The sequence below is a fragment of the Mugil cephalus genome, chromosome 18, assembly GCF_022458985.1.
Source record: "Mugil cephalus isolate CIBA_MC_2020 chromosome 18, CIBA_Mcephalus_1.1, whole genome shotgun sequence".
NCBI lineage: Eukaryota > Metazoa > Chordata > Actinopteri > Mugiliformes > Mugilidae > Mugil > Mugil cephalus.
The window spans coordinates 3,593,631-4,121,097 of NC_061787.1; the positions used below are offsets into that span (position 1 = coordinate 3,593,631).

The 527,467-nt window shown below is 41.5% G+C and overlaps 16 protein-coding genes, 4 long non-coding RNA genes and 1 other non-coding gene across 28 annotated transcripts in view; 7 read left to right on the forward strand and 14 right to left on the reverse strand.

Moving 5' to 3' along the window:
* Positions 1–93,310, reverse strand: part of LOC124995449 — a 756,577-nt gene extending 663,267 nt beyond the window's left edge. The window contains exons 1-17 of the mRNA XM_047567814.1: positions 92,750–93,310; positions 85,905–86,027; positions 83,847–83,966; positions 81,791–81,910; positions 79,734–79,853; positions 78,046–78,239; positions 75,751–77,548; positions 75,442–75,615; positions 73,222–73,395; positions 71,209–71,382; positions 69,827–69,949; positions 68,148–68,267; positions 66,470–66,589; positions 64,792–64,911; positions 63,113–63,232; positions 60,722–60,841; positions 59,166–59,224 (exon numbers count right to left, since the gene is read on the reverse strand). Coding sequence (XP_047423770.1) covers positions 59,166–59,224; positions 60,722–60,841; positions 63,113–63,232; positions 64,792–64,911; positions 66,470–66,589; positions 68,148–68,267; positions 69,827–69,949; positions 71,209–71,382; positions 73,222–73,395; positions 75,442–75,615; positions 75,751–77,548; positions 78,046–78,239; positions 79,734–79,853; positions 81,791–81,910; positions 83,847–83,966; positions 85,905–86,027; positions 92,750–92,778 — 3,808 coding nt within the window. The 5' untranslated portion in view covers positions 92,779–93,310. The remainder of the gene's footprint in view (positions 1–59,165; positions 59,225–60,721; positions 60,842–63,112; positions 63,233–64,791; positions 64,912–66,469; positions 66,590–68,147; positions 68,268–69,826; positions 69,950–71,208; positions 71,383–73,221; positions 73,396–75,441; positions 75,616–75,750; positions 77,549–78,045; positions 78,240–79,733; positions 79,854–81,790; positions 81,911–83,846; positions 83,967–85,904; positions 86,028–92,749) is intronic.
* Positions 8,320–9,988, reverse strand: LOC124995504. The gene is made up of 2 exons (XR_007110722.1): positions 9,920–9,988; positions 8,320–9,699 (listed from the first exon to the last, which is right to left on the reverse strand). It is a non-coding gene; the product is annotated as an uncharacterized LOC124995504 (long non-coding RNA).
* LOC124995472 (CD276 antigen-like) lies at positions 16,739–22,518 on the reverse strand. The gene is made up of 7 exons (XM_047567871.1): positions 22,189–22,518; positions 21,310–21,618; positions 20,940–21,218; positions 20,522–20,818; positions 20,319–20,414; positions 20,168–20,210; positions 16,739–19,901 (listed from the first exon to the last, which is right to left on the reverse strand). The coding sequence occupies exons 1-7, from the start codon at positions 22,253–22,255 to the stop codon at positions 19,763–19,765; spliced, it is 1,230 nt and encodes a 409-aa protein (XP_047423827.1). The 5' UTR covers positions 22,256–22,518; the 3' UTR covers positions 16,739–19,762.
* LOC124995491 lies at positions 31,102–32,709 on the reverse strand. Its single transcript, XR_007110709.1, has 2 exons — positions 32,645–32,709; positions 31,102–31,903 (listed from the first exon to the last, which is right to left on the reverse strand). It is a non-coding gene; the product is annotated as an uncharacterized LOC124995491 (long non-coding RNA).
* Positions 36,376–37,126, reverse strand: LOC124995509. The gene is made up of 2 exons (XR_007110727.1): positions 37,092–37,126; positions 36,376–36,982 (listed from the first exon to the last, which is right to left on the reverse strand). It is a non-coding gene; the product is annotated as an uncharacterized LOC124995509 (long non-coding RNA).
* A 31,045-nt stretch (positions 93,311–124,355) lies between the features above and the next one.
* On the reverse strand, positions 124,356–129,425 carry LOC124995479 (V-set domain-containing T-cell activation inhibitor 1-like). The gene is made up of 6 exons (XM_047567879.1): positions 129,006–129,425; positions 128,059–128,382; positions 125,507–125,791; positions 125,332–125,417; positions 125,147–125,241; positions 124,356–125,054 (listed from the first exon to the last, which is right to left on the reverse strand). The coding sequence occupies exons 1-6, from the start codon at positions 129,070–129,072 to the stop codon at positions 124,976–124,978; spliced, it is 936 nt and encodes a 311-aa protein (XP_047423835.1). The 5' UTR covers positions 129,073–129,425; the 3' UTR covers positions 124,356–124,975.
* Positions 129,426–134,661: 5,236 nt separating this feature from the next.
* Positions 134,662–137,591, reverse strand: LOC124995493. The gene is made up of 5 exons (XR_007110711.1): positions 137,375–137,591; positions 136,959–137,255; positions 136,659–136,777; positions 135,984–136,181; positions 134,662–135,298 (listed from the first exon to the last, which is right to left on the reverse strand). It is a non-coding gene; the product is annotated as an uncharacterized LOC124995493 (long non-coding RNA).
* Positions 137,592–164,745: 27,154 nt separating this feature from the next.
* Positions 164,746–192,075, forward strand: LOC124995400 (gamma-aminobutyric acid receptor subunit rho-3-like). The gene is made up of 10 exons (XM_047567703.1): positions 164,746–164,922; positions 173,736–173,848; positions 184,271–184,338; positions 185,428–185,651; positions 186,555–186,637; positions 187,808–187,945; positions 188,077–188,229; positions 189,353–189,414; positions 189,581–189,712; positions 190,745–192,075. Exons 1-10 carry the CDS (start codon positions 164,786–164,788, stop codon positions 191,045–191,047), a joined length of 1,413 nt encoding a protein of 470 aa, XP_047423659.1. The 5' UTR covers positions 164,746–164,785; the 3' UTR covers positions 191,048–192,075.
* Positions 192,076–194,538: 2,463 nt separating this feature from the next.
* LOC124995399 lies at positions 194,539–205,420 on the forward strand. 2 transcript variants are annotated; one of them, XM_047567701.1, is made up of 16 exons: positions 194,539–194,675; positions 195,567–198,753; positions 198,925–199,066; positions 199,153–199,281; positions 199,368–199,416; positions 199,624–199,760; positions 199,856–199,959; positions 200,789–200,899; positions 201,027–201,287; positions 201,711–201,790; positions 201,884–202,072; positions 202,836–202,905; positions 202,978–203,097; positions 203,234–203,313; positions 203,502–203,559; positions 204,236–205,420. In XM_047567701.1, the coding sequence occupies exons 2-16, from the start codon at positions 195,577–195,579 to the stop codon at positions 204,368–204,370; spliced, it is 4,842 nt and encodes a 1,613-aa protein (XP_047423657.1). In that variant the 5' UTR covers positions 194,539–194,675; positions 195,567–195,576; the 3' UTR covers positions 204,371–205,420. The 2 variants fall into 2 exon arrangements, with proteins under 2 accessions (XP_047423657.1, XP_047423656.1); XM_047567700.1 differs by lacking the exon at positions 194,539–194,675 and having other exon boundaries at positions 195,465–198,753.
* A 1,158-nt stretch (positions 205,421–206,578) lies between these two features.
* Positions 206,579–266,691, forward strand: LOC124995398 (disco-interacting protein 2 homolog C-like). Of its 3 annotated transcripts, XM_047567697.1 has the most exons (38): positions 206,580–207,125; positions 223,371–223,442; positions 224,136–224,240; positions 225,690–225,815; positions 228,575–228,865; positions 229,001–229,123; positions 230,230–230,376; positions 230,787–230,906; positions 232,553–232,750; positions 233,797–233,888; positions 235,281–235,391; positions 236,243–236,366; positions 237,022–237,131; positions 239,174–239,276; positions 239,369–239,433; positions 240,452–240,545; positions 240,658–240,777; positions 241,135–241,249; positions 241,481–241,620; positions 244,736–244,872; positions 245,952–246,160; positions 246,704–246,818; positions 246,964–247,165; positions 248,522–248,622; positions 250,153–250,233; positions 250,331–250,454; positions 251,624–251,745; positions 252,487–252,598; positions 253,402–253,511; positions 254,693–254,823; positions 256,223–256,391; positions 257,823–257,993; positions 258,952–259,013; positions 259,104–259,161; positions 262,489–262,563; positions 263,137–263,311; positions 263,412–263,535; positions 263,645–266,691. In XM_047567697.1, the coding sequence occupies exons 1-38, from the start codon at positions 207,047–207,049 to the stop codon at positions 263,895–263,897; spliced, it is 4,866 nt and encodes a 1,621-aa protein (XP_047423653.1). In that variant the 5' UTR covers positions 206,580–207,046; the 3' UTR covers positions 263,898–266,691. The 3 variants fall into 3 exon arrangements, with proteins under 3 accessions (XP_047423655.1, XP_047423653.1, XP_047423654.1); XM_047567699.1 differs by lacking the exon at positions 230,787–230,906 and having other exon boundaries at positions 206,579–207,125; XM_047567698.1 differs by lacking the exon at positions 223,371–223,442.
* A 1,976-nt stretch (positions 266,692–268,667) lies between these two features.
* Positions 268,668–286,128, reverse strand: ppp1r16a (protein phosphatase 1, regulatory subunit 16A). 2 transcript variants are annotated; one of them, XM_047568897.1, is made up of 11 exons: positions 285,988–286,128; positions 275,031–275,875; positions 273,715–273,785; positions 272,913–273,058; positions 272,691–272,794; positions 272,452–272,576; positions 271,363–271,488; positions 271,027–271,102; positions 270,829–270,958; positions 270,583–270,742; positions 268,668–269,483 (listed from the first exon to the last, which is right to left on the reverse strand). In XM_047568897.1, exons 2-11 carry the CDS (start codon positions 275,275–275,277, stop codon positions 268,995–268,997), a joined length of 1,674 nt encoding a protein of 557 aa, XP_047424853.1. In that variant the 5' UTR covers positions 275,278–275,875; positions 285,988–286,128; the 3' UTR covers positions 268,668–268,994. The 2 variants fall into 2 exon arrangements, with proteins under 2 accessions (XP_047424853.1, XP_047424854.1); XM_047568898.1 differs by lacking the exon at positions 285,988–286,128 and adding an exon at positions 281,797–281,920.
* A 4,004-nt stretch (positions 286,129–290,132) lies between these two features.
* Positions 290,133–295,016, forward strand: foxh1 (forkhead box H1). 2 transcript variants are annotated; one of them, XM_047568390.1, is made up of 4 exons: positions 290,133–290,266; positions 291,802–292,411; positions 292,992–293,096; positions 293,261–295,016. In XM_047568390.1, exons 2-4 carry the CDS (start codon positions 291,920–291,922, stop codon positions 294,248–294,250), a joined length of 1,587 nt encoding a protein of 528 aa, XP_047424346.1. In that variant the 5' UTR covers positions 290,133–290,266; positions 291,802–291,919; the 3' UTR covers positions 294,251–295,016. The 2 variants fall into 2 exon arrangements, with proteins under 2 accessions (XP_047424346.1, XP_047424347.1); XM_047568391.1 differs by lacking the exon at positions 290,133–290,266 and adding an exon at positions 290,360–290,663.
* A 3,010-nt stretch (positions 295,017–298,026) lies between these two features.
* oplah (5-oxoprolinase, ATP-hydrolysing) lies at positions 298,027–317,481 on the reverse strand. Of its 2 annotated transcripts, none has more exons than XM_047568700.1 (28): positions 317,274–317,481; positions 316,388–316,577; positions 315,221–315,412; positions 314,582–314,696; positions 313,434–313,557; positions 313,044–313,239; positions 311,756–311,921; positions 311,497–311,635; positions 311,082–311,149; positions 309,362–309,537; positions 309,145–309,270; positions 308,917–309,029; positions 307,907–308,077; positions 306,456–306,593; positions 306,072–306,210; positions 305,123–305,235; positions 304,861–305,012; positions 304,619–304,779; positions 304,421–304,522; positions 303,112–303,286; positions 302,638–302,822; positions 302,409–302,555; positions 302,194–302,328; positions 301,010–301,159; positions 300,763–300,920; positions 300,520–300,680; positions 299,524–299,621; positions 298,027–298,548 (listed from the first exon to the last, which is right to left on the reverse strand). In XM_047568700.1, the coding sequence occupies exons 2-28, from the start codon at positions 316,556–316,558 to the stop codon at positions 298,396–298,398; spliced, it is 3,924 nt and encodes a 1,307-aa protein (XP_047424656.1). In that variant the 5' UTR covers positions 316,559–316,577; positions 317,274–317,481; the 3' UTR covers positions 298,027–298,395. The 2 variants fall into 2 exon arrangements, with proteins under 2 accessions (XP_047424656.1, XP_047424655.1); XM_047568699.1 differs by having other exon boundaries at positions 316,388–316,583; positions 317,274–317,480.
* A 1,644-nt stretch (positions 317,482–319,125) lies between these two features.
* shrprbck1r (sharpin and rbck1 related) lies at positions 319,126–330,626 on the reverse strand. 2 transcript variants are annotated; one of them, XM_047568492.1, is made up of 15 exons: positions 329,940–330,626; positions 329,658–329,687; positions 328,478–328,652; positions 326,224–326,298; positions 325,949–326,090; positions 325,155–325,245; positions 324,744–325,065; positions 323,780–323,880; positions 323,521–323,691; positions 322,301–322,461; positions 322,095–322,206; positions 321,816–321,995; positions 321,150–321,248; positions 320,897–321,040; positions 319,126–320,083 (listed from the first exon to the last, which is right to left on the reverse strand). In XM_047568492.1, the coding sequence occupies exons 1-15, from the start codon at positions 330,246–330,248 to the stop codon at positions 320,003–320,005; spliced, it is 2,193 nt and encodes a 730-aa protein (XP_047424448.1). In that variant the 5' UTR covers positions 330,249–330,626; the 3' UTR covers positions 319,126–320,002. The 2 variants fall into 2 exon arrangements, with proteins under 2 accessions (XP_047424448.1, XP_047424449.1); XM_047568493.1 differs by lacking the exon at positions 329,658–329,687.
* Positions 330,627–333,982: 3,356 nt separating this feature from the next.
* On the reverse strand, positions 333,983–334,055 carry trnar-ccg. Its single transcript has one exon. It is a non-coding gene; the product is annotated as a tRNA-Arg (tRNA).
* A 3,509-nt stretch (positions 334,056–337,564) lies between these two features.
* On the forward strand, positions 337,565–339,979 carry prlh2 (prolactin releasing hormone 2). Its single transcript, XM_047568457.1, has 3 exons — positions 337,565–337,685; positions 338,199–338,447; positions 339,578–339,979. The coding sequence occupies exons 2-3, from the start codon at positions 338,285–338,287 to the stop codon at positions 339,784–339,786; spliced, it is 372 nt and encodes a 123-aa protein (XP_047424413.1). The 5' UTR covers positions 337,565–337,685; positions 338,199–338,284; the 3' UTR covers positions 339,787–339,979.
* A 520-nt stretch (positions 339,980–340,499) lies between these two features.
* Positions 340,500–464,209, reverse strand: myripb (myosin VIIA and Rab interacting protein b). Its single transcript, XM_047568455.1, has 17 exons — positions 464,050–464,209; positions 410,341–410,562; positions 380,773–380,909; positions 366,465–366,545; positions 363,753–363,850; positions 363,548–363,628; positions 362,857–363,018; positions 359,318–359,522; positions 355,229–355,767; positions 354,452–354,598; positions 353,020–353,793; positions 352,758–352,820; positions 348,465–348,653; positions 348,228–348,389; positions 348,049–348,144; positions 347,411–347,471; positions 340,500–344,044 (listed from the first exon to the last, which is right to left on the reverse strand). The coding sequence occupies exons 1-17, from the start codon at positions 464,157–464,159 to the stop codon at positions 344,001–344,003; spliced, it is 3,171 nt and encodes a 1,056-aa protein (XP_047424411.1). The 5' UTR covers positions 464,160–464,209; the 3' UTR covers positions 340,500–344,000.
* A 23,719-nt stretch (positions 464,210–487,928) lies between these two features.
* On the forward strand, positions 487,929–491,789 carry si:dkey-12l12.1. Its single transcript, XM_047568456.1, has 6 exons — positions 487,929–488,112; positions 489,401–489,448; positions 490,358–490,468; positions 490,778–490,894; positions 491,164–491,244; positions 491,336–491,789. The coding sequence occupies exons 1-6, from the start codon at positions 487,990–487,992 to the stop codon at positions 491,384–491,386; spliced, it is 531 nt and encodes a 176-aa protein (XP_047424412.1). The 5' UTR covers positions 487,929–487,989; the 3' UTR covers positions 491,387–491,789.
* Positions 491,790–502,434: 10,645 nt separating this feature from the next.
* On the reverse strand, positions 502,435–503,657 carry LOC125024382 (sperm-associated antigen 16 protein). The gene has a single exon (XM_047612107.1). The coding sequence runs from the start codon at positions 503,567–503,569 to the stop codon at positions 502,760–502,762; it is 810 nt and encodes a 269-aa protein (XP_047468063.1). The 5' UTR covers positions 503,570–503,657; the 3' UTR covers positions 502,435–502,759.
* Positions 503,658–503,677: 20 nt separating this feature from the next.
* Positions 503,678–505,987, forward strand: ndufb4 (NADH:ubiquinone oxidoreductase subunit B4). The gene is made up of 3 exons (XM_047612108.1): positions 503,678–503,897; positions 504,866–505,009; positions 505,828–505,987. The coding sequence occupies exons 1-3, from the start codon at positions 503,721–503,723 to the stop codon at positions 505,888–505,890; spliced, it is 384 nt and encodes a 127-aa protein (XP_047468064.1). The 5' UTR covers positions 503,678–503,720; the 3' UTR covers positions 505,891–505,987.
* A 654-nt stretch (positions 505,988–506,641) lies between these two features.
* hgd (homogentisate 1,2-dioxygenase) lies at positions 506,642–516,687 on the reverse strand. Its single transcript, XM_047612084.1, has 14 exons — positions 516,519–516,687; positions 515,220–515,291; positions 514,955–515,043; positions 514,749–514,854; positions 512,599–512,658; positions 512,425–512,516; positions 512,285–512,319; positions 512,083–512,162; positions 511,716–511,815; positions 509,815–509,939; positions 507,889–507,993; positions 507,663–507,789; positions 507,070–507,251; positions 506,642–506,980 (listed from the first exon to the last, which is right to left on the reverse strand). Exons 1-14 carry the CDS (start codon positions 516,531–516,533, stop codon positions 506,837–506,839), a joined length of 1,332 nt encoding a protein of 443 aa, XP_047468040.1. The 5' UTR covers positions 516,534–516,687; the 3' UTR covers positions 506,642–506,836.
* Between the last annotated feature and the right edge of the window lie 10,780 nt (positions 516,688–527,467).

Genomic DNA, 527,467 nt, shown 5'->3' on the forward strand with positions numbered 1-527,467 from the left:
ACTACATTACCTCAAATGACTGAAGCTTTTAGAGCATATAGACCTGCTATGGGAGGTATCGATATTTGCTGACATGAGAGAACGTGACTGAAAACGTGTCAGTACTAATGCAACGTAATAATAGAATAAGATTAAACTCTGCTTCGCAAAAGTTATAAACTGCCTTCGCAACCGATTAAGGTAAATATATATATATATTACAAAAATAGTGATGTAGTTCTGTAGTTCTGTAGTTGTCCTGTTTTGTCCCAACAGATTTGAACAGTGTCAGTCAGACTTTCTATTTCACTTGAACCCACGAATGCCACTCATGCTTACGAGGAGACACACAAACATTCACCACGGTCACATGAGGAAAGGCAACATTTTCATATGATGCTTTTTTTTTTTTTTGCTTGTTTGTTTTCGAATACAAATCATTTTAAAAGTGAATACGGGTTCGGCTACACCCCATACGTGATACATCACATGTTTTCTTGTAAAGACATTTCCTGTCTTCGTAAAGACACTCACCTCCTCTTACAAGAATCATCATCCACAGGAAAGTCACCAGAGACACGGAGCAGTTGATCCTGATCATCCTCATGTTATATTTAATAAAAGTACGATGAAGAAGCAGTGGACTGAAACATAGAGAAGAAGCTTAGTTTCCTCAAGGCTGGTGTTTATCTCTGCAGCATCAGAGTAGAACTGAGTGAAAAACAGGAAGTAACTTCTTAGATTGTGAAATGAAAGTAAGTCAACACCAATAAACACACTGGAAGAAGTCAGATTAGTTAGAAACATTTATTTGGCGGCAGTGGAACAAACTAACAAAATACATTTACTCAAGTACTATACTGAAGTATATTTTACAGTACGACTCCTTCAGTACTGCTTCATCAATCACATTTTATTCTACTTTATTCTTTTTTCCTTGAAACCAGGCAGCTTCAGTTACTTTTCAGATTCTTAAATATTATTGATAATGTTGACGAGTAAAAGCTCCACAACTTTATTTTGACACTGATTCTTTGTGCTGCTGATCTGGAACAAAAGTTTGACATTTAACCATCAGAGCTGTTATTTAAAGACATGGAGGAAGAGCAGTTTGCTGTTATATTACACTTCTCCTCTGAAACACTGAAAAGGCCGGATATGCTGCCTCTGTTGCTGATGAAATATTTTAACTGCTGTGAATGACACTTTTCTAAATACTGAAAAAATGGCCACACAGAACAATGTAATTTAATGTACAATAAAATGTGTAATATTCACTTTAGGTTTAGTGTCTATTTACAGAATTATTTATTATTTATGTCCTGCTCTATGAACTAAACCTAGATATATATATTTTTTTAATCCAGTGACGAAACTGAAAGTGGCCTCTTCACAGTCACATGAACACATTCACACACAAACATTCACACAACAGCACCAACTCGAAAAGTTTTTGTGTGTCTGTATATGGAGTGAAACTTTGGTTAAAACATCCACAGATGTAAACTTTTCTATAAACATGTGGTCTGGTCACAGTATAAAGAGAGTGTGTCTTAATACTTGTGTTACATCGATATTCTGTCCATCTGTGCTTGTTGTTCCTGTGTATCTTTCTGTTATTGTTGTTTCTTACCATTGTTGATATGTAATTACTATTATAATTTAAGTTAACGGTTACCTCCTAGTCAGTGTCACATGGTTCTATTCTTCACACATATTTTGGTTATATAATGTAAATACTGTGGAATGAGGTCATTATAATCTGGTATAGGCCTGTTTGTTAAATGTTTGTTGTGTTTAATTATGATGAGAAATGGGGGTGAAATAAGTTTCCTTCCACCCACTCCTGTTGGAGCCTACATGAACAGATTTTAATATTTAACCTGAATGTCTTCTGCTGAAAATAGTTGTTGATTATTAGATCCTTGTATATGGTGATCATTTTGTTGTAAAATGTTTTACTCACTCACTCGAAATGAATAAATAAATAAAAGATATTGAAGTATATTATGCAGTAAGACCCTCATTTGTTGTCAGCTCAAGAGAAATTTGTTTGTTGTTGTTGTTGTTTTTGGTTTGATTGTTTATTTGTTTCTCACCTCAAAGTCAAAGTAAACATAAAACAGGGGCTTCGGTGTTTTGCTCGTGGACACTTCAGCATGTGGCTTTGTTACATGCCAAGAGTGGAAGTTTGTGTGTGTGTGTGTGTGTGTGTCTCTCCCTCTTTTCCTGCAGGTGAGTGTTAGAAGATTGGCTGCCACCTGTGAGCTCCAGCACGGGACCCTATTGGCTCGCTCCTCTCACCAGCTGGCCAATCGGAGACAGAGGAAATGACTTGGGACCCTTCTCTTGCTCTGATGCTTGTTGGACTTTGCTGTTGTTTGATAAAGGTTTGTGGTGGGAAGGTAGAGTCTAGATAGGGCTGGGGTACCCTATACACTCTGCACTCACCTGGTTGACACTGTTATTGCACTAGTTAATGGGTTGAAGCCTCCAATGTAAGTTTTGTTTCAGCACCGGTTAAAGAGAAGATAGGCAGGCACTCTCCCCTCTCTCCAGAGATCTACACAGGAACTATCTGGACCCCCTCAATCCTGAGTAATCCTGTAGTTCATACCTGTGTGTGAGTTCAGTTCACTCCAATGCACAGGAACTGCAGCAGAGGGATGTGAACTTTATAAATCTCCTTTCCACCCTTGCAGCAGGTGTTGGTATCCTTCCTCCTTTGTCATCTTTTGTATAGTTTGGAGGTCTCTGGGTCCCACTGATACAGGCTCTGTCTACCCTTGCTCTCATGCTTCTTCCACCCTGGCCTGGTGTGCAGGGGAACCTCTGTGGTCACGTTTACAGACCGATCCATCCACATCCATTTGTTGAAAAAATGTTCAACCCCTTCTTCAGGGTCGTGTTTCTTTTCAAGGAAAGTTTCCAAAACATATTCTGTGACATACGACTGGAATGTTAGTCCTGTTCTTTTTCATACACAGATTTAATCACGTAAATGTGATTTAAATTTAAGAAAAATCAAACACACAGACCTGCAGTCAGTTTTATTTAAAAACACAGAAGAAACAACAGGTTTCAAAGGATGAAAAACTATAGTTTGATTAAAGGTTTCATACAAAACGGAAGAAGAAATTCAATTATTAATTTGATGAAACTCTGTTAAAATCACCTGGTGGGTTTAAAACATTTGTATAACTGTCAACTACTCAGTGAAATGATCAGGATGGACGAACCTTTAAAGAATCACTCAGGACATTTCCTTTATTTTCTCACACTCAACAATTTAAACTGAAACAGACATTTAGCTTTTTGATCCACTGTCGTCTAAAAATGTTTAAATTAAAGATTCTTCATTAATCCACAGTGTTGCTCTGTGTCTTCATAACTAAAACATGAGCTCTGTCGTTTATTTAGAAGCAGCTGAACAGACGAGGAACTGAGATCAATGTCTCACTTCAACCAGATGTGTAAATGAATGAAAGACGGTGTTTTCAGCGCCCCCTGCTGGAAAGAAACTTGAACCTGGATAATTTCTTAAACAATAAAAATACAATGAAACTGTATAAACACAATATTCTTATAGGATTGATACTACATTTTTATATTTGTTTTGACCTAAATAAGATCTTAAACTCTGTGGACGTTTCCCAACAACATTAACTTTCAGATAAACTATAAACCACTCAAACCAACTGTAACAGACCTTGTTAAAAGAGACAAGAAATAAACTTCTCATGTTAAAAACATCTAAGATAAAGATGGACTATTGCAGCAAAACAGTTTTAATAATAAAAAGCACACAGACATTAAAGCTCAGTCCATCCAGATCCTCTGCTCAACATCTGTAGCTGCAGCAGCTGTTACCAGGTGAGCTCACTGACTAGTCGCTTTAGATCTGATGAAGTAGCCTCAGTCATTACAGGGAGCAAACCTGGAAGCAGCAGAAATTAGTGAGTTCTCTGAGCTGCCTGGAGTGAGGTCTGAGATTCCCGCTGAACTTCAGAAGCAGTGCTTTGGATACCAGGTGCTGGAGTTGGAGGTGGAGGAGCAGAGAAGGAGGTTCGGGTCGGCGGTGCCGTCTGTACGACCACAGTACGTCTGAGACCAGATTCAGACTCTACGGGCGAACACACCCTGTTGGCGTTTACATCCCTCCCTCAGCAACAAGGAAACACCATGCGATGACACGATCCATGTCGCTGTTGCTATGCAACTGGCCAAACAACCACATCATCCTGGACACTGTTTTGCCCACTACTTTTGTATATTTGTTTCCAAGACTAATTCTGTAAATTATTTTATTTTATTTTGCTAGATAATTCTTATTTTTATTTTATTTAATTTTATCTAGTTTTATTTTATCTTTTTGTGTTTTTTATGAGTATTTACTTTATGTGCAAAGAAGCTCTGGTGACAAAGTATTTTCCCTCATGGATCATTAAAGTCTAAGTCTGATGAGTTCAGGATCCAGTTTCTTAAGTATCATTTAATCCTGTAGTCCAGAGTTCAGAGTCCTTGTTTTTCCAGTTTGTCCATTTGTGATGAATTTCTCCAGGTCATTTAATACAAACACAGGACTGATCAGATCAATGGAGTCTTCAGAGAAAATATTCACGATAAATCTGGTCAGTTTGATTAGAGTCAGGATGAAGCAGAGAGGAGTTATTGACTTCTTAGTTGGTTGTTCATTTCAAGCCACTGTTTCAACTCTCGTTCTGCTCAATGACAAAAGGATAAAATCAGCATCAAACACAAATATTAATGATAAAGACCAACGTCTACAGATGAAATGAAACCATCTCATCAATCATGATTCCTTCATGTGATTTTATGTTTTCTCCTCATTTCAGTGAGTTGAGTGTTTTCATATCATGGATGTAGTTGAACTCTGCTTCCAGTCAGTCTGACTCTCACACTGTGACTCAAATCATCTTTGTAGCTGAGACAGTGGTTCATTGAAAGCTGGAGTTAAACTGATTCATTCATTCACTAAATAAACTACAGCAGATAATTAGATAAAATCACTGGAGGAAACACATGTTAGAACATTAGTTCTAACTTCATGGCAACAATATTCTCCTTTAACATGGTAACTTATGCAGTGTGGTTCATTCAGAGCAGCAGAGAATTTTATACATTTACTTACATATTGGACTGTCGTGGGTTTGTCGACCTTGTCGCTTCGAACAGGAATCTTTAGAAAAGAAATCATAAATATCAACAAAATGTAACAAAAAAATACAAATACTTCAAAAACTGAAGCAGAATGTTGCTTTACCTTTTATCTTTTTACGGTATCTGTAGACGACTATTAATGCTATAACTGCTGCTACTGCGATGGTGACTCCAACTATGAGTGGAATATCTGAAAAAGAAAAACATTCTCTGGATGATTCAAGATAGATTCAATAATTAGACAGTCTTAGTTCATGACGTCCTAACTTTGCTACTTTAACTTTTAGGTCTCAGTAATTATTTTAACACAGCACATGCATTACATGTTTTTAGATCTAACTTTTGTTATTTGCTTCTAGGTTCTGTATTTTCTATGTATCTTTGTCTCTCATACTGTTCATATTCAGGTTGACGATTGACTTGTTGATTCCACTGGTTGTCCTTGTGTAACACTGATATTGTCCCTTGTCCTCAGACTTGACTCCTGTCAGCAGCAGTGAGGCGTTTCCTTTGGAGATCTGATCCTTGAACAGTGACGTCCTGCCTCTGAAGTTCTGGTCCTGGTCTTCAAACTGGTCTTGATTCTTGGAAAATGAGTGAACACGAGGGAGTCCTTCTGTCAGCTTAGTCCACTTGATGACTACTTCAGGGTCTTCCTGGAAACTACACGGTAAGATGCAGCTCTTCTCGATATCACAGGACACGTCAGTATCTGAAACATCAAGAAAAATGAATTGATCTGGTTTTAGAAAACAGCTGCAGAGGAAGTCATGAGTCATGGGAACCTGCTCTAAAAGACAACAGTCACCAACATAGAGCAACAAATATCTGAAGAACCATTCAGTGAAACAAGTTCTGATTTGCTGTGGTGGTTACCACTGATGACTCTCTGGGTTCTCCTTTCCTTTTTGGGGCCAGTTACAGAAAATGAATGAATGAAATTCTAATTTGATTATGTGAACCAAGTATCGATTAAATGAGCTGCTGTTACTGTGTAAACCTGGATTTGTGCATAAGGACCCTGTGTTTTAAAAAGGTTATTAAGTCTGGTCCATCTACACATTCCTGTATTTCCACATTCTGCTGTTGATCAAATGGTCCTGATGTGTAACAGGGCTCTGGGACCTGGATATTCAGGCTGTTTGATCTCTACAGAGTCTGTGTTTTCTCATTTTAACTTCTATTCAAGCATCCAGTATTTGTATTAGAATTAAATTAAAAATAGTGTAAAAATCCAGTGTTTTTATGTGTTACTCTTCTAATTTAGAATATGTTAGTGTAAAAATATTCTTTAATTAGCCATTATAATTCATTCATGAATGAATTATATAATAGCTATAATAATTAACTATTATAATAATCATATATGTACAGTATATACAATACTCCTTGATGGTTTCCATTAAATGCTGCTAATATAGGTGATTTATAGTGACTTGAAGGGGCAGAACCTGACTGTGGTGATGATTTGGTTCTGTGTGTATATCAGTCTGGTTTTATCTGCATGTTGCCACACACAACTTGTAAAGTTTTTGGCTGGGGGGAACTAAGAGATGACTCAGCAGCCACACCCTTTTTATTTTGTTGCCCAAATCTATGAGGGGAACTAACAAGGAAGCTAACGTATGACGCATGTTAATTCTGACTCGTCTTCCTCCTGTGTTGTGGTTTAACCTGAGGTGTTTGTTGTTATGACTCAGTAGTTCAGTTTCCACTGTGTTACTACATTACCTCGAATGACCGAAGCTTTTAGAGCATAAAGACCTGCTATGGGAGGTATCGATATTTGCTGCCATGAGAGAACGTGACTGAAGACGTCTCAATACTAATGAAACATAAAGGAATAATCTTCCGATCAAACTCTGCTTCGCAAAAGTTATAAACTGCCTCTGCAACATATATATTACAACAATAATGATGCAGTTAAGTCCTGTTTAATCCAGACAGCTTCTCTTCTGTTGTTGCGTTGATCAGTGTCAGACTTTCTGTTTCACATCTTTCGGGGCTGACGCACAAATATTCACCACGGTCACAGGAGGAGAGGCAGCTTTATGATACTTTTTTTTTGTTTGTTCTCGAATAAAAATAATTTCAAAACTGAATACCAGCTACACCCCGTCGTGATAAATCAAATGTTTTGTTTTAAAGAGATTTCCCGTCTTTATAAAGACACTCACCTGCTCTGACAAGAGTCATCATACACAGGAAAGTCACCAGAGACACGGAGCAGTTGATCCTGATCATCCTCATGTTATATTTAATAAAAGTACGACGATGAAGCAGTGGACTGAAACATAGAGCGGGAGCTGAGTGTTTATCTGTGCAGCGTCGATGCACGACTGAGCGAAAACCAGAAAAGCAGGAAGTAGATTCTTATTACATGTGAAAATGAAAGTAAGTCAACACCAATACACACACTGGACGAAGGCAAATTAGAAACATTTACTTGGTTGCAGTGGAACAAACTAACCAAATATATTAACGCAAGAACTATGTGTGTGTCTATATAGTAAAAAGTTCCACAAGCTTTTCAATTACGATGTGAAACTATGATGAAATATGAAATATATTTGATGAAAAGTCACTTCGTACTTTATACTGCTCCTCTGTACTTCCATACTTCACACATTTCAAGTGTGGGGAAACGGTTACTAATACACAATTAATGTTATAAACACATGGTCTGGTCACAACATAAAGAGAGTGTGTTTTATTATAGTTTTTATTATCATTGTTGATTTATTATTTAAGTTAACGGTTAACTCTTAGTCAGTGTACATGGTTCTATTCCTCACACATATTTTGGTTATATAACGTAAATACTGTGGAATGAGTTCATTATAATCTGGTATAGGCCCGTTTGTTCTGTTGTGTTTAGTTATGATGAGAAATGGTGGATGGGATTAACTACCTTTTCTTCTACCCACTCCTTTCCGAGTGAAAATCAATGAACTTGAATACTGAACCTGCAGGTCTTCTGCTGAAAGTAATAATCCATTATTAGATTCTACTATGTACTGATTATTTGTGTTGTGTATATTTTGCAGTACGACTCCTTTATTCTTCTTATTTGAAACCAGGCAGATTCAATTACTTTTCAGATTATTTATCATAAATTAATATCATCAACAAATTAGGGAAAATAATCTTCTTATAATCTTGATGAGTAAAAACTCCACAACTTTATTTTGACATTCGTTCTTTGTGCTGCTGATCTGGAACAAAAGTTTGACATTTAATCATCAGAGCTGTTATTTAAAGACATGGAGGAAGAGCAGTGAGCAGATTTCTAAAGGTAAAAACACTTCAAAGGTTCCTGAGACTAAAAATGTTTTTATAAAAAAATATATCTACACAGAAAACTGTGTTGAAAGGTGAAAGGATTAATAATGAGTTGTACTAAAACTGTAGTGTCCTATGTGAACACTGAAATGTTTAACAGACTGAATGAATGAGGAGGAAACAGCGCCCCCTGCTGGACACAAACTGGAAACACAGATCATTTGTTGTCAGAGCTCAAGAGAAAAAAAAATACTTATTTTACAGATAAAGTAAAAGTAAAACCACACAGTAAACTGAGTAAACTGGGGTTTAAACAGAACAAAAGTAAAACACCAAAGATCCTGAATAAAAACATAAAAAATAAATCTCTTAGTGTCTTTACTGTGGTGGAAATTGTCTAAAAGGTCGCACTCTGGACGCATAAATACTCACACAAAACTTCACTTCCACATTACAAGAATCCACAGATTAAGGAAACATCTCAGCTGAGTTTCAGAAATGATGTTTCCAGACTTTAAACACAGATGACACATGGACCATCAGCTGGTCACTGAACTCATTTAGTGTCAGGTTGTCATGGTTCTGTGTTTTATTTTGTGATCATGGTTTTGAGTTCCCTGTTTTATTTTGTTTAGTGTCGTAACTTCCTGTCTGTCGTGACTCTTGTTTCTGTCTTGATGTCTGTCTGTGTCTTGTCGTGTGTTTCCTGTTTTATTTTGTCAATACCCTTTGTTTGAACTTCTGTCCTCATCATTTGTCATCAAATCTCCAAAAGTCTTGCAATTACAAATAAAGTGAAACAATACACTTTATACTGCTCCTCAGTACTAACATACTTCACCTATTGTGTTGACGTGTGGGGGAACAGTTACTAATGCACAATTAATCCATTAGTCACATCACAGAAACGAGCAGTGCAGATTATTCACCAGGCTGGATTTCTAGAACACACTCACAACCTGTTTATTGATCAAAACTATTAAAAATCCACCATCTTATACATGATATTATACATCAATTATACATTATACATTTTTTATCAGACGCTCCAGATGTGCTTCTGTTCCAGTGCATCTGTCTCTCAGAGTTACTTCCAGGTTCCTTTTAGTTTCCTGAAGAAATACGTTGTAGAGTTGACGCAGTCACAAAGCAGCTTTTTACCTTCTCTCTTTTTACACTACAGTACCAGGCGGACTGTTGCTATGACTACAGCCAAGGTGACTCCAACCCTTCCACCTATGATGACTCCAGCATTGTCTGAAAACATGAAAAGAAAAAAGCAGTTAATTGAACTGTCCTTGAACAAATCTCCAGATGAGACTGAAGTTTGAGTGTTTGAGTCAGAGCAGGAGATTGTTGATTCAGCTTTGGACACAATTATAGAAGCTGAAATAATAGAACACAAGTTGAAAAAAACATTCTTAAAATACTTGACTTAGTAATTTAATTGTCAGATTAGATGTAGAGTGTTACTCACAATGTTGTATAAAAGTACCTCTCCCCCCTCCCCCATTGGTTCCCCCATTGGTTGTCCCCTTGGTTGTCCCATTGGTTCCCCCATTGGTTGTCCCCTTGGTTGTCCCCTTGGTTGTCCCCTTGGTTGTCCCCTTGGTTCTCCCCTTGCTTCTCCCCTTGGTTCTCCCCTTGCTTCTCCCCTTGGTTCCCCTCTTGTTTCTCCTCTTGTTTGTTCCAGTGCTGATGGTGCAGATGTAGACCAGATCACTGTCACTGTCTGAAAGTATCAGAGAACTGCTGATGTTGTAAAGCTGCTGTTCAGTCTGCTGGACTGTGGTTGTGTTCTTGAAGGTCTCTTTGGATGGAGGTGTGGTGGACCAGGTGAGTTCAGGTTCAGGGTAGATCCAGTTAGAGCTGCAGGTGATCCTGTTTCCTTCCTGGACTATGTTGACTTCACGGACTGGAGCTGGAACCAGGAAAAAGGAAAACAGGGTTTCCATTGCTTGCAATGTTATTGTTAAGGAAGTCCTCTTTCTTCCAACAGCTCTTTAAGTTGTCCTTGTTATTCCAAATCTTAATCACCATAGACTGTAACTCTGTTACTTTAATTGTTCTTAATATTTTTTTATTGCCTCATGTAATAATTGTTATTATTGCCATGCTAATGTTGATGTTTTATCCATTTAAAAATATAAAAAATATGTATCAGAAACTTAAACATAACATGATGTGTCTGTCATACCTTTCACTTTCAGGTTGATGATTGACTCCTTGTCTCCAGTGGTGGTGCTGGTGTAACACTTGTATCTTCCTTCATCCTGAACCTTGACTCCTGTCAGCAGCAGTGAGGCGTTTCCTCTGGAGATCTGATCCTTGAACAGTGATGTCCTGCCTCTGAAGTTCTGGTCCTGGAATCCCAACTGGTCTTCATTGTAGAATAAATGGACACAAGGGAGTCCAGATTTCATCAGAATCCAGTGGATGAATGTTTCAGAGCCCAACTGGAAACTACACGGTAAGATGCATCTTTCCATGAAAACACAGGACACCTCAGTCTCTGAAACATCAGCTGTAAAGAGATCAGTGAGTTTCTGTTTAGTTCAGTTTATGTCTCTGACCCTTTATCTTCCATTGTTTCAGTTCTTCTAGACTTTCCTACTGGAAGTATATAAGTCTCTGTAGCATCTTCCTTGTGCCAACAAATTAACCTTTTATCAGACGTCAGGAATCAAAAACTGTTAAGCTCTGGACACAGGACAACATGTCCTCCCTCCAGACCATAGTGTACTGACTGGCAGTGTTATATAGACAGTTGTGGGGACAATATTGATGAACTTTTGGACACTGTCTCTTATCCCATCTAAAACTGTCGCTATTTTTAAGCCACAGGTAACAAAAGATCTGAAGTTATTAACAATAAGAAGAAGGTTCTCAGGAGATAAAGTCAGTATCCAGAGATGTTGGGGCTGAAATAGTCAAAGCCAAAAGTAAATATCAGGAAAAAAGAAAAAAGAAGAGAAGAGAAAAAGAAAAAGAAAAAAAAAATAATAATAATAATAATGATAATAATAATGCGTTGGTTTTATATAGCGCTTTAACGTGGCTGCCAGTCCACGCCTACGGTCTCTCCGACCACCACCAACATCGCTCATTCCCAATCATAGAGCAGTTCAGTTCAAGGTGGGTTAAGTGTTTTGCCCAAGAACACAACAACAGACTAGGAATAGGGCAGAATTGAACCACCAACATTGCGGTTATTGTGCTGTTCACAGTTTGTACGTTTTTTTTTTTTTTTTTTGCGTGAGTTTGTACACATTTTTATACATGAATTGTCAATTAGATCTGGCCCTAAATGTGTCTTCATTCATTTTCTTCCTGGTTCGTTAGTTTTCTGTTCAAACCAACTCTGATAACACAATTAAATTACACATCAAACAAAAAGATGATATGGCTCACTCACCTCCTACTGAAGGAGTCCAAAGAAAAGAAACGACCACCAAAACCACGATGAACTTGATCCTGGTCATTTTTTAGTTTGGTTTTGTTCAAGGGCTCACACTGTAGTGGAAAGAGAAACTATCAGCTGAGCTGAGTGCATGACAAATCAGAGCAAGACATTAGTAAATGTTTTACACACCTGGGTGTGACATTCCTGTAACTAATGATGCTTCCCGCATTAATCATTTAAACGTTGGCTTTCAAGATCATCACAGAGACATAAACCAGACAAGGAGCAGATAATGTGTTACTCTAGTACACCTGGCTCAAGGACCGGACCAAAAAAAAAAACATGTAGCACAAGATAAGAAAGAGTAACAATGAATTATTAATTTAATATTGAAGTGGATACAATAGAAGTGAAGTAAATCAGGGGACAAGTTATTCCGTCTATCTGCTGCCTTATAAGATTATAAAAATACAATTTAAACTCATAATAAAGTTTGGGCCATATTATTGCTCAAATTCAACTTACAAGACTCAGATATGTTTATTTGTTGGGAGTGTTGGCAACGGGGCGGCACAGTGGCTCGCTGGTTAGCGCTGATGCCTTCCACCGAGAACGTCCGGCTTCCTCCCACCTCCAAAGACATGCTCGTTAGGCTAAACGGTCACTCTAAATTGTCACCAGGTGTGTGTGTGTGAGTGTATGTCTGTATGTCTCAGTGTTAGCCCTGGCGACTCGTCCAGGGTGGGTTCTCTCGCCCGATGCCAGCTGGGATAGGCTCCAGCAACCCCCGCAACCCTAGTGCAGATGAGATGTTATCAGCAGATTGGAGGTGCTATGACCCTGCAACATACAGTCACAAGAGACAGAGACACAATGACACGAACGTCATAAATTTTATGGGGGTTCAATAAAGACTCTTAGAAAGACCTGAAAGCTGGCTAGCTTAGCTTAGCTTAGCTAGCTAAGTCCAGGCTGCTTTAGTTTCATCTGAGCACAGTTTTTTGACTTTTCTTCTGTCTTAAACATCTTCTCTCCTTGAGATAATTGGGTCTTAGATGTTGGATGAAACTTAACTGACTCAGTCCTGTAAGAAATGGCAGTCTGTGTTCTGTGAAGTTTGTTTCAGTCTCACAAAGAAGCTGAAATTCAAAAGATCGAAAGAAAAGTGAGGGATTCATTAATGCATCAATAATTTTAATATAGTAACACACTTCATCTGTAACTGTACATTCATATACTTAAGAGACTGCAGAGGTTTCACATCAGATTTCAGAGAGAAGGAAGAGAAAAGTGACGACAAGACTCATTAATCCACAGTGTTGCTCTGTGTCTTCATGACTAAAACAAAAAGTCTGTAGTTTACTTTTTTAGAAGCAGCTACACAGACTAAGAACTCACATCATTGTCTCCAATTTATTTATATTTCACATTTAAAACAACACAATTGAGACCAAAGTACTGTACTTAAAGTACAAAACAGATAACAATTCACTATCACAATAAATAAAAACAGAGTGGAGGCTTGTTCAAAGCTTTGGGATTTAAACTGATGAACTGTGGCAACTCAACATCTGCTCAACATCTGCAGCTGGTACCAGGTGAGTTCACTTCAGTCAAAGTAACAGCAGCACCTGAATCAGCTGGTATCTGAACTCAAGTGACTTTGTTTTCCCTTATTTTTCATTCTAGTCTGAGTGGAGGGAACTTCACGACGCAGAGTCTGTTTTAACATATTTAGTAGTGTAGCAGTGTAGTGCTGAGACTCACTGTGCAAAACGTCTGAACAAATGTGTCTGTCAAAAAGCTTTAAAACTAAATTAATTATAGCTAATGTTTTAGATCTGTATTTTAAACCGTTTCATTTTTATACAAAGAAGCAAAGAAGAAAATAAAATGAAAAAGCGCTTTCCTGTCCTACTCCACAGCTCCCTGTTAATGTTAATACCTCAGAGTATCATTTAATCCTTCAGGTCATTTGTCCTCTTTTTGTTTTCATTTGTCCAGTAGAGATGATTCTTTATATTTATAATCATTTAATCATTCAAGAACTGGTCAGTTTGATCAAAGCCTCCACCAGGAGGAAGCAGAGAGGAGGTGTTGACTTGTTGGTTAAATCCAGATGTGACCTGTTGATCATTTAAAGGCACTTTTTCACCTCCACCCTCTATAGATCTGTTAAATGACAAGAGGAAACATATGAAATGAAACCATCTCATCAATCATGATTCATTCATGTGATTTTCTGTTTTCTCCTCATTTCAGTGAGTTGAGTGTTTTCATATCATGGATGTAGTTGAACTCTGCTTCCAGTCAGTCTGACTCTCACACTGTGACTCAAATCATCTTTGTAGCTGAGACAGTGGTTCATTGAAAGCTGGAGTTAAACTGATTCATTCATTCACTAAATAAACTACGGCAGATAATAAGAGCATGAGTGGAGTGAAGACGGATTAGAGAATTGTAGAAAATTTAACTTTGTGACAACAACCAACTTATGTAGATTGTTCAGACCACACCAAGATGCATCTTTCCATGAAAACACAGGACACCTCAGTCTCTGAAACATCAGGTAAAATCTGTTATAAAGAGATCAGCGTGTTTCTGTTTAGTTCAGTTTATATTTTCTTTTTCTCAGTCTAATCAACAACTCAGCAGCTCCCAGTTCTGCATATTATAGATGCTGTACTTTTACTTTTCTTACTTTTTCTTTCATTTTCTTTCATTTTTTCACTTCCAAAGCATTTGTTTTATCTGAGGAAAGAAGCTTGTTCCTGTCTTCAGTTGCTCCTGGGTGTGAGGCTGTGTTGTGTAATCAGATGCTTTCTTTCATGCTGTGTGCTGTCTGGAATTTGCTCCAGCCCTTCACTGTCCTGACAGTCCTATCAGTGACAGTGTGTGGAAATACTTCACGGATGACGCTATATTTAACCCCATAAATCTTTGTAATCACATATTAATCAGTAGCTGCTGTGGTTGTAAATCTTTCTATCAAGCCAGAGACGTCATTAATAGTGTCCGACTCACAGTGTTTATGGTGTCGATGTGGTTAATGAGTGACAGTAGACTGTGTTCAAGCTACAATTAACTTACAGAAGAGATTTTATTGTTGCAATTTCTTTCTACTGTGCCTTTATGTGTGAATAGTCTACCTTTCACCACGTATTTGTCACACCGTGGTGAGGGTGTCTTGTCTTGGGTTTGTTTTGTCCTGTCATTTCCTGTTTTATTTTGAAAAGTAATTCTCCTCTCGTTTCAGGTCACTTGCCCTTCCTCATGTGTCTCAGTCTGATTGCCCTAAGTGTTTCCACCTGTCCCCTATTTCCCTCCATGTGTTTAAGTAGTCTGTGTTCCCCTTGTCTTGTGCCAGAGTGTTATCGTCCTCAACCTGCACCCGTGCCTTGTTTCATGTCTTCAACCATAGAAGTTTTCAAGTAAGCCTGTTATTCCTCTCGAAGAGAGAGTTTTTGTTTGTTAATTCTTTCCTTAGTTTAGATCTTTAGTCCTGAGGTTTTCCTCCATTCGGAGTGTTTTGTGTTTTTTCGATTTGTTTCTTTGATTTGAGTTTTCCTCCTTCTGGAGAGTTTTTCGTTCTCAGTAGTCAGATTAGCGTCTAGGATTTTTTTGTTGCCATTTGTTTGTCCCTCTGTGAGGGATCTCTGGAGAATCCAATAAAAGCCTTTTGTCATTTCTTATCTCTGCCTTCTGAGTCCTGCTTCGAGTCTCGGCCTGACAGTATTAGTCGACTTCAAAAAAAAACTCCAAAGTCATTCAATCATTAATATCCATCATAATGTTTTGGATATATTGTATAGACTACCAATAAAAAGTCTGGACACATATTATAAATAAATTACACTGCTCCTCTGAAACAACCCCAAAACATTGAAAAAGACCAACATTGATGGTATCTTTTTGATGGTTATCTTAATGTTTTGTTTTGTTTTATTGTTATGTCCTGTAACATTATAGTGATTTAGATCAAATATTAGAGCAAAACTCTTCTACTCTGAGGAGGTGAAGAAAAGCAGAGAACATTACTTTCCTAGAAGTTAAACTACTGCTGTATCATAGATGTTGCAGGTTGGAGACGTACAGTTCAATAAAGACTCTTAGAAAGAGCTGAAAGCAACAGTTGATGTTTGTCTCACTAAAGAGTGACAGTTGAATATCCTGAGATAAGTTGAAGACAAAGTTCAAACTGAACCAGATCTTTTGTTGTCATGGTGACAGCAGCAGCTGAAGTTAACGTCTCTAGTCATTTTTCATGTCAATGTTCATGGCTAAATATTCCACATTAAGACACTGAGTTTTTAGATCTGATTTCAGAGGGAACGAAGAGAAAAGCACAAGTTCCAACATGTCCATGCTCCACCTACGACTATATTCAACTCCAGATCAGTTTCCTACTACATCACAGTGAAGAGGAAGAAACTGTGAGCGTCACGCTGCCTTCAGGCTCCAACCTTTTTACGTGAATATTTTCAAGAAACGTTCTGTGTCATGAGGCTGGAATCACAACATAGAGTCATGTCAGTTATTCAGAACCATCATGAAAGAATGTGATCTCCAAAATTCATTGAGCAGCAGGACAGGATGAGTCCAAACATGCAGACAGAGTAAAAGAACTGTTCTCTACAGAGATGAGAACAACAAGGAGTCTGTTCACTTTATGTTGTCGAAGGAGGATCTTTTCCTCTCCTTTAGCCCAGGATCTTTATACCGTTTGGAAAGGGTAGTTCACCTACGCACAAATCACGCGACAATTTCTCACCTTTCGGATATTTATTTGGTACACAGAGAATAGGTATTGATTTCAGCGCTGAGGCTTCGGTCAGTTCACCTTAGGGGTAAAAAGAACCAAAAGCCCAACTTCAGGGACGCACAGTGATCTTATTCTACCTAGACCCCGCCCGTAAGACATTGGGGAGGAGTGCTGGTTCTCATGTGTCAGTGAGTTTCTATGTGTAGCCAATTGGCTTCATCTGGTTTCCAGCAAGTGAGATATCAGGGTCCTAATCTGTAAGCAAGCTGTAGCAAAGCGAAAGACAACTCCTTATATGGTGAGATAGCGTAAGTAACATTCTTCTTGATTCTTCCCAAGGTTATACACAGGCTGAAGGCCTTATTAACCCCCTTAAAACCCAACAAATCCTCCTGTTGACGTGCCCCAAGGGAATGCCACCCCTAAAATAATGTGTAATGTAAAAACCCTGTCTAAAATGGGTGTATGGGTGCAACCTAAACTATATTTGTAACCTGGGTCTCCTTCCAGCGATCACGTGAACGTGCTCCCACAAACACGTTGCCATCTCTCCGGTAGGCTCAGGTTGTGTGTGCAACATCTTTGGAAAATTAACTAACATTCACTATATGTGTATAAAATGCATATATACGTATATATCAAAAGCCAAAGCCTAGAAGTATGCCACAAAGCAAAATGCTATTCTGACATCGTAAGATCAGTTATTGTAGACCCCGAGCTCACACTACATCATCCAGGTCAGGCTCATTGTCAGAGTCCCCATCTGAATATTGGAATGGCCTCTCCTGTATCTCGGCACTTGGATCGAGCAGAGTCAAGCCCTCTTCAGGTTCATCTGGTACGCTGGTGGCGCTCCCTTGGACTCCACATTCCTCAGCGCCTTGTTGATACACCACACGATGAGAGCCCTAATACATGGGATGCAACAACAACCACACAGAGTAAACACCACAAATGCAATAGCCAGTGAGGTAGCTAAGCTAGCTACCAACTTTCCCCATTTTACAGAATAATTTGTCAAACAGGCCAGATAAGGGGTCTGTGACCCCAGAATGTTCTTTTAATTCATTCGAGACGGCTCTAAGGCCTCTCAATGTTTAGTGTCTATTTACAAAATTATTTATCGTTTATGTCCTACTCTATAAACTGAAAGTGGCCTCTTCACAGTCACATGGACACATTCACTCACACACATTCACACAACAGCATCAACCTCTGGGAACAACTGGAGCTTTGGTGTCTTGCTCAAGGACACGTCAGCATGAGGCATGTCCCAGGGATTGAACCATTAACCCTCATGTTCATGGGCAACCTGCTCTACCTACTGAGTAACAGCAGCTTTCGTTCAGATTTCTCCACCCATGTGTGTTTTATTGTCCTTATTGAATTCATGATTTAAACTCTGAACCTTGTAAAAATAAATTGAATTAATTGTCTCTTGCATTCTGAAAAATACCCCATGACAATAGTAAATGCATCAACTGAACCTCCTAATTAACAGTGAGTATGAATGAAACAATCAAACCAATAATGAAGTGTATTGTGTGTGTGTTCAAAATATCATTCACCTTTTTGTTCCACTATCGTCTATTTGATCCAATTAAAGAATTAAACCACGGTGTTGCTCTGATTTTCCTGTGTCTTCATGACTAAAACATGAGCTTTGTAGTTTATTTAGAAGCAGCTGAGGTCAATATCTCACTTTAATCAGATCTGGAAATTAATGAAAGATGGTGTCACGGCGCCCTCTGCTGGACAAACGTGAAAACAACATTCATTAATTTCTGTATAATTTCTTGAACAATAAAATTGGATTTTTTTATTTATTGTGACCTAAATGTTTCCCAACAATGTTAAGAACAAACAAACTAAACAAACTATAACCCACTCAAACCAACTACAACAAATTCCTGTTAAACAAGAGAACAATAATTGAACTTACTTGTTAAAAACTTCTAAAATAAAGATGGACTGTGGCAGCTAAACAGCTGAAATGACAAAAATCACATAGACATTAAAGCTCAGTCCATCCAGCTCCTCTGCTCAACATCTGTAGCTGCAGCAGCTGTTACCAGGTGAGCTCACTGACTAGTCGCCTTAGATCTGATGAAGTAGCCTCAGTCGTTACAGGGAGCAAACCTGGAAGCAGCAGAAATGTTAACGGACGTGTGACATTCATCATCAGACATGGACCTTCACCAGAGCTGAGTTAACGGGAGGTTTGAAAGAAGCAGCACCTGAATCAACTGGTATCTGAACTCAAGTCACTTTTTAAAGACACTAAAGTGTCTCTTGAATACTACAGAGATCAGTTGTGTAAAACATCGGAATTGATGTGTCTTTCCAATTAACTGACCATCAAAATTATTATAGCTACCAGTTAAATTCTGCTGTTTTGGATTTGCATTAAACCATTTCATTTTTCAACAAAGAAGAAAATACAAAGAAAAAGCCCTTTCTTTTCCAAAGATAATAGAAGACAAAACATTTGTGATACACATCAACTAATATAACTTATTCTGTATTAATCCCTTATGACACTGGTAAGTAACGGCATCTTATGTAACAGTGGAGAAATGTATTCTCATATATAGCAATTTGACATCCAGTATCAGATCCAAACTAAATCCAAATATTAAAAGAAGACCATTAAATCAACATGAAGATAATGTAAATTCTGCTGGGGTCTAACCAGATGAAACTTCAGTTTAAGTAAATACAGTAACATCAAATAAACTAAATAAACATTGCACTCTTACTTATGGCTTTTCCTTTAAAATAAAAACTGTGCTGGATCATATTAAGATGTCATGGTGTTGGTGTTTGTCATTCAATGTCACAAAGCACAACCAGAACCCAGATACCAAATTAAATGATTTGACGGCCCACTTGCAATACCTTAGCGGCCCACCAGGTGGCCACATCCCACAGGCTCGGAATCACTGCCTTTTGGTGAAATTATTTTCCTGCATCCATTCATTTGTTCTCACAGTAGTGTGTGGACTCGGAGCAGTGAGCTGCAGTAGAGGTAGTGGGACCACTCCACAGTTAATGTTAATGCTTCAGAGTATCATTTAACCCCCAGGACATGGCTTCATTCCTCTTTTTGTTTCCATTTGAGATGAATTTCTAAAGCTCGCAGTCATTTAAGAAAGTCACTCTGACTTGGACTGGTGAGTTTGATCAGAGTCTCCACCAGGAGGAAGCAGAGCGGAGTTGTTCGCTGGTTGGTTGGATCCAGATGTGACCTCGAGATCATTTAAAGCCACAGTTTCACCTCCATCTTCTCTGGATCTGTTAAATGACAAAAGGATCAAATCAGCATCAAACACACATCCTGATGATAAAGACCAACGTCTACGGATCAAATTAAACTATCAATCATGATTATTTGTGATGATTTTTAGGGTATGATTATGTTTCTTAATAATTCCATACCTACAGTTATTTATACTGACAGTATATCTGTATCGTAATTTTTCAATCAGTGCCTCAACAATCTCTAAAACCTAAATAGTTTAAAGTAAAAAAGTGATTTTAATACAGGAGGGTTTACTTACATTTGGTTTCCATTTCTGTTTGACTCTTGGTTTTCAGGTTGTCCTGTGAAAAGGACACATCATCAGTACCACAATGTACAAGAAAGGAATTCAAATATTTAGGTTATACTTAATATTTTTTTTTATTTATGTATTTATTTATTAATTTTACCTTTTTTCTTTTTACAGTACAGTCCCATGACAACTCCTGCTACTACTACAGCTGAAATGGCTCCAACCACTCCACCTATGATGCCTCCAACCTCGACTGAAATAGAAAAGCAGTTAATTGAACTGTCCCTGAATGCATCATGATACAATATATAACAGAGAGTGAAACAAATAGTCCAGGAGGTCCTAACTTTGCTTCCTCACCTTGATCTTTATTTATCCTCAGAAAGATGTTGGTAAAGTTTGTCTCCTCCTCATCCCTGAGTTCACACGTGTATATTCCCTCCTGGTTTGAAGACAGGTCCTGTAGTGTGAGGCTGCCTGACTCTGATACATCCTTCACCTGCTGCCTCCACTCCTCTGACACTGTGTAGGAGACATCAGTCCTGGTCCAGGTCACCACGATCTGACTGTGGTTGAATCTCCAGATGAGAGTTGTTAGAGGAGTGTTTGAGTCAGAGCAAGAGATTGTTGTTTCAGATGTTGATCCGTTGATAGAAACTGAAATAACAGAACACAGAAATTAAAAAGTAAATATTTTTTCTCCCCCTGCCTTTGACTTAACACGCCTCCACCTTATTTACTGGTGCATCTGTCAGATCAGATGTAGAGTATTACTCACGTAGTCGTCTAAAAGTAGCTCTCCTCTGGTTTCTCCTCTTGTTTGTTCCAGTGCTGATGGTGCAGCTGTAGACCAGATCACTGTCACTGTCTGAAAGTATCAGAGAACTGCTGATGTTGTAAAGCTGCTGTTCAGTCTGCTGGACTGTGGTTGTGTCCTTGAAGGTCTCTTTGGATGGAGGTGTGGTGGACCAGGTGAGTTCAGGTTCAGGGTAGTTCAAGTTAGAGCTGCAGGTGATCCTGTTTCCTTCCTGGACTATGTTGACTTCATGGACTGGAGCTGGAGAGGTGAGGGGTTTAACTAATTTTTACTTTGAAGACATGAACATTGATTTCATTCATGAATACAGTATACTGTGAGTTTCTCTTACCGTCCACTTTCAGGTTGATATATGACTCCTTGTTTCCAGTGTAGCATCTGTATCTTCCTTCATCCTGAACCTTGACTCCTGTCAGCTGCAGTGAGGCGTTTCCTCTGGAGATCTGATCCTTGAACAGTGACGTCCTGCCTCTGAAGTTCTGGTCCTGGTCTCCAAGCTGGTCTTGGTTGTCATTGAACGAGTGGACAGGAAGTCCTTCAGCTTTCAACTGATGCCAGTGGATGACGACATTAGAGCCCAGTGTGAAACTACACGGTAAGATGCAACTTTCCATGAAAACACAGGACACCTCAGTGTTTCCTAAACGTTCAGAGACAAGCAAAGAGGAAGGCGTTCGTATGGTTTCATTCAACACAAAAGCTGAAATAACAAAAACACTGTGCAGTTTGAAACACATAGTTATGTGTGTGGGTGTGGAATGTTTTCTGACAGGTTTCAAAGTTCAACCTCAGGTTGTTCTTCAGAACAAAGCTATTATTGTCGACTGTTTATCATCATTTATTGCTTATGTTTGATTCTCGTTACTTTTTTACTCATTTGCAAATATTTGATATAAAACTAATAATAACAAGAAAGACTCACTTAAAAAAATAAAAATAAATAAATAAAGCAATTTCATATAGTTTGTATGTACAAATTGTTAGTGAGGAATTCAGACTAAACTCTACTTGTCCATGGATTTAATTTGATTTCATTTTCAGTCTGACAACTGAAAATGAAATGTGTCTTCATTCATTTTATTCCTGGTTCGTTAGTTTTCTCCATTCAAACCAACTATGATAACACAGTCTGCAGACATTACACAGACCTGTGACTTACAGTATATTTACATTTGAAGAAGACGATATGTGCTGTGAATGGTTCACTCACCTCCTACTGAAGTAATCCACAGAAAAGAAATGACCCCCAAAACCACGATGAACTGGATCCTGGTCATTGCTGAGTCCGGTTTTATTCGAAGGCTGCGACAGGAGTGGGAAAGAGAAGTGATCAGTTGAGCCGAGTGTCGTGCAACAAATCAGTTACTTAAGAGTCAGTTACTGGGAAATGTTTTGTGTGCCTGGGTGTGACAGGCATTCTTGTAAATCCGCCTCATGCATTATGCATTTAAATGCGAACAGTGATCTTCAGGATCACCACAGAGACCAGACAAGAAAAAGAGGAGGATAAGTTATTCTGTCTCCATGTGCTGTCTAATTATCTCCAGTAAATACAGTCCTTGTCACCATCATTTCCATTGATTTCCATATGTAGATATTGTACAGGTTATGCAAAAAATGAAAAGGTGCCAATAGTGGTGACCAGGACTGTAGGAGCTTGCAGGTGTTATGACTGGCTATACATATATATATATATATATATCACCTTTAGGTGAAGAGAAGGAAAACTAATGCTGAATTATTGATTTTATACTGAAATAGATACAATAGACGTGAAGTAAAGAGGGAGATAAGTTATTCTGTCTCTGCTGAGAGACTCTCACTAAAGAGTGAGAGTTGAATATCCTGAGATAAGTTGAAGAGAAAGTTCAAACGGAACCAGTTCTTTCGTCATCATGGTCTGAAGACGCCTGAAAAATATGTGAGCATCCCGCTGCCTCAGGCTCATCCCGCTCTACAAGAAAGACATTCAAGACATGTCGTGACGTGAGGCTGGAGTTACAGTGAAGAGTCGCCTGAGTTATTCGGAATCATCATGAAAGACTGTGATCTCCAAAATTCAATGTGCAGCAGGACAGGATGAGTCCAAACAGGCTCAATAAACAGAATCAGTTTCTCAGTGTTTTCATTAAATATCATCCTGTTCTAATTCATTCACAGATTCACAGGTTAAACCACACAAATGTTCAATGTAAAAAAATCTCATAATCACAGACCTGCAGTGATTTAAAACTACAAAACACAAGAAGAAGAAACACCAGGTTTCAAAGGATGAAACAATTTGCACAATCTGTGTTAAAATCATCTGGTGGGTTTCATCTTCTCCCATCACTTCTCCTCACTGAGGTGGTGGGGGTTTATAGAGCCGGGCGATCCATCGGGCAAGAGAACAAACGCAGACACAGGAAGAGAACATGCAAACTGGATCATTTCTTAATAAAACTGTATGAATACAGTATCCTTATAGGTTTTACAGCTACATGTAATGAGCAACCCCAACTTTCTTAAGAAGTGCAAGTGTAATTTCTAGTTTTATCAAAATTTCTTTGCAAATTCATCCCACGGGCCAGACTGGACCCTCCCAGTTTCATGGTAGTGGGTAGGCCGAGTCAACTCAGCATCAAGTCGTGTTTATTGATTGATTTACATTTATATTGTCCTATTTATTTTTCCCTACAACCCAACAACTTAGACTTAGACAGACGTAAATGATCCATGAGGCAAATTACTTTGTCACCGTAACTTTGTTGCTCATAAGAGTAAACACTCATAAAAAACACAAGATAGATAAAATAAATGAGATTGAATTAAAGAAAAATAAAAAATTGTGTCGAATCCACTTAACTGCAATCAGAATAATCTTTGCTGCGAGTTATTTTTGTACATATGAGGACTGTGTAAATGTATACTCATATGCAAATATACGGAAGATATATGTAAACAGTGCATGTACAACATTGGAACATTTAGAGTGGGTTGGTGCGTTCATAGGGGGCCGTGGCATTGTTCTTGTTCAACATTTGGCCTTTGAGAGGTTCAGCCACCTGCTTGAGAGGAGTCTGTTAAAAGGTCTGTGTCCAGGGTGAGAGGGATCAGACACAATCTTCAAGGGACTTCAGAATGCAGCCGATCATCTTCTCTGCAGAGTGTATGACACACGACAGTCTGTTCTTGTCCTTAGCAGAGGCAGAGAAATGTTTAGAAGACAAACCAGTAATATAAACAACAAAGCTGAGGTCATTTTACCATTTCTTTTACTTTTTTACAGCACATGCAGAGTAATGCCCCTGATGTCTCTGGGTGCCTTCTTATACTTATTGAAGGTCAAACACATAATATATGAGGTTACAGCTTTACTATTTTACCTTTTATCCTCAGAAAGGTGTTGGTTACATACGTCACCTCCTCATCCCTGAGTTCACACGTGTATATTCCCTCCTGGTTTGAAGACAGGTCCTGTAGTGTGAGGCTGCCTGACTCTGATACATCCTTCACCTGCTGCCTCCACTCCTCTGACACTGTGTAAGAGACATCAGTCCTGGTCCAGTTCACCATGATCTGACTGTGGTTGAATCTCTAGATAAGACTGAAGTTTGTTAGAGGAGTGTTTGAGTCAGAGCAGGAGATGACAGAAGCTGAAATTAACGAACCAAGAAACGACAGCACAGACGAAAATAAAAGTTGCTGACACATGCTTTAACCAGTGCAAAACACTACATTGATCAAGTTTCATGCCTGTCTCAAAACACTTACTTGGTTTAAATAGAGTAGCTCTCCTTTTGTTTCTCCTCTGGTTTGTTCCAGTGCTGATGGTGCAGCTGTAGACCAGATCACTGTCACTGTCTGAAAGTATCAGAGAACTGCTGATGTTGTAAAGCTGCTGTTCAGTCTGCTGGACTGTGGTTGTGTCCTTGAAGGTCTCTTTGGATGGAGGTGTGGTGGACCAGGTGAGTTCAGGTTCAGGGTAGATCCAGTTAGAGCTGCAAGTGATCCTGTTTCCTTCCTGGACTATGTTGACTTCATGGACTGGAGCTGGAAAAGTGAGGGGAGAAAATAGGGTTTGCATTATATTTAGGGGGCCGGGTGTTATAGACTAGATATAGTCGGCTTCAGCTTGACTGGAACCCAAGTCCTTGAAAGGGTCGGACCCTTTTGCTGGAGTTGCTCCAGGTGAGAGGGGGAGGGCTGGGGTGGACAGAGTCAAGGATCATTAAACAGTTTCTCAGTGTTTTCATTAAATGTCAAACTATGAATCCTGTTCTGTTTCACAGATTCAGAGGTTAAACCACATAAATGATGATCATAAAAGATTCTCATGATCAAACACACAGATCTGAAGTTAGTTTGATGTAAAGCCATTAAACAAAGAGAAGAAACAACAGGTTTCAAAGAAAACTGAAACATATTTAGAGTTAGAAACAAAACAAATCGAACAAACTGTGTTAAAATCCGCTGGTGGGTTAAGCACAGTGTGTATCAATGAAATCAACATTGAGGATCTGAAGGATGATGTTACAGCGCCCCCTGCTGCACAGAACCTTGAAAATAACAGCTGTTTATTTCTGGATCATTTCTTAAATACGGTAATAAAACTGAATAAATATGATATTCTTATAGGACAGGATTTCCATTTTTATTTTTTATATTTATTTTTGTTTAAATAACAGGTTCAGGGTAGATCCTGTTAGAGCTGCAGGTGATCCTGTTTCCTTCCTCAACTATATCGACTTCATGGACTGGAGCTGCAATAGTGAAGGGTTTAATTATTTTTTTATTACTTGTACAAACATATGTACCACTTTGAAGACATGAACCTTCATTCATGAATATGCTGTGTGTCTGTCTTACCGTCCACTTTCAGGATGATGAATGACTCCTTGTTTCCAGTCAAGGTGGTGGTGTAACACTGGTATCTTCCTTCTCTCCAAAATAAAATCTACAGAATCAGTATATCAACAATGTACAAGAAACAGAGATGGAAGAATATACAGTATATACACAGAAATAATAGTCAGGTGTAATAGTGTCCATTAACATGGAGTTTACTATAAGGGAAAGGTGAGCTATTGTAAAGCTGGACAGAGTATAGTATGAAAGAAGCATAAATGCATAAATGAATCTTTCAAATGAATTTAAATGATGAGTCTAATAGAAATAACACATGTGCTGAAGTCAAATATTAAAAAGTTGCCAAAATCAAAGAAGTTTATTTTTCCATTAATTTAATCTAACCTCTGTTGGCTGGAGGTTGCAGTATAAGCTCCACCCCCTCCATGTTAGTGGGTGAGACATGAGCCACGTCAAATATTTTTAAGTACAATTTCTGTTTAAATGTCTTTTTTTTTCTTTTCTTTTCTTTTTTCTTTCCTTTTTTTTTTAAGTAAAAGTAATTATGACAGTAATTAAACAAAAACGCGGGTGGGAGGAAGCGTGGGCGGGGCTTTAATATCGTGGCTCCGCCCTTGGACAGTGCTTATTAGTCTCTGGGTCCAAAGTCACACAATATGGCGCCGCCTGTGTCTCCGCCGGGAAAATACCATCAGTTTGGACCAATGAGAGGAAGTGGAGACGTGTTTAGTCCATGTTTATATATGGTCTACGGTTTAACCCAGACATGGAGGAGGCGGGGCTTATGACCTCCAAGGGGAGGGGCCTCCACAGTCTTTGGCTTTAGAGGAGCTGTGATGGCGTCTTTACCCTGAGACAGATGCAGTTGTTACTGTGGAGCTGTCCAGTGCTGAAGTGACCTCTTCTTGTGTTAGCCTGGCATTAGAGAGGGTTCACAGGAGCTGTCCAGTGCTGAAGTGACCTCTTCTTGTGTTAGCCTGGCATTAGAGAGGGTTCACAGGAGCTGTCCGGTGCTGGAGTGACCACTCCTTGTGTTAGCCTGGCATTAGGGAGGGTTCACAGGAGCTGTCCGGTGCTGAAGTGACCTCTCCTTGTGTTAGCCTGGCATTAGAGAGGGTTCACAGGAGCTGTCCGGTGCTGAAGCGAGTGTCTGTGGTTTGTCAGAGGTCATGTCTGAAGGGAAGTCGACCGATCACTCAGGTTTCTTGGGTCATCGCTCCTTTCCAGACTCATCTGTTAATGCACGATATCGATGTGGGTGATTCACGGCAAAGAAAACAGCTTCCACATCAAGTTAACCCTGACAAACGTTGTCGTCTTAAGAAGCGGGCTGGTGTATCCGACCTTTATCACAGTAGAATAGAGGTGGTATAGAGGTATTGAACTGCAACAAAAGTAACTGAATTGCAACAAAAAGCATTGGATGACAAACAGATAGTGATTGTTATATATTGCACAGGGTTTTACACAGTACAATGTGGTGATAATGAAAAAAAATCCATTCTCTGAATGGACTAAAATAGATTATTTTGATGAGTTGCGGTTCCTCTAGAGGCCACCAGACGGCGCTGTCTCCTCATCCACTCTGGAAATCCCTTCATATCTTCCTTCCACAAATAAAGTCAGTTCAGTTTGAACAAGATGATCAGTTGGACTCGTCCAGTTATGATTTAATAAATCATTCTTAATGGTAGATATAAATTCCTCAGATGTTGCTCTCCTGTATTTAACCTCATTACACTTCCAGTTCCTCTTATAAATACATCAGATATATTCATTGTCTAAGATTCCACTAACACTCATCACTCTCTATGTTGTTTTTATTATCAATCAGAGTAGCACAATTGTTGAGAAAGTATTTATACTATACATGGCTTCCACAAATTCATCTGTCATTTTATGCCTTGCTGTGATTCAACAAGTCTATGTTAAAATCCCCACAGACATAGCTGACCTTTTGTTTCTCTTTAGTAAATACCCTTTCCATAGTTTCTATAAAGATTTCAATTTTGGACCCAGGTTTCCTCTATTTCCTGGAAGCTTCCCACTCATTCTCTGAATGGACTCCGATAGAGGTTGAGAGCTGCAATTCCTCTAGAGGCCACCAGATGGCGCCGTCTCCTCATCCACTGGAAATCTCTTCATCTCCTCTTTCCATAAATAAAGTCAGTTCAGTTTGAACAAGATGATCAGTTCCACTCTCCTAACATCAGCCTATCTGAGCCTGCTAAATGTAAGGTTTTAAGGTGGTATTAATATATTAAGGTGGTATTATAGTTAGGATGTTAACATGAGAAGCTGCCGACTGAACACTGGAAAGAAAACGTTCATATGAAGAGTTTCTAACTCAGTTTTCTACAAGAATATTTTCTTGGAAGACTCTGAAGTCATTGAAACACCATCTACAGTACGTGCTCTGAAAGTCTGATGTGTGTTAACAGTGTGGACAAAATATTAGGAACATTTTCTGTCTGATCCACTGCAGCACAGCGCCACCAGCAGGCTGCAGTTCATCACTTTCCCTTTGACCTGAATAACTCCGACAGTGCGTTCATCTCTGTTTCTTCTGTTTGACTGTTAATATCTTGGAGACACTTTCAGCCTGAAATCATCTTCACTGATCAGAGCTTCACAAAATAACACACAACATAAAGAAGATTGAAGAGAAACTAGATTTTTGAATCATTTCACATTTGTAGATCTTTATATATGAAACATTTCAGATCATGTCCTTGTAGAAAATCCCCACCTCCTTCCACCTCAATGGAGGGCGGAGCCCTGGAGTCTATTTGGGCAGCGAGCTCACCTGTGTGAGGCCTTTTCTCCCTGTCTGAGAACAAAGGAGCTGGCTGGCCTCAACCTCACTCATCCCCGATTGTTTTGTGTATTTGATGTGAGTTTTCCATTTTTCTGATCCACACACTCTTAGTATATTTAATAGTTAAATCAATAATATAGATGCTAATTTCTACCCTCAAGTTTGAGCTGGATTTGCTTAAATTGAGTATCGTTGCGTCCTCGTAGTGAGAATATTTCTGCTGCTTTCCCAGTTTTCTGAGTGTAACCTCAGAGTTGATGTGTTTTGAAGTGTTGAAGGACTTAGGCTTCAAAAACAAGACAAACAGGAAGTGATGAGAGTAAACAACACGACAAAGTTGAAAGGTCACAGTAAAGTCTGTTCTTGTTTTTCATCTTCAAATATCTCTACAACATGAGGATCAACAGATCAGCTGATTGAGGAGAGACCAGCTCTGTCCCAGCTTTGGACTTGTCTCTAGCTTCATAGCCTCCCTGCTAATAGTAGCTCTGATTGGGCTTTAGTTCACCAGTGGTATTAGTTGTGTTTGGATGTTTAAATGTGTCTGTATCAACCCCAAGGGGTTTCTCACAGTAAAGTGTTTTGAGACTGAGTCCTTCTTGTCCATCTCCAGGTCAATAAGTGGATCTGTGGAGGAACCATCCTTCCTTTTCTCTAGATGCTGTTAGAGCGGCCATTAACACAACACCACAAAGGATCTAGTTGGTGTACTCCCCACTACATCCCATAATAACCATACTATCACAATACATTCTGAGAAACTCTGTTCATTGCAAGATAATCTGATCTATAATTTATCATGATTTCATTGTAACAGAGAAGAAAAATTATTCCTGGAAATAAGAAAAGTGTTGGGTCACAGTATTTGTTTTTATTCAATTAAGTTCAGTGAAATAAGGCAGAACAGTTAAATGTGCAAATTATTATATAATAAAAGTAAATAAAAAAAATTAATGAATGCAAAAAGAAATTATTCAAGTTTGTAACAAGCATAAAGAACTTGTTTTATATAAACAACAAAAGAAGTAGAAATGTTGAGTGAAGAGGTCTCTGCAGCTCCACTGTTGCTTTCATGCTTCTCTGTTCCAGCCTATCAATGGCCCCTTTCCCTTGTGAACTGATGTCCACATCACACCGACACAACGTGCAAAATCCATGCAGATTCCACCACTTTTAGTTGGTCAATATGCTGCGTAACGTTCACGTGTAACTCCAAAAAGGAGGATAAATAAACTGGACAGGACATTTAAATTCTGGACTCTCTGGTCTAAATCCAGACGTACGACCTGTTCAAGTTGTTTTGGTCACAGAGCTCCCAGATGTTTAGAAGCAGTTCACCTGACACAGGTTTAACCTGTGGACAGTAGAGTGGGTGATGGGTTAGCATTTAGCATTTAGCTACAACTGTTCCTGGAATGAATCCTTCCTCTTTTCTCTGTAACGTCTGATCCAACCTAATAAATGATCAAGGACAGCACAGCAGCTGATACCAACTCTGGAAAGAGATCTGTAGAAGTGAACGAACAGATGAAGCTACTTTTATTTCTACACAGGGGTAATGGGGGAAAACAGCTGTTCACGTGGACTCCCAGGTCACAGTGGGATTCTTCAGCATTCAGATGGAGAAAGCAGCACAGGAACAGAACCAGAACAGAAGCAGACTCAGTCCAAAGAGACTGGTTAGCATCCAGCTGAGCAGCCTAGCGCTGCCTCCCTGCACAGCTGACAACAGGTCGACGTCACGTTGGTAGTAAAGTGGCATCAGGTGCGTTTGTGTCAGAGCTGTTTACCAGATACGAGCACAGTGTGGGACCCATGTCTGTGTTATCAGCTCATCAGTCATTTCATGGAGCTAAACCTCCCTGTCTTCATGTCACATTTAACGTCAGTCTTATTGTTCAGGAGGAAGCTCCTCTAACAGATCCTGTTCCTTTCACTCATGTTAAAGCTTTGACTGTTGATTCTAATTGATTTCTACAACATGTTCTTCATTCAAGTCTTCCTCCCTTAGAATCAGATCACTCTGAAGCATGTGTTGTTTCTCCTCTGCTTTAGTTTGGGATACTCTTCATGTTTGATGCTGACCACATTGGTCTGGTTCCTCTCAGGGCCAGAGTGAAACACTGTTCTCTGATGATGTCCTGAATTTACCTGCACAGTCTGATCCAGCCCAGGAAAATATCAACACTAAAGGTAACACATGTAGGACTGGAATAAGAAATCAGTGATGAAGTGATGAAATGTGATGAAATGTTCACTGTAGAGACTGGAAGTCCTGTTAGAGTCTAGTTCATCTCCTCATGTTGAACATCCCTGCAGCCTGTCTGGATCAACTGGAGACAAACTACACACACCAACAGGTTTGTTGAGTAATGTATATGTTTAGTTCATGAGGGTAATACTTACTGCAGGTTGTTGAACTGCACTAGTTGTATCTGATAATCAGAGGACACAGTGTAGTCTGTACGAATAAACGTTTTATTAGTTTATGCAATTTCTTCTAATACAAGAATATATCGATGATCAGAATCTGTTTCTGAGTGAACTACTTGTAAAATATTAGTTTTAAGCAGAATATTAATACAAATGTTTACATTTTGCTTCATTAATAGTAACAGTGGCTAGTAGCTAGTGACCTGATAAAAAGATAAATGAATGACTGATAAAACAGTGACAAACTGACTCTAGTACATGTTACATAATGACGCGACTCCAGTTGATATATAATGTGATTAGATACATATTTAAAACACATGAATCTTTGTGCCTCAGTACGGAAACAACAGAACACGTCCAACATGAGTCTGTAAAGATGAAGTTCTCCTTTCAGAAGAGTCATCACATGATTGGAGGCTGATTCCATCCGACATGTTACTATTTTATTTCTACGGCTACAGCAGGAATACACCAATCATAGCACATACACATCTATCAGCTGATTGTGTTCAAGCATCCAGCACATACACACCTCCACTGAAACCCAACAGAAAAGTCCAAATGGTTTTAGATGTTGACTCAGTGGAGTCCATAGAGCAGAAGAGACAGAAGCACATGTATCTGCTGAGTGAGAGAAACTGAACACTGGCTGCATCACTGGGAGAAGAATGTTTGTGACTGAGCTGCTCACTTCTTCATCAACATCAGCATTTATCTGCAGTCAGAGTCTCTGTCCACACAAGCTGCTGCTGCTTCAACCTCTGGATCATCAGGACACAGCTCATCCTCTCACACCACACACCCTCCTGGTTAATACTTCCACCTGTAGAGAGGAGGAGAAAGAAGAGAGGAGGTGAAGGAGTGTTTCCCTTCATCATCACATCCAGTAGAAAGAGCAGCAGGGACTTGAGTCCTGTTCAGAGCAGCAGTGGAGCAGCTGTGGAGCTCAGCCAGCTTCCTTTCAGCTTCATGTTAACGTGTTGGAGTGAACACACACAGACGTGCAGAGACTTTTAGCATCAAGTCTGTTTCCTCTGCAGATTTCACTAAGAAACTGCTGAGAGTCCTGAACACTTCATTACTGAACCAATACTTTAGTGATGGATTTACTGCTGCTCCATGGAAACAAAGATCAGCTGACTAAGAAACTCATGGTTACTAAATGTAATGCTGCTTCTGTGATGTGCAGGCTTCAGTCAGACTGATCTCAGAACTGTGATCAGTTGTTGATCAGATGTGATGAATGACCACCACTGTCTCTATACATCTTGGAAGGCTGTCAGCTGGAATCCAGCTTTATTTCCTGGACACATCAACACAACAACAACAGTCGTCTTCACATCAACTCAAACACATGATCACAACAAGCTTCTGGCTCATCTGATTGGCTGACTGTTGTCTCTCTCTCTGTCTTTCTGTCCAATCCTGAAGCCTGTCTCCATTCTCCTCTCACAGCTTCACTGAGAAGCTGCAGGTTTACAGGAAACACTGGATCTTTGATACTAACTGTGTTTAGGACGATACTGATGAAAGCAGCATGGACTGACTGGAACCCTCTACTCACCCCAGATCCTCCAGTTTATAGTCTGGACTCTCCACAAGATCATGAAGCTGCTTCATATCTGAATCCTTCAGGTTGTTGTTATTCAGGTCCAGACGTTTCAGATGGGAGGGGTTGGACTTCAGAGCTGAGAGCAGATAATCACAGCTGATCTCTGACAAACTGCAGCCCCACAATCTGAATGAAGAATAAAAGATGTTGATTAAAGCCTGAATAATTCAATCAGATGTGTTCAGGTTTTAAATGTTCAGCTCAACATTACTGTGTCCTAACAGCCTTTAAGCTTCATTGTCTTTAATATTCTCTACAGTTTCTGCTACAAACACTGGTCTTGAACTAAAGGACATTTACAGATTTATGGAGGAAAGTTGTGGTTGAACATTAATTAGATTCAGTTGGTGATTAAACATATCAAATCTACAACAGTAACAGACAGTGAACTGACCCCAGTTTCTCCAGTCTACAGTCTGGACTCTCCAGAAAACCACACAGCTGCTTCACTCCTGAATCCTTCAGGTCTTTGTTGTCACTCAGGTCCAGATGTTTCAGATGAGAGGGGTTGGACTTCAGAGCTGGTCCCAGAGAATCACAGCTGATCTCTGACAAACTGCAGCTCTTCAATCTGAATGAAGAATGGAAGATGTAGATTAAATCTCCTCTCCATGTCTGGGTGACTTTGTCCTTGTGTTATTGTGGATCTCCATCATGTCTTCTACAGACAGTAATATGTGACAGTGTGAGGTGTGTGAGCTCCTTCCAGCAGCTGTGGTTCAGAGAGAATGGACTGATACATGGATCACAGCAGGTTTGACTCCAAATGAAATGTGGGGTGAATGATGATGAAACAGCAGGAAGCTCAGACACTAAACACACCTCAAACACCTGCATCTGACACATGATCTCATCTGTGTGTGTTGAGCAGGAATGAAGCATCAACATTATACATTATACAAAAGTATTAGGTCAGCTTTTAGTCAATCTCAATCTGCTTTTATTGCAGCTGAATCTATGTTTTTATGTGAGGAAACACTGGATAGTTTTGTCCTGGTTGATTCTAAGGTGCTGAAGAAAGCTATCTCTCAGTTAAAAGCAGCAACCTGCCTTTTAGATACTATTCCTGCACCATTTTTAAATCCGTTTTAGCTGAGGATGTTTTGAATATTTGAACTTCTTCTCTTCAGACAGGAGATTTCCCAAGTGCTTTTAAGACAGCCTTGGTCAGGCCTCTTCTGAAGAGGAATCATTTAGACACTGTGATGCTCAATAATTACAGGCCAGTGTCTAATCTGACATTTTTAAGTCACATTTTACAGAAAGTGGTTTTTAACCAGTTGAATGATTTTATGAAAACTCACAGTTTGTATGAAACTTTTCACTTTGGGTTTTTGGACAAATCACAGAAGTGAGACTTTCCTGATGAAGGTTTTAAATGAACATGGACAAGGAGAAACTCTCTGTCCTGGTTCTATTGGATTTGAGTGAAGCATTTGACACAGTAGATGACAATATTCTTTTAAGCAGACTGGACAATATGATGAGTCTCTCATGTAACTGGTTTAAATCCTTCCTCACTGGCAGACAATGTTATGAGTCTATAGATGAACACTCCTCTTGTGAGAAATCCAAACTGGATGGTGGTGTCCCCCAAGGCTCAATCTGAGGTCCAACTCTTTTTAGTTTGTACATGCTGCTACTTGGTGGAGTCATCAGGAGATGATACACAGCTGTATATGTCCTGTCTCCTGATGACCCAGGACTGATTGATGTCCTTTTAAATGTATTTTAGATATTAAGACGTGGGTGGCAGAGAAGTTCCTACAGCTCAACCAGGACAGAAGTGAGGTTTTAGTTATCGGTCCTGAGGCTCAGAGAGACAAAGTTTTACTTAAATTACAGACAATGTCTATGTTTCCCTGAGAAGAGGTAAAAACCTGGGTGTTATTATTGACTCTGAGCTTGGTTTTATCCCTCACATTAAAAACATAGTAAAAAGTGGATTTTAGCAGCTCAAGAACACAGCCAGAGTCCACCCGTTTCTCTCTGGATCAAACACAGAGACGCTGATGCTTTTATCTCCAGTTGTATTAACTATTGTAATGCTCTCCTTCTGGTCTCCCCAAAAAACCATAAATCCTTTACAACTACTTGAAAACTCAGCAGCACGTGTGCTGACGAAGACCAGAAAGAGGGAGAGCATATTACACCAGTTTTAAGATGCTGCATTGGCTCCTGGTGTGTTTCAGGATCCATTTTAAGGTTCTTTTATTGGTTTCTAAATGTCTTCATGGTCTTGGTCCCTCATATTTATCAGCCTTGCAGCCCTGAGCTCCTCTGGTAGCGGCCTTTTAGTGCTTCCTAGAGTTGAGACAAAGAAGTATGGAGAGGCATCTTTTCAGATTCATGGCCCACGTCTATGGACCAGCCTGCTGGAGGACCTCAGGGCTGCAGAGGGTTGAACGTTGTGTTGAACGGTCCTCTGTGATGGTGTTTCCTCACTGGTCCATCTGTGCTCAGCCATGTTACTCATTTTATCTGTGCTCTTTCTATCCCTGACCTCCTTTGTGTGTGTGTGTGGGTGAAGGAGGAGGGATCTTCAGACTTGTTTTATATTTGTTTGTTCTACGTGTGAAGAACCTTGAGTTGTAATTCATTTGTATGAAAGGTGCTATATAAATAAAGTTGGTTTGATTTGATTTATACAGTTATTGAAATGAGTTTGTCTTCAGTTTGAGGAACAATAAAGTTGTGGATGAAGATGATTTAGATTCAGTTGGTGATTAAACATATCAGATCTACAACAGTAACAGACAGTGAACTGACCTCAGAGTCTCCAGTCTACAGTCTGGACTCTCCAGAAAACCACACAGCTGCTTCACTGCTGAATCATTCAGGTCTCTGTTGTCACTCAGGTCCAGATGTTTCAAATGGGAGGGGTTGGACTTCAGAGCTGGTCCCAGAGAATCACAGCTGATCTCTGACAAACTGCAGTCCCTCAACCTGAATAAAGAATAAAAGATGTAGATTAAATCCTGAATAATTCCATCAGATGTGTTCAGGTTTTAAATGTGTAGCTCAACATTACTGTGTCCTAACAGCCTTTAAGCTTCTGTCAGAATCTGTTTCATTTGTATTCATTTCCTGTTTTACTTTGTAGTGTGTATTGCTGTTAGTGTTGCTTCCTGTTGTTTCCTCCTCTGTGATTCATGTCTCCACTCTAATGTGTTTCCCCTGTGTCTTGTTACCCAGTGTATTTAAACCCTGCCTCATCCCCCTTGTCCTTGTAACTTTGTGTTTAAACCCTCTTGTGTTTTCTTTTGTTGTTTGCTACTTGTGTATTGTGCAGTGATGGAAAAACTGAAGCTTTGTGAAACACTGAATCAATCTGAAGCAATTGTGTTGAAGTGGTTCAGTGTTGTGAAGCGATTTATACGATTAAATGTGGCGACATCTGCTGGATAAAAGTAGACATAGCATTCACAGGAAACGAGGCAAAGGGTGGTGAAACGGTGAGGCACTGTTTAACAATGAAGGATCTATAGTATGTGCATTTTGAAATGCTTGATTTATATTCTTTCAATAAAATAATGATGTGCTTGTGTGGTTGTGCCTTCATATAATACTGTATGTTTTAGATATATGCTTTTGGGTGATTGGTAGAAATACAAATTACAAAATAAGAAAAGTGAAACGTTTTTCCAACTAGGGACTGTGGTGACAATGGTTGTGTAAAATGCTTGTTTCTCTGTATGTGTGCTTAGTATGTATGTATGTAAGTCAATATATGTATAATGTGTGAATCCCTATGTGCCAATGTAAGTACACAAGCTAATCTATTGTTGTACTACTCCCACCTGAAACCTCACTCTGCTTGGTTGTAAATCGATGACGTATGCAAAACTCTCCTCTCAAAACCTTGTGACATTTTGATGAATTGTGGCTATTTATATGCATTGAGATAGAAAACCCAGCCCTGAATTCCAAACTGTAGTGACACATGGCCGATACGCGTGTGACCTAGTGAAGCTTCATTTGAGGAGTCACGTGATTTTTCACTGTATGAAGTGAAGCATCAAAGCCTCTTGTGGCGATACTTCTGCTTTGAAAGCTCGACACTGTGTTGAGTGTCTGCTTGGAGTGTAACATCTCTACTATTGTATATGAGCTCTTCTGCTATTTTCCTCCTTTTGGATTTTGACCTTGGTCTACTTTTGGATTAAAGTTCTTGTTTTGTGGACGATTCTTCTGCCTGGTTTTTCCAGTTGCACTTGGGTCCCAGCCCCCAGCCCCTTCACAGCTTCACTGACTTTTTCTACAATTTCTGCTACAAACACTGGTCTTGAACTAAAGGACATTCACAGATTTATGGAGGAAAGTTGTGGATGAAGATCAATTAGATTCAGTTGGTGATTAAACATATCAGATCTACAACAGTAACAGACAGTGAACTGACCCCAGAAACTCCAGTCTACAGTCTGGACTCTCCAGAAAACCACACAGCTGCTTCACTCCTGAATCCTTCAGGTTTCTGTTGAGACTCAGCTCCAGATGTTTCAGATGGGAGGGGTTGGACTTCAGAGCTGAGACCAGAGAATCACAGCTGATCTCTGACAAACTGCAGAGCCACAATCTGAACAAAGAATAAAAGATTTAGATTAAATCTCCTCTCCATGTCTGAGTGACTTTGTCCTTGTGTTATTGTGGATCTCCATCATGTCTTCTACAGACAGTAATATGTGACAGTGTGAGGTGTGTGAGCTCCTTCCAGCAGCTGTGGTTCAGAGAGAATGGACTGATACATGGATCACAGCAGGTTTGACTCCAAATGAAATGTGAGTGAATGATGATGAAACAGCAGGAAGCTCAGACACTAAACACACCTCAAACACCTGCATCTGAACACATGATCTCATCTGTGTGTGTTGAGCAGGAATGAAGCATCAACATTATACATTATACAAAAGTATTAGGTCAGCTTTTAGTCAATCTCAATCTGCTTTTATTGCAGCTGAATCTATGTTTTTATGTGAGGAAACACTGGATAGTTTTGTCCTGGTTGATGCTAAGGTGCTGGAGAAAGTTATCTCTCAGTTAAAAGCAGCAACCTGCCTTTTAGATACTATTCCTGCAGCATTTTTAAATCTGTTTTAGCTGAGGATGTTTTGAATATTTGAACTTCTTCTCTTCAGACAGGAGTTTTCCCAAGTGCTTTTAAGACAGCCTTGGTCAGGCCTCTTCTGAAGAGGAATCATTTAGACACTGTGATGCTCAATAATTACAGACCAGTGTCTAATCTGACATTTTTAAGTCACATTTTACACAAAGTGGTTTTTAAGCAGTTGAATAATTTTATGAAAACTCACAGTTTGTATGAAACTTTTCACTTTGGGTTTTTGGACAAATCACAGAAGTGAGACTTTCCTGATGAAGGTTTTAAATGAACATGGACAAGGAGAAACACACACACACACACACACACACACACACACACACACACACACACACACACACACACACACACACACACACACACACACACACACACACTCTCTCTGCTCACCAAAGGACTTATTGAGCTGTTTTGCTCATGATTATTTCTGCTTGAGAATTAACTTTTATGTTCATGATGATCTTAATGTGGTTGAACTTGAGTTGAATTGCTTATTGATATATATTTAATTTGAATATCTGAGGATTGAAGCTGTAATCAGCCCTTGTTATACTTAAAAGAAACGTTAATCCCTGAACTGAATGTTTTTGTTTTCCTTGTGGTGCCAGTTTTGTAGGGAGGCAATAGCTGGGTCTTTTCTTGCCTCTCCAATTATCTTCATGAACATGAAACTAGAAATAATTTTTCTGACAGTGTGAATCCTGTCAGGCGCCCATCGTTCATATTTTGTGTGTTTGGAGAGGCATCTTTTCAGTTTCATGGCCCACGTCTATGGACCAGCCTGCTGGAGGACCTCAGGGCTGCAGAGGGTTGATATTTTTAAAAAGAGACTCAAGACGAACCTTTTAATCTTAGCATTTAGTCTTAAATGTCTATTTTAGCTTGATTTACATATGCTGCACTAACACTCTACTTATTTATTTATGGATCTATCCAGCGAATATTTATTTAAATTTGTATTTACTTATTTAATTGTATATATTTAGTTTTTATATATTATTTTTGTTGTTATTGATCTTTAATTCCAGCTCTAGTGTTTCTCCTCTTTAGGAGCTGATGACACGGTGTGTGTGTGTGTGTGTGTGTGTGTGTGTGTGTGTGTGTGTGTGTGTGTATGTGTAAATGAAGTTGGTTTGATTTGATTTATACAGTTATTGAAATGAGTTTGTCTTCAGTTTGAGGAACAATAAAGTTGTGGATAAAGATGAATTAGATTCAGTTGGTGATTAAACATATCAGATCTACAACAGTAACAGACAGTGAACTGACCTCAGAGTCTCCAGTCTACAGTCTGGACTCTCCAGAAAACCACACAGCTGCTTCACTGCTGAATCTTTCAGGCTGTTGTTGTTACTCAGGTCCAGATGTTTCAGATGGGAGAGGTTGGACTTCAGAGCTGAGACCAGAGAATCACAGCTGATCTCTGACAAACTGCAGCTGTTCAATCTGAATAAAGAATAGAAGATGTAGATTAAATCTCCTCTCGATGTCTGAGTGACTTTGTCCTTGTGTTATTGTGGATCTCCATCATGTCTTCTACAGACAGTAATATGTGACAGTGTGAGGTGTGTGAGCTCCTTCCAGCAGCTGTGGTTCAGAGAGAATGGACTGATACATGGATCACAGCAGGTTTGACTCCAAATGAAATGTGAGTGAATGATGATGAAACAGCAGGAAGCTCAGACACTAAACACACCTCAAACACCTGCATCTGAACACATGATCTCATCTGTGTGTGTTGAGCAGGAATGAAGCATCAACATTATACATTATACAAAAGTATTAGGTCAGCTTTTAGTCAATCTCAATCTGCTTTTATTGCAGCTGAATCTACGTTTTTATCTGAGGAAACACTGGATAGTTTTGTCCTGGTTGATGCTAAGGGGCTGGAGAAAGTTATCTCTCAGTTAAAAGCAGCAACCTGCCTTTTAGATACTATTCCTGCACCATTTTTAAATCCGTTTTAGCTGAGGATGTTTTGAATATCTGAACTTCTTCTCTTCAGACAGGAGATTTCCCAAGTGCTTTTAAGACAGCCTTGGTCAGGCCTCTTCTGAAGAGGAATCATTTAGACACTGTGATGCTCAATAATTACAGGCCAGTGTCTAATCTGACATTTTTAAGTCACATTTTACAGAAAGTGGTTTTTAACCAGTTGAATGATTTTATGAAAAGTCATAGTTTGTATGAAACTTTTCACTTTGGGTTTTTGGACAAATCACAGAAGTGAGACTTTCCTGATGAAGGTTTTAAATGAACATGGACAAGGAGAAACTCTCTGTCCTGGTTCTATTGGATTTGAGTGCAGCATTTGACACAGTAGATGACAATATTCTTTTAAGCAGACTGCACAACATGATAAGTCTCTCATGTAACTGGTTTAAATCCTTCCTCACTGGCAGACAATGTTATGAGTCTATAGATGAACACTCCTCTTGTGAGAAATCCAAACTGGATGGTGGTGTCCCCCAAGGCTCAATCTGAGGTCCAACTCTTTTTAGTTTGTACATGCTGCTACTTGGTGGAGTCATCAGGAGATGATACACAGCTGTATATGTCCGTGTCTCCTGATGACCCAGGACTGATTGATGTCCTTTTAAATGTATTTTAGATATTAAGACGTGGGTGGCAGAGAAGTGCCTACAGCTCAACCAGGACACAAGTGAGGTTTTAGTTATCGGTCCTGAGGCTCAGAGAGACAAAGTTTTACCTAAATTACAGACAATGTCTATGTTTCCCTGAGAAGAGGTAAAAACCTGGGTGTTATTATTGACTCTGAGCTTGGTTTTATCCCTCACATTAAAAACATAGTAAAAAGTGGATTTTAGCAGCTCAAGAACACAGCCAGAGTCCACCCGTTTCTCTCTGGATCAAACACAGAGACACTGATGCTTTTATCTCCAGTCCTATTGACTATTGTAATGCTCTCCTTTCTGGTCTCCCCAAAAAACCATAAATCCTTTACAACTACTTGAAAACTCAGCAGCACGTGTGCTGACGAAGACCAGAAAGAGAGAGAGCATATTACACCAGTTTTAAGATGCTGCATTGGCTCCTGGTGTGTTTCAGGATCCATTTTAAGGTTCTTTTATTGGTTTCTAAACGTCTGAATGGTCTTGGTCCCTCATATTTATCAGCCTTGCAGCCCTGAGCTCCTCTGGTAGCGGCCTTTTAGTGCTTCCTAGAGTCAAGACAAAGAAGTATGGAGAGGCATCTTTTCAGTTTCATGGCCCACGTCTATGGACCAGCCTGCTGGAGGACCTCAGGGCTGCAGAGGGTTGAACGTTGTGTTGAACGGTCCTCTGTGATGGTGTTTCCTCACTGGTCCATCTGTGCTCAGCCATGTTACTCATTTTATCTGTGCTCTTTCTATCCCTGACCTCCTTTGTGTGTGTGTGTGTGTGTGTGTGTGTGTGTGTGTGTGTGTGTGTGTGTGTGTGTGTGTGTGTGTGTGTGTGTGTGTGTGGGAAGGGGGAGGGTTCTTCAGGCTTGTTTATATTTGTTAGTTCTACGTGTGAAGAACCTTGGGTTGTAATTCATTTGTATGAAAGGTGCTATATAAATAAAGTTGGTTTGATTTGATTTATACAGTTATTGAAATGAGTTTGTCTTCAGTTTGAGGAACAATAAAGTTGTGGATGAAGATGAATAAGATTCAGTTGGTGATTAAACATATCAGATCTACAACAGTAACAGACAGTGAACTTACTCCAGAGTCTCCAGTCTACAGTCTGGACTCTCCAGAAAACCACACAGCTGCTTCACTCCTGAATCCTTCAGGTTGTTGTTTTCACTCAGGTCCAGATGTTTCAGATGGGAGGGGTTGGACTTCAGAGCTGAGACCAAATAATAACAGCTGATCTCTGACAAACTGCAGCTCTTCAATCTGAATAAAGAATAAAAGATGTGAGTTCAGAAAGTTCCTCCTTTAAATCGTGTTCAGAGCTGAAGAAGGTTCAGAATGAACAAGTTTAAAGTTCACATGTTAAAGATGTTTTGTTCTTTCAATGTGAACTATTTAAATTGTGGTTCAGATGAATAAAGACATTTGGCAAAACTGATTTGGATATAATATAAAACAATCGTTTGTTGTTGGTCTCCTCTTAATTTGAAAAAACTCTAAGGTGGAAATGAAGAGTGTCAGAGTTTCAGAGTCAATCATGCAGTGGAGGATTTTTCTTCTTCTATGAAGCTTTGAAATGTGGAGCTCAACATGGCTCTGCCACAGTCAACGGACTAAACCACAGAAGAAGAAACCAGACTTTACCATGAAGATCCTCAGTGTGGATCAGTAGAATATCAGCCTGATGTCACCACAACTTTACCATCATATTCATCTCAGCACACAAAAAAAACATGGAGTCTGACCTCAGAGTCTCCAGTTTATAGTCTGGACTCTTCACAAGATCAAGAAGATGCTTCACATCTGAATACTTCAGGTTGTTGTTTCTCAGGTCCAGATGTTTCAGATCGGAGGGGTTGGACTTCAGAGCTGAGACCAGAGGATCACAGCTGATCTCTGAAACATCCAGTCTGAATCAAGAATAAAATATGTGAGTTAAAACAGTTCCTGCTTAGAATCATTGAGTCCCATCATGTGTTCAGAGCTTGTGACTCATAAGGCAGTGAAATGAAAGATATGGTAAAACAGCAGGTTCTCTTAACATATGAGGATGACATTTTCCCTGTATATGGAGGGGTATGGTATGGGTGGTCTTTGTATTTGTGGAGAAGCGGGAGACCAGGATAAGAACCATAGATGAAGTGTGGACCTGTAACAGAGGACCTGAAAGAAGCAGCTTACCGAGTTAGCCGGGAAAAGTAAATACAGACAGCCTTCAAGAAAGACACTGGTGAGCGGACTACTGGGATAATACTGTGGATGGTTCCGGTGGGTCTCTACCCCCCAACCCGACCGACGCTTGGCGTGCAGAGAGAGGAGCAGACGGGAGAGCCTTTCCCTGAGGGGTTTATCGCTCCGTCTAGATCCGGGTGAAATCTAAGCCTTTTGTAACTTTTTTTGTGCTGGTTTATCAGTTAGCGATCAATCGCACATTTTTCTTTACCAACATTCTTTTTATTGTTTTCCACAATACAACAAAGAAAAACAATACATTACAATACAACTACATGTCTCGAACAAACATGCCTAACCACCCCCCCACCCTATCAGCTTACTCCAAAACTAGGTTGGGAATCAGGTCTATGAGTTAGACCATTCTAGTTGATTGTATAGGAAAAAGAAGAACATAAAACAAACACTTCTGCAATCTTAGGTACTGCAAAGTGTCTTACATGTCCCCAGGCTCTTCCATCATATGTGACAGATCTGCTCTGGATACGTAGCCGATGAAGGGGTCCCAGATCTGGTGGAAATGATGTAGCTGATGTTTTATGGTAAATATAATTTTCTCTAAGGGGAGAGTTGTAGATAGCTCAGATAACCACCTGCTTACACTTGGACTTCTGATGTTTTTCCATGAGAGGGCGATTACTCTCTTCTCCATTAACACACTTACTGTAGGTCTACAAACATTCCTTGATGTTTTTTAATCTTCAAATTATTTGGATACAGACATAATATGAACAGCTGTGGGACTAAGGGTATTTGAATCTGTAAAATGTTTTCAATACATTCTTTTATTTCTTGCCAGAAGTTTTGTATTTCTGTACATTGCCAAAAACAGTGGAAAAATGGACCCTTTTCCTTCTCACATTTAATATAAATATCAGGTACGGCGCCGTTAAATCTGTTAAGGTTTTCTGGAGTGATATACGTTCACATCAACCAGTTGTATTGTAGTAATTTCAGGCGAGTGTTAGTGGTTCTCCATTGTGCTTTAGAGCATGCCTCCTCCCACTTTTCTATTGGGATTACCTCCTGTAGATCCTCTCTCCACGCCCCCAGCCGTCCTGCACAAGTTCCTGTACTTCCGTCTACTAGGCATTTGTAAATTTTGGATATTAAACCCGTCCCTAAAAGATTCACGTTCATTAATGTTTCTATAGCAGACATTTCAGGGATGTTTAATGTTTGATTTTGCTGTGTTCTCATGAAGTTTCTTCACTGTAGGTATTTAAAAAAAAAAAAAAAAAAATGGTTGTGGGGTATATTAAATTTATCAACCATTTCTGCAAATGTCATCATCACCTTCTGAGAGTTGTAAAGGTCTCCTATTTTTACAGCCCCTTCGTAGCCCAAGATTTGAATCCCCATCTGATTTACCTGGAGGGAGGGAGTTATTTCCCCACATTGGGCTGAAGACAGACAGAGGGTGTTTATTTCAAATATTTCCTAATTTGATGGCAAACTTATCATCTCATCATATTTTTCACAATTGGGGTTTTGTATCCTTTTTAAGGGTTTTTGTGTTTGCTGAGTACAGGTATATTGGGAGGGGCAGACTTAGCTGGCGTTTTTAAATCTATATTTATTAGACTAATCGGCCTAAAGTTCTCACATTTGTTATTCGGTTTGCCCGGTTTTAGCAACAAAGTAACTAGTGCTCCCCTTGAAGATGTTGGATAGATTCCATCATGGAAAGATTCCTTAAATATTTCTAATAATGCTGGCATCAGTCTATGTTTGAAGATTTTATAAACTTCAATGGGTATCCCATCTGGCCCAGGGGTTTTTCCTCCTTTGATTCTGTCAGTAGCCACAGATAGTTCCACTAAGGTTATATCTTTCTCTAGTTCTCCCTTAATTACCTCTGATATCTTGGGGATGTGGATGGTGTCCAGGAAATGATTCATTTCAGATGCATTGAGACCTATTTCTGAGCTATAAAGCTTTTCATAAAATTTTTATTTGAAGTTTTCATTTATTTCAAGTGGCTCAACAATATTTTCATTATTATGGTTTTGTAGTGAGGTAATAAGTCTTTCATTCTGGAGTTGTTTGATGCACCATGCCAGCACTCTGCCAGGCTTTTCTCCTTGATCGTAGAATGTCTGTTTAAGTGGTAGTAAGCTTGATAAAGCTCTTGTTGTAGATATTTCATTATATTGCGTTCTTAACAGAAGTAATGTTTGGTGAACATCTTGAGAACCAGACTGGTAGTATTCGTCTTCAAATTTCTTCATATCTGTGTCTAATGATTTTGTATTTTGTAGGTTTCCTTGGCTTTAAAACTAGTAATGTTAATTATTTGTCCCATAATAAAGGCCTTAAACGCTTCCACCTGATGCTTCCTGATTTTTCTATTGCGTTTGTTTCAAAATAGTATTTAATCTGTTCATCTAAGAAAGTGACAAAGCCAGTATCTGCCAACCATTTTGTTTTAAATCTCCATTTGGGAATATCACTACTCAATTTGGGATCATAATAAACTAGAGTTTGAAGCATGATCTGACAGGAGTATGGCGCCATAGGAAACCTCCTTTATTTTACATTTTAGTATTGTTGAAACTAAGAAGAAATCTATGAGAGTGTGACTGGTGTGTACCGGAGTAGCATGAATATTTTTTCCCATTGGGATTATCTTCCCTCTAAACATCAATTAGACTGATTTCTTTCATGAAGTGATGAATTACACCCCTGCTTCTCAGATGAGACTGGTCCACTCCTATACTTTTGTCTTTCCGTGGATCTAAGGTGCAATTAAAATCACCTGCCATAATACAAGCACCAGATAAAGAGGCAATAGTAAGAAATAAGTTGTGGAAAATTTGGGTTGGTCTGTGTTTGGAGCGTAGATATTTATTAGAATGAATTGTTCCCTAAGAATTCTCCCCTGAATAATCAAGTATCACCCTGCCTTATCTTTGATAACGTTATGAATCTGTAGTGGAACAGAGTCATGGATCAGTCATGACACCACTTGCCTGAGAGGTAAAGGGAGCTGACAGAATTTTACCCTTCCACCTCCTCCTCACTTTGAGTTCATCTCCATGTGTTGGGTGAGTTTCTTGAAGGAATATATTAGACTGTAATGTTTAAATCCTGTTCATAACTTTTTTGTTTTTTGTAACCCTCTGCAGTTCCAGGATGTAATTCTTACCTTAAGATCAACAGACATATGGATAAATTGTTTTGAATTTTCCCAACACTTTCAGTAATTTCAGACCAAACAAAGAACTAAATTATTTCCCTCAACCATTATTAATCCACCTGAATGTTTCCCGTCAGGTGCCCTTCCCCCTTCCTATGTGGGACCTCCAGAAAGCAAAGAGCTGGTCCGCACACTACGTCAGGATCAGTATAGCTATGCTGACGTAAAAAAACAAACCTACAACAAACAGAATAAACGGAGCTGCTCCGCTACTGTGTCACAGAGATTCCTGTTAAATCAACCCAGCAAACAGAAAAACCCATCCACATGTGCTTAATTAAACAGCGCATATTAAATCTGAGGATTGTTCTTTATCAATAGACCGGGAGGGAGAGCGATCAGAACTTAGTGTAACAACGTAACTAACTTTCACTCTACCCTCCACTCCTGTGATATCAGAATAATGTTCCAGCAACAGTTTTAGAGAACATTTCTTACGGTGTCGTCTGATCATCGATATCTCAGTCTGGATTATTATCCGACTGGATCTTCTTCATGAAGCGTTCAGCTTCGTCTGCACTGTAGAAGATGTGTGAGCGCTCCTTGTAGGTAACGATCAGCCGGGCAGGAGGGATCATGCCGCACCGGAGCCCCAGTGAACGGAGTTGTCGCTTTGACCCTCAAACTCTTTTAGCTTCTTGTGCAAATCTGCTGCCATGTCTTGGTAGAATCTCACCGGCTGATTTTTGTAGAGGACTTAGTTTTTAGCCTGAGCCGCTCTCATCACCGCTTCCTTGTCTTTGTAGTTAGAAACTTCATTATGAGGGTCCTCGGTGTGGAGTCAGTTTTATGTTGTCTTCTTGGTCCAGGTCTATGTGCCCTTTCCAACGTAATTTTTCCCGGAGCGGCGCGAGCTCCAGTGCCTCCGGTATCTAGTCTTCCAGGAATCCAGAGGTGTCTTCACCTTCCGTACCCTCAGGTAGATTGACAAGCCGTAGATTGGAGCGACGTGAACCAGCTTCCAGGTCTAGTACTTCCTCCTCTAGCTCTTTATTTTTGTCCTCTAGATGTCTCACCTACTTTTGGAGCGCAGTTGTATCGTCTTGTGTTTTTGAGATTCTCGTCTGCCTGTGTAATTCTTTCCCAACAGTCTGTAATGTCTCTCCTTACATTTTCTAACACAGACATGATGCCATCAAATTTGGATGAGATTTCAGTCTTCATAGTGTTAATAGCTGCCAGTATGGTTGTCAAAGAGGCACCGGACTCTTCCCTGACAGTAGTAATGTCTCCCTCCGGTCGTTTCTCGGGGCTGATGCTAGCAGCGGGGTTCATGCAGGCGCCAGCTTCCATGGCCACGTTGTTAGCGGTGAGCTTGGCTTTGGCAGTCGGAGTTGCAAAGTTACTGAAGCTGATCTGTTGTGTCCGGCCGCGGTTTGTCTTCTTTTGTCTCATTGATATTTTCTTAAACTCCGGTGTTGTCGTTGGGTTGACTAACGCATAAAATTGAACCTTTAGAAAGGATTTGAAGGGTTCAGTAGCAGAGCAGTCTTACACGCGTCCACTCAGCAAGCCGCCATAACCGGAAGTCTCTATCGCACATTTTTGTTTTTTCCTCTATTTTTTTTGGAACGAACCTGTCGCTTATTGTTACTCGGGACACCTGCGGTGATTGGATCAAACGACATCAGCAGCCGCGGAGTTAAACGAACTTGATATAATTTAAAAGACATTTAGAAGTGCGTGTAATGGATCAAATTTAAGTTCTTTCGTTAAATGATGAATTATTCTGAATTTACGTGATATAAAATGAGACATTATCAACATTATTATCGTCCTGGAAAGGTGAATTGTTACAAGCTGAAAGTTCAGAATGAACAAGTTCATAAAATAGAAACTCCAAACAACTGAAACCAACAGGAAGCAGCTTCAAACAGTCAAATAGAAGAAGTGAAGGAGAGTTTTCATTAATATTAATAACAACGTAAAGATGTAGTGACTTCAGCCCTGAGCTCTGACAGCTCCACCAGAGGCTCCATCTCTATAAACTCATGTTGTGCAGATAAATTTATTTCTGATTCCACTGAAGATTCTCAAGTTTCAAAGAAAACAAACACGTCAGGATGAATACAAACAAAGTCTAATTTTCTGGAGCATTGATGCTGTTTACTTTGAATTTGTCACTATAATCATCACTAGACTCCACAGGTAAATACCGAACATTTATTAGTTCCGGTCAGATGTGGTGGAAATGATTTTAGTTCTGTCCTAAATGTCTGACAGAATTTAAGGTGGAAATGAAGAGTATCAGAGTTTCAGAGTCAATCATCCAGTGGAGGATTTTTCTTCTTATATGAAGCTTTGAAATGTGGAGCTCAACATGGCTCTGCCACGGTCAACGGACTAAACCACAGAAGAAGAAACCAGACTTTACCATGAAGATCCTCAGTGTGGATCAGTAGAATATCAGCCTGATGTCACCACAACTTTACCATCATATTCATCTCAGCACACAAAGAAAACATGGAGACTCACCTCAGAGTCTCCAGTTTATAGTCTGGACTCTCCACAAGATGAAGAAGATGCTTCACATCTGAATCCTTCAAGAAGTTTTCTCTCAGCTCCAGATGTTTCAGATGGGAGGGGTTGGACTTCAGAGCTGAGACCAGAGGATCACAGCTGATCTCTGTCAACCAGCAGTTCTTCAATCTGAATAAAGAATAAAAGATATAGATTAAATCATGAATAATTCAATCAGATGTGTTCAAGTTTTAAATGTTCAGCTCAACATTACTGTGTCCTAACAGCCTTTAAGCTTCATTGACTTTAACATTTTCTATAGGTTCTGCTACAAACACTGGTCTTGAACTAAAGGACATTTACAGATTTATGGAGGAAAGTTGTGGTTGAACATTAATTAGATTCAGTTGGTGATTAAACATATCAGATCTGCAACAGTAACAGACAGTGAACTTACTCCAGAGTCTCCAGTCTACAGTCTGGACTCTCCAGAAAACCACACAGCTGCTTCACTCCTGAATCCTTCAGGTTGTTGTCACTCAGGTCCAGATGTTTCAGATGGGAGGGGTTGGACTTCAGAGCTGAGACCAGATAATAACAGCTGATCTCTGACAACCTGCAGCTCATCAATCTGAATAAAGAATAAAAGATGTAGATAAAATCTCCTCTCGATGTCTGAGTGACTTTGTCTTTGTGTTATTGTGGATCTCCATCATGTCTTCTACACACAGTAATATGTGACAGTGTGAGGTGTGTGAGCTCCTTCCAGCAGCTGTGGTTCAGAGAGAATGGACTGATACATGGATCACAGCAGGTTTGACTCCAAATGAAATGTGAGTGAATGATGATGAAACAGCAGGAAGCTCAGACACTAAACACACTTCAAACACCTGCATCTGAACACATGATCTCATCTGTGTGTGTTGAGCAGGAATGAAGCATCAACATTATACATTATACAAAAGTATTAGGTCAGCTTTTAGTCAATCTCAATCTGCTTTTATTGCAGCTGAATCTATGTTTTTATGTGAGGAAACACTGGATAGTTTTGTCCTGGTTGATGCTAAGGGGCTGGAGAAAGTTATCTCTCAGTTAAAAACAGCAACCTGCCTTTTAGATACTATTCCTGCACCATTTTTAAATCCGTTTTAGCTGAGGATGTTTTGAATATCTGAACTTCTTCTCTTCAGACAGGAGATTTCCCAAGTGCTTTTAAGACAGCCTTGGTCAGGCCTCTTCTGAAGAGGAATCATTTAGACACTGTGATGCTCAATAATTACAGGCCAGTGTCTAATCTGACATTTTTAAGTCACATTTTACAGAAAGTGGTTTTTAAGCAGTTGAATGATTTTATGAAAACTCACAGTTTGTATGAAACTTTTCACTTTGGGTTTTTGGACAAATCACAGAAGTGAGACTTTCCTGATGAAGGTTTTAAATGAACATGGACAAGGAGAAACTCTCTGTCCTGGTTCTATTGGATTTGAATGCAGCATTTGACACAGTAGATGACAATATTCTTTTAAGCAGACTGCACAACATGATGAGTCTCTCATGTAACTGGTTTAAATCCTTCCTCACTGGCAGACAATGTTATGAGTCTATAGATGAACACTCCTCTTGTGAGAAATCCAAAGTGGATGGTGGTGTCCCCCAAGGCTCAATCTGAGGTCCAACTCTTTTTAATTTGTACATGCTGCTACTTGGTGGAGTCATCAGGAGATGATACACAGCTGTATATGTCCGTGTCTCCTGATGACCCAGGACTGATTGATGTCCTTTTAAATGTAGTTTAGATATTAAGACGTGGATGGCAGAGAAGTTCCTACAGCTCAACCAGGACACAAGTGAGGTTTTAGTTATCGGTCCTGAGGCTCAGAGAGACAAAGTTTTACCTAAATTACAGACAATGTCTATGTTTCCCTGAGAAGAGGTAAAAACCTGGGTGTTATTATTGACTCTGAGCTTGGTTTTATCCCTCACATTAATAACATAGTAAAAAGTGGAGTTTAGCAGCTCAAGAACACAGCCAGAGTCCACCCGTTTCTCTCTGGATCAAACACAGAGACGCTGATGCTTTTATCTCCAGTTGTATTGACTATTGTAATGCTCTCCTTTCTGGTCTCCCCAAAAAACCATAAATCCTTTACAACTACTTGAAAACTCAGCAGCACGTGTGCTGACGAAGACCAGAAAGAGAGAGAGCATATTACACCAGTTTTAAGATGCTGCATTGGCTCCTGGTGTGTTTCAGGATCCATTTTAAGCTTCTTTTATTGGTTTCTAAATGTCTTCATGGTCTTGGTCCCTCATATTTATCAGCCTTGCAGCCCTGAGCTCCTCTGGTAGCGGCCTTTTAGTGCTTCCTAGAGTCAAGACAAAGAAGTATGGAGAGGCATCTTTTCAGTTTCATGGCCCACGTCTATGGACCAGCCTGCTGGAGGACCTCAGGGCTGCAGAGGGTTGAACGTTGTGTTGAACGGTCCTCTGTGATGGTGTTTCCTCACTGGTCCATCTGTGCTCAGCCATGTTACTCATTTTATCTGTGCTCTTTCTATCCCTGACCTCCTTTGTGTGTGTGTGTGTGTGTGTGTGTGTGTGTGTGTGTGTGTGTGTGTGTGTGTGTGTGTGTGTGGGAAGGGGGAGGGTTCTTCAGGCTTGTTTTATATTTGTTTGTTCTACGTGTGAAGAACCTTGGGTTGTAATTCATTTGTATGAAAGGTGCTATATAAATAAAGTTGGTTTGATTTGATTTATACAGTTATTGAAATGAGTTTGTCTTCAGTTTGAGGAACAATAAAGTTGTGGATGAAGATGAATTAGATTCAGTTGGTGATTAAACATATCAGATCTACAACAGTAACAGACAGTGAACTGACCTCAGAGTCTCCAGTCTACAGTCTGGACTCTCCAGAAAACCACACAGCTGCTTCACTCCTGAATCCTTCAGGTTATTGTCACTCAGGTCCAGATGTTTCAGATGGGAGGGGTTGGAATTCAGAGCTGAGACCAGAGAATCACAGCTGATCTCTGACAAACTGCAGCTGTTCATTCTGAATAAAGAATAAAAGATTTAGATATTTTGTCCAGTTTCTGCTACAAACACTCATCTTGAACTAAATGTCATTCACACATTTACAGACACAGGACAAACTTCTCTCATCATGGAAATATCTCATCCACTCCAGCAGACTATAGAGGGACAGAGAAAGTCATTCTCCAACAGACTGATTCAGCTCCACTCCCACAGTGAACGCTCCAGGACGTCATTCATACCAAACTCTATCCAGCTGGACAACAACCCACCTTTCTGCATCAAATAACTCCATGTTATTAATGTTAATGCACCTTATTATTCCTTCCTATGTTTATAACACAGATTAACCTCTGTCTCTGTTTTTTATATATTTATTCATGTGCTAATTTTGTATTTTTTGTTGGGAACATTATGGAGGTTTACATGTCCCTCATGAGGCCTGAGCCAGAGTTGAGTGACACCATGACCTCCATGATTCACACCTCTGGGTTTGAATGAAAACTCAAAAACACATTGACCAAAGTCAGGCACATTCAGCAGGGGGGGTCCCTGGTGACATCACTCAGGTAATAAAATGTTGCCTTTTTTCCAGGTGAACCAGCTACATAAAGATATTCTAAGCTTTCTCTATATCTCAAACATGTGATTTTACCAGTTCTAAGTCTAGGCCACAGTCTGCAGACACTAGTAGCAGATCTCTTTCCCCCTTTTTGAGACAATAGTATAGTGTAACCAGCACAAGGTTACTAGGGTGCGATCCCCTATTCTGCCAGAGGGGGGCGTATACGCCCCGGGGGATTGTCAAAAAGACGCTTGATTTTCCTTTCTTCCGGTCAAGACGTTGCCCAACGCATGAAGGACTGGTATGAAAATATCACCAGAATAACAGAAATTCATAAAGTTTCACATCAACATACTGAAATATTGTGTCCGTTAGGTCGAACGCTGTGAGGAAAAGAGTTGAGCCGCATTCCGTGAAAGCTCCTCAAGATACCTCCTCCGGTGAGGATGATAATGCTAACACGAGTGTTATGCTAAATGTGCCAGCTCATTGTAATGTGAAATGCCGCCGTACAAAACTAATCGGAGATATGACTTTTCTTCTTACTGTTGACTGTTGATGTCTTATAAACACGGTTTCAAGTAGTTTTATATTGTCAAAAATGCTTATAAAAGATCGCTAATCGCGCTAGCCCTGTGCTAATCGCTAGCATTTGAATGTGGATTTGGTTGTTTTAGTTCTGCTGCTAGCACGGTTAAGCTAGTTACCATTGTAGCACATCTTTTTCACCGGTAAATGTGCCTTTAGACTCTGTTTGTAACGTAGAAATCACTTGATTTAGGGAATATTTATCCTCTTGTCTATATGCAAAGTATGGGTGATTTAATGCATTTAATTACCAACATGTTATATATGTATGTTATATGGATATGAGAGGTAACAAAAGTTATCTAACTGCTAAAATGATAAATATATTAAAATGTTTAAAAGGTGATGGTTAAAATGTTAAAATGCATAAATAGATTTAAAAGGTTAAAAAACATAAATATATGGTTTCATAAATTTCATGATTTTATTTCTTTGCTGTGAGGTGGAAATACATGATTGATTGATTGTTCATTAGAGGAGACCAGTCCATGGTGTGATGTGTACATATTCATTTACATACTGATTAGAGTATTCATATCCTTAACTATTGGGTATATTTGATTTGATATTTGAATGGAGATGACTTGATCAGATTTAAACAGAAATGAAATAATAGTAACTAATGCATTCTGTACTGTATGTATAGATTGGTTTTAGAGAGAGAGACAGAGATCATCTGAATCTGACTCTAGCAGTCAGTGGCGAGCCAACTGCAGAATCGACGAAAGGACCAAGAGCCTGGTGTTCAGTCAATTTTAGTCAATCTCAATCTGCTTTTATTGCAGCTGAATCTATGTTTTTGTGTGAGGAAACACTGGATAGTTTTGTCCTGGTTGATGCTAAGGTGCTGGAGAAAGTTATCTCTCAGTTAAAAGCAGCAACCTGCCTTTTAGATACTATTCCTGCACCATTTTTAATCCGTTTTAGCTGAGGATGTTTTGAATATTTGAACTTGTTCTCTTCAGACAGGAGTTCTCCCAAGTGCTTTTAAGACAGCCTTGGTCAGGCCTCTTCTGAAGAGGAATCATTTAGACACTGTGATGCACTGTTTCTCTCTGGATCAAACACAGAGACGCTGATGCATTTATCTCCAGTCGTATTGACTATTGTAATGCTCTCCTTTCTGGTCTCCCCAAAAAAACATAAATCCTTTACAACTACTTGAAAACTCAGCAGCACGTGTGCTGACGAAGACCAGAAAGAGAGAGAGCATATTACACCACATATCACACGTCTATGGACCAGCCTGCTGGAGGACCTCAGGGCTGCAGAGGGTTGAACGTTGTGTTGGACGGTCCTCTGTGATGGTGTTTCCTCACTGGTCCATCTGTGCTCAGCCATGTTACTCATTTTATCTGTGCTCCTTCTATCCCTGAGCTCCTTTGTGTGTGTGTGTGTGTGTGTGTGTGTGTGTGTGTGTGTGTGTGTGTGTGTGTGTGTGTGTGTGTGTGTGTGGGAAGGGGGAGGGATCTTCAGACTTGTTTTATATTTGTTTGTTCTACGTGTGAAGAACCTTGGGTTGTAAGTCATTTGTATGAAAGGTGCTATATAAATAAAGTTGGTTTGATTTGATTTATACAGTTATTGAAATGAGTTTGTCTTCAGTTTGAGGAACAATAAAGTTGTGGATGAAGATGAATTAGATTCAGTTGGTGATTAAACATATCAGATCTACAACAGTGACAGACAGTGAACTGACCTCAGAGTCTCCAGTCTACAGTCTGGACTCTCCAGAAAACCACACAGCTGCTTCACTCCTGAATCCTTCAGGTCTTTGTTGTCACTCAGGTCCAGATGTTTCAGATGGGAGGGGTTGGACTTCAGAGCTGAGACCAGAGAATCACAGCTGATCTCTGACAAACCGCAGCTTTTCAATCTGAATAAAGAATAAAAGATTTAGATATTTTGTCCAGTTTCTGCAACAAACGCTCGTCTTGAACTAAACTTCATTCACACATTTACAGACACAGGACAAACTTCTCTCATCATGGAAATATCTCATCCACTCCAGCAGACTATAGAGGGACAGAGAAAGTCATTCTCCAACAGACTGATTCAGCTCCACTCCCACAGTGAACGCTCCAGGACGTCATTCATACCAAACTCTATCCAGCTGGACAACAACCCACCTTTCTGTATCAAATAACTCCATGTTATTAATGTTAATGCACCTTATTATTCCTTCCTATGTTTATAACACAGATTTACCTCTGTCTCTGTTTCTTATATATTTATTCATGGGCTAATTTTGTATTTTTTGTTGGGATCTCTACTCATGTGCTCTGAAAAGAACATTATGGAGGTTTACATGTCCCTCATGAGGCCTGAGCCAGAGTTGAGTGACACCATGACCTCCATGATTCACACCTCTGAGTTTGAATGAAAACTCAAAAACACATTTACCAAAGTCAGGCACATTCAGCAGGGGTCCCTGGTGACGTTATTCAGGTAATAAAATGTTGCCTTTTTTCCAGGTGAACCAGCTACATAAAGATATTCTAAGCTTTCTCTATATCTCAAACATTTGATTTTACCTGTTCAAAGTCTAGGCCACAGTCTGCAGACACTAGTAGCAGATCTCTTTCCCCCTTTTTGACACAGTAGTATAGTGTAGTTTATTTTACATTGAAACTTATAAGTGCTGAACATTTTGTTGTTGGTCGTTCCCTGTGATCAGCTGATTAATCAATATCACTGGTTCAAGGACCAACACCTGACCAGGTAACTCTGCTTCACTGGATCCACAATTGTTTGGCGATATTGAAAGTGGAGCCTACGTCACTTGGCTGCCATTTTGGAACGCAACATTCCAACATGCAGCTCTTGAATCTGAATTAAGAATAAAAGTGAGCTCCAATTAAATGTGTGATGTGTTTCATCCTGACTCAGAGCAGCAGCCTTCTATCAGTCTGACTCAACAACATCAGTAACAATCTGTGACTGTGTATTTAGTTTATCATCAGTGGAGAAGTGAATGGACTGTTGCACCAAAGCAGCATATTTACCAGGACTTGTTGTTTAAGACTGGAGGCCAGTGATAGTTTGGGGAGTTTCAGTGATGTGTGAAATGTAATAGTTGCTGAGTTTCAAGATTTTGAATGGCAAGGCTCCCCCACCACTCTGTACATTCATACAAGAGAAAACATCTAATAAAAGAACCACAAGTTCAGCTTTAAGAGGTGACTGTGTAGTCCCTCACAGGTCGACTACTTTTGGTCAATTATGTTTCTCTGTTTTAAATTTAGCCACGACTGAACACTTTTAAATCGTTTTATGCTAACTTGTTGTTGTTGTTTGATATCTGTTGTTTTTATATTTATTTTATGCATCCTTTTAATATGTGTAATGTAGATGAAAATTAGCCTGTTGGCTAACACTGGCACATTCACAGAAATGTTAATTAATGTGCACTGTATTTTCCGAATAAATAATTAAATAAATGAAATTAAGTGATGTATGATTGTAATAAATAAGAAAACTCGTCCTGGCTCTGTTAGTTTATAACAATAAACTCTTTGGAGTCAACATTGTTGTGTGTCGCTGAGAGAAGATTCTCCAGCACAAGACGTCATGACTGACTGATTAAACCCAGTCACATGTGACACCAGTTGTAACATCCCTTCACTGCTTCTCTGTGTGTTTTAGAAGATGTTAAAGTTTCAATGATGACTTTCAGTCTGGTCTGATGTTGGTCCCTGATTGTATCTCTGACATGTTAACTCCTCCAGTAGAGCTCTGTTACTAATTCCTGGGTTAAAAACCAGAGGAGACTGAGTCTTTGTAGTCAGAGACTCTCGACTGAACATTTATCAACTAAACAACATTTGACACATCAGTCAGTGATTTAAAGTGAATAAATACAGAAAACCTCCAACAGCTCCAGTCAGTGAACTGACCTCAGAGTCTCCAGTCTACAGTTTGGACTCTCCAGTCCAGCAGACAGATGCTTCACTCCTGAATTCTTCAGGTTATTGTTACTCATATCCAGCTCTGTCAGATAGGAAGGGTTGGACTTCAGAGCTGAGGACACAACTTCACAGTGAGTCTCTGAGAGTCCACATCCAGTAAATCTGTGATTAGAAAAGATATAAATCTGTTTTAAAATCAGGTAATTTCCATCTAGATCCTGACTGAATGAGTATGAAACAGAGTGAGGTGATCATCTGATGAACATCTGATTGATTCTGTTAATGATCAGGACTCACTGAGCCTTTCTGCAGTTCCTCACAGCTGGGATCAGTCTCTGTCGTCCCTCATCTGATGTGTTGTACTTCTTCAGGTCCAACTCATCCAGAACCTCCTCTGACATCTGCAGCATGTAGGCCAGAGCTGAGCAGTGGATCACAGAGAGTTTCTTCTCTGATCTGTTCTCTGACTTCAGGAACTCTTGGATCTCCTGATGAACTGAGAGGTCGTTCATCTCCATCAGACAGTGGAAGATGTTGATGCTTCTGTCAGGAGACATTTGATCAGTGTCCATCTCCTTCAGCTTGTTGATGACTCTCTGGATGATTTCTGGACTGTCCTCTATCTGACCCAGCAGACCTCCTAAGAGTCTGTGGTTGGACTCCAGAGAGAGGCCATGAAGGAAGCGAACAAACAGGTCCAGGTGACCATTTTTACTGAGCAGGGATTTCTTCATGGCTCCATACAGGAAGTTATTCAGAGGACTATAGGCGTCGTTCACATTATGCACAAGACCATGATCATGATTATAATCATCATCACCATCATCCTCATCATCAGAACCACCATCATAATCATCATCAGAACCACCATCATAATCATCATCATCCCAGCTTTTCCACAGGAAGTCATCCAGAGACTTAGTGGAGACCTGGTAGTCTCTCCCCAGGAAGTCCTCCAGTACCTCTGTCTTCTTGTTGGTGTAACAGTGGAACATGTAGACTGCAGCCAGAAACTCCTGAACGCTCAGATGAACAAAGCAGTAGACTGATTTCTGGAAGATCACACTCTCTCTTTTAAAGATCTCTGTACAAACTCCTGAGTACACTGAGGCCTCATTCACATCTAGACCACAGCGCTCCAGGTCTTCTTGGTAGAACATGATGTTTCCTTCCTCCAGATGTTCAAACGCCAGCCTCCCCAGCTTCAGAAGAACTTCCCTGTCAGCCTCCATCAGCTCCTGTGGACTCGTCTCATGTCCCTCATGGTACTTGTTCTTCTTCCTCTTTGTCTGAACCATCACAAAGTGTGAGTACATGTCAGTCAGGGTCTTGGGCAGCTCTCCTCTCTGCTCTGTAGTCAACATGTGCTCCAGAACTGTAGCAGTAATCCAGCAGAAGACTGGGACTGCACACAGGATGTGGAGGCTCCTGGAGGTCTTGATGTGGGAGATGATTCTGCTGGACAGCTCTTCATCACTGAACCTCCTCCTGAAATACTCCTCCTTCTGGGCGTCAGTGAAGCCTCGTACTTCTGTTACCCTGTCAACACATGTCGGAGGGATCTGATTGGCTGCTGCAGGTCTGGAAGTGATCCAGACCAGAGCCGAGGGAAGCAGGTTCCCCTTGATGAGGTTTGTCAGCAGCACGTTGACTGATGCCTTCTGTGTGACATCAGACACAACCTCACTGTTGTTGAAGTCCAGTGAAAGTCTGCTTTCATCCAGGCCGTCAAAGATGAACAAAAGTTTACAGACAGCCAGCTGCTCTGCTGTGACCTTCTGTAATGTTGGATGGAAAACATGGAGCAGCCTGAGAAGACTGTACTGCTCATCTTTGATCAAGTTCAGCTCCCTGAACGAAAGCACAATCACCACACTGACATCTTGGTTTTCCAAACCCTCTGCCCAGTCCAGAGTGAACTTCTGCACTGAGAAGGTTTTTCCAACACCAGCGACGCCGTTGGTCAGAACCAGTCTGATGTGTTTCTGTTGGTCAGGTAAGGCTTTAAAGATGTCGTGGCACCTGATTGGAGTGTCATGGAGGGCCTTCATCTTGGAAGCTGTCTCAAGCTGCTTCACCTCATGTTGGGTATTAACCTCTTCACTCTGTCCCTCTGTGATGTAGAGCTCAGTGTAGATCCTGTTGAGGAGGGTTCCTGTTCCTCTTACATCAATTCCTTCAGTCACACGTTCACATCTCCTCCTCAGACTGATCTTATGTTCATCTAAAACCTTCTGCAGACCAACATCAGCTGGAAAGAAGAAGAAACCAGAGACAGAAAGAAAACAGTCATCCCTGTTTAAAGCCACAAACAACAGAAATTTTACTTTAAATGTAAACAGTTTTTTCTTCTCACAATATCTAAATTTTAGAGGAAACATTAGAAATGCTCTTTGTTCTATCAGCTTCTGAGGGGGCGTGTCACTGTTTGATTGACAGCAGCTCATTTGCAGCTCTTCATCCAACAGATCCTCTGGTTTCTCTCTGTAATATTTAAGACTGATCCACTAATAAATGACGAACACTATGTTTATCTCTTATTTTTAATTGCACTGCCAACATTTCCTTTAGCTGTTTCACAATAAAAGAGGTTAATCACAAAAGGTATAGATTCATTTATATCAGCAGAAATGAACAGAAATCAGTTATGAGTAAAATAAGGCTGGTATGTGAAGTGCAGAGAAACAAAAAAGAGAATAAATAAAACTATAGGAAGAGTGATGTAGATGTAGAGATGTAGAGTCTTACTTGTTCTGGGTCTGTTTCCACACTGCTCCTCCACAGAAACATGACTCCTCTTCCTCTCTCTGTCAACACATTTCCTCATTATTAAAATAATTTTCTGATTGTCAACATTTGACATCACTGTCCAGATGCTCAGACGCTCACAGAGAACAGGAAAGGTTTGAAATGACTTCTTTTAAATTTCAACTCTTCTGCTTTCATCGACACCAAAGAACAGTTTTTCATATCTGTCTGTCGTATTAAACACTGAGTGATAGACCTGCTGTTTGTTGTTAATACAAACTCAACACTTCCTGCAGAGACTTCACAGTAAAAGCCTTTCATCAAAGAGAGATGATTCTGTCCTTCACTGTTTCAGCTTGAGTTAGTTCAGTCTGAACTGAGCTTAGAAGAATCTAAGAAGTGTTACTGACAATGAACTGGACTGAAAGGGAGGACTGATCAGATAAAGATCACATTCTAACTATACTGGCTGGTTGCTACACACTGACTATGGGAGGATAAGAAAACTGCAGTTCAATCCATCCACTAGTACCCAGCTGGAAATCTGTATGCACTTCAACATTAGGACAAATATATCTGACTATTGATGCTCCAGCAGCACTTTATAGGTCTGCAGTGTGGGATCACTTTACATTTAGAGTGACCTACGATGACGGTGGTAAGAAAGTTGTTGACAAAAGTGCGACAGTGTGCAAGCATTGTACAACACGTGTTGTTTATGCTAACGGCAACACAACCAACATGTCAGTTTACCTGCGTAGATCTGTAGTTTATGCTACATTTTATATTGATGACTTGATAATCTGGATTATTTCTTTTGTTATTTTAGATAAAACGATGACACTTTAAGTTTGATCAGAAATCCAGCCTTATTTCTTTGATTGTATTTCAAACACTGCACTTTAAGTTGAAGTGGAAAAAAAGAGTTTTCCATTAAGAACTGATTATCAGGGAACTGAAAGATATCAACATTGTTTTTGAGTTCATTTCAGATAAAGGGACCTAATGTCTAGTGCTGATGGAGCCTATGCTTCTTTGTTAAAGATAACTTTGTTTGCCAAATAAACCAAACACATGTTGGAACGAGCAATGTCTCCTGTCTTGCAGTGACAGAATTTCACCTACATTTAACCTCAGACTGTAACAATGATGTATCAGATGTCAGACTGCCTCATTCTTTCAGTTTTAACCTGAATATACAAGACATGATTGAATTTCCCAACAATCAACGTATACCGAACCAAACCGAAAACCTATGACCACAAAACCGTGAACCAAACCGAACCCTGGATTTTGTGAACCGTCCCACCCTTAGTATATACATTATATTGATATCTGTAAACATACAATACAATACTCTCAAAATAAAGCTGAGAGTCTTCAGTCTTTGAGACCACCTTCATTTTATAACTGTAACGTGAATAAACTTTAGTGAACAACTGGAATAACAAATATATTTCACTTAAACTCAATCAACCACTGGGGACAGAAAATAAACTGGAACTGACAAAAGTGATTAAAATGAGTCATGAACAAGTTAGTAGTAGTTCTCTTACTTTGTGTCTGAAGGTCCAGGTTCTCCACTGAATTGTGGAGGATCAATTCTGGACCTGTCACTCTTCATGGACAGACAGCTGGATACTGTAGACTCTGCTCTCTGTGTGTGGTACCGACCTCTGCAGAAACAAATGTTTTATTCTCATCAATCACTGATAAAGGTTTAAGTAGCTCTACTGCTCCATATACCGTATTTTCCGCACTATAAGGCGCACCTTCAATGAATGGCCTATTTTAAAACTTTGTTCATATATAAGGCGCACCGTAATATAAGGCGCACTGTCAGATTTTGAGAAAATTGGAGGTTTTTAGGTGCGCCTTATAGTGCGGAAAATACGGTAGTTTATCGGTTACGAGAGGAAGGGCAGCGGAGCGGTGTTATTTATGGCAGGAGAAAAAGCTCTTTGGCATCATCGCGGTGAAGAGATGAATGACTGTGGCCATCTCGCTTTGTTCCCTCGGAGACTCTGTTTAGTCTTCTTTACTTGGCGCAGGTCATCTTGTTGCTTCCTCCACTTCCGCACCATTGATTCGTTAATGTTAAATTCTCTCGCTGCTGCTCTATTCCCGTGTTCTACTGCGTGACTGATCGCCTTGAGTTTAAACTCTGCGTCGTAAGCATGTCTCTTAATAGTCGCCATTTTGGGGTCTTTACATAAACACACAAATGGAAATGAAACGGCACGCCTCGCGCAGTCATATATCCCAGCATGCACCGCGCGCTTCTTCTTCTACGGGGGAAAATGAAGTCGGCGGCTGCTTACCGTAGTTGCGAGACCTGTTGTGGCTCAGTATTGGTCCATATATAAGGCGCACCGGATTATAAGGCGCACTGTCAGCTTTTGAGAAAATTGGAGGTTTTTAGGTGCGCCTTATAGTGCGGAAAATACGGTACATATAAAATAAGATAAGATAAATATCGTCAGATCAACCTGAACCAGAACAACAGGAAGATAAAAGTATAAAGAAGACTTGGAACGACTCCTGATCTGAAGAATACAACATCATCTGAAGAACACAGTGAGATCATGAGCAGGAATGAGTTCCAGTGGCTCAGAGTCACTTGTGTTTATTGATGATGTGACAGTTGCACTGGATGAAGTTTGAAGTGTAGAGATATTCAGACAAATGAAGAAAGATGATTGGATGGTGCTTCACAGTCCAGACGGACAATGAGACACAAGACACAGTGTGAAAGAAACCCAGGAGTTTGTGGACACAAGATTGTGTATTAAAATAACTCCAACAAATTTACACATTTACTCCAGTTTGAATACAATTTCAAGCTGCAATAAAAAAAATATGTAACTATTTGTACATATGCCACTCCTGTCAGCTAAGAACAGGAAACTGAGACTACAGTCTCACATGTCAACATGGACCAAAATCTCTGAGGAATGTTTCCAACACCTTGTTGAAAGTATGACACCAAGAATTAAGGCAGTTTTGAAGGCAAAAGGGGGTCCAACCTTTCACTAGCAAGGTGTACCTAATAAAGTGGTCGATGAGTGTATATACCAGGGATGGAACAGTTCACGAAAACCATCGGAACCGTTTGGTTCGACTGTCTTGGTTCGGTTCGCGTGTGTTGCATCCGGTTCATAAGCACGAGCTGCTCTTTTTTTTATCATGCTTTTTCTCATAGGTGAAGCGTGTACGCTCCAGAGCAGCAGGTGGCGGTACTGCGCCTTTAAGCCAACTGCCCCGTAGTAAACAAGAAGAAGGAGGGAAGCAGCAGATTGTAGATAGACAGATACCAGTCACCATGAAGTACTGATTATCAGGGAACTGAAACACATCAACATTGGTTTTTGAGTTCATTTCAGACAAAGGGACCTAATGTCTAGTGCTGATGGAGCCTATGCTTCTTTGTTAAAGATAACTTTGTTTGCCAAATAAACCAAACACATGTTGGAACTAGCAATGTCTCCTGTTTTGCAGTGCCAGAATCTCACCTACATTTAAACTTAGACTGTAACAATGATGTATCAGATGTCAGACTGCCTCATTCTTTCAGTTTTAACCTGAATATACAAGACATGATTGAATTTCCCAACAATCAACGTATACCGAACCAAACCGAAAACCTATGACCACAAAACCGTGAACCGAACCGAACCATGGATTTTGTGAACCGTCCCACCCCTAGTATATACATTATATTAATATCTGTAAACATACAATACAATACTCTCAAAATAAAGCTGAGAGTCTTCAGTCTTTGAGACCACCTTCATTTTATAACTGTAACATGAATAAACTTTGGTGAACAGCTGGAATAACAAATATATTTCACTTAAACTCAATCAACCACTGGGGATAGAAAATGAACTGGAACTGACAGAAGTGATTAAAATGAGTCATGAACAAGTTAGTAGTAGTTCTCTTACTTTGTGTCTGAAAGTCCAGGTTCTTTACTGAAGTATGGAGGATCAATTATGGACTTGTCACTCTTCAGAGACACACAGCTGGATACTGTAGACTCTGCTCTCTGTCTGTGGTACCGACCTCTGCAGAAACAAATGTTTTATTCTCATCAATCACTGATAAAGGTTTAAGTTGCTCTACTGCTCCATATACATATAAAATAATATAAATATCTTCAGATCAACCTGAACCAGAACAACAGGAAGATAAAAGTCTGGAGAAGACTTGGAACGACTCCTGATCTGAAGAATACAACATCATCTGAAGAACACAGTGAGATCATGAGCAGTAATGAGTTCCAGTGGCTCAGAGTCACTTGTGTTTATTGATGATGTGACAGTTGCACTGGATGAAGTTTGAAGTGTAGAGATATTCAGACAAATGAAGAAAGATGATTGGATGGTGCTTCACAGTCCAGACGGACAATGACACAAAAGACATAGTGTGAAAGAAACCCAGGAGTTTGTGGATACAAGATTGTGTATTAAAATAACTCCAACAAATTTACACATTTACTCCAGTTTGAATACAATTTCAAGCTGCTATAAAAAATATGTAACTATTTGTACATATGCCACTCCTGTCAGCTAAGAACAGGAAACTGAGACTACAGTCTCACATGTCAACATGGACCAAAATCTCTGAGGAACATTTCCAACACCTTGTTGAAAGTATGACACCAAGAATTAAGGAAGTTTCGAAGACAAAAGGGGGTCCAACTTTTTACTAGCAAGGTGTACCTAATAAAGTGGTCGATGAGTGTATGTACCAGGGATGGAACGGTTTATAAAAAAACGTCGGAACCGTTCGGTTCGACTGTCTTGGTTCGGTTCACGTGTGTTGCATCCGATTCATGAGCACGAGCTTCTCCTTTTTTGAACATAATGCTTTTTCTCATAGGCGAAGCATGTACGCGCCAGAGCAGCAGGTGGCGGTACTGCGCCTTTAGTAGTAAACCCCGTAGTAAACAAGAAGAAGGAGGGAAGCAGCAGATAGTAGATAGACAGATACCAGTCACCATGAAGTACTGATTATCAGGGAACTGAAACATATCAACATTGTTTTTGAGTTCATTTCAGACAAAGGGACCTAATGTCTAGTGCTGATGGAGCCTATGCTTCTTTGTTAAAGATAACTTTGTTTGCCAAATAAACCAAACACATGTTGGAACTAGCAATGTGTCCTGTCTTGCAGTGCCAGAATCTCACCTACATTTAACCTCAGAGTGTAACAATGATGTATCAGATGTCAGACTGCCTCATCCTTTTAGTTTTAACCTGAATATACAAGACATGATTGAATTTCCCAACAATCAACGTATACCGAACCAAACCGAAAACCGTGACCACAAAACCGTGAACCGAACCGAACCGTGGATTTTGTGAACCGTCCCACCCCTAGTATATACATTATATTAATATCTGTAAACATACAATACAATACTCTCAAAATAAAGCTGAGAGTCTTCAGTCTTTGAGACCACCTTCATTTTATAACTGTAACGTGAATAAACTTTGGTGAACAGCTGGAATAACAAATATATCTCACTTAAACTCAATCAACCACTGGGGACAGAAAATGAACTGGAACTGACAAAAGTGATTGAAATGAGTCATGAACAAGTTAGTAGTAGTTCTCTTACTTTGTGTCTGAAAGTCCAGGTTCTTTACTGAAGTATGGAGGATCAATTATGGACTTGTCACTCTGCAGAGACACACAGCTGGATACTGTAGACTCTGCTCTCTGTCTGTGGTACCGACCTCTGCAGAAACAAATGTTTTATTCTCATCAATCACTGATAAAGGTTTAAGTTGCTCTACTGCTCCATATACATATAAAATAATATAAATATCGTCAGATCAACCTGAACCAGAACAACAGGAAGATAAAAGTCTGGAGAAGACTTGGAACGACTCCTGATCTGAAGAATACAACATCATCTGAAGAACACAGTGAGATCATGAGCAGCAATGAGTTCCAGTGGCTCAGAGTCACTTGTGTTTTTGATGATGTGACAGTTGCACTGGATGAAGTTTGAAGTGTAGAGATATTCAGACAAATGAAGAAAGATGATTGGATGGTGCTTCACAGTCCAGACGGACAATGACACAAAAGACATAGTGTGAAAGAAACCCAGGAGTTTGTGGATACAAGATTGTGTATTAAAATAACTCCAACAAATTTACACATTTACTCCAGTTTGAATACAATTTCAAGCTGCTATAAAAAATATGTAACTATTTGTACATATGCCACTCCTGTCAGCTAAGAACAGGAAACTGAGACTACAGTCTCACACGTCAACATGGACCAAAATCTCTGAGGAACATTTCCAACACCTTGTTGAAAGTATGACACCAAGAATTAAGGAAGTTTCGAAGACAAAAGGGGGTCCAACTTTTTACTAGCAAGGTGTACCTAATAAAGTGGTCGATGAGTGTATGTACCAGGGATGGAACGGTTTATAAAAAAACGTCGGAACCGTTCGGTTCGACTGTCTTGGTTCGGTTCACGTGTGTTGCATCCGATTCATGAGCACGAGCTTCTCCTTTTTTGAACATAATGCTTTTTCTCATAGGCGAAGCATGTACGCGCCAGAGCAGCAGGTGGCGGTACTGCGCCTTTAGTAGTAAACCCCGTAGTAAACAAGAAGAAGGAGGGAAGCAGCAGATAGTAGATAGACAGATACCAGTCACCATGAAGTACTGATTATCAGGGAACTGAAACATATCAACATTGTTTTTGAGTTCATTTCAGACAAAGGGACCTAATGTCTAGTGCTGATGGAGCCTATGCTTCTTTGTTAAAGATAACTTTGTTTGCCAAATAAACCAAACACATGTTGGAACTAGCAATGTGTCCTGTCTTGCAGTGCCAGAATCTCACCTACATTTAACCTCAGAGTGTAACAATGATGTATCAGATGTCAGACTGCCTCATCCTTTTAGTTTTAACCTGAATATACAAGACATGATTGAATTTCCCAACAATCAACGTATACCGAACCAAACCGAAAACCGTGACCACAAAACCGTGAACCGAACCGAACCGTGGATTTTGTGAACCGTCCCACCCCTAGTATATACATTATATTAATATCTGTAAACATACAATACAATACTCTCAAAATAAAGCTGAGAGTCTTCAGTCTTTGAGACCACCTTCATTTTATAACTGTAACGTGAATAAACTTTGGTGAACAGCTGGAATAACAAATATATCTCACTTAAACTCAATCAACCACTGGGGACAGAAAATGAACTGGAACTGACAAAAGTGATTGAAATGAGTCATGAACAAGTTAGTAGTAGTTCTCTTACTTTGTGTCTGAAAGTCCAGGTTCTTTACTGAAGTATGGAGGATCAATTATGGACTTGTCACTCTGCAGAGACACACAGCTGGATACTGTAGACTCTGCTCTCTGTCTGTGGTACCGACCTCTGCAGAAACAAATGTTTTATTCTCATCAATCACTGATAAAGGTTTAAGTTGCTCTACTGCTCCATATACATATAAAATAATATAAATATCTTCAGATCAACCTGAACCAGAACAACAGGAAGATAAAAGTCTGGAGAAGACTTGGAACGACTCCTGATCTGAAGAATACAACATCATCTGAAGAACACAGTGAGATCATGAGCAGCAATGAGTTCCAGTGGCTCAGAGTCACTTGTGTTTATTGATGATGTGACAGTTGCACTGGATGAAGTTTGAAGTGTAGAGATATTCAGACAAATGAAGAAAGATGATTGGATGGTGCTTCACAGTCCAGACGGACAATGACACAAAAGACATAGTGTGAAAGAAACCCAGGAGTTTGTGGATACAAGATTGTGTATTAAAATAACTCCAACAAATTTACACATTTACTCCAGTTTGAATACAATTTCAAGCTGCTATAAAAAATATGTAACTATTTGTACATATGCCACTCCTGTCAGCTAAGAACAGGAAACTGAGACTACAGTCTCACACGTCAACATGGACCAAAATCTCTGAGGAACATTTCCAACACCTTGTTGAAAGTATGACACCAAGAATTAAGGAAGTTTCGAAGACAAAAGGGGGTCCAACTTTTTACTAGCAAGGTGTACCTAATAAAGTGGTCGATGAGTGTATGTACCAGGGATGGAACGGTTTATAAAAAAACGTCGGAACCGTTCGGTTCGACTGTCTTGGTTCGGTTCACGTGTGTTGCATCCGATTCATGAGCACGAGCTTCTCCTTTTTTGAACATAATGCTTTTTCTCATAGGCGAAGCATGTACGCGCCGAGCAGCAGGTGGCGGTACTGCGCCTTTAGTAGTAAACCCCGTAGTAAACAAGAAGAAGGAGGGAAGCAGCAGATAGTAGATAGACAGATACCAGTCACCATGAAGTACTGATTATCAGGGAACTGAAACATATCAACATTGTTTTTGAGTTCATTTCAGACAAAGGGACCTAATGTCTAGTGCTGATGGAGCCTATGCTTCTTTGTTAAAGATAACTTTGTTTGCCAAATAAACCAAACACATGTTGGAACTAGCAATGTGTCCTGTCTTGCAGTGCCAGAATCTCACCTACATTTAACCTCAGAGTGTAACAATGATGTATCAGATGTCAGACTGCCTCATCCTTTTAGTTTTAACCTGAATATACAAGACATGATTGAATTTCCCAACAATCAACGTATACCGAACCAAACCGAAAACCGTGACCACAAAACCGTGAACCGAACCGAACCGTGGATTTTGTGAACCGTCCCACCCCTAGTATATACATTATATTAATATCTGTAAACATACAATACAATACTCTCAAAATAAAGCTGAGAGTCTTCAGTCTTTGAGACCACCTTCATTTTATAACTGTAACGTGAATAAACTTTGGTGAACAGCTGGAATAACAAATATATCTCACTTAAACTCAATCAACCACTGGGGACAGAAAATGAACTGGAACTGACAAAAGTGATTGAAATGAGTCATGAACAAGTTAGTAGTAGTTCTCTTACTTTGTGTCTGAAAGTCCAGGTTCTTTACTGAAGTATGGAGGATCAATTATGGACTTGTCACTCTTCAGAGACACACAGCTGGATACTGTAGACTCTGCTCTCTGTCTGTGGTACCGACCTCTGCAGAAACAAATGTTTTATTCTCATCAATCACTGATAAAGGTTTAAGTTGCTCTACTGCTCCATATACATATAAAATAATATAAATATCTTCAGATCAACCTGAACCAGAACAACAGGAAGATAAAAGTCTGGAGAAGACTTGGAACGACTCCTGATCTGAAGAATACAACATCATCTGAAGAACACAGTGAGATCATGAGCAGCAATGAGTTCCAGTGGCTCAGAGTCACTTGTGTTTATTGATGATGTGACAGTTGCACTGGATGAAGTTTGAAGTGTAGAGATATTCAGACAAATGAAGAAAGATGATTGGATGGTGCTTCACAGTCCAGACGGACAATGACACAAAAGACATAGTGTGAAAGAAACCCAGGAGTTTGTGGATACAAGATTGTGTATTAAAATAACTCCAACAAATTTACACATTTACTCCAGTTTGAATACAATTTCAAGCTGCTATAAAAAATATGTAACTATTTGTACATATGCCACTCCTGTCAGCTAAGAACAGGAAACTGAGACTACAGTCTCACACGTCAACATGGACCAAAATCTCTGAGGAACATTTCCAACACCTTGTTGAAAGTATGACACCAAGAATTAAGGAAGTTTCGAAGACAAAAGGGGGTCCAACTTTTTACTAGCAAGGTGTACCTAATAAAGTGGTCGATGAGTGTATGTACCAGGGATGGAACGGTTTATAAAAAAACGTCGGAACCGTTCGGTTCGACTGTCTTGGTTCGGTTCACGTGTGTTGCATCCGATTCATGAGCACGAGCTTCTCCTTTTTTGAACATAATGCTTTTTCTCATAGGCGAAGCGTGTACGCTCCAGAGCAGCAGGTGGCGGTACTGCGCCTTTAGTAGTAAACCCCGTAGTAAACAAGAAGAAGGAGGGAAGCAGCAGATAGTAGATAGACAGATACCAGTCACAATGAAGTACTGATTATCAGGGGACTGAAACATATCAACATTGTTTTTGAGTTCATTTCAGACAAAGGGACCTAATGTCTAGTGCTGATGGAGCCTATGCTTCTTTGTTAAAGATAACTTTGTTTGCCAAATAAATCAAACACATGTTGGAACTAGCAATGTCTCCTGTCTTGCAGTGCCAGAATCTCACCTACATTTAACCTCCGAGTGTAACAATGATGTATCAGATGTCAGACTGCCTCATCCTTTTAGTTTTAACCTGAATATACAAGACATGATTGAATTTCCCAACAATCAACGTATACCGAACCAAACCGAAAACCGTGACCACAAAACCGTGAACCGAACCGAACCGTGGATTTTGTGAACCGTCCCACCCCTAGTATATACATTATATTGATATCTGTAAACATACAATACAATACTCTCAAAATAAAGCTGAGAGTCTTCAGTCTTTGAGACCACCTTCATTTTATAACTGTAACTTGAATGAACTTTAGTGAACAGCTGGAATAACAAATATATTTCACTTAAACCCAATCAACCACTGGGGATAGAAAATGAACTGGAACTGACAGAAGTGATTAAAATGAGTCATGAACAAGTTAGTAGTAGTTCTCTTACTTTGTGTCTGAAAGTCCAGGTTCTTTACTGAAGTATGGAGGATCAATTATGGACTTGTCACTCTTCAGAGACACACAGCTGACTCTGTCCTCCTCTTCCTCCATCTTCTGGTCTTCTTTCAGTCTGAGAGACAAACAGTGAGTTTACAACAACTTCAGTTCCAGTACTTCATGTTGATTGGAGACACATTTGACTTGTTTAATTGAAAAAAAAAACAAACAACAAACAAAATTGTCTGATCTACTTCAGAGATCGATCTTTATGGGAGTAGACCAAAACTTTGCTCGGTTTATGAGCTGGAGCTTCTACAATGATACAGTCTGAAAGGCCGTCGTGTAACAAAAAATACTGAAGTGTGAGGATTTTATGGCAGTTTCTTTATGTGTGTACATTTTTGGGACGAAGGTGTCCAGAGGGGTCAAAATTAGAGGAGGGCATAAGGGTTAATTTCATTTAAACAACTTTAAATCATTTACAACAACAACAACAACCACATGAATAGTAGTTCAGCTTTTTTTAATCTCGTATGTAATGTGCGCGCTACTTCTGGTGCAGATAAGATGGCGCTATCCCTCAGGTGGTTCTTCTACCGGCTCTGTTTACCTTCTTCTTCTTCTGTGACTGACTTTCTTGGATGTTTTTGTTTGTGGTCAAACGCCTGCGCAGCGGTTGTGGACACATGTGCACACGCGTTATTCTGTTGTAGTCTGATTAAGCGTATACATGGCAGAGAAAAACTAATCCAATCTCATTATCTGGGTGTCTTAATCTGATAAGGAGATCTCTGATTTAAGTCGGAGTAACATGTTCACATGCACTTAAATTATCCAGTTGAAGTCAGATTAAGGTAATAATTCACTTTTTTTTGGCATTTTATTTTTATTGATTTTGTATAAACAAACCTTTGTGTTTTTAAAGTAAAAGTAGTTCTTTCCATCACAAAGATGCTATGCACAATGTCAGTCCATTCCTCTACATTAGGTGTCTCCTTCTTCAGCCATTTCTTGGTTATTCTCAGCAAATATTCATCTTTGCTCCTCCACTCCAGTTTCTCTATGTCAGTTGAACTCAACGCTGTGTTCATTGGTGCGAGTATCAAATAACTCCATGTTATTAATGTAAATGCACCTTATTATTCCTGTCCTGTTTAATTCAATCAATCAAGAGTGTCAGAGTTTCAGAGTAAATCATCCAGTGGAGGATTTTTCTTCTTCTATGAAGCTCAGCATGACTCTGCCACAGTCAATGGACTAAACCACAGAAGAAGAAACCAGACTTTACCATGAAGATCCTCAGTGTGGATCAGTAGAATATCAGCCTGATGTCACCACAACTTTACCATCATATTCATCTGAGTACACAAAGAAAACATGGAGACTGACCTCAGAGTCTCCAGTTTATAGTCTGGACTCTTCACAAGATGAAGAAGATGCTTCACATCTGAATCCTTCAGGTTGTTGTTACTCAGATCCAGATGTTTCAGATGGGAGGGGTTGGACTTCAGAGCTGAGACCAGATAATAACAGCTGATCTCTGACAAACTGCAGCTCTTCAAACTGAAAAAGAGTAAAAGTTGTAGATTCAATCATGAATAATTCAATCAGATTGTCAAGTGAGTTGAGATCTCAGCCGACCAACAGCTTAAGAGCACGGTACTACGTGTATGATCGGAACTTGAATTAATAGAATATGAAGAGATACTACTATGATTTAAGAATGATTCTGATTAAACATGTTGATTTTCAGTAAAGTGATTAATATACACAGAATGTAAGATGAATAATAGTTGAAGCAATGTAACTAAATGATTGCGAAATCAGGAGCAGAATAAAAAAAACAGGATACAGATGGCCAGCAGTGGGGGTAAAAAAGGGGAACTGAAACCTTATGGCCTAAGAGCAAGTCAAGACATGTCCAAACACATAGTTAGTGGAAAAGTACAGAAAGTGAACTAATGTCTAAGTATTAATTAATAAGTCATGAATGTAACACTCTTATTGGATGAAAGTAGTGGGGGGATGGTTAGTCATGATGATGTGTGGAAAATAGGATGGGTCTCGATTTAAAGAGTATAAAAGATGTAATGCAAAAGTATATTACGGGAACTTCACCATGGACGCAGACTGTGCTGCATGCGGACTGAGCCAACTCCCTCACAGTGCTATTTTGGCTTTTAGAGTTTGGTCTGGATTCCCCCTGCCTAGCAGACGAAGTTGGATTATCTTTCACACTTGCGATTTCTACTTCTTGGACTTTGTACGGAGTCGAGGAGACCTAATCGGAATAGATTTGTGAAGGATTTAAGAGATTTATCAAAGGACAGAATCATCTCCATCGGGACCTCCCTATTTTACCAACCCACTCCGCGGCAGTAAGAGGAACTAGGTTTGGGTGGGGTCGCATCGGCCGTGCGGCTCACTCTACGCCTGTTCTAATTTAAAAAGGATTTTTGGACAGTTTTGGACATTTTTACATTACCCCTACTTCACCTGCTTGGTTCAGAAGTAATTCTTTTTGATGAAGTGATTTTTGGAGCAGAATCTAAGAGAGATATTTCTGATTAGGTATTACATGATTGAGAGTACAATTGATTTTTAAATATTCATATCTTATGTTACCCAATGTCTGATTTTTGATTGATTAATTGAGCTGTTGCAAACCGCTTATGCTGAACCTGCAAATAAAATTTGGCTCTAAAGGTCAGAAGTCTTTGCTGACGATTATTTCTCCCTTTTTGCTGGTACTCAAGACAGTAAAACTAAAGGCAAACTTAATGGTAGCTCCGACACCTAGATCTTACTGGTCACACTAGTCGATTCCACTTAAAACTATTTTTATGTCCCTAGGGCTTCCAGCCTAGCCTTTAAATTATAACCTGGCACGTACCAAGTGCACAGATCCATTAGGGGTAAGCCACCACAACTGACGGGACTCAACTTCGGACCCAGCTGCGGGAAGCCTCCCTGACTGGCGGATTCCGGGGGACGTGAGTAAGCGGGGCAAACGTCAGGACTAAGGGTGGTTAGAGGCCAGGCGAGTTACCCCGCCTACAGCTTGAGTAGTGCTATCACTGAGTTCGGTTGGAGTAATACTCCGCAGACGTGAAGCCATAACCCTACAGGAAACGGAGAAGCCGTCATACCTGTTCCGGGATCTAACAAGATGTGTTCAGGGTTTAAATGTGCAACTCAACATCACTGTGTCCTAACAGCCTTTAAGCTTCATTGACTTTAACAACTAACAGTGGACATTTTCTCCAGTTTCTGCTACAAGCACTGGTCTTGAACTAAAGGACATTCACAGATTTATGGAGGAAAGCTGTGGATGAAGATGAATTAGATTCAGTTGGTGATTAAACATATCAGATCTACAACAATAACAGACAGTGAACTGACCTCAGAGTCTCCAGTCTACAGTCTGGACTGTCCAGAAAACCACACAGCTGCTTCACTCCTGAATCCTTCAGGTTGTTGTTAGTCAGGTGCAGATGTTTCAGATGGGAGGGGTTGGACTTCAGGGCTGAGACCAGAGAATCACAGCTGATCTCTGACAAACTGCAGCTCATCAATCTAAATAAAGAATAAAAGATTTAGATATATTGTCCAGTTTCTGCTACAAACGCTCGTCTTGAACTAAACTTCATTCACACATTTACAGACACAGGACAAACTTCTCTCATCATGGAAATATCTCATCCACTCCAGCAAACTATAGAGGGACAGAGAAAGTCATTCTCCAACAGACTGATTCAGCTCCACTCCCACAGTGAACGCTCCAGGACGTCATTCATACCAAACTCTATCCAGCTGGACAACAACCCACCTTTCTGCATCAAATAACTCCATGTTATTAATGTTAATGCACCTTATTATTCCTTCCTATGTTTATAACACAGATTTATCTCTGTCTCTGTCCCTTATATATTTGTTAATGTGCTAATCTTGTATTTTTTGTTGGGATCTCTACTCATGTGCTCTGAAAAGAACAGTATGGAGGTTTACATGTCCCTCATGAAGCCTGAGCCAGAGTTGAGTGACACCATGACCTCCATGATTCACACCTCTGAGTTTGAATGAAAACTCAAAAACACATTGACCAAAGTCAGGCACATTCAGCAGGGGTCCCTGGTGACATCACTCAGGTAATAAAATGCTGCCTTTTTTTCCAGGTGAACCAGCTACATAAAGATATTCTAAGCTTTCTCTATATCTCAAACATTTGATTTTACCAGTTCAAAGTCTAGGCCACAGTCTGCAGACACTAGTAGCAGATTTCTTTCCCCCTTTTTGAGACAATAGTATAGTGTAGTTTATTTTACATTGAAACTTATAAGTGCTGAACATTTTGTTGTTGGTCGTTCCCTGTGATCAGCTGATTAATCAATATCACTGGTTCAAGGACCAACACCTGACCAGGTAACTCTGCTTCACTGGATCCACAATTGTGTGGTGATATTGAAAGTGGAGCCTACGTCACTTGGCTGCCATTTTGGAACGCAACATTCCAACATGCAGCTCTTGAATCTGAATTAAGAATAAAAGTGAGCTCCAATTAAATGTGTGATGTGTTTCATCCTGACTTAGAGCAGCAGCCTTCTATCAGTCTAACTCAACAACATCACTAACAATCTGTGACTGTGTATTTAGTTTTATCATCAGTGGAGAAGGGAATGGACTGTTGCACCAAAGCAGCATATTTACCAGGACTTGTTGTTTAAGACTGGAGGCCAGTGATAGTTTGGGGAGTTTCAGTGATGTGTGAAATGTAATAGTTGCTGAGTTTCAAGATTTTGAATGGCAAGGCTCCCCCACCACTCTGAACATTCATACAAAAGAAAACATCTAATAAAAGAACCACAAGTTCAGCTTTAAGAGGTGACTGTGTAGTCCCTCATAGGTCGACTACTTTTGGTCAATTATGTTTCTCTGTTTTAAATTTAGCCACGACTGAACACTTTTAAATTGTTTTATGCTAACTTGTTGTTGTTGTTGTTCGATATCTGTTGTTTTTATATTTATTTTATGTATCCTTTTAATATGTGTAATTTATTAATCTGACTGTTTTTTAGACATCCTGCCAGAGGACTGTAGCTGAAAACACTGGCACATTTACAGAAATGTTAATTAATGTGCACTGTTCTTTTCGAATAAATGAATAAATTAAATTAAATGATGTATGATTGTAATAAATAAGAAAACTCGTCCTGGCTCTGTTAGTTTATAGCAATAAACTCTTTGGAGTCAACATCGTTGTGTGTCGCTGAGAGAAGATTCTCCAGCACAAGACGTCATGACTGACTGATTAAACCCAGTAACATGTGACACCAGTTGTAACATCCCTTCACTGCTTCTCTGTGTGTTTTAGAAGATGTTAAAGTTTCAGTGATGACTTTCAGTCTGGTCTGATGTTGGTCCCTGATTGTATCTCTGACATGTTAACTCCTCCAGTAGAGCTCTGTTACTAATTCCTGGGTTAAAAACCAGAGGAGACTGAGTCTTTGTAGTCAGAGACCCTCGACTGAACATTTATCAACTAAACAACATTTGACACATCAGTCAGTGATTTAAAGTGAATAAATAAAGAAAACCTCCAACAGCTCCAGTCAGTGAACTGACCTCAGAGTCTCCAGTCTACAGTTTGGACTCTCCAGTCCAGCAGACAGATGCTCCACTCCTGAATCCTCCAGGTCATTATCACTCATGTCCAGCTCTGTCAGATAGGAAGGGTTGGACTTCAGAGCTGAGGACACAACTTCACAGTGAGTCTCTGAGAGTCCACATCCAGTAAATCTGTGATTAGAAAACACATAAATCTGTTATAAAATCGGATCATTTCCATCTAGATCCAGACTGAATGAGTATGAAACAGAGTGAGGTGATCATCTGATGAACATCTGATTGATTCAGTTAATGATCAGGACTCACTGAGCCTTTCTGCAGTTCCTCACAGCTGGGATCAGTCTCAGTCGTCCCTCCTCTGATGTGTTGAACTTGTTCAGGTCCAATTCATCCAGAACCGCCTCTGACATCTGCAGCATGTAGGCCAGAGCTGAGCAGTGGATCGAAGAGAGTTTCTTCTTCGATCTGTTCTCTGACTTCAGGAACTCTTGGATCTTCTGATTAACTGAGAGGTCTTTTATCTCCATCAGACAGTGGAAGATGTTGATGCTTCTGTCAAGAGACATTTTACTACTCCTCATCTTTTTTAGCTTGTTGATGGTTCTCTGGATGATTTCTGGACTGTTCTCTGTCTGACCCAGCAGACCTCCTAAGAGTCTGTGGTTGGACTCCAGAGAGAGGCCATGAAGGAAGCGAACAAACAGGTCCAGGTGACCATTTTTACTGAGCAGGGATTTCTTCATGGTTCCATAGAGGAAGTCTTCCAGAGACTTAGTTGAGTCCTGGTGGTCTCTCCCCAGGAAGTTCTTCAGAACCTCTGTCTTCTTGTTGGTGTAACAGTGGAACATGTAGACTGCAGCCAGAAACTCCTGAATGCTCAGATGAACAAAGCAGTAGACTGATTTCTGGAAGATCACACTCTCTCTTTTGAAGATCTCTGTACAAACTCCTGAGTACACTGAGGCCTCTGTCACATCCAGACCACAGCGCTCCAGGTCTTCTTGGTAGAACATGATGTTTCCTTTCTCCAGATGTTCAAACGCCAGCCTCCCCAGCTTCAGAAGAACTTCCCTGTCAGCCTCCATCAGCTCCTGTGGACTCATCTCATGTCCCGCATGGTACTTGTTCTTCTTCCTCTTTGTCTGAACCATCACAAAGTGTGAGTACATGTCAGTCAGGGTCTTGGGCAGCTCTCCTCTCTGCTCTGTAGTCAACATGTGCTCCAGAACTGTAGCAGTGATCCAGCAGAAGACTGGGACTGCACACAGGATGTGGAGGCTCCTGGAGGTCTTGATGTGGGAGATGATTCTGCTGGACAGCTCTTCATCACTGAACCTCTTCCTGAAGTACTCCTCCTTCTGGGCGTCAGTGAAGCCTCGTAGTTCTGTTACCCTGTCAACACATGTAGGAGGGATCTGATTGGCTGCTGCAGGTCTGGAAGTGATCCAGACCAGAGCCGAGGGAAACAGGTTCCCCTTGATGAGGTTTGTCAGCAGCACGTTGACTGATGCCTTCTGTGTGACATCGGACACAACCTCACTGTTGTTGAAGTCCAGTGAAAGTCTGCTTTCATCCAGGCCGTCAAAGATGAACAAAAGTTTACAGACAGCCAGCTCCTCTGCTGTGACCTCCTGTAATGTTGGATGGAAAACATGGAGCAGCCTGAGAAGACTGTACTGCTCATCTTTGATCAAGTTCAGCTCCCTGAACGAAAGCACAATCACCACACTGACATCTATGTTTTCAAAACCCTCTGCCCAGTCCAGAGTGAACTTCTGCACTGAGAAGGTTTTTCCAACGCCAGCGACGCCGTTGGTCAGAACCAGTCTGATGTGTCTCTGTTGGTCAGGTAAGGCTTTAAAGATGTCGTGGCACCTGATTGGAGTGTCATGGAGGGCCTTCATCTTGGAAGCTGTCTCAAGCTGCTTCACCTCATGTTGGGTATTAACCTCTTCACTCTGTCCCTCTGTGATGTAGAGCTCAGTGTAGATCCTGTTGAGGAGGGTTCCTGTTCCTCTTACATCAGTTCCTTCAGTCACACGTTCACATCTCCTCCTCAGACTGATCTTATGTTCATCTAAAACCTCCTGCAGACCAACATCAGCTGGAAAGAAGAAGAAACCAGAGACAGAAAGAAAACAGTCATCCCTGATTAAAGCCACAAACAACAGAAATTTTACTTTAAATGTAAACAGTTTTTTCTTCTCACAATATCTAAATTTTAGAGGAAACATTAGAAATGCTCTTTGTTCTATCAGCTTCTGAGGGGGCGTGTCAGTGTTTGATTGACAGCAGCTCATCTGCAGCTCTTCATCTAACAGATCCTCTGGTTCCTCTCTGTAATATTTAAGACTGATCCACTCATAAATGATGAACAATATGTTTAGCATGTATTTCTAAAAGCACTGCCAACATTTTCTTTAGCTGTTTTACAATACAACAGATTAATCACAACAGGTATAGATTAATTTATATCAGCAGAAATGAACAGAGCTCAGTTATGAGTAATATAAAGCTGGTATGTGAAGTGCAGGGAAACAAAAAAGAGAATAAATACAACTATAGGAAGAGTGATGTAGATGTAGAGATGTAGAGTCTTACTTGTTCTGGATCTTTTTCCACACTGGGGACAGGAGGAGTGTCCTGATGAAGCAGACTGGTCCCAGTGTGAGGTGATGCACTGTCTGCAGAACCAGTGTCCACAGCTGGTAGAGACTGGATCCTTCAGGACGTCCTGACACAAAGCACAGCAGGACAGCTGCTCCTCCACAGAAAAATGACTCCTCTTCCTCTCTCTGTCAACACATTTCTTTATCATTAAAATCATTTACAGATATTCAACATTTGACATCACTGTCAGAAGCTCAGACGCTCACAGAGAACAGGAAAAGTTTGAATTGACTTCCTTTGATTTAAACTCTCCTGCTTTCATCAACACCAATGAACTGTTTTTCCTATCTGTCTGTCATATTAAACACAGAGTGATCTACCTGCTGTTTGTTGTTAATACAAACTCAACACTTCCTGCAGAGACTTCACAGTAAAAGCCTTCCATCAAAGAGAGATGATTCTGTCCTTCACTGTTGTAGCTTGAGTTAGTGAAGTCTGAACTGAGTTTAGAAGAATCTAAGAAGTGTTACTGATAGTGAACTGGACTGATAGGGAGGATTAATCAGATAAAGATCACATTCTAACTATACTAGCTTGTTGTTACACACTGACTATGGGAGGATAAGAAAACTGCAGTTCAATCCATCCACTAGTACCTAGCTGGAAATCTGTACACACACCAACATTAGGACAAATATATCTGACTATTGATGCTCCAGCAGCACTTTATAGGTCTGCAGTGTGGGATCACTTTACATTTAGAGTGACCTACGATGACGGTGGTAAGAAAGTTGTTGACAAAAGTGCGACAGTGTCCAAGCATTGTACAACACGTGTTGTTTATACTAACGGCAACACCACCAACATGTCAGCTTATCTGCGGAGATCTGTGGTTTATGCTACATTTTATATTGATGACTTGATAATCTGGATTATTTCTTTTGTTATTTTAAATAACACAATGACACTTTAAGTTTGATCAGAAATCCAGCCTTATTTCTTTGATTGTATTTCAAACACTGCACTTTAAGTTCAAGTGGAAAAAACAGTTGTCCATTAAGAACTGATTATCAGGGAACTGAAACATATCAACACTGTTTTTGAGTTCATTTCAGACAAAGGGACCTAATGTCTAGTGCTGATGGAGCCTATGCTTATTTGTTAAAGATAACTTTGTTTGCCAAATAAATGAAACACATGTCAGAACTAGCAATGTCTCCTGTCTTGAAGTGCCAGAATCTCAGCTACATTTAACCTCAGACTGTAACAATGATGTATCAGATGTCAGACTGCCTCATCCTTTTAGTTTTAACCTGAATATACAAGACATGATTGAATTTCCCAACAATCAACGTATACCGAACCAAACCGAAAACCTATGACCACAAAACCGTGAACCGAACCGAACCGTGGATTTTGTGAACCGTCCCACCCCTAGTATATACATTATATTAATATCTGTAAACATACAATACAATACTCTCAAAATAAAGCTGAGAGTCTTCAGTCTTTGAGACCACCTTCATTTTATAACTGTAACTTGAATAAACTTTGGTGAACAGCTGGAATAACAAATATATTTCGCTTAAACTCAATCAACCACTGGGGACAGAAAATGAACTGGAACCGACAGAAGTGATTCAAATGAGTCATAAACAAGTTAGTAGTAGTTCTCTTACTTTGTGTCTGAAGGTCCAGGTTCTCCACTGAACTGTGGAGGTTGAATTATGGACCTGTCACTCTTCATAAACACACAGCTGGATACTGTAGACTCTGCTCTCTGTCTGTGGTACCGACCTCTGCAGAAACAAATGTTTTATTCTCATCAATTACTGATAAAGATTTAAGTAGCTCTACTGATCCATATACATATAAAATAAGATAAATATCGTCAGATCAACCTGAACAAGAACAACAGGAAGATAAAAGTCCGGAGAAGACTTGGAACGACTCCTGATCTGAAGAATACAACATCATCTGAAGAACACAGTGAGATCATGAGCAGGAATGAGTTCCAGTGGCTCAGAATCACTTGTGTTTATTGATGATGTGACAGTTGCACTGGATGAAGTTTGAAGTGTAGAGATATTCAGACAAAAGAAGAAAGATGATTGGATGATGCTTCACAGTCCAGACGGACAATGACACAAAAGACATAGTGTGAAAGAAACCCAGGAGTTTGTGGATACAAGATTGTGTATTAAAATAACTCCAACAAATTACACATTTACTCCAGTTTGAATACAATTTCAAGCTGCTATAAAAACATATGTAACTATTTGTACATATGCCACTCCTGTCAGCTAAGAACAGGAAACTGAGACTACAGTCTCACATGTTAACATGAACCATAATCTCTGAGGAACGTTTCCAACACCTTGTTGAAAGTATGACACCAAGAATTAAGGCAGTTTTGAAGGTAAAAGGGGGTCCAACCTTTTACTAGCAAGGTGTACCTAATAAAGTGGTCGATGAGTGTATATACCAGGGATGGAACGGTTTATGAAAACCGTCGGAACTGTTCGGTTCGACTGTCTTGGTTCGGTTCGGTTCATGAGCACGAGCTGCTCCTTTTTTGAATATAATGCTTTATCTCATAGGCGAAGCGTGTACGCTCCAGACCAGCAGGTGGCGGTACTGCGCCTTTAAGCCAACTGCCTGCAGTAAACAAGAAGAAGGGAAGCAGCAGATAGTAGATAGACAGATACCAGCCAGTTGTTGTGGACACTTGTGTGGGTGTGGTGAGTAGTAAAGCAGCAGAGTTAGAAGATGCTCCAGCAGCACTTTATAGGTCTGCAGTGTGGGATCACTTTGCATTTAGAGTGACCTACGATGACGGTGGTAAGAAAGTTGTTGACAAAAGTGCGACAGTGTCCAAGCATTGTACAACACGTGTTGTTTATGCCAACGGCAACGCCACCAACATGTCAGCTTATCTGCAGAGATCTGTGGTTTATGCTACATTTTATATTGATGACTTGATAATCTGAATTATTTCTTTTGTTATTTTAGATAAAACAATGACACTTAATGTTTGATACGAAATCCAGCCTTATTTCTTTGATTGTATTTCAAACACTGCACTTTAAGTTCAAGTGGAAAAAACAGTTGTCCATTAAGAACTGATTATCAGGGAACTGAAACATATCAACATTGTTTTTGAGTTCATTTCAGACAAAGGGACCTAATGTCTAGTGCTGATGGAGCCTATGCTTCTTTGTTAAAGATAACTTTGTTTGCCAAATAAACCAAACACATGTTGGAACTAGCAATGTCTCCTGTCTTGCAGTGACAGAATCTCAGCTACATTTAACCTCAGACTGTAACAATGATGTATCAAATGTCAGACTGCCTCATTCTTTCAGTTTTAACCTGAATATACAAGACATGATTGAATTTCCCAACAATCAACATATACCGAACCAAACCGAAAACCGTGACCACAAAACCGTGAATCAAACCGAACCGTGGATTTTGTGAACCGTCCCACCCCTAGTATATACATTATATTAATATCTGTAAACATACAATACAATACTCTCAAAATAAAGCTGAGAGTCTTCAGTCTTTGAGACCACCTTCATTTTATAACTGTAACTTGAATAAACTTTGGTGAACAGCTGGAATAACAAATATATTTCACTTAAACTCAATCAACCCTGGGGACAGAAAATGAACTGGAACCGACAGAAGTGATTCAAATGAGTCATAAACAAGTTAGTAGTAGTTCTCTTACTTTGTGTCTGAAGGTCCAGGTTCTCCACTGAACTGTGGAGGTTGAATTATGGACCTGTCACTCTTCATAAACACACAGCTGGATACTGTAGACTCTGCTCTCTGTCTGTGGTACCAACCTCTGCAGAAACAAATGTTTTATTCTCATCAATCACTGATAAAGGTTTAAGTAGCTCTACCACTCCATATACATATAAAATAAGATAAATATCGTCAGATCAACCTGAACAAGAACAACAGGAAGATAAAAGTCTGGAGAAGACTTGGAACGACTCCTGATCTGAAGAATACAACATCATCTGAAGAACACAGTGAGATCATGAGCAGGAATGAGTTCCAGTGGCTCAGAGTCACTTGTGTTTATTGATGATGTGACAGTTGCACTGGATGAAGTTTGAAGTGTAGAGATATTCAGACAAAAGAAGAAGATGATTGGATGATGCTTCACAGTCCAGACGGACAATGACACAAAAGACATAGTGTGAAAGAAACCCAGGAGTTTGTGGATACAAGATTGTGTATTAAATAACTCCAACAAATTACACATTTACTCCAGTTTGAATACAATTTCAAGCTGCTATAAAAACATATGTAACTATTTGTACATATGCCACTCCTGTCAGCTAAGAACAGGAAACTGAGACTACAGTCTCACATGTTAACATGAACCAAAATCTCTGAGGAACGTTTCCAACACCTTGTTGAAAGTATGACACCAAGAATTAAGGCAGTTTTGAAGGTAAAAGGGGGTCCAACCTTTTACTAGCAAGGTGTACCTAATAAAGTGGTCGATGAGTGTATATACCAGGGATGGAACGGTTTATGAAAACCGCCGGAACTGTTCGGTTCGACTGTCTTGGTTCGGTTCGGTTCATGAGCACGAGCTGCTCCTTTTTTGAATATAATGCTTTATCTCATAGGCGAAGCGTGTACACTCCAGAGCAGCAGGTGGCGGTACTGCGCCCTTAAGCCAACTGCCTGCAGTAAACAAGAAGAAGGGAAGCAGCAGATAGTAGATAGATAGATACCAGCCAGTTGTTGTGGACACTTGTGTGGGTGTGGTGAGTGGGAAAGCGGCAGAGTTAGAAGATGCTCCAGCAGCACTTTATAGGTCTGTAGTGTGGGATCACTTTACATTTAGAGCGACCTACGATGATGGTGGTAAGAAAGTTGTTGACAAAAGTGCGACAGTGTCCAAGCATTGTACAACACGTGTTGTTTATGCCAACGGCAACACCACCAACATGTCAGCTTATCTGCAGGGATTTGTCGTTTATGCTACATTTTATATTGATGACTTGATAATCTGAATTATTTCTTTTGTTATTTTAGATAAAACAATGACACTTAATGTTTGATACGAAATCCAGCCTTATTTCTTTGATTGTATTTCAAACACTGCACTTTAAGTTCAAGTGGAAAAAACAGTTGTCCATTAAGAACTGATTATCAGGGAACTGAAACATATCAACATTGTTTTTGAGTTCATTTCAGACAAATGGACCTAATGTCTAGTGCTGATGGAGCCTATGCTTCTTTGTTAAAGATAACTTTGTTTGCCAAATAAATGAAACACATGTTGGAACTAGCAATGTCTCCTGTCTTGCAGTGACAGAATCTCAGCTACATTTAACCTCAGAGTGTAACAATGATGTATCAGATGTCAGACTGCCTCATTCTTTCAGTTTTAACCTGAATATACAAGACATGATTGAATTTCCCAACAATCAACGTATACCGAACCAAACCGAAAACCGTGACCACAAAACCGTGAACCGAACCGAACCGTGGATTTTGTGAACCGTCCCACCCCTAGTATATACATTATATTAATATCTGTAAACATACAATACAATACTCTCAAAATAAAGCTGAGAGTCTTCAGTCTCTGAGACCACCTTCATTTTATAACTGTAACTTGAATAAACTTTGGTGAACAGCTGGAATAACAAATATATTTCACTTAAACTCAATCAACCACTGGGGACAGAAAATGAACTGGAACCGACAGAAGTGATTCAAATGAGTCATGAACAAGTTAGTAGTAGTTCTCTTACTTTGTGTCTGAAGGTCCAGGTTCTCCACTGAAGTCTGGAGGTTGAATTATGGACCTGTCACTCTTCATAAACACACAGCTGGATACTGTAGACTCTGCTCTCTGTCTGTGGAACTGACCTCTGCAGAAACAAATGTTTTATTCTCATCAATCACTGATAAAGGTTTAAGTAGCTCTACTGATCCATATATATATAAAATAAGATAAATATCGTCAGATCAACCTGAACAAGAACAACAGGAAGATAAAAGTCTGGAGGAGACTTGGAACGACTCCTGATCTGAAGAATACAACATCATCTGAAGAACATAGTGAGATCATGAGCAGGAATGAGTTCCAGTGGCTCAGAGTCACTTGTGTTTATTGATGATGTGACAGTTGCACTGGATGAAGTTTGAAGTGTAGAGATATTCAGACAAATGAAGAAAGATGATTGGATGATGCTTCACAGTCCAGACGGACAATGACACAAAAGACATAGTGTGAAAGAAACCCAGGAGTTTGTTGATACAAGATTGTGTATTAAAATAACTCCAACAAATTACACATTTACTCCAGTTTGAATACAATTTCAAGCTGCTATAAAAACATATGTAACTATTTGTACATATGCCACTCCTGTCAGCTAAGAACAGGAAACTGAGACTACAGTCTCACATGTTAACATGAACCAAAATCTCTGAGGAACATTCCCAACACCTTGTTGAAAGTATGACACCAAGAATTAAGGCAGTTTTGAAGGTAAAAGGGGGTCCAACCTTTTACTAGCAAGGTGTACCTAATAAAGTGGTCGATGAGTGTATATACCAGGGATGGAACGGTTTATGAAAACCGCCGGAACTGTTCGGTTCGACTGTCTTGGTTCGGTTCGGTTCATGAGCACGAGCTGCTCCTTTTTTGAATATAATGCTTTATCTCATAGGCGAAGCGTGTACGCTCCAGACCAGCAGGTGGCGGTACTGCGCCCTTAAGCCAACTGCCTGCAGTAAACAAGAAGAAGGGAAGCAGCAGATAGTAGATAGATAGATACCAGCCAGTTGTTGTGGACACTTGTGTGGGTGTGGTGAGTGGGAAAGCGGCAGAGTTAGAAGATGCTCCAGCAGCACTTTATAGGTCTGCAGTGTGGGATCACTTTACATTTAGAGCGACCTACGATGATGGTGGTAAGAAAGTTGTTGACAAAAGTGCGACAGTGTCCAAGCATTGTACAACACGTGTTGTTTATGCTAACGGCAACACCACCAACATGTCAGCTTATCTGCAGAGATCTGTGGTTTATGCTACATTTTATATTGATGACTTGATAATCTGAATTATTTCTTTTGTTATTTTAGATAAAACAATGACACTTAATGTTTGATACGAAATCCAGCCTTATTTCTTTGATTGTATTTCAAACACTGCACTTTAAGTTCAAGTGGAAAAAACAGTTGTCCATTAAGAACTGATTATCAGGGAACTGAAACATATCAACATTGTTTTTGAGTTCATTTCAGACAAAGGGACCTAATGTCTAGTGCTGATGGAGCCTATGCTTCTTTGTTAAAGATAACTTTGTTTGCCAAATAAATGAAACACATGTTGGAACTAGCAATGTCTCCTGTCTTGCAGTGACAGAATCTCAGCTACATTTAACCTCAGAGTGTAACAATGATGTATCAGATGTCAGACTGCCTCATTCTTTCAGTTTTAACCTGAATATACAAGACATGATTGAATTTCCCAACAATCAACGTATACCGAACCAAACCGAAAACCGTGACCACAAAACCGTGAACCGAACCGAACCGTGGATTTTGTGAACCGTCCCACCCCTAGTATATACATTATATTAATATCTGTAAACATACAATACAATACTCTCAAAATAAAGCTGAGAGTCTTCAGTCTTTGACACCACCTTCATTTTATAACTGTAACGTGAATAAACTTTGGTGAACAGCTGGAATAACAAATATATTTCACTTAAACTCAATCAACCACTGGGGACAGAAAATAAACTGGAACTGACAAAAGTGATTAAAATGAGTCATAAAAAAGTTAGTAGTAGTTCTCTTACTTTGTGTCTGAAGGTCCAGGTTCTCCACTGAACTGTGGAGGTTGAATTATGGACCTGTCACTCTTCAGAGACAGATATCTGACTCTGTCCTCCTCCTCCTCCATCTTCTGGTCTTCAGTCAGTCTGAGAGACAAACAGTGAGTTTACAACAACTTCAGTTCCAGTACTTCATGTTGATTGGAGACAAATTTGACTTGTTTATTTGAAGAAAAAAAAACTTCTTCTACAACCGACTTTCTTGGATGTTTTTGTTCAAACGCCTGCACAGCGCTTGTGGAGCATGTGCACACATGTTATTCTGTTGTAGTCTGATTAAGCGTATACATGGCAGAGAAAAACTAATCCAATCTCATTATCTAGGTGTCTTAATCTGATAAGGAGATCTCTGATTTTAGTGGGAGTAACATGTTCACATGCACTTAAATTATCCAGTTGAAGTCAGATTAAGGTAATAATTTTCTTTTTTTTGTCATTTACTTTTCATTGATTTTGTATCAACAAACCTTTTGTGTTTTTAAAGTAAAAGTAGTTCTTTCCATCACAAAGATGCTATGCACAATGTCAATCCATTCGTCTACATTAGGTGTCTCCTTCTTCAGCCATTTCTTGGTTATGTTTTTTTTTACACGCCATCAGTAATATTCTCAGCAAATATTCATCTTTGTTCCTCCACTCCAGTTTCTCTATGTCAACCAGATAAAACAAGTTGAAACATAAAGTTATTTTTGATGAAAACACAGTTTCTAGGATTTGATGTATTCGTAACTAAAATGAGGTCAGAGCAGGACAACTCCAGAATATATGACAATGATTCACCTCTTTGCTTCTGCAGCATCTCCAACATTCTGTCTGATTGGAGTATGATTTCTCTTTATATGGAGTGCAGAAGTAGCAGGTGACGTTTTTCCATGAAAATCTCTGAAGTTTTCCGAGTTTGTTTTTTCCATTGTTGTTTAAACATTTTGCTCCAGTTCTCCTGTGGGATTATGGTGTTGTCCTCAGTTTCCCATCTAGATTTTACATTAGTTGTGTTTTCTTTATTAAGAGATTGAAGGTTTGTGTATAATTTTGAAAATATCTTTTTATAAGGTTCAGCTTGGTAAGCTTTTACAAACACCTGTAGAATTTCATTTTCAGGTTCCAAATTTTTTAATTTTATTTGATTTTTTTTTTCTAATATAATCTCTTATTTGTAGATATCTGAAGTGGTCCTGGTTCTGTAAACCTAATTTATTCCTTGAGATCTTGGAAACTCCTGACCGTACCTTTGCTGATTAGTGAAAAAGTGTGTTGTAAGCCCCGAGGAGGTCCATTCGTGAATCTGTGGTCATGTTGATTTGGTGTAAATCGCATGCAAACCAATTCAAGATTTCAAATACACGAATACATATACCTGCTCGGGGAGCATTGATGAACATTATATATACACCTATGAAAGGTAATGCTGTGAGATCTGGTTCGTACTGTAAATGGTTGGCACATGAAAGAGGCATTTTCTCCAATCACTCCAGTTTGCCACATCCAAAATGGCGGCGACGTCGATTCATGTAGGATTCAGGGCTCAATGCGGCGTCTACGTATATATATCTATGTAGAGTAGTGGAGGTTTCCACTAGTTTCTAATATCCTGTTTGAGTGTAGTTAACTCTTCTCTTACGTCTTTTCTGAGGTCCCCTTGAAAATCTTTAAAGGTCTTTTGCACCTCACGTTTGAATTCTCTCAGGTCCTTGGTAACAGGTGTTAATTCCTTAAGTCAGAGGTGTCAAACTCAAATTCAAAGCAGGACAATATTTAATAAAGGCATTTGTTTATACAAAGAGTATAGCCACATAAAGCACTTTTTGCTTATGTCTGCATGCAATGCATTTGATAATAATAGAAAAAAAGGAAAGATTTGAAAAAAAAAAGAAAAGAAAAAAGTATTATTGCTTTGCGTCATGATGAGGCGGGTGTTATTTATTTATATATTTCTGTCTCAGACCCTAAGTATTTGGGTCCTTGTTTTATATCCCCCCTCTACATACTCAGCAAGGGACTTAAACAAAGTTATCATATTTCATTGCGTTTTTCAATATAATGCTTTTCATTTACTTATCAACTGTATTTTGTCTCAACCCCTTATATTATATATAACAGATATTCTGTCCTGAAAGCTCCTGTTTTCTGCCTTTCTGTTCTTTCTTTTTTTGGGAGGTGTAGCGCTGTGCCAGTAGTAGCATGTGGACGCTGTGACTACTGTCAACAGAGGGGAGGGTGTTAACGGGTCCTGACGCAACACCAGCAGAGCATTCTGGGATTTGTAGTATCAGCGATAATCTATCTGCGTAGTATACCACCGGCGGACCAGCTCTAGTAGTCATTTGGTATTTGGTCTCGCGGGCCTCATATAATTATACTAATAATACTAATAATTATACACGGGCCCGAGTTTGACGCCTATGCCTTAAGTAGACTATGTGATGTCACTTGCTTTTTCTCCGCTAGCATTAGCCTGGTTACTTCCGTTAGCATCATCATGTCTCCATTTTCCTCGACTCGGAGCCGTCTGAGTCGGGTTGTTTCTCTGGTTGTGTTGTTTCCCCCTTTCTGTACGCCTTTTTGTTTTCTGTTTGTCTGTTCTCTACTGTTAAATTCCACTGCACCGTCTCAACAGGAAGTTTTAATAATTCGTTTTTTTTTTTCCACATACATGTAAACGTACTGAGTGTGAACGCGGTAGAGACAGTTTCTTCCTCAGAGCTGTGAAACCAACCACCCTCCATATCCCCGACACACACAGCCCCATAATAATAATAAAAAAAAACACCCTTCCTGTTCTCACATAATATCGATCAAGGATTCTTGATTCTTGAACCAAACTCTTAAAGAAGAAGAAGTAGAATATTAACACTCACCTCGCTTCAATCTACAGTTTCCTTCCTCTACTCTGAATCAAAATGGAGTCTAAACGCTTTGACTGTAACTTCCTGCTCTATGTTGTCAAATGAGTTCCTCTATACATGTTCTGGAAATCACGTGAGGTGTGTGTGTGTGTGTGTGTGTGCTCTTATGCATACAACAAACTTCACGTCTTTTTGAGACGCGTTAACTATAGACGCAGTTTCTATGAGCAACATTGATATTTTGCATCTTTGAAAGACTCTTAGTGCAAACTTTTAGTAGATCTGGCCCTAAATGTGTCTTCATTCACTTTGTTCCTAGTTCGTTAGTTTTCTCTGTTCAGACCAACATAATCAAGTATGAAGCTAACCCAGTAGCACTGAGTTGGGCAGGCGGGTTTCAACGTTCAGGCTGCTTTAGCTCTGTCCCAACACGACCCCTATATCCATATTCCCCATATATTTTCCAAGTGGCGTAGTAAAGCTAATCCAACATGGTGACCACAGGCTCCGCTAAGGCTGGGCGATATATCAGATATAAGCGATGTATCTCGGCTAGTCCCCTGTGCGATATTGAAAATGACTATCGTGAATATTCAAGTATACTGTACTCAATCGTCACGCAGTTGCTTTTAATTGCGGACGAGTCTTTATCACTCTTTCTCGTCTCTCTGCACAGAGAGATAAAACAAACACAACTAGTTACGTACATCACATTCTGTCTTGCGTGGAACGTGGATACAGGATCCATCAGTGGTTTGGGTACCGGAGAGAGGATGTTGACCAAACAATTATGCAAAGTATGCTGCAAAAGCGTCGCCACAAAAGGTGGTAGTACGGTACTACCACCTTTTGTGGCAACGCGTTTTTTTGGAAATGAGTGCAATTTTTTGGTGTTATTAGGTACATCATATATAAAAAAGCAGAGTGGTGGGCCGCCATTCTTGCTCAGTATCTACTCTTTGGGGTTCTTAATCTGACGGTTACCGTCACTTTGCAAACTTCCTCAAGTGTCTCGATCCACTGGACGACGCTCGGTTTATCAATAAAGAACGAGGTTATTATGGCCGAGAAGTTTAACACCACTTGTCCGTCTCTGTCTCTCATTATCTCCTCTTTTGAGCACAACGTTTCATCAAGTTGCTTTCTGTTTGCTCAGGTGTGGGGTTAGGGTTAGGGTTAGGCGAGGAGACGTGAAGCGTCACTTCTCAGAAAAATCCTGGAGGAAACACTGGATATTATGCACCAAATGTGGACTTGAGTTTATATTATTCTGATAAGTTATATTAGTTACATCATGCAATGGCACATTATTTGTTTTGAAAGTACAGGATGTTTGTGCCACTGCCTAATAACTGTTCAATAAATACAGTTTTGATAAATTTGTTTAGTTATGATTTCACCCTTTTGGCATGAATGTTTAAAATCACCATATATTAATGCATTATGAACAGTAATGTTTAAATGTAGAAACATAGAATCATCTTACTGACATGATTATATGCATCAAAGCATTAATTCAAGGCTACGGTAAAATATAGAGTTATACATCGTGTATTCGTGACATGCCCTTAAAATATCGGGATGTTAGTAAAAGGCCTAGGCTCCGCCCCTTTCTGGCTTCATTTTCGATATTTAGAATCCAACGGGTGACGCCACAATAGGTTTGTCCACAATATAATGGTTGGTCCATTGCTGTGATACATCAGCGCGTCCGCCATATTGGATGTGGCAGATCTGCACCGTAAATAAAAGGAAAAGGACTGAACTTCATAAAGCGAACTTCGTAGAGGACTAACGTTTGCATTTAACTGATTTTGATTAATCATTTTTATATTCACATTAATGAACATACTGTATGTACATAAATATATATGTGTGTGTATATATATATAGATGCATGTATATATGGGGGGGCATTGATGAACATTATATTCACACCTATGAAAGGTAATGCTGTGAGATCTGGTTCGTACTGTAAATGGTTGGCACATGAAAGAGGCATCTTCTCCGATCGCTCCACTTTGCCACATCCAAAATGGCGGTGACGTCAACGTAGGGTCCAGGGCTCAATGCGGCGTCTACGTATATATATCTATGTAGAGTAGTGGAGGTTTCCACTAGCTTCTAATATCCTGATTGAGTGTAGTTAACTCTTCTCTTACGTCTTTTCTGAGGTCACCTTGAAAATCATAATAGGTCTTTTGCACCTCGTGTTTGAATTCTCTCAGGTCCTTGGTAACAGGTGCTAATTCCTTAAGTCTGGGGGCCAATATTTAATAAAGATGGGCCAGAATATTTTTTTGTGCATTTGTTTATACAAAGAGTATAGCCACATAAAGCACTTTTTGCTTATGTCTGCATAACAGGTATTCTGTCCTAAAAGCTCCTGTTTTCTGCCTTTCTTTTCTTTTTTTTTTCTTTTCAACAGAGGAGAGGGTGTTAACGGGTCCTGACGCAACACCAGCAGAGCATTCTGGGATTTGTAGTATCAGCGATAATCTATCTGCGTAGTATACCACCGGCGGACCAGCTCTAGTAGTCATTTGGTATTTGGTCTCGCGGGCCACATATAATTATACTAATAATACTAACAATTATACATGGGCCCGAGTTTGACGCCTATGCCTTAAGTAGACTATGTGATGTCACTTGCTTTTTCTCCGCTAGCATTAGCCTGGTTATTTCCGGTAGCATCATCATGTCTCCATTTTCCTCGAGTCGGAGCCGTCTGAGTCGGGTTTTTTCTCTGGTTACATTGTTTCCTCCTTTCTGTACGCCTTTTTGTTTTCTGTTTGTCTGTTCTCTACTGTTAAATGCCACTACACCGTCTCGACTAGAAGTTTCAATAATTTGTTATTGTTTTTTTTCAACATACATGTAAACGAGTGTGAACGCGGTAGAGACAGTTTCTTCCTCAGAGCTGTGAAACCAACCACCCTCCATATCCCCGACACACACAGCCCCATAATAATAATAAAAAAAAACACCCTTCCTGTTCTCACCTAATATCAATCAAGGATTCTTGATTCTTGAACCAAACTCTTAAAGAAGAAGAAGTAGAACATTAACACTCACCTCGCTTCAATCTTCAGTTTCCTTCCTCTACTCGGAATCAAAATGGAGTCTAAACGCTTTGACTTTCACTTCCTCCTCTATGTGGTCAGATGAGTTCCTCTATACATGTTCTGGAAATCACGTGGTGTGTGTTTGTGTTTGTGTGTGTGTGTGTGTGTGTGTGTGTGTGTGTGTGTGTGTGTGTGCTCTTATGCATACGACAAACTTTTTGAGACGCGTTAACTATAGACGCAGTTTCTATGAGCAACATTGATATTTTGCATCTTTGAAAGACTCTTAGTGCAAACCTTTAGTAGATCTGGCCCTAAATGTGTCTTCATTCACTTTGTTCCTAGTTCGTTAGTTTTCTCTGTTCAGACCAACTATGATAACACAATCTACAGACATTAAACAGACCTGTGACTTATATTTACATTTGAAAAATTTTAATTATTTGATGTGAGTGTTGGCCACTAGTTTTAACAGATTGGAGGTGTTATGACACAACTGAAGGGCTACAACATAAAGTGGAGACACATTGACAGAGTAATCAAGTATGAAGCTAACCCAGTAGCACTGAGTTGGGCAGGTGGGTTTCAACGTTCAGGCTGCTTTAGCTCTGCCCCAACACGACCCCTATATCCATATTCCCCATATATTTTCCAAGTGGGCAGAGTAAAGCTAATCCAACATGGTGACCACAGGCTCCGCTAAGGCTGGGCGATATATCAGATATACGCGATGTATCTCGGCTAGTCCCCTGTGCGATATTGAAAATGACTAAATCATGAATATTTGAGTATACTGTACTCAGTCGTCATGCCGTTGCTTTTAATTGTGGACAGGGCTTAATCACTCTTTCTCATCTCTCTGCACAGAGAGATAAAACAAGCACAACTAGTTACGTACATCACATTCTGTCTTGCGTGGAACGTCATACGCCCGGCAGCATGTAGCAAGCAGCTTCTCTAGCAGAGATCTCAGGTAGCGGAAGCAGCAGGTGTTGTGAAAAATAGAGGAGGAAGGAGAAGAAAAATAATACAGGATCCATCAGTGGTTTGGGTACCGGAGAGAGGATGTTGACCAAACAACTATGCAAAGTATGCTCCAAAAGCGTCGCCACAAAAGGTGGTAGTATGGTACTACCACCTTTTGTGGCAATGCGTTTTTTTGGAAATGAGTGCAATTTTTTGGTGTTATTAGGTACATCATACACAAAAAAGCAGAGTGGTGGGCTGCCATTCTTGCTCAGTATCTACTCTTTGGGGTTCTTAATCTGACGGTTACCGTCACTTTGCAAACTTCCTCAAGTGTCTCGATCCACTGGACGACGCTCGGTTTATCAATAAAGAACGAGGTTATTATGGCCGAGAAGTTTAACACCACTTGTCCGTCTCTGTCTCTCATTATCTCCTCTTTTGAGCACAACGTTTCATCAAGTTGCTTTCTGTTTGCTCAGGTGTGGGGCGGAGGCGAGGAGACGTGAAGCGTCACTTCTCAGAAAAATCCTAGAGGAAACACTGGATATTATGCACCAAATGTGGACTTGAATTTATATTATTTTGATAAGTTATATTAGTTACATCATGCAATGGCACATTATTTGTTTTGAAAGTACATGATGTTTGTGCCACTGCCTAATAACTGTTCAATAAATACAGTTTTGATAAATTTGTTTAGTTATGATTTCACCCTTTTGGCATGAATGTTTAAAATCACCATATATTAATGCAGTATGAACAGTAATGTTTAAATGTAGAAACATAGAATCATCTTACTGACATGATTATATGCATCAAAGCATTAATTCAAGGCTACGGTAAAATATAGAGTTATACATCGTGTATTCGTGACATGCCCTTAAAATATCGGGATGTTAGTAAAAGGCCATATCACCCAGCCCTAGGCTCCGCCCCTTTCTGGCTTAATTTTCGATATTTAGAATCCAACGGGTGACGCCACAATAGGTTTGTCCACAATATATACAGTCAATGGTTGGTACGTTGCTGTGATACGTCAGCGCGTCTGCCATATTGGATGTGGCAGATCTGCACCGTAAATAAAAGGAAAAGGACTGAACTTCATAAAGTGCCTTTCTACAAAGTGCTTTAAGTTAATGCCTCTTATTCATCCATTCACAAACACACACACTAATATATTTGGGTAACAAATAGGCACCAAAAACAACATATGTAACTTTTAAAGTGATGATTATAAATGTTTACTCCTTATGTTTAGGATATAGGTAAGCACCAAACCAACGTATGTATTTCACTGATGTTTTTATGAGTGTTTGCACCTGCTACTAATGTGTGTAACACTGTTACTGTAATATTTATTTTTAACATTTAATCTGTGTCTATAATAACAAGGTCCTCAAATGTAGATGTAACATGAGAGTTTTCTAAGTAAAGAGCACTAACGTTTACATTTAACTGATTTTGATTAATCGTTTTTATATTCACATTGATGAACGTACTGTATGTACATAAATATATATGTGTGTGTATATATATATATAGATGCATGTATATATGGGGGGGCATTGATGAACATTATATTCACACCTATGAAAGGTAATGCTGTGAGATGTGGGTCGTACTGTAAATGGTTGGCACATGAATGAGGCATCTTCTCCGATCGCTCCACTTTGCCACATCCAAAATGGCGGTGACGTCGACGTAGGATTCAGGGCTCAATGCGGCGTCTACGTATATATATCTATGTAGAGTAGTGGAGGTTTCCACTAGCTTCTTATATCCTGATTGAGTGTAGTTAACTCTTCTCTTACGTCTTTTCTGAGGTCACCTTGAAAATCTTTAAAGGTCTTTTGCACCTCGCGTTTGAATTCTCTCAGGTCCTTGGTAACAGGTGTTAATTCCTTAAGAATATTTTTTTGTGCATTTGTTTATACAAAGAGTATAGCCACTTAAAGCACGTTTTGCTTATGTCTGCATGCAATGCATTTGATAATTATAGAAAAAACGGAAAGATTTGAAAAAAAAAACAGAGAGAAAAGAAAAATTATTAATGCTTTGGGTCATGTTGAGGCGGTTCTTTTTGTCTCAGACCCTAAGTATTTGGGTCCTTGTTTTATATCCCCCCTCTACATACTCATCCAGGGACTTAAACAAGTTATCATATTTCATTGAGGTTTTCAATACAATTCTTTTTGTTGTTAATGTACTTTGTCTCAACCCCTTATATTATATATAACAGGTATTCTGACACAGAGGAGAGGGCGTTAACGGGTCCTGACGCAACACCAGCAGAGCATTCTGGGATTTGTAGTATCAGCGATAATCTATCTGCGTAGTATACCACCGGCGGACCAGCTCTAGTAGTCATTTGGTGTTTGGTCTCGCGGGCCACATATAATTATACTAATAAGTTTGACGCCTATGCCTTAAGTAGACTATGTGATGTCACTTGCTTTTTCTCCGCTAGCATTAGCCTGGTTATTTCCGTTAGCATCATCATGTCTCCATTTTCCTCGACTCGGAGCCGTCTGAGTCGGGTTGTTTCTCTGGTTGCGTTGTTTCCTCCTTTCTGTACGTCTCGTTGTTTTCTGTTTGTCTGTTCTTTACTGTTAAATCCCACTACAACGTCTCAACAGGAAGTTTTAATAATTCGTTTTTTTTTTCCACATACATGTAAACGTACTGAGTGTGAACGCGGTAGAGACAGTTTCTTCCTCAGAGCTGTGAAACCAACCACCCTCCATATCCCCGACACACACAGCCCCATAATAATAATAAAAAAAAACACCCCTCCTGCTCTCACATAATATCAATCAAGGATTCTTGATTCTTGAACCAAACTCTTAAAGAAGAAGAAGTAGAATATTAACAATCACCTCACTTCAATCTTCAGTTTCCTCCGTCTACTCTGAATCAAAATGGAGTCTAAAAACTTTTTACTTTCACTTTCACTGACACCACCCTGCATTTACTGGAAATCACATGGTGTGTGTGTGTGTGTGTGTGTGTGTGTGTGTGTGTGTGTGTGCTCCGACTCTTACGTATACGACAAACTGCGCGTCCTTTTGAGACGCGTTAAATATCGACGCATGTTCTAAGAGCTGCATCGCTTTTAGGTTTGGTAAATCGAAAAACGCCAAATTTGCTTCTTCTTCTGCTGCTGCTGAAATATTTGGTGACGAAAAGCAGAGAACATTACTTTCCACTAGACCCGAGAAGTTAAACTACTGCTGTGCTACGTTTGTCGTACATCTTTTGTTGTCATGGTGACAGCAGCATCACCTCCTCTGGAAGAAGTCACAATCCACAGAAACATGATCACAGTGAAGTTGACTCTGATCATGTTCCTGTTATGTTCCATGTGCTGCTCTGAACAGTAAAGAAGAAACAGTTAATAGTTTACATATTTGTTTCTTAGTCCAGGCTCTAGTTTCATATTAACGTTAGAATGAGCTGAAGGATCTTTGTTGGTGTTGAAGAAAGTAATGAACCGTAACAAGGGAGGTGCTAAGTCCAGGTGAGTCTGGTGATGTGCGTCTCCCGGGAAATGAAATCTAATTTCCAGACTTAACTTACTCAGAAATGAAAATGTGAGCTGTTTAAATCGATTTCATTCTTTTCTGCAGTGTATGAACAAGCTGAAACTCAAAAGACATTAAAGTGATGGATTCATTGATTAATGCATCAGTAATTTTAATATAGTAACACACTTCATCTGTAACTGTACATTCATATACTTGAGAGACTGCAGAGATTTTATATGTGGTTCTACAACTTCCAACCTGTGTTGTTGATACAGCTCAACTGAATGTGTTCAAAGTTTGATTGAACCTGAAGATTCTTCATTAATCCACAGTGTTGCTCTGTGTCTTCATGACTAAAACATGAGCTCTGTAGTTTATTTAGAAGCAGCTGCACAGACAAAGAACTGAGGTCATTGTCTCATTTTAACCAGATGTTTGAATGGATGAAAGATGGTGTTACAGCGCCCCCTGCTGGACAAAAACTTTAAGGTTCCTATTCTCTTATTGTTGACTTGAATGATTCTCCTGTTCTACTCCATCACATTTCAGAGGAACATTTCACTTTTTCTATATATACATACAGCTTTATCTCTGTTTCTGCCAACGGTGTAAAGAATGGATGAAATGTGACCCAACTAAACCAACTACAACAACAAACTAAAGCTGTTGACATGTTGCTGTACTATCGTAGCCTCAGTCACAGTAACAGCACCTGAATCAGCTGGTTTCTGAACTCAAGTGACTCAGTCTGTCCCTGACAGTTTCTCAAGTATCATTTAATCCTTCAGTCCATAGTTCAGAGTCTGAGTCTTTTTGTTTCAGTTTGTCCATATGACATGAATTTCTCCAGGTCATTTAATACTAACTCAGGACTGTTCAGACTGATTAGAGTCATTTAATTCTTCATTCAGCTGAAGCAGAGGACTGTTGTTGTCTTCTTGTTGACTGTCACCATTTGAAGGAGAAGATGTTTGATTTAGAGATGTCATGGCTCTGGTAAATGAAAGTGGAAAAATATCAGCATGAAAAACAAATATTGACGATAAAGAACAACTTCTACAGATTCAAATAAACCATCACATCAATCCTACAGTGTCTTTATCTTTAAATGTTTTCTTCAGCTCCTGTTTAGACCAGTGCTTCTCAGCTGACTGTGGGAGTTTCTGCTTCAACCATTCAGATTTTGTCACAATCAGCCAATCGTGTGTTTACTACAAATCTTAAATGTTCCTGCTCGTGTCAGAGATGTTCTGTCCTCCGTCCCCGTTTCCCTCCAGTCTTCACATCCAGGGTCCAGCTCCAGCTCATCAGAGTAAGACCAGCATTGTCCTCCTCTCATCTCCCCCACCAGTGTCTAGACCCAAGGTTTCCTTTAATAACCAAAGTCTTTACATTCTCCTCCTCTAAGACGTCTCATTTATCAATTCTATTGTTGACGAGGTCGAGATGAGGAGTCAAGGTATGATTGTTATATTATAAATATAAATAGTTCCGTTACTCCAGGTATTTATACAGATAGTATCACTTTGTAGAAGATCCCTCAACAATCTCTAGATCTTTCTGACTTTCGATCAGATCTTAAGTGAAAGAGAAACCACTGGATTGTCTATGGATTCAGGAGAAACTACCAACAATATTCTCAACATTTTCTGTTAGTGGCTCAATAATGAAGAACATAGTGGTTTTAATACAGGAGGGTTTACTTACATTAGGTTTCCATCTCTGTTTGACTCTTCTTGGTTTTCTGTGAAAAGAACAAATCATCAATACCACAACATACAAGAAAGGAATTCAAATATTTAGGCTACACTTATTATGCATTTATGAGTTAACCTATTTTACCTGTCTGTTTTTAAAGTACAGTCCCAGGCCAACTGCTACTACTATTACAACCAAAATGGCTCCAACCACGACACCTATGATGCCTTCAACACCGACTGGGCTCTCTGAAATAAAAAAAAAGTTAATTGTCCCTGAATGCGTCATGATATTTTTTACAGGTCATACAAACAGTTCATTAGGTCCTAACTTTGCTTCCTCACCTTTTTGTTTCTTCATCCTCAGAAAGGCACACAGTCTGTAGTGGCCAGTGTGCACCTTGTCCGTGATGAAGTCGAAGATGTTTGAGAAAGGTCTCCTGATTGGAGCTTGCGAATTTGCTAAATTTACACTGCATGAAATCCCCCCCTGAAACACAAAATCAGTATACCAACAGTCTCTGTAATTTATAAAACAACTAGAGATGTCAAACTTGAATCCTTTTAGGGATTCGAATCTTTCTGAGTCACTAAACAGATCCGAAGCTTACGAGTCATTTGTCCATAAGCATATAAATTCTACCAGTGAAACACTATCTTGCGCCTGTCTTACACTACAAATAGGCTAAATTCATTCAAATTATTCAAGGAGGGCAGTCTACTGTATGTGCATTTTAAATTTTGATGCAGAAAAATAAAACATTTTCATCTTATTAAAAATTCTGAAACATTAATTATAAGGCTGTAAGCGTAGTCAGAATTTTGAGCATAGCTCGATTAAGCTCTCCATGTTAACGCACTGAGTGTTTTTATTTAGCCGGCATTATATTCAACTGACACAAATACCGTATTATATTTTCATAACTCACAGTCAGCATCACTCATTCAACTTTAAATTCAGTAAATGACATCATAGAAATGTGGAAATATAGCTCTATAATTATTGACAACAGATTATGCTAACACATAATGCTGCAAATAATGCTCCTCTTACAGTGTTTAGGCTTGATTAGCCTCTAACTTATTAACACTTAATTGTATTAAATCAAGTGTGGTGAATAAGAACATTACTAATAAATTACATATAATGCTGCAGTTAAAATTACGTTAATTAACGTTACGTTTCGCCCCTCTTACGTTGTTTTTAGCCCAGCTAAAAAAAAAAAACGAGTGTTTGTGTTTTAAATAAAGTTTCTATCATCTTGTTTATTGCTGTTTTTTGTTTTGTATTTGACTGGAGTTAGTCTTTTTGACGACACAACTCCGTGAAGTCCATCCCAGTCTGAATCTTTCTTGTCTGCTGGAGCGATCTGCGGGTCTCCCGAGTCTCAGGTGTTTCCGGCTCTGTACGGATTTACTCGTGTGATCCTTATATATGATCCTCCGAGCTCTGCTTCATTTGTCTGCCTCATGACAGCGTCTGCATGACGACCCGCGTTTGCATGGCGGATTACAAAACGAGTTCTGTTAATAAATTTAACCGAAGCAAAAATGCTATAAACATGCCAGTCTGAGCCAACGGAATTTAACATAAAAGTAAAAACACACTTACCTTACATCTGCTTGAGCAAAATGGTTGTCGACACCACGTCGTTGTGTATCAGGAAAATGTCAATGTGCGCTCAGGTTCAGTAGAGAGGCGTTAAAACCGGTTCAAACTCGTATCTACGGAGTTGGCCCAACGTAACTCAAAAATCTGGTCAAAGATTTACAAATCCTTGTTGAGCTGATTTAAAATAGCTGTTACGACAACAATGAGAGACATTTGCTGGACAGACAAGATTTTATAGATTGCACATTGCAAAGCCTTATTTCTGAGTCAGTTTAATTTGAAAACTCTAATGAGATCAACAATAACTAGTTACCTTTTTTACAAAGTACAACTAGAAAAAAAACGGAGAAAGTTATGGGAGCAGAAGATTGAAAGGGAGAACTGGATGTCAACTGATTTCTCCCTATGATGTGATGAGGTAAATGTCAATGTCTCTCTTTGACGTTTGTTAAGATTTTCTCATCTCATCTTTTACCGCTTGATCCTCACTAGGGTCGCGGGGGTTGCTGAAGCCTTTTCCAGCTGGCATCGGGTGAGAGGCAGGAGTACAGGGTGCCAGTCTACCGCATGGCTAACACAGTCAATTTAGAGCCACCAATCAGCCTAACGAGCGTGTCTTTGGAGGTGGGAAGAAACCAGAGTACCTGCAGAAAACCCACACAGATAAAGGGAGAACATGCAAACTCCACCCAGAAAGACCCGAGCTGGACTCGAACCCCGGCCTTCTCACATTCTCGCATTTAATTTACACTGTATTAATCTCTCATGGTGAAATTGAAATTGTTTTCCTGCATCCATTCATTTGTCCACACAGTAGTGTGTAGACATGGAGCAGTGAGCTGCCGTCTCTTTTGTGCAACACTCAGCAATGGACATGGAGAGAAGTGAACCTGTGACCTGTTGGTCCTAAGGTAGTGGGACTAGTCCACAGCTCCCCTGTTAAATTTAATACTTCAGAGTAACATTGAATCCTCAAGCCCATAGCTTCATTCCTCTTTTTGTTTCCATTTGTCCATTAGTGATGAATTTCTAAAGCTCATAGTCTTTTAAGAAAGTCACTCTGACTTGGACTGGTCAGTTTGATCAGAGTCTCCATCAGGAGGAAGCAGAGCGGAGTTGTTGACTTGTTGGTTGGATCCAGATGTGACCTATTGATTATTTAAAGGCACTTTTTCAACTCCATCTTCTGTAGATCTGTAAAATGACAAAAGGATGAATTCAGCATCAAACACACATCCTGATGATAAAGACCAACGTCTACAGATGAAATGAAACCATCTCATCAATCATGATTCCTTCATGTGATTTTCTGTTTTCTCCTCATTTCAGTGAGTTGAGTGTTTTCATATCATGGATGTAGTTGAACTCTGCTTCCAGTCAGTCTGACTCTCACACTGTGACTCAGATCATCTTTGTAGGTGAGACAGTGGTTCATTGAAAGAAGGAAAGTTTTATAGATTTACTTACGTAGTGGACTGTTCTGTGTTTTATCTTTGTTGATCTAAAGAGAAATGACAAGTAGAAATTAATTAAAACCACAAATGAGAAATTACACCAAAGTTGAGGCAGAATGTCATTTTACCTTTTTTCTTTTTACAACATACACAGCCTACAACTACTAGTACTACTACTAGTACTGCTGCTGCAACCACTAGTGCTATGTGTCCAGCATTAACTGCATTATCTGAAAAAGAAAAACAGTTAATTGAACTGTCTCTGGATGTCACAATATAGTTATTGAATGTCATATATGTACAGACAGTCTAACTTTACCTTGACTTATAAAAGCGTTTGTTACATATGTCCCCTCCTTATTCCTGAGTTCACACGTGTATATTCCCTCCTGGTTTGAAGACAGGTCCTGTAGTGTGAGGCTGCCTGACTTTGATACATCCTTCACCTGCTGCCTCCACTCCTCTGACACTGTGTAGGAGACATCAGTCCTGGTCCTGGTCACGATGATCTGATCATGGTTGAATCTCCAGATAAGACTTGTTAGAGGAGTGTTTGAGTCAGAGCAGGAGATTGTTGATCCAGCTTTGGACACAATGATAGAAGCTGAAATAATAGAACACAAGTTGGAAAAAACATTCTTAAAAAACTTGACTCAGTAATGTATCTGTCAGATCAGATGTAGAGTGTTACTCACGTAGTCGTCTAAAAGTAGTTCTCCTCTGGTTTCTCCTCTGGTTTGTTCCAGTGCTGATGGTGCAGCTGTAGACCAGATCACTGTCACTGTCTGAAAGTATCAGAGAACTGCTGATGTTGTAAAGCTGCTGTTCAGTCTGCTGGACTGTGGTTGTGTCCTTGAAGGTCTCTTTGGATGGAGGTGTGGTGGACCAGGTGAGTTCAGGTTCAGGGTAGATCCAGTTAGAGCTGCAGGTGATCCTGTTTCCTTCCTGGACTATGTTGACTTCATGGACTGGAGCTGGAAGAGTCGGGGGAAAGTAAAATAGGACTTGCATTAGTTTTAGGGACCACTCTAAACTGGCCATGCCTCTGAAATGATTTCTGAAAATTTATTGTTTGTTTCATTGCTTAATTCTGCAACTTCCACTTGATTTCATTTTTTATGTTGGATGTTTGAGTTATTATTATATATTATTATTGTGATATTTTATGAGTTAACTAATGCATTTAGTTTTTTATTTAAACGAATAGAACAATGTACATTCATTGTTCTATTAATCCATCTTCAATTGGTTTAACTCATTTCACAAATATGTACCTGAAGACATGAACATTAATTTCATGAATGAATACATCATGTTTCTCTCATACCGTCCACTTTCAGGTTGATGAATGAGTCCTTGTTTCCAGACAAGGTGCTGGTGTAACACTGGTATCTTCCTTCATCCTGAAACTTGACTCCTGTCAGCAGCAGTGAGGCGTTTCCTCTGGAGATCTGATCCTTGAACAGTGATGTCCTGCCTCTGAAGTTCTGGTCCTGGTATTCCAACTGGTCTTGGTTGTTGTAGAACGAGTGGACACGAGGGTTTCCAGCTGTTTGTTGAATCCAGTGGATGACGACTTCAGCGCCTGACTGGAAACTACACGGTAAGATGCAACTTTCCATGAAAACACAGGACACCTCAGTGTTTCCTACACATTAAGATATAAAGAACATGGTTCAGTTCAGTAGATTAAATAACAGTTTTCAGAACTTTTTAAAGACAAGACAAGAAAATAAATGCATCTGATGATGAACTTTTTCACTGAAACATAAAGGTATGTTGTTCTGTAGGAGGAGCAGTGTTTCTAGTGTGTGTGATGTGTGTGGAATGCGTCCTGACAAGTTTCAAATCTCAGTCAGTTTCTTCTTTAGAGTGAAACTATTATTGTCGACTCTTTACCGTCATTTATTGCTTTTGTTTGATTCTCAAATGCTTTATTTTTTACAAATATTTGAAATCAATCGAATATTGTATTTTCTTTTAAAAGAAACAGACATTTCCGTACACATTTTATGTGTAACTTGCTTATCAGGAGCTAAACTAAACTCTGCTCGTCTCTGGATTTCATTTGTTTTAATTTTCAGTTGTCATTCATTTTAACTCTAAATGTGTCTTCATTCATTTTGTTCCTGGTTCGTTAGTTTTCTCTGTTCAAACCAACTATGATAACACAACCTACAGACATTACACAGACCTGTGACTTATATTTACATTTGAAGAAGATGATATGTGATGTGAATGGTTCACTCACCTTCTATCGAAGGAATCCACAGAAAAGAAACGACCACCAAAACCACGATGGACTGGATCCTGGTCATTGTTTAGTCCGGTTTATCCGAAGGCTGTGACAGAAGTGCCAAAGAGAAACGATCAGTGTGATGTGTTGTGCAACAAATCAAGAGTCAGAAATGTTTTACATATTTGTGACAGACAAACCTGTAAATCGACATGCGTCATGCATCATGCATTTTAATGAAGTTCAACACCACCACGGACACATAAACCAGACAAGAAATAGAAGAGGATACGTTACTGTCTAATTAAACTCCAATAAATATGTGTTTGAGTTGTTCCAGAAACATTGTCTGAGACGAGAGATGTTGGAGAGAAGAAGAAAAACTAATAGTGAAATATTCATTTAATGTTGAAACTGATACAATAGAAGTTAAATAAAGCAAGTTATAAGTCATCTCCTGTCTTATAAGATAAAATACAATCAACTTAACTTGAGACTCAGATATGTTTATTTGATATGAGTGTTGGCAATTGATGTTGTGATCCAGCTCAAAAGCTGCAAAAAGTTATTTCTCTAACTATGTGTTGAATTTCTGCAGCTGAGTGAAACCTGAAAAAGGCCAAATTTGTCTTGCTCTGCTGCTGCTGGAATATTTTAACTACTAATTATGATTTTCTGAACACTGAAAAGAAGTCAATGAAGAACAATGTAATTTAACAATACAATAAAATGTCTTTACATTATTTCCTGTAACATTATAGTGGTTTAGATGAAATATTAGAGCAGAACTCTTCTACTCTGAGGAGGTGAAGAAAAGCAGAGAACATTACCTTCCACTAGACCCCAGAAGTTAAACTACTGCTGTGCTACGTTTGTCGTAGATGTTGCAGGTTGGAGACGTACAGTTCAATAAAGACTCTTAGAAAGAGCTGAAAGCAACAGTTGATGTGTGTCCCAGTAAAAAAGGGTTAACGTCTCACTCACCTCCTGTGGAATAAGTCACAATCCACAGAAACAACACAATCACAGTAAAGTTGGCTCTGATCATGTTCCTGTTACCGTCCATGTGAAAAATCAGTTAATAGTTTATATATTTGTTTCTTAGTCCAGGCTGATCTACTTTCATATGAACGTTAGAATGTCCACAGTTTTTTTTGTTTTTCCAGAATCCTCTCTAGGAGCTGGACTTTATTGAGGCTGCAGAAATGAACTGAATGTATAATGAGGTAGTACAGGTGAGTCTGGTGAGGATGCACGTCGTGGGAAAACACAATGTCATTTCCAGACTTAACTCACTCAGTATTATCTTCAGTTGTTTAGTTAAAGTAGTTAACAAAGTTTTAGAAAATCAGCAAAGGTTAATGTGAGCTGTTTAATCCTAGGACGAGAGAGAAGAAGACAGTCCAGTGCTGAGCAAAGACACAATGGTTGTTCCACATTCTGTAACACTGAGAATCACTTCTCTTCTCTCTTAAACATCTTCTCTCCTTGAGATACTTGGATCTTTCTGGATGTTGGATGAAACTAAACTGACTCTGAGGTGAAGATCAGTCTGTGTGAAGTTTGTTTCAGTCAGAAAAGATTCAATTCAACATTAAAGTGATGGACTCATTCATGCATACTTCTTCTGTAACTGTAAATTCATACATTAAACCCTCCTATTCTGACCCGAGTCAGTGTTCATCGTTCAAAATAACAGCTGACATTGGTAGTCCATACAAACATATGAGACACATACGATCTGGATAATTTGGGATGTCCTCTCCGAATTAGAAAAGATTTGGATGAAAGATTTTCAAGATACACCAAGTCTAAAGTTGAAATTCTGCCCTGATGGTGGCGCTAGAGGAAAGGTCAACTCACTGGTAGGTTTCATTATGTATTATTATTCATGTATTCATCAAATAAACAAGGTGCCTGACACAGAAACTTGGTCAACAGTTTCATGTAAGTCATTTTCTGGAGACAAATATCCACATTTTATGACATTCAATAAATATTTGAGGATAATAGGAGGAGGGTTAAGAGACTGCAGAGATTTCAGATCAGATTTCACAGAGAAGGAAGAGAAAAGTGGTTCCACAACTTCCAACATGTGTTGTTGATTAAGCTCCACCTACGACTGGATCCAGGTTCAGATCAGTGGCACAGAAACAGGTGAAGGAAACGTGAGCATGAGGCTGGAATCACTACACAGAGTCATTTACGTGGAGTCTGATTCATTCACCATCTTTATTCTTTCCACAGTCAACAAATCCAACCAACAGTGAACTGACTCCACTATCAAGTATTATGTGTGTGTTCAAAGTTCAAAGATGGTGTTACAGCGCCCCCTGCTGGACAGAAACCTGAAACTTTAAGGTTCCTATTCTCTTATGGTTGTTTGATTCTCCTGGTCTACTCCTCCACATTTCAGAGGAGAACATTTCACTTTTTCTACGTATAAATACAGCTTTGTCTCTGTTTCTGCCAACAATGTAAAGAATGGATGAGATGTGACCCAACTAAACCAACTACAACAAACTCCTGTTAAACAACAGGACTAGAACTAAACCTGGTGGGAATATATGAAGAACACACTTCTAAAATAAAGACACCATAATGCCAATTTATTTACATAGCACATTTACACATTTACAATGTACAATGTGAAACAATATGTCATACACATTAACAGACAGATAACTGAAAATAACAATAAATAAAAACATGTCACATGAAGAACACCAGTTGCTCAGGTTGTGCCTGAAAAAGCCAAAGAATGAAAATGTGTCTTGAGGTGTGATTTAAACACCTGCAGAGTGGAGGCTTGTTCAAAGCTTTGGGGTTTAAACTGATGAACTGTGGCAGCTCAACATCAGCTCAACATCTGCAGCTGGTGCCAGGTGAGTTCACTTCAGTCAAAGTAACAGCAGCACCTGAATCAGCTGGTATCTGAACTCAAGTGACTTTGTTTTTCCTTATTTTTCATTCTAGTCTGAGTGGAGGGAACTTCACGACGCAGAGTCTGTTTTAACATATTTAGTAGTGTAGCAGTGTAGTGCTGAGACTCGCTGTGTAAAACGTCTGAATAAATGTGTCTGTCAAATGGCTTTAAAACTAAATTACAGGTAATGTTTTGGATTTGTACTTTAAACCGTTTCATTTTTAGACAGAAGAAAGAAAATAGAAAGAAAAAGCTTCGTCCTGTTCTGAGATAGTGGCAGACAAAACTTTTGTGTTCCTCTTTAAGGCATTCCTTGTTTTCACAGCACCGTCTCCATTCCACAAAGAGCAGCTCCCTGTTAATGTTAATACTTCAGAGTATCATTTAATCCTTCACATCATAACTTCATTTGTCCGCTTTTTTCTTTCCATTTGAGATGAATTTCTAAAGCTCAGTCTTTTAATAAAGTCTCTCCTCTGTCTCCATCAGGAGGAAACAGAGAGGAGTTGTTGTCTTCTTAGTTGGATCCAGATGTGACCTCTGGATCATATGAAGCCGCTGTTCCCCCTTCACCTTCTCTACAGCTGTTAAATGACAAAGGGATAAAATCAGCATCAAACACACATCCTGATGATGAAGACCAACGTCTACAGGTCAAATGAAACCATCAGTGTTTTCATATCATATCATGTCATATCATATCATAGTTGAACTCTGCTTCTCACACTGTGACTCAAATCATCTTTGTAGCTGAGACAGTGGTTCATTGAAAGAAGGAAAATTTTATAGATTTACTTACGTAGTGGACTGTTCTGTGTTTTCTCTTTGTTGATCTAAAGAGAAATGACAAGTAGAAATTAATTCAAACCACAAATGAGAAATTACACCAAAGTTGAGGCAGAATGTCATTTTACCTTTTTTCTTTTTACAACATACACAGCTGACAACTACTAGTACTACTACTAGTACTGCTGCTGCAACCACTCCACCCATGATTCCAGGATGGACTGCATTACCTGAAAAAGAAAAACAGTTAATTGAACTGTGTCTGGATGTCACAATAGAGTTATTGAATGTCACACACACACAGACAGTTTAACTTTACCTTGACTTATAAAAGTGTTTGTTACATATGTCCCCTCCTTATTCCTGAGTTCACACGTGTATATTCCCTCCTGGTTTGAAGACAGGTCCTGTAGTGTGAGGCTGCCTGACTCTGATACATCCTTCACCTGCTGCCTCCACTCCTCTGACACTGTGTAAGAGACATCAGTCCTGGTCCAGTTCACCATGATCTGACTGTGGTTGAATCTCCAGATGAGACTTGTTAGAGGAGTGTTTGAGTCAGAGCAGGAGATTGTTGATTCAGTGTTGGACACAATGATAGAAGCTATAATAATAGAACACAGGATAGAAAAAAACATCCTTAAAAAACTTGACTCAGTAATTTATCTGTCGGATTAGATGTAGAGTGTTACTCACGTAGTCGTCTAAAAGTAGCTCTCCTCTGGTTTCTCCTCTGGTTTGTTCCAGTGCTGATGGTGCAGCTGTAGACCAGATCACTGTCACTGTCTGGAAGTATCAGAGAACTGCTGATGTTGTAAAGCTGCTGTTCAGGATGCTGGACTGTGGTTGTGTTCTTGAAGGTCTCTTTGGATGGAGGTGTGGTGGACCAGGTGAGTTCAGGTTCAGGGTAGATCCAGTTAGAGCTGCAAGTGATCCTGTTTCCTTCCTGGACTATGTTGACTTCATGGACTGGAGCTGAAATGTGAGGGGTTAAACTAATTTTTACAACTTGTACAAACATATGTACCACATTAAAGACATGAACATTCATTTTGTGAATGAAAGTACTGTGTTTCTCTCATACCGTTCACTTTCAGGTTGATGTATGACTCCTTGTTTCCAGTCAAGGTGCTGGTGTAACACTGGTATCTTCCTTCATCCTGAACCTTGACTCCTGTCAGCAGCAGTGAGGCGTTTCCTCTGGAGATCTGACCCTTGAACAGTGACGTCCTGCCTCTGAAGTTCTGGTCCTGGTGGCCCAGCTGGTCTTGGTTGGTGTAGAACGAGTGGACACGAATGTTTGTTGCTTTCAGTTGATGCCAGTGGATGACGACGTCAGAGCCCAACTGGAAGCTACACGGTAAGATGCAACTTTCCATGAAAACACAGGACACCTCAGTGTCTCCTACATATTAAGAGACAAATGACAGAGCAAAGTTCAGTTAAAATGAAATAACAGTTTTCTGAAATTTTTAAAGATACCTACAAGAAAATTAATGCATCTGATGATGAACTTTTTCACTGAAACATAAAGGTATGTCGTTCTGTAGGAGGAGCAGTGTTTCTAGTGTGTGTGATGTGTGTGGAATGCATCCTGACAAGTTTCAAATCTCAGTCAGTTTCTTCTTTAGAGTGAAACTATTATTGTCAACTCTTTACCGTCATTTATTGCTTTTGTTTGATTCTCAAATGCTTTATTTTTTACAAATATTTGAAATCAATCGAGTATTGTATTTTCTTTGTAAAGAAACAGACATTTCCGTTCACATTTTATGTGTAACTTGTTTGTCAGAAGCTAAACTAAACTGTGCTCGTCTCTGGATTTCATTTGTTTTAATTTTCAGTTGTCATTCATTTTAACTCTAAATGTGTCTTCATTCATTTTGTTCCTGGTTCGTTAGTTTTCTCTGTTCAAACCAACTATGATAACACAATCTACAGACATTACACAGACCTGTGACTTATATTTACATTTGAAGAAGATGATATGTGATGTGAATGGTTCACTCACCTCCTATTGAAGGAATCCACAGAAAAGAAACGACCACCAAAACCACAATGGACTGGATCCTGGTCATTGTTTAGTCCGGTTTATCTGAAGGCTGCGACAGAAGTGCCAAAGAGAAACGATCAGTGTGATGTGTTGTGCAACAAATCAAGAGTCAGAAATGTTTTACATATTTGTTACAGACAAACCTGTAAATCGACATGCTTTATGCATCATGCATTTTAATGAAGTTCAACACCACCACGGACACATAAACCAGACAAGAAATAGAAGAGGATACGTTACTGTCTAATTAAACTCCAATAAATATGTGTTTGAGTTGTTCCAGAAACATTGTCTGAGACGAGAGATGTTGGAGAGAAGAAGAAAAACTAATGGTGAAATATTCATTTAATATTGAAACTGATACAATAGAAGTCGAATAAAGCAGAACACAAGTTATAAGTCATCTCCTGTCTTATAAGATAAAATACAATCAACTTAACTTGAGACTCAGATATGTTTATTTGATATGAGTGTTGGCAATTGATGTTATGATCCAGCTCAAAGGCTGCAAAAAGTGGAGACAGTGGAGAGTTATAGAAATATATTTATTTCTTTAACCATGTGTTGAGCTTCTGCAGCTGAAGAGTGAAACCTGAAAAAGGCCAAATTTGTCTTGCGCTGCTGCTGCTGGAATATTTTAACTACTAATTATGATTTTCTGAACACTGAAAAGAAGTCAATGAAGAACAATGTAATTTAACATTACAATAAAAATTCTTTACATTATTTCCTGTAACATTATAGTGATTTAGATGAAATATTAGAGCAGAACTCTTCTACTCTGAGGAGGTGAAGAAAAGCAGAGAACATTACCTTCCACTAGACCCCAGAAGTTAAACTACTGCTGTGCTACGTTTGTCGTAGATGTTGCAGGTTGGAGACGTACAGTTCAATAAAGACTCTTAGAAAGAGCTGAAAGCAACAGTTGATGTGTGTCCCAGTAAAAAAGGGTTAACGTCTCACTCACCTCCTCTGGAAGAAGTCACAATCCACAGAAACATGATCACAGTAAAGTTGTCTCTGATCATGTTCCTTTTACCGTCCATGTGAAAAATCAGTTAATAGTTTATATATTTGTTTCTTAGTCCAGGCTGATCTACTTTCATATGAACGTTAGAATGTCCACAGTTTTTATTTTCCAGAATCCTTTCTGGGAGCTGGACTTTATTGAGGCTGCAGAAATGAACTGAATGTATAACGAGGTAGTACAGGTGAGTCTGGTGATGATGCACGTCCTGGGAAAACACAATGTCATTTCCAGACTTAACTCACTCAGTATTATCTTCAGTTGTTTAGTTAAAGTAGTTAACAACGTTTTAGAAAGTCAGCAAAGGCAAATGTGAGCTGTTTAATCTGAGGACGAGAGAGAAAAAGACAGTCCAGTGCTGAGAATCACTTCTTTTCTCTCTTAAACATCTTCTCTCCTTGAGATACTTGGATCTTTCTGGATGTTGGATGAAACTAAACTGACTCTGAGGTGAAAATCAGTCTGTGTGAAGTTTGTTTCAGTCAGAAAAGATTCAATTCAACATTAAAGTGATGGACTCATTCATGCATACTTCATCTGTAACTGTACATTCATACATTAAACCCTCCTATTCTGACCCGAGTCAGTGTTCATCGTTCAAAATAACAGCTGACATTGGTAGTCCATGGAAACATATGAGACACATACGATCTGGATAATTTGGGATGTCCTCTCCAAATTAGAAAAGATTTGGATGAAAGATTTTCAAGATACACCAAGTCTAAAGTTGAAAGTCTGCCCTGATGGTGGCGCTAGAGTAAAGGTCAACTCACTGGTAGGTTTCATTGTGTATTATTATTCATGTATTCATCAAATAAACAAAGTGCCTGACACAGAAACTTGGTCAACAATTTCATGTAAGTCATTTTCTGGAGACGAATATCCACATTTTATGACATTCAATAAATATTTGAGGATAATAGGAGGAGGGTTAAGAGACTGCAGAGAATTCAGATCAGATTTCACAGAGAAGGAAGAGAAAAGTGGTTCCACAACTTCCAACATGTGTTGTTGATAAAGCTCCACCTACGACTGGATCCAGATTCAGATTAGTGGCACAGAAACAGGTGAAGGAAACGTGAGCATGAGGCTGGAATCACTACACAGAGTCATTTACGTGGAAGCTGCCTTTAAAGAAAACCCCGTTTGTTGAGGCTACAGTCGGCCCTGGTTAGCAATCCCTTTCCTGCATGTCATCCGCCTCCTCTCTGCCTCCCTGTTTCCTGTCCATCTCCACTACACTTTCAAATGAAAGCTAAAATGCCCAGAATATATACTTTAAAAATAAAAAGTAAAAATATTTCTCAGTGCAGCGCAGGATCAGGAAAACTCGAACCCCGGCCTTCTCACATTCTCTCATTTAATTTACACTGTATTAATCTCTCATGGTGAAATTGAAACTGTTTTCCTGCATCCATTCATTTGTCCACACAGTAGCGTGTAGACATGGAGCAGTGAGCTGCCGTCTCTTTTGTGCAACACTCAGCAATGGACATGGAGAGAAGTGAACCTGTGACCTGTTGGTCCTAAGGTAGTGGGACTAGTCCACAGCTCCCCTGTGAATGTTAACACTTCAGAGTATCATTGAATCCTCAAGCCCATGGCTTCATTTGTCCTCTTTTTGTTTCCATTTGTCCATTAGTGATGAATTTCTAAAGCTCATAGTCTTTTAAGAAAGTCACTCTGACTTGGAGTGGTCAGTTTGATCAGAGTCTCCATCAGGACGAAGCAGAGAGGAGTTGTTGACTTGTTGGTTGGATCCAGATGTGACCTATTGATCATTTAAAGCCACTGTTTCACCTCCATCTTCTGTAGATCTGTTAAATGACAAGAGGAAACACACATCTTGATGATAAAGACCAACGTCTACAGATGAAATGAAACCATCTCATCAATCATGATTCCTTCATGTGATTTTCTGTTTTCTCCTCATTTCAGTGAGTTGAGTGTTTTCATATCATGGATGTAGTTGAACTCTGCTTCCAGTCAGTCTGACTCTCACACTGTGACTCAAATCATCTTTGTAGCTGAGACAGTGGTTCATTGAAAGAAGGAAAGTTTTAAAGATTTACTTACGTATTGGACTGTTCTGCATTTCCTCTTTGTTGATCTAAAGAGAAATGACAAGTAAAAATCATCAATACAAACCACAAATGAGAAATTACATCAAAGTTGAGGCAGAATGTCATTTTACCTTTTTTCTTTTTACAACATACACAGCCTACAACTACTAGTACTACTACTACTAGTACTGCTGCTGCAACCACTCCACCTATGATTCCAGCATTAACTGCATTATCTGAAAAAGAAAAACAGTTAATTGAACTGTCTCTGGATGTCACAATATAGTTATTGATATCATACACATACAGACAGCCTTAACTTTACCTTGACTCATAAAAGCGTTTGTTACGTATGTTCCCTCCTCATCCCTGAGTTCACACGTGTATATTCCCTCCTGGTTTGAAGACAGGTCCTGTAGTGTGAGGCTGCCTGACTCTGATACATCCTTCACCTGCTGCCTCCACTCCTCTGACACTGTGTAGTTCACATCAGTCCCGGTCCTGGTCACGATGATCTGATCATGGTTGAATCTCCAGATGAGACTGAAGTTTGTTAGAGGAGTGTTTGAGTCAGAGCAGAAGATTGTTGTTTCAGCTTTGGACACAACGATAGAAGCTGAAATGATGGAAGACAGGTTGGAAAAATACATTCTTAAAGAACTTGACTTAGTAATTTATCTGTCAGATTAGATGTAGAGTGTTACTCACGTAGTCGTCTAAAAGTAGCTCTCCTCTGGTTTCTCCTCTTGTTTGTTCCAGTGCTGATGGTGCAGCTGTAGACCAGATCACTGTCACTGTCTGAAAGTATCAGAGAACTGCTGATGTTGTAAAGCTGCTGTTCATTCTGCTGGACTGTGGTTGTGTTCTTGAGGGTCTCATTGGATGGAGGTGTGGTGGACCAGGTGAGTTCAGGTTTAGGGTAGATCCAGTTAGAGCTGCAGGTGATGCTGTTTCCTTCCTGGACTATGTTGACTTCATGGACTGGAGCTGAAAAGTGAGGGGGAGAAAGAAAAAAACATTATTTTAACTTTCAAGGTGCCTTTGAGGTGATTCCTCAAGTTTTTATTATGAATGTTATTTAATGTAGGATACCATAAGATGATCCTTCAAGTTATTCCACAGTGGGGAAATTTGCGGTGATGCATCGGCAGAGAATTTAAGTACAGTGCACACGAGAGATGTAAAAGTAAAAAATTGATAAATACGAAAAATGGTAAATTAAATGAACAAAAAACAAAAACTGGAACCATCAAGTAAAAGTGGGAAATCACATCACAGGCTGATCCAACTTCAGTCGAAATTCCTCAAGACAAGTAAAAATGAGGCTGGTGTAGAAGTGAGGCTTCCACATGCTCCCTACAGCGCCTGGGCACGCTCCTTATAAGGCGGCGGAGGTTCTCCTGAGGGAGATCCTAAGGATCTCCTCCCAGACCTGGATTAAAGCATCAGTCAACTCCAGGACAGTCTGTGGTCCAACGTAGCGTTGGTGGATGGAACGAGACATGATGTCCCAGATGTGCCTGATTGGATTCAGGTGTGAGGAACGGGCAGGCCAGTCCATAGCATCAATACTTTCATCATGCAGGAACAGCTGACACAGTCCAGCTACATGAGGCCTAGTGTTGTCATGCATCTGAAGGAACCCAGGCCTCACTGCATCAACATATGGTCTCAAAATGGGTCTGAGGATCTCATCCTGGTACCTAATGGCAGTCAGGGTACCTCTGAGTAGCACATGGAGGGCTGTACGGCCCTCCAAAGAAATGCCACTGCTAAACCGGTCATGCTGGAGGATGTTGCAGGCAGCAGAACGTTCTCCACGCCGTCTCCAGACTCACATGTCATATGTGCTCAGTGTGAGCACACTGGCAAATGCCAGTCGCCCTGCATGTTGTTGAGCTGTAAGCACAAGCCCCACTTGTGGACGTCGGGCCCTCATACCACCCTCATGGAGTCTGTTTCTGACAGTTAGACATGCACACCAGTGGCCTGCTGGAAGTCATTTTGCGCTGAGAAAACGCAAAAGTGACGAAAACATCAGCCAGAAAAGATGAGAACAGAGAACGGTCTGTGGTCACCATCTGCAGAACCACAGCAGGTGAAAGTGATTCCCAATCAGCATTGCTTCCTGATTGGACAGGTTGATTTCACAGAAGCGTGATTGACTTGGAGTTACATTGTGTTGTCTAGGTGTTCACTTTATTTTTTTGAGCAGTGTACAACTTTAATTCTCTATATATGTTGTACTGGGAGAGTTGGGAAAACCACATTCATTCTTTTGGTTTTACTAATTTTGGGACCTTTGGAGACATTACATACAACATTAATTGATTTATGAATGAACTGTGTTTCTCTCATACCGTCCACTTTCAGGTTGATGAATGACTCCTTGTTTCCAGACAAGGTGCTGGTGTAACACTGGTATCTTCCTTCATCCTGAACCTTCACTCCTGTCAGCAGCAGTGAGGCGTTTCCTCTGGAGATCTGATCCTCGAACAGTGACGTCCTGTTTCTGAAGTTCTGGTCCTGGTGTTCAAACTGGTCTTGGTTGTTGTAGAACGAGTGGACACGAATGTTTGCTGCTTTCAGTTGAATCCAGTGGATGACGACTTCAGAGCCTGACTGGAAGCTACACGGTAAGATGCATCTTTCCATGAAAACACAGGACACCTCAGTGTTTCCTACATATTAAGAGACAAACAAGGTTCAGTTCAGTGAAAATTCATTTCTAGGTTTTCAGAGCGTTTTAAGGAAACCCACTGGTTATATGGAGGAACTAAAGTGTTCCTAGTTTAGTGTGTGTGTGTGTGTGTGTGTGTGTGTGTGTGTGTGTGTGTGTGTGTGTGTGTGTGTGTGTGTGTGTGTGTGGAATGTATCCTGACAGGTTTCAAAGTTCAACTTAAATCTCAAAGCTCAATCTAAGTTTCTTCTTTAAAGTGATACTGTTACTGTCGACTATTTCCAATCATTTACTGCTTGTGTTACATTATTTTTTACTCTCTTTTTTTTACATTCTTTTATTTGAAATTTATACTATTTTTTCTTTTTGGAGAAACAGACATTTCTGTTCACATTTTATGTGTAACTTGTTTATCAGGAGCTAAACTAAACTCTGCTCGTGTCTGGATTTCATTTGTTTTAATTTTCAGTTGTCATTCATTTTAACTCTAAATGTGTCTTCATTCATTTTGTTCCTGGTTCGTTAGTTTTCTCTGTTCAAACCAACTATGATAACACAACCTACAGACATTACATAGACCTGTGACTTATATTCACATTTGAAGAAGATGATATGTGATGTGAATGGCTCACTCACCTCCTATTGAAGGAATCCACAGAAAAGAAATGACCACCAAAACCACGATGTACTTGAACCTGGACATAGTTTAGTCCAGTTTATTCGTAGGCTGCCACAGAGAAACTGTGTCGAAGAGAAACTGAGTGTTGTGCAACACATAGGTTATCGCAGTCAGTCACTAGTAAATGTTTCACGTAGCTGGGTGTGATAAACCTGTTATTCAACCTCCTTCATTCCTTTGTGCATTTTAAATAAATCAGAGAGACAAAGAGGCAAGAAATAGAGGAGGACAAGTCATACTGTTGCTATCTGCTGGCCAACGAGAGTTGAAAGAACACAATTTAAATCCTACATTTTATTTTAAAAAGAAGACTAAAGGGTAACAGGTGACATGTGGTGAGCTTATACCAAAGAGTTATGTGATGTGCTCTTCTTAGGGTTTTCTAGGGTTTGATGAAGGTCACAAGCTAAAATGTGGAAGTTCAATTAGGTTGTTCCATTTACTAGAAATGCTTCTGGAGGCTTGGCTTTCAACAAGCTTCTTCACACTTTCCAGCCATGTCTTTTTAGCCACACCTGGGGCAGATTAGGACAATGACATTTATGAACCACCCAAAGACACTTGAACTACCAGTTGGGGTGCAGAGAGACGTAACACAAGCTAATATTATATAATCATCAACCATAATCAAAAGCAGTGCTGTGCATATTTTCGTGAACTGTGATCTGAACGCATTATTTTTCCAATGTGAGTTTCGTACAGTCTGGAGGGAAATAACGACGTTATGTTCATCCCATTCAGGAAAGTCGATGTCCAGATTTTTTTTTGCACATCTCCTGCAGCTCACACTGCAGGAGAATGATCCACACAAACATTTGAAGGAGTTATGTGAAAAGAGTACAGATCCTGGAAATAAAACGTCTTTCTGTAAAAAGTGCCCGCCGGTTCTGAAAAAAAAAAAACAAGTCCGGACGTATTTCTTTTTTTTTCTTTTTCTTTTTTTTGCAATTGACAAATATTTAAATATGTTCACTTCAAGTGATGCTAAACCCAAACAAGCTAAACTGAGAAAATATGACAAGTTTGGATTTATCGAGAACAGCAGGGGAAGATCAAACTGTGTTGTGGGCCTTCAGGTGCTAGCAAATAAAGATTTTCATCCCTCACAAAAGGGTGAGGAATGTTGTAGATTGTTTTTCTGCCAATAACTTGTATAAGAGGCAAAAAATTATGTTAAAGCTGAGACACTTAAGAAAGCTTTAAAATAGTTTTGAAATGAACTGATTCATTTTGACTGTGCCAGTTTTGATACTGTTTTGAAATTTGTGTAAAACGTACGGATATTGCTAACAGATGAGCAATGAGCTGTGTTCTTCTTAGGGTTTTCTAGGGTTTGATGAAGGTCACAAGCTGTGTGTCAGTTCAATGAGGTTGTTCCATTTACTAGAAATGCTTCTGGAGGCTTGGCTTTCAACAAGCTTCTTCACACTTTCCAGCCATTCCTTTTTAGCCACACCTGGGGCAGATTAGGACAATGACGTTCATGAACCACCTGAAGACACTTGAACTACCAGTTGGGGTGCAGAGAGACGTAACACACGCTAATATTATATAATCATCAACCATAATCAGAAGCAGTGCTGTGCAAGAACGTGTTAAACTGAACGAGTTCATATTTTTGTGAATTGTGAACTGAAGGCATCAGGTTTTCAACTGTGAGCATAGATGTGAGTTTTGCTAAATCTGGAAAGAAATAATGGCAGTCACACGAACACACACACACACACACATACACACTTGAAGGAGTTATTTGGAAAGAGTGGCACAGATCCTGGAAATATAACGTCTTTCTGTAAAAAGTGCCCGTCGGGTCTGAAAAAACAAGTCCGGACGTTCACGACGTCATTCTCCAATTTTAAGTGACAACAGTTGGAAAAAAAATGAAAAAATAAAAGCAAACCAATCATTTTGGCGTCTACGGACGTCGTACAAAATTAAAAAATGTGAACTATGAACTTAAACTAGTTCACTTTAGTCTGTGCGAACTAAACTTTGATCCAGTTCTTGTTTAGTGTGAACAGAAGGGATTAGCACTAGCGGTTAGCTTAAATAATGAGCTGGCTAGTGAACGTCCCAATTTAGCTAATTGTTTTTTCTGTCCTGAATATATTTTGAGCTACTTCTCATTTTAGAGGTATAAACACGTTATGTTACTGCATATCTATTCATTAGTACGCATGGGTTGACACATGGTGTAATTTTTCATCCTTGTTATTGTGACTTATACTGTAAGTTGAATTTGGGGTTTTAAACCAAAAGGTAAAATCTACGGATGCTATTAAGCTAGCAGAAGGTTACACAAGTAGCTAGAATGTTTTAGTTAAACATTTAATGGAGTTAAATAGAGTTTTCAACCTCTTAAATACATGATAGTTATTTTACTTCATGTTTTGCTCATAACTGTGTATTTAATCATACTATATGTTTAAGGTATTTTTTATACTTTCAGTAAACCTCATTTCCTGCTCCAGATTAGCTACATATCATTTACAGTGAAGTCAACACAGACATTGATTTTTATTATTGTTATTTCAGCAGATTTAAAATCCTTTATTTACAACAGAAACATTTTATATTTTATAAATAAAATGAATCAAGATGATTTACATTGCATAGAGACGTATGGTTCAATAGAAATACTTAAATAATTTAAATAAAAATCTATATACAGTACGGACAAGACATGCACTTAGATTAAATGCAATACAATACATTCATCATAAAGTATGTTCCTTAATTATTTATTCTCCAAAAGCAATAAAGCTGCCTGGAGGTTCATCTAATACTAGATAGATAGGTAGTAGCTTGTAAACAAATATGCACAGACATCAAAACAGCAAAGTCAACATCAGTGTAAATGGAAAACTGGTAATAATATGTATCGATATAAAACTGTATTAAACATGTATGTCTGTGCAAAAAGAGTGACAACAGTGCATAAAAGAGTGTTTCAGTAGTGGGGGTTCTATATTATGTACAGGTAACAAGGTGACAAGCAGCAGCATTACATCCAAACAGATATGAAAGATATTTATTTAAGACTTTCTCTGTCTGACTATGGTGCCACTGATGTTACATAGTCCTCCTTCTGGACCAGTTTGTCCTCCATAGTGCTGCAGACCTAGACCCAGGTACTTAAAGGTCTGAACCACCTCTACACGCTCCCTGTTGATGGTTACAATCTGCATGTGGGACCTGGACCTCTGGTACTCCACTGTTATCTCCTTGGTTTTAGCTTAAACAAACTGAATGGATGCAGCACGTGTAAAACATCTTGACACTTCAGATCACATAAAAGTCCATGAAAAGATGTAATAGTTTAAAAAAGAACAAAATATGTTCACGTTAAAGTTAATGAGTGAGATCTTACGTCCTCCTCAATTATTACAGTGAACAAACCCAGTATGATGCAAACTGACTTCTACCAAAGAATCTGAAAAAAAAAAAAATATATATATTAAAATAGTGCAGCAGCAGGTGTAGTGTAAAGTGTCAATGTGCAAAATCCCAAATGGCTTCAGAATTAAAAGTTTCTGCTCAGTTCAGCTGCCGATCAAAACAATTTCAGTGGAAATGAAGCTAATGATTTGGCTTCATATCTCCAAAGAAAATGTAAAGAGATACTGTAAGACGAAGCGTTGTGTTACTCATTGACTATTTTTTTATAGCTTTAGAGTATCATTTAGCCCTGTAGGTCATAGCTCAGATGTTTGTCCTTTTTTGTCTCGTGTCCATATGAGATCAGTTTCTCCAAACTAACAATCATTTACTACGGTGACTCAGTTTCTGTTTGACTGCAACAGAAAGGCGTTGGTATCAGACGTGTTCTTGTGAACATTTTCCATATTAACTGGTTCCACCTCCACCTTCTCTAAGTCTGTAAAATAACAAAAGGATAAAATCAGCACCAAACATACATCCTGATGATAAAGACCAACGTCTACAGATGAAATGAAACCATCTCATCAATCATGATTCCTTCATGTGATTTTCTGTTTTCTCCTCATTTCAGTGAGTTGAGTGTTTTCATATCATGGATGTAGTTGAACTCTGCTTCCAGTTAGTCTGACTCTCACACTGTGACTCAAATCATCTTTGTAGCTGAGACAGTGGTTCATTGAAAGCTGGAGTTAAACTGATTCATTCATTCACTAAAAAAACTGCAATTGTAGAAACGTTGCTGTAAATTCACGACAACAATATTCTCCTTAAACATGTTAAGATGTTTACTGTTGTTCACTGGAGATTCATTATGTGGAGATTTTACTTACGTTTTGTTTCTTGGTGACATGAAGAGAAATATTCTGAGGACAGAAGATAAATTATCAATACAAACAACATAAAATAAATTGCTTCAGTAGTTGAAGCAGAATGTTTTTTTTACCTTTTATCTTCTCATGAGGCAGTAATTTTACTATTACTACTACTACTGCTATGATGTAAAAGAATCCGACCACTCCACCGATAATGGGTTTAATCATTCTTGGATGCTCTGAAAAAGAAAAGCAGCTAATTGACCTGTCTGCAGAACATTGGTTAGGTCATAAATATGTTGTAGATAACAGCTCATGAGGTCCTAACTTTACCTTTTAACCTCACAAAGGTGTCAAATATCAGCGTCTCCTCCTCATCCCTGAGTTCACACGTGTATATTCCCTCCTGGTTTGAAGACAGGTCCTGTAGTGTGAGGCTGCCTGACTCTGATACATCCTTCACCTGCTGCCTCCACTCCTCTGACACTGTGTAGGAGACATCAGTCCTGGTCCAGTTCACCATGATCTGACTGTGGTTGAATCTCCAGATGAGATTGAAGTTTGTTAGAGGAGTGTTTGAGTCAGAGCAGGAGATTGTTGATCCAGTGTTGGACACAGTGATAGAAGCTGGAATAATGGAAGACAGGTTGGAAAAAAACATTCTTAAAGAACTTGACTTAGTAATTTATCTGTCAGATTAGATGTAGAGTGTTACTCACGTAGTCGTCTAAAAGTAGCTCTCCCTTTGTTTGTTCCAGTGCTGATGGTGCAGCTGTAGACCAGATCACTGTCACTGTCTGAAAGTATCAGAGAACTGCTGATGTTGTAAAGCTGCTGTTCAGTCTGCTGGACTGTGGTTGTGTTCTTGAAGGTCTCTTTGGATGGAGGTGTGGTGGACCAGGTGAGCTCAGGTTCAGGGTAGATCCAGTTAGAGCTGCAAGTGATGCTGTTTCCTTCCTGGACTATGTTGACTTCATGGACTGGAGCTGGAATCAGGAAAAAAAAAATTGTTGATATATCAGTTTTAGTTAAAATATTTCCACAGCTTGGAGGTGAAATGTAAAAATATGTACACCAATGTTGAACAATAATTTCATGAATAAATACATCATGTGTCTCTCATACCGTCCACTTTCAGGTTGATGAATGACTCCTTGTTCCCAGTCAACGTGCTGGTGTAACACTGGTATCTTCCTTCATCCTGAACCTTGACTCCTGTCAGCAGCAGTGAGGCGTTTCCTCTGGAGATCTGATCCTTGAACAGTGATGTCCTGCCTCTGAAGTTCTGGTCCTGGTGTCCAAACTGGTCTTGGTCGGTGTAGAACGAGTGGACACGAAGTTCTTCAGCTGTTTGTTGAATCCAGTGGATGACGACGTCAGAGCCCAACTGGAAGCTACACGGTAAGATGCAACTTTCCATGAAAACACAGGACACCTCAGTGTCTCCTACACGATAAGATACAAACAAGAAGTTTCATTTCAGGGAAAATAAAACAAGTGACATCAACTGTTCTTTTAAATTAATACATCTAGAGATGGATTTTTATTATTATTATTATTATTATTATTACTGATCATAGTCATGTTGTTTTGTTGAACTGGCTGATTGTGTGGTATGAGGAAGATGTGGGCAGGGATTCATTTAACACAAGGAAAACACATTTAGTTTTTATAGTAACAGCAAAACCCCCTGATGATTCAGAGGAATGTGTCGTAACTACACCTCTCTTTAGAACAGATCTATTATTGCCTTTCCATTAATAACAATACACAATGTATTAGTTGTACCCATTTGTGAAAATCACATTTTTTCATTACTTTTCAAAATGCTGAGTGGTTTTTACGTGTAAACAGAACAAGTTTAAATGTGTCTCTGCTCTGGTTCGTTTGATTAAACCGACCAAATTCAGACGATCTACCAACGTTAAACACTCGTGATTAATGTGATTTCAAATGAAAAGGTTTTTAAACCAATCGTCCTGTAAATGTCTCACTCACCTCCTCTTGAAGGAGTCCACATCAAAGAAAGGACCAACACAACGCACATGATTCCAGTCGTCTTTAGGTCCGTTTTCATAACGCTGCTTCATCAGTAACTGAGTGAAGTGATCATATGTCTGAACCAGTATATTCTGATAGAACCAGTTCATCCACATAACTGTATTCCTTTCATGCTGATCATGGCTGTGTGAAACTCTAATCAAAGAGGCTATTGAACGAGAGAACCACAACCCACGTGTTGTCATCACAGTTAAAATAACAACTCACAGAAGAAGAATCTATTAATAATAACACACATGGACAAACCCCAAGGCCTCTTTATAAATACATACGGACAATTGATTGTGCTACACAAGTTCACCTTTTCACACCTTAAAAAACCTGAAGAGAAACACCTGTTTCAATTCAAAGTTTTAACTTGATGCTGAGTTAATACAACTTATTGTGTTAAATTATCCTGAATGAAGAAAACTTGTCGAACGAACTCTTCAAATGACTTGAATTAAAGTCACATCAGCTGCCGTTTTAAGTCGAGAATGTTTTTTAGATTTCTCATCTTGACGGCGAATGAAAAGTTTAAACTTCATACAGATTCAACTCACATCTTGTTTATTTAGACCTAGTTTAGAGAAGAGGAAGTTTAAATTTGATAAACCAAAACCAGACACAGCCAGATTCATTCCTGGTTGAGAAATGTCCTCTAGATATATCCACCAAACCCATGATGGAAAAATGTTTGCTGATGTTGTGATACTGTGGTTTAATCCTCCTATTTGGTGGAATCTTGTTTCTAGTAATACTAGTTCTATCTAATGGAAAGATGAGATAATGGAGGCAGCCTCTGCATTTCCCTGAGTCATATTAATCCCCCTCCATCAGTTTTATCAACTCAAAACTTAAAGAGTTAAATGAACACTGACCACACAGACAAGTCAAATAAATTACTGTTGTGGAAAACTTATTAAACTAAGTTCAGTGTCAAGAACTTGTCCCAATAATTGGAGTTAAAGAGAATAAACGTGTTAAAGACGTAACTTAATGGGGCTGTGATGGTTTACAGTGGACAGTCACAGGTAAAGAAGGTTTATGGTCAAATATAAGTGTAAGAGAGGGCTTATCATTCTTTCAGATGTATTCAGGTCATTACTGTCGTATCTAGAGGCTTTACAACCGTATTAACAATCCTGCTTCCAGTCACTGTGCTGTTCCTGGTAGTTCTTATAAGTAGAGTCGTCTTGAGATCGCTTGCGTGCCAGGAATTCTCTTTCGCTTTCTATTCCCCTTGAGCTGCTTCCGTCCGCATTTTGAATAGTTGTGAATAGAACAAATCATTTCAACTCATGTTAGTATGCAACGAGTCTACGTTATTAATGCTTGTGGCCTGTAACAACTCCAAAACGATGCAATGAATTACACTGAACACACTCTGCTTCTCTCTTGTGCAAAATTCATTCTGCAAATGTGACATCGTTTAGATTTTTAGTCTGAGTCATTTTCATTTTTGTCATGAGTAAAATATTTCAGTCTGAAAGGTGCCCCCTGTAGAATCTCGACACTCTCCCGCGTAATTCTTCTCTTTAGCAGTAAACATATTGTCACCATAAGCGTAATGGACGGGTGGATTTTAGCAGCTGTTTCTCTACCAGGAAATAAATCTCAAAGTGTCTGTTTTTGTTGGACCAAAATTTGAATTTCCTGCTTTATAAACGGCCCAAAAATAAAATAAATGTTAAATCTCTGAGCCAACAAGATGTGAGTTGAATGTGTCTGAAACTTGGATAAAGAAATCTAAGTAGAAACTAAAATGTTAGAGCTTAACTGTGAGTTCATTTGATGAGATCAAAGCCTAATAAGTTGCATTAACTCAAAGCGTTCAGTTAGAATGACTGTGATTTAGCTTTTTGAGTTAAGTTTGAGAGAGGTTCTTCACTTCAGGTTGACTTTACTCACATTTTTCCAGGCGGCAGGTGAACTTTCTACGTTTTACTGACTTGAAATGTTTCACAGAGTGCAAGTTTGTTCGCTTTCTTTTTCTCTGCGGATCGTTCTGCTGGGGCTGGGCTGCCATCTCACCTGCTCCTCATCACTCAGTGATGCTGAACTCTACTTAACCCGCCAGCTCTTCCCTTCGCCTTCGTGGTGCAGCCCACATCTTAGCCCGGTTTGTCAGCCAGCTCCTCCTGAATCTTCGTGTTTTGTTGTTAAAACTTTGCTCGTTCATTAAATTTCTGTTTGGAGCCAGAACATCTGAGTCCTGCGCTTTTTTTTCCTTTTGTTTGTCGTCACAAAAATCAGTAAAGCTCCAAGAATAAGAACATTAAGCAGCAGTTAAATACAGTTCTTAACCTCTACTGTCATAATCACTAGTATACTACATGTTTTATGTATTTACTGTGTATCTTTAATGAATATATAAATCACTCTAATCTGTTTTAAGCAAACACAGACCCCATCTCTCTTTACTTCAGCTCACTGATAGCATGGTTTTGTAGTTAATGAATGCAATTAACCTTAGAATATTTACAGATACATCAAAGGACAAAGTTTCAGCAAGTATATTTTTAATTAAAAAAAATAAAACTCTTCAGAAAGTCTAAGCACACCACAAATTAAAAACCTCTGTTCACGTCTCAATATGAATAGAATCATCATAACACTGTACGTTGCTTTCAGAAACATAAGCAAGTTAGGATATAACTTTAAATTGCACGTGCACACCTGCCACTTCATTAGGGACGTTCGTGAATGTATTCTTACATAGAAGCCCTGCACTGAATCCTCCTTCATGATGTTGAGCTGATGTTGAAACAGCATCAGAAAAGCAGGTTTTAAACTGGAGGATGTAGTCAGTGCAGGACCGTTGTATTAGAACATTAACTTTCACTAGGGGGGTGTTGAAGGGGTTGTGTTTCAGTTCATCTTGATTAGTTAAATTATCATACGTTTCATTATTTAACGCTTTAATACTTGAGCACAGTAACAGTCTTATTTACGTAGTGGCTCTGAATGCATGAAGCACAAGTAATAACAAAGCCACTCCAAGGAGACCTGGGCCCTCAAAGGCCTAACAAAAACATCTGCATTTTAAACATAGTCCTGGAATAAAGTGCACTGAACAGTCATGTCGATCTAATTCTCCAGTTGTGGGTTAATTCATTCATCTGTCAGACTTCATCGATTTCTCCAGAGCTGTTGGTTGTTACGCTGTCTATCAGTAACCAGTGATTCGCTTCGTGACTGTCCCTGCAAAATGAAATTGGACAAAACTAAGTCCTGAAACACACCAAGATTCTCCAGACTCAAATCAAATGGAAAAGAAATTCAGTTATATTTACGTTTCGGTGTCGAACACTATCCTGTCCTCCGAGTTTCTTCTTCTCATCCACGTGACATCAGGCTGATATGAATCTTGTCGGAGGACAGATGTGTGCTGGTGGGAATAAATTAGTCATTTAAACATTTGCAATTTAAAACAATTCGTCCTCAAAATATTAAAGCAAATGACTTTTTTTTTTCTTACCTTTTTACATTTAAGGCAGATGCATGGTACCAGGCCTGTTAGTATTGTAATCAAAATGACACCAAACACCATTGCTATAGCGGTGCCTGCGCACACAAAAAAACACAATCAAAGATACAAATCTGATATTTCAATAACAACATGACACGAGCAAATGTCAAACGTAAACACGCACTTTCTTCTAACTGCTTTGAGAAGTGCAGAAATGAGGCTGTCTCCCTGCTTCTTCGAGTGCTGACGGTGCAGTTGATGACCAGATCACCGTTGCTGCTGGGGAGTATCAGAGAACTGCTGATGTTGTAAAGCTGCTCCTTCGCCCTCTGGACAATGGTTGAACTCTTAAAGGTCCTGTTGGATGGAGGTGTGGTGGACCAGGTGAGCTCAGGTTCAGGGTAGATCCCGTTAGAGCTGCAGGTGATCCTCTTTCCTGCATGAACTATGTTGACTTCTTGGACTGGAGCTGGAAAAGTGAAGAGATTTCTCCGATTTATTAAAATTACATAAGGAAAAATAATTGCACAAGTATTCACCCACTTCAAATCACAATTTGCCGTATTTTCCGGACTGTAAGCCGCTACTTTTTTCCCACGCTTTCAACCATGCAAATCTTATGCAAAGATGCGGCTTTTCTGTGGATTTTTATTTATTTATTTATTTATTTATTGCGATAAATCCTTCACAAAAACTGGCCGCATGCTTTACCCCGGGATGACAGCGACACGGAGAGCAACACTGACATAGACACAGAAAAGGTGTGTGACGAACTCCGACACTGAAGAAGATGACTTCAGCGGTTTCAGTGCGCAGGAGGAGGATGAATAAACCAATCAATAACTTTTCTGTTTCGTTTGATCAGCACTTTTACTTTTATGTTACAGGCACCGTTCGGACACTGATCAGTTCAGTTATGTTCGGTTAAACTAATCAGTTCAGTAGATATCAGCGGATTATAGCCCGGCGCGGCTTATATATGTACGTTTTTGTTTTTTTTATATATGTACTTTGTGGGTGCGGCTAGTCCGGAAAACACGGTAATAGACGCACTCATGAACAGAATAACTGCGCTGACTCAGACTGTGTCACACCTGTATTGACTCCATTTTTCTTTGGTCAAACGCTCCCGCTCTGTCTGGTTTCTCAGGAATCAGGCTTGAACAGCTCAAATTACTTCTTAACTTTGACTTTGGCCGCTCCAGATCATTCACCTGCTTAAACCATGTCTTCAACAAGGGATCCGCGACCCCTAGGGGGTCCAAGGAGGTACTACAGGGGGGGTCACAAAATCTTTTGTTGATAAGACATTTTACTTTATTTTTTTTTTTTTAAAACTTTCCTCCACAAATTTAAATTTCTTGAAATACACATTAACATGAATCCAACATATTGGCAATTAATAATTGCTTACGTTGGTTACTGTTTATTAATAAATTACAGTTCAAGGCCGTAACACTGGACCGCAAGGTCACTGTAGCTCTGGTTCCTCTTATGAGCAAGGAAAAGGCATCTTTTTGTGTTTCTTCCTGCATAGGCAGCAACTCAGTTTGTGTAAGTTACACATGAGAAATGTTCCTTCATTTCTTCTTTGTTAATGACGTGGACATATTTTTGTTTTCACCCCCTAACATTTACTTTCCAAAAGTCTTCTGCCGCTGTTGCTTTTGTTCTTCATGGTGAGACTGTAGCCGTGAATACTGATGGACAAAGGTCGGGCTTTCCAGACACATGTTTAATGTTACCAGACCACTGCTGAATAGATGTCAGCAAAAGAAAAGAAGGAGGGCTTAGTTTTAGGGTCGAGTCTTCTGATAAGTTTCTCATCTCATCTCATCTTCTATACCGCTTAATTCTCACTAGGGTCACGGGGGGTTGCTGGAGTCTATCCCAGATCGCCAGCCTATCGCAGGTCTAACACAGAGACACACAACCATTCACACTCACACCTAGGGTCAACTTAGAGTCACCAATTAGTCTAACGAGCACGTCTTTGGAGGTGGGAGGAAAACGGAGTACCTGGAGAAAACCCACGCGGACACAGGGAGCTGATACGTTTCTCCTTATATAATAATCATGTTTATTTTGATGTAAACTATACCAATGAAACTTTTATGTACAAATTTGATCTTGCTTTCAGACTTTTGGCCTGTAGCATATGCAGCTAGTTATTTTAGGTGTGAGAGGACTACTGGTGAGGGAGAAATCAAAAATCCAACGGCAAAGAAAAGATTTCTGCACTTGAATTGCGTCTGTGAAGGTTCTCAGTCATCCAGGTCGTAGTAATCCAAAAGGCAACTAGTAGAATTTCTTGAAGACATTTCGCCACTCATCCGAGTAGCTTCTTTCATAGAGTTTTCCCATTTGAACCTCAACTTCCCACCACTCTGAGAACTGAAGAAGCTACACGGATGAATGCAATAAAGAGGAGGAGGAGGCGGAGGAGGCTGACAGAAAGCTCAAAACACTGAAGTGGAACCATTGCACAAATTCAAGTGTATGGAGATGTTTTCTTTGCCTTTTTAAAATGATTAATTTTACTTTGTAGAAATCTGTTTTCACTTTCTTAGTAAAGAAGTAAAGATTTTGGACATGTGGTGTGAAATATGCCCAAAAAATCAATCCTGTATGCATAATAAATTCTACATGTTTGGAAGAAGAGTTAGTCCTGTGCTGATGAATGTGTGCATCTGTTTGCTCATATTAATGGTAGTATTTTCAGTGAGTTTCTCCTACCGTCCATTTTCAGGTCGATAAATGAAGTCTCGTTTCCAGTGGTGGAGCTGGTGTAACACTGGTATCTTCCTTCATCCTGAACCTTGACTCCTGTCAGCAGCAGTGAGGCGTTTCCTCTGGAGATCTGATCCTCGAACAGTGCCGTCCTGCCTCTGAAGTTCTGGTCCTGGTCCTGGTGTGTGAGCTGGTCTTGGCCGGAGACGTAGGAGTGGACAGACTTGGGTTCTGTTCCTGCACGGGTCCAGTGGATGACCGCTCCGCTATCGAACTGGAAGCTGCACGGTAAGACGCAGCTTTCCGCGAAGACGCAAAACACCTCGGAGTCTGCAACACACAAAGAGGCTTTTTGATTGTGTGTAAGAGTGTGTATCCAGACCAGCTGAGCAGAATTAGTTCGGTTCAGATTAACTGGTATCCTGGAGGAAATTAACTTTGCAGCTGGCATCAGAGACACAGTGGACAAGGACAACATCAGATGACATCCACAGAACACAACAACCAGAATTATAGTAACATGAAAACAGTGCATAAAGTGCATTATACTAAGAAATGAGAAGGGAAAACTATGCATAAATAAGTACGAATAAGTGCAGAGCATGAAAGAGTCGGCATGAAGTCATGCAGTGGCTTTGTTTTTGGCATCCTGAGGAGATAAAGTGGATGGTTAGGACTTTCTATAATGAGTTTTGATGACTGTTTTACTGGACTGGTCTCAGCTGCCATTTCAGAACATCCATTAGTACCCACACGGTCGTTTTTTTGTGCGTGACACTCAAAAAACAACCATGCAAACAGAATTAAGACACCATCATTTTTTTTTTTTTTTTTTTTACAATATACTCCGTCTTATTTTTCCTCATTATCTCTGATCAAACTAACCATGATAACACAATCTACCAACTCTTCTCTGTGTTTAGACTTGATAAAGGTCACACATACTCACTCACCTCCTCGTGAAAGAGTCCACTGAAAGGAAAGAACCACCAACACCGCGACGCACTTTATCTGTGTCATTGTTAAGTTCAGACCCGTCTTCTCTCTGCTTCACTAGTCATCGCATTAAAGTCAGCAGAAGCGTGAGAGCCGACCTCATCGAGAAGCTCGTCCGACCGGTCTGTTCATTGCATCATCGAGCTCGATCAAAACAAGGAATCAGGAAAATGTTTGAAATACTTGGGTGTGACGGACCGAGGCACCAGTAATCATTTTTTGTTTTTGTCTGTAGCTTCATCTTCACTGACAGATTCTACTGAACCTGCGGTGGAAACCTTCAAAAGAGGCGTTCCCAGTTAATACTGACTGTATTTAAAGCTCGACAAACCCTCTGTGACAGGTTCTCACGTGTAGTGGCCACGCCCCTAATGATTAATTACTTTAAGACTTGACAGAATTGAATCAGAAGGAGTCTATAAAAACATTCTCCGTGTACACTTGTCACAAATGGATGAATAAGCTATTTAGAGATCGAAACGGTGTCTGTAAATGTTTTTATTTCTACCGTAAAGTTGGAGGTCTGTGGAGATTGTTGGACTGGAGCCTCTAGTGGATATTTCAGGAAGTGGCTTTTATTTTTGTGGGCTGCTTGATGAAAACGTGCTCTTACTGTAAATGCAGAGGTTTATGTGAAATCAAATAATCAGCTTCTGAAATAAAGTAGATGTGATAATAAAAAATAATGAGGAAAGCTTTTCAGTTGCACTCAGAGAAACATTTTCTTCATCTGACTGTTTGCAGAACTTAAGAGCATATTATAGGTTTTTCATACTTTTATGGATAAAATCTGATGCACTTTTTCTGCAGTGGACTGCTATTTAAAAGATGAAACTACAAACTTCTAGAGTGTTCGAGCTAATGATTCATAGTTAAATACAATTAAACACCAGAGTTCTATAAATATTTTTAATATATTTTGCAAATAGGTTCAAACTGGTACTGTTTAAAACATTGAAAAGTGTATGTACAGAATAAACACACATGAAATGCAGACATTCATACATCATCGAACAGAAATTAATCTTTTGTTTCATTATTAAATCAGCAGTGGTTTTATCCGTGTGACAGATTTTCACTTGGTGAAGTGTGGTTCTACGAGCGTGACTCAAGTAGGTCTATATCATCCAGTACGACATGATTTAAAAATACAAAACTCATGATATGATTTACACATATCAAATAAATTACATTCATGGGTTTTACAAATGGCACAGCAACTTTGTGGGGTCAGCAACTGAATATTTGTCTCCTACATTTTCCAAATATCTGAGTTAAAAAAAAAAAAAAGCTAAATTAAAATAAAACGTGATCAACGTGATGCAGGAAATCATGTGGATTAAAGAGCAAAGCTTTGCAGGACTGGGTGTAGTACAGATTCTGTCCAGATGGGGTCACTGTTGTTCTCCTTAGTTTTTAACAGTTCCACTTGAACCAAGCTTTAAATGTGGTTTCCCATATTTCCAGTCTATCTAACAAAAAGCACCTCTACATTAATACTAACAAATTATCTTTTCCATTCCAGTAGTGATGAAATCTCCTTTCAAAGAAATTTTCTTATCTATTTAAGCCTCAGAGAGGATCATTTGTCTCCCCCTTCTTTTTTGTGCTTGGATGCTTGGATGCTTGGATGCGCCCTTTGAGGATTTTTTGAAAAAGAGGCAGTCAGTCAATCATCTTCTCTGAGTGGAGCACTAAAACAAACAAAAATACTCATGCGGTACATTATTCATTCTACATTATCGCCTTCCAACTAAAGTGTCCTTCAGTCGTCTCGGGTGGATCAGGACGTACTTGGTGAGGAGAAGGTCTTCAGTCTTATCACAAGTGGAACTTCAGCTGAGTTACCAGGAGACAGATGTGATGTGTGATGTGTGAACTGATGTGAAGTCGTGTGTGTGTGTGTTCTCATGCCAAAGGAGTCATTTTCTCCCCATCAGAACAGAACACAACTGTAAAAAAAAAAAAAAAAAAACAACAAAAACAATCAAATTTAGTTTTTGCACCAAACTCTTAAACCATCAAAACAAACAATAAAAGTTCTGATATGGCTAGGTTAAAGATTATATGCTTCCTTAATGAGTATAGCATAGCATAGCATAGCATTCCTGTTGACAGGACAGATGTTTCGAGTCCAAAAGAAACAATCATCAATACAAAATCTGCATAGAGAGATAGATTAGTAGATAAAAGAAGAATAAGAGTTTACATTTCTATTTGTTTTTCTTTTAGTTTTTCTTCTTCTCCTGTCCACCAGGCAGACCACCAGCACACCTATCAGAGCCATCACTCCTACAGCCACCACCCATATTTGCGCTATAGGAGGAGGATCTGAAAGAGAAACAAATTCATTTGGAAAAAAATATATATATAAAAAAATCTTGCTACAACTCATATATATTTGGCATTTTTGCTTAATAAACAACTAATTTTATCAATAATTGCAGCTCTTCTATTTGCACATTTTCACTACAGCAGCAGTTTTTTGAACACGTACCTCGTTTTATCCTCAGAAAGGTGTTTGTTACGTACGTCTCCTCCTCCTCCCTGACTTCACACGTGTATGTTCCCTCTTGGTTTGAAGACAGGTCCTGTAGTGTGAGGCTGCCTGACTCTGATACATCCTTCACCTGCTGCCTCCACTCCTCTGACACTGTGTAGGAGACATCAGTCCTGGTCCAGTTCACCATGATCTGACTGTGGTTGAATCTCCAGATGAGACTGAAGTTTGTTAGAGGAGTGTTTGAGTCAGAGCAGGAGATTGATGATCCAGTGTTGGACACAACGATAGAAGCTGGAATTACAGAAGACCAACAGCGCAGATGAACAAGAAAGCTGCTGCCAACTACTGACTTTAAAGAGAAAAAAGAAATATTGCACTGCCTCAGCCAGTTTTATGTCTTAAAATACTTACTTGGTTTTAATCGAGTCGCTCTCCTCTTGTTTGTTCCAGTGCTGATGGTGCAGCTGTAGACCAGATCACTGTCACTGTCTGAAAGTATCAGAGAACTGCTGATGTTGTAAAGCTGCTGTTCAGGATGCTGGACTGTGGTTGTGTTCTTGAAGGTCTCTTTGGATGGAGGTGTGGTGGACCAGGTGAGTTCAGGTTCAGGGTAGATCCAGTTAGAGCTGCAGGTGATCCTGTTTCCTTCCTGGACTATGTTGACTTCATGGACTGGAGCTGGAAGAGTCAGAGGGAAAAAGAAATTCGGGTTTGCATTAGTTTTAGGGAGCACTGTGAGATGATGAAGTTTTTATTAGAAATGTTTTGAACCCTTCACTTATCATGCTAAGTGGTAATATATTGGTTTTAATTCTTTTATTTTGATTGCTCTTATTGTGATAATTTCATTGTTTGGTTGATTTATTGTCAACTTTTGGTTTTAACTATTATAACATTGAAAACATGAACCATAATTTCATGAATAAATACATCATGTGTCTCTCATACCGTCCACTTTCAGGATGATGAATGACTCCTTGTTTCCAGTCAAGGTGCTGGTGTAACACTGGTATCTTCCTTCATCCTGAACCTTGACTCCTGTCAGCAGCAGTGAGGCGTTTCCTCTGGAGATCTGATCCTTGAACAGTGACGTCCTGCCTCTGAAGTTCTGGTCCTGGTGTCCAAACTGGTCTTCGTTGTTGTAGAACGAGTGGACACGAATGTCTCCAGCTCTCAGTTGAGTCCAGTGGACGACGACATCAGAGCCTGACTGGAAACTACACGGTAAGATGCAACTTTCCATGAAAACACAGGACACCTCAGTGTCTCCTACATAATAAGAGAAAAGTTTCAGTTCAGTGAAAATAAAACGTGACCTCAACCAATTTTTAAATTAATTCATTAGGTGAATTTTTTTTTATTATTGATCACAGTCATGTTATTTTGTTGAACTGGCTGATTGTGTGGTAGAGGTAAGACATGGGCAGGGTTTTAAACAATGCAATGGTTTAAAGAAAAGACATTTGGTTGTTATAGATTAATTAAAAACTCCTGATGATTCATTGTTGCTCTGCCATTAATAACAATACATGATGTATTAGTTGTACCCATGTGCGAAAATCATATTTTCACTGAAGTTTGATACTTAGAAACAAGTTACTTTTCAAAATGCTGAAGCATCGTCTTAAGGCTTTTATGCATAAACAGAACTCATTCAATCTCTGCTCATTTCCTCCACTGGTTCCTTTGATCAAACAACAGTGATTAATGTGATTTCAAATGAAAAGGTTTTTTAAACCAATCGTCCTGTAAATGTCTCACTCACCTCCTCTTGAAGGAGTCCACATCAAAGAAAGGACCAACACAACGCACATGATTCCAGTCGTCTTTAGGTCCGTTTTCATCTCGGTGTGTTGTAACGCTGCTTCTCCAGTGACTGAGTGAAGTGATCGTATTCTGCTGAACCAGTATATTGTGTGGTGTGGATGAACTGGTTCTACAGTTGTGTGATCATGCTGATCATGGCTGTGAAACTCTAATGAAAGAGGCTTTTGAACGAGAGAACCACAACCCACGTGTTGTCATCACAATTAAAATAACAACTCACAGAAGAAGAATCTATTAATAATAACACACATGGACAAACCCAAGGTGTCTCTGTAAATAAAGACAATTGATTGGGCAACAATAACACTTACAAACCTTAAAAATGTGAGTAAACTCAACAAGTTTTAACTAATGACCATTTAATACATCTTATTTTGTTAAATTATCCTGAATCATGAAGAAAATCTTGTCAAACTAACTCATGTTTCCAAGTTAAGGTCAGTTTAATTAAAGTCACATCAGCTGCCATTTTAAATCAAATTTTTTTTTTTAGATTTCTCATCTTGACGACTAATGAAAAGTTCTACAATTCACGTGAACTTTAGACGGATTCAACTCACGTCTTGTTTATTTAGACCGAAGACGAAATTAAAATTAAACAATAGGAATGTAGTAGTATTAACTAGAAGTATTAACTCATAGTTAAATGATTCATTCACTTTTTGAGTTAAACCAGAGGTTATTTTCTTCAGTTTGACTTCACTCACATTTTTAAGGACGCAGGTGGAGGGTAACACTTTCACTGATGTGAAATCTTTTACAGTGGACCTTTGTGATTTTTCCTTATGTTTGTCATCAGATTATAAATATCAGGAAAGTTCCAGTTCTTAATCTCTACAGCCAATACATCAGACTCAGTGGCTCCATCTGCAATTAATTAATTAAAACCCCACGGACGGAAACGCAGAGATCAAACTAAATGAAAGGTTGTTGCAGGGGTGCAGAGAGGAAATGGAGGAAAACTAAACTGACAGTCCATCATAAAAATACTACGGGAAAAACTCTAAACCCACAGTAACGCCATCAAACTCATTTCACGCAGACAGAATGAAAATAAATTCCTCTTCTCTACGATTAATCTATTAACTAATCCTGATTTTAAAAAGTCCTCCAACAAATGCTCCATGTGAGGACTTGGAGGTGTGTGGAGCCTCTAATGGACATTGGAGGAAGTGGCTTTTCCTTCTCTGCTGCCTCATTTCAATAAGTGGTCATGCTTCCAAATCTTCCTAATTCTTCCATAATGCTCATAATTCATACTTAAATATAATTAAACACCACGGTTCTATAGATATTTTTTAATATATTTTGCAAATAGGTCTAAAATACTGAAATGTTTACAGTATAAACACATGTGAAATGCAGATATTCAAAAATATACAAACACAAATTAATAATTTCATTATGAACATTCATTATAAATCAGTAGTGTTTTTACCTGCGTACAGATTCAGTGTCCAGTGTCATCCAGTAGTCCATTACATGATTTAAAAAAGGAACAAAACAACAACAACAACAACACAAAACTCCTTCATTCACATGATTTACACACATCAAATAAATTACATTCACACGTTTTAAAAACACACAGCAACGTTAGTGTGGCTAGTGACTGAATATTTCTCTCCCAGATATTTCACAATAAAAGTGTGTGTGTGAAAAAAAAAAAGTAAAATAAAATAAAATGAAACTTGATCAACGTGATGCAGGAAATCGTGTGGATTAAAAAGCAGTTTTTAAAAGTACTTTGTAGGACCGGGTGTAGTACTAATACCTCTGTCCAGATGCTGTTGTTACAATTAGCAGAAAACAAAGTCACCATTTCATTCTCCTGCAACTCAGAGTGGCCTCTGCATTCATCTCAACGTCAGTTCCACTTGAACCAAGCTTTAAAAGTGTTTTCCCATCTTTCCAGTCCATCTATAACAGAAAGCACGTCTACGTTAATGCTAAGAAATCCTCTTCCTCATTCTAGTAATGATGAAATCTCCTTTTAAAGTAATTTTCTTCGTAAAATTCTTTCAAGCTTCGCGTCATAGAGGCTGTACTTCATCACAGCGGATGTGGATCGCAGGCCGTGTGGCTGGAATCAATCAGCATAAGTGGGTATAAATAGAGCATGCATCATAATCTCCATGTCCACCATGAGGACACAGTTTCTTATCCAAACTATCTCCTGTTCAAAGACGATGCTTAGTTCGTGGAGTTCTTAGGTCCCACTAATCTCAAATAAAGACAAATGGAGAAATAAACTCTGGTGGAGCTCGATTGCACCAATTTGTATTCTTACCTATTCTGTTTGTTTAAATCTATTCTCAGCGTCTCTATATTATAGTTACTATGGAAAATAATCTGGGACTTCTGTATTAGCATGCAAAGGCCATCAGCTGTTAATAAAACATGTGCAGCTAGAAACCACACCACGTTTTCCACTTGAGATCTGCTTGGAGACAACAGTAAAAATAAACAAGAATATATATAGATGCATCACATTGGATAGGATGAGCTGTTATTTCCCTACCAGGGTATTTTGAGGAAGAAACAGTCAGTAAACCAGCTTGTCTGAGGTACATTATACATTAGTAACGAGTTGATAAGGACGTACTTGGTGAGTAGAAGGTCTTCAGCCAAAACATTGTTATTACAAGAGATACTTCAGCTCAGTTACTGAAAGACAGAAGATACTATTCATCTGCAGTTCTCTGTTTAAATTCTTCTCCCGATGTTTATTTGATGCAGTCACGGTTTATGTTAAGCCGTGTGTGTGTTCTTGCGCCAAAGCAATCTGTTCATGAGCCAGCGCCTGTAAAAGAAAAATAATCTGATTTAGTTTTTGCACCAAACTCTTAAAGCATCACAACAAACAATAAAAATTCAAATATGGCTTCATTTGTGTATGCCTCCTTATTGAGTATAGCATAGTATAGTATAGTATAGTATAGTATAGTATAGTATAGTATAGTATAGTATAGTATAGTATAGTATAAGGCAGGGCCGTACCAGCTACCGTAATAACTGTAGTCTGCGCGCAACATTTTTTTCTCATTCATAAAAAGCTAAAGTTGATGATTTTTTGGGGGGGACAGCTTTAACTGGGGGACAGGTCAATTCAAAACGGGGACTGTCCCCAGACATCGGGGACGTCTGGTCGCCCTAAAATAACCCAAACAAATGAAATGTTGACAGGACAGATGTTACAAAAAGTCCAAAAGAAACAATCATCAATGCAAAATCCACATAGGTGGATAGATTAGAAGAAGAAGGAAAGGTGAGAGTTTACTTTTGCTTTTCCTTTCGTTTTTCTTCTTTTTCTGACCACCAGAGAGGTCACCACCACAGCTATCAGAGGTATCACTCCTCCAACCACCACCACACATATGAGCACTATAGGACAAGCATCTGAAAGAAAAGAAAAAAACGACAAATTTAAAAAAAAAAAAAAATTGAGTGTACGGTAATGGCATTTCTGCATTTGGAATAAAAAAAAATCTTGTTACAACTCATGTATATTTGGCATTTTTCCTTAATGAATTTAATCAATACACATTTTCACTACAGCAGCAGTTTTTTGAACACGTACCTCGTTTTATCCTCAGAAAGATGTTTGTTACGTACGTCTCCTCCTCATCCCTAAGTTCACACGTGTATATTCCCTCCTGGTTTGAAGACAGGTCCTGTAGTGTGAGGCTGCCTGACTCTGATACATCCTTCACCTGCTGCCTCCACTCCTCTGACACTGTGTAGGAGACGTCAGTCCTGGTCCAGTTCACCATGATCTGACTGTGGTTGAATCTCCAGGTGAGACTGAAGTTTGTTAGAGGAGTGTTTGAGTCACAGCAGGAGATTGTTGATTCAGCTTTGGACACAATGATAGAAGCTGGAATTACAGAAGACAACAGCGCAGATGAACAAGAAAGCTGCTGCCAACTACTGACTTTAAAAAGAAAAAAGAAAAATTGCACTGCCTCAGCCAGTTTTATGTCTTAAAATACTTACTTGGTTTAAATCGAGTCGCCTCTTGTTTGTTCCAGTGCTGATGGTGCAGCTGTAGACCAGATCACTGTCACTGTCTGAAAGTATCAGAGAACTGCTGATGTTGTAAAGCTGCTGTTCAGTCTGCTGGACTGTGGTTGTGTTCTTGAAGGTCTCTTTGGATGGAGGTGTGGTGGACCAGGTGAGTTCAGGTTCAGGGTAGATCCAGTTAGAGCTGCAGGTGATGGACTCATTCATGCATACTTCATCTGTAACTGTACATTCATACATTAAACCCTCCTATTCTGACCCCATTCAGTGTTCATCGTTCAAAATAACAGCTGACATTGGTAGTCCATGCAAACATATGAGACACATACGATCTGGATAATTTGGGATGTCAACTCCAATTTAGAAAAGATTTGGATGAAAGATTTTCAAGATACACCAAGTCTAAAGTTGAAAGTCTGCCCTGATGGTGGCGCTAGAGGAAAGGTCAACTCACTGGTAGGTTTCATTATGTATTATTATTCATGTATTCATCAAATAAACAGAAACTTCAACAATTTCATGTAAATCATTTTCTGGAGATGAATAACCCTGGTGTCAAATTGACCCCAAAGGTCAAAAGTGTATATATGTTAAAGACATTTTATGACATTCAATAAATATTTGAGGATAATAGGAGGAGGGTTAAGAGACTGAAGAGATTTCAGATCAGATTTCACAGAGAAGGAAGAGAAAAGTGGTTCCACAACTTCCAACGTGTGTTGTTGATAAAGCTCCACCTACGACTGGATCCAGATTCAGATCAGTGGCACAGAAACAGGTGAAGGAAACGTGAGCATGAGGCTGGAATCACTACATGGAGTCATTTACGTGGAAGCTGCCTTTAAAGAAAGCCCCGTTTGTTGAGTAACAGAGTAACATTGAATCATCAAGCCCATAGCTTCATTTGTCCTCTTTTTGTTTCCATTTGTCCATTAGTGATAAATTTCTAAAGCTCATAGTCTTTTAAGAAAGTCACTCTGACTTGGACTGGTCAGTTTGATCAGAGTCTCCATCAGGTGGAAGCAGAGAGGAGTTGTTGACTTGTTGGTTGGATCCAGATGTGACCTGTTGATCATTTAAAGGCACTTTTTCAACTCCATCTTCTGTGGATCTGATAAATGACAAGAGAAAACACGATGTGTGTGATGAAGACCAACGTCTACAGATTAACTGAAACCATCTCATCAATCATGATTCCTTCATGTGAGTTTCTGTTTTCTCCTCATTTCAGTGAGTTGAGTGTTTTCATATCATGGATGTAGTTGAACTCTGCTTCCAGTCAGTCTGACTCTCACACTGTGACTCAAATCATCTTTGTAGCTGAGACAGTGGTTCATTGAAAGAAGGAAAGTTTTATAGATTTACTTACGTATTGGACTGTTCTGCATTTCCGTTTTTTTGATCTAAAGAGAAATGATAAATGACAAATCATCAATACAAACCACAAATGAAAAATAACATCAAAGTTGAGACAGGATGTAATTTTACCTTTTTTCTTTTTCACTTACAGTTTACAACTATAATACTACTGCTACTGCTGCTGCAACCCCTCCACATATGAGACCAACAGTGACTGAATGATCTGAAAAAGAAAAACAGTTAATTGAACTGTGTCTGGGTATTAAGTATTGAATTCATACACGTACAGACAGTCTACTTTAATGAGGTTATAACTTTACTACTTCACCTTTTATCTTACCTGAGTTCAAAATCGTTGTACTCCTCCTCATCCCGAGTTCACACGTGTATATTCCCTCCTGGTTTGAAGACAGGTCCTGTAGTGTGAGGCTGCCTGACTCTGATACATCCTTCACCTGCTGCCTCCACCCCTCTGACACTGTGTAGTTCACATCAGTCCTGGTCCAGGTCACGATGATCTGACTGTGGTTGAATCTCCAGATGAGACTGAAGTTTGTTAGAGGAGTGTTTGAGTCAGAGCAGGAGATTGTTGTTTCAGCTTTGGACACAATGATAGAAGCTGAAATAATAGAACACAGGTTGGAAAAAAAAATTCTTAAAGACTTAATAATTTATCTGTCAGATGAGATGTACAGTGTTACTCACGTAGTCGTCTAAAAGTAGCTCTCCTCTGGTTTCTCCTCTGGTTTGTTCCAGTGCTGATGGTGCAGCTGTAGACCAGATCACTGTCACTGTCTGAAAGTATCAGAGAACTGCTGATGTTGTAAAGCTGCTGTTCAGTCTGCTGGACTGTGGTTGTGTTCTTGAAGGTCTCTTTGGATGGAGGTGTGGTGGACCAGGTGAGTTCAGGTTCAGGGTAGATCCAGTTAGAGCTGCAGGTGGTCCTGTTTCCTTCCTCATAAATATTTATTTTTTGCACTGGAGCTGCAAAAATAAATAAATAAATAATGCTCAGTACTTGTGGCTGTGCAGGATATAACAGGATATAACCTGTAGTTAGTGTTCAGTGTGTGATGTCTGGGTCGATGATGTGGTTTTTTTTAAATGCCACCTGAAGCTGTGGAATTTTCCAGAGCCTTAAGGCATGAATTAACCTGACTAGAATACAGATTATGTGTAACCCGGAGACTCTAGTGTGGTGATATAATACATTAAACTATAGCTTTTGGTACGGTGGCTGGTAATAGCAAAACACTTTTACAATCTCTGAAACAAATTTATGTACAAATTCATTTACATGCAACTTTATTAATTATTGTCAAATACAAGGAAATCGTTTCTCTGCCTCGCAGTCATTAAAGAAAAGACACTAGTTTTCCTCACGGCTAAAACCATTTGTTTTGATTTATTTCCCCTTAAGATCTTCTCATTTAAAATGGCTATTGTGGTGGACAAATAAACAAATAAACCTTTCTGGGAGCATTGCTGTTTCTATCGCCGTATTTTTAAAGTTATTCATCATTTATTCTGAATGCGTGTCTGTGCCCATGTGTCTGTTGCCTTTTTAACCTCGCAACACATAGATGTAGCAATGCACATTACATTGCATATCTCTTTTTTTTTGCAGCTTATAACTTTTAAAAGTCCACTTTGCTCATATCAGGCTTCTGTAAATGGAGGCTCAACCTTGCAGATTGGAAGTGGATCTACTCTGAATGCATAAACCTGAACACTTTACTCTTTAACGGGTCTTTCTTCAGACCTTACACAGGATTCCCACGGAGCTCAAATAGTTTGCAGGCATTGTTATCCACTCTTCTGTGGTTCAAACGACCTTGCATGAATTGTGTATCAGTCTTTCCTGGGAGTGAAACGCTATCAGCCAAATGCCGCTGTGCAACAACTGAGAGAGCTTCACAATTACCTTTACATTCCCTGCTTAGTTTATTAAGTCAGTAAAGTGTCAGGTTAGAAGATTTGAGTCAAATCTACCTCCTAAATAACTGAAATTATTAAATCCCAGGACCACCACTTGGTTCGATGACCAGAGTTATAGATATAAACAAAACATGTATGAAACAGTTTGTGTATTTGTTTTTTTATACCGTCCACTTTCAGGATGATGTATGACTCCTTGTTTCCAGACAAGGTGCTGGTGTAACACTGGTATCTCCCCTCATCCTGAACCTTGACTCCTGTCAGCAGCAGTGAGGCGTTTCCTCTGGAGATCTGATCCTTGAACAGTGACGTCCTGTTTCTGAAACGCTGGTCCTGGTGTCCAAAATGGTCTTGGTTGTGGTAGAACGCGTGGACACGAGGGTTTCCTGCTATTTGTTGAATCCAGTGGATGACGACTTCGTCGCCGACGTTGAAAGTGCACGGTATGATGCAGTTTGTCATGAAACTGCACGACACCTCAGCATCTGTTCAGGTAACAAAGTGGTGATGAGGTATTTACACATGCAGTGTCATTATTTACTTTCAGCTCTGTTTTAGCACCTTCTTTGGTCTCCACCAATATATAATCTATGACCAAAACTGAATGTTATAAGAGACTGAAACATGCAAATATATTAACATTACTTAAAGTTAATGAACTATAATAAAAAAATAATAATAATACGTGTAATTTCAGCAGATTGCTGCCTGAATGTAACCTGAAATGAGCTGTGACTGGTGCCCTTGGTAGCAGTGTGTTTCCTCTTTAGTATTTCCAGCTGATTCTCCATCTCTGATATTTTCAGTTTGGAAGTGGAAACAAGACTTAACCGAACTGATAAAAAAGACACCGCCCTGACTAGTGTTTTGGTGGAGTTGTTAACAGAGACAGACAGATGATGGCTACATGTGGGCATTTAGTCCCACAGAGGCATAAACTCCACTTTCCACAGCCCATGGTCCATTACCACCCTGTGTCGGTCCGGTTTCTGGCCCATGGGCCGTATGTTTTAGAATCTGTCCCACCGGAGAGCAGAGCCAGCCCTGTTAGCGTGCCAGAGTATCAGTCACCTGTTTTAGGAGGCTGCATTCCTTCACTAATTTACCGTAATTTGCCTCCCTCTCACAGCCCAGAAATCAATTCTCCATGTAGCGCAGCTTATATTAAGAATATTATTTTTTGCACAAGACTGTAGTTAAAGTTTATCTGTATAACAAACCTTGACCCGTGACACAGAAACTGAACGTCCTTGTATCGAGTGACAAAATAGGATTTAGTTTGAGCACAACACACAACGCAAGTTCAAACTCATTAGTTTTACTGACATAAGCAGAGAAGGACCGTATGAGATTCACTCACCTCCTCTGGTACAAGTCCATAAAAGGTTCAAGACGACCAAGAATCCAGTCAGCTTAACCGCAGACATGGTCTTATGAAATCATTTCAAGGAGAGTGGGGAGGGGCAACCAACTGGGTTGAAGTCTATTGAAACATGAGCTATTTATTTATAGGCACAGGGCGTCAAAGTGACATGGTGTTGGCAAATATATTTAGGAGGGGTCTCCTAATGTGTGCCTATAAAAGCAAAAAGTGCATCTAACTTGAAAATTTCAACCGATTTTCTAGCAAAAAAACAAACAAACAAACAAAAACAGCGCAATGTACCGCCTGCCCCCCAGGATTAGTTTTTTTTTTTTTTTTTTTTTTTTTTACACCCACTGTATGCACACTATATTCTATTAAGGAAAAGCCATTATTACCTATAAGGAATGGTCTTTTTTTTTCAATATAATAAAAAAAAATCTTATAAAATAGAGTGTGCATACAATTGATGTTAAAAAAAAAAAGGAGAACTATTCTGCATTGGTTTGGAGTCACTAGACATGACTTAGATTGGGGAAAAAAAGTCTCAAAGTCTTAAAGTGTCTACATAAAAAGGAACTGGCACTTTTTAAAATAGACCTAACAACTTCAACTACTCCAGACGAGGACCAGTAGAAAATCCGTCCAGCTGGAAAGATTATTATTATTATTATTATTATTAGGTGGCTTGGGGAGTGTGCATGTGTTGTCATGGTTCTGTGTCTTTGCCTTTTATACGTGATCATGTTTTGAGTCACCAAGCTCTGCATTGGCCTGATGAGGAGCCATTCATTTGAATTAAGGTGTGTGGGAGGAGGGAACCATCGAAAACATGCAGGACAGTGGGAAGTGAGAAACACTGCACTAAGTCAGTAATTAGCCTAACGAGCACGTCTCTTGAGAAAAGGGACACGGACACAGGTCAGAACATGCCACCCAGAAAAGCACAACCTGGACTCGAACCCGGACCCTCTCGCTTGTAGGCATCAATACTGTGCTTTATTGTGCTTCATACAATTTGCTTTAGTTTCGCTTTAGCTGTTTACTGTGTTAGATGCTGCTATTTCCCCCTCGTTGAGCCAATTACATTCATTTCTGTGCTGCTCTGCGCTTTTATCGAATTCTATTTTGTTGTGTGTAGTTGCTTTAGTTTTAGACAATGACTATAAAAACCAGGGCTGGACGTATCAAACTAAATGTCCATGGTATCAATACCAAGCCTAGTATCGGCCAAATGTAAATCACTCATCACAGAGTTCACGCAGCTTCTTCTCTGGTAACTTCATGACTTCATATTCCATTGTAACTGTGTTGCTACCTTTGTAATATTTATATTTTTGTTGCATTGTTCTTTTTTCTTATTTGGCACTAATGATTATTTTTCTAAAACTGCCCGTCGTTCATTTATTCTAATGGTCTGGCAATGTGACAAAAGGCCAGGTCACAAGACTCAAAGGTGTGTCGGGAGGTCAGGAGAGAGAGGAATGTCTGTGGTTCACAGAAACCTAATACCTTGGATGTGTGGCAATAGAGTAACAGATTTATTTTAACAATCGTCTTTATCTCAAGTGTAGGTTCACTCCCAGACTCGGCTCACAGTTTGCACAGTGGATGTCAAACATTAAAATGAAGTAATGGTAAGAAACCCCTCAACAGGCAGACCGTCAGAGTAAATACAATAACACACCTACACTCTTAACAAGTCAGCGATTAGTCTTTTTAATAAATCAGTGACATAAATATATGACACACTATGTGTAAGACTCATGAAAGGGGTTGACGAGAAACCGAAATTGATTCTGGTTCTAGATAAGTTATCAACTGTTGACATGAGGTTAAAATTTAACTTTTACACAAAAGTGGGTGCAGTGATTTACTGCTGCAGTCTTTATTAAGTTCAGGTATAAATTCATCATAAATAACAATCACAAAGAGGTTTGCTCTGCATATTCTCACATTCTGATGCAGCTTTGACTAAAACCTTCTTCTCCTTCTGCTAGTGTGTTTAACACAGCGGCTGAAACAGTAACACCAGCATTTAATCAGATTTGATCATGAGGCCGAAGTAAATCCGTCCAACTATTTCATGCTACACCCAAATTATTACCTGTATTAGCTCTCGTCTCTAGGCCCGTCCATAGATAAGAGGATTTAATTGTGATTAACAGCAGGATTTCCAAAGTTTACACTTCATTAATGCAAATAACTCACTTTTTTAAAACTGTTTTAAGTTTTTTAAACTCTTACATGGGAGAGAAATAATACATTACAGGCCATAAGTTTGGAAGCAACTTCAAGTTTCTGTTCACATGACCTTCTTACAAATCAGCATCTGCATGGTCAGACTTTGCTTTTATTATTTTATTGAACCACTTTGCTCAATTTACCTTTAGGTGTATATTGATTAAAATGTCAGCGAAAGAAAAGAAGTAGGGCTTAGTTTTAGGGTGGAGAAGATTTGCAGGAGTCACAACTTCAGTGCAAAAGTAAAAAACAAATCACAGTTTGCATCATTCACTTTAACTCTTTGGCTCTTGAGAGTCTGCGTACAAATATCACTTGTGTATCCCATGCTATTAAAGCCTGAGGAGAAAAACTCAAATACCTGATAATTATAGGTTATTAGTCTTTATATAAAAATTTATTTTGATGCAAACTGTACTGTTCCAAACATTTGGCCTGTAGTGTATATGAAAGGCTTTATGTAAATACATGTTATTATAGTTGCATGAAATGAAAACACACTAAATGACCAGAATATTGTAACTGTGTTCACACTGACAGAAAATGTGAATAACTTTGTTCTTGTCAAGAAACAAGAAATACATCAGGTGGAGGGATTTCAGGTGAACTTCCTGCTTGGTTTATCTTCTTCTTTTCGATTTGTTTGGGCAGTTTTGATGCTACAGTGCGTTTTACTGCCCCCTGCAGGTATAAAATTATTTAAAATTTCTTCTCACAGTGTTGCTGCTGCTTTGGATCTCTTCCTGATTTCCCAGTCGTAGGAATATGGAGTAAAAACCAAGCTGCAGTACGATATGATACGGAGCTGATTCATTAGATTCCTTCTCTAATAATTGAACAAAACGTGAAAGGAAACTGTGCAATGCAGAGACAATCGTGGAGCTGCAGTGTCGACAGACTAGTGTTATAATGTGCGGGTAAAGGGCTAGCGCTTAGCTCACTGGCCAATGTTTCTACTTCCTCGTAGCATCTGGAATCAAATACAAACGTGAGTGATTTATCATTACCGCTGTCGGGTGTGACCGGGCCTTATGCTGCATTCACACCAGTGGCAATAGTGCAACAAGCATCAATTCATATTTAAATAGCAGCTGGTGATCTGAAGAGTCAAACTGGTGCTACACATTAGTGTGAAATGCTACATGTCAAAGTTGAACCGGGTTCAACTTTTGATGATCCAGTGACGCATGTTTGTTTCACCAGTGTGAACGACAAAACGGCAAAACCTTCGGCATTGATGTGCTGCCACCGGACTGTGACGTTTGCCTTGTCTCAAACTCTGCCCACTAGTTCCTCAACACAGGCTTTTTGGGGTCAAGAGCTTCGGTGATAATTCAGACGCTGGTTCAGGTCTTCCAGACGAAGTCACTGCTGGGGATTTCCACAAGTTCAAGGAATGGCTGCAAACTTATAGCTGCGCTGTCTGAGTCCTCCAACTCTTCATGTTTTTTTTTAGTTTTGTTCCTTTTTTTTATATATATATATATCTATATATAAACATAAAAATATCTTAAAGACTCTTTCTGCTTCTGAGAGACTCTTAGTTCTTCTTCAGTAGCTGTGTGTGTGTGTGTGGCATTTGTTAGTGTTTTGTTAGTTTTTGTGCTTTCCAGGCTTCTTCCTGACTCTTTTCAGGTTAAGTGGGCACCAGACTGGAGGTGGGACTGTCCGTTGGTGCCTCCTACGGTCAGAGGGCTGCTCTCATTCGTGCTTCGGTCTGAAGCTGCTGCTGCATCTGAAACACCAGAGGTTTGATTACAAGTCAACAAACTGAATTTATGACCAAACAAACGTTACTTCAGCGAAGTTATCGACAAGCAGTGGGACGGGGACGCGCATGACTTAGTAGATTAACGCCCTATACAGGGACACTCTGTGAAATGACCTGTGATTGGTGGAGAAATGCCATCATGAGGTGATTTATCAGGGGGAAGCACAGTGTCAAGTGCTCTCTCATAACACTTAAAATTGGATGAAATTATTGCCAATTAATAGGGATGCGTGTATCAATCCAGAAATATCGATACTTCCGATCTAGATGTTGTTGTTTTTTTTGGAATCACAATATCAATATGAAGTCTGCTTTTACAAGAAATATTAATACTTTTATGACACCCAGTCTGTAAAAAAAAAACAACCTTAAATTCAGTGAAAATATTTCACAGGCCTGTAGACGTAGATCAAAGGTATAAATGGGAAATGACAGCGAACGTAGAATAAGACCTGTGTTGTCAAAGTTGTCCAGTTTTAACCTTAAGACCCTAAAAAAAAGTTATATCAAAGTTAGAGCCACTAATTTATCTGATTAAAGAGAAGTCTGATATTTTGCAGCTTGTTTAATCCTTATAGGTATAAAATACAAAAGTAGAAGTATTGATGCCTGTATCGGGCCTTAGACTTGGTATTACCTGGATCAAAAGGAAATAGAGTGGTATCCTACGTCCCTATGGATTAATACAACCAACATAAGCGTATTTACCTTCTGATAAAGTTTTAAACATATGAAAGCATTGACACCACTCCTCTCTCTAGTATTAAAACAAAACTACATCCAGCTGAGCTTATTATAAACATTAAAAACTGGGCTGTAGTAAGTTTTGCCCTGTGCAAACTGTCCTAAACCTCAATCCCGAGTTTGGGAACCATAATTATCATTATTATTATTATTATTATTATTATTATTATTATTATTATTATTATTATTACTTTGCCCGTGGCTATGCACAGCCTCAAAAACAAAACAGGTGAAAAGCACTGCTCTTGGTGCACCACTATGATTCAAAAGGAACAGGAAGAAGAAAATCACCATAACCACTCTCTTCATACAGGTTGTTTTTGTCCTTGTGCGTTCAGGCTGATCAACACGAGTTTAGATATTTTCTTCATCAGTGAGAGTTATTCACTGGCTCCATCTCGTGTCCGGTTTCGGTTGTGCATGCATGTGTTTTATTTCTTTCTTTATTTATTTTATTTTTTTCGACTGACCTTTGACTAAATGCAGCTCTCTGACCTCTTCAGGGTCGTTTCGGGACTTTGGATTTTTTCCTGCAGACATAGGAGTGAGACGTGTGACTGAGAAAATCAGGAATAATTATTCTTCTAATTATTCATTGTTGTTCATTCATTGTTGTTGTTGTATTTGTAATTCATGTGAATGTTAATATTTCACGTGTTGATTATTTCTCTTTAATTATGTCAGACAGTGTAGAATTATTCTACTAGAATAAATAAATATATATGTAAATTAAAATTACATTTATATTTACTGTATACAGAGCTTCCCACCACCACAGTTTATAAGACATTTTGTTTAACTTAATGAAATAATTGTGATTATTAAATTATTATTGTAACATTGTTGTGTTTTTATGATAATTACTATGATTTATTATTGTATTTAGTCTCATAATGTGACCTTGTTGCCAAATAAGAGCAGAATTTACCAAATCAAGCTCATGAACTGTAAATTAAATAGCATCTAAACTAATCTCACCCAATGGTACGGTAATGCTGATATTAGATGAATTATTATTGTTGTTTGTTTTATTTTATTTTAATACCTACCTCTACACTTCAGGTACACCAACATTCCTCCCAGAGCCAGAAGCAGACCTGCAATCACCAGACCGATGACCCACCAATGAGTCGGCTTGTCTGATGTCTTTTGCTGGACTGCATAAAGGAAGTAAGAAAAAAAATAAAAATAAAAATGATGTACAAATTTAGCACAAGAAATGACAAATAACACCATATGTGCTCGTGATTATGTGATAAGCCTCCTCATTTTAGGATCAAGTTACTATAATAAAAAGAAATAGAGACCCGGATCTTTTTTGGAAACAAGCGCCCTCTTGTGGTCACACGAGTGAAGACTTGAGCAAAATGAAAGTAGAGATGGAGGAGGTCAGGTGGATGGCAGCTTTAAAATGAAACTTATCCAAATATTTAAATACTGAAAGAGGTTTTCAGTGCTCTAAGGATGTAGGGATTATTTTAACGGGCAGTCCTTCTCGGTAGGGAATAAAGGGAATAAACAAAAGCATAGTGCACTTGAGGACATGTTTTAAACCTGCGTGTGTTTACGTTTGACTGTGCCAAATGAGCTTTTAGCAGATTGTGTTTGCTTTGTGTGCACTAATGCACAAATAAGCAACAAATAAACTAAAGAAAACCTAAACCTATGTGTTGACTGTCAGGCAAGTTCCGGTGCAGCAGGGGCGCTGACTCTGCAGAGATGCCTCAACGCCCGGACAGGCACGAGGGACATTTTATTCAGACAGACCATCTCCAAATAAGCACTGAGGTAGCACGGCACTATTTCTGCAAGTGGTGAGCTAATCTGGGTATTATCCAGCCTCAAGCAGTTGACTCCTTCAGTGTGAGCTGAGTTCTGCTGAAGGCTTTCAGATTCTGAAACTTCCATTTGCTGTTCTTCCGAAAGCTGATCAAACTAAACATTTAAAGAAACATCGTTGCTTTTAATTCCCACAGACCTCCGACTGGCTTTAATCCACTAATCCTCCACAAATTCACTCTTCCCTTTTGTTTGTTTGCTGAAAGTCCAAATATTTGCAACCTGTTTATGAAAGTCAAACTGAAATCTACCAAGCCGGGATGACATTTGATTGACGATAAAACCCAGATGCTGAGAGCATCGTCGCTTGTGATCTCACCTGAGGAACCGCTAATGAGGACATCGGTGCGTTCGGTGTACGTGTTGTGCGGCACGGAGAACATGCAGGTGAAGGTGCCCGTGTGCTCCGAGCTCTTGGGGTCCATCAGGCGCAGAGAGCCGTCTCCAAACTGCACCTTATATATGTCCATCTCCACGTGTTTGTTCCAGGGCGCCGGGGGGTCGGTCCTCCCCGAACGGCTGTCGTAGGTGAGGATGCTCAGGGGCTCCTTGCCGTCGGAGAAGGTCCAGTTGAGGGCGGGGTCATTCAGGTAAGTAGGGGCTTTGCAGGGGATGGTCACGTCTTTGCCTTGAGTTCCTCTTATTTCTACCAGAGAGAAAAAGTAGAAACAAAGGTTTGGTTTCAGACTTTATTGCCAGTATGAGAACATTTTGCAGAGACTCCCGTGTATAACATTTATGAATAATAAAACATATAAAACGCAGAATATGTGCACAGAAAATGCAAATAAAGTGCAGCTGAGTGCAAGTCCCAAATATCATTTACACCTAATGACTTAAGCAACATACATTAATGCAATACTGAACAAAGATCAAATGATACAGCCCCAAAATTTACAGGAAGTGTGCATAGTATTCAGTCATGCACATTTAACTTGTTTTCAGCACTAGGCACCGATTTAATTGATCAACTTTGTTACTGATTTTATCACCACAACTCTTCTCTTGGCCTAAATTTCAGCAACTGGAGAACAATAAGTTACATTTCTTTGTGTGTACGTGTCAGTTTTTAAGCAAATGAATGCATGTTCCTATGTGCTGTCATTATTCAGTTGTTAGGATTTGACTGGCTCATTGTTTACACCGATGAGCCATAACATTATGACCATGCAGGAAGCTGGGCAAGTTGACGGATTTGAGCGGCTGTGACGACTGTCAGATTGGAACGGCTCCCAATTCAACTGAGTCTCTGTGCGATGTGTTGGACAAACGTGTGAACCTTGGAGGCCCCACATCTCAAACTTGCCGGACTTGAAGGATCTGCTGCTAACGTCTTGGTGCCAGATATCAGAGGGAGTCAAGGACGTTTTGGAAACAAGGTTGATCTACACAATATTAGTCGGAGGGTCATAATCTAATGGCAGACTTATCAGTATTTGCACTTGGATGTTTTTTTCCTTTATGGATATGCATTTAAATGTTTGTTGAGTGATTCAGGCCATTTGGAAACAACCCTCAGATCAATCGGAGGAGTCAAAGTAGTGGACTATTTTCTCACCTCTCTCCCTGAGTGAAGCGGTCCAGGCCGGACCGCCGTACGGAGTCACGACTTTGCAAATGTAGATGAGGTCGGGCTGACCGTTCAGCAGCCTGAGGCGGCTGTCTACCGTGTACAGGCCGTTCTTGTTGGCCAGCTTGCGTGTGACCGGCCTCAGGTCCTCGAAAGTGGCGGGCTCGGTTACCCAGGCCACGCGGGGAGCCGGGTACACGTTCTGCACCGTGCACTTCATCTCCTCGTAGCCGCTTAGCCTGGACAGCACCAGAGACAGGCCTCGGATCGGGGCTGCGCACACACAGAGAGACACCAGCGGCATGCTAAATGTTTTCCTTCGTGGCAGCCTCCAAATGCCAGAGCTGAATATAGCCCGGCATTAGCTCACATCATTCCTATGCAGATAACATTGGAGCTGTGTTGGACACAAAGTGAATTCTGTCAAGACATAAACCTTATAGCTCATAGTTTGCAGAGCATCTTCAACTGTCTTTTAAATTACACTACCATAACACACCTGTCTCTTAACCAGGGGCGCACACTCACAACAAAAAAAACAGGCAACTTTTAGCATATTATGCAACTTTAAATCTACAAAAGCCATGTAGTGTTACTCCACACCCACTCTAGGATCCTCCTTTTTTTCATTGTCTTTTTTGTAGGTCTTTAGCATCTTTCATCACACCTGCGCCAAACGTCTAACTCCAGACGTGACAGCCCCCAAACCTCCACTTAACTCACCTTCCACCTTCAGTATGACCTTGGCACTGTGCTTGCCCTCCTCGGTTTGCACTTGACACCTGTACGTGCCTCGGTCCTTGAGGTCAGTCTTCTTGAGGACCAGCGTGGCGTTGCCGTTGGATATCAGGCGAGGGACGACGGAGACACGTCCGGAAAACTGCTCGTGCTGCTCCCCGCTGTCGCTGTCGTCGTCGTCGTCATCATCGCCGTCTTTTCGCTCGTACTTGTACACCAGCGTGTCCTGTCTGAACCACTGGACGGTCTCCTTGCTGCTGGGCTGGAAGCTGCAGGGGAGGATGCAGTCATCCGAAACGAAGCACGTCACGGTGACGTCTGGAACGTGACATGAAGAGTTAGGGTCAGGGTTGGGGTTAGGGTTGGGGTTAGGGTTAGGGTTAGGGTTAGGGTTAGGGTTGGGGTTAGGTCAGATCCTACAGATATTCTCTCGAGAAGTTTGATGACGGCCTAATATACCGCAGGAATGATCTGGAGTTATTGTTCGAGGGAAGTTTCAGCGTCACAGCGTGAATTTTGTTTCACACTTCTCATTGTGTTTACAACTGTAAAGAGGTCTCCTATTGTTTACTCCACACCAGTGGTGATTTTAGGCAAGGTCATAAGGTAGCATGTCAAATTTAAACTTCAACAACTATATTTGAGATATATATTAATAATCCCAATGGCCTCATCCCCTAATTCAGTGGTTTCAAACCCTTTTCTAACAGAGGCCCCACTTTTAAGTCTTTAACGTTTTCGCAGCCCACGTCCTTTCACCTCTCCTCTACTTTTTAAAATCAAAGAAACAAACATCGTACTCTTACTTATGGTTCTGTCCCTTTAAAATAAAAAATAAAAGCAGTGGATCATATTAAGACGTCATGGCAGAACACAACCAAAACCAAAACCTCAAATGGAAATGATTTGGCGGCCCACTTGCGATACCCTGGCCGTCCACTAGGGGGCCGCAGCCCACAGGTTGGGAATCACTGTTGCTTAGCAGCACGACTTGATGCTGATGTTGGCACCTGAACGCTGAGAATTTCGTCCACATGACTTCCCAAGTAAACATAACCGGACAAGTTGCAGCATGAGATTGTTAGAGCCATAGCATGGAGGAAAATGTTGTGAAAGTTTAAATGCAATGACATGATGACCCTCTGGTGCTCCGTCTAGTGGGATCCTCCGTTAACATACATCATCGTAGCCTGGCAGAGTCAAAGCCAGTTGTTGTCAGCATTTTGTAACACTCCAATGGGATTTCATGCCCGGCATGTTCCTCTAACCAACCAGAGACATTTTATTCTAAACAAATCCAACTCCACGGCTCCCAGACGATGTGTTTGACTGTATTTCTGTTACGCTTTTGCCCAGTGATTTTGTCTGACCAGTGATTTGAATGGTCCTGGTTTCCATAATCCGAGAGACTCCAGAACAATTTTCCAGCCGTAATTGTACCGGTTAAATATAATAAACAGTTCACTTTAGTCACTGAAACACTTGCAGGGAGTTCTTTCCCAGACATAACATTATGACCACCTTCCTCATATTGTGTGTGTTTCCCTTGTGCCTCAAAAATAACTGTGACTCACGAGAGAATGGACATGGACATGGACCTTCTGAGGGTGTCCTGTGGTGTCCTTAGTGGGGGTCTTTAGGTTGAGGGGAGGGTCCTCTGTGGATCATCCCACAGATACTTCATCAGTTTGGGATCTAGTGAATTTGGAGGCCAGGTCAACACCTTGTGCACCTTTTTGTTGTTGTTGTTGTTCTTGTTCCTAACCTTTTTTTGTGTGTCTGTCTGTGTCAGAGCATTCAGAGCAGATCTGGGCGTCAGTGACGACGAAATGACACAGATTTGACCTGAACCAGCACAAAGGGAGAGGCTGAGGGCGTTTGCAGAGCATTTTGTAGAGGAAACGACAAAGGTAGAATGAGATTTTTCATCGGATGCCTCAGCTAAAACGTTCGGCTAATGTGGGCTGATTTACACGGTAGATTAACTATCAGCTGATCCAGCAGGGACTATGTGCAAATATTACCAAAAAAGGACGTATGCCGATGCTGAAAAACTAGTTCATGTATTTGTGTCTTCTAGGTTGATTACTGTCATTCATTACTGTCTGGCTGCTCAAAGTCAAATAAAAACTGCTGCAGCGAGAGCACTGACAGGAATTATTACTCCAGTTTTAACTTCTCTTCATTGGCTCCCTTTAAAATCTAGACTTTAAAATCCTCCTCCTTACATACAAGGCCCTTAAAGGCCTAGCCTCCATCATATCGTAAAGAGCTCATAGTGCCACATCCCGGCAGATCACTACGATCTCAACGCGCCTTAAGCTCAGGCTTAAGACTTTACTTTCTGACGAAGCTTATACTTAGAGCTGGACCTCTCCATCCTTTAGTTATGCTGCTACAGGCCTGGGATGAGTCAGAATCCCCCGAGGGGAAATTAGGAGGGCGAAGAGCGGCGCACATAATTAAAGAGCAAGAGAAGAAATACGCAAAAAGTGGATGGGCAAAAGCAGCATATTGTGTGCAACGGCAGACCTGCTGCCAGTAACAGAAAGAGTCCAGATGATTCAGTGCAGCAGTAAATAATGTGAAGCGTGGATTAAATTAAGAGTGACATATTGCACACAAGAGTGTTGCACAAGGTGTAAATCTTAAGTTGTTGTAACAGCCTCAGAGTTCAGGAGGACTGAGCACATTCTCTCCTGCACCAAGTTCCTAACTTTCTCTTCTCTGGCACCACCAAGCCCCTGTCCTCTAATCTCTTATCGTTTCTTCTATAAATTGAGCTCAAGGTTCTGCTCAAGGTTTCTTCCTGCCGGATGCTTGAGGCAATTTGTATTGTTATTGACACTATATAAATAAAATTGAATGTGTCATACGTGTTTACCGCAGAAGCCAAAACAAAGCGACGTCGCCTGGAGCCGTAAACACAGCTGCAGCCTTCCGCAAAAGAGGATTTCACATTTCAGAGAAGCTCGCCGGTTGTCACAACCAGCTTCCGGTAACGTCGCGTTGTCCAAGTCAAACAGCTGAGAAATCAGAATGCAAACAAGCTCGGTGGATCAGCATCCGGAGATCCGTTCAGAGCGCTCACTGCGGGAGCTGTGGTTGGGAGGGGTGCTTCTGAGGTTAAGGGTTATTTTGAGTCAGGTTGGCAAAGATGTTTTCGTTTTTTTTTTCATGCTGACTGATGAATGCATGATGACGCTGGAAACTTTGAGGTCTCTGGTACAGTTGGCATGGGAAGGTGCTGCCGATAAGATATCAGGATCATTCCACTGATAACTCTTCTGTTACTGGGTCATTTCCTTTAGTTGGCTCAGATTACTCACTTAAGAAAAAACAATGTTCTCCCTGTGAGACAAGCCGAACAAGAGTGGACACACACACACACAAATGCTGATTGTCATTCATAAAGAGAGAGTGGATTCACTTATCTGTGCACAGGCCCAAAGCAAAAATACCATTCATTCGAACCTGTTAACAGCAAGAACAGATGCATTTGCAATGTGTCACCAGGAAGTTGTGCACGCGCTCAGTGCACCGATGATGAACGCGTGTTGCGTTACACCCCGGGGATGGCAATCATTGCTTAAGACGTGAACAAGTCACTGCGAAATTAAACATCTGTGCTTTCAGAATAAAAAGCATCGTGTTCTGTTGAATCAACCGCTAACACGGCCAGTAAATATTTGAGCAGGAGACCGTTCACAAGTGAAACATTTTCCTGCACAAATCCGCCCACGTCCATGTGTCACTCCGCAAGTCCAAGTGTCCGACTGTCCAAGGGGAGCGGCGTGGAAGACTTCTGTAAATCTCTGAGTATTTTCCACCTGGCGCGGTGAACGCGTCAGAGGAGGAAAAGGAATTTCTTCTCCTGCGCCACGTAGTCTCAAACGGGCCACAAAACAGGAAATGAAACCGTGATCCCGGGAAATACACGTGAGAAAAAACCAAAAACAAACAAGCTTTGTAGGTCTTCCACGCCTCCGCGTGACACACCTCTCTGACCTGGATGGAGCAACATTCAAAACACCTGGCCAACTTTTGTCGCTCAGCAGCGTAGCAGCAGTGTTATCACCGGCATTGGTGACGTGCCTGAGCTTGTGCGCAGCGTAATGAATCATTTATGACTGATGTGTGACTCTGGTGCGTGGAAGTGTTTTAGTCAGACTCACAACCTCAGAAAAACGTGTTTATAACTCACTCATAGTTCATTCTGGAAGACGTCTGAGCCAAAAGTGGCACTGGTTCTGTACTAAATGTTCTTCTTTTCCTGCTTGTTGTATATATATATGTGCATGTCTGCATGTATCTGTGTGTTTGCATAAGTGGATGACAGCTACAGGCGTTGGCATTGGATGAATGTGTGGAGGGATTTCTGGTGACTTTATCACCTGAGGGGTCCTTTCAGCGCTCTCCACAGTCCTCCGCGGTTCACGTCGGACCGCAGACACATGCTCACAGCTGTTCGATCTCGCTCTCTGCTCTTCCTTGTAAATCACGGCTCTGGCAGCGGCCGCCGCAAACCGACTCGGAGCTCCAGAGAAGCCGCCGTCATTTCGTGCTCGCTCGCAGAAAGTTTCTGCAGTGACGCCGGGGGGAGAACACCAGCTCCTCAGAGCAGCGGAGTGGTCGGCCTCGCACGTGCAGATAATGGATAAAACAAACCATCATTCCGGTCCGGCTAAGTGCTTTAACTGATAGGGGGAGTGGAGGAATTATGTTAAATGGGATTACCAAGAGTAACCGTGCAGCTTTCCGCCGTCTCTATCTTGAACTTTCATTCGTTCTCGAGCCAAAGAAAGTGAAAGTCAGCAGTATTTCTGTTTCTACAGTATTTATTCCTCGAGTTTCCACATTAACCTCCTGAAAACTGACTTTTTTTGTTTGATGTACATTTTCAGTTTCTCGTTTTTGGAAAAAATTATGTCAAATCATATGTGGACATGGGGATTATTTCACTCAATGTCATAACAGATGGTATGCACTGCTTTTATGTCCCTGAGTGGCAAAAACATGGTGAAAAGTATCAGTACATACAGGTAGACCAGGAAAATGTGGATTATCAGGTCAAATTAAGGACAAATGGACTCAACAATGATCCATATGAACTAGAATGGATATAGAAAATGGATTAGCCTCAGTTTCAGTTAGTTTTAGATCATTTCAGTTATGATAAATGCAGTTAAGTAAAAGATGCTAACGCTAAGAGCTTTACTGAGAAGTGACGTTAGCCATACAATACTGTAGCTTTAAGGGGATGACGAGGAGTGATCACAAATATTCCTTTTTTAACTTTTATTGTTATTTATTGTTGGAACTGAAATAGTTACTGTCGGCCGAAATAAACAACAACTACAAAACAACAACATCCACAAACTTATCAGACCTCCAGAACGTAACTTAAGAAGTAACTTAAGGTCTGACTTCACCAAACAATTACAGCATAAATTAATATCACCTGACCCTAAATATGAACCACAACACCAGGTTTCTGTGTCTGGATTCCAGTTGTTTCTTTTAATACGGCAAAACATGTACTTCTCTTTTCTTTGGGAGATGTAAAAATATATCTCTGACTAATTTTCAAATCTGTTCGTTCAGTCAATCTCACAACAGCTCTTCACCCTTTTTTTTACATAAATGTTTCCATTTAGATGCTATTAAAGCCAATGATTCGATCTGATGCGGCTAATCTCCATGTTCAGCTGTCACTCAGTGGCCGTAACCATGGAGACTTCGCTAGCTGTGATGTCACCTCCATTCCCTCTGTTTATTACCATGTCCATATATACTGTTTATTTTCCTGTCTGAACGTTGCAAAAGCAGACCCAACGTCCTCAGTGGAGTGGTCCACATGCTAATTAGCGAAGTCATGGCTTCTTACTGTTGATAGAAACTGTGTCATATTAAACTGGAAACGTTTCAACTGTAAAATCTGACGAGGAACTGAACCTCGTCCACTTTTGCTGCAGAATGAAGCGGCTGTCATGGTTTTACACCAACCAGAAGCTGCTACAAACCTAAAACTTAACGTCCCCATATGAGGACGCAGGGTCTCAGGAGGTTATACAGCTATTCTAGAGCTTACTCAATTCACGGGGTCAGTTTTTAAGGCTACAACTTTTACCCTTTTAACCTGCTTCTCCTGTCTACATTTAATTTCTGCACGTACAGATGTCGGCGGTAAAGGGTTTTCTCAGCAGTCAGGAATGATGGCGAGAGTCATTAAAATGAACCTTTAAGTTCAGCTGCTCTTTCACTCGCTGTGGTCGGAGAATTTTTCCGCCCTGAGTTCACATCCGTCATCCGAGTTTAATACTGGACGGGGGGGGGGAGAAAAACGTGTGCCATCTGACTAATGTGGATCTCTTTCGTAAGAAGACGCATTTCGCAAATTGCAGCTTTAAGATTTTTTTTTTTTTTTTTGTATCAGGTTCTGTAAAGAAGAAGAAACCCTTTTGCGGCATTTGATCCATGTGAGCATTTCCCTGCTGACGGATCAGTTGAGCCTGCGGGACAAAGAGGCGTTTGTGTCTTACCTGGGGTTTTGTCCTGCGCGGTGAAGCCGATCCAGAGGAGAAAGCAGGCCCAGGTGTGTATCGCTGACATGATTTCCTGATTTCCAGCCACACCGGTTAAAGACGTTGGCAGACGCACGTACGCTCTGATGACACAGAGAAACACACACACAGTCAGGCCTGGGTTCCTACACTGCTTCCACTGTGGTGATTTCAGCCGCCTGTTTCCACTCTTCTTTTTTTTTCCTCCCTCTTTCCAGCAGGTTTTCCCTTGGATCTCTTTGGGTGGGTTGCCATCACACACACACACACATGCACACACACACACAAACACACACACACAAGGACGAGAGAAAGCATAATTAAAGACACATTCCAGATGATGTGGACAGGAGAAGACGTACAGTATGAAACATGACAGAACATGTGCAGTTTTCTAAGCGGAGTGCAGGTTTGAGCCTTTGATTATCGGGGAGGATTCAGCTGCTCCGACTCCGGAGCCTCCACCGCAGCAACAAACTGAAAGTGAGATTTGCAGCTGGAGGCTCCGCTCTCTTTCATCCACCGCGAAACCTGGAAGCCCCTCTCCTCTTCCCCAGCCGTCATTCTTCCCCTTATCCTACATATCAAAAATCTCTCCCTGGAGGAGGAAGCCCCTGTTGTTCACACACAATAAAGCCCTCTCACGCTATCTCGACACGATCTGAACTCTTCAAAAACAAACACGGACCGACTGCTCGCATCAAAGAGGCCGCGGAAGCCGTCAGTCAGGCTTGAAAAGGCCGAGGAAGTTTAGCAGGAGCACGTTTCATTCAGGACGTTTTAAAAGTCTCTGCTCGAGTCATTGTTCCCGCATCCCGCACCCCTTGAAGCGTCAAACGCTACACACGGAGAACATCATCTCAAATTTACTGCCGTTGGCCGGAGAAGAAGGGCATCGCTTGGCTTTAGGCCAGTAATTCCTCGACGAGGAGTGGAGGAAGCGTGCCGCGAATGACTGATGTCGTTTGCTTGTCACCTGCAAATAAGTACGTCGTCCATCTTGCTGCGGCCCCAGTGAGGACCTTCGCTTCTTGTTAATAAGTTATTTTTGCAAAAAGAAAAATTTTTTAAAAATCTCTGAACGCATTAATGAATCAAGTGTCAGTGTGCACCGTTCTGCTGGACGTCTATAATAACGCAAATAACGGGACAATTTGGGAAATCAAACTTACAGAGAGAAGAAAATAACCGAAGTAACCAGGAAAAAATGCAAATAAATATGTCTGGATTTCTGAATTTAACGTTCCCACGTCCATGCGGTTACTATGAAGAATAATGACAAGTTTATTTCCAATATAAGGAAAATAAACGTTCACAGAGAAATGAAGAAAGGCTTATATGAGCATGTAGTAAATTAGGAAAATGCAATATATATATATAACAATTTATAATTTAATTAACATACTTGAAAGCAGGAGTGGGTGGAAGTAAAGAAAACTTATTAAATTAACGATAGTTATAATTTGCCTCCTGTCTTCTGTGTGTAAATATATACATGCACATGTTAACACATAACTACACACGCATACATCAACACATATTCAGTGCAAACACATATGAATAATACATAAATAAGTCCTGGCCGTTGTGGAAATGAATGAGAACCCTAACATTCTTCCTCCCTGCTCTATTAGAATAACTAAATACACACAACATAATAACTCCACATTCAAACTGCTCCACAATCTTACACCACAGTTGTAAATGCTAAATCTTTTTTTTCTCCCTGTGTGTAGGAGCACTGTGAAGTTTGACGTTTCACCCCTGAGTTTATAACCCCGCGCTTGTTCACGACACTGCTTTACAACACTTAACAATGTTCCCTTTCCACAGTGACGCCACCTTTTTAAGACACGAGAGCACGCCGTGCTTTAAACTGAACATCCACACAGTGAAATGTACGCGCCTGTCAACCCTCTCAGCTGCTTCTAAAAACACAAACATAGTTGTGATACAAGTTGTAATTGCCTGGAATGGACCTTTCCCCACGAGGGATTACGAGACATTGAGCAAAATGATTAATGATTTCTAACGCACAAAGCGAGACACAATGACAGGATTTAGTTTCAGCCTTTTTTTTTTTTTACATGAAGTGTATTTGTTTTATTAAGTAGTAGTAGTAGTAGTCGTACAGATTTTGTGGAGTCACAGAGAACTGAGCACAGACTCTCAGGTGACCTCAGATGCTCTCACAGCTTATCTCAGAAACAGCAGCCACCTTCAACACTGGCACAGATTTAAGTTTCCATCTAACCAGCTGATAAGATTTTATGGATTGAGCGAACATCTTTCGATTTGGCCCCCCTCTTTCACTGCCGACACACTTCACTTTAAAAAGGCGCCGGTATAAACAATAAGTCACAGATTAAAATCTATTTAAAAGCTGTTACTTACAGGAGTTGACAGGCACCGGCAGGAAACAGCAAAAAAAAAACTAAAAACCTGCCTTGGTGGCTACACTTGAGTGGACTTTTTAAAGACTGACATCATCACACGGAGCTGAAATAAGTGCCATGTGTCTGTCGGCGGGGCGCGGGGAGGTCGGTGTGAAAGCTGGGAAAAAAAGCTAAAAGACTTACTGTGACTCAGCTGCACTTCAGATGAAATCCAAGAGAAAGAGGAAGGAGTGTAATGCGGAGAAAGAGCCAAGTCTGCTGCCTCCTCCAGAGACTGTGTGTGTGTTAGCTTGACTGGATCAACTGGTTATTTAGAGAATAGGCTGCACACACACACACACACACACACATTTCACCACACACTAGGTACTGTAAGACACACACCCTCTGAATGGGTGGAGTTTGGTTGTGATTGGCAAAGTCAGAAAACAAACTCTGGAGACCCTCTCTGTGAAGTGCCGGTGTTTCTGTGCCGTGCCGCGGGATGAAATGTCACAGGGGTTTGTTTTCAAAGTGCAGGGCTGTTTTAGAGCGTGCTCCGCGCGCTATGTGTTGTTAAAGAGCCAGCAGTGAAGCGCTATGACACCTGCTGAGCCATAGCAGCCCGCGTCTTCCTCCAGTCATGTTTTATTTCTTTCATTTGTTCATTTGTTCCTCATTTCCTTAAGGTAAAGCCAAGAAGTCAATCAATCACAGATACACATGAGGAATGGAGCCTGGCAGCCGTGCAGCGGCCCCCAGGGCAGCTGACAGGTTACTACTACGCTTTAAGGCGGGTAAGTGGTGGTAATGGCACCACATGCTTCTACTTTAACCCTTCGCCGCTTACTGTGTAACTATGACCGATCTGATAAGATTAAAGCAGCAAATTACCCGACATGATGTCTCCTAATGACCTGAAATTCCACACGCGTCTCAAGGCCTCAGACATTAGTGTGCGAAATGCTTCTGAGGAAACTGCAGGAGCCCTTTTTTGGTTAACATTTGCAGAGAAGTTGATTAATGTGTTTTGCAGAGTATAAAAAAGTAGCATAAAAAGTAAGTAGGAAGTAACAAAAAGTTAAAAAAATAAATAAAAAGGCCCCAAGGACAAGGTGAACAAAAAGGGTTTTATTTGTAAGGAAAAGAAATACATAAAATATACGCAAATCACAATTCAACTTCAGAGTGAACTCAGCCCAAACTAACAAACAAAATGATCTTAACTGGAAAAACAACCAAAGAAGAAATAAAAGACAAACTCTTACCTGCCTCAACATGAAAAAAACAGGAGAAAAAATGAGGTTCAGTTCATTCCTTCCGCTCCTAAAACATAAATCAAATCCAACAGAAACCATTAAGCAGCGCGTTGGGAGGTGAGGAGGATGAAGAGCTCGCCGACTGCTGTCATCTTGGAGATTTAAATGGGTTCCTCTTGGATGATTATCAGGAAATCAGGTAACACCAGCCAATCCCCCGTCAGCTACAGCATAAAATTTGCATACACAGAAAGGTAAAAACAAACAGGGCAAACACTCCTGCCAGAAAAATATTAATAAGACATCAGTGTAACACTTGCGAGGGTCCAAATCTAGTTGCACCTTTTATTTTTGTGCATTTGAGCCTCAGTGACGTTCTTCAGATTTGGTGCAGGCTGGTCAGACCGTACATTAACGCATCTTTTTCAGAATGAATGAGGCTACTAACTCTACTGATAGAGTTAAGATACTGATCTTAGGTTATTCCAATCACTCTCCACATCTTTACCATTTTTAGTTTTTAAGGTGGAGTTATATTAGACTTCTGCGTAGCTGTGGTTTGTCTTTCTAGTTGCATGTTTCTTCTTTAGTATTTCTAGCTGCGTCTCCATCTGCATCAATAAAGATGGGACATATATAAGAAAGGTTAGACTAGATTTTAATAATCCGTAAGGGAAATTACTTAGTTGTACAAAAAAAAACCACAAGTAAAAGTAAAATAAAACAAGATTAAAACAAACAGTAAAAATAGTACAAGCAAAGCAATATTAGCATGTAGCGCTTTTCCATTAGATGCTCAAAGCGCTTAAAAATTAAATGCATTATTCATTTGCTCACACAGTCACCCCCTGGTATATAATGTGTATATATATATGTATATATATATATGAATGATATCGAGTTCATTAACATGGAGGTATTCATGTTATGAAAGGTCACAGAAAGGTTTCTTGTACATATTTTATCATTATCTGTCTTTTTATTTGTTTTTTAATGTACAACTAGACGAGCAACCAGCAACTTAAGATGATGAATAGATAGAATCTGGCTGAGGTCTATGTCACATTTGACCATATTCGTTTAACTGTCCTGGATCACGTTAAAGACTTTTTACCCAACGGAGGTGATCTCACATTAGAAGAACTCATCCATTCAAAAATAGTTCATTTAAGTTCTGAACCGTTTGCAATGAAGCATAAAAATAAAAGGTGCAACTAGATTTGGACCCTGAGGAGAATGTCATGAAGCAGAACCTAATAGAAGCATCCTGCCGCTTCTTCTTAAACTTACTTCTAGAGGAATGATAGTGAGGTGTGATAGTGTCCATTAACACAGAAGTATTCGTGTTAGGAAAGGTTACAGAGAGGTTTCTTTCTTGTTCAGGGCGTCAGCAGCTCAGGAGGAAGAGCGGTCGCCCAACAACCGAGAGCTTGGCTTCAGTTCCTCCCTGGTCTGTCCTGGTAGGTTTTGTCCATCTTCACTTCCAGTCGACGATCACAGGACAAAATGAAAATGAAATGAAAAGAAAGAGCTTACAGATGCACGTGTGCCGTGTGAGAGCCGTAGTCAAAGCATGGGAGCCAGACCAACTTCCTCCCCCCACAAATGTTGTGGCTGAAAGTCGGTCTCGTTGGGAACTGATTATGCTGAAGCGAAGGTCTACCTTCCCAATCAAATCATTCTTGCGGCGTTTATGTGGTGATGGATAGAAGATTAACAGCCGCGCAGTCACACACATCATATGAGCGCTGTGGAGTTAGACTGGTTTTAGTTTGGATGGGGGCTTCCTCTCTGGCCACTAGGCCGCAGTTAGTTGCTAATGAAAAGTCACCATTTCTGATAAATACTATTGTTAATAAGCAGCTCTTGACAAAGGATGAGGATAGCTGCTTGTAATCATGTTTGCACTTGAGTCACTTCCTGACTTCCTGGATGTTTCACACAGGAATGACTCAATAGAGACTGAATCATTAGTAACTCCCAGAATGAAGCAAGGATTCCCCACAAGGTCCTTCCTCCTTCCCATTTAACAGGATAGTTCACGCTTTCATCACTTCTCACTGATGGAAATGAACTTTTTGCTAAATCTTGCACATGGTTCCTGAAAGAAATAAACTAAATAAAGACATTTAGACTGGTACAGGCATCCTTACAATGGCTTCCAGTCTATTTTAGGATTCACTTTAAAATTATAAAACTGGTTTTTAAGAGTTTTAAAAGGCAAACACCATCATACCTGTCAGAACTATTGTTTCTGTTTGTGTTCCAGGCTCAGGTACTGCTCCGATGGAGCCTTTTCGGTGGTGGCCCCCAAACTCTGGAACCTTTTATATCAAAGCTGTCCAGAGTTTGATTTGATTTTAAAATCCCACTTCTTCTTGCAGACCTTTACTTTTGCCTTATTTGATCTTTAATCGCCTATTTTATCTCATATTTATTTGCTTTATATTAACGGGAATTGTTCATTTATTTATATTTGTTCTCCTTGTGCAACACTTTGGTTCAAGTGAATTTAAATGTGCTTTAGAAATAAACTTTGACTCGAGTGTCAAAAAGAGAAGCTAAAGGCCAGTAAATTAAACACTTGGGTGTGTTGGTACATTCCCATGTCACCGATTTGTGCAATGACAAAGTGCAACACACCCCCAAATGCTTATTTAGGGAACATTGTGAAACCGGCCTCAGTCTGGTGTCAATGCACTTCTTTAAAAACATATTCTTAGCAAATGTAGTCACAACACCTAAAAACACATTGGTTGTTGCGTGCTTGTGTCGCTGGGAGACTCGTAAGCGTGCGGGATTATATCTTCCGGAGGTGAAAGCTGAGGAAGGCGCGAGGTGAGCCCGGATTAGACGCATGTCGTTTCACTCCAGCTCAGATTAAACGACGGCCCGATCTTGGCGACGCTTTGTTGTTCGAGCTGCGGCCAAAACCCGTTTTGTCGGTCAAAAAAAAACTCCATCTACACAAAAACGCACACACGGTGGAGGTGTGCTGCACTCATATAATCACACCAGGTGCCTGTTCTTTCATTGTCCCACTGAGAAAATCCTGATTACTGATGGATGTGTGTGTGTGTGTGTGTGTGTGTGACTGTTTGTAGGTTAGTGAAAGATTGCTGTGGCTGTAGATAAGAGGATTAGGGTGGAATTAGTGTCATTCCTCTATATCGCCGCGAGGAATAGATTCATATCGATTTTAATCAGAGATGGAGAGTTTCACAAAACCGCAGATGAGGCAGACAGATTGAGAGACTGAGCGGTGAATGGACGGTGCAAGGTTGGTTCTGGACGCCGCTGGGATGCTCTGCCGGAGGCTGAGCCGCACAAAGAGATACATGCAACTGAGAGAAAACTTCCGGAGCTCCCTCATGCATTCGTCTACCTCGGAGGTCTTGCCGTGTGGCTGTGGAAACGTCCAGCTGCTGTGGGATGATGTCTGACCGAAACCACCGCGTTTAGTCGGCAGGGACGTGGAGGTGGAGCAGGGTTGAGACGGAGGAGGAGGAGGAGGGGGGGGGCACGGGGGGCTGGGGGGTGGTGGTGGTGGTGGTGGTGGTGGTGGTGGAGGTGGAGGAGATGCCAGAGCTGAGTCAGTTTTGGCAGGGAGACCTGTGAAGAATGAAGGTGGACGTGCTGACTTTCTTGGCTCTGGCTGCAGCCAGCTCCGTCGTCATGGTGACCGGCGGTCGCAGCTCAGGCCGCAGGAAACACAAGGAGATCTTCATCGGAGAGAACAGCAAGTTCAAGTTTGGAGGGTGAGATGCACGGGCAGACACTGCCGCAGGCTTTGCGTTGATACTGATTTGTGCAGACGCCTCGAGCATATTCATGTTTGATTCCATTTTTCATGTCTCATCAGTCTATAATTTTACCATTTGTTTTTTTACGTGCATGTTCAGGTTGGACGTTTAAGTGTGAAAATGGGAAACTTTTTCCACTTGACTTTCTGCATGAGTGAAAAGCTGCAATAGAAAAAGAAACACAATAGTGGCAGAAGGAACAAATGTCTTTGCCAAGAACTTACTATATACTTACTATATACTTCCACCATGGTTTTACAGCAACTCTTTTTAATTACATCTTCTACATGCTCTGTCTAGATAATTAGCTCCACTCCTCCAGCTGTTTATTTAAACGAATGACTCCCGATACTTCCCGATACAGTGACAACGTTGAAATAAGCTGTTACAAGTGTTCGTAAAGTCTGATTTATGTTTTACGCTTTTATTCTTTACGCTTATTTAAGTTTGGTGTTTTCTGTACAACAGGAGTCAAATTTCACATGAAGCTGGTTCTGATTCTGATATTTTGACAAATACTATAAATTTTCATCCATTAAGATGGAAACAAGCTGTCAATTAATCACGTGGATGCAGCTTAACGTGTGAGCAAATGTTTTTACTTCTAGCAAACACCATTAGCATGCATCTGAGCTGTTTGCTAATAAGCACTAAATTAGCTCATGTTTTGACGAGCTAGGTAAAAAGTTAAATGTTTCAGACAGGTTTCGACCAGGCGGGAACCTCCAGGTCTGAGCGATGAAGCCCATGTGGAAGTGCAAAAAGCTGCAGTTCATCCTGTGGCCACTTGAGGCTCCAAAAGGGAGCAAATGCCCATAGACCTCCATGTTAAAAAGCCCAACTTTACAGAATTATTAAACATGTTTACAGCCTGGTACAAAGAACAATTTTGGTCTCAATAGTTTATTTCACTATTCATGACAACTGTGATTAATTTTCTAGCTCATTCATTTATTTTTTGTTAGGTTTAGAATTCTTCATAATTAAGGGTCGTTCCCGCCTTGTGTGACAGGAAGTAGCCAGAGCTAACACGTAGCAGAGAGTTGGGTGGGCGGGTCTCAACGTCCAGGTTACGACCCCCATGTCCATATTTGGAGTATCTGAGAGTGGGCGGAGTAAAGCTCATCCAACATGGCGACCGTGGGTCCCGCCCACTTCAGGCTTCGTTTTCGAGATTCAGAATCTAATGGGTGACGTCACGATGGGTTTGACCATACAGTCAGTGGATCCTGACCATAGATTGTAAACAAATAGCTAAAGCAAGAAGAGCGCCCCCTGGTGACTGGCTGCACGTCCTCCATGTTAGTGGGCGGGACTTGGGCAGAAATAAAACACTAGAATATACGTAAAATAATATTTTTCCAAGGATGGTTTCTGCATTTTCGAGTGTCAATTTTCCTGCTAAGTTTTGTTTAAGTTAGTTATTAGATGCTATAGAAACAGGATGTGACCTCATGATGACCACCAGTTGCCACGCTATCCCTCAGGACTGTGTGAGTTGTTAAAAATAAATAAGTACTGCATGTAATCCGACATTTCTCTGTGACTTGTGGAGGCAGAACAGAGTGCAGTACCAATGCAAGCGAGTGCAAACATGTTATCCACATTTATATACAGTCAATGATCCTGACTTTTCTCTGCTGCCACCTGGACGTCAATGTTGGCATGTTGGCAAAAGTTTGTACAGACATGCCTCTTCTACCATTCCTGTGGTTCTACCAGTGGGTCACATGTTTAATTTTTTACAATAAACTATTGTGGAACCCAGACCAAAGTTCCGGCTTAAAGTTGATCTGGTGTCTCTGATTGCTCTTGATTGGCAGTGAAATCATTTAGATGGGCCCTTTGAGCCTTTTTGAGAAGATGTACTGAAGGTTCTCCATAAAGTACCATCTAGGTACATCAAATGTAAAAGCACTCAGTTAAGTGCAAGCAACTTAACACACATATAAATCCCATTTAGTTTGGAAGGCATGAAGTCATTTATTTAGTCTGCACCAGTTCTTTATATACAATGTTTTAACCAGTTTTAATCATTGATACATAAAATTCTTATATCCACTTCAATCCTCGGGTAAATTTAATGAGCTACTTTCCATCACTCGTGTTTCCTGAGGATCTAACCTTGTTGAATTAACCAGTTATTTGCGTATTTAAGTTTATTTAGTTTTTATTTTATTAGTTTACACATAAACCAATCAGTCAGATAAGTGTGTTGGGGAAGTGGAAAAATTACATTATTTAAGTAGAAATGGTGAGTTCACTGAGGTTCTCTCTTTTATTCAGATTAAAAAGTCCCTGGGGTCATTAACAGGTCATCGATTACAGTACACTTTGCCAGGGAGGTGTAATTCATCGGAAATGAAGAGGTTCCTATGGTTTGACCAATTTCACTTCCCTGTTTCATATAAAAAAAAAACCCACAACCTTTAAAGACAATTTCAGTTCTGTTCATTTTTAGTTCTCAATAATTACACGAGGATGTGTTTAAAGTGACGATGATTCTCCTAAGGCCTCACATCCTGAATTACCTGAAGCGCGTTAACCAGAAGTGGATGAACTGTAAACATTTTATTGACTTCATTGCTGTTTTTATTGCTCCCAGATTCCTCGAACATGATTTGCTAACTTGATAAAGAATCACAACCACAGATCTGGCAAGTTGCCAGACGAGCTGTGTTAGAAAGAAGATGGCAGTTAGATGAGATTTCCATGAAAATATTCACCACAACATGACAATAAATTTACATTGTTATATCTCTGGGTCGCAATGAAATGCTGATATAGAGACAATGATTAAATATCAACCAAACTGAAACTCTTGCAAAGCATCATAAGCCATTATAGACCATAAACTGCTCTATTATTGTTCATGGAATATTATATTATTTCCCTGCTATAAACGCCTGGTTTTACTTCCTGGTATCGACACCGATAACTGACCTCTGCTTTCATTCTGGAACTCTTGTCATGTTTGCTCTTTGTTAGTCACACATGCTGCTGACATTTGACGTGTGTGTTGCAATGGTCAGATAACAATATAACCTTGTTCCGCATGTCAAATGTCGCGGCCCCGCCCCGATTGTTTGAGTGACAGGTGATCCCCGGGAAGTGGAGTGCAGAAACAATGAGGAGATTAGAGCAGTTCAGCAGCAAACATTTGTGGCTGTTAAAGGTTTGAAGGAACGTGTTTTAGTTATGTCTTACCTGCACTTCAGTAGATTAATAATAGAATGCATAACACCAAGATCCTGAAACTACTCTCTAATAGTTTAGACTTGACCTTAATGCCGTAGCCCGACGTGCACGTCCCCAGGAACGTACTTACTCGTATTAAATTAATCAAACTTTATTTATAGAGCACTTTTCATACAAAAAAGATGCAACACAAAGAGCTTTACGTTGAAAACAAACAGCCCTAATCCCCCATACATCATACACTCATTCATGCACACACAGACACACCCACGCGCACAACACACAGCACAACATACTGCACGCATGCATGCTTTTGTATTTCCAGCTGCTTCCCCATCTTTGCATTTTTTGAACTGATTGTTTTGACTCAATCACAATGGAACGTGTTGAGTAAAAGTTACCTGAGTACGAGTAGAAATGTCTCACACATGCGTCGGTGTTTAAATGAGCCTTTAGTCACCCAGACGCACTTATGTTGTTTTCCAGAGAAGGCTTTTTGTTTCTTTAAAGGACAAAATGACTTCACACCCTTATGGCTGCCATGTCCGAAGTAGATCAAATGAATGGTTGTATCGTTTGGGAGGAGTTTTTACAGAGCAACCCAGACTGATGAATAATTACACCATCTATGTCCCACAGTACCCTAAGTCAGTGGTTCCTTCTCTGGGGAAGCTAATTCATTTGAAGAATTATTCAATCAGCAATTTAACCATTTAATTCAATTAATACAAAAATAACTTATATTCTAACTCTAAATTGTGAAATTAAATCCTGACATTTAATATTAGTTATTATTCATTTAGTAACTTTAAGTCCTTTGTTTATAATTAGGACACATTCTCCAAGCTTCATAAATTTACTCTCCATCTTTCTGACAACAGCGACTTTGAAGAAAAAATGCGTCATAGCGTTCATGTTACAGGTTAAACTCAGAGGAGGAAAAATAAGTTTGGTATATTGTCACCGTTTGTTGAACATTAAAATATGTGCAGCAGCTATTGTTGTTTGACAACTCAGAGCTAATTATTTTCCCCAAGTTGCCTTGACCCCAGGTTGGGAACCACTGCCCTAAATGAGCCTTTAGGGCTGAGACACGGTCTGACGTTTGTCTGGCCAACAATGAGCATCTGAGGCCCCGTCACCTACTGGTTGAACCACTGACTGTGACTTTTCTGTGGAAACGAAATCACTCTGATTATCTGATCAGTTTAGCAAACAAGGCCACGAGAAATCAACAGAAATCTAAATTGATACAGTAAAGAGCGAAACCAAGAGGTTCTTCTTGTTTTTATCTTCATCTCATATCAGCATTCACATCCACAAACACTACGACATCAACACAATCATCTAGAATTATTCAGGAGAGATAAGCTCTGTGCAACGTTAATAGCTCTCCCTAGCTTCTTAGCCTCCGCGCTAGCAGCTAACACCTCTTCCTGTTTCCCTTACGATCTTGAATGATGATTACCGACTACTGCCACATGTTGGTATGAAGAGATATTTCCCCTTCTTCCTTAAAAATCACATGAATAAACTATTTAAGCTGAGAATGCAATTTTACTTGTACTTAACCTCACAAACACTAGGAAATGCCATCACATGCCATAATTTTATTCAGTCAACAGTTCAATCCATAGACTGTATATAAATATGAACACAGTGTCCCCACTTCCTCACATTGGCCAAACTGCCTCCTCCTGTTACAAGGAAATGCTGGATTGTACTTATATATGACGTGTATTTTAGTGTTTTGTTTACATGGAGGAGGTGGAGCTTATATAAACTATAGACGACTGTGGCCTCCAGCCACCAGGGGGAGCTCTGCTTACTTTGGCTTCACTTTAGAGGAGCAGTTCCATCTTTATTTAGGGTCTATTGTTCAAACCCTAAATTATTAAGCTAAAGTAAAGATTGAGCAGCCAATCACAGCCTCGCGTAGACAGTCTCAATTCTTAGATAATTATCTGTAACATTATTTGGATTTCATTTGGATTTCTATTTTGTTGTAAACTAATTCAACTTCATGGTGCTCAGGTGACGTACGTGACCACATAAAAACCCGCCGCAAAGTGTTTGATTAGCCAACCAGGTCTTTGTTGGAGCATAAACGTTTCTTTCCCTCAAAATTACATTCGTCTCGTCCACAAAATCTTACGCAATACAGCTCCTCCTCCCCCTCTTAACTCACTCATAACCCAATGAAATAGCAAAAGGCGAACCACAAGAGGGACTAGACGTGGCGACGTGTTAGCCTTGTGTGGTGTGATGTACAGCATGTGATTGTGGTTCTGATGCTCTTGGGGATGCATGCTTTCTGTGCTGTGGTGTGTTTTAAATGAGCACTACTGCGTCTCTTCTGTTCTTGCTTGACCTGCATTGTATTTGTAAATTGCTGCTGCCTTTTAAAAATAATTTTCTTTGCATATTTAAGCTACGTCGATAATATCTTGTATTGCATTTCATTTTTAGGAAGCCCTTTATCACCTGGCCGGGGACTATAGCCGTAAATTAGCTTAATTAGCTAAATCTGCCCACGTTACAGTAAAGTAAAATAATAACTGCCCGTCATGCTGAAGGAAATCCAACAAAAAATCTGAAACAAAGGCACCTGGAATTGTTGTGTTTGGTCAAGAAATGATCAAAAGACCTGGACTGACTAGAAGAGTTTCACATCCTGTGTTGACTTTAGTTAATTAAATTAGCCTTGGGTTTGAGATTAGTACTAAACGTGGTCTGTTTTGGGGCAATGTCGTGTGTGATTCGAAGGTTAATTTAAGGGATTATGGATAATGGGATTTGGCCCAAATTATTTTGTGATCTCACACAGATAGAGGGACAAGTGTGTCCGCTCCATGTTCGCCATTTATTTATTTATTTAATTTATTTATTTATTTCAGATCAAGAGATTTAGACCAGCATCAGTTTCCTCTGGCATAGTTGGTCAGAGCTTCATCCTACGTCAAGATAATGACCCAAAACTTTAGTCCAAGCTCTACCAGAACTACCTCAGGATAAAAACAAGATGGAAAGCTTGAAAATATAGAGTGAACCATGGCCCAGTCTCTAGACTTTAACCCCACGGAGCTGGTTTGTGATTAACTGGACGCTAGAGTGAAAGTAAAGCTCCCTACAAGTGACACACATTTCTGGGAAGAACTCTGTGAAAAATATTTGATTTCCATTTTTAAAAGAAAGAATGTGACAAGTGTGTCCACATGTTAAATCAGACAAAAGTGGTTCCTGGGATGAGTTGGAAAGTTTAATTTTAATTTCAGTTCTTTATCTGGTCTATGCTTTTATTTCATAATAAAATGAGACATTAAACATTTCAATAAAAAAAGAAAGACATAAAGAATAAGAATTTGACTGTGTACATTGACCTAAAAGTTTATTGTGCCTACACTTCTCACAATAACACTTTTGTCAACTTCCTGCCTTCATAAGAAATGAAAACATAACCAGAAACACATGCTCACAATATTTTCCAAAGGTTCCAGTTCATGAATACCCATTTGCTCATAATGTTGTTTAATACTGACTAATAATATTATTTTTAAATATACATTTTATCTAAGTTAATTTCTGTTTCTAAGTTGTTCCATGAATTTACACCTTTTAAGCTGATACTGACTCTAAACTAAAACATACTATTCTTTAGTTTGTACGTAATCGTTGCAGTTTTAAAGTCAGATCAATAAATTTATTTATTTATTCAATTCTTATTCTTGTGCACCTGTGCGCCACAAGTGTGTAACTACGTCTTCACACACACACACATACAGTGCAGCATGTGTCACGTAGCCCGTGCTCAGGCTGTAATTACATCTCGCTCGTGCTCCGGCTAAATGTCAGTCACATACGGTGGCTCGTAGTTTGTGTAACTGCAGCATACGTTTATTTATGTTTTCTGAGGACAGCTCCGACCAGAAACGCTCCATCATTCCCGACAAACTGCTGCGTACTTCACATACTTTGGCTCCTCGTGCCGCTGCAGGCATGCGTCATGTGACCAGAGGGCGGAGCCTCATTCTTTGTTTTTTGGGGGGGACGCGTCAGTCATTTGGTTTGATTTTCATCACAGTTTAGAGGAGGTTTTATGACAAGTGAAGTATGCCTCTACACAACTGGAGATACAAACTGAGGTCACGTGATCACAACGGGCCGTAGAAAGACTGTACAAAAAAAAAACTAAGAGTAGTAGTAGTATTTTATATGAGTGATAATACTGTATAAAAATAATAGTAATAATATATAATACATCTGTATGATAAAATAATGTAACTAGAAACAACTTCTTAAACCTGAAATTCAACGTTTGCTTCTGTTCCTCTGGAAATTTAGTCTTTGTAATTAGTTTTTGTTTCTTTGTAGTCAGTTTGTATCTCTTTGTAGTTAGTTTGTGTCTCTTTGTAGTTAGTTTGTGTCTCTTTGTATTCAGTTTGTATCTCTTTGTAGTTAGTTTGTGTCTCTTTGTAGTTAGTTTGTGTCTCTTTGTATTCAGTTTGTGTCTCTTTGTAGTCAGTTGTAATCAGTTTGTATCTCTTTGTAGTTAGTTTGTTTCTCTTTGTAGTCAAATTGCGTCTTCAGATTGTGTCTTTTTACTCAATTTGCGTCTCTTTGTAGTCAAATTGTGTCTCTTTGTAGTCAAATTGTGTCGTTTTGTGGTCATCTTGTGTATCTTTGTAGCTAGTTGTAGTCATTTTGTGTCTCTTTGTAGTGAGTTGTGTGTCTTTTTAGTCAGTTTGTGTGTCTTTGTAACACGCCTGTTGCTTTGTAGTTCATTTGTGCCTTTTTGAAGTCAGTTTGTGTCTCTTTGATGTAATTTAGTCTCTGTAATTGTTGTGTGTCTCTTTATATTGCAGTAAGTGTTGTCGTCTCTGTAGTTTTTTCCTGAGTCCCTTTATTGGTATTTTGTGTGTCTTTGTAGTCATCTTGTGCTTCATTAAAGTCAGTTTGTGTTTTTTTAGTAGTCGGTTTAGGTTTCTTTGTGCTTATTTTGTCTCTCGTTGTTGTCATTTCATTTCTTTGCATTAAGTTTGTGCCCCTTTTCAGCCAGTTTGTGCCTTGTCGTGGTCAGTTTGTCTGTTTTGTCTCTTTTGTAGTAAAGTGCTTCTTTCTAGTGTGTTTTGATGGAAGTTTAAAAAAATCACACATATTTGCATAAAATGTGTGCACCACTGTCTCTCATGTTTATTAAAATGTGAAGGTTTAATTCTGCTTTTATTGTGAAGAATTAGGAAGAAATTACGGAAATTAAATGCGGTGCTAATGACACACTCCCTGCAGATGCCTTTATCAGACCTGCAGTAGCACAGAGGATTGTTATAATAAAACACAATAATAAAAAAGCTCAGTGTGTGACGGAACGTGAACAATTGTGTGTGTGTGTGCTGCTTATGCATGGAGCGGTGCCACGTCTTTGATCAAGGTTGTGGTTTTTGCAGGTGGAAAGCGAGTTGCAACAAGCGGGGGAGGGAGAAAACCACAAATTGTACTTTCACTAATCAAAACCTGCAATTACAGCCTAATGACTAATCACTCAGCTGTGTGTGTGTGTTTTGTTTCTGCAGACGTATCGACTACAAACTGAAGAAGCAGGACAGCACCAAAACGTTGTTAATAAAAAGTGAACAACTGCTGAGAATCGAGGAGCACGACTTCGCCATGAGACCCGGCTTCGGAGGTCAGACGCACAAACTTTTGTGTTTGTGTCTTTCAAACGCCTTTTCATTGACATAATTTATTCCCTAACCCTCACTGTCATCACAGCTAAGTGGCTAACCCATAGACTGTAAATAAATATGAACAGTGGAGCGGCTCCTTTAAAGAGAAACCAAAGGAAGAATAGCTCCCTCTGGTGTCAGGAGGCTGCAGAACAGGTCATAAGCTCCACCCCCTCCATTTTAGTGGATGGGAATTGGGCCGAACTAAAAACACTAAGATACACGTCACATGTATTTTCAAGGATGATTGCAGTCATTTTAGGTAGTTAATATAATGTTGTTGAATGCTCAAGTGTCAAGTTTAGTTCATTATTTGATGCAGTCATTAAATTTAATGAGGTCAGATTCAACTTGTGCTGTTGTTGGTTGCCACAACAATTCAAAGAAACTGAAATGTTTATTGGAAACTGTTTGTTTTTAGCACCAACGACTACATCAAAATGAGGAACGAAAGCTAGCATGACTTGTGGGTTTAAAGCTAAAATATCCTCTGAAGAGAGTGCATGTTTACTCCTACTACTTCATCTATAAAGATCCAACAGAGCTGAACATTGATCCGGAGATTCACCTTAAAGTTATTCACTGTATTGGCGTTACCGGTCTTAATCTCAAATAAGTAAGTGTAAAATTCCTTATCCCCTGGAAAATAGCTTCAGTTTAGTCAATGTAAGGAAGTGGAGACACGTAGTCCATATTTATATACAGTCTATGCCTGAACCCTGATCCTAACCATAACCTCATCATAACCTTTACCCTAAAACCCTAAAAAGTCTTAACAGATGTTAACCCTCAAAGGGCCCTGGAAGGATGGGTATTCCATGTAAAAATAAATAAATAAAACCGTGCACACACACAGGTAGTCAAACAGTCACAGTGAAACAAAGGCACTCCTCATTTCATCTCTGATCCCTGATGAGTTAATCCTCTCACTCACATACCATCTAAAAATCAGCCCCCGTCCCACGCTGATGATGCGTACGCCTTGGTTTGATGATGTGATGATGGACACTGGGTCACTCAGACAACGGATGTGTCAATCCAAAATCGCCAACACTGACCCAGATAACGCCATTGTGGGGCAGCACAAGTGTGTGTGTGCGAGCATTAATGCATTTGAAATACAGCGTGCTCGCTCAGATGTGATTGAGTGCGTTTGTGGAATATAATGAGTGTGTATGTGTGTGTGTGTGTGTGTGTGTGTGTGTGTGTCGTGTGAGTCGGGGGGATTCGTGTGCATTAATCTGGATTATATTCCAGGTCTGGAGCAGATGGACGGGTGGGAAACGAGTTGACGTCTGCGATAAAGATCATGTGTGTTGGTTACCAGATACAAAACAGTACATTCAGGGAAATTACACACAAAAATAACACAAAATTAACTCAACACTCTTAAAGTGATGCATTGATGTTAAGAAACGTTTAAATTCTGAGCACGTTTAGTCATCACTTGAGATTCTGTGACGTTTACAGATTCAGACTTTATATTTAATATGACGTAAATGCACTTAATCTTGGTGAAACTTGTTTAAATTATACTTTTTATTTTACTATATATTTTACTTTTAAATTGATTAACCAAGTATGTTTTTGAGGATTCATAATGGCTTGTTGAAGTGAACGACCCTCTGGCTGGAATTTTACGTCTCCCTCTCCACATTTAAAGCACAAATACATCCTCATGTCAGTGGTGGCTTTTCCAACGTCTTTAGCCAAAACTGAGGATATTGTCATTTTATTGTTTTGTTTTATGCTGTCATGTTCATTTTGAGTATCTGGGGGCAGCGTTTATTGAGGGTCAGGTACTGGTGTGGTCAGTCAAAGTCAAATTAAAGGAACATTTGTGGTCACAGTGATGGCAGTTAAAGGTTTATAAATATAACCAAGAATGTGTGTGTGTAATGGAATATCTGAGCTATGATTTGGTCGTCCTCTCATCTCATTTTGTTTATGTGCATTGTTGTGTTTGGCCTTGCGTCTCTACAATAACACTAAAGACTTATATAAATGGCAAATTTACAAGAATTTCATGCATCGACCTACAATTGGAAAATGGATGAATGTGGTCAAATACAGTAAAAATGTCATATATCACTAGTTTTCTTTTAAATTAAATGCTAATATCACAGAATGCATCGTTTTATGCTGTAATAACAGTCAGATTAAAATTGTAGTTATAATGGAAGTCAATGGGACATTTTTGGCCACGAGGGTGTCGAGTGACACTACATAAAAAATACTAATGCAGTCAAATCAATTATGTTACTAATCTTTGACATACACAAGCCTCTAATCACCACCAAAGTCCCATCCACCTACTATTTATTTTATGGAAAATAATTCAGCTTTTGTGATTTAAATAAAAAAAAAATGTAATACTTCGTACTTTCAGACTGGAATTTAAAGGGTTAAAATCCTAAAAACTATTGAAGTGTTGGTAGTTTTGAGCAGGTCTGAAGTTGTTTAAGTGATTTATGCAAAAATAAAAAAATAAATAAATATTGATGTATGAGGAATTTATAGCTTTTTTTTTGCCATTAAGTGTTCAGAGGGTGCAAAATGTTTAATCTGGCACTGCAGTATGCCATAGAAACTGTTTTCCTTTTCTAAAATATGATGGAGAAGGGGTGGAATATTCAGATGCAAATATATTGCATGTTTCTTTCTTCCATTTATTATCCTTTTCTTTTGATTATACGTTTTAGAAGTTTGGGTAAATGGGGCGGCTGCGCCGTCTGAATGAGTCCTTAGGTTAAAGGAAGACTGTGTCTGTGGTCTCCATCTGCTCCTTGAAGTTTTTATCGTCACTATTTGCACAATCACAAGAGGCTGCATACCACGACAACGTAAACACGCCTCTCCTGGACAATGCTGTCATTTTTCCTGGGGCTGACAGTCTCTTCCTTTCATTCTTCCAGTCATCTGTTCTGAACTGTCCTCCTCTCCTTCACTTTGAAATACTTGATGTAGTAGTTTCGGCTCCCTCGAGTTTGGATCCTACACACCCTCGGCCTATCCGTTGTCATCCTACTCCCCTCGACCTCCTCAGTCTATATGGCTGGTTGGCGTCTCTGTGGTCCTGCTGGTCTTTCAGGGTGGGGACAACAAAAGAACCACTGTCTGCCCCACTGCCCTGCGGCATTTCCACAGACTATAATTTTACATGGAAAGAAATCTCAGCACGTTGCTCCCCCAGATAAGCCTGAAGCTGTTTAGTGTTTATGCATGTCTGAGACCCACGAAGCCGAAGACTCCAAACCTTCCCCCTCCTCAGATGCCTCCGAAGGCAGTCCAGAAATACTCCACGTGGCATTTCTGGTTATTTCACACACGTGCTGAGGACTAGTAATGTTTCTATATTGAGGTCAACCTTCGAAGGAGCTCTGTAAACTTAAATAAACCCTCCAAACTTTGCTGTCGACGTCACTTCAGTCCACCTCAGTCTTTCCGCGTGGGCATCACGCATCTCGATTCCAAACACCCGTAACTGATTTACTACCGAGGTCGTCCCGTCATATACTGGTACAGTTTCTCAGCAGAGTGACCTCGCTTTGGTTTCAGGTGACAAACATTCTCACAGGTCGGCAGTAATTGCTGTCATAAATAGTATCAAAGGTAATGAAAGGCTGATGATATATTAGGGTTTCAGAATCAGTTAACCCATAAAACTGCTTATACACTCACTTGCCACTTTATTAGGTACACCTGTTCACCTGCTTGTTAACACAAATAGTTAATCAGCCAATCACATGGCTGCAATTCAATGCATTTATTCATGTAGAGGTGATCAAGACAACTTGCTGAAGTTCAAACTGAGCATCAGAATGAGAAAGGAAATGAGATTTAAGTGACTTTAAACGTGGTGTGGTTGTTGGTCTGAGTGTTTCAGAAACTGCTGATCTACTGGGATTTTCACACACAACCATCTCTAGGGTTTAACGGAGAATGGTCTGAAAAAAAGAAAATATCCAGTGAGCAGCAGTTGTTGATGTGAGAGGTCAGAGGAGAATGGGCAGACTGGTTGGAGATGATAGAAAGGCAACAGTAACTCAAATAACCACTGGTTACAACCAAGGAATGCAGAATACCATCTCTGAACGCACAACACGTCCAACCTTGAAGAAGATGGACTACAGCAGCAGAAGACCACACCGGGGGCCACTGCTGTCAGCTAAGAACAGGAAACTGAGACTACAGTTCACACAGGCTCAGCAACACTGGACAATAGAAGATTGGAAAAACGTTGTCTGGTCTGATGAGTCTCGATTTCAGCTGCAACATTCAGATGTCAGGGTCAGAATCTGGAGTAAACAACATGAAAGCATGAATCCATCCTGCCTTGTATCAACGGTTCAGGCTGGTGGTGGTGGTGTAATGGTGTGGGGGATATTTTCTTGGCTCACTTTGGGCCCCTTAGTACAAACTGAGCATGGTTTTAAATGCCACAGCCTACCTGAGTATTATTGCTGACCGTGTCCATCCCTTTATGTCCATAGTGGACCATCTTCTGACGGCTACTTCCAGCAGGATAATGCACCATGTCACAAAGCTCATATCATCTCAAACTGGTTTCTGGAACATGACAATGAGTTCACTGTACTCCAACGGCCTCCACAGTCACCAGATCTCACTCCAGTAGAGGAACCTTTAGGATGTGGTGGAACGGGAGATTCTCATCATAGAGGTGTGATGCCATTATGTCAATATGGACCAAAATCTATGAGGAATGTTTCCAACACCTTGTTGAAAGTATGACACCAAGAATTAAGGCAGGCACAACGACTTCCAGCCTCTCACCACCAACCAGAAGAAACTTGCTGTAAAAAGTTCACAGGTTAAGAAGCCAAAGGATCTTCTCCATTGAGATGTTCATGTATCATAGTTGTGCTGCAGTAGTAGGTCTTAGCTCAATTCTTATGAGTCTGTATGAGTCTGGCAAGATGCAGTTTGAATTGAATATATACAGTATATACATCGATCAGGCGTAACATTATGACCAGTGACAGGAGACGTAAATAATATTTAAACCGCCTTGTGACAACTCAGCATTCTGCTTTTGGACCTGGCATTCATTTATGTGGATTTTGCTTAGAAATGAAGCACCCATCTAGACCATACGAGACCAGACACCCCACCCCATAGCAATGACACTCCTTGATGGCGGCAGCCACAACCCGACAGGATGCTTTAGGAACAACTCAAAAAAACATGAAGAACAGCACAAGGCCTTCAAATTCACTAGATCCCAAAATTACTGTGCTGTCAGAAACCACAGGACACTCTCAGAAGTCACAGCTGTCAAAAGAGACCTACATAAAGTTAGGAACATATATATATATGCATGATACCACTATAGTTTATTCTGTCTCTCCTGCAGGAAGTGGATAATCATTCTTAATCCTCTATACAGCTGACAGTGTTTGAGTCACGGAACAAACAATGAGATGTGTGGGCAGTGATTCGGGGGAAAAACACATCCTAACTGCACGCTGAGGTTTTCTGAAAGGTTAGCTGTGATGTAAAGCACATAAGACCTGCTGTGTGTGTGCGCCTAAAACCTTTTTCCAAATAGGTATTTCATAGGTTATGTAAATAATCTGCAGTCCGCTGTGAGCTGAGCTTTCATTACATTAGCGTCACACATGACTGCACCGGGAGTCCATATAGATTCTGCAGCGTGATGTTTGTGGAGAATGGAGCCGCCCACAGAATCACCCTTTAATCTCCCTCCACCTCTCACCTTGTCTTCCTGTGATTGGTGGCGACGTGCGGCTCCACGGAAACGTTCCCGCAGCCTTAAAGCTGCATTATTCTGCTTATGACTGCGTGAATTGATCCATCTGCAGCGTTGTGTTTCGGGGATTAACACGATTTATTCTAAAACGCAGAGCGCACAGACATTTTGGGGCAAAGAAGCGTGACCTTAAAGCGGCCCTGGGACAAGATTGCACGTGTCATTAATGTAAATCTACACAAGTCCACTGACTCAGATGCTGCAGATTTACCCAAATAAAAGCTGGATTTAGAGACCAGTGGGACAATCTGTCAACACAAGGAGCAATTCAGCGACTTTTAGCTGCATATCCTCGAAAATATTCTACTTTTTAAGTGCATATCTTTGTCTTGCTACAGGCACAAAATCCAAGATGTCAATCACAATAGCATCACTTAACATTACTGGAGAAAGTGGCTACCTGAGAACAGGCTGAGCAGGAACATTCACAAACTGTTTTTCCTCCTGTTTCCTGGTTTGAAGCCCAAAAGTTTATAAATCCAGAAAGTGCAGAGCTCATTCTTAGTGTTATTCTATTTTTACGATTATTTTATTTTGACTCTTATTCTTATGTCTATGTCTGGTTCATATATGTTTTTGTTATCTTGGGACGCTTGGACAAAACAATTCTCCTGTGGGGATCAATAAAGTGATCTTGAATCTTGAATTGAACCTTGACTCATGTTCGCTGCAGCCGTTGGTGGTTCCTCATAGCACCCTGGCTACTGCTGGGGGTGTTTACTGTTTATGTTGGGAAAATGTGTAAGTAGCAGGAAGAAGGAAGTTGTGATAGATTTGATAGCCATTTATCACAGATCAGATCAGGTTGATATGAGGAGTCACACAGAAAATCTCTACAAAGGGCCGCACTCTTGTTTGAGAAATATAAAGGCCACCAAAGCATAAAGGGGTCAGACCAATTCATACAACTGTGTGGCCATCGTGGAAGATGTGGCTGTAGCTCATGATGACATACTTGATAAACAAGGGGACACGATTGGGATCTTATTTCATGTTCATGTTCATGGCCATGGCACGCTAAGGTCAGTGACTGGCTGATCAGTTCAGTGAACCAGAGGACAAGAAGTGATGAAAGTAAAGGCACCTAAGTCCATGAAGGGACACAGAGGCTAGATACTATATGTACGACGGATAGACGGCCGAACAGCTCCTTAAAAATGAAGCTAAGGCAAGTAGAGCTCCCCCTGGTGACTGGCTGCAGTATAGAGCATAAGCTCCACCCCTTCCATGTTAGTGGATGGGACTTGGGACAAATTAAAACACTAAAATACATGTCAAATCATTTTTTTTTTCTTCTGGTTTATGGTTTCTGTCATTTTAGGTAGTTAATATAGGGTTTGGCCAATGCAAGTAAGTGGAAACACATTGTCCATATTTATATAAGACTGGTGGAGTTGTGTGACCTGCACAAACTTGCACAAATTCATGCTTCTGTGTCACTTACTTTTATTCTTTATGTATACCGTTTTTATTTAGTATCTACGGAAGAGTATTAAGGCCACCCATGAGGGAAAAAAATCATCAATCAATCAACATGTTCTTTGACAAAAAAGTCAAAATTTCAAGAAAAAGTTAAAATTTTGAGAAAAAAGTTAAAATTTCGAGAATAAAATCGAAATTTTAAGAAAAAAAAAACAACCACCACAGCTACTTACATCTGGATGCTACAGGCGCGTCATAGTCCACTGATATGGAGCGCTACTGCTTTTGTTTCAAGTCTGCATCAAAAAGAAATTTGGAAAACCCGCAGAAATTTTCTAAACCCAGGCCTGCCCAGCTCCACATTTACACAATACAACACAGACTACAGCCCCCTGCTGGTATAAAGAGGTATTTCCTCTCATGTGCAGAACACATGTACCAGCTGCTCATTGGTCTTGTGGAAATATAACAGTCGGCCTTCCTATCAGCCTCTCTACCTTCATTTAATTTAGTAACTAAAACAGTGGAAGTTATGAGATAATGCAATTCTCAAATCATCAAAAAAACAAAACAAAGAGTGTTAAATCATCCAGACCTCGTGTGCTGGTCGTGTATAAACACAGACACACTCCCTGGTTTGTGACCTCCGTCTGGACGTGGTCTACCAGGTCACATTCCTGTTCTCGCCATCAAGGACAGCGTGGATTTTTTTTGTGTGTGTGCGCGCCTGCATGCAAAGAGTGTTCATTTTCCTCGAATGTTAGCGGGCCGGCAGCTCGATAAACACTTTATTTAATGAAGTGCGTCTGACAGCCAGGAGCATAAAGCTTCTGCCACAGCCTGGCTTTGTCCTTGAGTGACTCGTTAAAAGCACCAACAGTGCAGACTCAACATTCGGCGTAGCCCTGACAACCGCTGCTGTCGGTGGGAAAAGCCTGAGACAGAAGGTCACTCTGTCTCTCTTCTCTTTACTGCTACACTTCAGAGTTGTTGAAGTGGATGTTTGATAAAGAGACACGTGCTGAAGGAGTTTTAGCTGGATACTCTTGGACATTTTGAAGCTCTGAGACTCTGCTCCTTGCTGGTTCATCACTTCCACATATTTCAGTGTGTAGTTTTGAGCCGCTTTGCCCTGAAATCCCTGTGTCCAGCTCCCTGGGTGAAGGTAGAAGCTCAGACTGCGCAGACCTGACTCGTTTCTTCTCATACACCCCCTTCCACTCACTGCTAAACTTTATCTTTTCCAGTTTGTGGCGGTTGTAAAAGCACTATCTATGCTTGTGGTTGAGGCAGGAATGAACTAATTTGCGTTGCTCAGGATGCAGCCGTGGATAAATCCTAAAATTAGCCCGTGCAGATTTACAGAGAAGGACAGGACCACGGAGCTATAGTTGGTTATGGGAAAGACCAAGCGTCTGTCTCGAACCCCGTCTGGTCATGATTGCTGTTCGGAAGCAGAGCAGCAAACCGTGGCAGCGATTGGGCGGGGATTTGCCGCCGTTTAGCTATTTCTGCTCTGTTTGTGTGCACAAATCAGGTTGTTCGGGTTTAGTGGTTAAACAAGCGTAATCTGCTAATGAGGCGGATGGAGGAGGGGGGAGTGCTGAAGACAGATGTTGATGGCTGCGGTGAAGCTGACGGCGACAAGACAAATGGACAGGCGATGGGATTAAGAAAAGAGACTTAACTCTGACCCTGATTTACAGTTTAATTTTTTGTAGCAACATTCTTGCAAAATAATTTACGTTTTTCACAAAGGTTTACTCATATTAATGTGTTAAACGCCTCTGAAACATAATGTATGTCATTTTAGGCAAAAAAAACAAAAAAAACAAACAAACAAAAAAAAAAACACTGGGTTGCTGGTCCCATCCTGGCTCTAGTTTTTTCCAGTGTGTTCAGCAGCGTTGCCACAAGTTGGGCCCGATCGACCCGACGCCTGTTGATGACGTCACCTGTATGTTCGGCTCGGGCTGCGAGATCGGCTCGTGTTTTTTTTTTTAAACTTTATTAACATATACAAACAAACATGTCATCGGCTAGTGGTTTAATTTATTTTTCCACAATATAAATAAATATAAATTTGGAAGAGATAGCGCGATTAACTTTTTTATGTATAATTTTTAGATTTCCAGAAAAGACAAAAAATATAATGAAAACTCGTTATTCATAAAAAAGAAAGTAATAAAATGACCAAAAAAATCGAATTCAATCCATTCAACTCAGAATAAAAAAAAAGTTTTATCCTTAAAAAGACTCAATAATAAACAGCTTTTATCAATTTTTCCAGAGAATAAAATGACAAAACAAAACAGCTAACCGCTAAACTGCTAACCTCGAGCAGATCTGGTACCTAGACCGTGTCTGCGGTCTTTCAGCAGATTCAAGAGTCGGACACAAGAAGTAAAACAGAAGTAACAAAAGTGCTTATCTTTATTCTTCATTTTCATCTCATCTCAGCTTTCAAATCCACAAAAGTGTTCATAACAACAAATACTGTTTCAGTTTGGCCCATGTCCCATCCAATAACGTTAAGGGTATTAAGGGTAGTTTAAGCTGCAGCCTCCAGCCACCAGGGGGAGCTCTACATGTTTTGGCTTCATGTCAGAGGAGCAGTTCCATCGTCCATCTTTATTTACAGTCTATGCTCTGAACTAAAATGAGTTTTCAGCACATTGCCGGCATCTTCTGCATCTATTTAGTTCTGGGTGTTAAGGTTAGGGTTAGTTCTGTCCTCTACTTGCTAACACTACACATACTTTGCAAATTCACACAGATTGGACCCTCTGGTGGGTAGTTTTGACCTGTGAGTCGAATGTGAGCAAATCATTGGCTTCAGACTTTTTGATCTAGACACAATTAACCTGAAGAATGACCGGTATTTCTTTGCTTTCTTTGATGTTGGTTCATGTGTCTGTTTGTCAATACCAAAGTTAAGTCCTCGCTGACTGTGGCCTTCTTCCCTTTTCTTTCCTTTTCTCTTGCGCTCACGTATTATTTGTGAAGGAGACTGTGTTGTGTGTTTTAGGTTTTGCAGGTGTTTAGTTTCATGAGCTAAAAGTTGCCCCCCCTTCCCCCCCAGCTCTGGTATGTTCAACTTTAAGCTGTTCCTGTCGCCTCTGATTTATGGGTCCGGTGACTAATGACGCTCCATCGTTCATCATTTCAGGTGCAGCCATCCCCGTAGGCATCGACGTGCAGGTGGAGAGCATCGATAGCATCTCGGAGGTCAACATGGTGAGAAAGCTCTGACTCCGGGTCAGACTCGGTCAGCTCAGACAACTGCAGCACGAGGAAATCATGTCATTTTAGGAAAAGTTTAAAACAAGTTTCTCATTAAAGTCTTGAAAACGCATGTCACTTAAAACTTGCATTTATGTAAAGTTAGAAGTTTAGACTTTTAAATTGATCAATGAGGCCTTAAACAGTTTAGTAACTCTTCAACCACGAATTACATATAAAAAGAAGATAAAGGGTTTATGTGCACATTCGATTTCAATTTTGTGTGAAAGAAAGTTGTGATGCTTTACTTTTTTTGTCAGTGTTCACCGATCAGCCATAACATTACGATAGCCGTCAGCCGAAATGAATGTTACCAGCTACATAAGCACTAATACAGACCACGGAGGAGCGACAGTCGTAGGCCAGAGGCGTTGACTTGACCTCAGATCTGACCCATGGATCCCGCATCGCTCAACCTGCAGGACTTGAAGGATCTGCTGGACACCTTCAGGGGTCTAGAGGAGTCCTTTCCTCGAGGTGTCAGGGCGGTTTTTGTTGGTAAAAGGAGGGACCGGCTGAAGTGTTCGAGTAGGTTAACTTCAAACAAAAGTGAGAATAAACAGGACTTCAGAGATTGTAGTGACACAGCTTCAAGGCAGCAGTGACGTCACCTCCTGTCGCTTCCCTTTGTCTGGCGCGTGACCCCTCGAGTGGTCCGCTTTGAACTCAGCTCCCCTCTCGCTAACAGTTCCTACCATCTGCATGGATTAATGGTGGAGGGGGGGGGTGTTGTCATGGCGCCCTGAAGTGGAACGGTGGACATCCGCATGTGGTCTGTTCCTGGACCCACTTCAGTCTGACACTAGATTACTGAACAGGACTCCACGCTGGGACAGATATTTTATAAAACAATCTTTGCAAACTCCAAAAACTTCAACGTAAGAAAAATGTGTTTATGTAATTTAATTTTCGTGTAGATCTTGGAAAGCAGAACACACACTTTCGAAACACAAGGAAATGCAGTTTTAGAGGATATGTGATAAGAGTTTGATAACTGTGGCAAACGTGACAAACATCTCCACTTGGTTTTGTTGCATCCCACAGGACTTCACCATGACCCTGTACCTGCGTCACTACTGGAAGGACGAGCGGCTGTCGTTCCCGTCCAAAAACAACCTGAGCAGGACGTTCGACTCCCGACTGGTGAAGAAGATCTGGGTCCCCGACGTCTTCTTTGTGCACTCCAAGCGCTCCTTCATCCACGACACCACCATGGAGAACATCATGCTGCGGGTTTACCCCGACGGAAACATCCTCTACAGCGTCAGGTACAGGACAGGTGTGGCCGGAGACGCCCGAGGGTCGACTGCCTTCGACCAGATAGTCAGGAATGAATTCAAGAAGTCAAGAAAAGATGGTCCAAAACCAAAAACGTTTTTGCAAAATTCAAATATTCAAAGGGAAAAGCATCATTTTGTCTCATTGTTATTGCCCATAGACTGTATATAAATATGGACAACGCATCCCCACGTCTTCTCTAACTGGTGCTATTTTCCCAGGGATGCGAGCGGCGCCATCTTGTGTGCTGTGATATCAATGACCCGGCCACACTTCCTCCAGACTCACTCGTGTTTTTATTTAATTAATACCAAGCTCTGCTCTACCTCCACCATTTACAAGAAAATCTACTTATATTTAAATACTGTTTTTATAACTCTCATGGCCTCACGGGACTGCTTTATGGAGGGGTTGGCATGGAAACTGGTTGTCACCATTATGTGACATCCTGTTTCTATGGCATCAAATAACAAACTAAAATTAAACTTATCCAGTAAACATTGAACATTTATCAACTACCTAAAATGTCAGAAACCATCTTTGAATTTTTTTTTATTTGACGTGTACTTTAGTGTTTTAGTCCCATTCACTAACATGGAGGAGGTGGAGCTTATACTGCAGCCTCCAGCCACCAGGGGGAGCTCTACTTACTTTGGCTTCTCTTCAGAGGAGCTGTACCCTCATCCATTTTCATTTCCTTTTATTGGAATAATTAAGAATCTAAGCATCTTAAACTCTTGCTCTGTGCTTTAAAGCTGCAGCTTTATCGACTGTTTGAGTGAAAGAGGCCGAAATAACGAAGTGTTATCCTCAGGTTTCCATGGTAACTGCAGCAGAGGTACAGGACACGACTAAACACTGTGTGTGTGTGTCTTTGTCTGTGTGTGTTTAAGGGTCACGGTGACGGCTCTGTGCTCCATGGACTTCAGTAGTTTCCCTCTGGACACACAGAACTGTTCACTGGAGCTGGAGAGCTGTGAGACAACACACGATACGACACAATACGACACAATACGACACAATATAACACAATACGACACAATATGACACAATATGACACAATATAACACAATACGACACAATATGACACAATATAACACAATACGACACAATACGACACAATATGACACAATATAACACAATACGACACAATACGACACAATATGACACAATACAACACAATACAACACAATACGACACAATACGACACAATGTAACACAATACGACACAATACGACACAATGTAACACAATACGACACAATACCACACATAATGACACAATACAACACAATACGACACAATATGACACAATACAACACAAAACCATACAATACGACACAATACAACACAATATGACACAATGCAACACAATACGACACAATACGACACAATACCACACATAATGACACAATACAACACAATACGACACAATACGACACAATATGACACAATACAACACAATACGACACAATACGACACAATACGACACAATGTAACACAATACGACACAATACGACACAATGTAACACAATACGACACAATACGACACAATACGACACAATGTAACACAATACGACACAATACGACACAATATGATACAATGCAACACAATACGACACAATACGACAAATACGACACAATATGACACAATACAACACAATACGACACAATATGACACAATGTAACACAATACGACACAATATGATACAATGCAACACAATACGACACAATATGATACAATGCAACACAATATAACACAATACGACACAATGTAACACAATACGACACAATACCACACATAATGACACAATACAACACAATACGACACAATACGACACAATACGACACAATGCGACACAATACGACACAATAAACACAATACGACACAATATGAACAATGAACACAAACGACACATGAACACATACGACACAATACAACAAATGACAATGAGGATGACTACGATCACACACATCATCGCTCTCCCTCCTACCATTCCTCACTTATCTTTACTCCTGTCTCTCTTTGTCTTTGTCTCCCCCTCTTCTCCCTCTTTCCGTCTCCCCCTCCTCTCTGTCTCCCCCTCTTCTCCCTCTTTCCGTCTCCCCCTCCCCACCGTCTCCCCCTCCTCCCCCCTCCCCCCGTAGATGCCTATAATGAGAACGACCTGATGCTCTACTGGAAGAACGGGAACGACTCTCTGAGGACGGATGAGATCGTCCTGTCTCAGTTCTTCATTGAACATTTCCACGCCTCCAGTGGTCTGGCGTTCTACAGCAGCACCGGTGAGTGTGTCACTCACACACACAGACACATAGAAACTCACACACAAAGACTCGTATCCAGAGGAGGAGACGTGTCCATCACCATTCTGTCTGTCTGTGTGTGTGTCTGTCTGTGTGTGTGTCTTTGTCAGGTTGGTACAATCGTCTCTTCATAAACTTCATCCTGCGTCGCCACATCTTCTTCTTCATGCTGCAGACGTACTTTCCCACCATGCTGATGGTCGTCCTGTCCTGGGTCTCCTTCTGGATCGACAGGAGGGCCGTCCCTGCTCGAGTGTCTCTGGGTACACACACACACACACACGCACACACACACACGCACACACACACACGCGTCATTAGAGGCGATTAGAACGCACTAGAAGCATGAATGAATAATATTAAATAAATATCTTTGGAACCATTTCGTGGATTGTGATGAGTCGGGTGGATCCCAGTCATTTCGGGATTCTCAAGCTTTTCCGTCTATTGCCCTAATTCCATTTTATCCAGTTTTATGACCCAAATATCTGCAACACTAATGACGTTTCAGCCCATCTCACATGTACTTTGCTAATTAGAAAATGTGTCGTCGTTACAAAACGTCACTCTAATCCCCTCCTGTGATAGATAGATAGATAGATAGATAGATAGATAGATAGATAGATAGATAGATAGATAGATAGATAGATAGATAGATAGATAGATAGATAGATAGAAATTTAATGTTCAGTTTAAAAAAGTAGTGCAGTAACAGTGGATCATTAACGGAGACTAAATATTTTATCGTATTTCCCAGGGACGGGTTGAAATGAATCTAAAGACCCAGACAGAACCGAGCCTAGAAGGTGTCCATCGTTACAAAGCTTATTTATTTTATTCAATATCTGCTAAGCTGAGGAGTCTGGTGGAAAAACATGAATAATTATGCCATGAAACCTGGAGAGGACGTCTCAAGTTACACTGATTTATCTTATGAAACATTGCGCACAACACAGGGTAGTTCTTTAAATTTAAATGTATTTAAATTTAAATGAATTATATGAGAAAATGTGATTTTTATAAAGAAAAAGAAGTTAAAGGAGATGAAACTTTACCATATTTACCAGGGACGACCTGAAATTGATGTAAAAACCTCAGACTATCTTTGTTGTACACAGACAGGTTTGTTTTCCACATTTAAATGTTCACATGTATTATATTTACCATTTAGATGATAGTCTTTTATGAGTTTCACACTGATCACCCCAAAAAAAGGTTCTCATTCATCCAGGTCACTTTATAAATAAATAAATATATAAAACATAAACAACTATTGCTGAGTTTCTCGAACGACGTTTAACTGGGGAAGCTTCCTCTGTCCTGAAAGACGTGGAATTCCATTAATGAGTGAAACTTTTTTATTTATTTCTGTATTTTCTGCTGCAGGTATAACCACGGTCCTCACCATGTCCACCATCATCACAGGAGTGTCGTCCTCTATGCCTCAGGTAACTAACGGAGACAGAGTCTAAATGTAAATGAGCCCAAACGTCTTCATTCATCTGAGAGAACTCCTCCCTTTACTTTATGATGTCATGATGTTTATGAGACAGAAAAGGGGTGAGATGGGATGAGGAGGAGACGTGTAAAGTCTCTGTGATGTGTCTCGTCCAGGTGTCCTATGTGAAGGCCGTGGACATCTACCTGTGGACCAGCTTCCTGTTTGTCTTCCTGTCTGTGATCGAGTACGCGGCCGTGAACTACTGCACCACTCTGGAGGAGATGAGGAAGATGAAGAGGGGGAAGGTGAGACACCCCCAACAACTCCCCCAACAACTCCCAGAGAAGAAGAGAGTCACGACATGTTCATATTTTACTCAACGTCTACCTCTAGTGGACAAACACAGGCATTACACCAGGAGCCCCCTCCGGCCTGCAGCGTGTGTGTGTGTGTGTGGGGAGATATTTATACAACCTTTGGTATTTTGTGACAAAGATTTGGAGTATTTTTAGAAAGCAGTCAGCCAGTCAGCAGCTCATTGGTGTGCATCAAACTGAGGTATAACATGACACATATTTGACATTAGAAAAATCCCACAGGACACCACAACAGCATAATGTAATCTACTCACAATTTACTCACAATTTACTGACCCGGTGTGAAATCTGGGCCTGTTTAGTTGAACACACAGCTGATATACTTGGAGGAATTCACGAAAGACACACACGAAGATCCTCCCCGGCAGCTCCAGTCTCTCTATTTTAGTTGCTTGAAAAAGCTCAGCTCGCATAGACAGTTTGTGTTCTCCTAGAATCTAGATGAGTTGACTCAAAAATAAATAAATAAATAAATGAAATACAATAAAATTAAAATAAATATAGAAATACAGAAATTCATCATCGCTAAATATATAACTACTGATTGATAGTCTACATTTCAAACATGTTAGTAATGAAAACAAAATTAAAAAATAGATAAAAAAAGAATAAAAAACATAATAGTGTATATAATAATGAAAACTGTAAAAATATATAAATAAATATGAATAATAATGATGTTACATAAAAAGATAAATAATTATATTGATATTTGATATGTAAATATCATAAATACAGATATCATGTATATTACAAAACTATATGAAATTTCTTTACAGTGTTTTATATAAATAGATACAAATCTATGACTTAAAGAACCTTTATTACTTTAAAGAACCATATAAAGAATGCAGAGAACATTTCCCCAAACAAAGAGGTTCTCCAGCTGGTGCTAAACCATATAAGAACCGTTATTGGATCTTTAACAACGCGTTTTTGTTTCTTTTCTCTCCTCTTAAGATCCCGTCCACCTTCAACGCCAGCCAGGCGATGGCCTTCGACGGCTGTTTCCATGACAACGACATCGAGCTGACTCCATTCCCCCGGCTGGCGCCCACGCTGACCTCTGACCCCCTCACCACGCCGACCCAGAGCCCAGAAGTGCGCCCCGCGGAGGGGACCCGCCTCCGCCGGCAGCGCTCAGTGCGGGAGAACGTGGACCTGCTGGTCAGCAACAGCTACATGATCGACTCGTACTCCCGTCTGGCCTTCCCTCTGTCCTATCTGCTCTTCAACACCATCTACTGGAGCCTGTACTCCTGATCCTGCTGCTCCAAACTCTGCATCCACAGACTCAATCACCTCAACGAACTGACTCTTGACTGGAGACGGGAGCTCACGTACTCAGCTCCAGCAGCTTCGCCAAAAGTCTTTGCAGAAGAGATTGAAATAAAAACACTCAAGTCCCTTCGACTGGACGGGAACTGTAGTCGACGTGGCTTAAATCCTGTGTGATCTTTATATGTGTCTTTTCTTGTTGTGCTTCCTAAAGCTTTTATTTCTTAGAAAATTAGAGCGAAGGTCATGTCAAAATGTGTCACAAATGTGTTACTTTTTTTTTAAATAAAGCATCTTGTTTTTGATGAATGATGTGATTGGAGCAAACCAACTACTGTCCGTGTTTAAATATTTTTAATTGTAATGTAAACTGACTCTATGTGTTCTAGGTTAATGACTCTTAACGATGAAACTGAAATCATAGTTTTTGTACTGTTAAAATGTTTTACTTTGGAAAACGTTTACCAGCTAGTCCAAAATAGCCATATCAAGGAGTTTGAATTGTGCCACGTCATCAGTTTTATCTATTTATTTATTAATTTATTTGTTCTTCCCTCTGCCACTGATGTCAGGGACATGGATGAGTCTGATTAAATACAGTAAAAATGTAAATATTTACTGCTTTTCCTTAAAATGAATTGCTAACATTGCAGAATGCAATCAGATCAATTTTATTGCTTATCTTTGGCATATTCAAGCCTCTAATTACCACTAAAGCCGCATCAACCTACTGTTTATTTTCATGGAAAAAGATTTTTTTTTTGTCTGTTTGTTTTTTGTACAAGAAAAAAAAAAGAAAAAACATTTAATACTTCATATTTTCAGACTGGCATTTCAAATCGTGAAAACCATTGAATTTTTTAGAGCAGGTCTGAAGTTGTTAGAAGAAATATTGATGTATTAGGATTATATGTTTTTTTGCACATGTACATTTTTTGCTATCACGGTGTCTGTGTCCAGAGTAAAAGACGCTGGACTTCAAAAATGTAAATAAAAATAAAATTATCACCAAATGAAAAAAAATAAAAAAAAAAACTTGGAAAAAATGTACATAAATGCCCGAGTGGTGCCGTATCCATGGCAACTGCTGAATTTCTGTACGGCTGGCTAAGTAACGTAAACGGGCGTTACTGGACGCAAACGTGGAAGACGCCGCAAAGACGAAAGACTGAGCCTGACGCCTGTTCAGGTGAAAGAAACAGGTGACAGGTGAGATTATCCGTTTTTGTCAATAAAAAAAAAAGCAAAAGGCATGACGCGCTTCTTTTGCTTCAAAAGATTAATAAATAAGTGGGTGGAAAAAACTAACTTTAGCATTTACCGTTAACCAGCGGCCACCGTTAGCATCGTTATAACGTGTTTGTTTTGGTTCGATTTATGGACGTTAACCGGGTTAGCTAACGGCAAGAAGGCGGACGGTTAGTTAGAGGTTCATTTTTTAGAAGAATATGAGATGTTTTCAGCTCAGTTAACCCAATTTAAACTTTCGTCGGGATGTTTTTTATTTTTTAACTTTTATAAACGTTTTTCATTTTGTTTTTTGTACCCCGCTATTATAGGGGTCATCATCTAAGAGTTTGAAAGTTGTATTACTCCGGAAACCTGAAGGGCAAAGGTGAGGTTGAAAGTAGCTTAATATGATATATTTGTTGCTACAAAATATATTTAGTATTTTGAACTACAAAACGAGAGTTAGAATTGGGGAAACGTCTCCGTCATTTAATGTTACCGTAATGCTGCGTTTAGCTTGCAACGTCTGCTACGCAGAATCTCGGGGGGAAATGAGCCGTTAAAATCAGTTTGTGACACGAAATTAATTAGAATAAACATTAATTATTTTCATCGGCTTTCATTTAGCTAGCTAGCATGAAATCTGTGGGATCGTGTTTGTGTGAAGTAATGTGGCTGAGTGGCTGAGTTTAGACTTGTTAGCCACATGCTAAGTCAACACAACGTATTGTAATTGTCCGATAGCAGTTATTGTCAGTTTAAATGGGTTTTAACCAAAAAAGATCAATAACAGCTTTGGCATTGTCCTTATTCTCGTTATTATATGGGGGAAAAACAACGAAATTCTTAATTGTTTAATCAAAAAGAAGAATTTACAGTGTTTTGAACCTGTATAGCTACCTAATCAAAGTTAATATCATTCACACACAAGCAGGTTATTCATGCGTTCTCTGTTTATGTTTATTTAATGACATCTCTTATTAGTTAGCTTTATAGTACTGCTTGCTAGATGGTTGTTTTATTTATACAGACCACATCCTCTCAAAGCCATCTTCATCATCGCTGGGGCTGCAGTTAAGAAGTGATTTTAATGATTCATTAGCCCAGTGAATACATACATATATATTTATATCCAGTGAATAAAATATCAGAAGGAACGAAGAAACGTCTGTCGCAGAGATCTAAACACTGGCAACGCGAAGATCAAACAGGAAGTTATTAGTGTTTGTTGGTTTTTGTTTTGTTTTGTTTTTCTGAGAAGGAATTTGTGAGTTAATCTATAATTAATTCTATAGATAGATAGATACTTTATGTATCCCAAGGAAATTCAGTGGTCAAAAGTCACAGTTTGATCAGTGTTGCTTGCTTTGAGTTCAGACTTTTTATTTTTTTTTGTATTTTGCTTAATTCACTCATTCATTCACCTGTTTTGAGCCATAGTTTTTTCCCATTCTAAATTGTGAATGTCATCTGTGTATTAACATTAAAAAGTTGACATCAGACGTCCTATTCACACAGGATTAGTTTTACCTGAAGAAATTTCACCTCTACATCTGTGTTTCATGTGACACATTCACACGGGATAAACATAGTCTGTGTTTTACCCTAAGTTATGTCTCTGCTCCTTTTCGCCTGACACTACATGTCAGAGGACAATTTACACTTTGAAGACAGTTTTAGTTACTTTGCAAATTCAAATGGATAATAAAAATATTATTTTTGATAGTCTCTATCGCAGGGAAAAAATTAACAATGACCTGTCAGCGTTCAAATCAGCTCCACCTTTACAGATGAACACATTAATGCTTGATTTAATGATTTCATCCTTTTAATGGGTGAATGGGTCGGAGACATTTCAACTTTGTCTCCTAATATCTGATATTTCCAGCATATCCTTCATAATTCTTAAGAGACAAGTCTTGGATTCTTGAAACAGTAAAAACTCACCCCAAATCACAGAGATGCTAATTCACAGTGCATTAGTTTTATCAGAGGACCTCTGTAATTTTTACTTTTACAAATTACGGACATGGACAATCTGCATGGGATTAAGATTTCAAGCGACCTCCAACATTATTACAGACTAGAAGATGTCCCAGATAAAACTAGTCCTGTGTGAATAGGGCTTAAGTTACAGATGTAGGAGGAACTTCTAGATGAGCCTAGATGAGTGCTGTAGTTCTTGCAGCGCCTCTGTCCTGACTCATCTCCTCATCCTTTCAGTCTCTCGGGGTGACCATCAACAGCAGCAGCACTTGTCCCGTTCGCTCACCCAGCGACCCCGAGTCACATGACGTCACACCAGAATCCACTGTATCCAGCTGATCTAGAGGTGCAGTTAACGCTCGGAGAGCTGGTCCCTGGATACTACTACTTCTACCAGGTACTGTAACATCAAGCCCCGGTGCACTCACACCCGAACGCCTGTTGAATACTGACTGAAAGTAACATCACTTCTCAGCACAGTCACCAGACACATTGACTTATGTGGAGTGAGTTGTATCTTAAAACTTCTACTTTTCTTCACGACCCATACATCACAGGACAATGTCTGTCTTAACACCTTTGATTCGGATTAGGAAAAAAATGGAAATGGAAACCTCAGAGCAACTGTTGGATCATCTTTTCAGGATACGCACGTTAAATGTACAATTGAGCAGACACAATATTTGAAAGACGGTGATGATTAGTGTTAGATCAGAGTAATGTGACTGATCAGTGGGGCCCAGACGGTCACTGATGTGTGTCTGGGGCCTGCTGGCAGGGGGTGGAGTCCACTGGCCTTGTAAGGAGAATCAGGGAGGATGTTAGGAGGAAGAAACCAAAGCAGCGAGGCCAACACTGATGTAAGTGAAAGGGAAAGGTATCAGTGGGCTGGAAAGAGAAGTGAATGGAGGGGAGTTAGCGTGAGGGAGGAGGAGGAGTGGGCTCTGTTGCAACACTGGTCTGTGATTGGTGGCCGCTGAGCTGCGTGCTGACCCCTCTCAAAGTGTAGCCTAACTAGGGCTCCAACACACATACACATGCACGAAGTGGTGTGCAGCCCTCTGTTGAGTGGCAGGGCCATGTGAGCTCCTTCACTTTTGCTATTCTGGGCAGGGGAGGGGAAAAGGGGGAGGGAAGGGGACAGGGCGAAGCGAGGGGGAGTAGAGGGCCGTTTCTCTTTCTGCATGTGGCCGAGCCGTCGTGAGGAGCCGCTCATGATTTTGTCTCATGTTTTATAGGCGCTTGGTGTGTGTGGCCATAGCAGTCTTTTGTTTTATTCCCACTCTAGGCCGGAGAAGATGGGGTGTTGCTTTAGTAAGGAGCTCAACCCCGGCCAGCAGAATGAGAGGAGCAGTCTGTTACAGTCCCCGCTCCACGATGGACTGAATGAGGCGACAGAGCAGGTCAGGCAACACGCTGCTGCTGTAGCTCAACATGTGAGCCTAGAGGAAGAAGAAAAATGTCCGTCGGACGGATCGGCCCAGAGGGAGCCTCTGGAAGATGAGGACCCCCCTCCAGAAGTGGACAGAGCGGCTGTGGTCAGCAGGGACATCTCCACGCAGATTGAGAAGGATCTTAAACCAGCGAGTACTCGCGAAGGGAACGAGGCTATTATTATCACAACCAGCACAAACATGCATACAAACACGGACACAGCGGCAGATGGGACATGCACGGCTGGTCCCAGCAATGGACCGGTTCCCTATATGGAGGTGCTAACACAGAGTCCAGTCAAACAGAGGATTTTGGACAATGCCACCATCAGGGCATTATGGTTCAACCAGCTCACAGATGAGCAGAAGCACCAGAAATTAACCTGTTGGTCATCTCCTGCCGTGTTACCCTCAGCTCCCTGCCTGGACGCCGTCACAGTGAGCGGGGCGTCACACGACCAGCCCCCACTGGTCAGTGGGACACGGCAGGATTCCCCCAAAGCAGAGCACAAGGCGGAGGATGGAGAAGAAGCGTGTGCCGTCGCGACAACGCTGTGTCAAGTTCTGGAGACGAGGACCCGGAGCTTCTACAGCATATGTTCCATTGACGTGGACGACCTTGAACATGACCAAACAGCTGGAGGAACACTGCACACAGCTGAGGTAGAAACAGCTGCTCCTCTCTGCTTAGTGGAGCCTCCCTCCAGCCAATCACACACACAGGCATCCACGGCTTGCGACCGCACAAATGTCACAAAATCTATATTGACCAGCCAGTCACGTGACGAGGAGGAAGCTTCTACGCAGTCACGTGCTGCTCAACAGTCCTCGGTCCTTTTGTCACAGACACATTCTGATTCTTCAGCAGAGCATACCACCTCACAGAAACCCGCCACGCCTCCTCAGCTGGCGGACTCTCCGTCTGACATGCGGCCCCTCAGAGATCACACAAGCAGGGATGAACCTCAGGCTTCTCCACCAGACTTCCCTCACCTCAAAGTGTTGAACTGCCAAACAGCCGCAAAGGACACAGAGGAATTCGCAGATAACGTGGCAGTTGAAATTGAAAGTATCAAAGAGAAGAGAGTGTGTTCGGCGGATGAGACAGTGAAGGAGTCACAGGAGGTAATAGTTAGAGAGGTAACTGTAAATAAGGAGACTGAGTGTTCAGAGGAGGAGATTGTGTACATGGAGGACCAAGGGGAGAAATTCTTTAATTCCACCAAAGGGGAGGTCAGCGTCCTGGAGAGAGATCAGAGTGTGCCTTCTGGTTTTTGTCCTCTAGACCGTCCTCTTCAGTCTGAACTGAAATCAGAGCAGAACATCCAGAGTTTACAGTCAGCTGCTCAACTTCCTCAACTTAATACTTCCTGTCACAGCCCCAGATCTTTAAATCCTGCCGACAAACTGGTTCATAAAGAAGAGGACGCTGACCCTCGGCCCAGAATACAGGTTGCGATGGATGAGTCCTCTCTGAAGAGCAGCCCCCTCCCAGTGAGTATCCAGAAATGCCAGAGGTCAGAGGGAGATGTTGATCACAACGGTACAACAGATCCATCTTTGACTGATGCGTCGCCAGTTTCCACCATTTCTGCTGACCTGAGCGCGCTCGTGTGCCACACAGATCTGACCCCTCTTCCTGATTTAACTAAAACCATGTTTCAGTATGGACCCATCGAATTAGATGTTAATTCAAATGATCCAAAATTTGAACTCGACAACAATAAGTTCCCTCCTCAAGATCTTGAACCTTCATTCACTGACTCTCAGGACTGTGAACTGACTGATTCTCAGATAAACAACACCGGGTTTGATTTCTGTGACAAAGCTCCCGATGGTTCTGATGTGAAAACTGGATGTGGTCTGCTGTCTGGCTCCCACGAGCCCTTTAATAATGTCCCCGCTGGTGGAGATGATGAACAGACAGTCACAAAAGCAAAAGCAGACATTTATCGACATGTCGAGAGAGGCGACGTTCCACTTTGTTTACCTGAGATCACTGTGAGCATGAGTCGCTGTGGCCCTGATGCATCTGAGGATTCAAGTCACCTTCCTCCTTCACATACTCCTGCTACTGTACGTGAGCTTTCTGTATCGGCATCCTCCACTCCAACTCCCTCTTCCCCACATCATACTGGAGCTGATGCTACTGAGAGTCAATGCAGCAAAATCCAAGTGAAGATAAACCCAACACAGTATGAAGAAGCAGAGGAGACAACAGTCCCACAACCGTCTCTCATTGATCAGCCCGTCTTTCACTGTCTACCATCAGCCTCTCAGCCCCCACACATGTTCACCTCTAGTGTTTCCTTTGACTCTGTAAAGCCTCAGATGGACCCTGAGCTGCAGCATGAAACTGCTGAGGGTTTACCTCAAACCAAAGACGAATCTATCAAGAATTACTTGGAAGAAATCAATGCGATGAAGATGCACACATCACCAGTGGAGCTCCCTCCACTAGACAATGATCTTCCTTCAGAAACAGCCAATATTTTAGTTGGTGAAACACCATCCCAAGGAGTTGAAGTCCAGGCTTCCTTCACAACAGGGGAGTTGTACAAGATCCCAACTACTTTCAACTTTCAGGATGACAGTGCCCCAGTGTTAGCCTGCCAAGACGGTCACACCACGATCACCGTGGACCCAAATCAGATCGACCTCTATGCCTCAACCCCATCTTATGAGATTCACTTCCTCAGTCATGAACTGCCGGCTGCCTCTGACGAGGGAGTGAAGGAGGGAGGGATGAGGGAGATGGTTTCTGAGCTGCTGGGGGAGGATGCAGACTCATCCATCTGCCATCTCTACCCCAACCCCTGGATCAAGCTGGGTCTGGTAGAGAGCTGTGAGGAGTGGGCTCAGGGGGCCCCCGAGGCTGAGCCCATCCGGGGTGAGAGGGAGCAGGGAGGCAGCACGGAGCGAATCCCAGCCTCGGTCTCAGAGCTCCAGCCCTCCATGGCTCTGTTGGGAGCGTACCCCTACAGCACAGTGATGCCTCAGGGATCCTGTGTGTGGGACTGGCACACAGATTGCACACAGTCTGTAAGTGTTCACGCAGCATGGGGGGCGACTGAGCTCAGGGAAAGCATCCAGTATAGTTATATTATTCCCATTTTATCCGTAATTAACTCACGTTTTTAATAATTATCAACATATCTGACTTTGCTTTTACTATGAAATAATATTGTGCTCATCTTTGTCTTTTGACCTAAGGAACCTGTTGCTGCTCCTTGCCTTAACCCTGAAGCTGAGGTATGGACCAACCACAACTTTGACCTGAGCGTCCCTGACCCTGCATACGCGCAGCTTCAGCAGCAATGGCTACAGGTCCCCAATGATCTGACCAGCCAGGAAGGTAGGCCGGACATGCATTTGCCTCGATACCTCTTTGCATGGTTATTGTACAGTATTAATAGTTTCTAATGTGGGATGGGTTTTTAGGATGTGTGCCAGAGTTTCAGCTGGAGAATATGGGCCTTACTGAGGCTGATCCCAGCACATCAGAGTACCAGACACTGACTGCTGAAGCTCCTGCACTTAATGGGGAATCTAGTGAGGCGCCTGTTGCAAGTATGAATTTGAGTTAAGGTTTTATCATTTGTTTCTGTTTCATCAATGATAACTTATTGTAAGAAAGCTCAAATGTGTGATTTCAGGTGAGATCACGGAGGAGCTGAGATCAGTTTTGGAGTCCTACCTGACCAGGTACCAGCTGTGCACACACCATTACTCTTACAGAGGTCATGTTATCAAATATGATCATATCTGTGGTTAGGAGGGATCCAACTCCACCATGTTTAATATTATTTAAGCCTCAATTATTCACACAAAAAAACATGTAAAAACAGATTTTAATTACTTTTGATATTCTTTTGATAACCTCTTTTAATTTTCTCTTCTGTCTCTCCTTAGAGAGCACCTCTGCAGTGACCTGTACCTCCAGTCTCAAATGGACAGCGACCAGTACGTTTCCATAGCGACTCTGGCCTGCCTCGACAAGATCAAGAATCTCACCACAGACCTGGACCTCATTGCTGATATTCTCAAAAGTCAGTGTTAGCTGTGTTTTTTTTTTGTTCACAGTGGAATAAAGCTGGTGTTAATGGCTGTCCTGAAACTTTTCTCTTCTCTCACTGGTTGGCAGCCATGCCTCTGGTGGAGGTGGCCACGTGTGGGCAGAAAGTGCGGCCCAGGCAGAGTCGGTGTGTTGTAATCCTGCGTGAGATTCCTGACACCACCCCTCGAGAGGCAAGAATCCACCAGCTACACCAACACCACTCAACAGCTGTAGGCCTGTTCATACATTGCATTAAGACCCAATCTGGGCAACCCAATCACTTAAAAGACAGGTGTGAACACCACCAGGTCTGATCTCTGACCACACTGGGAGGTGATGTGGGTCGCATGTGTCCACATTCCTTTGGTACTCAATGGGGGTGGTCCTGCGTCCGTGGAGTTTTGCCTCATTTATTCTGGAAAAAGACTATGGCAACTTTTATAAATGATGAAAAGGAAAAGGCACCGTAGGTGATTTTTGTTTCTATTCTGCCCCTGTAGAATTTATAAATGAAAGTATTTACATGCAGAGCACAAAACTGTGACGCATGTTAAGTCCAGGTCTGAACACACAAAGCTAACACTGGTCTCTTGTGGTTTGGTAGCTCATATCAGTTCTTATACAAGGTCTGAACATGAATTCATCTACATTTAATACAAGTCTGCACAAATTCAGATTCTTTACATCAAGCTAGAGATGTCCAGTTTGAATTTTTTAATCTTGTATTTTCCAAGATGTGTGCACCGTGCCACTGTCTTCAGTCCAATACACAGGGCTGTCACTGTTAATGTGGTGTTGAGGGGGTAGGTACATGGATGGGGGTTGGGTTTATAGCAAACCTAGAATCACCTACTACAAAAGATCCTGATCTGATTGGGAGATCCGTGCATCAAACTGTGGTTTTAGGTTTGATGACTACAAAACCTGTTCCTGACACTAGGGATCACCGACTGGTCAGACAAAATAGTGGAATCTGGAAGTGAATTCTGTTATAATGTGAGTGTGGCTGTTGTTGAACAGGAGGTGGAAGCTCTGTTTGAAGGAGAAAACCTGCCCAAGTTCCTGAGCTGTGAGTTTGTGAGCAACGATAACTGGTTCATCACCTTCCAATCTGAAGCCGACGCACAGCAGGTAGAATAAAACTGAAACAGAGTCATGATGTTAAGTAATAAAGAAGTAGAAGATGTTTCTCCTCCTGTGCAGTAAAATGTTGGATGATTTCAGATCAGAACGGTTTAAACCATCACATGTCCCACAGGCCTACAGGTACCTCAGAGAGGAGGTCCGGGTGTTCAAGGAGAAGCCGATCATGGTGAGGATAAAGGCCAAGACGATGGCAGCCGCGACCTACGCTCCAAAAAACGGCTACAGGTCTTCCCAGGTGGACCAGTGCACCAATCATTACGGCCCCTATTTCCCCACCGCCTACCAGCAGTCCTGTCCTGCCCACATGACGACTCAGCAGTTGTACAATTTCACTGGTGATGCGTGGTCTGCAGCAGGATACCAGAGCGCTGAGGTGAGTCATTTTTAATTCCTGAAATGGGGCGTCAGTTATGACAGGAGCGAGCTTTGCTTGGTAAGAGTGATTCCCTTCTCTTCTTGCTGAGTAGATGCTCATGGGAGCAGCAGCTCTGTGCTCCCTTCGTCCAGTTTTGGCTCTTATTGAGGCTTCTGCACTAAAGTGTTGCAGACCACAACAGCTGTGATTGGTCTGCTCAGTAGTCACGTCTATACAGACATTTGTATAACTCGTGTTTGGCAAAATTTCAGTGAAAGTTTCAGCTGCCGTTATTGAAGGTGAAGCAGGAAGTAGAAACAAAAATGAACTGTCAAAAAAGACACAAAAAAGAGACGTCAAGCGTTTGGGTGGTGTTGTTACAGAGCGAACCAGACTGATGAGTATAAATGTCACCGTGATTAACCTGTCGTTGTCCTGCAGACCCCACTACTGATGAATGACTTCCTGAATGGATTTGGCACAGCCTCCAACTTCAAACCAAACAACTCAAATAGAGCGAGGTAACTTCATGTCACCTTGTCATATGTCAGTCTGTGGTTTATATCGGATCAAATATTCAATGACTGGTGTAATACTCCATCGTTGTCTTCAAGGAGAGGCTCCAAGTGGTCTGGAGACCGTCGACAGAATAGCTCCTCGCAGGCATCAGAGCAGCCGGCGATGGATCGTCCCTCTTCTCTGACGAGGACGGGTCGAGGGAGGGCCAACCCACGGCGTCAAAGCCGAGGCGGAAGGACAGAGTCCAACAAGCCACCAGCATCATCCACGAGTGAACATGGAAGGTAGCTAACATGGCCCCGGCTAAAGTCTGGAATTTATTTAGTGCTTTTCTACCTGTTGGTACTTTACAGTCACAGTGACACAGAAGAGCTGAGCATTGGGAGCAACTCGAGTTAAATTCGTATGAGTTAATATGAGTTTGGTAAAATTGGGATTTGATTATGGGATGAGTTTCAACCGATGCACAGAACAAACGGCTCAGATGACGTGTAGGACTGTGTCACTATTACTCTTCTGTCCATTGTTTTTTATTGACCTGGCAGATCTTTGCCTGAGCATAATCAGTTCCCAACTGAGAGACTTCACACCACAGAAGTGGGGTTAGAGTTCACGTTCACATCGTCAAAACAACGGCTTTAAATGTAAAGTCGCCTGGACAGGAAATTCATTCATCCTGCTTCCTCAGAACTTCAACATAGGCTCCAGAGTCATGCAGCATTTTAATTATTTATTCACTTGACCTGAAGTTTTTATTTGTAGCTTTGACATCAGCTTGAACAAATCAAACCAAGTGGGAAAATGCGCCAGAGTTGGATTGTACTGAGCCAACCAGGTTAAGTGTGCACCCACAAATTAAAAAGTCTTCAAGCGTTTTCTAGCTGCAGTCTCGGCTCTGTTGATTTCATAGTTTCAAGGTTTGTTCACTTATTGTTCTCTGTCCCTGCACATTTGAAATACTTGTAGATTTGTTTTCCTTAAAGCGGAGACATAAATCAGATTTTATTTGAGCTGCAGCAGCTCACTGCTCCCGTCTCCGCTCTGCAGGGGTGGAAACATCAACCCGAGGAGGAGAGACAACCCAAGGTCCTGGGAGCGATCAGCTCCGAACAGTCACGTACGTATCCACTGAGCGTCCTGTTGAGTTCACTTTGTTGAGACTGTGTGTTGACTATGTGTGTTTACACAGAATCAGTCACCTCCTCGTCAGCCGTCTCCTCCTCTGGAGCTCAGCATCACCAGCTTCCCTCCTCTTTCTGTGGTGAAACCTGCCATAGCAACGGCACCTGCTGCTAACGGCAACAGCAAGGTAACGGACCTCTCTGTCTGACACACACGTGTGAACACATTCATTTTTACCAAGGTAACGAGTCTCTTTTCATTTCTACGGCCCAGACCGTGACTGTACTGTATAAGCATGAACTGATGACTTTAAATCACCACAGGTTCCAGTGAAAAGCAGCAGCTCCTCCTCCTCATCACTGCCAGCTTCATCCTCACAGGAGCCTCAGCCAGACTCTCAGGAGTAAGTATCTCTGAGGCAGCAGCTGGAGCAGCCGAAGCCCACAGCTCCTTTAATGGTCACTCACACTGATCCTCTTCGCTTCTATTTCCTCTTTCTTATCTGTCTCTTAAAATAATCCATACCTGGAGGCGTAGCCTTTTTTTCCAGATGTGTGCATGAAGATTGTTTCTTTCTGTTTGCGCCTGTAGGAATGTTAAGGAGAGTAGCGAGTCCAAACCAGCTGAGCTCACTCAGGAAGCAGCCACAGTAAGACTTTTACTTTCCTATTTTTATTTAACTACTTAGCTACATTACTCTTACCCCAACACACTGGCTGTGCTTAAAATCCCCTGAAATCAATATGAAATTGAATTGATTGGGAGGAATGTGTTAGATTAGATTTATAAATTCAGTGTTAAATATGAGTTTAGAGTTTCCCACTTAATGTCAGTATTACAGCGGCCAGTGTCTTATTTACTCCTCCATGGTCTCATAACGAATGGAAATATGTTTGCACATCTCAAACAACGTTGTGCTTGCGTTATGTTTTCTCTGTTGCTCCCAAAAGCGTCTCTCCCTTCCTCCTCAAACCTGCCTCCAAACCGCCCATTTGTGTTGATCACAAATAAAATTATTTTAAAAGCGTTAAAAAGACGTCCGACGTAACACGAACTGGCTTCACTTTATAAGAATTAGCCAGTACCATCACTAATACTTTATTTAACCTCACATACACATTTGTCCGTAGAAAGTCACATCTCACGCATCACGGTTAAAAACATGCTCTTATTCTATGTGCAGACATTTCATTAACTTTATTAATTGCTTTTAATTGGTGGGACATCACCGTAATGAGAGTGTTTGTATGAAGACCGTGGTTTACTCTATTAATAAGTTCTGTACCTGAAAGAAAAGGTGTGAGTGTTGGTCTGTGATTGGTCAGGAGTCGAAGAAGCCGAGCTACGCTGAGATCTGTCAGCGAGCATCCACCAGCGAGTCGGTGCCACACGACGACCACACGGGCTCAGAGGAGCAGCAGAGTCTGACCTACCCCGGCCAGACCTTTGAACCCCAGTGATCAGATAAGATGCAGAACGACACTCGAGAACTTCTTTCCTTTTCTTTTTTTGTCACACGGGCGTCTAATAAGCTGGAGATGGATCGGTGTGTTGTCCTGATTCTGTGAAGAATAAGTGGCGTGTGACTCTGTTTCACAGCTGAAGAAGCTTGTTAGGATGTGTCTGTATTAAGAACCAAACATCCTTTAAAACGGCTGCATGTTAGAACAGAACAGCTGACACGGACACCACGGACCGGTTTCAGCTTTAAGCAGGAAGCCGGAAAGAATCTGTACTTCTGCTTCACTCGTGTTTTATTTCTTGGTTTGCTGTTTAGGTCGGTTTATTGGGAGCCCGTTTTCATTTTGATTCGTCTTGTTTTGCTGATGGCTCTGGAACTTCTCTTCTGTGTGTGTTGGATTTCACTGTACAGGATGTTCTGCCATTATTTTGAACTGGTTTTGGTTTTGCTTTACTTTTCCCCCGTACATCTGTGTTGTACTTTTATTTTCTACAAATATAAATGCTTGTCAATGCCCCGGATTTCCTTTTCCATTTTCAGATGCTGTTGAGATGTAATGAACCGAGGTTCAGTGTGTTTTAGTGAGTACTGGGAGGATCAGTGTTTTGATTTGATCTCACTCCTCCAGGGATCAAATTAAACTCAAAAAGCACTGTTTATCTTTATGTCTGCATGATTTTTTTTTTTTAATTTCATTTTAGATTTTCGTTTAAGTCTGACTTTTATTTATGTTCACATGAGTGCATTTTGTGTTGAAGTCTCATGTTTTGAGAAGAAGAAAAGTCTAGTTGATGTACCTCAGGCTCCCTACAGGTCTCTGTGGTGAAGTGTAGCTACTGAGCGTCCATTAACAAACACGTCACCAAGCACCAAGACTCTGAACTGTACTGTAGTAGTGAGGCCAGTGTTCTTTTGTTTAAAATATAACGTTTTAAATGTGAAGCGGTTATAACTGAGAAAGAACAGCCATGGTTGTGGCACGTGTTACTTTGTACAAATGTACATAATGTTGAACAAATATTAAAAGATGCATTTGAGGTTAAACCTATCAGTTCTGTTTGAGGCTAGTCTTTTCCATTCAGTGTTCTTTTTTTTTTTTTTTGTCATGTAAAAACCTGTTGATGAAATTCCCTGCATTGCAGTTCTGTCTTCTAACCAGTAGATGGCAGCTGAGTCACATTAAAACACTCTTTACTCCACCACTTGTTTACAACGATGATGATTAGATTGTCTAGGGCTATAGGCCTAATGAATGGGATGAAGAATACTAATGACATGCAGAGTGTTAAATGGACAAATTGATGCTCAGTTATGAGGTACAGTCACATTAAGGCTCATTCACTTATACTGCACTTAATTAGACTGATTGACCTTTAATATTAATCACATTATTCTGTTGAGCTCTAATTTCTACGTATAAAGAATGACCTTATTAAATAGCTATGGCTCACAGTCAGGGAAGACAATTGCCAGAGTGAAAGAAATGCTTTTAATTAGTGCAACTGTGTTTCACTTCAAAAACTACAATTAAAAACACATCAAAAAAAAAGTTCTAGTTAAATTTTCCCAGCTGAACAAATGAGTTTTGTGTTATAAAAATTAGACATAAATTTAAGTTTGCTGCTATGAAGAACGTTTCTGGTTTTACACTTAATTCAGAAACAAATGTGGACTAACATAAATATATATATAAACCTGTACAAATGTGATAAATATGATAAATATACCCAATTACTCAGTCAGTCATCGGCCTCTGTAAATGTAAAAAAAGAGAAAAAATATTTAAAGTCATTTTTATAGCACACACACAAACATACACAAACATACACACATATATTTTTATTACATTGTTTGTATTTGTTTCTCTTTATTAGTCTGTAGAAAAATGCTACAAATTTAATTTCCATTCATTGAGTTCGTACAAAATTGTTAGGGTTAACACTTTTGTATAGATTTAATGAATGGAAAATTAAAAAATCCAGAATGAATGTTTGATGTCATTTTTATAGCATTTTTTGTACAAACTAAGTGATAAAATGCTAAAAAAAAAAAATATTTGTTCAAGAATTCTACTGAGAAATACATTTAAAAGTTTATTTTTTATTTTTGAGTCACTCCTGGGCCTCCATACCTGTAGTTACTTCGGGCTGGAGGTGCGGGTGCTCGCTGCGCCCCCTGCAGGTGATGACCGGAATCTCTCCCCCCCGCCCCCCGCCCCCCTCCCTCTTTCCTCCAGAGTCACGTGACACCAGCGGCAGGCGCTGCAAACGGCTCCTCATCATCATCATCACCACCATCATCTTCATCACTTACCGCCGCCACCACCGCCACCGCCGCAGCGGCAGCGTAGAGCCACGACCGAGCCACCGGACCGGACCGGACCGGACCGGGGGGGGGTCTTCACAGATTCGAGGAGCCGGACGCCATGGCGGGCCCCCGTTAGGATCGGACCCAGATTTATCCTCTTTGTTCTTCTCCCTCGACGCCGCGTCGTCTTTCCGCTTCTCCACCGAGGAGGGGCCGAGGAGAAGCGCTCCGTGCCGGACCGGAGGAGGAGGAGGAGGAGGAGAAGGAGGTTAGGAGGAGTCGCTACGGTTTAACCGGAGGAGGAGGAGGAGGAGGAGGAGGCGGCGGCGGCGGCGGAGGAGGAGGTGATTTCTACCGTACTAGCGGAATGGCGGACCGTGAGGCGTCGCCGATCCCGTTGGAGATCCGAGCCCGGCTTGCGGAGCTGGAGCTGGAGCTGTCAGAGGGTAAGAAATTCATTTAAAACAAAAAAAAAAAAAAAAAAAAAAGGAAGGGGGGAGAAAAAAGAAAAAAGCCTCCCCCCTTCCTCCTCCTCCTCTTCTTCCTTCTCTTCTTCTTCCTCGTTATCACGTTATCTCATCACCATCCACCTCCACTAACGGAATCTAACGGCTCGGTCCTGCGGCCCCCCCCCCCCTCACCCCCCCTTTACCTCCCCCCACCCCATCTCCCGCTCCTCCCATCCAGATGTTTGTCAGACAGAGAACCGGCCTGGAAGCTCCGAGTAGCCGGGAGAGGGTGAGGGTAGAGCCGGTGAGAGGAGGAGGAGGAGGAGGAGGAGGAGGTGGAGGGTAGAGCCGGGAGAAGATGAAGGGGGTAGCCGGGGAAGGGTGAGGGCAAAGCGGGGAGAGGGAGGAGGGTAGCGCCGGGGGAGATGATGGAGGTAGAGCCGGGAAGGGACGAGGGTAAAGCGGGGAAGGGGAGGAGGATGGAGCCGGGAGAAGGTTGAAGGGAATAGCCAGGGGATGGATGGATGGATGGATGGAGGTAGAACCGGGGGATGATAAAAAAAAAACAAAAACGGATGGAGGTGGAACCGGGGAGGAGATGAAGGTAGAGCCGGGGAGAGGATGGCGGGGAGAGCCGGGGAGGAGATGAGGGATTCGGTCGCTGCTCTTTTTTCCCCGTCCCGGTCCCTTCCCTCCGGTTTGGGTCCGAAAACGGAACCGTAGTTTGACCTTGAGATGTTGACAGCCGAGCCTACCTGTGTGTGTGTGTGTGTCTGTGTGTGTGTGTGTCTGTGTGTGTGTGTGTACTTGTGTTTAATAATAGCATTGCGACAGAGGAGGCAGTTTGGCTTTTGATGCCCCCTCTCTCTCCTGATCTCAGTGGGGTTTTTTTTTTTTTTGGGCCTGAGGATGAGGAGGATGCTGGGGGATACTCTCTCCTCTCTCCCCCCTTCTCCCCCCCCCTCTCTCTCCCCCCCCCCCTCTCTCCCCTCCTCTTTCCATGCACAACAAACACTCCCTCTTCCGTGTGGGCTGCTGAATATCTCAATCACATGCAAACCCACCCAGTTCTTATTTGGATGCAGATCATCTCAGACAGGAACGGGCCATCTCTGCCTTATATAATGGAGTGTGTGTGCATATTTTATTCATCCCGGCTCGGGGAAGGCCTACATTGTGAGGGGAGGCATGCTGGATGATGTCCATGTACTGTGGGGGGAATATATACTCGTGTGTGTGTGTGAGAGAGACATTCAGATTTGTCAGGGTTAATCGCGGCGCTTTGCTTCGCTTTGCTTTGCAGTAGAAATCAGATCTCGTGCTGCGGCTGGAGATGCGGATCCACCTGCAGCGAGTGATGTCAGTAATTCTGATTTATTTAAGTTTGAGACCTCGCAGCTTTGCAAAAAAACGTGACATCAGACCCACGATCGGCCTCGTCACTCCTTAAAAGCTTCCTTCCTTCCCACTCCTTTCCGTATTCCTTATTTTTTAGTGCATGTTTGTCACACTCAGATCATAAAAAAATGATGCAAAAGACTCGTTGCAAGTTATTGCTTGATTGCAGCAGTTGCTGCTGAGGCCCAACCTGTTATTATCAGTCACTTTTTCCACACAGGGTTCATGCACATTTGGATTTTATTCCCCCTTTATGATACTGACCTTCATTCACACACTGCATTTAAACCTAAATCAAACATTTATGTGTGACAAACATGCAAAAAACCACGGCACACGTCGAGGTGAAGCTGTGGCGGCGCCTCCTAATCCAGCCAAGAGCTTTTATCAGAGCAGAACCCGCTGCTGGCAGATGTTATTAGCGACGGGGAACGGTGGGAGGTAGCTGGACGTCAGCCGGCGTGACTCCTCCACCAAAACATTCAGGTGTGATGGACGTCATCCGGACGCAGGAGGAGGCCTCCCAGCGTTCGTGTGTGGGGTTTGGAAAATAAGAGCAGCAGTTTTTAAATGAATTCACCGTCACGAGGCTTAAAACACGAAAAGCCGTTTTCACTAGTTTCATATAGGTTTAGATCATTATTATTATTATTTTTATAACCTTTATTTAACCAGGTTTGAGATCAACGACTGAATTTACAGAATCGGTTAAAGATAAAACATTTGCACTCATGAAGTCTGGATATAATGAGCCTTAAATACATTCAGCGATACTGGATTTTGGACTTTGAGCTCTGACTAGAACCTGAAAGCTTTCTGACCTTAGGGAAAGTAAAATGTTCCTAAGGTGTTTGTGATCCAGCTTGTTTTTTTTTCTGATAAAATGTGGTAAAACGAGGGCGAATCCAGTTCCTGGGCATCGTTTTAGTTCCTCCAGTTTGCTGCATCACCTTTTTTTTTTTTTTTTTTAAAGCATAAACGCACCAAATGTTGTGCATGTTTTCAGTTTTAACAAATAAATAAGTAAATACGCTCACTTTGCAGTTGATTACATGCGCTCATGAGTAGTCGAATATAATAATCCTGCAAAAAAACAAAAAAAACTGCTCTAATGTTCAGTTTTTGGTGCTAATTCACCTGAATGATCATTTTGGGTGGATTTACTTTGTGGTTCTGTTAATTGAACTAAACCCAAACAAGGTGTTTCATCAATTAATCGAGTAAATACAAATATTTTTTTTATATATATATTTTCTTGATAAATTTGGCTTATAAATGATCTGTGAATAGTTCTGAAATACTTGCAGCTTCGCAAACGGGAACATAACAAATCTGTGTTTGTCTTAGGGATATTTGCGAAAGATTTCTCTGTATTTTCTGATGTTTTAGACAAACGCATCAGAAAAGACTCACGTCGTTTGTCTGTCTGTGATCAGTTTTATCCTGCGGTTATTCATTTATTTGTGTCTTTTAAATAGCCAAATATAGTTTTTAAGATGGTTTCAAAGACATGTGAATTAATGAATGAATGTTTTTTGAAACATTTCGAACATAAAACAATTTGAACATACAAAAGAAAGAAACTATGATTTGAAACCAACAGAACCAGCTCATCTGTAACTTTTTTAAATTGCTTTAAACCCTTTTTAACTGTTCCTCAGTTTGTATCATCATTTATTCTATATAAACATCCATATAAATATATAACATATATGCACAACATAAACATAGAATTTAAATGTACTATTTTCTTGATCTTAAAGTATTTTATATGAAGCAAAGAGAAGATGTTTTAAGCATTTACGCTGAGAGATTCTTATGTTTCTGATAAACTAAAGTAAACTCAGCTTGAGAAGCTTAAACGTCTGCACACGAGGAAACCTTTTCCTTCAAACGCAGACGTCTGGCTGAGAAGTCAAACCTCGGCTTCAGCTTCCTGTCGGATCCGTGGGATGAAACGTCACCTCTCTGTGTCTTTGAGGAGACGATTCGTCGTTCCACCTGTTTATTGGATAAACTCGGGCAGATAAGCGCCCCCCCCCTCCTCCTCCTCCTCCCTCCTTCTCTTCTCGCTTACTGTCGCCTAAATCACATCATCTCTGCTGCACGACCTGAGGCGCTCGCTCTCCTGCGCTTCGGAGCATTTAACGGGCGCTGCGATGCGGACCGACTCGCAGATGGGACGAGCTGCCGGTGCTGGATGTTAGCTTTCAGTCTCAGAGACGCGGTCCAGCGCTAAGACGTCCTGCAGACCCAGAGCAACCACCCGAGTCCTTCTGTCCGAGGTTCAGGTGTGTTTAAGGGCCCCTGTGTGTGGGGACGGTCCAGGGTTTCTGTCATATTTAACTCACAGAGTCCTGCTCGGGTGTGAAACTGAAGTGTTTCTCTTCATATCTGAGTTTTAATCCTGCGTCTGTGGCTGCGCTCGTGGTGTTTCACCTCTGAACTCCTGCTTCCATTCCCCCTAGAAATGCGCAAAACCTTAATATCGCAATAAAAGACTGGTCATATATAACAAGGTAAAACATTTCTACGCTCTCATGAGGAGGTTTTTCAGACGTATCGATAAAAAAAATCCAGTGGAAACACTTTTTATTTTTGCGTTTCCCCGTCACTGGAGATGATGCATGGGTTCATTCATTCATTCATTCATTCATTCACTCATTCATTCGAAGTCCATCGTCCTCCAAGTGAAGTCGTGTGACGAGAATTTAAGAGTCTTATTGGATATCGTGACTTTACGAGAGTTACAGCTCATTCGCAAAACACCTTTCACTGGAAACACGTACAAAGAGCTTTTGTACTCATTAAAATTTCAGAAATATTGCTTTTATTTTGAAAAAAACTATAGTGGAAACGCAGCTGATATCGGATGTTCCAGGTGTGTTTAAGGACCTCAGTGTGGATTATTTTAAAGAATAAGGTGGTGATCATTTAAAGTGATTTAAAACGAGGGAGTTTCCTCCGCAGACGTTCACGTTTAACCAGCAGAGCCGCTCGGGCGTGAAAGCGACTGAACATTTTCTCCTTTCGCTAAATATTTCACTTCACGTCTGAGTGTTTGTCCTGAGTCAGTGTTTCACCTCTGCACTCCTGCAGATTTTGAGTCTGGGCTTCTATATTTTCCTCATTGAGCCCTAGATTTGGAGTGTGTGTACGTGCAACAACAACAACAACAACAACAACAACAACAACATGCATCTGTTGCCTGAAGCCGTACATTTCAGGCCAGTGTGGCCTCGTTATTTTTTTTTTTGAGTCTGCGATGCCTCACGTGGAATTAAAACCCTCTTTACTGGAGACGTTCATGAGTAACCGGTAATTATTCAAACTGCGTGTTGTGTTTAACGTGATGACGCCTAATGAATGAAATGAAATTAATTTCCTCTGAGGTTTTTCCCTTCAGTCTGGAGTCATTGTGCAGATGTTTTGAATTCAGGACCTGGAGATTATGAAGCTTCTGTGTCTAAAAAAAAAAAAAATAAAGCTCAGGCAGACGGTCAGTTTCCCCTAAAAAAATAACCACACATTTAAATTATTAGTGAAATCCAGAAACCTCTGCGTCTCAGTTCGTTCCTTTTGCTGCTTTTCTCCGATTTATAGCAAATGTTGTGGTTGTAGAATAAAAGGAGACATCTGAAGGTGAAGCAGATCGATAATCAGGCTGATCGGAGCTCGTTCATTAGCTGCTACGCCGCTAAGAATTGCATCACAGATTTTTACAGCGTAAAATGCCTTGATTGAGAGCAGGAGATCTGTATTGGAGCCGTTCTGGGCATTTTTTTTTTTTAAATCGGCGTCAGGCTCCAGCCGAGCACGATCTTCTGCAGTAATTTGTTTTAGGACTCCCATTATTAAAAACCACAGCCCCGTCGCGTTAGAACATTTTCCTCTGCTGTTTTAACTGTGGCTGGTTAGTGTCAAAGCTGCCAAAAAAAAAAAAGAAGAAGAAGAAAGAGAGGAACCAAAAATCATGTGGAAGTACTTGAATCTTTACTCGCCACCAGAAAAAAACGCAGCGTCCACTCCAACAACCAACAAACGCTGAACGCTGCTTTTAAAAGAAGAGAAAAGTTTCCTGGAGACAAATGTTCCAGAGAGGGTGAGGGAGTTTACGGCAGCGCTGGGGGACCAGAACATTTCTGGAGTAGAGAACACAAGGTACGAGCTCCCCTCTCTCCACACTACATTAACCGAGACAGGAAGATTTACTGGACTGAATCCAGTCGATTCCAGGAGAAGACAAGGAATTTATTAAAGATTGGACTGGGACTCGGTTTGGCCGATACTCAACACTGAAAGGCAAATAAACACGCGCAGGACGTCGCTGGTAAAAAATAAGAAAATATCTTTATCCTACCTATTAGAAAAGAAATGATCCGTGTAAAGATTATTCCTCACATCAGTGTCAACCCATCTTTGTATTTTGGGTTGTGTTGTCGGCAAATCCACTGTGTGTGAAGTCACTGGTGCCACAGACTCTAATTGGACTTAAGAGAAAACATCCAGGCTTTTTATGATCCCAGATCATCAGTTTCACCTGAAGATCTCATGACTGAAAAGTTCGTAATGGTGCGACGCAGTCGTTGAAAACTACAGCAGGCGTCTGAAAGAACAATCTAAAACACTCCTACACACATCACGTCACCATTTATGAGGTTTCCGTCCTGGAAGATGAACCCACAGTGGGAGACCTGAGACTAGTCGGACTTGTAGAGTCGGATGTACGAGAAGAGAAACACTGAGTCGACTACTGCCCCCTAGGGGTGAGCGATATAACGACAATCTGACGATATCATCTAAAATTCGAGTTCTTTACGAAAAAATGCCAATGAGGACTGTCATACACCTCTCCTTTACTGTTTTATATATACTCCATAATTTAAAAACAGCCTTTACGATGATATTTTAGACGATCTTTATCGCGCCCCTCTGCTGCCCCCTGCTGCATAGTTGTGCGTTTTTTTCGGCACAGGTACAGGAGAGGAGACGCCTCTGTTGCCTGCAGATCTTTGATGTCGGTTTGGTAAATCCAGGCTCGTAATAGACCGGAAGAACAGAACAGGAGCAACTTTGAAGAGAAAGCTGCAGCTGTGAGGATGAAAGAATTCCTCAAAAATCGATTCTAGACTCATATTTATAGAGTTTTTCCACAGCCTCATTAGATCTCCACGCGTTAAGTTTCAAACATGTTGTTGCAGTTTTGAACTGATCATTATATCTTCATATTAAACCCGTAAAAGCAAAAACCAGCCAGCTGTGAAATCAGGAATCTGCTGCTGTCTCTGCACCGACGTCAGGACCGTCCTCTGCTACTGCAAATGTTCTCACACAGAAACTCATTCCTCTCTTACATCTTAAAGAAATAAACAAAACTTCATCATCAAATACGCAAAACGTCTCCGCAGCATCAGGTGAGAAGGTCCTGCCGGTCTATAATTTGATTGGGTCTGACAGAACCAAAGCCAGCAAGGTTTGCTCGGGAACTGGGAGTGAAGGGGCGACAGCTCGGTGAGTTGTGCGTCGTCGTGTTATCGGGCTGAAGCGGTTGTCAGTCATTTGTCGTGCGGCCTGTTTGAAATGACGTCCGTCTCCATCAGAGCCTCGAGCGTAGGCCGCTTTCTGGGGGTGTGTTGTGTAATTCGGATCAGAAGCGTTCAGGCTGAGTGAAGATCAACGTCATCAGGCCTCAGGAACTGAGACGTTTAACCCCAGAACACGACTGTTAGCGCGTGAGTTTCGGTTCAGGGTGTTTAACTGACGTCATTGCAGGTAGCGTTGCCTCACTCCAATTTTTTAGCAGAAACATGTTTGTTAGAAAATTGTAAAAAGTTGCAGAACACCGTGAACATCTCTCATCCTGTCTCAGGTTTGGTTAATCTGGTATAACAACAAATAAATAAAACATAATTAAAGCTAGTTTTACTTTAGCAAAGACGTCCTGGACTCTGCATGTAATGGGTTTATTTAACCTAATGCTTATGAATAAATATCATTTAGTGGTAATTTCCGATGGAATTCATTTAGTCAAAACCATTTTTATAGTCAGTTTGTCATGTTGCAAAACGTTGTCCTCACTGGACAAGTGTCACATGTCCCAGGAATGGGCTGAATTTAAGGAACTATTTGTTTTTTTGCTAATTTTATAAACTTTTTTGACGTTTTACAGTCAAACATTTAACATAACTACTTCATTTTACCATGTATTGTTGTACATCCATCAATATATTTTTGGCGAGAAGTATTTTTTATCGGGTTAAATGTACCTGACGTCAGTGATGGTGTTACTATTTGTGACGTTATTGTCCTAGGGTTAAGCACGGAGGTGTAGAGGTATAAACTGAACATATGCGATATAGACAGAACAAGAAACTTCAAAATGAGTTTTTCTTGGTGCTTTTACTTACACTAGGCGGTTCTCGGGTTCTCCCCCACTGATCCAATCCCCTGTAATTGACACAAACAGTGAAGTCAGACGTCTCAGGGCAGACGGGTTCAGACACACAATCACTGACTTTCTAGCAGCATCGCAACAGAAAAAAATTAAAAACTAATGATATCTGGAAGTTGTGCAACTTTCTCCTCAAAGTCCAAATTCAGTGCAGTATAAACTGAGCAAATGGAACAAGAGCTTCATCTGTTTCAGCTCCAAAGTTCTGATATATTGGAGTTAATTGTAAGTGAATGATCAAAACAATAACTATCATGGGGATTTCTTCAAATGTAGTATTTTAAAGGCACCAAACCGACATCAAAGAAATACCGACAATGAGGGCTGTAGAGTCTGGACCAAAAAGTTGCACTTGAACTCACCACAAACACAACAGCCAACACCCAGCTGGTGAAAGGAAATTTCTCTTCATACCAGCAGGTGGCAGTAGTCTGTATCAGTCACATAGACCGTATATAAAGATGGACAACGTCTCGGCACTTCCTTGCATCGATATCGATTACCCGCACACTTTATCATTTAATCAATACTACGCTCTGCTCTACTTCCACCATTTACAATTAAATGTATGCTTTACGGAAGTGGTTGGCGTGGCAACCGGTGGTCGCCATTATGTCACATCCTGTTTCTGTTCATCATTCAAAAGGGAACGTTTTAGATGATCATGTCGTTGGGAAAATATCTGTGGATTTGAATGATAAGAAGAAACTTCCTCCTTTGGACTTTAGGACAATGTGAACGTCACTCGTCTGATGTTTGTGCCCAGAAAGGAAACAATCAAAAGGACGACGATGACGTTAACACACTCTTTCACAGAGTTTTCTGTGTTTGTGTTTCTGTCTGGATTTGTCAGTTTAACCTTTTAATTAGTTCGTAGCGAGGAGTGGGTGAGACTGAGAGAGAGAGTGCCGAAACACTGAATAGATTAAACCTTCAGCCGAAACTAGAGTGTGACTGTCGATAGCGAACGTTTAGTGTCGTTTACACCAAACAATCGTTCACGAAACAGCAGTGGCAGGCGTCTATTTTCCACCGAGGCCTTCAACGACCTCCAACCTCATTCAAATCACCTCTTAATGCGATCGTCATGACGCCACTGCTGTAGAAAATCAATTCAACTACAGCTTTATTTATAAAGCCCCTTTAAGACGACAGCGGTCGATCAAGGAGCTGTGCAGGAGAAGGCACAGGATGTATACACAGAGAAGTAAAAAGACAATTCAATTACAATAGAAGCAATAAATAAAAGCAGTTGCTCTGCGAAACCATCAACTTTACTGAAGCAAGAAACTCACTTAGAACAATTTAAAAAGTCTCCTCTCGTTGAGCCACCAGCGCCACATACGTCAAATCTACCAGAAGAATCAATGTCGACCCAAGAAAAAGGCAAAAATATCCATGAAACATATAAATATAATTCACTTTATTCACAAGAACTTAAGAAACTATGTAGAGTTTTGGGTGGGTCAATCCTGATTGGCCATCGGGAATACCAGGAGTTTTCCCGGTGAGTCGACGGCCCAGACTTTTTGTGAAGTACCAGGCAAATTTCTTTGAGTCCGGCAACACATGATGGCTGAAAGACGATTGGATAAAAGCTCTAATGCAAAGTTACACTACCAGCTAAGGAAACAGACAAGCCAAGAAATGAAAAGAATTGTCTAATCGGAACAATTCGATAAGATTCATACGAAAATATTAGTGACTTTGATACGGTTTATTCCAGCAGAGAAGACCTTTTAATGGAAGTGATTCTATTAGAAGTTGCTCTGCTAGGTATTCAAAGCTCTTTCTGTCTGCAGTTGTCAATTATAAAGAGATTTTTTGGGAAGCTTTGAGGAGGCATCATTTCAGGCTGTAGCTGCAGAGAAACGTTCGTCAATATTTCTTTGCTAATTAGAGGTTTTTATCAATAGAAGAGCTGCAACAGTTTGACAAAAAGTAGAACCTGCGACAAGTCTGATGATTGATTCATTCATAAAAATGTCAAACACTTGCCTCTTTTCTTAGTCCAGTGTTTTGCTGTATCTCCACTGCTGGCATCTTAACCCACTGCTCCGACATGACCTGGAAAACCCTGACAGCCCCGGATTTCTGTTTTTCCGCCAGTGTGGACGTGACACTTGGCTGCTACTGCAACTGTGTGCATGTTTTCTGTGTTTTTGTGTAGAGTCCATGTGGCCCTAACTCTGCTGTGGACATGAGTGTCTGAGCCGGAGGACGCTCTGCTGTCCACTCGAGTTCCTACATGTGAGTCTGACAGCCAGAGGTCCCTAAAGCGTGACGCAGGCTTTAGTCGCTCAGTGTGTGTTTGTGTGCTGGAGGTAGATTTGGTTACCATGGCAGCTTCGTGGGTGGACCAGCTGTTTCTGATGAAGTGATAAGACCACGGACTGTAAAAATATGGAAGACAGGAAAAACTCCTCTAAAGTGAAGCTAAAGATAGTGGAGCTCCCCCTGGTGACTGGCTGTAGTATAGGCCATAAGCTTCACACCCTCCGTGTTAGTAGATGGGTCATGGGCCAAACTAAAACACTTAAATCAGTGTCAAATAATTAGTTTTTCAAGGGTGGCTTCTGTCATTTTACGTAGTTAATACACTGCCAGTCGCCACCTGGATTTGAGCAAACTGGTATGAGCCTCCTATTGGATAATTGACCTTTTGCAAAAGCCCTGTCCCCCTTAGTTACTGTTGCTAGTCTGTCAAGCTTCAACAACACAGTGGGTAGAAGTATAACGGTGCGCGTCACTGATTCTTTTTGGAACAATTCCTGCATGATATCCTCTAGATCGAGGCAAAAGCGGATGCAGTATGCAATGGAGGGATATATCCGAAATATTAGAATATGCGATGAAATTATCAAGATTATCAAGGCGAAAGCATATCGTCAGTGGCAAAATCTGTCGATTCACAAAATGCTACATAAAAGATGAAAACAAAATAAGATTAAATGGCCTATTGGGATGCTAAGTTTAACTTTGATGTAAAGTGACATTAGAGAACGCTCCCAGTGTTGAGACCCACTGCAACAGCTAAAGTTAGCTAGCTAACATGAACTTGCTATCAGGCTAGCTAACATTACGTTAACTAAGTTAGTTAGGTGCTAACACTACTAATATCCGCCAACAGTAACCATAACTTTGCTACAGTTTTGTGTACATGAGCGTCTTGCTAGCTTGACATTGACAAGCTAGCTATCGCTATGGCTTTAGCCCATTTTAGCCTTAGTGGGGCCTTCCACAGCCAAACTCTACTTGTTTACATAGTAACAGTTGCTAGGATGTATGATTGGACAATGACCGTTTGGGGGTGGGGTTGATTACTGCACGGTTGATCATCTTTCAGATGGCTATAAGTTATTTAACCCCATCTGATGCAATGAGTAGCTTCTCATTACTTAAACAACTGTGTGGAAAGACACATCCTGCAGGTCGTGGAAAAGACATTAGTCTGTTTGAGAAGGGTCCAATCATTGGCTGCATGTAGTAGAGAAAATAGTCCCTAGGTGGTGCTGTCAATATCCCGGGAAAATAGCGCCAGTTTGGCCAATGCAAGGAAGTGGAGACGTTTTGTCCATATTTATATACAGTCTATGGATAAGATGGAGAGTAAGAGGTCAAAAAGCAGCTTGACGTTGGAGGAAACATGGCTATAGACACCTTTTGATTCACCATGCACCACCATCCACCACACAGCCGGCCAGTCGCTGCCTGGTGTTTCAGTGGTGTAACGACAGCACATAACAACACACCAACAACACACCAGCGCACAGATATAAACGCATTCAACGGTGTCATGGCCCAGCAGATTAAAGTACACAACGATGAGTGGGTTAGGTGCAGTAAGCTATTTTAAAACAGATGCGTTTTGAGTTTGGATTTGAAATATGTCAAAGAGACTACGTCCCTGATTAGCGGTGGAGCTGCCAAAACGAGTTTTCAGTGAGATTATATTATATATATATATATATATATATATATATATATATTTTTTATTATTTGTTGTGGTGCTGAAAGCTCAGACCTGATGGGTTCGTAATCTCAGCGGGAGGAAAAACCCCAATCTGCAGTCTGCCTCTATCGATCGTTTCTCGGATCAGCTGTGTGGTATTAAAACAACCAAGCGTCACGGAGCGTGGAGGGCGAGGAACGTAATTAGGCTGCCACATACGCACTCACCCCGTCTTTTTTTAAACAGCTTTATTTAAGTAGTTTTCGGTTAAAGAGACAAAAGTTTACATACATTAACATAATCCCGCACTAAAACCCTCCCATGTACCTTAGGACCGAGGAGATGAGATGAAATGCTTTGATGACATAATTAGTTATTGATTTAACTTCTTTACATACTCTTTCTTGAACCATTGCTCAGTAGTATAAGTAGCTAAATAATGATCATCTACTCATCATCTATGGGGATTTTGTTTGGAGATGGTGTTGATGGTGTTTAAGTTTTCTTAAGCTTTCTCACATTCAGTATTTATCTCATACAAGTATTTATCCATCACTGTCGCCGCTGTCTCACTCCAAGCATCATGACTTATTCTGTGGTTTGAATGGTAACAGGTAGATAGACCGGTTAATTATCTACCTTCTGCCATCTAGTGGAAGAATGTGTCATTTTTCTGCTCGTCACTATGCGTCACTGGCTTAGATGAGCCAAGACCCCCCCCACACAGAAATGTCTGCACTCACCCTGGCAGGTATCTGTAGCCCACCGCTCACATCTGACGCTGCTCCAAATCCAAGATGGCCGTTCTCAGGCCGTCACCGGGGGAACCGTTGCTCGGCAACACCCTCCCTGCTCTGCTGCACTGCGAGAGGAAGATGGCGTCTCCCCGCGGAGCGAGTGTGTGTGAAAGAGAGAGAGAGAGAGGGAGAGGGAGAAGAAGGAATGTTGTTATGCTGCGGTTGATCTGAGAGAAGGCCTCATTCAGATCAAACACACCCAACACACACACACAATGCACACACAATGCACACACACACACACACACACAGATGAGCAGATTGGACCCAGATGTTCTGGCCTTTCTCCACAGCGAGACTGTGAAATGCAGTCTTTTTTTTTTCAGGCTCTATCTATCTATCTATCTATCTATCTATCTATCTATCTATCTATCTATCTATCTATCTATCTGTCTATCTATCTATCTATCTGTCTGTCTGTCTGTCTGTCTGTCTGTCTGTCTGTTTTACTTCATGTTTCGTACCTTTATTTTGAGCGGATAAACTACCAGTGGGCATTGGGCCGTCATCGAGAGCGTTCTCGAACAGATTAGCGTTCCAGAGATTTCTCCAGGAATAACAGAATATATACGGGACCTGACCCATTTCGAAAATGTGTCCTCAGCTACAGTTTGTTCCTACGCAGACGAGCACATCTGCATCTGCGGCCCTCGAGTCTAAAAACACAATCTGTGTGCAAACAGCTGAGTTCATCTTTTGACAAACAGAGCAGCAGGTGTGAGGATTTTCGTTTCTTTCAGAGGAAGCGGGCGGCTTGAAACGAGGGAAAATAAAGAACAGTAGCGACAGCGGCAGATCACACTTGTGTGGAGACTCTCTGGGAGCAGGCGGCTCATCTGAAATCCATCTGGAACCTGATGGATCTCATCTACATCAGGGGGGACGGACTCATTTTGGTGCAGGGGCGACAGTTTGATCTGAAGCCGACCAGCGACAATAACGCTTGTTTTAGTGCAAAGAAGAATGATTAATGAAGAATGTTCACATTTTATAAACTATCCTTCGAAAAAAATTAAATTTCTTGAGAAAAATAGCCCACTGTTTAGTCCTGGGTCTCATTTGCTGCCTTTCCATTCCCCCTAGAAATGTGCAAAACTCAAATATCATAAAAAACTGGTAATGGCAACACCTGGAGTTGAGACAGCGGCTCATGTGACCAGTTTATTTGAAGTCTCGAGAATTTAAGAGAATTATGGAATATTATGGGAGACTTTACGAGGGTAACAGCTCATTCGCAATGGAAGCACTTTATAGAAATTTCAGAAATATCGTTTTTATTTTGCGAAAAACTGTAATGGAAACGCAACTACTGTTGTCTTCTGTCCATAAATGGATAAATTTGCAATAGAAGTTGTTTTTTATTGAAAAACTGCAGTCTTCAATGTAATTTTCACTCTTTCACACAAATTCATGCCGAGGGCCAGATTAGACCCTCGTGCGTCCAACGTTTGTCCCGCGGGCTGCAGGTTTGAAACCCGTGATCAACACAAACACCCTCCAGTTTATTTTGACTCAGATAAACCATCGAGCTGCAGGAGCTGAGGATTAACCCGCATACTGAAAATAGTCCCCTCGCATATGTTTGACCTTTGAACCTTTCTAAAAGGCTGTGAACGTGCTAACGTCTCCTTTCATCGGTGGATCTGAGCTGATTCCGTGTCTCTCTCCACGAATCGTACGAGAACAAATAATCGTCAGGCTGGTGTCAGTTTAACGGCGTTTAATTGCGACAAACGAGGAAGTATCAGCGCACATTAGGCCCGCTGTGAGGACAGTGGAGGGCTGTGATTGATGGGTGGATGCCTCGGTAGCGGAGACCCCCCTCAGGGACTGTAATGAGCTTCTCCATAAGTGCCCCCCCCCCCAACACTGACCTCTGTCCGTCCATCCACTAGTCTCCACGGCTGCTACTGAGCTGAGCTCCATGTAAAAGTCCTCATATATCAACGTAAGCTGAGACTGTGGCCTTGGTCAGAACCTGCATTAACATCCAACTTGAGCAACACTGATGTCTGACGGTCAGTTTTAAGTAGTTCACACCTGGTTTTAAAGTGTGTCTCTGTGTGGAAATAACATCATTTGGGTTTCAGTTGAATATTTTACCAGTGAATATTGATGTGTAAATGATCCAGTTTCACTTGTGTGTTTTACATCTGCCTGTTTTCTCCATTCTACTGTTTTTTGGGTTTTTACTGAAGTTCATCGACATAAATCGAGTTAAAGATGCGTTTCCTGGATTTTGCCGTTATTATTTACATTTTTGTCACTGCCTCTCGGGGCCACGCCCCTCTGAGTGGCTAAAACTCTGATATTTTAATAGCCCTTATGGTTGTCATTGTGGGATCTACTTCAATGAAAACATAGAAAAACAAAAGTACAAAGAAACCGCACACAATTGCATAGTTCTCCAACCAATCAGAGCCAATTTAGTTGTAAACAAATTCAGGTCCACAATGTTGAGATGACGCCGCTGTTTCTCTTCGGTGATAATTAGACTAAAAGCTTTAAAGTCCGCGTTGAACTTGACATAGCGGCAGCTGGAACCGGCTCACGTTGAAGTCGGAGCTGAGGCTCAGATGACGTTGCTGGAAACATCGGAGACTTTGTTGCTTTCATCCCACACGATGGGACTCGTCAAAGGGCTTTTCAGCGTCGCGGCGTCTGATCTGAAGAACTCTGTCAGTGTGTCTTTATAGTCCCAACGCCATGAATCATGCAAATGCAACACTCCTCCACGAGAAGGCTAGGGCGTCATTCACGGTTGTTCAAAAGGAAAAGATTTGAAACCCTGCATAGTTTAACACGTCTGCACACCTGGATGGAGGCCGATGCGGCGCTTCCTGCTTGAGTTGTTAACGGGCTGTAAGTTTCCATCGGGCGTATTTTTGGACAGAAGGTTGTTTGTTGGGACTTTTTTTTGTGGCTGAAACATCCTTTCGGTCATTCAGGTTTTTAACTGACCAAATATGGGAGAAAAATTGCAAAGCGTAAGTGTTGAAATCAGTATAAGTAATAGCAGCAGTGAGAGCGAATGGAAGACTAGTGATATATATATAGACTGTAACATGCGTGTCTGTGCAGAAAGAGCGACGTCAAAAGAAATGAAAGAAATTAAATATGGCTGTGCAAAGCCAGAGCGGGAAATAAAAGAGCGGGAAATAAAAGAGCGGGAAACATGAAACCAAAACTATGTGGTTCCATGACTGTGAACAGGTAACAGGGCTTTATTTAAACAATGGTGGTGTTGTACGGTTCCATAACCTTATATTCATGAACAAACGCATTATCGAGCGTCCTCGAAAGACACTTTGAAAATCTGTGCAAAGCTCTACATCGTCCTTGTTTTCTCCATTTCCACCATCATTCATGGCCTTATTTATTTATTTATTTTTATTATCATTATTTTCATGTTTATTTATGTTTCTTCTCTTCAATTAACAGTCCAGGCGCAGACATTAAAAGACTGGGAGAGACAGATGAGGTCGGGTGACATGAGACCAGATTCAAATTTTTCCAAAAATCATACAAGAAACAAAACAAAAAACCAAATAAAGTAACTTTTATAAATTCGTTGATTAGTCAAAAGCCGCCCCCTCAGCCAACACTGGCTCTCTCACTCTGTATGTATCTCTATCTGTTCACAGGGGACATCACTCAGAAGGGTTATGAGAAGAAGAGGTCCAAGCTGATCAGGGCATATGTTCCACATGCTGGAGGTAATTTAGCAACCTCTGACCCCCCCCTCCTCGCCCTGCTCGCCCCCCTCGCCCCCCCACACACCCCCACTCGGTTAAAATACTCCCATACGACTAGTAGAGCATCGACCGGGCATCATGACAAATACGGCCGTGATGATACTGTACTCGGATATCGATTCAGTCTTCAGCCGCCGCCATTAGTGGATGTAGGTTAGGACTCCCTAGAGCTCAGCTTGGGCCTGCTCCTCTGGATCTGAACACGCCTCCGCACGCACACACACACACACACACACACACACACACACACACACACATACACCTAAACCAAAACACACATCCATCACACACTCCTTTTTATCATTTATCACAGCCTGTAGGACTAATGGTGACACCGAGGGATGTCCCGCCAGACAGCACGCACGCAACTCTTCTATTTTCATTTAATTATTTATTTATTTTCGATTATTTTTATTTTATGAAGTCAGAAAAATTGAATTTTTCTGCAGTGTCAAATCATCTCCATGATTGTTTTTTTTTTTTTGTTTTTGTTTTTTTGTTTTCTGGGACTCTATCTACTGCTTTTGTCAAACGTGTATGTGCATATATGTGTGTGTTTGTGTGTGTATTTATATATATATATATATATGTGTGTGTGTGTGTGTGTGTCTCTGTGTGCGTCCGTCCGCCTGCTTGTCTGCTTGTCCTCTGTAGGTATGGAGGGACCCATGTCTCACCGGGCCCCGCTCGGGCCTCCCGCTGCTGCTCGATTCCACCGGCGGAGGACGTCCGGCACACGAGATGAGCGCTACCGCTCAGGTACCAACACACAGGGACACACTCATCACTGAGACACTGAGACACAATTATAGATGCAACTCCACCTCTTTCTTCTTATTTATTTGCGCTGGAAGAAATAAGAAGTTGTTGACTTGGCCTCCTGATTCCACAGATCTCAGTCCACTCGAGGATCTGCAGGACGTCTTAATGTCTTGTTCTAATGAAGTCCATTCCTCAAATAGAATTACGTTACGAATTATGTTAATACAGATCATTTGCATACAGTAAACGGTACAGCTACTACTATAAAATGATCTTTTAATAAATGCATTCCAGGGATTTATGACGGAAACATTGAACAAATGTCAGCGGAGAGAAATAAGACTGCAGACTCAGATCAAAATGAGTCGATAACTTCTTTTTTTCAAACACTGCAGCAGAATTTCTGTATGTTTGGTGCCATTAAAAATGTTCTGGTGGACTAAATGTTCTCTCCACAGGCTGCACAACAATCTAATACTGATAAATGACACATGCAAATCTGGACTTTGTTACTGAGACTGCTGCAGACTGGAACATTTCAGTCCTGGTTGACTTGGCAACACCTGCAGTTTCTACTGGTTACAGCGAATTCAGTTTAACGCTACAGCCACTGAATACCGAGGGCTGCAAATCAAACTGTTTTAATACAGGTGAATGACAATAATTGGCATTTTTTTGTGAACAGCAGAGTGTGGTGAAAGGCTACTTCTCTCGCCTGTGGCCTGAAGCCCTTATTTTCTAACAGCTCAATGTGACTACACCTTCTTTTTCCATCACTCCCTGCAACAAAATCTCTAAAAGGACCTCTGTGTTTTAATATGAAGTTGCACTAACAATAACAGAGAGCCTTCAACCCAGGGGATATGTGGTATTCACGTCTGGATATCTGTTTCCAGATAACACATTTAAACTAAGGGCTGTCAAAATTAACGCAGATTAATCCTTCATCACCATTAATCTGATTAACAATGTTAACGCAATTAACACATCTGCAGCAGAATGAGTCTGAGCGTCTCTGGCAACAGGTTTCCAGCAGTTTGTCCAAGTAGAGATAAAATATGGAGCTGCACCGACAAAGATCGATGACGCTGAACAGCACGTTGGTCGTCTCCATGAGACATTTGAGGACAAAAAAACAAAAAGACAGAACATTGGGCCCACAAAAAGCCAAAACAAACAAGACAAAGACAACTATCTGTCCTGTTAAGTGCAGATATATTCCCTTCTTCCTTGAGTCTGTTTGCTCATGCAAAATTAAATTAACACGAATGATATTTAATCACGATTAATCGCGATTAATCCGCAGCAACCGCATGATTAATCTGATTAGACAGCACTAAGTTAAACATGTTTACCTCTTAACTTTGGGCTTTGACGTGAACAGGGAAGCTTCTCTCTCCGTCCTCTCGGCTGTGAATGAAACTCGTCTCTGTCCCTCTGTCCCAGACGTCCACACTGAGGCGGTTCAGGCCGTGTTGGCGCGACACGTGGAGAGGAAGGTGGCCGTGCCCATGCCCTCCAAGAGACGGTCCCTGGTGGTCCAGACCTCCATGGACGCATACACACCTCCAGGTGACGACACACTTACAGTAACGCACACCTCCCAAAGATTGTGATCTTAAAGGGGAAATGAAACACACACGTGTTGGTCATTGCACTGTGAAGTATATCCGAACTAACACCTTTGCTAAAGTCAAATAGAAAATCAAAGCCTGTGAAATTAATTATTACATCACTATCTGTGTTCACAATCTTTAGATTTCGCTGTATGATGTTTTTTCACTAAATATATCTTCCGCTATCTGACTAAAACCATCTATCTTCTGCTATCTTTCTCTTACCACCTGTGTTTCTCAAGCTCTTTAATTGATTGAGTGCTTCATTTCCCCTTTAAGAGTCAATACCAGCTTCATTGATTTATTCAAGAATGTATTTAATGCTCATCTTCTAACAACTTCTAATAACTGCGATGAGAAAAAAGATATTGGTTTAAAAAGGCACCAACGTTGCACACGTTGTCACACTCAGTCTAAAATGTGATAATGTAAATGTTCTAGACAGGATTATGTTGTTGTTCTGTTAAATTTTCTGCAAATATGAACATTTCACACAAAGAGTACAAAAAAACAAACCACATCCAGCTGTAATGTTGCAAATAGAAAGATTATTAGCCATTATTACAGTATTTCTGTTCACTCTTTAACCATTTGCTGGAATACGATGCTGGAGTTGACCTTTACCTCCAGTATGAATGCGTTAGATTGAACCTAATCGGGGTTGATGGCTTCATTTTGGCGTCGATTGAATCTTAATGAAGGAAATGTAATAACTTTGTGCGCCGGTAATTTGCTTTTTAACCTTTGAGGAAATTTCTTAAGTGAACCTGACATCTCATGCAGCTCTTGTGTCTGAATGCCGGTTAGAGGATGTGTTTATAACAGTCTCACAACATTGTTACGTTATTTAAACGCATTAGTCCTGTTTGTATTGGTGTCACTGGGCCTCCTTATGCCTCATCCTCGTCCTTCACATGATTAACTCTTGTCTACACAAGTGCTGCCTCGAGCCAGATTTAGCTAAATTGCTTGTTGGCTGTTTTACTTGCTGACTAATCTGTGATATTAGAGCTCAAAAGCTGTTAAAAGGTCATAAAGTGGTGAAAACTATGAGTCACCGTCTTAAAGCTTCCTTTGATCCGCTGTGTTTCTGAATATAGATGATTAAATCAAATATTTAACTTCTCAGATGTGTTTGTTGGAACCTGTAAATGGGGAGTTTTCCTTATATATCGAGCTCTGACTGACACTCACATAACCAAAAGTATGCGGACTCTCGAATGTACCCGATGGTCTGGCTCACAGTCGGGGCTCCGCTTCATCACAAAGGTGTTGATGAAACTGGGAAATTTTTTTAGGACGTGCAAGTTTCTATTTTTAAAATACTTTTTCGACGGTTTCAGGGCAGAACTGTACAGTTACCTCTGCAGAAAAACATACAAACGAAAGTCCTGAGAGAAGAATATTTCGGTATAACGTCCACATGGATTTTTAGTATCATCCACCTACTTCTTCTTCTTCTTTTACTTCTGTATCTGCTTAGCTGAGCATGGAAACAAGGAGACACCTAGTTATGATTTAATGATCACTACATTTTTAGTGTAACTTTTAGAGTTGGCTTTTTTTTCTGATTTAAATTGACTTTTATTTGAAAGATCATATATCAATTTAAGAGTTTGATGTCAAGTAATTTTTGACGAACTGCTACAATGTCAATAAAAAATACCAATGTGCTGCTAAAAATAGTGTTTTTTCCGAAAACGTTCAAATATGACTTCATTAGGCTAATGATACAAGATGTGAAAATAGAGGTAGAATATTGTGAAATTACCAAAAATCTCTGAAACCAGAAGCCAGACTTAAATATTTCTAAATTAGAGTGACCAGACGTCCCTAATTTCTGGGGACAGTCCCAGATCTTAGCGTTTTATGAATGAGAAAAAAAAATGTTGCCTGCAGACTACAGTTATTACGGTAGCCAGTTGCACTTCTATTGACATTACAGACATAGTAGTTTAAAATATGAATAAATATGTCTATGAAAGAAACTGTAATTGTTCCTGTTCCTTCATTTCATCTTGATAACATTTCATTATTTTAAGCTGTAAATGCTCCCGTATTTCATTTCAGAAATCATTTTACTCATTTTACTCTAAATGAATCTAACTTGAATCATTTCGTTAGCATAAGTAGCATAACAGTCTAAGTCATTTTTTGACTAACTGTTCCAATATCAATAAAATACCAGTGTGTAGCTACAAGTTGCGCTTTTTCTTGTTTTAACAAAAATGTTCAAATACGACATAGGCAATTAAGCTATTAGGCTAACGATATGCAAGATGTGAAACTGGAGGTAAAATATTGTAGAACCTCCACAAAACCAAAATTGAAATATCTCTAAGTTAGGGTGACCAAATGTCCCCAATTTTTGTGGGCAGTCAGATTTTAGCGTTTTATGAATGAGGAAAAAAAATGTTGCGCGCAGACTACAATCATTACGGTAGCTGGCCGCGCTGCTGTTGACATTAAAGACATAGAAGTTTAAATACGTTATGATATGCACCCATCTAATGGATCTAATGTCCCACCATGCAATCTCATTTTACAATGTGTATAATGACAAATAAAGCACTTTACCTTCACCTCGTTCAAGAACGCTAATAAGCGCTGAAGTGTTGAGTTGTTCCTGCTGCATGAAGCTTTTAAATTTGTGTTTCTGTAATGTTGTGCATATCTTTGCATTGACGAATAATGCCGGCTACTGACCCTCACTAGGCCTGTCCCCACTGTGCTCAGACTCGTCGTCGGGCTCGGAGGAGGAGGCGGGGCCGGGCGACGACATGTCCGCGATGGACCACTGGATGAGTCGCCCCGCCCAGTTAGGCCCCGCCCACCTGGGCTCCACCTCCTCCTCCTCCTCGTCCACGCAGAGCGGAGGCAGCGGGAACGCGGGGCGCCTGGCCGACTCGCTGGCGCACTCGCACATCTCGCACCTGGCACACCTGGCGCACACTCACCTGGGCCAGTCGCACCACCAGCAGAGCCACCTGTCACAGCCTCACCACGGTAAGACTCACACAACACAAATATCACAACGCTAACTCAACGCATCGTACTCGGACATCCAAATGAAACCCTGATTCTTCCTCGGTAACTTTGCGAGTCTGTTGTGTAAAAGACGTCTGTGCGTTGTGCCTCCAGGTATCGGCCACCTGTCTCTGAAGAGGAAGGGAGCTCTGAGCGTGGCGGAGAACGGAGGATCTCTACGGAGATCCTGTGAGTTTGGATCGGACATGCTGTGGCCGCCGCCTCTGGAGTCTGATGGTGGGTGTGCAGCCAGGGAAAGAAAAAAAAAAAAAAAGAAAGAAATAAGCTGAGCCAGAGCTGAAGAAGTGTCCTCATTTTAGGCTTCGGTTTCTGCTGAATGCAGCTTTCTTCTCACCGCACACAGTTTGAGTTCTGCTCACGGCAGCTTATATTAATAACAATGATAATGATAATAAGATGTTGAATGACTGAAACAAAGATTGAGTGCAGGACTGTTATATGTGACACTCCATTTATTACCACTACTGCTTTACCTAATGAGGAAATTAGTCCTTTCAGATTCAGACAACTTTATTAATCCCACCAGGGGCAATTGGTTTGGACACTTTGGATTATTATACACAAGTACATACAATAAGAACAGATAGAAGTAGAATAAAATAAGTGGAATCATGGTCAACAACTAGAATAAATGGATAAATGTTAGGGCTAACCTTAACCCTAGGGCTAACCCTAACCCTAGGGCTAACCTTAACTCTAGGGCTAACCTTAACCCTAGGGCTAACCTAGCTTACCTACCCTAGGGCTACAGGGCTACCTACCCTAGGGCTAACCTTAACCCTAGGGCTTACCCTAACCCTAGGGCTAACCCTAACCCTAGGGCTAACCCTAGGGCTAACCTTAACCCTAGGGCTTACCCTAACCCTAGGGCTTACCCTAACCCTAGGGCTAACCTTAACCCTAGGGCTAACCCTAACCCTAGGGCTAACCCTAGGGCTAACCTTAACCCTAGGGCTAACCCTAACCCTAGGGCTAACCCTAACTTCTCATTTGACCCAAAAGATTTTAAAAGGTTCGCCGTACCGACGACCAGTAATGGTTGAACGATATTAAACCCGGTGTCCTTTTCTATCAGTATGGACAGGAAGTGTTATTTTGACTGGATGTCCAGCTGGACCTCGCTGCTTGTTCCAGGGATGTGACCCAAATTAATAATGAAACAGAAAGACCATCGGAACGTGTTTAATTGACCGTAGAGACTGTCAGCATGGCACTAGACAAACAGCTCAGTGGTAAATGTGAAGAATGACTCAACGCTGCTCTCCGTCTGCCCGTCCGTCCGTCCGTCCGTCCGTCCTCCTGTCTCCCTCCCTCCTCTGCAGAGAACCACTCGGCCCCCCCGGATGTGACGGGATACTCGTCGGACTCGTCCCACTCCCACACCGAGCGCCACCACATGGCCAACATGGGAACGATCGCCAGGAACACGCAGAAGTACGGCAACGCGGAGCGGATGGAGACCGGTGATGGTAAGAGCCACGGGCCTGGAACACCTTTAAGCCGCCCCTCCGGTAAAAAATAGCAACTCTTTAATCAGGGAAGTGAGCTCAAACTGGACCACGGCCGTAGAGAAAATGGCCAATTATCCCGTTTCTGTAGATGTGACGGTAGTTCAGGGGTTGTTTTTTTTTTTTTTTTTGTTTTTTTCACCCCGCAACTACTTCGCAATCACAGATTCACAAGACGATTGTAGGAAACAGTCTGTGATCTTAGCAGAGAGTTTCGTATTCAGTGATTTTCTGCTCAGACTTCAGAGTTGTAGTCTTAGCGAAGGGCCTGATAACAGAGCTTTGTGTGGATTGTTCTTGATAAGACCGTCAGGACTGTGTTGCATGCAGCTCAGGCCACCACTCTCCTTTCTCACTGGGGTCTTTTGAAGGTGTCCCAGTCAGCAGTCGTGTGTCGGCGAAGATCCAGCAGCTCGTCAACACGCTGAAGCAGCCTCGCAGGCCTCCTCTACGCGAGTTCTTTGTCGACGACTTTGATGAGCTTCTCGAGGGTTCGAAAACTCTTTCTGTCTGATTAGTTGTTATCTCATCGATGTGATTGATTCATATAGGAAATGGCCTCCAATGTGGTTAATTCAACTTCACAGCAGCAGCAGCAGCAGCAGCAGCACAAGGAGAGCTGAGCAAATCTGACGGCTGGAGTCTGAACTCGCGCTTTGATTTGTTTTCATTAACGGCGACACGTTTAAAAGTTTTTTGAATTACCGTAACTCACCAACAAAATTCAAAGCGTGGCTGAAGACTGGGCAGTTTCTTTTCTCTGGGCCAATTAAGAGCAAGCTCTCTTTTCCAATGACGCCCTGATTACAAACAATCCATCAGTACAATATACAATACAATATAAACATAAACATAAAGCAAAGGCAAAGCAAAGATTGGAAGGCTTTTAAAAGTACATGTACACTCAGAGTGCATGGAAACCATGATAATATGTTTGAACTGATTAAAAGCTGGAGGTCTGACAAAAGATTTTTCCATTTGATTGGTGCAAAATACTCAAAGGCAACTTTTCGTACCTCAGTCCTAACATTTGAGATATTAAGAACCAATGGATTGTGACCACGAGTGGAGTAACTGAAAAGCTTAAAAATAAGCAAGCTTGTTAGATAAACAGGTAGTTTGTGAAGAAAGGCCTTAGAAATAAACACGCATGATAAACTGTGTCCAGTGGTTTTAGTGTAATGCTAATAAAGGCTTCAGATACTTACAGAAAACCATTTCCAAAGGTGTCCCATCAAAAGTAGCTATGACCCTCTTGGTCCAAATCAACGGAAAATCGTACATTTTGATTTAACGCCAATTTAAGTCTAACAAGAGTCGTGCTTTTGTCTGGAAGACCTTCGTGAAATCTCAAAGGTAGAACTAATTCTGTTTTAACCAACAACTCTCTCTTCTTGGGTCTCCCCGGTGCGTCATCATTACCGTAATGGCAGCTGGGCAGTTCCCAGTCCCATTGGTGAGTTACGGTAATTTTTTATCCGCGGGTGGATGTTTAGGTCTTAAAGGGTTCAGGAAGGTGTGACTGGGCACCCGAAAGGCCTCTCAAAGGTTTCGCGATAGACAGAGCTCTCACTTTGCTCTGAAAAAACCTGGAAATGTCTGCAAATGTAGTTATGACTTATCCAGGGATCCACGTGGAGTAAATGCCTTGTGCACAAATGTCTTTTCTTTTCCAAGTTAAAAAAAAATAAATTAAAAAAATGAAGCCCAGAGATATTTGCATATCATTGCGTGTAACTGTTGTTTGCTCAGCTCTCACCATCTGGATGTGGCATCTATCTTTGTCTTTTCATTTCTGGCGGTCAGTATTCTCCCTTCACAAGTAACATCTGTGGTGTGAGCTTAGGACTGACCTCCAGTCCAGCCTGGATCCAGCTCAAAGTAAAACCTTTACTTACTCATTGCTGCTTAAACTAAATATTAAACGGACTCAGCTGTCCAGTTTCAGATTTTGCACCTTCCCCTCGCGCAGTTCATCTGCGTCGATAGCAGGTACACCTAATTAATTAGAGCATTTACGTGTGATTACAGTTTGGCCACAGCAGTTTTTTTTTTTCTCTTTGGCCAAATGTTTCCATGTGGCGTGTTCACGTCCGCACCGCAGAGGTTCACACGATTTTGTGTCTTCTTCCCGCAGTCCAACAGCCAGACCCCAATCAGCCACGGCCAGAGGGAGCCGAGATGATGCCGGTGAGGGGAGAGGCGCTGGGGGTGGTCACCAACTGGCCCCCGTCCCTGGAGGCCGCACTGCAACGCTGGGGAACCATCTCCCCCAAAGCCCCCTGCCTCACCAGCCTGGACACGGCGGGGAAACCCCTCTATGTGCTCACATACGGTAACCAGGCGCCGGACCTCATTCTTTTATTCCATGTCTGCATATAGTAAAACACACGAGGGCATTTTTAATAAAAAAGGAATCCACTGATGGAACACAGATGCACAGGAAAATAACATCACGCCAAAGAAAATGCTTGGTTTCCATCAGGAAGCCTGAATTTGAATCTTCATGCCTGGACGTTATGTTTTCAATAAAGCTAACAGTGCGCAGGAACGTAGCCTCCCCTTCTCTTCACATCAGTGTTTCCTTCTTCCTGTGCACCTGTACACCAACGTTTCTTTTTCACATTCCTCAGCTCTCCTGGAGAATATCCTCTTAATTAAAAGTGTCCATGGTAAAGCTCTGGAGCTGGTCTCTGGTTCAGCTACTTTTATTCTCATTCTTGATTGTACCGATGTTGTGCATATGTGTGTGTCAACCAGCTGTCTTCAGCCTTTGACTGTAAGATGATTTACACACTGGGTGACTCTGATCTATAAGACTCTTCTTGGGTTGGCTCTTGGGTATTTATGCTCTTTTCTTCAGGGAATTAAAAACCATTAGGCCTTAAGATGTAATGGCATTTTGCACCTAACTTCTCAACGTGTTTTGCTATATTCTAAAAGGCCGACAACAGCAGCGCCTGTGTTTTTAAATTGTTACTGGAGTCATCACTCCTGCATTGTATCTGCTGAGCAGTTTGCATTTCTGTTTCAATGTTTATTTCGTGATCATTGTTATTTGTGTGTTATCTGTTGCCTTTCTTGGTCAGGTCTCCCTTGTGAAAAAGGTCTTAATCTCATATCTGGTTAAATAAAGGTGAAATAAAAATAAAATTAGACACAACTGTCTTTTAAGCTTAATCCAGACATGAACGACGACTTCTCCCGATGGCTGAAATCTCTTAAACGCCGTCCCCTTCACCTCCTTTCAGCTTTTTTCCTTTTTTTTTTCCTCGACTTTTGGTCCCTAAAATAGAAATCCACGCTCACATCCTGCGTATGCTCTTTATCTCTCGCTCTCTCTCAGTAACGCCATCGTTTTCTGTGTCCTGCTCCCTGCAGGGAAGCTGTGGTCTCGCAGCATCAAGCTCGCCTACAACATCCTCCACAAACTGGGCAGCAAGCAGGAGCCCATGGTGCGACCAGGCGATCGAGTGAGTCACTCTTCTTTATCATCTCCCGTTCTTTGTTTTCCTCTTTGTTTCGTGCGCTGCAGCAGTTTTGTTGGTTCTGCGCGGTCCAGCTGTCTGCAATGAATCAGCTCATTATTAACTTTTAATGTTCGGGAACCAACTTCTACTTTCTTGTCCAAATTTTTCTTGTTCGGCTTGTTAGCTTAGCTTAGCACAGAGAGTTTAAGGACGTGAAAACAGAGCCTTCGAGGTTTATTAGTCCACCCCTTTATAATCTGTCCAGAAACCAAAGTGCTTCCCCCTTTATCTCAGCCTTTACGCTGAGATAAACTAATCTTCTAATCTTCTGGATTTATATTGGATGAAATGGGGGTATTTCCCCAAACACAGCTAACAAAAACCTAGTTAAACCCATTGGTAGATCTTGTAAATGTTCTCTTATATCTTGCATATGAAGTTATCTGCGTCATTGGTTGATCTGTCAAACGATGCAAAAAAACAAAACAAAAAAAAAACCACCTATTTAGGACACAAAGTACATTGAATGCTGTTCATGAACATTTTGGAGCTCTTGCATGATCTTGGTCTCTTTTTAAAGCCAAGACTCTGAAGTTTCTATCACAAAAGTCAGAATCACTCTAAGTGGTTTTGTTTTTGAGTAATCAAAGTTGCCACACAGTTAAAAAATAAGATTTTGGGTTCGTCTGAATTTCTTTTAATGAAATCAGAAGAAAATGATATATTTCATGCACCATTGGTTCAAAAAGCTACTGCTGCTCCCATCTACCACCCAGCAGAGTGTTAGAGGGATCTTTTATCTGTGTTAAATTTACCTCTAAGATACCATCCAGAATATTCTCCAAATGACACAATTCAGTTCAATTCAGTTTTATTTATATAGCACCAACAATAACAATACACATTGTCTCAAGACGCTTCACAAAAACCGGCCTGCAACCTCCAGAGCAGCCTGAGGGCGACAGTGCAAAGAAAAACTCTTTTAACAGGAAGAAACCTTGAGCAGAACCAGTTCATATGGAGGAACCCATCTGTCGAAGGGTAGAAGCAGATCAGCAGGCGTAAAGTTCAGTATATGCTGATCTGCTTCTGTCAGCTGTCCATAGCGATGTCTGGATTAGCTTCATGCTCAAACAACAGGCTGGACGCATTTCAGAATAAAACTAAATGTAGATGAACCTAAAGTTGACTTAAAACGACCATTTTCTTTATCCACCTCTGCTGTTTCTGAATTCCACCTGCGACGTTGCTGCTCCCATACTTTCCCAGCGCTGCAGGTTGAGCCGAGGGTGAAAGAGGCGTTCGTCTTAACTCGCTCTGATCGCTTTAGAAACTGAATGATTCGGGGTTTCAGTCATCTCTGAACGTGTCTCCCGTCTCCTTTCCTTCGTCCAGGTGGCATTGGTGTTTCCAAACAACGACCCAGTGGCCTTCATGGTGGCCTTCTACGGCTGCCTGCTGGCTGAGGTGGTTCCTGTTCCCATAGAGGTGCCGCTAAGTCGCAAGGTACGTCGTGAAACAGGTTTTTCACTTAAAAAAAAAGAAAATGGCCCTTTGCTTTAACTTTAAATTAAAACTGTTCCACAGGGTTTGTTTCTCTATGGGAAGGCAGGTGATTTATTATTATTTTTTCCTACAGTACGGCTGGTTTGGTTTAGCATATCTGGGGCCACAGTCTCCAGCTGTGATTCATTTCAGCCCTGACTGAAAAGAAATGTTCAGGATCTTCATTTTCGAGACGTATTTTCAAGAGAAGGAAACAGAAAAGATGTGACGTGAATGAAGCAAGATGTCCGACTGTCATCACTTAGGATGCAACTGTTGATCCTTGTTGCCTCCAGGGACCTACAATTTCTAAATGATGTACTCAGGAAAGGCTTCTGGATCCTTTTTTTATTTCAGTTGTGTTTTAGTACAATGCCTTTTGTCTCATTGTGGACCCTCTGGGAGTCGTAGCTGCTCGTCTTTGCAGCATATCGGCCGGTGAAGAGTTGGCATGGTTACACGGTGATTACTCGCTGCAGCAGAAAATGCCTTTTTGCAGCGTGTTGGTAGCCTCCCTTGAACCCCCTTCCCCCATCCTACATCTGTGCTGCAGGATTTTCCATAAAATTTTAGTTTCGGTCGGAGGAACGGTGCAGCAGCAGTGCAGCGAGCTTCACTTCTGTCTCACAGCGAAGCCTGCAAGTGCTGCATTACTACGTGTGTGTTTGCATAACGTTTCTGCAGGTTTTTCCATGAACGAAACAGTATTTAGTGAGCCATGTCAAATCATTTCGATTTAAGTTCATTGATTCAAAGCTTTATTTATTTATTTATTTATTTTACACATTATTATTTTTGATATTTTCCAATAGGATGCAGGCAGCCAGCAGATTGGGTTCCTGTTGGGCAGCTGTGGCGTTACCGTGGCGCTGACCAGCGACGCCTGCCACAAGGGTCTCCCCAAGAGCGCAACAGGAGAGATCCCACAGTTCAAAGGTGACGCTGAAAATCATCAATCACAGCTGGATTGTAAAGGATCCCAATGTGGGGGGAGGACAGCGCTTCCTGGGAACTAAAAACTAGAGCAGTAGTGGCAGAAGGGAGGGGGTTTTCTTTCAGTATGTTCCACCAAATGCTGCAGCTATTTATTTTATTTTATCTAGATCTTTCTAGAAAAGTGGGACGATTCATCAGCAAATCCTCAAAACATTTCATAACAGGGAGTCTTAAAAAGTGTGATAATCCCAATTTAAGACCTTAAAAAGTCTTAAATATGAGCGTATTTTGCATTGTAGGTCTTAAATTACACACCCCATGTTAAAAACGCCCCATTTAAAAACGGGAAAAAATAACCCACAGAGGTCTTAAAAAGTCACTTGTAAAACTTTTACTTGTTCAAACCTGCAGAAACTGTATAAGTATCAGTGTCAGACTAGACATCTACTTGGTACTAAACTATTTATTTTGTCTTTTATTGAAATCATCAGAGAAGGCCTAAATGAACGTGCTAAGTTGTTATGTCGTTAATGAAAAGAAATCACAGAGAATCATAATTATTCCCTGTTGCAGCTCCTTCTGTTTTCTCATATTAGTTGTGTGAAATGTTTTTTAAAAGGAATTAGTTAACTTCTCTCTGTCACTGTCCCTGCAGGTTGGCCCAAGCTGCTGTGGTTCGTAACGGAGTCGAAGCACCTTTCCAAACCTCCCAGAGACTGGTTCCCTCACATCAAGGATGCAAACAACGACACTGCTTACATAGAGGTAACGCACAGACTCACACAGGGACGGTGTGTCTTTGTTGTGGACTTCAGCTTGAACTCATAGGTGGTATTAAACACGGAAAGTGCCATGTGTTCAACAATCTCCGGGCAACAAGTCTCAGGATCCAGTGAAGTAGGAAGTAGAAACAACCCGACTGACAAAAAAAGACACAGCACCGACTAGTTGTTGTTACAGAACGAGGCAGACTGACTGGATCCATACGATATACGATGTGATGAGATACGATACGATGAGATACGATACGATACGATACGATGAGATACGTTACGATCTGATGTGATGAGATACGATACGAAGCGATGCGATGAGATACGATACGATACAATGCGATGAGATGAGATACGATACGATGCGATGAGATGAGATACGATACGATACAATGCGATGGGATGAGATACGATGAGATACGTTACGATACGATGAGATACAATACGATATGATCTGATGTGATGACATACGATACGATACGATGAGATACGTTACGATACGATATGATACGATGAGATATGATCCGATACGATATGATGAGATACGATATGATGAGATACGATACAATATGATGTGATGAGATACGATACGATGAGATACGATACGATACGATACGATGAGATACGATTCAATACGATGCGATATGATGAGATACGATACGATACGATACGATACGATACGATACGATGCGATGAGATACGATACAATACGATGCAATGAGATACGTTACGATACGATCCGATACGATATGATGAGATACGATACGATACAATGCGATGGGATGAGATACGATGAGATACGTTACGATACGATGAGATACGATCCGATACGATATGATGAGATACAATATGATGAGATACGATACAATATGATGTGATGAGATACGATACGATGAGATACGATACGATATGATGAGATACGATACAATACGATGCGATATGATGAGATACGATACGATGCGATGAGATACGATACAATACGATGCGATATGATGAGATACGATACGATACGATACGATGCGATGAGATACGATACAATACGATGCGATGAGATACGTTACGATACGATGAGATACGATCCGATACGATATGATGAGATACGATACGATGAGATACGATACGATACGATGCGATATGATGAGATACGATACGATACAATACGATGCGATATGATGAGATACAATGCGATGCGATGGGATGTGATACGATACGACACGACACGACACGATGGCATGAGATAAGATGCGATAATACTTTATTGATCTTTATTAGCAAAGGCTACAGCAGCACAAGCCAAGAAAACTAGTGACCAAATAAACAAAATAACCATTATACAAGAACAAAGTGACAAAAGTTACAGATAAAATGACGATAAAAAATAAACTACATATTGGCTCTGTGAGATCAGAGCTTTCCGATCTGATGGCAGAGGGCTCAAAGGAGCATCTGAAGTGTTGGAATGATCCTCCATCCACAGACTTACACCTGGTTGTTTCTCTCTTACATCCGTCTCATGTTCAGGCTCAGTGCTTCCTAAAACCCTCGCTGTCATTTTGAGTAACATCCCGCGTTGTGCTACTATTCTCAGTCCTGTAGCGTGGTCGCGTTTCAGATTAGACAGAAAAATATCTGTGAAGTTTCTCGTCCAGCGTGTGATTCAGCCCGATTATGGATTCAGTGAGGATTTTCAAACTATTAACACAATTCAACGTGTTAATGAATTCGCTTTGAAGGTGGATTTATTTTACATTTCGATGTTTAGAATTATTTAATTGTTATTTTCCCCAGAGTCTCTAGGCTACTACTGGCTATGACTTTATATCTATCATTCAGAAAGCAATGACCACGCTCTTATCTTAAAGTTAAAATACTCAAATTCACCATTTAGTTTAATCTGCAAATATACAGGAAGATATCAAACTTATGGTCAGAATGGGATTTATTTCTATTTCCATATCTGAATCACCAATAGCCTGCAAATGAATCCCGCTGAAATCTTCCCTGTCGCTCCCTGTCTGTTGTTTTTGCTCTCAGTATAAAACCTGTAAGGACGGCAGCGTGCTGGGAGTCACGGTGACGAGGATCGCTCTGCTCACACACTGCCAGGCTCTCACCCAGTCCTGCAGCTACACCGAGGGTAGGCAAACACACACAAACCCAGAGCTCCCAGAAACGTCTCCGGGCTGCAGCTGCCTCGCTTGAACCCTCCTTCTCTTTGTCCACTCACAGCGGAGACCATAGTGAACGTGCTGGACTTCAAGAAGGACGTGGGACTGTGGCACGGCATCCTGACGGTGAGAGGTCAGAGGGCGGAGGTCAAAGGTCTCGGCCCTGGTTTCCTTTTGTTTTCACCCTCTCAGCGAAAGCAAAATCAAAACCGATAAAGTTCCAGATCAATTCTTTCAACGTACACGAAATACAATGAGGGATGAAGCTAATCGAAACAGGCTGAAGCTCATGCTTATTATTCCTACATTTGTTACAAACAAAAACAAAACATCCATAGCAAGGCAGCTCTTAGAGTACACAATATACATCTGCTTTAAATCTTAGGCCTTTAAAAACAGAAAACATTCAGCTTTCATCTTCCAAAATCCAAACTTATTTTTACTTATTTAAACTTTTTACTTTCTTTTGTTTATTATTATTTATTTATCTATTTCTTTTTAGTATTATGTATTTTTTTATAATTCATGTATCTATTTATCTGTTTCCTTTTATTATTTTTCCTCTATAATTTATCTATGTATTTATCTTTTTATTTTATTATTATTTTTTATAATTTATTTATTTATCTATCTATTTCTTTTTATTATTATGTATTTTTTTATAATTCTTCTATCTATTTATCTGTTTCCTTTTATTTATTTATATTCCTTTTATTCCTTGTTATCTATGTATTTATCTTTTTCTTTTTATTATTATTTTTTATAATTTATTTATTTATCTAGTTATGTATCTGTTTATTTTTATTCTTTTTTATATAATTTATGTATTTATTTATTTATCTATGTTTATTTGTTATTATATTTATAGTTTTTTATATATTTTTTTGTAACTTATCACTATATTTTTGTCATAATTTGGTTTTAAACATGTTTTTGAATGAGGAAATTTAATTACACATTGTCATTTCATTTCAACTATTCCACAGGTTGACACCTCGAAACAGAAACACACTGTTGTTTAACACTGGTTCTTGTTTCGGGTCTTAAATTAAATGTAGCGTCTGGTAGGCGATCGCTTTCATTGACATGCGAGAATTGTAACGGACGTGCGGTCGCTTAACGAGTTGTGCATCTGTGTGTGCAGAGCGTGATGAACATGATGCACGTGATCAGCGTGCCGTACTCGCTGATGAAGGTCAACCCTCTGTCGTGGATCCAGAAGGTCTGCCAGTACAAAGGTCAGACGCACTCTCCCTCTGCCACTCAGCCCAGTCAATACGCTCCATTCACCTGTCCGTCAAACGCACTCGATGCTAATTCTCTTTGTCTCCGTTCCTTTCGGATCTGCAGCCAAGGTGGCGTGCGTCAAGTCCAGAGACATGCACTGGGCTCTGGTGGCCCACAAAGACCAGAAGGACATAAACCTGAGCTCGCTGAGGATGCTGCTGGTGGCCGACGGCTCAAACCCCTGTAAGGTCCCTTCACTGACGGTGGGCTGGGGAGGGAGGGGGGGTGGGGTTTGTGAGGTGTATTTTGAAACAGAAAATGGATAAAGTCTCCTGGGACGTCGGGAAAGTAGGTCACTTTACAGGAATAGAGCAGGAGGCGTCCCGACTACGCATATTTGGCGCGATAAATGGTTTTCAGCTTAACTGGAGTGGAAACGAGACTGAGACGCGGCAGAGAGAAACAAAGAGGTGACAGAATGGTCTCGTCCAGACTGGCGCTTTCTGGTTTTTAACTCATTAGCCTAAACTAAAACCTGATTCCTGTGCACGCGTTTGTGTGAACGCGGCGCCTGATGTTACGTTTTTTTTTGTCCGTCAGGGTCCATTTCCTCCTGCGACGCCTTCCTCAACGTCTTTCAGACCAAAGGACTGAGAGCCGACGTCATCTGCCCCTGCGCCAGCTCCCCTGAAGCCCTGACTGTGGCCATCAGGAGGTACGAACAGATTCACGCACACTTTAACCTGCTGAGCGAGTTTACCTGGACACGCAATACAAACTGTGCAGGTAAAATCCAAGACACAAGCTAAAACCAAAGGCACACATGCAGGTAACTAACTGCACACGGGATAAATTACAAGAAGGTGAGAGCGATGATAGGACGGGAACAGGACAACGCTCTAATGCTACGTTCAGGAGCCCTGGTTGAGTGTTTTTCTGTGCTCAGGCCGGTGGAGGACAGCAGCCAGCCGCCGGGTCGAGGCGTCCTGTCCATGCAGGGTCTGAGCTACGGAGTCGTCCGGGTGGACACGGAGGAACGTCTGTCGGTTCTCACCGTCCAGGACGTGGGCACAGTCACACCAGGAGGTACGGTTTGAGTGTGTTTTGTGTGGTTTATTTAAGCTAGCTTTCAACTTAAGTTTAAAAGTTAAATGAACCTGAGATTTATCACAGTGTAATTTGTAATGATCTTAATCCTGTGATTTGTAAAGTAAAAATTACACTGCAAATTACCTGAACTATAATTCTCGTAACACAGAGGTTCTCTGATAAAACTAATCCAGTGTGAATCGACATCGTCATTAAAAGTGTTTATATTAACGCTGTCGCCTTAAAGGTTTAATATAAAAATGCACCAATATTTTGGTTTGAGCTCATCACACATGAGACTGTGATATAAAACTATTTATGAGAGGACACTTTGTCAACAAGAAGTTTTTTTTCAGGAACTGAACCACGTTTTTTGACATTTATTCAACATCAGCTATAATATATATATACATATATATTTTTTTTTAAGGAGTGACTACATCAGGTGACGCTACTCTTGTCGTTTTGACAGAGATTTATAGTGAATTGCTCCTTTTTTTTTTTGCCGTCCTGTCTCTGCTCTCACAGACGTCACTTGTTTCGCTGCAGGAAAATGTGTCTGGGGATAAAGTCTCTAATGGATCCCTATTAGTCCTCACCATGGTGAAGACTGTTCTTCCTGGAGCCCAAACACTCACACGTGACAGTGAAATCTAAACATAATACTGTTAAATTAAAATACTAAACAATATTACAAAATAAACTCCATTCCTTCATCATCATTTCATTAGGATTAGACCGAGCGCTCCGTTCATCCACCTCCGTTTATTTTCAGTCTCAGCTACATGTGTTGGTCGGTAATTCCAGTTTGTCACTGCTCTGCGTCACAGTTCTCTTAAGAGCCTCGGTTCTTGGTGGAGTGAAGTGAACATTAAAGGCAAAAGAGGAGCATTATAGAGCGTTTAGGAGCTGAAGAGCAAAAATATATTCCTGAGGAGATGGTGGAAACCAGAAAAGGACCTTAAAGATGTGCCAAGATCCCAGGAAACTGAAATGTGACCAGCAGGCTAGCAGTTAGCTACCAGCTAGCACCCAACAAGAAGACACCAGCTAACTAGCCTAGCTAACGGCGATAGGCAGTCTGCCACATATCATTAGAGGTTTATACTACCTCAAAAGCCTTGACTGTGAGGTACTGATGCAGGTCTAGAAATACAACATGAATTTGGTGCTAAATCCTGCTGGTGAGGTCTAAACGTCCAGAAAAGCCGGATATTTCAATCAATCAGTCCATTTTTCTCCACGTAGCTGAACAACCTCTGAGCCACCACAGTGGAGAAAACCTTCCCCTCAACATTAAACAGACTGATCGGTCTGAACCGATTCATCTCTGAAGAATCCCTCTCTTTGGGAGTTAAAAATCCTCGGGAATAACCTGTTTCTTCCATCCTACGTTCACCAGCTTCCAGAGAAACCTGGGTACATCTGCTGCTCTCTCATCCAGCCGGTAAGCGGCTCCATCAGGCCCCAGGGCTGAAGAGGACGAGCCCCCGAAGAGAATAAACTTCACACAGAAACACGTTAACTCAGACGTTGTGTTTCCTCCATGTTGAGTTATCGTTGTGACATAAGTGATGTTCAAAGGTGGAGGCGGATTCAGGAGTTATTTACGTGGTGCTGTGTAATTATACCCGTTCTCTCTCTGAGAAGTTAAACTATCAGGGCTTCGGTTGCGTCATGCACCGAATGGCAAAACCTCCATTAAGTCCATTAAATCGTAAAATTAGTTTTAAGGGCGTGTGAATGAGCCGCCTCTGGTTTTCATTACTGTCTCGTTTTAGTAGCTCCCTCCCTCCTTTCCTCCCTCCTCCCTCCTCCGTCTCTATTCATGACTGAACAGGCCGAGTGTTTCCTTCTTTATGTTTTCTAAAAGCTTTGAGGGAGAAACACAAAGAAGACGGGAGAGTTTTCAGCACAGTGTGATTTGTCCTAATCTTTGAACAGAGTGATACGCAACATAAAAAGCTTTCAGGACATTATACGTCGTTTGTTCTGCTTGTTTGAATGTTTCTAATATTAAAAATCTATATATCTGACACCAAACAGGCACTTTTTATTTTAAGTTATTAACGAAAAACGATTTCTTTCCTCCCATTTGGATGTGGATGCAGATAAATGAAAGCCGTTAAATAATGGATGTGAGTTTGGGACTAGTGGTTAGAGAACGTGTTAAAAACTGTAAAAAATGTTTGGATCTCTGTGCGCGAGTTCTGTTGATTCTGATTCTGATTTCACTGATATAAGTCGTTATAGGATTCAACCAACACATTTTGTTCAAAAAAAATAAAAAATGAGCATGTTTACTTCACTAACTAACTAAAATACAACTTCCCTGAGTGTCACCTTTCACTGGAGCCAAAATTATGACTGAACGTTGAAGCAAATGTTCTGGCCTTTTTATTCACAATGTGTCCAAATGGCACAGTTGGGAAACGCCTGGTTATACACTTAGAAAAAAAGGGTAAAATAAACTCAGTTTTGGTCATTTTTATATGCAATTTGAACTGGAAGTAGGTAAGAGTTTAGTCTCTGATAGTCTTGTGTTTTCCAGATGAGATCTGTCCTCAGTTTTCTCTTAAGGCTTCAGAGAACAAACAAAAAAAAAATCAGACAAACCCAACAACTTCTTAGTTTTAACTGTGTGAGAACTTTGATTCCTCAACAACAAAACCAATTAGAGTGATTCTGACTTTTGTGTAGAAACTTCAGAGTCTTTCAAAAGAGACCAAGACCATGAATGAGCTCCAAACTGTCCATTAACAGCATCTAAATTTACTTTGCTGAGAACAGATTCCTTGTTGTGTGTTACATATGAACCTGGTGAATAAAGCTGATTCAATTAATTATTTATGCCCTGAAGCCTCTTTAAACATATTCGGTTTATTATCATAAAACGATAAGAAAATATTCAGAAGCAGCTGATTTTGACGACGCTTTATTTCGATATCATGTTTAAAATATGTTCATTTTTACCATTTTAGCGTCGGTTCTGGTTGTTCCGTGTTCTCTTAAAGCTCTGATGTGGTTTTATTTTGTTAAACAGGTGCTGATATAAAACAAACTGTGTGTGTGTGTGTGTGTGTGTGTTGTTGTTTGCCCGTCGCCCACTCAGGCCTGGTGTGCGTGGTGAAGCCGGACGGCGTCCCTCAGCTCTGTCAGACGGATGAGATCGGTGAACTCTGCGTCTGCTCCATCGCCACCGGCATGTCGTACTACGGCCTGACGGGCATGACCAAGAACACGTTCGAGGTGAGAGCCGTGTCCGTACAATCATCTGTCTCAAACCCCGACTCTTTATATATATATATATATAGTTTTACAGTAATTGCCAGTTAATGCCACGGCCGCTGCATGTCGGCGCACACACACACTGTAGCCTCCCTGTCAAGTATCCGACATAACGAATGTCAGCGAACGCTCGCTAGAACAGTCCTCTACCTCTGGGGATGTCAGCGCCGCTTCATATTTGTTTGTAACCTCGTCCGTGTCAGACAGAAAGAGAAGTCGGACGTAATGATCTCTCACAGATGCGTTCTGACAAGGTTTCCAGCCGACTCTTGTTTTCAGAGTCTCTTCATCTGCTGGTTATTTGTAAGTTATATACGTCTTGATTCGTCTGAATAACAGACCAAGACGAAAAGATTCAAAGAACTCAGCAAGAGTTACGCTTCAGAAGCTAAAACGGAGAAATAATTGATTTATTTCTTCTTCTTTCTTCTGATCTGGTCATTTTGTTTGTCAAATTTTCTGAATCACTGCTGCATGTTGTTTGTTTGTCTTTCAGCAAATTCACAAAGAGCTTCCTGGTAAATTTAATGTCTTTACAATGTTTTCAGAGAATATTCTGGTAGCGACCTTTACACCTACACATTTATCACTTTATTTTAAGGTACAGTTGCACATAATTCCTGCTTAAGATGGGAAATAATTGAGTAGATGCAATAATTGAACATAATAAAGAGTAAAAAAATAGAAAGAAAAAAACAAAATGAAGTAAAAATATAGAATAAAATATAGAAACAGTCAAAGAGAATAAATAAAATAGAATATAAAACTGTACAATAGAATAAAATAACTATTAGACTATGACATAAAAGCCACATTGAAGAGATTATTTTATTTTATTTATTATAAATAAATAAATGAGATGATGAGCGGAGGCCTCCGTGTAGCCGACTACACCATCAGATCCAGCAGCGTGACATTATCGACACAAAAGTCCAAAGTTAAAAATACCCCGATGTCTGACTCCAGCTCTAGTCCCGGCTTGTTGCCACGGCGACGTCTGATCCGTCCCTCAGTGTTTTTCTTTTTTTTTTTTGCTGCAGGTCTACCCGGTGAGCGCCAGCGGGGGGCTGATCAGCGAGTACGCCTTCGTGCGGACCGGCCTGCTGGGCTTCGTCGGGCCCGGGGGCCTCGTCTTCATCACGGGGAAGATGGACGGCCTCATCATGGTGAGCGGGCGGAGGCACAACGCCGACGACATCGTGGCCACGGCGCTGGCGGTGGAGCCGATGAAGTTCGTCTACAGGGGCAGGTGAGTGTTTTTTTTTTTTTAAAGTCACACTCGGAACTGAAACTACGGCCGCTGCAGCTGAGACGCTGCCAGATCTCCTGAAGCTGTCGCGCTGATAAATGGGCAATATCCTGGTACATAATAAATCTAATAAAGTAGAGCAATAGTGGATGAATCCAGAAACTGTAATAGAGTGAAGTTTAATTGTGTCCGTGGCCACCGAGGAGGACGTTCATCTTTCATCTGACAGGCTGTGATGACGTTTTCTGGAGCTATTTAAAGAGACTCTGAACTCACAGAATCCTTTTTTTTTTTTTTTTATTGTTCCTGACTGTTTCTCTAGGTTTATTAGTTCCTTCGCTGAGGCGCCATCTGCTTGATCACTCAGTACTTTCATCATTTTTTTATTTAATTTACTTATTTGTGAAATCTTCTTATTTGTGCTCTCATTCAGCACGTTTACATGCACGTGAAAAAGACGAATTATTGGACTTAATTCAGCTTCAGCGGCTTTTAGAAGGTGGACTCTGACTCGTGTCTCCGTCCGTCCGTCTGTCTCTGCAGGATAGCGGTTTTCTCCGTGACTGTGCTGAGGGACGAGAGGATCGTGGTGGTGGCGGAGCAGAGACCAGACTCCACGGAGGAGGACAGCTTCCAGTGGATGAGCCGCGTCCTGCAGGTTCTCACATATTCTCACATTAACCGAGACAGTGACAGGTTTAACACGCAAACACTAATAAACACGTCCCTGTAGAAAAAGTACAGCAGCATGAATAACATGAAACATCATCTGACGGCGTCTCTGTCCTCTCTCTGTCTCTCAGGCCATAGACAGCATCCACGGGGTGGGTGTCTTCTGTCTGGCTCTGGTCCCGGCCAACACGCTCCCCAAGACTCCTCTGGGGGGCATCCACCTGTCGGAGATCAAGCAGCTGTACCTGGAGGGGGGGCTGCACCCCTGCAACGTCCTCATGTGCCCCCACACCTGCGTCACCAACCTGCCCAAACCACGGCAGAAACAGCCAGGTAGGAGACGGTCAAAGCTCAGGATTATGAGCTGAACATCTAAACCTGCTGCAACAAATATAATTATATTATTATTATTATTATTATTACTATTGTTGTTATTTTTATTATTGTTATATAATTATTATTCTCCTCTCACGTCGAGCAGTGGGTTTAAAAGTAATATAATTTAATACATATGTCAAATAATAAGTCGATGAATCCAGAAAAATGCTCTGTAATGAAAATAATTTATTAATTTTAATTTATTTATTTGCTGCTGTTTCCTTGTTGGAATAAATTTGAGCTCCACTTCTTTATTTTATTTTAATTATCAGAGGTTTCAGTGACTTTTATGTTTTGCATCATTTTATTATTAAAATAATTTAAATAATTATAATGAGGTTTAGAAACCGTTCACCTTTTGTTTCTTTAATCAGTTTTTTTTTTTAATAATTGTTTTTTAATTATTCTCAGGTCGAGCAGCATCGACCCTTAATTTACAAAATTATATTATTTTTAATAAATTAATTGATTTAATTCAATTATATCATTATTATTATGTTATTGTTATTGTTATTGTTATTATTATTATTATTATTATTGTTGTTATCTTACCTCATTCATAACATAAAAGTTGCACCTAAAAAAAATGAATAATTAAAATAAAATAAAAATAGAGCACACAATTTATTTCTATATCAACAAGTAAGCAAAAGCAGATCCTGATCCTGATCCTGATCCTGTTCCTGATTCTTATTCTGATTCTGATCCTGATCCTGATCCTGATTCTGATCCTGTTTCTGATCCTGATCCTGATTCTGATCCTGATCCTGATCCTGGTTCTGATCCTGATCCTGATCCTGATTCTGATTCTGATCCTGATCCTGATCCTGATCCTGATTCTGATCCTGATCCTGTTTCTGATCCTGATTCTGATCCTGATTCCGATTCCGATCCTGATTCCGATTCCGATCCTGATCCTGATCCTGATCCTGATTCTGATCCTGATCCTGTTCCTGTTCCTGATCCTGTTCCTGTTCCTGATCCTGATCCTGATCCTGTTTCCGATCCTGATTCTGATTCTGATCCTGATCCTGATCCTGATTCTTGATCGTCCTGATCTGATCCTGTTCGATCCGATTACCTGATTCGATCTGATCCTGATCCTGATTCTGATTCTGATCCTGTTTCTGATCCTGATTCTGATCCTGATTCCGATTCCGATCCTGATTCCGATTCCGATTCTGATTCTGATCCTGATTCTGATCCTGATCCTGATCCTGATTCTGATTCTGATTCTGATTTTGATTCTGATTCTGATCCTGATCCTGATCCTGTTTCTGATCCTGATTCTGATCCTGATCCTGGTTGCAGAGATCGGTCCTGCCTCTGTGATGGTGGGGAATCTGGTGTCAGGGAAGAGGATCGCTCAGGCCAGCGGCAGAGACCTGGGACAGACCGACGACAACGATCAGGTGAGACGCACAGAAACACTTTAAGTAACTTCATGTTCACCGGTCAAGCCCGGAAGAAATCAGGGCAACAACAGGACTCAAAGCTCGGCGCCGTGTTGAAATACGAAAAGTTTAAAATCCCTCCTTGAACTGGCAAAAAGATTTAAGCAGAAAAATAACAATTTGTTTCATTTTACAAGCAAATTCCAATTCCAGCTGTTGGAATACGACTTTGGCTTTGTCTTAAATTCAGTTTGCTTTACTGGTTTACTTCAGGGTCAAACAATGACACCAACAAAGAAAATATTATGAGCACAGGCCTTAAACTGTATCAGGATTCATTTAAAAATCTGTTGATCAGGCAACTTAAGTAATGTAAAAAAACAACATACATTGTGGTGAAATAACAGATAGAATAATGTAAATAAAAATACAAAATGCAATGTATATATATATGAAACAGGCAAATGTGGATATAAAGACGTGAAGCCAAAGCAAGTAGAGCTCCCCCTGGTGGCTGCAGGCTTCAGTATAGGTCATAAACTCCACCTTTTCCATGTTAGCGGAGGGGACTCGGGCCAAACTAAAACAAGGATGTTTTCAGTCATTTAATGTAGTTAATATAATGTTGATGCATAAACAGGTATCAGCTTTTTGAATAAGTTTTGTTTTAGTTTGTTATTTGTTGCTATAGAACGAGGATGTGACATAGAGTAGTGTCAATCAAACAAAATGAGAGGGAGTGTGGGCGGGGCATCGATATCGTGGCTCCGCCCTCAAAACAAACTGATCAGACTCTGGCTCCAAAGTTGCAAGATGGTGTCGCCCTTTTCCCCCGGGAAAACAGCATCAATTTGACAAGTGAGAGGAAGCGGAGACGCGTAGTCCATATTTATATACAGTCTATGGAATAAGAGCGAAGAGCTCCAACTGATTTACAATCACAAACTGGCAATAAACTTTCTGAACGCAAAGGTTTGAGCGGCTACAGAGTGAGTTTGAAGTCCTGACAGGTTTCATCTTCCCTGCGTTTAATCCCTCACAGCCTGTCACATCGATTCAGGAGGCAGAGCTCAGCAGTGAAAACAGATCCTCACAGCAGCTTCTGCCGAGTCAGCAAATACAATGAAAACACGCTCGTCCATTCTCCGCTTCCTTGACGCGTTATTGCTTTAGTTTTGAATCCCGTGTCTCTAATCTGCGATGCTGTTTGATATTAAAGGCGGTGAATGAAATTCTGTGTGAAAAGCCTGTTGGATGACAATATTCTTCTTCTTCTGGATCATTTTGTTCGCGTCCGTTCCCCCTGTGAGAGCATCGGATCAAGCCCAGCGATTTAAATAATACCTCTTATCAAGTCTGACTTTAGTGAGAACGACATCTGGGAAGTTACTCCTTTATAGCGTGTGATGCAGCCTGATTTTGAAAAGTGGGTCAGGGGCTCCTTCGGTCTGAGTCCAGCTTCATTGTTTGCGTCTGTGATAAAGACGTCACTGTGCGCTGATGAAATCCGAAGGCAACCGGTGTTTCCGAATGTGCTTCGTGTTGCAGTTCCTGTTCCTGTCTGAGGTTTTGCAGTGGAGAGCGCAGACCACACCTGACCACGTCCTCTACACACTGCTCAGCTCCCGGGTAAGAAATAACAACAACACACACACACACACACACTCTTATAATCTTGAAAACGTATTCCGTTTAATTGAGTGGCGCTGTCCCTCGCCTCCTCCAGGGGGCGGTGTCCAGCTCTCTCACCTGTCTGCAGCTGCATAAGAGGGCCGAGCGAGTGGCGGCTCTTCTGATGGAGCGAGGAGGTCTGCAGGAGGGGGACCACGTGGCTCTGGTTTACCCCCCAGGTCAGAGATGAAGCGCATGTTAATTTAAGACCTTAAGGCACTACAGGTGAATAGGGTAAAAAATATTAACTAGTAGATATCACCGTGAAACTTGTACAGCTGGTTACTTACATAAACACAATATTATTTTGTATTACAAGTTTTCTGAAATATGCAAATGAGGAGTTATCTACTTAACTGTCCGCTAATTTGCAGTATTTACAGAACAGAAATACGAATAATTAATAAAGTGAGGTTCAAAATTCTTGTTACATTTTATTAGATTTCCAGGTATTTACAGGAATTTTTTCTTTTTATCGCTCCATAAATCACAAAACACTGTCAGCAGTCCCAAAAAACAATTTTTAGGAGTAAAATGTTCTATAAATCAGGCTCTGAATGATATTTTTTAAAAAAAACTCTGTAAATACCTGCAGAATGAATTTATTAATAAATGTGTACAGTTTGGTTTGTGTAAGTGATACTGATGTGGAGATTTCTCTCTGAGTATGAAGAAAAACTCATTATAAAGTTTTACATTGTAAAATCATGGATGTTGTTATTGGAAACATTATGAACCAAAACCAAATCTACTCAAATCCTTCAAAACACATCATATAATTATATCAACATATATAATATCAAAATACCAGATTAAATTCCCAGTAAGTTTAATCAAGTGTGAAACATGAATGATGATCCTTTGCTGATCGTCTCCACCTTCGTCTCCTTTGACCAAAGACGAGACGTCCTCTCTCCTCTTTCTTTGACTTTTCTTTCTGATTCGAGCTGTAATTTTCTTCTTAGAGAAGCATTTTTAAATGTCCCTCTCAGATAAACACAGACTAGAAGAAGAATATCTGGTCACGTTTGAACCAATCACATTGTCATAAATCAACACCAACCAATGAGAGTTTAGCTTCAGATTTTCTGCTTTCACGATTGGTTGCTCATAGACAGGATGTGACCATATTTGGACCTGACCTCTCGCAGTAGAACGACGACTTTTCGAGAATTCAGGACTAAATTAGAGGCTAAACACAGACAAAGTGTAGTGAAATGAACACCTGAATGTGCAGCTTTTACTAGTTCGATTGAAGACATGCTAATTGATCAGTGTGTGGCCTTAAGTTTTTTTTTTAACAGAGCTGAACCGATCACCCACACTTGGCTCTCACTTTGTCCTGCAGGTATAGACCTGATCGCTGCCTTCTACGGCAGCCTGTACGCCGGCTGCGTTCCCATCACGGTGCGGCCGCCTCACCCCCAGAACATCTCCACCACCCTGCCCACCGTCAAGATGATTGTCGAGGTCAGACTCTCATTCTGCACCAGTTCTGTCAAAGTCCGAGTCGGTTTTATTGAAAATTTGCATGTGTATGTGCATCACATGCACAGGACGGAAAAGGGCTACGACGGGGCAACTTAAAGAGAGAAAGAAAGAAAGAAAGAAAGAAAGAAAGAAAGATAGATAGATAGATAGATAGATAGATAGATAGATAGATAGATAGATAGATAGATAGATAGATAGATAGATAGATAATATAATAATATAATATATTAATATAATAATTATATGTAATGTCCAGGGAGCAGTCCGTGGGCTGGGACCAGTGATGTGTGGATCGATACTGAAATATCGATACCTCCGATATCAGATCTTTATGCTCTGAAATCGATTCTCGAATCTTAATATCGATACTTGAGTCGTCGGAGCAAATAATAAACAGGAACACGGTGGAAAGTAACTGAACTATTGAGACTCTACCAAACACATTAGTAGGTTTTTGTGTGTAAAGCACTTTGTGTTGCATGTCCATGCATGAAAGGTGCTCTATAAATAAAGTTTGATTTGATTTGATTTAAAGTGTATCTGCACAAACTATCAGTATCGTATCAGCATTGAATTTTACTCAGTATCAGATCACTAGCTGGGGCAGGGAGGGTGTCAGAGTCCAACCATGATGGTTACAGGTTCTCATGATGCTTCCTAATGACCCCGGGTCACGCGGAGCTGGTTTCCATCACTCGGTCTCTCTCTCCGTCCCTGCAGGTCAGCCACTCGGCCTGCGTCATGACCACGGCTGTCATCTGTAAGCTGCTGCGCTCCAAGGAGGCCACGGCCACCGTGGACATCAGGAACTGGCCTCCGGTCCTGGACACGGGTACTGTGCATTTAAATGGAAGCTACCGTTATGTGAGGAGTCATTTATTGTCATTATGTGAGGACATAATGACGAGCTTCTGGGCGGCAGCTCAGAGTTACAAAAATAAATGAAAGTGGGAAGGGAGGCTGTGTCAGTCTGCTGGAAATGAATTCCTGTTCTACAGGTGGAGTCGACGTTCACTATAATAGAAATGTAGCCTCGCTTCACTTACTTCTATTTCAAATCTTTTGTTTTTACAGAAAAGCCTGTGTTTACTATTAGATTCATTACATTCTCGAGTTGAAATGGTGACAACCGTTCTCTCTTTTGCAAAGTTTTTACATTTTCTGTTGCACAAGTCACAAAATCTAATCCAGCAGCGTGTTAAGTTCTGTGTAAAGCATTAACAGTGTCTAGTTTTAGTTTTTTGTAGCGTTGTTATAAACACACATGCGGTGTGTAGTTAGTGAGGATAAACTTCAGTGTTTGTGAATCATTGATGTGTTTTTAATAGACAACAAAAGGCTCAGAGGGATAAGATATATATCGGTTTATGACTCACACAGCACTTAGTTATCCATATTAATTATTAGTTTCCTGTGGGATTTGTTTACTTAAGGAAACGTGTCACCACACGAGTGAGTTTTAATACACAATGTAAAGATGTGTGTTTTAGTGAATATTCTAGTGCTGCTTCACGCTGCTCAAGTATCTGTGTGGGTTCAACCGGGGGTCGGTTTCTAAAATAAATAGAGGCCAGCAGACTGCCCTCTAGTGTGTAATAAAACAAATAAATGTGTGTGTGTGTGTGCGCGCTGCAGATGACCTGCCAAAGAAGAAGCCTCCAGCTCTGTATAAGCCCACCAACCCTGACGGCCTGGCCTATCTGGACTTCAGCGTGTCCACGACCGGCATGTTGGCCGGAGTTCAGGTCAGCTCAGTGTTAATCCTCCGGAAACTGTCTCCGGGGTCGACCCCTCCCCTCCCTCCCTTCCTCCTCCTCCTCCTCCTCCTCCTCCTCCTCCTTCTTTACTCGTGGCTTTTCAGTCCAGGAGGAAACTGAAGAAGAGAAGGAGGGGATGCTGGCGATATTTTCTATTCCGATATCAACCGATACCGATGTGTGCAGGCGTTTTCCTGCTGTGGAATTAGCACAATATGTCTCATTTTATTGACTGATTAATTGATTTTATTTGACAAATTTAAGAAAATGCGATACACAACGTGCATGCACATTAAATAAAATCCATCAGGATGAAGCAGTGAAGTCACATGACTTATTTCCACTGCGGCCCGTGAAGTTTGAAGCTTGTAGACAGGCAGGAAAAACATCAAAAGAATTCATAAAACACAGAATTCGCTGAGGCTCAGACAAGAGACACATTCTGGCCTAAAAGATTTTCAGGTTTGTTTTAAAACTGAGGAGAGAAACAGCTGATTTAATTTCTTTTGAGGGTTTCGTTCCACCTTTTTCTCCCCCCAGTGCAGAGGAATGTACTCGTTCCTGCTTCACTTTTAATATTAAGTTGTTTCAAGGTGAATAAAACTGGATCTTGTGTTGAAGCCACGAGTGTCACGAACAAACTGAAAATACCTTATGAAATAAGAATGAAATAAGAAACCATAACCGTGAGTTATAGAAAGCTGCCATTGTATTTATTCGTTTATTTTTGAAAGTGATTTATTTCACTGACTCAGAAACTGAATGGGTGTAACTGGCCTTAACCTGGCAAACGATAAGTAGCATAACCAACGTTTTGCAGTCACTGGATATTTGGAAATTATTCCAAACCATAGACAAGCTTGTTAGCCACGGCCAGCGATCCACTTGTTCTTCTTGAGGTTGTTGTAATCATCAAGCATGCGACGTTAACCGGCGCATGCTTGATGATTACAACAACCTCAAGAAGAACAAGTGGATGCGTTCAAGGAGGCTCGGAAATACTGAATCCTGCATCGGCTGAACATCGGTTACAAAACCCGATTCAATTTTTATGCTAATATGTGAAGCGTGAATCTAAACAGTAACTCTCAGTCTTTCTATCCTTCTATCCTTGTGCGTCTCTTTGTGTGTCGTTGTGTCTCTCTCCCCTCACCCCTTCCTCCCTGCAGATGTCCCATAATGCAGTGGGGGCCTTCTGTCGGTCGGTGAAGCTGCAGTGTGAGCTGTACCCGTCCAGGGAAGTGGCCATCTGTCTGGATCCGTACTGCGGCCTCGGCTTCGTCCTCTGGTGTCTCTGCAGGTGGGTGCAACTCTGCAACGTCCAAACAACTCAATATGTGTTCACCGCCCTCAAAGGGGAACTCGGTGTGACACAGAATACTACAAATCAAATCAAAATGAGAAAGTTTTACCAGTTTTAAAGAGAGTTTTAAACTTTTACCTTAAAGTTATGCTTTATTAGCAAATTATAACGGTTTGGAATAAATAAAGTACAAACCACAGACAACTGAAAGGAAATATCTCTTCATACCAGCAGATGGCAGTAGTGTGTATTCATTACATAGACTGTATATAAATATGGACAACGTGTCCCCACTGCTTTACACTGGTCAAACTGATGCTATTTTCCCGGGATACAAGTGGCGCCATCTTCTTACCTTTTGACTTGAGCTGGAGTCTGATCAGTTCTGTCCGAGGGTGGAGCCACGATATCGATGCCCCGCCCACACTTCCTCCAGACTCACTCTCGTTTTCCCGTTTAACGTCCTCAAATGACAGAAGTCTTTAGTCTTTAGTGTTTTAGTTTGTCCCATCCACTAACATGGAGGGGGTGGAGCTTATGACATACACTGCAGCCTCCAGCCACCAGGGGGAGCTCTACTCGCTTTGGCTTCACTTCAGAGGAGCTTCGTCCATCTTTATTTACAGTCTATGGTGCAGAACAACTGATCAGCTCTGTACGACAGATTTAGCTCTTCCATAGCCTCTCCCTTTTTTAACTACTGCCACCTGCTGGTGTGGAGAACTGATGTGTGTTATATTATTCTAATAATAATATTAATATGATATTATATTATTATTATTATTATTATTATTATTATTCATGCATCATTACAGATTCTGAACATTCACTGGCAACAAATTCTAGTAAAGGTTAAAAATAATAATAACAATTAGTGAATCAGTAGTTAATCGTAGAAGGTTGAATGCCAGTAAATTTTGTTATTTTAAAAGTAATTCTGGGTCTCGGGTTTTCCCTTTGTGTAGCAGGTGTTAAATTTAACCCATAATGGTCTTTTAAAAGTCTTAAAATCCACTCGTTTAAACCTGCAGAAACCCTGAATCAAGTTGTCTGGGCTCTTTTGTTAAGAAGATTTGTATTTAACATAATATATGATAAAATTCAGCGAAGCTCTTCATCTTTGCTCCAGATCGTAGACCTGCTTATTTTCAGAATCACAGCTCATAAACCTCCTCGTCCTCAGTGACTTCACTGCAACAGTAACTCACATTTATATCTGACTTTTCAGAGATTGAACTTTTTACCTTTGCGTTTTCCCAACTTTAACAAACCTCACTACTATAAAATGATTAATGCGAGTTGTATTTACCGTAGTCTTTAAATGGGACCTTGGTAAACTGGTGTTAGAGTTGAGTATCAGACTCATGATGATTGTGTGTTTGTGTTGTGTCTGCAGTGTGTACTCGGGCCACCAGTCCATCCTGATCCCCCCGGTGGAGCTGGAGTCCAACCCGGCTCTGTGGCTGCTGGCCGTGAGCCAGCTGAGGGTGCGAGACACCTTCTGCTCCTACAGCGTCATGGAGCTCTGCACCAAAGGCCTCGGCCTCCAGACCGAGGCGCTCAAGGTCAGCACCGCGCCGAATAACGACCGTTATCTGCTGCAGCCGTCGCTCTCTTCAGACAGTCAAAAAAAAAAAAAGGTTTTCCAGAGGGACGCAGCAAACTGAGCTCCTGATCCAGGTCATGGCTCCGGGTTCACTCCAGGTTTCTGTAGGAACATCTGCAGGTGGTTCCCACATTAACCTTTTATGGAGCAAAGAACCACATGTGGTTACTTCATCCCATTGGTCGTCTCAGGCATGTGGTTTTCATTCAGCCAATCAGAGAAGATCGAGGAAATCTTTGGTTGATTAGACATTTTTTGTTTCTTTTTTTTTTTAATTATTTTCCCCCATAAATAAGTTTTTTTTTTTATATACACATTAACAAGAACCCAACATATTTTACTTTCCATTTCACACAGAGCGCCACACTGTACACCACACGGTAGGCCCCGCCCCTATCGCTGCTGAGCCAATCACGAGGCTGCATTTTGCAGAAGTTCCTCGCAATCGGCCGAGAGTCTATTTAGTCCTCAGGTGAAATCCAGTAGCAGGCTGCTTTATTATAAATGATAATATTTAAACCTTTGCATTATGTGAACAGCTTAATATTGAATGCAGAATGATGATAATGATGTATATTTATAAATATCACTAGGCCCGAGTTTAATATAGAACATATAGAGTGAGTAGGGGTCTCTACTTAATCTCTCCATCAGTTTGAAGACCTCTGAGTCTATTTATTTTATTTATTTCAGTGAGTGGATATAAAGGGTTAATCTGAACGGTTACTCATTAGTTCTTCTTTTCATGATTAGTGTTTCTAAAGTGACCCATTAATGGCAACAACCTCCAGACTGAAGGGTGAAGCCTTTGTGCACAGATGTTAAGACTGCGTCGTAACCAGCCGGTGACTTTCCTGATGTTTCAGTAGTTCCTTAATCCGTATCTAATTTAATCAGGATTAAAGATCATAAAAGTGATCCAACCTCCAGAAAACAAAAATACGAGGTGAGTCTCTGCCGCGATAAACGCTCTATCGGGATCCTCTAAGTTTCACCTTTATCCAAACTCCAGATTAACCCACAGCCTCTAACTGACTCCAGCCGTCCTCTGCAGGAGACGTCCGTCCTCGTCGGTAATGAACTCCGTCTCCGTCTGCTCAGCCTGAGGCCGAGTCTGAGCGCTGCAGCCGCAGACGCCAGCGCCTCTGATTGGTCGAGCACGGAGTTAATTTTAGTGATTATCTGTCTTTAAGTTTCCATGGAGACTGAGGGCTTCACAGCCGACAGAGGAATCAAACGTTTCACAGGAGCAGCGTCTTAACTCCCTTAAAAGCTTTTATTTACAGGCGGTGTCAGAGGTGGTGTTTACGCTCCGCTGATGGAGGAAGAGGCAGGAACGTTGAACCTTTTGGTTTGTTATCGATCGTCCCTCCTCGTGTCTCTGTTCCAGGCTCGAGGTCTGGATCTGTCCCGGGTCCGGGCCTGCGTGGTGGTGGCGGAGGAGAGGCCCCGGATGTCGCTCACGCACTCCTTCTCCAAGCTCTTCAAAGACCTCGGCCTCCACCCGCGCTCCGTCAGCACGGCCTTCGGCTGCAGGGTCAACCTGGCTATTTGCCTGCAGGTGAGAACCGTGGACCGGGGGGGAGCAGCTCCTCTGATGTGAAGCCAAAGCGAGTAGAGCTCCCCCTGGTGGCTGGAGGCTGCAGTGTAGGTCATAAGCTCCGCCTCCTCCATGTTAGTGGGCGGGACAAACTAAAACAGTCAAATACACTCTCAGCAGATTTTAAATGGAACAATACTGGTTGAATATTGCACATATTGATTTTTATTACTTATTATATATAAAGTAAATCTTATAAATATATCTAGAGCTGTAACTTATTTACCTCCACAACTATTATCTGTTAATAATGACGGTTATATTTACTATATCGTATATTAAATCCACTGAATATTAATATATGTATGTGTATATATGTAACGACTGTTGTAATATAAATTTCTATAACTATTATTTATTAGTAATTGACATTATATTTATAATAATGAAGCTGACTGATTGATTATATATCAACACATTCTGCATATTTAATCCATTCATTATAAATGGGGACATGCAATATTGCAATATAAGGTGATATAAGGGGACAGGAGTTAATTTATTGAGTTTAAACTACTTCCTGCTCCTTTTTGAACTGATCTTTGAATATTCTTTATTTTTTTACTTTTTATTTTTGTTGGAAACAAATAAACATTCATTAATTCATTCTTTCATTTTGTTCTAATTGTGAACTTGTCTTGAATCTTTGACTTTTATAGTCATAAAGATAAAATTAGATGCTTTTATTTATTTTACTATGGGGAAATTCACGTTGTTAGCAGCAGCGCTACAAAAACATTCAACACTCACATAAACAGTGCACGTATAGACAAACTATGTATGGGGGAAAAAATATGATATATTATAAATAAGGTCGAATACAAATAAGATACAAAAAATAAGCGTAAAAATTGAGCTTACAGACTCGATGTAGCTCCACCTCTAATCCTCCGTCTCTCCCATGTGTGATTGTCTGCAGGGAACCTCTGGACCAGACCCCACCACCGTGTACGTGGACATGCGAGCGCTGCGTCACGACAGGTATTAACACTCAGCCACTCAGAGCCGCCTCCTTTCACCTCCCTTCACTGTGTAAACGCTCTGACACGTGTGTGTGTGTGTGTGTTGCAGGGTTCGGTTGGTGGAGAGAGGTTCTCCTCACAGTCTGCCCTTAATGGAGTCCGGGAAGGTGAGTGTCCATTCACATTCACGTTCACATTCACCTCCTAACGTCTCCACCTCCACCTGATTCAAGGCTTCCTGTGCAAAACGAAGGGCAAATAAAAAAAACAATTACACAAGACTCTTACACAAGAGCTGTCAGAATACGACACAGAGTGAACGACAGCATGAAGCCGCGGCTATTTTCCGCCTTCCACCGCGTGTCCTCCCACATCCAGTGAGTCAAAGCAGACAGCAGGTTTGCCTTCAATCGCTCGCCCTCGCGTTCTGTCTGTTTACGTGTGGGTGAGTGTTTCCATGTTCTTCCCGCGTCTTTTTAAGATTATTAGACAACGTTTGCACCATCTTTCAGATTCACTCCGAAACTAAACCGATTAACTTCTCTCTCGTAGCCTTGAATCCAGATCAACTTCCCTCAAAGCAAAGTTCATCTGGTCGCTGAAGTTAGTTAGTTCACGACTAAACTCCTCTGATTGGCTGGTGTTTTATATTCTGTATATTCTATATATTCTATATATGGTTCCTGCTGCTCCTCCGTTTCACTTTAAATCCACTGAGGTCAGCGCAGACAGAAAACCGAGCACATCTTGATCTGGAAATAGTCGGGCCGGTAAAAGAAAAGGCTGCAGGAGAATAAGGTGACACATTCAGTGCGTTTATTTTTGGAGCTAATTTAAAAAAAAAAAAAACAAGCAGCGGGGAGTCCTGGTGCTTTTAAAGGACCCACAGCTGTGGGACTGGAAACTGGTGGTTTAACTTATGCAGAGGGAGAAACTGAACTGGATTTAACTTTAATAAACATGTAGAGGACAAATTGTGTCGCTTGTACTAAAGTAGCTGGAAAAGTCTTGTGTCATGTATTCAATACGAGCTACGATGAAATAACTGAAGCTGCTGTGGTGACGTCACATTAATGTGGATTAAAAATGGGATGTGACTTATGTCCATACGTAGTGTGTATCAGTTGTGTGTCTTTTCTCCTCTAAAAGTGTTGAACTGATATAAAAACTCAGCTCCGTGTTCAGTTTTTTTTTTTTTTCCTCAGTAAAACCTGAGACACAAATTACCCGTCAGTCACGTCTCAGATTTGACAAATGGTCCTCGGCTAAAAAACAACCAGCTCCTCCTGCCGCTTTAAATCCAGCAGCAGATTATATTGTTCTCTCTGGAAGCACTTACTTCAGTTTCATTACAGATGTGTCAGCGAGGTCAGCGGGACGACCACGTCTCTGCTCCGGTTCATTTATTCCACTCGCTGACGTGAAACACAGTCGCACACACGTGGGTTTCTGTGCTTAAATCAAGTGTTTGAAGACGTTTAAAGAGACGAAAAAAGGACTTAAATCTGTCATGTAGCCGCACTAGCAGCACAGCGTTAGCATCAGTCGCCTCCTCAGGGATCTGGGTCTAAATGACTTTGAGGATCCACTGATGGTTCCTGGTCTTGCTTTTCTAATCAACCCAACAACTTCCACATGTCTTTCAAGTCAGAATTTTAATCACCAGCGTCGGTGAAGTCGGATCTCCATCTGTAAAAGTCAGATTCATCGGCCCCGTGTTAGCGCTGACTGCTAATGTTGGAATCTGGGGACATTTTAAAATATTATCAAGATGAAATGAAGGAACAAGGACAATTATTATTATTATAGGACAATTTATTTTTAAATATTTATTCATATTTAAACATATTTATGTCTAAAATGTCAACAGCAGCACGACCGGTTACCGTAATACAGGCATGTCAAACATACGGCCCGCGGGCCGGACCCGGCCCGTTGTTTCATTTAATCCGGCCCGGCATAAATTTCTGAGTATGTCAAAAAAAGAAGCGAGTCTCTAGCTAATTTCTATTAAAAGTTGTTATTTTTTAAAATAAATACAAACCAAATGCTCCCTCCGGCCGCTAGAGGGCAGTAAATGTGTAAAAGCGCTCACGTCAAGCATGCGGCACTGACACGAGTTAGTCACAGGAAATAAACATTCGCAACGTGATGTGTCCAAGTAAAAATAAACCGGCAATCTTGCTTCACCATTCACCACTACTAAACAAGTTATCGGTCAACACACCCTTCCCAAAATGGCACTGTCAAAAAAAAGAAGAGTGGACACGGAGTGCAGAGTTTTCCAGGAGAAATGGACCGAGAAGTATTTATTCACAGAAGTGAATGCAAAACCAGTGTGCCTGGTATGTAATCAGCAAGTTGCAGTGTTCAAAGAGTTTAATATTCGGCGCCACTCATCATAAAGACAAGTATGTCATATTAAAGACAATTAATATTGTGCAGTATATTCTCAGCCTCAGTAGGCCCAGCCTAGTAGTTTGATCTGATGTAGTCTAATCCTATTGCCCATGCACTGCTATAACTTTTTTATTTATTTATTAATTTTATTTTATTTTGTATTTCTTTTTTCATTTATTTCAAAGCAGTATGACAATTAAGGCGAAAATATATTTTTTATAGCTCCCACTTGAGTTTTGTTTAGTGTGGTGAGTTGGTTCAGGTGTAAAACTGCATTCACTCAACTGTTAAAATAAACCAGTTGTTAACACATTCACGGCCAAACATGAAAAATCATTTTTTCCCATTGGTTTTGAATAAATGTGTTGTGCTTAGAAAAGATCCCTTGTCATCCGTGATTATAATATGTAGGGTAGGCTACAAATGTAGGCTGAATGATAAAGCATAGTACTGAAAAACAAAGCTAAATATTGGGAGTTGACATTCTTTTGCTGATCCGGCCCACCTGAGAACAGAAAGTCTGGATCCGGCCCCAGAGCCAAACTGAGTTTGACATGCCTGCCGTAATAACTGTAGTGTGCGCGCAACATTTTTTTTTTTTTTTTTTCATTCATAAAAAGCTAAAACTGGGGACATTTTCGGGGACGGCTTTAAACGGGGGGACAGGTCATCCAAAACGGGGACTGTCCCCAGAAATCGTGGATGTCTGGTCACCCTAAAAAAAACCCCAAACAACTGACACAAGTTTCACGGCGTAAAACAAAGCGTAGAAACAGCTGTATTCAGTATGAACTGGTACATCACTCAGCTCCACATAGAATTCATGCTGTGGATCAGATCCCGTCCACAGATGAAGAGGACGACTTGGAAGCCGTAAAACTAACAGATCTTTTCTCGGAGCGCGATGACTTGTCCTCTTCCCCCACGCTGACACACAAAGACACGAAGGACGTCACGTTTCAGCTCCGTCCGCTCTGACTCAGCGTATGTGGGAGGAGGACGGAGGAAACAGTCGTCTCACGCTTCTCCTTCACATTAAACGCGTTCTAACCCTGGTTAATTGTTCATTCATTCATTCTTTCTTTCTTTTCCAGATCTTGCCTGGAGTTCGTATCATCATCGCCAACCCAGAAACCAAGGGGCCGCTGGGAGACTCGCATCTCGGAGAGGTTCTTTGATTTAAAACGTTTTCACTAAAGATAAATTCATTGATAAACGATTTTCTATTCATTAATTAAATAATAAACAGAACTTCTTCTGTTAAACTTTATATTATATATTTTAACACGTCTAATGATATGTATGAATCTTATTTAGTGTCTGTTTAAACCACAGGTGTCAAACATAAGGCCCGTGGGCCTAAAGCGTCCCACTGGAGGGTCCAATCTGGTCCACAGTGTGAATTTACAGAGTGGAAATTACATGACTTCTGTCTGTAATTTATTCACTGTTTAGTCAGAGAAGTGGAGAGAAGACAAAACTAAGACCCAGAACTAAACAGGAGACATCAATGAGCCCGAATGACACTTATTTTTCTTAAGAAATTAAAATGGGACCTAATTTAATTGTCCTTCTTTGCACTAAAACAAACAGAGCTGTAGTTACTTATAGCTTTAGATCAGACTGGTCTGCGTGTAGAGCTAAAATGATTTAAACCTGGTTTAAACCAACAATTTAATGACATCACTCACTTTAAACGTGATGAGCCTCAGGTTTAACAGTCTCGCTTCTGTCTCCTGCAGATCTGGGTCCACAGCGCTCACAACGGCAGCGGCTACTACAGCGGTTACGGCGAGGAGGTCCTGCAGTCGGACCACTTCAACTCCAGGCTCAGCTTCGGAGACACCCAGACGGTCTGGGCCCGGACCGGCTACCTGGGCTTCCTCCGCCGCACCGAGCTCACCGACGCCAACGGAGGTTCCCGTCCTCTCCCTCTCCGTCCCTCTCTGTCCCTCTCTGTCTCTTCATGTTTGATAATGTGGCTTTGGGACTGAACCAGCTTCTGTATGTGTTGCAGAGAGACACGACGCCCTGTTCGTGGTGGGGGCTCTGGAGGAGGCCATGGAGCTGCGGGGGATGAGGTACCACCCCATCGACATCGAGACGTCCGTCATCCGCGCACACAAGAGCATCATGGAGTGGTGGGTGACTTTTTTTGTAATATACAGAGAAATAGTCCCCGTGTCCACACACGAGGACATTCTTAAGATCCTCCTAATCCCAAATACCTTGATGTGATCAACTCTGCAGCGCGGTCTTCCCCTGGACCAACCTGCTGGTGGTGGTGGTGGAGCTGGAGGGCTCCGAGCAGGAGGCCCTGGACCTGGTTCCCATGGTGACCAAGGCGGTGCTGGAGGAGCACTACCTGATCGTGGGCGTCGTCGTGGTGACGGACATCGGCGTCATCCCCATCAACTCGCGCGGCGAGAAACAGCGCATGCACCTCCGCGACGGCTTCCTGCAAGACCAGCTGGACCCCATCTACGTGGCCTACAACATGTAGCCTGAGTGAGTGTGTGTGCGTGCGTGCGTGTGTGTGTGTGTGTGTGTGTGTGTGTGTGTAGGAGGGGGGAGGAGAGAGAGCGAGCATGGACGCCGTGCATATCGCCGTTGTTGTTCCTTCATTTCCCCCCAAAAATCAAGATGTACTGTATTTTTGAACCTGCATATGGTGAAGTCTTAAGTCGTCCGTTTTCTTTAAAGTCGTGTTGTGCCGGTTGGTTGGTTGATTGATTGATTGACTGATTGATTGATTGATTGCTCAGTGGTGTTGCGACCATTTTTACACCCCCCACTTAAATCTCATGACGCTGCCGGGGGCTCGTCCCTGCAGAAAGACTTTTGGGAACACTGTGCCGGCTCCATCCAGTCGGAGGCTTCAGGAGGTCAGAGGAGAAACTAGAGGCCGCGCGTCTGTCGTCACGTTGTCGTTTCTGGTCGATTCAAAAAAAAAAAAAACCCCCGTGAAAGACGTGTGGTGTTATTTGGACTAGAGGAGGAGGGGGAAGGGGGGGAGGGGGGGGCGCCAGGTTACTGTAAAAATATAAATACTGTACATAGACATAATAATCTATATGGAGAGGTACCTAAAACACGATGAGGTGTAGTAGCCCCCTATATGCAGCTCTCTCCACCCGCACCCTGTGTGTGTGTGTGTGTGTGTGTGTGTGTGTGTGTGTGTGTGTGTGTGTGTGTGTGTTTGTGTCTCCGTCTGCTCATCCGTCTGTGTTCAAGTGCAACGGGGACGACGTTCGGTGCGGTTTTAACCTGTGAATCAATCAAAGACGAGACATTTTAAACTGCACGGAAGAAAATAAAAAAAAGTGTCTGAACTCCCACTGGGAACAAAGCGGACGGGTCTCCTGGAGGAGGGAGGGTGGACGGGGTGGGGACGGGGGGCAGCTTTCTTTTTCCATCGTAGCTTCAAAAAAAACAAAACAAACAAAACAAAAAAAAGAAAACACCCAAAGCCTCTCATCAAGTGCACTGTGTGAATATAACAGAGATGTATTATTTAAAGGGACGCACCAGAGGGAACGACTGGAAACTGTTTTTAACATCGGACCAGAGTCTGAGACAAAAAAGACGCAACTGCAGCAACATGTGGAGACGAAGGGACGTCTTTAGAAAAGCTCCCACTGCAGCAATAATCCCTGAAGGATGTTCTTTACCGCACAGATTCACCTTCGGCTCCTCACACATCTTTTTAAACTCTTTTTTTTTGGTATTTCTTTAACCCTTTAACATTCCTCTGGGTCTTATAAGGGGCAGTAGTAGCTTTCTGAACCAATCAGCTCTGTACACGAGTTGTGTTCATTTTCTTCTGATTTCATTCAGGTGAACCCAACGACTTCTTATTTTATAAATGTGTTACTTTGATTCCTCAAAAACAAAACCACTTAGACAGATTCTGACTTTTTTGTTAGAAACTTCAGAGCCTTGTTTTTCAAAAGAGACCAAGACCACGAACGAGCTTCAAAATGTTCATGAGCAGCATTTAATTTACTTTGGCTGTGTCCTAAAATAGGTGGAGTCTGGCGCCATCTAGTGGACTGGAAACACACACACATTTCCTCCTTAGGTAAATGTTCAGTTTGATGTTGAAAGGTGGTTTTATTTAACCTGTTATTTAACCTGGACCACTGACTGCATTGCCAAAATATTAGGAACATGTGTGAGTCTTCGTCCAAGCCACAGCTTAATACCAGGACCTTCACAAAAACATCACGATGTGAAAAAGTCTCCTGACAAAAACTACACCGGCCTAAAACACGTCATCTTCTTACTTCAAATTCAATTAAAATAAATTCCCAGGTTTATGTGTCAGGTGCTTTATGTTTGTTTGAAGTAGCTCTTTAGATAAATGTACCAAATAAAGAATTTAAAAAAGAGAGAGACTTTAAACTGAGTTTTACTAACCTTCAACTTTAGCTGCTTTGCAGTAAAACGCGTCCGACTGAGTCACTTTGATTAAATAAAAATGAGAATTATCTCCAACCACTGTTTGTTTCTGCTGTGACTCCGGTAAAAATCGTCCTCTGGTGCGAACCGAGAGTAAATAAGACTTTAAATAGATAAAGAATAGAGACGTTTATTAAAAGGTTGAACAGATGTTTGGGAGCTGGAGAAAAAAAAAAAAAAAAAAAAGCTTTTTATCCAGAGTTGATGTTATTTAACCGAGAGGTTCATGAGGCTTCCTGGAGTCCCGGGCGTCACGTCACCTCGTCTTCTTCTTCTTCTTCATCCTCATCTTCGTCTGCTGCTTCTTCATCTTCTTCTTCTTCTTCTTCTTCTTCGTTCTCTCATTGTGTTTGTTCAGAGGAGAAAAACAACCTTTATGCATATCAGACGTTGCTTAGCGCTTGTTTGGCTCATTTAGCAGTTTGGGTTTGTTGGTAGCAGCGTAGCGGTCATGTTGCAGTCCCTGACACAGAGTGTGTGTCTGTGTGTGTGTGTGTCTGTGCGTGTGTGTGTGTGTGTGTGTTTGGAGGATGCTGATCAAGAAGGAAATCCCATCAGGAACTCGGAAGGACTCGTCTGTGGGTGGGGGCTGGATGGGGGAGGGAGGGGGGGAAGGGGGGAGGGAGAGAGACTGCATGGAGTGTGTGTGTCTGAGTGTGTGTATATTGTATGTAAATAGTGTTGATTTTGTACGGTTACAAGTGTGTGTGAATTGTTTTGTACACATGATGATGATGATAAAAAAAAAAAGATTAAATGACACTTTTATAAGAGCCTGCTCCTGGCTCACGTCACACTATACAGTGCAATAAAGTGCTTTGATTGGCTAAAACTCAGACTGCTCCTTTTGCTCTTTGTGTGGCTGCTTCTTATAACACGTTTAATGTTGTATCCCGGTTTATTATGAAGAAAATGGTTTAAATAAGTGAATCTCGTTTGCTGCCAGATATTTAAGGCTCGTCTGTAGCTGGGAAAAGTCCCAGAGCATCTTTAAAGGGACAAAAATGTCTACTTAAACCTGAAAAGATACTTGAAAGAAACTGTTTTGGAGGCACAAGAGGAGACCTACACCATATTAGAAAGGTGGTCATAATGTTGTGGCGGACTGGTGTGTGATCCGTCCAAACGTGTTGTTTTTTGTAAGGAAAACTACTTAAATACATGAACACACCTGGTGATGATGATAATGATGATGATTCAGATCACAGCGCCTAGCAAATAGAGCTCCCCCTGGTGGCTGGAGGCCGCAGTACAGGCCATAAGCTCCACCTCCTCCATGTTAGTGGGCGGGACAAACTAAAACATTAAAATACACGTCAAAGAGTGTTGCAGTCATTTAAGGTAGTTAATATAATGCTGATGTACGTTCAATTGCCTTTTTTTGACAAGTTCTAGTTCGTTATGTGACATAATAACGGCGACCACTAGTTGCCATGCCAACCGCTCCGTAAAGCGATCCGGTGTGGCCATGAGAGTCGTAAAAACAATTCGTAAATAAATAAGTTCGGTGTTTAACACAAGAATTCCTTGTAACTGGCGGAGGTAGGTCAGAGCGCGGTATTAAACCAATAAAAATGTGAGTGAATCTAGAAGAAGTGTGGCTCCAGTCTCGGACGGTGCTGATCAGACTCTGGCTCCAAACTCATAAAATGGCGCCGCCCGTATTCCCACGGAAATAGCGTCTGTTTTAGCGGCCAATGAGAGAAAGTGGAGACACGTCGTCAATATTTATCCAGTTACAGAGAAATGTTGGATTAAACACTGAACTTATTATTATTATTTTTTATATAGTTTAAACAACTCTAACGGTCCCCAAGACCGTTGGAGCGGACAACGGAGCAGTTGTCATGGCAACTGGCAGTCGCTATTGTCACGTCACATCCTGTTTCTATGGCGTGAATAACGAACTAAAAGTGAAACTTATACAGACAAAAAGTCACTTCAACATTCATTAACATTATATTAACTACCTTAAACGACAGAACAAATCCTTACATGAAAAAAAAAATATTTCAAGTGTATTTTAGTGTTTTAGTTCGGCCCAAGTCCCGCCCACTAACACGGAGGAGGTGGAGCCTCCAAGGGGAGCACTACTAGCTTTGGCTTCACAAATCATATTCCCATAACCATAACACCCAGAAATACTCAATTAGAGAATTAAAAAAAATACAAACATCCTTTTTGAAAACATTTTTTTTTATGTTTTGTTTTTCTAAACAGAGATCAGTAAAAATCACTAACAAATCTGAAATGCGATGCAGCGACGACACGTCAGGTCCATGTCGGATTCATTTAATCCCACCGCTAGGCAAATGAAAACGTGGGGCTTTGTGCAAGCGTCGCCAAACCTAATAGTAGCAGTGAAGGCACCAACCTCTGATAAAACAATCATATGTCAAGTTCAGTCGGGTTTTTAAACGATAAAACTCTTCTCTTTATAATTCACAAAAAAATATTTCACCCTCACGCGCTTCCTTCACATAATTAAGTTCATCCTTCAACATGTGACAGAATAAATAAGGTGATTTCGTTCCGAGGGTAGAAAAATAGAAATACTGACAGAAAAATCACGAATCCGATCGTATCGTTATGATGATGGGCTCTGAAATCTACAGACAAAGGTTTCATTTACAGATTGCACCGTTACAAATATTGAAATGTTTTTTTTTTCTTTTTTTTCGTGCGCTGAAAAGGAACAAAATGAATGAAATATACTCTCAGTCTAATGTTGGTGTACATTCACAAGAGCCTTTGTATAAGCTGAAACAACCAGTCCTAACTACAACCGAACGGAAACGCATGTTAATGTAGATCAGGTACCTCTCAGAGCACTCGTTTATTAAAGAAAATAGAACCACATTCTTAATTTAAACCAAACCTGCTGCGATTTAAAGTCTCGTTTGAGTAGTTGAGACAGAAGACTGAATGTCCCTGACGTCCAACAGCAGCCTCTAAGTGCAGAGAAGAGAGTTTATTAAAGGAAGCGATGGAGTAAAGGGAAGATTTATCTCACGTTATCTGTTGTGCAGATCAGACCCTGATTGGCATGTGGCCTTCAGTTACACTCTTCACTTAAAGCGTCCGTTTCCAAAGGTTTTTTGCCACGTTGTGGAGTGCAAACGTACTCGTCTTCTGGAGGCTACATGAGTCCACAGCACGGCTCCTTATTGCTGGACTGTTCCTCCTCGGGGGCTCGAAGCTTCAGCAGGGGAGGGTCTCCGCTGGCCGGGGTGAAGTAGACCTCCGTGGGGGTTATCGTGAGCTCCGGCTGAGCCTCGGCCTCCGTCGTGACCTCGGCCGCCGCGGCGGGAGGCTCCTCCTCCAGGGCAGGAGGCCGCGGCGGCTGAGGCGCCGGGTATTTGTTGAGCTTCGCCGCCGCCCGCTGCCGTTTCAGGTCGGCCAGCGTGTGGTGCGACTTCTCCCGGGACATCCCGTCCGCCCCCTCGTCCTCGGCGCCGCCCAGCTGGTAGGAGGCGCTGCGCTCCATGAGGCCCCCGCCGCTCCACACCTCCCCAGGGACGGAGGAGGACAGGGACACCGACGTCTCCCCGTTCCCCAGGCTGGACATGATCTTCCTGTCCGCTGCCTCCAGCTCCTCCAAACGGGACGTCGCCGTGCCGCTGGCCATCTGAAACCACAACGTCACAGCTTAGAAAACGAGACGTACAAAAACTTAGAGAAGACTTCTACAGAAATCTACAGTCTGAGAAACATAATAAAACTACTGTTAAGTTTTTTGTTGTTGTTGTTATTACAGCCAAACAAAAAAAAATCCAGAATCTATTCATCACTGCAGGAATAAGGAAGTTTCTCTACAATGTAGATGTTAAAACCAGACAGGAGAAAGATGCAAATGTAAAGTTAACTGAAGAGGAAATGTTAAATACATGTAAAACTCAGTTCACTACGTCTGGTTCACATCTACTACTACTGTTCTTTATTACCACCACATTTAATCAGGACAAAGATCAACTTTACTTTCACTTCAATCAAGAGGAAAGATATTTAGTAAAAAAAGATAGAACTACAAAAATGACTGAATAAACAACAATCATCAAATGATAAAAAAAAAACAACGATGTAATATTAAAACCTAGAATAATGTTTTAGCTTTGGCTTTGGATTTTATTCATTTATTTTTCTAGAGTTAATTGACTTTTAAGGATGTGAAAAAACAACAACAAAAAAAAAATAATAGGAAATAATTACTCAAAAATAAAGATATTACTGAGAAAAACAGAAATAATTAGCACGAAAAAAAAAACAAAGAAAAAAATACTTAGAAAAATTCAACGTTTTTTTCTAAGTGAATAATAAATAATTATTATATTTTTTTTTTAAAAATTAACACTTGAGCTGAAGAAAACTTTTGATCCTCACACCATCCTCATCTGTGTTAAAATCTGATCCATAACTGAACTTAAATATCATTTTTTAAGTTTACATTTCAAGTTTACAATTTATATTTTATTTTTTCAGTGATACATATATTCTTTACCTTTTATATTGTGTAATTATTACTGTTTTTACTGTAGTTCTTATCTTATCTTATCCCACTAGTTTTTTTATTTTTTATTTTGTGTTATTTATGTTCATTGTGTCCATTCGTGTTTGATTATTTTGTTTGCTTTTTACATATTTGTAACAAAATGATCTCCTCTCACTCCTTTCCGTGTATGTCTAACATGTAACATTCAGTTTTATTGCGTGTCCTTTGCGTTCGTCACCATGGCTTGCTGTTGCAGCTCGTTGTCCGTCTGTCTGTCCTCGTCCTCGTCCTGAGGCTCGGGTTGTCTTCCCCGCTCCTGCCACACCATGGCCTCTTTGTGATGCTCCCGCCGGTACAGACTGGAGCGCTCGTTCACGCTGACGCGACGCACAACCTTCCTGCGCGGGCAAATCACAAAGGCAGAGAGTTAAGTCGCTCCAACGTCTGCGTCGCCCACCTCCGCCTCCGTGAGCTGCCCTCTCACCCTCTGCTCCCGGTGCTGGACGCCCGTCTCTGCAGGGTCCCCTTCTGCCTGTCCTGGCTCTTCATGATGGCGTCGTGTTTGTGCTTCAGGTCCATCAGTTTGGCTCTGACCTCCTCGTCCATGCAAACATCTGGAGAAGCGTGAAAGGAAATGTCAGACCGGTGCACGACGGACGACCAAAATAACTGCTGCACTCACCCAGAGGGGTCTCCTCCAGACTGGACTTTGAGTCCAGACTGGCTCCGTGGGCCACCAGCAGTTCCACCATTTGAAGCTAAAGGACAAAGACTGAGTCAGCTGAGAAAAAATGGGGTTTTCATGTCATGTTCTACTACCACTTATCCTCACTAGGGTCACACTCACATTCACATCATCAATCAGCCTAACGAGCATGTTTAACGAAGTGGGAGGAAATGCTGTGTCCACGCAGACACACTCGAACCTGGACCTTCTCACTGGGAGTGATCAACGCTAACCACAGAGCCGGTGTGTATTTGTTTTTTTTGTTTTTTTTGGGTGGTGTGCAGTACTCACCTGTCCCCAGCAGGAGGCAGCATGTAGCGGCGTCCAGCCGTCAGAGTCCTTCACCTCCACCTGAGCCTTGTTCTCGAGCAGCAGCTCAGCCACCGACATGTAGCCGTTAGCAGACGCGATGTGGAGCTGAGAGTAACCGAACACACAACAAACACTTATGGCAGACAAGTCTTTATGATTATGTTAGAGACATTTTTTTGTTTTGGTTTCATGTGACACCCCGTGGGCCACGCTGGGTGGAGATCTGTACTCTGGGACAAATAGGAGAGATGCTAATTACTCCAGCAGGTTTGGTGTTTGCAGTATTTTAGCCTTTGTTTTAGAGCCGGGCGGTGTGATTAAAAATGTATATCATGGTATTATTTATTATTTCAGGTGTTCACAACATTTTCTACTGGCTGAGAGAGGAATTATGCAGTATATTGTCTAAGGATGAACTATTTTACTGTGATGATGAGTAAATGTTGTAGAATAATCCCACACTAGTAGTTAAACAGGTTTGCATGAACCCCTGGTAGCACTGACTACTGATGTGGAAATCTGAGAACATTTACAGCTCAGAGATAATAAATAAATAAATGATTTACAAAAACAGAAAAAAATGACCCATAAAAATAAACAAATAAATAAATAAAAATTACTCTGAAAAACAAATAAATAAAATAAATCTATGAGACAGAAATAACTAGCACGAAAAACAAAACAAAAAAATAAATTACTTAGAAAAATCTGATTTTTATTACTTTTTAAAGTGAATGTGACACTCTTCTGTAAAATAAATTTATTTTTAATTTAAAAAAGAAACACTTGATAATAAATATCATCAAGATGAATATTTTTACACATTTATTCATATTTAAACTGCTATGTCTGGGATGTCTGCAGCAGCGCGACTGGCTTTTTTTTTTCTCATTCATAAAAATCTAATTGGGGACATTTCCGGGGACAGCTTTGGCCGTGGGACAGGTCATTCACCCTCTCGTACCTCGGCTAAGGTCGCAGAGCCTTTGGGTTATTTAATTTGAAGATTGGGAATAAATGTTTGGTGCAATGAGTCTGTGAAGTTGTGTGTCCATCGCTCCTTCTCACCAGAGTTCCTCCGTTATTGTCCTGCGCGTTCACTTCTGCTCCGCTCTGAATCAGAGCCCTGGTGTCCGCCAACATGGCCGCCTCCTTAGCCCCTCTGCACTCATCTATACGGTCCTGAGTGATCCCTGCAGGAGCCACGGACCCGGGTTAGCGCACAGACGATAACATCAAACCAAAACACAGACACATCTGCAGGAATCTGAAATCAAATCAACGACTATTTATGAATCACGTCTGACCCTGTTCGGCCATGACCGTCTCCAGCAGCTCGAGGGTGGCCTCGTCCTCACAGAGGTCGTAGGGCATGTTTCCATCGGCGTTGACGGCTAGTAGGTTAGCCCCGCTGAAAGCATGCAGCCACACACACGTGCATTATTCATCTGTGCATCCATATGTAAAGCGAACTGGGCTAGAGACACACACCGTATTTGCACTGCTTTTGCAAACTGTGAAAATCTTACGCCTGAATCAGGAGCTGCACCAGCCCCGTGTGTCCACAGGTGGCGGCAGCGTGCAGCGGCGTCCACAGCTCGCTGTCGCAGGCGTTGACGCACGCGCCGGCGTCCACCAGGCACTGCACCACCTCCACGAAATCATCAATGCAGCACTGAGAAAAGAAAAGGGGCGGGCGTGGATGTGCACGCAAACGCAAAACCCGATACGGCAACTGAACCGGTGAGAAATGGATAAACTGCGACGCTGCCTCGTGGAGGAAACTTTGCATACACGGTTCAACCCTCTGCTGTGTAAACACTAAGGTTTCCAAGGTGGAAGAGCAGAGTCAAAGGCCTTAATAAAGAGGCCTCTGTGCTAAGAAACACGTCCCTGGTCGAGGCTGTAAAAATGCGCCTGTAAGGAGAAATCACACAAATAACGAGGGAGGAAAATTTAAATTCTACAGACTAAATAACTCGAGTGTCTCGACGTCTCGCCCTTCCCTCTAAATCTGGATGTAAATGTCCAGGAAGCCAATCTAAACCAAACACATTTAACAACCTCTGGGAAAGTGTGTCTTTGTGTAAACTAACGGAGGATAAGAAAAGGTTGAGACACAATAAATGCAAACACGCACTTAAACACACACAGAAGGTGACCCAGCAACCTTGGAGGACGGCGCCGCTGTAGCCGGCTGTGGATACGGCCGTGGTAGAAATGTGGAATGTGTCTGAGGGTAACACATCTTAATGGACTGCTAGTTTTTTTTGTTTTTTATATTTCTGGGATTGAGGGGCGTTGTCCTTGTTTTGGGGGGAGCGTCTGTACCTGGTGCAGAGCCGTCAGTCCGTCCTCGTTCACCAGATCGGGGCTGACGCCGCCGTTCAGCAGCTCCCTCACTGTTTAAATCACACACACACACACACACACACGCCACACAACGAATGAGCACCTGGGCAGAGTCCTCTCCATAAAAAAATAAAAAACACATCTGCCCTAAATAGAGATAACAACTGACACCGATGTGGGTTGTGTGACGCAACAATGGACACGAAGAATGAAAAGCTTTGCCTCTATAATTAGCTTTGACCCCACAGAGAATTACAATTAATCTGTGACGTATCCACAATGAATTATGCACGGTTCACTTCCTTTGAATTGTTAGTGTCTCTGCTGCCTATGGCAAAAAAAACAAAAAAAAACACAACAGAGAGATTCTGATGGTCTGGTGTTTTGTTTGTGTGTGTGTGTTTGTGTTGTGGGGATTTTAATTGCTCTATTACAGGTTTGAAGGAGCCGGATTAGCATATGTTTATATGTTTGCACTTTAACACTCTTCAGCCTCTTATCATTGATGAACATGTTGGAGCTCATGTATGTTGGTCTCTTTTAAAAGCCGACACTTTTAATCTTATTTGCTGCTGCATCTAACACACAAACCAGGTATAATGTTATGTTTTTATTGTTTTAAGTAGACAACCAACATCAGAGCAGAGCTGTAGTCTGGCTGAGATGATCCAGGTAGCACATTGCTACATTATGTATATTATTGCATAGTTTTTTGAGCAATACTCTTATTTCACTATATTTATATTTTGTTATGTTTTCACTGGGTTCTGTTATATTCTATTTTGTGCAAGAAGTTTGATTCATTTTGTGTAAATGTCGCATGCATTTTAATTGTGTTGCATTTTATACTATTTATTGTTATTGCTGTTTGTATTGTTTGTAATCTAAGCGTAAATAAAGTGAAGTTGGACTGAAATTGAATTTGTTTTTAACCTTTTATCATTCCAGTGGTTTTGCAAAAAATCTATGTAGGACATAACCAAAGTAAACTGAACGCTGCTCATGAACATTTTGGAGCTCATTCATGGTCTTGGTCTCTTTTCAAAGCCAAGACTCTGACGTTTCTATCACAAGAGTCAGACTCACTCTACGTGGTTTTGTTCTGGAGGAATCAAAGTTGGCACACAGTTAAAAAATAAGAAGAAGTTGATTTTTATATTGTTCTGAAAAATTGCATCATGCAGCATTTACTCAACTCGTGTCCAGAGCTCTGATTGGTTCAAGAAGTTCATCTTTGTTTATTATTATTATTGTCAAAGCTTTTCATTCATATGAACGTGTACGTTTGTACCTACCCTCCACAACGTCGTTACGTGCGGTTGCATCGAGCAGAGTGACGGCGCTGGGGAACGTCACCTTGGTCGTTCGTGGCTTCTTCTTATCCGCTTTGGCTCTCGAGCCTCTGGCCGCATCCTTCTCCATCTGCGCCCAGGTCTTGAGCTGCTGAGCGCGGCGCTTCTGGGCGTGCTTCAGGCGCTCGGTGGCGCTCAGGCGCCCGATCGTGGCCATCTCGGCCAGCAGCTCGCTGTGATCTGCAGCCATGGAGCTAAGCAGCTGTGTATTCCAGAAAGTCTTGGAGGATGTTAAATCCTTTTGAAAGAGGCAGGTTTCCCTCACAGACACCTACATCGGGGCCTGGAGGAAGACTCCGAAAAGACGTGAAGTAAAAAAAAGCAAAAACGTCCAAGGTACGATGAGACAAAACAACTCAAGCTGTACAATCAGGTGCCGGATATCTCCATGACTTCAAAAATAAGACTCGTCCCATCCTTCAAGTAAAAACTCTTATGGTGCCGAAGTGAAACGGCAGCAGACAAGTGTCCAAAACAAACCGGCCGTCAGTCCTCCCGTCCATTTCAACCGCAGCCTGGCCAGAGGTCCACAGAGAAGAGTCAGACTCTCATCCTCAGATGTTGCGGTCGATTGTGTCCACGACTTACATCCAACAGGGGGGTGAAAGTTTGAGAATCCATAAGTGGCCGCGAACGATAAATCCTCAAGGTAGAAGAACGTCCTACGAGAACCGAGGGCCGGACGCCTCCTGCAGAAGGTGCTCAAACATCTCCGGACGGTAATGGACGCATTCCACGACTTGTTCGTGCACTTTATGGAAGCAGGTTTGGGTGACACCGTCTTCACTCTGTGGGCAGGGAGGGAAAAGTGCTGTGTTACAGTATAACGTACGCGTGTGCTCTCCTAATCCTGTTATCTTTAACCCCTGAGCTGCTCCACTCCCTCCTCTCCCACTCCTCTCCCAGAGGAAACATGAGACGGTGGGACGCTCTCTGCATTAATGATTGACACACCCTGGAGACCAATACGCAGTTTGGAGACACCGCGGGCGCCGACGGCGACGACCGATGCCGCGGGAAAAGAGATTAAATAGCTTCGTATGCGACGACGTCCTGCGGTGCAAGTTCTAACCCTGGCAGCCCCGGTCGGCCAGATCGCTCTCGTTACCTTTCATTAACTTCCACGCCGGGTAACACTGCTCACACGCGCTCTTTCCAGGCTGCTCATATATTATTTAGGCCGAGGCCTGCGAGCGCTGAGAGGAAGGTCAACTAGAGGCACTCGGCGAGATGCGGAGAGAGCGGCTGAGAAGACGGCAGCTCCAGGCCACAGCAGCAGCGAGGAGACGGTCCCTGAAGGACCGGCTACTCCATTAATCAGCCCGTTACATGTCAAACGGCTGAACAGAAGATCATTAAGAGCAGCGCTAACAGAGTCCGTGGGTCAGCTGCAGCTATTTAAGCCAACTCTGAACATTTAATTAAATGTAGAAGTTTTACCAACAGGTCCAGCTTCACCACAACGTAAAAAACGAGTAGAAGAAGAGAACTTTTGTGCAGAACATTTCATACACGGTGGGAAAATGGGAAAATAAAGCTGCAGGATTAATGTGCGACACATTCAATGACACAACCTAGAGATGGGTGATATGTAAATGTAAAAATATGTATCCAGATAAAGTTTGTTCTTCTGGCGATAACGATAAAAAATCATGATAAAAAATACTGTAATTCCATGTTTTCGACTCAATCTGTCGCTACTTTCTGTCTTCAGAGCTCTAAGAAGATACTGACCAGTTACAGACAAATAAGCTGCTTAACTACTGTTTTTTTTTATTATTATTTATTTACTGGAGGATGTAGCTGCTTTCTCCTCTCATCGTGCTCCGGCTTGTGGTTGTACATCAGTAAACTTTCTATCTTTAGCCATTACCCTTTTTTTGCACGTCCACCTTATGATATTGGAACCAGCTTCATATTATTGATGAGAAGCCTCGTTTATAGCTGCTTGTTATTCTGCTCTGCACATCAGCCACAGGTGAACTATGGCACCTGCCTACGTCACCAACTTGCATTTATTGCAAGAAGACGAATTCTGATCGTGGATATAGTTTAAGGTGGTAAATCGGTGTAAAAAAATAAAAAATCTATCGTATTTCAAACCACAGCTTCAAAAAGATACAAAACATCAGAGTCATTTATTGATTGATTTTAAACTCACGTATATTGAGGTAGTGGCCTCGTTTACTACATAGCTTATATTAAAAAGTTTGTTGTGTTACCACAACACAGTAGTTTAGTTACTTTCCACTGTTTTTCTACATAACCTCCAATGAGAGTATCGATATTTCAGTATCGATCACTAGTTAGCGCACATTGCTAACGCTAACATGTCTAGAAACATGGCTGTGTGGCAAACTGAAGACTTGTCAGTTAATGTGTTGTGTGCTGTGCATGTAAACAAACACACTGAGTGAAGAAAGAGAAGCAGGAAGTAGAAACAAAAATCAACCCGACTGGCAAAAAAAAAAAAAAAGACACAGCGCCAACTAGTGTTTAGGTGGTGTTGTTACAGGGCGAGACAAGTATAAATGTCCCGGGCAGGACTATAAAAGAGCCTTTAGCCCTGAGATAGTCTGCCAACCTGTCCAGGGTGTAACCCGCCCCATGTACTCATTCTGCCTTTAATGAGCTGCCAACTCTGTAACACAACAAATGAAAACACTGCTTTGCAGCATGTACATAGAAAAGTAAATGTAGACTGAAGATCTATGTGTAAAAGCCTTAATGCATGAAGCATGAAGCATGAACCATAACATTTTTCTTTTCAGTTCTTGTCTGGCCAACGGGGAGAGGTAATAGGTCTAATCTCGCGGATAGACAGACTTTAGTCATTTGTTCCTGCTGTGCACACGTACTATTTTTAGGATGCCTACTTCTCACTCTTTGTAACAGGCCACAATGTAAGGATTTCCTTATATTCACGGGATCCCAGAAATCTCTGTGTCACTGCACATTTAAACAACACAGAAATAGACATGGAGACATATAACAGGACTGACACAATAATCACGAGGCTTTATGGCCCGAAACATGTAAGAACATATGAGCACATGTTTGTGGCATTTTAAGGGGCTTTAAAGGGGAAAGAACTGGAGAAATGGTTAAAATCCCTGCAGGAACTTAAGTCCTGTATGACTCGGATAATTCCACAGGGGATCTGAGAGGTCGGTGGAATAATCAGAGATCGCAACCTTAAACGTTTTGTGTGGATAAGAAATTAAAAACACAGAATTCATTTGCAGCTATAGATTTTGAATCAGTTATATTTAGTCATACGACGCCATCGTAGTAAATCACGTTTTATTTACTCAAGGCTCAGACCACCGAACCACGTCTGGCCTCGGCATTTACTTGTGTTGATTTTGTGTCAATATCACAAGCTCCAATAAAACTCCTTAAACAGTTTGATTGTGGGCCATTAACATTTGAACAGTCATAAACAAGCAGCCAGGATTAATCTCAGGACGGCAGCGTCGCTTGAAGGTTTGGATTTGTAATATTACCTGGTGATGTTGTGAGAGTGAAGCGGTTTCTGAAGGTAACTGGAAATATATGACACGTCTCTAAGTCTAAATATCCTCACACCAAAGTCACAACAATGCTGAAAGCCGCTCACACGCTAAATTGTGGCCGATATGCTGAGCAGACAATGAATCTCTGCCTCTTTTGTCTTTGTCCATTTTCTTTTTTTCTCCAATCACTGGTCAGGTGATGGCGACAATAAAACCGGTTCGCTGTGTTTAAGCCCTCGCACAGACAATGCAGCCCAGTCACAGGATCTGTGCAGGCATAATAACATCACAGGCTGGTTTTTACATGGTGTGCTTTGACGTTACTGCAGCATCACACTGTGCTGCACGGACACACAACCTATTTAATCTGAGACTCGTTATTACCTCAAAAAAATGAAAGACTCTCTGGGTCCATGTGTCCTTCACTTGTCTCTAAAACCATTCATTTCACCGCTACGTGTTTAGAAATTATATTAAATCAAAGAATATTACTGGTCTGAACAAAGAAAAGTATGTGTTGGATAATAATGTATTCTGACATATTTAATAATCAGGCAACGTTAGAGACATTTCTGTCCATTTGGGCAAAAATTTCCTCTTCATGTTATGACACATACGCCTCATAAAAAAATGTCGCTATAATGGAAGTCAATGGGATATTTTATGCAAATGGGCTGATTTTAGTGTTCAACACACAAAATGACAAATCAGACCATTTTCTGATAAATTAAACCCTATTAATGCAGAATGAATGATTTTACTGTGCCATGGCTGAGAGATTTAAAAATGCAGTTATAATGGATGTAAATGGGACATTTTTGTCCAATAAATTTTAAATCTGATGCCAAACAAAAACTAATGATGCAATCAAGTCAATATTTTAGATAATCTTGGTCACACCCAGTATTTTAATACTGATCTGAAAAAAAAAAAATAATAATAATAAATAAATAAAAAGTCATGAGTTACACACATTATTAGGTTGTTAGTTTGTAGTTCAGAAGATCAGGACAATTGATTTCAAACATCAATTTGCAAAGGTTACTTTGCAAGTTATTTCACTTTATGCAGGACCTTTGTTGTCATTGGGCATTCACACATTCACAAAACATTTTAATTCCCATGTCATAGTTTCTTAAAGATGCAGCAGGGTGCAGCTCACTGACGTTTGAGAAAATTGCAGGCTGCAGTCAGATTGTTCAGAATGTGCACGTTTCATCCGAGCAGGTCCTTCGTACCGGGACAAAAACAACGTCAAGCTTCAGTTAGTGAGAGGTAATGTCATTTAAATGTAAACAAATTGGGAGGCTGCATTTAAAGCAACTTGGATGAAGGGACAATATCAACAAAAAGCTTTCTCTGGAAATATAAGGTCATAAACACCAAAGCTAACGTCGGCACTGTGTCTTTTTTTGCCAGTTGAATTCATTTTTGTTTATACTTTCTGCTTCATTTTCACCATCAACTTAACAAATTAGTCTAAACCGCCTATAAGTCTTGGTGCAACCTTTGCTCTGAGAGAAAAACCTCATGTACAACTTTAAGTGTTTCCTAAAGGTACAGTTAAAATATAAAATACCTGCTGTGTCATCATTTGACGGGTCGTTAGACAGGTGGAAATAGTAATTAGGCGTATATATAACATGAGATGTGGAAGTAAATAAAGCCGCACTAACACCTTCAGGCCAAAGTACCACGCTGATAATCTCATCTCCCATAATGCATTTATAGGCACAAACACACACTGAAGGCACAGGTCAGTGTTTCCTGATTAGCCGCCAGACAACTCAGATCTCAACCCAAGCCAATCTACAGGAGGTATTAGGGAAATGGAGCCGAGGCAGAATCTCAGACACTGTGATGTTCACAGCTAATCCATGTACAGAAACATCACCTCCTGCTAAACGTCCAGCTACAGAATCAAACTAATGCACAACAGCTGCATTTCAATTTTTATTTGCAAAATAAAAGCGATATTTCTGAAATTCTCGATAAAGTACAGTTGTTCTTTGTACGTGTTTCAAGTCTCATCTCGCGACATCCTGCAACTCTCTTAAATTCTCGAGACGACACTTTGAGGAAGAAGTGGTCACATGACCCGCTGCATCATCTCCAGTGTTTCCATTGCACTTTTGTGATAAACTTTTATATCAATACGTCTGGAAAAAACACCTCATGAGAGCGTAAAAATGTTTTAATTTCAGATATTTGAGAGGTTTTTCCAAATGTAGGTGTTTCCATTGCCAGTTTTTTGTTGAAATATTTAGGTTTTGTGCGTTTTTAGGGGAAATGGAAATGCAGCAAATTGATACTTAATTGTACAAATGTGAAGAAAAAAAGAAACATGAAAGCAGCGACAAACATATTCAAAAGGCTTGAAGTCACAACATCTTAAAGTGTGTAACAAAGCGTAATTAAGTAATTTTATGAAGGAAATGATGCCTAATCTACTGTTTATAGAGGGTGAGCATCGACGTCGCTGTCACTGCTTTTCAAATATGTCGGTTCAGTCAATCACACAACAGCTCTTCACCATTTTTTAAATTAATTTTACAATTTAGATGCTGTTAAAGCCTGTGATTCAAGCTAATGCTGCTAATCTCCATGATCAACTGTCACTTTTTACCACTCGGTGGTCGTAACCATGGAGACCTCGCTAGCTGTGACGTCATGTTCATGTCCCCTATTCAAAGCAACTTAAACAAATACATTAAAATAAACAGCAACATGTGCAGAACCTGTTGGTGAAATATGCTCAAAGTCACCTCAGGTGCATCTTCTTCCTTTCTGGATCCCGACTCCGACTCTAAACCCTTAACTACAGTCTTTCTGTTCATTGAACGCCTCAGAGACTAGAGAGCTGCTGTATAGTTATAGGGCCACCGTTTCTGACATATCCAAACAAACAAACAGGCGAAATAAACACTCAGAGTCCTCGCGCCGTGGGATTCCTGTCCTACTCTGACAGACTGGAGCAGATAAACAGCCTCTCTTTGTATATTTACAGCCATTCAGGATGATTAAAGTGTATTTTTAACATCACACTTTGATTATAGCTGCTCAGAGTTGAAGGATTTTTTTTCCTCCAACTCACAAGAAATAGGAAGAGTTATTACAAAGAAACCACTAACTGACCTAATGCATTTATTCATTAACCCCTCCTGTAGGTAAAAGTGATTTTAGATGAATCCTACCTCAGTGATGCACGCGACCGCAGGCCGTTGAAGAGCTTATAAAGAATACGGTGACACGCGCGAGCATTTCCTTCCTGTGTTAGTTTTTCCTCTAATAAATAAAGCTCGGGCTCGGATGGAGGATGGGGAATTTGTTGGTGGCGAGACCGTGTAAGAGCCATGTGATTCTCTGAGTCAGGTTACGACCAGACAGACGGGGAAAAAAAAAAAGGCTGCTAATATCTTCATGTACCCGTATGTCGGTTTGTAGGGTTTTTTTTTTTAACTTAATGACCTAACAGGAAGGGCTGTCCACAACTGGTGAGGAACATAAAGTTTCATTCAACTGCTTGTATGAATAGAGTACTATGAACACACACACACACACACACACACATTCATCAGGCGGGTGGTACCTAAGCACAGCAGCTCGTGACTGAACTTACAAGAGTAAACGCAGCTCAGCCTTAAATCTGGACACACGACCCAGTTTATAGTCAAACACAAACAATGCGCTACTCGATGTGACGTGCGGGACGTTCCCGACCACCTCGCTGAAACAAGCAACGCTGAGTAAGTGTTGGTTGGATGACTCGGAAATGAATCTGCCAGGAGACCAAAACTGTCTGAAAAACACGATTCCTGCACAATTTAAAATAGAAGAAGAAATAGAAGAAGTAAAGATGGAAGAAAACTGAATATTCTCAAGTGGGGGGGTGTAGCTTGGAGGCATTTGATGCCTTAGTGTCAACCATTACCTCTAGATATGTGCAAAACCTAAATATCCCAACAGACGAGAGCAGTAAATTAGGCCACTCATCTCTGAGTAATGTAGAGCATGAAGTTTAGCCAGCGTTAAACCTTTTGTTAAAGAAAGAAAAAAGCATTGACATTCACTACTTTGACTTTTTAACATGAATAACGACTGTGACGACTGACATCAGCTAACGTTAGCATCGTAATTTAGCACCATAACCCTGATATCTACTATCAGGGTCCCGCCGATTTCCATCTTTCATCCACCCGTTTTACGGCCTGAAGCCATAAATTTCTTAGACTGTTCGAAGGACGATAAACAACAACGCGGCAACTTCTCCTTTGGTTTCACTTGTGAGGGGGCGCGGCCTCAGATGAACATGGAGATTAGCAGCATTAGGTTGAATCATAGGTCAGTGTAATAGTAACAGTGTCAGATAATATTAATTTATGCAGTATTTTTTTTGATGAAGTCACATCTTCAGTTACGTTCATACAAAATACGTTTTGAAAAACCTCTCAAATATCTAAAGCTAAAACACTTTAACGCTCTCGTGCGGTGGTTTTTCAGACATGTCGATGTAAAAGTTTATCAACGGAAACACTTTTTTCACCTTCCTCAAAGTGAAGTCTTGCGAGAGTTGTGGGACATCGTGAGATGAGACTTAACAACACGTACAAATCATCGAAATGTCATAAATATCGCTTTTATTTTGCAACAACACTGCTACAAGTGAAGCTGCAGCAGAGAGAAAGGGAGGAGGGACTGAAATAATAAGCCCCGTCATGTGTAAAGGTTTGAGCTGCTCCATGTAATCACCCGGAAATCTGAGTAATTCTGCCAAGTAGCCAAGAGTCGGGAGGGACCTTAAAGAAAAGAAAAGAAAAGCGTGGGTTCGGATATTCGGCCAGAAACGCAGAGGATATGGAGTGAGGGGGCAAAAGGATGTGGAGGAAAGAATGTGAAGGAGATAGAGGAGAATATGAGGAGGAGGAAGGATGGGGAGGAGTCAGACGCACTAGTCCACTTTAACTCCTCCGACTGCCCTTAAGCAGGAAGTAAGATCACGCAGGGTCAGAGTTGGGGTGGAGGGTTAGAACGAGGATAAACAACACAGCGGGACGAGACGTACGTAGATGACGTCTTCCTGCAGAATGTCTCACGTTTGAACGCGCGGACGTGACGCTAAAGAAAAGACTCGGTGGGAAAACATGGAGGGAGGCTCATGCACAAGAGGAAGAATGTGACAAAAGAGCCAAATCTGCATGAGTCATCTGATTCATTGGAGTTATCTCAACACCAAGACAAAATATATCAGCGTTACAAAGAAAGCGCTTCATAATAATTGTTTCAAGTAGACGAGGTTCAAACAAAGTGCAGCGAGGAAAGCAACCACTGCTGCACACACTGGTGATTACAAACCAGCTAAATGTAATCAGATCATTTTATTATTTTCCTCCTTGATCTTGTGTTGCACGCAAAGCTACGAGTGTGTGTGTGTGTGTGTGTGTGCGCCCCGTGACATTGTGTGTCTAGCTAATCCTGCGCTATATATGTTGTGAAACCTGCAAATATTTGACCATACATACCAGAGGTTAGGGAAGTACTTTGACCACACACGGAAACATGTGAGAGCAAGACACGCTTTGTATATTTAGGTTAATAAGTCAGAGAGGAAGAGTTCAAGTCAAGTAGTTAGCGTAGCACCGTATAATTACATATTAATTATTTCCTACTTTGGATGCAACTAGTGCCAACACAGAGTTTGGGGCCTTTTTAGATTGATGAATCAATTATCTTTGCAATTGGCTGACGCATTGTGTATAACATTACAGAAACACAGAGTCTTATTAAAATAAATTGATAAATTAAAAATAGTCCAAACAAAGGCATCCAATTTAGTGTAATAGACGATGAAGAAAATCTTTTTCTTGTTTGTTTGACAAGTGAAAATATTATTCAATGGTTGATTATTTGATTATATTATTTGATTAATCAAGTAATCACTGTTTCATTATATACAGACAGTGTTGGAAATTCTACCCGGCCACATTTGTGATGTATTTTTTTTACCTTCTCCAACCAATTTGTAGCATGAATCATCCAAGTATTATTGTAGTAATGAACACTGAACTGGACTATGAGCTGCAGCCTGTAACATACGCTCAGGTTCAAAATGAATGCATTATCCATTGTTATGGTATTTAGCATTAGACTCCTATGGAAACACAGTGGGATTCTGGAGGAGCTAAATAACAGCAACACTTTTACAGCTGAAATTAATCCAGGTTATGCACCATAAACTAAAACGATCACACAGTCCCTGACATCGAGGGACCTTGAACAGTGTCCATCACCCTCTACACGACACCATGTCTCTGTCCTGGACACGCTGAGGAGGACGCTTGTCCGTCAGAGACACAAGACTCTCCAATGCAATACAACCAGGGTTACAATACTGTAACCCTGGTTTCTAGCAGGGGTCTTATCCAGACTCTCTGGCTCCATTGGGAGTAATGCCGGTTCATATCTTCAAGGAGGGAGGGGGGGGTGGAGTGTCACCCTGTTTATCATCCCACCATAAAACAAATAAAAGGTAGGAACCAAAATTACCATATAAGGACGGGCTCAGATAACAACATAAATCGTAAACATGAAATAAAGCGCAGGAGCAGATAAAGAAATAATTGTGAAAGTCCTAAATCATCAATATTCATGTTAATATTAACTAATGTTCCATATTTATTTATAATAATTATACCGTATTATAATATTCTATGCGACGAAGCTACAAGACAATGAATTTAAATGAAGTATCGATCCTGTTACACTAGAAAGCGTTGATTTTCACTAACGTTAGTGTACCTAATGTTTTGGCACGTTTCCATCGCGACGACGTAACGTCAACGTTTTTTCAACGTATCCGAGTAATTTAAAAGTCCGGACATAAATATTAACTCGAACACTTTGGTAAAAGTGTTGAAGCTGGTTGATAATAAACAACTAAATATAAATTATTATAGTAATAAAATAAAATAATAATAATAATATTAATAATAATAAAGGTGGATGTGTTTATATACATAGAAGCCGGTCGCTAGTAAAGAGCCGTTAGCCGTTAGCTCGGCTCCGCGCACAGGTGTCTCCACACAGGTAAACTCCACCGGCTCGTGCAGGTAAACCGGAACAGCTCGTTTCACCAAACATCGCTTCAACCGTCGCACACGGCTTCAAACAAAAAAAAAGCCCCGTAGAGTTCACCTGACTCCCGCACGAACTGCCTTTAATTCTTTAAGCGACTTTTAATTGGCAGAGAAGCGTCACCTTAGCCTACAGGTTAGCCTTAGGCTACACGACGAGCATAATTATCTAAATGTCGCCTCACACTTAACTCTCTCGGGTTAAAAATAACCCGAGTCTAAACTAGTTTTGACGCGGTAAACACGACGTGTTACCTGGAGGAGAAGTGGAGGAGGAGGTGGTGGTGGTGGACGTCCTCCTGGCAGGTCTGGCTCTGAAACTGAAGCAGCTCCAGACCCGGGTCCAGAGAGTCCTCCGAGGAAATGCTTCACCATAACAACCGGACCTGATCCCTCTCCTCCCTCCGCGCGCACGCAGCGTCCACCAGAGGGCGACAGAGCGCATCACACAGGGATTATATACAGAGGGATTATCTATAAAAAATCTATAATAAAGACATTTTAGTGCAAAGAATATAGTATATACAGTGAATATATAATTTTTTTGTATATTTCAGTGTGTATATGTTATTTTATCTTATTTTATATTTCTTATACAACAAACAACAAGGCAAATTAACTTGGCAATAAAGTCTCTTCTGATTTCTGATACACAATATTTCCTTATTTCTTATTATTTTAGACTATAAAACAAATGAATACAAAAAAAAATCCTATAGCATTTTTTTGAGACTACAGTTACTTTTGTGAATTTGTTCATAATTTATTTATTAGCACATAAGTAAAAGGAATACTGAACAGATTGATATCATAACAAAGGATACAGGACGTTAAATTACAGTACATTAAAATGTTTGAGATATCAAATATCAAAGTACAGCTAGTAAAGAAAAAGAATGCATAGCTTCAAAAGATGAATGAAGGTATTTAGAGGAGAAGGGGGATAAAATAAAATATTACGAAAGTGGATTGGATTATGAATTTGCAATGCACACACAATTCTTTGTTCATTAATGCTAATTACGTACATTTGATTTACTATTTAATAGTTATTTTTAGTTTATTTTAATCTAATCTTATTTTATCTTTCTTTTTTAAGAATGTTTCTTTTATGTGCAACTGTGACCACATTATTTCCCTCATGGATCATTAAAGTCTACCTAAGTCTAAATGACTTTAAATCATATAAACTATACTCTATACAGACCAGAACACTTTAGCTTTGATTACAGCACCATTCACTGTTTTATTGTTTCGATAAGAAGCTTCTGCAATGTCACAAGATTTAATTCCATCCAGTGTTTTGTTCATTTTTTAATTTTTCACCAAGATCTCGTGTGAAAATGATCTGGTCTCGTGTTCCCTGAACCACTCTCTCACTATCGGATCCCATGAATCCTGGCGTTGTCATCTTGGAATATACCTGAGCCATCAGGGAAATATTTGTTTAAGAAATGAGAAGCTGCTCATTGCGTCAGTTGAGGATAAGTGGTTTGTTGCAATCTGAAAGATAATCAACCATAGAGTAATTATCCAATTTTTGGAAAGTATTTTAATAAAAATAAAAGCAATGTGGGCTCCTTGCTGTCTGCTGAAGAAGAAGTTGGAAGTTATTATTTTCATTGAAGAATTGCAGTCTTCTACGTAAGTTTGTCATTTTGCAAATTCATGACACCTGTGACTTAGACGCTGATCATGCGTGAGGGAAACTGCTTGGTCACAGTAGCTTAGTTGCGTAAAGAAACACAGATAAGAACCACAATTAAACAGAAAGTATATAAATAAAAATCTAGCACAACACATAGTTTTCATGCAATACCTGGTGCATGTTTTTTTTTTACTTTTTTTTTGTCTTATCTTATTATTTTATCTCTTCTTTATTTATTCTGAGGGAACTTTGGTGTCCAGTAGTTGGACCTGCAGAAATCCACCATCTCCTTGGTTTTAGCTGCACTGATCAGACGGTGGTTCTCTCTGCACCATGAGATTCTTGTACTGCACTGCACCTAATAGACCCCATGACTGCAGTGTCATCTGAGGACTTCTGCATATGACATGACTCTGTGTTATATATATATAAAGAAATACGAGAAGCAGAGACAGATATATATATTTATATATATATATATATATATATATATATATATATATATATATATATATATATATATATATATATAATAAAGTATGTGAAGGTTCTCAGTCATCCAGATCACAGTAATCCAAAAGGAGAATTCAAAGGAGACAGAGTTGAGGTTTAAATAGGAAACTGTGAGTAAAACCCATCAGAAACTTGCTTGACTTGTTTCTGTAAAAACCATAAACTGGTGCCACTACTTCCCATTAACATGTGGAATGATAATAAGCTGCTTTTATTTTATTATGTGTGATAACTTTTTTTACTGCTGTGTTCTAAGAAAATATTTGTATGTTGCAGATAACTGTTTTGCATCTTAGTTTAAAGCTGTGATCGATAAAAGCTTATTTTCTGGAGCTCAAGAGTTTTTGTTATTATCATTTCAACCAAATACGGCAGGTGGAGGAGGCGGAGCTTATATGACCTATACCGCAGCCAGACACCAGGGGGAGCTCTACTCTGGCTTCACCTTAGTGGAGCTGTACCACGTCCATCCATCTTTACAAACTAAATGTACATTCTATTTAAACAAAAGAGCAGTGGCCAACCCTCTGTACACATTTTTACGGGTAAGTGTAAAAGCAGCCCGGCCTTGTTCACTGAGTCAAATATAAAGGGTGCGTTTATGTGCACAGGCGTGTGTTTGTGCTGTGTGAGCATTTATGATTCTCTCAGAGTTTAGCTGTTACATTAAGTTTTACAAAATGTAACTGCACTCTTTTCACTGTCAAACTGTCAAACAGTGTGTGTCTTAATGATTCTCTCTGCGCTGCACAAACATGACACGACACCGTCCTGTAATTAAATAGAGATTTAACAAACGGTCACACTGTTGTTGGTGATTGCGAGCTGACTGACCACAAGATGCTTCCAGGAGCATCGGAACTGGTTCCCCAGACCAGATAGATATGCCGACCCCTGCTGTGACCCAGACATCCAGAGACACTCTGCAGAGACACTACAATGAGAAGGCTTCAGAGAATGAGCCGTTGTGTTGACGTCCCAGGACTAAGATGCAATGCAATGTGTTCACACTAATATTGAAATGCGGGATAAACGTGATCCAGACCACATCTGGACGTGGTCAGAGATTAGATCTCTCAAATGCATCCTGGTTGTGTTCACATCTGATCATTAATTCAAGGAATGGTTTGCATTTTTTTCTTCTTATGTGTTTTTTTCAACTACAAAGATAATGTTTCTGTTCAGGTTATTATTATAAACTCCTTCTGATGAGTTACTGGACACGAGTGTCTTACATGGACACGTTCTCACATGATAATCTCTGTCTTTGTGAACATTATAATGTTTTTCTGTTGTACCTTTGAGATCCAGGTGTTGGTAGTGGTCTACTACTGTAATTACAACACACTCAAATACTTTAAAGCTGTGATTATTTAAGTGTCCAGTGCTTTATCTTGCAGAGACAGTTTCCAGGATGCTCCTCTGTGTAACACTGCATAAAGTCGGCCGACATTCCTCATGATAGAGATCAGATTCGATCATCTACGAAGATTATCCAACCTTCGGGGTGAGTTTATAACATGAAGAAATGACGCTGGCCGCCTCAGTCATAAAAACATCTGCAGTGCATATATTTGTACTCGTGTAACGTCGCCAGTATTTCTTGCAGATTATTCAAAATTTCATTAAAAGTAACTACTACATACGAGATGATAACACCTTTACCATTTATTTTCCTACTGGCCTTAAGTGGCGTCCTGCTCAGTTTTACAAATGTCAAAACCCTCAGATCTGAGCGTTTAATGTCTGGGACAAGTAAACGTCGCAGTGCATAGAATCTTTTAACAACTTTCTTCCACTTTCGCCCTAATTCCCTCTCCGTCTCAGTATCAGGATGCTTCACAGAGCAGCTTAGCGAGGATTTGTCCAGACACAATCAGCCCGTGTGAGCAGCCTCGTCCCAGATGCAGCCCCATTCAAGGAGTCCCCCCCATTCTTTTCATGCACATCCCGCTAATCCCCAGCAAAACCTATTAACTGGCCCCTCCGGCAGACAGGAAGAGACGGGTGGACAGTTTGTATTCAAATCAGCTTATTTGGCGGCGGCCACTTCACGATGAGAGCGAGTGTAAACATGGGCCTAAACGTTGTGCGCGGCCTGTACACGTTTAAAGGTCAGGCTCACAAAGAGGGAAGAGGAAATAATTGTTAAAATACAATTAAATGTGATTTGGGGCCAAGCTTGTAGTTTTGAGTGAAACCGCTAGAGGGAGACAAAGATTCTGTGCAACAGGGAGAAACCAGAGACCAGAGAAGAAAACTTCTGGTGCAAATTGCAGCAGGTGGGAGGGAGGTTATCGGGACCATGTGATCTGGAAAACAAGCTCCTGCAAAAGCTTCCTGCAAAAAGTGTAAAAGTTGCAAATTCGCATGGTAAGTTTAGTTAATGGACGTTAAGGGAGACACCTAAAGAGTCCTCTTTCTTTTTTTTTTGCAGTTGTTTAATTGTCAAAATCTGTCATTTTCCACATTAACCTGAAAGCAAAGCGATTTGGTGTCGATACCCAGCATGGATGTTGTAGGCTGCATTTCAGTTGCCTCTTAATTGTCGGTCAATTGTGTGACACTGTCACTGATCCTGCATTAATGCAATTAAAAAACAAACAAACAAACAAACAAAAAAACAGAAATTAACTGCCGTGTCAACCTTTGCGCAACCCTTGAGTTATGTTGATTCCTGCATTGGTCGTTTTTAGTTCAGAGGATATCTTTCTTGGAGCAGTTTCCAGCAACAGGAGGAGAAATAGGAGGGGAACGGCTCATGTTTAAGGTGTGAATTCTCACCCCAACTACAACACTTAGCAGCTTGTAAGCGCCACAAAACCCACAAATGGTGTTGAATGGCCCCGGGATTTCCTCACATGCTAAGCAGCTTCTCGGGGGAAGGAGCGGTCTCCAGCTCGCCGACGGGGTTCCTTCTAATCCAACTTGTTTTCACGGTCTTGCTGGGAAGCGAGGGATTGCACATTAGCACTACGTTAACTCGAACAAAAGATGCGCATTCCCGAAACTTAAGTCTTTCGCCGGTGAATGACGTCCTGCGTGGCCACGGGGAGACCCTGGCTGTGCCGAACACCCCTCCCCGCCTGTTTGTTGCGCGCTCTCAGGGTCGCGATGACCAGCCCAGATGATACATTCTGCACCCACCGATCAATTACACTTTATATTTACAATATCGTTCTCAAATTTGCGTAGCTATTTGTGTAGCTTTCCGAGCGGGTTACATGAGCATGTCTAAGTATCTTTCCTCATGAGCTGGTTCAGTTTGATTTTTTTTTTTTTAAAAAAACTTTAAAAAAAATGTCAGTCTCAACTATAATTTAGAGTTTAAATATTTTAATGCGATCCATTAAACAAACTCACTTCTAAAGTATTGAAACCGGCACCTTCGGCGTTTTGTATATTAGCCAAACCTTTTGTATATTGCTGCTCAAAGATTGTTGATTGCATGCGAGCTTCAATCGAAATTGCTGCTCTTTCTTGTGCCCACCTCCCCATCCACAACATTCAGTTTAACTTCTTTCCCACTCTCGTAAAAAGGCTTAAGTATTTTAAAACACAAATAAATGATGTTTTAGGGTTTGGTTGTTTTGGAGATCATCGTGTGCAGCTGGAACTGCGTAAAACTAAACGTGTCTACTCCAGAGACGCTTAAATCCTCTGTGCGTAAACCTTCTAAACAAAGTTTCCAATGCATTTCGAGTCTCCGCGTTGTGTGTGTCGTGTTGATATTATCACAAGGCTGGTTTACAGGTTTTCTGCCTTTCTCTGTTTCTCCTCTGTCCGTACACAAACCCACCCCAGCCCCCAGGGTGATCAGTCATTCTGCTTTGAGATAACGCGTCATTCTCTCCTCGATTACGCAGCGGGATTTACATGAAACTGTTAATTGTTTGCTCTTCAAATAGAGTCAGCCTGGAGCCAGCAGTCTGCCAGAAGTTAAGGACCAGCTCTTTGACCTCCCTCCCCCTCTCTGTGCGCTCTTGTCCGAACGTGCGGGCCGATCTTCCCCCTGGGCCGATCAGCATGACAAAGCACTGGCCGGAGCAGCGCCTCTTGGCACCACCCGCTCTGCAACACCATGGAGAACATCTCGACCATCAACTTGACTTCCACAGAAATGTGCGGAGGAGTTTTCCTCTCGGCTGCGTAGCGCGGAGTACTTCGTTCGCCCAACACTGGCCTCACCCCCCGGTTCAGATGCCTCCCCAGCAGCAGCCGTCGTCGTCGCCGCGCACGGAGAAACCCGGCGCAGCGCGCTCCGGACACATCAGCAGTGCCACGGGATCCATGGATAAAGCCCTGTCACCTGGCTCCACACACACGGACGCTCGAGATGACCACTCAAACCAGGAAACTATTACAGGAGACACATGGAGCAGTGGACGGGAGAAAAGTAACGCCGGAGCTGGGAAGAAAAAGAACTATCAGCGGTATCCAAAACCACCCTACTCGTATCTTGCAATGATTGCAATGGTCATCCAAAGGTCCCCAGAGAAGAAACTGACGTTATCAGAGGTAAAAATTGAATTACACCGTCTGTGTGTTTGTGTGCACACCACTAGGCTTGGGTTATTTTGTCTGTACCTGGTGAATATTGTCTTTTACGCACGGTGCTGCTGCGTATGGTTTTCACTCATTGACGATGTTCTCGGTGCCTTGTTGAGGAAAGTTGTGCATTTGGGAGAATGCATTGTACTGTATTCTGAATGTTCTTTTAATTGAACCAGCCAGCAGATCTTTTACAGTTCACACAGTGACACTAAACAGGCAGCTCATCGTGACACTCGAGTGACCACTACTCCAGCCATTCCTGCTTTGCTTTGATAAGGCAGTGAAACCAGACACTGACCTGCATCAGGAACAGTGATAAGATATACAGTACAGCCTCAAATCACATTCATCTGGAATAGCTGGGATTTTCTCTGCCTATCAAATGATTCATTTTGATTTCTGTTAAATTTAAAGGTACCCATCGTCATAACGTTTTAGTCTAAAGTTGCTGCTGTGTTGTTTTGTATTTTGCATATGAGGGAAAGCGTTTCTTCTTTGCCTGTATGTTTCAGAGCCAAGCTGATGGTTTTAATTTTATTTCTAGATACTCCAGGAGATCAGTGCCCTCTTCCCGTTTTTTAAAGGAAACTACAAAGGTTGGCGGGATTCTGTGCGGCACAACCTCTCCTCCTATGACTGCTTTGTGAAGGTTTGTACCCAGGAAACCTCCTACTCTTGTGTCACAACAGTGGCCTTTAATGAAACACTGCTGAGGATCTTTGGACTGAAGCCTGAAACCTGTTTGTGATTGAGTCATTGTGAGATTAGGTGAGTCCTGCCTGACATCTCTGTCCATCCTCCTCTGACTTGTAGGTGTTGAAGGACCCCAGCAAACCTCAGGGTAAAGGCAACTTCTGGACGGTGGAGTTGAGCCGCGTTCCCCTGGAGCTCCTCAAGAGGCAGAACACGCCCGTGTCACGCCAGGACGAGACGGTCTTCGCCCAGGATCTCGCCCCCTACATCCTGCAGGGATACAAGCCCGAGTCTGAGGCGCCTCCCGACCCCGTCACCGTCACCACGCTCCCCCTCGGCCGCTCCGGGAATCCACCCCCGCCGCAGGAGGACTTGTTCAGGCCCAAGCTGGACTCGTCCTTCGCCATCGACTCTCTGCTGCACAGCCTGAGGCCGACCAGCGCCTCAGGGGAGGCGGACGCGTCCGGCAGGGACTGCTGGGGCGAGGCGGAGCGGCCCCAGCCCTCGGCGACTCACCGGCCCCGTTACGCCTCCTCCGCCCGCAGCGCCTCCGCCAGCTCCGTGAGCCCGGCCTCCACCTCCTCCTCCTCTTCCTCCTCCTCCTCTTCCTCCGACGAGGAGTGGAAAGGAATGTCTCTCTCCGGGAAGCGGGTTCCTCCGGACGGAGAAGCGGGCTCAGACGGCTACGAGGACTACAGGCCGCCGCTGCACAAGTCAGCAAGACGGGAGGCGGTCGCGCCCCCGTGGGAGCTGCCGACCTCCTACGCCAAATACGCGCCCCCGAACGCGGTCGCCCCGCCCAGCATGAGGTTCAGCGGCGGCCCCCTGATGTCGCTGCACGGCGGACTGCCCTTCTACGGATACGGCGGCTCTCACGTGGCGCCCGGCCACTTCCTGGGCCACGCCTACTGGCCCATTCTCCCCAACGGACGGGTCTCGGTTCAAGCCCCTCCTCTCATCATGGACCTGGACAACATGCTACAGTCGGTGCCTCCAAATAAGAGCGTGTTCGACGTGTTGGTACCAGCCAATCAGAACTCACATCACCAAGCACCCAGTCAGTACACGCTGCAGCACGGGGCTCCTCTGGACCGGTACCATCAGTACTGACTGAGCAAACCGCTACCACACAGGGCGGGAGGGTAAACCAGGATCCTGTAGGAGTCTGAATCCGGACCCATCAGGTGGATTCATTTGTGTTACACAGATTTACTGAAGCAAAACTACCTCCACGAAAAACGAAACTATACAACAAAACACGTATCTACCTCAGGCTTTCAGTGGAATCGAGTGTGTAATTACTTCAAGCCCTTTGCACTGCCAATCTTGTTTGCACTCTTTTTTGTTATCGCCAACTTGTGAATGTTTTCTACCCACGACGACCGCTGAATGTATTGTTTATAGTAAATTTCAATTATTCGTATAGTTTTTCCTTCCATTCGAGGACAATTAGGTATAAAAAAAAAAGAAAAAGTAAATGATATCAGAGAGTGTGAGTGTGTGTGTGCAGACGTCTTAAAGGCCATTTGTTCCCGTCCCGGTGACAGATTCCTCTTCAACCAGAGGGAAAACCAAATAATCCCATCACGCGAACTCACTTCTAAACCATCCGTGCACAGCCTGGCAACTAGGATTTATTTTTATTGTATTTTTTTTTAAATATGAGCCAATACTTCACACCTACCTCAGACCAGGACGTGTCTCCCGTAGACTTTGCACTGCTGGTTCTTTGCACTATTTTTAGCGTCACGATTCATACGTTGGCAGGTGAATGTCTCGTCAGATTTCTTGTCATTTTTCCTGTGGTCTTGTTTAAAGTTTTGTACAGAAAGGTCTCAGCTGAACAGGGTACGAAATAAAACGCTGTTTATTTTAACGGTGTCGTGTGTGTGTGTTACGTTTACATGCACACGTTGCATTTGATTGGTTCTTATCATTTTTATCTCATTGGTCATTTTAGAATTTAATTCCTTCCTCAGCTCTGGTTGTTATCTTTCCTTTTAGTAAATACAGAACTCACAAAAGAGCTGGAGCAGCAGCGTTAGGTCCGCGTTATTTCAGACCTTTAAGTATAATAGTATTTATGAATCAAATGCAAAGGAATATAATATAAAATATAAAAAAATATGTCCTCAAAAGTGCTATTTGGTCTAAAAACTGAGCTAAAATGGTAATACAACAATAAATAATAAAACTACTACACTACTAGTAAAAATAAAATGCACCATCGTCATGTATCTAAATTAGTAAATGGAATAAGTTCTATTTTTTTCGTAATACGTATTTAGTTTAGTTTTCTGTATTACAGGCATATGCATTGGAATAAACAGAAAAACATAAATAAAAATTAAGAAAATTACAAACTTGCTTACAAGCATGTGCAACACACTCAAGTAAATATAAATACACATGGGCCTGTTCTATCATCTATAATCTAAACAATGAAGTGTACAAAATGGAAGTTAAAATGTTAAAGTTAAAATAATTTCTATTTTTTTTAGCTTTAGTTTATAACAGTTTGATTTTATTACAGAATCGCTACAATTTTTACAAATTTTTTTAGTAATTTGTAAAATAACCGACAACTAGAGCAAGTTAAATATGACTTGTAGAGTATAAAGACATGAAAATTCAATGATTCAAGTGTCTCAGTTGAACATTTATTTAGGTACATTTATTTAGTTACTTTTAAGTGAGAGAATCTAGTTTAATTAATCCTTTTAACAAATTTCCTGAAATGTAACTGTTTTGAATCTCCTACTAAATCTATTTGGTGTTTAAGGACATGAAGATAAACTGCAGGAGTGTGGGTTTCTTTTCAGAACTGAACTTCTTTCTCCTGTACGTACAACCTCGTCTATATTAACATAACTAATAAAACAGAAGAACTAGTGGAGGAGTTAGAGGGATGGACGGGTCAGTGAGTCTGGGATCCTCTCAGAGTGACGGTATCTTTATTGCAGGATTCCTGATCCATAAACTATCCTTGATCCACAGCTCATATCCTTCCGTGGGGTGGAGGTCTCCACCCAACCTATACCCACACAGAGCAGCTGATTTACATCCACAGTCCAGCGGCCGTCAGCCTCCCGCTGCTCCCCCCTCTGCTCCCCCCGCCGCTCCCCCCACTGTGGCCGCTATCTCTTTATCTGCTGCCTACGCATGCCTGCACTCCTTCACCGTCAGTCCTCCTCTGCTCTGAAATCATTCCTGAGCCAGGGGTGGGGGTGGGGGTGGGAGGAGGGGGGAGACAGTGCTTTGAAAAGGGACATGTCCCCCACCGTCCCCTCCCCTCCCCTCCCCTCCCCCAGGCAACTCAACGATCCAGTATGGGACGACCTGCTATACATGAGCGTGGTGGTTCATTTAGGACCAATAACGAATGAGACCTGGTTTGGTTCTTTTTGCTTCTATAAGAAGCACAAACTACTTTATAAATCTCAACAATTATTAGGGGCGGGACAAAATGTCGATATGGCAATATATCACGATACTTCCGATACAATATCGATGTCTTAATATCGATTGTTGTTTTGGGCCAATCATGAACAACACCAACACTTTTTCTGTTTAAGTGCAATAACTGGAATGGATTAATTGGATTAATGTATTTTCACTCAATATGTCCAGTGAATTATCATTGTCATCTTTGGTTGATTAGACATTTTTTTATATATATTTATTTTTAATTTCCCCCCACAAATTTAAATTTCTTTAAATACACATAAACATGAATCCAACATATTTTAGTGAAGGGATGAGGGACAGATTAATTATAAATAGCTGCTAAAGTTTCTTTTATCTCTTTCTTGCAAATGTTTCTTGTCTGATGGCGTCTGCTCCGTATTATGTGAATTTTGCTCAGTAAATTTCGAAGACAGCGATTTCACCGTGGAGACATTTCCTCCAAAACATTAAGTAGCTATAACCTGTCAGCGTTTCCTCGTCTTCTCCTTGAGTCAAGTCTACATGTCACAGATTCGTGTTTGGGTCGTCTCATAAAGAAGAGCAACTAATGAGATCATTTCTGATACGTAACTGTAATGTGATTACTGACGTTATCAACAGTAATGTGTTATATTACTGTGTTAAAGAGGAATATAATCTGACCCACAACCATTTCTAATATGGCACCGAGACAGAGATGTACCAACAAAATGAAAAAACTATTGGAATTTGAATTTTATCTGATTAATCTTTGCACCTATTCACCTATTTAATTATAATTTAACTTAAATATCTGTTTGTATGTGATGAAGCTACTGGACACTGAATAAATAAAGCATCTATCTATCTGTACCTACTGATCAATTACACTTTATATTCACAATATCGTTCTCAAATCTTTCAGTTTCAACAGTAATTTAGAGTCTAAATATTTAAATATGAACCAAATCTAAAGTATTGAAACTGGCACCTTCAGCGTTTTGTATATCAGCCAAACTGTTTGTGTAATGCTGCTTAAAGATTAGCTTAAGTATTTTATTACAAACCTTTGAGTACAATTGTATTTATGCACCAAATGCAAAGGAGTATAAAATAAAATACAAAACAAAGTGCTCTTTGGTCTAAATTAGTACCATTTGCGCTAAAATGGCAATATAACGATAAATAATAAAACTACCACACTACTAGTAGAAATAATCTATCTTCTTCGGCTTTTATCCTTTTATTTTTATTCTTCAATGTTTGTATTTTTGTTTTTAAAGTTGTGTTCATTTTTATTCCATTACTGTTTAATGAATTAAGTGTATGTATCATCAGTTTGTAAAGTTGTTTTTAAAAGTGCTTTAGAAATAAACTTTGACCCGTCTTCCTGCTACATCTACATCTATAATGTGAAGCTTTCATTAAAAGATCACAAAAAGTGGACGACGTCGACCTCATCAGTAGAAATGGAATTTATTTGTCAGTCTTGTTAAAATAACAGAACTTAAGCTACATGGAGAAGTGGTTGGCAGAGTGGAGTTAGTACCGGAACAGAAACTATTCCAGTTAACAAGAGGAATGTTAAACTGAGCCACACGTGATCTTTCTGATGCCGTATTTGGTCTGAATTGGAGCCGATCACCTTCCCTGCTAACGTGAACGTAAGTCTGTTAACGTCATATGTGACACGTGACATCTACACACACATAAAGCACAACGGTGTTACTGAGAACCATCTTTTAGTTTTAGTGTTTAGCTGATCTTACCACCTAAAAGTCTCTGACCATTTCTTTGACCCTCTTCTCTCAACTCTCCCTCGTTTCCTCTCACACTCCCTCTTGTGCCATCCGGTACTCAAAGACGCTGCCCCGCTCGGCGAACGTCTCGTTCAGGCGCCTCCTCTTGGTCTGACGGCCGCTGTTTACTTCCTCCTCCTTTCCGTATCCGCCTCCTCCTGGGGTGTAGAGGCAGAACATGTCCTGCAGGGGGAGACACAGGAGGAGCTGATTAAAACCGTCACAAATGAATTATAGGCATTTTAAACTGTCTGTGTTAAGTTAAGTCTAGTGCACGGCAACACAGGCTGCAAGAGCTGTGATTGGTCCACTTGCTAGTAGCATGTTTGTGCTTTAGTATTTCCCGCTGCTTTTCCATCTCCGCAATTTTTGCATTGATTGTTTTGGATCAATACAGATGGGACACTTCGAGGAAAGAGATAAAAACATTTATACGACTTGTGTTTGTTGAAGTTTGGGTGAAATTTATCCAAAAGTGAAGCAGGAAGTATAAATAAAAATTAACCCAACTAGCAAAAAAAGACGCAGTGCTGACTGGTGTTTGTAATGTGTGTCCTCATACGTGGACACTGGGATTATTTCATGGAATATTATGATAAAGTTACCAGTATGTAACAAAAAATGTTGATTTTCATGTCTGAACGTTGCTGTGCAAAAGCAGAATTGCAAATAATGAATTCCCAATGTCCTCAAACGGAGTACTTGCTAATTAGGGAAGTTATAGCTCGTTAGACGAGAAGTTAATCAGCATAAATAAACAAGTTTAAACTGTAAAATTTTATGAGGTTTTGCAAATTTTTGCACTTTTCTTACGTGATCTGCTGCAGAATCATCATATTTTTACACCAACTAGTATCTAGTTATGAGGGAAAAAGTTTAAATTAAAGCAGAAATTCACGTTAATGTCCCCATACGAGGACGCAGGGTCTCCGGAGGTTCATTTTGAATTTTGAATGTCAATCAATGGTTTTGATTGATGCACCAACGAACTAGCAAAGCATTCTGGGATTTGCAGTATATACACTTGCAGGCCAGCTCTAACAGACATTTGAAATGACCCCGCGTGCCAAATATAATCACAACATGTGCCTGAGTTTGACATATATAGATTAGAGGGTATGTGGTCCTGCCAGGTCTCCTACAGTGTGAGAGTCTTACCCCCGGCTGCAGGCTGACGCTGGTCTTGGCTCCCAGGTTGAGGACTCGGCCGTCGGCTCTGTGAAGGAGGTTCAGTCCTGCTTCACCATTCTCACCTCCTGAACCATCAGAGACACAGAAACCATAAAATCATGAACACTATAAAGAAACGGTGCGTTCCATTTACCTCGGAGGTTGTGAGTTTGGAGCTGGGAATGACGTCACACCCGAGTTATCGGCGTTCCAGTTACAGAAGATGGAAAACTAGATGGTTGCGTCCATGAAAGCTCTTGTCTTGTCCCAATATAACTTGGTGTGTTCAATATTTACATTTTTTTTTAAAATTTACATCTTCAATTATTAAAAAAAATCTCAATATTAACTAATATTATTGCTATAGTGTTAAAATTTAGGCTATTTAAGTGACACAAATTGTAACTGGAACGTACCCTGAAACCAACTCATGAGTTTTTTACTAAAATTATTTACAGTGATGAAATCTACAAGACGACACGAGGCAGAAATTTATAAAAAATACTCAAAAGTTTTAATTTAATTTAATTTAATTTAAATGTAGAAAAATTACCCTATTAATCACAGTTTGCCACGATGATGTTTTTCTCTGTTTTGGTTTTTCCTGACTATTGTTTTTAGCCTTGTTAGCATGACATGGGCTTGTAGTTCCCATATAACACTTAAAAACTTAAATTACACTGTAACAGCATTTCAACAAATGTGTGTGTTTAAATATTGTCTGTACGACTGATTTAGTGAAACTAACCACAAGTGCTAATAAATGCAATATTACAGGAGCTTCTAATTACTGTTTACACACGGGGCGGCCATCTTGGAAACTCAACTCGGAGGCAGTGAGGATCCTACGACTTTCTCAGTAGGAAACTCTGACTTCTGGGTACAAATGGAACGCACCATATGCAAAATGTTCTCATGGCAACAGCATGGGCTCGTTTTAAGAGGAAATAAAGGATAAAGACATCATATTAAATTACAGGTTACCCTGGAGGCCGTAGGGGCGCGTGGCTCTCCTCTCCGTCAGCACAGACAGAACCACGTTGTCCCTGAACAGAAGTTTACGGATGACACCGTCCCCTCCGCAGTATTTGCCCACACCTCCTGATTCAGGCCTCAGAGAGAACTGCTCTAAAATCACTGGATATCTGGAAGAACAATGTACAAGAGCAACGTACAGATGAATAACCTGAAAAAAACTAGACTTCCTCAGCTGAAATGTGGACTCACCTCTTCTCCAGAATCTCTGGGTCTGTGATGCGGGTGTTGGTCATGTGACTGTGGACTCCACTCCGCCCGTTCCAGCCCGGTCCCGCCCCGGCCCCCCCGGCCACGGTCTCATAGTAACCAACCCTCTCGCTCCCAAAGGAAATGTTGTTCATGCACCCCTGAAGGAAACAGGATAATAAATATAGAAAGAAATCCAGGAGACGTGACGGATGTAGCGTCTCTCTCTGTCTCTCTCTCTGTCACGTACCTGTGAGGCGGCGCAAACCTCAAACGCTTTGAAAATGACGTCGACCACCCTCTGGGACGTGAGCACATTTCCTCCAACCACAGCTGCATTCTGGGAAGGCTGGAGGATGGAGCCAGGGGGGATGATAACTTTGATTGGTGCCAGACAACCCTGCATTGAGAAAAACAAAATATAATATATATATATTTATATAAAAGCAGTGGTCATTAGGGATGGGTGTCGGATGTTTTATTCAATACTGGAGCTTTTGAAACGGCATTTTGTGACGTTCAAGTTGGACAGAATATTAATTTAAATAATATAAATACAACTGAGAAATAAATTAACCAATATAAAATACAAATCACAACAAACTGTCATAATTCTCCTAATGAAACCAGTGGCGCTACCAGATACTACATTTAAAGGCTTTTAAAAAAATGCTGTGTCATCAGATGTTTAATCAAACTCCAGGTGTTACCTGCCCTGCACGATATCTCCTCAGAGCACTTGTTGCCGGTTGCAGAGACTGAAACTTTTGAGGTGAAGTACAGCCAGACTTTTGACCATTTTACCTTAACCCAGTGCTTTCTTCAGTGGAGTCCATGCAGGTGAAAAACCAACGTGACATAACGTGCAGAAATAGAGCTAAGGGGTAAGCTAAGCTAACTAAAAAGTCACTGGCACTGTAATGAAGCACCCAATTCTGTTTCTTTTCAGTCTAGTTACTACCGTAAGACTCAGCACTGATGTCAGCATCTCTAGTGGCCATAGATTATTCTGTGCAAGGAATGAAGAATATGTTTCTGATTGGACTGATTCTTTTGGCACGACTTAGAGCAAACACAACTAAACCTTAATAGTTTTTGTAAAGGCGCTTTTTTGGGGCACTGAAGGAGTTCGACGCCTAAATTTATGCATGTAGCCAACAACAGTGTGAGTGTAACAACTTCACCCAAACACTAGTCGGCGCTGTGGCTCATTTTTGCTTGTCCTGCTTCACTTTCAACAATAACGACGAGTCATACAAATGTTTGTTTGTTCTCCAAACCTCCTCAGTTAACCTCTCTGATTCCTTGTAAATCCAAAATCAATTTGAAAACTACAGAGATGGAGAAGCAACGAGAAATACTAAAGAGGAAACATGAAATCGAAACTCCCTGTAAGTCGCCAAAGGGCTCCTGTAAAATAAACCCTGACGTTACCTGGTTGAGGGGAATGTCCTGTCCCACCATGCACCGCAGGCAATAGATGAGAGCAGAGAGGGTGATGGCTCGTGGAGCGTTGCAGTTCCCCCACACCTCTGTTCCCGTCCCGGTGAAGTCAAACACCGCACTGCCCTGTAAACGACGGAGCTTTAAACATTTAACTGCACCCACACTGTGCACGTTGTCCTGTTAATTCAAATCTCCCCACTCACCTCTTCTTCATTAATCTGGACCCGGAGTCTGATCGGCGTCCCGTCATCCATGAAATCCTCCGACTCCACCTCCAAGGAGCCGGTCTGTTGCCGTCGACGACGCGCGAAGTCTTTCAGCATGTCCCTCACAGCCAGCTCTGCATTACTCTGGAGCAGAAGAGCCGTTAAAGTTTAACCGCCGCCGCCTCCTTTCAGAAACACAACCGTTAACAGTTAACACCACAGTTACCTGGATGTAGCCCATGTACGCCTGAACCACGGCCAGCCCGTAGCTGTCAATCAACTCCCCCACCAGCTGGCTGCCTCTCTGATTGGCCGCCACCTGAGCCCGGAGGTCTGACAGGTTGTCATGGAGATTACGAGTCCCAGAGCAGTCTGGGTACTGGGCTGGAGCCATCAGGGCCTCGGTCACAGCTGATATGGGGAGAAAATGGTATGTGAGGAGGAGGAGTCCAGAGACAAAAAGAGAGACAAAGAGAAACATCTCAATACTGTGAATGTTACATCATTTCAAATGTCTATGATACACTGCAAATCCCAGAATGCTTTGCTAGCTTGTTGGTGCGTCAATCAAGAACATCGGTTGACATTCATGACTGTGTGAACTGTGTAAAACTGAGGAAAAGCAGTTACTTTTATTGGAATATTTGCAGTTAATGTTTTCAATGTAATTTTTGTTATGTTTAGACTTTCTAAACCTCACCTTCCTCCTGGAAGACGCCACCAGTGACCAGTTTAAAGGAGGTGAAGACAGCGCCCTCCTGCTGCAGGGTGGTGGAGTGTGGGGGCATGGAGCCCGGGGTGATGCCTCCGATGTCAGCATGGTGCCCCCTGCTGGCTACGAAGAACACGGGGCCGCTCACCCCTTTTCTGAACACCTGGGGTGAGAAGAGGCCGAGAGAAGGAAGTTAGTACGTTTAAAACAGATTATTGCCTTAATCCGACTTTAACTGGACAATGTAAGCGCATGTAAACACGTTACTCTGAATTAAGACACTCAGATAATGTGATTGGAAATCGATTTTCTCTGGCATGTGCAGAGGGGATGCATTGACATCACTGCCCCGAGTGGCAAACACATGGTAAAGTGTATCAGTAAATACAGTGAGACCAGGAAAATGTGGATTATCAGGTCAAATTAAGGACAAATGGACTCGACAGTGATCCATGCAAACTAGTATGGACTTGGAAAAGTGGATTAGCCTCAGTTTCAGTTAGTTTAAGTTAAGTTTTAGGTCATTTCAATTATGATAAATGTAGCTAAATAAAAGATGCTGATGCTAAGAGTTTTACTGAGAATTAACGTTAGCCATATAATACTGTAGCGTTAAAAGGACGATGAGGAGTGATCACAAATATTACGTTTATTGTTTTATTGTTGGTTCAATCAATCGCACAACAGCTCTTCACCATTTTTTTTTAATTAATTTAGACACTATTAAAGCCAATGATTGAAGCTAAAAATCGCTACTAATCTCCATGCTCATTCGTCACTTTTTGCCACTCATTGGCCGTAACATGGAGACCTCCACCAACTGTGACATCACGTACATACCCTCTATACATCTTAATTGGAATTTAACTAGAAAACGCGTGTGTGCATGCTCCACAACCGCTGCGCTGACGTATGACCTCAGAACAAAAACATCCAAGATAGCCGGTCGCCTGAAGAAGAAGAAGGTAAACAGAGCCAGTAGAAGAACAACCTGAGGGATAGCGCCATCTTATCTGCACCAGAAGTAGCGCAAACATTATGTACGAGATTAAAAAAGCTGAACTACTACTACTACTTGTTGTGTTGAAATGCCGGCCTGCCTCATGAACAACTCTAGTTATTTATTATATAATAGGTCAACTGGAAAGGAGCCGTATTAACCCACTGAGAAGAAGCATATACACATTCAGAAAGTCTAATTTTGAGCCTAGCTCCATTAAGCTGTGCATGTAAACGTACTAAGTGAAGACAGAGGAAAGGAAGCAGGAATATGTGCGTAGAGGAAAGGTTGACTGACTGGCGTGATGACTGTGAGGTCTGGGAGATGGCTGCCTCCGGCACACGGGTGGTTACTTAGAATCACGTCCCCTTCTTTCAGCTTGTTCCCCACAGATCTGATCTGCACAGAGGAAAAGAAAGAAACAGAACATCCCTCTCTCCATCACACCGTGAACGCTTCGGCAAACGGACCCGCACTCAGAAACAAACCCCTCACCTGGTACTGGACAGTCTCCTGCATGGCCCCCAGGTGGACGGGGATGTGGGGCGCGTTGGACACTAGACCTCCATCTGGTCCGAACACGGCGCAGGAGAAGTCGAGGCGCTCCTTGATGTTCGTGGAGATGGAGGTTCTTTGGAGAACTCTGCCCATCTGCTCTGTAGGCGGAGAAAAAAACGGAGCAAAACTTAAACTTAAGCTTCTGTTCTTCCTTTCATCCCCCTCCTGTCGCTTCCTACCCGCTATGCTCATGAAGCGGTGGGAAAAGATCGAGAGCTGGACGGTGTTGAGCTCGGTGCCGAGAGCGCAGTGAGGGTCGGAGCCCACGGTCACGCAAACGTCGCCCCCTTCTGTCAGATGGGCTTCACAGCAGGGCTCCACGAGGATGGTGCTGATGGAAGAGAAGAAAAAGATTTATACAGATACGGAAATACAAACACTACGACACAGACAGACATTCATTTTGCATTTGAAAACTAGTCTCCAGTGGTGAATGCCTGCCTGTTTTTGTCGATGATGATTGCTGGTCCTTGGATGTCGTGACCACATGCCAGCTCCTCCCATAGATACACACTGGTGTCGAGGTAGCCGCCCTCAAAGTAACACTTGGTCATCTACACAGAGGGGACACAAACCTGTTATCTGGGGTCTTACACATTTGAAATTTTAAAATCCCTAAATACTTTTTCCAGACTGTAATTTTTTGCCTCTACTCAGGTATTACCCAGAACACCTTCTTCTGTCTCCAACTAGTCCTAAACGCTGCCGCCAGGTTATAAACAAGGTCAAAGAAGCGAGACCACATCATTCCCCTTCTCACATCATTACACTGGCTCCCTGTTCACTTTAGGATACACTTAAAACTTCAGATTATTTATAAATACCTCCATGGTGTTCGTATGTCTCTGGGCTTCTCACCCCTTTTCTTTTTTCCTTGGCTTTTAGTGGCATTTGATCTGTTTTTATTTATTCATTCATTTATTTATTTTCATCTGGTCGCCCTGGGTGTTAATAGCTTTTCATTTGTTGATACATACACGTTGATCTGTATCTCACATGTTTTATATGACACGTTGAATGTGAAGCACTTTGGTGAAAATGCTCTTTCCATCAGTAAATAGTTGTGTGTCATGTAAATAAATTATGGAATTAATCGTTTGTTTTCATTAATCTGAATATATATGTTGTTATGTCACCAAGTCATTTCCAGAAGATTAAAGCTAATGTAGCTCACACAAATCTAACCCAGATAAATTCAGTCCATTTATTAATTTATTTTTACATACGTTTACGTTTTAGAAACAGTCTTGGAAACGTGAATATTTTTCCATACACTACTTTTTATTTTTCCATCTATTTCCATCCTGGTTTAAGTCCTGTGCACGTGTTTGTATGTGTGCGATACAAAGAGCTGTGTGTGCGTCCATTCACACGAAGTGAGTCCTCTCACCGTGACGGGTTTGGCCTGCCTGTGTCCCGCCTTTGTCTTGTGCACTGACTTGATGCCGGATTTCCCACAACCCCTCACTCTGATGTCATCCACCATGACGGGTCTGTCTGGGATGGTAAATCCAAACTCCTTCAGATAACTGAAAGACGAAACGGTCAGAGAAGAACACGTGAAGCCCGGTAGGTCACAGGGAGCATGGGAAACCATACGTACTGCAAACAGCTGCAAGGTCAATAGTATACAAAGCTTATCTACGATGGAAAAATCATACATCGGCTTGATAGCGTGTTCCTTTACAGTGTAAACAGGAAGCAGGAAAAGTGTGATCAGCAGTGATTTACGAGTCAACGCCGGTGCAGAGAAATGAGAGAGAAAGGACCAAACCGTTGGGTGAAGGCGCCGCGGAAGTCGCCGGCTTGACAGGACTGGGCGTTGCTAGGGTAACCGGCAGCAGTAACCATGAGAGCGCAGTCGGTGCCCTCGTAGCGCAGGTGGAGGAAGACCTCAGTGGTTATCTGACCGCTGACGAGGACGAGAAACACAACGCTGCTTCAGTCCGGAGGAATGTTCAGAGAATAACTAGTGGTGCGTTTCATTTACCTCAGGATGATGTCACGCCTGAGTTACTGGCATTCCAGTTACAGAAGTCGGGAAAAGTCCAAATATAACTTGATGTGTTCAATATTTACATTTAGTAAATACGTTTTTTAAAATTTTTTGATATTAACTAATATTACTGCTTTATAATATTAAGGTCCAAAAATCGTAAATGGAACAGATAACTTGAACCAACTCATGTGTTTTTTGCTTAAATTATTCACAGTGATGAAATTTACAAGATCACACCAGGCAGAAATGTATAAAAAAATATTCAAAAGTTTTAATTGTTTGCCACAATTTGCCACGATGGTGTTTGGCTCTGTTTTGGTTTTACCAGGCTATTTTTTTTAGCCGCTGTTAGTGGCGACGTGGACTTGTAGTTCCCATATAACACATGAAAAGCGTAAGTTACACTGTAACAGCATTTCAACATATGTGTGTGTTAAAATACTGTCTGTACGACTGATTTAATGCAATGAAAACTAATCAGAAGTTATAAAAAAAAGGAATATTACAGGCCATCTTGGTAACTTAACTCAGGGGTAGAGAGGATTCCATGACTTTTCTGACTATAACGCCCCAGAAGAAAATTCCAGCTCAGGAATTCTAACGTCCGGGTACAAATGGAACGATCCAATAATTATTTGTTAAAAAGTGCATTTTTCAAACCAGAGTAAAAGATCATCAACACCTCGGCCCTGGTAGAGACAATGTGGTTCCCTAAATGTAGACCATACACACACTTTTTGGAGTTGCTTGGATAATATGAGATCCCAATGACATGTGTTATGTTGTACTTGGTGCAGGTGGAGGTTTGCTACTTGGCTAAGATACTTCATACAGTGTCTCGAAAAGCCATCACAAGACACTGGTACAAACTTCAATCTCCTAATTGGAACCAGTGGTTGGAAATAATAAAGGAAATATGGACAGTGGAAAAAATGACTCGTGTGCTGCGTCTGAGGGAAGGTTTGTTGGAGAAAAGATGGAGATTTTATCAAGAAATTTCTTCCTGTATTAATGTAGCTATGTTCCTTATGCATATTTTCTTTCCTTCTACTCTTAAACTTTGTTCTTTACTATGTTCAATTATTATTATTTACTCACGTGTTTCATATTTTGAGCAGAAACTATGTGTAATTGTATTACCTTAAAAACTCAATAAACCCTGAGAGATGTAACCAGATGTGCAGCAGCATGAGCCCGGTGCGTGCAGTGTTTTCGCTGGTTCTGACCTGGTGAAGCCGCGTGAGTGAAGCGCATCGTGGCAGCGCTTGGAGAGATGCTCCACCCTCCGGTCGAGCTCGCCGAAAGAGTTCTGCTCGTACTGCAGCGAGCACGGCTCCTGAACCTCCTCCACAACATCAGCTAGAGCCAGGCCATAGGCTGACAACACACCACTGTACCTGCAAAACACACACACACACACACATGTTAGGACTGGGCGGTACGGCTGCTGATCCAGACTGCCACACCTCTTCCATTCACATGTTAGGAATCTCTTACATATACAGTTTATGTATTTATAACCATCCATGAACCATTATAACCAACCATGAACTAATGACTGAAGTATAATAAACTTCTCATTCATTCATATGTAACTAATGGGCGGCGACTTTTATATCGAGAGCGTGAGAAATGTGGTGTGAACTTATTGAAATGCATCCCTGCATAAAAAGTGGTGCAACTTGCAACCTTAGCCCGACAACACCTTCATAAAATGTTTGTTTGGTTGATGTCAGATTTTTTTTGAAACCAGAAAACCTCCAAACAACAGTTACGGCTCCTTTTAATGGACGACTTCACCTTCACCTTCACCTCACAGTGAAGCAGCAACATTAAAAAGGGGCTGAAACATTGTTCTGAAAGCTCTATAATCAAATACAACTGTATGGCGGAATATTAATAATTCATTACCATAACGAAAATATATACTGGTATCCGGTATGAACCGGTTTACTGCCAAGCCCTAACACACTCTGTGCGCTCGTGGTCTCTCTGTACACTACTTCTTTTTCAACCCTCTCTTAAAAGACATTTTTTCTCTTTGCATTTTAACTCAGTTTGAGGTGTTGGCTCTTATTGTTTTAATTCTTTGATTGTTTTACGATTTTAATTTTGTTTATAATTCAATTCTTCGACATGTTTGGCCAGCTGTGTTGCTTTTAAAGTGCTTTATAAATTATTATATTCTTATTATTATAGACAGATTTCATCTATAGCCTCTCGCAGCCTTTCTTACTTGTGTATAAAAACGGTCTTCATCCCGAGGGCTCGTGCTATAGCGCAGGCGTGTTGGCCGCCTGCGCCCCCGAAACAAGCCAACACGTGTTGAGATGTGTCGTGACCTTTGGCCTGTGACGGCGTAGGAGGTCGGGGAAGAGGTGTAGAGAAAGAAAGAAAAAAAAATAGTTTTAATTACTGCAAATTCTAGAAGGCTAAAGGTGACTGAAGCCAAAAAACTAAATACCTGTGTCAGAGCCCTGATTGGTCGGCACATGGCCTCGTTTGCAACGCGAATGAATCCCATGGCGACCTCCTCCATGCTCATTTCTGACGTGCTGTTGTGCGAGCCGTTGGCTCCGTTTGTGCCAGCCTTGAAATGCAAGCATTAAAAAAAAATTTTTATTAATTTTTCATGATCACGATGATGTGAAGCGTGAAATGTGAGCTGTAAATATCAGTGCCTGCGACTGGCTAGAAGACAGGAAGAGGTTGATCTCTTCAGTGAGTTGGCGGAAGTGCTTCGTGGTCTCCTCCAAGGACAACGGCTCGTTCTCCCCGGGCCCGAAGATTTTAGGGAAGAAGGAAGGAAGGAGACGCCCCAGAGCTAAGTTAGCGTCAGTCACAGTCAGAGGGCCGCCTTGAAAAAAAGGAAAAAATACATAAAAAAAATCACACACATTAAGTCTTTCTTTTTTTAAAAGCTGATTCTGCTTCATTTAGACCTGTTGTCCTCATAAGTGGACGCTTTAGTCTGCCATCTAGAGGTAGGAAAGGGTCAACACTCTAGTCAGGGTAAGAACTGATTCATTCTGCAGCCGAACACGGGACAAAAGCAGAAAAAACCTCATCAAATTCTACGGTTAAAACTTGATAATTTATAATTTATTAACTTTTCTAGTTTGACTTGCAAATTTATCAAATTCTATCAATAGTAACGAGCTACAACATCACTAATAGCATTTAAGGACACTGGGATTTCATTGTTTGTAATTCTGTCTTTGCATAAGGTAATGAAATATATAGTTTTATATTCACACACGGTGACTAAACAGCAAAATAATCCCTGTGTCCACATATGAGGACATTCTTTTCAAAAAACTACTTCCTGTTCAAAGATTAGTTGTTGTACTTCTTAAGTCCTACTAATCCTAGATACCCTAGAGAAATTAAAAATGCAAACAAAAGCTTGATGAATCCAGAGCGTATGCAGACCCCAAGTGTAAATGGTTCTCACTTGCACATGCTACGAACATACGTTACAGCTTCCATGTCTAGCATCACCCTCAAACAGTCAGACTGTGTGAAAGGTGAGAGCCGCTGGAAACCATGTTACATGAGATGAATATCAACAGCACCAAGAATGCTGTTTTTATTTTGCTAAGCACACACTGCAGCTCCGACTGAGAACTGTGAGGCAATGTCCAGTTATATAATCAGCTGGACACTCGAACGTGTGTCAGTTTACGTAAATCAGATTATCAACCTAGAGTGAAGCAAAGGAACACACACAAAAAAATACATGTCTGTGGATTTATTTATATATAGGGAAACACTGCTGGACACAATTTAGTCACTTAAAGAGTCGACAAAACCACTACTGGTGGTGAAAGTGAGATGGAAATTTCTAGCTTATTACTTATAGTAATGATAAACCCTATTCGTATGGAGACCTCTGGTAATTTCTAATAATCACATAGGTCGTCTGTGATCCTAATCCCGTGCGAATCGTCCATGTGTGTTTTTTTTCTGCCCGTGGTCACTTAAGAATTATGAAGTATGGGTTCTAACTCAAAGTTTTGACAAAGTCAAGATGTCGCTGAACTATTCGCCCATTTAGCCGGATAAAATCCTTGAATCAACCCATAACGTGTCCGTCGGCAAAGGTGGAGCTTTTTTAAATACTGACAGGTCATTGGGAATCTCTTCCCTGGAATAAATAGCATCAAAAATAAATTTTTATCATCTATTATATTGCAAAGTAATTAAAATTGTCTCTTACACGCAGTGAAGTGAGATGGAAAGTAGCAGAGCCACAACAATGGAACGTAAATTTGAGCAAAACACTGAGTTTGTTTATCTCGTGTGAATACGCCACATGAAACACAGACGTAGGGGGTAATATCTGAATCACAGGATGTCCTCGGGTTAAAAATAATCCAGTGCGAACAGGGCTATAGTCACCTTTTCTGTAACAGGCCGGTCCTGGATGTGCACCTGCAGACTCTGGTCCAACCACAAACATCCCTGATCTGGTGGGGAAAGAAAGTAAAGAAATAGAGAGGAACGAGAAATGGTTTCAAACAAATTTAGTTTAAATAGTGATAATGGAGTAGTAGTGAAGAGAAAGAACACAATGCATGACATTGCATGAGTATCTGACACAGAAACGCGGCAAAATTACAGTTATCGCAAGATTTGAACGAGCTTTCACTGGGTTAATGTCCCACTAGGAACACACTGTACGTAAAAATTATACTGTATAATTTCTAAGAACAGACGGTGACTCCTGTTAATATTTAGTCCGAGGTCACCCGTAAGACAGCGGGTTCATAGGCGATAAACAATCCACAGTGAAATGCACAATGTGCGAACTAACCTGAAAAAGAGTCGAGATCCTCCACCTGCAGCCACGGTGTTGATATCCAGCTGAGGGGCCTGCAGGGTGACTCCGGCGGTGGTGGCTTCAAACACGTGTTCATACTGGCCTGCATATCGACTCACATCAGTGGAGGTTCCTGTAGGGAAATTAAAAAAAACAAACATGAGGACGACAACCAGCAAGAAGCTTTTTACAATTATAGCACAAATGTGTCTGTGTGGGAAATTAAAAGAAACTTGACACGACACGCACTCACCGCCCATGTCGAAGCCAATCACGGGTTTTTTCTCCATCTGGCTGTAAGAGGTGATCGCGTACCCCACCACACCCCCCGCCGGGCCGGACAGAACGGCCCGAGAACCGCAGAACTGATCCATGGGGGTCAGACCTCCATCTGACTGCATGAACAACACGTCCACGTCCTGAGGACAGAGGGAAGTGACAGGTTAAGCTGTTGGTGTCACTTCTGATGTCATTTCTGTTATAAATTATCATTACTTCCAGTTCTGCAAGAAAAGGGACGGTTTCAGTTTTATAGCAGTTTCTGCATGCTCCTCGGGTTAATCCTAAGTATTTATGTAACAGGCGATTTATAAACGCCTATAACTAGCACATGCTAATGTCAGCAACACACAGTAGTCATCGTACGGCCTGTTTGTGCAATAGCACTTTAAAAAATAACTAGAGTTAGCTTAAGTTGTGGTTTAAAACTGTAACTGCATGTTAGCTAAGATATAAACGACCATTAAAGTTCTACCACTTCTTAGCATATTGTAGCCTTCTACCACTTTGTTTTGTTTGTTTTTTGTTTGTTTTTTTAAATTAGGTTTAAGGAGAATATACACATACATTAAACATGTGCGTGGCTGTAAAATCTTGGTCTTGTTTGTGCACTAGTACTTTTTCAAGAGGCTAAAGTGAGCTGAAATACTGGTTAGAAAAAATGTAACTAAACCTACAGAGATATAACCATATATCAATATATAATACATACAACAGCATTAAGCTAAATGTGGGGCTTCAGGGCTAACTATGACATGCTAACATGACTAAAACGAGAATACACTAGCTTTTGAATGTTCAAGAAGTATATCAGTTACAATCTTAGCTTAGCATGCTAGCAGCTGCTAATTATCGCTTATATCTTTTTAGCGTATTGGAGTATTTAGAACTTTACCAAAAGTAAGTGAAAACTTCAATAACAACGCTGATTCTTTTATCAAGACAAAAAGGAATATGTGACATTTTTTAAATACCTGACATGTGTTTGTCTTGATAAAAGAATCAGCGCTATTATTCAAGTTAAAGAAGACCAAATGAACGTTTTTTTTCTTAGCTACACCGCAAGCATGTAGCTTAAATGTGAGTCCAGGTATTATTTTAGAGTTTGGGTAGTTTTTCACTCTGCAATGAAAAGATAAATAGCTACTGGAACATCTGGAAACATCCTGCCTTTGATCTCCGGGGTTGAAGGCATTGAAATGTGTACCTGTATGGCAGCTTACTATATACACAAAACACACCTATGGACACACACAACACACCTCCAGACCACCTCTGAAGCCAGAGGTGAAGCCTTTCAAATACTGACGAATTTTTGGCGTGAGGTAGGCGTCGGCGCAGACCGTGTAACCGCGAGGGACCGCCCTCACCATCGGCATGACCTCGCTGGAAAGAGAAACCTGGGTGAAGCCCAGACGGCGAGCCAGAGCTCCCACCGCTTTCTCGTGATCAGACCATCTGCAAAGCAGAGAACGTTATGTAAGTCTACCACTCCTTGTCTATGTGCTTTAAAGTCTGCAACACACCTTCTTTTTAACGAGGAGTAAACTTTGTCTGGGTCTTTTTTAAATAAAGATACAGCGAGAAAGACAGGATAAGAGATCAGATAAAGATCTCCTCTGGGTAAATGTGAAACGAGTTTTACTACTGACGTGTACGAGTGCAGCAGAAGGACAGCCAGGCTGGTGATACCACGGGACAACACTCCTCTCAGATCTTTCTCCACTTGCTCCAAATCCAGCTCCCTCAACACCTCCAGAGTATCCCCCGTACTGCCTGAGAAAGGATTATTCAAATTATGTTATATACTCTAAAATACTCTATTACTGAGGCAACAGGCAGGCAGATGTGACCAACAGCTGCATACAGTTGCTACAACATTAAAACTTTGTGCACTTGTACTTTTTCAAGCAACTGAAATATTCAAGTTTATTTTACTTTTGGTAAAATTCTACATACTTGCTAAAATGATACAAGCGATAATTAGCAGTTGCTAGCATGCTAAGCTAAGATTATAAACGTTATACTTCTTGAGCATTCGAAAGTTAGTATATTGTCATTTTAGACATGTTAGCATGTCATAGTTAGCCCACTTTTAGCTTAATGCTATTGTATCTATTACTGATATAAGGTTATATCTATATAAGTTTAATTACACAATTTTTTTAACCAGCATTTCGGCTCACTTTAGCCTCTTGAAAACTCTTGATAACTAGCACCTGCTAACATGTGCTAGCCATCGTGCGGCTGTGAAATCTTTGTCTTGTTTGTGCAATAGCACTTTGACAAGTAGCTAAAGTTTGTTTAAGATGTGGTTTAAAACTCTAACTGTATGTTAGTTAAGATATAAAGTTAGCACATTATAGCCTCTAGCTCTTTTTAGCTAAGTGCTACCAGTTTAGCTGTAAGATCTTGTTCTTGTTTGTGCACTAGTATTTTTTTCAAGAAGCTAGAATGAGCTTAAATACTAGTTAAAAATGATGTAATTAAACTTATATGGATACTGTATATTAATGTAGAATACATATAATAGCATTTTGCCAAAAGTGGAGCTTCTGGGCTCTAATATCGTATGCTAACATGCTTAAAATGAGAATATCCTAACTTTCTAAAGCATTTTACTAAAAGTCAAGATAAACTTGACTGATATAGCCTTTAGCTACACCACTAGCACGGCTTAAAAGAGTAGCAGCACAAAGAAACTGACAGTGAAAAGGTTTGTGACGCATTATAAGTTCGGACCACAACTGATACATCATCACACCCTACAAAAAGTAACGTGCAGTTGTGTGTGCTATACCCGTGACGGTGCGTTTGGGATCTTTCCTGGGTAGCTGGCAGCCATCTTGCCTGAGGACGACGCGCTCATCCACCTCTATCACCTCCTCATACAACACCTCAGGCATCGCAACCTCCTACACACATATATACATGTGTCATATACCCAAACACAGTTCAAAACAGTGAGTTCAAAGTAAGTGTGCTAACAAAAGAGACATCTGATCAAAAGCGGTCAGCGGTGATCAACAGGTGAGAATGAACCTATCAAGTTAAGGATTCAAGGTTTATTCATTGAATTCAATTAAAAGTTATGCATGAAACGCTCTCTAAGGAGTGACTGTGTGAATGAGTCTCAAGGAATAGACGGATGATGCTGCTTCACAAGGTGAATGCTGAAATCTGCACATTCTACTAAATTCCACTATCTCTGTTCTGTGACACGGCTTCACAGATAAGTGACCACTTAAACCATGAATGGTACATCTGGTGTCGGGTCAAACTCCAGGACCTGCCCCCAGTCTCAGTGACACAACATTATAAGTAAACCTCGTGTTTGCAGCAACACAACCCCTGCGCCCAGACTACTTATGACCACAGCCTGCAGTAAATACTTAAAGAGGTTGTATAGGCCCAAAGAAAACTAACGGGTGATACAGACCAAGTCAAACAGCTTCGGTCTGGCCTGTGTGCCGATGTGGAGAAGGTCCTTGAAGCCTTTTGTGACCAGGAGCGCCGTTCTTTCTCCTTCTCTCTCCAGCAGCGCGTTGGTTGCCACCGTAGTACCCATTCGGATCCAGCCAATCAGGGACGTGTCCACGGGCTGGTCACGAGGAAACGCCTTGCCCGTTTCCTGTCAATAAATGCATGCAAAATTTAAAATACATACTTCTTCGTTTTATGTTTTGCTGTCCGATCTAGTTTTTATTTGCCTTGCGTTCATAATAATCTTGCATTTCCACTCTGGATATGACCTGAAACACCTTTTTAAGCTCAATCAGCACACTTCTTTCCTGAGCAATCAGTGGCTTTACATGCACATCTTAATCGAGCTATGCTCAAAATTCAAGTTTCTGAATGAGGTCCTTGTTCCAGTTCACATGCAACCGAGAAACATGACGGGAATATGTCCTCCTCCTCCACATATGTGGCGATATGTGTCTTTTCAGAAGGTTAATACAGCCTCATATAATATACAACTGGAATCGTTCATGTGGCAAACTGGCATTTAAACAATAACCAGATGGATAATAATTCAGCTTTTCAATCTCATACGTAATGTGCGCGCTACTTCTGGTGCAGATAAAATGGTGCTCTCCCTCAGGTGATTCTTCTACCGACTCTGTTTACCTCCTTCTTCTTCTTCTGTGACCGGCTATCTTGGATGTTTTTGTTTCTGGGTCATACGCCAGCGCAGCAGTGGTGGAGCATGCACACACGGATTATCCAGTTAAAGTCTGATTAAGGCGTATACATGCCAGAGAAAATCGAATATTATCTGTGTGTCCTCATCTGATAAGGAAAATTCAGATTTTAGTCGTAGTAATGTGTTTACATGCACTTTAGTTGCAGTAAATTCCAGTTAAAGTCGGATTAAGGCAATAATTAGTTTTTTCACGTGCATGTAAACATACTGAGAGATTTATTAAGTGAGTTTTATGAGCTACTTGCCAATTATAAATACAAGATTTTTAGTAAAATGTCCTGAAAACCACAAGCGCAACAAAGCTTTGTAACCGCTGAGACAGCTACAGTTTCTTGCCTAACCTTTCCAACTTGACAGAGTTCTTGCCAGTATTTGAGAAACGGGACACGGCCTTCACCTCACCTCCTCCAGGACCCTGCGGATCCCCTCAGTGGGAGCGTCTTTGTAGTTCTGGGGGTCCCTGGAGAGAAGCTTCAGGACCCTCTCCCGGCCGTCGGGCAGCCGGGCAAACACATCCGTGAAGGTGCCACCGCGGTCGATGGCGAAGTCAAATTTTCCCGTAGTCTCGGCCATGGCGACGAGAGAGAGAAGTCTGAAACTTAAGTGGAGTGAGAGTGAGATTATATAGATTGTCGAGTCTTTACGGTGCTGATAAGGGAAATGCTTGAAGTAGCTGCAGAAAGGGAGGGAGGGGGGTTTCACAAAGAAAGTCACAACAAAGGACTTGTTATTGCTTCCTCTTGCAGACCCTCAAAGACTTTGACACATGACACACATGACTGAACAGACAAACACACACTTCTAAAGTATGCATACAAGTAAGTAAACACAGCTGATGCATCCAAGCTGCAGGAAAGAATCTCACATTTGCCAATTTGCAAACTATCTATCCAGGTTTCTGCACTTTCAAAAATGCCAGTTTTGCGAATTTAAACCAGAATATAGCTTGCAAATGAAAAAAATGTAAACTATATTCTGCAAAAGAAGAAAAAAAACACATGCAAGGAGAGTTGTAGGTTTAAAGGACTATTGCGTCATGTACAAAAACATGCATATTTCTGCAGGTGAACCCTGCAAAAAGATCTGTGGGGGAAAAAAACATTAACTCGCTTCGGGTTCTGCAGAAGACAGTGTAGAAACCACATAAACCAGCATTTACTGACATCGAAATGAGCTTTTCTTGACTCGGCTGTTTACTCGCAACGCCGTGGCTGCAGCCGGCTGAGTCCGAAAAGCGTGCTCGATTTGAGGCGACGAAAGCACCGACATCACCGGCCTCTTGACTCACCTGCCTGCCCGAGCGTCTGCTGCTGCACCGGCGAACTGTTAATCTCCGATAATCCGACGACAGGCGGAACCTCCTCCCCTCACCTCAACGCGCAGCCCTCGTTACAAACCGCACAGGAACAACCCGGCGCGTCGAAGAGAACTGGAGGAGTTTCTCGTCCAGATGGTTGCTGCTTTGACTCCGCCCTCCCCCTGTAAGGGAGCCGAGGGTCTGAAATGTGAGCTACTGGGTTAATGTGGTCCTGAGAGGCCGCTGTGCTGTGCTGTGCTGTGCTGTGCCAAGCGCGCACACAGGTGAAACCAAAGAACTACAACAGGGGAATACACGTGTCCTGAACTATACACTAGCAGGGGCGATTCTAGGGGCAGAGCTACAGGGGTGCCTTCAACCCCTGAGACCAGACCATTTGTTTGAAATGCATTGTAATTTCTTTATTTCACTGCATATTATAATTTAAAGCCATATTCGCACAAGTCATTTCTAATAATCACAGAGGTCTATGAAAAAATTACACCACATATTACCTGCCATAATTCTCATAACGCAGAGGTCCTCTGATAAAACTAATTCGGTGTGAATCGATATATCTGTGAATTTTTTACTTTTTGGTGACTTTTGTTTGATTTGCAGCTTTTTTTTCTACCTCTTGTCTCTTAAGAATTATAAAGGATGTGCTGTAATTCAAAGTTCGGACAGATATTAGGGTGCGAAGTCGAGGTGTCCCTGAAGTATTCACCCGTTTACACGAATGAAATCATTAAATTAATCATTAATGCGTTCATATCTTATTGTGGGACTGATTTAGATAACACCAGGTTGTTGGTTATTTCTTCCCTGGGATAAAGAGTATCAAAAATATATTTTTATTGTCCAAGGTAATTAAAACCGTCTCCGACATGCAGTGGAGTGAGATGGAAAGTAGCAGAGCCACAACAACGGAATCTAAATTTGACAAAAACACAGTTTGTTTATCCCGCGTGAACGCGCTACATGAAACACAGATGTAGGGGGCTAATATTTGAATCACGGGATGTCCTCAGGTGAAACTAATCCCGTGCGGAATAGGGTTTAAGTCACCAATGTGCACCAAACTATGAAGCTCTTTATTTTAATGCAAAGGCAGAATTGGAAATCCCAACGTCCTCAAACGAGTACCTGTGAATTGTTTTTTAAATTTTCATGTCATATCAAACTAAAAAAGTTAATAAGCATAAATAAACAAGTCTACTGACCCTCCAATACCAAAGACAAAGACAAAGTGTCTACTTAAGAGGACAACAGGTCTAAATGAAGCAGAGTACGCTTACCGTCCTCATACGTGCTCTTACTTTGAAAACAGCAACTTCCGGTTGAAAATATGAAAAAACAAACATTTTTTTAGAAACATTAAATGAAAATAGACCGTTTTTTTAAATTTTGTTTATCCATTCACAACCCCAACAAAAAAAAATGCCTTGAATTTTAATTTTTTAAATTTAAAAATAACTGTTTTTTAATATATCGTTTTCTGAACAGAAGACATTAGAACGTCACTTTAACCATCAGTAGCCACAGACCTAAATAACTTGATCCCTTTATTATTCCCACCTTTCTCCAGGTTATCCACTATGGGATACATCAAAGGGCTATATTAACTTATCTTATTTTGATAACAGAGAGGTCAACAGGAATTATACGGCAATGACGATTATACGTGTGCTCCAAGGTCCACCTATCAAACGTGGTTATTCCAGGGACAAAAGGAGAAAAAAAAAAAAAAAAGAGATTAGGTCCCTGCATGTAACTCATACAAAGTAAACACACACAGAGCAGGGTGCTGCTCTTGGCAGTGACCCGGGCAGAAATACGAGGCTTGTGTCTGTGCTCAAGGGCATTTATTTATAATTAAGGCACATAACAGTACATCAGCAGCACAGTGCTGATACACAAACACAAGTAACAGTGAGGACGTATTCATGGCTTGTCAGTTCTGGGCAGTAGTGTAGTCGAGCTGGTTGAGATGTTCAAATTATTTCCACAGATACAAAGCTTTCGAGAACTGTTTTTTCATAAAAGCTGTTAGTATACTGTATAGTATCACCACTGTTTGTTTCATCTTTGGTACACACCCAGACACACAAATATATACTACTCTCTTCCTCTCTCTATATATATATCTCTCCATAGGCTTGTTTGGTTGCATATTGAGAACAAAACAAGAACTTTATCACATTATTGAGAAAACACCCTGCTAACCACTGTTGTGCACATCAATAAGGCCACTTCGGTTTAATTTAATGCTTCACGGTGTGTAACGAACTGTCCGAACAGAAAATAACCCAAGTGTATTGCTACATCTGCAGTGCAAACATTTTTCAAAAGGCACCAAACGCATCCTAAGTTAAAACTCTTTTCACGCAAACTCCTAAACCACTTTTCACTGACGGCTTCATTGAGACCGAATGATGAAAAATCACGCGAGCCACATTGTGAGACGCAGAAATAAATCTCAAAATGTTATTTCCACCGTGACTCCAGTGAAACGCCGAGGGGGGACGTCACGTGACGGTTAGAGATTTGCTGAGAATGACTCCAGTTATAAGACCAGGTGTGTGTTTAATGTATGAATCTCTCAGCTTTTTCCTAAATACGCCTCAATATTTAGTCATTCCAGAGCCCCGATCCTTCTTTCACTGCTTTTAAGAGATTAGTTTATTTCAAGCTCTGTCCCTTATTCACTCTGAACACGCTCAGTGGCAGTTCTGGCATTTAGGATGACACTTCTGCTTGTTGACGTTGCAGCGACATCCCCCGCTGGTGTCTCCAGGACCCTGCAGGAGGAACAGAATCAGAGAAGATGATATGAAAAAACATCTATGTCATATATGTCAATATGTGGTTATGGAGAAAGGCACTGGGAACAGAAACTTGAAGTTGCTTCCAAAATTTACTACTCCTGTAGTGTACAACTCACTGGGCCTCCAGTTATCTGTAAGAGGAAGCTGACACAGCTGGCTTGTTATGTATTGTGGCTTTTGCGAATATAACCCATCATAAGCTGTTGGTCGACCTATTTAGACAGAGGTTTACTTTCTTTTCTTTCTGTTTAGATTTTTTCTCTAAAGCCTTTAACAGGGAGACTCCTCTTGTCCCTTTAACTGTGTTATTTAGGGTTGTTGAACCTGGAAGACTGAAAGATACTTATGACATTGTCAACAATGTCTATTTTGGAAATCTGAGAAACCTCCAATGTTAAAATTACGGCTGAGGGAACTGGGAAATGTGTCACCTTTAGAAAAGACTAGATTCATTATGGCAAATCGAGAGCAATCATTTTACAAAATCTGGCAACCAGTAGTAAATTTATTAAAAGGCTGAAATGATTAAGGTTAATGTTTGTCCATGTTTAATGTACTGTCATTCAGTGTCATCTTGTGAATGAACTGTAAAGGATTTATAGTTATTTAGTGATATCACCAAAGTTTTAGTTTTTCTGTGTTGTTGTTTTTTTTGTTTTTTAATATTTGTTTGCATATTTGTTATTTGCGTTTACTTTTCACTAATAAAGGACGAAATAAAAAAGAAACTGAAGCAGTGTCCAGTTCTATTCTTGCATGACAGGGTTTATATGGCAGGTTTCTTACCTTCGGCCCCCAGCGGGGCCCCCTGGTTACCCAACAGATTTCAGTGTGACAGACAGTGCAGCGCAGCCAATCACAACCATCCCTCTTCTGCACAATGATGCCACACTGTGGACAGTGCATGGCCTCCCCTGACTGCACAAGGGTCTGAGACAGAAAACCAGTGCAAAGGGAAGAATAAAGGGATAAAGTGAGAGGAGACCACGCAGCAGGTGAGAGCTTTTATTTCAACGTGCTGTAGCTTTTAACAGCTCACCTTTAGTAGATGCGTCGTCCTCCAGGCTGCAGAATCATTTATAGCTCGAGCTGCCAGATCGTCCTGGTATTGCTTACAGTTCATCCCCTCGTGTATAGCCTGAGGAGCACGAGAAAACATCTTTAAGTGCTCGTAATATCGGGTCTAATGCTTTAAAAGCTGCCTGAGGGGAACAAACCAATTAGAAACTTGTGATTGTTTTCAACTGTGTTGTTTCACTCGCTTCTTATTACGCATCCGACTGATCATTCATTCATTCATTCATTCATTCATTCATTCATTCGCTGTAGCCAGCCTATCCCAGGTGAGAGTCCTCTATCACAGGACTCTGACTGTTAAATACAAGCGTTATAAAAATATTTATCCAAGTACTCATTTATGCATGAATCCATCCTTTTTTTAAGTTTCCCCCACAAATTTAAATTTCTTTAAATGCACATTAACACAAATCCAACATATTTTAATAATAAAGGGATTAATGTTTAGAAGATGTGTGAAATAATAAAAAAAATGAATATTTGAATAAGTTAATATTAAAGGGAAAAGGATAATAAGTATAAAGATAAAATGTTGCAGAGCACACACAAGCTAATGCATCACTTTAAAACTCTTTGAGTAAATGATTAAACACTGTATTGTGGGACACATATGTTGTACGTTTCCTACTTTGCAAATGAGACAGTTGTGTTTCCTGCAGACGGGGCAGTGGAAGACGTTGACGGTGTCCTCGTACACACACCAGCCCAGACAGTCGGGGGTGGCGCAGTGATAGCTGCCCTCACACCGAGACTCCGCCACCGAGAGGCCTCTCTGCAGCCAGCGCTCGTACTCGTCCGTGGACACCAGCTGCACGGGGGAAGAAGAAGAAGAAGAAGAAGAAGAAAGCCGGGTTTAGAAGTGAACTGGGTTTTGCTCGTGATTCCTGCGTCGGCCGGCGTCGCTCACCGCTTTGATCTCCCTCTCCTGCAGGGAGCGGGCGCAGGAGTAGGTGTCGTCTCTGTAGGGACACGGCACCTCGGGCTCCTCGCTCAGCATGATGACCGAGCGCAGGCACTCTCTGGACGCCCGCACACAAAACACACAAGCGTCACAAAAAACACAAATCCAGCGACGCAGGCGGTCTCCCACAAACCCCCCCCCCCGATTCTTACTTGCAGAAACAGTGGAGACACTCCCTGAGTAGGACGCCCTCTCCTGGCTGCAGATCCATGTAGCAGATCCTACAGTCCACAGGCTCGGGATTAGGCACCAGGTCCTGACCGTCCATCATCACCAGCCGGGCGAAGTTCTCCATCCGCTCCTCTTCCTTCGCCTGGGAAAAGGAGCGGTGTTGTTTGGGAACGTTTCACGGACTTTTCTGTCCCTCCGGGTTTAGGTTAAGCTCACGCACAAATTCTCACATACAGGCACATGTACAATGTGTAAAAAGATTTTATTTTTTGTCCATTTCACAGAGTACATACAGTTGCAGTGCAAAATTAAGAACTAATACATTCAGTTCAGTGTCGACTTCTCATTAAAAAGCCACTTGATGCTGAAAGGCTGCAGAGATCGTGATCGTAAACCTAACACCTGAACAATACACTGTGTATGTTCATGCATTGTTCAAATAATTGGAAGCTTTCTGACGAGGAAAGATTTATGTAAAGATTTTTGGTACAAAATTTGTTCCTGGCGTCAAATAGAAAGGAGAACAGCAGAGATCCTAACTTAGACCTGTTACAGTGCTGCCACTCGCAGGCAGCGTGTCTATCATTCATAAGCACCTATGAACAAAAAGATTTAAACGTGACATCAGCTGTTCTCATACAGCTAGCGTTATGTAGTATCTCATAAACTTGGAAAACAGCGGCGCTTGGGCTGCACCTATACCACCACCCGGATGGAGATATCAGGATTAAATAAGGCTTAAATAGACTTCGGTGCAACCTCATAAAAGACTAAAACTACATTCATCTTCAGAAATGGATTCTTTCATTTGATCTAACGTTGATTGTCAGTTTATCTGCGAGGAAAATCCTGCTACGTGATAAAAGTGTCTGAGGACGGGACGTGAAAGGAGGCAGTGTGTGCGCGTATGCCTGTGTCTGTGTGTGTTTTCAGTAGTCCTGGTCCAGGTTAAACAGGATTGAGTTGTTTTGAAGCCCAGCACTCCTCAGCACCTCTCTTCTCCCTTTCTCCTTCAAAAAAACAGAGACAGAAGAGAAGAGAGTCAAACTGAGAGAGCCGGAAAGTTTGAAGTCAAAAGGAATCAATTTCAGACGTCCCTCTCCGTCTCGTTTATTTGGATTTTTTTAATTTGGAGCCCGTGAGTGCATGGGCATGGTCAGCGGTTCAGGTCTGAGTGCATTTTTCTTTGTCTTTTTAATACCTGCTGGTACTGCCTGATGGCCTCCTTCTCCTGCTGGATTCGTCTGAGCTCCAGTGGATCAGGTCTGTACCCCCCCGGGATCACGTAGCTCTCAGGGCGGTTCGTGCTGCAGATCTCGCAGCCCGGCCTCGTGGGTTTGTTGATGTAGGTGCAGGAAGGACAAGACCAACCCTGAGGCAGAGGCTGGCGTTAGTTATTCAGTGTGTTCAATGGGTTTCATTAAACACATGTGAAAGAACAATCCGCTCTGGTACGTTACCTGTGCAGAGGCTGCGTTGGGGCTCAATGCTTCGTTGAGTTGCGGCATCTCTAGGTTAGTGAGATCTCTGATCTGACTAATGTTTTGTCTCTCCGACCCACCTGAAGGAGAAAAAATGTGTGCGTTAAAACATGCATGTAGGTGCAAACTCTCTTTTCCATTGTAAATGTCAATCAACCCTTGCGTACCGTTCAAAAATACTTCCTTTTGTATCGTTCATGGCTGAAAACTGCCTAAATTTGCTGTAAAAATATATCAGTAAATATTTGTTCAATTGTTTTTGCTTAAATCTGTTAATCAAATTTTTAAATAAGTCACAGATATGAGTAAAAACACATACAAAATGACCTATTTTCAATATGAAAATGATCAGAAACAACAGATTTTTTTATCACTGTCTTGGACATGTCAAAGATCAGTAGCATAATTGACTTTTGTGCATATTTAGTTTTGCATATTATATATTGGAGTGAGATGGAAAGTAGCAGAGCCATAACTATAGAACGTGAATTTGAGTGAAACACAGAGTTTGTTCATCCCTTGTGAATGCGCCACATGAAACTCAGACGTAGGGGGGTAATATAATATAATATAATATATGAATCAAAGGACGTCCTCAGGTAAAACTAATCCATACAAAAGGGGCTAAATATTGTCACAAAGGTGCAAATCAAAACAAGGGACTGTGTCTAGCAGGGCAATCGCTTTGTATCAGCTCTTTGCAACCAGATACAGGTGTGTGGTGTTATAACATGTGGGTTGTAACGCGACTGTATTGTTCTTTCCAGTTCAGTGCAAAGATAAAATCTTCTGGCATTGACCTTTCTCGTCCCATAGCGTCTCTTAAACGTTATACAGCTGCAGAAACATTCACTTATTCATTCATAAAACATGTTTACATTCGAGTGGTGTTATAGTCCAAACTGTAAAATGTACAGATATGACTTGTTGACGTCCCTCTCACCAATGTTGCTGCTGGTGTGGAGTCTAGCAGGAAGGGTGGCGTAATGCCTCCACTCCTGAGATGAGGGACCGTTTGCAGAGGTAGAAGGAAGCGAAGGGTTTTGAGGAGACAGCGACGTGGGACTGAGGAGCAGGGCACTCTCCTGGTCCTGCTGGAGAACTTGGCGGGTCAAGCGAGCGTGACGGGCTGACAGGAGGTACAGGAAGGCGGTGTCACCGTCCTGACGGACGCCGTACGAGGCGAGGGACCGCTGGTCGGCGCATAAGCACCGGCCGATGACCCAGCGCTGCACCCGTGGGTGAAAGCCATACTCAAGAAACATCTGAAAAGGAAGTCAAGTGACGGAGAGGGATTTCAACAAGGAGCCGGAGTAATAGTGACAGAAAAATTAGCATTAGAGTGTTTCTTAACCTGCTGCTTCAACGATGCGGTCGTCATGTGTGGGAAGACTTTCACAGTGACACAGCAGGACGAGGAAGAGTCCTCCACTACCACAGTCAAACTGGTGAATAAAATGAAACCACATTAAATCACAAAATTATATCTTATAACGGTTTTTTTAATTTTAACCTCCTGAGACTCCTGAGCTTTTATTTGGTTTTAATTTCTCCATGGTATTTGGGATTAATAGTATAAAAAGTATAAAAAACTAAGCATCATCTTCAAAAAGAAATGTCCTCATATGTGGACAAAGGGCTTATTTCACTATATAAAACAATAAGGCCACCAGCAAAAACAGGATTAGAAACTTGTACTTGCAAATTAGTGACATTTTAGCTCTTTACTATTGACATAATTTGTTAAATTTACGAGTCATATCAAAGTAGAAAAGTTAACAAGCTTAAATGAACAAGTTTCAATCATAAAATTCGATGAAGTTTTGGTCCTTGTCCACTTTTGTCCCGTGATCAGCTGCAGAATGAATTAGCCAATTCCCTCAACAAATTTAAATTTCTTTAATTACACCTTAACATGAGTCCAACATATTTTGGTAAAGTGATAATATTTGTAAAGCTTAATATTGAATGTGTTATTATGTTCTTACCCCGACTAGTGCATTGACCTTTTGCTACCACTAGGCGGCAGATTAAAGAGTCCACTTTTAAATAAAAACAGAATAAGCTGCCACACACCTAAAACTTGATGTCCCCATATGAGGACGCAGGGTCTCAGGAGGTAAAATATTACTAATCATGTCTCTGTACCTGATTTCGGTGTCCTCACTGTCTCTGGTCGAGGGCTGGATCTTCAGGGCCGCGTGTTGACGAGCGAGCGTAGCAGCAAAGACAGAAGCCGACTGCATGTCGCCCGCCTCTATGGCTTTGGTCAACTCGATGCACGTCTCCTCTACACATGAACCAGGACATAAACCATTACGCACAAGGACGCTAAAAACAATTAAATGAATGATTGCATGACTGCAGCAGAGCATTTAAAATGTAGATGTCTGTGTAATGGAACCAGGACGACTAGCACACACCTGTTCGTTGTAAAGACAAAGTGTTGTGAGAGTGGAGACCATCGAGGGCTGGCTGTGGGACGTCTGGAGGAGCAACTGGCAACACGCAAAGAAAAAAGGATTTAAATAACAAATTTTCCCTTCTTGAGTAAGTCAGGAGTACAGAGGAAACAGGCCAGAGTACAGGGAGTTAACCCTAGAGAGTCAGGTGATTTTCATCCGAGCGATTTTTGTTTTGATGCTGTTGTCTGATGTCATTGAAGGTTTTTCTACAGTTTGGTTAATTTGGCATGAGAACAGGTGAATAAAATATAACTAAAGGTAGTTTTACCTTCACAATCACTAGCTATGTTTATTTATTCGATGATACTAGACTTAGCTAAGAGGTCCTGGAATTTAAATTTAATTCTTATTAAGAGTAATGCTCATGAATAAATATTTACAATGGAATTAATTTGGTCAAAAACACTTTTATAGTCAGCACATCATTTTTACCGACTTAAAAAATTACATTTTGGACATTTAGTCGGCCCATTGTCAGTTGCTGCGTTTCCATTCCCCCTAGAAGTGCACAAAATATTATATTATATTATATTTTCACTCTACCTTTTCTTTTCTGCACTATTCAACTCAGGGTTGCATCAGCCACTTTACATATATTGCAAATTTTTATACGCAATGTCGTGTTTCTCTTTTTAGTCTACTTTATAAGTACATATATTTGCATATTCGATATAATCTCAACGTTTACACATTTTGGTTACACTTTTTTATTTAGTTGCTGCACCGTAGGACTTTGAAGAAGGTAATTTCAATCCTGCATTGTGTTGCACTTCATTGTCAGAACTGACAATGAAGTTGACTTGACTTGAAAACCTAAATATTGCAATAAAAAAAACAGTAAGGGAAATTTCTACAGTTTCAAAAACCTCTCAAATATCTAAAGCTAAAACATCTCTACGCTCTCGTGAGGTGGTTTCCATATAAAAGTTTAGCGCAAAGGTGCAATGGATACACTTTTTTTTGTATCTCCCCATCATCGGAGATGACAACACAGGGTCATGTGACCAGTTCATTTGAATCCATCTTTCGCAAAGTGAATTCTTGAGAAGAGAATTGTGGGACTTTATGAGAATTACAGCTCATTTGCAAAACACCCTTTTTTTTGTCAAGCAAAAGAAGCTTAACCCACAGGCAGATTCTTTTCTTCTTAAAACAAGATGATTTGATTGAATGTAAGAATATTTTGCTTCTTTCTAGTGATGCTGTTTTTGCAGGGTAGCTCCATTGTAGGTAGTTTATAAGGAACTATACATTAAAAATTCAGTATATTTTAGAGCCGTTTTATATGGGGACCCCCTGTGATAACTTTTTTGTTTTATGACACATTTTATAATTTAAAAGAAAAGAAAAGTACTTTAATTTATTTAATGAGAGGTATTTTTTATCGGGTGAAATATAGTGATGGTTTTTCGTTAGTTTTGCAGGGTCCTACTTCCACGCAACAACCTTTGTTCATTTATACATGAGACCATCACGTCCACAATTGTTTTATTTGTTTTTACACCACAAAAATGACTGAAATTCTTAGAAACCAGGCTTCCTGTGATCTGGTATGACTGTGTTGAGCAGCTGGGTAGCCGAGCCAGCGACTGCATTTCCCTTCTCTGAAACATGCAGCAGGAGCAAATCTTCAACCGCAAAAACAACACGTTTAAAAACCTTTGCACAACGGACGAACCAAATCCAGGATGAACCTACAGCAGACTGTTACAGGGCTGAAATGTCTGCCTCATTCATGAAAATATGTTCTTGTCTTTTCTGTTCGTTGCCGCAGCTTAACCACATTAACAGCAGAGGAAACTGTAAACCATATCTGCTGCTGATAAAGTACTGTTTGTGCCTAGGAAATGATAAAAAGGTCAAGAGGAGGGGAAACATAATATCAGCCCAAAAGAGCGATAGAGTAACTTTTTTTTTCTTCTTTTTTTGCCATTGTGAAAGAGTAAACATTAGTGTGTTACATAAGTAAATACAGACTAGCTTATTGTTATTTCCTCTGGAGCCCAAATAACAAGTTTTGTTACAGTGGTCCAGGAAGATGGTAGTCATGTTTAAAACCGGTGATCGGGCTCGTGAAAAGCTCTTTTGTTCGAATGAATGAATAAATAAATAAATAAATATGCTCAAACGACTTTGCTGCTGATACAGACACGAAACGTATCTTTGCTGTGTTTGTTGTACAGGGATCACAGGGAGCATTTGTCTGACCGACCTCTGTGCGCTTCTCTCAGAGAGGACATCAGCACGGTCGCCCACTCCTGAGCCTCCTGCTCACAGCGGAAGTTGAAGCTGATGCGGTCGCGCGGCGGCGCCACCAAGCTGAGCTCGTGGCACTTTGGCGACTTCACCTCGTAGTTCACGGCCCGCAAGTCAAACTCAGCGATGGTCTGGGGAAGGAGAAAGAGTCAGAGAGGTCTTGTATTTACATAGCGTCCCTCAAAGTGCTGATAAAATGTCAAAATCAAATGTATTCTATTCCAAATACTTGTCAGGGAACTTCAGAGCTGCTACCCAAGAGGGTTCAGGCGCCATAAATCCCTAAGTCGCCATGTTGGAGGCAGTCGGCATGGAAAACAAAGACTGGAAGTAGATCATGGAAAATGGTGAATTATTGTTGTTTTTGGCTGAACCAACAGGGCAGACCATCCAAAAACATTTGGAATTTCACAGACTGCCAAAAGTTATTACAAATCAGAGAGAAATCAGACTAAAAGAGTCTGGAAAACATGCGAATTTCTGACCATTTCTTGTCAGGTAATTGAAATGTTGATAGCAGCGAATCTTAACTAATTTTCTTATCTAATAATAATAATATAATTCATATCAAGCTACCTCGTGTGGCATTACTGACTTAAATCTAATCCTAACCATCCTTAAGCCATAATATACAGTAACAACACAGTTCTTAACTTCTTAACTTCCAGGTAAAAAGTCTGACCTTTATGAAAAGGACGACACAGATTGGGTTCCATCTGTTCAGCAAACATCACCTGAGCTTGATCTGAATTACATTATTATCATTACACTAGAAAATTAGTTGAGAGTCGCTGCAATAAACATTTCAATTACCGGACAAGAAATGGGCCAAACAAATTCAGGTGTTGAACAGACTTTTGCCTCATAGATCCTGGTTTAACTTTGCTAACCACACTTTTGGCATTATTTGTAATAACCTTTGACAGTCCAATACAATTCTAAATGTTTTCCACGGTCTATGTGATTGTTACAGCCGAAAACACAGCAAATAATTCCCCATTTCCCAGTTTGTTGCGCTTTGTTTACCTCACCCAGCGCCTCCAATATGGCGGCTTCCAGATTTCTGACACGCTGATGCCGCGACATGAAAACCCTCAATGTGTTTGTTACTGTTTTGTGTTGTAATTAACACTAACCTTGTGTAGGTCTGTCAGCTCTATACCTTCCTTCACCCACAACACACACACACACACACACACACACACACACAAAAGACAAACCAGTTTAGTTTTTTTTTTAAATTTCTTAAGACAAATAAGTGCATTTTGGACATGTTGTTGTCTGCTGGGTCTCAGTGTTGTGTTCTGTCCACTTTCCCTTTCCAATTAAAAATTAAAGATAGCTGCTTTTGTCAGCTCTTAGAGCAACAGTGCAAACTTTTGTGTTGTTGTTGTCGTCGCTGCAGTGAACCCACTCACCACACTCGGGCATGCGCCGCCGCCGCCTCCGCCGCCGCTGCTCTGGAGACACAGCCGGAATTCCCCGGACTTCCCCGGGTCCATGCTGAGCTGCAGGCGGAGTGACTCATCGCCTGCTCCGGGAAGACACAGAGGCCGAATGCCGGAGTGGCACACGGACACCCGAACCGACATGAGCACGGTCTGACAGCCAGCTTGACCCAGCGAGGCCCCATGGTGGCCGGGGACGGGGACGGGGACGGAGGCGGGGGGCTGGTCCGGAGGCGTGTGGCCGGGGCTCTGAGTCCAAGCCCCGGAGCTCAGCGACATCCTGCCGGGCGACTCATGTAGAAAACAAACGCGCGGGGGTCCAGTGTTGTTGTTTTGTTTTAACTTCTGCCCCGACTCGCTATGGCTCCCGAAAAATGTCCGTACACATTTGCGTATCTTGCCTCCCGAGTACTGAACAGCTTCCGAACTGACAGCAGGAAGCAAGTGCGTTAAAGTCCGAAGTGGAGGTTTCACTTCTCTCTTCCTCGTTTTTTTTTTTTTTTTTTACAAAAGTTTCGCTTCAGGCGCTTGTTTTTAGTCCGCGTAGAGAAACCCGACACCTTCCCCTGGTCTCATACTGTCCCGAACCCAAGGTTAATGTAGTAGTCTGATATGGTCACGACGACAGTGTTTGTTTGCTTTCACTTCCTGATGCGCATGCGTTAACTGTGATATTTGTGATTGATGGGCGCTTTTGTGAGAGTCGACTCTTTTGCCACGGCTCTCAAGAATCGGCTCTCGAACGGCTCTTTAGTTATTATCGTTTACAGCATAATGTTACAGCCTTACACAACAAATACAAACTACAGACTGTTTGTTAATTATGCCTGTAAATGACCACAGATTTCCTATTAAATATTTCAAAATTTGTATGTGTTTAATATAAAATGAATATATATAATTCTGCACTGTTTGATGTTTATTTAAAATTTGTGGAATCACATGTGTATAATTTTTATGTATAACTTTTTTGTATAAGGGACTGCTTCAACGCCTAAGTCCAATAATATTCTCATTTTGTGCAGTTATTCTGTTACAAAAGCATTACTTATACTTTTGTTTAATGTTTCAATAAAACTTTAATTGTGCAGAACCAAACTCAGTAAACAAACGTTATAAATATCCTTGTTCAAGTTTGTGGTGGAACCTGGTCTTAACATTATTTTTCACTGTGGAATCACATGTGTGTAATATGAAGATGCTTTACTCTGCCATCCCCAACGTCTTTGAATTTCCACCAGATTGCAGATGTAAGATTCAAACATTTTATTGACATGTGTACAGTGTAGAGACATGTTTCCCTGTACAGTGAAATTCTTCTATTTGCCATCCACCCAACTGCAAACAATGAAGCATCCACAGTGTCTGTCCCCCTCTCTGATTTCACATAATGGTATGTTCCTACGTCCTCACATGTGACTGACCACGTGGTGTGGCCTTCTATATCTATAATATATATATAATATATAGCTGAGGCGACTCTCACTCGTTGGGAATCGACTCTTCTGATTCACTACCAAGCACTGGCTCTTAAAGACGGCTCTTCTGTGCATGACACATCAGAAAACAGAAAAAAACTTCAGGCGTCATGATGAGAATGTGTGTACGCACGTATTTAACCACAAAGCGGCAGCAAAGCATCTCATTTACAAAACATGTGAACATGTGCCTGTTGTTACGTCTGTGCTTCATAAAAAAAAAAAAAAAAGAAAAAAATCAGCAGTAACTTGATTTTGACACATTGCTGTATTTTCTTGTAGTTTCTAGTAGTAAAATACAATTCAACACTTTTTATCCTTTATCGATCAGTCAATCAATACCTTCATTTGTCCCCATGGGACAATTGCTGTGCAACAACAGTGGGAGCAACACATCAATCAATCAATCAATCAATCAATCAATCAATCAATCAATCAATCAATCAATCAATCAATCAATTAATCAATCAATCAATCAATCAATCAATCAATCAATCAATCAAGTAAAATAAATACGTAGTAGATTTATAAATATACACAATCAATAAAGGTCAATTTGAAACCTCCAGAAAAATGTAATTAAAATTGTTACCCAAGATTATGTGTCACATACTTTGTTTGTTTTTTGACTTAACTCTTAAATCGCTCTCTGAATAAAACACCCCTATGTTTGATTGGCTCTATGTCATTTTTAAATGAATTCTTGTTCTCTATAACATCTGGTATGAAAAAGAATTTATGTTATGAAATGTTATATCCAGAGCCTGTGTCTGTTTCGGTGTCAGCAACTATAGCCTCACCTTTGGACTTATACACAACTGCCAAACATTTATTTATTTATTCCACAATTTTACTGGTTTAGAACCAATTTGCAGCATAGGTCTCTGTTTTGCATAAAACAACTAGCATACTGGTGCCCTTTATTCATTTTACTTACTTAACATTTACTTTACTTTACATTTATTTAATATACAGCATATTTTTTGTTTACAGTTCATTTTTTCTTACGTAATATAGTTTTTATCTGCACCATTGTACAGGAAATGTCTCATTTTGTGTTGTTTTAGTGATGATCTCACTGACATATGACGTGCTATTTAAAGTCAATAAGAGAAGATGTGGTAATTTACAGTGCAGGACTTCTTCTGTACAACTTTCCTTTTCTTTTTTTTTGGAGATACTCCGGCCTTTGAATCTCTTTCTGGATTGATCCAAAAGAAACAGCTGAAAAGCACAACACAGAGGACAGACATAAAGTACAGTCTGTTAGTCTGTGATGTGGTCGTTGATGACAACAACTCAACACATACCTTTGAATACGCTTTAAATATTTATCTGAATGAGTTTTTAATCATGCAGTTAACAGTGCACAAAGGGAAGGAGAAGGAGAAGACAAACCCTCAGGTCAGTTCAGTAAAGCATCCAGCAGCAAATTAGCTAAACAAGCAAACGATGAAAGCAGTCGATGTGAAATAATTGTAGCTGGTTTCAGAAAATGACAAATGTCTGAAAACACTGTAATCTAGCTAGATAGTTACCACTGAACAGACGCAGTAATAAGGAACAGATGTCACCAAAGATACATGTGTCAAAACTTACTGTCTAATTCTCTCATAAACTGTCAGGTTGTGGGGAACTTTACTCCAGGGTACCTCAGCCCTTGCGCATGCTTTTTTGTTTTTTGTTTTTTTGTAAGTGTCTCTGAAAGTCGTCTGTGTAGTGGCCTTTCAAGAATAACAAACAATAATAATGATAATTTAGGAGTTATTATGGTAATTAAATAGAGCTCGATGATGAGAACGGATGGTGCCGGCTGTACAGTGTAATCCTTGTGAAAGGTATGAAATGTCAAATGTGTCTGTGTGTGTGTTTTATGTGCATTGGATTGTAGCTTAGAGATGCAAATAACAAGGAGCTGCATGAGGCTGCAAAGGGCAAAGACTGCTCTCTAACAAACATATGGGGCATGGACAGGGATGTGGTCTGCTGCGATTCCACCGTACATTCTTTATGAATACAGGTTGATACAATTCAACCAGTTGCATTGTAAGGCACGTTCCTGTATGGTGTTTCAAATGCGTTCTCCATGTGCCGACGCTTAACTTTAAGCTCCTGCCTCTTGAAAAGCCTCTGCACGGCCCTGGTTCAGATCTGTGCAGGAAGGGATGTGAGGCGGTGACCTCCACGGCCCCACGTCCACGTCTCTAACCGCTGCTCCCTCCGAATGAAGCTCCATCTCATCATTTCGCAAGAGCGCGCAATTCGAGCCGTGGGCTGAGGTTGTAACGGAGTCACGTGTGGTTCAAACCGGTGGAATATTAGAATCATTTATCATTTAAGTGACGCTTTTACAGTCTACACTTTCACCTGCAGCGCTTCATTTGGAAAAGCACACGTGTTACGAAGGACTGAGTCACACCTGCACACAAAATAAAGTTCTGGCAACATCATTTACGCACATAAATGAGGGTTTTTACGATGGCTTATTATGTCAGTGCAATAAATGACAAGATAATGTGTCACTTATAACAAACACGACCCAGGTGGGACTTGAACCCACAATCCCCAGCTCCGGAGGCTGATGCCTTATCCATTAGGCCACCGGGCCACAAAACACTGCATCATCAGCTCTGTGAATCTGCCTTTTATCTGTTTATTTCTATTTTATTTTATTGCGCTACATCAGTCAACAGAAAACACGTATCAGTCAACACATCTAATTTTAAAATCTATGCATATGCCCCCATTAAAACTCCTAAAGCAACATAAAAAACGCTTTGTTCTGAATGAAAGCTCAACCGGAAACATCTCATTGAAATTTCCCTGCTTCTCGCCACCCAGTTTAAGAAAGAGGGGACACGGAACGTGGTCAATGAATGTCCCGGCCCACGCACTCTGCTGGTCACGAATTGCGAGGCAGTTAACAAAATATACTGTAGCACTAAAAGGGGAATGATTTAGACGGCGAAGCTCCGCTTGGCTCCAGATGTTAATCATTCTGGGGTTTTCAATCAATAACACATTCCTCGGGGCCTTCGGGTCCCAGAGTCACAAGAAAAGATTTTAACTATAAAGGCAAAAAAAAAAAAAAAACACATTATTATTATTATATTATTCTCCTGCATAAAAGGATTTTGCTCAATTATTCTTTATAGATAGATGCACAAACCGACATGAATCAAACTCAAGATGTGTCACAGAGCTGGAAGGGATGTGACTTCACAGCCCCTCAAGTGACACAGGTGAAATGAAGCCATTCATTTTCATGACTTTTAGATAAACACAAAGTGCCGTGTTTTAGATATCTGATGAGTTCAAGGCCTATAATCAGAGCATATGTGGGTCAAAATACAGGGTGAACGTATCGGCTGCATAGATCCAAACCGTACACACTTATCTTTGACTGAGCACCTAGAACAAACCAATCACATATATTCGGTTTTCAATAAAAGCTGCCTGCCATAAATCGTATTAACTTTATTATTTATGGTTATTTCGTCCGTGCCGTGTGATGACACCGCCTCAGGTAGTTATCTAGTCATTACTGCAGCTGCACTCTGAATCATGCAACCTGATCTCAGTCCAAATTGTGGCTGCCTACGATCTGAGACCGGGTTGGAGCAGAAGTGCAGCCCTCAGGTAGAGACGTGTACGTAAACCTGCAAACACATCCGTGCACGTCACATGACGGTGATGTCTGCAGCAGAGTGGAGCAAACTTCCACCTCAGCTCTCATCACTGGTAAACCAGAGTAGTAGTTTAAAAAAAAAAAAATAAACTAAAGAATTTTTGTTTGTTTGTTTGTAAAGATATGTGTTTTATGTGTTACCATTTTAATACTTAGTTTGGTCTATGCTGTGGTAAATTGTTTGATTTTTACCTAATTACAATAAGTTCTGTGTTGGACCTGAGGAATTACAGCCATTGATCCCATGATGAAGTGATGACTAATGGGGATCCTATTAAATAAACAAATATCCATAACTTTATATTATTTTAGTTTGGTTTGTGAAATTCACAAATATGGACAATGTGTGTTGAACATGGACGTGTACACAGGGCTGCTTCTGTTCGCTTTGATTATTAATTTGCAACTAATTCCTTGCTTCACAAAGTGTGGTTGGAAGTTCAAATGGTTTCGTTTGACCAAGATGCAGATATAAGTTTTCACATTTGAGAACTCGGGAGCAGTGAATGTTGGGAATTTGTGCGTAGAGAAAGCTTTAAACAACCCTAACAGTTAACAAAATGGCCTCAAATTAAGTTTCCTCTGACATATTTAGTGATTCTCAGCTTACAGATAAAATAGTTGGGGCTACAGATGAACACTTTTATTAAAGGTGGCTGATCAAACGGATCCACACCCAAAACTTCCAGCTGCATGTCTGTTATTTGACCTTTACTGACACTGACCGAAGCCTCAAGGCGACTTTACACCTGAATACATTTGACAGGGTGGATTTCTCTTCAGCTCGGGATTCTTCTCGCTTGTGATTCATCGCTGACCCTTTCTCAGAACAAATACATTTTAAAAAAACATATTCATGCTCAACGGTTTACGTGTGAGGTGGTTTATTCTGAGCTGATGTTTACATGAACCTCTGCTTTTAATCGGAACAGACGTTTTACAGACGTGTGACGGATCAATGAAAACATCATGTGACTGATCAAAGATGGAGGACTCTGGTCTTATCAGCAGTAGTTGTGATTGTTTTTACACATTTATTATTAAAGCAACGACTTGATTCAGAAAGTTTGTGGGGTCATATTCACTTTAGCTGCTGCGCTGGCCTTATAGTAGCCGGTCGTCAAGGTTTTCCATGCTTCAGTCTATCCCAGCTTCAAAGAATATTTGATTGACCTTTTCAAACAGTTCAATATATATATATATATATTTTTTTCTGTCATCTAAGCATGCGATAACGTCTAGATTTTCCAGAGTTGTTATTAAAAACAAGCTCAAACATCACTGCGTATTTACGTCCGGACAGAGCATCCTCAGACAGAACGGAGCTTCACTTCATTACGATTCACCGTTCACATGCTTTAGATCGGTTTGGAGGAAAGGAATAATCTACCCCCGTGACATTGAATGAAACTGGGCCTGTTTATTCTGATTGATGTGTTTATATGGAGCATTTTCATTCGGTTTGGGCTTCTATACTGACTGTAATCAGCACATTTGACTCCATGTAAACCCAGATAAAGATAAACACCTGCTCTCCAGATGCAACTTTACAGAGACCTGAGCTTTAGTTTGCTATGAATTTTTAATTTCCTAAAGGTATTTGGGATTAGTAGGACCTAAGAGGTATAAAAACTAAGCATCGTCTTTGGACGGGAAGTAGTTTTTGAAAAACAAAATGTTCTTCCCAACACGCTCAATTCATTGATGTTGTGAGTCATATCCAACTACAAAACTGATAAACATAAATCATCAAGTTCCAGCTGTAGAATTTAACGAGGTTTTGAGCCAGTGATGAATCCACACGTTTTTACACCGACTACAAAATGAAGCAGCTGCCAGAATAAACTTTACATCCTCATATGAGGACGCAGGGTCTCAGGAGGTTAAAGATCCAATCTAGATTATCATTATTATTATTTTCTTCATAGATGTGTTATATGAGCTTTGGATAGAGTCATTTGCTTATCGAGTGCAGCCAAGAGAGAGATATTCATTTAAAAAAAAAATAAAAGTTTCAAAAACTTCCAGCTTCTGGTGACGAGACATCTTGTCCAAGAATTGTCTGGTTCTTGCGGTGTCTGATTGTGTCCCGCCTTGTCCCCCCGTAATCAAACTGATTGATGAAAGGCTCATCAAAATACGCCCACCACAGCCTCGGGTCTGAGTCTGACAGACCTCCTCCGGCTGCCGGGTCTCCCCATGTCCACTAATTTAAAGTTGTCCGCATGTCATTGTCCTCCTGATGGACTGCTCTTCTGCGTGACGGACATCAGGAAATCTCCAAAACCAGACCCCCACCCCCACCCTCACCACCACCACCTCCATTCACAAAGGGAATGAGGGGGGGTTTGAAGAGGAGGGGAGGAGGAGTGGAGGAGGTTGTGATGCATCCTCTAGTCTGGGAATCACTGTGTGTGACTGACGTTCTGGATTCATCATCCAGCTGCCTCCCGGATCAGCCGCCTGGATATATAAGCTGGAGCACACCTGATCCACGGGAACGACTTCAGACCTCCACCAACTGACCTCAGCCTGCCACCAAAGTTCAGGGTAAGAATTTCACTTTGGTTTTACATCATATATATATATATTTAACTTATCTTCAGCCCAACTAATTCAGAACATTTTATAGTTTGAATACTTTATATGTTTCCTATTTTAACAATGTGAGGGATGACAGATCATAATAAGATTTTTTTTTAAAAAACTCTGTAACAGTCACTTTTTATTTATTTATATTAATGTTTTATGGTAGATTTTTAAATTTTAATAGTTATTTGAGCTTTGCTGCTCAGTTCTGAGTAAAAAAAAATTCTTAATTTGCATTGAACTGCACTTTATTTACATTTTCTCTGTACATATTTTGTGTTTTATTCAAATGTTTGTCTTATTTATGTGTGTGCCTCTGCAAAATGTCGTTATGTTGTAATAATGGCAATAAAGACTCTTCATTCATAGTAATTTAGATTTTTTTGTTTAGTTTTTTTGCGCATCTTAAGTGCTGTAAATATACTTTTGCTTTTCCTGTCAGAACTAGCGTCTGTTTTCATTGCCCTCTCACAGTGGTGAGTTACTCACCAGCGTGGTCTCCGTCCGTTCCGTCTAGCGCCCCCCTCCCTACCTACCCACCCCCCGAGAGACCGCACAGCATGCTGCCCGGGAGAGCGGCTCAGGTCCGGCGGTGCGTCCTGACGAGCCGCTGGCTGCCCGCGACCCTGGCGCTGCTCCTCCTCCTCTCCTCCAGCTTCAGCCGCGCTCACAGCACCACGATGGAGCACGACTTCCACATCGTCCACAATGTCGACAACAGAAGTAAGAACACTTTTTAACCTCAGTTATTTATTTATTGGAGTAGACTAAACCTGGACACAGACGCCAAAGGAAACATATTTCTGTTCACACAAAGTGACGCGACTTTATCTTCAAAATTTCATACTTTTTCCAGACCCTAATTTCCAGACTTCTCGGTAAAAAATAAAAATAAATAAATAAATAAGATTTATGGTATTTGAATAAATAGTTGTGTATAATGTAAATAAATAAATGATGGAATTAATGCTATTTTCCATGAAGCTGAATATTTACGCTGTTATGTCACCAAATAAAGATTAAAGCGAGATAATGTAGCTCAAATAAACGAGTTAAGATCAAACCCAGATACATTCTGTGCACTTTTTTCTTTTTCTCCATCCATCTATGATCATCTCCGTAGTCTCCTATGTGCTTCCACACAAACATGTTTTGGAAAATTGAACAGTCTTGGAAACATGAATGTTTTTCCACACACTTTTCCAGACCTGGAAATTAATAAAATCAAATTCCATACTTTCCACACGTGTGTAGGAACCCTGCTTCAATCACAGGAGGACGTAATAATATTGGATGATGGAGAAACGCCTCGTTTAATGTGCAATTTGCAAATGTGATTTTATTTCAGGCCAAATAGACAAGTGACAACTCAAGACAAATAGCTTGTAATCTGTTGTCAAGTGTAATAATCCAGTGCAGGATTCTTATTATTATGCTCTTTACTGATTACTGTTTGTTTATCTATCTATGGAGGAAGGGATGGTGTATCTCATGGTTTTATTGAAGAAAAAACAGCTTAGAAACTAATTTATATGACAAAACTGAAAGTTAGAGGCTTTGCTTGATATTATACTGACATTTAAATGATCTAAAGGCTTCAGACGTAAACACCGGAGACATCTCATCATTATATCAAAGACATGCATCTTAAATTTTGTTCAGAGACAAGAACTTTGTGCTTATTTTAAGATTTTTTGTGAAGCAGAACAACTTTAACCCATTGGCAGATACAAGATTTAATATGATATAAGAATATTTTGCTTCTGTCTAGTAAAGCTGTTTTTGCAGTGAGTTGTTAAATGTGAATTCCTGTTTTCAAACTGCCTCACGTCGCCCGTCGTTGTGGCGTCCAGGTCCAGAGATAGACCCGTTCTGGTACGTGGGGCGCGGGGTGCGACCCATCGGGCGCTTCGGGAAGCGACACAGCGGCGTGGAGGCTCTGGGCGGCGGCGGGGGGCTGCAGCCCGTCGTCAGGACTCTGGAGCTCCTGCTCAGCGGCCTCAGGAACAAGGAGGACCTCGGGAAGGAGCTGGACGGGGAGGACGGCGGCTGGTTACCATGACGACGCGTCCTCCTCCATACCCCTCCACAAACTCCTCTCAATTTTTTTTTTTTTAGTTACGCATTTGTTTTTTTTTAAATCTTGATGTTTTGCCTTCAGCTGTACTTCTCTCTGGCGCCCGCTCAGAGGTTCGTCCGATCCTTTGCTGAAAAAGAACCTGTTAATAAAAATGCATTCTATATTGATTAATACATCTGGATCGTGTGATTATGTCTGTGCGTGACCTTGATTAGAACCCAGCAGCAAACAGAGAACAGTTTATCTTAGGTTTGCAAATTTTATTTCTTTCATAGTACATATTTTTTATTATTATTATTTTCTCAGAGCACTGTGGCACATAGAGAATCTGCATTTTTATTTATTTCTGTTTTTGCTTGTTAATATTTTTCCCGAAAACATGTCGTATGGATTGCGACGAACGATTGCACAGAAAAGTGAGTGGCCCGCCTGTGGTGCTGCACACGGTGCACCTCTTATTTTAAACGGGAACAGATCTTACATTTGCCTTCAGCTCGTCTTTATCTGGGTTACAACACGAGACGAGTCCTGTCTGGATCCGGCCTCACAAGTCAGTGACAATTATACACAGTCTCTTGCACACAACACTGAAAGATTTGTCAACTATGATTGGGCAATAAACACATTGTTCTATATCATATCCATCTTTTCACACATATACATATATTAACAAATTCTGAGATGAGATATTGTTATTATTATTATTATTATTAGATATTATTTTTGTTTTTTTTTACATTAGAAAAATACAGGACACTGATGATTGGACCCTTGTAGCTGTGCTTCTCATGGAAAATATTACATCAACTTCGTAAAACCAGAAACATGCTTTTATACATCAACACCTCCGGAGAACAAGATCGACAAAAGTACAGGATCGATGTGCGAAACCCAAAAGATGTGAAAGGCCTGGACTGAAAAGGTCACTAATAGAAGGAGCGGAGCATTCACACAGAAGATCATCACACCTTTTCCAGCATCGGGAAATCCGAAAACCCTGCTCTCACGCGGAGCCCGAAGCGAAACCGTAGAGATTCTGACTCGTGTAAATGCTCAGAGAAAAGAAACAGCACACGAGAAATGAAAGGCAGTAATTCTCAGATGTAGTGTTTGAGTAAAACAAGTTTAAATCGCCTCTCGTCACCTGGCAGCATTTACCATCGTCATTACCGGCAGAATATCAAATGGTAAATGCAGGTTTACACTGAAAGCACTTTGAGTCGTCACACATGAGCGGGTCTGGTAGGACTGACTGAGGAGGGGTTTTCGCGCGGGGGAGAGAATAAAGCCTTTAAGTTGCAATAGTACGTGTTTCAGTGGTATTGCATAAAAACGTTCAGTTAAGTACAAAAATAAATTGCTTGTAACAAAATCATGGTTTCATGGCATTTGTTATTATATAGCCCATCAGACTTGGTTATGTAGAAATCTTTACAAGATTCGCTGAATGCAAGAACATGAAAATACAACCCTCCGTTCAAATAAAAGGCCACGAAGTTTTAAAGCAAACACGGAGAATGACGGGGAGGAGGAGGAGGAGGAAGAAGAAGAAGAAGAAGAAGAAGAAGAAGAAGAAGAAGAAGAAGAAGAATAGCCGCGTCGGGGGGGAACAGGCCGAGTGCACGAAACGAGGCTTTTCAATTTGGAGCCATTTAAAGGCAGCAGCTCACAGCTTCCACACTAAGGCCGCGGTGTAGGCGTGCGTCTCTGCTAATTACTTCTCATCAGCGTTTGCTTTTCTAAATAAACGGGACGGCACTTCTCCGCTGAAGGAGCTTTCACGCGGGTGGAGATGAGAAAAATTGATCCCTACGCGCTGAACATGAAGTATTAACCAGCAGACAAATGCTAGAAGGACTGAGGACAGGCAGACACGGCAAGCTTGGCAAAAATATAAAGCTTAAAAAGTTTAAAGCTGCTCCAACGGGTAATTTTAGAATAAAAATACTTCTTAGTATATTTCAGGTCATAGTTTAGCGTTTCAGGCAAGAGAGAGGTGAGATGTGGGAGCATTTAAAACAATAGAAGATCTGTGTAATGACAGTAAAGTAGGATTTAGTTTGGTGTCTGGTTGGAGATTTTTTACAAAAACTTTGTAAATGAAGCTGGATCCTGTTATAATTTCTGTCTCAGAAACTGTGCAGCACTAGAACGGAGGAAGAACTCCCATCATTTAACCACTTGATAACGATACTAACAGATACCCGCCATCTACAGAAAATAAAATAAGTCTTAAGCCACAAACTGGAGGACTATAAGAGGATCTGGGGACCAATGATCACGTGTACGTGTCACTCATACAGCCTGAACATGTATTTCTACTGGGCAGAATAGCACAGGGCCGGGTGCTTGTTGTATTATTATCATGATAACTTTGTATTTTTAAGTTCAGTCTCTTTTCTCACACTTTGTTTGAACTAAAGGAAGCCTTACTTTCATATCTATATATCTGTTATATCTGCTTCCCAATAAAAACATTTGAAACTAAAGTGCATCATCTCTCATCTGCCACCCACATTACTAAACTCTACTACCCTTCATGAAAAAATAGAGTATTAAAGGATATCGTAGACTGTATGTAAGTACACACAGACAACGCGTCTCTACTCTCTTGCATTGGCTGAACTGACGCCACTTTCCCGGGGGTAACGGGCGGCGTCGTCTTGCAATTTCGGAGCTAGGGTCCGATCTGCACAGCCATGATACTGACGAATCGCCGCCCACACTTCCTCCAGACTATCGCGTGTTTTCATTTAATTAAAACTAAATCAGAAAAAATTAACTCTTGAACATGCATCAGCATGATATAATCTGTGTAAAATGACAGAAACCATCCTAGAAAATAATGTATTTTAGTGTTTTAGTTCGACATAAGCCCCGCCCACTAATATGGAGCCTCCAGCCACCAGGGGGAGCTCTACTTGCTCTGGCTTCACTTCTTCCCAGTCTATGGCATAATATTTTATCGATATCTCACAGTTTGGCAGCTCTGGTTCACACAGCTTCTCAGTGCACAGCTTTCTGGCGCATGTGGACATTATGGCACAATTCAACTGGCATCAAATATTTATTCGTCACTTGATCGCTGCAGATATTTTGTTGGAATAAGTTCTCAAGGCTCTAATAGTTTTCAAAAACCCATCCAAGGCTGGTGGAGACCAAAACAGAGCAAAAAGAGAAGTGACTATTTGACCTAGTTTAGACTTGTTAAGCTTCATGAATGTGCTGAAGTTCGCCGTGTCTTCCGTTACCAGTCTTTATGCCACGCTAAGCTAACTGGCTGCTGTATCGTAGCTTCATATTTAGCGTGCAGACATGAGAGTGGCGTGGATTTTCTTCTTGAAAGCAAATTATTACATTTGCAAAAATGTTTAATAGTTAATTAGTTTCCAGCTGTGCCCCTAGGATGGTGCATATCTCAAATGTGCTTTATTCCTTCGTTACCATCTTGCACATTAAAGAGGCAAAAACCATTTTGGACCTGACGCTTGGAGCATCTGAACGCTATTTTCCGGTAAGTGCATCCATTGTTTTTTTAAAACTGTTAGAATATCAAAAGTGTTACAATCGCCCTCCCCTGAAATGAGGAGTACCATCTGATAGCTGTTAACGTATGTAAAAACTGACAATCATCGGAAAGGAAAAGAAAGCTCCGAAGGGGGAAAAACATCAAACTCCTCGTATTTGGTGAGAAAGACTAACGCGGTATAAAACATGGCTCAGCCTCTTTTTGGGGACACTGAATCACAGAAGGTTTCACATGATTTTTCCACAGCTTCATTGTACATTAAATCACAACACCCTTGCAAACAAGATAAAAAAAGAAAAAAAAGAAAATGAGTTATCTTGGTCTGTACAGATATTCTTTTTGAGTCGGACTGTGAGGATTGTTTGCAGATTTTAAGGCAGAGACACTGAGCGTTGAGTCACCCTCGCATGGCGTACAGTATCATGGATGGTATGTGGTGAGGAGGATTTACCGGGAACTGGGAACCAGGAACCAGACTGGGCGGACGTGGTACCGTGCTTTGCTGAGTGGATGAGTGCTGGGTGGGTTCACACAGGGCAGGTGTTGGCTCCTGCTTAGCCTGGAGCTAGAGGCGGACGCTGGGTCAAGGCACTGGATGTGAAGGGCCCCCCGTCCCTGGTGGGGCTCTGAACTGGCCCTGAGGGACTCCTTGTGCTGTTGACCGTCACTACGGTCGAAACACTTTCACCTGCTGCTCTGGCTCCGACTTTTCTGAAATGAAAAAGAAAAAAAAAAAGAAAATATAAATTCAGATAATGGACACGGGTTTTCTGCGGACGTCCTGTGGTGTCTGGTAACTAGATGTCCTTAGTGAGGGCTACCCAGCCATCATGGAAACCAGGCTCTGATCAAGCACATATTTAAACCTCAACTTCCCACTAGTGTCTCAGAACTGAAGAAGCTACTCAGATTCAGGTGAAACGTCTTCAGTCTACGAGTCAAGTTGAATTCATTCATCGCCTTTTCAATTTGGGATCCGGTGAAATATGTCTGTGAAGGTTCTCAGTCATCCCGGTCATGGTAATCCAAAAGGAGGCCCGGTGGACACCTTGTCGCTGTTCTTCATGTTTTGAGTTGTTTCTAAAGTGTTTTTGTGTCTGTGTCAGTCTGCATCCTGCTGCCATCAATGAGCGTCACTACTATGCAACTGGCCAAACAACCACATCTCCCTGGACACTGTTTAGTCAACTACTTTTATTCATAATGACAATTCTGTAAGTTTGTTGATTAGTCTTTTATTTTATTTTACTAGACCACACTTTTTTTTCTCCTGGTTTTTAAGAGTGTTTACTTTTATGTGCAACAAAGCTACTGCGACAAAGTCATTTCCCTTGTGGATGAAGTCTAAAGAGAGAAATCATAGAATATTAATTTAAATAATATAAATACAACTATACAATAAATAAATTAAACAATATAAAATGAAATTCACAACAAACTGTCATAAATATCATAATAAAAACAGTGGCAGACACATCTTTAAATACAGATCAGTATCATTATTGTTACCAATTAACACACACATTCACCCAATAATGTATTTCTACTTTATTGTTCTTGTTAGCCACCATTCGTTTTTTGTGTCGTCATATTTTCTGGTGTTTTGGGTTTTATAACAACATAACACGTAATATTAATAGATTATAATAATATTATAAGGTGGAGGGGGTTTTTTTTGCCTCTCCCTGCACTGTTTCATTATTATGTATTTTTAAAATGTCCAAAATAAATAAAACTAAAAAAAAAAAAAAGACATTACATTTCTAAGATTTTAGACAAATGCGTCGTCATATGTTTAATCAAATTCCGGGTGAACAGGTGTTACCTCCCCTGCACAATATCTCCTTCGAACACTTGTTGCAGGTTGCCAAGTCTGCAACTTCTGAGGTGAAGTCCAGCCAAACTTTTGACTGTTTTACCCGGATTTACACCGGACGCGTCTACAGTGGTTACTTCAGTGGTTACTTCAGTGGAGTCCATGCAGGTGAAAATCTGATGTCACGTGTAGCATCGGCTCAGCTATAGAGCTAAAGGGGCCAGTATCAGTACCCATCCCTGGTCTGGTCTGGTCTGGTCTGGTCTAGGTGGTGGTTCATGTCTAAGTAACACACAAATGTGTTCCAAAAATGTCCTTACTTCATGTCCTCTTAATGTTGACCAGTGCACATCTCAGTGTCCTGGACAGTCTTCCGGGGCTATGGATTTAGAAGACACTGTACGATGCCCTGGTAGAAAGATCCCTGGATGTACAATCAATGACATGATTACACGTCTTGATCACTGATTTGGCCTCATTGTCCTTCCTGCCGTCCGTCTTTGGAGTCACACTGAATCAGGGCTATTGTGCGGACGCGGCTGAAGGAAAAAAAGGGAAAGAGACGAAAATAAAGGAAGGGCCGACAGAAAGGGGCCTTTCACCGACATGAAAAGGGGCCGACTTCTTGTTGGTTGATAAAACAGCCTCACCCTCCTGCTCCGGTGTGTGTGTCTGTGTGTGTCCATTTGGCTGCTGTACATCTAATGGGGCCTTTCAGTTACTTAGACCCTTTTTAGCAAATGTATTCCCTTTTGCATCCATTCAGCGTCTCCCCTCTTAGGACAAAGCGTGAAATGCGTGACGTTAACTAAAGGCGAATAAAAGTGTCCCGCCGTCTTTGTCTCAGCCGCTGTTTCGAGCTCTCTCGGTTTCACACAGAGACGACCGGTGCATTGCATGCACAAGGCTCTATGACATAAGTTAACGGACTCCCTTTAATGAGCTTCTCAGATTCTTGCAGTAAATAATAACGTACAGCAAAGGAAAAAAGTTTTCGGACACCCCATGCATTTGTGAAATGTTGCATTAAGAGTCACTCTTAGGTCTTCAAGTGCAATTTCTACATAAGAAATGGGCCATTTTGGTGTCAGTGATCCACTAATGAAGGCCGTGCTTTTTACTGAAAGACGTGATTTTCAGTTGCCGTGCTTCGTGTCTATATAAAGCTGGTACATTTGAAAGGTCTTCAGAGAGAAAAATGGCTAAAACGAGGACGCCTGAAGACACCGATTCTCAGCTGGGAAGGGTACAGCTGCCGCCAGATCACCAGGAAGTGCAGATGCAGTCGCTGCAGCAGTTGGATCCACTCAGAAATACAGACGAACCAACAGCTTGGAAGACAAACCAACATCTGGTCGTCCAAGAGTTTCTTCAGCAAGAGATGACCTCGTCCTGATCCGCAAAACCACAGAACAGCATCACAGGAGCTTTAAAAGCAGTGGTTAAACTAAACCACCCACCCTCACTGTCCGTGGTCGACTTTTAGGTCACGGCTTAAGGTCCTACAAGGCTGTCAAGAAGCCCCTGATCAATGAGAGACTGACGTTAGCCAGGAACTGGAAGAAGATTCTGTGGTCAGATGAATCCAGTTTCCAGCTTCATCTTCCTCCTGTTAATGTGAGGCTACGCAGAATGCCAAGCGAAGCATGTACAGTACGTACTGTCAGGCATGGGGGAGGCAGTATCATGATTCGGGTATCCATGAGAGCTGCTGGTGTTGGTCATCTCACTGTCTGTGATTGAACTCTGACAACTACTGAGCCATTATCCACATGCTCCCTTTCTGCACATGCTCTGTTCCATCTAGGTTGAAACTGGATGTTTAAACCACATAATGCTCCTTGGAGCACAGTATCCAGGTCTTAGAGTGTGACCAGATCAATCCTTTACATGAGCCTCATTGAAAATCTGTGGTGGATCATCAAAAGATCTGTTTCAAAGCACAAACCAAAGAATTTAGCCCTGAACAGTGTGAAAATCTCTCCACTAGAGCTCTACTTTGAACTAATGGCACGAGGACGAAATATTTATTTGATGATGTGATGATTATTTGTTGACTTTGGTGGCGACACGGTTGAGAACTGACATAATGAAACTGTCAAGAATTTAGTTTTGTCAGTTTTTCTTGTTTCTTAATAGACAAAATAAATATAATTTGTATTTGTTTGCATCTCTCTAATGCAGCCACAAAAAAGATTTTCCACAAATATTCCATGATAATATTTAGAAAAAAAAAATTTTAAGTGTACCTTGGCTCGTACCTTTCAGTGGAGGCGCTGGAAGTTTCCTCCTCTGATGGCGTGACGAGTCCAGGGTTTGAGGCTGAAATCAGAAACCTCATGTAAATTAATAAACCACAAAGATTTAGCTGCTATATGTTTTTCTTTTTAATTTTAACCTACTGAGCCCAGAGTTTTTGCTTGGTGTGCATTTTTAATTTCTCCAAGGTGGAAAACTAAGCATCGTCTTTGGACAGGACGTAGTTTTTGGGAAAGAAAAATGTCCTCATGTGTGGACACAGGGATTATTTCACTATATATTACAATAAAGTCACCAAATTATAAAACCGTCTACTTTAATGCCTGTGCATGGCTGTGCAAGGATAGCAAGTTGTGATAGAATTTGTTAAATTTGTGCATCATATCAAACTAGAAAAGTTTCAACTGAAGAATTTAATCAGATTTTGTACATTTGCTTCTTTTGTCTAGTGATCCGCTGCAGGATGAATCCACTAAAACACCAACTATCATGTTTTTACACTAACTAGTAAATGAAGCAGGATAATCTGCCACAAACCTATAACTTTACATCCACATATGAGGACGCAGGGTCTCGGGAGGTTAAATACAAAAACCTGTCACTTTTCACTAGTATGTCAAGGAGAAGGGGAGTGAGGTACCTTAGACTTTGGCTTGAACTTAGAGAAGCGATTGCACACAGCCACGTTTAACCCAGCTGTCTTCAGAGCTGATATCCTGGCTTCAATATTTGATATCTTCAAGCAGAGAGAAGGGATATTTCACACAACACTAGAAAAAACAACAGCACAACAAACCAAGACTCCAGCTAGAGCTGTACCTGTAGCTCAGACTGCTGGACCTGAGCGGCTGCTGTAGCCACTTGATCTTCCAAGAAGGCCAGCTCTGTGTCTGTGGTCCCACTGCTAATGCTGCGAGCACACTGCTCCAGGTCGCCCAGCGCCCCCTCCAGGCCGTACACGGCACCGGCAGCCAGGTACACCTGAAGAGAAGGAGAAAACGAGGTTCCCGTGAGCGCTGAACCTCCAGGAGGTGAGACTAATTGTGTTCCGCTTACGTTCTCCTCCATCTTGGTGAGCCTCTGGTCCAGCCTGCGGGTGTCGGAGCTGCTGGACATGGGAGAAGCACACATGGACTCAGAAGGGGTGTAGCTCTCTCCGGCCGCCTCGCCGATCAGCTCCTCTGTGGCGTTCAGAACCTTCAGCACCTCCGTGGTGATGCTGCAGAGCGAGGCCGCCGAGTACTTCTGCATCAGGTAAAGAACACACACAAACACAGTCAATCATCAGAGTTAAGAGGAAACATGTGAAATAGATTTACAACAGAAAATTAGGGTTAGCGATGAACGGGAAAACTGTATTAAATAAGGAATACAGAAAAATTAGGAAGCATGTATTTAAAATCTGTATTTGTCATAGTAAAGACAATTATGTAACATATACCACTCGCAGCTGCCAGTCACAGAGGAAATGCAACAAAGTGATAAATGCAGACAAATAAGGCGGAAGAAAAAATAAATAATAATTTTAAAAAAAAGGATGAAACCAGAGGAGTAGACTTTTAATCGAAATATGCCGGAGTGGACTGACAAACTTGTATTAAACAAATGCAGGACAGCATTTATCAAAGCAAGTAGAGCTCCCCCTGGTGGCTGGAGGCTGCAGCATAGCTCATAAGCTCCACCCCCTCCATGTTAGTGGATGGGACTTGAGCGAAGCTAAAACACTACAGTACTCATCAAATAATGTTTTTCAAACATAGTTTGATGGTTTCTGTCGTTTTAGGTAGTTAATATACTGTAATGTGGATGTAAGCTCAAGTGTCCCACTTGAATTTAAACTTTAAACATGACTGTTTTCGCACATTTTGTGGAATACACTGGGTGAGGAAGAGGAACAAAGAGATGATTTTCACAAGGTATAGGAATGAAGAAGAGGTACTTTAAATATTATAATATTTTTGCTATTATTGTTGTTGTTACTGTTATTATTATTATTATTTAGCAGATGAGGAACAAAACATTGAATAATGTATATTAATATTAATACTAATGCTATATTTAAAGGGGGTGGGGCCAGATAAGCATGTTGATTTTATTTTTCTGTCTTTTGTTTCTTTTTCAGTTGTATATGAACATGATGCATCTCTTTTCTTTTGAATGAAAAGTGTAATTTTTTTTCACTTTAGTTGGTTATTTGATGCCATAGAACAGGATGTGACATAATGGCGACCAGTTGCCATGGCAACCACTCCGTGAAGTGGTCCCGTGGACCATCAGAGTTGTAAAAACGATTTTTGATAACAAGTACAGTGTATAATCCAACATTTCTTTGTGACTGGTGGAGGTAGAGCAGAGCGTGGTGTCATGGCTCTACTCTCTGACCATACTGATCAGACTCTGGCTCCAAAGTCGTAAGATGGCACTGCCTGTATCCCCGGGAAAATAGCATCAGTTTGGGCAATGAGAGGAAGTGGAGACACGTAGTCCATATTTATATACAGTCTATGCCCCCAGTCCCTTAATCACGTTAGTGACTATAGTCAATATATTGGTTCCTAAACTCAGGTCGTCTGTGATAACTGATAATAACGCTGAAGATGCCTTGATGTTGTTTTAGTTTCCTGATGGACAAATGAAAACACAGAGCAAGAAAAGGATGTTGTAGCACAGAGAGACGTTCTGTAATGAATGATTCGCCGGCCGAAGCTTTGATCAGCGGGATCGGAGCCACATCGATCCGTCTCTCTGTGACAGGAAAAAAAAAGATGATGCCACATTTGAAGTGTACAACTTAAAACCTCACGATTCTGCCATCTTTCATGAACGGAGACGCGCAGACGGATGTTCTGACATATTGATTTGGGCTGATCAATGGAAGAGTGAGGACTTGCCAAAGAAGCAGGGATCAAACAGCCTGACACAGACAAGCTGCCAAAAGATCAAAAGATATACTCGTCCTACGTCCATATGGAGAAATATAACGAAAGAGTACAAACCACGGCGAAACATATGTTAAAAAATAAATCCTGAATAACGAACGGGCTGCTTCTCCATCTCCAGCTCCATCTTCGCAATTTTCAAATTGCTTGTTTTGGATCAATAAAGATGGAACACATTGAGTAAACTGAGGAGGTTCGGAGATACAAACATTTCAGAGTTTCAGTCGTCATTGTCGAAAGTGAAGCAGGAAGTAGAAGCAAAAATTAACCCAACTGGCAAAAAAAGACACAGCGCCGACTAGTGTTTGGGTGGAGTTATTACAGAGTTAACCAGACTGACGAGCGCACGATAAATATAAATGGCTATAACCTGCAGTAACCTAGAAGAGACACTTCACACATTAACATTTTGCACTTTAAGTGAACTCACAAGCGTATTTCAAGACAAAAGCTCCAAACTATTTCCGTCTTTTAGGGTGATTTGATGTAAATAAATGCAGCCTAGATGGAAAACAAGCTAGTCAGGGACAAAGTAATATTTAAAATTTTACATTCAAGTATTTTAAAATTTTACACATCAGTAGACCTAGATTATTATTAACTACTAGACGACTGCCACCTACACATGTTAAGACCTTTTAGAAAATCACATTTTCTAGCACGTTTCTAATGTGTTTTTTCTTGTACCTTCTAAAGGTCACGCATGTTTATTAATTCAATAACGGCAACATTTTAGACGTTCCTTCGAAACGGTGTAAAAATACAAGATAAGGACTTGAATATCACGGCCATTGTCCCGTGTCCTGCCTGAGTCACACCAAACTGAGCCGCCCTGACAAATTTGTAAAGGGAGCTGTGAAAAACAAACTGAAATAGATAACACCAGCACATGTGTCATACAGAGACAAGCATTGCTCATACAGTAAGGAGCACTCATAATGAGACTGGCTAATGGCCAACGCCGACCCCCGCACCTCAGATGTAATACAGTGTGTGTGTGTGTCTATACGCCTGGCTTTGAGTGGGTTTGACTTTCTTTTTGAGTGGGTCTATTTGTTCATAAACACAGTGGGTTCACACTGTGTACTGGGACACTGTTTTTAATCTAATGGGCTGCAGTCTTACACCTAGTTTACAGACGATGATCATCCCAGTTCTGTCAGACATAGTCACTGTGCAAGTCTTAAATCCATTTTCATTCAGGAAATAATTCATCAGTCAAACTAAATTAACACAGACGATCAGCTACAACATTATGACCACTGACAGGAGAAGTGACTAACATTTAAACCGTCTTTTGATAATTCAATGTTAGAGAGAGTCTGTCCAACAAGGTAAAGGAGCGTCTGAGCTATCCCTCTATGCTGATTGGTTCTGAGCTGGTCACGTGTTTCATGGGCGCCACGTTAGATACATCTAACCAATATTCACCCATAGAGAGGTGGCAATAACAGTTGGATTAAAAGTTAAAACACACCACAGTGCAACACAGGATCAGGAAAACACGGAGGAAACTCCACCGTGAACAGAAACAGGCAGAAGAACTGGATGTCAACTGATTTCTAACTATTACGTGAGGTAAATGTCAATGTCTCTCTTTGACGTTTGTTAAGATTTTATATAGAAAAATTAAAGTCGTACCATCATTAATGTGAACCTTAATCTTAAAAACACCACTTTACAAATGAATGAAGTTTGAAGCTAACCTAGCCTTATGCTAATCTTATGCTAGCTAGTTATCTAGACTAAAGGCTTAGAAAAATAGCAGCTAGCGTCATATAAACAGTGAAACTCCATGTGTTCATGTAATTTATGTCCATGTAGATAGACAAATTTAACTGACACGTAACTTTGGCTACATAACTTCATGGCTAGCATGCTAATGCTATAATGATAATAGTAAATAACAGTGAGACTAGTTTAATTTCAACCTTTTAATGGTGATGTATGAACACGGAGACTGAGGAGAAGGTAAACATAGCTTCATGACTGATGAGGTGATTGGGCTACAAAGCATTTTACAGGCTCATTTAAGATATTTAAAGTAAGTAGACGCTGGGATATTTAAGTGAGGACCTTTACATGTTGACAGACGTTAGATATAACATTTATAGGCTCGTTAATGGTGAAAATAAGACATTTATTTCAAAGTAGCACATCCTCCTCATAGGGTTACACTGTAGAATCTAACATGGCAAACATGGCGCCCATGATTTGAGTTGGACAGACTCTCTCTAATATACAGCTCTGGAACAGACACTCCTTGATGTCATTAATGCACAAAAGAAGAGAGGTAAATGCTCTAAGTGGGAATGGATGTTGTTGTTAATGTGTGCGTGGCCTAAATTAAGCCAGCGTGTCATCAAACGTCACATCAGGATGTCTTTGGGTTCTGGCTGATGCCTCTCACCTGATGTAAGACAGAGGAGAGCAACTGAAGCCTCAGCTGTTGCTCCGAGTCATTTTGTCCCACCTGACTCACAACCACAGACACACACATTCATGGAGAAACATGGGACGAGATGGACACAGATGGACAGCAGTCATTGTCACATAAATGCATGGATAACAGAGGAGGCTGAGAAAAAGAAATGCACATTTATTAAAAGACAAACAGACGGACTCTGATGCCAGAGGCTGAAAAAACAAAAAAAAAACAAACTTGGTCTCACCTGGTTGTTTGACAGCACCCCCTCCTGGGCAGAAGGAGTAACAGCAGGTGAACTGGCACTGGATCCGCTCCTCTTCGCTCCACTTTTCTGTCCTGCTTCTTTGTCCCCGTCTCTTTTGTGCTGTCTCTTACTTTGTCTGCTGGACTCTCTTTTGTCCCCTCGCTTGTGGCCCTGCTCATCGACCTTCTCTTCCAAACTCTCGCCCCCTTTCTCCAACCTTCTCTCCCTAACTCTCCCTTCTTCTCTCGTGGACGGACTCTTTATTAGTCTTTTCATCTCTTGCCCATTCACCTGCTCCACTGCTTGACTTGCCTTCGCCTTTAATTTGTCACTCGCCCGCTGCCTTTCTCTTTCAGTGTCACTCGGCCTCGGCTTCTCCCTCTGTCTGACGCTTTCTTTATCCTTCTGCTTGTCCACGGGCCACTTTGTGACGACGCGCTCCTCTTCAGACGAGCTGCTGTCTCTGCTGTTGGCGCGAATGACCAGCTGACTGAGTCGGGAGCGCAGCTCGTCTTCCAGAGGTTCTCCAGAGCCGGATCCAGGTCTCGAGACGCCGGAAGCGATCCGGGGTCCCGGGGCCAGAACGAGGGGCTGGGGGGGGCTGGGGATCGGGGAATTGGGCGCCACCGTGTCCAGGTCCTCCGGATCAGGTGTCATGGCGTCTAATTTGAAGGCGCCTGGTGCAGCGGTGGCCGCCGGCACAGGGTCGGGGAGGAGCTGGTCCTCACTCAAACCCCTCTTCAGCAGAGCGTTGAGTAGAAAACCACTGTTCTCCTTGAATGTGGAGACAGACGGATAGAATTGTAAAATTTAGACTGAGACTGTAACACATATGCCACGTTCAAAACTAATCTAAAGAAGTAATAAATAAATAAATACATACAATGTATTGTTTTTTTTTTGGTTTTATTTTTTCCCATATATATATATATATATATATATATATGTATATGTATATTTCTTTCATATTTTTCGATATTTATTTATTTTATTTTTATTTATATTTTTATTGATTTATTTACATTTATTTATTTAATTTTATTAGAATTATTTTATTATTAATTATATATATAATATATTCTTTTTCTTTCATATATTTATTTATCTATTATTACTTATATTTTTGTGTCTTTGACCCCCCCCCCACTGCCCTTAAAGCTACTATTAGTAACAACTACATCTGATCAATAATAACAACAACTTTGTCCTGGACTTTGCATTGCTGCACATCTCATACAGCCTCTGTCCTCCGCCCCATTCACTTGTTACTGTTATATGTATATAAGATGATGTCTTATGTATTTTATATATTGTAACTCTAAATTTCCTCTCTTGTTTCTTATAAAGTAAAGAACATTAATCCGCTGCCTCCTAAAGGTGAAAGTGTTTTCCAGCTGCTCTCCACAGAGTGTGAATCAGTCTGGAGTTGTACCTGTGCTAAGGGGTAGATGGACTGCGCGTGGCTCTGCACCACAGGTCTCTGCTCCGACGATGACTCTCTTTTGCTTCTTCTGCGTCGCCGTGATCTCTTGACGGGGTCGTTCTGCCTCTCCTCAGCCTCGCTGCTGTCTCCCATCACCTGGAAGCAAGTCAACGAAGCATTGAAGCACACGCGCACATAAATGTGTTTCCATTTAAGGCAACTTCACACTTCTTAGCTAATCCACAACGTTTCACGAGGAAACGCACTTTTACTGAAGTACCTGGAAGCATCAATTAACAGTTCAACTATTTACATGTTCACAAGAAAATGTTTATTCACGAGATTTCTGTCTCGTGTGACTTGTTAAAAGTTCACAAACGGATCGTCTTTGAGTAGTTAGCGCCAACTACATTCATAATAATAATCTACACAATATATATATAGATGTGTGTTTTCTTAATTTTCTCCCACAAATTTCAATTTCTTTAAATACACATAAAAAATTTGCACATACAAAAATAATTTTTTAACCTGTGTATTATTTAAATCTCTCCATCAGTTCATCTACACTCATATAGCAAATTAAACTATTTTTTCCTAACTTTTACACACTAATCTTACCTGCAGCTTGAATTTCTCATCATGTTAATATTTTTATTGCTACAATATATCCTCAGTGTGACACATTGAGCTTAAATCCTGTAAGAAACACGCGCATTATTCCCAAGTACGACCACATTCAGTCCCATTTACATGTAACAGACAAATCATTTCTATACGTGTCACCTTGGGGTTGAAGTTCACGTCCAGCGCCTCTGAGTGGACCGGGTAGGGGGAGAAGTTCTGGTGCAGGTGCTGCTGGTAGAGCGGCTGGTGGTGAGGGTGTGGGTGAGGGTGCAGGTGCGTATCCGTCGGGCCTTTCTTCCTCAACAGGTTGTGAGGTGGTTTGCGAGGACACGCGGACAACACGGACGAGGCCTCGGAGTCTGAGTTGAGCGTCTCCGTGTTGGTGTACTGGCCGGAGGACGGGGAGGTGACGGGGAGGTGCTGGGTGTACGTCCACTCCGGGTCGTGCTGCGAGTCCGTGTAGTAGGTCTCGTCCGACAGTTTGCGCCTGAACTGCCGCAGCGCTGCGCCCCAGCCGCCTTCGTCGATCTCCTCGGAGTCGGACCCCATCTCGTCGTAGGCGGAGACGACGCCGGACTCCTTCTCCAGGACGCTGAACACCAGGCTCTTCCTCTTGGTGAGCAGGCTGGGCCGGGACAGCTGAGAGCTGTGCAGCGCGATCCAGTTACCGTCCGGGCTCTGGAGCACCGAGGACGCACCTGGATGAACATCAGCAGCAGAGGCACCGCTTAGAAAGAGTCCTGTTCACTTCATTTCTACCTGTACTCGTGGGAAATCTATGTAGATATGCAGGCATGAGAACGGGATAAAAAAAAAAAGTTGACATAATTATTCAACAATACATTCAGTGCTGCTTAAGAGTTTTTGGCCTTTCTGAATTCTCTACATTTCTACATACTGAAAGGAGACAAAGAGAAGCCAATCAAACAAATTAAATTAAAGTTATTATACTTGTGGTGCTCCTCCATACTTTATGTTGTACACATATATATATGATGGATTTGTGTTGATGTTTTTGGGTGAAAATTCCAGAAAAAAAAAAATATGAAAAATGTCTAATCAACCAAAGATTTCGCGAGCCCCCCTACAGTACCCCTGTGGAACCCCTAGGGGTCGCAGATCCCCCTGTTGTAGACCTTTGCACTGGAGGCGGTTCTACTGATTTTATTCCAACCAGGTTCGAGTAACATGGAGAAGGAAAGTTTTATGTACGTGGTAATAACTTTATGGAAGGAAATCTTAAAACCCTCCACAGGTTGACAGGTTTCAAGTTGGTACTTAAGATGTTTTACAGCAGGATATTAAGTCTGATAATGTTTTTTTTATTTTATTTTTATTAATTTCTTGATTGATAGAACCATGATGTAAATAAGCCTCCGGGTTTTATTGTGCTATCCTGACTTTTTTTTTCTTTTTTTGCACTTTTTTTTGCAAATCAAATCAAATGTGTATTTGTTCATTCAGGAAAATGAGCCAATATTACATGTGTCAGGTGATGTAAGAGACCAGTTTAGAGTCCATCTTTTCAAAAGTGTTTCCAATCAATGTGATGAGGCTCAGGTGCTGGTAAGTGTCCCGCTTGTTCAATAAATAAATACATAAATCAGGGATTTGTCTCAGTCTGATCTTCACAACACACGTTTGTGTTGAAGTGTGTGATGGCAACAGACAAATGAGCTCAGAAAAAGACTCTTTGTTGCTCATCAGGCTGGAAAAAGTTAGAAAACCATCTGTAAAAAGTTTGGAAGCCACAAATAATCCACAGACAGACTGAGAACAAATAAACACGGAGATTGAAGACGACTGTTCCCCTCCACAGGAGTGGTCCACCAACAAACATCACTCCATCATTGTGGGAGAGGAACCAGAGGAACCAGAGGAACCCAGAGGAACTTCTAAGCAGCTAAAGGCCTCTCTCACATCGGCTGAAAATAACATTTCTACCCGTCTGCAGTTCGTTAAACATCGTGTGGAAAATGAAAATCCACTGATGTTTGGAGTCAATGAGCAAAGGAGGAAATTCTGAAGGTTGCAAAAAAAAAAAAACTTTAAGCGGCACTATACACCGATCAGCCACAACATTAAAACCACTGACGGGATCAGTAAATAACATTTAAACCATCTTGTGACGTTTCAGTGTTCCTCTGGGAAACTAGTGGACCTGGTATTCATTGGTGTGGATGTTATTTAGACATGTAGCACCCACCCAGACCAGAAAGGCCCCCACACTCACACCACAGGACACCCTCAGAAGGACCATGTCCACTCTCTGATGAGCCACCAGTGTGTAAGGACGACCTCCACATTATTAGGAAGGTGGTCATAATGTTATGCCTGATCATTGCAGTAGTTTATTCTTCATATATAACAGTTGAAAAGATGAGTAGACTTTAAAATGAAGAAGGTGAATGAAAGTGAATGAAAGTGGCTTAATAATAATCAGTAAATTCATGTTGAAAAACTGAAACTTTTCTTTGCATCACTCAAAAGTTTATTAGACAATTACAAAATAAAATAATTCAGAGGCAAATTTCCTTAAAGGAGCCGTCGTTAAGTACATTCCCATCTTCTACACACTGTAAAGACAGAATAAAAAAGAGAGAGGTCACTGAACACGTCTCCAGGGACATCAAAATAAGTCAAGTCAAAACCCTTCATCGATTCTGTTTCTGCCCCTAAATCAGTTTTCAGGCTCAGGATGAAGGAAACACTGGACTGTTAAGGTGTGAAGGGGAGTTTGGGTCATTTTGGAAAAGGGTTCATGAAGTTATCACATCGGTCACAAGACTGGATTTTGAGTTCTGCCCCAGTCTTTACGTATTAGGAAACCTTAAACCCATATTGGAAAAGCCTTCACCTGTTCACCAGGATAATGAGAAGGTGGAAAGAGACCGGCTCACAGAGCTTTTGAAGGAATATCTTCTAATAAAACGAGAAAAGGAATGTTTTTAAGATTCTATTCTTTACACTGTAGCTAAAATACATTGTGGTTTGTTTTTGGGGGCTGGTATGAAAATGAAGATGGAGTTGGAACTGGTGTAATACAGGAACAATATGTGATAATACAGTGAATAGTGGACAATGAATGGATGCGTATGTGTTGTGGTGATCACCTGGAAAGACAGTTTAACATATCGAGCATGGACTTGTTTTACTTGTCATGAACTTTTTATTTATCTATCCAGGTATCTGTCCAGATCACATGACCAATTTAAGACGACGCAGCGTCACAGATTCTCCGTTTCAACTTTTGCAGAAAGTTCGATCTTCAACCTATAGAGCAGTTTTTAAATTGTGTTGATGGACCAAGTAAAAGCCATTATCCACATATATTTGCTCCTCTACTTATCGTTGTCAATACTTTTCTTACTATTATAATTTTCCTTTTACGAATTTTGTTCTGTTTTCATATTTTCTCTTTATGCCTTAATTTAGATGTATGTGGGTATGTGGGATGTAATTTGTATGTGGGTATATACATATAGGAAGGTATGTGTTTACATGCGTGTATGTTAATGTATGGACACGTCTTGGTTTTATTACCCGTTTTAATGTATTTACTCATTTCATTTATTTATTTATTTGTTTGTTTTGGTAAATGATATTGTTATTTATTCATTCTATTTGTGAGCATAGTGGAGGAAAGTTCTGTAAAGTGTCTTTTTTTTAAAAAGTTCAAAAAACAAACTATTATAAATAATTCACGCCACACTTTTTCCTGAATGTTGCCGTCACGTTAGTGTCCGTCTGGTGCATCACTTACTGTAACACCTGATAGTTCTGTACAAAAATGCATTTCCTGCATTTTAATGAAAATAGTTCTAAATAGTTTTGTGTTTTGCTAAATTTGTACATAAGCTTTCGAAATGTACATTTCTTTTTCATTCTACGTTATAAAAGTTGTTCGTTTTCCTGTTCAGGTTTTATGGTTTTAGTCTGGTTTTAGGTCCAATGTGTTAATACAGTTTGTGGAAATGTAAAATGACACAGGTGAGGTTGAGCTGAAAAGAATGAAACCAAACAAGGCAACAATGGAAACTGTTTTTAAGATGAAATAAAAACCAAGTATCTAAAACATCCAGTTATACTCTGGACTCCAGACGGTTAAAGCATGTTTTCTGTTGGATGCTGTTAAAAAAATTTAAATTTGATAAAGTTTAAGTCATAAAAAAAAAAAAAAAAAAAAAAACACCTGACACTGATGTCGTCAAACCTGCTCCGCTCAGAGTCAGCGAGTGTGATATTTACTTGAGTTGTCCAGACGATCCATGCTCTTCCAGCTGGGTAAAGACGTGGCCTTGGCCTCCCTCTTCAGTGAAGTGTACTCCTGTAATCCACCTCCACCTCCACCTCCTCCTCCACCTCCACCGCCACCACCGGCCCCGGCTCCTTCCTCCTCTGGACCCTTCTCCGGAGAGTCGTCACTAGTGAGGGAGAACGCTGACCGTGAACGCTGCAACAACACAACAACACGGATCCGAACTCAGCTCACATTAACTCCACAGCAGAGGTCAGAGTTCAAAGAGTTTCAACAACTTTATAATAAAGATATTCAATGTAAAACATGTTATATAGAATACCGTTGGTCCATATGGCCAACTTCTTCTTTTTTTTAATTTTTATATTGATTTTCTACATTATTATTATATTTATTACCTGCTACATCTGCAGTAACATGTAAATATATAATCTGTGTAATTCCTGTTCACTCTTACAGTCACGTTTCCATCCTGAATAGACAATTTTGGACAGTTGATACATTTATGGCTTAGTTTCTTTTTTTGTATATATACTTTGTGTTGTTTTTGTTTTTTGTTCCTTTAAAGTGTACTTACACATCATGCTCCTCACTTGTGCCTTATATTCACCCCCTAATAAACTTTGCTGAATCTGAATTTAAATCTTCCTCTAAATCAGCCGACTGTGATTTAACATCACCACCAGCAGGTGGCGCTAGAACACAACAGAGGAAATGGCTACACAAGGAAACAAAGCAATAAACAAACTACAGATCATGTGTTTCATCGTAACAAAACACCATGTTTTTTTTTTTTTTGTTAAGTCTTTACATGTCATCAATGCAGCTATGACTCTTTTATGATTAGAATAAATTCCTTTTAAACATCCATGTTCAAGTCACAGCAGCGTCAGGCAGATTGTTATGAAGATGTAATAAGTTTCTTTCTTTTGTAAATCTAGTTTTCAAACTTTTTTTTTTACTTCAAATTTACAGTTTTGAGCAACTAATAGTTTTTTTTTTCCTAAATGAACAAGAGCAAAATAGACAATAAAATATCCAATTATAAATATTATACTAAGACAATAAGTCTGTCTCACATGCTCTTCATTTAAAAAGGAAACCTCTCGCTTAAAACTAACCAAAAGTAACTGGACTTTGATTTACTTGAATGACTATTTATCTATTGAATCGTTTCTATATTGACTGTGTAGTCATGGCAGGTCCTGTCAGTTTAGGACAATGTGGAATAAACTAAATTTATAATAAATTAAGATTATTTTGAAATGCATTTCTCACTTTTGCTGTGTCTCCATTCATGTAACAACCCCTGATAGTATCATCGTAGTATTCTTCTAAAAACTGAACTGAATTAGGCTCCTGACCTCAGAGCTGTGACATTAAAAACGGGCGCAGTGCGAGATGAAAAGGTAACAGCGTTGTTGTACAGATGTGGTTGTTGAACGCGTTGTTCGTCTCAGTCGCCGTGTTTGCAGAGAGCTGATAAACAGGGCTAATTCCACGGCGAGCTGAGCGTTTGAGGAGGAAGAGGCTCCCCGCGTGTTTCACGCCACTTTGATCTTCACTGAGCGAAACAGCAGGAAACTGAACGGAGACGAGCAGCTTTGATGCTCCGCGCGCACAAGGACGGAGACAAATCTGCACGAGTCCCTGTTGACTAGTAGCACGAACCATCGCCAGATATGTGTGTGTGTGTGTGTGTACTATCTCAATAACTGCTGTGTTGTCGCAGTATTGTGTGTTCTTTTGACAAACCTACAACCTTTAGTTCAGAGCCATATATTAGAGAGAGTCTGTCCAACCAGGGAATGGACCATCTGATCTGTCCCTCTATGCTGATTGGTTCTGAGCTGGTCACGTGTTTCATGGGCGCCATGTTGGATGCATCTAACCAATATTCACCCATAGAGAAGTGGCAATAACAGAGAATAAAGTTGGATTAAAAGAGGAAACTCCACCATGAACAGAAACAGGCAAAGTTATGGAGCAGAAGATTAGAACGAAGAACTGGATGTCAACTGATTTCTAACTATTATGTGAAGTAAATGTCAATGTCTCTCTTTGACGTTTGTTAAGATTTTATATAGAAAGATAAAGTCGTACCATCATTAATGTGAACCTTGATCTCAAAAACACCACTTTACAAGTGAATGAAGTTTGAAGTTAACCAAGCCTCATGTTAGCCAAATGCTAGCCTTATGCTAGCTAGTTATCTAGACTAAAGGCTTAGAAAAAATAGCAGCTAGCATCATATATACTGTGAAACCCATGTGTTCATGTGATTTATGTCCATAGATAGACACATTTAACTGACACGTAACTTTGTCTCTGTCACTATGAAGTTATTATGGCTAGCGTGCTAATGTTATAATGATAATACTAAATAACAGTAAGACTAGTTGAATTTTCACTAGCTCTGAGTATTTATAATTTTTCTGAGTAATTCCAACCTTTTAATGGATGAACACGGAGACTGAGGAGAAGGTAAACACAGCTCCATGACTGATGAGGTGATTGGGCTACAAAGCATTTTACAGCTTATTTAAGATATTTAAAGTAAGTAGACGCTGGGATATTTAAGTGAGGACCTTTACATGTTGACAGATGATGGCAATAACATTTATAGGCCCGTTAATGGTGAAAATAAGACATAGCATAGGGTTACACTGTAGAATCTTCCCTCTGATGTAGCAAACATGGCGCCCACGATTTGAGTTGGACAAACTCTCTAATATTTCGGTGGACTCAAACTCAGAACCTTCTGGCTGTGAGGCTTCAGGCCAACTACACCACTAAGATATTAATAATTTATTTAAATTACTTTTTTTTTTTTTAAATCTACTTTAGGCAGATTCTGGGAAAGTATTTTAAGACTATGAATAGATAAGTAACACATGTGGGTTTGTTTTGTTCCTTGCTGGTGTGTTTTATCCCTTTTCCAAGAGGGCATACTGTATCTCTGTAGTCTTTGGATTAGCAGGATTAGTTTTTAAGTCTTTAATCTGGACCCCAAATACCGTCACTATACACACACCATACTGACTGGTGAACAGAGGATTCCTAAATCTTACGTGCTTTGAGCAAGGATTAATTTAAAGCGAGTCTCTCTGATGACCACGAACAGCTACAATAATCACAAATGACAAAGAACGTAATAAAATCACATCCTCGTTCTCCTGATTTTTGCCCTGCATTAGCAGCAGCATGGCCCCCGTTCAAGGCTAGAATATGTGATGCAATGGGATGCACTTACTTCTTCACATGGATGTATGAGGAGTTACATAAAGTTTGAACACAACGTGCCTGTAGGTCAATCGACCAGCGCAGCGTCAGGAGAAAATTACTGTGCACGTGCTGTTAAATGGAGCGAGAAACAGCTTGTACAACGGAAAAAAAATCACCCATCTTTAAACACAAAGTGGACAGCAAAGAAGCAAATCCTCCTGACCCAGCCTCAGCGGTTCACACCCACTAACAGGCCAATTTGTTTTGATGTCGGCCGTGTGCAAATCGCTTAACAGAAACTCACCCAGAGCGAGTAGGAGGACTTGAGGGGGTCTTGTGGATCTTGCGAGGAAGCGTGAGGCTGAGAGGGAGAGGGCAGTTCGCTGGGCTGGATCAGAGACTGAGGCTGAGGCCAGACAAAGTCGTACTCTGTCTGCATCTCTGATCGCTTCCTCCTCTGAATGATCTGAGGGGAAGGAGAGGAAAAATGGGAGCGCCTAAAAACTACATGGCATAAAACAAGCTTTACTTAAATAATTAATTGCTGCAATGAATGCAAATTGGCAAAGGAAAATACAATCCCGCGACAGCATTTTTTAGTTCTTTTTTTTTTTTTTTTTTCCTACTTAGCCATGAATAATTTGCTATAATGAAAATGCAAAACCCATTATTGAAGCTTTCATTTTGAATTTTCCCGGCACTCAAAGTCTCCAAATACATTTAGTTTACTTCCAAGGCCAGGAGAAAAGTTAAAAACTGAAAAGCAATCAAACAGAGCTCGCAGTGTGCATGCCAATGAGGAGATTCAAATGAAAGAAGGTGTAATATGAATTTTAATGTAACGCAACACAGACAAAATAAATTATCATGTTGAAAGACTATCTGCCCTGTTCTCACATCCGTCAAGGTGAGGATGGAGGTGGACGTCTTAATATCCACACATATGTTCCTTGACGAAGGCCGAGAACAAACAAAAATAAAGTTTCTCAACCTACTTTTTGGACAATGGTCGTGGCAAGTTCCTCTATGAGCTCCTCTTTGTGGTCCCGCAGATACCGAGCCTCATTCTGCTTCTCCTAGACACACACACACACACACAGATGTTTTGTTCAATAAATATAAGTACAAAAAGGGAAAGGGAAGAATGAGGGGAAGAATGAGAGGAACAGGAGGAACAGGAGGAACAGAGGTCGGTCGTACCAAGCTGTCACCGTACTCCTCTGCCTTAGCGATGGCCTCCTCTATAGCCTCCTCAGCGACACGCAGGGCGACTGTGAGCGTCTCTGCCATACTGTGTCCTGTCATCACACACAAACACAACGCATGTGAACATGTGTACGTACGGCCAGGAATTAATTCTGATAATGGTGGTCATGAATGTGACATTTGCAGTGGAGTGAATGGAAGCAAACGGACTGGTAGTCATACACGTGTATAAATATGGACGACGTGTCATTGGCCAAACTCCAACCTCCACCTCCACCAGTTATAAGGAAATGTTGGATTATACACTGAACCTATTTATTTATTTCCAACTTCCACAGTTCACGGAGGGGTTGGCATGGCAACTTGTAGTTATCACGACGTCACATCCTGTTTCTGTAGCATCAAATAAGTAAAATTAAACTTATCCAAAAAACAAGTGACACTTGAATATGCACAAGTATTATTTTAACTACCTAAAATTAATAAAAAATCATCCTTGAAAAGTGGAGTTGGAGTTGATGGCCTATACTGCAGCCTCCAGCCACCAGGGGGAGCTCTACTAGCTTTAGCTTCACTTTAAAGGAGCTAAAGTGTTAAGTTCCACCATCGATATTTATTTACAGTTTACAGATTTTTTAAAGCTAAAGTTTAAAGCTCAACTCCCCACCAGTCCTTTGAACCTGAAGAAGCGAATCATGTCTTCAAGAAACTCTACAAGTCCGGTTGTGTTTCTTTAATGTTTTTGGATAAACCGTAACCTGGATGACTTCGCAGACATAGTTGAGTAAAGAGCTTCAAAAACTACCTGCCATGCTAATAAGATATTAATGATTCCCTTTAATGATTCCTTAAAACTAAACATGTTGTGTCATCATCAGGTCAAAGTTTTTATCTGGACATTCTCCTCCAAAAAATAATCAAATTTATTGTTTATTTGGGTGCGACTGTCTCATCTTAATGAAATCTCAGAGCTCCGGTATGAGGAAGATTTTAGCGTGTGGCAAAAAATAAAAAATACTGCCTGCATGAAAAAGGGATGGGTTCATGGAGAATTAGCTGTTGTGTTTTAGCCCGCTAACCAATTCAATTAGAGATTGTTGCAGCAGTGACGGAGGATAAAAATGTAAAAAAAGAAGCTAATTTAGACAATTCATTACGAAGCAAAGCAGCAAAATAATAAGTAACAGGGATGTCCAAAATATAATGAACAGTCCCTGGAGCTGGCTCCGAATGTGATGTGTCAGCTAATGACAGCATGTCTCTGTAAGAAAAAAAAAATAGAGAAGGGAAAGAGAAGGAGGGAACATAAAGGCACCAGAGGCTCTGTAATATCACGCTAATAAAGCAACACACTTCTGATCCTCTTCTCGACAATGGTTCATGCAGCTTATTTCACACGAGGATGAAACGATGACCCACCCACACTTCCTCCTGACTACCTCCGCCAGCTACAAAGAATTGGATTATACACTGAACTTATTTTTAAAAACCACTTTACTGAGCCGCTGACATGGCAACTGGTGGTCGCCATCATGTCACATCCTGTTTCGATTGGAAACTTATCCAAGAAGTTGACACTTGAATGTGCATGTAATATTGAAAATGACGGAAACCATCTTTGAGTGTATTTTAGTCCCGCCCACTAACACGGAGGAGGTGGAGCTTATGACCTACACTGCAGCCTCCAGCCACCAAGGGGGAGCTGGACTTGCTTTCTCTTCACTTTAGAGGAGCTGTTCCACTTCAATCCATCTTTATTTACAATCTATGTCACACACACACACACACACACACACACACACACACACACACACACACACACACACACACACACACACACACACAGCACGTTTGTTTGTGGGTCTCTCTAGAGCTGCTATTATCTAAATGGCGGATCTGGATCATTGCACAAACAGCTCATTATTACCGGTAAACAAATGAAATCTGCTTTATTGGGAAACTGGGGCTGTTTACTTGCATATTTAGTTTTCGTGTTTAATTGTACATTCAGGTGTGTGTGTGTTGGTCTGTTGTGAGTGGATTTTACATGTATCCAGTGGATTTATGTTTAAGGATTAAAAGAAGACCATTCAGTATTTAACTGTCTGTATGAGTGTGTGTGTGTAAATAGTTACACAATGGACCTCATTTAAAACTCAGAGGCATCATAGAATTATAGACAACAATGATCACATTCAAAATCATTCACTGTGAGTGAAATAATGCACAGGTTCAAATATAATATATGTGCAAAGTGACTGTGCAACTGCCGTAAACATTAACATACATATAAACATACATACGATTTCACCTGGGAACTGAATAGGCTCTCTTTAAATTTGATGGGGGAAATTTAAAAAAATAAAAAATATGTAAAAAGAAATGTCTAATCAACCAAAGATTTATCAACACCCCCTGCAGTACCTCAGCAGACCCCTAGGGATCACCCCCTGTTGAAGCTATGATCTATGGAGAAGGGGCGGGAGTAAATAAATTTATTGCTTAATTTTATTTTATTTTACTTATTTATTTTTAAGATTGTATCAACTTGTACTATAATTTCTGTTTATCTGCTCATACACACATATGATTTGCATGTTGTACTTAATCAAAAAAAATCAACCATTAACTCAGGATGAACGGAAAAGCTCAACCTTTCAGGAGAAAGTGGTGACAGAACCAGAGAAAAAGCCGCTTGTCGCTCACCTTCACTCTGCTTGTAAAAGACGGAGTCGCTGCCACAGACGCTGCCATCGTTGTCGTTGCTTCCCTCGTGAACGCTGCTTTCTGAAAAGGAGCGACACAAAGCCTTCAGATAACAGCTTTCAAACTGTCAGCGCCATGCAAATATTCTGCACATATCATAACATATAATAATGCTCCTGCGTAATCTTTCTCATAAAAGCAGGTTACGCTCCGCACAATGCCACTAAATCTCTTTTTGTGGCCTTGTCAACTGTGCTCCCTCTTTCGTTTTGTCATGTTGTCAGCCGCATTGTTTTGTTTCTTCTGTGTTTCTATTGTGAACGTAAAAACAACGTTGAAAGAACGAGACAATTCATCCGATAATTAACTTTCGGGAAGATCACACACTGGTACTTTCTCACAGCTTGCAAGAGTGTCTTGTTTTTTTTGTTTTTTTCTTTCAGTTTTCAGGCCAAGCCTCATGTGAGTCGGTGCTATATTTTATTCAAATAAAATCTGCAGTTACAGAAAAGGGACGCCCAAAATGGAAATTCTGCGGTCTACTGTTTAGACAAGTTTGTTCAAGGAGCCGTGAAAGCCCAGAGAAAGTGTAGTAGTTACAGGATCCCCGCCTTCAAAACCACATATTCCCTTAGTGGCCCATTAACTCCTGTTAGATATCTCTCCTGTGGTTTCCATTTACTGCGGCCTTCTCATCGGTCCAGCCGTAAAAAAAATGAAAAGAGCCGATACTTGGATATGCAGCTTATTAAAAAAGCAAACTGTCAGATGGAGCAGGAAACACAAAAGCAAAGGGAAGTGACCTTTCTGTTTGCTTCAGGTACATTTCCATCTCATCCCCGGCCAACAGGCCGGCTCAAACATAGATCCAGACATCACACAAACTTGTTCCAGTTCCGCTTCTGGTCCTCACTGCAGCTGTTTTCCATTTTAGTGTCCAGAGCCAAAACAAAACCAAACTTGAACCCGAAAACCATAGGCCTCGATCCAGGACTCCAGCCCCCGGTGCTCGGAAAACAGAAGCGCAACCAAACTCCATGACTCCCGTTGCTCGGCCCAGGTCCAAGCCTCGAGCGTTGGTCCAGTCCCGTCGCTGCTCCTGCTGGACGGGTCTGCAGTCGCTGGCTGGATGCGCAGACAGTCGAAAGCACCCTGTGGTTTCGGTGGAAGCCTCGCTTCAAGCAGCCGGAGCCACCCGCTGATCTCTGCCATGGCCGGCGGAAACGCTGCCAAGGAAGGAGCCCCGCCGTAACAAAGCCATCACTCTTCTATGCTTTTACAGTGTTTCCTTCTTTGGACGAAAACGCCGGCATCTCGCACGAATGTAGATATGGATGGTGTCCAAAAACGGAAATGCATCAAAATCAAAGACATTTTCTCCTTTTTTTTTCTTTTTGTCCAGCATTTACACTGTGAGCTGTCAGATATGTCACACCACTGCAGCTTTTCTGCGAGATGAAACGCTGTTTGTCAAATCTTTGCAACATTTCAGTGCGGAGCAATCACAAACTTTACCATTACTTGAATCTGACATGTAGTGCTCTGCTCTACACTGTCTCTCTACACACAACGACATCCAGAAGCTGCTCAAGAAGCCAGATTTATAACTTTGTGTCAGATCTACAACTTGTAGTACTCTACTATCAGTCTTCAACATATTTCAGGCCAAGGACCCCAAACTGATGGAGAGATTAATATATGTGTCTATATTAAACTCAAATATTAGTTTGGATAAATGGACGGTGATGGGAGTGAGCTGCACTGTTAGCTTCTATTTGGCTAATATCGCAAATATATACAAAAAATGTCCAATCAACCAATGATTTAGTGACCCCCCCCCGCAGTACCACTGCTGTGTGGTGTGTTTAGACATTCATTTAAACTGTGTTAGTGTCAGGGAAGGTTGGCATATAACAGAGACCGTTTAGCTCAGTGATTAGCTCGTTGCATCATGTTGCCAAAAAAAGCTGCCAACAAAAAAGTCACCTGACGCCCGGAGCTCTATGTCTCTCAGTGGTTGGACAAGGACAGAAAAGTCACCCTCTAAACACCGTGTACTTCCCGTAAAAGTAAATTTTGTTCTATATTTATTAGCTCACCACCACACATGTAGAGGTGCTTACTACATAGGCCTTTTGGACGTATAAACCAAGCTTTACTCAACTTCCGTCATTGGTTTTCATGCCGTCCTGTGTGTCTCCATCTACGAGCCCAGTCCTCCCAGTCCCATGGTGTAACGCGTCCCCCGGACCATTACACTCCCCACCTGCTCTTCCCTCCCAGAGCCGGCTCACCTTGACTGAAGCAGCGTTCAACAGAGCTGTACTGTTCTCGCTTGGTTAGAGCTGAATTATAGTTTCTGGCGGTGTGGAAAGGGACAATGGCGGGTGGGAAATTACCTGCGGCAGCTCAGGACAATGTCGACACAAAGGGACCGCTGTCAGAGGGAGCGAGACGCCTCGCAAGGATCACACACCGACACACACACACACACACACAGAATAAACCTCTCCGTCAGTCACATGGATGCAGCCGCCTGGCAGCGTGTTACCTGGTATGTACGGTCTTCTTCATGTATGTTAGGGCATAATAATCATTTTCATCACCAATTCTCATCAGATTGCAGTGGTCAGAGGCTTTTTATTTTTTTGTTATGAGTCGGAGGTGTCCTACTGTCTTAATACAAGCTCTTAATTAAAAAAACAATATGAAAAGTATTTACACAAAATTCTCGAGGTCCTTGGTATTTCTGGCTCTCTGTCGGCCATCTTGATTTTAAGTAAAAAAAAAACCGCCACCTGGCCAACTGGTGGCAGTGTATGGAGTGATGCACAAGCATCCACTGTGTTGGTTATATATACACAACGCCAAAACGCACACATGTACAAAGAAACAGCTTTTGAATAGCCGTCCATTGTAGCGGCCGCTATGCATGAAAGGGCTAATCACATACTTTCACATAAAAAAAAAAAATCTGAACTTGTGCAACCCCTAGTTAAAGTGTGCTGCAGTAGTTGGGATGTCAATACCTGCAGGTTTCACATTACAAACCTCATTCACTGGCTTAATAATTAACCCTTCAGTCGTCTCAGACACATATACTTCTGTGCTTTCTCTCAATCGTTTCACAATTTGTTTTATTTTGTTATTTTTTTCTGTTTTATTAATTCCATTCTCAGAACCAGCTGCTGAAATTCAAAGCACTTTTAACTCCTCAGTCATTTCTAATACAATGAACGCTACAGTGAAGCGAAACTGAATTTGCTAATTAATTACTTTTAATTTGCATTGGCCCTCTTGGGCGTTGGGTATTTACAAAGTGTTCATTCACACATCAGCAACCTTTTGTCTTTTTTTTATATTAAATGCAACGCACTGCTTGTCTAAAGCGCTATTTTAAACTCAGCTATGCGCCATTAACACTACCACAGTCAAATAAAAAGAATAATAGAAGAGTAAATATGAACACAGCTATGGATTTAAGTATCACATAAAAGCTGTGCTAGCTGCAGCAGCTCCAGTTTCAAACCCTCTATACACCAAACTCTTTCCTCTCCAACATCCCTGCTGTCAATGAACACTGATCCCCGAGCTTTGTGCGTTACACCGCTACCGCAAACTACCGCTACCCGAGCCAGAACTTGTGTTTTGAAATGTTTTTATTGACTTTTTTTTAAGCCGATTGATTGGGTTGAGTGGAGTGCGGGCGGAAACCGAAGCAGTTGAAGGAAACCCACGCTGACATGAAGAGGAACGAGGAGACGCCACACGAAAAGAAGACCGCCGCCCGGCTGAGGTCCGTCTGTGAGAGTGCAGACAGACCACACAAAACACAACTACTGCAGCTCCTGGATTACGTTCAGCAGCACAGGATACTGGTGGGGTTTTTTTGTTTGTTTGTTTGTTTTGTGTGTGTGTGTGTGTGTGGCAGCGCGACAAAGCCTGAGAACAAGTGTCTTAGTGGCTTTGATACCAGACACTGCTGTTAGCAAGTGTTCACACACTAAGATGCTGCTGATTGATTGATGGCTGAGGCAAACACACTTCCCAACAGCCTCAGTTAAGAGTGTGTTCAAATGTTAGCATGCTAACACGCTGAAATAAGACACTGAACGTACTGTATGTCCTCATCAACGCAGCACCTTTGCCTCAGTAAATGTTGATGAGCTTTGGGTGATTTTCACATTAAATTAAGACAATTGCAATAACTTGCAACTGTGTTTTTATGGCAACATGCCGTGCACAGCTATCATCCTGTAACAGGCTTGGTTAATGTGGTAGGCCAAAAAGTGAATAAACCACAACTAAAGGTAGTTTTACTTTTACAGTCTTTAGCTACTCATATTTATTCTTTGATACCGCAACTGGCCAAGAGGTCCTGTAATTTGCATTTAATTCTTATTTAGTGTAATGCTTATGAATAAGTATCGTTTAGTGGTAATTTCCAATGGAATTAACTTGGTCAAAACCATTTTTTATAGTCAGTGCCATATTTTCACTCTCTCTCCAACAGTGATGCAGGAAGACTGTGTCTTTACTTCACTATATCCAGCTCCATTATTATTATTATTTTTAAGGAGCTATTTGCTAACTTTTTGCAAATTTTGGAGCAGGGTGCCCAAATTCTGCATCTCTACTAGACTTTGGACCTATATCTTTAAATACAAAGACATTTAGTGCATAAACAAAGTACAATTGGACAAAACATGGCCCCATTAATCCTACAAACTTCAGTCATACAACATTAACTTTGGTGGAGTCGACCTTGGTAAAAAAAGATAATATTTTTTTTATTTTATATATTTATTTATATTATGTTTATTCATTTTATTTTATGAATTTCCGTTTGTCTGTGCGACACTGACTAACACGCTCCACTTGCATCCTCTCGCTCGCTGCTCGTCTTCTTCACCTCACAAGATTCGAGCTGCCACGAACTCAACAGCGCCCCCCTACCATCAATGTATCACAACGGTCTCATCTGGTGATTAGTGGAACTGCACTAATAAATAGCCCTGTGATATCTTTGAGATGTTTTATAGTTGAGAATAAAAGAAAACGACTTTAATTCACCATGTATTGTTGTACTTGAATATATTTTGACGAGAAGTATTTTTAATCGCGTGAAATATACCCAATCTAGGGTTAACTTGTCAAGTTTATACACTTTTACTTACCTTTAGAAAAAAAAAATATTAATTATGGATGAAAAACTAAATGGAGTCAACATACTGCTTTTGCAACACCACACATCAGTGTCCTCTCAGAGTTTTTCAGTCTCTCACTTCCTAATAGCTGGTGGTATTTGAATGATATGCTTTTTTTTATGCAGAAGAAACCAACCACCCGATCAATTTTGCCCAAATGTCAAGCTCCAGTCAGCAATTCGTTTGACATTCCTTGAAATAAATGGATTTTCATGATGGGAGAGAAGGGGAGCAAAGGACTGGTAGTGTATAAATAAATGAACCAGTAAAGCTCCACTTAGAGCTAACATTCCTGAAGTGCCAGCAACAGAAGGAGGAGGAGGAGGAGGAACGAGAGTCCAGACGGTTTCTGTTCAATTACAACGCAGCATCTGGCAGCACACACATCCTCACAAGCAAATTCCTCCGAACAATGTATAACCAGCTGGTTGGTAGGGGCAAGCAAACAAACCCTGCATTAGGTTTAGTCTCCCCTTCAATTAGGGAGATAGTTGGGAGTTAGACTCAGCTTTCATCCAGATGAGGTGAGTTAAATCTGTCAGGATAATAAACAACGAGACAAATGATCCAGAGTCTCCTATAAAATACTTACCGACCACTCCAGACGTCTGCAGTGTTTGATCCTAAGGCAAACTTGGCCTTTTGAGGCTTAAATGATGGAGGTGAAATACAAAATGAAGGAGCAAAATGTCAGCAATAATTAGCTGCAGCTCCCAGTCTTTCATTTGTATTCTTTCAGAAAGCAGCCAATGTCACCTGCAGGCCCCGGCGCTCGCTTAAAAGGACTGACGTGACGAGCTAAAAAGCCTTTGATTGGGCTAATCTCGCGACTGCACGAACAAGGGCAAGAACAATGCTGTGGAAAATGAGCCAGAACTCAGCGGGGAGTGCCAGAAAATGTTTAACAGGCAGCAGATGAAAATGCTAGTACCACACAAGCCTGCATCAAATGAAGACATAACAAAAAAAATAATGATTTTGTAAAAGAGAATCTAAATTAAAATCTAAAATGTCCTTAAGATCAGACTGGGTGTCCAGACAAAGTCAGACTCAAGCGCTTTCAGTCCTTCACTCTGCATAAGAAACTATGAATCTAAATGTGCCGACATATGAGAGAAAGGTGATTCATTTGCTTTCTTTGGCTTTTTCCCCCCCAGCAGCAACTCCTTCTGGGCTCCTGTTTAACATTCTGCCCTCCAACCCTTACAGAAAGAGCACTGCGCTCTGAGTCACCAAACAACACTGACAACGGTGACAACATTCCCATGGGTGTCTGAAATACTTGCAGTCGGTTTATCTTGCAAGGTGCCCAAAATGACTGCAAATCTCTCGCAAGGCCGAGTGAATCAGACCAAGCGCTGCCACATCTGCTGCACTATTCTGGATCAGAGGCGGATCCAAGGTTGCCGGTTACATTTTTCATTGGCGGTGACTCACTACGTGAACAGAAATGGATCAGAGGAGCACGGTGCACAGCGTTCACTCTGCTTGAGTGCAATTCTCTCCTCTTCTTCTAACAATACTGGTCCTTGGTCATTAATCAGCCTTGGTTTCAATATGTGTAAGTGAATGGAAATTTTAGTGCCAGGGACGTTACATTTTTTAAGGGTTTCTTTAGATCAGAGCTTGTCTGCATTAGCTTATAAGCCTTAGCATGATTAGTATGGATGCAGAGGACAATAAAAGAACGATCCTGCCAGGTAAAGCCACTCACTGCTGTTACTGTGTAACTGTTCATCGTGATTTGCTGCTTTGCAGGTGGGTTATTGAGTCAGTGCATGGAAAAAGATGCCTACTAGCAAACCGCTGAATAAAGAATCTGAATTCATGACCTACTGCACGAATTTCCTCGAATCTAAAATAAAATAATAATACCCCACCAATCCAGCCCCAAAGGTCCCAGTTCTCTTGAAAAAAACTAAAACCTGAATCTTTTAGGGTAAAAATATTTTGCCTGATTCCTTGGCTTCTGCACTGGAAGTGTACGGAGCAGTTTCAATGATTCCTGCTACTGATGGAAGGTAAAATATCACGTTAATGTGCATTTAAATAAATCGGAATTTGTAAGGGGGGGCAGATTGTGGGGAAAAATTAAAAGAAAAATAAATAAAAATGTGCAATGAACCTGTTATAAATTCCCTTTGTGAGTAATTAAACATGCAATAGTAATATGTTAATTTGTTGAATCTAAGTTTGATTTAAATAGGTGAATAATTTTAGTCAGCACCTTTTGGTTGAGTCTGTTTTGAGTCAGGCAGTTTACAGGGCAGCTATGTGTTTACGTTTCTAGGGTCCTTATAGAGTCAGGAAGTGAAAGAAAACCCAATGTGTGTTGGAAAAGTTGGAAACGTAAAAACGGTGTCCTTATTCCCTGACCGGAGTACGATCACGGGTGAAGTGTTCCCAGCACAACAGTTTTTTTTTTTTGCGACCACCCTTCAGACTCCTGCACTAAACGATAATCCCACTTGTAACTTAGCAACGTCTGCAGACAGTTTGCTTAATACGTCTGTTTGGGGTTTGTTTTTATCAGAGTAACAACCAGACAACAACTGAACAATGAGCCAGAGAGAAAAATAACCACCTGTCCATCATCAGACACGCTGACCTGGCGCAGACACACACAAACACGAACACACAACAAACTCTTCTTCTGCTGCCGCACTGAAAAGATGGGTGCAGTGACAGAAAGCTTTAAAACACTCCACTCTCTTTTCTCTCTCTGCTGAAGGTGATAATATGTTCGAGCTTGTCTCGAGTCACCGTCGTCTTACTGGCTCGGCCTCCGACAGACGTTCAGAGGGAGATGACAGCAAACACTAAACGCAGGAGAAAACTGTGACATTCGTAATTCCCCATTCGAAATGAATTAGTGTCAAAAATAAATAAATAAATAAAATAAAATCCATCACTGCTGTACCTGATGTTGCGTTTCATACTGAATTTCATGATTGGTGAATGCATTTCACAATTTCAAGCTCACATGCGAGTGGATTATAAAAATTATTAATAGAAGTATTGGCTAATATGCATTTTATCCCAGTGGAAGCAAAAATAATATCCCCCGGGTACATTTTAGAGAGAGATGCACAAACACAGCATTCAAACAAGAGGCCTCAAAAAGCACAGGTGCATAAGCTTCAGCTCACAAAGTGTCTGGATTTAAACATTAAAACCCATTAGAAGACGTTTTTTAGGACGTGCATGTTTTAGAGAATATCAGACACCAGATGTCTGTATAGTAAATGAAGCAACCAAGAGATGAAGTTAGATTAGTATAACAACTGGAAGCGTGGGGGGGGAACAGCTTGCCTCAATCTCTCCAAAGATCTGATCTAAATCTGTTTTCTAGAACCTCTGTAGAGAGGACGTCCTGTTGGGCTTTACTGTGGACAAGACCCCGGTGGGTTGAAAAACCCTTAGAGGAGCCCAGTATGGTAAAAGTAGCGCATTGCCTAGCGCCTATGTGGGTTTTCTGTGGGTATTGGCAACCCCACATAAGGGGCTCAAAAGTGAGTAGGGCTGGGCAGTATGACCAATAATGTATAATAATGTATCACGGTATTTTTTCAAACTTCTGACAGTATCACTGTATTTTTTTTAGTTTTTTTCATGCATAATCACATGTTCGCAATATTTTCTACTGGTTGAGAGAGGAATTAGTGCAGTAGATGGACTAAGGATGGACTATTTTACTGTGATGATGAGTAAATATTGTAGAATAATCCCACACTAATAGTAAAACAGGTTATCATGGCCCCGTGTTAGCACTGACTGCTAATGTGGAAATCCAGAGATAATAAATAAATGAATAAATGTTATCAAGATTAAATGTAGAAACAGGGACAATTACAGTTTAATTTATTTTGACATATTTAAACATATTTAAACTGCTATGTCTGTACTGTCAACAGCAGCGCGACAGGCTACCGTAATGATTATAGTATGCGTGCAACCTTTTTTTTCTCATTCATTAAAAGCTAAAATTGCGGACGCTTTTGAAGACAGCTTTAGCTGCATCATTTTAACGACGTTTCCATCTCCACACCTCAAAGTGACACAGTCGAACCATAAGTGTTTAGAAGCGATAAATTGGAAATGGTCCAGTCTGAAACGGCGTCTCGCAGCGCAGCGTTACAATATGCCGGTATATTAAAAATTCATATCATAACAAAGAAACAATACCAGTGTTTGGAATGAACCAGTATATGTCTGTTTTTTCCCAAATTGGACCCACAAGCACCCATGCTGGACCCACTCATGTAATACTTTGTGGTGGTAAATTATGCCGAGGTAGGACCCAAACGCACGACAATGAGGCAGGATGTAATAAAAACATTCACTTTGATTTTAACTGAGAAATGTGCTGCAGACATGGCAGGTAATCCCAACACAGTTCAATAAGAGGTAATCCAAAACAAAGCAGTTTAACAAAAGTAATCCAGAAATACACAAATATGTCAAAACACGAGGAAGAAACTAGAAACTGAACAGGGACAAATACAACATATAAGCCCAGATGGGATGATGAGACAAAGAGCACACAAGGAGGAAAACACTAAAGCAGGACGAGAAACACCAAGGAAGAAGGTAGAAACAAGAAACAGAAGATTGTGACAGCACCCAGGCCTCGTTTTTTACATTCTACATCGGAATGAAATCAATCTTAATGTCATCTCACTCTCGGCAGGAGTAAGAGTAAGACGAAGCATATTTGCCAAAATGTCAAACTACCCTTTAAATGTCATGTATTTTGATTTACAGTCTATTTACTACACCCACCCACACCCTCATGTTGCTGTGTAGACACTTACAGACTATTCTATCTATTCACTTCCACATTTACAGTCGACGAATGAACAGATTTGATATAAACTATTCTGTAAATTCACCTCTAACATTTTGCCACAATACTACACAAACTCCTCCCCTACACAGACATTGATGCCCTAACCTAAATCGACCACATGACTGCGTTCCTCCAATCAGACGTAGCCACGGACCACGTCACATGACCAACACAAACTGTGGCGGCATAGCAGCCAAAAGTGACATCTGGAATTAATTCGTAATTTTTTAATGATATATATATTTTTAATTTTATTATTTGGAAATATCAGTATTTTCACATTATTATATATTTTTATCTGTCTGATTACATAATTTCTAATTTTTTTTTAACTCTACTTCTTTTTACTTCTACTCGAGTAATATTAATGTGATGTAACGCTACTATAGACCCCTTCATGGCGTTAGCTGGTGACAAACACTGTCACTGTCAACTGGCAAAAATGTTGTCTGGCTCTATTTTTGGTGCTAAGAAGTTTTACCGCATACCAGTCAGTCGTAGAAAATATTGGAGTGAGACAATTATCAACAACTCTCTATTTGCAGCGCACAATTGGCATCAGATAAGATTAATGTGTAATGCATCATCAGCCTGGATAACGTTATGGTTTAGACTAAATTTTGACTGAAATAACGTGAAATAAATGTCATTATTTGGAGGATTCTCGATACTTGCTAATGCTAACGGCGAGCTAACATAACATTAGTTGTATGTTTCAGTGTTCAAGCAGAAGTTGCACTTGCTACGTTAAGAAATAAGTGGGTTCCACTTACTTCTTGTTATATCTTTGTTGGAGAGGCTTCACTTGATAAAGACAGACCATAAAATATGCATTTTCCTCGTCCATTCTTCCCACAACAGTCCGTTGAAATATGCTAACCGGCGTTTACAGGCTATAGTGTATAGTGTAGAGATGTTTTGCCTCCAGCTAAGCCCCACCCTCAAAAAACATCACACTGTTTACAAACTGTGAAGGGGTCTATTACTTGAGTACAATTTTAGCCTACCTACCTGTACATTGACAATAAAGATATCTATCCATCTATCCATCTATCCATCTATCCATCTATCCATCTATCTATCTATCTATCTATCTATCTATCTGAGTAAACCCAACATATATAGGACGTATAGGTGCATGATTCCCTTTGAGTGTTCTTTCTTTCGTTTGCCTGCCTTAGTGCACGTGGTCACGAACACTTCATCCATGTTTAATGTGAAAACTCCCCAGGGCCTGACATCTATCAAGCAGAGCAACACTCTGCCTCTCGCTGACTGAGAGACACGCCCAGGAAGGCACTCGTTGCAGGTCACACCGGAGCTTCACTCGCCTCCAGACGTGAAAGTACAAATCACTCGCTGCCTGGTCTCCTCCTGTTGGTTTTGAAGGTCACGCTTTCTTTCTCTTTGGGGACACGACGGATGTAAAACAGTCGCATTGCTCCCGCCGACTGTCACGTCAGCTGACATTTCGCACTCGCGTGGAATTGATTCCACCACAGTGGCCCCTCGATGATAATATAAAAAATGGAACCCCCCTTTACGAGTGCACGAGTAAAAGCGGCCTATATTTCGCATATGTTTGGGAAAACGGCTCACGGGAATGTTTTACGTTCCTCTCTTTATACGCGCATAAAGAAACCATTATAAAGATCCTGGAGTCCTTGGGCTAAATAGTAAAAGTTATTCTTCTTGGAAGCAAAGTAGATCAGATGGGATGGTGTAAGACCTGTTTGTAAATCAGTAACATCTTCATCTAATTGAATTTCCAATCTATGGCTTATTTTTATTCTTGTTGAACTGAAATCCAATTATACTCTGCTGAACTGAAAGCACACATGATAATCTGGTACATACTTGTCTAGACTCTTGACGTGCGCGGTTATTTATTGCAAAAGAGGACTTCATTAGTTCGAAAATGTAGCACATTTTTATTCCACAGCTGTAGCTTTTTGCATCTTCTTGACATTTATGAAATCTCCTTCGACTCACGCGGACGTGAAACACGAAGGAGGTCAAGGTTTGAACGAACGGCCGTTGCATTAATCTCTCCCATACAAGTCGCTTTAATAACCAGATGCCCACGAGCGGCGTCTAATGGCGGCATATATCCGTATCATATAGCCAGACCGCTAGCCAACAAGTTAGTGGGAGCAGTAATGTGACTATGTGGGAATTGGAAGCAGTGTAATCTGTCGGGCTCATGCAAGATGAGAAACCATTGGCCGAGACACATAATCCTTCCTCCTCCCCCGAGGACGGAGGCGAGGGGAGGGGAGGGGGTGGGAGGAGAGGAGACGCCCGGTTCAAGTGGAATGTGGAGGAAGATGGATGATTGAGCAAGAGGTAGTTTGATGTATGGTAAAAGCACACAGCCACGAGAGACACCGGGATTTCATGGTGACAGTGATTACTACAGAGGGACGCGCAACTGTGAATATGAAGGAAATGAGCTTTAAAATGGCAACAAATGTCTGAAAATGTGTGAAACATGGCCACTAATCTGCATTTTTGTGTGTTTACTTTTGGCGTCTTCCGCTGCAGACTGATGATCAGCATATGCATAAGCATCGGGATGAAAACAAATAAAGCATTAAAGACACTTTACAGTTATTTTTGTGCCTTTCTTGATCACTTTAAATATCAAAGTGCTGCCGAGCTGAAATCAGTCGAACTGTGATTGCATGTTATATAATAGTATATAGAAAGTATTCAGTTCTGATCCACATTTATTTTGCTGTGAAAAATCCAGCCAACTAATATAGCACAAATACATTTGTTAGAAGTGTGGAGGTGGAAAGGATGTTGTAATTCTGCACTGCAGGCTGACCTTCCTGTGTACATAGTGTCTATTAACTTCTTTTTCTATAAAAAAAGAAGCATATTTGTACTCTGGCAACTCATGTACTTTATTTTTTCTACCTTACTCCTGCATTGCTTTTTACTTGTCAGGGTGGTGGGTTTTAAGGGAGGAGACATGTGCAGGACAAAAAGGGTGACGAGGACGGGGTTCAGACAAAAGGTATTTAATGAAGAATGGGATTTAACAAAAGGCGTTGCAGGCGGTAAGGGGATCCAAACAGCCCTACTGCCCCTCAGGGATACACGAAGTTTTTTCTGATTCTGATTATGATTCTGAAACAGGAAAAGAAAAAAAAATCACAAGGAAACATGAAACGTGGCGGAAGTCAAAAACATGAGGACTTAAGCATGGGCAGAAAATCAAGGGGACAAAAAACGACACGACAAGGAAGAAAGGGAATTAAAGGCAGTGGGATGAGGAGACACAGGTGAAACCGATCAGGGTGGAGAACACAAGGAGAAACCAATGAGCAATCAGAGGAAAACTGTTCCTCTGTTTTTCTAAAGTCTTTTTATGTGCAACTGAGCTACTTTAACCAAGCAATTTCTCTTTATGGATCAATAAAGTCTGTCTAAGTCAAAGTAGTTAAAGTGCATCTGAATCCCTCTACAATGTGGGTAGTAGCATAATAGCAGAGTGTTTTCTGTTTTAATTTGGCTACAACCCTAACGCTAACCCTAACTCTAACCCTAACGCTAACGCTAACCCTGACGCTAACCCTGACCCTGTCAAATTACAGACAAAACTAACATCATTTGTTGTGCGTTTCTAAATATCCCTGCATATCATCTCAACCCCATCCAGTTGTGCCTGAAGTCTGACCTGATTTGCCTCTCTCTGCGCCCTCTCAGTCCATCTAATCCCAGAGTATGAAATAATGTAGCGCAGATCATGACGCAGCCGGGTCAAAATGATGCTGAGGGATGAAGCTCGCGAAAAAGCTGCTTCGCTGCTGCAGGACGCAAAGTGGCCTTAGCTTGAGATTTCTCTGACACGCGTGTGCAGCAACGCTTCCCCGTCCACATGCGATAAATGAACTTTCACATCAACAGGTGAAGGAGGATAAACGCCGGCGTCGTCCACATGAATCAACACCAAACTTAAACCTGGAGACGCAGCAGTGAGAAAATGTTCCACAAGCCAAAGAGAAAAGCAATTAAGCAAATCATTCAGCGAGAGAGCAAAGTGAGTAATCGTTTAACAAAGAGGACTAATGAGCAATCAAGAGAGCTTGTCCTTGTTAATTTCTCTGTCTGACCAAAACCTCACATCTCTGTCCTTTTTTTTTTTCAAGTCTCCTGCCAAACCAGTGAATCTGCTTTAATCGCATACGGGACACAAACGTCGCCAGAGAAGGTCGGCTCCGATCGGGGAGGGGGATAAAGTTACCTGGGAGATCAGAGAACGCTCCTCTCTCGATGATGTGCTTTCTGTACAGAGTCTTCAGAACCTTGGCGCTGCCGAACCTCTTGAAGCGACTCTTCACATTGTTATAATACCATTCGAGCGACTGCGTCCTCAGAATCCTGCAGACGGAAGAAAAGAAGTCGGGAGGGGAAGAAGGAAAGAAAATGTGGCATTAAGTCAAAGTGAACAGATGGCAGTGAAACTGGCAGGAATGTGATTTTTTATTGTAATTACAACAGGATTATAACTTTGAGCATGAGCCAAAGACATTGAATCAGACCGAGTTGGGCATCTCTTGATTATTATAGAGTAAATAACAAGACTTTATTGAAGTTTTGTATCATTTAAGGCCGGGGTCTTCAACCAATGACCCCAAACTACCTACTACATGTGTTCTACATTAAACTTCTTGTGCTATTTATAAGCGTACATTATTATTATTATTATCACGTTGCATTCAATATTAAGCTATTCAGGTTCAAATATTCATTTTTTATTTCAAACATGTGCAACAGTCGGGAGGCAGACAAAGAAAATTATTCAAGTTATAACTTTAAACATAGGTAAATGTAGTAGGGACAGTGAAGTGTAATATGCGGCCTCGTGATTGGCTCAGCTCAGCAATAGGGGCGGGGCCTACTGTGGCCCCGCCCCTATTGCTGAGCCCCTATTGCTCTCGGCTAGTGTGGCGCTGTAGAGCAAACTCCCGTATCTTTGATAGACAACATCTTCTGCCTCCATTTTTGTAACTGTGTATTTAAAAAAATTAAATTTGCAGGTGAAAATTTAAAAAAATAATATATATATACAAAAAAATAAAAAAATGGATGAAGACCTATGATTTAAGGAATGAATGAAGCCTTTGTAAGGATATTATGCAACAAAATTGAGGCCTCAAAAGTCTGTGGGTATAGGTTTGTGTTCGCTGTCAGACTGTCATGTTCAAAGCCTTTTGATTTCATAAAAGTGTATTTTAAAAGTGATTCAGTGGAGCCTCTCTTTCTTTGTCTTCGTGCAGGCTGTATTAAATGTACGAAAAAACAATACGCATCCGAGCCGAGCGTTTGCGGCGAACACTCGGGTTTTCAGATGTGACGTCTCATCATTCCTACCAGGCCTTTTTTCTCGTTCTGCCAACTCGAACGCCAACCACTCAGACCTCGGCTCACAGCAGACGGTTACATAAGCAGTAATTCATAACGGGCGGCCATATTATGAAAAGCCCCCGGAAAAGCGCTCCCTCCACGCCAGCGTTGCATTTGGATCGTGAGAAAGTCTGCCAGCTTTGAGTGTAATCTGCCAGTCCCTCCTGTTCCCCTTTTGCTATTTCGTGCCGCTGTCGCACACAACCATGAGTCCGCAAGAAGACGCAAAGAAATGTTTACCACCGAAGGACACAAAGCATTCACGTTACACAGAAATAGTAGTCGTAGCGTATGACAGCGAGACTGCATGTCGATGCTTCCACTCGACGGGTAGACAGGCTGTGGAGGGATGGGGTGAAAATAGCCATGCTAATAAAGGGATCCTGAGTGCCCCCCAGGCTGCACAGACTGCCACATTCATTCCCCGCCATCCCTCCTTCTTAACCTCCCTCCGCTCTTGGATTTATTATCCTCTGCCTCTATCAGCTGGGATGCTCAATGGGCCTCAGCTCCTTAATTTCACGCCACGGGTCAACCTAGCCACTTTAATAGCGGTGGCGGAGCTCCAGTAAGGAGGCCCGGCTTCTTCTTCTTTTTTTTTTATCTCCATCTGAGCCCGAGGAAGAAGGCACAGGAATTAATCTGGAAGAGCAATGCAGAGTCGAGGTGGCAGCACAACGAGGCCGAAATACAAATAAGGTCCAGCTGCACTCTGGAATAAGCATCACGGGGTAACCTTTGAAATAAAAGATATACTGGAAGAATGGAAAGGTCAGCAAGGGTATGCTGGAGATATTGCTATCGGAATGGAATCTTAATTCATTTATAAATTACGCTGACATCCATTGCACATTAAAAGTAAAGACAAAACATAACTAAAAGTTTGCTAAAACCCATCCATTTGTAATTCAGTAGCTTCTGTGCAATGATGATGTCAGATTTACCCCTGGAATTGTTTCCTTTTTCACTTTTAAAATGATTGTGTGACCAGCTGAAGTGACGTTAGCTCCAAGTTCTAAATTAAAAACACTGCAAGTAGGGACCCTCTACCCACTATGTGTGTTCTATATTAAACTCAGCCAAGTGCTATTTATAAATATACATTATTATTATCATCATTTTGCATTCAATATGAAGCTTTTCAAATAATACACAGGTTTTCTGTGCCAGAAATTTTTGAAAATGAAAAAAATAGTATTAAAAAATGTCCTATCAACCAAATATTTTGCGACCCATCCCCCCTGCAGTACCTCTGTGGATCCACTAGGGGTCGCGGATGATTCTCGTTAAAACAAATATCTCTTTCGTCCGTTCATTTTCTGTACCAGTTTGTCCTCTGGACATCGTTCTATTGCTGAGGGAGTTAAAACGAAGCTTTATCTGAGCCTCGATGAAAGTATTCATTCAATTTTCTGTCTGTGCTGACATTCACAGAAAAATACTGCATTAAGTTAATGTAATCCCTATAAGCGGATATGAATATTGTACGGCTATGAATGCAGAATGCAAAGTCATCATGAAGCTGTGGTTGATGGGTTCAGACGTTTCTGCCTTTAATGCAAATGAAAATGTCTTACTGCAGCTCGAAAGTAAAAGAGTTATAAAAATTGACTTGCGTTATTGGGCGAAAATTCAATGTGTGCGTCAATGTGTTCTAGCTTCTTTCACTGTGGCCCTACTTTTTTTTTTGTGTGGTAGTGGTTAGCACTGATGCCTCTGTGTGGGTTCTCCCCAGGTACTCCGGCTTCCACCCTCGACGTTTTGACAAACCCAAAGCTTGACAGTCCTGCCAAGCCAGCTTAAAGTTGCTAAGCTGCATTTGAGAGGTACTGTAAGTTGCAACTCCTACTCACAGCGTCTAGAGTGTACACACCATATGGCTGCTTTTTATGCATCTTTTAATTAGAATGCTTATTTGTTCCGTCTCCTAATGAACCGTCGCTTCACGGCGGTGCGGCACATTCATTCCTCTGCTTGTCAATCACGTCGGTACAGAAACAGACGGCAAGTCGACACAAACTTCATCTCATGGATCTGCTTCCTTCCCTGGCAGCAACACAACTTTTTTTGGCCCCCTTTCAGAGAAAATATAAAAAAAAAAAAAAAAAATACAGAAACGAAAGAGGGATTTAGGACAGTGGGAGAGGCGTCTCGATGAATGAAGCATGACATTGCTTCCCTAGAGTGATCTGATCTAAAAAAGAGATGAAGAGGGGAGCAGAGAGGAGTGGATAAGCAGAGGCTTTCAAGCAAGAGCTCCACTATTGTGTGAGCTTCTGCAAATACTCATTTCATAATGAGGCTGGGAGATTCCCTGATGCTGCTGCATGAATAAGTAAAAGGGATTCCTGTGCATGGTCTCCTGACACTAGGCTTACCCTTCCTCTATGCTCACTCTTCTCTGCGTGAAAGCTTGAGAACCAGCTCTTCCTTTCCTCTGCAAACCAGAACTCTTGCCCTCTTCACTTCACAAGACCAATTTGCACATCTAAATGAGGCCTAAATAAAATATATAGCGGAATATGCAGAAGACGGGTAATAAAAAAAAGCAGCTGGCTGCGCCGAGTTTCCACCTCCACTAGCAAAGGGAACTATTACCATAATTGACTTTCTGAGCCTTCTAATGAATTGGTTCAGCTTTTTCCGAAGCTGCTGTAGAGACAGCGAAGAGAAGAAGGACGGGTGAAGAGGGGGGTCGACTGTAACAGAATATCAAATGAATTCTCTTCTGGAGACATGGACTGAGTCTTCTTGTTAATAGAAGAAAATAAGATGAAAAGTTTGGTTGTAAAGTCCTTGAGTGGTGAGCGAAAACATGAACAAATTATCCACATCAACTATCAATGTGCACAAAAGGAGTAAAAATAGATTTTCCACAAAATTCGCCTTTGCAAACCCTTTGAGCAACAATAAATATGTCATACTGTACCATTATACATCATAGCAAAAATAAATAAAAATAAATCTGAATTCCACCATCTCAACCAAGGGACTGGGTTCATTTATTTCACTTTATACAGAGGGACAAGGCAAATATGCCCTCATTTTTATTTGCAGCATTCTGGGGTGTAATAACGACCACTAGAAATAAATCAATTCGTCTTTATGCAGACGATGCGCTACTGTTCTTTCAGAAACCTAAATCATCCCAGAGGTGTGGTGGTTCTGGGTCTCTTTCTATGAGTTTTGCATGGTCTCCCTGTGCCTGTAGGTTTGCACCAGGTGCTCTGAAGGCATGCTTTGGTTACCTGGTGACTCTAAATTGGTATAAAGATTTTAGGTGTGCATGGTTGTGCAAATGTTTGGTCAACGCTGCAACTTTAATCAAGTAATTATTCAGCATTTGGCTAGTTATCGTGGTGAGGACACCACATTTTTAGAAAGAAATACTCCATTCTTATTACTTTGCCCAGTCTCTCTGATCTGCTACACAAATATGTAAACAGCAACCCAAATATTCTGAAGGCAGCCCATTGAGAAACAAATGCAGCGCACGACAGGGATGGGACATTAATATTGATTTGTTTCTGCTTTGAGCGCAGGCAGAATTTCTGACTCCAAACATGAATTAATGGTCTTTTATCCACATTTCTTTCCGTGCCTACAGTGGCGGCTTTGACGAGATCAGATTCTCTCAAGAGGGAGAAGAGGACAACTTGTTTCATACGAGCGTTAAAATTAAAATGAAGACACAGACCGAGAACATTTGTTCTTTTAAAAGAGGAACATATATGTGAATTTATGTAAGTAATAATAAACTGATTTTTACAGATTAGTTTGAAATATAGACTTATTAATATTTATGTTAAACACTAAACAGAAATATCCAACCCAATCAACATCTGGTACCAGTCCCTTCCCTGTAAAAGAGCACCAGTCCTCAGTTACTTGCACATTATGTATAACGCTTCATAGCACTTGGCGGGTAGGTTGCTCAAGCATCACAGAGAACTTGTCACAGCTCTTCTGTGGATTCATTCTGCCTCAAGTGCTGCTGTGTCTTTTGTGAATACTCAGACTAACTCAAACATGTTGAGAAGAGGGCTCTGTGGTGGGTGGGTACCATCTGCTGCAAGACTCCGTGTCCTTCTTGTGGCTGTAGATGGTTCATTAAACCCCTGGCTATACGTCTAGGGTTGTTGTCATGCTGCAGAATTTATTCGGGGAAAGATTCTCCCAGATGCGAACATTAGTGTTTAAGGTTGTCATGTACTATAAACCACAGTGCAATACACAAATGCGCACGGAGACAGTCTCTCCACCACAGCACTAAAGACACTGTTATAAAACTGTAATTGTTGGCAGAGCAGGCCCAGGGACGTTGGACAAGGCCACGGGGGGTCAACAGCTACGGCAATGAGATTTTCTGCGAATCCGACCCGTCGCTATGATTTAAAACGCACGTGACCTGCAGGAGGGCAGGAAAACAACGCTCACACAGCAGCAGTCCTGCACATAACCTTTCCAGGAAGCATCGTAAATATTGACCTGCCCGTGGATCTGTGATTGACATTCAGATAGACAGGAGGGGCTCGTATTTAAATGAGGTGGTTAGAGATTTGTATTTGTGTTCATGCACTGAGTCTGTTTTTATCCCTGCGTCTTCATCCTGCTGGATGCGATGATATTACACTGACCATTGCAACCTCAGTTGGACATGCATATTAAGGTGAGACACGGCAGGCACCCACTGATGTATTTTGAGATTTTTTGCTGTTTTGCATCATTAATGATATGTTTTGAAGGATTTGAGTCGATCGGGTTTTGATTCATAGTAGTTTGCAATAAAAATACACATGATTTTACAATGTAAATCTTTAAAGGGTGAGTTTTTCTTCATACTCTGAGCCAGAAACCTCCACTACAGTAGCACTTACACACACCAAACTTTCCAGATTTATTCCTAACTACATTGTGCTTGTATTTACAGAGGGGACTTTTCATATATCATTCAGAGCATGATTTATAGAACAATTTACTCCTAAAAACATGGCAAAAATTGTTTTTGTTTGGACTGTTGATAGTATTTTGTGATTTATGGAGTAATAAAAAGAGATATCCAAAATACCTTCTAGAAATTCCAGGAAATCTAATAAAATGAAACAAGAATTTTGAACCTCACTTCAGATTTCTGTTCTGGAAATGTATGCAAATTAGCCCATAGTTAAGTAGGTAACTCCTCATTTGCATATTTAAATATCAATTCCCAGAAAACTTGTAATACAAAAAAATATTGTATTTATGTAAGTAATCAACTGTAGGAGTTTCATGGTGATATCTGTGAGTTAAATCGTTTCCCCATTCACCTGCAGTGTGTCGCCTTAAAGAAACATGATGTGTTCAAGACTGTTTGGAGAACACATAAAGAATACCTAGCCTCTATTTCTATTTTATATTTCATCGTCAGGCTCTCCCATGTGTCTGCCACAGTGACCGCCGGTTGACTGCTGCACCCTATTTTGCTGCATTCAGTTTCACCTTTGTCTTCAAAAAGTCTAAACTTAGGAGCACAGCACGGCTCCAGGCAGCGGCCACGCAATTTATCCTCCCATCTCTTCCTCCTACTAGCTCTTTCTTTCAAGCCCCAAAGCTGTCAGTTTTTTTTTTTCCAGCTCCCGCTCTCTCCACCGAACTCTTTTTCACCCGGCTCTCATCAGACCTTCACCTTCCAGTCTGCTGCAGATGAATGTGTCGCACACTGTGGAAGACTGGAAACGAGTCACAAAAATGAGACAAAGAGCTCTCGGGCAGAACACGGATAGAGGGGCTAAAGCGAATCACAAAGCACTCGCATGCTGCCTGCTTTCTTAAAGTAGTAGTAACTAGGAGCTGTTAATCAATTAAAATAGGATTAAATCATGAACTTTTTTCCCCCTAAATAATCAAGATATTCCCATTAAAGACATTTAATCCTCTGTGTGGATGATGCAGCAGGTTTAGTGCACCGGGTTGATTCTCTCAAATGTTACGTAAGCTTCTCACAGTGGCAGCTTTTTAGACAGACCTCCACACCGTATCCTATTTTATGTTTTGACTTTAATATCTGCCACCTGATATACTGCTATCAGTGTATTCTCACACAGCTCACAGGCAAGATCACACTGTCTCATTACATTTGCTCTGGAACAAAGTCGTCTCCTATCATTTCTTATCTATTCATATTTATTATTCAGACTTATTTCGGTGGAGCTTTATGGACGGTTAGTGAAACACGTTGACATGTATTAATATATATTTGTAGGAAAATAGCAAGAAACTTCAATGATCTTTTCTGGAAACTTAATTTAATTTCTGGCTGGCTGATATAAAATGCATGAAAAGAAGCACGATTAGATGAATCCGCTCACTGCTGATTGTAAACTGTTCTGTGACAGCATCAGAAACTTGAAGCAGACTTTTGAAATGTTGAAGGACACTGAAATGAGGCACATTCTCTTTGTGTCATCAGAAGGATGCTGCAGCGGTCTTTAGAACATTATACAAAGCTGTAATAAACAGAGTAGAAAATGGAAAAAGAAAACCTTGACTATTTACGACAAAAAAACAAGAAAAAAAACAAGGCATTGTTCACCCAAATACCCAGATGCATCAAACAACATGTCTTCATACTCTTCTCCTACAAGACCAGTCAAAAAAGTGAAGCCAAAAGTAGTAGAGCGCCCCCTGGTGACAGGCTGCAGTATAGGTCATAAGCTCCACCCCCTTCATGTTAGTGGGCGGGGCTTGGACCAAACTAAAGCAATAAAATACAAATGTGGTCAAGTAATTCATTTTCCAGCATAGTTTCAGTCATTTGCGGTAGTTAATATAATATGATGTTGCATAAATTTGTTTTAGTTCGTTATTTGACGCTACAGAAACAGGATGTGACATAATGGCGACCACCAGTTGCCATGCCAACCGCTCCGTGAGTAAAAAAGAAAAGAAAAGAAAAAAAAAGAGTACAGTGTATAATCCATCATTTCTTTGTCACTGGTGGAGGAGCAGAGCGTGGCATTAATTAAATGAAAATACAAGTGACTCTCGGACCGTAATGATCACACTCGCATCGCCCCAGGAAAATAGCATCAGTTTGGCAAATGCACGGAAGTGGAGACATATTGTCCATCTTTATATACGGCCTATGGTACAGCAGAACACTTTTATAAAGAGCTGTGTGTTAGATCGTTCCAAATTTTATTGTATTCATTAACCTTTCCTAATGCTATATTCAAAATAACTAGCTACGGTCCATGCCAACAACAAGCTAGACAATGGAAATTAGCAGAGGGTCTGCGGGGCTACTGCAAGGGAGGTCTTTTCATACATTTTCATATATTATTTTTGTATATTTTTCCCCAAACACTTAAACTTGTTTAAATGCATATTAACATGAACGCAACATATTTTAGTGAAGGGATAAATCAAGGTCATTAGTTAGCACCAGAGCGCCACACTAGCCCTGTCAATCTAAGCCTCCTGTACACAGCAGGCCCCGCCCCCATCACTGCTGAGCCAATCACGAGGCCACATATTACCCACAAGGCCACATATTACCCAATAGCCTTATGTCAGGCTATTGGCTGAGAGTCTGTTCAGTCCCCAGGTGAAATCCAGAGGCATGTTGTAGAAGAGAAGCTAACAGCGTAGCTCGCTCTCATCAGTCAACTACTGAGGCCAAAATGTTTTGGTGATTCATGTTTAAAGGTAAAGGTGTGTATGTTTATGGCAGTTGCACGGCCACTCTACTGTTGCACATGTTATCAAAATAACTTAATATTGAATGCAAAATGATAATAATAATGTATATTTTTAAACAGCACTGGTTTAATATAGAACGTATATAGTAGGTGGGGGTTCCTACTTAATCTCTCCATCAGTTTTGGGTCCTTGGCCTGAAAAACCCTGAAGACCCCTGGAAATAATTAGACTATGGCAAAGATGACAGTGTGTCTCCTACACATCTGGCCTGATGTTCCATCATTTGTGGTTTATATCAGGCTGGAGTTCAGTCAGATGTACAGTAGGAGCATTTAAATCAAACCTTAAACGACCACCCAATGCAATGACAAACCTACACAGGCAGGTTTCTGCAGGCTGCAGCGCATTTACATATATATTTAAGTGTGAACGTACAGAGCGTATGGGGAGGTGAGATGATCCGCTCTCAGCCTCCTCTTTCTGCACAGCCGGAAACACCCCATGGGATTTTAAGGGGGAGCATGCGGAGAAGGCAGAGCTCTGCAGCAGTCCAACAAAGTGGGAAATTCGACGGCAGAACAGACTGCGGTTATGCTTTCCACCATTCAGGTCTTTCTCCATCTGGGTATTCTGCGCAGACAATGAAAACCCCCGGCTCCCTGCAGCCTTCATCCGAGCTCTTAATGTCGAGCCAAAACCACGAGCAGCCAACGTGATTGGAGGCAAAGAGTCTGTAAACAAAGTGAATTTGCTAAATGTTTTGTGTGAGAACCACACGGCTCGTGGTGGTAATTAATTCTCAGGCAGGCCACTGTTGGAGCAGGAACCCTGGCTTTATCCTCTTAATGCCATCAGACACCTCAGGTAGGAAATGAAAACTCACCGAGATAAAAGGATTTCAGAGATTACGCAATGAGTGAATTATTTTTTTTTCCTATTACACACAATCGAAGCAAACTTCTTCTAGAGATTATCCTGTAATCAGAGGATCAGCTCTGTTAATTGCTGATGTATCCATCCACAAATATTTCTCTTGCAAACTGCTGATCTCCGATACGGTCAGTAATTACGTCAAAGGAAACTGTAAGAAGCCGTCAGTGTCTCAAAGAAGAAGGAGGAGGAGGAGGAGGAGGAGGATGTGGAGGAGGCACTGGAGAAAAGTCATTAGTCTGGATAAGTCACCTTGGAAAAACGTGAAAAGAGGGAATAGCTGCCAGAACCCAATGTACTGAAGTGTCATTCTTAACAGGCTGTTAGAGAGCAAGGGGAACCAGCCTGACAACACCAGACGTCTACCAGAACACACTGTCACCGGTTAGAGGCTGAAGAGAGAAGCAACGGAGGGGAAAGAGAGGACAGGGGAGGAAGGGAGGAAAATAAAGCAGAAAAACACAATGCATGCTAAGGAAAAAAGGTCACCGCGCTGATTGTGGCCGTGGACGGCAGGTAGACGCGGTATTTGCTCTCTTCTATATAATCCACGTGAATCTATCTTCAATAGAGACGGTGGCGGGAGCGAGGAGGAGGAGGAGGAGGAGGAGGAGGAGGAGGAGGAGGACGTCTCCGGCTGCTCTTTTGAGGTGTTTGTGCGCCAGATAAGCTGGAAAGATGCGACTGTGCGGGGAGACGGAAGGTCACCGAAGATCCAGACATCAAGGTTTGACATTTGAGGCAGCCCGTCTAAAAGCTGAAACGGCCTCGGAAAAGTTCGTCTCACTTCCTGTTCGCGCGATAAAACGCTCTCCAGATGAAAAAGGTCTTGCAGGTAAATGTCCTTGACTTGAAAGACACCTCCCATTAATGCACTAGTGGCATTTATGCCAGAGGCAGAGGTTTACTGTTTTATGCAGCTGCAGAGGGGCCACACGGAGTCAAACGGGAACCAGATTACCGGAGTATTTTTAATGTTTTAAGTGCGGATTGTTGCCGGTAAAATGCTAAAGCACGTCAGCGCTTTGTGTCGGAAATCCAAACACAGATGTCAGCTGAAGACTAAAGATGCGGTTGCACATGGCTTTAAAATCCATAACCACAGATATAATCACTAACACCAGCATGTCTGCCTACATTATACAACGGCATTTACGAATATTATGAATGGGGCTGCCTGGAGACCACTGAGAGCTTTTAACAGCCCCCAACCAACCGGTTCCTGTGCCTCGTCTCTGCCTCTGTGTGTCTAAATTTACCGGCGTTTTCCTGCCCAAATTATTCCTGTGCAGCCCCGACCTTAGGGCCACATTCTTCACTCTCTCGAGCGCATTTGATTGGAAGAAAGGCCGCCAAAAAAACAGGCCAATAAAGCGAGCCATTTTCACTGCACTCCCACCAATTAGGAAACCAACGAATGGCCTGCTTCCCAAACAAGCCTCTGGCTGCCCTCAAATTGGGAGCAGTTCCCATTAAGTTAGTCACACAACACCAAGCAAGGAACAAAAATCTGCCCTGGAACAGATGATCCTTCACTGCATTTGTCTGTGTTGTTCTCTGCCTCCCTGCATGCCTGACTAGCCCCTCCTAATACCCACCCTTTAAATCAGGGTTTAACGGCAAATATGTGACATTTGCACATGGTTCTGCTGCAAAAATCTGCATGTACTGTATACGTCTAATCTAAGTACGTAAAGCACGGGGTGGTGCGACTAAAACAGATGTCAAACCAGCAGAAACAATAGAAAGAGCCTCCGGGAGCAGCATTTCATTATGCGGTGCAGCAGAGTGTCGGTTTTAAGTTATGTCTGAATTAGAGATGGGACGTCGGCGGACGAATCGAAACTATTGACTGGATCTAACCAACGATGGGAACCAAGTCGCGAGACGTTCTTTTACTCAATTTTTTCTGCTGTGTTGCAGGGGAGGAGCACTAGACTTAGACAGACTTTAATGATCCACGAGGGAAATTACTTTGTCACCGTAGCCTCGTTTCACATAAAAGTTAACAAAACGAGCCAAACAAACGGCAGCAGCACCTGGATGCACATTTACAAAAACCCTAAAGAAAAGGGTAATATTTGCCAGAATATTACAACATGAGCATAGTCACTTTCCAAACCGTTGATGCATCCAAGGTCTTTACCGAATTTCTCACAAGATGAATAAAGTCTATCTGTCTAGAACCAATATTTCAGAATAGGAAGTTTGGATGATTCCGATCAAAATCTTCTCCCAGATAAAATGAGTTACCTCCAGGCTGGCATCTTAAAATTAAATAAATATCAAAATGAGCCGGTCGATTTTAACGGCTCATCTCTAGTCTGAATCATAACGAATTTTTTAAAACACAAAGTTACTCCAAAAAAAAAAAAAAAAAAAAAAGAATCAGAGACGAGATCTTGGCAACAAAAGTGATTGAGCTTAACTTTAAGAAAATGAGAGCAGAGTACTGATAGAATACCAGATGTTTCCCGTTCAGCCTCCAGATGTGCAGCCGCTATACATGCAGTAAATTTATTGTAGGCTTTTCACACTAGTTTGTGTTCTTCCTCAAACGTTCGCACCACGAATAACAACACCAACACACCACAGCAGGCACGTTGGCAACAAGACACGGCTACTCAGCAACTTCAGCCTCACGCGGTGACAAAGTTGCTGATGGTTTGGAATTCCACTGAATCTAATGAGCCCGGTCGCCCACTTCGCGTTCAGATCTTATTCAGACATGTAGCTTTGCCATTAAAGGAATACAGGTTGGGGTAGATTCTAAAGACGGAGTCACACATGCATCAGCCTTCAATCGAAGCTCATGCAACTGAGAAATTGAAGCACGTGTTTCCTGTTTTAGTGCTGGAGTCAGCAGGTTTGCAGGTAAAAAAAAATAAATAAAAATGGCCGTGCTCCATATTCCATTATTCCTTCAGTTTAACCCGTTGGTGGAGACTGTCGGGCCGTCTCAGGTAAACGTGACCATCGCTCCAGCGGTCACATGACACGCACACACACACACACGCACACACACACAAGCCGGCGCAGAGCAAACAACACTCGAGCCGGCTCAGTCTGGCAGACAGGGCGTGGGAGACGGATGACGATGAATCATTGATGCTTGGCACACGGATCACAAACAAAAACACACCAGATGCATGCGCACACACACACACACACTCTTCTTACTCATCCATCCCTTCCCATTTTCAGCGCGGTGTTTTTCTCCGTGCCATCACTGGTTCTGTGGCGACAGAGACAGATGGAGGGAAATCTCCATTTGCCTGTTTTACTTTGAGCTCAAGTAACGTTAATAGGTTTTGCTTCCCCCTTTTTTTCATCTCCCTGTTTTTGTTTTGGTTATTTCATTTGCATTCACTGCACATCAGGACATTCTAATTTGATACCAACAGGATAAACAAGCAGAGATGTTTGAGGCCAAGTGTCTTTTGGTAGTTTGGTGTAAGTAAACCTGGTAAAAAAATGACATATTTCTTGGTGTTTATGTTTAAGTTGCTAGCGTCGCCAGTATAATCAGGCGAGAGATCATCTGACAGGGACTCCATAAGCTGGACGGTGTGAAGGAGGAGAGAGGATAACATATTGCTTGTGGAGTTGGAAGCCATCTAGATGAAATACAGCGCCATCCATCAACTGATGGCCCCTGTGACAGTCAACTCTGGCCTGAATGACTTACCGATCACAGCGCCACTCTTGGAGGAGTTTACCACATAGTGAGACGACCAAATTTGAACCTTTTCCACCACGAGGACGGACTGTAATCTTTCAATCTACCCTACAATTTATCGAGCCTTTTAATTACCCATGTGAGCCTCGTTGTGATAAAACGTCCTGCCACAGAATCAGAGGCGCCCGAAGCAAAAACATCCGGGGGGCAAAGCAGCCTGGCTATTCCACAGAGCTCCGGAGAATAATAAAAACAATACCGAGGTCACATGTAGTTACATGTTGAGCTGTTCTTATTGCAGCTTGGTTTTGATAATTCACAAGAACCTTCACTCTCTCCATTTCATGTCGGCGTGCACGCACAGGCGTACGTCGTCCTCCAGGGCACGGCAGGGAAACGCTGCATTATTCACGGTAATGCCGTCACACTGAGTAATTGAAGCCACGAAGAGGGCGGAGGGTGGGAGGCGTCTTCTCTCACCCTCTCTTTGCCTCTCACTAGGAATTGTTTTGATCATTATCAGCGACCTCTGAGAGTAATCAGCGCAGACATCAAGGTGACACTGTTTTCTGAGGGCAAAGTCGATACCGAGAGAGACCGGGGAGGTCAGTGTAAAAGCACCTGGAAAGAAGACGTGGTGCATGGTAGCGATTCCAGTTACCGGAAACATCCAGATCCTGAAAATGATCCGATTTTTCTTGGCGTCGTGGCGAAAAAAAAAATCTCCGGAAACGTCGATCCATTGCAAAACTACATCTAGCTGTAGAAAGGCTGTAGTACAGACCTCAGCCAAAAAAAAGAAGAAGAAGACCTTAACCTTGCACGTCGTATACAAACATACAGTCCAGGTTACAGTCCCTAATCCTTTTTAGTTCATTGTAGCGGTGAAGCAACAGTATATTTATTGCAACTAGCCACCCAACAAGGGTCAACATTTGATGCAGCAACATCACAAGCCTGTGGTCCACCATTAAAGTCGTTGTATTTTTCTTTCTTGCATTCAAAAGGGTGCAGTTCCCTTGCGGTAGAACCGTGCAAGACTTATGCTGTTTCACCCAAATATTAGATTCATGTAAACGTGCCCTGAGAATGTGTTTAGGCACTGCCAGTTTCATCTTTCTGTATTTCAAGTATTTTTTGTTTTACGACCATCACCATGACCTGCATGTCCAATTTAAGTTCAAATGTCAGGGATGCTCAGAAAAGTAGGAGAGTTCCAGTGGTTGCAATATGCAAAATCACCACTGGGAGGCACTAAATCCTGCTCACTGGTCCTTTAATGTTCTGCTTAGTCAGCGTGGAATATGTTCTCTCTTCTCACCACAGTGCTGTTGTCTGGACATATTTCATCTCTGTTTGCCCTCATGCTCTGTGTAAAGTGTTTGAAGTCTTTCTATGAACACAATGTTATGACAAGATGTAACATCCTCCTGAAGACACTTAACACAAATGAAAATCATGTTTAGGTGGATTTTCTTGTATATTTTTTTTGCTGCTTTTGTAAATTATATGAATATAAAAACAACATGTTGAAGTAGTAGCATACATATTCAAGCTTAATTTCTACTTTCCTTTCCAGATATTGTCCTAAGTCATACATCTGAATGCTAATTTGAAAGCTGATTACAATGACAGGTGGGTACCAGGCTTCGGTATAACCTTAAGGATAATCCAGATCCACTCGAAGAGAGCAAACATGCCGAAGTGCCCTTGACTTGTAGCACCCCAACAATCTTCTCCATACCATCGTGCAGTAGCAGTGGCAGGATGCAGCACAGTGTTTTGATGTGTGTGAGTGCGTGCTGTGGCATGTGGAGGTGGTGAGGAAAGGGATTAGCGAGCACGATGAGCAAACCCAAGGACATGTTTAACGTACACTCCGCCTGACGCCTCCACTCCACATCTTGTTTAGCCTCTTCGCTTCAGCCAGGCCTTCGACTCAAATTTGTTTGGTTTACATGCTCACTGCAGCTTCTGCTCTCCCCTGCATGTTGTGTTACATGTCAGTGTTTAGATGTGAGCGCCAGCCTGTCTTCTTATAGGCAGCAGTGTTGTGTAAAATGTGCCTGCAGGTAGGACAAGAGGAAGGATGCAGGTTCACCACTTATCAACCTCACTCCTGTGGGGGGGAAAAAAATGAGTTTGCTGAAACCAATTTTCTCAAAATGTGTATGTTTCAGAAAGTGTTGAAGTAAACAGAAACAGAGTGTTGAGATGTGAGTCCCGCGGCTGTGTGGTGGCGTGAAAAAATGATTTCAGATGAGGAACGAGTGAAGAAGATTGTACGCCTCCTAGGGAGCAGATGAGTGAGAAACTGTGAAGGAAACAGGGAGAAAGAGAGAGGACTTGAAGAAATGTATAGAAAGCTCCATTCAAAACGCATAGATCCACTACAGAGCTGCTGTTCACCTCTGCAGGCGAGAGCAAACATACTTGGCACAAAAGGTTCTTACAATTAATTAATAGTAAAGCAGGGAGTGAGTCACTGGGTCATTCATCTCCAAGCTGAGTGACAAATAATATAGTTATAACTTATATTCTGTCACTGGTAGAGTAAGAACCTTTCCTTCGACAGCTCAACCTAATGATACTCTGCGTCCTCGTATGGGGACATTAGGTTTTAAGTTAGTTCATTCTGCTTCATTTAGACATGTTGTCCTCATAAGTGGACGTCTGCCATTTAGTGGGAGCAAAGGGTCAATACAGTCGTACGAAATGATAGCATGATAGTATGATAGTATGATAGCATGATAGCATGATAGCGGGCATTTCAGCAAAATCTTTATTTCATTTTTATGGTTGAAACATGTCTATTTATGCTTATAACTTGTCCGATTTGATACGACTTACACATTTAACAAATTCTAGTCTGTAACAAGTTACAGCGTTGCTAATTAGCAAATTCCTGTTTGAGGACATTGGGATTAAATGTCGTTCTCAGACATGATGCTTAGATTTTATACTTCTTAGCTCCATGGAAATATTAACAACACATAAAACCTCAGGTCTCAGGAAGTTAAGCTTAATTTCCAGTACCACGGTACGCTGACAAGATATTTACGTCGTAGGGGGTTACGCTGTCGCAAGCTTTTATAACTGTGTCCTGGTTTGCCCGTTATTATTCTGTAATTACACCACCACAACACTAGGTGGCATTGTTGGCAGATATACAATAACTATTGTATTTCCACAATACTTACACATACTACATGAATCCCTAATACACAACCATTTTGGCATTTGCAGAAACTGACTCATATCCAATCAGTTCGTACCTGGCTGGCTCCTCCCCACTGTCAATCACATCGTTCAGCTAATGTTCGGACTCGGAAGAAAATAATCTGGCAGCTGTTGTGCACTGTAATGTTATTACACTGTTGCGACATTAGGTGGCACCACAAAAAAGGATGTTAGGCGCTGGGCTTAAAAATGGAGGTAAGAAAAAGAGAAAGCAGGATTGTGGACGATTTGCCCTAAAGCCTGTAACTTTGCCACATTAGTTGTACTAATTATGTTGAGCTGTGTTCAGTAAAGTGTTTGCAGCTACTACTCAGTGACTCAGTTTTTATTACCAGTTTACATCACAGCACCACAGACACTGACACAGTTCATTTTCTCTCTGTTTGGCAGTTGTGCTTGCAATGTGTAGTTCTGGCGCTTTGTTTTTGATAGTTAAGGACGGAAGCGGTGGTTGTGCAGAGAGCAGTGGTGTTTCCTCCTGAAGGCCAAGGGAAACCACGCTTCCTCTCTTTCTTTCTTTTTTTTATCACTGTAGCTGACACTAAATAAAAACACTTCTCCTAACATTTTTGGCAATTTTGTTGCGTCACTTCATCTCTTCCGTATTTCTCTTCACTAATTATTGAGAATTCTACGACGTGTAAAACAGCGCCCTCTAAATGTCACGTGGCCAGATACGGTATTACACTGTTGTCAGAAGGGAGTTGGCGTCCTTTTTGTCCCATGAAACAAAAAAAGAAGAAGAATGATGAACAATCAGGCGAACATTTAAGGTCAACATTTTTGGGATCTGCGTAAAGGTAAAATCCCATCAGGCAGGCCTGAATTAGTCAGCTTACAGTGCTGACATTTTTCAACCTCCTGCAAGAGCATATGCAGTAGATTACAGTTTATGTCTAATTTACCTTCCTCAAAAAAAAATCCTCATGCCACACCACTGGTGCACTTGGCACAATGGTTAGTGGAACTGAGAGGCTCACGTTGGAGTTGAAGTTAATAAATGATCAACAGTTATTTTCCCTAAAATAGAACAAAAAGAAGACATAAAGTAAATGATGTGTAGGAGCCTGAACGAAGCTGAACTTTCTGTGCTTGTCCGTGCCAACCTGATGACTAATTACATTTCTTGGGAGGTCCACGTTAGGTTACAGCGCACGGTCCAGAGCTAGTCAAAGTGCTGCAGTTCTGCAGGGCATTAGCCATCCATCAAACCAAACAGTGAGTCAGTAAAACTGTCAAACAAAGCCATGATATGACTGTAGTATTCATGGCCTTGTAAGTGGAAATTGAGTGGAGACTGAAAACAGACGGGATGCATCTACGCAACGCCCTCCCGAGTTCTGGCTTTACTATAAAAACTATAAAGCTTCTGTAGCGCGCTGCTCTGTAGAGTCTGTTAGCTCTCATGGCAAATGTGCACGGACGCAGTGCTTCACTTTGTGTTTGCACGCCTGCGTCAACTGGATCGGTGAGCGTGAGTGACTGCTCGCCGCTTTGATATCTTTCCCACTGGCAGCCATGACATGAACGGCTGCTTTGATCCTATTTGAATCAGACAGCATCACCACCCGAGCTCCTCCGCTGCTCCTCTGAACAAACGGCACAGAGGAAGAAGAAAGACGAGGCGGGACAGAGGGATTGCTCGCCAGTTGTGTTGGTGGATCTGGATCACCAGCTGTTCCAGTTTCACTGGAGCTCCTGGCTGCAAGACGTCCTCTGGCATTTTTGACATTTCGCTAACGCGGAACCTTCTATATTTGTTATTTGGCCTCCAGTTATGTTCAGTTTTGGTTTTTATTGTTGCATTAAGTGCACCAAACGTTTGATTTTTAGGAAGGACTTATTTATTATTCATTAAAATGCCACAAAAAAACTGGCATTACAACAAAAATGTTAGTCCTAAGAGTGCACTCTCAAGACTGACCATGGAGGACGATCACACAGGGACCTAGTAAAGCCCAGAAGCCCAAGAGCTACTGACTTAATAACATCACATGATTTTAAACAAATGAGATCAAACAGCACTCGTTGCTCAGGTGGGAAATCATGACTAAACAAGGTGAGCGGAGTGCAGTCAGCTCTGCAGTGAAGCACAGACTAAGCCTCATTTAAAGTGCTGAAAAATGGGAGAGGAGGTGCAATGAGACAGAAGAGGCCCAGAGCAATGCACAGCCAGAGAGACAGAGAGAGCAATAATGGTGTGTGTACATACGCTCCATCGCAACTCCCTGAGAACTCCAGCAGTAAAGGGAAAGTGGGATACAGACATTAGCATATTTTGCTAATTGCTATTCATTTACACTGGCTCCATTTCCCAGAACATTAAGTCCACATGTGAGATGTTTGCATTATACGTCTTAGCGTGCATGCGAAAACGCTTCAAAGGCATCTGGTGAAACCCAGAAAAACACAGATCAGCCACAACATTAAAACCGCTGTGAATAACTCTGACCATCATGTGACAGTTCAGTGTTTTGCTGGGAAACTTTTGTACCTGGCATCCATGAACCACCCACCTAGACCAGACCAGACCAGACCAGACCAGACCAGACTAAACCAGGCACACCCACCCCAGAGCAACAACACGCCTTGATGTTCAGCATCCCCAGCAGGATGCAGCCTGACTCACACAAGAACATGAAGAACAGCACAAGGTGTTGACCTGGCCTCGAAATTCAAAAGGTTTTACATTTTATTCCAAGTGAAATCATTCCGATTGAAGGTTTCAGATCAGCTGTTTACACATGACGTGATCTACTCCGATCTGATTACTACATGCACCACTACTTTTAATCTGAATGACCATTTTACAGATGTGTGACATGTGCAGACTGATGAAAACATCCCGTTCTTCTTCTTCTTCTTCTTCTTCTTTTGAATGACGGTTGGCAAACAACTTTCAGGCGCATTACGGCCCCCTACTGAAATGCAGTGTGGATCTGGATAATCTAAATCCTACAAAATAATCCTGTGACTGATCTCTCGTCTATTCAGCATTGTAGTTGCTATTGTTCTTACGCTTTTATTCTTAAAGCAACAGCCTTATTCAGAAAGTTTTTTGGGTGATATCCACTTTTGTGTTGCCTCTTGTGTCCGCATTACAGTAGCTGCTCTTCAAGGTTTTCCAGTGGTTCCAAAATTGTACTACACTTCGGCCCTGGTGACTGTGGAGGCCATTGGAGTACAGTGAACTCATCGTCATGTTCCAGAAACCAGTTTGAGATGATATGAGCTTTGTGACATGTTGCATTATCCTGCTGGAAGTAGCCGTCAGAAGATGGTCCACTGTGGTCATAAAGGGATGGACATGGTCAGCAACAATACTCAGGTAGACTGTGGCATTTAAACCATGCTCAGTTTGTACTAAGGGGCCAAAGTGTGCCAAGAAAATATCCCCCACACCATCACACCACCACCACCAGCCTGAACCGTTGATACAAGGCAGCATGGATCCATGCTTTCATGTTGTTTACTCCAGATTCTGACCCTGACATCTGAATGTAGCAGCTGAAATCGAGACTCGTCAGACCAGGCAACGTTTTTCCAAACTTCTATTGTCCAGTGTTGATGAGCCTGTGTGAACTGTAATCTCAGTTTCCTGTTCTTAGCTGACAGGAGTGGCCCCCGGTGTGGTCTTCTGCTGCTGTAGCCCATCTTCTTCAAGGTTGGACGTGTTGTGCGTTCAGAGATGGTATTCTACATTCCTTGGTTGTAACCAGTGGTTATTTAAGTTACTGTTGCCTTTCTATCATCTCCAACCAGTCTGCCCATTCTCCTCTGACCTCTCACATCAACAACTGCTGCTCACTGGATATTTTCTCTTTTTCGGACCATTCTCTGTTAAACCCTAGAGATGGTTGTGTGTGAAAATCCCAGTAGATCAGCAGTTTCTGAAATACTCAGACCAACAACTATACCACTTTCAAAGTCCCTTAAATCTCCTTTCTTCCTCATTCTGATGCTCAGTTTGAACTTCAAGTTGTCTTGATCACCTCTACACGAATAAATGCATTGAACTGCAGCCATGTGATTGGCTGATTAGCTACTTGTGTTAACAAGCAATTGAACAGGTGTACCTAATAAAGTGGCAAGTGAGTGTATGTCTCCATGTAAACCCAGCTATTGATGCATTAAAACTGTCAAGTAATGCCTATCCCAATCCTTTCGCATTTTGGAGTTTCCAAAAATACCGTTCTGGTCGCCTCTGGCTGCCGTCATCACTCTCGACTCTGGTGAGTTATGAGTCAATAAAATATGCTCCGTGTTCTCCTTTGATCAGAGTCTCGACCGAGATGCACCACGATCACTTAAATGCTGCTTCAATAAAATAGTCCACTGCGAATATAGAAATACTATAACATTGGAAGAAACTAAGATTCCACTTTCATTAAAGTGGATCCTTGGGCTGACAGGCGAGGAATGTGCAGCGAGTCTGAAGAAACCTCGCCAGTATCTTCTTTCATGCTACAGAGACTACACTGTGCCAAGAGATCAGATGAGATGATCTGCCAGAGGGAGCGATGATGGCGCGGGAGAATAAGTGTGATGGAGGAGGAGAGAAGTTAAAGGAGAGGAAGAAATATAACTATTCATGCGACACCTTTCAATCACTTCGTGCCGAATCCCTGGAAAGATGCAGAGAAAAGGAGAACGAGAAGTAATGAATTGGGATCTTTGTGTTTGCTAAAAAGGCCCCAGACTTCTTAATCAGAAAGCCCGAGATCCGTTTCAATGATCTGTCAATCGTGAAGCGCCTCACATCCTCGTTCTGCCAACCCGCCAGGATACGAGACATGACTGGCTGCACCGTGGGGCGTCTTCCGTGCTGAAGACGTTTTTCCGATGGATGCAATCTGCAGAGCCAGCCGTCGAAGGAGAACAGAGCCAACAGTGAAGGAGGGAAGGATTCAGACGGAATAGACGCTCGATGCATTAAGATTTCTATTTGAGTGAATCAGAGAAGCTGTTTGTAGATGAGGTGATTGAAGCATAACTTAACAGAAGTTCTGCACCAGCAGCAGTGGACTGGATCTGGGTCAGACAATAAGTCTGTGCAGCTAAATGCAAATATGTCTGTTTTTTAACCTTTGCGGAGGATAAAATTAGCTCACTTTACAAGTTTAAAGTCAGAAGTTCTTCTCTTCATTTCAAGGATGATGTTAAGTATGATTTTTTTGACACTATTGTAAATAAGAGGACGTATGTGAGGAAATTAATGTGAGGCCTCCTGTTCCTAAAGCCAGCAGCTGACCTGTAGTTTAACCCTTAACCTGACTTTGTAACTGCACGATGGATCTTTTTGTAGTAGTAGTAGTAGACAATAAAAAGCTTTTTACAGCTAACATTTTGACTTGCAGCATTACTATACAGAAGCAAAATATTCTTATATTCAATCAAATCCAGGGGTCTTCAACGTTTTTCCAGCCAAGGACCCCAAACCGATGGAGAGATTAAGTTGGGACCTCCTACCTACTATATGTGTTCTATATTAAACTCGGCCTAGTGCTTATTATTATTATTTTTCATCCAACAAAAATATGTTGGATGCATGTTAATGTGTATTTAAAGAAATTTAAAACTGAATTTTTGTTTTTTTCTTTTTAAATTGTATAAAAATGTCTAATCAACCAAAGATTTTGCAACCCCCCTGCAGTAACCCAGCAGAACCTCTAGGGGTTGTGGGCCCTCTGTTGAAGACCTATGATCAAATCATCTTGTATTGAGAAGAAAAATCTGAAATAATTCTTAAAACTTAGCACAAAGTTCTTGTCTATGAACAAAATATAATAAGTATTTCTTTAATGCAAGGATTTTTTTTGCAGTCTAGGGAATAAATAGACGTATTAATGATGGACACTTTCAACTTTTCAACATGTAACTGAGCCACGAGGAAATTAGAATATTGCTAACATTAGCATCATCTAAACTTAAGATTCCTGATATCACCAGAACCAAGAAGACAAAGGCTAAGATGAACTAGCTTTAAAAGGACCACAGATCTGGAATGAGGTTGATGAAAGCTCAAGAAAACACTAAAAATGCAACTCCTATCAATGTCTGTTTACCTAACAGATTATATTAGATCCGATATTATATACAGACTGCACCAACTAATCAAATGTAACCAGAATACTGGACTATCTATTTCATGTCTGTTTATATGTTGGAAAATATCTTGTCTGTTATTGGTGGGAAACCGGACACCCCCATCAAAAGCTTTAAATAGCGTCTTTGGGGTGCAACGATTTCACACATTTAAAGGATTTTTTGTATAACATTACAAAAATGTATGTCATGTAACATGGTGCCAAATAAAAAACCTAAATTTAGCCTCCAAGGAAAACACCGACCCTTGGCAGCTATAAAGAAAGAACTGCTGGGATTTATAAGTTGTTGAGTACAATTGATTCTGGGTGTTGACTGTGTCTTGCCCAACTCTGTGGCTGCAGTTTCTGTCTCCAGTCTCTCTGAGCCACACAAAAACAACAAGAGCTTTAGATTCTGTTCTGACCCACTAGCCAACTTACAGCATAAACCGATTTAGGAATCATGAGATTTCCAATCGCTTCTGTGCTGCAGGCCCGCTGAGCCACAAATGACCCCATTCACGTGGAAAGCTCCGACGTTTCCCTCAGTTTTCGGGGCTGGTGGAAGGTGTGACGGGAATTACCTGCGGCTACATGAAGGCACAGGAACTTTTCGGTTTCTCGGTGGGACTGGGTTCACCACCGGACCAGCGGATTCAGTCTCACCCACACACACACACACACACACAGAGGACGCCTGGGATCTGGAGCCCAGGCAGCGAAATCAGAGAAACATTAATGACTCAGAGCAATATCAATAAATAACACACAGTGGTATTCACACCACCGACAGGAATTACAAACACCCACAAGAAGGAACACTAAAGGTCCTCTTTGTGCACGCATGTATTCCCATACTTGGACGGCAGTGATTCATTACCTGCTACACAACCACGTTCCCAACAGAGGACACACAATGGGGGAGCATTTATAATACAGGCATCTGCACAAACCCTCACAAGTATAGTAGGCACTAGGCGTGCATACAGAATATGCTTCAAGGCTGAGAAAACTCAGCAGTAATTTGTTTTAACCTCCTGAGACCCTGCGTCCTCATATGGGGACATTAAGTTTGTGGCAGCTTCTTCTGCTTCATTTAGACTTTTATACTCATAACTAGACACTAGTTGGTGTAAAAACAAGACAGCAAGGGGTTCGGCGGATTCATTCTGCAGCCGATCACGTAGCAAAGGTGCAAAAATGTGCAAAACTTCATCAGATTTTAAACTTGTTTACTTATGCAAACTTAACAAATTTAATGAGCTATAGCTTCGCTAATTAGCAAGTACCCATTTGACAACATTGGGAATTCATTATCTGCAATACTGTCTTTGCACAGCCATGTTCAGTTTTATATTATGTTACATATTGGTGACTTTATTGTAATATACAGTGAAATAATCCCTGTGTCCACATACGAGGACATAATTTTTTTCCTTAGCTTTGCTTAGTTTTTATAGTTCTTAGGTCCTAATAATCTCAAAATACCTTGGAAAAACATTTTTTTATTTATCAATCTAAGCCTCCTGTACACCGCAGGCCCCGCCCCTAATTGCTGCTGAGCCAATCACAAGGCTGCATATTACATGCTGACTGTTATATTCACCAGGTAAAATCCAGAAGCAAGCTGCACATTAATATAGAACATATATAGTAGGTAGGGGGTCCCTACTTAATCTGTCCTTAGTTTGGGGGTTCGTGGTCTAAAAGACACTGAAGACTCCTGCTTCATTGCAAAATGCTGGAATAAAATGTACCTCAGTGTGAGATTCTCCCTGTGCACGTCTGCTACCTCGCTTCAATGTGTAGCAAGTGTAAATCACAAACCAGTTCAGAGTTACGATTGACTGGCGAACCCTGTGTCAGCTGGACTGGACACGGGACAAGGCCGCGATGAACGGAGAGAAGGAGATGGAAGGAGAGAGGGTGATTAGTGGCTGTCCTTCCTGTCTTCATGCCGCCCATCGAGAGAGACGAGGGCTTCAGCTGCACTCTTCATTTTGAAGGAAACGCTCTGTGCAAGTACGGGAACGTTCATTGCATGTCGCAGATTTTAATAAATTTATTGTTTGTAAAATCTGAGCAGGTTTTTATGTGTCTTTGCAGCACAAAACAGGAATACACGCGTTTGTTTTTCCACCACTACTACGGCCTCGTTTGATTTAAAAGTTCCCCGCTGTGATCTGATAACGTAACGCCGTGATAAATGAGAGGGGTGACTACCATTCTTTAAGTACCGAGGCTTGTAGTGTGCCGTTTTCAATCTTTATTGATAAAAAAAAAAATAAATAAATAAAACACACAAAGAATAAATCCTGCAATCCATTGTAACCCCGGCTTGTAAAACCCTGACAAAAACACAAAGCAAACAGGCAGACAAAAGCGTCACATAAATGTAAATGTCTTATTAAAAAATCGCAGCCTTTGTTGCTGGTGCACACACACGTTTCATCTGCACCCCGGTGCTGCAGGGCTCACCCTCTCTGCCTGAGACGACTCTTGTTCACCCACACTAATAAAAAATGCCCCAGCAAGGAGGACAGAAAAAGATCACACTGTGACTTGGTTCCTCTGCTGGCCGCAGGTGCTCATCTAGCTCACTGAATTTATAGCTTTGGCATTTTTATAAACACAGTGTTATCGTCTTTTGGGTCAGTTTGAAACGTTAGAATATGCATGTGTGCAAAATAAACATAGAAACAAGAAAGTTAACAATTTATATGGCGGTCTCATAAGGAACAACTCCTCAAAAAGTGAAGCCAAAGCAAGTAGAGCTCCCCCTGGTGGTGGGCTGCAGTATTGGTCATAAGCTCCACCCCTTCCATGTTAGTGGGTGGGACTTGGGCCAAACTAAAACACTAAAATACACGTTGTTCATATCCCCGGGAAAATAGCGTCAGTTTAGCTAATGCAAGGGACTCGCATTGCCCATATTTATATACAGTCTATGCACAGTGTTGATATGGAGACGTTATTGGGCCAGATACGTGAAAGGTCACAGAAACTGGAGTCTAAGAAAAAAGGAAAACAAGGTTCAGTTCATGCTTCCTAATGTTGTGCATTAACAACTAAAAAAAATAATAAAATTTCTACATAACAACCTGTTGTAGTATAGCATCAAGGGCTCAGACTTTGGCATCTAATTAATTAATTGGGTTAAATTTCCTTAAATACGAAAATGATTTCAATATTCAGCAGTGTGCAGCCACATTTACGCAACCAACAAGTGATGCACAATAGCAAATGCATTCCGGAGCAGCTGATATGAATTTGTTAAATATAATTAAATGGCCACCGTAGCATGAAATACGCATGTTTACATGATAAATTCAGACATTTATACGTGGTGTAAACTGTCCATATGCTTCTCGTTAGAGACGAAAACAAACAGAAGGATCTCTTGTATTTACAAGCAGACGGGATGGGAAGGGGGGTACTTGTAACGATAAATGGATCAGTGTGTGTGTGTGTGTGTGCGTGTATTTGTGAGGTTGCATGTAAAACAAAACAACACATACTGTTACCGCTGCTAGGCACGTTTCATGGCCTTAGTTTATGCCCTAAGAGCCAATCACATACTTGGCCTTTAGAGGCTGGCTGGCCATTCTCAAAATTAAATACGGACTCTGTGTGTGTGTGTGTGTGTGTGTGTAACAGCATCGATGCTCGCTAAGGCTCACATTCAAAACACAAAAGACTGTTAATGACTGAAGCAGCCGCTGAGTTAGTGCTTGTGAGAGTGTGTGTTCGAGTCAGAGGAGAAGTCTGTGCGTTTGCACTGATTCCTGCAATGCACACACTAATACACTAATCCACGATGTATGGAGTATTAACATGACCTGATCAAATCATTTTGAAAGGCATAAAAAAAAGCCTCTCTCGCTTGCACATGTGTACATTAACGTACGGCGCACTACGTCTGCAGCAGATGTCATAATCTCCTCCCGGTCATGCTTTAGGATGAGACTGCGAGCGTGGAAAGAGCAGTTAGTCGCTTTATTTTATCGACGTATCGGCGCACTCAGACGCAGATACAAGGAGCGGCCCGTTTCTGCAGATTAAGCACATAGAGGTGTAGCAGCTTGGATGTAAATGGGGGAAACGGAGACAGCGTGTAGCAGGTAGAGAGAGGACAGAGCTGGAGGATGAAGAAATACACATACATCCAAAAATGAGAAAGGAACAAAACAGAGAAAGGACTGTAACACAAAGGTTGATACGGTTTAAGATGAAAAAACAAACAGGGGCGATTTAATGGAGTTTCTGCTCAGGTCATTTTTATCCACTCTGTCTAATTTCTCTTCATCTCCTTCGTTTCCACTTTGCCCACCGCTTCGAATGAGGAGCCAGAAGAAAACAAATATAAATAAACCTTCAGTTTCCACTAAACATGTTTTGACTTTTCCGATGAAACCATTCGTGTGTGTGTGGGGGACCACTGTTAATCCAACCAGACTGGGAATGGTCATGCTTGTCCCACTCACTAAGAAGAGGAAAGCTGTTTGTGTGTGTGTGTGTGTGTGTGTTTGATACGAGGCCGGAGGAGAGGTGATGTCACAAAGACGAGTCTTTTCTCTTCGGATACCATCTGCCTTCAGCGCGGTGGTCGCCCTCATTAACGGGAGCATCAATGCAAGTATCAAACATATAACGTGCTCACATGTCTGTTTGGCCGCGGGCATGTGTCTGCCTCCGTCTTATGCGCGAGTGGGTGACTTTAGCCTCTGACTGCGCCCATGTGCGCGATGATTACAAATCTGCTTTCCCCTAGATGGATGGATCACACTTGCGAGCAGCGTGTGAATGCTGATGGACAGCCGGTGCATGAGAGTGAGACCAGTTGGTGATTTGAGTCGCGATTTTGCATTTAGATTCAGCAGAATTCCCTCAGAAATGGTCCAACAAGAGACGGTAGTATTGTTGCTGACCATGTCCATCCCTTTATGACCACAGTGGACCATCTTCTGACGGCTACTTCCAGCAGGATAATGCACCATGTCACAAAGCTCATATCATCTCAAACTGGTTTCTGGAACATGACAATGAGTTCACTGTACTCCAACGGCCTCCACAGTCACCAGATCTCAATCCAATAGAGGAACCTTTGGGATGTGGAGGAACGGGAGATTCTCATCATAGATGTTCTGCACAAAAAAGCCAACAAATCTGCAGCAACTGTGTGATGTTATCATGTCAACATGGACCAAAATCTTTGAGGAACGTTTCCAGCACCTTGTTGAAAGCATGACACCAAGAATTAAGGCAGTTCTGAAGGTAAAAGGGGCCGGTGAGTGTATATCAGTTCAATACCTTTTCTCTGATTATCCACTCCAATGGTAACTTTCCAAAATAATATCTAGGGCCACTGCCACTCTGGCCCAGGGCTCCGCACTCGCGTGAGCTTTAAATCACTGGTTCCAAATGACATGACTCCACCCCGAGAGAGTAATTCATGCTAAAACCAGATTTAAGCTCATTTAATGCGCTAATGAAAAGTGCTGTATTTATATGTAGCTGGTAGATGACGATGTTGTGACATCAGGCCCATCTGTGGCTCAGTCTAAACCCTTAACGAGAACATGACCGAGCCCTCGGCACAGACGCGCGCACAGAAAGACGGGCGGAGGGCGAGGGGAGAGGTGATCGATGCGAGCCTCGCCACCTCTCCTGACTGCTATCATCCCTTTCCTTCCTCCACCTTCGCCGCCGCCGCTCCCGCTCACCTCGTTCGCCTCACCCCCCCTCCCGCCTCGTGCAGCGGGAGCCGGGGCAAGCGCGTCTAACTCAATAGCGGCAAAAATCAATGGGGGTCGGAGAGGGATGGAGCTGGAGGGGGACTAAGGCGAAGAAATGAGGCCAAGTGGAGGGGCAACGCATGGTCGGACAGCGTGGTCCACCTTCATTTCCACCAGCAGAACGAGAATCCAGCACGCACACACTTGAGTTCTTGACGTTTTGCTGTGATATTTCAATCTAAACCTCACAACGAAAGTAGAAAATTACCTCTGTGGTCCTCACAGCTTGATTTTGCCACCAATCGCGTCACCGTTTAGTGCAATTCCAACACCCCGCCCTCGCTGCCCAGACTGTGAGAGTTTGACACTCATCTGGTAATGAGTCGGGCCACTAGACCAACTCCCGGGGCTTTGGACGGACACTCGTGCATAAACAGCCTCGACATGCGCAGCCGGCGCGCGCTTCATTTGCAAATAAGCCACAGACGATTGCCCTGTGTCTCCCCGTGGACGTAGATTTTATGAAACATTTCCATAAAAGGATGACATCAAAAAATCTGGAAACTTGAAAAAACCCAAAACATGCCTACGAATTCATTTTTCCGGCTTAAGGATTTCTCTTCTCTCCCCTTATCAACATTTCCCTTAATAGCCTTATATCTTCTCAAGCATGTTTCAATCAGAAATGAATGTATATATTTACATGTGTGTAAAACAGAAGTAAAACAAACCCCTAAAAAGACTCAACAGCACCCAATCTGTGCAGCGCCGGCTCCATCAAAGAAGTCCGCCTTTCCCTTTCATTCATTCACTTTTCTCCTCACATCTCTCCCCTTCAGCGTGCCTTCAACCTCCTTCCTCACCCATTCTCCCATTTCTCCCCATAAATACCCATTTACACCCCCCCCCCCCTCCATCACTTCAGTGTCCTCCAATCAACCACTTTGCAGCTCCTCTCATGCGTCCCCCATTCATCCCTCTGTCATTACTCCGGTCGCTTCTGCTGTGGGCGTCTGTGCATGCATGCATGTACGTGAATGTGTGAAATCACTAACCTGCCCTTCTGGCACGCGGAGCAGAGCCAGGCTTTGTCCCTCTTGCTGTAGGTGCAGCAGGTCTTGCAGACGTTGTACTGGCAGTCCAGGCACTGGCGCTTGGGGTTGAGCAGGAAGGTGAAGGGCGCGCAGCAGCGGATGCAGCAGTGCTCGTTGAAGCGGTGCTGCTTGGTGAGGATGGAGCATCTGCTGCCTTCCTCCGCCAGCTCCTGTTTCATCTCGCTGAGACCGAGAGAGAGAGAGGGAGAGGGAGGGAGAGAGGAGAGAGAGAGGAGAGAGAGGAGAGAGGGGGGAGGGGAAGAGAGAGTAAAACGATGGTAAACGTCTGGTCGGCGGTAGAACGTGAAAACAGCAAAGGAGGGCGACGCTGAATAATTGGAAAAAATGAAATAATTAAAACAGGAGCGGGGCTGTTAAATTAAGACGGGGGAGCAGCAGACGGGGTCATGGGTTTACTGAAAACATTTCCCGCTTTCCCACCAATTCCAAGAAATTAACGTGACGTCTGACATTTCAATTTGGGAACACCTGTCACCCCCCGTTTCCCATCAGTGTTGGGAGTAACGCGCCACAAAAGTAACGCAGTTACTGTAATGCATTACTTTTTGCTGCAACGCGGTAATACAAGGCATTAACAAACAATAACTGTAACATTTTATGCTGTACACTGAATTTTAAACCCGAAATTAATTAAATGAATTAAGTTGTGTGTTTTCATACAAATTTGCGATTAACACAGGACAAAAAAACCTGCGCAAATGTTAACTTCCTACATTCACCAGATGGACTTATTATTTTCAGTTGGTCAGAGAAAAGGATACGAACATTATAGTTAAGTTCACTTTGGGTGAGAAACCAAAAATAGCAAAATAGCACAAATAATTTAAGGAAACATGTAGCTTGGTACCAGCTTCCTTTCATGTGTTCGGTTACAATATAGAGAAGTAGCTTCTAGCAGTATTGATTTCAATACTTCACAGTTTGTAAACAATGTGATGTTTTTGAGGGGCGGGGCTTAACTGGAGGCAGAACGACTCAAACACTGTATCCTGTAAACGCCAGTTAGCATATTTCAACGGACTGTTTTGGCAAGAATGGACCAGGAAAAGGTATATTTTAGAGACTATACTAACACACTCACTCCCTGAGACCGTGAGTGTTATTTTAAAAAGTTGACTCTGACCGATGGGACTATATTCACCAACTCCTACACTCTCACTCTGTAGTCGTTTTATTGTATTAAAAGCTCAAAAGTATGGTTTGGATAGCCACAGTGTGATCAAAGTGAAGAGAGAGACTCGATGATATAGGTTGTTAATCAGCGTTTTAACCAGCAAAGCAGCTTTTCAATCCGAAAGCCTCAACTCTACATAAATTATGCACATGGGCTTTTCTGCTAGGATTTGTGCTGACGGGGCAACGCGCCCCCGAGAAGAGGTTCCGATAAATTATGTAATGCTTTGCACCCATATCATAAACCTGCCCGAACACACCGCGCTCGTCTGGGTCACGTTCAAAAAAAAAAAAAAAAAAAAAAAAAAAATCACACGCAGGGGCGAGGAGGCGAGCTCAAGTACCGGCAGCAGCGAGCGTGCAACCTGTTTCCACCCTCATCATCCATCAGCCGAACGGAGGCAGAGGTGGAGGAACCGCTGCTGGCGAGGTGTGAGAGTGAGTTCAAGCTCAGATGGGCAGCGAGTAAATTATTTAAGCCGCTCCTCTGTACACTAACACGCAGCCGGGTCGCAGCCTGCAGGGCTTTCACTGATCCTGCAGATGCACGAGTGTGCAGAAGGGACTTGGAAAAACGTGCAGAAAAAAAAAAAAAAAAAAAAGAAAGAAAACGGCCAGAAATGTGCCACGGAAGACGTGTCTGAGCGCGGTGATGAATGGAGCAGTGGAATACGTGCAGGCGACCCTTTATACGAGCTGTGTCGGCTGTCCACGCATCTAATCCATCAAGTCATATGCAAAATGAGGAGTGTGGCAGGGTGCTGAATGCAGCATATTGTGAATGTCCTGTGTCTAATATGTATATATCTGCCATGTGTGTGAGTATATATATATATATATATATATATATATATATATATATATATATACTGTATATTCTATATATATGCTTTGCAATCTCCCACTTCCCTGAGTTATTAAGGGGCTGCTCTTCCAGCACTTCTTCTGCTGCCTCCCTGATTGCTTTTCATATGCATCATTAGTCGCGGCACATTAACAAGATGCACAAACCATTTCATATACAGTGTCGTGTGAGAAGCACGAGAGTTGTAGGAGGGCGGCGTATGGACACCGACGTGAGCGCTGTTATACAGCAAAATGATTAACAGAGACTTCACGAGCTGCATACATGTTCAAATTTACAAAAATGTGACAATCCATGATCTATAAAACACAGTCTCTGCTGCAGAATCTGGTTTGAAAAACACATTCTAGCCAATCAAACGGATCTGGATTCATGTTTCAACAACGTGACAAAGCAATCGCCTGGAAATCATTTCCTCTTAGCCTGATTAGGATCTCGATCCGTTTTCTGTGTCTGTGTGATTTGGGTTTAATGAACAGCCCGGTTAGACGGCGGCTAGCTCCGCTCGTTTTAATTAAATGAGCGGGCGAATGTACACATATATCCAACAACTACAGGGGAAGGGAGGTGGGGGAGGCGGGGGAGGGATTCTTTGCCATTCCTTCGCATTAACTCACACCTCTGCTAACGAGACATGAAAAGCGGCGCTCATCTCAGAGCAACGACTGAGGCTACGAGACGTGTCACCCAGGTGAAATAAGGCCCAATTAGTTCCCGTAAGTAATAACACTGCGTGCTCGTTGTTAACGAAGTGCCTTTTTAAGTTACGGAGTGTAACGCATCACTGGCACCACTGGCTTTTATGGTTAGGCATTTAACATTTAAACCGATAAGCTAATGTGCCGGAAATACTTATCTTTCAGTTAAGGCCGCGAAATGCCTCAGTGCTAAGACATGAAGTTTGTTTCACGGTTTGTTTAACTACTTAATTTTAGTCTCAGCATTTTTTAATCTGATTTCGCTGCCGTGCTGTCGATGAAGACCTTGATCAAAAGCTGCAGAAACACGTCGTAAATTAACATTGTGGTGGCACAAACTGAGATATTTCTTCAACCTATTTATGCATCTTTACACATGTTACTGCGCAAAAGTTTAGAGGTTTAATTTCTTATTACTCGTACATTATTGTTGGGAAAATTCAACATTATTTCTGCAACACAAAAGACATGGTCCAACCCCACAGAGTGATCTCACTACTGTGGAGCCAGCTTAAGTGTGGAAGGTTCACACACCAGGAAATACTCATTGAAATATCTTTAAAGAGAGGATATGCACGTGGCTACAGCTAGAAAAGTCTCCAGGCTCTAGATCATGGAGATTAGCAGCAATAGTTTGAATCATAGGCTTTAATAGCATCTAAATGGTAAAAACAATTTAAAAAAAGGTGAAGAGCTGTTGTGTGATTGACTAAACCAACAGATTTGAAAAGCAGTCAGGGATATATTTTTATATTTTTACAGATATCTGCCAAAGAAAAGAGAAGTAAATGTATCGCTGCTTTAGAAGAAACAGCTGGAATCTAGACACAAAATCCTGGGGTGGTGGTTCACGTTTAGTGTCAGGTTATATTAATTTATGCTGTAATTTTTGATGAAGTCAAACCTCAAGTTATTTTCTGGCACAAATAATTGTGGATGTTGTTGTTTTGGTGTAGTAACAGTTACAGATAACGTTACTTCTCAGTAAAGCTCTTAGCGTTAGCATCTTTTATTTAGCTACATTTATCAGAACCGAAATTAACTAAAACGAACTTAAACTAACTGAAACTGAGGCTAATTCACTTTTCCAAATCCATACTAGCTCATGTGGATCATTGTTGAGTCCAATTGTTCTTAATTTGATCTGATAATCCACATTTTTCCTGGTCTCTCTGTATTTACTGATACATTTCACCATGTTTTTACCACTCAGGCGGCAGTGATTATATACCAGTGTATATCCTCTATACTATTGTAACCTAGTGTGGTATATATATGCACAGCTGTTAAAGTGGCAGCTTTATGATGCGGTTGGGTGAGACCTGAATTTTCATTTTCATTAATACGCTGCAGATAAATTTATCGAGTGATACATTAATAATAATGTGGTTGAACTCATTAATATTCACCTTTTCATCCGTAAGTCAAGGTAAAAGCACACATTCTTATTTACTGAGCAAGGCCGGCCACTCAACGAAACTAGAATTACCGCTCCAAGGCCAAACAGACACGTCCGACCAGACTCTCACAACACACGCAGTGAAGATTTGAAGTGTTTTGTCAGAACATGTTGATGTCACGACAAAGTTGACCTTGTGAGTATAAAACGTTGACACTGTGTGAAACGAATTGCCAAAAACATGTTTTGTTAGGCCACAAATTCTAGACATGAAGATATTTCTGAGATACAGACACACATACACAGTCATATACATATTAGAAAGTGTGATAATTTCTATTACTGTCATCACCAGTTGTTCTGCAAATAGTGAAAAGGAGTAATAAGAACTTTCAAAGACTTAATGACCAATAACCCACAATTCAAAATGACATAAAACAGAGAAAAGCAGCAAATCACCAAACAGGAAAAGTTAAAACAATGAACTGCACATAAAAGATATTTACACATTCAATCTGTTGATTAATCTGTTGATTAACTAATGGATTAATTAATCTCATCTCAGGTTTAAACTGAACAGATTTGATTTCAGTCCTTTCTAGAGTCTTTTTAATAAAAGACTCTAGAAAGGACTGAAAAAACAATCAATATTTTTCTTTTAAAATGAAGATAATATAACGAATTACTGGACACTCCCTTAAGAGTCAATATGTTTAACTGTGATTGCTTTTGACAAATTAGAAACAGCCATTCGGTGTGTGCTAAAAGTTTAATGATGCCAAACTCTTGAATGAAAAGTCGTTGATTATGTGAATAGGTCACTGCAGTGTAGATGCTGTGAGAGACACACACACACACACACACACACACACACACACACATCGAGCTTCTAATTTAACATCAGGACAGAGCGATGTGTGGATTTAATGAAATGCAGTGTATTTCTGACAGCCTGTCACTCCCGGCAAACACTGTCGGTGCTGAAGATCTATTAGCTCGGTCCTTTCTCATCTCTTATTTTCCATCAAGCATGCGCCGCCTCCCCTCCTCACTCGCCACCATTTGTCTGCTAGCCATATTTTCCCCTCATTTTTCCTCCTCCTCCTCCTCCTCCTCCTCCTCGCTGTCCATTCCTCTTTCCCTTCTCAGCTGACAAACAAACGGGCTCAGGCTTAAATTTGAGGGCGATTATGAATTATGCTATGGCCAGATTTGTAACCCAGATAATGGCATTTTGCAGCCAGGCCCGAAAACAATTACAGTTTTTGTTTAAAAAGATGCGTCGGCCTCTCGGCTCGGTGCCGTGTTTGAGAAATGCAGCTGTGGAAACTCATTCACTGATGACAGAAATGAGGCACTGGCGAGGTGTTTAGAGTGACCAGTTAAACTCTACGTTTGTCAAAGTGCCTTTTTAATGTCGCACAAAAGAGGCGTGCATGAGTGCAGTGTTTCCACCACCATTATATCACTTACAGGTTGTGTTCATTTTATTTTCTATACTGTGCCAGGGAGGAATATCTGGAGTTCCTTTCTTAACCTGTTGTTGAACACGACCTGACCTCGGATAAGCAGATGGGAAATGAACAAATGAAGAAACAAACTCAAGTGTGAGAACAAAATATCTAACCTACTGCTGTTGGCTAGGCTAGTTAGCTGGTGTTTTCTAGTGTTTTACCTCCGTGACTAGGCTAATTAGCTGGTGTCTGTTAGTGTTTTATTTCTGATCCTAGCAGAAGAAAGAGGTGTTGGTTGAAGTGTAGTTGCATGTCCCATTATCTCTATTACCTACTGCTGTGGACTAGGCTAGGCTAGGCTAGGCTAGGCTGGGCTAGGATAGGATAGGCTAGGCTAGTTAGTAGCTGACTGCTGGTCTTCTAGTCGGTTTTCCAGTTGGACTTGGCTTCTAAATGAGTTATTTTGGGATACTGACCATGCTACAACAGTTTGGAGACAAACACCAAGAAATGGAATAATTCTAATCTAGGAATGACCATGTGACAACAAAGGATGCTATTTACATGGGACAGTGTCTTCCCTTTTCTTCTTCCTTTAAGTAGATAAACACCACCTCAATGAACGTAAAAGTATTTTATATGCAGTACTGTAAAATATGCATGAAAAGCACCCTTAGCTTAGCATGTTAGCATTCTGAACTTTGCTCATTCAACAGCTGGTGGATGGTATTTGGCAACGAAATACGTCCAATAACCATAAAAACCATAAAAGGTGATTCAATGGTGCATTTTTACACAAACATAGCATAAACAAACAGCCTTGAAATGATCCCTTGTCTTTTTTAATAGCATTTTGTTTATTTTGTACATTTTACTGCTAAAATGTTCAGTTGTTAGGACTTGATTTGAATTTCTGTACTAGGTCGTCTTCTTAAAATATAAACCAATAATCTTTATACAGACGCCAAATATATATATATATATATAAACCTTCATAAACTTAGATCACTCCATCCATCCATTCATATATCTTGAAATCTTCATTTCTAAAAGCAGGTTGCTAGTTGTGTGTTGTGCCAAATAATCTCCGAGAGCAAAGTTGTGCACGTTCATGCCAGGCGGCCGAGACTTAATTTCTGAGCGAATGGAGAGGGACTATTAAAATCTGAAATGACATAAATTGAATCCTATTCAATCACCGTGCAGGGTGTTGTTAAAGCTAATTTACGCTGCACATGCAGGTTTTTCAGCTCAACCGGGAGCTACATAACACGAGCATGTGACAATACATTAACAGTTGTAATATATTGTGCGATGACCGGGCACTGGCACTGGTTTTCTCCTGAATGTGGAGGCCATACATTACAATGGAGAAGAGTAAAAAAAGGTGGCGGTAGTAATGTTAGTCCAGTGTTAGCATTGATGAGGAGACGACTGAGGAGAAAAGCAGCGTAAAAGACACCACGGAGCCTTTGATCGGCGCTTTGATCGGCCCACTGCAGCAAAAAACCCACAGCACCAGCGACTACTGTTGTTCACCACTGAACCACACAGCCAAGGAGCAGAGGGGTGTGTGCACTGTGTTTGTATGTGTGTGAGTGTATTCTACGTGTGTGTTCATTGATCTGCAGTTTGAAGTGTACAGTGGCTAAATGCACTTGGTAATTGTGAATTGATCGAGAGCTTTTCGAGTGCTTACACCGCTTTTAATTGGAAGTGGGCAATTTCTAGTGTGAAGATGTTGCTTTCTGGATTTGTTTTTGTTGTTGTTGTTGTGTGTATTTAATATTTACTCTCTCTCTTTCTTCATATGTGTCTGTGTGTTTGTATTTCTTGTGTTGTGGAGGACATAAATCCATCAGATCTGCCTCTTTTTTTTTTTTTTTTAAGGGCCAAAACCCAAATCCCACCATTTATGGGATGCAGACTTGGTTTAAGTTTGGGAAAGTAGTAGTTATAGTCTGATATAGCTACAGGAAATCAATACGAGACAAATAAATGTCCTTGACAGGTTGTGTGTGTGTGTTCTTGTACAGCCATCTTTCTGGGGACTACTGCTGTACCATCAGAGTGAGGACATTTGTGCAAAGTGAGGACACAAGAGAGTTCAAGGGTTAAAACTTGGTTTTAGGGTAAGGGATATGACAGTACTTCTCAAATGGATGGGGTGCGGGGGGGGGGGGGGGGGGGGGGGGGGGTTAGAGGCAGGGGGAACTTGGTACTGGTGTTTTTAGTTTTTAATTCATGCCTGAACGCTAAACAAGCCTCCGGCCACTAGGTGGCAACAGTGCTCAAACGGAGCAGAGGCATTTAGTGCGAATACGTGCACATGAAAAAAAACAACAACTTGGAAATCGATTTTCACTGACATCTATACAGCTTAATCAGTTAAACTAGACATGTGTGCACATGCTCCACAACAGCTGCCAAGAAAGCTGGTCGCAAAAGAAGAAGAATGTAAACAGAGTCGGTAGAAGAAGGTCGAATACCTCGATTAAACTGAGCATCTAAACGTTCCGATTAACTGTAGTAGGCTACAGCTGTGGTTGGTCTGCTTGGTTTTTTGTGTTTCTGCTTTAGTATTTCCAGCTGCTTCTCCATCTCAGCAATTTTTGAACCGATTGTCTTGGATCAGTAACGAATCGGTAAGGTTATCTGAGAAGGTTTGGAGATACAGGTTTGTCATGTTTGCCGAAAGTTTCAGTCGCCGTTGTTGAGAGTGAAGCAGGAGGTAGAAACAAAAAATCAACCCGACTGGCAAAAAAGACCCAGCGCCAGCTAGCATTTGGGTGGTGCTGTTACAGAGCAAACCAGACTAACAAGTACAAATGACTGGCACCTGCGTTAGCTACGTACGTAGGTGACAGCGTCACACTATAAAAGGGGCTATGGACTGTGTGTGCTCAACTTATTTCAGTATGTAGGGATCTAAAACATTATTTTGGTGAGTACATATTTGTGTTATGTGCAAGTGTGTATAAGGTGTGCACATGTGCAATGCTACCTTTGTACACACTGCATGTATTAAAGATGGAAGATTTTATTTATTTTTCGTTACAGACTGTAGAAAGAAGCAATGAGACTGTTCAATCAATCAAAGCGCAAAATTTTTATTCAGATATCAACAGGGTGAAGTTGAGTAACGCTGTTCATCCAGCTTCAGGAACAGAGAGAAACCTAGTAGACGATCTAAACTCTCATTCTCCTCTGCAATGCAGAGGTAGGCTGGCACATGCATCATAAATTTAAAGGCAGGGGATTTGTGACGTTCAGCGAAGGGTTGTTGGCAAGACACAGGTGTGGAGAGTCTGCTGAGCTGAGACCACATCGCGTGCAGAGAGACGGCAGACATCCCTCTCATGTGCAAGGATATTCACGTTAAAATATTAAAGTGCTATGATCCCTTTCAAACCTCACAATACAACAGTGTACAGCGATCAGCCACAACATTAGAACCACTGGCAGGAGAAGTAAATAACATTGACCGTCTTGTGACGATTCAATGTTCTGCTGGAAACAATTGGACCTGGGATTCGTGGGGGTGTTACTTGCACCACCCACCTAAGAACAGACCAGGAACCTTCATTACACCTACATTTGATTGGTGCAAATCAACATTCAATGTACAGTAGCAACAGTAAGTAGATCCTACTTAGTAGTAGATCCTAAGTAGATCCTAATTAGTTTGAAACCCACCTTAAATGGTGGTTCCTCCATATTTATCACAACTCCACCAACATCCACTAACGCAGAACGAGACTTTCCAGATTAGGCACCGATAATTTGAACCTTCTCGGGGGTTGACAGGTGGAGCGTGTCTCATTGAAACCTCTGACATCTAATCTCTGCCAGAGATTGTACGAGGTGTACGATGGCATCAAAGAGCTCCCTAAGGCCTTCAGAAAAGGTTGAGTCTGGTTCGTTGGGCTTTTAAAACGTCGTCAGAATATTGGAATAAATCATTCCACTCTGAGAAAATATGTCCTGTACAAGTTGGACAGACAGTTGTTTGTCCTGGACAGTGTGGCTGCGTGTTTAAAAGCAGCGGTGGAGATTTTACTCACTGCGGTAACATAATAGAGAACCGTTCTTCCTCCAAAAACAGGAGGTTCTATTTCTAGGGATGATGAAAATCCGTTGAAAACTTTGTTTCAGACTGACATCTCACCAGCTAATGGATAGAGTGCCTCGAAGTGTTGGACGGACAGAAACACGCCGCTCTTCTTTGAGTGGCTGTCATCACGTCCAACTTTCTGGTTTCTGGTGTTGAAAAGATAAAAAAAAAAAACTTTTAAGCACAGAAGCCAAACTTTGGTAAAAGGGCTGTGGCTAATCTATAAAGCATGCATTAATAATCGTGTTCATTTTTCTGCGGTGGCCTCGGAGCGGTTGATACATTCGCTGCATGAATAAAGAGGAACCACGGGCTCGCTGTGTTTTCTCCGCTCCGCAGCCTCGCCCTCTCTCATCTCGCATGCCTTCTCTTCCTTTCAAACCACACATCTATCGTTTTGCGAGTGGCATACGAAGAGGTGACCACGGCAGTGACGATGAGATGGAGATGCATTTTTTTTTTCTCACTTGAAATGAACCAGGATAGTGTAAGAAAAAAAAAAAAAAAAAAAAGCCTCGCACACATGCACACAGTTTACATATTGTGGCAGCAGGAATAAAAACACAGAAATATGGCATAAATCTAAATGTCAGAAAAGGAACAGCCTTCCGCTTCAGTGTGACAGCCTACTGCTAATAAGGTGGGGGCGTTACATAGCGTTATGCATATTCCTAGCTTTCAGTTTTCAATGTTTAGGATCCCAAACAAATGTGCGTGCATACAGAGACGCATATGCTTTCCCCCTCTGCAAATGAAGAATACTATCCAAGGTATGCAAGAGAACCCATACGAGTAACACCTCAAGTGTGAGTTCCTCCCACATAACCTCAGAATGGAAAACCCCATCCCCCTTCAACGCTAGTTAGTTTTTCCACAGGGACGTATTCTCAATGCATCACCAAGCGCACATAAAGACCCGCTTCATTTCTTCACACACATCCCTTCGAGCCTGCAGACTTTTCCGGCCCGTTGAGTTAAGAGGCATCTCAAACAAACACATGCATGGGCATAAAAGGGAGGGAACACACAGACATGGAAGCCTTATGAAAGACACATGGGGACACGCTGCTCCGTCGCTGAGGCGCTGAAGCTGCAGGAGAAACGTAGCATAAACGTGCCCAACGTTACGAGAGTGTTCAGTGCGACAGGCAATTTAAGTTCGCTTAATTAAAAGGATACAACGTACCCGCAATCCTCCGCGTCAGCCACAACGGCGCATTAAACTAATTAAACCGTCTGGAAAACTTCACAGACAATCCTTTGTCTCAGGTGATGCATTTGATCTGCAGACCCTAACCCTATAATTAACTGCATTAGAATAATCTGATAAAATTAAAATTGGCACCCGCATTCCTGGATCTCACAGCTAGCGCACACATAGGCCAATAACACACACATACTGTATATATATAAATGCACTGTATAAATATATACACATATTGGTAGTGTTAATATTGACATGGCCAGACATGAGCTTATCCACTGATTTCCAGCGAAGTCAGAGTTATTATTAAAGACTACGTGAAGGAGAAGAATCTATTACACGCAGCTTCCAGGCAGAATAATAAGCGACCGGTGGCTTGAGATAATGTCACGCTCACTCTTAACTCTTTCCTTTCAATTCCTTACGCCTCTTTCTTTGACCTTCCACGATCTCAAATGTCAACTACACTCCGGCGCTTGAGCACTTCTCTGTTTTCTTCCTTCCAGAGAATATTATGACGCATTTTCAAACTTTGACATCATCAGTCCGAGCTCATAAGCGCCTGCATTACACACTCCAGCTATGACTTACTTCCCACTGAGTTCCATACATCAGCAGTCTTCAGCCTCCTTATCAACACCCCCCACCCCCACCACCACCTCCCGCTCCCATTTTCTTTCCTCTCTCTAAACCCGCTGCTAAAACGATGCCTCTGGGCCACGGGGAGACTTCTCTCTGAACCAGTTTTGGCAGGCGACGATTATCCAACAGGCCAATAATGAGCCCTCACTTTGGGAAACAATCCAAGTCAAATGTGTGCTCGGCTGATAACGTTTCTAATCAGAACCGTTTGCCTGCGCGGCAAGTATACGCGAGGAAATGAGAGAGCGATAAAGAGCGAGGGGCTGTACATTGTTTCCTCCCACTTCCGCGCTACAGCAAACTCGGCGAGGTGCGGAGACAATCTGGAAGTGAGGGAATTCGGTTTCGCCTTCTCGCATCGCTGTTTGACCTTTCATTTTCTCCCTATTGACAGATTAAACTGAAAGAAAGCCACACCTATTTAATTTGACCTTCCCTTCTCCGCTGTGGAAACAATCATTATCCAGGAAATTGGAGATGGACGAACGCAGGTTTTATTTTGTGCAGGATGCGAAGCCGGATATTTTAACCATGGTCCCAAAGGTTCAATTGGATGTAGATCAAAAAGCTCAAAAAGCAGCCAGACATATGAAAATGTTCAGTTGAGAAAGACAAACCAAGGACAAAATGTTCAAAAAAGGAGGACAAAAGTAGTTTAAATTCAGTCTGCAGCTTATTTCAATGTATCAAATCAGGATTTACTTTTTCAGCCTTCCAAAACGCTCTTATCTTCTTTAATCCGCACCTCAATCCCTGGCAGTCCCTTCAGCAAACACTCCACTGAAGCCCCATCAGGATTCTCCTTCATTCCTTCCTTCCTTCCTCCCTTTCATCCCTCCAACCCATTTCTCCACCTGTACCTCAGATTACAGCAGCGGCGGCGCCCGATGAGCCATGAGTAGCAATCGACAGGCACAGATTGTTCTTTTCACCGCTGAATAATCCCTATTCACGCAGAAAAACCAAAACCTCGCGTGCTAACAATGCAGCTCAAGTGTCAACCACAACGAGAGACGCCAAGCGAGGAGGCGAGCACATACCCAACATCAGCGCCTCAATCAGGAGGGAATGAACCGCAGTGGATGGGAGAGTCAGCGTGCATGTTCTTGTATGAGATGTTTTTTTTTTAAAATGCATCTGATTTGATAGTAAAAAATGATGCATCTTAATATCTCACAGTACATCTGCAGCCTTTGATCGTGCATCTTGCAACGCAGACGATAATTTTAGCTCCAGACACACTACGCAATACGCTGAGTGGTGATGTTTGAGCCGGATGCCGGCGGAGGGAGGATGTGCTGCTGTATATTAAGAGCGCGCTCGGGATAGCCGCCAGGGAACGAGTGGCTATTTCTGTGGCAACAAAGACGCAGAGCTACAGAAGAGCATCGTTCACCGAATTCCCCCGTGACGAGAGGAGATCTGCACGCAGCGAAAATAAAGAGGAATGAACGAGGGCTAAGACACGGAGATAGAAATAATTAGGGCTGAACCGAGGAGAAGGGAGTTATTTTTGGGCAATGCCAGTTCAATTACAGGCGGCGATGGAGGTTTGGATGCTGCTCTGACATAATGGGGGCCCCGGACTCTCCCACTGACCAGGACTCCAGGTCCCTGTTCAGTTCTGACTGGCAGCCGTCCTGCTACACCTTAGAGTATGTGTGTGTGTGTTCCTGATGTTGTGGGCTTTTACAGAGTGACATTGTGGGGACACTGTTTCTAGGACAAATAGCAAGAGAGTGTGGAATGATGAGAAAAAGCCTCGTCGCTGTGGGTCCACGACAGATCTGACGCTTGCAGGTACAAGAACACATCAGTTCGATCCGTTGAGACCGTGGCCTCAGCATCCTGCCAACATGCACAGATATTCAACAAACACATAACACGCTACTCTGAAAGAATATGAAGGACACAACACCCTTTAAATAGTTATTTAGTTATTTTGCTGTGCGACAGATTAACATTAAGAGCTTAAGATGAATGGTTTAGTAAATACGAGGATTCAAGGACATTTTCATTGTCCTTCCAACCATGAAAAGCATGAAAAGAACCAAATTTAAGGAAAGAAAAGTGGATCTCGGTGAAATAATCCCAATGAAATATTAATAAAAGGAAAAAAAATAAAAAAATAGAGTGCTATAAATTAAATTAAGAATTGAGCAATGTATGAATTATTATTATTATTATTATTATTATTATTAGTTAATTGAATTGGGACAATGCACATTAATCAGCAAACACACAGAAGATAATTACAGAGCCAGACACAGACAGACAATGTCAAAACGAACCAAAACAGACAGACAATAAAATGACAAAACATCTGACCCACAATTATAAAAACAAAACAATTAATTAATGTCTGTACTGAATAAAAAAAATAATGAAATGCATTGTGAAACTGTAATACTACTTTAACCAATAGGAGTCGCTAAAGAGCGGACAAACCACCGCGCACACAAACCAGAACACTGACCCTAGTAATGACTGCAGTACTACGTATGACCACTAGGATCGCATCGGGATACACAAACACACATTGCACCCCATGAGGGCTTCATAGAAAAATGATTGGGGCTGTGTGTGTGTTTGGTCCCCACTGTGACACGAGTCCCCACAGGTCTCTGTGCAGTCAAGTCAAAGTCCTCACCGGAGCATGAACAAGAACACACACAAACACACACACAGCGGTGGTGTGACTGATGGTTCACATGCGGGTCCATGGAGAGCAGCTTCGGTCAGAGGTAATTTCGGGAAAGACAAGGCGGACTATCGAGTGCCGAACGCAGGCTATTGACTGCAGCCCGATAAAGGATGGTATTTGTAACTGCGCAGTGCATTTGATTTGAGCTCCAGGTCGGCTGCTAATGACAAAGGGCACAAGGGAGCAGCAGCGCATTTTATCAGTGCTAAGTGCATCTTGAATGAGTTCCTCAATTCAGTAGCGAATTCTGCCCGTGCCACTAGAAAACGAGAGATTTACGAAGAGGCTATGATGAAAGAGATGCAGTGACGTGTGGGGAAGATTTAAGAGGGGAAATAAAGCCAAAACAAATAAAGCAGCAGAAAGCAACGCTATTGACTGATTGCCTGCGCAGCCCTGTTTGCGAACAGATCAGCGCTGATAACAAACCAACAAGCCTAATGCACTTACCCCGGCGGACAGACATGCATATTGGATTTATGATAATACAGCGCACATGGCGAATCAATTAAGTCAACACAACAGAGACACTCGGCTCGCAGTGCATGTCAGGCAACGTGAACTTGCTGCAGGCCATTTACACCTGCAACGGGAAGGGAAGTAAAAAGCAATCTGAAAAAGTATTAATGTAGTTCCTCGAGCCTTTCCTTTGCTTCTGAGATAAAATAATAATAATCTGTTTCATTGCTTCAGTTGGACTTGCACTAAGCACAAATTGTGTGTACATATTTCATGGTAACTTAAGCACATTGACAAGGCACGAAGGTCTTTGTTGATTGAACTTGTTTGCACAGGCATTACTTAATTTGCATCCAAGCAGCTGCTATATATTCTAACTATATATCAGGCGTGTGCAAAGCATCTAGTATTTGTGTTTGAATACAATTTGAAACAGATGTAAAAATCTTGCACTTCTAATTCAGGATATGTAAGTAATCATCCATTATGATAACTGTGGATGTATGTGCAGTATTGGTTGATGTTTTGCATTAAAAGCAGCTAATAGAGGTGATTTATTCTGACTTGAAGGGGCAGAACATGACTGTGATGATGATCTGGTGCTTGTGGGAGACAGTAGAGGAGACTGTGGCTCAGTAGGTAGAGAGGTTAGTGGTTCAATCCCCGGGAAGTACCACATGCCGAAGTCTCCTTGATCAAGACACTAAACTTCTGTGACTGTAAAGAGCTTTGAGCACCAATGGGTAGAAAATCACTAAAAAAAACTAGAAAAGCAAGAAAAAACAAGATCATTTACCATTTACCAATAGACAATTATCTGAATTACCGAGCTAACGAATGCTAATTAAGACCAATGCTAACATGAGAGAAACTTACTGCAGTCGTCTCAATACTAATGTAACATAACAGATTAATCTCCAGGTCAAACTGTGCTTCCCAAAAGTTATTTGCTGCCTCCACAAAGTAAAAGATAAAAAAAAAAGTCTATTCGACAAAAATAATGATGCAGTTAAGTCGTGTTTGGTCCCGTCAGATTCTCCTCTGTTACAGAGTCGAGACTTTTCACCTTGACTCCTGAGCGTCGCTCAGTCTGGGCAGATGCACAAATATTCACCGAGGTCAAACGAAGAAAAGCAGCTTTTTTGATAGGATGTTTTTCTTCTTCTTCTCGAATACAAATAATTTTAAAACTATTTGTGCTCAATAAATGATTCCTTTGCGAACACCGTATTTAGGTTCGGCTCCACCCCTGGCAGATAGTTTGTGTTCGACTGAAAAAGCCTTAAATTTGTCAATAAGCAGAGGTGGAATTTGGTGCATTACATTTGTGTGATTGGTTTTCCATCACCCTCCACGTCGCATCCTGTTAGTTTGTTATTTCACATCGAGGGTTGAAGTGTCCTCTACACTAGACTACTATGTATTTAAACTCTGTCAGATAAACCACAAATCGATCCACTCTGCTCTTAATATAGACCCATCACTTCACAGGCAGAATGTTCTGGTTTGTTTTAAGTCAACACAAAAAACTGTGTGTTACACCGTCCAGGTGAACTGGTTCAGTCCTGACTCTGGACTGATGGGTAATGTAGTGATTCTCCTCTGCAACATCAACACCACGGAGACAAAGAACAGGATGTGGAAATGTGCAGGGGATAAAAGTGCTGCTGTCATTGATTTAGGCCACGATGGTGCTGATACTATTATGTAATAATGAAAGAGGATGGACAGTAGCACTATGTTAGCCTGTTGCTATGTTGCTATACTTCCTGTTCCATAAAGATAATACTGTTAAAACCCTACACAAGATTTATTTTTTAACTACCATGTTTTTATATGATGTTAATAGGCCCCAAGTTCATTAAGTTATAAAAGATCTATACATTATACATTTTAATTTCAGGTTGTGGGGGTGGGGGTGGCATTACTGAGTTTCAGCCCCCGGGGCAGCAAACAGGCTAGAACTGCCTCTGTCAGTAAGATTTCTTAAAACGGTTGCTCTGTGCTGCAGTTAACTCTCTAATGTTCTGGAGCGGCCTCAGATCCAAAAGAACCGCTCCCGCATCCAATTACCCGAACCTCGATCCACACAAACACGCACACACACGTACTGTGTATCGATGTGTAATGTGCGATATCTGGACAGCTCCCACCGCAGGGAGGTCACACGCAGCGCTGTGGTTTTTGCCCTTTCAAGCCGCACACATTCATTTCCAGAGTGGTTATTATATCCTGAGGCACTCTCACCGATAAAAGCATGAGGCCAGATGTTTTTGTTTTTGTTTTTTTTTTCCTCTAAGATGGAAGTTTGCACACAGAAGCCCGTGTGCAAACATGCAATTGTGCAAACAGGAGAGTTGGACAAGTTCAAAAACGTAATGTATTACATATCACTTGTTACTGTAATTAGCAAATAATATACTATTACTGTCTTTGAACTGAAAGACATTACATTACCGTTACATTACTTTTAAGTTACTTGCACCAAAATAGCTGGAAATATTCTCAATACATCTTATTGCATTCAGTGCAGCTCATCCAGTAGAAGGTGATGTGGAATGGCATAATGACTAAGCTAAGCTAACGCTAGCAACAGTATAATATAATGGCGCAATACATATTGTGATAGAGATATCAATGAGAAATCAATGTTGGTAGAAGCTACTACTGTATTTTAACCGATCAACTAAAGAAAGCTGCTACCACGCTAGTTGTTTCCTTAAATTACTTTTTTTGTAATGTCTTACATTACCGCGTTACAGCCAAAAGTAATGCATTACTTTTGTAGCGTGTTACTCTCAACACTGGTTTACACACGTTAGAAAAAATTAAAGATATGCTCAAATGCATATAATCACACAGATCCCTGTTATTTAGAAAGAGTGTGAAAGGGAAAGAAAAGGCCTCCACATGTCTTTGCTTTGGTCACCTTGAGTGTCTTGCAGTCATTGAGTTAGAGGTACACAGGGGTGGAGGTGGGGAGGGGGGAGGGGGGTGTGGATTTATCACAGCTGGACAGGTGTAGCTGAGGCAGAGGTGAATGACCGGGACTATCTGGGAGATTACCACTGCATTAAAGCAGACTTGAAACTCGTTTTGCTCCAGCAAACGCTGCATTTAACCCACCGATAAGTGCAGCAGCGTCAGAGGGGCGTGCAGATAAAACAACACTAATATTCTCTGACACACACACATAGACACACACACACACACGCATGCTTACACCCAAAGCACGGACACGCCATAGTTTGGACACTCTCCGTTCACTCTGCAGCCACACTGAATAACAATGATGCCTGCACTCGGCTCAAGGAAGAAAATGGAGCATGTGTTGCAGGACGGTCAAAGCAGTCAAAAAGCCGTTTCTTATGGCGTTCAGCTGGAGGAAAACTGCCTCGCTGCATAAAAGCCTAAACGCCTGTCAGCTTAAAGCGCGAGTCATCAGTGATGTGCAGCCAGGGAAGACAGTGCACACATAATCAAATGGAAATGCCACTTTCTATTTTAGATATTTGAATTTACATATTTGTAATAAGGCTACAACAAATCCAAACAGGACGGAGATGCTTCTTCTTCTGTGGTACTTCTTCCTCCTTCCACATCACATTGTCTCTGACTGACAGCGCATGTCGGAATGGTAGCTGTGTGCGCTGGTCCGTGTGTAAACGTGTCAAAAAAAGGTACTTGTTGAAAATCCACCGTATGTGTCCACATGTCTGCTCTTTGACTTGACTGAGGTGGTCTTGACAGAAGCCCCCGGAGCTAGGACGTCCCCGGACGGCCATCTCTCCGATAGCTCAATTTAATGAAGTAACGTACCCCCATGGTGACAGCGATGACAAGGACTGACGCGGCCCTGACACGACATCCATTCCCCTTCGCCGGTAACCCGACTCTGGCAGGTCACGCTGTTGCCATAAAGAGCCGTTGAGATGGTTCCTCAAACAACAGAAGCTGTTAGAGGGGTTTGGTTTAATGCACCTCATATTATAGTGTTTGTAAGGCTTCATAATTAAATTGTAAACTGAAAGTTTTTTTTACTAAGTAATATTTCAAGATAATATTATTAGCTATTACAATAAATCTGACATTATAACCATTTGAAGCATCATATAAAGTATTACAACAATATTATCCAGCAGTAGCATTCTCAGCTGCACCCCAACTACTCTCCCAGACCTAATTACGATGTCATTTTTCTCCCTCATGCTCACTCACACTCGGTTCGCACTAATGTGGCACATCTCTCGAACACTCGGTCGAGATCCAGCATTGGCAAACCCCGGACTTGGCGCACTCTAGTCGTGCATGCAAGGGCACGCTGTGTGTTTACTTCACCACGAGCGAGTGTCAACCTTCACAACCCCAAGTCTCGGCGGAACAGACAGCCTTGATGGCAGCCATTTATCTTCCCATCTGATTGCCGTCAGCCGGTTCCCACTGCCAAGGAGCGGCACTGCCTCCTCGAAAAAAGGGCGAAATACAAAGCGTACATGCGAGAAACAGCTTTTTCTAAAGCCTTCTACAAGTCGGTGCTAAAAGGTGGTGGCAAGTTTCTAAAGGACTGATTCGGTTTTTTCTCGCTTCGTTATGACGGATAATGGAACCATATAGCAAATACAAGATTTACAAGAATTTTCTTCTGAAAGAAAACATTTAACATCAACCGATTATCTAATATTGTATATTAAATCCCTTGAGTATCTAGCTGTTCAGTGTCTGGACGTTAACAGAAACACGTCAAGCTAGTTTCTGATGGGCTAAACCCACAGATGTTCGTATTTAAACTTCAACTCCTCACCAGTCCCTTAGAACTGAATAAACCGTGTTGTTTCCACATTGTTATTTCCCAAATTTGGAAACGACGCCATTCAAGGGGCATGTGAATGTATTATTAATTAGTGAGTAAATAAACCACCACCAACTAGTTGCAGTGTGTCTACTGGGAGTCTAATTAAGCAATGAACTGTTGAAACTGAAAATCAGAGCAATTTTAATAAACTAAATAACCGAGAAAGTGAGAGAAAACAAAAACACCACTCACACACATAGAACTGCTGGAGACTCTAAACCGCTTGTATTGATCCCAGCTTCTAGTAGTTGAGCTGTGTGTGAAGATGACCTTCCAAAGTGGCAACCGAGGGCCTTTTTCCATTCATTAAGCCTCACCAAACCTCAGAGGAGACAAGCTACAGGAGACAACACAGCTTGTAATCAGACAGTAGGCCTATTTGTCTTCTCGCCGCATGCGCTGACGTTATTTAAGACTGTAACTGTTGTAGCTTATTCCCTAGAGCAGGCCCCCCTCCAATTAATGTTACCCCAGGGCTGAATATCGTGAAGACAAAAGATTGTGTTTTATTGTCTCAATACCTGCTGCTACTACTAACTCATTATTGTTATTTGTAGTAGTAGTAATAGACAGTAATTGATGCACACCTGAAAAAAAAACTAACAAATGACTGTTTCCATTGTGTAAATGCCAATGTGTGGACCAGGTTATGAACCTGTGTCACACAGCAGGAAAGTGGTTCCCTTGCCAAGATAACTTACATACCTCTACATACAACCAGTAACATAATGAATTAAAAACAAATGCGATTGTTTAACAGTTAAACTGGCAGTTTTCCTGGTCAATTTTGCATTTATTCTTGCAGACAAACGGATATTGATTAGCTGACATCTGGCTAAGCTAGTTTAGAAGCAGTATGTCACATTTTAACGCCAGTATGGTGAAGGTTGAAGAGTACGGTGTGGGCTGCAGCTAAACCAGACCAAAGCATTGTGCATTTTATCGCACATATTGTGACAGTACACAAATACAGTACTGTGCAAACATTTAGGCATATGTGGAAAAATGCTGTAAACTGAGAATGCTTTCAAAAATAGAAATAGTGATTTACAAAATGCAAAGTGAGCATACAAAAGAAAAATCTAAGTCACATTCAATATTTAGTATAAGTAACCTTTGCATTTAAACCAGCATCAGTCCTTATAAGTACACTTGCACAAAGTCAGGGATTTTGTAGCATCGTAGACGCAGTGGTCGACCAAGGAAACTTAGTGCAGCAGATGAAAAATGCATGCAAGATTATTTCCCTTCGAAATCTAAATATGTCCAGTAGAGCCATCAACTCGCAACTGTCACAAACCAGTGGGACCCAGGTTCAGGAGAAGTCTGGTTCTGGACTGATGAGTCAAAAATATTTGTCTGTAGCAGTTTGTTCACCAAAGGGCTGGAGAGAGCTACAACAATGAGTGTCTGCAGGCAACAGTGAAGCACGGTGGAGGCTCCTTGAAAGTTTGGGGCTACATTTCTGCAAATGGATTTGGAGATTTGATCAGGATTAATGGTCCTCAATGCTAAGAAATACAGGCAGATACTTATCCATCATCAATACCATTAGGGAGGAGGATGATTGGCCCCACATTTATTCTGCGGCAAGATAAAGACCCCAAACATAAAAGCAAGGTCATTAAGAACTATCTTCAGAGGAAAGAAGAACAAGAAGTCCTAGAAGTGATGGCATGGCCCCCACAGAGCCCTGATCTGTGTCTGCGATTACATGAAGAGAGAAAAGATTTGAGGAAGATTTCATCCACAGAAGATCTGTGGTTAGTTCTCCAAGTAGTTTGGAACAATCTACCACCCGAGTTCCTTCTAAAACTCTGTCCAACTAGAAGATGCTGTCTTGAAGGCAAAGGGTGGTCACAGCAAATATTGATTTGATTTAGATTTCTCTGGACGTTAATTAATGAACACTTCCATCTTAGTTTACAGCATTTTTTCCAAACTTTTGCTCAGTACTGTGTATATATATATATATATATGGTCCAGTGCCTTAGAGGAATGAGAAGATTCCAAATTCATTATGTTATGTCTAACCTAGAAGTAATTTGCTAAAAAGAGAGCTCAACAAATCATACAGATTATTATACAGTTGTAAATTAAGGTATAAAGTATAAACATATACATACCCTACTACTCTGCAGTTCAATTCCAGTACATAGTCAAACAATAAGTCTCCCACTCTGACCCGTGTTTGCATGAACAGTTCCTAAGTTGCAGCGATAAACGAATCTTCAATTAATAAAACCCAAGACGCTACAGTAGATGGAAAGTGTGTGCGAGGAGTCTGGATCTCTTGCACTCGCCACACATGTACATGACAAATTGTTCCCTGGAGTGTCTTGTAGATGTTAATGAGGATTAACCTGGCTGGTGTAGACGCTCAATGAGAGACATATGGGCGTTCTCCAAGGGAAAATTCAGAGTGGATTTAGACGGCGTGTACCGTCACACCTTGATTTATTATACTAAGGTTTGTCTCAAAAAATGGACATCTCATCATCGTCTCTTGAAGGACTACAAATAATGTAAGCTCTTATCAGCCATTTAAAATAAATACAGGGACGATCATTGACTTTTCTTTCCTGCTTCCTAATCTATCCGAGGTTTAAAATGCTCCAAAAGAGCTGTTTCTCAAATCGATGTTTGCTAAAAATCAATGTTTGCATTTTCAGATAATGATTAGCTCATCAGCTTTCTTGAACAATGTAAAAATGAAATTGCTATGTTTGATTAATATGTTCACAGCTGAAGCTAAGAAGAGATAGAAGAGGAGATCAGGTTTTATTCAAAGTAGCTCACTGAGGCAGAGAATCTCTTTTGCAAAGGAGACCCGGCCAAGAGGCAGCAAATTACAATCATTCATGCATCATCAAGTAAAAATCAACAGGTTTGTTTGGCTCAAAATGGTTTAAAAGCAGTGACAAACCCTTTCAAGTTCCTCCTCTTTGAGAATTGCAACAAAGCTGTCAAATGGGATCAGATCAGGCAATTTTAAGATAGCCTGCAAGGAGTTCCATGCATAGGGAGCAGCATAGTAAAATGCCCCTTTTCACATTTCTGTGAACACTCGAGGGACACTCAGTGTAAAGTAGTCAGACGACCGTAGGGTATGGTGTCCTTAGTTCCTTATTGTGTAGTTTCCTAGGTAGGACAGGACCACACCAAGGAGAGCTTTATAATAAAAGTCATCTCCTGTTGGACAAGGATGACCATTCTTGCTTGTTGATACAAAGTGCAATGATGAGTCAGATTTGTACAACCACGGACAAACCACAATGCACAGTGATATACAGTGTTTACAGAGAGCGTAAACAGGTGGCTGAAGCGTGAAAATAGGATATGTCACCATAATAAAGCAGTGGGAGAAGAGTTGGCGACACAAGATATTTCCTAGCTCCACAGGAGAAACAAGACCTGTTCCTAAAATAAAAGCCCAGTTTTACCTTGAGTTTGGAGACTAGGCTTGATATATGGAATTTAAACTTGTATGCTAAAGCATCACTCTGCAATTATGGTAAATGGTCTTGTTTTACCATCTACCCATTCGTTCACACAAGCACATTCACACACAAGTGACATGTACTGGAAGCAACTGGGGGTTTAGCGTCTACCCCAAAGACACTTCGGCACGTTCTGGGGTTCTGACCACTACCTACTGAGCCACAGCCGCCACCAAAAGTTAGTCGGTAGTTGGGTTCCAGTTCCACTGTGTTGAGGTTCTTTTAGTGAGTGAACCACAAGGTTAGACAAAAGTTACCTTTACTGAAATTAATACAACTTCAAGAAGAGGAAAGAGTGAAATAAATATCTTCTGGTTGTTGATATTGAACCTTTGCAAACGCGTCACAATTATGACGAGGGAGATGGCGCCATGATGGACGGTAGAAAGTAACACACAGACCGGGAAATTCTAAAGCCAACAACAAAAACAAATACAATGAGTAGCTATTCTATTTTTACATTTAAGTGATGCTACCAATAGTCAGAATGATGTTGTGGAGTTGTTGTGTGAAGTGAGTCACCTTCCACAAAGACCGATATTTGGAGAAGGTAGCAACAGCAGAGTTAGCTACTGACCCATAACTTTCTTCCTAAGGACGTGTCCACAGACGTGACCAATCATCCAGAGACTTCAGTTCTCCACGATCTGTCCCACCATGTCACAAACGGAGTGTCCCCGTACAGGTGCTGGTCTAAAATCATATAAAAGTCTGGATGCTAATCAGTTCTTTTTAGCTGGTTGAGCGACCGAAGGCTAATGGCAGGGAGACGAACCTCATAACGCAGAGTGACCAGACGTCCCCCGATTTCTAGGGACAGTCCCTGTTTTGGATGACCTGTCCCCCGGTTAAAGCTGTCCCCAATATTATCATTTAATGATTGAGAAAGAAAATGTTCTGTGCAGACTACAACTATTACGGTAGCCGGTCGCGCCGCTATTGACATCACAGACATAGCAGTTTAAATATGAATAAATATGTCGAAATAAATGAAAACATAATTATACCAGTTTCGTCATTTCATCTTGATAACCAAGCTGTAAACGTCCCCAGATTTCATGTCAGAAATCACCTTATCATAATGGCAAAAGTAAGACTCACTGATAATGTTAGCATTATTAGCTATGCATTAGCTAGCTGCTGCTTTTGCTGGTGTTACGTGACGTCACATGCAAAGGGTCAGTAGGGTTTGGTTTGTTGTCCATTGTTAGTTCCAAACCCAACACAATCCACTCAATGTAGCAAGTGGACATAAATTAGGTAACGCTACCACTTGGACGAATCACAGCTGATTGTGATGCACATAAGACTACGGACTAAGGAGTAAGGAGGATTCTTCTGGTCTCTATAGTAACTGTCTCCTAGAACCATTTTATACTCAACAAAAAGAAAACAGCTCGTCCAACCCTTAGAAAGAGGAAATAAATGTATTTCCCAGGTAGTTGTCAATCTTCGCGTTCATCATCAGCTCAGGGTCACTGGAGAGGTGGAACCAGGGTGGAGCGGGGTATCTTATATCCTTAACGTATCAGTGAGCTGACAGGTGACGTGAGGACAACGCTGTTGCCTCGAGCCACAAACCCACTGATAGACAGAAATGACAGGGGACAGTCCAGAAGAGAGGGACGGAGGGTTGAAAGACAGTCGATAGAGGGATCAGGGAGGGGGCCGGGCGAATGATAGAAAGTGGAAACAGAGGGGGGGAGGTACAGTGGATTGGATAAAAAACAAACAGGGATTTCCAGAGAGCAACGAAGAAAACGGATTATCATTTGGAAATGCCATGTTTGTTTGGTGCATGAGCATACAACACACTTGGATGAGTCATAGCTGGACTCCAGTCACACACACACATTTGTGCAGTGTTTCAGATTCTCAGCAACTGTTCCTCTAAACAGGAAATCATGTTCTTATGTTGAAATAATTATGATTCCTCCCCACAAAAAGGACACGCCGCATTTGTCATGAACAAAGCCACACAGCAGTGTACATCTGTTGGTGTTGCGGCAGACATGTGCACACATAGCTGGGCTGACATGCGGAGATGAGCATCCAGGCAGCGCGGCTTAACACTGAACAAATCCTTATCTAGACATTAATCCCTATATTAAGACAAGCTTAGCTGATGCGTAATGATACCTTGCTGGGTATGAGCATGTCAGATCCAATTCCAGCCTCAGCAGAAGACCAAAAAAAAAAGTCAATTTTTTAATGTTAAGCACCTGCAAAAGACAATATGTCCATAATGATAACGTGTGTGGTTTACGTGACGCGGGACTGTGTCCGTTTGGACTGCTAATGAAGTAATGGGGAGAATCATGTCACCGTAGTGATGCATTCATACGTGTCAGCCATGCCGATGAATCTTAATCCTAAATCTCCTGACGAATGAAAACGAAGCAAATCTCATTAGTAGGTGCGGCTGTTGTTATGGCAACAGGAAATGACTGACGAGTCGTGGCATAAGTCAGAGATGAGATGAGGTTAAATAAGGAGCTCTTAAAATGTACTACCTAGTGTGGTTATTTATTTTATTTTTTTTCATATTTTTCAATCTGGCCTCTATGTATTCATCTCTCTATATCACTTTCATCCCGTCTCATGTTGTTCCCCAACACACACACACACAAACACACACACACACACTCTGTAGGCTTTAATCTCCAAAGTGGTGGGCTGTATTACTCCGTGAATCACTGGTGTGTCCTGCTGCTTCTGTAGCCACACTCGTGTCCCACACAGTTCGACTCACACACAGCTACGAGCCTAAACGCCCCAGCAGCCCTCTCTAACGTCACCTCTGAGCCCGCACACCTCTACACCACCTCCAAAGTTACGCCACCTGCTTACAAAAACCGGCGAGGATGGACGAAAAAAGGGGCAAACGACGGATTAAAGAGGGACAGTTTTCACTCTTAGGCCGACAGTGAGATGAGGAGATCGATAGGACACTGTAAGCTAAATATAAAGCCAGCTAGCTTAGCATAAAAACATCTTTCTGCTAGCGCCTCTAAACCTCACAAATGAACACATAATATTATCTCATAAAGAGTAGGAACATAAGTGTGGGACTCATGAAAGACTGATTTTTAAAAAGAATGGTCTTTTCTCACAAATGCCAAAATTTCAAGGCAACAGCATCTTTCCACAATAAAACACACACACACACATACACACAAAAAAACAATTATTATTTCCAAATGAGAGCTAAAAACAATAACTGAGAAGGTTCACTAAGAGATTACAGAGGTCTTCAAACTAAACCAGTCTGTAGTACTTCCAGAAATGAGTCAGTTCATTGGGAAACATTGAAAAAAAGTCAATCCCAGAAAATGTAATTCTAACATAATCAGTCCTGTGTTTATAATAATAAAAATAATAAAAGTTTGTATCTTGACCTGAATATATTATGTTTTGAATTTGCCTACATTTGTTCAAAATACTAGTCATTTAGATTTTGTTATTAACAAGCTTTATGTAAGTGGCTCAACCAATCTTCTTATGAAGACCCCCACAACACAACACAACACAACACAACACAACACAACACAACACAACACAACACAACACAACACAACACAATTTGCTCGTTGTATTTACTCTGCTCCAACTGAGGCCTGATGTAATGAACTTAAAACCAACCAGCTCCACAAAAGAAGAAATTGGAAAAAGTGTGAGAGAAAGAGAAGATATTTTTTATTAGTGAACTGTTGTCTTAGGTTCGGTTGTTGCCTTTGGACATGCTGGTTGTGGTCTTTATGCTAAGGTAAGATTACACCTGACCTAAGTGAGAGGTTCAGACAGGTATGATGGAGCTCGTTTCTGAAAGTCCTTGAAGGCAAGTGGCAGGATCTATCTCAATACAGGATTTTACTGGCAGCTGATGGAGCGGTGGAAGAAGCGGAGGGAGTTCGGGCTGCAGCCGTTCTAGACCAGTTAATGGAGACGTTTGTAAGGTAGAGTAGTCGATGCATGGACAAGAAATGGAAATGACCTGGTGCTGATGGGGGTTTCTACAGATAAAGGTACCGTGAGTTTACAGAATATTTTGCCAAGTGGAAGAAGGTGAATGGTGAATGTTAGGGCCCAGGACGGACAGTGAGTTTAGACAAAGGCATCATGGGTCACAATGCTAACATTTAATTGAAAAACCTGCCAGGGAGTCGTGTCTAATACTCAGTGATGCAGCTGTATCGAGTTTCTTCCATTTGTTTGAAGGAGTTTGCCGTGTCCTTGACTGTCCTGTAAATCACTTCAATGTTCCCGGAGCCACTTTTCTTATTAAAATGACTTCATAAATATGTCCAACCTGAACTGTTGGCGAGGAGAGAATAATTTTTACAACAACACGCAAAGCATGCTAGGATAATAAAGTGTCGTTAAGACAAAATGGTGCCATAAATTAGAGCGCAGCGGTGCACTCTGGGAGTCGACAGCAGGATTCCCTTCAGACGGAGGCCGTAAGTTGTTCAGTGTTACCTTGGGAGGTGGTTTGATGAAATTACAGCTTCACTCTTTGAGTCAACTGGGGACTAAACAGAAGCAAGACAATGATTCAAAAATGATTAAATAATGGCAACGTCCTTGTTACGCAGACATCTCAGCTCTCCTGTAACTTGAAGTACACATACTTTAAGATTTTAAAATAAGTTCTTCAAATAAAAAAAGTATCAATATTTCTGAGGCTGTTTTTCAGAGATCTAAAAGCAAAGCGTGTAAGTGGAGAATAACACCCACAGTTCAGCGACTTACTACACAAAGCAACCGCAATCGATGTCTGGAAATTGCTGAGCTACAATATAACAGGAGTTTTTTAGAGAAACTCAACCTTCCCCTTTCTGACATGGCCTTTCTTCACCACAATCTCCAGGAAAAAGAGACATTTTCAGATACCATCTGTTCATCCGAAGCTGTTTGTACAAAGGCCTTCTGGTCCATGGAGCTTTTTGTGTCTCCACATTAAAACACCGTCATTTTTATCTTCGAGTCTCCTGAAGAGTTCACGGAGGCCGGTGAACAAAGTTATGTGAAAAGGGAAGTTTTCAGTCTTTGGGCTTTAGTTAAGATAAACTGAAAAAAACGCCTCCTGGAGCCTCGAATAAAAATGTCACCAAACCAAAAGCGTCATTCGTATCTGGTCACTCGTTCTCCGTGATCGGACCAAAAGTAACCGCTGGAAATTACCTGATGTTTTCGCTTCGACTCGAGATCTGATCATATTTTTATAAAAAAAAAGTATTTTAACAGCTCTAATGGGGCTAGTATGTCTTGTGCACCATGACGTAAAAGAGAAGGGGGTGGTAGTCGGGGCGGATGCGGGCAAATAAAACACAAATAAAAATTCTAAGACCAATCGCACGTCTTAGGCATTTGTGACTTCCCATATATAGTCATTCATACGTGGCGTAATCTGGTCGCTGTTATTGTCATTCAATCCATATTTGCTTCTGCTAATTAGTTGCATATACACTGATCAGCCATAACATTATGACCACTGACAGGAGATGTGAATAACATCGACCGTCTTATGACAATTCACTGTTCTGCTGGGAAACTTTTGGACCTGACATTTATTTGTGTGGATGTTACTTAGACATGTAGCCCCCACCTAGACCAGACCAGCCCCCCACCCCATAGCAATGACAATCTTTGGAGTTGATTCTTTGGTCCACGTTTTATTTCCTCTGGTTTGCTCTGGTTTTGGTCACAACCACCAGCACATTATGTGATTTGAGCCGTAACCGTAACACATCCCCACAACTCAAACGACGAGCTGAGGTTTATCTGGAGGTTCAGCCTTTTTGATGCAAAGATATTGATTTGTGAAGCTTTTTTTTTTTAAGCAGGTCCCAACTTTCCTGCTGAGTCGGTAGAAGTTAAATCATAACACTTACATCTATAAGTGTGGATATCATTTTTGTTTCCTCCTCCCGCGTCATTAATCAAGTCATGCACACGGCGTGGCTTGCGAAATGCCACTAGTGAACCCATCCCCATCGACAGGCGCATAGATCATTTAAGTATTCTGTTTGTTCACTCGCTGTAAGCCTGGCAGTTCACCTAACAACTCATGGCCCATAAATGCACCGGGGTGACAGCACAATGTTGGCTTCAACATTAATCTAAATGCTAACGCTGCGGTCCGTGTAGGAGGAACGATGCATTAAATATATTCTCACAATTAGAAGGAAATTAAACAGTCCTGCTAGAAGAGAAAAAAACACACAATACTTGATTTATTGCCCTCATGTTATATCCATCAGTGTAGATGTGTCTGGTAGGAATTAAAGTTCTTGTTGTGCATTTATTCAAGGGCACAGTGTGGAGAGAAAAGAAATATAATAAAATGACTGAAGACATTAATTTAAAAAAAAAAAAAAAAATCTTGTGCTTCTCACTTACCCTTGGTGGCCACTTTATTAGGTACACCTGTTCAATTGCTTGTTAACACGAATAGCTAATCAGCCAATTACATGGCTGCAATTCAATGCATTTATTCATGTAGAGGTGATCAAGACAACTTGCTGAAGTTCAAACCGAGCATCAGAATGAGGAAGAAAGAGGATTTAAGTGACTTTGAACGTGGTTGTTGGTCTGAGTATTTCAGAAACTGATGATCTACTGGGATTTTCACACACAACCATCTCTAGGGTTTAACAGAGAACAGTCCAAAAAAAAAAAAAATATCCAGTGAGCAGCAGTTGTTGATGTGAGAGGTCAGAGGAGAATGGGCAGACTGGTTGGAGATGATAGAAAGGCAACAGTAACTCAAATAACCACTGGTTCCAACCAAGGAATGTAGAATACCATCTCTGAACGCACAACACGTCCAACCTTGAAGAAGATGGGCTACAGCAGCAGAAGACCACACCGGGGGCCACTCCTGTCAGCTAAGAACAGGAAACTGAGTCTACACTTCACACAGGCTCAACAACACTGGACAATAGAAGACTGGAAAAACGTTGCCTGGTCTGACGAGTCTCGATTTCAGCTGCAACATTCAGATGACAGGGTCAGAATCTGGTGTAAACAACATGAAAGCATGGATCCATCCTGCCTTGTATCAACGGTTCAGGCTGGTGGTGGTGGTGTAATGGTGTGGGGGATATTTTCTTGGCCCCTTAGTACAAACTGAGCATGGTTTAAATGCCACAGTCTACCTGAGTATTGTTGCTGACCATGTCCATCCCTTTATGACCACAGTGGACCCATCTTCTGACGGCTACTTCCAGCAGGATAATGCACCATGTCACAAAGCTCATATCATCTCAAACTGGTTTCTGGAACATGACGATGAGTTCACTGTACTCCAATGGCCTCCACAGTCACCAGATCTCAATCCAGTAGAGGAACCTTTGGGATGTGGTGGAACGGGAGATTCTCATCAAATCTGCAGCAACTATGTGATGTTATAATGACAATATGGAGGAAAATCTCTGATCAACACCTTGTTAAAAGTATGCCACAAATAATTAAGGCAGTTCTAAAGGCAAAAGAGGGTCCAACCTTTTACTAGCAAGTTGTACCTAATAAAGTCGCTGGTGAGTGTGTATCAGACAGACATGACTATGTGCTGAGGAGAATAATACCCTGAACGCAAACATCACGTTGCTTACTGGAGCGTTTAGCAGGTCCAACATGCAATTACAGAAGTTCAGTTCTGAGGACAACGCAGAGGAACAAGAAGAAGAGGCTTGATCGAAAGCATGTACCACAATATGGTGACTTGTGCATTTTGTGACAGCAGAGGGACCAGTGTTCTCAGGATCAAACCCGTCCGGTGTGGGCGCTTTACCTCCGACTCTTTCCAGATCTACGTGTAAGAAGCAGGAGGTGAACTGAGCTGCACTTCTTGTGCTGCTGCATTGCAGTGCAGTGACCCAGTCCTCATGTCACATCTCCGCCAGCAGCAGAACAGCCAATTTAACTCCATGTACCCAGCGAGCACGCTTCTAAATCAGTGTTTAATCGCTACAATGACAAGCTCAGCTAATTATTGCCCTTCTCCTCCTCCTCCTCCTCCTCCTCCTTCCTCACCACTCGCGAGTTCTTTCCGCGGTGTGCTCCCTGCTCGGCTGCTCTGCTCAGGCGGCTATTTCCAGCTACAGAACGCTGTCATCTGGAGCCGTGTTATGCGAGTGTCCTCTTTTGGCCCTAATTATTACGATCATCCTGTACGGCTCAAAGATACAATTCGCTCCCTATTTGCCCAACACGAACAGCCTGGCGTAGCTCGCGGCTGGGGAGGGTGGGTGTGGGGGGGGCGGGGACATGGTGAAGTTTGACTGGATGTCTGATGGAGTTTGTCTCAACAGAGAAACAGGATCAAAGTGCCGTGGAGTGTTAGCGTCAGCCTTAAAGATTCATTTCAGATTCAATCCTTCCAAGGAAAAACAACCCAATCTCTGATTTATTAACCCTTCTGTTTCAACGAACTCAGCAAAATCAAAAAATCCTGTCTTTAGAAACGTAGAAATGAGGCAAAGACGCCACTAAGTCAAAACAATGTACTTTTAAAGGTCACACTGAAACCTGAAGAAAACTTAGAGAGGCAAAAAAGTAATACACCCTCTCGCCACATCCACATTAATAGCATCCAAAGCATCTTTGAGAGAAAAAAAAAGAAAACTAAAATGTGCAATAACACCTGGAACCAGAGGAGGGCACTAAAAGCGTGAAGGAAGGCGTTGCCAATTAGAATTAATGCCTTCAAACGATGTTATGAACAACAAACAGTCTACGATACAACGCCTTCCAAAGAGGAGACAAAAAGAAAACCCAGAAATGTCAAAAATCTGTGCAAACACACTGATATCGTTTTTTTCTTGCAATTAAAAAAATATGCTTTTAGCAGAAAAAAAAAGAAAAGAAGATGAAGCAGACCAGACTGGAATTGCATTAAACTTCAATATGGCGTTCAAAATAAAACAAAGTCAGATTCGAGTCTGCGGTTTAAAAAAAAAAAAAAAAAAGGAGACTGGCAGAAGGGTTTCATGTCTGGTCTGAGGCCTGTGGTCAGCCTGTACAAAGTGCAGCCATGTGTGGACGGCTCAGCTCAGACCTGACAACATGGACAACAGTGCTCCCTATGGGCCCCGCGGAGAAGGTCATTCAGCGAGACTGCACACACAAGGCGGCGCTTAGAGGCAGGGAGTCGCATTTTAATGGATTAGAGGAGAGTTTCCTTCCCCGGTTGCTGCTCCTTGAAAAACCATGAAAACTCTTTTTATAAAATGGCAGGAAAAGGTTGTAGTGGTGGGTGTGAGTCGGCTGCTGTGCCAACAGCGCTGTCTGCAACTATTAGATCTGTGATGTGTTTTTCATTGTTTTGGCTCCAACTCCACTTTGGATTTCAAAATAAGAAATGGGTTTAAAGCGCTGATGTCCGGGTTTTAAGGATGTTTGGTGGGTGTGTATCTGAACGAAAGGACTCTGAAGGCAGGTGTAAAAAAAATAATAAAATAACACTACAAGCCAAAAGTTTGGAAGCAACTTCAAGTTTCTGTTCACATGCCTGTCTTAAAAACCAGCATGAGTTCTATGGATTTTGTATTTTTTGGATGTATTTACTGCATGATCAGACTCTGCTTTTATTATTTTATTGAACCATTTTCCTCAAATTACTTTTAGGTGGTTATTAATGTGACCAGACCATTGTTGAATGGAAGGAGGGCTTAGTCTTAGAGTGGAGAAGATCTGCAAGAGTCACAACTTTAGTGCAAAAAAAAAACAACAACAGCAAAGAAACAAATCACAGTTTGTTTTATTCACTTTAACTCTTTGGCTTTTTGAGAGTCTGCACACAGATATCACTTACGGAAGGACTTACTTGTATGTGCTACGATGTTGTTAAAGCAAAAACTCAAATTCCTGATAATTACAACAAAAATGTCTTCTAATAAGTTACTCTTAAGTTTACCAATGACCTTTTATATCTAAATTTGATCTTGCTTCCAAATTTTCGGCCTGTGGTGTGTGTTTGTACATAAAGTCTCTACTGGGCGAGGATATAAACATCTCAAAAGTAACAGTCAGCACTTGCTTTCACATCCAAAGCTCTGGAGTACAGGACAAATACTTAAAGATTGTGGTGTGTGTTATTAAAGGTATTTTTTTTTAAGATCAAAAACCCACTGACATTGACTTTTTTTTTTTTTTTCACAACCCGACTTGTGGTCGCGCCTGGCAACCCGCTCTCAGAGCAGCGGCAGAACTCCATTAACATATTTGGGTTAGCGTCTCGCAGCCTGGCAGCCGAGCCGCGCAGCTGTGCAAAACCCCTCGGTACAGAGGGCGCAGTCATAAAACGCAGTTAGTCCTCAGTAAAACAGAAGGAACTGATAATATTTTAGTTTCCAGAGTGCACAGGAGTCAAACTATGCGAAGGGAAAAAAACAAACTAAAACAAACTCACGATGAGGAAAGCAGGTGGTGCTGCAGCATCACTGAACCGTCACATCGGTTTATTATCCTGTAGTTTAGTGATTCATCCTGCTATATATATATAGTGAGCAGGAGTGGACACAGGCTCGCCGTGTATTTAATTGCAATTAAAGATTGGGTTTCCCCAAATGACAAAGAGAAGTCTGGAGAAGTATTCCACATGTCTGCAGATGTCTGCTGCTTTCCTTCACGGGACCACGAGCGCGACTGCAGAAGCAGCGTTGGCCGCAATCCAGACATGAACTAATGCGCACGGGCGGATGAGCCCCGCCAGGCTTAATCCACCTACGCTACGACGCCGCGTACGGGCCCAGCAATGAAGCGTTTACGATGGCAGAGCATTAGAGGAGGTGAGAGGAGGGGTGTTGGACCGGCTTCAGTGCAGAGCATTCAGCCACGCTGGATGTCAGGGGGAGGCATTAGCAGGCCTGGCACAACTACAAGCAACGACGGGAGAAAATGGAGAGAGGGAGGAAGAGAAAACACCAAAAAGCAAACAGCGCACCCACTCAGTGCAGCAGTCTAATCAGCTGGCTTTGACTCCGGGAGCAACTGAAAGGCAGCGTGGTGCTGCTTTCCTTTCCTGGCGTTTCATTGGCCGCATGAATGAATCTCGTTAAAATAAAATGAAAATTCAGCCGCTGGTTTAAGGGGAGACGTGGATGTCTGGATGGATTACAGCAGCGGCTGCTTCGTCTTTCAGCATCTTTCTGAAGCCACTGAAGAACACAAGTCTCAGCCAATCACACGGCAGGACTCCTGCAGACATCATCGATCATCGGCAACAGGATGAATGATGAAACAGCACCAGCCACATCCAGGGCTGGGTGATGTACCGGTATTTTTTTAATATACGTGCTTACCGGTGTATTTGATTACACAACATTCCATTTTCAATGTAGCGCTTCTAAACACACTGTGTCACTGTGAGGTGTGGTGAAGATGGAAAGGTCCGAAAAATGAAGAGCAGGACGAGAAAAAAGGTGCCATGTTGGTTGTATGGGTCGTTTTTAGGGTGACCAGACGTCACGGAGTTCTAGGGACGGTCCCTGCTTTGGATGACCTCGTCCCCCGGCTAAACCTGTCCCTAAAAATGTCCTTTATTTATGCTTTTTATGAATGAAAAAAAAATAATATATGTTGCACGCAGACTACAGTTATTACGGTAGCCGGTCGCACTGCTACAGACATTAGAGACGTAGCAGTTTAAATATGTTTAAATATGAATAAATATGTCACAATATTCACCTCGATAATAAAAATCATTTATTTATTTATTATCTCCGAGCTGTAAATGTTCCTGGATTTCCACACGGGGCCACGCAAACCTGTTTTACTACTAGTGTGGGATTATTCTACAATATTTACTCATCATCACAGTAAAACAGTCCATCCTTAGTCAATCGACTCTATTAATTCCTCTTTCAACCAGAGAAAATGGCGTGAACACATGATTATGAATTATGAATGGGGAAAAAATACCATAAAATACCGTGATACCATCAGAATTTTGAGTTTTGATCATGCCGCCCAACCCTAACTACATCTAACGCAGGACGATTTACGCACAGGCCTCCAGTGTGCAGGCTTAATCACAGCCAGAGATTAATGCTGCAATCTACGTCTTCATTTTGATACCGGGCTGAATTCATGCAGCTCCCCGAGGCCTTTAAGGAGGCTTCACCCACGTCCACAAATAGCCAGACAGACAAACAACACTGTACATACGAAGCAAACGTTTAATCAGGAACTCTTCTCAGCTCAGAGACACACAAACAGCAGCAGCAGCAGCAGCAGCAGCGTCAGCTAATGGGCTGGAGCTTGATGCATCTGCATCTCCGATTTCTCATCAAGGGCGGATGAAAAAGAAAAACATCCCTCCCTTCTACCACCTTGACCCCCCCCCATACACACACACACCTCCCTTCTACTCCTATATCTGCTCCTCCTCCTCCTCCTCCTCGTCCTTGCAGCCGCATCATTCTCCCTCAACAGACGTCACGTCGGACTTTCAACTGCGATTAATCCTCGTCCCTGTAATGACGGCTTCAAACAGACGGGGCTGTTGCTAGTGAATGCGAAATATCATGAGAATCAGAATCTCTTTATTGGCCAAACACACACAGGAATTTTACCTGGTGTATCAGTGACACATAAAATTAAATAAAAGTTAAGTTTGCAAGAAAGGAAAAAAGAAAATATACAATTTAGAAAAATGATTGGAATAATTACAGGTAAGAAATGGCTGTTGTGGATGCAGATGCAGAAATGGGGGAATAGGCTGTTCCAGCCTATTCACCTGCAAAATAAAAGAGCCATCATCACAAACATAAGCTTCCGTCCTCCCAGTATCTTCATGAGCACAGTGTATTCTCACTATGATTAATATTAGGCTTCATTCATTGCCCTACTTCATCTTTAATTTAATCTTGTTTGTAGGTGCCGCATGTACTTTTTATCCTGATGCATGCACAAATTTATCTACTTATTTCTGTTTCTCTCCTCCCTCCTCTTCTGTTCCACTTCCCTCTTTCTTTTTCTGCAAGAAGACGACTTTCAGGCCTTATAAAGCTTCTAGAGGCAGTTTAGTTTTTCCTTTTTTTTATTTTATTGACGCTTCATCAGTAAAATTGACTCGAACTGAACATGACGCTGAAGTTTCGGGAAGACGGCTCCACGGCAAATGATCAAAGCGCGGAACATCTTCCAATTGAGATTTAATCCAACAAGTAATTTAATCAAATGTTTATTTTCCATCCGTACGAAAGTCACGGAGACGCTGCAGAATTTCTCTTCAGCTTTAATACAGCTGATGAATGTGTGAGAAACTGATTAACAAATGGTAAAATTTAGTCGAACACGGCGTTTAACGTAATGTCTTTCATCAAACCACTCACTGGATTTCATGATCTCTAAGTGTGAAGCTGCTGAAATAAAAAAGTGATACAGAGAAGATGGAACTTAACAGTTTCGACTAAACTGAAAGTGTTTTCTTGTTTAAGTTTCTGTTACATGTTGATCTTGACTCTTGTACTATCCCTAATTGATTTAGTGCGTATTTGCCTTCTCGCATGCTAAAGGTTCACGTAAGTGCTAGAAAATTACCAGATAAGTTTATTTTTTCTTACAGTCTGTGGAGCTAATGCCCTGACTTAAAGGTTACAGGGTTGTAAAATATGCAATAAGCTAAATTCCACCATCGGTAAACATTCGAAAAAAGAGGGATCAAATGAAAATGCTCCATATAAACATCTCAGCTGGAATAAACAGAAGTAAATTTCATTCAGTTTCACAGGGGCAGAACATTACGTTCCCCAAACCGATGGAAAGTCACGTAAACGGTGAATCTGAACGAAGTCAGGCTCCGTTCCGTCTGAGCGTAAATGATGCACGGTGACGGTCGAGTGACGTTTCCTCAGCTGAAGAGCTTGTTTTTAGTGACAACTCCTCTGAAACTGGACATTATCTCACGTTTAGACGGCAGAAAAAAATAGAAATATTGAACTGTTTAAAAGGGTTCATCAAAACCAAAGCGTGGAACTAATTCAGAACCGCTGGAAAACGGCATCACAAACTTTCAGAATGAAGCCTTTTCTATTAAAACTGTAAAAACAACAGCAACAACTGTGCTGATTAGAGGTTCATGCAAACATCAGATCAGAATAACATTTGACCTGAAACCGTCAATCGGGACGAGAAAAAAGTCTCCATGTAAACCCTCTGAGCCGTGCTACCAGCACTAACACGCACTCATTAAATACAAGGAGGGAGAACCGGCCGCGATCACGATCTCCTGAAACCAGCCACTTGATCTACGATGGTTCTCCTGGGAAAGAAAACTTAGGGTGGCATCTCTGAAAGGACGAAACATCAGAACGAGTTCAGGTTAGTGAACATGTGCAGAAAGAGCACAGGTACTGACCGTTAACCTCTCCCTTAAGTCTGTTATTTAACGTGTGACTTATCTTCATTAGTGAGACTCTACTGACTGACAGGTGTCTCGGCGTATCACATTAAGCCATAAAGGTCGGCGCCTGCTCCTCTCACCTCAGACCACAGTTAAGTTTGAGTGCGGTGAAGCGGATTCTTGGACGACTTCATGCTGTCATTATTGGGTTTGTTTTGATTACAAGTCACAGAAAACGTCTTCATGCGACGTCTGGCCACTTATCAAAACGTATTTTGTTTATCGCTCGTCACGGCTGGATTTCTGATTTACACGGTGTCAGGGAATCCTCCAAAAACGATGTTTTACATCAAAAAATGTGTCTTCACGTCCATTTCCTGTTAATTTGAGCTGGGATTACGTGAAGATTAAGGAGTTTTTCTACTGTGATTAGAGGGCATGAGAGCGGTTAGTGAAGTTTCTAACAATAACACGTTACTTCAGACATCTTTAATTTGGATAAACTGGAAGTAGCAATAATTTGGCGAGACCTTCTCTGTATTTACTCTGATTGTGGTTGAGGGTCATGAGGAGTGTAGGAAGAGTTATTTGGTTTTAAACCAGGGCCCGTACGGCCCGCGGGCTCCCCACACATTTAAGGAGGCAACAAGTACCAAGAGACCAACGGAGTTCTGCCAAAATGTCAAAATGGCATCACACTTCAGGAAGCCACGGACTGATTAACGCAAGGAATTATGGGTAGAAAGGAGAGGAGAAACACAGCGGGGATCATGCAATTAAATGCATTTACGTTTTAAAGTATTATTTTATAGTCACCTCTCATGGAATTCTACATTTAAGGCTCATTTTCAGATATCATAATTTAAAACAAACAAATTTACTATTTTTTTAGACTTTATTTGAACCTGTTTACATACAACTGATTACACAACTGATGGAGAGATTAAGTATGTAACTACATGTGTTCTATATTAAACTCAGCATAGTGCTATTAATAAATATATATTGTTATCACTATTTTGCATTAAATATTAAGCTATTCAAATAATGCACAGGTTTAAATATTCATGATTTATTCTGCAGTTGGCTGATGGGAGCTAGCTGCACTGTTAGCTTCTCGTTTGCTAATATTGCAGCATTCATCTGGGATTTCACCTGAGGACTGAATAGGCTCTCGGCCAATTGCGGGGAACCTGACAGAGTCAGCATGTAACATGCTGCCTCGTGATTGGCTCAGCAGCGATAAGGGGCAGGGCCTACTGTGCACAGGAGGCTTAGATTGACAGATCTCGGCTAGTGCGGTGGCTGTTGATACAGCTCCTGTATAAATGAGCGAAGCGCTGAATGAAAGATGCAGAAAAGATCTTTCTGCCTCCATTTATCCCCTTTACTAAAATATTTTGGATTCAAGTTAATGTGAATTTAAAGAAATTTAAATCTGTGGGGGAAAATAAAAAAAATAAAAATATAAAAAAGGTTTGATCAACCAAAGATTTTGCAGAGTAGTTTTGCAGAGCACTAGTTCAGAGTAGGCTACACACACAAAAAACAGAAGCTTAAAATAAGTATGGGCAAATTTATGAATAATAAAACTCTTAATCACAAGATGTGTTTTAAAAGAATTGGGACCGGATTAAAAGCACGCAGGACGGAAACCGGCGACTGTACATAAAGTCAGGGCTGAGTCGTTAAAGTGTTTTAGGAGGTGATTTAAGTACAGTTCATAATCCTCACGAGGGTGAGAGAAGAGACGAAAATCAAGTCGCTCCGCTTTAATTGAGAACGTTTTATGTGGCTTCTATGTGCTGGGTTTTAATACGAGAGAAAGCCAATTATACGCTGCAAAGCCATCTGAGCGCATGAGCTGCACCTTTAGCTTGCAAAGGCAGAGGACTTTCAGATACTGTACACACTGCAGCCATGGCGATATCGACTGAAACAAACACAATTCCAACTCCGGGACAAACACAGGAGTGTGGGAAAGACAGTAAGTAAACATATAGAAGGTAGAAAATGGGTAAAGATAATAAAGACGCAGAAGAAAAAAAAAAAACGGAGTGTGTGTCATCCACTGTGTTTGACTGATGGAATACAGGAACAGTCCCGAGGGAGACGTATCGATCAGATCCTGCCCATTTCCTCAAAGGAAGCCAACACAAACACACACAAACACACAAGCTGGATCCAGTGGAGGAGAAAACACACGAGGATCAATGACTGTCCAAAATAAACCCAAGAGGTCTTTAACATAAGGCAAAACATTGCCCTGCCCCACCCTGAGCTCTCATCTGTTGGCACCCTCTCAAACACGACTAACCTCAACATCAGGTCCGCAGACACACGAGCCAGCGTCTCCAGCTCATGCACTGTACGTGTTGAGGTTTATTAGATCGAATCCGTCTCATAAATCAGGGCTCTTGTGGTTTGGGGTCAGAGCTGCTGCAGCAGGGGGAGGGAGATCCCCATCTAATTGGCTGGATGGAGCGCAGAACTGCAGGGAGAGCTAAACGCTAAATTTTATTCTGGGAGCGGAGCAGATGACATATCACCGACGCGCTTCTGCCGCTCCGTCGTTTCCTGACGTCATGCGATGTAAACAGATTAGCTCCGCTGCCAACGGGCCTCAGCTGATGCGTCGCAATAAAGCACTCGCAAGCTAATTGGTCCGCAAGCAGAGGCGGTCGAGTCTCGTAAAGCCCCGCTAAAGACGAGGCCTGGTGATCTTTCAGAGTCTGCAGCGGAGTCACACACAACACATTTCATTTACAACAAATTACTGTAGGTTGAGAATTCGTTTTATTCGTTGGAACCCCGTAAAAATTGGCTGCAAGTGTTAAAGTGTTAAATTATATTCACAGTAGAGCTACAGCGAACTGTGAGGTTTTTAGAACAATATGCAGTTTCCTCTGGTTTAGTTGGTCAGGGCTTCATCCTACAGCAAGATAATGACCAACAACTTTAGTCCAAGCTTTACCAGAACTACCTCAGGATAAAAACAAGATGAAAACAGAGCTAGTTACTGTGATGAGTCCCAAGATTAGAATATCTTCTGGGTTATACACTCACTGGCCACTTTATTAGGTATTAACACAAATAGCTAATCAGCCAATCACATGGCTGCAATCCAATGCATTTTCTGAAACTGCTGATCTACTGGGATTTTCACACACAACCATCTCTAGGGTTTAACAGATAAAGGTCCAAAAAAGAGAAAATGTCCAGTGAGTAGCAGTTGTTGATGTGAGAGGTCAGAGGAGAATGGGCAGACTGGTTGGAGATGATAGAAAGGCAACAGTAACTCAAATAACCACTGGTTCCAACCAAGGAATGTAGAATACCATCTCTGAACACACAACACGTCCAACCTTGAAGAAGATGGGCTACAGCAGCAGAAGACCACACCGGGGGCCACTCCTGTCAGCTAAGAACAGGAAACTGAGACTACAGTTCACACAGACTCACCAACACTGGACAATAGAAGACTGGAAAAACGTTGCCTGGTCTGATGAGTCTCGATTTCAGCTGCTACATTCAGATGTCAGGGTCAGAATTTGGAGTAAACAACATGAAAGCATGGATCCATCCTGCCTTGTATCAACGGTTCAGGCTGGTGGTGTAATGGTGTGGGGGATATTTTCTTGACCCCTTAGTACAAACTGAGCATGGTTTAAATGCCACAGCCTCCCTGAGTATTATTGCTGACCATGTCCATCCCTTTATGACCACAGTGAACCATCTTCTGACGGCTACTTCCAGCAGGATAATGCACCATGTCACAAAGCTTATATCATCTCAAACTGGTTTCTGGAACATGATAATGAGTTCACTGTACTCCAACGGCCTCCACAGTCACCAGATCTCAATCCAATAGAGGAACCTTTAGGATGTTTGCAACAGCTTGCTGAAAGTATGACACCAAGAATTAAGGCAGTTCTGAAGGCAAAAGGGCGTCCAATCTTTTAATAGCAAGGTGTGCCTAATAAAGTGGCCGGTGAGTGTATATAGTTACTGAAGAGAACTTGAATAACATTTGGTTATTTACCTACAACAAAGACCAGTGTTTCCATCCTTTACTTCGGCACAAAAAGATCCCCTCTTGTGGCGTTACCATTCAGCGTCAGGTAACACACTAAACTGCTAAAAGCAGCAGAAAACTGACCCCTCAGAGGAAGAACAAGGCGGCCGTAACAGAGACAGGATAGTACCTGCACACTTAGAAGCTTTAAGGACACGACAGCGCAGCCATTTAACGAAGACGAGGATTCAGTTTCTGTGATGATCCGGATGGTACCGTTCACAGGCTCCGTCTCTCTCCCCAGGACAGGACACGCCGTGATGATTCTGAGCTCCCACAAAAACTTTGTGAAGATGTGACAAAGTGACCGTGTCCAAGGAACCTGAATATCGCATTGCTGCACCCAGAACAAATCCTCACAGTCGGATGTGAGTCCAGTCACTCCAATATGAAACAGAAGTCAGGGTCCACTGGGTGAATGAGAGGCTTTAGGATGCGGAGCTCCTCATCCAAACCATCCCAACACAACACAGCTACTGCTGAGGAGTACGACGTGAGGACGAGTACTACTAGTACATACTACTGAATGGAAAATGGGGAGGAAAGGGGCAGTGGTTGAGGATTATTATATGAGACAATCACAAAGGGAGAGAAAGGAAACAATAAGACGGATAACACCATCTTCCTGTTGCAACCGGCTATTTTCCTCCTCCTCAAAACAGCACTTGACATTTGGCCGGCTGCAGAAGTAATCACTGCACCTGGAGAAATATAGAAGTTACAACTCGGGCTATTACTCCGAGTCTGTCTTAGTCTCAGTCCTGCAGATAACTCCCAAAGTTTATCTCGGCAGAAATGCGGTTTAACAAGAGGAAGGCGACGCTGAGCAGTGATCCGTTCGCCTCCATTTGACCCACACTGAGCAAATTCAACACGCAGGCGCTACTACACACATTCACATGCAAACAGGAGTTGAAGAGAAACGCACGGACTCAGTCAGCTGGAAAATCTAAAGCCGTGTGTGGACGATGAAAGCGCCACAAGTAGCTGAGGTGGATTATTTTTCACTATCTCATCAGCCGATGCAGTGGGCTCAGCAGCCGAAGAGGACGACGGCGGAATCGCTGCGCAGCTGCTGATTTGTCGCCCTCAGGGGAAATCAGAATCCTCCACCGTCAGACGCCGTAAACCAGCGACTATTTAAGACGCTTTGCCCTGGAGAGATGCAAACGCACACAAACACATGTTTTTTTTTTTTTATTTTACGGAAGTGGTGAAGATGCTTCATGAAGTCCTGTCCTGACTGGACACACGTACGTTCAGTACGACGCAGCCTCATTAATGTAACAATATTAATGAAGGAGCTGATTTCCCAGAGCTCATTCAAATGCTGCACCTCCAAGATAACAAAAGATGCACACGCACACCCGTGTGTAATGGCTGTGGTCAAGGAAGCTTATTTATATCTGCTGATTAAGTTTAATTATATTATGTAAGAGATGTCTGATCAGAAAACACAAAGTCTATTGCAACTGTAGAGACATGAAAGCTAAGTAAAGAATAACTGGACCCAGACAGAAAACTCCAAGTGCTTTCAACCCCTCCCTGCAAAAAAAAAACTCCTCAAATGTGAAGCTAAAGCAAGTAGAGCGCCCCCTGCTGGCTGGAGACTGCACTATAGGTCATAAGCTCCGCCTCCTCCATATTTGTAGGCAGGACTTGGGCCAAACTAAAACACTAGTCACATTTTTTTTTTTTTCCCAAGTATTTGTTCCTGTCTTTGTAGGTATAGGTATAGATACAGGTAATATAATGTTCAGCTGTCATTTTTTGTCTTAGCTGACACTATAGAAACAGGAAGAGACATTTTCTCAGTGTCAATAAGTCTACCCACTGCAATTCATTTACACCTATCCACTAAGCCTCCTGTCCACATTAATTCTCTGTCCTGCAACACAGAGCAAGACATTGACATTATTAAAACATCTGCTGCATAAAAGTCAGGTCACAACAACCTGGCGGGAAGACACAAAGGCACGAATCCATCTCAATCCAAACTATGACTAACCAAGTAGTCTTGTCGCCCGAAGCAGGACAAACAGAAAACTAAACATATTATTTTACACGGACAGTTTTGTGTGTACACAGTCTACACATATTAAGTCGACCTGAAATGTTTTAGAAATACTGTCTTGTATAGTTTTGGGATGGCAGTTTTGGAAATACTTGCCAGGTAGCAAACTGTCCTGGCTCTAAATGATCCGTTAAGGATGTATCTTAAGCTCCGCTGTGTCTTCAAATTGGTTGTAATGTAGTCATATGTGTATACTGAACATGTTGTCATTTTACTGGTGGGACAAACCAATGTAAATATATTACCAAGCAATCAAAACTGTGCTGGCTCCAACGTTACACTATTGTAATTAAATTTTAGTGCACAGCTATGAAGTAAAAAGTAGCCAGCTACCTCTGAATACTTGTATTTCTATGGTGTTACTTTAACCAGACATGTCTGCAGTTTGGAAATATTTCACCCTGGAAAAACATAATGTCGACTCATGACACCCAACCCAGATCGTTAGCAGTATCTGAGCCATTTCCGACAGTGGCGTCAAATCAGGACATTTGCTCCGTAAAACCTTCCTGTTAGAGGAGACATGGTGCGAGGGGCCTATTCTACAACTATAATGATAATAATAAGCTTTTCTAAATACCCAAAGACACTTTACAGTGAGCACATTATTCTCCCGCTCATACAGTCACACCCTGGTGGTGGTAAACTACCTTAGTCACAGCTGCCCTGGGACAGACTGACGGGAAAACTGTAAAACGTGACCGTTTTTACCTGGCTGCAAATCAGAGACTGTATATAAATATGGACAACACGTCCCCACTTCCTTGCAAACTGACGGTATTTTCCCAGGAAAAAGGGCGGCACCATCTTGAGACGTTGGAGTCAGAGTCTGACCAGTTTTGTCGAGAGTGGAGCCACAATATCGATGCCCTGCACACACTTCGTAAATAATTACACACATTTTTGTTTAATCAATACTACGCTCTGCCCTACCCTCACCAGTTACAAGGAAATGTTGGATCACACACTGTGCTTATTTATTTATTTCTTCTGCTTTATGGAGCAGTTGGCATGGCAACTGGTAGTTGCCATTATGTCTATTTCTATTTTTATAGTGTCAAATACTAAACTAAAATTAAACTCAATCAAAATGGACACTTGGGTTTGTAGCAGCATTATATTAACTACCTAAAATGACTGAAACCAACCTTGAAAAAAATATATATTTTAAGCGTTTTAGTGTTTTTGTTTGGCCCAAGTCCCGCCCACCAACATGGAAGGGGTGGAGCTTATGACCTATGCTGCAACCAGTCACCAGGGGGAGCTCTACTTGCTTTGGCTTCACCTTGAGGAGCTGTTTGCTGTCCATTTTTACACAGTTTATGGTGCAAATGGAGACTTTAAATACCAAAACAATTAGGAAAAAATGAAAACCTTCCCACAAAACATCTTTCGTTCTGCCTGAAAGAAAGAAAAGAAAAGGGAAGTCTTAAGTAAAGCAAACCGAGCAGCCTAATGTTACCCTGGCAGACTATGTAATGTGATGAGTCACAAAATTATACTGGTATTACACCTGCCAACGTGGCTCCAGAAAAAAAGGTCAGAAGGATTTGTCCTTCCTGCTCGCTGTGCACAAGGAACAAACACACACACACACACACACACACACACACACACACACACACACACACTGCAGACCAGAACTCCACATAGCACCTCCACATCAAAAACAATCCGCATCAACATGACTCAGACAAATAACCCACGCCAGTAACGTAACACAGATAATCCCCCACCAAAGGAGAAGCACAGCCAACTGCCACAACAACAACAGCCAGACTGAAATTAACTCCATCAAGACCCACTTTCCTGGCTGCTGAACAGAAATACATTCATGCTAAAGACGGACGGAGGTGAGGCGATTAGCCACTCAAAGCTGTTCCATTGTTAAGGGTCTTGTTGCGTATGTGCAGTTGCACATTAGCTCTCGGCAGCTTTGCGTTTTTTTTTTCATGTTGGAAAACACATGTTAAAATCACATGTTAACGTAGGCCCCCAAACTGGATTATGGCACAGAATAAACACCTTTGAGAAGAAATAGAAAAAATACATGTCTGTTTAACACAATGGAGCTATTCACACCACACGCAAAGCAGCGTTGGACTAGTTTCATAATTCCTGGACTCGTCTTTGACACGGAGAGGTCGGGGTCGCTAGTTCACGAGTCTGGGAAACCTGGGCCATTAAAGAAACATAAAATCAATATAAAAGCTGGAGGATTGTTTAAATAAATGAGGGTCTAAACTAAAATCTTTACCATGAAAGGACGTGACCTAGGACCTTATGGTGTGTGTTTCTTTGACAAAGAGGACAGCAGTGCAGCCCAAAGGGACCGTCCTGCAAGGAAAGGGCAATATCATCCGACTGCATGTCCCCTCAAATCTAATTACACCTCATGCATAAAGACCCATTTGAACCAAACAGAACCTGAATGTCTCCCATCTTGGCTCAAAAATAAATCATTCTGTAAGCTGCCCACTTATCTATGAACCTGGCTGAGTGGGCGTCTGTATTTGTGTCATCTCCAGACGGAGAGCTAAGAGGGAAAATACGGGAGGAAATCGAGGTCGCCGCGACTCTGCCAGAGTGACATCCTCCGCCACCTTCTTTCACAAACAGCCTGCCCTCACAGCGTGACTCCGGCGCCGTGTACCTGCCTGCCTGCCACATCGACAAGAGCCGAAAGAGTCAACTGAGGGAAAGGAAAAGGGGAGAAAGAAAGCAGAGGCTTTGGATGCGTCAGACATATTGGTTAAATGAGCTAAAAGGATTCTCTCAAAGGAGTAGTGAGCGTGTTCTTATTAAAATATAAAACAGTAACAGCCTTCCAACAATGCAGCTGCACATGGTTCGATTAGAGTCAAATAATAATAATAATAATAATAATAAGATCTCTATGGGTACAGCCCAGCATCACTTGAGTGAACTTCACTATAAAAATATTAACAATCTTGCTGAGTAATTAAAACTGCTGACGCAAATTATCTCCCTCTACTGGGAAGAGAAGGCAAAGCTGTATTTTTTTTTTTTTTTACCACACAAATAAAGAGTGAAACAATACAGTGAAGAGTGAATGACTAACAAGTGCACCGGCCGACGACTCGACGGATAATCAAGGTTTCCCCGTGGAGCATTGTTCATTTTTAAAATGCTTTATTGGTTTGCTCGGCGCCTACGAGCAAGATGAAATAACAGACAGCCTTGTCTTTAAATTGCAATGATAGACTTGGCAGCTGCATTTGAAATTAGTTTTGGAGTAAGGGTTGCAAGTACAGTAATTGGCCCATCCATACACGGACTTGCCAGACACTTTCACGGAGAGGATCCTTGCGAACATCCTGGAGCAAATTAGCAGCGAGCGCCGCTGAAACTCCAACAAACTGCGGTGGATAGCTATTTCTATCTGTAATAATTTCCCGGTCTGTGTTCCATGGGAGTGCCTGTGATGTTTGTTAAGTAGGCCCACGCCTGTGCTCCCCTGAGCTTCCTTCTGATGCTGCCGCTGCCGCCGCTACATAATGAGACTCTCCAGCTGGATGACCACTGAGACGGTGGAGGCCAGAGGTTGAGCCACTCACCCCCTCTAATTGGCAGAATCATGCTGTCTGCCTTCAGTAGCAGAGCCAACGAGTTGCAAGTGGAAGTTACAAAAATATTTATTATCACACCGTTATTCCAGGAAACATTCCACGGTGCATCACGGTTGAAGCCATTAGCAGAAAACATGAGTCGTGCAGGACGGCGACGGGGACAAAAGAAGAACGCGAGCGAGAACAGAGCCATTGGAAACACAAGCAAGAGAGCAAACACTTCAGTCTGTGCGCGCTAATGAACTCAAGTTAAATTGAAAAGATGAACTATCCAAGTTCAGTGGGCAATAACACTACTGCAAATTGCAGGACGTAAACAAGTGTTACCGCTGACATTAACAGTGGCTTTGTCCCATTCTTTCCACGTAACCCGTGAGGCTGAAGTAGACAGAGCTGAATGAATGGGAGCAATTTTTAATTTCACTATTTGCAGCTTCCCTTCGCCTACAGTGATTTCCAAAACATGCTTAACTCTGTAAATACAAACGGTAAAGCCGTGAGCTTTTTTCTCTACAGCTGAAAAGGATTTTCAGAGGAAAGCGGAGGAATGTAATTCAAGCTCAGTCTGTCCTGGCTCACAAACGACTCTAATCAGGCAAGGTAAATGAAAACTCTTATTTCTACAGTTTGCAATGTGTGGCGTATACAGAGGTCCGTGAAATGAGCCCACTTCTCATTTGATTTATTACCTCAGCAAACATTTACTTAATGAGATTATGGTCTCAATCATTAGTTTTACGTCCTCTTCAATACAGCTAGAGGTCCATTTTGTAAAGTATCCAAGTGAAGTAAAATGCTTGATGAAGCAAAGTATGTTTTAGGGCAGGGCTTTCCAAATACAAATTTAGCTGAGCTGAATTTTTTAAATCAAGAATTGCAGCCAGGCTGGACATGTAAGGCGCCCTGTTAGCAACCAATAAAGATCCACGTAAAGAAAAATATACACTTTTATATCACTGTGGGATAAATTAAAGGATTATCTTATCTTTCAAACTTGGTAAGCTCTTATGCATACAAAATAAAAGTAAGTTTAGCTTATAGGTAGTTTTAGTCTTAAACATTGGCTTCAACATCGACACATATTCCTACTGAACAGCAGCACAACAGCTCCAATATAAACTATGGACAGTGGATAATTGACAACCTGCACTATTAGCCATGTATGGGCTGCATGGGTCCACAGCGTCTCCAGCAGCACAGGGCTGCCTTCGGATGCGCCTGTCTGTAAATCTACTAAGTCACTTTTAGGGGCATGGCTTGTCGCTACCATATAGGCTTCTTCATTTTCAAATCTAATCCAGATGTGGTTGCACCTGGCTCCAGAAAAAAAGGACAGAAACGGTTCTGATTGTTAAAATCGCTTCAAAATTTTAAATCATTGAGGAGAAAATCCAGTTGCTTTGTGTAAAAACAGAGCAGTGTCATCGGCGTAAGAGTATAAGTTAGCCTGTAGTCAAAGATATTAGGTGGTATCACAGGTACATGGGAAATAAAATAATGCAAAGAACAGACCCTTGAGGTCCTCCATTCTTGAGCACATCATCATCAGACATCGCATCACTACCTGCACAACATTTAGATTTAGGGCAGCTCACTGTCCATAACGCTTTATTTCATTTATACGCCTCTAAGCTCAAGAGAAACCATTTAGTAACTTTAGAAACTAACCCTAAAACACAAAGTTATAATATAAACTCATATCTCATATGGCAATAAAGTCAACGAAGTGAAGAAACATCATAAACTAGCAGCAGATTCCTACTTTAAAACTATAGGTGAAACTAAACGACAGCAGGGATTGTCCCAAACCAGACTCACAACCACCACTAACGCTTTATTTTTGTATTCATTATAGTTATAATGAATACAGAGGGTATCGCAACATTAATTAAGCGTTTCAACATTTTATATCAATCTGCATAGGGGAACATTAAAACAAGGCTTATAAAGTGACAGCTGAGGCTTAAACCACCCCATGAATACTTCACTGAGGTAGTTTACAACTGTGCAGGACCATGTCAGCCCCAGGGAGAAAGCTACCTGCTGAAAAGCTCAACTAACATCTACAACAAGCTTTCAAATTTCATACACAGTGTACTGTGAGATGTATTCTTTCTTTCAAATGAATGGCATATAGAGTTTATTTCTTTTCTTTCTGGAAACCTGACTGTCTGTGACAAGGTGAATCTTTCTTCTTCTTCTTTTAAATAGCTGAATCGTATAAAAGTGGTGTATTTGAAGGTCGTCACACAAGCAGCATTGTATCACATATAGAAGGGAAAAAAATATTGACACATAACACTGCAAAAGATGAACCATGGACTATAATTAAAGATGCATGACATAACAGCTAAGTGAAGACAGAGCAAGTAGAGCCCCCCCTGGTGGCTGGAGGCTGCAGAATAAGTCATAAGCTCCACCTTCTCCATGTAAGTGGGTGGGACTTGGGTCAAACTAAAACACTAAAATACATGTCATATAATTTTTTTCAAGGATAGTTTCTCTCATTATAGGTAATTGATATTATGTTGATGCATGCTCAAGTGTCTGATAAGTGTCGTTCATGGTGACTACCAATTGCCATGCCAACCACTCTGTAAAGCAGCCCCTTAGGACCCTGAGAGTAGAAATAAACAAATAAGTTCAGTATATAATCCAACATTTCTTTGTAACTGGTGGAGGTAGAGCAGAGGGTAGTATTGATTAAATGGAAAAACAAGAGGCTCCAAACACGCAATAGACAATGCAAGTGGAGACTTGCTGTTTATGTTTATGTACAGTCAATAGAAGTGAAATGATTTAGTACCGAGCAGTACTTATAGACAGTCATCTCATCTCATGCACATGAATATACAGGCATGAAGCTCAACTATGTTATACGATTATACAGATTATTTGATTGTTTTTTATAAAATATAGAAGACTAAGTAGAAATACTGTAATTATGATAAGTATCTGGGCATTTAAAGCGACTCACCCAATTTTACACAAGAAGACGTGTTAAAAGAGCATGAGCAGTACAGCTCGTCCTTTGTCAATATGCAAAAAAAAAAATTCGATCTCTGATTCAGAAAAGTCAAAGAACATTTTACGTGACTGCAAAAACAAACCAAACTTTTATTCATAACCTAAGAACTAGCACTTTGAGGCGGTGATGCTTCCCTGCTGATCAGCATCGGTTGAAGAAAAGAAATAAAAACAAACCTGGAGCAGAGCTTCGATGTAATAAAGCAATACAGCATAATGCCACCATATCACGAGGGGGATCTCGACCTGGACTTGGATATTAAATACTGGATCCAACATACTTATAACAGAAGGGCCATCTTCCTTGCGTCTACCAGAATCATTAAAGGAGGAGTCTTCTGAAAAAAGGACACTATTGGCTTTTGGAGCTCTGGTTTTCACTGTTCAGTTAAGATTTCACACTCATGGCACCATATCAAACTGCGCATAAAACAAGGATTTTCTGCAACATTAACATTATAATGGTTCCTTAACACTGATGCAGAAATATAAAACACTACGAAAGTGGCCATTTTGCATAAGGAGCAGTTTTAAATCATAAAACGGGATGTTTTATAGTGTGCAACTGCCACTTATATTTAAGTAAAGGGCCCTACTACGGAATAAGGGACCAGAAAGAGGAAACAACATGATGTTCCCGAGGTTTTAGCTCAGACAAGTTCAAATATTTGCATCCAATATTCATGTGCAAACTGCTTTTATATAAATTGAACAAGTCATGCAAACCTAAATATGTCTGGAAGAATTGTTGGCTAATAAATATCTTCCTGTGATCACATCAATATTATTCTGCCCATCTTCTTGCAGTAAACAGCAGTAATAACAGCCTGCGAGGCATAAATTAGTTCTGATCGTTCGTGACAGCTCGGTGGAGAAGCATGTTACAGCCTAGTAATTTGGGCATACACCATCTTCGCTTTGAAACAGATTCTGGGAAAATAAGTGGAGTTTCGAGCAGCGCAGACCAATGGCAGCGCTCTGGTCCGTGAAGCAACTTTGTTATGCTCCTCAGAGCACAGTTAAGATGTTCAGTGCTCTACGTAAAGAGGCCTAATCACTCGTGGCATCCGCTCAAGAACAATAAACCGCTGAGGATCGGTGTTCACGTTCGGAGAAAGACATCAGATTCCCACAACAAAATGACGGATGCTAGGGCCTGGTAGGTAGTCAAGAGACAAATATTTGCAGAAATTACAGGGTTCAACCACATTTTAAACTCAGCCAAAGACATATTTTGCATTCTGTTGCGCCATTAGATACACAGAAATGTCCCCCCCCCCCCCCCATCGTGCCGCTGAGACAACACAAAACTGATCTGAGCACACGAGTCATGGTCAAACCACCACAGATGCCTGTCACAGGAGATATGAATAAAGGCCGAGGCAGAGGCAGTGAAGGACAGGAGGTGAGGAGAAAGTACAGGCCAGCACTTGTCGCATTTTAAATAAGAAGCTGTGACACCAGAGCAGAGCCCCCAGGGCCCCGAAACAAGCCCCCCCCCCCCCAAACACACACACACACACACACAGACCTGACAGCCTGCAAAAAAAAAAAAAAAAAAAAAAAAAAAAAAACCTTCAAGCATCTTATTCCTGATGAATAAACCATGACTGCTTTGATTAAAAAACTCATACTATAAACAAACTCCTGGCTCTAACCAAACGCTCACCTTCGAAAGCTTAGATTAATACTTAAACTACTTGTTGACGCTGTCATTGATCACATTCGTAGCAACAGACTGTGGCGAGGACCCAAAAGTAAACTTATTTCCATTCAGGTCCCAGTTCCCTCTGAGGGCCACGTTTAAAACCAGAGAACTCATCGTGTCTGCGCTCGGCTCCTTCCCTCCCCAGCCTTCTCGTTCACTTCTTGAACCATGACTCTAGTCTTTGAGTTTGCCTCAGTGTACTCCCTGTGCTTTATTACCCGCCGAGTTTGTAACGTTGAACTAGTTTTTTTTGAGCCACTAAAGCCTTTTTTTTTCTTGGAGTCTTGAGTCGGGCCACGGGGTTCGTGTCTCCTTCTTGACACGAGATAGTGTATAATTTACACAGAAATGAGATACTCAACAAACCGCATGACTGGGTTAAAATCCCTGTATGCAATAAATTAATTTATAATATATATATATATATTTACAGAAAACTACAGTAAATAAACCGATCAGCCACAACAATAAAACCACTTTTAACATGAGTAACTAACATTGAACAACATTGTGTCCAGGAGGTATGTTTTTTTTGGTAATACCATCTTGTCTGGTGTGTAGCACAGTGGATCTATGCTGTAATACGAACGTGCACCAATCAGCCACAACATTAAAACCACTTTTAAGAGGAGAAGTAAATAACATTGACCACATTGTGACAATTCAGTGTAGTGCTGGGAAACTTTTGGACTTGGCATTCATTCATGTGCATGTTACTTAGACATCCTAGACCAGACCCAGACCCCCCCTCCACCCCATAGTAAGGACAAACCTTGATGGCAGCAGCCCATCCTAGTCAGATGGTTTAAGAACAACTCAGAAAAACATGAAGAACAGCACAAAGGTGTTGACCTGGCATCCAAATTCACTAGATCCCAAACTGATCAACTATCCATGGGATGATCCACAGAGGCCCCTCCCCTCAACCCACAGGGGCCGAAGTCCCCCACTAAAAACATCCTGTTTCCAGACACCACAGGACATTCTCAGAAGGCCCATGTCCATACTCTGATGAGTCACAACTGCATTATAGGCACAAGGGAGACCTACACATTATTGAGATACCAGTTATTTTAACCTCCCGAGACCCGGCGTCCTCATATGGGGACACGGTGTTTTAGATTTGTGGCAGTTTATTCTGCTTCATTTAGTCCTGTTGTCTTTGTAAGGAGACACTTGTCTTGTTTGCGAACGGTCAGTATCTTTATTTACTTGTCTAGTTTGATATGACACGCAAATTCAACAAATTAACACCTACTCGTTTGAGGGACTTTTTTTTATTTTGGTTACACATTCTTGACTTAAATTGTAACATACGGTGTAATAATCCCTGTCTCCACATAATTTCTTTATTACTTCCAGTTCAAATATGATGCTTATTTTTTTATACTTCTTGTCTGCTAGTCAGTGCTAGTCAACAAATGCTTGGATCTCAGGAGGTTAAATATTATTCTACTACACAACCATGTTATGCCAGAGTGGACTAATCTAACCTAATGTGCAAACACTTTGCTTTCACGTGCTTTCATCCATTTATTACATTTTTAACCTTTTTTTCCCCCAAACATTTGAACACTGCTCTTCCTAAAATAAAATGATTGACTCAACGCCTCAGACAGCTCTGCGCCACTGTATCGGGTCATTTCTGCTCACGGGCGAACGTCACAACTCCTTATCAGCTCCTCTCAAATCAGCCCGTTCGTGACAAACGTGCGAAAACACTTGAAAGAAGAAGCGCCCGGCAGGACAATCCCATCTCACCTCAGCCTCTCCTCCTCCTTTTTTCTCAGCTTCATGTCCCGCTGGACCACTTTCAGGACGTGCTCGGCCTCGTCGTCCGTCAGGCCCGACAGGTCCAGCTTCCGGCCCATCGTTGCCGCCCTCGCCACACTGAGCTGCTGCTGGTCCGAGACGAAGACGATGAGGAGGAGGAGGGGGAATAGGAGGCGGAGGAAAGACACAGGCGCTGGTGCTCAGGGGGCCGAGGCTGGGACGACCCTGGGGGAAGAGAAACAGGAAAAATAAAGATATATGTAAAATCCGAAGTCATATAAAGTCGTTTGTAAAACATATTGTTTTCAGGATGGAGCTTCATCTCCGAGCAGCAGAGAATCGAATGAGAGTCGGAAAGATTTTTTCTTTGCACTGATGCAGGTCGGCCACAACGTGAAACCTGAACGAGCCCCAGAGGCAGCAAATAATAATTTGAATTTGTTGAAAATGAAACATCTTCTGCCGTCTTCGCCAGAGTAAATATATTCAAAATATTCTGCTGATATTTGTTCGGCCTCTGGCTACTTCAGGCTATGAAACAATAACGCAGCTACAAATAGATCAAGTACAGCAAAAAAAAAAGGAAAAATGCCTCAAATGAATCATGCTTGAAGGATATAATGCTTAAAACATTATTCGGAGTGACATATGTGCCGGCCCATCTGTGAGACTATATTTGAGCTACATGCTAATGTCATCAAGTATTCGCATCACACATTATTTGACCTCCGTGCTCTAATCTCATTTTCTCCGTCTCAAACAACATTGCAGGTACAAGATAAAAGATAATGTTTATGTCCAGGAGGTACGTTTTTTTTTTTGTTTTTTTTTTTTGCAATGCCATCTTGTCTGGTACGTGGCATGGGGTGCTGATCAGCCATAACATTAGAACCACCTTTAACAGGAATTTAAACCATCTTGTGATAATTCAGCGTTCTGCTGGGAAACATTTGGACCTGACATCAATGGCATGGATGTTAGACCAGACCCCCCACCCCCCACCCCCCTCACCCCATAGCAATGACAGTCTATTATGGAAGCAGCCATCCCCAGCAGGATGCAACCACAAAATCTTTGAAGGAACAACTCGAAAAAAAACATGAAGAACAGCACAACCTGGCCTCCAAATTCACTAGATCCCAAACTGCCCCTCCCCTCAAAGCCCCCCTTACTAATAACATTACGCTAACAGACCCCTCAGGACCCCCTCAGAAGACCCATGTCTGTTCTCTGATGAGTCACAGCTGTTTTGGAGGCACAAAGGGAGACCTACACAATACTGGGAAGGGAAGGTGGTCATAATGTTATGCCTGATCGGTGTGTGATCTGCACACATGCAGTTTCAGCACATTGGCGCATATGGTTTCATTTCCTTTGAACAACACTTCCGATCATTTTATAAACACAGACAGTTTGTGTGGTTACTTTGTGGATGGAGATCTGTTTCCCGTTTGCAAATGAATTCGCTTCAAACGACACGTCGCGGCGAATCGAGGGGCGAAATAAAGACGATGACGATGACGAAGAGGCGGGACGGAGGGGGGGCTCAGAGGGACGACAGGCAGGATGGACATGGACGGACGGGAAGCAGGACAGGAGGAGAAGGTCCATTAGCGACAGTGTCTAAACAAGATGGGAGAGCACCAGCAGTGGAGAGAGCCATGATGACTCAGAAGGCCAGACAATTATGTCCGTCCTATTATTGGGCCACTGGCCTCATCGACAGAGCATCTCTCCTCTCGTTCAGCTTATTAGTCATTCCTCCGGTTCATTTCTGGGCCTGTCACCCCAGACTGCTGCTGAACCTCGCGCCACAAGTCACGTTTTTTTTTTATATCCCCAAAGTAAAATAAGCTCATTCTGAAGAGAGAAAGCACACATGTCCGTCAGATGAGTTTCTGAGTCATGTATAACAGTAGAAATATGACACTTCAATCCACAACGCAAACACACACACAGATATACACACAATGGCACATGTGCAAAGTGTGAAAATAAGTTCCACATTCACAGCTTTTGTGGAAAAAAAAAAAAAAAAAAAAAAAAAAAGCTGAAAAATCTCTCAGACTCGGAAATCTGGTACCACGCAGTGTAAACACAGACTGTCACAATACCATTCACAAACGTTCCTCATTCAGACACTGTGATAAGAGATCTAGCCCCAACGCGCCTCTGCAAAGATTTCACGGTCGGAAGGAATCGCGTTTTACACTCAAAATGATAAGATACACACTCTGGCACGTGTGACGCATGCGTTTGTACAGATGCAGATACATGTTCTCTGAAAACATCGCATGGCTTTCCTTTGATCCGTTAACAAAACTACAAATCTCCACATTCTGGGGGTGGAAGATTCTTACTCTCTGCTTTTAACACCTTCAACAAATCCTGTACGTCTCAGGCAATGAATATTTCACCTATGAATATATTACGCCAGCTAAAAATACACGCACTGCGTTTGAGTAAAACATGCTTAACATTTTGTAGTATAATGTTGGGCAGCTGTGATAGAACAGAAGAGGAAGAAGTCCTTCTGGAGAAGGTGGAGACCAGCCAAGACCAGCTGTAAAAACATCTGCACGCATCCAAGTCACTGTGAGGGACTGTCAGCTGTTGATGGACCTTGAGCAGCAACTCAAGTTCCCCCAAACACGTTGTGACCACCACCTTAAGACCAGATGTTGTTCTCTGTCCTGAATCCTCCAAGTAGATCCCTGACCATTTTCCCTGACCAGAGCCTTCAGCGTGTCAGGCATCGATTTATTTAGCCGCCGATGACGTCCAGTATCTTGGGACGGGGAAATTCACCGGAAGATCGTTGATGTTGATGTGCAGCCTCCTTCTCTCTGTTACCAGAGGACGTTTGGTGAAGTTATTAACAGTCCAGAGGATTTGAACCGTTCCTCTACTAACGATGCCTTTTCAGATGAGCGTGCACTGCAGTAATGCTTTAGTTGTATTTCAGCACTGTATATAGTTATATATACGTTAATACTACATAGTTCATGGTCATGGCAGAGGAGAGAAGGAGTAGTTTGTACGACTCCTAGTGTGGTATGGTATGGTAAATGGTATGGTATGGTAAATAGTGTGGTAATGTCAATGGTATGGCCTATGCTATGCTATGCTATGGTAAATGCTATGCTATGGTATGCTATGCCATGCTATGCTATGACATGGCATGGTAAATAGTGTGGTATTGTAAAAAGTTATGGTGTATGCTATGCTATGGTAAATGGTATGCTATGCTATGCTATGCTATGCTATGCTATGGCATGGTAAATGGTGTGGTATGGTAAATGTTATGGTGTATGCTATGCTACACTAAAACGGTAAATGGTATGGTATGGTATGGTATGGTAAATGCTATGCTATGCTATGCTATGCTATTGTATTCTATTCTATTCTATGATAAATGGTATGGTATGGTATCGTATTATATGATAAATGGTATGGTATGGTATGGTATGGTAAATGCTATGCTATGGTAAATGGTATGGTATGGTACTATACAGCAAATGGTATGGTATGGTAAATGCTATGGTATGCTATGCTATGCTATAGTAAATGGTATGGTATGGTATGGTAAATGCTATGCTATGCTATGCTATGCTATGCTATGGTAAATGGTATGGTAAATGCTATGCTATGCTATGGTAAATTGTATGGTAAATGCTATGCTATGCTATGGTAAATGGTATGGTATGGTATGGTATGGTATGGTATGGTATGGTATGGTATGGTAAATGCTATGCTATGCTATGGTAAATGGTAAATGGTAAATGGTAAATGGTATGGTAAATGCTATGCTATGCTATGGTAAATTGTATGGTAAATGCTATGCTATGCTATGGTAAATGGTATGGTATGGTAAATGCTATGCTATGCTATGGTAAATGGTATGGTATGGTATGGTAAATGCTATGCTATGCTATGCTATGGCAAATGGTATGGTATGGTATTATACGGTAAATGGTATGCTATGGTATCGCCTTGAAAAAAAGAGGATAGGAGATTCTCACTTCTTAAATCAGCAGCTGTGATATCAACCTGTCAGCTCTGAAACTAATTACAACACCAATTTGTCTTCAGTCCCCGTTACTCTCCTAATGTATAGAGATGAACGCAGCATGACTGCTCAGCCATTATCGTATAGCCACATGGGACGGCAATTACCAAGGCCTTCTTTTTATAGTGAGTGATGTCAAGGACAGAGATGGAGCATCGTGGAGTGTCTGCATCTGAAGCTTTGATGACGCAAATACTTGGGGGGGGGGGGGGGGGGGGGGGGCGAGCAACAGACACCGGACACGTGGGCGGCTCATTTTCACTTGGGACCGTTTCCAACTCGCAAACATATATATGGACATTGTGTCTCAACTGTCTGGCCTGCAGCATCACCAGCACAGCCGCTCAATAGCACAGAGAAGCTATCGAGGCTGTAAACGGTGGATGGAGAGGAAGAGTGTGGCTATTCCAACAGAGAAAGCCTCTTTAACCGACACCGGGTGGAGAGTGCCTGACCAATCTGCTCAGTGCTCCCTCAGTGTAAATGGCTTGTGGACTAAATTGGAGACTATCTTGGTGAGCGAGAGGCTGAAAGTGATCTATGCACCTTTATCTCCTAGTGGTGTCTTTTAACCTGCAGCACCATGTAGCACACGACACATATCACATCTCATGAAAATACTTATTTTGTGCATATGGTAAAATATGGTAACACATTTTCAATTTATAAAAGCCAATTTCCCAGTTTATGATAAAAACAGCTTTCACGGAGGGTTTGTCAATCTGTATTTACACTCCACGGCCAAACATGTAGCTTTATCCAGACAAATGGATTCTCACTCCCAGCTCTGGAAATATGGTTGGTTGCGACAATAAAATAGGGTTAAAGTTTCATTTTTAAAAGTCAGTTAAAGGGGCCTCATGTAGCGCTGATACTTCTGTGAAAAAAAAAAAAAAAAAAGCTGCATTGTGGATTTTGTATCTCTAGACGGAAGCCGCGTGAAATTGTACAATTCATGGTTTGAGTCAGCATCGGCCGACTTTGGTTAAATCTGCTTGAGGTTAGCGGCTGTGGAGCACACTGGACGCTACTTGCATAACGCTCCTAAATCTGTCCAGGCTGGTGAGCCGAGCCTAGTCGAATTAGGTAATGTTTGTGCTAGGTTTTTGGAAAGAAAGAAAGAAAGAAGAAAACAGCCTCCGTCTGCAGGAAAGCAGTTTGCATTAGACGCCCACTCTAATCTCAACATCTGACTTTTTAAATGCACTGCGAGGAGACACCCAAGCATGTATTCTCTCATTTAAGTCTCATTTAAGTTCTGAATATATGACATTTCATTCATACATTTTAACACCATATATCTACAGCACCATTCAAAACATTCAGGCCGGAGGCAGCCGTATGTAATCCCTCTGCAGGTCCCCATCTCTCCTCATATGAAAACAGGAGGTTAGTTTTTATAATTTTAATTAAAAGAAGGAAATGGAACCATCCTAGTGGACGTTAAAATAAACAGCAGTCAGGTGAAGCTATGCTCTCTGTTCCAAGTTTTAATTTGTTAGATGTGCTAGGGCCAGGTCACATTTTAAAACTGAGATCTTAAGCTGGGCTGCACGTTATCAGCAGCCAATAACGAGGAGGTAATGACAATTTTCATGTCTGAAGTATGAGAATAAACACTGCAGCTCTAAAACCAGAAGTGCACATTTAAGGTGATGAAACAGTTTTGGCTCTATTCCCCCCACACTCCAAATATGGTCACAGGGTCATGTTGGGGTGGAGCTAAGGCATCTCCATTTCCACTACTGTGTTAGCTCAGGCTACCATGCTAGGCTAATGGCTTGTGCTAGCAGTCGGCTAACATGGTGTTCATGCTACTTGTTCTGCCTAAAATGTAATAACTCCTGATAACAGTTGTTCTAGTCTACACGCAGCAGCTTTTTTTTCCTCTTTCCTAAAAAATGCTAAATGTCTCCGTGGATCCTTCGCCAAAATTGACCTGGAAAGTTTGGGGGTTTTTCCTGGTGGTGTCTCTGGACTTTGCACTCGGGTTTGGGGTTTGACAGTAAAATAAAACAGCATCTTTCTGTCGAGGCAGGGTTAAACCGACGGCTTTCATCTTCAGTTTTCCATTTAAGGGTTGACAAAGACATACTCCTTGAGTTTATAAAGCGGTCTGTATCAGTAGTTTAACGCGCTGCGTTGTGGGTTGGTTGCTAGGCTACCCGACGTGCTTGCTTTCTGAACTGAACTGAACTGAACTGAACTGAACCACCAGCTGGGCCACTCGGGCATTGCTTCTGGGCCGCATGTGGCCTGCGGGCCGCCAGTTGAATAGGCCTGCTCTGGTCTGTCTGTCTGTCTGTCTGTCTCGCTAAAAGCCAGGGACAGTTCTCGTCTCGTTCTGCTCTTTTTTTTGCTTACATGGAAACAAAGTTATGTTCCTTAACTTCTTGTTCTTGATGAGTGAGAGGACATTCAATGTAAGCCAATGAGAAACAGCAATTAAACTTCTGCAAAAACTATTCCATTCAATAAAGATCGCCTGTTTTGTTTGGTATAGGTTTGCTAAAACAGATAGATGGAGCATTAGTGGGAAAAGTAGGCCTATATATTGGTCTATATGGCTCAAGGATCAGGTAGGAGAATTTTCCACAATCGCCCAAGGACGTCACAACCACCTTTGTATCTATTTCTATTTCCCATAGACTCGGGGTAGACATACCTGACCCAGCTGATCATCACTTTCTGCTCCTGTTACACAACGTAAAAGCACAAATCTGGTCACTAGCGTCACAGTTTGACTGGCACTACAATGAAGTGTGGCGGTGTAGTACAGGCAGATTACAAGGGCAACGCATTCAGGCAGACTGACACTGTCAGTGCAGAGAGACGGAGAGAATGACTTCAGAGGAAAAAATAGGTCACACGGATACATCTCCTGGGAGGATGAACAGAGTCGAGTATTTTCCTCCAAAAGGACACAGGGTACGTATCAGCGAGTCACGTTTTAATGAAACCGTGGACACGGAGACATCCCCGAAACGTCCCAAAATCACGAAAGCGGCTCTTGCTGCACCGTGTCGCAGAGCGCTCGACTCTGCTGCTGCTGTCCATCACCTCCGAGAGGTGGGCGAGCCGAGGACAAGGCCCGGCTGGAGCGCTGAAAGGGCAGGAGCAGCCAGGCGCTAAATGAACTGCTTGTTTTAGACACTCTCCATTGGATCAGCTTTTCGTCACAGCTAGAGGGAAGGAGATTGAAAACGACTTCGCCGCGTGGACTAAAGGTGAACGCGGTGAACTGACTTTGCAGATCTGCATTTGGTCAGAATGAGCGATGCAATCACAACATGCTAGAGTCCGCCCTACACTGTGCTGCGATCTGACTACAACACACTTTAAAAACGGAGACAAGCCTTTCTTTGTCTCTTTGGTCATTTTTCTTCTTGCAGCCACATGACAGCAGAGACATATGTGCTCATGGTGGTTTTTTTTTTTTCTTAGTACTCGTTATATGACCTCCATTTGTCAGGATGGCAACAAGAGTTTCCAACAGAGAGGTAAGAGAGGCAACAAGAGCTGCAGCGCTACAGTTAAGCTATCGTTTAACGGCGTCAACTCAGGCTACATTTTAATCTCTCGTACTGCTCTGAGCCCAGCGTGAACAGACGCAGCATTAGCGATGAATTTGAGACAATGCAATTCACTTAAGGAGCATCATTTTTACGGTTAGTGCTGATGCCTCGCAGCAAGAAGGTCTGGGTTCGAATCCGACTGGGGCCTTTCTGTGTGGAGTTTGCATGTTTTACCTCTGTCTGTGTGGGTTCTCTCCAAAGACATGCTCGTTAGGTTAACTGGTGATTCTTAATTGAGCGTAGGTGTGAGTGTGTGACTGTGAACGGTTGTGTGCTTCTCTGTACTGGCCTTGAGATAGACTGAAGACCTGTCCAGGATGTACCCCACCTCACAACCCTCCAGAGGGCGGTTACACAAGATGAGATGAGCATCATTTATGCACAAAAGTATTGACCACAAAGAGTATTGTAAGTGCTTGAAAACACAATAAAGGTGCAGATCAATGGTGGAAACCCAATAGAAATGCCTCAGAACTACTTGCATAATATTATACAAGATTTTTATTGTGTTTAACGCATAGACTGTATATAAATATGGACAACGCGTCCCCACTTCCTTGCATTGGCCAAACTGACGCTATTTTCCTGGGATACGGGCGGCGCCATCTTTGCCATCTTGTGACCCGCCCACACGTCCGCCAGACTCACTGGTGAGTTTGTTTAATTAATGCCGCACTCTGCTCTAAATCCACCTGTTGAACTAAATGAAAACTTTAGTGTATTCGACTTTTTTATTTGCAGTCTCCAGCCACCAGGGGGAGCTCTACTCGCTTTGACTTTACAATTGAGAAGCTGTTCCGCCGTCCATCTTTATTTACAGTCTAAGGTTTAACACATAGGAATTTGAATTTTCCAGCCCTGCCACCCTACTGTTGCACATGTTTGAAATAAAAAAATAATATTTGGAACTGTTTATTATTTGAATAGCTTAATATTAAATGCAAAGTTAATCTCTCCATCAGTTTGAGGGTCCTTGGCCTAAAAAAACATTGAAGACCCCTGGTTTAACAGAATTAAATACAAACAGACAACATGGAACTGGCATCTCTTCTTTGTGGTAAATCCCTTCCTTTCTGCGACTGATACAAACCTTGTTTCATTGAAATTAAGGGGAAGAGTTCATCTGCATGACACACTGCAGCCAAACCTGGAATTCATAACTAATTTTTATGAACCAAACACAGGCGGAGAGTTTAAAGTGTCATTAAGATCAAGTCTGTCCAGTGGGAACAGTGAACGTGGCGACATGCTGAGATTACTTTGTGAAAAAGCAACGTTTCACAGATGAGATATTGACCTGACACAGTGGATAAAGCAATAAAATTGATGGCGGCTGAATTCAATTTACCTGGTGCAGTTATCACGCTATCATACATCACTGTCACACAGTCGTGGCTAACCGGGGCACCGGATTGTTAATGTTTTTGCTAGCACGTAGGACTTTAATGCTTTTGAGAAGCTGTGAAATTCATATCGCCAGTTTCTTTTACGTCCAACTTATGTTCCAAACATCAGATATTCTGCTTCACCTGTTCTACATCCAAAACGTGTTACAGTAGAGGGGGGAAATACTACAGTCAGTCAGTTTAGACTTTTCTGACAAGCCAGCATTGTGAATAAGATATCACCACCTCACATAAATCTTAAATTATGCCACAAAAGTCTCATTCCTTTCCCAAATATCATACAGTCGAAAGCCATTAAAACCCTCACAGGGGCCTCTGTATAAATTAGAGCTCTTGAGCATTTGTCGCCGTCTGACATCCACCTGCTGCATCACATCCATCACTATCTGGCCAATTACCACCTTATGCAGAACAAGAGAAGAGGCTGACAAGGTGAGACCGCGCGCACACGCCTCACTCCCAAACACACTTTGACCCGAAAGTGTCGAAACAAAAACACACGCTGATTGAATCTGCAGACTAATTGCACGCTACCAGTCTTCCTTGAGTGAATCTCTCAGGATAGCAGGCTCCCTTGTGTGTGTGTCCGTGATGTGAACAGGTGACAGTCAACGCCACAAAACACAACACAACACGAATAACCTGCACTCCCACACTGAGGGGGCTGCCAGGGGATTTTCAGCTTGCATTCTTGTGAGTTAAAGTTTAAGTTTCGCTCTCACAGAGGCTCGCGGTGGAGACAAAGCGTTGCTTTATATTTCATGGCTTGGCCAAAACAAATAACTCAATCAGATGAGTCACATTGTGCACCACCTGGACCTGGATTTAGTTGTTCTTTCCACCGCATGAACCTGACGGACTCTCCGCCACTAATTCACCTCGCATGCTTTAAAAAAATAAAAATAAAAATAAAAAATCACCGCATTCCTTCCCGTGTGAAACCAGAACCGCGCTCATCCCGCACGGCCACGCCGCAGCTCCGGCTGCATGACAACATCTGTGACACACGGCAGCTTTAGCACCTGCACTGAATCAGCCCAGCATTCTCACACTGAGGCATGCACCGAGCCTGCCAATCACACATCACACACCCGAAGCGGACACCTGACGCTGAGGCTCGTGTTCCCAACCTTCATTAAAGCCTCCGCTCTCTGCGCCAGGGCTGCTGACGTGCGCCTATTCGCGGTGAGTTGACGTGGAGAATCACTTACACGGGATCAGTGGGAGCCGAATGACCGCCAGTCACAGCCTCTTTATTCCAGATAACGGCAAAAAAAAAAAAAAAAAAAAAAAAAAAAGAGACAGAGACGCGGAGGGACGCGCCTCTGCGAGTGTAAACTTCCGCGGCACCTGTCTGTCTGTCTCCCAGACACTTTTGCTTTCTCTTTTTTTTTTTTTTTTTTTTTTTGGCTTGCCTGCACCTCGGCTAGTCGGCTTATTATTCAGCCGCCCCCCCCCAAAGCGGCGAACGCAGGCACCGCTGAATGGGTGATCACGAGGTTTGTATTACACGGAGGAAGGAGGCGGTGGAGGAGGTGGAGGAGGAGGAGGAGGAGGGAGGGAGGGAGGGAGGGCGCACGGCGAGCGAGGTGAGGGATTGGCACCCAACCTTGATTCTTCCTGTATTCGCTGTCTCGCACTGGGATGCGGCTATGATGGAGATATCGTCATCTAGTTGACTCTTATCTAGTTGACTGATATCGACCTCCTCCGTTTTTTCTCTCTGCTCTGGCACCTGGGCATCCTGCACTCCGGTTTGGCACTGACGCTCCTGCAGGAGGAGGAGTAAGGAGGGGAGGAGGAGGAGGGGGAGGAGGCTGCTTCATTCACAAAGCCATTCAGTGTGAAATTAACCTTAGAGAGAGATAAAGCGAGCGAGCAAATGAATCCAACATACAGTATATCTGTCAGGTCTGCCCCCCGGATCAATAATCTGCTTTACTTAAGATTCATATGATAATAAATCAAACACTGTGGAGCATTAAAACACGACGCATCAGAAGGAAAAGCAAACTGGCCATAATGTTGCATAAATACAGAATTATAAAAGTTACTTCTAGTACTTCTAGAGTCGACGTCTGGCAAAGCACCAGTGCTGATGCAGATCAGAAACAGCCCAGACAGGAAAAAAAAAAAAAAAAAAAACCCTGACTGTCTGTTCTCTTTATTAGTGCCCTGGCTTCAAAAATGCTGACAGGAGTCCATTGCAAAAACACTTTCTAATGCCCTGCCCTTTCCTTTTTTTTTCATCCCCCTCAAAAAAAAAAACAAAAAAAAACAAAGAGCTTCTCTAACTTTGCAATCACAGCCTGCATTATTAAGATTATAAATCAAGCCGGGCTGGTGCTTTCCTCAGTCTAAATCTAATTAGGGCTGCATTTTATAGGAGATACTGCCAGGAGTGTGGTTTAAAGTCATACGCGGTGGGCGCCGGAAACCCCCGTTCCCTAAAAATGCTGCGGTTTGTGCAATGATTTCCAAATCATTTAAAGGCTATATTTATTGAAAAACAGTGCAATTTGAGTCCGGCAGCGCATTTCAAAAGCCTCGAAACGGAACGGGGGCATGTTTACCACCGCGTTGCATCACTTCTTCTTTAACAACTCTCTGTGAGCGCGCGGGATCAGAGCGGATAAACTGCTGCAGCTCCCAAAGCAAAAAGTCCCTCATTGTGACTTGATGAGGGATTTCAGCTGCTCAACACTTTGGTTATATTGTTTTTTTGTGTGTTTTATAGTGCAGCAAATGGTTCTGATGTGAGAGCACGGATTCCTTTGCGACAGGTCAATGCTGTTGAAATCTCTGACTGAACTCAGGAAGACTCCTCCCTGGAAAAAGGCGTCCAAAATCTCCATTTATTGTTCTGCATTAATTATGCCCTCACAGATGTGCAGGTGACCCGTTACTAGGAGGATGCACCGTCCAAGTCTGTGACTCCTTTTTTTTTTTTTTTTTTATGAATGATTTTCTTTGCACGACAGGGTTTTGACTCTGGATGCAGTGACAAGGGACAGTGGTCAACGTCCCAGTGTTGCAGAGACAGCTTAAGACACACACACACACTACATACGCCTTGTACCGAATCACTCACAGTGTTGCTGCGGGGGCAGGTCTCTGTAATCAGAGGAATTCATTCATATCAGTTTCTACATACCAGCTGTAGAGTCAATATTTAAGCCTGGAGTGCACACAGGAGTGAAGGTGAGTCGTGCCTCCGGGTCTGGTCTGGTGTAGGTGGGCGCTACACGTCTAAATAGCATGTTTTCAGGTGTTCCTAATCTTTTAGTTTAACTGTCAACATTATCAGCTCCTCTGATTAATCCTGACCTCACAGGTGGCAGCATTCTCTTCTTTTTTTTTTTTTTTACTCCAGACTTGCAATTACACCTCGAAGGTCAACAGGCGGCCATTATTCAAATATTCAACTTGAGCAAATATGAGTGCGCGGCGGATGTTCAGCGGTGCACGTCAAGGCGACCGCGCTCATTACGGTTCAGCGCTCACTGCGCGGAGATTCAAACAACCCGTGTCCAGCTTGTTAAACGGCGGTTCCAGATGCTTCGTCTCCGAGCCTGAATCACAGCAGGCGGGACGAACGCGTCTAACCAATGCATTTTTGCAACTTACAGTCGTCCGTTGACGGGAATGCGAGTCGAGGAGAAAGGAGGGTGAAGACAATCCTGCACTGTGGTGCGCTAAGCAGCTCCCGTAAGAAGCCAGAGGTCACCGTGAGGTTTCGTGTCAGCAGTCCTCCGGTCCCAGGCACATTTCTGCTCCTTAAGTCTGCCGGCCACATATAAAAAGCTTATTAAAGGCTTCATGCTCCAGTACTTTACACTCTGCTGCTGAGTCACTTGCCTTATGACCCCTCATTTACAATCCACAGATCTGAAAGAAGGTGAATAAAAAAATTAAAAAAAAAACGTGGTTTTCTAATTTTGTTTTCTGTCATGACATTAACATTTACGCCTGGTTTAGCTTAGTGAGGTACGCCGTGATAATCCCTTCCAGCTCACAGGTGGGAGGGACAGCCGTGGCCGTGTGAAAACACAATCAGCCGGTCAGCGTGTCGTGCCTTAACCTGTATCAGCAAAGTGTGACAGATTTCCTCAGCGTGCGGGTCCTTGAAGCCGGCCGGGCAGCTGTGATTGCTGAAGTGGGGTGGCTAAGGGGGAGCGGAGCAACAGCTCCGTCCGCGTTCAGTGCTCATGTGTGCACACAGTTCTGACATTTGAGGTTCCTGCAATCTGACTGCAGAGCTCATCATTCCGCCGAATGTGAATAAACGGTGAGTGAATCACGGGCCTCGTTTTAGCTTCCGCGAGTGTTTTGTCTGGAAAAGCGATGATTCTTTTTGGGAAGACGCTAATTTGCACTGTTGCAACTTTTACTGCAACTTTTACGTGGGCAGAAAAACACAAAAAGCAGTCAAATGGGCACCCGGTGGACAAAGTAATGACAAGGCATGAGCAAACCTCAGCCACCAGGGGGCCTCCACAATGCAACCTGCCATCTGAGTCGCTGCCCTAATTATATTATGGACTATGGTGGTGAAGGATGCGATGCTTTATTTGGTTTTATGAGTCAAAAAATAAGGAGTGAATGAAAATATGGCATCAGACAAGAGGTTTGTGTAAGAAATGTATCAATTTAGTTGCCACCAAATATATGTTAATATGTATTTCTACTTTCTGGAGGTGAATTTCATCGACTAGATCAGGGGTCTCAAAATTAAGCAGAGACCCCTGCCTACTACATGTGTTCTTAATTAATCAAAGTTGTTCTAGTGCTATTCATAAATATACATGACTATTATAATTTTGCATTTAATATTAAGCTATTCAAATAATGCACACATTCAAATATTAATTTTCTTATTTCAAACATGTGCAACTATCGTAAACCTAAACATACATGACATAAATATGCATAAACATGGGATTTGACCTGTGGACTGAATGGGCTCTCTTTAAATTTGTGGGAGAGAATTAAAAAAAAAAAGAATATGTATAAGAATATATATATATATATAAAAAGTCCAATCAACCAAAGATTATGTAACTCCCCTGCAGTACCTCCTCAGACCCCCCTGTTTAAGACCTATGGGTTGGATACTCATTCAAAATAAGCAAATCTCTCAATTTAAAAGAGCTGCTGTCATTTTATTTCTAACTTATTTTTACCATCTACGTAGATCAGTGCCCTGACGTCTCTGTACTCAGGAAGGCGGCAGGTGCGTCACATGTTCTTACGGCTTTTCCACCTGCATCACTCGCCACTCGTCACCGTTCACTGATCCAAACATGGAGCCTCGGCCTGCGTCCTCCCGGTCGCAGAGGTAATATCCTGCTCCTGCTTCTTCCAGGCGAGACGGCCCGGGCGGGACCACTTCCTTCTGTCGAAGCAGACAACAGCGGTTGCAGATGCACGGTATAATCACTCTTTGCACTCGCCACAAACCATCGTGACTGCCTCTTTCACAAGGCCTGCGCCGCCAGAAATGTTAATTTAAGGGCGGAAAGGAAACAAAGGCGGCGTCTGCCCGACAATCCCTTTCACGGGAGACATTGTTTTTAATAATCCAGGACATGAAGTACAGATCCGAGCTCCTTCACCTCCTTCACCTTTCGCGTGTGAGTGCGATTCTGCTGTAACTTGAAAACATGTTTGCATACACGTACATAGTCATGACATCCACCGCATGAACACGGTCTCTGTAATTTGAAAACGATTCATTTGAAAAGTATTAAAGACCTGAGACGCTGATACAGACCTACGGGTCAGACTATTGATTTTGCATTAAAGCTCCTGCTTTTAATCCCACAATAATGTGTGTGAGGCTGGTGATTCGCCGATTTCCTTCCTGATCTGATACTCAACAAAACTCGGGCTGGTATCAGCGATACTTTGTGAAAATACACCCTAATGTGTCTGGTAAACCTAAAAAAAAGTAGCGTATTTCAAATCATAGCTTCATAAAGAATAGAAGACATCAGAGTAACTTATTTATTTATTTAAAACTCTGAAGTATACTGAGGTAGTGGCCTCATTTACTATATAGTCGAGCTAATACAACAACAGAGAAACAGAACAGAGACACAATCACACAAAATATGTGAAAATGTTGCTTCAAACACTAAATAATAAGACAATTAACATGAATTATTGTTAATTATAAGAACTACTATAAAATGAAAACATCTTAATTGTGACTCTGTTCTCTCCTCTTCTCTACTCATCATAAATGCCTCGTATTCTGTGTTGTGTTTTAACCTGAGTTTGTGTTTCACAAGGTTTGTTGTGTTGCCACATCCCAACAGTTTAGTTACTTTCCACTGTTCCTACATCACCTCAAACGAACGATCGAAAGTATCGATATCGTGATTTGAGAGTCGATATTAGAGCCTAAAGTCCTGGTATCGGGAGCATCGATATTTCAGCATCGATCCGCACGTCACCAGTTAACACCTCGCTTTTCTGTCTCCTAACACAAAGCGCCACATACACTTCACTCTCCTCTCAGTACGTCCTGGCTGTTCAGGCAGAATCCGGTCGTCTTATTCCGTTCAAACATACATGATGTTCCGATACGCCTTGACGAGGTGGAGGTGAAACATCTGCCTACTCAGCATGACTAATTGCCCATAAGTGGCCATTCCAGCGTTGGAAACAAAGCATCACGAACACCAAACAAACACAGTGAGTCACGGCGCGTATTGTGCTGTAAAGCACTGTGTGGACTGAAGTAAAGAAAGGCTATGGGAAAGAAAAGGGAAGCTTGTTTCATTTTTTTATTTTTTTTTTTCCTTTTGGTAAATAGATAAATGGATTTTTTTTGTCTTTGATAAATGCATTTCCACAGTCCCCCGGGGTGGACGGGCTTCAGTGGCGGAAGGGAGCCATTTAGCCATTTCCCCTGTTACAGCTAATAAGCAAACACTAATTGTCCTCTGGGTTGAGTAATGAGTTATGAGCGGGAGCTGAGGAAAATCACACTTGTAATGGAAAACAACAGCCTTCCCTCTTAGTTACACACGGCTCTTCCATAGCTGGTAGGCGGATGGACGTAGTTTGGCCCAAAGCGCCACACGGGGACATGTTTCTGGACGTCGGGGGGGGGGGGGGGGGGGGGGGACACACCCACGAGGAACAGCTTTCAGGAGGTTTTCATGTGCACTGCGAAATGCTGTAGATTAGCTCTAATACTGCGCGTTAGCCTCCAGTAGCCTCAGACTAATTCGTTTCCCTTCTCCGACATATTGACAGTCTGGTCCGTCTACTTCCAGGCCATATTAGTCACACAGCACAGAAGCCGCCCGCTAACTCCCCTCCTTCCCCGTGTTTATTTCACAAATGTGAAACGAGTAAATTGGCCAGCCGCTCCGCTTCCCCGTTCGCTTGCCAGCAGTTTTCTCCGGCCAAGTTCAGCCACAGCTGCTTACAAAGGAGGTGTGTTTGTTGCTAGCCGCCCAGATACTGTTTCTGTAACAGGTTATCAACACACAGCAGTCACACGGGCGAACCAGCCCCCGGCGCCATTATTATCATTATTATTATTATTATTATTTCAGCAATTATGCAGAATGGAATGGAAATCAACGACACAGCTTTAGCTAATCTCAACTTCTACTCCCAAAATACATAACTTTTACCTTCACAGAGTTCAAACTGCTGTATCAAAGCGCGAACTAGCATCCATCTAAAATAAATACGTGAAAGGAGTCGCTTACAATAACAAACCCACAATGAACCATCACAAACTCTGCAGAGTTTTTGCGAGTTTATTATTTTCAGTTCTCTCTCATTCATAGAACACAGTTAGCAGCTAAAACGCAGCATTTAGCGATTCCTGTTGTGTTACTTTACTCACGAGTCGGTGGAGACCAACGCAGAGCTAAAAGGAAGATGAATAATAATAAGGTGACAGGAAGTGAATATATAAATCATTGAGCTATTAAAAGAGAGGAGGTATAAAATAAGTTGGTACTTCCACCACTTTTCAGACATGTAGACGATGGAATATTTAATCTGTTACTTTATTGTTTATTTTTGTTGTTCTGTTTAAATGTTTGAAATAAATAAAACTAAACTAAGTATATTTATATATTATAAACTTCTTCCTAGTAAAATAGCCATATATACCTTAAGCATGTTAGACAGCATATAATTAAAAATGCTCAATATGTAACTGAGCAGCGGCGGAGCTACGCGTGGCCCTGATCACTCACCGGCCACAACCACGGCTGCGGGATAATTTGACATAATGTGGTGCAGAACATCAGGTTCGCATTTCACTGCAGCAAACTTTACAAACTTTTCACTGGAGGAAAGAAATGAATACGGTAGGTAAGTTTTCCATGATTACTTTGGTTGTTCCAGTCAAGTTTTCTCACTTTGTTGACTTTGAAAGTTATAATAAAGATAATAATTTTTTTTTTATATATATATTTAGTCAGTAGTTTTCACTTCCATCTCTATTAAAGACAAAAACATTATTTCAAAATTACAAAACAAGTGCAAAAAAAGTGTCTGGCTGCTGCTTGAACATCACTGAGTTGTTAATGAATAATTAATAAAAATAGTTAAAGAAAAAAACAGCAGCTAAATGTTGATTTTAACTCCTAACAGGCTGTGAACTAACATGAAACAAACTGTTAAAGGGATTTGTTTTAATGAGTACAGCCTTTGGAGACGGGCGAAGAAGTTTAACAAAATTTACTGGACTTTTCTTCATTGTGTTCACAGAGTAAAATGTTCATCGCCTTAGTCATGTACATAAATGTATACATTTATTTACGACTTCATGATGATTTTGTTTTGGGGGAAACAAGACACTAAAGAAGAAACTGAATGTATCAATCTATTAATAATTATATTTAACGATTTAAATGGTGACACGTTTCTGTTATAAGGTCACACTAAGACAATAAATAAAAACAACTACAGTAACAGTTATGAGAATTAAAAAATGTCTGTAACTGAGGAAATAGAAGACACTGAGCTCAACATATAGGTTTTAGTTTTCATGTTTTATAGGTTTTTACCTATTTGTAGAACCAGCTTTTTAGTTTTTGATTATTAGGCACAGTAACGTTTATGTTTTTATATGCACATATAGTAACAGAATACCAAGCGTCAACATAAAGATCTAACAGGATGGGAAAAAAAAAACACCTCATCATAGTCTGTATATGCTCTCTGGTGGAATAATGTGGTTTTACATTCAATTTATTCCACATGTTCACAAAGACAAAAGGAAAAATGTCAGGTCCTCCCTACCTCGGAGCCCTGCGTCCAGAGAAAAGGCTGTTATTACGGGTGAAAATACACAGTGATGTCAGCCGTAATCTAATTATGACATTCTGTACTGCGTGTAGCGATAATGCATGTGTGTCTGCAGGCGTACGAGGCGCCCGGTGCCGTTGTTTGAGTCCGACTCCCAGCTGCCATGGCAACCGGGACAGAGAGAGGATGGGATGTAAATGGGAGATAGTGAGAGGGCATGACCTGTACTCGCTCTGACGCTCTCTCGTGATGTCGTGTTTAGTATTCTGGCTGAATGAGCAATGATCGGTGCACTGCGATGACTGGATACGGTGACTGGGAAATGTGGGTTTTAATTAGCACTTCCTACTTTCGGGATGAGCCGTGCACTGCGGAGTGGTCTGCAGGGGGGGGCGGGGAGAGGCTGACTCTGGTCTGAGCTGTCCTCTCGAGTCCGACCCCACCTTCAGTGGCACCTTCATCATCCTCACTGTGCAACCAAGCTTGGTTATATATTTAAAGAGCATCATTATTGCAGTAGTGTTTGTAGCATAATTCCTTCAGTTTGTTGAATAACATAGAAGCACTAAACGCTATTTTAACCCCAAACCAGATTTCTGTGTGAATATGTGGATTCATTTGAGATGTCAGTCAGTGCGTTTACATCCACTTGAAAAAAAACGGAATTATTGCCTTAATCAGACTATAACAGGAGAATTTAAGTGCATGTAAACATGTTACTCTGATTAAAATTGGAGTTCTCGTTGTCTGATTGAGACATAGATAATGCGATTGGAATCGGAGTTTTTAATCGGGTAATGCGTGTGCGCATGCTCCACCACCGCTGCGCTGGTGTGTGACCCCGGAACAAAAACATCCAAGAAAGCCGGGCGTAGTAGAAGACGAGAAACGGAGCCGGAGATTAAAAAATGTACTATTATCCGTCTGGTTGTTGTTTGAAATGTTGGTCCGCCGCATGAGCGACTCTTGTTTATCATATCACGTAATAGGTCAACCCGGAAATCGGGCCGTATTAACGTGGTATTATCCCGCTGAAAAGACACGTATCGCCACCTAGTGTGGAGGAGGAGAACAGTTATTACATTTTCTTGCGCTGCATGTAAACTGGGACAAGGACTGTAGCGAGAAAGTCGAATTTTGAGCATAGCTCGATTAAGCTCTGCATGTAAATGCACTGAGTGACTTACTGTTCAATTGCTTACCAACACACTGATTGTTTTCTCATCCCGGGAGCTTTTGATGTTGAAATTGGTAAGTTATTGTCATCAGTAGATGGATCAAACTGCTTTTCAGCCGTGTGTGTGTGTGAAAACGAGAGCTCGTCTCAGTGAGGCGGCTACAGATATGAGATTAAAGACAAACAGCGCTGGTAACGGATGATGTATTTGCCATTTGTAAACATAATAATCCTCAGTTAAGTTCACACTAAAGGGAAGTGAAATGTAAGAGGCCGGACAATAATCCGTCAACGGCAAACACACAAATTGCGGCACAGCTGTGTTGTTTTTCCTCAGCCTCGTCCTTGGCTTCCTCCGCTGTTTCCACATGACAGGACTGAAAGCCTCGCCGCTTTGCTCTCCCCCTCTCTTACACCTTTCACAGAGCTGTTACCAAAGCAGCCGCATAGAAAAGGAAGAGGACAATGTGCTGTAGAGGAGTATTGATTCGTAATGAGACCCATAAGCCTTTGCAGTTGCACAGAGTGGAAAGGGGAAGGGATATGAGTCTCATTTTTTAAGCACAAGTACGAACACGGCGTTCATTCATTACCGTCCCACAATTGAGATTTCTCTTCATCAGTGACACACACTTACGATGTCTGCACAGAGGAATACTTGGGAGATGTTATTTGGTGCATGACTAAGTGGAGGCTAAATGGGGGCCTGAAAGGAAGAAAAGTCACCTTATTGCACAAGGAGCCTAATTGACTGTTGAGTCAATGGTTCCTTTAAAAAACATCATTCATGCCCCGTGGGTTGTGAAGGTCCGCCCTCGCAGGTACGTTATCAAGGAACTGACTGACCCAACAAACTTTGGAAACGCACGTAACACCGTTCTCAAGTCCAAATACAACCAGTTCGCTTAGTTTAGCTCAAAGACTGTGGAGTCTGATCAGTACTTATCCAAAAAACTGACACTCTAACATTCATCAACATTATATAAACTACCAAAAATTACTAAAAACATCCTTAAAAGACACTATTTGACGTGTATTTTTTGTGTTTTAGTTTGGAGGACATGGAGGAGGTGGAGCCTGTGACCTACACTGTAGCCTCCAGCCACCAGGGGGAGCTCTACTAGCTTTGGCACCACTTTAGAGGAGCTGTTTCATCTTAATTTACAGTCTATGGTCTCTCCTCAAGACAAATCCTTTCTAAGGTCACGACAAGTCGTTTTCACACACGCATACACGTTGAAATAAAGTGAGATATATGGTGTTAATTGCTGAGCTGTGGACAACGCTGCCTCGTGAAAGTGGAGTTAAACCTCTAATCTAATTCTTGGCCAGAGAGTAAATGAGAGTGGGTCTTGGGTGGCACCATCCGACCAGGCCTGAAAAATGACGCCAGCTCAGAGGTTCTCAAACCAGCAGTTCATCTAACGGCCGCTTGGGGCTGAAAAGTCTGAAAGTGAATCACGGTAAAGCTCCACGTTAAACCTTAACAGCCTGGTAACGAAAACAAAAACAGGTAGATAATTCTCCCTTAACTCGCCAGGTTCAATCATATCACGGCTTTAGTTCATGCATGAATGAGGCCATGGCCGCCTTGAGTGGCAGAGCTGGGTCTACTCATGAGTGACATGTTCCCCTGTGGGTTTAACTGAAGATGGAAAATGGAAAAACAGAAGAAAAATGAGTGGATACCAAGACAAACTCAGCAAAGATGCCAGGGAAATGTACTTGGCCAAGTTGGTCACTATGAATAATACTGATCCGTACGACGCAGAACTGCTGCCTCACAAACTATCTGGTACATGGAAGAAGTGCTTATACTTTTGAGGAGTTTAGAAATGATGAATCCCTTGAAGCTCGTGGACATTTCTCCAATGATCGAAGGATCGACCAGAGGTGAAAACACGCAAAACCACTGAAACAGCACCAACGAAAATAAAACAAGTCACAAAAGTTGATGCTGATCATCATCATGATGTAATCATACTGTGATAATAATGATGATTTTCAGTCTGCACTACTGTCGTTCATAGTTTGTTGTTCTCTAAATCTTACTTTCATTTGATTTATATCCACTGTTGACTAAGAACAGTACAAACTTTATTGTTAAAGCAGGTTCAAATGCATTAAAAAATTTGAAATAAAAGTTGTACAGTTCACTTCACATTATTCACTGTTCTGTTTTGAGCGTGAAGTTTTTTTTTCTGTGTGAAGAATAAAGTTTGAAACTTGATCCAGGCGTCATATCTTCAAACTATAAATGGATACTCAACTTTTTTCGCGCTTCACCTCATTGTTTATCCACAAAAATGGTGCTAATGACCCACAACGCACCGCGGCTTCGCGAGTTCGACGTCACCTGACGAAGGTGACCGGATCTGTGTTTGGTGAAGGGTAGAGCTTCAAAAACACTTCCACTGGCGCTAAAGTTAAAAACGCACTGTAGTTCCTAAGCTGCAGTACAAAGGAAAGGAAAACCGGTTTACTTTAGGTTTGATCTGAGTCGAGACCAAACTGTGGTTAATGTCAAAAGAAGACAAAAAGGGTTTCTGTAATTTAGCCGAACTGCTCCTTTAATACATGAGGCTGTAAGAGTCACTGTAACATAATTAAAAACACCCATTACTGCGTCATGTCTCTTCATCCAGATGTTGCTTCCTATGTCACGTTTCCTGTTCCCTCTCATCTGTTGTCCTGCTGCCAGACAAGCGCAGTTTCCTTCACGAGTATCACAACACGAAAACCCGTCTTCTGATTTCTGGTCAAAGACAAAAGGACACGTTGACTGAGTGTCTTAACAAGGGCAACGGCGGCGAGCGACAGAGCGTCGTCCTCAAACAGTGTGAGAAGCAGAGCCGCGGATGAATGACACTTCTCACAGGGAGGCCGGGAGGGCGAAGGCTGACGGCGGTTCTGCATAGCAATTTTATGCAGTTAACAGCCTGAAATGCTTTGAAAAAAAAAAAAACCTTACTTTATACTTGAAAGTGTGGAGTGAATAACAGGGATTTGGGGGAATGAAATAACTGGCTGTGATTACTGCCTCTTTTTTTTTTTTTTTTTTTTTTACACGGCCACATTGTGGTTTGCATGGGGTTAATGTAAACACGTAACCCTGGTAACGGGATTCAAAAATGTCTTACAACAAGTCATTTACACGGAGCCGAGATTCCGAGGAGTGCGTCGCCTGGTTTTGCACGGGGAGACGGTCGACGTGCTCGTCCACCTGTGGACTCACGAGGATCAGACAAAGCTGCCACACATGTCCCTTCCCGTCCCTCCTGGTTTAAACACCCCCCTCCCCTCAGTCGATTCTCATCATTAGCCTGCAGCCGTCTCGACCGGCCCGAACCTCTTTGGGAAAAAAGTTTGCAGCCCTTACACGGCGTATCTCAGAAAAGAGCGACGGGTGTGGGAACTCAGACGCTCTTCATTCTCTCCGCTCGCACTGTGACTCACCGGCTTTCGCAATCTTTTCACGATTATTCAGCGAGAACGAGCGTCTCTCGCCGACGCGCCGGAGGACAGGAGAGTGCGTACGGGTTTTGACTCGGGCCGGAACTTAATTTAATTTCTGCAACTTTCACAAACGGTGCGCGTCGAAAGGGGGGGGGGGAGACGATCCCCCCCCCCCGAGGCCTGAAGACATTTTACTCGCTCCCACTCACTCTTTCCATCTTGTAATACACCTTTGAGACAGGCTGCCTATTCATGTACAACATGCCCCATCAGGAGATTCATTCTTTATGGTGCGCTCTGTTTTAAAGGCCGTATAAACCCCGAGGTAGAGGTATACCACCCCCCCCCACCCCCCTAAATGTGCCTGCCAGATAATGTAAACCATACAATACCTCGGTTTTAAAGATTTCTACCCACATCAGACGGCGGGGATTCGACTCTCTTTTTCCAGTGTGCAGCCTGAGAGATTAATTGACAGCGCTGATAGCTGCTGTGTGTAATCCACTGAAAGGGGAGTAATTACAGTCATTTCTAAAGTGTTTGGATAACTGTGTAAACTATATATACGTCTTTGAAAGGACAAGGAAAGAGTTTCGTCTGCTAATCCTTCATTTGTTACGTTTGACAACACGCGTTCCTGCGTTTAAACACACTTTGGAGGCATTCGTAGTGCAGACATAAGTGGAAAATAGCCTTCGTAGTCCTGTTTGGGTCGGGGTAGCAGGGGTAGGGGGGGGGGGGGGGGTTTCAAGGGGGGGAGGCCCCTCAAGATGTCTGACATGCTTCTGCAGCACCACAGGCCACTGGCTGGCGCAGAGCACAGGCTTGTGGTGGGCTGTTTGTCTGCGTGAAACTGGCATGGCCTCCCCGTTCCCCCGCATCTGGTCCCCATTAGCAGAGCGGGGAGTATAAAGCAGGGCGCTGGCGGAGGCTGGGAACAGTCTAGTTCCTGCCTGGATCATGGGGTTTACCGTCTGGCTGTGCGTGCTCTGCCTCCAGGCGAGCCTGCTGTCACACGCTTTCGGCTGCTCGGAGGGCGGCCGGGGAGAGCTGTGCGTCCGCGGACGGACCGCAGACGGACAGGTAAGAGACGCACCTCCGACGGACGTGATAGTTAGGGAACGGCCAGGGTGTTCATTATGCGTCAGTCATCATCTGTGGTGCCGTGACACTGCGCGGATAAGTGCAGCCTGTTTGAGTCGGTTTGATGCTGTTTGCTTCGCGGCGTAACTACATAATAACTGTCCCTTCTCTCAAAAAGGGAGAAGAACTGGAATTATCCGGTAAATAAAGCAAAAATGTCGATTTTAAATTGTTGAAAATCTCTTTTTTTTCCATCTTTAATTCACATTTACAACTGCTTAACTTTTAAATTTAGACGCTTATTTTATTATCACCTCCGCAACGTGTCTATTATAGATTTAAACGTCTGTCAGACGTTGAGCTCCCAGTTAAGGTTTAAATAACCAGGTTTGCGCTCAGACGCAACATGTTCAGTGTTTATACAGTAGCTCAGCCAGAGGAAACCTGCAACTCTGCTGGAATGCGAGCGCTCAGGCTGCAGCGAGGGTGAGTGTTTCAGGATGGAAGGAGGACGTGTATAGTCTGACTGTGACCTGCGGGGACATTTATTTCTTTTTCTTTTCTGTCTAACAGAAACAGAAACAGCCTCATTGTGATGGTTTTTACAGCCTTTATGCCACCGCACCAAAAATATACCCCTGCCGTGGAACAAAATCCTTCAGCTCCCCCTTTTTTTTTTTTCATGTGGGTGCCGGCTGTTATACTTTAAACTTGTGGCTGGCATTTTTTTTTTTTTTTTTTTTTCTGTGGACAGTCCTCGTGTTCTGTCCAAAGTAATCACCCTCATCTGGACAACGGATTCAACAGCTGCGGGACGAGAGAGAGAAGAGGACGATTTTCACCCACACATGAAAGCCGGGAATTTTTTGTTCCGTCTGAGGGAGTTTGTGCCACATATGTGCTTTTTCTGCAGCAGTTATTTGTAATATAATGACAGCCTAGCAATTACAAGCTTCAAATGTGGTGGGAACTAACTAATACCAGCGGCAGCATCTTTCCGTCGGCTGCGTTCGGTCGAGTTATTCTGTTTTCCCACCGAAAACACTTCTGCTTATGATGGAATACTTAAAAATGAGTCATTTGTGGAAGTCTCCGACGAATAACGTGCACAACAGCAGGACACCAAATGGATTGTGGCGGCGCTTAATGGATATACGAAACATACGCGAGGTCGTGAGGACTCGGGGCGCGACAGCTGTAGCCTCCCCTCAGAAATGATGCCTTTGTTCTCAGAGCTTGAGAGTAATTCGTTTTGACAAGTCCTAACATCTTTTTCTTCTCTCCTCAGCGTGACGATCAGAGGCAGCAGAGGGCGCTGCCCTTGACCGAAGGACTGGTATGTGCTGCCACTTAACATTTCCTAAAAGTTATACTTCAGTCTGAGTCCTTTAGCTTCAGCTTCCCTTAGAGGGCACCAGTGAAGAAGTCCACTGCAGGAACAAGGAAGGCAATGTTAATCAATGCAAAGTTAATGAATGGATGAAATAATAATGCAGAGATACTGCAGAGGGACTTTGTTACCCCCCCCCCCCCCCCCCCCAAAAGCAATGCAGTTAGTGAATCCCTGCACAAACAATAACGTATGTATACTGCAATTAGCCTTCCACTCCGAATTCTACAGCCGTTCTGCCGCGGCCTTCTAAAATATTCCATCCCTCAAAGCCGAAAGCTGCAGCAATCATCAAAATGTAGGTCGATAGCAATCACTGGAAGCACTTTAAACGGCCCAGCAAATGATTGAAAACATATATATATATATATATATATATATATATATATATATATATCTTAGCTACCGCAGCTAGCTTTGTTTACTACAACCAGAATGGAAAAATAAAAAGGCTAGGAAGTTATTATCAGACCCTCGAAGCCATCTCTCTCTTTTTTTTTTTTCCTCCATACTTATATAACTTTGAGGGGGAAAATAAAAGTCTGGATGGAGTCAAGTCCCTGCAGCACTGCTGTAAAAATTACCACAAAGTCCTAATTGGAGAAGTGAGGCTTGTTGTTTCTCAAAGTGACGGTGCATTTATTAGGAGCGGATCGATAGCTGCGCTTCGCTCGGCGCTGATCGATACAGGAAAGTTGCGGGGCCCCCCTGCCGTAATAACTTTGCAGTTTTCCAACCCGTCAACGCGTGACTTGAGGGAATGAAATGGAACGTGACCAGTTGCACGCGAGGCCCGATGATGCATGCTGCAGGATTTGTTTCCTTCTGTGGTTGTGACCCGTCTCACCCTCGCAGGCTTTGTTCAGACGTAAGAGGCAGCTGGAGCGGAGGGGTCCCACCCACCCGAGTCAGTCCGGCCAGCCCGGGGCCGTCTCCGCCAAAGGCTTCCCAAACACTCTCATCCAGGTAAGCCACTGCCGTTAGTCACACACACACACACACACACACACACACGAGTCAGGGTGAGCCGCTTGCGTGGGAGGTGAGGGCCGGTTTACAGAAACGGCAGCTGATGCCAAAGGTCCTGTGAAGTTTTAGTCATACCTTGTCATGTGTGCTGTGACGTACAGAAACTCTCCAAAGAAACCACATTATTCACCACCACTGTTATAGGCAATGATGTGAAATGCATTTATTTTTGTAGTAGTAGTAGTAGCTGTAGTACATTCATAGAGGCCTGTGCGTCCACTGATCCTGTGTCTCCGCTGTTCTCAGGCTGACAGGTCCAGACGACACTTGATTCAAGCTGCGAATAAGAAAAAGAACAAGCGCAAACCGCGCCTCGGCTCCTTCTCCCTCCTTAGCAACGACAAGATATCCACCCCCATACAGGTGAGTCTCCATGGCAACCCCCTCGCAGAGGAACAGCTGGGGCAAAGAGGCCGGATGTGCGAGCGCAGTTATAAGGCCAACCTCGGCTCGGTTTTATTGGATCAGTTTCGGCGTCGGGTGAAGGCGGCTTCTCCGCATCAGACGAATCGCTTCCGATCCGAAAAGTGGAAAATGCCCCCATCATAAAATCTCTCAGCATGCAGAAATAAGTTGATGTCACCCCCAGGGGAAATGTGAATTATGAAAAACTAACCAACACATATTTGCAGGTGGTCAGAGCGAGGAGACAAGCGAAGGACACTCCTCCGTCTAAGAGGGGAAAGGGCCGCTCCGGAGCGTACTCCGTCCTGGTGAGGAGCCGTCGCACACCGGTTATTATCTAACATATTAATTAAGCACATGCACAGAATAACCTTCGCTTTGTGTCCTTGTTCTCTCCAGGGAGATCCTCTGAGCGAAGGGCAGAACGACGCGGCCAAATGGAGCATATAGAAGACAAGAGCGGCGCCGTTCAAATGTTCCTTCTATGCGCAATTGAAAATGTATCCAGAATTTTACCCAAAAACAAAGATTGGTGTGAAACTCTAACATAAGAACTCCTGTTTATTTTGTATTTTATTAAGTCATTTTGATGTGTGTTTCCACTGTAAGCTTACATTTATCAGCCGGCTACAGATACCTTTTCTTTTTTATACATATATATATATATACAGTTTTAATTTCTAATATATTCCTGCATGTTATGACATCGCGAGAGATCCCTTATTAATACTCCACATTTTACCGTTTTGTTCTAACCTATTTAATCACAGATTCCTTATGAAGATTGGGGGTATATTTTTGCAGAAATATTTCCTGTGTGCATCAGGTTTCAATAAAAGTTTACTAGTCTTTACAGACGAAGCCCTTCTTCCAGTTTTACACGACACTGACACGTTACGTTTGTATTTTATTGTGAAGGAGGATGAGATTGCAGATGGAAAATGTTGCAGGTATAGTGCAGGTCCAGCCAAGCAGGCAGCGAGATAAACCAGCAGGGATTTCTTTTCTACGAGAGACTGGCTAAGAATCTAAATGTAGCCCGGGCCCATCTGTTTCAGAAGTCAAACTATGACTATTTAAATATCCTGTGTCATTTTTAATTCATTTGGCCAGGAGTGGAAACGCAGCGTGGTCTGGGCCGACGGAAGGTTAGCTTGAGTGTTTCTGCAGGACGCTGACGTAAACACACGCACAAAATGAGACCTCAGCGGGCCGCCCTGCGCCGGGGATGAAAGCCGAGCGGTAAATATAACGTCTAAACATGCCCACCCAAAGAGGAGACAGCAGAAAGTCCGGAGTGTGAGATAAATCAGATGGAGAAAATGAGCTTGTGAAAAACTGCAAGGCAATCCGAGTGAATGGAATGAGTCATCCTCCCCTCATTTACCGATCAAAGCCCTCGGCTTGTGACGTGGACGCCTCGTTTTTTTTATGGTTTTATAGACACAAACAGAGAGACACACAACAAAATTCTATTTATAAACCTGCCATTTTCCCCAAAGCACATAATTGGTGCTAAATATGCTCCGGCAGCTCGCTTTAGGAGAACATAGAGACAAGTGTAAGGCCCCGAGGCGGTTGCTCAGTCACCAGATAATTGGAATTAGCAGGTTTGCGAGCGGTCACAGTGTCGTCTTGGTGACGAGCTACCGCAGGACCGCATTTCTGACGACCGGGTCCTGATTATTTCGGTGCAAACAACCTCAGCCGAGACTCGGCTCAGTCTCCTACACATCATCTCACACACGCGTCTTCCGAACAGCTGCCAGCAGGGCATCACTTGACTGAGCGTACCCTTCAGCTAATGCACCCTGGGAAACTCCATCAGCTGATGACCTGATGGAACGCGGAGGCGGCGTTCGGGACGCAAACGCAGACATTTTTAAATAGGAATCGGCTCCGAAAAAACCCATTTCCTCTGGTGATGTTGACGCGTGGTCACCGCACAGTCATCGCGTAGCTGTGTGTTTTTAGCGAATGCGATGCCGTAATGGTGCGTGTGGCATTGTTTCCGCTCTGCTCTGGCTTCATTCATCTCCTGGAGAACAAAGCGGATGGTAATCACCACTAACAAAGTCATTTGGGTGCCTTCAATCCATAGGGTTGTGGTAGGAAATGACATAAGCGGAGTGATAACGTCAGATTTTCCCAGTCAGGTTCGTATGTAGTTAGTGGCTTCCAGTCAACATCGTCAAGCTCTGGAAACCGCTGGGTAAGTATTAGTTTCTTGTTGACAGGAGCATCTGATCCCAAACAACATGCGATGTGGGAAAAGACCATTACAAACAAGCCCCGTGATGGAAGCGGCTAGAAGTTTGGCTGTAAAGGGAAACAGTTCGAGACAGGAACTACACACCTACCCAAACATTTGATGTTTGACTCTCATCCAAATAAGAAATAAGGATTTTTCTAGTTCATCATACTTGTGTATTTGATCAAATCTGGAACCAAAATACTTAACAAGGCGCGGTTACGAATACGTTTCCCTTTGACTAATGTTTCCACCGTCTAGAGAAACAGTTAATCACAGCTAAGTAAATAAGAACGGCATTTATGTTTTCAAACTTTGGATATTCATTCAAATCATTCAGTTATTTCAAACATATCAATAGATGTGATGAAAAAAGGAAACCACACCCTTGGCCTGAGAAGCCAGTGTGGCCCTCTTTAGCAGAAATAACTCCTCGTAGGCGTTTTGTATTATTGTCCACCAGCGTCTAACTCAGACCGGCTGAAATTTTTTGACCACATTTCCGTGGAAAGATTCTTTCCTGTGATAGATGTTTGAGGGTTTTCTTGCAACATTCTGAGTGGGATTCAAACTTTGACTCTGCAATAAAACCCTGTACTTTTTCTTTTCTTTGCCATTCTTTGAAGGATTTGATGGATCATTATGGTTATGAGAGGTCAACTCCTGGTCCGCCTTTAACCTCTGAGCAGATGGCCTCACATTATCAAGCTCTCTTTGATATGATGCGTGATTTATAGTGTCCGACAGACCCTTTCAAGACCTACGTCGCTGTGATGTCACAATGTTAACTGGGGGCTTGAAGCATGAAGATGTCGTCTTGCTGTATTTTTGGGGGCCGAAACCGAAAACACAAAAACATTGACTTTAAGTTTTATCGCATACGAGCCGCTGCCAGTCGTGGACGACTTTGGTTGAATGCGATTAAAAGAAAGGATTGAAATTGAGACGATCATCAACAACTCTCTGTTTACAACACACACTTCATATCAGATAAGATTATTACATAATGCATCATCAGTTTCAGCCTGGATAACGTCATGGGTTGAAATTACGTTAAGTTATTCATTATTTCTTGGATTCTTGTTACATGTTAATGCTAATGCTAACTGCTAGGCTAGTTAATGCAACATCAGCTGCACACAGTGGTTCTATTTATTGTAATATCTTTGTTGGAAAGGCTTTACTTGATAAAGACAGACCAGACTTCGTCCCCTCTGTGTCGTCCTTTGGTCAAATTGTCCACCCGGTGAGTGAGAGTGTAGGGGTCGGTGAATAATGTCCCATCAGTCAGAGTCAACTTTTTATAATAACACTCACGGTCTCGGGGAGTGAGTGTACTAGTATATTTTCTAAAATATGTGTTTTCCTCGTCCATTCTTGCCAGAATAGTCCATTGAAACATGCTGAACCGCTGTTTACAAGCTACAGTGTTTGAGATGTTTTGCCTCCAGCTAAGCCCCGCCCCTCAAAAACGCCACATTGTTTACAAACTGTGAAAGCAAGTTGTAATATTTCCATGCTTCACCGGTCGCAGTAAAGGTTTTCCCCTGTAAAGCACCAGACTCATGTATTGTTAAGTGGTATCTCTTTCCAGGTTGATATGAGCTGACACGATTTCCTCTGACAGCCTTCGAGACCTTAATGTCAGAGGTTAAATAAAACAGGTTATACTCATAAATGCCCCGAGGAGATTCAAATCACTGGCAGAGGCAGTGATGAGGAATAATCTGATAGTCTGACATCACATTGTATGTTAATATAACCACAAAACACGTTTACATTAACCGCAATTAACCATTAAGGACATAAACTGCATATTTTTCATGAGTAATTTCAGTGCGATTGACAGTCAACACAAGGTTTTCCTGGAGGTCCTTCTTGTCTATCCTCTGTTCTCACTAACCTCAGACTGTGGCTGTGCTTTCAGGCTGAATTTGACTCCTTCTCTTCATCTGCTGCCACTTCCCATCAGATCAGATACAGGGCGGTGGCTGTCTTCCCTCACCTCGCGTCGCTCCTCTCTGGCCTGACATCACCTCCCCCCCCGAGCAGCCTCCTTAACTCCGGCTGTCAAAACTCCCTGGGACCGCCGTCACAGTGGCCTGGCTCTGTCACATCACTCTGACCCTAATGAAGAAAAGGCAGGGAAACTGAGATGTATGTCTGATAAATCTCCGGCTCAATATATCAGCCTGCTGACCTTTGAGCGTATACGGCAGCGGGATAGGCCAATGCAGAATTCATTGACTTTTTCAGGCTGTGTCAAGCCCTGATTATAAATAAATAATCCAGACGCAATATGTCACCAGCGCTGCCCTTTTGTCATAGAAACAAATCCCTCTGACAGGACTGAAATATCATTTCACTAGCAGAATCAATAACTTACAATAATCCAAAATGCTACATATTAGCAACAGGCTCATACATAAACTGCCGACTTGTTGATCATTTCCAATGGATACGAAATACTCTTCATCATAAAATGTCAGGGACTTTAAAGAGATTTCTCACAGGAAATGATTTGTTTGCTACACGTAAACCAGGACGTGATTAGCATAGCTTAGCTCAGTCTAGAAAAGAAAACTGGAGTCTTGATTATGCAACTTTAATCATTGATGCATCATCTCTTGCTGTTTAAAGAGATAACAGTGGATTTCTGGAGGTCCAGGCCCAACCTGCAGCCTGTAAGGACCCGGGTCTAAATCTGGATCACAAACTAGACTAGTCAGCGAACATAGACTCAGAGAATATAGAACTGAGCACTTTTGAAGTCCATGGGATTTATCTTGCATACATTTGTTTTATCAAGTAAAAAAAACCTAATGTTTTTTATGTTCATTATGATCATGTCTTTGCAAAATCCATAATTATTTATTAATTTAAATCTAAAACAACTAGGCATCACTAAAATGTAACTAAACGTTTCAACCTACTCAGTTGTATATATAATATTTAGAAGAATCTTTCTGTAAAAATGCCATGTGGTGACTGGTTATAGGCGGCCATGTTGATTTTAGGCCTGAAAACAGAAAAAAAAAAAAAAAAGTCATGCAATTATATATTGACACAGACAAAAAGAAAAAGTCAGAGCCGTCTCTTTTTCCTCAGGGGGTCATGGTTGTTTAATATCTACCTGGAAGAATGAACTGAGGAACTCATACTCTTGGTTGTCATGGCATGTCACTGCATTTTTAAAAAAAAATTTTTTGGAGCATTGACAGAGAAGTTAAGGTCAGTTCAGCTTCCTGAGGCCTCTCAGATCTTCTCTTTTCCACAGAGTAGAACAAATACATTTTCCGATGCTGCTTTCAGCCACTACGCTCCAAAATTGTGGAGAAACCCTGACATTTTTAAGGGTAGGCTCAAAACCAATCTCTTCATTCTGGCTTGTATGTCTTAGTCTTATAGCTATTTCATATTATTTATATTCTCCTATTTTTTTTATTTTGAGTGTATCTATATTTTATTCTATATTTTTATCCTGCATTTTACTAATATCTTGCTATGTTTTTATATTTGATACATTTTTATATATTTATTTATTTTTATTTAATTCATTTATTATTTTCTGATGTTGATATTTGATTATTTTAACTTGTTCTTTTTACAGTGTGCATTGGTTGGTTGATTGATTGATTGATTGATTGACTGGTTGACAGGTTGGTTGGTCAGTCAGTCGATCGGTCCATTGATTGATTGATTGATTGATTGATTGGTGGTTAGTTGGTTGGTCGGTCGGTCGACTGATTGGTTGACTGGTTGGTTGGTTGGTCGGTCAGTCAGTCGGTTGGTCGATCGATCGATCGATCGATTGACTGACTGACTGACTGACTGACTGACTGACTGATTGATTGATTGATTGATTGATTGATTGAGCTACAGCACCACTTTGTAGATCCCCGTATCCCTGTCTTAATATTCCACCCTGTCTAATATGAAGAGCACCAGGGCTGGATTAATCTCGAACACCGTGCATTAGTGAGTTCATCTAAAGCCCTTGAATCACAGGATTAACTGAATGTGTTTACAAGGTGCCAGTGGCAACATCCTGGATGTTACAGTGTTGGCAGGTGTCCCCACATCCTTCAGAAATTCGCAGGCAATAAGCGGCTCTTGGCTTGGCACGAATAATCGAATGCGAGCGCCACCGAAAGGGAGGAAAAAATGCACGGTTTTGTCAACTCCATCTCTGGGTAATTCATCTGCGTAGCTCCTCTTGAAGATGATGGATGCCTGCTGAGTCACTGCCACGGCCAAATCGCTGCACTGCATCGTACATTAAAGCAGAAAATACTGCTGAGTATGACCCTCTGTCGACTATAGACGCACGAGAAAAAAAAGGCTGATTTATTAAGAGGGGAATACTCACAGACAGTGTGAATCAATTCATCTCTGTGACAGTGTGAGAAAACGGATGATGGACCGAGAGAGGACGATTTGTTTAAATAAATATTTTTGGACGTCAGGCATTTCGGCTAAAGCAAGATCACTAAATCACAACTTAAAGCCGGGTGTAATTCAGTTCCATGAAAAGGGCACTGGATTAAAAGACAGAAATGAGCGTGGCGACAGTAAGAAAAAGGGGACGCGAGCTGAAACCGGCGCTCCTTCTCTAGTCTCTTTAGTATGACACGAAGGTCGCAGTGGGCTGTGAAGTGGACAGGGCTGTCAGCGGAGACAGGAGATGCGAGGACAGCGCGGGGAGTCTGGCAGGCGGGGAAGGAATCCCAATCAGCCCGAGGCAACTAAAGACGGAGCCAGAAAAGCCAAAAAAACAGAAGGACGGTTTACGCAAACGTGGAGCCTCGGTGAGGAGCAGTAATATGGGCTCGGGAGGTAGGAAATAACACGTCGCGTGACTCCTGCCGCCGACTTCATTAACTCGGATGCCATTCGCGAAAATTACAGAGGCTTTTAACTTTCGCAGTTATGCAGCGTGGATGAAAACAAGGGAGGAAAGGAACATTGCATTCCTCCACTAGCCTGCATTCCTCAAGGGCACCAGAGTGATGGAATCTCTGGGCCAGGAAAAGTTATGAAGGAGCACCAAAGAGCGGCACAGCACGTTAGGTCACTGTCTTTAGGTCCACAAACCACTTCAGGGGGTAATTTTAGATTGTGGTCAGAAAACAAACCTGCTCCCACTTTCCGAGCCAGTCTCGCGTGTATAAATCTTTTTTAAAAAAAGACCAAAGCGACACAAAATAATTACTGATTACCAGGAATGATTAAGTCTCGCAAGGTGGCACAGGCTCCTGAGAGAAACCATTTATGCTTTTTATTCTATATCCCATCTTTAGTGTTAAAATATGAACATCAGCAGCATCCCTGATGAAGAATAAAATGTGTGCGGAAGAAGGAAAAGAAATGCGAGTGTCGTACCCACAGCTTGAAAACGACCTAAACTTTCCAAACTAAAAGGTTTCAGTCTGGGCAGTCACATATTAATATTTTATTTGAGGCCAAATCCCTCTTTCTGAACAGGAGTGTGGTCTCGGAGTCATAAATGCATGTTTCAGAACAGCAGCGCAGACGGCGCTTTGGAGGTCCTGAGAGGACGATAAATCATTTGGTCACGCGTACTCCAGCTACGCCTGGGCTTCTCCCGATCAAAGAGCCCTCTCAGCACAACTCCGATTGCTTTATCCACCGTATGCACCGCTTGATATAGTTGTTATACACGTCACCGACAAGGTATAGGATCATAACAGTAGGTCTCTTACGAGCTAAAACATCTCCGCTAGTATGTAAAAGAGCAATAGTGAATTCCTGCACCTTGTGCCAAGACCAGAAATCCTGTGCCATGCACAAATTATAAGGGATAAGGCATCTAGTGTAATTGGCCTGTGCATAACTCAGGCTGATATTATGTTACTGCCTCGTCTATTTAGCGACGGATTTCCACTCCAAACCCTGCACTATTCTGGTAGCATTGCTGTGGTTGGCAATGGAAAAACAAATATTCTTATGAGCAGGAATGACAGTGGGGCTTTATTGTTCATCAGGTTCCACTTCCTCCTGTTACTTGGTCTTGTTCTCGGAGACCGAAGTGAATCACATGTGAGGAACCACGGCTTGCTGAAGAATGCCCTCTTGTGGTTATTCTCTGTAACAGAACATGTCCAAGGGCAATGAAAAAAACTGTATGTCAAGTTTTGGAACTACTGTCAGCAACACTGGAGCACCACAGGGCACTGTCCTAGTCACCCTGTAGACCTCGGAGTTCAAGCACAACACACAGAGTCATGTCATATGCGGAAGTTCTCAGATGACACTGCAATTGTGGGGTGGGTCAAGAATCTGGAGAACAACTTCGTCTCATCTTCTTATCAATAAAGCTTAAACCAAAGAGATGGGGGTGGATTTCCTGAGGTCCAGGCCCCACCTGAAACCTGTAACTATCGACATCGGAGTGTCTAGAGCAGGGGTAAACGTAAACAACCTTCAACACTCAAAGAGCCATTTGGTCTCGGTTCCCACAGAAAAGAAAACACTGGGAGCCACAGAACCCCTTTGACATCTAAAATGAAGATAACACTACCTCTATCCTAGGCCTATGCATAAAAATCTATAGTGTGTTGCATTTATGAAATGAAAGAACTGCTACAGAGAAAGCGAAATTGTATTTATGCATAGATATCAGGGATTTATTCGTGGTTGTCTTACCTGCGGTCGAAGAGTCCATTAAATAGCGCGCTGGACCTGCCGGCGGGTGTCGCACATCGACAGTTGTGACGTATATTTTGAGCGACAAAAAATTAAACACATTTTATTTTAATAAATACAAGATCACCATAAATTCTAATTTAGATTTATATTAAACAAACTAACGAAGTAAAATGAAATACATTTGAATTAAATACTCGATAACAAGGAGTGAACTACAGTGGGGGAAATAAGTATTTGATCCCCTGCTGAATTTGTAAGTTTGCCCACTTCCATAGAAATGATCAGACTCTGGTTTTTATGGTTGTTTACTGGTTATGGGTATAGACAGAATATCAATCGAAAATGCATAAAAAACACACAATCTAAAAGTTATAAATTGTTATGTATTTTATTAAGGGAAATAAGTATTTGATCCCCAACAATTCACTTAGAATTCAGGCTCCTACAGATTGGCTGGTGCGCATGTGGCACACAGCTGTGCTCAGTCAACTAATTACCAATACTCCTGATCTTAACTCGTCATGTATATAAAGCACACCTGCTCTAAGAATCAGTTTCTTACATTCCAACTTCTACAGCACCATGGGCAAGACCAAAGAGCTGTCAAAAGATGTCAGGGACAAGATTGTAGACCTGCACAAGGCTGGTATAGGTTACAAAACCATCAGCAAAAGGTTTGGTGAGAAGGTGACAACTATTGGTGCCATTATTCGCAAGTGGAAGACCCATAAAAGGACCATCAACTGTCCTCGGTCTGGAGCTCCCCGCAAAATCTCGCCTCATGGAGTGAGGATGATGATGAGAAAGGTGAGGGAGCAGCCTAAAACAACACGGCAGGAGCTTGTTAATGATCTGGAAGCAGTTGGGACCTCCGTCACCAAGAAAACAGTTGGCAACACACTGCGCCGTTATGGATTGAACTCTTGCAGTGCCCGCAAGGTCCCCTGCTCAAGAAGGCACATGTACAGGCCCGCCTTAAGTTTGCCAGTGAACATCTAAATGACTCAGAGAAGGCTTGGGAGAAAGTGCTGTGGTCTGACGAAACCAAAGTTGAGCTATTTGGCATTAACTCGACCCGCCGTGTTTGGAGGATGAAAAAACGTGAGTATGACCCAAAGAACACCATACCCACGGTTAAGCATGGAGGTGGAAACATCATGTTTTGGGGCTGTTTTTCAGCAAAGGGTACAGGGTAACTTCACCGCATTACGGGGCAGCCATGTACTGTAACATCTTGGACAAAAACCTTCTTTCCTCAGCAAGAACACTGAAGATGCCTCGTGGGTGGGTTTTCCAACATGACAATGACCCAAAACATACTGCCAGGACAACAAAGGAGTGGCTCAAGAAGAAGCATATTAAGGTCATGGAGTGGCCTAGTCAGTCTCCAGACCTTAACCCAATCGAAAACCTGTGGAGGGAGCTGAAGCTCCGAGTTTCCAAGAGGCAGCCAAGAAACTTGAAGGATTTAGAGACTGTCTATAAAGATGAATGGGCCAAAATCCCTCCTGCGCTGTGTGCAAACCTGGTGACCAACTACAAGAAACGTCTCATCGCTGTGCTTGCCAACAAAGGTTTCTCTACAAAGTACTGACTTGTGTTGTGCTTGGGGATCAAATACTTATTTCCCTTAATAAAATACATAACAATTTATAACTTTTAGATTGTGTGTTTTTATGCATTTTCGACTGATATTCTGTCTATACCCATAACCAGTAAACAACCATAAAAAACAGAGTCTGATCATTTCTATGGAAGTGGGCAAACTTACAAATTCAGCAGGGGATCAAATACTTATTTCCCCCACTGTATATGTGCTGCAATGCACTGTGGGAGTTCAGTGTTTTTGGTGGATGTTACAACCATAGACATAGATACCGTATGTAAGTCTGTGGTTACAACCATGAGTGTGAGTAGTGTGGCATTCAATGTCATACAGTTGTTGCAGATTGCCGACCTCTGGTCTAGAGGTAGTTCAGACCTTTAAGTACCTGGAGCTACATCTGGATCACAAACTGGACTGGTCTGCTAATATAGACTCAGAGTACAAAGAAAGGTCAGAGTTGTCTCTATTTCCTCAGGAGGCTATGGTGGTTTAATATCTACTAGATAGATAAGCAGCACCAAGATGAAGGAACCTCATGGATGGACGAACTGATACAGAAGGAGGACTCTGTGGTAGGGACAGAGCTGGACCTTGAACAAACTCAGGTCGATCAGGAACAACGTCCACTTGTTCCTCATCCTGGTCTTGGTGTATCTATAACAAAACTAAAACAAAAACTAACTGGGTTTATTTGAGTATTCCTGTAGATTTTTTTCCATTTCCTTTCAGAACACTCTTTCAGATACTGTCTCTGCAGCACAGGCGAGTATATGGGTTCATATGGGTAGTGATGTCGGCACAATCCACAGATATTTCTAGCAAAAATCTGAACTGAAGAAGTCACTTGGATGAAGGATGAAGCGTCGCATACAAATGGATTCAACTATAAGATCACTGAGAGCAGACGGAACAAGAAACAAAAGCAAAGCAAAACAAAAAGTAACACAATACTTATATTTATTTATTATAAATATTTACTTTCATTATTGTAGTTACACTAATTGCCTTAATTTCAATGTGGGAATCATATTAAATGAATACAGTGGACTTGATTCTTGTGCTATTGTGACAATCTGCATCATATTTCATATTATTATTGTTATGTAGCTACTGGGTTGTGCAAAATCCTACAGACAGATGTTCATAGTCAATCTATAACTTAGATCACAAAGGGCCTCGGCCAAGAATTACATTTCTTTTATGTTTTCCTATAAACTGTGTTGCACAATCAAGACATACAAGAGGACAGTAAATGGAAGAGACATACATATATTCATTTATTGCTATGATATTTATGTCAGGGAGCATTTGGTTTCACTGGCTGCATCCTCGTCCTCCTCTGACCTGCTGCTGGAGGCCTTGGCCGGGATGTCTTTTTGACACTTGTCCCGTTCACAAGTCCCTCCTCCCCCCGACAGAGGGGACTGTCCCGCTGATCGGACAGAAAGTTCAGCTGTCTCAAAGCTTTGTCCCTCTCCAGGGCCACCAGCATGAGTTGCTTTAAAACGGCCTGGTGTTTCTCATTCATCCGCTTTACTGCCGGCTCGTAGCTGTCGCACTGCACTTTGAGCTTCCTCATCTCCTCGATGAGCCTGTTTTTCTCCTGAGCTATTCGCTTATGCTGCAGCCGGTAGAGGTCTCTGGCTTTCTGGAGCCTCACCAGTGTCTCTGCCGCCGCGGAGGCTCCGAGCCTGAACTCCTCATTCTCCCTCCGTGCGTGTTTCAACTCGGCCTCCAGACGCCGGTTTTCGGTGTAGACGTCCGGCACCAGCTCCACCCGCTCCGCGTCCACCAGCCCATTCTGTAGCATCTCGGTTTGAAAACAGTTGAGAGTTTCTGTCATCCCCTTTTGGAAGAGAAAGTTCCGTACGAAGTCAACCACGGTGGGCGGGTGGTGTGTGCGGGCGGCTGTGTTTGGCCTTCGAACAGCTCGAGAGTTGGCTTCTGTCCGGTTCTGGATGGCTTTCAGCGTCGCTTCCAAGTCTTCTTCCCCTTCTGTTAAACTCCATTCGTCTTCTAATGACACTTCATCGTATTTAAAGTCTTCTTCGCTGTCAGGCAGCGCGCTGACGGCTCCCTTTCCTTTAGTTTTGCGAGCAGCGTCCATTGTATCGTTTTAATTTAAAGAAAGTTTGACGTTACTATGGTAACTACTCTGACAAATTCGCGCGAGATTTCACTAGTTCGCGTTTCGTCCATCAATTCACGCGAGATTTCACGAATTCGCGTTTGCAGCCTTCGTACGTCATCAAACAATCATGGCGGACTACCGAGAGGCGCCCTTGGCCACTCGGCCGAAAACATTGGATCCTAACGAATATTTCAACCTTTCGCCCGAATATAGGCGCGCCGAAGAGGCCAGGGCTGCTTTACGGGCAAACCTGAAGAGACAGTATCTGCAGCAACTCAATAACCCGCACAGGAAAGAGCTCATTGTAAGCGACTTCCTCGGAGCTGGTAGCAATGTCACCCTTGAAAAGGGCTAATGCATGTCCTTTCTTTTCGAGCGGAATGTCGAATAGGCCTAATTTAAATAGCGCTCATATTTACTAGGCTACATTTGAGTTTATATCCTAAATTATGACTTTTGTGTCATTTAAAAATGATACCGTTTTGATGTCGGTTAACGGCGTTAGCTAACTAGCAGGGGCTGCTTTCATATTCCGCGTAGAGACGATTGCATGTTACTTTGTTTGTGTGAGAAGCTAAACTGATTATATAGGGCGTTATAAATGCAAACTTTCCTTCTTTCCATGGAAACCTTTACAGCATTACTTGTAATACAGTTCATATTAGCAGCTGCGTTATTAAATAAGCAGGAATAAGTGGCATTTTTTGCCTTTGTAGGTTCTCGGTCATCCAGGTCATGATGTATCAAAAGTTGCTTTTTTTTTGGATAAGTAACATATTCACAGTTGTTGTATCAATATTAGGCACATACCCAGCATTTTTATGACACTCACATTGTCAGATATTAGTTTCTGTGTGTCAGAAACTCTTGTGGATTTAAATCACTTCATATTAGCATTCTGTTTATGAATATTGTAATTCAACTACCGCTGTTTGTGTTGTACTGTGATCACATTTGGGTTTGCAATAAGAAGAACAGAAGGTTGTGGCATTGGCCAGGATGCACAGTGCCATTAGTAATATTATTAGAAACACACATGTGCATTACCTGCTGTGACATGTCGGATGTAATCTGCTGTTTTTTCTCTTTTGTGTAATTGAATCTTCCTGTAAATTATTTACCCTGACTCAATATTCCACTGCTTAAATTCATTTGGTGTGTTTTTTAGTCGCGTAGTAATCTTGGTGAATGATCCTAAAAGCTTTTTGCACTCTTGAATCATTGTAAATATCTTTTTTCCCTGCATTGAATTTCATGCTTTTGCTCTTACAGGACGACCCTGCGCTGACGAGATGGGTGTATGCACGAGCCAACACCTACCCACACTTCAAGCCCACATTCAAGACGTCCCTGTTGGGTGCAGTCTTTGGAGTTGCGCCCCTCTTCATCCTCTATTTTGTCTTCAAGACAGACAGGGTATGCAACAAGTTGCACGACAGTCTCCTCTTCAAGTTGTCATTTTAGTGAATGAACGATATCTAAAGTCTTAAGAAACACTTGGGCAGGAAATATTGATTTCTTAGAAATAATTTCGCCCAGTTCGGGCTTTCATTTGAAGCAGGGGAATGAAATTTAAACAGGAGATGGGATTATGTACCTCTGCGTTCTAGCAGGTCGGGGGCTGCCACTGGTGTTGTTATTGTCTCTACAGCTGTTCTCTTTATTACAGCCGCCTGCTACTGCACCGCAAAACATAACGAATGCACTAACTCAATACAAGAACAAATGGTTATTTTACCATGTTCTTGCAGCGGCCATTTTCTATTTACATTATTACTTCTGCTAAACTGTGATTTGGACATGAAACCCACCATAGACATCCGGAAAAAGCTATTTAGCTGTCGATCGGGCCTCATTGTTCCCTTTGAGGTGCGCAGTTGATCTGGTTTTCTTTTTTTGTCACAGTGCCATTCACATTAGAAATGAATGCTTCATTTGAAATGCTGCCTGCTTTCATTTTCCTCCCCATTGTCATGGAGATTCGCCCTCCAGATCCTTGCCAATTGAAATTCCAGCGAGAATTTGGTGCAATTGTCACACTGCTGGGCTATCATGTTCGCCCCCTCCTTCTGCTGGGAGGGAGGAAAAAAAAAACTGCTTGAAAATCATAGAACGCTCACTCATAAAACATGCAGTTGAGAAAATATCCGGAAGGTGAAGAGGGTGAGGGTGATATGACTTTGTTGCCATGGAAACTGTACTAACCCGTCGTGTGTTTGTCGTATGTCTTACAGGATAGGAAGGAAGAGAGGATCAAGGCTGGAATTGATGAGCGGAAGTTCTCGTTGTCATATTGAGGTCGTGCGTACGAAGACCTTCCTATGTGTTGTTGCATCTGCAGAAGATGTCAGTGTGTGTAATTATTAACAGAATAAAATTATATTGTCAAAACCAGTCACGTGGCTTTGTTTTTTTTGGGGTAAATGAGGGAAAGCTGCACATACTTGTACTACATGTTTGCTATGCACTTTTAATTTCTCCAAGGTGTTTGGGATCAGTAGGACCTAAGACGTATAAAAACTAAGCATCATCTTTCAATAGGAAGTAGTAGTTTTTGAAAGAAAGAAAAAAAAAACAATGTCCTCATATGTGGACACTGGAACTATTTCATTATTTACATTATAATAAAGTCACTAATATGTGACAAAATATAAAACTGTTTATTTTAATACCTGAACATGGCTGAGCAAAGACAGAATTGTCCCAACGTCCTCAAACAAGTACTTGCTAATTAGCGAGGTTGTAGCTCGTTGCTTTTGATAAAAATTTGTTAAATTTGCAGGTTATATCAAACTAGGAACAAGGATGTTCCTCATCCACTTTTGTCCTGTGATGGTCTGTAGAATAAATCCGATATCATGTTTTTACCAACTAGTGTACTGACCCTTTGCTACCACTAGATGGCAGATTAAAGCGTCCACTAATGAGCACAATGGGTTTGAATGAAGCGGAATAAGTTGCAATCAAACCTAAAATGTCCCCATATGAGGACGCAGGGTCTCAGGAGGTTAAAGGTGGAAATTGTGAATGAAAAACAAACGCAGAACGTCACAACTGCTCAGTTTTATTGAGCTTCTCTCAATATATGTGACTATTCCTGTGATGTTTAGCAAAGAAAGCCAAGCACAACAAAGTCTGGGTTGCGTGTAGTTAAAGTAGAATAAGGATTTTTATTTTTTATTATAATTATTTAGGTAACATCCGTGTTTTTTTGGTCCACATTTCTTTTAACTTGTAGTTTCTTTACTCTTTGCTGGGCTTCCATTTGGGGTTAAAGTGGCTGCGGAGACCTTCCCAACACTTGTAGTAGGTCTTGTCAAGCCTCTGGCATGTTTGTAGGCCCCACTTAGTCACGGCCATGCTGAAGGACGACTCAAACATGAAAGCCTGGAGGAAGAGGAAGAACATCAGACACATGCTATCGATTCGCAAAACGCTGTACTTTGAAAGTTGAAATTCTGTGTGTATTATTTCACCATGGTTCCCTCGGCCACCCTCTCAGGCTTGAGCTCGGCGGTGCTGTTCTTCTCGAAGCAGTCGACGTCCGGGCCGTGTGGGGTCATGATGCTGTGGAGGCTGGCCCCTCCCGGCTGGAAACCCTCCTCTTTGGCCTCGTAGTGGCCCTTGATCAGACCCATGAATTCACTCATGCAGTTCCCTGAAACGGACAGCAAGGTGCGCTGTTACACAAACCTAGAGGAGGGCAGAAGGAGCCGAGCCGCGACCCTGACTTCCGCTAGATGGCGTCACAGATCTGCGATGGACACAGACAAAGGGCGCCGTGGAGGATGGCCTCCACTGAAATGAGTCATGCAGCAGGTGGATTGTTCTCACCCACTGTCTTGACACTGGCTGTGTAAATGGACACGTTAGCTTCTGGGTGGCTTGTTTCAGTCCATGATAGACTAAAATTACCCTCGCCGGAGAGAATTTGACATTTCCATTTAAATTAAATCAACATAGCTCCCTTTCGACTTGTGCCCTGCAGTATTTGAAAGTGGTGTTGAAGCACGGCCGGCCTCTGTGTGTGTGTGTGTGTGTGTGTGTGTTGTCATTGCCGTGGTCTTACGGTGATAGTACGGCGGACGGAAGGTGTGGTCGGCCACACCCCAGCGCGGGGGGAAGATGACAAAGTCGGCAATGGCCACACCTGGTCTGTTGGATTTGGCGGTCAGGACGGTGAAGATGGACGGATCCTATGGGAAGATTGGAACGTGGCTGTTATCTTTTCACAGCCGGGCGTCGGGTCATTTCAAAAAGGAGGAATCGATATTAAAAGGCGCGTTTGTCCTCACCGCGTGGTCGAAGGCCACACAGTTGATGACCATGAAGTTCTCCAGGTTGTATTTGTAAGGTGTGTAGTTCCCGTGCCAGGCGACCACGTTGAACGGGGAGAAATCCTGCGTGCAGAGCGCACAACAAGACAAATAAGAGGAGTGTACCCAAGCAACAAACACAAAAGACTTTAAATTGAGCTTTTCACAGGAAAAGGGGAACAATGAATAATGTCTTTGTAATCGTAAATTCCCAAAGAGAGTACTTCTTGACATAAAGGGAAAAAAAAACTGGTCATAATGAAAAGGGTTGATTGTGAAAGAAGGTGCGCTTCTTTCATTCTTTCTTCTCTTTCATTCCCCCTGTTCTTTGTGATACGAGGCTCCAGGTATTATGGGGTAATTGGCTTCACAATCAAACTTTCCCAAACTTTGAGCATTTTGACGCTCGCGGCGGCGCAGTTACTGGGGGAGGGAGCGGCGGGTGCAGAGATATTTCTTTATCTAGATTGTTAAAAACCGCAGCAATTTTATATAGTTTCTCTGTTCTGATAATGTCGCTGCGGAAAAAAAAAAAAAAAAAAACATTCAACAGCAGCTCTAAAATCAATATAGTTCATTACAACTGGAGCTGCCTCCGTGCTGACCTCCACACTCCTCACACACACACACGCTCAGGTGCAGCTCCACACAAGAAGCGCCAAAAACACACCGCCAATAACACACCGACAAACGCCTTTACACAAATTGTGCATGAGTAAATTATTACATAATTAATAAACACCAAAAAGAAAAAAAAAAAGAAAAATGTTTTACACTCCCTCAATTGACAACGTGAAAAAAAAAAAGGGCACAAAAAGGCCCTTGGGGAACCCAGCGCAGGTAATTTCACGGACGTTCATCTGTGATAACTCCACTACATTCGATTAAAATGAAGGGAAAAATGGAAGAGAGTGAACACTTGCACACACATGCACACAAAACACAAACATATTGGCCCAGTCAAGCAAATAATAAGTTAATTTGAGCAATTTCAGCACTCTGCAGGGGAACAAAACAGCAGGACCAGACAGGAGCAGCAGCATCTTCTTCCCTGAGATGAGGCATGTGTACCCCCCCACCCCACCCCACCCACCGCCCCCTCCCTCCCTCCCTCCCTACCTACCAACCCCTCCAATCCTATTTTCTTACTCCTGCAGCCTCACTCTCCAGGCTCGGGGGAAGGCTGGACACCGGGAAAAGAGCGTCACCTCTGACCCGCGGCACATAACCGGGGGCGGACGCTCAAATAGAGGCAACGAGGAAGATGGAAAAAAAGGTTTGTTTTGCTTCAGGAAAGACAGTATCTTGCCCTTGTGTACTTCCTACGATGAATAATAACAGTGTGGTTTGACATGGTTTCCACGGTTACAAACCCCCAACCCCCCGCCCTTGACAAACCTCTCCCTCCCACCTCCTCCCTGTCTCAGTAAAAAACCTCCTGTCAGACATTATGTGTCGATCCAATTATGCGCCCAACAGGACGTTTCGGGAGGGGGAGGATCATTCCCCGAGTGAAATATGCTGAAATTAATGCTTAACTTGGAAAAGGTTTTTAGTACAAAGCAAAGCTTCACAGGTACACTGTCTGCAGCTCCAGAATGCCTTAACTAATTATGAGTGATTAAGACTCATAAGGGAGTCGAGGCGGAAACCTGCTGAATGGATAACAGCTAACGCTTCGATATTAAATCATCAGGGATGGCAATTCAGTCGGCGGGAGCAGCTAATGGATCATATGCCTCACTTGGACAGTTTCCTGTTCGGCTTTGTGGCAGTTCGATGGCGCTTACTGAAGCAGACACAAACCTAAATAGGCTAATAGGCCAAGTGTGTGTGTCCCTGTCAGACAGCTGGCATGTGTGCAGGTACAGAGCCACGCACAAACTTAGATGTCACAACAAGCACCTGTTGGCAGGCGAACAGCTTCCCCTGGTACTTGTTGATGACGGTGTAGCCGGTGGGCACTTTGCGATCCTCGTACCACACAACTGGACACAGGAAATCTCTGGGGTTGGCCAGACCGTTGGCTCCTGCAGAACATACACAGGTTCATAGCAACAACAGCAGATAATGTATCTATGTGTATTAATCCCACCAGGGGCAATAGGTTTGGACAGCTTGCATGCTATTACACAATACACATACGGCAGGATCAAATAAAAGTAGAAGTAAAATGCAGAGGAACACAGAGGAATCTATTGTCAATAAATAGAATAACTAAGTAACTAAAAAAAGATTATATAGAATTTAAGAGACGAATAGCAGAGGGAATAAAATATTTTAAAAGACGGTTTGTCGTACAGGCAGGTAGAGCTTACACAAACACATGACCAGGATTAGACAAGATGTTGGTTGCTTTCGTAAGTGTTTGCTGGTCAGGCATGCTAACGTTTGCACAATAAGCACAAATACAGCAGAGAATTCAGGTTATGAAGCAAAGCGTTGTCTAAATTACAATCATGCTAATTGCTAAGGGTGGGTATTGGCAAGGACTTCACATCACGATACTTGAGCCACGATACGATACATTATTGCAATATTCTACATAGTTCACTGATAAATTTTAAACGCAGCTTAACATACACGTTGTATATATGTACGTCAGATGACAGTCAGTGCATTTACATGCACAGCTTAATGGAGCTATGCTCGAAATTTGAACATTTCTGAATGAGGTCCTCGTCCCAGTTTACATGCAACGGAGAAAATCGAATAACTGACGGGAACATGTCCTCCTCCTCAACACTAGGTGGCGATATGTGTCTTGCCAGCGGGTTATAATAATAATAACAATAATAATAATAATAATAATAATACGGCCCACTTTATGGTTGACCTGTTACATCATATAATACAGAAGCGTCATTCACCTGCATTTTAACAAAAACCAGATGGATAACAATACAGCTTTTTTAATCTCGTACGTAATGTGCACACTACTTATGGTGCAGATAACATGGCGCTATCCCTCAGGTGGTTCTTCTACGGCTCTGTTTACCTTCTTCTTCTTCTACGACCGGCTTTCTGGGATGTTTTTTTTCTGGAGTCATAGGCCAGCACAGCAGTTGTGGAGCAAGTTGTCCAGTTAAAGTCAGATTAAGGTGTATATGTGGCGGAGAAAATCTATTTCCAGTCGCATTATCAATTAATCAGATAAGGAGAACTCTGATTTTAGAATAATGTACATGCAATAACGGAATAATGTGTTTACATGCACTTAAGTTGTCCAGTTGAAGTCAATTTAAGGCAATAATTCGTACTCGTATAATATTTTTTGATAAAAACGTGATAATTCATTGGACAAATTGAGTCAAAAAACAATATTTATCCACTTGTACAGAAAAGGTGGTGGTGGAGGTGTGTGACTTTTTCCTTTTTCTTTTATGAAATGAATATTAAGACTTTCAAAATCGATACTGTATCATAAAAAAAAAGTATTGTGATATACTGCCATATTTATATGATTTCCCACCCCTAATAATTACACTCAACAATAAAATTGTGGACGGCTCAAATGTGCGCCCTTCACAAGATTTCACTTAAAACCACAACTTAATTAGAGGGAAGAGATCGCCATGTCTTCCAGGAGCGTTTCAGTCTGAACGGGCCGACCGGGCAGCAGACTAATTTACTGAGCCACACAGCTAGCGTGGCTAAAATTGGACGGGTTTTCAGAGAAAAGTGTCAACAATTTAGACAATAATAGGATGTTTGGAGAGGTAAAGAGGTGGCGGAGGAGATTTCAGGGAAGGATGAGTACATACGCTGCACATATCTGCACTTACAAACATCATACAAACACAAACCTATTGGTCCGAGGTCGGGGAGTTCAAAATGGGCTCCGTACACCTCCAGTATGTATCCTCGGGTTTCTCCAAACACATCCACGCTGAAGCGCATCCCTTGCTGGAAAAAAAAAAAGTGAAAAGTGGCGGTGAGAGGATTTTTAGGAAATTTAGAGCGGTTGTGTATCAAATGTGGGCTGTATCAATGCTGAGGGGGTCCAGGCTTTCTGTAGCTCGAAACCTTTTTCCACTATTATTTAGTTTTAAGGTCACTTTCAAAAAAAAAAAAAAGCACCAAGCTACGTCTGGCTAAATACGATTTTCAGTGAGGTGTGGGGGCAGGTACGATGGCAGATTTCTTTGAAAACCGGGGAGATGGAAAACACACCTGGATGACACAGATCTCGTTCGGCTCGACCATCATCTTCCCGAACTCGGTGGTGATCAAGATCTCACCCTGCTGGGGGACTGCAGACACAAACAAACAAAGAGAGAAGAGAAAGTCTGAGGGGAAAAGAACAACTGACGATTGAGCCATCATTGCTCTTGTGATAGATTCCAGTGAAAACATCAACAGGCCTTTCTCTCACCAATCAGAAAGTCTCCGTCTGAGTTGTTGAAGCACCTGCAACAGGAAAGAGTAGAAATCATCGTCGGAGCACAACCAAATATTTCACAGTTTCTCCTTTATTTGTTAAATGATGAGACTCATTTACGAATATAATCTCACCTGTCTACCATGGAGGAGTTGCAGGTGTACATGTGGATTCCGATGCCGTTGCGGGATTTAGCGTCTCCAGCACCGCAGACAGTATGAAGACCCTGAAAACGACTCCAGACGGTCAACTACAGATCTCAAGTTAATCTACTGAAAATAAAAAAAAAAAGAAAGAAAGAAACTTACAGTCACAAAGTCCACTTTCTTGTCTGTAGATTTGGGAATGGTGAAAGGTAGCCATCGCAGCTACGAGAGAAAACGTAGGAGTCAGAACCTACTGCTAAATGAGACACTTTAACCTCCTGAGACCCGAGCATTTGTTTGGAAAGCATCTTAATTTCTTTAAGACCTGAACATCCGCCTGCACATAAAAAAAAAACCTTGTGGTATTTGAATTACCGTAACTCACTGATGGACAGAATTGAAAGTGCGGCTGAACTCTGGGAAGTTGCACTTTCTGGGAGAAAAAAGCTGCCATTACGGTAATTATGACGCAGGTTGGGGAGCGACGCAAGCGCTCCAGGAAGTTGTTAGGAGCAATTTGTTGGTAAAAACTAAGGTAGTTATACCCTTGAGAGTCATACAGATCTTCCAGAGAAAAGGAAAAAGGACAACTTCCCTGTGCACAGCCACACTTTCAAACCACTGTGAGTTACGGTAATTCAAATACCGCGTGCTTTAACGTATCACCAGCGAAATGTTCAGCGTTTAAAGGGTTAATTTCTTTAAAATAAGATTAAGATCTTTAGGTATTTGGTTTATTTAGTATGAAATACCTAAGAAATATTAAAAATAAGCTTCGTCTTTGAACTTGAAGTAGTATTTGAAAGAAATTATTTGGATACAGGGATTATTTCAGTGTATATTATAATTTAACCAGAATATAAAACTGGGAGCGATGAAATCCCAACGTCCTCAAACGAGTACTTGTTAATTTGTTAAATTTGCATATCGAACTAGAAAAGTGAATAAGCATCAATAAACAAGTATATTGACCCTTTGCTAACGAGACAAAAGTATCTCTTTATGAGGACAACAGGTCTAAATGAAGCAGAATAAACTGCCACAAACCTATAACGTAATGTCCCCATATGAGGACGCCGGGTCTCAGGAGGTTAAAGGAATTTATTTGTGCAAGGAAAGACTATAGATCCCAGTATGTGTGCACAATTAAATGACTGCTCCTCTTATAGTAGTAGCGCTAGTCGTGACTCTTTGAGAGATGAAGGAATAGTCTTTGTTTCTTCATCTTTGTATGGAATATATTGGTAACATCATAGATTTTATACAGTTAAACAAACAACATATACCAAATTATTTGTTGAGCTTTAAATGTGCTGGTGTATTTTTTTTTTCATGGTGTGACAGTTCAACTGTTGTTAACGATGCTAAGCTAGCGGGCTTCCACTTTAGCGTCATTTTAAACACACAGACACGAAACAAACATTAATTTCCAGCATAGACTGTAAATAAATAGCATACCGCTCCTCTAAAGCGAAACCAAAGCTAATAGAGCTCCCCCTGGTGGCTGGAGGCTAGTGTATAGGTCATAAGGTCCGCCCCCTCCATGTTAGCGGCCAAATGGAGTTCAATCCATTCACTCGTATACTCGACACGAAAATGTTTAAGAAGTGTTATCCTGATAAAGATTCAATAAAAATACAGCTTTTATCGATTCATTCGAAGAATAAAAGGACAAAACAAAACAGATAAGTTGCGCTGCCTCGGTAACAACCGCTAACTGCTAAACTCTCTTCCGCTATAAAACGTGACGTTTTTTACGGTTTTTAATGGATGGTTTCAGTAATTTTAAGCAGTTAATATAATGTTGATGAATGTTCAAGTGTCAATTCTTTGGATAAGTTTCACTTTAGATGTTATAGCAACAGGATACGACATAATGGTGACCACCAGTTTCCATGCCAACTGCTCGGTAAAGCGGTCCAGTGGGTTGGTGAGAGTTGGGAAAACAAATTTTAAAAAATAAGAACAGTGTCTAATCCAATATTTCCCTGTAACAGGTGGATATGGAGCAGGGTAATATCAATTAAATAAAAAGTGAGTTTTTAGCTCTTTGCGCCAAAATCACAAGATGGCGCCGCTCGTATCCCCGGGAAACTAGCATCAGTTTGGTCAATGCAAGGAAGTGGGGACACAATATATATATACAGTCTATGATCTCCACATGTAGACCCAGATAATTATCTCCACAGTCTCAACCAAGATGAAAAAGGAGGAAAGCAAAAAAGTTTGTCCTGAACTTTGCCCGTTACTTTTTAATTCATGAATATTTTATGTCGTATGAAAAGCAGCTCTTCCTCTCTCTGTTGATATACCTGGTTAGGATCAGGCTCCACCTCGTTCCAGTTCTCTGTCAGGTTGCCACAGGGCACCGGGGCAAAAGGTTTATGTTTAACAGACGGGATTATGCGGTAAAACCAGCTGTAGGAAGAAGGAAGGGGCAGCGTTTAGTTTATGCACAGAGCCTTCGTTTCATTTTGCTCCAAATATCCTGATTAAAGATTCAAACTGAGGTGGACACCTCCTCTTATTGGCTGGACGGGGGCAGGTGAAGGCAGAGCCGGAGAGCTGCTCGGCGTAGAGGCCGTACGGGCAAACCTGAGGGTTGTTCTGTGGAGACATAACACATTAACACAGTGTTACATTAGCTCTTATCATGAAGAGACCTGCTTCCTAATCCATGAGGCATCACAGGAAATATCCATTCATTTAAGACATTTAAGCACAAAATGAATGAAGACTTAATAGACTGAAGGAGTTGTGTGTTTTGTGTGTGTGTGTCCTACCTGTCCCTCGGGTAAGGATCCGGGACAACGAGGGTCTTCAGAAGAGAACTCATTCCCAAAGCCGCTCAGGTACTGAAAGACACAGAGTTCTAGCATTTGGCAAGTTGAAGAGAAAAATAAAAAATAAAAAGAAAATACACCACGCAGCTTCATTGTAATGCAGGATAAATGTGTTCATGCTGGTTATAATTAAATTTGAAGGCTTGTCATTAAGGCTTGTCTTTTTGTTAATTGTTGTCATATTGATTCGCATTAGATCTATCAGAAAACAAACTGCAGTTAAAGTCGAATCCCCCCTTTTCCTCCCCCCCTCCTCTCCCTTGTTGCTGTCATCCATTAATTTTTGTTACATGAATTGCACCAACATCCTCCACAGTCAAGTTTGATCATCAACGTGTCAGATGAATCTATCCCGCACCAGCGTTGATCACCAGTGGCTTCCCTGTCAGAGAGGAACATGAACTTGGCGCAGTGTAAACACAGAGCGCTGAGTCACTGTTAGTCCGCAAAAACAAAAACCACTGACATGGATGGTTTCCATATGTGCGCGTTCATGTGCGTAAAGCGCGCTTTGGAGGCTCCAGTGTGTCCCTCATGGAGGAATGTTGTGCAAAGCAGGAATTTATGATATTAAAGGTTTGTTTCCAGTTGCTAAAGCAAATGCGATGTGATTTTATTGAGCCGCTGGTAACTTTTGCATCACATGGATGACGAAAAAAAAATTAATTGGTTATAAAGTTTTGCAAACTTTATGAGATTATCCCGACGTCCTTCCTTGTGGCCTTTACACACCAATATCTTTAAAGCTGCTGTGATGTTTCATTCGAACACTATCTGCATGAAAAGAAACGGTAGAAGAGTTTACGCACAAGATTGAAACGCAATATTTAACATTTAATCGCAACTCTGCAACAAGAACAATATAATATTTAACGTTGTTTTTGTCAGGTTCACTTTTTTTCTTTTTCAAGAAAACTGATGCTTTCCTTCTGAAATATGAAAAACCTCTCGACGCTGAGGCGTCTCAACCACATCTGGGCAGCTGCTGAATGCAGCGCGCTGATTGGCTGCAGGGAACGCCCCCTTTCAGTCTCCCGGTCCACTGCTCTTATATCTATGATGGTTCAGTTTTGCACATTTATTGTGCAGAATCGGTTCCGATTTGAATTTGTTTTCGGGAATGATGCAGAACTGCGTCACGCCGTTTAGGTCATTCTGAAACTTTCGCAGCTTAATCACCGTCAACCACAACATTCCGACACTTTGCCGTAGTTTTACTTGGAGTAAATGCATCCTTACCTTGAGACCAGCCATTGTGCCGCCTGCTCAAACTTTTGTCGCAGCTCCTGAAAGTTTCCAGTGGTTATAAATTAACGTCCTGTCTGACTGTTTGTGTTCCCTTCGAGCAAAATCCAACGCAGGACGCGCGCGTGCCGGTGTGCGGACTGAGCGGAGGAGAGGGCTGGATTTATACTGTTTCTCAATATGGGTTTAATTAGGCCTTGACTGCCTCCGTGACGCAACAGCCGGGTGCCATGCAAAGGGGAAAGGACGGGTCGGATGGATGAAATGTGCGCAAACAAGAGCCGGGGTCACTACAGGGAAAAAGAGGACAGTGTTCAAAAGCTCTGACATGCAGGGGCGGAACAGGGGTGATAGGGGGGAAGGAAAGGTTATATCTCACGTAGTGTGACTGATCAGTGGTCAAACTGATCAAAGTCATGCAAATCCTCACGTCTGCAGGACAAACAAAACAAAAAGTCTATGTCATCATTGGCTCTATCCCGTTTCTTTTTTTTTGTTTTCTCTGAAGACATAACTAAAATGTTTGCAGCTCACTGGGAGCAAGAAGCAAACCAACCGCTGGGCCACCAATCCTCCACATTTAGAGCTCCATTGATTCATCAGCTCTTAATTTAGTCATGCTTAACACACGCCGGTGTCTCGCTTTACATAATTAATTTCAACTTCTTAAACCCAGATCCCAGATCACCTCTACGGGCTGCAAGAAAACGGCAAAAAGAGGCCCCTGAAAGGCCTATACATTACTTCACAGCAAATTTATTCAGTTCATTTCTTGGAATAGGTGGTCAAACGAGGTGTGCCTAATGTCCCCCATGCAGCATGTATAAAAAAAAAAGAATCAATTTCGCCTTCTTGCCTCGCTTTCCCCACACTTGTCTATTTCTTTTCTCTTTTTTGGGGGAGGAGGAGGGTTTTTTTGGGGAAGGGTAAATGATGGCAATTCTCATAGCGAGGCGCAAATAAACTCGCCGCGGCAGAAGTAACTGTTCTCCGGCGAGGCGTGCAGTCAGACCCGGGCCTCCCGCTGGCAGGCAGTCAGGGTGCTGTGCCAAAGACGAGAAAGCCCAATGGCAGGAAAATATCACGTCCCAGTCTCCGGAAATTGATCTGCTCCTTGTATGGAGAAAGAAAATGAGAGATTTTAATTTCATCCCCGAGTCTGATGATAGAATTCAAGAGTATCCGGGTCCAATCCGGAAGGCGCCTGTGTGTTTTAAGAGAAGAAGGAATAGCTGGAGACGGGAGAGGGGACGCTGTTGTTGCCTACTGACAGTTATATCTATGCATGCGTAAGTGGGCCATAAATGCTTTGTTATTAGATGCCTGCTGAATTCAATGGCTTGATGGTAAATGGTACACTCACCTGGCAGAGTCTATCCCCATATGCATAAACAAGCAATCTCTCTCTCTGTCTCTCTCTCACACACTGTTACAAGCCTATTTTGTGCTGTGATGGCATCTTTAGTCTTTCATATCACATCTAAGTGCACACACTGTCACATACAGCCTACAGTAAAAACAATGTTTGACTTTATGTGTATATATATATTTTTTTGCACCATGAGCTTCACTCTTACGGCACTGAAAGGTACGAAATACACAAAGAAAAATAAAGTCACATATGGAAACCTAACGCAAACGTTTGGGGTTTATCATCAGAGGTTTGACTTAAAAAGATAACGCAACTACTTTTTGCACAAAGCAGCAAAACATAAAGTGACTGAAACGTCCCTTTCAAGTGTCGGTGTCTCGTTTATGTAGAGTCCAGACTTTATCAGGTTTTATTTTTTGGACTTTTTGACGCTCTGAGCATTAAATCCATAGAATAGAACGGAACGGAATAGAATTGTGTGCAGGTTTGAATGTTCACAGCTCTGCAAGATGCAAAAAATGGATTCAAAAGATAAAAATGAACAGTACGAGTATGTATATAAAAATGTGAGATAAATATTCAAGCTCACGTTATTGATCCCTGCAGGGAAATTATTTTGTCCAAGAGTCTCGAGATAAGAAGGAACATATATGAACCAGACATAAGAATAAAAATAAAATAAGAATGAGGTAGTAAAGAACTACAAAAAAAATGTACAGTCTAATCTACAGTTTACATGCGATATACAGACATTCTAGTGTCTCAGTGTGAGGTTAGCTAAAGTGTCTTGTGTGCTAACAGTTAGCGTTGTGTATTGTGACGGCCGTGGGGATGAAGCTGCTTTCCCGTCCAGCCAGGGTTGGCTGAAGGGGGTGACACTCACGGTCCAGGATGCTCTGTGCACCGTCCCCATGCAGCACCTTTCACGGACAGTCCCCACAGAGTCCAGACCCAGCCCTGGGAATTAGCTTGTCCAGACGCCTCCTGTTCTCGTCTATGACCGTGCGATAGAAAATACGGCCGTGGAATATACAGCTACATGTACAGTGTTGTGCAAATTGTCATCCAGTATAGATACGGGTTATTTACATAGCTACATGGTTGCAGCGTAAACTGTTGACTCTGGTTTAAAACAAACATTATACACTATCCAGACAGAATGGTGGCAAACATCTCAAAGGTACTAGAGCGTTCAGAATATTAACTCTTTATTGGTAACTTCAGCCAATCAGAGACGATCAAGGAAACGTTCTCAGGTCTAATGTGGCCTTTAACATCCAGCTCTGCATTTACATTTGTTTACGGTAAATTCATTCATCTTGATTTTCTCCATAGAAATTAAAAAAATTCCACAAATTCTTCCTATGCCCCACAAATAACAACACTCAAGGATTGAAATATTGAATTTCCAAGTATTTCATCGAATGCTCCTTAAAGGGTTAACTTCTTTTAACATAATCTGGATGCTAACTGTGGATGGCGGCTAACTGGGTCACTGTGGTGAATTACTCTTCCGAGCGCCTCATGGACGCACACACAGGCGTCAGGCGCAGTCACGGCTTATCAGACCACTGTGCAGGTTGATGGTGGACAAATCTACACGCACCTATAACGATCACGAGGGCATAGACTCGTTCTGCAACAGGTGCAACAGAGCTAAAGGACGAGCCTGAAGGGAACGGTCTCCTAACACATGTAAAGTGTTAAGAGTTACATGTTGTCATATTATGTGCATTAAGTTAAGGCAGGGGTGTCAAACTCATTTTATGGTCTGAGATAACAGCATAAGGAACGACACCTCCAGACTGTTTCCATTTGTTTTAGTGCAAAGAAGAACAAGTAAATTAGGAGAACGTTTACATTTAATAAACTAACCTTTACAAATAATGAAATTGTGCAATTTGAGCACATTTCTTTCTGCTGTTTAGTCCTGGGTCTCAGTGTTGTGATCTGTCCACTCCTCTGACTCAAACAGTGGACAAATAAGCACCAGCCGTTGTCTCCTACGGGCCAGATTAGACCCTCGGATGGGCCCCTCTCTGCCCCCGCGCCGTATGTTTGACACCCAGCACATCCACGAACTTTTTGCATTTCAATACGTGCAGAATTAATTCAGCGATTCTTGAACTGTGATTAAACTTGTTTAGGAAATAAAGAGCCAGAGCTACAGTGGTTAAAACACTGTTCGTTATATATAGTTCAAGAGCACTTTTGATTAAATTAATCAGGCAGTAGCAAGTAGCAGCAACTAATTAGCGCGTGCTTGCACACTGTCCTGTTCTTGTTTCTCTACAGTAATGAGATTCCTCCGGCGTCTCTTTATTCTCCGAGCCGCGGAAAAGCAGCTGTCACACACACTCGATCAGACGCGAAACAATTTACGCGCAGTACAGAGCGTCTATATGACGCGTGGAACCGAGTCCTTTGTTGGTCCGGAGCTCAAACGAATCAGCGGTTTTCAAAAAGAAAAGAAGGAAAAAAAAAAAGAAAAGAAAAGAAAAAGCAGTAATGTAATTTACTCTAATTGGCTCCTGTTTTGTATTCCACAGAAGTGCAACAATAAGTGCAATTTGTCCAAGAAACAAACTCAAGTTTGTGGAGTGAAGCGAGACGTGTGAGTCGCCGGCCTCGTCGTGTGTATCACTGCTAAAATAACTGCTGCGTTTAGATGTCACATCTAACGAGAAATGTCTTGCATTTTGTAATTACAGCCCTGTTACTTACTATTGCGGTTTAATGCTAAATGACTCCTGACATCCAGCACCACACACACAGACACACACACAGATCTGACAGCTCCATTTAACACTGATTAGATTTGCAAGGACATGTAGTATACCCTCTCTGTGTCTGCGTCTATCCCCGAGTAGGTTGAGTATCTCCTGAATCTTATCTACCGCGGTAATGTTATGCAAATGGTTTAATATGAAGATAAAAGACTGTTGCAGCGTGTGGCGCTCTCGTGGTTCACAGCCTCGTGTTTCCAGGACGATAGCTCTAACGAGGAGGGCACTATTTGGGAGTCATTAAATGATGGCCTCCCTGACATGCACCCGCTCGCCGCCGCCGCCGCCCGCCCCGCGCCGGCCATTAAAGCGGCTCACACCCACACCAAGACACACGCTGCAGACACCTTTTAGTGCCAGCTCCCAGTTTCTTACACATCACAGTGTCACAGAATAGAAAATTACACTCTCCTCCCACAGAGAAAATTGCTTTGGAATTGCTTGGTTATAAAGATGTGCTTTAAAGAGAGAGGGGGGGGGCTGCATGCAATAAAAAAAAAAAAAAAAAAAAAAAGGACACACACAAACACAATTACTTAAGCACTCTGAGGACAATTCTTACAAGTTAATCAGAGGATTTACCAATTATTGATGTCAAAAGGATTTTGCTGTGTATGTGTTTGTGGCCTGTGTTTATGTTCCGCGTGTGCTCCGTCTTTGCATTCAGCGTATTTAGCCACGCGTCCGCTCTGCTGCCGGAGCGCTAACGGAGCACACGGACAACCTGAACCCAGAGTGGCCGGGGATCTTTAATGGAAAGTACAAGGAAGGGAAATGTTTGGGACGGTAAAAAGGAGGACGGCAGGACGAGGACACGGATGGAGAACAGGGGAGACCAGTGGAGGAGTGGTGGAGAAGAAAGGGAGGAAATGCAAAGTGGAAAGAGAAGATGGAGAGACACAAGTCCAAACGGACAAAGGAGAAGACGAGTTGATGTGATACAGTGATAATACGTGATGAGAGGAATCCTCTCTGCCCTGTGGAGTCAAAAACATACTGTCACCATATACTCTGACATAGTAACATGTCCACGGTTAGCATCGGGCTAAGTCTCACTAAATCCGTAACACTAGTGGATTAATAAAAGACTGAATTCAAACCCAAGAAACTCCAGCTGAATGTGCGCGGTCCCATACGTTTGTGTTCACTTTACTTGAGGCGCCCGCTTAACATAAACACAAAACACCCCGTGGGCAGGTAACGAGGCCACAAATGTCCACCTATAGGACGTTGTGCTCGCGCCGTCTCCGGGGCCCATCTCAGCGACACATCAGGCACCTCATCACAAATAGAATTAGCTCCCCGGACGGCGGCAAAGCGGCGGAGCCTGAGTGTTTGGCGGGGAGCGTAATGGCCTCGGGTAGCCGCTGGTGTTTTCCTTGCAGGGGGACCAAAGAGCAGGGAGTGTGTATCAGTCCAGACACTTAGCGTGGTGCCAGTTACATGATTCATCCCTCCCCTCCGGAGCGCGTGCGCACGCGGCGAGGATGCCTCCTCTCAATCTGCAGTTTAGCTTGGCGGGTTCGAGGGGTGGCGAAGATGTGAAGAGGGAAACTTGAGGTGAATGGTCTTTGGACAAAGAATGAGTGTGTTCAGCGTCGGAGGACGAGGAGGGTGTGTTTATATCCGTGTGGTTTTCTTGGCAAAGTGTGCGTTTGGCCGTCGCAAGAGTGTGACTGGTGCTATATCAATCTGGGAATGATTGCGTGCGAGTTCTGGTGCGTACGTACAAACGAGTATATCCCTGTGTGTGTGTGTGTACGTGCAGGAGTGTGTCCGTCTCCGGTACCATCATTAGGTCGTAGGCAGTCCCAGAGTTGGGGGTGGGGGAGTGTAGCTCGGCTGCTCCTGCGGCCTCTCAGGACAATTTAGGTGGAGAAAAGCACTTCGATCCTGGCCTGCAAGTCTGAGGGTCCCCAGCGGGAGGCAGCGCAGCCCTGCAATCTATATTGGATTTATTCCTTTCCCATCTACAGGCCCCACACACCCCACAGAGAGGAAGTCTCAACTGCACTCTCTCCGTCCCCCTCACACAATATGTTATGGTGCACACATGAGCACACACGACGGCGTAAACGCACACAGCCGCACCTAGGCTATCTTCAAGGCACACTCCCCCACAGCAAGGAAGTTATCACGGCACACTCTCCGTCGCCGTGGGAGTTGCACCGGGGTCAAGATATACTCAGATTTGTGTGATAGACTGACAAGAGACAGTCAGAGAATCATCCAAGCTATCGACACACAGAGTTACCCGAGTCTGACCATTGTCTCTCCCTTGGAAAATATTGTTCTGATTTACAAGGGCCAAGGTGTTAAAAAAAAAAGCATTTTTATCGCATTACAGCAAGAAAAAAAAAAGAATTTACATAAAACTCAGACAAGGTCAGGCAGAAACGAGGTTCTTAATTTAGTCTAATCAACTGTCATTTGCATCGCGCCATTTGCGCAAGGTATTGCCACTAACTGAATAAATGGACTTCTTCAGACTCAAGGGGGGGCACTCCGGTTTTGATAAGCTGGCAACATAACTGATTTGCATATATTACTTTGATTATCTCATTACTAGGATGATTCTTGCGGATTTTTTGACACTCGCGCAATCGAATTAAAATTAAGACGCGCAATCAATAAAAGGGCAACGCGGCTGTGAAAACACACAGCGCCGCAGGTTGGTGTGGTCAACTAGATATGAAGATGATGATGGCGCTGATGGTTATGGTGATGATGTGGCGGGTGATGATGGACGTGGCTGCTATGATGATGATGATGATGATGATGACCTCTTCAGCTCACGAGCTCCCGGACCCTGCAGTAGGCTTACGAGAGCCTCGGTGCTCTTGATTCCTGTGATCAAAGCAGTAATCAGTGGAGACAATGGGGGCCGCGAAATTGCTGCTCTCGCGTGGGTGACCTATCCACCTGCCACGAATCCCGAGAGTGGCCCGCAGGCGGCTCATGTCCCAAATCGATAACAGCGCTCGCATCTTCCCTCCGACTCAGCTCCATCTGCGAAGTAATGAAATCATGCGTAAAGGCGCGCGGGCCTCGGATCATTTTTTTTTTTTTTGCGACGCAGCTTAGCCGCAATAACCTGGCGCATGGTCGGGTAAAGATGCAGCCACGAGGGCCATCAGTTCAGCTCAACTGCAGAATATAAGCAGGCGTCATCTGCCAGAGAAAAGAAGAAGAAGAAAAAAACTCAACTCTGACCGGCGACCGACCTCTAACGTTCCATGTTTTGTTTGACGTGACTTCAAATCTCGTCTCCGCTTCTTGTTCTTCTTCTTTTGTTCCAGCGGCAACATCCCACATCATAACAAGTGGCTCATTTGTTGCCATACACAATTTATTTGAGGGAAGAAGATTCGGAAACTCCTTCCCTCCTCTCCTAATAGACTCTCACTCGTCTGCGCGCTAAGCGGGAGCAAAGGCACACGTCCACGTTTTAAATTCATGATGTAAATAATTATAGGGCTCGGAATTGATTTCCTCACCACCTTCTCCAGCAAACGAGCTCCCCCACCCTCCACGAAATCCCCATCTCCCCTCTCCTTCCTCCCCCAAAAGAAAGCTACTTCTGTTGAAGCATTAAGTCATTAATTATTTTCCTTACATAAGGACAAATTATCGAGTCAGTTGAACGAAATTAGAACCCTTTGTTTCTGATCAGACCGCATTACCGCTGGAAATTACGGATGATGGCTGCGTGCTCGCTCGCCTTTGTTGTTTCGATCATCGCCTGTCGCTCTGAACTCGCGCTAACAAAGTCATTAAATTGACTCCCTCTCGCTCTCATTATGCGGGCTGTTAATAACCGCTAATTAACTTTGCTTACGCGCGCCTTAAAAGCCTCCCTCCCCCCCTCCCGACGCGCACCCGCTCCCACCCCCCCACCCCTTTCCTCCTTTTTCCTGCTTGGCCTCCCAAGCGGAGCAAGTGTCCAATTAAGTCAGAGCGCAGGGATGGACGGAGGACGAGGAGCAGTCGTCGCCGCCGCCATAGTTGGGGACACCTATTTATTTGCACGTGTTGCGCTGCGTCACGCTTGTGGGATAACAGAGGAGCTCCGGGAAGTTCTTTTAAAATAGTCCCTGCGTGCGCTGCGGCTTTACGGAACTATAATTCAGCCCACATCCCCCTCTACTGTTCCACCTGTTTCTTTACCTCGTTAACTGCATCAAATAGGATCAAACAGTCGAAAACACCTCCTAAATGTTTGGCCTCCCCACGACCTGCATCTCAGGCCTCAACAACGAAGCCATCACGCTTTGTGATGCAGATACAAATCTGGAAACTATGGCCACTAAAAAAAAATATCTGGTTAAAGGTGAATGCATAGGGTTGTGCAGATACATGTCTATATGTTGTAGGTGTTCTCTGTATTTATGCATTGACGTGAGGATCTGTGCCAAAACAATTCCTTAAAGGGGCAACAAAGAAGTTATTTATCTATCTGAAGCAGAGTATCCGTCTCTTATAAGTGGGTGTGATTTTCAGGTTTGACTAACCTGCTCCTAGAACCACACATACACACAGTCATGTGGTCAAATTGGTGAATAGTTGAAGGAGAAAAAGTGGTAAAGACAAGGAAGGGAGTGGATGGGAAAGAGAAAGACAAAAACGACTGTTGGAGCATGAATGTAGAACAGTGGAACATTTATATAACTTATTTATCAGAACTGGCTCAGGCCTGTTTGAGCATTTTGCTCTTCCCTCCAGAAGATGGCGCCAGTTGAATGACCTGCAAGGCGCAGCATAACCTGCTGGCCCTAAATTCCGCGGCCTTCACCAGACAGGACGAGACGTGAAGAAAAAAAATCTCAGGCTTCCCGCAACACATGCTGCTAAAATCTAGTCAAGTATACATAAACGCTTTTATTATTTACCTTCACACTTACCTGGAAACGACACACACACACAAACACACACGCACACACCGGAACCGCCCGGAAGGCCTATGCCGCTCGCATCGGCGCCTGTGCGTCAAAAGCGAACAGAAGGAACACAACCCGGTGTTTCCCTTGGATATTATCAAGTTAGGGTGTTATGAAAATACAAGGGGGGAGGCGCGATGATGAGGTGGCGCTGGAACGGAAGGCGGCCTCTTTCCGCCATCTCCTCACCTGCACGTCAAATAGACGGAAAATTGAAAATGTGAAAATTGCGCTCAGGCTATTCCGTCCCCCTCTAATGTATGCGCGTAATTAGTGCATTTAAACAAAGCACGGATGTCCTGCTGGCTGAAATGGCGGCTGACATCTCTTTTTCCACAGGGTTAATAACAGTGTGCGGATAAATGAATCAAATTGTAGCCCCCAAATTACAGAGCGACTCTAAATACCCGTCTGTATTACGCACGTCTGTTTGTGACCGCGCATGAAAAAGGCATAACATTTTATATTGTTATTACACTCATTACATTGATTTGCGTGCAAATAAACAAGCTCGGAAGTTTGTGACACCACCAAAAAAAAAAAAAAAAGTTGGATGAGCCACTCGGGAGGAGGCAGCGGGCATCTGCTCCCAACAGGACGAATTATTTTATTAATGCTGAAAATGACGCAAAGGAAGATTAATGGCAGGAGAGAAGCGTCGCTTTCCTCCTCGCTCCTGCAGACATTTTAAAGCATCTCGGCTGTTCAACTTTTTATGAGTCTCTCAAATGAAACAAAAAAAAAAAGAAAAAGAAAGATGAAACCCGAGTTGGAATGGTTTATCTCCACTAATACGTAATGCCTTAACTAAACTTTGCAGAGATCAATTGCGCTCTTATCCCGCATCCAATCACAACGGAGTCATAAAGCTAAGGCCTAAAATAGATAAAGGAGAAAGGGAACGTGCGCAATTTTCCAGACATGTATTTTATTGTTATTTTTTCGCTCGCTGCGAAGCTCTAGATGGGCAGATACATAACTGAGGGGAAGAGAGGAGAGAGGGAGAGAGCAGAAAGAGAGAGTAAATTGCAGCTTGCTGAAGTTTTTGGATTGAATTCTGAAAATGATCCTTTTAACAGTGATGGGCTCTGAGGCGAGGATAGGGGTCATGCCATTCACAGCGGGTTAAATAGACTTTCATTTAAAATTACATTCTCGATCCATCTCTCCATCTCACCCCCCCACACACACACACACCCACCCCCCATAACCCCCCATCACCGACAGCGGAGTCCCTGCGTGCTATCCCGGCTCCCCATGCGGCGTCTCATCACCGCCGCGCCACCCTCACTTTTTAAGTCAATCCACAACTCCAGCAGAGAGCAGGCAATTGGAGAGAGAGGAGCGCGCGCGCGGGGGGGGGGGGGGGGGGGGGTTACATAGACAGACAGACGGACGGATAGATAAATAAATACACAGACAGACAGACGTAAAGGCTCGTATTAACCATATTAATGACAGGATTTCTGTCACAACGCCGTGTATTTAAAAATGTTGCAAACAATTTTGGTTGTGATCCCACTATTGATATTTATATTTGTGACTCAGTGAGTGTCTGACATGGCTCTTGCCAGGTGCCGTCTGTGGTCGAACACAAACTCCGCGCCAGATTCTTCTCGCGTTGGCACAAGGATCCGAGAGACAATGTTTGGAGCTTGAGATGAACACACGAGGAAGAAACGACGCAGCTTATGACCTGTTCCTGCTTTTATCACATTATTATTCACAGTTTTTATTAATATTATTATTATTAGTAGTAGTAACGATAGTTTTGCAGTCAAGTAAAAATGCACATAAATGTTATTATATTTACATTAACATGTGAGCTGATTGTGTGCGTCCTGTTCT

Bases quoted from the DNA above. Each gene is read 5' to 3' on its own strand.
- LOC124995472 (XM_047567871.1), bottom strand. From the start codon at position 22,255: ATGACCAGGATCCAGTTCATCGTGGTTTTGGGGGTCATTTCTTTTCTG. The intron at 21,219-21,309 runs GTAAGAGAAACT...TCACCTCTCCAG, and splicing joins TATCAACCTGAAAGTGGACG to CTCCAGTCCATGAAGTCAAC. The intron at 20,819-20,939 runs GTGAGTAATACT...CTGTTATTTCAG, and splicing joins AGCTACTTTTAGACGACTAC to TTTCTATCAACGGATCAACA.
- LOC124995479 (XM_047567879.1), bottom strand. From the start codon at position 129,072: ATGACACAGATAAAGTGCGTCGCGGTGTTGGTGGTTCTTTCCTTTCAG. The intron at 125,418-125,506 runs GTGCGTGTTTAC...TTGTGTGCGCAG, and splicing joins CTCAAAGCAGTTAGAAGAAA to GCACCGCTATAGCAATGGTG. The intron at 125,242-125,331 runs GTAAGAAAAAAA...TATTCCCACCAG, and splicing joins TCTGCCTTAAATGTAAAAAG to CACACATCTGTCCTCCGACA.
- LOC124995400 (XM_047567703.1), top strand. From the start codon at position 164,786: ATGAAGGTGGACGTGCTGACTTTCTTGGCTCTGGCTGCAGCCAGCTCC. The intron at 185,652-186,554 runs GTACAGGACAGG...TGTGTGTTTAAG, and splicing joins AACATCCTCTACAGCGTCAG to GGTCACGGTGACGGCTCTGT. The intron at 189,713-190,744 runs GTGAGACACCCC...TCTCCTCTTAAG, and splicing joins GGAAGATGAAGAGGGGGAAG to ATCCCGTCCACCTTCAACGC.
- LOC124995399 (XM_047567701.1), top strand. From the start codon at position 195,577: ATGGGGTGTTGCTTTAGTAAGGAGCTCAACCCCGGCCAGCAGAATGAG. The intron at 200,900-201,026 runs GTAGAATAAAAC...CATGTCCCACAG, and splicing joins CTGAAGCCGACGCACAGCAG to GCCTACAGGTACCTCAGAGA. The intron at 201,288-201,710 runs GTGAGTCATTTT...GTTGTCCTGCAG, and splicing joins CAGGATACCAGAGCGCTGAG to ACCCCACTACTGATGAATGA.
- LOC124995398 (XM_047567697.1), top strand. From the start codon at position 207,047: ATGGCGGACCGTGAGGCGTCGCCGATCCCGTTGGAGATCCGAGCCCGG. The intron at 236,367-237,021 runs GTGACGCTGAAA...CTGTCCCTGCAG, and splicing joins AGAGATCCCACAGTTCAAAG to GTTGGCCCAAGCTGCTGTGG. The intron at 262,564-263,136 runs GTTCTTTGATTT...TGTCTCCTGCAG, and splicing joins GAGACTCGCATCTCGGAGAG to ATCTGGGTCCACAGCGCTCA.
- ppp1r16a (XM_047568897.1), bottom strand. From the start codon at position 275,277: ATGGCTGCAGATCACAGCGAGCTGCTGGCCGAGATGGCCACGATCGGG. The intron at 273,786-275,030 runs GTAGGTACAAAC...TGATTTAAACAG, and splicing joins ACGTAACGACGTTGTGGAGG to TGAGGGAGCTGCTGAACGGC. The intron at 272,795-272,912 runs GTAAGATTTTCA...GCATGCTTTCAG, and splicing joins GTGCAGCTCCTGATTCAGGC to CGGGGCTAACCTACTAGCCG.
- foxh1 (XM_047568390.1), top strand. From the start codon at position 291,920: ATGACAAAGCACTGGCCGGAGCAGCGCCTCTTGGCACCACCCGCTCTG. The intron at 292,412-292,991 runs GTAAAAATTGAA...TTTTATTTCTAG, and splicing joins AGAAACTGACGTTATCAGAG to ATACTCCAGGAGATCAGTGC. The intron at 293,097-293,260 runs GTTTGTACCCAG...TCTGACTTGTAG, and splicing joins CCTATGACTGCTTTGTGAAG to GTGTTGAAGGACCCCAGCAA.
- oplah (XM_047568700.1), bottom strand. From the start codon at position 316,558: ATGGCCGAGACTACGGGAAAATTTGACTTCGCCATCGACCGCGGTGGC. The intron at 315,413-316,387 runs GTGAGGTGAAGG...ATTTATTGACAG, and splicing joins TCCGCAGGGTCCTGGAGGAG to GAAACGGGCAAGGCGTTTCC. The intron at 302,556-302,637 runs GTAACTGTGGTG...CTTCTGCTCCAG, and splicing joins CGTACATGGGCTACATCCAG to AGTAATGCAGAGCTGGCTGT.
- shrprbck1r (XM_047568492.1), bottom strand. From the start codon at position 330,248: ATGTCGCTGAGCTCCGGGGCTTGGACTCAGAGCCCCGGCCACACGCCT. The intron at 326,091-326,223 runs GTGTGTGCTAGT...GTTCATGTGTAG, and splicing joins TTTGTCTTTACAACGAACAG to AGGAGACGTGCATCGAGTTG. The intron at 325,246-325,948 runs GTACAGAGACAT...TTTATTCACCAG, and splicing joins AGTGAGGACACCGAAATCAG to TTTGACTGTGGTAGTGGAGG.
- prlh2 (XM_047568457.1), top strand. From the start codon at position 338,285: ATGCTGCCCGGGAGAGCGGCTCAGGTCCGGCGGTGCGTCCTGACGAGC. The intron at 338,448-339,577 runs GTAAGAACACTT...TGTGGCGTCCAG, and splicing joins CCACAATGTCGACAACAGAA to GTCCAGAGATAGACCCGTTC.
- myripb (XM_047568455.1), bottom strand. From the start codon at position 464,159: ATGGGCCGGAAGCTGGACCTGTCGGGCCTGACGGACGACGAGGCCGAG. The intron at 366,546-380,772 runs GTAACTTTATCC...GCTCCTTTTCAG, and splicing joins AGCGTTCTCTGATCTCCCAG to AAAGCAGCGTTCACGAGGGA. The intron at 363,019-363,547 runs GTAGGTTGAGAA...CCTTCCCCTCAG, and splicing joins CCACGACCATTGTCCAAAAA to ATCATTCAGAGGAGGAAGCG.
- si:dkey-12l12.1 (XM_047568456.1), top strand. From the start codon at position 487,990: ATGGGGTTTACCGTCTGGCTGTGCGTGCTCTGCCTCCAGGCGAGCCTG. The intron at 489,449-490,357 runs GTATGTGCTGCC...TCACCCTCGCAG, and splicing joins TGCCCTTGACCGAAGGACTG to GCTTTGTTCAGACGTAAGAG. The intron at 490,895-491,163 runs GTGAGTCTCCAT...ACATATTTGCAG, and splicing joins AGATATCCACCCCCATACAG to GTGGTCAGAGCGAGGAGACA.
- LOC125024382 (XM_047612107.1), bottom strand. From the start codon at position 503,569: ATGGACGCTGCTCGCAAAACTAAAGGAAAGGGAGCCGTCAGCGCGCTG.
- ndufb4 (XM_047612108.1), top strand. From the start codon at position 503,721: ATGGCGGACTACCGAGAGGCGCCCTTGGCCACTCGGCCGAAAACATTG. The intron at 503,898-504,865 runs GTAAGCGACTTC...TTGCTCTTACAG, and splicing joins CGCACAGGAAAGAGCTCATT to GACGACCCTGCGCTGACGAG. The intron at 505,010-505,827 runs GTATGCAACAAG...TATGTCTTACAG, and splicing joins TTGTCTTCAAGACAGACAGG to GATAGGAAGGAAGAGAGGAT.
- hgd (XM_047612084.1), bottom strand. The intron at 512,659-514,748 runs GTATATCAACAG...TTTCTCTCGTAG, and splicing joins TGGAGCCTGATCCTAACCAG to CTGCGATGGCTACCTTTCAC. The intron at 512,163-512,284 runs GTGAGAGAAAGG...TTGTGTCTGCAG, and splicing joins AGACGGAGACTTTCTGATTG to TCCCCCAGCAGGGTGAGATC.